At 36.4% G+C, this 576716-nt stretch overlaps 13 protein-coding genes across 27 annotated transcripts; 7 read left to right on the top strand and 6 right to left on the bottom strand.

The window, feature by feature from the left end:
* Positions 1–46772: 46772 nt before the first annotated feature.
* On the top strand, positions 46773–310218 carry LOC138322733 (carbohydrate sulfotransferase 11-like). 3 transcript variants are annotated; one of them, XM_069266806.1, is made up of 4 exons: positions 46773–47023; positions 307865–307969; positions 308434–308513; positions 309073–310218. In XM_069266806.1, the coding sequence occupies exons 2-4, from the start codon at positions 307888–307890 to the stop codon at positions 310186–310188; spliced, it is 1278 nt and encodes a 425-aa protein (XP_069122907.1). In that variant the 5' UTR covers positions 46773–47023; positions 307865–307887; the 3' UTR covers positions 310189–310218. The 3 variants fall into 3 exon arrangements, with proteins under 3 accessions (XP_069122907.1, XP_069122906.1, XP_069122905.1); XM_069266805.1 differs by lacking the exon at positions 46773–47023 and adding an exon at positions 306443–306875; XM_069266804.1 differs by lacking the exon at positions 46773–47023 and adding an exon at positions 306919–307297.
* Positions 147593–148494, bottom strand: LOC138324233 (uncharacterized). The gene is made up of 2 exons (XM_069269310.1): positions 147900–148494; positions 147593–147765 (listed from the first exon to the last, which is right to left on the bottom strand). Exons 1-2 carry the CDS (start codon positions 148492–148494, stop codon positions 147593–147595), a joined length of 768 nt encoding a protein of 255 aa, XP_069125411.1.
* On the top strand, positions 158187–160598 carry LOC138322728 (uncharacterized). The gene is made up of 4 exons (XM_069266795.1): positions 158187–158609; positions 158749–158859; positions 158991–159131; positions 159232–160598. The coding sequence occupies exons 1-4, from the start codon at positions 158565–158567 to the stop codon at positions 159391–159393; spliced, it is 459 nt and encodes a 152-aa protein (XP_069122896.1). The 5' UTR covers positions 158187–158564; the 3' UTR covers positions 159394–160598.
* LOC138322729 (serine/arginine-rich splicing factor 2-like) lies at positions 169172–171221 on the bottom strand. 3 transcript variants are annotated; one of them, XR_011208464.1, is made up of 3 exons: positions 170735–171219; positions 170012–170360; positions 169172–169670 (listed from the first exon to the last, which is right to left on the bottom strand). XR_011208464.1 is itself a non-coding variant. In XM_069266797.1 (2 exons), the coding sequence occupies exons 1-2, from the start codon at positions 171079–171081 to the stop codon at positions 170126–170128; spliced, it is 567 nt and encodes a 188-aa protein (XP_069122898.1). In that variant the 5' UTR covers positions 171082–171221; the 3' UTR covers positions 169704–170125. The 3 variants fall into 3 exon arrangements, 2 of the variants coding, with proteins under 2 accessions (XP_069122898.1, XP_069122897.1); XM_069266797.1 differs by lacking the exon at positions 169172–169670 and having other exon boundaries at positions 169704–170360; positions 170750–171221; XM_069266796.1 differs by lacking the exon at positions 169172–169670 and having other exon boundaries at positions 169704–170360.
* On the top strand, positions 171468–203617 carry LOC138324234 (UNC93-like protein MFSD11). Its single transcript, XM_069269311.1, has 10 exons — positions 171468–171581; positions 173610–173674; positions 175051–175158; positions 177346–177425; positions 178079–178175; positions 178635–178835; positions 197251–197314; positions 198412–198483; positions 198658–198828; positions 199421–203617. Exons 1-9 carry the CDS (start codon positions 171477–171479, stop codon positions 198817–198819), a joined length of 954 nt encoding a protein of 317 aa, XP_069125412.1. The 5' UTR covers positions 171468–171476; the 3' UTR covers positions 198820–198828; positions 199421–203617.
* On the bottom strand, positions 206326–240319 carry LOC138322731 (transmembrane protein 184B-like). Of its 3 annotated transcripts, none has more exons than XM_069266801.1 (8): positions 240179–240319; positions 238492–238719; positions 216188–216353; positions 215006–215096; positions 214248–214323; positions 212791–212882; positions 212125–212294; positions 206326–211583 (listed from the first exon to the last, which is right to left on the bottom strand). In XM_069266801.1, the coding sequence occupies exons 2-8, from the start codon at positions 238717–238719 to the stop codon at positions 211009–211011; spliced, it is 1398 nt and encodes a 465-aa protein (XP_069122902.1). In that variant the 5' UTR covers positions 240179–240319; the 3' UTR covers positions 206326–211008. The 3 variants fall into 3 exon arrangements, with proteins under 3 accessions (XP_069122902.1, XP_069122903.1, XP_069122901.1); XM_069266802.1 differs by lacking the exon at positions 240179–240319 and adding an exon at positions 240080–240129; XM_069266800.1 differs by lacking the exon at positions 240179–240319 and adding an exon at positions 239987–240129.
* On the top strand, positions 240344–300125 carry LOC138322730 (DNA ligase 1-like). Its single transcript, XM_069266798.1, has 24 exons — positions 240344–240483; positions 241965–242039; positions 243340–243544; positions 245758–245899; positions 247887–248191; positions 249306–249513; positions 251656–251736; positions 254416–254542; positions 279776–279880; positions 280870–280926; positions 285562–285734; positions 290987–291051; positions 291459–291560; positions 291795–291963; positions 292129–292228; positions 294573–294658; positions 295192–295307; positions 295486–295692; positions 296022–296238; positions 296658–296740; positions 297445–297597; positions 297857–298054; positions 298257–298349; positions 299600–300125. The coding sequence occupies exons 1-24, from the start codon at positions 240467–240469 to the stop codon at positions 299699–299701; spliced, it is 3186 nt and encodes a 1061-aa protein (XP_069122899.1). The 5' UTR covers positions 240344–240466; the 3' UTR covers positions 299702–300125.
* Positions 254554–275487, bottom strand: LOC138322732 (complement C1q tumor necrosis factor-related protein 7-like). The gene is made up of 4 exons (XM_069266803.1): positions 274434–275487; positions 261785–262169; positions 260892–261035; positions 254554–256299 (listed from the first exon to the last, which is right to left on the bottom strand). Exons 2-4 carry the CDS (start codon positions 262047–262049, stop codon positions 255893–255895), a joined length of 816 nt encoding a protein of 271 aa, XP_069122904.1. The 5' UTR covers positions 262050–262169; positions 274434–275487; the 3' UTR covers positions 254554–255892.
* Positions 310219–313315: 3097 nt separating the features above from the next.
* Positions 313316–329951, top strand: LOC138322734 (protein Wnt-8-like). Of its 2 annotated transcripts, none has more exons than XM_069266808.1 (6): positions 313316–313806; positions 315630–315720; positions 320795–320927; positions 323490–323615; positions 328033–328175; positions 328397–329951. In XM_069266808.1, exons 1-6 carry the CDS (start codon positions 313799–313801, stop codon positions 328892–328894), a joined length of 999 nt encoding a protein of 332 aa, XP_069122909.1. In that variant the 5' UTR covers positions 313316–313798; the 3' UTR covers positions 328895–329951. The 2 variants fall into 2 exon arrangements, with proteins under 2 accessions (XP_069122909.1, XP_069122908.1); XM_069266807.1 differs by having other exon boundaries at positions 313324–313801.
* Positions 320934–323251, bottom strand: LOC138322736 (uncharacterized). The gene is made up of 3 exons (XM_069266809.1): positions 322779–323251; positions 321824–322252; positions 320934–321541 (listed from the first exon to the last, which is right to left on the bottom strand). The coding sequence occupies exons 1-3, from the start codon at positions 322867–322869 to the stop codon at positions 321363–321365; spliced, it is 699 nt and encodes a 232-aa protein (XP_069122910.1). The 5' UTR covers positions 322870–323251; the 3' UTR covers positions 320934–321362.
* Positions 329952–336985: 7034 nt separating the features above from the next.
* On the top strand, positions 336986–355546 carry LOC138324235 (uncharacterized). Its single transcript, XM_069269312.1, has 2 exons — positions 336986–337270; positions 354680–355546. Exons 1-2 carry the CDS (start codon positions 336986–336988, stop codon positions 355544–355546), a joined length of 1152 nt encoding a protein of 383 aa, XP_069125413.1.
* Positions 355547–357251: 1705 nt separating this feature from the next.
* LOC138322737 (ras-GEF domain-containing family member 1B-like) lies at positions 357252–475514 on the top strand. Of its 8 annotated transcripts, XM_069266810.1 has the most exons (21): positions 357252–357869; positions 389769–389873; positions 394430–394464; positions 394891–394978; positions 443763–443813; positions 452895–452951; positions 460762–460860; positions 463626–463715; positions 467307–467384; positions 467604–467692; positions 468340–468481; positions 469978–470064; positions 470386–470520; positions 470748–470843; positions 471110–471212; positions 471378–471418; positions 471667–471801; positions 472004–472071; positions 472274–472425; positions 472662–472734; positions 472947–475514. In XM_069266810.1, the coding sequence occupies exons 1-21, from the start codon at positions 357777–357779 to the stop codon at positions 472963–472965; spliced, it is 1836 nt and encodes a 611-aa protein (XP_069122911.1). In that variant the 5' UTR covers positions 357252–357776; the 3' UTR covers positions 472966–475514. The 8 variants fall into 8 exon arrangements, with proteins under 8 accessions (XP_069122911.1, XP_069122912.1, XP_069122915.1 ...); XM_069266811.1 differs by lacking the exon at positions 452895–452951 and having other exon boundaries at positions 357256–357869; XM_069266814.1 differs by lacking the exons at positions 357252–357869; positions 389769–389873; positions 394430–394464; positions 394891–394978 and adding an exon at positions 416908–417003.
* Positions 475515–533316: 57802 nt separating this feature from the next.
* On the bottom strand, positions 533317–567748 carry LOC138322738 (heparan sulfate glucosamine 3-O-sulfotransferase 6-like). The gene is made up of 2 exons (XM_069266819.1): positions 566217–567748; positions 533317–534468 (listed from the first exon to the last, which is right to left on the bottom strand). Exons 1-2 carry the CDS (start codon positions 566894–566896, stop codon positions 533853–533855), a joined length of 1296 nt encoding a protein of 431 aa, XP_069122920.1. The 5' UTR covers positions 566897–567748; the 3' UTR covers positions 533317–533852.
* Positions 567749–576716: the final 8968 nt, after the last annotated feature.

Raw genomic sequence — 576716 nt, forward strand, 5'->3', positions numbered from 1 at the left:
ACCGTGTAAGGACCTGAACAGTAACATACTGATGTGGATTGTGTAGTTATATAACCGTGTAAGTACACGAACAGTAACATACAGATGTGGATTGTGTAGTTATATAACCGTGTAAGTACACGAACAGTAACATACAGATGTGGATTGTGTAATTATATAACCGTGTAAGTACACGAACAGTAACATACGGATGTGGATTGTGTAGTTATATAACCGTGTAAGAACCTGAACAGTAACATACGGATGTGGATTGTGTAGTTATATAACCGTGTAAGGACACTGAACAGTAACATACGGATGTGGATTGTGTAGTTATATAACCGTGTAAGGACCTGAACAGTAACATACGGATGTGGATTGTGTAGTTATATAACCGTGTAAGGACCTGAACAGTAACATACGGATGTGGATTGTGTAGTAGTTATATAACCGTGTAAGGACTGAACAGTAACATACGGATGTGGATTGTGTAGTTATATAAACCGTGTAAGAACCTGAACAGTAACATACAGATGTGGATGTGTAAGTTATATAACCGTGTAAAGACCTGAACAGTAACATACGGATGTGGATTGTGTAGTTATATAACCGTGTAAGTACAACGAACAGTAACATTTAGATGTGGATTGTGTAGTTATATAACCGTGTAAGGACACTGAACAGTAACATACGGATGTGTGGATTGTGTAGTTATATATAACCGTATAATATAACCGTAAGGACCTGAACAGTAACATACGGATGTGGATTGTGTAGTTATATAACCGTGTAAAGGACACGAACAGTAACATACAGATGTAGATTGTGTAGTTATATAACCGTGTAGAGGACCTGAACAGTAAGCATACAGATGTGGATTGTGTAGTTATATAACCGTGTAAGAACCTGAACAGTAACATACAGATGTGGATTTGTGTAGTTATATAACCGTGTAAGTACACGAACAGTAACATACGGAGATGTAGATTGTGTAGTTATATAACCGTGTAAGGACCTGAACAGTAACATACAGAAGTGGATTGTGTAGTTATATAACCGTGTTAAGTACACGAACAGTAACATACGGATGTGGATTGTGTAGTTATATAACCGTGTAAGAACCTGAACAGTAACATACGGATGTGGATTATGTAGTTATATAACCGTGTAAGGAACTGAACAGTAACATACGGATGTGGATTATGTAGTTATATAACCGTGTAAGGACCTGAACAGTAACATACGGATGTGGATTGTGTAGTTATATAACCGATGTAAGGACCTGAACAGTAACATACGGATGCGGATTGTGTAGTTATATAACCGTGTAAGTACACGAACAGTAACATACAGGTTGTGATTGTGTAGTTATATAACCGTATAAGGACCGAACTGTAAGGACCTGATTGGTACAGTAACATACACGACAGTAGATTGTGTATTGTTGTATATAACCGTGTAAGTACACGAACAGTAACATACAGATGTAGATTGTTTAGTTATATAACCGTGTAAGTACACGAACAGTAACATACAGATGTAGATTGTGTAGTTATATACCGTGTAAGTACAACGAACAGTAACATACAGATGTAGATTGTGTAGTTATATAACCGTGTAAGTACACGAAGAGTAACATACAGATGTAGATTGTGTAGTTAAATAACCGTGTAAGGACTGAACAGTAGCATACGGATGTGGATTGTGTAGATTATATAACCGTGTAAGACCGAACAATAACATACAGATGTGGATTGTGTAGTTATATAACCGTGGTAAGAACCTGAACAGTAACATACGGATTGTGGATTTATGTAGTTATATAACCGTGTAAGGAACCTGAACAGTAACATACGGATGTGGATTGTGTAGTTTATATAACCGTGTAAGGAACTGAACAGGAACATACGGATGTGGATTGTGTAGTTATATAACCGTGTAAGGACCTGAACAGTAACATACGGATGCCGGATTGTGTAGTTATATAACCGTTGTAAGTAACGAACAGAAAAACATACAGATGTAGATTGTGTAGTTATATAACCGTGTAAGACCTGAACAGTAACATACAGATGTAGATTGTGTAGTTATATAACCGTGTAAGTAAACGAACAGTAACATACAGATGTAGATATTGTGTAGTTAAATAACCGTGTAAGATACACCTGAACAGTAACATACGGATGTGGATTGTTTAGTTATATAACCGTGTAAATAAACGAACAGTAACATACAGATGTAGATTGTGTAGTTATATATAACCGTGTAAGTAACACGAACAGTAACATACAAAACAATGTATAACGCTACATAAACAATACATAACAATACATAACGCTACATTAATACACAAGACATACAAAACAAAGAAAAGGAAGGCTAAAACAATTCATACATGATTTGGTTTTCAGTCGAAAGTTTTGGCCGAGAAGTAACGTACATGTACGACATGTATGTTCAATAGAGATCGACGTGAATATCGGAACTGTGATAGAGGCAATGAACACAGTTAAAACCATACTGTTATCTTCCTTGATTGACAGAGCAAACTCAGACGTGGTTTTACTAACGACCCTATCCTTCATAGCCAGTCATCTCTCAACGTCCAGTCTTAATTAGAGGTTTTATTTAAATGTCTTCAGTTCAGGATGTAAACATATTTTAGTCAAAAGAAACCAAAATATGTACATTTATTTAAACATCTATCATTATTTTACATTAACACTCGATCAAGATATGATAATGGCTGAAAGAATGTTTTAATCATTCTGGTAATTGTCTGATCGTGTAATTGATGTTGTGAATGTAATCTCTTTAGACCGTTTGACGATGTGTACGATGTATACATGTCTGCGACTTTGAGACTCATTTCTATCGGAGACCACTTCTGGTTGGTATTTTGTATAGTGACTAAGTTTTTTGTACGGCAGATGGTTATAAATTGAGTGTGAAATCGTAGAAATGTAACAAAGTCTTTGCTGGTTATTTACATAAGTTAACCACGACAATACACATTCTAGTAAACTGCTCGCACGTGCCTAAGATTATATATACACGTGTTTATGTGTCTGTACTATTTGTAGCTATTTCCTTGTGAGTTTATTCCTGATAAGGATGATAATACACTGATAGGGGCCAGAGTCGTGCATCATCTCTAAAATAACTTCGGTTGGGATACCTACGTGCAACTCACGTGTAGTTTACTTATAATTAAAATATTTTGATATCTGGATGGTAACTTTGACGACTACAGAAATTACGTGAATGCAAATTTTCATAATGACATGAACACAACTACCGAATTACATGGACACTAGATTTCACCATGACGTGAACACAACTACCGAATTACGTGGAGACTAGATTTCACCGTGACGTGAAAACAACTACGAATTACATGGAGACTAGATTTCACCGTGACGTGAACACAACTACCGAATTACATGGAGACTAGATTTCACCGTGACGTGAACACAACTACCGAATTACATGGAGACTAGATTTTGACGTGAACACAACTACCGAATTACGTGGAACTAGATTTCACTGACGTGAACACAACTACCGAATTACATGGAGACTAGATTTATGACGTGAACACAACTACCGAATTACTGGAGACTAGATTTCACCATGACGTGAACACAACTACCGAATTACATGGAGACTAGATTTCACCGTGACGTGAACACAACTACCGAATTACATGGAGACTAGATTTCACCGTGACGTGAACACAACTACCGAATTACGTGGAGACTAGATTTCACCGTGACGTGAACACAACTACGAATTACTGGAGACTAGATTTCACATGACGTGAACACAACTACCGAATTACTGGACTAGATTTCACCGTGACGTGAACACAACTACCGAATTACATGGAGACTAGATTTCACCGTGACGTGAACACAACTACCGAATTACATGGAGACTAGATTTCACCGTGACGTGAACACAACTACCGAATTACATGGAGACTAGATTTCACCGTGACGTGAACACAACTACCGAATTACATGGAGACTAGATTTCACCGTGACGTGAACACAACTACCGAATTACATGGACACTAGATTTCACCGTGACGTGAACACAACTACCGAATTACATGGAGACTAGATTTCACCGTGACGTGAACACAACTACCGAATTACATGGAGACTAGATTTCACCGTGACGTGAACACAACTACCGAATTACATGGAGACTAGATTTCACCGTGACGTGAACACAACTACCGAATTACATGGAGACTAGATTTCACCGTGACGTGAACACAACTACCGAATTACATGGAGACTAGATTTCACCGTGACGTGAACACAACTACCGAATTACATGGAGACTAGATTTCACCGTGACGTGAACACAACTACCGAATTACATGGAGACTAGATTTCACCGTGACGTGAACACAACTACCGAATTACATGGAGACTAGATTTCACCGTGACGTGAACACAACTACCGAATTACATGGAGACTAGATTTCACCGTGACGTGAACACAACTACCGAATTACATGGAGACTAGATTTCACCGTGACGTGAACACAACTACCGAATTACATGGAGACTAGATTTCACCGTGACGTGAACACAACTACCGAATTACATGGAGACTAGATTTCACCGTGACGTGAACACAACTACCGATTTACATGGAGACTAGATTTCACCATGACGTGAACACAACTACCGAATTACATGGAGACTAGATTTCACCGTGACGTGAACACAACTACCGAATTACATGGAGACTAGATTTCACCGTGACGTGAACACAACTACCGAATTACATGGAGACTAGATTTCACCATGACGTGAACACAACTACCGAATTACATGGAGACTAGATTTCACCGTGACGTGAACACAACTACCGAATTACATGGAGACTAGATTTCACCGTGACGTGAACACAACTACCGAATTACATGGAGACTAGATTTCACCGTGACGTGAACACAACTACCGAATTACATGGAGACTAGATTTCACCGTGACGTGAACACAACTACCGAATTACATGGAGACTAGATTTTCACCGTGACGTGAACACAACTACCGAATTACATGGACACTAGATTTCACCGTGACGTGAACACAACTACCGAATTACATGGAGACTAGATTTCACCATGACGTGAACACAACTACCGAATTACATGGAGACTAGATTTCACCGTGACGTGAACACAACTACCGAATTACATGGAGACTAGATTTCACCGTGACGTGAACACAACTACCGAATTACGTGGAGACTAGATTTTCACCGTGACGTGAACACAACTACCGAATTACATGGAGACTAGATTTCACCGTGACGTGAACACAACTACCGAATTACGTGGAGACTAGATTTCACCGTGACGTGAACACAACTACCGAATTACATGGAGGCTAGATTTCACCGTGACGTGAACACAACTACCGAATTACATGGAGACTAGATTTCACCGTGACGTGAACACAACTACCGAATTACATGGAGACTAGATTTCACCGTGACGTGAACACAACTACCGAATTACATGGAGACTAGATTTCACCGTGACGTGAACACAACTACCGAATTACATGGAATAGATTTACGTGACGTGAACACAACTACCGAATTACATGGACTAGATTTCACCGTGACGTGAACACAACTACCGAATTACATGGAGACTAGATTTCACCGTGACGTGAACACAACTACCGAATTACATGGGAGACTAGATTTCACCGTGACGTGAACACAACTACCGAATTACATGGAGACTAGATTTCACCGTGACGTGAACACAACTACCGAATTACATGGAGACTAGATTTCACCGTGACGTGAACACAACTACCGAATTACTGGAGACTAGATTTCACCGTGACGTGAACACAACTACCGAATTACATGGAGACTAGATTTCACAATGACGTGAACACAACTACCGAATTACATGGAGACTAGATTTCACAATGACGTGAACACAACTACCGAATTACATGGAGACTAGATTTCACCGTGACGTGAACACAACTACCGAATTACATGGAGACTAGATTTCACCGTGACGTGAACACAACTACCGAATTACATGGAGACTAGATTTCACCGTGACGTGAACACAACTACCGAATTACATGGAGACTAGATTTCACCGTGACGTGAACACAACTACCGAATTACATGGAGACTAGATTTCACCGTGACGTGAACACAACTACCGAATTACATGGAGACTAGATTTCACCGTGACGTGAACACAACTACCGAATTACATGGAGACTAGATTTCACCGTGACGTGAACACAACTACCGAATTACATGGAGACTAGATTTCACCGTGACGTGAACACAACTACCGAATTACATGGAGACTAGATTTCACCGTGACGTGAACACAACTACCGAATTACGTGGAGACTAGATTTCACCGTGACGTGAACACAACTACCGAATTACATGGAGACTAGATTTCACCGTGACGTGAACACAACTACCGAATTACATGGAGACTAGATTTCACCGTGACGTGAACACAACTACCGAATTACATGGAGACTAGATTTCACCGTGACGTGAACACAACTACCGAATTACATGGAGACTAGATTTCACCGTGACGTGAACACAACTACCGAATTACTGGAGACTAGATTTCACCGTGACGTGAACACAACTACCGAATTACATGGAGACTAGATTTCACCGTGACGTGAACACAACTACCGAATTACGTGGAGACTAGATTTCACCGTGACGTGAACACAACTACCGAATTACATGGACACTAGATTTCACCGTGACGTGAACACAACTACCGAATTACATGGAGACTAGATTTCACCGTGACGTGAACACAACTACCGAATTACATGGAGACTAGATTTCACCGTGACGTGAACACAACTACCGAATTACATGGAGACTAGATTTCACCATGACGTGAACACAACTACCGAATTACATGGAGACTAGATTTCACCGTGACGTGAACACAACTACCGAATTACATGGAGACTAGATTTCACCGTGACGTGAACACAACTACCGAATTACGTGGAGACTAGATTTCACCGTGACGTGAACACAACTACCGAATTACATGGAGACTAGATTTCACCGTGACGTGAACACAACTACCGAATTACATGGAGACTAGATTTCACCGTGACGTGAACACAACTACCGAATTACATGGAGACTAGATTTCACCGTGACGTGAACACAACTACCGAATTACGTGGAGACTAGATTTCACCGTGACGTGAACACAACTACCGAATTACATGGAGACTAGATTTCACCGTGACGTGAACACAACTACCGAATTACATGGAGACTAGATTTCACCGTGACGTGAACACAACTACCGAATTACATGGAGACTAGATTTCACCGTGACGTGAACACAACTACCGAATTACATGGAGACTAGATTTCACCGTGACGTGAACACAACTACCGAATTACATGGAGACTAGATTTCACCGTGACGTGAACACAACTACCGAATTACATGGAGACTAGATTTCACCGTGACGTGAACACAACTACCGAATTACATGGAGACTAGATTTCACCGTGACGTGAACACAACTACCGAATTACATGGAGACTAGATTTCACCGTGACGTGAACACAACTACCGAATTACATGGAGACTAGATTTCACCGTGACGTGAACACAACTACCGAATTACATGGAGACTAGATTTCACGTGACGTGAACACAACTACCGAATTACATGGAGACTAGATTTCACCGTGACGTGAACACAACTACCGAATTACATGGAGACTAGATTTCACCGTGACGTGAACACAACTACCGAATTACATGGAGACTAGATTTCACCGTGACGTGAACACAACTACCGAATTACATGGAGACTAGATTTCACCGTGACGTGAACACAACTACCGAATTACATGGAGACTAGATTTACCGTGACGTGAACACAACTACCGAATTACATGGAGACTAGATTTCACCGTGACGTGAACACAACTACCGAATTACATGGAGACTAGATTTCACCGTGACGTGAACACAACTACCGAATTACATGGAGACTAGATTTCACCATGACGTGAACACAACTACCGAATTACATGGAGACTAGATTTCACCGTGACGTGAACACAACTACCGAATTACATGGAGGCTAGATTTCACCGTGACGTGAACACAACTACCGAATTACATGGAGACTAGATTTCACCGTGACGTGAACACAACTACCGAATTACATGGATACTAGATTTCACCATGACGTGAACACAACTACCGAATTACATGGAGACTAGATTTCACCGTGACGTGAACACAACTACCGAATTACGTGGAGACTAGATTTCACCGTGACGTGAACACAACTACCGAATTACATGGAGACTAGATTTCACCGTGACGTGAACACAACTACCGAATTACATGGAGACTAGATTTCACAATGACGTGAACACAACTACCGAATTACATGGAGACTAGATTTCACCGTGACGTGAACACAACTACCGAATTACATGGAGACTAGATTTCACCGTGACGTGAACACAACTACCGAATTACATGGAGACTAGATTTCACCGTGACGTGAACACAACTACCGAATTACATGGAGACTAGATTTCACCGTGACGTGAACACAACTACCGAATTACGTGGAGACTAGATTTCACCGTGACGTGAACACAACTACCGAATTACATGGAGACTAGATTTCACCGTGACGTGAACACAACTACCGAATTACGTGGAGACTAGATTTCACCATGACGTGAACACAACTACCGAATTACATGGAGGCTAGATTTCACCGTGACGTGAACACAACTACCGAATTACATGGAGACTAGATTTCACCGTGACGTGAACACAACTACCGAATTACATGGAGACTAGATTTCACCGTGACGTGAACACAACTACCGAATTACATGGAGACTAGATTTCACCGTGACGTGAACACAACTACCGAATTACATGGAGACTAGATTTCACCGTGACGTGAACACAACTACCGAATTACATGGAGACTAGATTTCACCGTGACGTGAACACAACTACCGAATTACATGGAGACTAGATTTCACCGTGACGTGAACACAACTACCGAATTACATGGAGACTAGATTTCACCGTGACGTGAACACAACTACCGAATTACATGGAGACTAGATTTCACCGTGACGTGAACACAACTACCGAATTACGTGGAGACTAGATTTCACCGTGACGTGAACACAACTACCGAATTACATGGAGACTAGATTTCACCGTGACGTGAACACAACTACCGAATTACATGGAGACTAGATTTCACAATGACGTGAACACAACTACCGAATTACATGGAGGCTAGATTTCACCGTGACGTGAACACAACTGAACACAACTACCGAATTACATGGAGACTAGATTTCACCGTGACGTGAAACACAACTACCGAATTACGATGGAGACTAGATTTCACCGTGACGTGAACACAACTACCGAATTACATGGAGACTAGATTTCACCGTGACGTGAACACAACTACCGAATTACGTGGAGACTAGATTTCACCGTGACGTGAACACAACTACCGAATTACATGGAGACTAGATTTCACCGTGACGTGAACACAACTACCGAATTACATGGAGACTAGATTTCACCGTGACGTGAACACAACTACCGAAATACATGGACACTAGATTTCACCATGACGTGAACACAACTACCGAATTACATGGAGGCTAGATTTCACCGTGACGTGAACACAACTACCGAAATACGTGAGACTAGATTTCACCGTGACGTGAACACAACTACCGAAATACGTGGAGACTAGATTTCACCGTGACGTGAACACAACTACCGAAATACATGGAGACTAGATTTCACCGTGACGTGAACACAACTACCGAATTACATGGAGACTAGATTTCACCGTGACGTGAACTTAACACAACTGCCGAATTACATGGAGGCTAGATTTCACCGTGACATGAACACAACTACCGAATTACATGGAGACTAGATTTCACCGTGACGTGAACACAACTACCGAATTACATGGAGACTAGATTTCACCGTGACGTGAACACAACTACCGAATTACGTGGAGACTAGATTTCACAATGACGTGAACACAACTACCGAATTACATGGAGACTAGATTTCACCGTGACGTGAACACAACTACCGAATTACATGGAGACTAGATTTCACAATGACGTGAACACAACTACCGAATTACGTGGAGACTAGATTTCACAATGACGTGAACACAACTACCGAATTACATGGAGACTAGATTTCACCGTGACGTGAACACAACTACCGAATTACATGGAGACTAGATTTCACCGTGACGTGAACACAACTACCGAATTACATGGAGACTAGATTTCACCGTGACGTGAACACAACTACCGAATTACATGGAGACTAGATTTCACCGTGACGTGAACACAACTACCGAATTACATGGAGACTAGATTTCACCGTGACGTGAACACAACTACCGAATTACATGGAGACTAGATTTCACCGTGACGTGAACACAACTACCGAATTACGTGGAGACTAGATTTCACCGTGACGTGAACACAACTACCGAATTACATGGAGACTAGATTTCACCGTGACGTGAACACAACTACCGAATTACATGGAGACTAGATTTCACCGTGACGTGAACACAACTACCGAATTACATGGAGACTAGATTTCACCGTGACGTGAACACAACTACCGAATTACGTGGAGACTAGATTTCACCGTGACGTGAACACAACTACCGAATTACATGGAGACTAGATTTCACCGTGACGTGAACACAACTACCGAATTACATGGAGGCTAGATTTCACCGTGACGTGAACACAACTACCGAATTACATGGAGACTAGATTTCACCGTGACGTGAACACAACTACCGAATTACATGGAGACTAGATTTCACCGTGACGTGAACACAACTACCGAATTACATGGAGACTAGATTTCACCGTGACGTGAACACAACTACCGAATTACATGGTGACTAGATTTCACAATGACGTGAACACAACTACCGAATTACATGGACACTAGATTTCACCGTGACGTGAACACAACTACCGAATTACGTGGAGGCTATATTTCACAATGACGTGAACACAACTACCGATTTACATGGAGACTAGATTTCACCGTACGTGAACACAACTACCGAATTACATGGAGACTAGATTTCACCGTGACGTGAACACAACTACCGAATTACATGGAGACTAGATTTCACAATGACGTGAACACAACTACCGAATTACATGGAGACTAGATTTCACCGTGACGTGAACACAACTACCGAATTACGTGGAGACTAGATTTCACCGTGACGTGAACACAACTACCGAATTACATGGAGACTAGATTTCACCGTGACGTGAACACAACTACCGAATTACATGGAGACTAGATTTCACAATGACGTGAACACAACTACCGAATTACATGGAGACTAGATTTCACCGTGACGTGAACACAACTACCGAATTACGTGGAGACTAGATTTCACCGTGACGTGAACACAACTACCGAATTACGTGGAGACTAGATTTCACCATGACGTGAACACAACTACCGAATTACATGGAGACTAGATTTCACCGTGACGTGAACACAACTACCGAATTACATGGTGACTAGATTTCACCGTGACGTGAACTTAACACAACTGCCGAATTACATGAAGGCTAGATTTCACCGTGACATGAACACAACTACCGAATTACATGGAGACTAGATTTCACCGTGACGTGAACACAACTACCGAATTACATGGAGACTAGATTTCACCGTGACGTGAACACAACTACCGAATTACATGGAGACTAGATTTCACCGTGACGTGAACACAACTACCGAATTACATGGAGACTAGATTTCACCGTGACGTGAACACAACTACCGAATTACATGGAGACTAGATTTCACATGACGTGAACACAACTACCGAATTACATGGAGACTAGATTTCACCGTGACGTGAACACAACTACCGAATTACATGGAGACTAGATTTCACCGTGACGTGAACACAACTACCGAATTACATGGAGACTAGATTTCACGTGACGTGAACACAACTACCGATTTCTAGATTTCACCGTGACGTGAACACAACTACCGAAATTAACGTGGAGACTAGATTTCACCGTGACGTGAACACAACTACCGAATTACATGGAGACTAGATTTCACCGTGACGTGAACACAACTACCGAAATACGTGGAGACTAGATTTCACCGTGACGTGAACACAACTACCGAATTACATGGAGACTAGATTTCACCGTGACGTGAACACAACTACCGAAATACGTGGAGACTAGATTTCACCGTGACGTGAACACAACTACCGAATTACGTGGAGACTAGATTTCACCGTGACGTGAACACAACTACCGAATTACATGGAGACTAGATTTCACCGTGACGTGAACACAACTACCGAATTACATGGAGACTAGATTTCACCGTGACGTGAACACAACTACCGAATTACATGGAGACTAGATTTCACCGTGACGTGAACACAACTACCGAATTACCTGGAGACTAGATTTCACCGTGACGTGAACACAACTACCGAATTACATGGAGACTAGATTTCACCGTGACGTGAACACAACTACCGAATTACATGGAACTAGATTTCACTGACGTGAACACAACTACCGAATTACATGGAGACTAGATTTCACAATGACGTGAACACAACTACCGAATTACATGGAGACTAGATTTCACCGTGACGTGAACACAACTACCGAATTACATGGAGACTAGATTTCACCGTGACGTGAACACAACTACCGAATTACATGGTGACTAGATTTCACCGTGACGTGAACTGAACACAACTACCGAATTACGTGGAGACTAGATTTCACATGACGTGAACACAACTACCGAATTACGTGGAGACTAGATTTCACCGTGACGTGAACACAACTACCGAATTACATGGAGACTAGATTTCACGTGACGTGAACAACACAACTACCGAATTACATGGAGACTAGATTTCACCGTGACGTGAACACAACTACCGAATTACATGGAGACTAGATTTCACCATGACGTGAACACAACTACCGAATTACGTGGAGACTAGATTTCACCGTGACGTGAACACAACTACCGAATTACATGGAGACTAGATTTCACCGTGACGTGAACTTAACACAACTGCCGAATTACATGGAGGCTAGATTTCACCGTGACATGAACACAACTACCGAATTACGTGGAGACTAGATTTCACCGTGACGTGAACACAACTACCGAATTACATGTAGACTAGATTTCACCGTGACGTGAACACAACTACCGAATTACATGGATACTAGATTTCACCGTGACGTGAACACAACTACCGAATTACATGGAGACTAGATTTCACCGTGACGTGAACACAACTACCGAATTACATGGAGACTAGATTTCACCGTGACGTGAAACACAACTACCGAATACGTGAGACTAGATTTCACCGTGACGTGAACACAACTACCGAATTACATGAGACTAGATTTCACCGTGACGTGAACACAACTACCGAATTACATGGAGACTAGATTTCACCGTGACGTGAACACAACTACCGAATTACATGGAGACTAGATTTCACCGTGACGTGAACACAACTACCGAATTACATGGAGACTAGATTTCACCGTGACGTGAACACAACTACCGAATTACATGGAGACTAGATTTCACCGTGACGTGAACACAACTACCGAATTACGTGGATACTAGATTTCACAATGACGTGAACACAACTACCGAATTACATGGAGGCTAGATTTCACCGTGACGTGAACACAACTACCGAATTACGTGGATACTAGATTTCACAATGACGTGAACACAACTACCGAATTACATGGAGACTAGATTTCACCGTGACGTGAACACAACTACCGAATTACGTGGATACTAGATTTCACAATGACGTGAACACAACTACCGAATTACATGGAGACTAGATTTCACCGTGACGTGAACACAACTACCGAATTACATGGAGACTAGATTTCACCGTGCGTGAACTTAACACAACTACCGAATTACATGGAGACTAGATTTCACCGTGACGTGAACACAACTACCGAATTACATGGAGACTAGATTTCACCGTGACGTGAACACAACTACCGAATTACGTGGAGACTAGATTTCACCGTGACGTGAACACAACTACCGAATTACATGGAGACTAAGATGATCACCGTGACGTGAACACAACTACCGAATTACATGGAGACTAGATTTCACCATGACGTGAACACAACTACCGAATTACATGGAGACTAGATTTCACCGTGACGTGAACACAACTACCGAATTACGTGGAGACTAGATTTCACCGTGACGTGAACACAACTACCGAATTACATGGAGACTAGATTTCACCGTGACGTGAACACAACTACCGAATTACGTGGAGACTAGATTTCACAATGACGTGAACACAACTACCGAATTACATGGAGACTAGATTTCACCGTGACGTGAACACAACTACCGAATTACGTGGAGACTAGATTTCACAATGACGTGAACACAACTACCGAATTACATGGAGGCTAGATTTCACCGTGACGTGAACACAACTACCGAATTACGTGGATACTAGATTTCACAATGACGTGAACACAACTACCGAATTACATGGAGACTAGATTTCACCGTGACGTGAACACAACTACCGAATTACGTGGAGACTAGATTTCACAATGACGTGAACACAACTACCGAATTACATGGAGACTAGATTTCACCGTGACGTGAACACAACTACCGAATTACATGGAGACTAGATTTCACCGTGACGTGAACACAACTACCGAATTACATGGAGACTAGATTTCACCGTGACGTGAACACAAACTACCGAATTACATGGAGACTAGATTTCACCGTGATGACGTGAACACAACTACCGAATTACATGGAGACTAGATTTCACCATGACGTGAACACAACTACCGAATTACATGGAGACTAGATTTCACCGTGACGTGAACACAACTACCGAATTACATGGAGACTAGATTTCACCGTGACGTGAACACAACTACCGAATTACATGGAGACTAGATTTCACCGTGACGTGAACACAACTACCGAATTACATGGAGACTAGATTTCACCGTGACGTGAACACAACTACCGAATTACATGGAGACTAGATTTCACCGTGACGTGAACACAACTACCGAATTACATGGAGACTAGATTTCACCGTGACGTGAACACAACTACCGAATTACATGGAGACTAGATTTCACCGTGACGTGAACACAACTACCGAATTACATGGAGACTAGATTTCACCGTGACGTGAACACAACTACCGAATTACATGGAGACTAGATTTCACCGTGACGTGAACACAACTACCGAATTACATGGAGACTAGATTTCACCGTGACGTGAACACAACTACCGAATTACATGGAGACTAGATTTCACAATGACGTGAACACAACTACCGAATTACATGGAGGCTAGATTTCACCGTGACGTGAAAACAACTACCGAATTACGTGGAGACTAGATTTCACCGTGACGTGAACACAACTACCGAATTATATGGAGGCTAGATTTCACCGTAACGTGAACACCACTACCGAAATACGTGGAGACTAGATTTCACAATGACGTGAACACAACTACCGAATTACATGGAGGCTAGATTTCACCGTGACGTGAACACAACTACCGAATTACGTGGAGACTAGATTTCACAATGACGTGAACACAACTACCGAATTACATGGAGGACTAGATTTCACCGTGACGTGACGAACACAACTACCGAATTACGTGGAGACTAGATTTCACAATGACGTGAACACAACTACCGAATTACATGGAGGCTAGATTTCACCGTGACGTGAACACAACTACCGAATTACGTGGATACTAGATTTCACAATGACGTGAACACAACTACCGAATTACATGGAGGCTAGATTTCACCGTGACGTGAACACAACTACCGAATTACGTGGATACTAGATTTCACAATGACGTGAACACAACTACCGAATTACATGGAGACTAGATTTCACCGTGACGTGAACACAACTACCGAATTACGTGGAGACTAGATTTCACAATGACGTGAACACAACTACCGAATTACGTGGAGACTAGATTTCACAATGACGTGAACACAGATTTCGAATTACATGGTGACTAGATTTCACAATGACGTGAACACAACTACCGAATTACATGGAGACTAGATTTCACCGTGACGTGAACACAACTACCGAATTACATGGTGACTAGATTTCACAATGACGTGAACACAACTACCGAATTACATGGTGACTAGATTTCACCGTGACGTGAACACAACTACCGAATTACATGGAGACTAGATTTCACCGTGACGTGAACACAACTACCGAATTACATGGAGACTAGATTTCACAATGACGTGAACACAACTACCGAATTACATGGACACTAGATTTCACCGTGACGTGAACACAACTACCGAATTACATGGAGACTAGATTTCACCGTGACGTGAACACAACTACCGAATTACATGGAGACTAGATTTCACCGTGACGTGAACACAACTACCGAATTACATGGAGACTAGATTTCACCATGACGTGAACACAACTACCGAATTACATGGTGACTAGATTTCACCGTGACGTGAACACAACTACCGAATTACATGGACACTAGATTTCACCATGACGTGAACACAACTACCGAATTACATGGAGACTAGATTTCACCGTGACGTGAACACAACTACCGAATTACATGGTGACTAGATTTCACCGTGACGTGAACACAACTACCGAATTACATGGAGACTAGATTTCACCGTGACGTGAACACAACTACCGAATTACATGGTGACTAGATTTCACAATGACGTGAACACAACTACCGAATTACATGGAGACTAGATTTCACAATGACAACTACCGAATTACATGGAGACTAGATTTCACCGTGACGTGAACACAACTACCGAATTACATGGAGACTAGATTTCACCGTGACGTGAACACAACTACCGAATTACATGGAGGCTAGATTTCACCATGACGTGAACACAACTACCGAATTACATGGAGGCTAGATTTCACCGTGACGTGAACACAACTACCGAATTACATGGAGGCTAGATTTCACCGTGACATGAACACAACTACCGAATTACATGGAGACTAGATTTCACCGTGACGTGAACACAACTACCGAATTACATGGTGACTAGATTTCACAGTGACGTAAACACAAGTACCAATTTACATGGAGACTAGATTTCACCATGACGTGAACACAACTACCGAATTACGTGGAGACTAGATTTCACCGTGACGTAAACACAACTACCGAATTACATGGTGACTAGATTTCACCGTGACGTAAACACAACTACCGAATTACATGGTGACTAGATTTCACCGTGACGTGAACACAACTACCGAATTACATGGAGACTAGATTTCACCGTGACGTGAACACAACTACCGAATTACGTGGAGACTAGATTTCACCGTGACGTGAACACAACTACCGAATTACATGGTGACTAGATTTCACAATGACGTGAACACAACTACCGAATTACATGGTGACTAGATTTCACCGTGACGTGAACACAACTACGTGAACACAACTACCGAATTACATGGTGACTAGATTTCACCGTGACGTGAACACAACTACCGAATTACATGGTGACTAGATTTCACCGTGACGTGAACACAACTACCGAATTACATGGACACTAGATTTCACCATGACGTGAACACAACTACCGAAATACATGGTGACTAGATTTCACCGTGACGTGATCACGACTACCGAATTAATGGAGACTAAAATTTTGCCATAGCCACAAATTCTTCTTTTAAATTTTATAACAATACAATTGAGGCTGAAACTTGATGAACGTTGCCTTCTAGAAAATCAATAGTCTCCATGCTACACCTGTGTGTGGGTGTTGGACACGCCTTATAGATGTTTTAAAACGTCTTGGTTGACTCTTCATCTTGAACGTGTGCTGCAGAAAAATACACATCAGGCGGAACAGAACATGATAGTATTAGGCGAGGGTTTCTATACCATACATTAAGATAAAAACATACATTATAATATGCACGGCGTATATGTATAACGAATATGTAGATGGGGAAGATATTGAATAACACTGGCGATTGTTTCATTTAATCTGAAGTTGCAAAATAAAAGAATATATACAAAATATGTAATACAGACATCTGTATTTCGCAAATTTTGTAATAAAAGCTCAACTTTTTATACAAGGAAATACATGTAACATGTATTCGCATATATCCAAATTTCGTATTGATATCGCTACTGGTTTGTAAAGAAATACGCTATGTCTGGTAACAGTTCTAAATACCGTTTCTATGTTTTGTATGTTGTTTCAAGTAGACTTCCATCATCATTTCAACTTTCAACTGGAATATATACTTAAACGCAACATTTGAGCAATCATTGTGTCTTCCTTCTATTTCTCCCCGTTAGTATCAGGAATCTTAACCGAACGATCGCGCACTCTACTCTTATTGGACATTTCACCAACTAATCGTTGCTCATGATTCTCTTTGGCAGCATATTTGCAACATTGAATCATTGTTTCATTGCCTTGTGGGCAGGGCGTAAGAATTGTACTATCTGCATCTATTGCATGATCGTAAAAGGCGACTAAATTTAGGATATTATCTTTTCTCTTCTTTTTAACCGACTTCATTCTTCCTAACGTCTCCGTTTACATTGCCTCACTTTCAATCTGTTGAGTACTTGCCCCTTTTAGGTACACTCTGGGTTCTTTCCCCTGGCTGAGACACACCAAAGTATACAAAAGTGGTATTTTCTGTTCCTGCTAAGCGCTCGATGGCCGGGTGTGATGCTTGGTGTCTTCGCAGCATGCTTCAGTGATACAGCACTTTAAAAAGGCCAACAGTTCAAACGAACACGCACCACGCACTACACACACGCTACACACATGGCCCTGGCCGTTAATAGGACGTTAATTAATCAAACAAACAACCATTGTTTGATAGTGTTTCACTATCAATAGCAGACGGCACTACCAGTAAACTTAGAGTTCGAGTGACAAGAATCCACTTGCCTTTCCGAATCTTTGGAATTTGGAATTGCATGTTCGTTACACAAAGACGCAAAAAAAAGTTAATCTGAATTGTTTATGTCACAGTCATGTAACTGCGATCCTCAAAACTTCTTCATCTGCACCAATTCCCCCGAGCCTGATTTGTTTGTGTGTTTTTTTTTTTGTTTTTTTTTATTATTAATATTTTGAACATAGTTTATTCTTATAAGCTGTCAACAATAGTGATTGGACACAAATTTTCCCAAAATCTTCCCTCCATCAATTTCAATTAATTTGTCGTAAGTATCAACCTCATTAGTAATAACAAAACATGCTACAACCATGTCAAGCCAATTTAACATCGATTGAAGGTGCATAGTCTATCTCGTATTTAATCGAATTATATAAGATATAGTGTTACATTAACGAATAACAGAAAGGAGAAACCAGCAGCTAAATTCAAAACACAATTTAATTATATATACAATATTATACAGAGATGGTTTACAATATCTAAAGTAATTGGTGGTGGTACAAGACTAGTACGATGATTTAAAGTGTTACTTATCTGTATGCGAATGTCCTGGTATAATCCTTGATCCTTCCAGGTTTCAAATTAACAATAATCACAAATCCACAAGGAAATTGAATGTCCACCGATGATTTGTAAAGTTCCAGGCAATATGAATAAATCCACACAAAGTGTTGTAATAATCCACAGATAAAGTCACAATAGCTCTCCCAATAGAATCTTATATGGCGCTGTACAATTCTTGATATGTCTTATTACAGGTCTCATTACAGTTCTGATTAGCCTTGGACAGCTGGAGTATATATAGCTAAACCGTAATTCAAGAATATTGGAGAACCTTCTACTTCTAGAAATATCTAACTAAAAACAGTAAACAAGTAAACACACATAACTTTCTGGAAATAGATCATTCTAGATCTCTACTTAATAATCAACATGTTTACAAACATATTTATTTATACGATGATGATATTCTAGAAAGTTCTATAACCTAAATTAATTATGTGAACTTTATAGGATGTATTGATAAAAAAAAACTATAGGAGTTATCTCCCTTATCTCATAACTACATGTATTTAGTGTCATACATAACACACCCCTCCTTAAAGAAAAGAAAGTTTTCTTGAAAAGGAAACTTTCTTGACATATCAAGTAATATTTAAATCCTTGATAAAGCATCAGCTAGAATATTGTCTTTCCCTTTGATATGTTTGATGTCAAGATTGTATTCTTGCAAAGTCAAACTCCACCTGAGAATTCTTTGATTTTTCTTTTTCATTTTCCCAATGAATGTCAAAGGGTTGTGGTCGGTGAAGACCAACACAGGCACAACTGTAGTGCAGAGATACACATCAAATTGGTTCAAGGCCAAAATCAACGCTAAACATTCTTTCTCAATGGTGGAATAATTTCTCTGGTGTTTGTCAAACTTTTTCGAGAAATAACAAATTGGATGGTCAATTTGTTCAGTACCTTCTTGCATCAAAACAGCACCAACACCTACATCACTGGCGTCAACAAACAGTTTAAACTGTTTATTAAAATCTGGAGCAGTCAGAACTGGTGAGTTTGATAGTATGGCTTTCAATTTCTCAAAGGCAGACTTACATTCGTCTGACCAAACAAATTTGACATTTTTCTTTAACAAAGCAGTAAGTGGAGCTGCTATAACAGAGAAATTTTGACAAAATTTTCTGTAGTATCCAGCCATACCAAGAAATCTCATCAGCTCTCTCTTGCCTCCAGGAGTTGGAAAATCTATAATTGATTCTACTTTGGCCTGAACAGGTTTAACCTGCCCCTGTCCTACAACATGGCCTAAAAATTCAACAGTTGCATGACAAAATTCACATTTCAATAAGTTTACAGTCAATTTCATGGTAGTGAGTCTCTCGAAGAATTCGCGAATCCCGCGTAGATGGTCTTCCCACGTGTCGTGGTAGTTGATGACGTCATCGATGTATCCATCACAGCCTTCCAGGTCTGATATCACGCTGTTAAGAAGACGTTGAAATGTTGCCGGGGCATTCTTCATACCAAACGGCATAACTTTGTACTGGTACAAACCTTGTGAGGTTACAAATGCCGACACTTCTTTAGCTCTTTCTGTTAATGGCACCTGCCAATATCCTTTCAACAGGTCAAACTTGCTAACATACTTGGCTTTGCCAACTTTGTCAATACACGAGTCAATCCTTGGAATTGGATAAGAGTCTGTTTTACTGACAGAGTTTACTTTTCTGAAGTCAGTACAGAACCGGTATGTCTTGTCTGGCTTTGGCACCAGAACACATGGAGGGCTCCATTCACTTTTGCTTGGTTCAATAATATCATTGTCCAACATGTATTGAATTTCTTTCTTTAAGTGTTCTTCTTTCAAAGGATTGATACGGTAAGGATGTTGCTTGACAGGTGGCGCATCGCCTACATCCACGTCATGATAGATAGCATCTGTTTTGCCTGGTGTATCCGGAAACAAATGTTTAAACTCAAGTATCAAATCTTTCAGTTCATTGCGTTCCTTTTCTGATAGATGACTCAGTTTCTTGTCCAAGTTCGCGAGCACATCTGAATTCCGTAACTTAACACCACAGTCTAAACCTACATCTTGTACACCACCATCTAAGTCTAATTTACAAATATCAGCTGTACTTTCACTTTGTGATGGTACAGAGGCCAAAGTAGCAATAGGTTGAGAGGTCTTGCTCTCTTCTCTATCTACATATTTCTTAAGCATATTAACATGACATAATTGAGTTTTCTTGCGCCTCCCTGGAGTTTGTACAATGTAGTTAACATCATCGACCTTTTTCTCAACAACATAAGGTCCAAAATATCTAGCTTGCAAAGGCTGACCCGGTATTGGTAATAGAGCCAAAACTTTGTCACCTGGATCAAAACTTCTTGCACGGGCATCTTTATCATACCATGTTTTCATTTTGGTTTGAGCAACGGCCAAATTTTCTTTTGCCAATTCACATGCCCTTGTCAACCTTTGCTTAAAGTTACACACATAATCTAAGAGATTCACTTTAGAATCTTCGTCCAAAATTTTGTCATTCAAAATTTTCAAAGGACCACGTACAGTGTGTCCAAACACAAGTTCAAAGGGACTAAAGCCAAGAGATTCTTGTACAGATTCTCTAACGCCAAACAACAACATGTGTATACCTTCGTCCCAATCTCTTTTGTTTTCAAAACAATAAGATCTCATCATATTCTTCAATGTCTGATGAAAACGTTCTAAAGCACTCTGAGACTCTGGATGATAAGCACTAGACTTATACTGCTTGATCTGGAGCTGGTACATGACTTGTTGAAAAATACCAGACATGAAATTCGAACCTTGGTCCGATTGGACAGCTTTTGGAAGACCAACCAATGTAAAGAATTTAACCAAAGCCTTGACTATGTTAGGGGCTTTAATATTCCTGAGTGGAATGGCTTCAGGAAAGCGTGTGGAAGCACACATAATAGTTAAAAGATACTCATTCCCAGACTTAGTTTTGGGTAGAGGACCTACACAGTCTATAATGACTCTACTAAATGGTTCCTCAAATGCTGGAATGGGGTGCAAAGGTGCAACAGGGATTTTCTGATTAGGTTTCCCTACCACCTGACAAGTATGACAAGACCTACAAAAATCAGCCACATCCCGTTTCAACTTGGGCCAAAAGAAGTGATCTAAGATCCTGTTATAAGTCTTGGTCACATCTAAATGCCCTGCCATAGGTACGTCATGAGACAAACTTAGAATATCTTGCCTATACCTCGGTGGGACAACTATTTGATTAACAACCTTCCAGTCTTCCTCAGGAGACACATCAGGGGGGCGCCACTTGCGCATCAACACACCTGACTGACGAAAGTAACAAACCGGGACTTTCTCAGCCTCTTCCTCACTCAAAGCCCGATTACACAATAAGGAGATTTCAGGATCTTTCTCCTGTTCTACTATAAGCTCCTCTCTAGACAAAGATGATTTACTCATCATGTCAGACAAAGAAGTACCCTTGTTAGGAACAACTCTATCACTATCAAAGTCTACAGGATTGCTCAAAAGATCACACTTGCTCCCGACATCCTCTATATCATGAGCCAAGAAAGTGTCACCTAACCCTGGACTATAATGATCCTCAACTACTGCAACATCAGAAACCTTCTTACTCATTGAACGAGTTACAGCACAAGAAGGGAAAATACCAGGAAATTCCTGTTGAATAGTCTCAGCATCATCTGTTGTATCTGGAATACTGGACACTAAGGGATCTACCCTAACTTTCTCTCCAGCCAAGTCATTGCCTAAAATGAGCGACACGCCCTCTATGGGAAGTTCCGGTCTAACACCAATGGTGACAGGCCCAGTAACCAAATCTGACTTTAAATAAACACAATGGAGAGGCACATTAACAAAACCTAACTCTACACCTTGAAGCAAAACACTACTACCAGATGAGGTCTCCTCAGACAAAGGCACTACGCCATCTAATATCAAAGAATGAGAAGCCCCAGTATCTCGCAAAATCTTCACAGGTTTCAAGTTGGTAATATCACTAGTAAGTGAAACAAAACCTTCAGAAATGAAGGGAGAGTACTTCTCCAAGACACTATCAGACTCTGAGCTCTTAATCTCAACAGACACTTTAGAATCTTCCACAATATCACTAAGTTTCTGACTAGGCTTTGACATAGCTAACACAGAAGGAACTGACTGTTTACGCCTTTGCTCCTTACGCTGGAGAGAATAACATTCAGACATAATATGTCCTACTTTCTTGCAGTAATTACAAACAGGACCAGAAGGAGACCCCACACCTACCCTATCATCTGTTTTAGAAGCAGACTTAGTTTTATCACCTAATTTAGGTTTGTCGTTGGAAGGGCCACTAAAGGTTGGGTTCCTAGGCTGACCAAATTTACTAGTACCTGTGGTACTGTTTTTGTCTTGAGAACTGTTTTTAACAAATGAGCCTTTGTGGGTGAGAGCGTAATCATCAGCCATTGTAGCTGCTTCACTAAGTGTTTCAACTTTTCTCTCATCTAAATGAGTTTTTATGTTTGTGTGGACACAACGTTTAAACTCCTCTATCAACAATAATTGCCTCAAATTTACCGAAATCCTCATCAATTTCTTTAGAATCACACCACCTATTAAATAATTGTTCCTTTTCTCTGGCAAATTCTACATGAGTTTGTTCATCTCTCTTTCTCGAGTTTCGAAATTTCTGGCGGTAAGCCTCAGGAACTAACTCATAAGCTTTCAAAATAGCTTTCTTGACTACTTGGTAATTTGAAATCTCATCTACAGATAAAGAAGAATAAATGTCTCTAGCTTTACCAATCAAGACACTCTGAAGAAGCATTGTAAGCTTATCTTCAGGCCATTTCATACTGTCAGCTATTTTCTCAAAATGCAGAAAATACTTGTCAACTTCTTTCTCTTGAAAAGGAGGAACTAACCTAATGTTTCTACTGACATCAAAACCTCTGTTTCCTTGTAAACCCCTAAAAGTTGGATTACTTGAACTGTCTTGAGAAGCTAGTTCTAATTCTTTAATTCTAAGTTCTGTTTCAGCTTGAATTTTTTGCTTCTCTAGCTCTAACATCTGATCTCTCTCTTTTTCTTTTAATTCTTTCTCAATTTCTTTTTCTCTTAACTCTCTTTCGTTGTCTATTTCTTTTTCTCTTAACTCTCTTTCTTTGTCTACTTCTTTTTCTCTTAACTCCTTTTCTATTTCTCTTTCTCTCATTTCTTTCTCTATTTGTTTCATTTTCATTTCATGTTCAAGTTCCATTTGTCTAATTTGGATTTCTGAAGTGACTGTTTCCTCTATACTATCTAATGCACTAGAGTCAAATTTGCCATTGTCAACAAAATATCTTATAATTACATTCCGAATTTCAGCTTTCCTCAAATTAGTTTTGATAGCTAGGCCTAAATGTTTACTCAATAACAATAAATCCTTCTTAGTAACTTGCAAAAGAACATCCAGGGATGGCGCTTTAACAAACTGTTCTACCTGCATAGTAGTCATGTTAATCTAGCTGTTGGTTTCAAATGTAAACTCCAAGTTTAAACACAAATTTTGACAATTTCTAAATTAATTTTTCAAAGTTAGATTTCACAAATTAAATATCGATCCCGGACACGAGCCCCCAATTCTGTTACATTAACGAATAACAGAAAGGAGAAACCAGCAGCTAAATTCAAAACACAATTTAATTATATATACAATATTATACAGAGATGGTTTACAATATCTAAAGTAATTGGTGGTGGTACAAGACTAGTACGATGATTTAAAGTGTTACTTATCTGTATGCGAATGTCCTGGTATAATCCTTGATCCTTCCAGGTTTCAAATTAACAATAATCACAAATCCACAAGGAAATTGAATGTCCACCGATGATTTGTAAAGTTCCAGGCAATATGAATAAATCCACACAAAGTGTTGTAATAATCCACAGATAAAGTCACAATAGCTCTCCCAATAGAATCTTATATGGCGCTGTACAATTCTTGATATGTCTTATTACAGGTCTCATTACAGTTCTGATTAGCCTTGGACAGCTGGAGTATATATAGCTAAACCGTAATTCAAGAATATTGGAGAACCTTCTACTTCTAGAAATATCTAACTAAAAACAGTAAACAAGTAAACACACATAACTTTCTGGAAATAGATCATTCTAGATCTCTACTTAATAATCAACATGTTTACAAACATATTTGTTTATACTATGATGATATTCTAGAAAGTTCTATAACCTAAATTAATTATGTGAACTTTATAGGATGTATTGATAAAAAAAAACTATAGGAGTTATCTCCCTTATCTCATAACTACATATATTTAGTGTCATACATAACAATAGACTCACGAAATATTTTGGGAAGGAAGACTTCATTTTTGGGGCTTTGTTGAAATCTCGTTCCTGGATAAGATATCTTATATATATATATATATATAGGATCTTACATGAGTGATCATTTCATATGAAATTTTATGAAACGAGACGAGTTTCATAAAATCTTATATGAAATGAACACAAATTCAAGATACTTTTTATCACATATCTACAAATACCTACATAAATAAGATATCGTATATAGATAAATTAAATGCGATATCAGATATACGATTTAAGATATCATATAAAGATTCATTGAAAATTTTATATAAAATATCACATATATTATATAAGATATCTTTATAGTATTTTGTTTGTTTGTTTGATTGATTAATTAACGTCCTACTAACAGCTATGCTCATGTAAGGACGGCCTCCCATGTATGCGGTGTGTTGCACAGGGACTTGTAACGTAGGTTGTGAGAAAGTCTGTTGTGTTTACATGTGTACTAGGCCTATATACTATATAAAAGGACAGGGAAACCAACGGTTCGCTTGGAAAATGTACACCTGCCTCTACAAAAGTCGCCCGTATTCCGTCAAACATGGATAAATATGTACATATATAATACCAATAAATTCTTAAATAAATTTTCGTCATGGAAAACACAACTTCAATCACGATATAATATATTAACATACCTTTATTTCATTATGAACGTGGAAAATGCCGTCAGATTTCCTCACTGTCGTTATGCCTGTCCACTGAAATCTAGGCCGTTTTCGTTTATTCGGAACAACCGGTTCGACCGTTGGTTAAAGTAATTATTTCAAGTATAAGTCCTGACGGACCTGCAGTTTTTGATACAGGCCTGTGAGGGCTTTGCCAAGGCTCGTCTGAAAACAATGTAAAATCACCAGGTCCGTCTTTAATTAATAAATGAACAACTAGGTCCAACCAGCCAAACCGTATAATCGAAAACAGCCCTAGGTTAAACGCGTTCGAGTGGATATTGTGTACCCCATACCCGGACCCGAACTGGAAACCCCATATGTGGTAACGATAAAGTAAAACATTAGAGTCTCGACTTATGTTAGATTCTTCAATTAATGATACGTGTATTTCAAATAAAGGTACTTCTAAGAACCTTAACCATGAAACTTAATTTATACAGAGTCTGGGTACAGAATTTCAGTGCAGTATCGGGTAAGGGCTAGTACACTAAAAAGGCACCCACCATCAATTACAATATGGCGGATTATACGAACAAGAGTCGAGTGCTGGATAAAAAAAAGTGTGATTCCTCGCTTAGTTGTTGGATTGGATTAATGAAAGCGTTATCGGAGATAGCCTATTTGTATTTGCAATGGGAAAATATCACCAGAAAGTGAAATGAATGCATACAAAATTTGTTACAAGGGAATATGAGTGCCTTTGACCTAGATTTCACTGGACAGGCATAACGACAGTGAGGATATCTGACTGCATTTTTCACGTTCATAATGAAATAAAGGTATGTTAATATATTATTTCGTGTCTGAAGTTGTGTTTTCCGTATCGAAAATTTATTTAAGAATATATTAGTATTAAATATATACATATTTATCCATGTTTGACGGAATACGGGCGACTTTTGTAGAGGCAGGTGTACCTCTTCCAAGCGAGCCGTTGGTTCCCTTGTCCTTTTATATAGTATATAGGCATAGTACACATGTATACACAACAGACTTTCTCACAACCTACGTTACAAGTCCCTGTGGCGTGTTGCATGTATGTTGTGCGAGGTGCATGTTTTGGGAGACTGCAGTATATTCATGGTGTGTCTTCTTGTATAGTGGAACTGTTGCCCTTTTTATAGTGCTATATCACTGAAGCATGCCGCCGAAGACACCAAGCAACACACCCCACCCGGTCACATTATACTGACAACGGGCGAACCAGTCGTCCCACTCCCTGTATGCTGAGCGCTAAGCAGGAGCAGATACTACCATTTTTATAGACTTTGGTGTGTCTCGGCCAGGGGACAGAACCCAGAGCCTTCCTCACAGGGGCGAACGCTCAACTCAATGCCAAAAGTGAGGCGGTGCCAAGGGAGGCATTAGGAAGGATAAAGTCAGTTAGGAAGAAGAGAAAAGATAAGATCCTAAATTCAGTCGCCTTTTACGATCATGCAATAGGGGCAGCAGGTACAATTCTAACGCCCAGGTATATAGTATACAAGGTATCTTATATAGTATATAAGATATATTATATATAAGATATCTTATATATTATATATCTTATATATTATATGAGATATATCATATACTATGTGAGATATCTTATATCGCAATCAAGATATCTTATATATATATGCGTGTTGAAATTAGGGATCGACATTGCTCTCTGAATAAATGTCATGTTGGCTTGCCATAAACAACATGCAAAGTTCTGTAAGCAGTATTGGTTAAAGAAACACATCGCCTTTATCTTTATTTTTGTAATACCATAGGCATTTAGGTTTTTATTTACAATACAATTTTAGTAAGGTCCAATGCATGTTCCACTTTTTACCAAAAACACCAAAAACTGAAAAGGACAACCCTAAAATATCGACAATAAGCCGCTGCTTAAACATATATGTGTGTGTATATTTGTAGGAAATTCAAGGCTTAATTCCAAACCGTCTTAATTTCTAAGTCATTTATCGTGTAAGGTATGATAAACTTACTTCCGAACATTCTTTGTTTTGAAACATGTGTCACCATGGCACCTGATTCATTATTCCTTAGGCAATAGGACCAAATGAAAACTATATTGATTGTATATTATTGGTTAAAATAAAGAATCAACACAATAGCTGATTGGTAACAAAAGAGAGTCTGTCAAAACTGATTGGTTGTAATAAGGAATTTACACAAATTCTAACTGGCTTCCAAAGGAGTCTACACAAAATCTGATTGGTTACAAAAAAAAGTACGTAAAATCTAATTAGTTATAAAAAGAGGTCTATACAGATTTTGACTGGCTACAAAAAGGCGTCTACAAACATCTGATTGGCTACAAAAAGGAGTCTACAAACATCCGATTGGCTACAAAAAGGGGTCTACACAAATTCTGACTGGCCACAAAGAGGAGTCTACACAAAATCTGATTGGATACAAAAAGATTAATCAGAAATCATCGGGGATCCTAACAATATTTTCATCCGTTAACTGGAAGCAGACACATAATGTTACGTTAATGCTTTGTTGGCCAACTGGTGCAAGCTTAGATTCTGTATACAGCTATCGGTAGAAAGGTCGAAGGTCAGAGTGTACGATGTAGTGTCTGTTGAAGTCTCCATACGCGATACAGCAAACGATTAAAGTGAGACAATATCAGATGATCTACAGCTATAGGATGATAGAAATATTTAATCAAACTATACATTGGAGGAATGAATTCCTTGGGGTATATTAAAGCATTGGAGTATCACGACAAGGCCCTCAACACAGAGTCTTCCTATTTTTTTTTCTAAATATTGATTACATTTTTTTTCGTTCCAACACAGGGATTCAATTTGATACGTGTATCGCCGGTAAATCTAAAATTGCTTTCTGCTGATGTTAGCAATTGCTGTGGAAACAATTGCCGACGTTTAAAAATATTTCCACCTTGTCCCCAGCGTAGCTCAGACCATGTTTGTTGTGAAAACGTGGTTGGATGTGACATGTGACTTTGCAGTAAACTGCATTTAGGGTAGACTTTTGGGACCTAGCAGTCCTACAAGGCTGTGATGTTTGACAAAGTAAGAGAGGACTGTGTCCCCGGGGGTAACTTCCAACACGCTATCGTATCGCGTGCCGAATGGTGACACTATCCTCGCAGTCACATATCTGCTAAAACACAATCAGTTTGAATTCTTCAAATAATACATGTTTAACATTATTTCTAGCTGTTACATGCGTACGAGAAACACAACGTGATATAACTACACGTTTACGTTAAGGGACTAAATCAATCTAGATGTAATTAATAAACTGTCGAAATACATATATCTAAGTTGTATTTAATGTGTTTACCAGAGGAAATCACGTGAGGTAAATGAGGCTGAATCCCTGTGGTTTAAAGATTCAACAAATACTGTACATATCTATCCATGACAGAGTTCTTCAAGTCAAAGGCCTCACTATCACAAAACAACTTTGAGATACAGTTTTAATTAATTAAGTAGATTATTAATTCATCAATACACAATGGGAAATTGTTTTTTGTTTCTTTATGTTTTATTGCACTGTATATCAGTTTACTTGTACTTTCTTAATATTTCGTTGAATACTGCATGATTGCAATTATTATGACTTTTTACAGCTATACCACTATCCACAATACATCTAATTGGATATACGAGTATTTATGATAGTGTATACTACCTAGAATATGATTAGACGAACCAGCCTTAATTTAATTAAAAGCTTGATGTTTTTCTATGAGTGGACGGATAAGAAATTCCATACTTTGATCGATTTGTAAATGGAAAAAGGAGCATTTTCCCAATTGTTTGCATATAACACAATTGCAAAAACATGGGACATAAACAAAATATGAGAAGACATATGTATTGCATCACGATCACATCAAAACTAAATAAATGCACACATAACATTACATGCTGAATTGGTATGAAGAGAATCGATAGTTTGATATATGTCAATAACTAGTTTTGAAAACTTTTTTTTCTTTGAAAAAGACTTCCATTTGTATGTATAATTGTGACACAAGGGATTTTTTGCGTTGTTGGCTCCTTGAGCGTGACAGTCTAAGGACGGTCTCTCGTGTATGAAATGCGATACGTGTATACAGCGCTTTGTCATACTGGAACTCTGGTCTTTTTTACTCAACCTGGACACGTGATAATGACAACGGGCAAACCAGTCGTCCCTCTCCCGTTATGATGTGCTTAGCAGGACCAGGAATTACCATTTTATAAACTATGGTACCTTTGCAAAGGGACAGAACCAAGAGTCGACCTCACAGGGGCGAGCGCTCAACAAACGGCCCATTAGACAGAATAAAGGAAGTTAAGAAGAAAAGATAATATCCTTAATTTAGTCGCCTTTTACGATCATGCCCTACCTGCAAGACCCATTTCATTTGGATGAAAGCGTTGTGTTACATGTATGATCGTATATTGGCACGTACAATGAATCGGGCTTTAAAGCTAAAATATCTAGGGAAATTGAGTGCAAGTAATTAATATTGCAGATCAAATTGTCGCATATATTTGCCACCTTATTTCATATCCTGAATGGTATCCCGACATTTCTGTTATTTACATTTCATAAATCTTTCTATTTTCATCCATTTTATTAGTTGTTGCCTGACCACCTAATTAAGTTAATCCCTCTGCCCGTGTCCTGATCGTGGCGCCGCCCTTTTAGGCTCTACAGTCCACGTCACCCGGTGTGTTTTGAGTCCCAAACCATCTAATCTAGCTAATCCTTTTGTCCTAGGCCCCCGGCCTTCAGGCACGTCCCGTTGAGATTTGTTGTAGACATATTCCGGCTGGGGACCTCATCGCAATCTTTCCCAGATTAAGTAAAAACAATAACAACCGTACCATCTTTCAAGCGTTTGTGATAATATCATTTGTGTTATCTGCTTCGTCAGTAAGTAATGAGCATCCGGATGTAATGAAGTCTCGCGGGACATTCTCGCGTCCGAGGTTTTACGAGCAGACGTGGCTCGTCTGACGTGCGCGAATCTTGATGTATGCAAACGTTTTGTAAGGAGACCTACTTGTTCAGCCGTGTCGATCGGGCATGGTTTGTCCCCTGGTCGCCCATATCTACATTATTTTAGAGAGATTTGTTATTCTGTCAGCGTGATTTCCACACGATGCTAACAGACAAGTTCGGTGTAAATGTGCATACTAAGTAGATCGCGCCAGTGAGTGACTGGACAGACAGACAGGGAAGCGTTTTACAACATTTTGTCAACAGAATATGTGGTCTACAGCTTACTTGGATCTCAACCCGGTGGTGAATCCAGCAGATAGAAGCGATGATGTCTGCTATGTAATTACGCGCTCCACACGTGCTGACAGCAGACTTTCGCTACAGGAATAAACACATGATTGTTATGCAAACAGTTGGGGAAATTGTAAGAGATATATTTGTAATTTGTTGCGGAATTTTCTCCATAAAATGTCAGATTTACGGCCAGCATGATCCCCGGCGTCGGTCATTAATCCAGCATGATCCCTGTAGAGACAGGCCCTTGTACGGCCCCAATTACTGTACGTACTGCGGCCGAGATCAATAAGGAACGTCCTGCTTCTAATTAATTACACCATCGGCTCATGCTAACATGTACTAATTCTTATTTTATAACAAAGATTTCATATCAAACGAATATTGTTATAGGTGCAATATCTACCTTAAAACCTCTTCCTGCGTTTTACTTCCTATAGTTGACACTGTACAGACATAAGACCTGCTGATAAAATAAGGCGTTTCTATAACCATGATAGTTTACCATGAATTGATAGTTTGCATGCTCTTTTACGTCATCAACATTAATTCCTTCATCTGTTTGTGTTTTCAGACCGCCTGTACGTACATGCTGTAATATTGTTACTTTACAATCAAAGAACGACAATTCTGAGTAACAGTCAGCTCCGCTGTAGCCGGTGTCAGGCCAGTGTTTAGAGAGGAGAAATGATGTTTCGACTATAGGTTGTAATCTAGTTAAATCTAATGATGTTTCGACTATAGGTTGTAATCTAGTTAAATCTAATGATGTTTAGACTATAGGTTGTAATCTAGTTAAATATTGACTACAAACACCTAAACTAACCAAGCGAGTCGATCGTGTTATGATGGAATATGTCCAAAATAGTATATTTACTTCCGTTGATTACTTTACAATCAAAGAACGACAATTCTGAGTAACAGTCAGCTCCGCTGTAGCCGGTGTCAGGCCAGTGTTTAGAGAGGAGAAATGATGTTTCGACTATAGGTTGTAATCTAGTTAAATCTAATGATGTTTCGACTATAGGTTGTAATCTAGTTAAATCTAATGATGTTTCGACTATAGGTTGTAATCTTGTTAAATCTAGTGATGTTTCGACTATAGGTTGTAATCTAGTTAAATCTAATGATGTTTCCACTATAGGTTGTAATCTAGTTAAATCTAATGATGTTTCGACTATAGGTCGTAATCTAGTTAAATCTAATGATGTTTCGACTATAGGTTGTAATCTTGTTAAATCTAGTGATGTTTCGACTATAGGTTGTAATCTAGTTAAATCTAATGATGTTTCCACTATAGGTTGTAATCTAGTTAAATCTAATGATGTTTCGACTATAGGTCGTAATCTAGTTAAATCTAATGATGTTTCGACTATAGGTTGTAATCTAGTTAAATCTAGTGATGTTTCGACTATAGGTTGTAATCTAGTTAAATCTAATGATGTTTAGACTATAGGTTGTAATCTTGTTAAATCTAATGATGTTTCGACTATAGGTTGTAATCTAGTTAAATCTAATGATGTTTCGACTATAGGTTGTAATCTTGTTAAATCTAATGATGTTTCGACTATAGGTTGTAATCTAGTTAAATCTAATGATGTTTCGACTATAGGTTGTAATCTTGTTAAATCTAATGATGTTTCCACTATAGGTTGTAATCTAGTTAAATCTAATGATGTTTCGACTATAGGTCGTAATCTAGTTAAATCTAATGATGTTTCGACTATAGGTTGTAATCTAGTTAAATCTAATGATGTTTCGACTATAGGTCGTAATCTAGTTAAATCTAATGATGTTTCGACTATAGGTTGTAATCTAGTTAAATCTAATGATGTTTCGACTATAGGTTGTAATCTAGTTAAATCTAATGGTGTTTCGACTATAGGTTGTAATCTTGTTAAATCTAATGATGTTTCCACTATAGGTTGTAATCTAGTTAAATCTAATGATGTTTCGACTATAGGTTGTAATCTAGTTAAATATTGACTATAAACACCTAAACTAACCAAGCGAGTCGATCATGTTATGTTGGAATATGTCCAAAATAGTATATTTACTTCCGTTGAGGCGATTGTTCGGGTTTGAATCCCTGAAAATAAATACGCTTTACCTGGATCCTCTTTTTAGGGCCAATAATTGTACATGCTGCCCCTATTGCATGAACTTAAGAGGCGACTAAATTATCATAACATTTTTTCTCCTCTTTCTGACGCTCTTCTTCCTAACGCCTCCCTTGACACCACCTCACTTTTGGCCTTCAATCGAGCATTCGCCCCTGTGAGGAAGGCTCTGGGTTCTGTCTCCTGGCCGAGATACACCAAAGTTTACAAGGTTGGTAGTTTCTTCTCCTGCTTAGCGCTCAGCATTAAAGGAGTGGGACGACTGGTTCGCTCGTTGTCAGTATAATGAGACCGAGTGGGGTGTGTTGCTTGGTGTCTTTGGTGTCATGCTCCAGTGATATGACAATAAAATGGGCAAGAGTTTCACTATAGAAGACAGAACACGAATATACCGTATCTCTCAATACTTTGTTTGTTTGGCTAATAAACTGCCAGAAACATGTAAGGACGGCCTCCAATGTATGCTGTGTGTTGCGTGTATGAAGTGCAGGTGTGTGCACACGACGCACTACATGCACGCTTTATACCACGTACACGGGAGAACGTCGTTACATGACCATGGCTGTTGATAGGACGTCAATTAATCAAACAAACAAACTCCTTTTAGGTCTTCGGATCCGAAAAGTCAGGATGACCTATAGTCATCATGCTTCGTCCGTCCGTAAACTTTCGCATTTTAAGTTTCTTTTCAAGTTCCAGCGGTAGGATAAGCTGAATTTTCTCAGTTTGATCAGAATTCCAAGATGACCGTCACAGCTGCCATTTTGAAAACATATCATTTTTGACTTCTTCAAATTGTATTCTATGACCTGTCCCTTTTTAAATCATAGAAAAAGCATTTAAAGCGATTTACATATTTTCTCCGCCTCTCTTATCTTTAAACTTCTCATATTTAGCGACTTTTGTATACACAAAGTTATTAAATACTTCAGTATATATATATTACTTTAATCTAATACACTAAACCAAGGCAAATGTCAGATGAATGTTAAGGCCATTGGGCCTCTTGTTATCCACACACGCTCCACACTGCATATATGGGAGGCCGTCCATACATGACCCTGACTGTTAATAGGACGTTAAAGTAATCAAACAAATAAACAAACAAAAGGATCGTCTTGGTTCCACACGAATTAGAATTAGAATGAAATTTTGCTTGGCCAATCAAAAATGACGTAAATTCTTGTAACGTCAGCTGTGATTGGCCTAATAAAAACATTTTGATTTAGACTGAAGACTTTCATGACCTTAGGGTCTGATATACAATAATAGTAACTCCCCTGAACTGTAAGATCATATACACCTATAGACCTTATAGATTATAAGGGATGACTGTAAATTAGAGACCATATACACCTATAGACCTTATAGATTTATCAGGGATGACTGTAAAATTAGAGACCATATACACCTATAGACCTTATAGATTATAAGGGATGACTGTAAATTAGAGACCATATACACCTATAGACCTTATAGATTATAAGGGATGACTGTAAATTAGAGACCATATACACCTATAGACCTTATAGATTATCAGGGATGACTGTAAATTAGAGACCATATACACCTATAGACCTTATAGATTATCAGGGATGACTGTAAATTAGAGACCATATACACCTATAGACCTTATAGATTATAGGGATGACTGTAAATTAGAGACCATATACACCTATAGACCTTATAGATTATCAGGGATGACTGTAAATTAGAGACCATATACACCTATAGACCTTATAGATTATCAGGGATGACTGTAAATTAGAGACCATATACACCTATAGACCTTATAGATTATCAGGGATGACTGTAAATTAGAGACCATATACACCTATAGACCTTATAGATTATCAGGGATGACTGTAAATTAGAGACCATATACACCTATAGACCTTATAGATTATCAGGGATGACTGTAAATTAGAGACCATATACACCTATAGACCTTATAGATTATCAGGGAGGACTGTAAATTAGTGACAATATACACCTATAGACCTTATAGATTATCAGGGAGGACTGTAAATTAGTGACAATATACACCTATAGACCTTATAGATTATCAGGGATGACTGTAAATTAGTGACAATATACACCTATAGACCTTATAGATTATCAGGGATGACTGTAAATTAGAGACCATATACACCTATAGACCTTATAGATTATCAGGGATGACTGTAAATTAGAGACCATATACACCTATAGACCTTATAGATTATCAGGGAGGACTGTAAATTAGTGACCATATACACCTATAGACCTTATAGATTATCAGGGATGACTGTAAATTAGAGACCATATACACCTATAGACCTTATAGATTATAAGGGATGACTGTAAATTAGAGACCATATACACCTATAGACCTTATAGATTATCAGGGATGACTGTAAATTAGAGACCATATACACCTATAGACCTTATAGATTATCAGGGATGACTGTAAATTAGAGACCATATACACCTATAGACCTTATAGATTATCAGGGAGACTGTAAATTAGAGACCATATACACCTATAGACCTTATAGATTATCAGGGAGGACTGTAAATTAGAGACCATATACACCTATAGACCTTATAGATTATCAGGGATGACTGTAAATTAGAGACCATATACACCTATAGACCTTATAGATTATCAGGGATGACTGTAAATTTAGACCATATACACCTATAGACCTTATAGATTATCAGGGATGACTGTAAAGGACTGTAAATTAGGAGACATAACCATATACACCTATAGACCTTATAGATTATCAGGGATGACTGTAAATTAGTGACAATATACACCTATAGACCTTATAGATTATCAGGGATGACTGTAAATTAGTGACAATATACACCTATAGACCTTATAGATTATCAGGGATGACTGTAAATTAGTGACAATATACACCTATAGACCTTATAGATTATCAGGGATGACTGTAAATTAGAGACCATATACACCTATAGACCTTATAGATTATCAGGGATGACTGTAAATTAGAGACCATATACACCTATAGACCTTATAGATTATCAGGGATGACTGTAAATTAGAGACCATATACATGTACACCTATAGACCTTATAGATTATCAGGGATGACTGTAAATTAGTGACAATATACACCTATATACCTTATAGATTATAAGGGATGACTGTAAATTAGAGACCATATACACCTATAGACCTTATAGATTATCAGGGATGACTGTAAATTAGAGACCATATACACCTATAGACCTTATAGATTATCAGGGAGGACTGTAAATTAGTGACAATATACACCTATAGACCTTATAGATTATCAGGGATGACTGTAAATTAGAGACCATATACACCTATAGACCTTATAGATTATCAGGGATGACTGTAAATTAGAGACCATATACACCTATAGACCTTATAGATTATCAGGGATGACTGTAAATTAGAGACCATATACACCTATAGACCTTATAGATTATCAGGGATGACTGTAAATTAGAGACCATATACACCTATAGACCTTATAGATTATCAGGGATGACTGTAAATTAGAGACCATATACACCTATAGACCTTATAGATTATCAGGGATGACTGTAAATTAGAGACAATATACACCTATAGACCTTATAGATTATCAGGGATGACTGTAAATTAGAGACCATATACACCTATAGACCTTATAGATTATCAGGGAGGACTGTAAATTAGAGACCATATACACCTATAGACCTTATAGATTATCAGGGATGACTGTAAATTAGAGACCATATACACCTATAGACCTTATAGATTATCAGGGATGACTGTAAATTAGAGACCATATACACCTATAGACCTTATAGATTATCAGGGATGACTGTAAATTAGAGACCATATACATGTACACCTATAGACCTTATAGATTATCAGGGATGACTGTAAATTAGAGACCATATACACCTATAGACCTTATAGATTATCAGGGATGACTGTAAATTAGAGACCATATACACCTATAGACCTTATAGATTATCAGGGATGACTGTAAATTAGAGACCATATACACCTATAGACCTTATAGATTATCAGGGATGACTGTAAATTAGTGACCATATACACCTATAGACCTTATAGATTATCAGGGATGACTGTAAATTAGAGACCATATACACACCTATAGACCTTATGGATTATCAGGGATGACTGTAAATTAGAGACCATATACATGTACACCTATAGACCTTATGGATTATCAGGGATGACTGTAAATTAGAGACCATATACATGTACACCTATAGACCTTATGGATTATCAGGGATGACTGTAAATTAGAGACCATATATGTACACCTATAGACCTTATCGATTATCAGGGATGACTGTAAATTAGAGACCATATACATGTACACCTATAGACCTTATGGATTATCAGGGATGACTGTAAATTAGAGACCATATACACACCTATAGACCTTATAGATTATCAGGGATGACTGTAAATTAGAGACCATATACACCTATAGACCTTATAGATTATCAGGGATGACTGTAAATTAGAGACCATATACACCTATAGACCTTATAGATTATCAGGGATGACTGTAAATTAGAGACCATATACACCTATAGACCTTATAGATTATCAGGGATGACTGTAAATTAGAGACCATATACACCTATAGACCTTATAGATTATCAGGGATGACTGTAAATTAGAGACCATATACACCTATAGACCTTATAGATTATCAGGGATGACTGTAAATTAATTAGAGACCATATACACCTATAGACCTTATAGATTATCAGGGATGACTGTAAATTAGAGACCATATACACCTATAGACCTTATAGATTATCAGGGATGACTGTAAATTAGAGACCATATACACCTATAGACCTTATAGATTATCAGGGATGACTGTAAATTAGAGACCATATACACCTATAGACCTTATAGATTATCAGGGATGACTGTAAATTAGAGACCATATACACCTATAGACCTTATAGATTATCAGGGATGACTGTAAATTAGAGACCATATACAATACACCTATAGTACCTATTATAGATTATCAGGGATGACTGTAAATTAGAGACATTATAGACCATATACACCTATAGACCTTATAGATTATCAGGGATGACTGTAAAATTAGAGACCATATACACCTATAGACCTTATAGATTATCAGGGATGACTGTAAATTAGAGACCATATACACCTATGACCTTATAGATTATCAGGATGACTGTAAATTAGAGACCATATACACCTATAGACCTTATAGATTATCAGGGGACTGTAAATTAGTACCAATACACCTATAGACCTTATAGATTATCAGGGAGACTGTAAATTAACCATATACACCTATAGACCTTATAGATTATCAGGGATGACTGTAAATTAGAGACCATATACACCTATAGACCTTATAGATTATCAGGGATGACTGTAAATTAGAGACCATATACACCTATAGACCTTATAGATTATCAGGGATGACTGTAAATTACAGACCATATACACCTATAGACCTTATGGATTATCAGGGATGACTGTAAATTAGAGACCATATATACACCTATAGACCTTATGGATTATCAGGGATGACTGTAAATTACAGACCATATACACCTATAGACCTTATAGATTATCAGGAATGACTGTAAATTAGAGACCATATACACCTATAGACCTTATAGATTATCAGGGATGACTGTAAATTAGAGACCATATACACCTATAGACCTTATAGATTATCAGGGAGGACTGTAAATTAGAGACCATATACACCTATAGACCTTATAGATTATCAGGGATGACTGTAAATTAGAGACCATATACACCTATAGACCTTATAGATTATCAGGGATGACTGTAAATTAGAGACCATATACACCTATAGACCTTATAGATTATCAGGGAGGACTGTAAATTACAGACCATATACACCTATAGACCTTATAGATTATCAGGAATGACTGTAAATTAGAGACCATATACACCTATAGACCTTATAGATTATCAGGAGGACTGTAAATTAGACCATATACACCTATAGACCTTATAGATTATCAGGGATGACTGTAAATTAGAGACCATATACACCTATTAGACCTTATATAGATTATCAGGGATGACTGTAAATTAGAGACCATATACACCTATAGACCTTATAGATTATCAGGGATGACTGTAAATTAGAGACCATATACACCTATAGACCTTATAGATTATCAGGGATGACTGTAAATTAGAGACCAATATACACCTATAGACCTTATAGATTATCAGGGATGACTGTAAATTAGAGACCATATACACCTATAGACCTTATAGATTATCAGGGATGACTGTAAATTAGAGACCATATACACCTATAGACCTTATAGATATATCATGGATGGTTATCGTAGTTATAGATTATATACAGATGACTGTAAATAAGAACCACAGATCGCAGCAATGATTAGTATTACAACAGGGGACTATAACATGTAAGAGACCTACAAATGTCAAAATATTAGACAACGTTTATTCCTTATTCAGGAATGACTGTAATAATCAGACGTTTTATGACTATAACGAATGACTGAGGACCAACATAATACAACTATATAGACATTTATGGTTATAACCAAACGTATATTAGGGAATGTACATGCACAATTAAGTTTCACGGGAGACTATAATTGTTACCTATTAAGTCTAGATACTTGTTATCAAATGTGAGGAGTACAAAATTTCGTAAGTTATATCACAGGACAGTCGTAATTGCAACACACCATAGTTATTATAATATCATGGGATGACTGTAAATTCACATAGGTCCTTATTTTACATGGGAGTCGTAACATATAATTACATTGAGTTCAACTATTAGTAGATTTCATGGGAAATGTCCTGTCTACTACCAAGTTACACTATACGTTACTTATAGGATGGCCGACCAGTCCATCGTAGATATTCCACATGTAAGTAGAGGATTAACGACAAAATGTCCAATAACACATAGAACCTAAGACCTTTAAGTATAAATTAGAGTTACAAAGTACGTAGATCAAAGTATGGGAAATTAGAGACCATATACAATAGTTTTGTCCTAGTGATACGGTACAGTTGTAAATTACTACAACATCGTAGTTGTTACCTAGGATTACAGGATAAAGGACTAGTTAAATAGGATGACAGTCCCATAATTATTATCTACATCCAGAGTACAACAGTCGTTGTTATTACATGGACGTTCCAAGGAATGTTACATGCACTCGTTTGTAAACATATTTTCGTCAATGGTTTTACGTTGTTACATGGAGAATCCATGTTCATTGACGTAGGTAATGTACAGGGAGTGTAATTATAGTTATTTATTAAAGGGAAACAGAGTCGCATTGTGTACCTATATCTTATAACAGAATCCACTTAGCGAACCGAGGGAGTATAAGGCAGTTCAACATATAATATCCTTATAGATTATAACAGGATACAACAGTCATATTATTACATTGACCTTAAAGGGAGTTACAACAAAATTATAGTTGTTATACTGGCGTACTGTAACATTCGAGTACAACAGAGTCGCTAGATTGTTACATGGTCTCTTTATACCACGACTGATCAACGATGTTACATGGGAGTACAACAGTCGTACTTATTACATACCTTTCATGTACCTACATGATTAGTCGTAGTTCTTACATGGGAGTATACAATCGTTAATACATGGGAGTTAAATACATGCTTTGTTTTGGGGAGTACAACAGTAAAGTTATTACAACATAGTACATGGATGACAACAAAGTATCCGTCGTAACAGTTATTACATGGTTTTGTACAATAGTGACCACTTTTACCATATAGTGTACAACAGTCGTAAGTGTTTGCAATTGGGAGTAGTTTTAATACACAGTCGTAGTTGTTACATGGGAGTACAACAGTCGTAGTTGTTACATGGGAGTACAACAGTCGTAGTTATTACATGGGAGTACGACAGTCGTCAGTTGTTACATGGATTACATGTAAGGGAGTACAACAGTCGTAGTTATTACATGGGAGTACAGTTGTTTACAGTCGTAGTTGTTACATGGGAGTACAACAGTCGTAGTTGTTACATGGGAGTACAACAGTCGTAGTTGTTACATGGGAGTACAACAGTCGTAGTTATTACATGGGGAGAAACGGCAGTCGAGTTGTACATGGAGTACAAACAGTCGTAGTTGTTACATGGAGTACAACATCGTAGTTTGTTACATGGGAGTACAACAGTCGTAGTTATTACATGGGAGTACAACATCGTACGACAGTCGTAGTTTTACATGGGAGTACAACAGTCGTAGTTGTTACATGGGAGTTGTTACATGGGAGTACAACAGTCGTAGTTATTACATGGGAGTACGACAGTCGTAGTTATTACATGGGAGTACAACAGTCGTAGTTGTTACATGGGAGTACAACAGTCGTAGTTATTACATGGGAGTACAACAGTCGTAGTTGTTACATGGGAGTACAACAGTCGTAGTTGTTACATGGGAGTACAACAGTCGTAGTTATTACATGGGAGTACGACAGTCGTAGTTGTTACATGGGAGTACAACATGTCGTAGTTGGAGTACAACAGTCGTAGTTGTTACATGGGAGTACAACAGTCGTAGTTGTTACATGGGAGTACAACAGTCGTAGTTATTACATGGGAGTACGACAGTCGTAGTTGTTACATGGGAGTACAACAGTCGTAGTTGTTACATGGGAGTACAACAGTCGTAGTTATTACATGGGAGTACAACAGTCGTAGTTATTACATGGGAGTACAACAGTCGTAGTTATTACATGGGAGTACAACAGTCGTAGTTGTTACATAGGAGTACAACAGTCGTAGTTGTTACATGGGAGTACAACAGTCGTAGTTCATTACACTGTCGTAAGGGAGTACATGGGGAGTACAATAGTCGTAGTTGTTACATGGAGTACAACAAGTCAGTCGTAGTTATTACATGGAGTACGACAGTCGTAGTTATTACATGGGAGTACAACAATCGTAGTTATTACATGGGAGTACAACAGTCGTAGTTATTACATGGGAGTACGACAGTCGTAGTTGTTACATGGGAGTACAGTCGTAGTTATTACATGGGAGTACAACAGTCGTAGTTTATTACATGGGAGTACAACAGTCGTAGTTATTACATGGGAGTACAACAGTTCGTAGTTATTACATGGGAGTACGACGTTGTTATAGTACAACTAGTCGTAGTTGTTATTACATGTTACATGGAGTACAACAGTCGTAGTTTGTTACATGGGAGTACAACAGTCGTAGTTTGTTACATGGGAGTACAACATGGAGTACAAACAGTCGAGTCGTAGTTGTTTTACATGGAGTACATGGGAGTAACAACAGTCGTAGTTATTACATGGGAGTATCAACAGTCGTAGTTGTTACATGGGAGTACAACAGTCGTAGTTATTACATGGGAGTACAACAGTCGTAGTTATTACATGGAGTAACGGTAGTACAACAGTCGTAGTTGTTACATGGGAGTACAACAGTCGTAGTTGTTACATGGGAGTACAACAGTCGTAGTTGTTACATGGGAGTACAACAGTCGTAGTTATTACATGGGAGTACAACAGTCGTAGTTGTTACATGGGAGTACAACAGTCGTAGTTATTACATGGGAGTACAACAGTCGTAGTTGTTACATGGGAGTACAACAGTCGTAGTTATTACATGGGAGTACAACAGTCGTAGTTATTACATGGGAGTACAACAGTCGTAGTTATTACATGGGAGTACAACAGTCGTAGTTGTTACATGGGAGTACAACAGTCGTAGTTATTACATGGGAGTACAACAGTCGTAGTTATTACATGGGAGTACAACAGTCGTAGTTATTACATGGGAGTACAACAGTCGTAGTTGTTACATGGGAGTACAACAGTCGTAGTTATTACATGGGAGTACAACAGTCGTAGTTATTACATGGGAGTACAACAGTCGTAGTTATTACATGGGAGTACAACAGTCGTAGTTGTTACATGGGAGTACAACAGTCGTAGTTATTACATGGGAGTACAACAGTCGTAGTTATTACATGGGAGTACGACAGTCGTAGTTGTTACATGGGAGTACAACAGTCGTAGTTGTTACATGGGAGTACAACAGTCGTAGTTATTACATGGGAGTACAATAGTCGTAATTGTTACAAAAGAGTACAACTATCGTAGTTGTTACATGGAGTACAACAGTCGTAGTTGTTACATGGGAGTACAACAGTCGTAGTTGTTACATGGGAGTACAAAGTCGTAGTTATTACATGGGAGTACAACAGTCGTTTACATGGGAGTACAACAGTCGTAGTTATTACATGGGAGTACAACAGTCGTAGTTATTACATGGGAGTACAACAGTCGTAGTTGTTACATGGGAGTACAACAGTCGTAGTTATTACATGGGAGTACGACAGTCGTAGTTGTTACATGGGAGTGTTACATGGGAGTACAACAGTCGTAGTTGTTACATGGGAGTACAACAGTCGTAGTTATTACATGGGAGTACAACAGTCGTAGTTATTACATGGGAGTACGACAGTCGTAGTTGTTACATGGGAGTACAACAATCGTAGTTGTTACATGGGAGTACAACAATCGTAGTTATTACATGGGAGTACAACAGTCGTAGTTGTTACATGGGAGTACAACAGTCGTAGTTGTTACATGGGAGTACAACAGTCGTAGTTATTACATGGGAGTACAACAGTCGTAGTTGTTACATGGGAGTACAACAGTCGTAGTTGTTACATGGGAGTACAACAGTCGTAGTTATTACATGGGAGTACAACAGTCGTAGTTATTACATGGGAGTACAACAGTCGTAGTTATTACATGGGAGTACAACAGTCGTAGTTGTTACATGGGAGTACAACAGTCGTAGTTATTACATGGGAGTACAACAGTCGTAGTTGTTACATGGAGTACAACAGTCGTAGTTGTTACATGGGAGTACAACAGTCGTAGTTGTTACATGGGAGTACAACAGTCGTAGTTGTTACATGGGAGTACAACAGTCGTAGTTATTACATGGGAGTACAACAGTCGTAGTTATTACATGGGAGTACAACAGTCGTAGTTATTACATGGGAGTACAACAGTCGTAGTTGTTACATGGGAGTACAACAGTCGTAGTTGTTACATTACAACAGTCGTAGTTATTACATGGAGTACGACAGTCGTAGTTGTTACATGGGAGTACAACAGTCGTAGTTATTACATGGGAGTACGACAGTCGTAGTTATTACATGGGAGTACAACAAGTCGTAGTTATTACTTGGGAGTACAAAATCGTAGTTATACATGGGAGTACAACAGTCGTAGTTATTACATGGGAGTACAACAGTCGTAGTTATTACTTGGGAGTACAACAATCGTAGTTGTTATATGGAGTACGACAGTCGTAGTTGTTACATGGGAGTACAACATCGTAGTTATTACTTGGGAGTACAACAGTCGTAGTTATTACATGGGAGTACAACAATCGTAGTTGTTACATGGGAGTACGACAGTCGTAATTGTTACATGGAGTACGACAGTCGTAGTTGTTACATAGGAGTACAACAGTCGTAGTTGTTACATGGGAGTACAACAGTCGTAGTTATTACATGGGAGTACAACAGTCGTAGTTATTACATGGGAGTACAACTATCGTAGTTGTTACATGGAGTGCGACAGTCGTAGTTGTTACATGGGAGTACAACAGTCGTAGTTGTTACATGGGAGTACAACAGTCGTAGTTATTACATGGGAGTACGACAGTCGTCGTATACGTCGTCGAATCGTGTTTACATGGGGTACAACATCGTAGTTATACATGGGAGAACGGCAGTCGTAGTTATTACATGGGAGTACGACAGTCGTAATTATTACATGGGAGTACAACAGTCGTAGTTGTTACATAGGAGTACAACAGTCGTAGTTATTACATGGGAGTACAATAGTCGTAATTGTTACATAAGAGTACAACTATCGTAGTTGTTACATGGAGTGCGACAGTCGTAGTTGTTACATGGGAGTACGACAGTCGTAGTTATTACATGGGAGTACAACAGTTGTAGTTGTTACATGGGAGTACAACAATCGTAGTTATTACAAGGGAGTAAGACAGTCGTAGTTATTACGTAGGAGTACGACAGTCGTAGTTGTTACATGGGAGTACAACAGTCGTAGTTGTTACATGGGAGTACAACAGTCGTAGTTATTACATGGGAGTACAACAGTCGTAGTTGTTACATGGGAGTACAACAGTCTTAGTTGTTACCACAGGTGTTCGTTTTTCATAATATAAGTATAAGTATAATACTGGGTCAAGGTCTATAACTCGGCCGGCCATATAACACTACCCAATTTCAGAAAAAGTATGATTATTAACCAATATGATACAATATATATCATGCCGTATAAATGTCACTAGGTATCCAAAAACATCGGAAAACAGCCAGATTTCAACTGGTCGGACACTGTGGTGTCCTCCGATAAACACGCCAGGGCTCTAATGGGTAGCTCAAAAACCACTGCATGTCAACACTTCAGCGTCATTAGAATGAAAGTTTGGTAGAAAACAAACTTACCGGTTAGTAAATCCCTGGATAAATACCATCGATTTGCCTAACGTAGCCCTTTGAAATTTCCGATTGAAAAAAATTATGTCTCTAGCCGCCATGTAAGTATGTGTGCAGTAGATTTGTTTTGTCGGCGTTGATTGGCTCTCGAAAATTAATTGACCAATCAACGCCGAGAAAACAAATGTACTACACACATATCAACATGACGGCTAGAGACACACATTTTTTCAATCGGAAATTTCAAAAGGCTGTATTGCGCAAATGGATGGTACATAGATAAACACTAACATACCGGTAAGTTTGTTTTTTACCAAACTTTAATTCCAATGAAGCTGAAGTGTTGACATGCAGTGGTTTTTGAACTACCCATTAGAGCCCTAGCGTGTTTATCGGAGGACACCACAGTGTCCGACCAGTTGAAATCTGGCTGTTTTCCGATGTTTCTGGATACCTAGTGACATTTATACGGCATGATATATATATTGTATCATATACCAAATTAAAGATAAATTATCTGGCTGTCGATTGAGAGTATTTCTATTATTATATCCTATACGGTTGGATAATAATCATACTTTTTCTGAAATTGGGTAGTGTTATATGGCCGGCCGAGTTATAGACCTTGACCCAGTATTATACTTATACTTATATTAGAAACGAACACCTGTGGTAACAACTAAGACTCGCGAAACAGCTGGCTCCAATTTGGCGGGAAAATGTGTCAAGTTCCGGGAGTAAATAAAATATAGTTCCACACTAACTTCAGCGTTTTTTAATCCATTTATTCCATATGTTTTCATTTTTTTTATGTTTTTAATATTAACACAATGCTTTCCATTGCATTCAAACTGATGTTGATATCGAACCTTTGTCATGGCATATATTTTGGCCTAACCGGATGCGCATTCACATAAGGGCGGAAGTCAGTGTTTCGGTTTGTGTTCTTGTGCAGCAGCCCCTCTGCGTTTACGCAAGTGTAAACGATTGCCCGGTTAGTAAGGTTATATAGGAAGGTGAAAACGGAATTGTAAATATTTTAGTGTAAGCAGCAAACGATACTTCTGACTTTTACATTGCATTCAATGTCGATAAGTATCTGTACTGCTTGTACTTAAATTTGGACCTTACCACTTAAAAACAAAATTCGGTCCAGTCCCAATGTGCAGTAATAACTAGTGTAAAAATAGCCAGTTTTTTTAAGTATTAGTCTAGTTTTATCATGTATTTCATTATCAAACCTTCGCCTGTAAGTGATTTATAAATGAATCGACGCTTGGCGCGAAAACACATTTCTCAGCAATCATTCACGGTTGCCGTCATGCAGGAATGTCGAGCGTCGTTGTTTGATTTAGGAGATCTGAGAAGGTGAGAATTGATACTGATTTACGCACCGTTAGTAATATACATATTAGAGCGGTGTCGTCGTTCAATTCATCGTTTCGTAGTAAAAACGAAGGCCATTTCCCACGCGTAGAAATACGTAACAATTACCGGAATCAACCAGTCACAATGCAGATAGGTTATAGTACTCGTGTGTAATAAATACAATTTATGAAATTACTTTATTAAATGGGAAACAACCAACCAAATATGCGCGATAAAAACGTTGTTGTTTGCTCAGAGACGCATAAGGTACGTCACATTACGGATGATTGTTTATTAACGCCGGATTACCCAGGTGATGATAAGAGTGTGTCTACTGAACGTTTGTGACGCTGATGCCTTTTTGGCTTGTGACGCTTTGTTACCACTGACTGTTCAGAGATGGCATGGTAAAGATGGTCAGTCTTTAGTCTACCGCCATGGTAAAGATGGTCAGTCTTTAGTCTACCGCCAAATAATCCTTAGTAATTTGTGACGGTAAAACGCATAATAAATACAATCGGCGTAGCGCATGACGTTTTGTAACTTTTGTGACATGCTGTTGTCTTACCGACTGTAACCAGTGACACACTGGCTGCTTAGTGACACCATCCAACACTACTAACAGTTAAGCTTTACCTGCATAGTGACGCTTTGTTGCCAGGGTAACGATAAGGCAGTTTCGATTAATTACCCCGTGACGCCTTACTGCTGTAGCGAAGGCTGGAATAGACATTGCAACCTTTCCTTGGATCATAAGTAGCATCAAGAGACTTCAACTCTATCCAGCAAGCCAGGCAAATGACGGTCATTAGTTACATGTAGCTGCTATAATTTTTTTCAGGTGTACTGCAGATAAATCTTTCACGATTTCATCGTCAAATTCAGTAGTAAATACCATAGTGGGAGGAATTAAAGTTTTTAACACATTACAAGACGTTGTATGAAATATTTTGGTTAAAAAATCCACTTTAGATAACCTGCGCTTGTTGCCACATTAAGCGTGTTAACTAAGCTGAACAATTCGAGATGTGCCTTTTTGAAAAAAGGTGGTTGATAATTTGTTGTTTGTCTGGTACGAAATGTTTTGGCGTAAGGGTGTAGATTAGGTGTTTATAGAGAGTAGGGGAGCTCTATGTAGTGTCATTGTGAAGCTGAGAAACATGAATGCTGCTTGGTGGTGTCTTGGCGAGTGGTAATGTACTTTTGAGAGTGGTGTTGAATAACCACGATTAAACGACATTGCTAGTAATCCATTTACTTTGCTCTGATAGTACACAGGTAAATAATCATTTATTATGTTTCGTATTAATTATGGAAGTCTAGAAAGCAGTTTTTCTACACAACTTGCAACTGCACAATCATTAATAGTGTAAGGAGCGTCTCCCGTTGTAAGAGTGTAGGAAAAGACAACGTTTAGTCGTGTCCATAAGTAAGTGTATTCTGGGGAAGAGTGAAATTTGGGGCCATAATTGTTTGTAGTGGATTCATGTTGATCGAGTTTTTTTTTATGTGGGACCAATACTGTTCATTAGGCTAATGAGTAAGATATTTGGGACAGCAATTACATGTAATATTTTCTACAGCAGCACTTTCTACCTAAATTGTTTGTGTGACTATTTGGGAATATGTGAGACTAAGCTTAGTTGATATTGTTTGTTTGTTTGATTATTTTAACGTCCTATTAACAGCTATGGTCATATAAGGACGGCCTCCCATGTATGCAATGTGTAGCGTGTATTCGGACACTGCGGTGTTGTGTCTTCTTGTATAGTGGAACTGTTGCCCTTTTGGAGGGCTGAAGTTGGTTGCGAGTTCCTAGTTCCTAGTTCCGTTTAATAAACGGAACTAGGAACCAGACCCGAGCTCCGTTTAACTTAAACGGAACTAGGAACCAGACCCGAGTTCCGTTTAACAAACATACTGGCCAACGAGCGGAGTTCCGTTTATTAGGATTCCTATCTCTAACTGCATGTTCAATTACCTATTATATACAGGAATCGAACTTAGAGCTTTCATGAATAATACAGCACAGAAATAATCTCCTTAGCACAAGTTTCCTTAAACGGATCTGACACCTAGACTCCAGTTCCGTTTAACTTAAACGGAACTAGGAACCAGACCCGAGTTCCGTTTAAGCTTATACGGAACTAGGAACCAGACCCGAGTTCCGTTTAACAAACATACTGGCCAACGAGTGGAGTTCCGTTTATAAGGATTTCTACATCTTATAAGAAATTAAATTACATATGTTATACAGGAATCTAGCTCTGAGCTTTCAGGAATGATACAACTTATATAATTTATCTCTATAACACAGATTTTCTAAAACGGATCTGACACCTACATCCTAGTTCCGTTTTGCTTAAACGGAACTAGGAACCAGACCCGAGTTCCGTTTAACTTAAACGGAACATGGAACCAGGCCCTAGTTCCGTTTAACTTAAACGGAACAACTTAAACGGAACTAGAAACCAGACCTGAGGTCCGTTAAACACAAATATACTGGTCAATGAGTTGAGTTCCGTTTAATAGGATTTCTGCATCGTATAAGATATTAAATTCAAATGATACAAAGGAATCTAGCTCTGAGCTTCCATGAATAATACAGCACAGAATAAATCTCCTTATCACAAGTTTCCTTAAACGGATCTGACGCCTAGACTCCAGTTCCGTTTAACTTAAACGGAACTAGGAACCAGACCCGAGTTCCGTTTAAGCTTATACGGAACTAGGAACCAGACCCGAGTTCCGTTTAACAAACATACTGGCCAACGAGCGGAGTTCCGTTTATTAGGATTCCTATCTCTAACTGCATGTTCAATTACCTATTATATACAGGAATCGAACTTAGAGCTTCCATGAATAATACAGCACAGAATTAATCTCCTTATCACAAGTTTCCTTAAACGGATCTGACACCTAGACTCCAGTTCCGTTTAACTTAAACGGAACTAGGAACCAGACCCGAGTTCCGTTTAAGCTTATACGGAACTAGGAACCAGACCTGAGTTCCGTATAACCCCACGCTTGCATAGACATTTGTAAAGCTCATCTGACCCGAAGGGCCTGATATCGAATATAATAATATATGATATCTTATATAATTCGATCAAATTCTGGATGGACCTTGCTCCTTCAATAAATTTTAAATTGGCTTGCCATAGCATTTACTCATTTTAGCTCAACTGGTCCAAAGGACCGAGTGAAGTTATGCGATAACGCGACGTGCGGCGTTTATGAATGAGACCGGAATTCTTTTGAAATTAAATGGAAATTCTTGGCAACAGATCTAGACCGTTTAAGCCCAGTACATACGATTTTTACAGATATTTTTATCTAATCCCCATGGTAAAAGGATTTTATTTTTAATTTTAAAACTAACAATGTTTCATCGAAATATTTAGATTTCCAGATTATTTTTCTCCACTTTTTTATTGTTATGTGAAGGAGTATTTCAAATTAATATTTTTCTGATATTTTAATATCTTGTTTAATTGATGTGCATTTTATCGAACTGCAAGCATAAACCAAAACTGCCTTCGAAATATACATGTATATTGTACCTATTGATCTTGGTTAAGAATATCCTTCCGTGAGTCAACAAAATAGATCACGAAGAATCACCTGTTTTATGAAGTAATTGTCACAAAAACTTTTACAATTTGAAATAGGAAACAGGCTCCACGATTTTCAATATCATATGATTATGAGTGCTAATCAATAGTGATAGAGAGTCAGTTCCAGCATTTTTACAATTTTGAATTTTTTTACAAATACAGGCCCCAGGCAGAGAATATAAAACAGGGTTGAATGAACAAAGGTAAAAACGGATATACCTCCCCGTGGAAAGAGGTGCACCATTGTGAAACCTGCTCGCATAAGGTTAAAAGACCATAAATGCATTTAATGTCTACTGAGGAGGAACAGTCACAGACAGAAAACAGTCCATCAGAGTGGAAGGACAGAGACCGGAGGTGAAAGTAGACTGACCACGCCAAACGGCAGAAGACATTGATGTCCTGGTACAAGGACCTATTGCGGAGAGCCAAAGAAGTCGCAAGGGCTCTAACCTCATGAGCCCTCATCTTGCATTCCGCATGAAATTGATCATTAGACGGCTCATAAGCAATCTTGATCACCTGACATATCAATGTGGAGATGGACTGGAAGGAGATATCCTGCTGACCCTGTTTTAAGGTCCCGACAGGAACAAAGCATCCTTTCTCCCCAGACTCAATAGGACTGACAGGAAAGGAATTCTAATGGAATGGGGCGAAAAACCTGATTCCCAATTCTTTGCCCAAATTTTAGGATCAGTGAGAAGGGTAACGGCAGAGCTAGCTCTTGCCCATGAAATACGCGAAGAGCGAAAAGACAATGCATAAATATCACTTCTCATGTGGCCTGAGGCAACAGCAAGCAGAAAGACAGTCTTAAAAGTTAAAAACTTCATGGAGTCCTATCCTAAATGCCCATTAGAAGCCGAAGCCCCCATTTATGACTCTAAAACGAGTTCTAGGTTCCACTGTGGAGCTAACTACTGTACGTTAGGCCTGTCCAGATTGAACCCCCGAATCAAGACAGACAAAGAAATGAAGATCCTACCTCTGGTCTACCACGGAAAGAAAGTACACTGGCAATAGCTGTGCGATAGCCTGCAATAGTACATGATTGTGCTCCCTAAACAAGACAGAGAAGGAAACTCGCAATCAGCTGGGCAGAGGCCATGACCGGATCAATCTTCCTGACGCCAATCAAAGAAGATCTTCCAGCGTAACTGGACGAGCCACCAGAAACGACAAGAGCTCCGAAAACCAGGGTTGACGCGGCAACAGTGGCGCTATCGGAAAGAAGGAGCAATAATGCTCCGGAAACTTCTGTAGAACCCTGCGTCCATGGCCCAAGCCATTTGGTTTGCCACGGAGAGACAAAGGTTGACAACTGATTATTGAGAAAAGAGGCAAAAAGGTCGAGGGATATAGATGCCGTTCTGTCATAACCAGCTGGCGCCGCCTGGAGATTATCCGCCAGAACATTTGCGCTTCCTGGAAGATGCTTGACTAAAATTGTTAACTGCATTTCCTTATAGATAGGAATAATACGGAAATACTGATAGCGAGGGCACAAAGGACGTGAGCTGGTGTCCCTTTCTCTCCAGATAAGCGACCACTGTAGAGTTGTCCGTAGCCATTCAAACCGCATTGGAATGCAGAATCTTCTAAAATGTCTGCAGAGAAAACAGAAGAGCCATCATCTTCTGCATGTTCCCCAGACCACTCCATCGACTGGCAATGGATGTCGAGGTAAGCCCCTAAAACTTCCATGAACGCATCCGTGAACATGTTCACGGTGGGAGCTGGCATGGACGACAACGAAACCTCCTGAAATACATTTGTAATTGCCTTTCAGAGTACACCACCGAGCAAACCCCATGAGTTGAGATAACACAGAATATGTAGAGACCAACAAGGGGCCAGCCGATGAAGGTCAGAGGAATATCTCTGGCCTTCTCGAATTTCTTCAAAGTTGGAATGACAATACCATGAACCGCGTGGAAACGGTGTCCCAAGAAGACAATGTTTTAAGAAGGGGAACCTCATACTCTTTAAGGAACTAAGCCAACTCTAAGCAAAAGTTTCATGACCAGACGGGTGTTCCGATCCAAAGATTCCCGAACTAGATGGATCATTAGAAATTCGTCGACATAGTTGTGAACATGTCTTCCCTAGAGTGCAGAAATCACACTACAACCAACAGCAGTTGATGGGACACCAAGCTCCAAACCTCTTGCGGATCAGAATTATTCTGGAATAGAAGCCGAGTGTGTAGTCCATAATAGGCACCTCCTCGACCGCGCCCTTTAAAAGCATGGTCCTTACTTCCTCCCGGATGGAAACTGCCATCTCCGGATCCCCCGAAGGAGGGAAAAAATACATACTTTGACACAAAGTGCGGATGCCGCAAGTATGGAATGCCAAACCGCTCCTTCACTACAGAAAAGGCTCAAGGGTCCTGGGTGATATCCTTCCATTGACTCTAGAAAGAAGGTGGACTGACGATCTCCTACAGGAAGATGAAAACGAGGAATATCGAGACCTACACAGATGGAGAATTGTTGCCTTACCCAAACCCTAATTTACGAGAGAAGGACTTGAATCTGAGACTGGCTGAATTCTCAAGAACAGACCTTTCGTATGGAACGATCAAGGACGGAGAGACGAATCAGGAACTTTTCGTCTTGTCCAAATGATGGTTTGTACTCTTCCTACCCTTCCCAATGTTACCATTGAAATAAGGCTTTGACTTCGGTCGCATATAACAGTGGGAGCAGAATTTCTAGCCTTCTTTTTTGGTGGTGCTGACCTCTGTGAGGTAATGGCCTTCAACGTCTGAATTCTCTTCAAAAAAGGCAGAAGGGACCACGTCTGACATTGACGAGTAATGACACCTTCAAAGAAGCCAATCCTCTCAATGTCCTGTTCAGGGCAGAAGTTTTCAAGTTTATATATGACATTCTGGATGGAGAGACGCAACAGCCTCTCCATCGTGTGGTGCTCCTTGGAGCCGAACACTACCTGGTTCATTGACCATGTTTCCAGAGTTCAACACTCAAGCTTAGCAGGCAAAGAGGACGGCAGTCTATCGTGTATTGCATAACCAGGGGCTTGAACCTTTGACCAAAACTGAGGTGCAACAGGGCTAACTTAAGCGTGCGAGATGAGGAAAAATTCTTCTTCATAACTCGAGTTAAGATATGAATGCCATTGACCACTTTTCCTTGTTAGATAAACACCCGTCATATTGTCCAATGAAAATGTCCAGTTAAACATCTTATTACACGTGGGAATCATAATAAACGAACTCATTGGTCAGTAAAAGAACGTGAACTGAATATGGAATTTGATTGCGTTGGGTTAAAAGGAACTCGGGTCTAATTCCTAGATTCGTATGATCTTAAACGGAACTCGGGCATGGTTTTTCGACTCCGTTTCTACGCTATATTGAGTTTTTCTGTGATTATATGTTCCTAAAGGTTCCGAAGACGATTACTGTAAAATACTAGAACGCTGACACGTCAAAATAGGCCCCGCTCAAGATGCTTTGCGATTAGGAAAAGTAATATCTTGACAATGAAATGTACAATTGAAGCTCTGATTTCGAAATGATTGATGACAGTATATATTACAAGATATCTTAGAGGATTCTTGGCGCGTACCAAAGAATGATGTATGTCTGACGAAAGAGGAATATTTTCTCTGCTTTTTGAACAATAAATATTAAAATCCAAGATAGCTGCCTCTTGGCCATCTTGTTGATTTTGTTTGATTGAGTTGTATGGCCCATTTGGGGCTATCTTGTTGATAGATCGGTTCAAAAATGCCTTATACGCAACTAGGAACCTAGGGGAAACCAACCTCTGAAATTTCAGACAGATCCCTTTGGTGCTTAATAGAGATAAAATATCTTCAACTACCAAAATCAAAGGTGTTTCTCTGTCGGCCATCATATTGACCGATTGGACCAAAAATGTAATATGCAGAACAAGGGTACTAAGGTAACCTACATCTGCAATATAAGACTTCTTGGTAACAAAAAAGAACTAAAAAAGGACAGGCGGACGGACGGACGGACGGAAGGACGGACGGACAGATAGACCGTCAACCTGATTACTATAAGGCACCCGTATTGCGATACGGGGCACTATTAAGCATCAGGATATTCATTAAAGTCTTTAAAGGCAATGTATAGGCCAATATCGGCTTAAACAGAACTAGGAACTGGTTCCTAGATCCGCATAATATTAAACAGAACAGAACAGGTCTCGTTGTCGACTTCGTGTAAAGAAATCTACACTGAAATGATTTTTACTTTGATTACATGGTCCTGAAATTTCAAAGACAATTCCTGTAAAAATAAATCTAAAAAAGTCACATCTATGCAAGCGTCGGCTCTAAACTGACCTCGGGTCTGGTTCCTAGTTCCGATCAAATAAACGGAACTCGAATATGGTTCCTAGTTCTGTTTGAGCTTAAACAGAACCCGGGTCTGGTTCCTAGTTCCGTTTAAGTTAAACGGAACCAGGGTCTAGGTGTCAAACCCGTTGAAGAAATTCTGTGTTGTATTATTCATGGAAGCTTTAAGTTCGATTCCTGTATTACAATGGTAATTAAACATCTTATTAGCGGTAGAAATTCTAATAAATGGAACCCGGCTGGTTGACCAGTATTTGTGTTAAACGGAACTCGGATCTGGTTCCTAGTTCCGATTTAGTTAAACGGAACTGGGGTCTAGGTGTCAAACCCGCTGAAGAAATGCTGTTATATAGATTAATTAAGTGTTGTATTATTCATGGAAGCTTTACGTTCGATTTCAGACTTATAATTGTAATTAAATATCTTATTACAGGTAGAAATTTTAATAAACGGAATCCGGCTGGTTGACCAGTATTTGTGTTAAACGGAGCTAGGGTCTGGTTCCTAGTTCGGTTTAAGCAAAACGGAACTTGGATCTAGGTGTCAGATCCGTTTAATAAAATCTATGTTATAGAGATTATTTCTCTGTTGTATCATTCCTGAAAGCTCAGAGCTAGATTCCTTTGTATCATTTGAATTTAATATCTTATACGATGCAGAAATCCTATTAAACGGAACTCGACTCATTGACCAGTATATTTGTGTTAAACGGAACTCAGGTCTGGTTTCTAGTTCCGTTTAAGTTGTTCCGTTTAAGTTAAACGGAACTAGGGCCTGGTTCCATGTTCCGTTTAAGTTAAACGGAACTCGGGTCTGGTTCCTAGTTCCGTTTAAGCAAAACGGAACTAGGATGTAGGTGTCAGATCCGTTTTAGAAAATCTGTGTTATAGAGATAAATTATATAAGTTGTATCATTCCTGAAAGCTCAGAGCTAGATTCCTGTATAACATATGTAATTTAATTTCTTATAAGATGTAGAAATCCTTATAAACGGAACTCCACTCGTTGGCCAGTATGTTTGTTAAACGGAACTCGGGTCTGGTTCCTAGTTCCGTATAAGCTTAAACGGAACTCGGGTCTGGTTCCTAGTTCCGTTTAAGTTAAACGGAACTGGAGTCTAGGTGTCAGATCCGTTTAAGGAAACTTGTGTTAAGGAGATTATTTCTGTGCTGTATTATTCATGAAAGCTCTAAGTTCGATTCCTGTATATAATAGGTAATTGAACATGCAGTTAGAGATAGGAATCCTAATAAACGGAACTCCGCTCGTTGGCTAGTATGTTTGTTAAACGGAAATCGAGTCTGGTTCCTAGTTCCTTATAAGCTTAAACGGAACTCGAGTCTGGTTCCTACTTCCGTTTATTAAACGGAACTAGGAAGTAGGAACTCGCAACCAACTTCAGCCCTCATGCCCTTTTATAGTGTTATATCACTGAAGGTTGCCGCCGAAGACACCAAGCAACACATCCCACCCGGTCACATTATACTGACAACGGCCGAACGAGTCAACCCACTCCCTGTTTGCTGAGCGCTAAGCAGGAGCAGAAACTACCACTATTATAGAGTTGGGAATGCTGGAGACTGAGTGTCAAAATGTGTATTGGAGTTTATATACATACGTTTTAGAGACTGACTGTCAAAATTTATATAGGAGTTTGTGTACAGACGTTTAGAGACTGGGTGTCAAAATTTATATAGGAGTTTGTATGCAGACGTTTAGAGACTGGGTGTCAAAATTTATAAAGGAGTTTGTGTACAGACGTTTAGAGACTGGGTGTCAAAATTTATATAGGAGTTTGTATACAGACGTTTAGAGACTGGGTGTCAAAATTTATATAGGAGTTTGTGTACAGACGTTTAGAGACTGGGTGTCAAAATTTATATAGGAGTTTGTATGCAGACGTTTAGAGTCTGACTGTCAAAATTTATATAGGAGTTTGTGTGCAGACGTTTAGAGACTGACTGTCAAAATTTATATAGGAGTTTGTGTACAGACGTTTAGAGACTGACTGTCAAAATTTATATAGGAGTTTGTGTGCAGACGTTTAGAGACTGGGTGTCAAAATTTATATAGGAGTTTGTGTGCAGACGTTTAGAGACTGGGTGTCAAAATTTATATAGGAGTTTGTGTGCAGACGTTTAGAGACTTGGTGTCAAAATTTATATAGGAGTTTGTATACAGACGTTTAGAGACTGGGTGTCAAAATTTTTAAGGAGTTTGTGTATAGACGTTTAGAGACTGGGTGTCAAATTTATATAGGAGTTTGTGTACAGACGTTGTTTAGAGACTGGGTGTCAAAATTTATATAGGAGTTTGTGTGCAGACGTTTAGAGACTGGGTGTCAAAATTTATATAGGAGTTTGTGTGCAGACGTTTAGAGACTGGGTGTCAAAATTTATATAGGAGTTTGTGTGCAGACGTTTAGAGACTGGGTGTCAAAATTTATATAGGAGTTTGTGTACAGACGTTTAGAGACTGGGTGTCAAAATTTATATAGGAGTTTGTGTACAGACGTTTAGAGACTGGGTGTCAAAATTTATATAGGAGTTTGTATGCAGACGTTTAGAGACTGGGTGTCAAAATATATTGCATGACGTTTTTAGAGACTGGGTGTCAAAATTTATATAGGAGTTTGTGTACAGACGTTTAGAGACTGGGTGTCAAAATTTATATAGGAGTTTGTGTGCAGACGTTTAGAGACTGGGTGTCAAAATTTATATAGGAGTTTGTGTGCAGACGTTTAGAGACTGGGTGTCAAAATTTATATAGGAGTTTGTGTGCAGACGTTTAGAGACTGGGTGTCAAAATTTATATAGGAGTTTGTGTACAGACGTTTAGAGACTGGGTGTCAAAATTTATATAGGAGTTTGTGTGCAGACGTTTAGAGACTGGGTGTCAAAATTTATATAGGAGTTTGTGTGCAGACGTTTAGAGACTGACTGTCAAAAATTATATAGGAGTTTGTGTGCAGACGTTTAGAGACTGGGTGTCAAAATTTATATAGGAGTTTGTGTGCAGACGTTTAGAGACTGACTGTCAAAATTTATATAGGAGTTTGTGTGCAGACGTTTAGAGACTGGGTGTCAAAATTTATATAGGAGTTTGTATGCAGACGTTTAGAGACTGGGTGTCAAAATTTATATAGGAGTTTGTGTACAGACGTTTAGAGACTGGGTGTCAAAATTTGTATAGGAGTTTGTGTGCAGACGTTTAAAGACTGGGTGTCAAAATTTATATAGGAGTTTGTGTACAGACGTTTAGAGACTGGGTGTCAAAATTTATATAGAAGTTTGTGTACAGACGTTTAGATACTTGGTGTCAAAATTTATATAGGAGTTTGTGTACAGACGTTTAGAGACTGGGTGTCAAAATTTATATAGGAGTTTGTGTACAGACGTTTAGAGACTGGGTGTCAAAATTTATATAGGAGATTGTATGCAGACGTTTAGAGACTGGGTGTCAAAATTTATATAGGAGTTTTGTGTGCAGACGTTTAGACACTGACTGTCAAAAATTATATAGGAGTTTGTGTGCAGACGTTTAGAGACTGGGTGTCAAAATTTATATAGGAGTTTGTGTACAGACGTTTAGAGACTGGGTGTCAAAATTTATATAGGAGTTTGTGTGCAGACGTTTAGAGACTGGGTGGTCAAAATTTATATAGGAGTTTGTGTACAGACGTTTAGAATTTATATAGGAGTTTGTGTGCAGACGTTTAGAGACTGACTGTCAAAAATTATATAGGAGTTTGTGTGCAGACGTTTAGAGACTGGGTGTCAAAATTTATATAGGAGTTTGTGTACAGACGTTTAGAGACTGGGTGTCAAAATTTATATAGGAGTTTGTGTGCAGACGTTTAGAGACTGGGTGTCAAAATTTATATAGGAGTTTGTGTACAGACGTTTAGAGACTGGGTGTCAAAATGTCTACAGGAGTTTGCGTGCAGACGTTTAGAGAGACTGGGTGTCAAAATTTATATAGGAGTTTGTATACAGACGTTTAGAGACTGGGTGTCAAAATTTATATAGGAGTTTGTGTGCAGACGTTTAGAGACTGGGTGTCAAAATTTATATAGGAGTTTGTATGCAGACGTTTAGAGACTGGGTGTCAAAATTTATATAGGAGTTTGTGTACAGACGTTTAGAGACTGGGTGTCAAAATTTGTATAGGAGTTTGTGTGCAGACGTTTAGAGACTGGGTGTCAAAATTTATATAGGAGTTTGTGTACAGACGTTTAGAGACTGGGTGTCAAAATTTATATAGGAGTTTGTGTACAGACGTTTAGAGACTTGGTGTCAAAATTTATATAGGAGTTTGTGTACAGACGTTTAGAGACTGGGTGTCAAAATTTATATAGGAGTTTGTGTACAGACGTTTAGAGACTGGGTGTCAAAATTTATATAGGAGTTTGTATGTACAGACGTTTAGAGACTGGGTGTCAAAATTTATATAGGAGTTTGTGTGCAGACGTTTAGAGACTGGGTGTCAAAATTTATATAGGAGTTTGTGTGCAGACGTTTTAGAGACTGGGTGTCAAAATTTTATATAGGAGTTTGTGTGCAGACGTTTAGAGACTGGGTGTCAAAATTTATATAGGAGTTTGTGTACAGACGTTTAGAGACTGGGTGTCAAAATTTATATAGGAGTTTGTGTACAGACGTTTAGAGACTGGGTGTCAAAATTTATATAGGAGTTTGTGTACAGACGTTTAGAGACTGGGTGTCAAAATTTATATAGGAGTTTGTGTACAGACGTTTAGAGACTGGGTGTCAAAATTATATAGGAGTTTGTGTACAGACGTTTAGAGACTGGGTGTCAAAATTTATATAGGAGTTTGTATACATACGTTTAGAGACTGGGTGTCAAAATTTATATAGGAGTTTGTGTGCAGACGTTTAGAGACTGGGTGTCAAAATTTATAAGGAGTTTGTGTCAGACGTTTAGAGACTGGGTGTCAAAATTTATATAGGAGTTTGTATGCAGACGTTTAGAGACTGGGTGTCAAAATTTATATAGGAGTTTGTGTGCAGACGTTTAGAGACTGGATGTCAAAATTTATATAGGAGTTTGTATACAGACGTTTAGAGACTGGGTGTCAAAATTTGTATAGGAGTTTGTATACAGACGTTTAGAGACTGGGTGTCAAAATTTATATAGGAGTTTGTGTGCAGACGTTTAGAGACTGGGTGTCAAAATTTATATAGGAGTTTGTATGCAGACCTTTAGAGACTGGGTGTCAAAATTTATATAGGAGATTGTATGCAGACGTTTAGAGACTGGGTGTCAAAATTTATATAGGAGTTTGTATGCAGACGTTTAGAGACTGGGTGTCAAAATTGATATAGGAGTTTGTATACAGACGTTTAGAGACTGGATGTCAAAATTTATATAGGAGTTTGTATGCAGACGTTTTAGAGACTGGGTGTCAAAATTTATATAGGAGATTGTATGCAGACGTTTAGAGACTGGGTGTCAAAATTTATATAGGAGTTTGTGTGCAGACGTTTAGAGACTGGGTGTCAAAATTCATATAGGAGTTTGTATACATACGTTTAGAGACCGGGTGTCAAAATTTATATAGGAGTTTGTGTGCAGACGTTTAGAGACTGGGTGTCAAAATTTGTATAGGAGTTTGTATGCAGACGTTTAGAGACTGGGTGTCAAAATTTGTATAGGAGTTTGTATGCAAACGTTTAGAGACTGGGTGTCAAAATTTATATAGGAGATTGTATGCAGACGTTTAGAGACTGGGTGTCAAAATTTATATAGGAGTTTGTGTGCAGACGTTTAGAGACTGGGTGTCAAAATTTATATAGGAGTTTGTATACAGACGTTTAGAGACTGGATGTCAAAATTTATATAGGAGTTTGTGTACAGACGTTTAGAGACTGGGTGTCAAAATTTATATAGGAGTTTGTGTGCAGACGTTTAGAACTGGATGTCAAAATTTATATAGGAGTTTGTGTACAGACGTTTAGAGACTGGGTGTCAAAATTTGTATAGGAGTTTGTGTGCAGACGTTTAGAGACTTGGTGTCAAAATTTATATAGGAGTTTGTGTACAGACGTTTAGAGACTTGGTGTCAAAATTTATATAGGAGTTTGTATACAGACGTTTAGAGACTGGGTGTCAAAATTTATAAAGGAGTTTGTGTACAGACGTTTAGAGACTGGGTGTCAAAATTTATATAGGAGTTTGTGTACAGACGTTTAGAGACTGGGTGTCAAAATTTGTATAGGAGTTTGTGTGCAGACGTTTAGAGACTTGGTGTCAAAATTTATATAGGAGTTTGTGTACAGACGTTTAGAGACTTGGTGTCAAAATTTATATAGGAGTTTGTGTACAGACGTTTAGAGACTGGGTGTCAAAATTTATATAGGAGTTTGTGTACAGACGTTTAGAGACTGGGTGTCAAAATTTATATAGGAGTTTGTGTACAGACGTTTAGAGACTGGGTGTCAAAATTTATATAGGAGTTTGTGTACAGACGTTTAGAGACTGGGTGTCAAAATTTATATAGGAGTTTGTATGCAGACGTTTAGAGACTGGGTGTCAAAATTTATATAGGAGTTTGTATGCAGACGTTTAGAGACTGGGTGTCAAAATTTATATAGGAGTTTGTGTGCAGACGTTTAGAGACTGGGTGTCAAAATTTATATAGGAGTTTGTATACAGACGTTTAGAGACTGGGTGTCAAAATTTATATAGGAGTTTGTAGACGTTAGAGACTGGGTGTCAAATTTTATAGCAGACCGGGTGTCAAAATTTATATAGGAGTTTGTGTCAGACGTTTAGAGACTGGGTGTCAAAATTTATATAGGAGTTTGTTGCAGACGTTTAGAGACTGGGTGTCAAAATTTATATAGGAGTTTGTATGCAGACGTTTAGAGACTGGGTGTCAAAATTTATATAGGAGTTTGTGACGTTTAGAGACTGGTGTCAAAATTTATATAGGAGTTGTATGCAGACGTTTAGAGACTGGGTGTCAAAATTTATATAGGAGTTTGTGTACAGACGTTTAGAGACTGGGTGTCAAAATTTATATAGGAGTTTGTATACAGACGTTTAGAGACTGGGTGTCAAAATTTATATAGGAGTTTGTATGCAGACGTTTAGAGACTGGGTGTCAAAATTTATATAGGAGATTGTATGCAGACGTTTAGAGACTGGGTGTCAAAATTTATATAGGAGTTTTGTGTGCAGACATTTAGAGACTGACTGTTTAGAGACTGGGTGTCAAAATTTATATAGGAGTTTGTGTACAGACGTTTAGAGACTGGGTGTCAAAATTTATATAGGAGTTTGTGTGCAGACGTTTAGAGACTGGGTGTCAAAATTTATAAGGAGTTTTGTACAGACGTTTAGAGACTGGGTGTCAAAATTTATATAGGAGTTTGTGTACAGACGTTTAGAGACTGGGTGTCAAAATTTATATAGGAGTTTGTGTACAGACGTTTAGAGACTGGGTGTCAAAATTTATATAGGAGTTTGTGTACAGACGTTTAGAGACTGGGTGTCAAAATTTATATAGGAGTTTGTGTGCAGACGTTTAGAGACTGGGTGTCAAAATTTATATAGGAGTTTGTGTGCAGACGTTTAGAGACTGGGTGTCGTCAAAATTTATATAGGAGTTTGTGTGCAGACGTTTAGAGACTGGGTGTCAAAATTTATATAGGAGTTTGTGTGCAGACGTTTAGAGACTGGGTGTCAAAATTTATATAGGAGTTTGTGTGCAGACGTTTAGAGACTGGGTGTCAAAATTTATATATAGGAGTTTGTGTACAGACGTTTAGAGACTGGGTGTCAAAATTTATATAGGAGTTTGTGCAGACGTTTAGAGACTGGGTGTCAAAATTTATATAGGAGTTTGTGTACAGACGTTTAGAGACTGGGTGTCAAAATTTATATAGGAGTTTGTGTACAGACGTTTAGAGACTGGGTGTCAAAATTTATATAGGAGTTTGTGTACAGACGTTTAGAGACTGGGTGTCAAAATTTATATAGGAGTTTGTGTACAGACGTTTAGAGACTGGGTGTCAAAATTTATATAGGAGTTTGTGTGCAGACGTTTAGAGACTGGGTGTCAAAATTTATATAGGAGTTTGTGTGCAGACGTTTAGACTGACTGGGTGTCAAAATTTATATAGGAGTTTGTGTGCAGACGTTTAGAGACTGGGTGTCAAAATTTATATAGGAGTTTGTGTGCAGACGTTTAGAGACTGGGTGTCAAAATTTATATAGGAGTTTGTGTACAGACGTTTAGAGACTGGGTGTCAAAATTTATATAGGAGTTTGTGTGCAGACGTTTAGAGACTGGGTGTCAAAATTTATATAGGAGTTTGTGTGCAGACGTTTAGAGACTGGGTGTCAAAATTTATATAGGAGTTTGTGTACAGACGTTTAGAGACTGGGTGTCAAAATTTATATAGGAGTTTGTGTGCAGACGTTTAGAGACTGGGTGTCAAAATTTATATAGGAGTTTGTGTGCAGACGTTTAGAGACTGGGTGTCAAAATTTATATAGGAGTTTGTGTGCAGACGTTTAGAGACTGGGTGTCAAAATTTATATAGGAGTTTGTGTGCAGACGTTTAGAGACTGGACTGTCAAAATTTATATAGGAGTTTGTGTGCAGACGTTTAGAGACTGGGTGTCAAAATTTATATAGGAGTTTGTATGCAGACGTTTAGAGACTGGGTGTCAAAATTTATATAGGAGTTTGTGTACAGACGTTTAGAGACTGGGTGTCAAAATTTATATAGGAGTTTGTGTGCAGACGTTTAGAGACTGGGTGTCAAAATTTATATAGGAGTTTGTGTACAGACGTTTAGAGACTGGGTGTCAAAATTTATATAGAGTTTGTGTACAGACGTTTAGAGACTTGGTGTCAAAATTTATATAGGAGTTTGTGTACAGACGTTTAGAGACTGGGTGTCAAAATTTATATAGGAGTTTGTGTACAGACGTTTAGAGACTGGGTGTCAAAATTTATATAGGAGTTTGTGTGCAGACGTTTAGAGACTGGGTGTCAAAATTTATATAGGAGTTTGTGTGCAGACGTTTAGAGACTGACTGTCAAAATTTATATAGGAGTTTGTGTGCAGACGTTTAGAGACTGGGTGTCAAAATTTATATAGGAGTTTGTGTGCAGACGTTTAGAGACTGGGTGTCAAAATTTATATAGGAGTTTGTGTGTACAGACGTTTAGAGACTGGGTGTCAAAATTTATATAGGAGTTTGTGTACAGACGTTTAGAGACTGGGTGTCAAAATTTATATAGGAGTTTGTGTACAGACGTTTAGAGACTGGGTGTCAAAATTTATATAGGAGTTTGTGTACAGACGTTTAGAGACTGGGTGTCAAAATTTATATAGGAGTTTGTATACAGACGTTTAGAGACTGGGTGTCAAAATTTATATAGGAGTTTGTGTACAGACGTTTAGAGACTGGGTGTCAAAATTTATATAGGAGTTTGTATACAGACGTTTAGAGACTGGGTGTCAAAATTTATATAGGAGTTTGTGTGCAGACGTTTAGAGACTGGGTGTCAAAATTTATATAGGAGTTTGTATGCAGACGTTTAGAGACTGGGTGTCAAAATTTATATAGGAGTTTGTATGCAGACGTTTAGAGACTGGGTGTCAAAATTTATATAGGAGTTTGTGTGCAGACGTTTAGAGACTGGGTGTCAAAATTTATATAGGAGTTTGTATACAGACGTTTAGAGACTGGGTGTCAAAATTTATATAGGAGTTTGTATGCAGACGTTTAGAGACTGGGTGTCAAAATTTATATAGGAGTTTGTATGCAGACGTTTAGAGACTGGGTGTCAAAATTTATATAGGAGTTTGTGTGCAGACATTTAGAGACTGACTGTTTAGAGACTGGGTGTCAAAAATTTATATAGGAGTTTGTGTACAGGACGTTTAGAGACTGGGTGTCAAAATTTATATAGGAGTTTGTGTACAGACGTTTAGAGACTGGGTGTCAAAATTTATATAGGAGTTTGTGTGCAGACGTTTAGAGACTGGGTGTCAAAATTTATATAGGAGTTTGTATGCAGACGTTTAGAGACTGGGTGTCAAAATTTATATAGGAGTTTGTGTGCAGACGTTTAGAGACTGGGTGTCAAAATTTATATAGGAGTTTGTGTGCAGACATTTAGAGACTGGGTGTCAAAATTTATATAGGAGTTTGTATGCAGACGTTTAGAGACTGGGTGTCAAAATTTATATAGGAGTTTGTATGCAGACGTTTAGAGACTGGGTGTCAAAATTTATATAGGAGTTTGTATGCAGACGTTTAGAGACTGGGTGTCAAAATTTATATAGGAGTTTGTGTGCAGACATTTAGAGACTGACTGTTTAGAGACTGGGTGTCAAAATTTATATAGGAGTTTGTGTACAGACGTTTAGAGACTGGGTGTCAAAATTTATATAGGAGTTTGTGTACAGACGTTTAGAGACTGGGTGTCAAAATTTATATAGGAGTTTGTGTACAGACGTTTAGAGACTGGGTGTCAAAATTTATATAGGAGTTTGTGTACAGACGTTTAGAGACTGGGTGTCAAAATTTATATAGGAGTTTGTGTACAGACGTTTAGAGACTGGGTGTCAAAATTTATATAGGAGTTTGTGTACAGACGTTTAGAGACTGGGTGTCAAAATTTATATAGGAGTTTGTGTACAGACGTTTAGAGACTGGGTGTCAAAATTTATATAGGAGTTTGTATACAGACGTTTAGAGACTGGGTGTCAAAATTTATATAGGAGTTTGTGTGCAGACGTTTAGAGACTGGGTGTCAAAATTTATATAGGAGTTTGTGTGCAGACGTTTAGAGACTGGGTGTCAAAATTTATATAGGAGTTTGTGTACAGACGTTTAGAGACTGGGTGTCAAAATTTATATAGGAGTTTGTATACAGACGTTTAGAGACTGGGTGTCAAAATTTATATAGGAGTTTGTGTACAGACGTTTAGAGACTGGGTGTCAAAATTTATATAGGAGTTTGTGTACAGACGTTTAGAGACTGGGTGTCAAAATTTATATAGGAGTTTGTATACAGACGTTTAGAGACTGGGTGTCAAAATTTATATAGGAGTTTGTGTGCAGACGTTTAGAGACTGGGTGTCAAAATTCATATAGGAGTTTGTATACATACGTTTAGAGACCGGGTGTCAAAATTTATATAGGAGTTTGTGTGCAGACGTTTAGAGACTGGGTGTCAAAATTTATATAGGAGATTGGTGTCAAAATTTATATAGGAGTTTGTATACAGACGTTTAGAGACTGGATGTCAAAATTTATATAGGAGTTTGTGTACAGACGTTTAGAGACTGGGTGTCAAAATTTATATAGGAGTTTGTATGCAGACGTTTAGAGACTGGGTGTCAAAATTTATATAGGAGTTTGTATGCAGACGTTTAGAGACTGGGTGTCAAAATTTATATAGGAGATTGTATGCAGACGTTTAGAGACTGGGTGTCAAAATTTATATAGGAGTTTGTGTACAGACGTTTAGAGACTGGGTGTCAAAATTTATATAGGAGTTTGTATACAGACGTTTAGAGACTGGGTGTCAAAATTTATATAGGAGTTTGTATGCAGACGTTTAGAGACTGGGTGTCAAAATTTATATAGGAGATTGTATGCAGACGTTTAGAGACTGGGTGTCAAAATTTATATAGGAGTTTGTGTGCAGACGTTTAGAGACTGGGTGTCAAAATTTATATAGGAGTTTGTATACAGACGTTTAGAGACTGGGTGTCAAAATTTATATAGGAGATTGTATGCAGACGTTTAGAGACTGGGTGTCAAAATTTATATAGGAGTTTGTGTGCAGACGTTTAGAGACTGGGTGTCAAAATTTATATAGGAGTTTGTGTACAGACGTTTAGAGACTGGGTGTCAAAATTTATATAGGAGTTTGTGTACAGACGTTTAGAGACTGGGTGTCAAAATTTATATAGGAGTTTGTGTGCAGACGTTTAGAGACTGGGTGTCAAAATTTATATAGGAGTTTGTGTGCAGACGTTTAGAGACTGGGTGTCAAAATTTATATAGGAGTTTGTGTACAGACGTTTAGAGACTGGGTGTCAAAATTTATATAGGAGTTTGTGTGCAGACGTTTAGAGACTGGGTGTCAAAATTTATATAGGAGTTTGTATACAGACGTTTAGAGACTGGGTGTCAAAATTTATATAGGAGTTTGTGTACAGACGTTTAGAAACTGGGTGTCAAAATTTATATAGGAGTTTGTGTGCAGACGTTTAGAGACTGACTGTCAAAATTTATATAGGAGTTTGTGTGCAGACATTTAGAGACTGATTGTTTAGAGACTGGGTGTCAAAATTTATATAGGAGTTTTGTACAGACGTTTAGAGACTGGGTGTCAAAATTTATATAGGAGTTTGTGTACAGACGTTTAGAGACTGGGTGTCAAAATTTATATAGGAGTTTGTGTGCAGACGTTTAGAGACTGGGTGTCAAAATTTATATAGGAGTTTGTGTGCAGACGTTTAGAGACTGGGTGTCAAAATTTATATAGGAGTTTGTGTGCAGACGTTTAGAGACTGGTTGTCAAACTGTATGTAGGGATTTGTTTGAAGTCGCTGATTGGATGAAAACTTGTTAAGTTCGAACAAAGATCAAGGAAGTTGTTTCTGTAGAATTATCTGCGCTGAAGAAGAGGAAATCGACACAGGTGCTATAACGGGATCCTCACACATTATAAGTGCCTCATTCTCCGAGACGACGATCAAAGCTTCTCTAATAGCTATATTTCTTAACACACAAATCGGCAGTTTCAAATTAAGTTGCTTTGAATTTTATTTTTAAAGCAATTTCATTTCTTATTATTAGATAAATGAACTGAGTTGATATTTCTACAAAACGATACAACCACACGCATCCTAACTCGATTGTCACTGATTGAAGAACAGAAAGTTTTGCGCTGATAATATTAAGCTGAATAATGCCATTTTAACGAGTAAAACACTCCTGTTAGTGTGAACACTCAAGTCGGTGGAGAAGGCTAGGTTTTCTTTACAACACAAACAACATGTCAGATGGGATACGGAGAATGAATATCTCCTCCACACTTAGTCTCTCCCATTGAGCAAATTACATCCCTCTTCACCTACTTGAGTTACACAACAAGTGTACTTGCTTGGATCGCTACAAACCTACACAGACCAAACTCACGGTTATCAGAAAAGCATGACGTGACACCTGTAATGTAGTAAGGATTGACAATGTTCTAGTATGGGTGCTACTGCTGTCAAAATGAGAAAAACGATCCTACCACTATAGCTGATGAGATTTATATAGAACGATAACATCCTACATCTGTATAGGTAAGACGAACCCCCGACAGGACGGTTATTGATACAGATATGACAAAGGAGTTTACATACGTAAAACTTAACTCTAATGAGGTAATTATTGATAGAGTTAAGAAAAATTCGGACGGGACAATTGCAGGTAGGGCAAACGATATCATAAACAGTGAATAAATTTAAGATCTTACCTTTACTTCCTTTCTAACTGTCTTTCTTCTTCCTAACGTCTCGATTTTGGCCTTCTGTTGAGAGTTCGCCCCTGTGAGGTAGGCTCTGGGTTCTGTCCCCTGGCCGAGACACCCCAAAGTCGATAAAACTGGTAGTTTCTGCTCCTGCTTAGCGCTCAGCATTAAGGGAATTGGACGACTGGTTCGCCCGCTGTCAGTATATTGTGACCGGGTGGGGTGTGCTGCTTGGTGTCTTCGGCGGCATACTTCAGTAATATAGCACTATGAAAAGGGCAAGAGTTACACTATACAAGAAGACACTACACGGATAAACCGCATTCTCCCAAAACACACCAGCACGTCATACACGCTGCACACCGTAGTCATGGGAGACCGCCGATACATGACCCTACCCTTGCTGTTAATAGGCCGTTAATTTAATCAAACAAACAATTGTTTAGTTGACAGTACCCTGCAGATTGGACGATAGTATTGCATGATCGTAAAAGGCGACTAAATTTATGATTTTTTCGTTTCTCCCTACCAAATTTTCCCACTTTTATGCCTCCATTGACACCGTCTCATCTTTGGCCTTCGGTTGAGCGCTCGCCGATGTGAGGTAGGCTCTGGGTTTTGTGCCAGGCCGAGACACACCAAAGTCTATAAACGTTTCTGTTCCTACTTAGCGCTCAGTATTAAAGGATTGGGACGAATGGTTCGCCCGTTATCAGCATAATGTGACCAGGTGGAGTGTGATGCTTGGTGTCTTCTACGGCATGCCTCAGTGATACTAATATAGCACTATAAAAAGGGCAGGAGTTTAACTGGGCAAGAAGACACATGACGGACATACTACTGTTACCCAAAACATACAGAAATTGACACACCGCAACACGTTGCACACATGGAAGGTCGTCCTTACTTAAGGATTAACTTGAATAGATTTTTTATGTTATCGAGATATAACACAAAAATCTGAGTGTACTCTCATCATAAACCGCTTCGCGGTTTATTTAGAGTACACTCAGATTTTTGTGTTATATCTCGATAACATAAAAAATATATTCAAATTAATCCTTATAATTCAATTTACTAAAGATAATCTCTTCAATATTCAAAATTCATTTTGGGACTCTTTTGTCTATGAAATCCTTACGCCGTCATCTCAACCAATCAGAAGCAACGTTACAAACGGCGACGCCATTTTTTCCTTTATGGGCTGATAAAATAAATTTGTAAGCCAATGAAAATGCTCATAACAAGCAAAATTTAATTATATGCCTCTGGTTGTTAAAAATTACTGAAAGGTTATTATATATATCATACTTAAAATTACGACACCCATATTTGCCCAGCAGGTAGGACGTTAGAATTGTACCTGCTGCCCCTATTGCATGATCGTAAAAGGCGACTAAATTTAGGATCTTATCTTTTCTCTTCTTCCTAACCGACTTCATGTTTCCTAATGCCTCCCTTGGCACCGTCTCACTTTTGGCCTTGAGTTGAGCGTTCGCCCCTGTGAGGAAGGCTCTGAGTTCTGCCCCCTTGCCGAGACACACCAAAGTCTATAAAAGTGGTAGTTTCTGCTCCTGCTTAGCGCTCAGCATACAGGAAGTGGGACGACTGGTTCGCCCGTTGTCAGTATAATGTGACCGGATGGGGTGTGTTGTTTGGTGTCTTCGGCGGCATGCTTCAGTGATATAGCACTATAAAAAGGGAAACAGTTCCACTATACAAGAAGTCACAACATGAATATTCCGCAGCCTCCCAAAACACGCACCTCGCACAACATACACGCAACACACCGCATACATGGGAGGCCGTCCTTACATGACCATAGCTGTTAATAGGACGTTAATTATTTAATCAAACAAACAAACAAATGACAACCATATACGACGAGAAACGAGATTAATGGAACAGCTGGATGACAAAGTCGTTCCACATCGTCTCGTTTTCAAGCTTCCGCCTTCCGGTCGACCTTTGTTTGCAAATGACAAACGATAGACAAGAAATATAGTTAAAATAAGATTTGATTGACTTATTGCAGTAAATCTTAGTTGTTTCTATATGAAGAAACAACACATAAAAGATTATACATAAAAATATTGTGGGGTACTATGAAACTGGCGTGATGTTTGAAATCAGCTGATCGATGCACGAGAATCGTTGTATTCATAGTGTTTTCATAGGCAAATGTTTGTTTTCGTCAGTTGGTTGATTCATATAGTGACGAAACACTCAGAATGTAAATGTAATACAATAAAACAAACAAACTGTTGACAAAATAAGAAGTTCAGGCGGAGCAAATGTCGATAGAGCTAAGACAAAATTTGATTGCACAATTGTTGATAGAGTTGCAATAAATTCTGACGGGACAATTGTTGATCTCTTAACTATTCATGTGCAAATCCATTGAAATTGTATTGATGCTAGCATGTCAAATGTAACCAAGTACACCCTCCTATATACCTAAACAGTAAACATATCTATGCGCTGGTACTTAATGTCCTGCGGCGAGCAAGGAAAGATTGGAATAGCATTTACAACAGACAATTTAGCCTGCTGGGGAATTTCCTTTGGCCATGAAAAACTTCCGCTAGACACCTAACAATGCTATGGTGTCTCCCACCGGGAGTGGAACTGAGGGCGTGGTATTTGTGTTTCACGCCGCGAGTGGAACTGAAGGCGTGGTATTGGTGTCTCACACCGGGAGTGGAACTGAGGGCGTGATATTGGTGTCTCACACCGGGAGTGGAACTGAGGGCGTGGTATTGGTGTCTCATACGAGGAGTGGAACTGTGGACGTGGTATTGGTGTCTCACACTGGGAGTGGAACTGAGGGCGTGGAATTGGTGTCTCACACCGGGAGTGGAACTGAAGGCGTGGTATTGGTGTCTCACACCGGGATGGAACTAAGTGCGTGGTATTGGTGTCTCACACGGGGAGTGGAACTGAGGGCGTTGTATTGGTGTCTCACACCGGGAGTGGAACTGAGGGTATTGGTGTCGCACACTGGGAGTGGAACTGAGGGCGTGGTATTGGTGTCTCGCATCGGGAGTGGAACTGAGGGCGTGGTATTGGTGTCTCACACCGGCAGTGTAACTGAGGACGTGGTATTGGTGTCTCACACCGGGAGTGGAACTGAGGGCGTGGTATTGGTGTCTCACACCGGGAGTGGAACTGAGGGCGTAATATTGGTGTCTCACACTGCGAGTGGAACTGAGGGCGTGGTATTGGTGTCTCACACCGTGAGTGGAACTGAGGGCGTGGTATTTGTGTCTTACACCGGGAGTGGAACTGAGGGCGTGGTATTGGTGTCTCACACCGGGAGTGGAACTGAGGGCGTGGTATTGGTGTTTGTGTCTCACACGAGGATTGGAACTGAAGGCGTGGTATTTATGTCTCCCATCGGGAGTGGAACTGAAGGCGTGGTGATGGTGTCTCACACGGGGATTGGAACTGAAGGCGTGGTATTGGTGTCTCGTACCGGGAGCAGAACTGAGAGCATGGTATTGATGTCTCACACCGGGAGCAGAGCTGAGGGCGTGGTATTGATGTCTCCCACCGGGAGCAGAACTGAGGGCGTAGTATGTGTCTCCCATCGAGAATGCAACTTAGAGCGTGGCATTGGTGTAATTTGATATTGATAATATTGGTGTAAACAACAAATATACATTAAGGTTTTTTTCTTAAGCAAAACATGATTTACTCGCAAGCTCACATTGTTATTATGTTATTGTAATTCTATAGAACGACAAACAAATCTACAGAACAAAACACCATACAACATGTCAAATAATATACATATTTCTCGTATTGTCATATTCTTTGGTATTAAAAAGTGACATTACAATTAATTATTATCACGGGATATGTATTTTCCTGCGTTCATTAGCACAAACAACATCTTATAATAATTACTGCCAATAGAATAATATCCACCGAGTTTACATAGTCGTAGTAATGACCGACCTATTTCAAACATTAGTTGGCCCATTTTGTCACCTTAAAAACGCACAATTACTTCGGCTAATGGTAAAATGATTTTCTAACTATATTTGTATTTTGGTAAACATTAACATTGTATTACAAATAATGACCATATTCTGTGTTATGCAGTCGCGTCTTATCAAAAACATACAGTATATCCTTAAAGGTTAAAGTACATGTTTTAAAACAGAATCATAAATATTTTCATAAACTGACGTTTGATTATAAGAGTATCAAGTTGAAAAATAATTTGTGATTTAAACAAGGAAAACTCTCCGTTCTGCTCCAACGGGTTCGTGTTCTATAAATTGTCCAAGTGCGCTTTTAGGTAAATAGGCATGTGTCTGCTATTCTGCCACATATCTTATCTCTAAATGCATATATCAAAAAGAAAATAACATTTGGCTCCGTAGTTTTCCTCTAGTGACGATGGACGCAAAATGTTAGGAAATCTTTAGAGCAATCAGTTATGAACCATAGCGAACGGAGCGGTTGTATCAATCTCGGTTTGGCCCCATTTTCACATTACTTAACTTAAGGAGACTCATTAACAAATTATTTTCATTGGAAAGCATTATCGAAGGTAAGTTTTCTACTGAGGTTTCAGTATCGTAAGTCTCTTTTGGCCCTAGATCAAATAACTTTTGATATTTACATTTAATCATTGCTAATGTTTGTAGCACATTGACATATGAAAGTTGCGTCAAACCATAGACCTCTATATTTCAAATAAATATTTTTTTCTTGTCAGTTGGGATGAAGATCAAATTTCGCCATTTTTCTTCATTATTTTACTAAGATCACAAATACATCATTTAACTGTGTCTCGTTAAATTCCTTTATGGAAGAATTCTATTTTTTGGAGTTTAGTGTTACATTGAAGTCCAATTTGAGTACTAAGTTTTAAAATTATGAAAAAAGTCAATAATTTAAATTAAAGAGTAAGCACACAGATTCGTAAGTTTGTGTCGGTTTTAGTAAGATACTGTAATAACGTTTTGAAGCGTTAACTCTTGCAAAAATTAGGGGTAGGGATTACATGTTATTCTGAAAATGGAGGGAGATAAAATGGCAAGACCATTGCCAGCAAGCAAAGGAACTTGTATACCAATGGTGGCCGATGACAACAGTCCTTCCTGTAGAATCAATTGTCAGTACTCTCCTTCGATAGCATTATGGAAATGTGAGAGCAATTGGAAGGGGTAATCAAAACTGTGCAGGACAACCACCGGTTTAGAATATAGGTTAATTTTAAATATATTTCACTACGTTCAAAAAGCAATGGCATTTGTTTGTGCAAGTCTTACAACTTCTTACATATAATATAAATGATTGGTCAAATAAATACTGTCTGCATAATGTCATCAATGAAAGAGATTCATAAATAAGTTCTTTAAATGTTCCATTCATTCATCAACTTAAAAGACATCAAGCCATATACGCAATCACCATGGTGTTGTGTCTGTATATGATTGCCAGTCATAAGTAATATCTTACACTCTCGTAGATTGCTGGCAGATTGGTTTGTTTCATCACTTCGTTAAAGATATTTCAAGTTCAAAGATAAATCAATCCCCGTTACATGTCAAACTTAACTAGATTGCAGGGAAGTATGTGAAATTATGAAGCGAACGCTTTCAGCAATTATTTCGTAATGTGTTTGGCGTTCACAAAAGATTCCTCCCGATTATAAACAATCAAATTACTAATTCACTTCCAACATAATTAATTTTATTATAATAACCGGAGTTATATTAATATCTAGTACAAATATCAAGGCAGAACTAAAAGGTGCATTAAAGTACATTGTATAATTAAAGGTATATTTCATCACAAATTAAAGTGCAAAGTAATACGAATAAGTCCATTTTATTATTATAGTAAAATAAAGCGCATTGTGTTATTGTTAAAGGCTGCTATCGGCAACCTTTTGCTGAAACAATTTTGAACTTTAATAAAAAAAAAATAGTACTGCACATGCTAACATATCTTAGAAACAGCTTCTTTTATTAGACCCCTTACTACGTCACTCTGCGTGCTACACCTTCTCCAAATCTAACCCAAGAAATGGTAACCAAAGTCCATATATCAAACATGTTTATACAACAGTCACTTAATCGAGTTTTAAGTTATCTAATGACAAAATGTATGTACCAAACACGTAAGACGAGAACTTATTGCTAAGAGTCCAATGATTATTTCGGCGTTTGATGATTTCTTAGAAACCTCTGTTAAGGTTTTTGTTTCTATACTACACATGTCAATAAAACTCATAACTGCAAAAACAGAAACCATTTCGGTAGTCATCTATAAGCAATAAAAATGCAAATATAGATAATGACATTCACTTGTATCATGTTGCAAGTTTAGAATCAAAGCATGTTTTGTTGTTGTTTGTTTATTTTTTGTTTGTGTGTGTGTGTTTTGTTTTGTTTTTATTTCATTTTTTCTTTTTCTTTTTTTTTGGGGGGGGTGTTGTGTTTGTTTTTGTTTAATTAATATGCCATTCAGTATCAGTAATAATGCTGCTAGTCAATCAATGCATGAACGTCACATTTATCATAATCACGCTACCCTGCTACTTCGTGACGTCATAACAAATAAATTGCAATGGTTTTCCTTCCAAGCTCTGCTTAATAAACATAGACATTTGGGCTTTAAAAACATGTGTTGTAATGATATTTTAAATGTTTTATTCTGTATATGAACTAGGTATTATACTCCCCGGGAGCTCATTCCTCGTCAGACTCTGTCGAATTATATCAACGAGAGGTCTATAAACAACACGCCGGTATCATCTTAGCGCTATTTTCAATTACATTTCAGTAGCGGGGTCGATGTAAAAATGTTGACCGTGTTATAGCCGTAGACTCGACAAGTGTTGTATACTTATAAACAATGTTTTGTGGCAATAAACGCTATCTGTCGGTCCTGGTTTACCTCACGGAGCTTGGCGTATCGTGATTCAACCGAACAGTAGTCCGGTATCACATGAAGCGTGGCTATCCTCCTATATCAGAGGACGAGCGTACCGAACACACTACAATGGCGCGAGATAAACTAGTACTGTGTTGTAACATCAGGGTTTTAAACGTTAGCCGTCTGTGTTATTAGTTGTCTCTAATTTCTGTCTACATTCCTTTGTTTTTCAATAAAGATGCAAATACACGACTAGCAGACATATATTAATAGCAGACCACTTATGAATTAACTTCAAATGCATCACTTCGGATATCCAGCAGGTGGTGCGATCAGTTGAAGGGAAATATTCATTTTGACGGTATCAATTATAACATTTTCTCTGTTTTTTAATGGATGCTAAAGAGATATTTGAAAACACCTCGAGAATTCAATATACTGGTAGCTTTGAAGAAACGCCATAATGACTAGATATTTGAATAGGTTGACGGGAGATCAAAGTATACCAGGTCCATGTTCTCAAGTGGCAGAAACAAGCAAGTAATTCACTCCTGAGCACGTGCGTTCTGAATCACCACGTGCACTAAACCATCAATCGGAACTCCTTGTCATTTTCTACGAAACTCGAAAGCAAAGTAGAGATGTTTCGAATGCCTAACAATCATTTAACATATAATATTGTGATTAGGGGAACATACCGCTTAATTCACCATTTAAGATTTTCATGGTAATGTTTCTCGCCTTCCTTCATCAAATGGTGACTACGATTTATAAACAACTGGGATGAGAACCAAGAATTCCTACACAGAACAAGTGACATCCGACAGAATCCTGATGGATAAGCGCCTATTACTGACTATGACACACTATGGAGTGGAGTGACGGGTACCATCCTTGTTGGATAAAAAGGGCACCAGTTCCACTACACAAGAAGACATAACACGAACATACCACAGTCTCCCAAAACACGCACCTCGCACTTCACACACGCTACACACTGCATTCATTGGAGGCCGTCCTTACATGACCATGGCTGTTAATAGGACGTTAAGATAATCAAACAAACAAACAAACAAACAAACCCTGGATGTTATGTCTTGAGTAATTCAGGGAACTGTGTAAGGACCACTCCTGTTTCTACCCTACATAGATAACCTACCACTTATATATTAGTAGACTTTGTATTGTGTTACCGTTATCCCCGTCTTGCTTTTGATGTAATTATGTACTTATAAAAGAAAAGGGTTTGTTTCACAGACTGTGAATCTTAATTTAATCTCTAACGTTATCTTTTAATGACTTTGGGTTTCTATCACAGACTGTGAATCTTATTTTGATATCTAACATTATCTTTGACTTTCTCCATCTCTCACGTGATTGTTATTTTGTTTTAACTGAAAAAAATATTTTTACGATTCACAACTTTTCAAACGTCCATGGATACATCGTTGTTTAGAACACGTTTGCCTACTGTTTATATGTCTTAGGATTTATATCAATATTGTCTTTTGATTTTGAGTTTGTCCCTCAATGACCCTAGATGTCGATGCGCCGTTAAACTTTAACAAACAAGATAAAGTCTAGCGCCAACTCCAGAATTGAGGAGAAACATTAGCCATTCCAACTAGTAATCTCTATACTGATTAACAAATCACTCGCTATCATAATAAATAATGTCGGTTAAAACATCAATTTTATCTCGCCCATAGTAACACGTAGACCTGTGTCATCAAAAAAAGCACCGAATCCTAATACACGTGGGTGATTTAGATAAGGTCTATACAAAACAACAGATTTATTATCCAAAGATGATTTCTGTTCAAGATGAGCCAACTTTTATTTTCTCTATCGTTAGTCTAGCACTATTCTATCAAGACACTACATAATAACATGAAGACGTGTTCACAATGCCGAGACAGCCTAATGGATATGGGACAAAACATCCAATGGTGGTCATTAACAAGCTGAGCAAAAAATAGAACAACAAATAATGCTCTTAGAAACGATCATCTTAGCTGAAATCGCTGAGGTCACAATATAAACCGCAATAAGAAACGGAACAGAGGTCTCTTGCCCTGCAAATAAGGCGTTAGAATTTTACCTGCTGTCCCTATTGCATGATCGTAAAAGACAACTAAATTTGGGATATTACTTGTTCTCTTCTTCCAAACTAACTGTTCTCTCCCTAACGTCTCCCTTTACACCCCTTCACTTTTGGCATTCTGTTGAGCGCTCGCCCCTATGAGGAAGGCTCTGGGTTCTGTCCCCTGGCCAAGACACACAAAAGTCTATTTATAAAAGTGGTAGTTTCTGCTACTGTTTATCGCTCAGCATACAGGGAGTAGGACGACTGGTTTGCCCGTTGTCAGTTATAATGTGACCGGGAAGACACATGGGAGGCCGTCTTTATATGACCCTGGCCTGACGTAAGTTAATCAATCAGTTTATACATCTACTTTAGATTTAATTTTGATTGCTGACTAATCAAACTAGTCAAACTAACGAAACTGCTATCATTTATTATCGGACATTAAATGGCGTGCAATGCCTCATCACTAAAATGTCAATAATAATCTATGATAAAATATGATAAAACATATATATGTATATAGTAAGTTATATAAAGATATCATTTAATGTTTAAATCGCCTCTGATGTTTACCATCATGCTTCGAGTGATATATTCACAAAACATACGTACAGTTGGGCATGAACTTAGGGAAAGATAGGGCGACGACGGTACGATTAATCTAGATCTACATTCAGAACCAGAAGCTTGCAATGTAAAAAAAAACAACTTCTACAGTAAATCTAAATCGGAATAGATACTCCTGACATCTTCGTTTACAGTTGGCAAGCTTATAGCAAGTTCATAACTTATGGAAGTTGGCTGAAAAAGCAAGAGAGAAAAGTACACGGACACCTTTACAAACTTGGAGTGGCGATAAACATGCTGATTTATAGTGACTGATCACAGTATTTACACACATCTGACATGTGTCTGGTAGATGCTGAATTTTGACTAACGTTAGATGTATATTTACCGCATTATATGAAATACCCGTGGGTACATTTCTTCATGGGTTGGAATATTCAAATTGCTTCGTGGCTAAAGTAAATATTTGTGGTTCATCTTGTTAACAATGATCCCACTACGTTTAAGATAATTTCATTGATTTTATTGTTACATAAAAACAACAAAAACAGCAAATGTTTGTATAATGGACATGTCATAGAGTACTTGAAGATTAATTTATATCATGGCGGCATGAAGGCAAATGTTTTGTTTTCGATATTTGGGATGGCACATTCCCAACCTTCAAAATGCAACAAAAGCAAGATTTTCTAAATGTCATACGCCTGATGTGTACAAATTGTATATGCAATATAGACAGTCGTCATAAGTAACTAGCCTGGAATAAGAATCAATATGACATTATTTATTGTCTGAAAGAATTGTCAAACTTATACAAAATAGTGACCTCATATCGCCACTTCGTTGACATAGCACTTTATTTCCCTTCGGTACTACTGCTCAACTTCAATTACTTCTCGGAAAGTATGGGGGACAAACAGGCCGTGTCATTTCAGCGTCATCATTCTTCTCACTTATCACGAAACCAAGCAGGGGTGTGACAATCTGTCAATGGGGTTATTGTATACGAAGACGATTTACCATCATGTCGACTTTAAACATTTTTTCTGTGTTTAGAGATTTAATAGACCATATCATCAGTTCAAGAATTATAAATAGGAACTTAAAACACAAGTGTTATAAATAATGAAATGAACTACACAAAAAACACATACAAATATTTAGGCTTTTAGAGTAATCTGTCATATAGCATACATGTACATATGCGTTTCTGGACTAAGCATAAACATATAAAAAATACTCATACCTTATCATACACCACGTCGATGTGTGGTTACGATTCGTGCGAGTAAGTGTTTTCCTGTTGGACGCGAGGGAACTCTGCTTCAGCAAATTGACTAAAAGTGGTATATAAAGAGAGTGAGGCGACTGGTTGTATTGTTCAATGCACAATGCGGTATTAGCACTAGGGTCTGTTTCATCAATATTCCCTAACTTCAGAAAACTAAGTTAACATATACACAGGAATCTATCGCTATTGTCGTGCAGTTAACCTTGACATAACAATAATCGTCACCTTGAGACATTTGTTTCTTTCATAAAATCACAGGCGTCTGCATCTGGTTTTGGAAAAATAAATTATCCTACCCCTACTATATGAACAAGGTGAGACACTCCATGAACCGGAAGTTGAGGGTACGCTCCAATTCACTTTGAAATTAGACCAAATTTGACGAAAATATTGAGTGTCCGCTCGTTTAATCAACGTACCTTAATTAAGAATCCTCTTTTTGCAATGTATGCCAGATTTTTGTCGCGAAGTTACGGTTTTTTGATATGAAACAGGACACCACCAAGCATCCAAGTAGCGGACGATGCATCAACTATGGAACGGAAGTTGATCTTTAAAGCAAGCAGTTTCGCAAGGAGCAATCTGATTGGTTAATCAAATTAATTGACCAATCAGATTACTTCTTGCAACTGCTCGCTTGAAAAGTTCCACTTACGTTCCACAGTTGAAGTATCGGAGTGTCACACCTTGTTCATATAGTAGGGGTAGATTATTATATTTTTATCAAACCAGAAGCAGTCGCCTGTGATAAAATCATCTACGTTGTACATTATATTGACCACCTTCATCTCATTGAAGTTTATGTCAAGGTGGAGTGAGTTACAAAAGGAAAATTTTAATAAGCAAAGTAGATTACTGATTTGAAGGCTGGAGTTGAGGAATTTGAAAGAATTTATAGGAAAAAAATGACTATTTACGTGCTTGTGTTCTATACTTGCATGTCTCGTCTGGCAGATTGGAGGAACAAGCAGTTTTTTTGTGTAATGTTTATTTTGTTATGTATTATTTCATGAAGCATGGTTAGTCGCATGTCTGTCCTGTGTTGTTCTAAAGAGCGCCAGTTTAAGTGTTGTATCATGTCACCAACACTGGAGGTGTTTCTGTGTTTGTTGGTGACAGATTTTGCTGCCCTTCTTTGTACCATTTCGATTTAATTTATGTCTGGCTTATTATGGGTCCCATACAGACTACAGAGCAGGCATACTACAGTGATGGTCTAACGAGGGTCTGTTCTTTAATAGAGGTAGAACCGATCTTAAGGTTTCTACGGAGAAAGCCCAGGCTGGAGTTGGCCTTTCCACACATATTGGATATATGGGATTCCCATTTCAGATTAGACTGGATTGCGATGCCCTAGGTATTTGGCTTTGTCTACATGTTGTAAATATTTTCGTGTAAGATATATTTGTGATAAATGGCATGTTCGATATTTGTTATGAATGTTACATTTGTCCGAGTTGACTGACATTTTCCATGTAATGCCTTCTCCCATTCAGCAAGCTTATTAAGATATTTTGTAGACAAATCTCGTTAGAGTATGGAATGGTGTCATGTGAAAAGACTTACAGGGGAAGTGGTACCAGTTGGGATGTCACTGATGTAAAACAGGAAGCTGAGCCTTGATCATGAAGGACTCCAGTAGCCCTTCAGGTAGGGCGTTAGAGTTGTACCTGCTGCCCCTATTGCATGATCGTAAAAGGCGACTAAATTTAGGATATTATTTTTTCTCTTCTTCCTAACTGACTTTATCTTTCCTAATGCCTCCCTTGGCACCGCCTCACTTTTGGCCCTAAGTTGAGCGTTCGCCCCTGTGAGGAAGGCTCTGGGTTCTGGCCGAGACACACCAAAGTATATAATAGTGGTAGTTTCTGCTCCTGCTTAGCGCTCAGCAAACAAGGAGTGGGGCGACTGGTTCGTCCGTTGTCAGTATAATGTGACCGGGTGGGTGTGTTGCTTGGTGTCTATATATTATACAAATATAGCATTTTGATGAGGTCGATACATGGTTATATCGACCAAAGAAAAAATATTGACCGAGGACGTAGTCCGAGGTCGATATTTTTTCTGTAGTCGATATAACCATGTATTGACCGAAATCAAAATGCTATATTTGTTTTATTATTTTTCTGGATTTTTTTACATTTTGAAATGAGTGCAAATCTAAATAAACATCGCATTGTAAATTCTGCTTTGCTATGACAGTTACAATCTTATGATTTTGTAACATGTTTAATTTAAGAACAACATACGAAAACAGTATCAATTGATGCACTTCACGCTTTTATTACATGCACCCGGTACATGCGTTCTTGTCAATTGCATACATGTACATGTACTCGATTATACCTGTAGTTCCATGTCGGACACAGTCAATTAAATGTGTAGTTTGTTCTCCGTTGAAATAATCCACTTCGACGCCAAACATATATTAAAAGATTCAGATTGACATGAACATACATTCTATTATGCTTAGTACTCCATTTCGTAAAATAAAAATCGTATACATACTGTACGATTAGCTTAATTCGGCCTAATGTTGTTACTAGTCTAGGTGGAAATTTTCAAATAAATATCAAACGTATTCACTATTCAATGGCTCCAGATGCTTAATGAATGTTACTCGATTATTTCCTACTCTCCTACCGTGTTTATGTTGAAAATTTGAAAGTTTAAACTGTAGTCATCAGCTGGAAGTCATTATCATCTTTGATAGAAACCGTAACAATCAACGTCGTCTGTCACATTTTGTGGTTACGCTTCAAACTCAGGTCATCAAAGCGTTTGTTTCAAAGCGCAAGGAACACGAAGCGTTTTGGTAACGTAGATGATAACGTTATCTAAAAATAACCGTGCAATATACTTTTTCTATAAACTACTTCCGGAAAAATCGTGCAATATAGTTTTTTATCGGTGAGCACGTGGCGTGTTTTTAACCAATGAAAAGTGACAAAAAATCCAGAAATATAATAAAGCACAATAAAAAGGGAAACAGTTCCACTATACAAGAAGATACAACACGAACATACCGCAGTCTCCCAAAACACACTCTACACACTGCATACATGGGAGACCGTCCTTACATGACCATAGCTGTTAATAGGACGTTAAAATAATCAAACAGACAAGCAAACAATGAACGACTCCAGACTTGACATCTACAGAAAATATCTTTCTACCTTCTACATTAACAGCCTGATTTCTATCACTCAGGAAGCTCTCAGTCCATGTGTTATCCTTGTCATTGATTCCATAGTACCTCAAGTTGTGACGTAGGAGAGAATGACTCACCTTGTCAAAAGTCTTTGAGAAATGCATTATCAGTACATCAGTCTGTTTGCCTTGGTTTACATGTTTAGAACCATCATCAATGCATTCATGTGAAACCCGTGCTGGAGCAGATACAGGATGTTGTGAGTATCTGTGTGGTTCACCGTGCTGGAGTAGATACAGGATGTTGTGAGTATCTGTGTGGTTCACCGTGCTGGAGTAGATACAGGATGTTGTGAGTATCTGTGTGATTCACCGTGCTGGAGTAGATACAGGATGTTGTGGGTATCTGTGTGGTTCACCGTGCTGGAGTAGATACAGGATGTTGTGAGTATCTGTGTGGTTCACCGTGCTGGAGTAGATACAGGATGTTGTGAGTATCTGTGTGGTTCACCGTGCTGGAGTAGATACAGGATGTTGTGAGTATCTGTGTGGTTCACCGTGCTGGAGTAGATACAGGATGTTGTGGGTATCTGTGTGGTTCACCGTGCTGGAGTAGATACAGGATGTTGTGGGTATCTGTGTGGTTCACCGTGCTGGAGTAGATACAGGATGTTGTGGGTATCTGTGTGGTTCACCGTGCTGGAGTAGATACAGGATGTTGTGGGTATCTGTGTGGTTCACCGTGCTGGAGTAGTAGATACAGGATGTTGTGGGTATCTGTGTGGTTCACCGTGCTGGAGTAGATACAGGATGTTGTGGGTATCTGTGTGGTTCACCGTGCTGGAGTAGATACAGGATGTTGTGGGTATCTGTGTGGTTCACCGTGCTGGAGTAGATACAGGATGTTGTGAGTATCTGTGTGGTTCACCGTGCTGGAGTAGATACAGGATTATCTGTGTGGTTCACCGTGCTGGAGTAGATACAGGATGTTGTGAGTATCTGTGTGGTTCACCGTGCTGGAGTAGATACAGGATGTTGTGAGTATCTGTGTGGTTCACCGTGCTGGAGTAGATACAGGATGTTGTGAGTATCTGTGTGGTTCACCGTGCTGGAGTAGATACAGGATGTTGTGGGTATCTGTGTGGTTCACCATGCTGGAGTAGATAAGGATGTTGTGAGTATCTGTGTGGTTCACCGTGCAGGAGTAGATACAGGATGTTGTGAGTATCTGTGTGGTTCACCGTGCTGGAGTAGATACAGGATTATCTGTGTGGTTCACCGTGCTGGAGTAGATACAGGATGTTGTGAGTATCTGTGTGGTTCACCGTGCACGAGTAGATACAGGATGTTGTGAGTATCTGTGTGGTTCACCGTGCTGGAGTAGATACAGGATGTTGTGGGTATCTGTGTGGTTCACCGTGCTGGAGTAGATACAGGATGTTGTGAGTATCTGTGTGGTTCACCGTGCTGGAGTAGATACAGGATGTTGTGGGTATCTGTGTGGTTCACCGTGCTGGAGTAGATACAGGATGTTGTGGGTATCTGTGTGGTTCACCGTGCTGGAGTAGATACAGGATGTTGTGACACCGTGCTGGAGTAGATACAGGATGTTGTGAGTATCTGTGTGGTTCACCGTGCTGGAGTAGATACAGGATGTTGTGGGTATCTGTGTGGTTCACCGTGCTGGAGTAGATACAGGATGTTGTGGGTATCTGTGTGGTTCACCGTGCTGGAGTAGATACAGGATGTTGTGGGTATCTGTGTGGTTCACCGTGCTGGAGTAGATACAGGATGTTGTGGGTATCTGTGTGGTTCACCGTGCTGGAGTAGATACAGGATGTTGTGGGTATCTGTGTGGTTCACCGTGCTGGAGTAGACACAGGATGTTGTGAGTATCTGTGTGGTTCACCGTGCAGGAGTAGATACAGGATGTTGTGAGTATCTGTGTGGTTCACCGTGCTGGAGTAGATACAGGATGTTGTGAGTATCTGTGTGGTTCATCGTGCTGAAGAAGATACAGGATGTTGTGGGTATCTGTGTGGTTCACCGTGCGTGCTGGAGTAGATACAGGATGTTGTGAGTATCTGTGTGGTTCACCGTGCGTGCTGGAGTAGATACGGGATGTTGTGAGTATCTGTGTGGTTCACCGTGCTGGAGTAGATACAGGATGTTGTGAGTATCTGTGTGGTTCACCGTGCTGGAGTAGATACAGGATGTTGTGGGTATCTGTGTGGTTCACCGTGCTGGAGTAGATACAGGATGTTGTGAGTATCTGTGTGGTTCACCGTGCTGGAGTAGATACAGGATGTTGTGGGTATCTGTGTGGTTCACCGTGCTGGAGTAGATACAGGATGTTGTGAGTATCTGTGTGGTTCACCGTGCTGGAGTAGATACAGGATGTTGGGTATCTGTGTGGTTCACCGTGCTGGAGTAGATACAGGATGTTGTGAGTATCTGTGTGGTTCACCGTGCTGGAGTAGATACAGGATGTTGTGGGTATCTGTGTGGTTCACCGTGCTGGAGTAGATACAGGATGTTGTGGGTATCTGTGTGGTTCACCGTGCTGGAGTAGATACAGGATGTTGTGGGTATCTGTGTGGTTCACCGTGCTGGAGTAGATACAGGATGTTGTGAGTATCTGTGTGGTTCACCGTGCTGGAGTAGATACAGGATGTTGTGGGTATCTGTGTGGTTCACCGTGCTGGAGTAGATACAGGATGTTGTGAGTATCTGTGTGGTTCACCGTGCTGGAGTAGATACAGGATGTTGTGAGTATGTGTGTGGTTCACCGTGCTGGAGTAGATACAGGATGTTGTGGGTATCTGTGTGGTTCACCGTGCTGGAGTAGATACAGGATGTTGTGAGTATCTGTGTGGTTCACCGTGCTGGAGTAGATACAGGATGTTGTGGGTATCTGTGTGGTTCACCGTGCTGGAGTAGATACAGGATGTTGTGGGTATCTGTGTGGAGTGGTTCACCGTGCAGGAGTAGATACAGGATGTTGTGAGTATCTGTGTGGTTCACCGTGCTGGAGTAGATACAGGATGTTGTGGGTATCTGTGTGGTTCACCGTGCTGGAGTAGATACAGGATGTTGTGTGTATCTGTGTGGTTCACCGTGCTGGAGTAGATACAGGATGTTGTGGGTATCTGTGTGGTTCACCGTGCTGGAGTAGATACAGGATGTTGTGAGTATCTGTGTGGTTCACCGTGCTGGAGTAGATACAGGATGTTGTGGGTATCTGTGTGGTTCACCGTGCTGGAGTAGATACAGGATGTTGTGAGTATCTGTGTGGTTCACCGTGCTGGAGTAGATACAGGATGTTGTGAGTATCTGTGTGGTTCACCGTGCTGGAGTAGATACGGGATGTTGTGAGTATCTGTGTGGTTCACCGTGCTGGAGTAGATACAGGATGTTGTGAGTATCTGTGTGGTTCACCGTGCTGGAGTAGATACAGGATGTTGTGGGTATCTGTGTGGTTCACCGTGCTGGAGTAGATACAGGATGTTGTGGGTATCTGTGTGGTTCACCGTGCTGGAGTAGATACAGGATGTTGTGTGTATCTGTGTGGTTCACCGTACTGGAGTAGATACAGGATGTTGTGAGTATCTGTGTGGTTCACCGTGCTGGAGTAGATACAGGATGTTGTGAGTATCTGTGTGGTTCACCGTGCTGGAGTAGATACAGAATGTTGTGAGTATCTGTGTGGTTCACCGTGCTGGAGTAGATACAGGATGTTGTGAGTATCTGTGTGGTTCACCGTGCTGGAGTAGATACAGGATGTTGTGGGTATCTGTGTGGTTCACCGTGCTGGAGTAGATACAGGATGTTGTGGGTATCTGTGTGGTTCACCGTGCTGGAGTAGATACAGGATGTTGTGAGTATCTGTGTGGTTCACCGTGCTGGAGTAGATACAGGATGTTGTGAGTATCTGTGTGGTTCACCGTGCTGGAGTAGATACAGGATGTTGTGGGTATCTGTGTGGTTCACCGTGCTGGAGTAGATACAGGATGTTGTGAGTATCTGTGTGGTTCACCGTGCTGGAGTAGATACAGGATGTTGTCTGTGGGTATCTGTGTGGTTCACCGTGCTGGAGTAGATACAGGATGTTGTGAGTATCTGTGTGGTTCACCGTGCTGGAGTAGATACAGGATGTTGTGAGTATCTGTGTGGTTCACCGTGCTGGAGTAGATACAGGATTATCTGTGTGGTTCACCGTGCTGGAGTAGATACAGGATGTTGTGAGTATCTGTGTGGTTCACCGTGCTGGAGTAGATACAGGATGTTGTTACATTAACGAATAACAGAAAGGAGAAACCAGCAGCTAAATTCAAAACACAATTTAATTATATATACAATATTATACAGAGATGGTTTACAATATCTAAAGTAATTGGTGGTGGTACAAGACTAGTACGATGATTTAAAGTGTTACTTATCTGTATGCGAATGTCCTGGTATAATCCTTGATCCTTCCAGGTTTCAAATTAACAATAATCACAAATCCACAAGGAAATTGAATGTCCACCGATGATTTGTAAAGTTCCAGGCAATATGAATAAATCCACACAAAGTGTTGTAATAATCCACAGATAAAGTCACAATAGCTCTCCCAATAGAATCTTATATGGCGCTGTACAATTCTTGATATGTCTTATTACAGGTCTCATTACAGTTCTGATTAGCCTTGGACAGCTGGAGTATATATAGCTAAACCGTAATTCAAGAATATTGGAGAACCTTCTACTTCTAGAAATATCTAACTAAAAACAGTAAACAAGTAAACACACATAACTTTCTGGAAATAGATCATTCTAGATCTCTACTTAAAATCAACATGTTTACAAACATATTTGTTTATACATGATTATATTCTAGAAAGTTCTATAACCTAAATCAATGATATGACCTTCATAGGATGTATTGATAAAAAAGCTATAGGAGTTATCTCCCTTATCTCATAACTACATGTATTTAGTGTCATACATAACACACCCCTCCTTAAAGAAAAGAAAGTTTTCTTGAAAAGGAAACTTTCTTCAAATATTAAGTCATATTTAAATCCTTGATAAAGCATCAGCCAGAATATTGTCTTTCCCTTTGATATGTTTGATGTCAAGATTGTACTCTTGCAAAGTCAAACTCCACCTGAGAATTCTTTGATTTTTGTTTTTCATTTTCCCAATGAATGTCAAAGGGTTGTGGTCGGTGAAGACCAACACAGGCACAACTGTAGTGCAGAGATACACATCAAATTGGTTCAAGGCCAAAATCAACGCTAAACATTCTTTCTCAATGGTGGAATAATTTCTCTGGTGTTTGTCAAACTTTTTCGAGAAATAACAAATTGGATGGTCAATTTGTTCAGTACCTTCTTGCATCAAAACAGCACCAACACCTACATCGCTGGCGTCAACAAACAGTTTAAACTGTTTATTAAAATCTGGAGCAGTCAGAACTGGTGAGTTTGATAGTATGGCTTTCAATTTCTCAAAGGCAGACTTACATTCGTCTGACCAGACAAATTTGACATTTTTCTTTAACAAAGCAGTAAGTGGAGCTGCTATAACAGATAAATTTTGACAAAATTTTCTGTAGTATCCAGCCATACCAAGAAACCTCATCAGCTCTCTCTTGCCTCCAGGAGCTGGAAAAATCTATAATTGATTCTACTTTGGCCTGAACAGGTTTAACCTGCCCCTGTCCTACAACATGGCCTAAAAATTCAACAGTTGCATGACAAAATTCACATTTCAATAAGTTTACAGTCAATTTCATGGTAGTGAGTCTTTCGAAGAATTCACGAATCCCGCTTAGATGGTCTTCCCACGTGTCGTGGTAGTTGATGACGTCATCAATGTATCCATCGCAGCCTTCCAGGTCTAATATCACGCTGTTAAGAAGACGTTGAAATGTTGCCGGGGCATTCTTCATACCAAATGGCATAACTTTGTACTGGTACAAACCTTGCGAGGTTACAAATGCAGACACTTCTTTGGCTCTTTCTGTTAATGGCACCTGCCAATATCCTTTCAACAGGTCAAACTTGCTTACGTACTTGGCTTTGCCAACTTTGTCAATACACGAGTCAATCCTTGGAATTGGATAAGAGTCTGTTTTAATGACAGAGTTTACTTTTCTGAAGTCAGTACAGAACCGGTATGTCTTGTCTGGCTTTGGCACCAGAACACATGGAGAGCTCCATTCACTTTTGCTTGGTTCAATAATATCATTGTCCAACATGTATTGAATTTCTTTCTTTAAATGTTCTTCTTTCAAAGGATTGACACGGTAAGGATGTTGCTTGACAGGTGGCGCATCGCCTACATCCACGTCATGATAGATAGCATTTGTTTTGCCTGGTGTATCCGGAAACAAATGTTTAAACTCAAGTATCAAATCTTTCAGTTCATTGCGTTCCTTTTCTGATAGATGACACAGTTTCTTGTCCAAGTTCGCGAGCACATCTGAATTCCGTAACTTAACACCACAGTCTAAACCTACATCTTGTACACCACCATCTAAGTCTAATTTACAAATATCAGCTGTGCTCTCACTTTGTGATGGTACAGAGGCCAAAGTAGCAATAGGTTGAGAGGTCTTGCTCTCTTCTCTATCTACATATTTATTAAGCATATTAACATGACATAATTGAGTTTTCTTGCGCCTCCCTGGAGTTTGTACAATGTAGTTAACATCATCGACCTTTTTCTCAACAACATAAGGTCCAAAATATCTAGCTTGCAAAGGCTGACCCGGTATTGGTAATAGAGCCAAAATTTTGTCACCTGGATCAAAACTTCTTGCACGGGCATCTTTATCATACCATGTTTTCATTTTGGTTTGAGTAACGGCCAAATTTTCTTTTGCCAGTTCACATGCCCTTGTCAACCTTTGCTTAAAGTTAGACACATACTCTAAGAGATTCACTTTAGAATCTTCGTCCAAAATTTTGTCTTTCAAAATTTTCAAAGGACCACGTACAGTATGTCCAAACACAAGTTCAAAGGGACTGAAGCCAAGAGATTCTTGTACAGATTCTCTAACGCAAAAACAACAATGTGTATACCTTCGTCCCAATCTCTTTTGTTTTCAAAACAATAAGATCTCATCATATTCTTCAATGTCTGATGAAAACGTTCTAAAGCACCCTGAGACTCTGGATGATAAGCACTAGACTTATACTGCTTGATCTGGAGCTGGTACATGACTTGTTGAAAAATACCAGACATGAAATTCGAACCTTGGTCCGATTGGACAGCTTTTGGAAGACCAACCAATGTAAAGAATTTAACCAAAGCCTTGACTATGTTAGGGGCTTTAATATTCCTGAGTGGAATGGCTTCAGGAAAGCGTGTGGAAGCACACATAATAGTTAAAAGATACTCATTCCCAGACTTAGTTTTGGGTAGAGGACCTACACAGTCTATAATGACTCTACTAAATGGTTCATCAAATGCTGGAATGGGGTGCAAAGGTGCAACAGGGATTTTCTGATTAGGTTTCCCTACCACCTGACAAGTATGACAAGACCTACAAAAATTAGCCACATCCCGTTTCAAGGGATTGGGCAACAAAAGAAGTGATCTAAGATCCTGTTATAAGTCTTGGTCACACCTAGATGCCCTGCCATAGGTACGTCATGAGACAAACTAGAATATCTTGCCTATACCTCGGTGGGACAACTATTTGATTGACAACCTTCCAGTCTTCCTCGGGAGACACATCAGGGGGGCGCCACTTGCGCATCAACACACCTGACTGACGGAAGTAACAAACCGGGACTTTCTCAGCCTCTTCCTCACTCAAAGCCCGATTACACAATAAGGAGATTTCAGGATTTTTCTCCTGTTCTACTATAAGCTCCTCTCTAGACAAAGACGATTTACTCATCATGTCAGACAAAGAAGTACCCTTGTTAGGAACAACTCTATCACTATCAAAGTCTACAGGATTGCTCAAAAGATCACACTTGCCCCCGACATCCTCTATATCATGAGCCAAGAAAGTGTCACCTAACCCTGGACTATAATGATCCTCAACTACTGCAACATCAGAAACCTTCTTACTCATTGAACGAGTTACAGCACAAGAAGGGAAAATACCAGGAAATTCCTGTTGAATAGTCTCAGCATCATCTGTTTTATCAGGGATACTGGACACTAAGGGATCTACCCTAACTTTCTCTCCAGCCAAGTCATTGCCTAAAATGAGCGACACGCCCTCTATGGGAAGTTCCGGTCTAACACCAATGGTGACAGGCCCAGTAACCAAGTCTGACTTTAAATAAACACAATGGAGAGGCACATTAACAAAACCTAACTCTACACCTTGAAGCAAAACACTACTTCCAGATGAGGTCTCCTCAGACAAAGACACTACGCCATCTAATATCAAAGAAATGAGAAGCCCCAGTATCTCGCAAAATCTTCACAGGTTTCAAGTTGGTAATATCACTAGTAAGTGAAACAAAACCTTCAGAAATGAAGGGAGAGTACTTCTCCAAGACACTATCAGACTCTGAGCTCTTAATCTCAACAGACACTTTAGAATCTTCCACAATATCACTAAGTTTCTGACTAGGCTTTGACATAGCTAACACAGAAGGAACTGACTGTTTACGCCTTTGCTCCTTACGCTGGAGAGAATAACATTCAGACATAACATGCCCTACTTTCTTGCAGTAATTACAAACAGGACCAGAAGGAGACCCCACACCTACCCTATCATCTGTTTTAGAAGCAGACTTAGTTTTATCACCTAATTTAGGTTTGTCGTTGGAAGGGCCACTAAAGGTTGGGTTCCTAGGCTGACCAAATTTACTAGTACCTGTGGTACTGTTTTTGTCTTGAGAACTGTTTTTAACAAATGAGCCTTTGTGGGTGAGAGCGTAATCATCAGCCATTGTAGCTGCTTCACTAAGTGTTTCAACTTTTCTCTCATCTAAATGAGTTTTTATGTTTGTGTGGACACAACGTTTAAACTCCTCTATCAACAATAATTGCCTCAATTTACCGAAATCCTCATCAATTTCTTTAGAATCACACCACCTATTAAATAATTGTTCTTTTTCTCTGGCAAATTCTACATGAGTTTGTTCATCTCTCTTTCTCGAGTTTCGAAATTTCTGGCGGTAAGCCTCAGGAACTAACTCATAAGCTTTCAAAATAGCTTTCTTGACTACTTGGTAATTTGAAATATCATCAACAGATAAAGAAGAATAAATGTCTCTAGCTTTACCAATCAGGACACTCTGAAGAAGCATTGTAAGCTTATCTTCAGGCCATTTCATACTGTCAGCTATTTTCTCAAAATGCAGAAAATACTTGTCAACTTCTTTCTCTTGAAAAGGAGGAACTAACCTAATGTTTCTACTGACATCAAAACCTCTGTTTCCTTGTAAACCCCTAAAAGTTGGATTACTTGAACTGTCTTGAGAAGCTAGTTCTAATTCTTTAATTCTAAGTTCTGTTTCAGCTTGAATTTTTTGCTTCTCTAGCTCTAACATCTGATCTCTCTCTTTTTCTTTTAATTCTTTCTCAATTTCTTTTTCTCTTAACTCTCTTTCTTTGTCTATTTCTTTTTCTCTTAACTCTCTTTCTTTGTCTATTTCTTTTTCTCTTAACTCCTTTTCTATTTCTCTTTCTCTCATTTCTTTCTCTGTTTGTTTCATTTTCATTTCATGTTCAAGTTCCATTTGTCTAATTTGGATTTCTGAAGTGACTGTTTCCACTATACTATCTAATGCACTATAGTCAAATTTGCCATTGTCAACAAAATATCTTATAATTACATTCCGAATTTCAGCTTTCCTCAAATTAGTTTTGATAGCTAGGCCTAAATGTTTACTCAATAACAATAAATCCTTCTTAGTAACTTGCAAAAGAACATCCAGGGATGGCGCTTTAACAAACTGTTCTACCTGCATAGTAGTCATGTTAATCTAGCTGTTGGTTTCAAATGTAAACTCCAAGTTTAAACACAAATTTTGACAATTTCTAAATTAATTTTTCAAAGTTAGATTTCACAAATTAAATATCGATCTCGGACACGAGCCCCCAATTCTGTTACATTAACGAATAACAGAAAGGAGAAACCAGCAGCTAAATTCAAAACACAATTTAATTATATATACAATATTATACAGAGATGGTTTACAATATCTAAAGTAATTGGTGGTGGTACAAGACTAGTACGATGATTTAAAGTGTTACTTATCTGTATGCGAATGTCCTGGTATAATCCTTGATCCTTCCAGGTTTCAAATTAACAATAATCACAAATCCACAAGGAAATTGAATGTCCACCGATGATTTGTAAAGTTCCAGGCAATATGAATAAATCCACACAAAGTGTTGTAATAATCCACAGATAAAGTCACAATAGCTCTCCCAATAGAATCTTATATGGCGCTGTACAATTCTTGATATGTCTTATTACAGGTCTCATTACAGTTCTGATTAGCCTTGGACAGCTGGAGTATATATAGCTAAACCGTAATTCAAGAATATTGGAGAACCTTCTACTTCTAGAAATATCTAACTAAAAACAGTAAACAAGTAAACACACATAACTTTCTGGAAATAGATCATTCTAGATCTCTACTTAAAATCAACATGTTTACAAACATATTTGTTTATACATGATTATATTCTAGAAAGTTCTATAACCTAAATCAATGATATGACCTTCATAGGATGTATTGATAAAAAAAGCTATAGGAGTTATCTCCCTTATCTCATAACTACATGTATTTAGTGTCATACATAACATATGTTGTGAGTATCTGTGTGGTTCACCGTGCTGGAGTAGATACAGGATGTTGTGAGTATCTGTGTGGTTCACCGTGCACGGTAGATACAGGATGTTGTGAGTATCTGTGTGGTTCACCCTGCTGGAGTAGATACAGGATGTTGTGAGTATCTGTGTGGTTCACCGTGCACGGTAGATACAGGATGTTGTGAGTATCTGTGTGGTTCACCCTGCTGGAGTAGATACAGGATGTTGTGGGTATGTGTGTGGTTCACCGTGCTGGAGTAGATACAGGATGTTGTGGGTATCTGTGTGGTTCACCGTGCTGGAGTAGATACAGGATGTTGTGAATATCTGTGTGGTTCACCGTGCTGGAGTAGATACAGGATGTTGTGAGTATCTGTGTGGTTCACCGTGCTGGAGTAGATACAGGATGTTGTGAGTATCTGTGTGGTTCACCGTGCTGGAGTAGATACAGGATGTTGTGAGTATCTGTGTGGTTCACCGTGCTGGAGTAGATACAGGATGTTGTGGGTATCTGTGTGGTTCACCGTGCTGGAGTAGATACAGGATGTTGTAGGTATCTGTGTGGTCCACCGTGCTGGAGTAGATACAGGATGTTGTGGGTATCTGTGTGGTTCACCGTGCTGGAGTAGATACAGAATGTTGTGAGTATCTGTGTGGTTCACCGTGCTGGAGTAGATACAGGATGTTGAGAGTATCTGTGTGGTTCACCGTGCTGGAGTAGATACAAGATGTTGTGAGTATCTGTGTGGTTCACCGTGCTGGAGTAGATACAGGATGTTGTGAGTATCTGTGTGGTTCACCGTGCTGGAGTAGATACAGGATGTTGTGGGTATCTGTGTGGTTCACCGTGCTGGAGTAGATACAGGATGTTGTGGGTATCTGTGTGGTTCACCGTGCTGGAGTAGATACAGGATGTTGTGTGTATCTGTGTGGTTCACCGTACTGGAGTAGATACAGGATGTTGTGAGTATCTGCGTGGTTCACCGTGCTGGAGTAGATACAGGATGTTGTGAGTATCTGCGTGGTTCACCGTGCTGGAGTAGATACAGGATGTTGTGAGTATCTGTGTGGTTCACCGTGCTGGAGTAGATACAGGATGTTGTGAGTATCTGTGTGGTTCACCGTGCTGGAGTAGATACAGGATGTTGTGAGTATCTGTGTGGTTCACCGTGCTGGAGTAGATACAGGATGTTGTGGGTATCTGTGTGGTTCACCGTGCTGGAGTAGATACAGAATGTTGTGAGTATCTGCGTGGTTCACCGTGCTGGAGTAGATACAGGATGTTGTGAGTATCTGTGTGGTTCACCGTGCTGGAGTAGATACAGGATGTTGTGAGTATCTGTGTGGTTCACCGTGCTGGAGTAGATACAGGATGTTGTGAGTATCTGTGTGGTTCACCGTGCTGGAGTAGATACAGGATGTTGTGAGTATCTGTGTGGTTCACCGTGCACGGTAGATACAGGATGTTGTGAGTATCTGTGTGGTTCACCGTGCTGGAGTAGATACAGGATGTTGTGTGTATCTGTGTGGTTCACCGTGCTGGAGTAGATACAGGATGTTGTGAGTATCTGTGTGGTTCACCGTGCTGGAGTAGATACAGGATGTTGTGGGTATCTGTGTGGTTCACCGTGCTGGAGTAGATACAGGATGTTGTGGGTATCTGTGTGGTTCACCGTGCTGGAGTAGATACAGGATGTTGTGGGTATCTGTGTGGTTCACCGTGCTGGAGTAGATACAGGATGCTGTGAGTATCTGTGGTTCACCGTGCTGGAGTAGATACAGGATGTTGTGAGTATCTGTGTGGTTCACCGTGCTGGAGTAGATACAGGATGTTGTGAGTATCTGTGTGGTTCACCGTGCTGGAGTAGATACAGGATGTTGTGAGTATCTGTGTGGTTCACCGTGCTGGAGTAGATACAGGATGTTGTGGGTATCTGTGTGGTTCACCGTGCTGGAGTAGATACAGGATGTTGTGGGTATCTGTGTGGTTCACCGTGCTGGAGTAGATACAGGATGTTGTGGGTATCTGTGTGGTTCACCGTGCTGGAGTAGATACAGGATGTTGTGAGTATCTGTGTGGTTCACCGTGCTGGAGTAGATACAGGATGTTGTGAGTATCTGTGTGGTTCACCGTGCTGGAGTAGATACAGGATGTTGTGAGTATCTGTGTGGTTCACCGTGCTGGAGTAGATACAGGATGTTGTGAGTATCTGTGTGGTTCACCGTGCTGGAGTAGATACAGATGTTTGGGTATCTGTGTGGTTCACCGTGCTGGAGTAGATACAGGATGTTGTGGGTATCTGTGTGGTTCACCGTGCTGAGTAGATACAGGATGTTGTGGTATCTGTGTGGTTCACCGTGCTGGAGTAGATACAGGATGTTGTGGTATCTGTGTGGTTCACCGTGCTGGAGTAGATACAGGATGTTGTGGTATCTGTGTGGTTCACCGGCGGAGTAGATACGGATGTTGTGGTATCTGTGTGGTTCACCGTGCTGGAGTAGATACAGGATGTTGTGAGTATCTGTGTGGTTCACCGTGCTGGAGTAGATACAGGATGTTGTGAGTATCTGTGTGGTTCACCGTGCTGGAGTAGATACAGGATGTTGTGAGTATCTGTGTGGTTCACCGTGCTGGAGTAGATACAGGATGTTGTGGGTATCTGTGTGGTTCACCGTGCTGGAGTAGATACAGGATGTTGTGAGTATCTGTGTGGTTCACCGTGCTGGAGAGTAGATACAGGATGTTGTGAGTATCTGTGTGGTTCACCGTGCTGGAGTAGATACAGGATGTTGTGAGTATCTGTGTGGTTCACCGTGCTGGAGTAGATACAGGATGTTGTGAGTATCTGTGTGGTTCACCGTGCTGGAGTAGATACAGGATGTTGTGAGTATCTGTGTGGTTCACCGTGCTGGAGTAGATACAGGATGTTGTGAGTATCTGTGTGGTTCACCGTGCTGGAGTAGATACAGGATGTTGTGAGTATCTGTGTGGTTCACCGTGCTGGAGTAGATACAGGATGTTGTGAGTATCTGTGTGGTTCACCGTGCTGGAGTAGATACAGGATGTTGTAGGTATCTGTGTGGTTCACCGTGCTGGAGTAGATACAGGATGTTGTGAGTATCTGTGTGGTTCACCGTGCTGGAGTAGATACAGGATGTTGTGAGTATCTGTGTGGTTCACCGTGCTGGAGTAGATACAGGATGTTGTGAGTATCTGCGTGGTTCATGGTGTTACTAACCATACTCCAACAGCTTGCTACATATATAGGTAAGTGATTATCTAGAAACTAAAGTTTGATGATGGAAAACTATTTCTTTTAGTAACAGTGATATGTCAGTCGATCTTCTTATCCCACATACAAATCCTAGCCTGTATCGACTGTTTTACAAGTTGTAATCTGGGACCAGTTTCCGAAACATTTCCTTTAAATTGAAACTGAAAGAACACAGAAGTCGAGGAAAAGTTATCATGTTATGGTATCTTGATTAGGCTTTCTAGTGTAATAATTGTAGCTCAAAAAACTTGTAGACCAATGGGGCCATCTTAAGAGTTACAATTGGTGCCTCTTACTGTTAGTGGAGCAAAGTAAAACAATGAAAATGGTCATTTACACCTGTGTATGCATGTTATTTAGTCAGTTTCCTATTAAAAGTTCGAAGTCAGTCAAATATTATTTGCTTTTAATGGAAATGTACAGCAATTCTACTGATTGTAAAATTGACGTCTTTTGAGAGGTAAAATAGAGTATTATCAACGATTGTTATGTTTGTTTTAGCAAAAACAATATTTACATGGATGCATCTGTAAGAATCGTTGAGAATTTTGCCAGAGTGCTCCATTACGCAATACTCCACTAGCACACATACAATACATGTAGCAACCATTTCGTACCCGGCCGGAAAGCATCGATCGGTTATCGTACACGTGTTTATTCGTTCTATAGGCTTACATTTGGATAATTCTAAGTATCCCTGCCTAAAGTCAATGAATTTTGCTCTGGTAAGACCCAAAAGTACGTTAGTTGTGTATGGGACCCCCCACACAACAAAACATATTAAAGGCCCACTACCTTTCCGAAACGGCTTTTAATTTTCAAATTGGGAATGTAAAACTAGATCGGTAATTTTGAAGAGTCGCAAAAGTTATTAACTTACTGTCAATACTACATGTATCACCACCTTCTGAACAATTTGATTAAAATAAATTTAAATGTTAATTTTCATAACGCGGGTCGTCTTATGTTTCCCGCCGTCGTCCTAAATACCGCGCGGTAGTTGAGTATCATTGCGTCAGACGGCAAAACAGCGAAATTACTCTCCACTGTTATCATATATTACGCAGGAAATCTTGCACATGTTTGGTGTTGTAACCTCATCTTAGGCCATCGGTATATATTTTCTGATGTTATTAATGTTTTTAAGAAACCTTCATATTTTGCTCTGGAAAGGTAGTGGGCCTTTAACAAACACTTGTAGAAAAAGTTCAAAGACGAGCAGCAAGTATGTCATTATCAACTATCGAAAAAACTGACAGTGTAACAGACATGATAAATACACTCAACTGGCCACTACTATCGCAAAGACGTTTAAAATCCCGCCTAGAAGTTTTCTACAAAATCATTCAGTGTCACTTAGCAGTTCCTACCGTCAACACTCTCGTCCTTCTCATCAGTAACACACGCAAAGCAAACAATCAAAATTACAGGCAAATATTTACTTCTACTCACACTTTCAGCAATGGTCTTTCTTTCCGCACACTATAACTTCTTTGCTAAGAAGGCCTGGAGATATAGAAAGAAGAATGTTTGTGAAACGGGACCCCAAATGTTCGGGATTGGGTCAATTTTAGTGACACTGACCAACGTATTTGACATCTTAATTCATAACTCATTTCTTTGCTTTGTTACTTCATACGCTATAGGATGCTGATAAGAAATAGAATTTCATCCGTTTGAATGTAATGAACTAACCTGAAATTGTTCTCTCCTATATAGCGGACAACCGCCACGTGGCATGCACTGTCGGTTACGGAAAGTAACGAGTTTTACCGAGTGGCGTGTAGGTACACCGTGACCAGTACGAGGCACGTGCTTATTTCATTCTGCGAAACCACGTGGACCGGTTCACACGTGAGTTTACAGAAATTTTTTAAAACATTTTTTTAAGTTATTCGTGTGCATTTTATGTAATAAGTAAGAAATGTTTGAAGGATGATGTGGCTTTGTGTATTGTAAAAGGCTATTGAATTTTCGGTGTGGTCGAGTCTTTGCAATTTATTTGTGAGTTGTGTTGTTACAGCCCCACTAACTTTCCGAAACGACTTTTATTTTTTGTTTAAATGGGAATGAAAAACGAGATTTCGATAATTTTGTTGTAGAGTCGCAAAAGTTGTTAGCTTACCGAATACTACCCTTATCATCACCTTCTGAACAATTTGATTAAAATAAATATTTTTTTCATTTTCATAACACTGGTCGTCTTGTTTCCCGCCGTCGTCCTAAATACCGCGCGGTAGTTGACTGTCACTGCACCAGACGGAAAAACAGAGAAATGAATCTCCACTGTTTTCATATATACACTGGAAATCTTGCACATGTTTTGTGTTGTAACCTCACCTTATGCCACCGGCATATATTTTCTGGTGTTATTAATGTTTTTAAGAAACTCCTGTTTTGCTCCGGAAAGGACGTGGGCCTTTTAATAGCGGTAAGCACAGAGTTTTTTGGAGAAAACAACGTCCGATGTTATTGGGAGTGTGGGAAGGGGAACAACTCTTACACCCTTGAAACATAACCAGATTCAGCATGTGTATGGGCAACATTTTATTAGTAATGAAGCACTTTAAACACCAACCTGTCTCAACAAACAAAATAACGACCATTTCAAAAACATGCCTTAACAGAAATCTTTTTCTATCTTTACATGTACTTGTAGAGATAAGTGTTATTTCAAAAACTATGTTTGTGTCAATTTACGAAATGTCTTGACTATCATGATACAGAAGTGCAAAGGCATTCAAATTAGGAAGGAAACAATATTTTTTTCACTTTTCAAAATATATGGTCTACTCAAAAACAAAATACTTCATGTAAGATATGTTGACAAATTACTCAGTACATGCATGTATTCAATCACAAATTGTTTTGGTAAATGTAAAAAATGCCATCATCACTATCTGTACATTCTAGCCTTGTTTATTGAAAGCTAACAACCTTAATGATCTATCTTCCACGTGAGTATTCTGTCTGTATCAGCTGCTAAGTGATTCCAATTTTGGCAAGTCATCAGTATTCAAAAGGATATTGAAAATCTTCATACATATATGTACCTAGAGTGTCTATTACAAACTAACTGATGGCTCACCCTGTTAACAGATTATGCCTTATGTTTACAGATCATATACTCTATATGAATTTACATCACATTTATTTATCTAATTATGATACCTTAGTATGTTTGTAAATAAAGTAACCCATGCCATACATCATGAAATGGATATTATGTATATAAATGTACTTATATAATCCTGAATATTTAATAATAGATAACATCAATCTATAATGATGTGAAAATGTCAATTTCTCTCATGGTTATACCAGAAACAGCACTGAAATCTGGTTTGGTTCAAGTCTGCAACATGTATATCAAGGAAGGCTCAATCTAAAATCTCAAAAACAAAAATATCTGCAGATATAATAAACATAACTTCACAATTTCTTCATTCAAATTTCTTCACATAGTATTTTGATATGAAAATTATTTTTCATTAGCTACATGATTCTTTTTTTTTCTTTTTTTTTTTTTCTTGAAAGTTAAAAAATATAACCATTAAATTTGTCAATCAAGAAAATAACCACTGCCTCATGATTTATTCCAAGAGGGTTTTTGAGCCAATGATTGGTTAAATAAAACATATACATGTACATGATACCCTGTTGATCTTGTCCTTTATGCTACAGATAACGTTAACAAAATTAATTACAAATTGGTTTGATTTCTAAAAACAATTTGATCATTACAATCAAAACATATATTAAGGGGACCCAAAAACAGACATCAAAGGAAAACTTAAACTCAACAGACATGAAATTTTGTTGCTTTGGAATAAGGTTAGCATCAACAACAAAAACTAGACATTACAAGTTTTAGAAGAGATGTAAAATTTCATCATACATGTTGGATAGCACTTGAGATATAAGTTATTAACAAACATTTGGAATATTTAACCAAACACAGATAAACCTGATCCACCAATATAAAAATCCCTAAGATTAACAAAAGACAGTTTCTGTCATATATTCAGATGTCATTCGATTCACACACATTCACACGATTGTAACTTATGTTAATGTTCATTTCGAAAGGCAACAATTCAGCAACACTTTGATATAATGATCCCATTTACGCTGCAGCTTTCCTCCGCAACACAAGGGGCCCTACATTGTCACCGGTCTCTTCGTTGTGCTTGTTGTGGCTTCCGTCACAAAGAGGGAACTAAAAGTAGACAGATATTACAGCATGGTGATATCGATATTTAGCCATATATATAACATATCGATGTCCAGTCATATATATATAACATATCGATATACAGTCATATATATAACATATCGATGTACAGCCATATATATAACATATCGATATACAGTCATATATATAACATATCGATATACAGCCATATATATAACATATCGATGTACAGCCATATATATATAACATATCGATATACAGCCATATATATAACATATCAATGTACAGCCATATATATATAACATATCTATATACAGTCATATATATAACATATCGATATACAGCCATATAACATATCAATGTACAGCCATATATATATAACATATCTATATACAGTCATATATATAACATATCGATGTACAGTCATATATATATAACATATCGATATACAGTCATATATATAACATATCGATATACAGCCATATATATAACATATCGATGTACAGCCATATATATAACATATCGATGTACAGCCATATATATAATATATCGATGTACAGCCATATACATATAACATATCGATATACAGTCATATAACATATCGATATACATACAGTCATATATAACATATCAATATACAGCCATATATATAACATATCGATATACAGCCATATAACATATCGATATATAAAGCCATATATATAACATATCGATGTACAGCCATATATATAACATATCGATGTACAGCCATATATATATATATAACATATCGATATACAGTCATATACATAACATATCGATGTACAGCCATATATATAACATATCGATGTACAGCCATATATATAACATATTGATGTACAGCCATATATATATATAACATATCGATATACAGTCATATATATAACATATCGATGTACAGCCATATATATAACATATCGATGTACAGCCATATATAACATATCGATATACAGCCATATAACATATCAATGTACAGCCATATATATATAACATATCGATATACAGTCATATAACATATCGATATACATACAGTCATATATAACATACTGTATCGATATACGGCCATATATATAACATATCGATGTACAGCCATATATATAACATATCGATATACATACAGTCATATATAACATATCGATATACAGCCATATATATAACATATCGATATACAGCCATATAACATATCGATATATAAAGCCATATATATAACATATCAATATATATAGCCATATATATAACATATCTATGGTCATAAAAAGGTAAAATTTCATAGACATTTTTTTGAAGTAAAAATTATATCCAGTATTGATATTCAATTTGGTACATTTTTTCATTGTCCTTCCAAATGTCCTTACATATCAAAGTGACGGTCAATCACAATTTCTGCTAAGGTTGTCCAGTTTAGACTATTGAAATTATGGGAAAAGCCCTGTGTAAATTAATATAAGCACAGTGCTAAAAATAAAATTTGCCTAACTCTTTGAGAGCAAGGCTGCATGGAAATGTCAACACGGACATAGCCAGCCGGGAGGAAGTTTTAGGATTCCTATAACATTGATTTATTTCTTTGTATGAAGAGAGATTTGACAGGAAATTCTATTTTTCTATTTCATAAGAAACTATACTGGCTAATCAACACCATTTTTACAGTATTTAGCCTTCCTGTGCCCGACTATTCAATTTAAGCCTGAATAATAATATGACATCTAAAGGAAATGCTATCTTAAATAATTCTTCTGTGCTGGGAAAAATACCTTCTTTGAACGCCAACATCTACAGTAGGTGACTTTGTCAGCGAGATCTTCCATGTCCACCAAATTCACCACTTTAGGTGTCTCTTTTTGAATCTTTAAGTTCACCGGATGTTTCTTTGGTGGAGGTTTGGGTTTAAATGCTTGTGTTGTCACATACACAAGCAAAGATACTGTTCCAACCACAGGTACGAGAGAAAACCATTCTACAACTAAAATAACAGAAACTTATTTGAAAAGTGATTAAAACTATAATAAGTCTTTTATTTGTAAACATACACATATTCAAATAATGTTTGATGACATTGCCATTTCCTTCTTTATCTATAGTAAAATACTGGTAAAATTGCAATATATATATGTCTTCAAGTAAGATTGATTTCTCAAAAAATATGGCACAAAAAATAAGCTAATATCTATGATGCCAAAATAATTCTTATTTAGTACATGGATATCTTGGGCTTCCGGTTGCGCGCGCATCAATGGCGGGTGGAAATGAAAATTCGAGGAAGGAACACTGTTGAAAATTGGAAATTTTTAGTGAGAAATCTTCGGAAAATAGGTTAAATAGTTAACAGAACTATCAGGCATGTCATGCTGAAGCTATTCGGTTAGCAAAATGTAACTTAACTGATACGCTTAAGCGTTAAATGTGTAAGTATGTGTTGGACGTTGGAGGTGCGATCTACTCACCGTTTTTGATATGGCGAAAAGTCAGTGAGGATACCAATACTTTGTGAGTATATGTAGCTAACTACACTGTTTATAAATGAGTGTTCAAAGACTATCCAAATATCTGGAAAGAACTGAACGAGATCTTATAGATTTGGGGAGCACATCACGTAAATTGATTATTGTATCGGACAGTAAAGGGAGACAATTACGTGAGCAGGCCTCCAGCGATGAGAGAAACTACATAGTTTGGTACATAAAACCAGGGAAAGGTTCGCGATACATCATCAATTTTGTGATTGAAAATATAGACTCCTGGATTAGAAGATATGGATCCATTTTATTGGCCATATGGACAGGGACTTGTGATTTGACAAGGAAAGTTGATCGGTTTATCGACATAAACGACAGAGTCACACCTCAATCCATCGTTGAACAATACGAAAGGTTAACACAAATCGGTCAGCGTTATGGAAACAACCTTCATATAGTGTTTCTGGAGTGCCCCTATTATTCGATCGAAATTTGGAATCGTCTGAAAGGTCACAACGCCAGCGAAGTATTCAAAAGTAATACAAAAAAACTAGAAGGGACTATTGATGAACTCAACAACATCATTCGAGACCTAAACAGGTCACTCGGAATTCATGCCCCTAAATTCCCTGAAGATATGTGTACATCTCGAAAACACAACAGGAACAATACATCTAAGAAAATCTCATACAACCTACTTAAAGATGGAGTTCACCCAGGTGATATGTTAGCTAAACATTGGCTAAGGAGGTTGATAGTAACACTGGTGAAAACTCACTGTGTATGAACGCATTAAACTGTTACGAACTAACTACTCTGATTTCATTCCCACAACACACAGTTTGTAAATACTATCAAAATGGAGTACAGTAGTGGTGAAGATGATAACCTATCTAATATCAACAAGAGAAGAAGAGATTACTCAGGATCAAAGTATTGTGGAAAGTGTGACATACAACTGAGAAATGACACAAACCATATTGAATGTGATTGTTGTGGTCTATTTTTCTGTCAAGTCTGTACTGGAATCCCTAAAGAAGTTTACACTCACCTAGCAGGTAATAAAACAGTAGGTACTTCATACCACTGTAAGTCTTGTAAAAGAATTCAACCAACATTACAAAACATTGATGACTCAATGAGGAAATTGATGATTACCAACGAAAAACGTTTAAAAGAAATAGACGTGAGAGTAAATAAACTGGAAGTAGAAACTCCGCAGCTGGTACATAACGAAATCACCAAGGCCAAGCACGACATCCAGACAACCCTAGCAACAAATGTAACTTCTTTGGTAGATGCCAGGCATAAGGAACTTGAGGACAGGAAAAACAAAAGTAATAACATCATCCTATTTAACGTTCCAGAGCAAACCAGTCAAGACCCACTGGACAACAAACGGAAAGATGAAAGAACAATACAGACTATTGCCTCATCACTAGGAACAGACGACCTCGCTATTGTTGCCCAGTTTCGGATGGGAAAAAGAAAACAGGGACAAAACAGACCACTTGTTGCTGTCCTAGAACACAAAAAACAGAGAAAATCACTGCTTGAGAAGGCACGCCAAATAAAAGACTCCGTACCAGAAAATCTAATCCGCGTAATCTTAACACGAGACCTAACACAAGAACAAAGGAGGGAAAGAAAAGATAAAAAAGCACTACAAGACCGGGGTGACCAAACTTCAGTAAAAGAAGATACAACAGAATCAGCTCTACGTAGGACGAGATGTAACCCGATGTTTGGGGAATGCTCCGACTCGGGCCATATCGTTCCTCACGTAGAAAATTTTGGCAGGACATTCAGTAGTAACCTGATGTTTGGGGAATGCTCCGACTCAAGTTCGCTGAAAATGCCTGCCAATAATCCTGGCCGAACTCCCCAAGTCTCAAACATAGATGCCCCACGGGCAAATCCACAGAGTATCACCAGTCCAAATATGGAACGGCAACAACCTAGGGTAACCCAGCAAAAAGCAAAACAACAGATGCAACTCCCATTGAGTCCAATAATAAATGAAAGTGCATCAAGCATGCAGAATAACAGTGCATACCACTACAATACCATTATGGACGACACAAACAACGAAGACTCTACCATAATCTACTCTGATTCACGTCTATCGTGTAGTCCCTCAACAGAACAACCTACATCACCTGTGGTGGATAGAACATAGGATTCAGGTTTTAACTATTTTAACGCCTTACCAAATCAAGACACTTCCATCAGAATCAACAGGCAATACATCAAAATCTTCTATTCAAATGTTGACACCTTATCATCAGACAAAAAATTGGAGCTATTAGAAATTATTGAAAATGACAAGCCAGATATCATCTGTTTAACTGAAATTTTTCCAAAACATACAAGCCTTCATCTCGACGAGGATTCCTACCATCTGAGAAACTACACAACTAATATCTCAACAGTCAGTCACAGAGGAGTAGTAATCTACACCAGAGATACACTGAATGCTGAAAAAACTGATCAGCACATACCTTTTCAAGAATATACTACAATCTCTGTAAAACTCAACGAAAAAGATGAACTTTTGATATGCTGTGTGTATAGAAGCCCAAACAGCCCAGAGGACAACAATAAACATCTGAACGAGTTGATAGACAGTCTGGGAAACACAAAATGCTATTCACACATATTGCTACTCGGTGACTTTAATTACAAGGAGATTGATTGGAAAAACCAGATATCACTGTCAGGCCTAAATAACCCAGCAACAAAATTCCTAGAAGCAACACGTGACAATTTCCTGATCCAACACGTAACTAGTCCAACACGTTACCGAGTAAATCAGACTCCATCTACTTTAGACCTCATTTTTACCAACGAAGAAGAAATGATACGAGACATATCCTATGAATCAGGACTGGGGAAAAGTGACCATCTAAGTCTTCAGTTTAGACTTTACTGTTACAAGGAAACACCTCTAGAGAACCAAACTTCAACTCATCGAAATTTCTTCAAGGGTCAGTACACAGAGATAAAAAGTAACCTAGCCAAGATAGACTGTAATCGCTTAGACTCAATCCAAGATGTTGATGTAGCTTGGAATTCCCTTACTGTTCATTTTAACTACATTATAGAGAAATTTATACCAGTGAGTAAGGGGAGAAACACCAACAAACCTCAAAACCGTGAATTGAGTCACGAGGCCAAGTCAGCCATCCGAGCTAAAAACCGTTGCTGGATTAAATACTTACATTGTAAGACAGAAGATAACTTCATACTTTACAAATCTGCCAGAAACATTGCTACAAAACAAATTCGATCCTCGAAATACAACTACGAAAAGGACCTTGCCGGGAAGATCAAAACAAACCCAAAACTATTCTGGTCTCATGTCAAATCCAAATCCAGAGTTAAATCAACCATAGGAGAAATAAAAAAACCAAATGGCGAACTATCAACCAATAACAAGGAAACAGCTGATACATTAAACAACTACTTTGCAAGTGTATTTGTCAAAGACCAAGATGCCGAATTACCTCCCTTTCCCCGAAGACATCAACAAGACGACATAGTCAACATAGACATTACAGAAGAAAAGGTACTAAAAGCCATTAAGAATATTAACCCAAACAAGTCTCCTGGCCCTGACAACATTCACCCAAAGTTTATAACCGAAGCAGCAGAAGAACTAAAAGGACCTTTGAAAATTATTTTTAAAAAGTCCCTACAAAACTGTAAATTACCATCAGCATGGAAAGAAGCCATAGTCACTCCATTATTCAAAAAGGGAGCAAAAAACGATCCTAGCAATTACAGACCAATTAGCTTAACATCAGTCCCATCAAAAATCATGCAACGGATAGTGAGGGATGAAATTGTAGCTTATATGGATATCAACAACCTATTTACTCCTCATCAACATGGCTTCAGATCTGGAAAATCGTGTGTCACTCAGTTCTAGAATCCATGGAAAACTGGACCAGAAGCATAGATTCAGGAAAAAGTGTTGATGTCATTTACCTGGACTTTAGCAAGGCTTTCGACAAAGTCTCGCACAAATTCCTCCTCCATAAATTAAAACAGTACGGAATCAACGGTAAACTGTTGGGATGGATCAAAGCCTTTCTCGACAACATGACACAACGAGTAACGGTAAATGGAGCAACATCAGAACCTCATCCAGTTACAAGTGGAGTACCGCAGGGGAGTGTACTAGGACCAATCCTCTTCTTGATCTATGTCAATGACATGCCAGACATGCTAAACTGTACAATTAAACTTTTTGCTGACGACACAAAGTTATACTCTAAAATCAACAATATGGATGATAGACAAAACCTGCAGCACAACATAGACCAAATGTGTAAATGGACACAGACCTGGCTAATGAAACTTAATACATCCAAATGTAAATACCTGGAGATAGGCAGATCTCAAGGAAACCATGTTTATACTATTAGTCAAGATGGCATCGCAACACCAGTACAAAAAGTAGAGTCGGAAAAGGACTTAGGAGTGAACATTGACCAAAACCTGCAGTTCTCAATTCATGCCAACTCGTCAAGCTCAAAGGCCAACAAAATCATCGGTCTAATGTTTAGATCATTCTCATATATGAGCCCTCAAATGTTCCTGGCACTGTATAAATCACTTATTCGTCCAATTGTGGAATACGCAACACCAGTATCCTCACCACACCTGGTCAGAGACATGACCGTCATTGAAAATGTACAAAGACGAGCAACAAAAAGGATACCGTGTTTAAAGCATCTATCCTACCAAGATCGCTTAAAGAGTCTAAGTCTACCAACACTTCAATATCGTAGAGAGCGCGCAGATATCATCCAAACCTACAAAATTCTAAATCATTTGGACATACTGAACGTTGAGTCACTATTCGATGAAATTGGACGAACTTCAACAAGGGGGCACTCCAGAAAACTATATAAAAGGCAATTCAGACTGGGAAAATCAGGCAACTTCTTCAGCAACAGAGTTATCAACATCTGGAATTCTCTACCAGAGGAAGTGGTGTGTTCACCATCTCTTAACACCTTCAAGTCAAGACTCAATAAGTACTGGAAAAACCACCCAGCAAAATTTCAACCATCTTTCTGACAAAATTGTATAAATCGGGTGAATAAATTACTCACAGGAATGGACAGCAAACCCTGTGATATTCTAAATCCATGGAAACTTTTTAATCAGTGTTTTTATCAGTGTCTGGCACTTATATATGTGTCGGTATCTCATTACTATGAGATTAAGTAACATTATGTATATATATATATATCTCCTGTTCCCCTAACAACGGAAAAGGATTTCAACATTAATGAAATGACTGTATATACATTATTTTAAGCAACCGGAAGTCCATAGTACGCGTTAGGAGTACACAATGTCATTGTTTGAAGAAACTTTAATACTCAACTTATATCAAGCCCTCTCCAACAATATTACATATATACATAATCAACATTTGAAGATGGCAGACTAAAATATTTTTCAGAAACGAAATTTCATCATACTCAAAATCAATATAAATATAGAATTAACGTAGTAGTTTTAAACATACAAAGTACATTTCCATTTTTTCATACAAACTCCATGACGGATAGAGAGAGAGAAAAAGAGAGAGAGAGAGAGAGGGGGGGGGGGGGGGGGAGAGAGAGAGAGAGAGAGAATGACGAGAGAGAGAGAGAGAGAGAGAGAGATTAAAATCTTTTTGTATCAAGAATGTATTTTTGAGTTTCATTAATAATAAATTCATTTTCGTTATATGTTAAGTTAGAATCACCGAACAACAAGGTTTGTAGGCTGAGTGGTATATAATCGTTTAAATTTCTGTAAAGCTCTATACGTTGCCGAGCATATAAGTTACAATTAAAAAAAATTAATGATATGTGTCTTCACGTTCAAATCCACATGCACAGCTTTGGTCGTCAGAAAGATTTACTTTGAACAGGTCATATTTTAGTATACTTGATTTATTTCTTAATCTGCAATGCAAGATATTAGTTTTCCGGTCACCAAGGAGAAATAGATAGGATGGACATGAATTATGTTTTTTACGGATGGTATCTCTAAAAATGCTAAATCTGTTTGTATGTCTAATATTAATATCTAAATTGTTCCAGAGCCTTATAGTTGATGGAAAGAAAGACAAATTTGTTGTTTCTAGACGGTTATTGGGTAAGGTGTAATTTTCGGAATCTCTTAGTCTGAATCTAGTGTTTTCTGAATTTAAAGGAGGGAGTAGAGTAGAAAGATAAGAGGGTGTTAGTCCATTATGTACTTTGAAAAATAAGTTAATTTTACGTCTAGATCTGCGGTCAGATAAGGTTTCCCAGCCCGTTTCGGAATAAAGAGATTGCTTACTAGTATATGAAGGTAGTCCTGTCACTATCCTGGCAGCTTCTAGTTGAATTTTCTCTAATTTGTCAGCATCAGCAACACTACACCCATCCCATAATTCACAGCAATACTCTAAAGTTGGTAGTATATATGTTCTATATATCTTGCTCAGTGTATTACGGTTTAAAATATACTTTAATTTTCTTAAGATACCAACTAGTTTTGAAGCTTGTTTAGATATATGATTTATGTGGTAGCTCCATTTACAGTTTGAATCAATAAATACACCGAGGTGTTTATGTTGGTCAACAAAGTCTACACTTACGTTATTAAAGTTGATGTCAATAACATGTTCTAATTCAACATTAGAAATCAGCAGAGCTTCTGTTTTGGATGGATTAAATTTAACTAACCATTTATTCGCCCAAGTTTGGATAGAAGAAAGATCGTTATTAATTTTATTTTCGATGACTAAAGGAGATTCATCTGAACAAAGTAGTGAAGTATCATCAGCAAATAGTTTTGAAATACAATCAAGATTATCGGTTATATCATTAATATACAATATGAATAGTAAAGGACCGAGGACTGAGCCTTGTGGCACTCCTGCATTAGTTTTCTTTACAGAAGATCTGCTGTTTCCTACGAAAACCTGTTGTCGTCTGTCAGTAATATAGTCAACTAACCAGTCTAATAACATACCAGTAATACCGTAACTCATTAGTTTCACTTCCAGCCCCTTATGCCATACTCTATCAAAGGCCTTTGATATATCACAAAAAATCAGACATGTTGGATGTTTTTTTTCTAGATTTTCACAAATATGGTTAAAAATTTCTATGAGTTGATGTACAGTGGAGTGGCCTGGCTGAAAACCTGATTGATATCTATAGATAAGAGAATTTTCAATTAAATAGTTATTCAAATATTTGGTTACTAACTTCTCAAAAACTTTACCAACTGTGCTGAGTAGAGATATAGGGCGGTAATTAGAAGGTTTAGATTTATCACCATTTTTTATAACAGGGCATTACCAGGGCATGTTTCCAAGCTCGTGGGAAAATTCCATTGTCTAACGATGACCGAAAAATGAGAGATAAAGGGATAGAGACCGACTGAGCAGTGTTTTTTAACATGTTGTTACTAATAGTATCAGGCCCTATTGCTTTATTAATATTAAGAGATTTTAAAATGTCAGTTATGTCGTCAGTTGTGAAATGAATGTCTGTTAACGAGGAGTCCGTCCTTCGGTCAGCAGTTGGTACGTCTACGTCAGTGTCGTCAATTGTTGAAATAGATACAAAATAATCGTTTAATATGTTAGATTTCCTATCGTCAGACGTTTCTGTGTCACCTGTCATAGGATTCGTAAGTGGTGGTAATGAGTTTGTCTTGTCAGATGTCTTTATAAGGTTACGAACAGTTTTCCAGAATTTTTTTGGGTTGGAGTCAGTGAAAGTGTCTAATAAACCGTTAATATTCGCATAATATAGGTCTTTAGTCCGTTTCTTTAAGTTATTTACGTGATTGCGTTGGCGTCTAAATCTATTATAATTATTGTCGGTGCGGTTAGTCTTAAATGTCTTAAGAAAGCGGTCTCTTTTCCTTATTTCACGTCGTAAGTCTGTACTAAACCATGGCTTGTCAGTCGGTCTTATAGTAATTGTTTTTGTCGGGATACATTGGTCAGCGAGTTCTAAAAAATGTTTTGTAAAATGGTCACACATGTCGTCAGGAGAGCGCGACCGTGAAAAAAAAATCTGTCCAGTCTGTAGAGTCAAGTAGGTTATTAAAAAGTTCATAATTGGCATCAGAGTAACATAATATTTTTCTTTGGTACTTTCTAACAATATCCGTCTCAATAGTCAGGTTTACTAGGGTCGCGTCATGATCCGAGATGTCACGGTCTACTTCAATCGTGTCAGCAAAAACATACGAGCACGTGTCCGAAAGGAGTATTGGGTCGAGGAGCGACGCACGTGTCCGCGAAGTCCTAGTTGGTTTGTCGATTACGTTAGTAAGATGGAATGTGTTCATTATGTCAGTAAGTTTGTGGTTATTGTCTACGGTCAAGAGGTCAACATTTATGTCACCTACAACAGTGATATATGAGGTTTCGCCTAAACGCTGTTTCTAAGGAGTGCTGCAAATGGTTCCAATAGGAGGGTATACAGTTTGGAGGTCTATACGTGGTACATAACAAAAGTTTATGGTGGGGAAGCTTAATTTCTACCCAAACTACTTCACCTACATGGAATTCAAGGTCCGGTCTACGACAGGTTGATAAGAGACTGGAAGTGTAAACATTTATCCCCCCACCCGGAGCACCACGGTCTTTACGATACAAGTCAAAGTCGTCTAGGAGAATATCGTCGTCTGCTACCGAAATGTCGAGGTGAGTCTCTGTTGTACATATGATATCATAGTCGCTGGCTAACTGTTCTAAAGAGGAAAGTTTGTTTCTTAGACTGCGAATGTTTAGATGAAATATAGAAAGGTTATCACGATCGTCAGGGCCAGGATTAGGATGGACATCATTACAGGAGAGGAGTAGTAACTGTAGGATTAGTAGGAAGTTAGTATTTTTTTTATTATACACGACAGAATAATCCATGTAATATACAGAAGTTGCGAATGTGCATACATAACACTCAGCCTACAATTATTTAAAAGATATTGAATATTGATATAGACGAAACATTTTGTAATAGTAATGCCATGTGTGCGATTGTAGAAGCAACCGACTGCCGCCCTATATGATTCTTATATCATTACCCATTATCATCAAAAACAACCAAAGCTTTCGGGTGGCAGTCGGGCTTATACACCGGGCACATGTGCACGTAAACAAATATAGAAAGGTCAGATAGTTCAAAGGTCATACAGGATAGAGGTACAGGAGGGGTGCATGTAAGAAACAATAGAAGGCGTATAAGATGTTTAGTAACAGAGATGATCAGCATGGAGAATGCTAACATGGCGTAAATCTAGGTTTCAATTCCAAGGGATGTTTTTCAAAAATTACTTAATCTAATAAGAAAAAAAAATGAATGATGATAAAGTAAATGCCCCATAATATTGTACATGTGTCCAAAATGTGTATAAGAGTAAAAATTACTAACATATTAATACACAAGTCATTCACAGAGTACTTCACCATAGGTTGAATAAGTATGTACCATGCAGTTGGCTAATCATTGAAAAAGACATAAAAGTGATGATTGTTTGTTTTATATATAATGTATAAAAAACGTCATATAGGTGTTCAATCATCTTATCATGTTGCAGTTCCACGTTATGACCACATCGTGTTAATTATCTTTACTTTTACCACATTTACTTATAGTAATTTATTGCCATATATTCTTTTTACATATATACAAATATTCTATATACACGTGCATTCCATTTACGCGTATGCAATCAATACATATACCCATATATTTCCATTTACGCATATGCAATCATTCTATATATTACTATTTAAATATATGCAATCGATGTACATGTTCATATATTTCTATTTACATGTATGCACTCATTATATATGTCCATATATTAAAATTTACACTTGTTCAATCAATATATATGCCCATATTTTTTTTATATTTGCATACATGCAATCAACATATACAGAAATAAACTGTATATGCCCATATATTCCTATCTACATATACTCCCTATTTACTTGAGTGCAATAGTTCTATTTGCCCATTACATTCTTGCCTACACTTATGTAATCAATATCTATGCCATATATTACTATTTACATATATGCAATCAATTCACATCCCCACATACTTTCTATTTGCCTACATGCTATCAGCATATATGACTATATATTCTTATTTACACACATGCAATCATACTATTACTATATGTGCAATATATTCTTGTTTTCTTATATACATTTTTTTATATGCTCTTATATTCTATTTAGACATACATTGTATACAAGATTACTAATATATTTAGCACACAAGTCATTCACAGAGTAATTCACTAAAGGTTGAATAAGTATGAACCAGTTAGCTAAACATTGAAAGGACATAAAGTGATGATTGTTAGATAGCAACAAAAAAATAAAAAAAGGTTTGTTTTATATATAATGAGTAAAAAATGTCATATAGGTGATCAATCATCTTATCATCTTGCAGTTACACGTTATGACCACACGCATGTTAATTATCTTTACTTTTACCACATTTACTTAAAATAATTTGTTGCCATATATTCTTTTTTACATATATATAATTATTCTATATACACGTGTATTTCCATTTACGCTTATGCAATCAATACATAAACCCTTATATATTTCAATTTACACATATGCAATCATTTTTATATATTACTATATATAAATAAATGCAATCGATATACATGCTCATATATTTCTATTTACATATATGCAATTATTATATATGTCTATAAATTAAAAATTTACACTTATTTAATCAATATATGCCCATATTTTTATATTTACATACATGCAATCAACATATACAGAATAAATGTATATGCCCATATATTCTATATACATATATGCAATCAATATAATTTGCCCATATACTCCTATTTACTTGAATGCAATAGTTCTATTTGCCATACATTCTTGCCTACACTTATGCAATCAATTATATAACCCATATATTACTATTTACATATATGCAATCATTCTATATGTCCATATATTCGTGTTTACACTTATTCAATCAATATATATGCCCATTTTTTATTATTTTTTTTTTTTATATTTACATATATGCAATCAACATATATGTCCATATATACCTATCTGTATGCATGCAATAATTTTTATGCCCATATATTCCTATTCAAATATATGCAATCAATACATATGCTCATATATTTCTATTTACATACATGTAATCAACAGATATGCCTATATATTCCTATCTGCATACATGCAATCATTCTATATGCCCATATATTCCTATTTACATATATGCAATCAATTCACATCCCCACATACTTCTATTTGCCTACATGCTATCAGCATATATGACTATATATTCTTATGTACACACATGAAATCATACTATTTCTATATGTGCATATATTCTTGTTTTCTTATATACATTTTTTTATATATATGCTCTTATGTTCTATTTAGACATACATTGTATACAACTATTTTATATACCAAGGCTTATTTTATTTACATAAGGCAATCGTTGTACCTGCCGATATATTATTGCTATCGCATTATTGATAACTCAGTGTACTTGATTGTATGGTATTGTCGGTTAATTTTCAATTTACATATACTATTTTACATGTTGTACAAATACATCTAATACATACTCACTGGCTGCCAATCATGAATATTATAATAATTTAGCACATACATTAGCTGTTAAATTCTGTAAACTTGTGTCAATTTTATGAGGTCAATCATAGGTAATATTGTTTTGCACAAAGCCGTAGTTTTCACTCAGACAGTGTCCACGTTTGTGATGAGGGATGGGATCTCATCCAGCATCTGCTGTCGCGATCTCAAAAAGATCTTCCTTCCTTCCTGGCTATGTTTGATAAATATGCGTCCATCATTCGACCAGAAAGAATGGATGGCACCCCTCGATTTTGACACTGCTAAGTCTTTCATGATAGCCTGTCTAACTCGGGTTAGGTCTTCAGTTAAAAACGTTTTGTGAGGGTTACCTTTAAGGTTTGTTTTTGCCATGTAGATTTTATTTTTAATTTTCCAGTTCTTAAATCGGCAGATGATTTGATATTTGTTGTCTCTTGGTTTCCCTATGATATGCGACCTGAATATGTCATCTTCTGATATTTCCACTTTCAAGACCCCTTTGCACAGTTCTACGATAGTGGGATCAGTGTTAGCGGTATTCGCCCTTTCCAGGGGAACGTTATGGAACCTTAGAGAGTTCCTTCTACCATATTGTTCGAGTTCTTCAAACTGGGTTTGTAAGTTTCCTACGGTTTCTTCTAAGAGAAAACACCTGTCTGAAAGTTCTAGATTGACTTGGGTCAACTCGTTTATTTTACTATTTTGTGTGTCTATAGTCTGGCGCAGGGGAGTTACCATTTCGTCCAAAGCTTCGCGGACTATAGTGTTGATGGATTCTTTGAGAAGAGGAGTAAGGGCATCAACCAGTGCCGGAGCTAACGCCGGGGCTACACTTTCAGCAAAATCTGGGCTTATCATGGTAGATTTGACTAAAGTGGACATGTCAATTTGCTTCCCTTTCCCGAGTTGGAGAGTGAAGTCGGACGAACCCGGGGTTGGTGTGACAGGTTTAAATGTTCGTTGTCTTGTGCTTGGTTGCTTAGAAGCCGGACTCGGCGTGTTACTATCGGGCTGGTTTCGTTTGTTAGTGGACGAAGGAGTCTTGTCAACAAAAGACGAGGCCATTTTTCTCAGAATCACTATTGTCTATTGGCCTAATAGCACGGATTATGGATTTGGGGCGAGTTCGTAAATGACACAATGGCTGAGTCAAGAGAGATCACATCACTCGCTTCGATATATAAGTGATCTATTTAGACTGCTAAGATGCATAAAATGGTAACAAAAATGCACACAATCATTGATTGTTCAGTACTCTTGGTGGGCGAGAAGTTATTTGTAGAATATCACCACTCACATAGTAATTTTGAGAACAATCCCTCAGGACCGGGAAATCACACAGCCAATCTGGTGTCCGCCATCTTGAAATTTCTTAATTAATTACCCCACCACAACTGTTTACATTTTCGTTTGCATTAAATGACTTCTTTATTGAAAGTGGCATGAGTGAAATATGCTGAATATATTTGAGCAACTTCTTGTAACGGTTGGCTCACTAGGTCCGAAGAACCAGGATGAGATTATGCGATACCGCAGCGTCCATCCCTCCTTCCGACAATTAACTTCTTCGTAACCGTAAGTCGGAATTAAACCAAATTTTACTGGTAGCATCCTTATTGGGTGGTGACTAAAATTGTACAGATGGTCTGGCTGAACCTACCGAGAGGACTGAGGTGCGGGCCCAAAGGAGTAATAATTTGACTGTTTTTATTCAATCTTATTAAAATACAGGTCCTTATTATCACTACATAATAAGGATCTGTATTTCAATCAAACTGCTGTCTCCATACACGTTTTTATATAACTTCTCTGAAAACCATGCATCAGAGAGCACTAATAATTGCTATGGTAGCATCCTAGGTGGGGATTCAAAATTTTACAAATGGTGGACTAACATCCAGGTGCCAAAAGAGGTCAATTTTGCTTTTATCATATAAACGACTTCTTCTCTACAACTAAACATTGAAAAGCTTTCATATTACATTTGTAGCATCTTTATGGGGTTGAGATTCACAGTTGTACAAATGGGCTGACTTTCAGGAGGCCTGGGGGGCGGTACCAATAGTGGTAATTTTCACTATTTTGATATATACGACTTCTTTCCTGAAATAAGCATGGGATAGCGCTCGTATAGCATAGTGTCATATGTTACATGTATTATATTTGACAATTTACAGAAATTGACCAATGCGTAAGATTTGACATTGATATTTCCGATTTCCCATACCTCATAAATTTTCACTGTGGTCACTGACTGTTGAGTCTTTTGCAAATGTAACAAGGACATAGTCATTCAGATCCCCCGCCAATGGAGATAGCAAAGCTGAAGTAGGTTTGATTGTGGAGACTTATGTGTATGAAAAAACCCAGAAAAAAGGAAATGAGCTAAAGAAAAATGGAGTATAATTCAACTAGAGCGGCAATGCAATTGTTGAATCAGGTATACAGCCTTGACATTTATATTAGACTATATACACAAAGATGGGTGGAGTTTTGCAAAGTAACATTTACCATTTACATATACTTTCAGTAATGTTTCCATGGTTACGGAAAAAGTGCAAAAATGAAAACCTAAAAATAGCAAAAGGTACTACTAGACCATAAACAGAATGTGTCTATGAAGTTTCCTGGAAATATCTCTGCTGGTTTTAGAGTTATGCTCCGGAAATGAACCTGCTACACAAATATGATATTTTCAGCAACCAAAAGGCACTACTAGACCTAGAAACGAATATACGTACCCGGCCTACTATACCTTTCGGCCGGGTACGAATTGGTCCCTATGTGCCGTAGTGGAGCACTGCCTCCGAAAATCACTCGGGCATAGTTTTCTATACTTTTTTGTAGGTTTCCAATTATTTTATGCGTATACATGCATTTACATATTATTTTTGTCCAAAACAAACATAACTACCATTCTTAATATCTACCGTACCGCTCACAAGACGCGAAATTCACAATTTGTGGACTTGCCGTATAAATTCTCTTCAGAAAGACCTTCATATGTATTATGTTAAAAAATAATGCCTCGATGAGAGTTTTGATATTTTATGTGGTTCAGTTTTATTGCTTAGTAGGTAAGCGATATCAAACAAGTACGATAAAAATGCAAACAAACGTTTTATAATGGTTTGCATAATTATTACTTTGCTCCATTAGCAGTAATAGGCACCAATTGTAGCTCTAAAGACGACATCATTTTCTGTCAAAAAGTCTTTTGAGTTACAATATTCCAGCTATACACACCATAAGAACAATGTGTCTATGAAGTTTCATGGAAATATCTCTGCTGGTTTTAGAGTTGTGCTCCAGAAACGATTCTTACACAAAAATCTGCCATTTTCAGCAATGTTTCCATGGTTACAGAAAAAAGTACAAAAAGTGAAAACCTTAAAATAGCAAAAGGCACTACTAGACCATAAGAACAATGTGTCTATGGAGTTCCGTGCATATATCTCAACCGGTTTTCCAGTTATGCTGCGGAAACGAACCTGGTACAAAAATATGATATTTTCAGCAATGTTTCCATGGTTACGGAAAAAGTGCAAAAAATAGCAAAAGGCACTACTAGACCATAAGACTAATGTGCCTATGGAGTTCCGTGCATATATCTCAACCGGTTTTCCAGTTATGCTGCGGAAACGAACCTGCTACAAAAATATGATATTTTCAGCAATGTTTCCATGGTTACGGAAAAAGTGCAAAAAATGAAAACCTAAAAATAGCAAAAGGCACTACTAGACCATAAGAACAATGTGTCTATGAAGTTTCATGGAAATATCTCTGCTGGTTTTAGAGTTGTGCTCCGGAAACGATTCTTACACAAAAATCTGCCATTTTCAGTAATGTTTCCATGGTTACAGAAAAAAAGTACAAAAAGTGAAAACCTTAAAATAGCAAAAGGCACTACTAGACCATAAGACCAATGTGTCTATGAAGTTTCGTGGAAATATCTCTTCTGGTTTTAGAGTTATGCTCCGGAAACGAACCTGGTACAAAAATATGATATTTTCAGCAATGTTTCCATGGTTACGGAAAAAGTGCAAAAAATGAAAACCTAAAAATAGCAAAAGGCACTACTAGACCATAAGACCAATGTGTGTATGAAGTTTCGTGGAAATATCTCTACTGGTTTTAGAGTTATGCTCCGGAAACCATTCGTACGGACGGACGGACGGACGGACGGAACCCATTTGTATATACCCCGCCAACTTCGTTGGGCGGGGGATAAAAATATGTAGGTGTACAGTAACCGGACGTGGGGGGAGCCATTGGAATGAGAATTGGAAAAAAAATTCAAATAATCCCCTATAAATTAATAACAATACAAATTGTTTTGAACTTTATATGAAATATCATTGATGTAGTCATTGATATGTTTTAAAAACAAAAATTCCATTCTTAATCATGCAAAACATTGTTGTTGTACAAGAACCGAAAGTAGGTTAAAATAGGTTTCCAAATTTAGTTATTTTTTTTTATTTCAAGACTCTGTCAAAATATTCCCAAGACTTTAAGCTACACATGTTATAATTTGCAGAAATGTATACGTTTGAGAATATGATATCGTTTTACGAAGTTGAACATTAATTTGATATAGGTTTACATAAAAAAGGAACCCTGGTGTACACCTCGGGATGCCATCCATTGCGCAGGCCTCCTGAGATCTTTTAAATTTTTAAAACGTTATCTTACAGATTTACTACAAAACGGCACCAGGGCTTAGTTAAATTGGTCACTGGGCAAAATCTAATGGTAGTTGGAACATGCTCCAGCTTTTGGTGAAACAGAATGGGTTTCATGGCCCTGGGCTACTGCCCTTTGCTTTACATTTCTGAGCGTAGCGCCGGCTGCCGAAGGCGCTTGAAGCGAAGGGATACCTAATTAAACGAGACTATGTCTAACCGTATTATTGAGGATGAAATTTCCAAAAAGTTTACATATAACAATTTATTATTAACATTTCATTTTTTATTTAGTTATATTGTGTCTGTATCGGCCGGACTAACGACTGAAGATGTTTGATCCTTGATTATTTAAACTGTAAATGATTTTATGAAAAACAACAATTAGAAATTGATAATGGAAAACATTATTTTTATTATATACATAAAGTATAATAAGTCAATTTGTCTATAACGACAAAACATATTTACTGATACATGCAGTTTACTATTGGCACATGGAAACATTATTTCTATTTCGCTTACTAGCTATAGTGTAAAGTACAATTTGTCTATAACGACAATACATATTTACTGACACAATTTCCAATTGGCACATGTCAATAAGTTACAAGTTCTTGAGTTCTTGAAAATAATTTAAAACGTATGCAAAAAGAACACTAAAAATGAAGGGCGACAACTCGACTGGATGTATTTTGACACTGATGATATTCCGCAAAAACGATTCATATATCCATACAACATGATATTTGTATGTAATAGAGTTTAAGTCGTTGATAAAATAAAATAAATATATACGTACAAAATGACACTATCTTTTCATGAACTTCATATATTACCATAGCCAATGAATTAATAAATAGCAATAGTAAAATATATCATTAAAACATTGTCATATCATGGCAAAGGGGGATAACTCGGTTTTTTATCCTCGACAGAAACTGATACTAGAATACAAAGAATAGATTTGTTCGAGTAGAATACATGTGTGTGTCGCTCATTCTCCAATCTGACTAAAATACGAATCCTTATTATCACTGCGTTTGGCGGAGTGATTTTATAGGGATATGTATTTTAATCAGATTGCCTCACGTTGAAAATTGAAAATAACATATGGTTTAAACTAATATTTCATAACAACCAGCAGTAATATCAATTCATCAGAAAAATATAATAAATATTTATCAATTGGTCTATATCAACTATTTACGAATATCAATGATGAAAGTTCATCAATAGCTGCGTTTGAACGAGTAGACAGAATAAAATTGTTGGTTAGCCAAATGCAGGTCCGTTTACAACAGTAGTTTCCTTCCGGGATTCCTGTACAAGCTTAGTCACTAAAACTTTAGCATCCAAGATATATCTATGGATCAATGGCAGCATATTGGTTTCTGACATTGATATGTTGACACACGTTGGTGTGATAAAGGTATGATGTGTCAATGCAGTATATAGACTCCGCAGGTTTAGTTGAAGATCCGTGATATCGAGAAATATGAAGTTGTTATCCATATCAGGTGACGTCACACAGCCAGAGGCGGCGTCATCTGCAGACATCGCTTCCTCTAGATGACGTATGTAACACCCAGCCTTTCCAACCTTGTTGATTACGTCGGGTAAGGAATCGATTATGTCTGTTGTGTTGTCAATATCCTATGATATAAAATGAAATATGTTATTCAATTAGAGAAAAATACACTCTTTGAAATACAAGCTGAATACATAGTTAGTGACATACACAAATGTATCAGCTGCGCGGATTCACACAGTTTGCAAAAAAAAAAAATTCTTTCATACCCCGATGAAAGTAAAAAAAAAAATAAATAAAAAAAAATAGGGACTTCAATGCTTAATTATCATGGTTGTACAATACTTGATTTTTTCCAATCGAAATGCTTTTTCTATATTTTACTGGATTGCAATTTTGAATTCAATGTTGATGTAAAATTAGTTTTTCAAATTAGGAATTTTATATAAAACCTAGATTAACACTCATATATACTTACATTTGGATCATTAGTTGAGATATCATGACAGTTTAAGGTTGCTTTGTATTGGAAACATTTTTCCACATTGGTGACAAAATCGCACTGAAACGGAAATTAATTTTAATAAGTTATATCAAATTAAATATAAACTATGTAGCAGATATAACCTGAAACGTAATAAGTTTATTTCTACCTTCATTGTTCGTTTGGATAATATTTATTTATTGCACTATGTGTCAATAAGCCGGTCAGATCCTTTCAAACTGATAAACCCTATCTATCAGTTTAAATCCAATCAATTTGTTTGCATATTTTAACGTCAATTTGAAAGGTAGTTTTATAGTTTGCATAGACATTTACAGAGTATAGATTTGTAAAATAAAATTCGATTTTTTATGGTCATCACTGTCATAAATGTTTTGCGATATGAATTATCATTTTTGTGAATTTAATAAATAAAGGTCTTACATGAATACAATTGTTTAACATAAATTCATTAAGAAACAACTTACGAACGAAAGTTTTAGGTTATCGAAATTGTCCACCATCCGATTCACTAGGCCTATTTCCCGTTCAGTAATTTGATGCTGTGGTTGGATGGCCCTCCCGGAGCAAGCCGTCCAGACCATGGAGAATGCGAAACCTTGAAAATTATCAATTTCAGAATTTTCAACAGAGTATAAAAACTTTCTTGTGGATGTAAGATATGGAGGGTGTTCCCTTTATGAACGTTTTCCCCATCTTATCCTATCAACTTCACATTCCATCGTTCATCAACATTTTGTATGAGTTTTCTCATGTATTTTAACCAAAATATTTTGTCCCAATCACTCTTCATATCAATCTTTTATTTGGATCTTTAAAAGTAATAGCATGACTTGTAGTTTACCCTAAATGACCTTAGTTGTCACTGGGCCGTAAAACGCAAATAAACAAATCCTTTCATAAACTTCATGGGGGTAACGCATACCATAAACAATTTTTTCAGAACTACTTCATGTCGCGTTTTCACAACCTAACTATTTTTTCACGTCATCTTAATTTGTGATTGAGACTTATTCAATTCTACTTACATGTATTTGAAACAATTTCGCGAGTTTTTGTTTTATGTAATATAAATATGAATTTTTTTAAAATTTTACATCGATTGCGAAATACGTTATACAACTTGTACAAATCGCACACAATGAACTTTTTTTTTCAGAACTACTTTTTTGTCGCGTTTTCACGCTAACGATTTTTTTCACGTCGACTTGGTTTCGCGATTAAGACTATGTGGTTTTGTTTACCTGCGTATTTGAAACAATAAACGTAAAAATCAGCTTAAAGTATATAGTTTTGGTCACAGATTTTGGTAAGTCGGTATGATTGTATAATAGCTATTTTAAAGATGCTCCACCGCTGACGAATTGTAATTTTTCTTACTAAAACCAGGAACAACGATTTGTATTTTTCATCAGTTATACACGTTACTTACTTTACACCATTTCCACATTGGAAAGTTTGATCTTTTTTTTTACTTCAAGATGAAAATGATTTAAAGAATAATTAATTGCGTCCCGAACAAAGGCCATGTCACTATCCCAATCTGTTTAAAACATATCCTTATAACCATTACGTTAAATAGTGATAATAGGGATCTGTATTTTAAAGGGACAATTCAGTTCGGCTAATTCTGTAACATAACCACGGAACAATTTATGGCATAAATGTATTATTTACATTCCTTATGAAACAGATAACCGAAAACAATGACAAATTTCACGTCATTGTTCAGTATCTGAATTGATACCGTTGAAATTCCAAATGGTATAGCAATACGATTAAGAAGGTATATACGCTGTACTAATACTCGATCCATTGTCACGTACGTTAAATAAATGAAATACATAACCACTGAGGAGTTGATAAAATGAGCTTTTAGGGTAGACAGTTTAGCTAATAAGGTAAGAACACTACTGTAACAGCGATTAGAATAGTTCTAGACAAAAGTTGCAGTACGCCACGAGCAAGGGCATACAAGACGTCCGACCACAGTATGTAATGGCGAGTTTGAACCTTTCACATATATTTCACCACTATGTTTTTTTATCTGGCATATAACAGTAAAAGCAAGTAAACTACTTCCATTAGAACATTTTTCCCGATATGTGATCAAATTTTAATGCTCTCTTAGACTGAATTGTCCCTTTAATCAGATTGGCACTTCATGTATGTCCTATATGGAATGAAGCATCCATCAAAACAACATTAGTTCTTTTTTTTTAGTTACTTACACATACATTTACATGCGTAAATTATGATTCCAATTATAATTCAAATCCTGAGTATCGTTTATGCTCTGTGGGCGATAGATATTTTTAAGAATTAAGCATATCCATGTATCTAAGCGGCGAGCCAGTAAAATAGAGCTCTTGGCGTCTGAAATCTCACCGCGAATGTTCATCAAATACAATGTATAAGAATTCGTTTCGTCGGAAATAACAATTCCGCGAATCTATCCTGATATTCGAGTGTTATATATCTGAAGGGCGACTATGTACTTAAGTGATCTTCACCAAGTGTCTGACCAGACACTTCAGTTAGGGCGAAGATAACATTGCCACAGGACAAACTTGTTTTGATAAACAAACTCTTATAAGCGGTTGTAATGGTACTCGTCGTCTTTTGAAGTTGAACTTTTTAATCAGTCGCGGGACTCGATACATGCAATATCCGTGGTTCATTATCTAAAAATGGAAGTTTTTCTTTAATGTATCATGATTTCGTAATCGTAGTATTTAAAATTTTTAGTTGTCGGAAAGTTAATTGACCCTTTATTTTTTTTTATCTACAGCATTTGTAATGTATTGTTATCCAATTCTATCCAATAATTTAAGTATAACTGTGTTCGTAAATCACATTCACAAATAATTAAAATTATGGAAAACACATACGTCGTTCAATATACCAATCTGAATGCACCAGCACTTTTTATCAACTTTTGGAATCAAAGAAAAACAGGATTACCGACCTCTGATAATGCGAGTTAAAAGAGCCTGACCCTATATCACATATACTTATAACAACTCAAATTGATTCTAGTGTAATGTATATGCTCTAAATCACAGTAAAACTAACGAATTATTTTCTTAAATGTTTCTTAAATTGATATTTGGTTCATCGATATATTTATGAGTTTGGCCGACCTTTTCTTAAAGATGCTATACTGCTGACAAAATGGTATTTTTTTTCACTTCCAAAACTAGAAGGCAGCACGAAATAAGTATATTTAATTTCGTCGATTTAAAACAAATCAGTTTACTTACTTTACAACATAACCACCACTTGAGCTTAAAAATTACATTACTTAACAGAAAGCGTCTTAATGTTAAAAAAGAGTCTAATCGAATACCTGAAAAATTCCATGGCACTATGTCTTATATGGAATGAAGTACTGATTGCGAATGTACCAAATGCAAATTAATTTATATCATATTATCTTTGTGTTAATTATACATATACACGATTAAACACCAATTATTGTTCAAATGACTTTACTGTAAAAGGTTGTTACAGGTACGTAATGCTTATTGTCTGTTTTAATCATTGGTGAGATTTTGTTAAGATATTTTCTTAAACCTAAAGAAATCAAGGCGTAAGCATAAGGAGTACATTGTCGTTAACAGTAGAATTGAATTATGACATTGCCTGTTTGCCCACTTGATGAAGTATTAATAATAAATAAGTACACAATAGCAAACAAAACAAAAATGATGAGGAATTAGTAATAAATAAATTGATAAAAAACAAACCTAAAACAAAGGTAATGTAATATATAAATAAACAACCTAAACCTAAAGCAAACGTGAGAAAAAATATATGATTTTGTAGCAGACAATATAACCTACCCCGTTTTTCGATTATGATTTTATTACATCAATTTAATGTTTAGAGTTAAAGTATTGAAAAAGTCCCTTGAATGTCTACAGGCTAATGTATATGTTAAAATTAGTAGCCGGCTCGGACGGTTTAGCGTTATTACTTACCAATTATACTTATCAGCTTCATGTCTGTTTTGATATTTGAGTGAAATATCGGCGACTTTTATAGGTTTGAAAGCAACTTTTATAGGTTTGAAAGCAACTTTCAGTTTCGTGACCAAAGTTTTTTTCGTTACAAATTTTCAATCTTTCTGCGGTTGGAATTATTTATACGTGGGGTATACCCGTTGTGGTCTAGATCGCTCTATAACCCGAACGGAAGAAGTTTCCATCTTTATCACTGAACATAGGATAATAATGATAATTTTTACCTATCATCAGAATTCCTTAACTAGGTGTGAAAAACACGTCAATCTCAAGTAGTCATATTTTCTCCGTCAAATCACGACTTCCGATAATTGATCCAACAATTCCAAGAACAGGTTGTACATATCTATCTAAAATGCGACGCTGTCCTTCTATTGAAGAATGTATATATTTTCTTAAAGCCATAGGTAAGGTCAATTACAATGTACATATCACTTTTCAGCTAGGGGGAATAAAATATTTGTACTGTAAACAAGAGGCCCATGGGCCTTAACGTTCACCTGATATTTGATACAAATTAGTTATGTAATTTACTAGCCAACTGATGACTTTTGTTCACTAAATAGGAACATACATCTAATAGGTCTACATACAAAGTTTCATTAAGCTTGGTGCATATTTACTCGCATTACCTTGTCCACATGGTTCAATAATTATTAATGCAAGGGGTAATAACTCCGTAAATAAGTTAGAGTCGATTCGAGCTTATTTTCAAACTTGTTCGAGATATTTCCAATGTTAGTCTATATACGTTTCATTATGCTTGGATCATATTTATTCAAGTTATAATGTTCACAAGATTCAATAATTATGATTGCAAAGGGCAATAATTCGTAAGTTACAATAGAATCAAGTTGATTTTTTAACTCATCCGAGATATTTCTAATGTTAGTCTACATACAAAATTTCACAAAGCTCGGTTCATATTTACTCAAGTTATCGTGTAAACAAGGTTAAGTAATTATTATTGCAACGGAAAATAACTCCGTAAGTTTCGAAATTGTCCAAGATCTATCCAATGTCAATCTACATACAAAGTTTCATTAATCTTGGTTCATAGATGTATTACCTAAAGTTATCGTGTTCACAAGGTCTAAAAGTAATTATTAGTGACAAGGACAATAACTCCGTAAATTTTCGTTGAGTCATGCTGATTTTCGAAGTCGTCCGAGATCGTTCCAATGTTAGTCTACAAACGAAGTTTCATTACGCTCGGTTCATACTTACTGAAGTTATCGCGTTCACAAAGTCCAATAGTAATTATTAGTGCAAAGGGCGATAACTCTGTAAATAACTGTCGAATAAAGCTGATTTTCGTACTCGTCCGAGATCTTTCCAAATTTTCATTAAAGATGCTCCACCGCCGACAGAGCATAAATGATATTCATCATTCGAACAATAATTTGTGTTTAATCGTGTATATATATGCCTAATTAACACAAAAAAAGATATAAAATGATTTATTTCGCCTTTGGTGCATGCGCAATCAGTACCTCATTTCATATAGAATATAGTGCCACGGAATTTTTTCGGGATGCAATTAATCATTTTCCATATTTTTAACTTGAAGTAAAATTAGATGCTCAAACTTTTCAATGGTGGTAATGGTGTCAAGTAAGTAACTTTTGTAACTGAAGAAAAATACTAAATCGTCTGCTCCTGTTTTTGATAGTGAAAAAATACCATTTGTCAGCGGTGGAGCATCTTTAAGTTAGGTTTACATTTACTTAAGTTATCGCGTTCACAAGGAAACGTTTTTTTTCCAGAAAATAAGAGATTTGAAAAATTATTAAAAAATCAGGGATATTTACTAATTGAACAGTTGGTTTGTTTTGTTTGATTTATAAACGTCCTATTAACAGCTATGGTCATGTAAGGACGGCCTCCAATGTGTGCAGTGTGGTGCGTGTATGTTGTGCGAGGAACATGTTTTGGGAGACTGCAGTATATTCATGTTGTGTCTTCTTGTATAGTGGAACTGTTGCCCTTTTTATAGAACAGAAAAAAGGACAATAGTCGTCATTATTGGAATTTCTACCCCCGCATTGAATAAAGTTATTTTTTCACAATAGTATACTTTTTTCCTCTGGTAATCCATAATGACACACATATACAAATGTACCATGCAATAACATATAAACGATGTCTACAGTAGAACGCAAAAATCCAAAATTATTGGCACTTTCTGACTAAGGACATTGAAAGCAACGCCCTAGTGGAGAGTGATTGAAGTAACGTCCCCTTATTAGAGACGTTACGAACGCGTCTATGTAATTTAATCAGTTTAGTCATAAGTATTCTGATACGTTTGTTTACGCGCAAAATTTGTTAAAGGTCACGAATGAAAGACAAAACTATAAGCGTACGATACAAAAGAAACGGACATTATCCTGTGACCTCGGGCCAAGCAGATACTGGAAAAACGTTCATTATAAGGAAAGTATACGATGAGTTGCCATCTCACAAAAAAAAACCCACAAAACATCGAAATTATTGCTTCAACAGGGATAGCTTCAATTGTGTATTCAAATGCGACAATATTATACAAATGGGCTGGTACCAGTGATCGTAGGTACGCAAAAAGTTAATTTGTTTCATCTAGTGAATAAGGATGAGCGTTTCATCAAAAGTAAGAAGTTCTTTGTTTATTTGATTAATTAACATCCTATTAACAGCCAGGGTCATGTAAGGACAGTCTCCCATGTATGCGGTGTGTAGTGTGTATGAAGTGCATGGTCGTCGTGTTTCGGGAGACTGCGGTATATTCATGTTATGTCTTATTATATAGTGGAACTGCTGCCCTTTTTATAGCATGCCGCCGAAGACACCTATCAATACATCCCACCCGGTCACATTATACTGTACGTGGCACTGAACTAATCATTATAGATGAGACCTTTATGATACGTAAACGGATCATAAGCCAAGTGGAGCTTGGGTGAAGTAAAAAAATTGGGGGAAATGGCAACCCATTTGGATCAATGGAAGTAGTGCTCAGTGGAGACTTTTTCAGCAACCAAACCAACCACCAGTAAAAGATGATCCGTACGGTAACTATGGACACTACTGTTTTGAAAGTGATTAGTTTGCAACATGTTTCCTCAATAAAGTAAACTTGACAACTGTTGACAGAGGACTTGTTTGTTTGTTTGATTCAATTAACGTTAGTCCTATTAACAACCAGGGTCATGTAAGGACGGACTCTCATGTATGCGATGTGTTGCGTGTTTTGGAAGACTACGATACTTCTTGTTTCGTGAAACCCCTGTCCTGTTATAGTGTCATATCACTACAGGGCAGACTTGTTTATCCCATAAGTTTGATTCTATATTTATACCGGATGAAAGTGTTAGTAATGCGTGATATAGTAGGTGCAAGATAAATATTTCCTGAAAACAGTCGTGTATACTTTGTAAAATGTATTATTGGAATACTTGGAGTAAATGTGTTTCAGTTTGTTTATTTGATTATTTAAACGAAGAGAGCAAAGATAAAAAATACCATCTTCACATCTTTGTTTGAAGAGCGAGGTGCGTGCTTTGGGCGAGGCGGTATGTTCGTTGTTGTGTCTTCTTGTATAGTGGAACTGTTGCCCTTTTTATAGTGCTATATCACTGAAGCATGCCGCCGAAGACACCTTTTTATGCGATTGAAGTAGGGTGGGTTTATATTTCGACGTGTCGGAGTTGCCAGCCTTGGGTATTTAGAGTTAACCAGTAGCCCTATACCGTTATACGTTTCACAGTAACTTTATATATATATATAATCTGCAAGCGAATGTGGTCGGGACACACAAGATGTTTGTTTTTTTTTGTGTGATTAATTAACGTTCTATTAACAGCTATGGTCATGTAAGGATGTTTGTTTGTTTGTTTGATGAATTAACGTCCTATTTAACAGCTATGGCCATAGGACGGCCTCCCATGTATGCGGTGTGTTGCGTGTATGTTGTGCGAGATGCGTGTTTTGGGAGACTGCGGTATATTCATGTAGTATTTTCTTGTATAGTGGAACTGTTGCCCTTTTATAGTGCTATATCACTGAAGCATGCCGCCGAAGACACCAAGCAACACACCCCCCCGGTCACATTATACTGACAACGGGCGAACCAGTCGTCCCACTCCCTGTTTGCTGAGCGCTAAGCAGGAGCAGAAACTACCACTTTTATAGACTTTGGTGTGTCTCGGCCAGGGGACAGAACCCAGAGCCTTCCTCACAGGGGCGAACGCTCAACTCATGGCCAAAAGTGAGGCGGTGCCAAGGGAGGCATTAGGAAAGATAAAGTCAGTTAGGAAGAAGAGAAAAGATAAGATCCTAAATTTAGTCGCCTTTTACGATCATGCAATAGGGGCAGCAGGTACAATTCTAACGCCATACCTGCAGGGCCGTTCCGGTTTGGAATGTGAATTTCCGGTTTGGAATGTGAATGGACGGCGATTTCGTTGATGACCAAGAACAATCGTAAGTCATCCCTTTTGTTTGGGTTTTAATCCCAAATTATTGTATTGTTAACGGATACATTTGTGCTTTGTATAAAACTGCAATTCTGTGGCATGTGCTTGAGCTTTTGGAGCCATTTTATGATGGACGCGACCGGAGGCATGTAGAATAAAAATAAAACGCTCTCATCGCAGCAAGTTTTTAATAATTGAATTTCACTATTTGTAATCAGACATTTGCTTGAAGCAGACAAACCGTTCCATTAGAAGAGAAGAGAAAACACATTAAATATATGTGTCTCATTTGCTGGATAGAATTCCCGTGTTTTGATCGCGATAAAATCTAGCTACATGTATTATTGATGATCTTTGGAAGTATATCAAATGGTAGCTCGCCATGGTAATTATATTTAAATGTAATGATCACAATGAAAAAATCCAGGTTTATTGATCTGAAGCAAAGTCATCAAATACAACAAGAGCTTAATACACACAAGCTTCTAGTTATATATAAGTAACACCAAGGCAGCACATTAATCTAATGACTAACAATCGTAAAACGGTTCTAATTTCCGTACAGGGCTTACCATCGCAGCTGCTAAGAAAGAGATAAGTGTGATAGGCGGAAGACTGCTCACATGCACTAGAAAATGACTTGACGACATCAATATGCGGTACACATAGTGGACGACGTCATTACGACGCTCCTGTAATGACGTTGCTATGAAAAAAAATCGAATATCCTGTTTTCCTCAAACTATTGATCTACAGTTGGTGTTATAGGGGTTTTACTGTATATTTAAATGTAATGATCACAACCAAGGTATATTGATCTGAAGCAAATTCATCAAATACAACAAGAGCTTAATTATTACAGGCTACTAATTATCTATTATGGCCTGGTTGAAAGGGCACTATTGTCTCATAGTATTGTTAAGGGATGGGATAGTGCCCGAGCCGAAGGCCAGGACACAACCCCATCTTGAGACAATACTATGCGGCAATAGTGCCCTCTCAACCAGGCCATAATGGGTTTAGAACATCACCCTGACATGAGACCGTTTTTCATGTCATCGTAATAGAAGCACGTCAAGCGATACCTCGCAACGCTATCTTCATTTCCACACCACGTTGTTACATTAAAAGAAGTAGATTAATATAGAACATTAGTGAACTGTCTTCTGTAGAAAAGCAACATTTGCTTCCATCCCCGCACACAATAGCCTGTACGACATCTTGACGTCTTGGTCGAAGCGCAACGTTATAATGACGTCATGTAATGGTGACGTCACAATACATTCGCGTTTAATTTCGCGCCACTTCAATAGTGCCCGCTTGCCCAGGCACTATTGCAAATATTACCCATGTGTGTAGCCAATCAGAATCCAGTATTCTGTCACGTGATGTATTAATTATATATAAGTTTACCAATGTAGCACATCAAGTTAATGACTAAAAAACGTAAAACGAATCAAATATCCCTATACATGTACAGATCGGTCCATTAAAATCATTGATTATCCTCCCATCACGGTGATCTGGCGCGACGCGTCGTCACCATCAAAGGGTTGCGATGATCCCCCGCGATGGGCCGATGCATCACCGAGGTTCCGTCACCGAGTATCCTCGTGACCATCGCGTGTTGCGATGACCTCCGCGATCCCCCGCGATCCCCCGCGATCGTAGCACGATCGGTCACCGAGTGTCAGCAGGGATCATGGCGAATGGCTAAAATTTACCTGTAAAGTTGGTTGTCGGCAGCGGTCGTATGTTCGCTGATTTGTAACTGTTTTTTGTTTGTTTTGGCAAGGTATTGATTCATTTGAGATACTGTTTGTTATAATTTCTGTCAAAAATGTTTGTTGACTGACCTAAATAAATTATTAATGTATATATATATGTGTGTGTGTATGTGTGTTATAATGGCAGAAATAAGTTTTTACTGCACGTGTCAACCTCCCTGAGCTGAATCTGTACTGACATTTTCTTACTGATCGTTCGTTTTTGTCCATTTACTAGGTAACAGATAATACAGAAATACGGTATATTGTTTTTAAATCTATTATTTGATTTTCGATTTTCAGTTAGACACTGCCGTAAATTCGGCATCCTATACAGTAGCAGCCAACAAAATGATACTTTAATTATAAGAAACTGAAAGATGAATACATTTGTAATTATTTGTGAATTTCGCTCTGGTGTACAGAGGAATTACATATTTTGTATTACCTTGATAAATACAAAGGCATTAGGCACAAGATATTACAACTTATGACGTCTTATCCAATCCTCGTAAAATATTTACAGATGATGACATAGAAACGTGCTGTGAACAAATGAATATACCGAGTTAAATCCACAAAATGTATAGTAGATTGAACAAAATATTTACCGGTATGCATGGTTCTAAATACATGTACTGAATATGCATATTATTATAACTATAAGTGAATTGTATTTCTTAATTTCAAATATTAACTGTACATTTATAAGCGATGTTGACAAAATGTGTTCCATTGTAATACAAGCACACTCGGGTCTTGTTTCTGTATTAACATGTATGTCATAAAAGTTGTGCACATTACAGAGAATTTCAAAAGATTGTAAGTTATTCATCTTGCTTAACGATTGTTTACGATCGATATGGGTTTCCCCGCTTTGTCACTGGATTGAGTGCACTAAATATTGCTATCGTAATGTCTCGGAGTAAAAGAAAATCTGAAAATATTTTGCATTGTATCTTATTTTATATTGGCGTAATGTTACCGAAAATATCGAACATCGTCCCAACGACCACTAATAAGCACTAAATTCACCCTTTTCAATTCTCCTATTTAATTCAATTTATTCCGTGGACCTTACGGTCCATAAGTGCAAATTACAACATTTCAAATACACTTTATATTACAAAAGAGATGATTTCACACCCACATTCGCCAGTGAGAAGATATTCTTTGGCTATTACAAACTCGATTGAAACACAGTATCTACTAAGTTAACACCTTCCCGTTCGCATCGGTACATTTGTACCGATATGACTTTGATAACGTCATCTACCAAGTTCGAAGGCGTCACATTAACCTTTATATTCCTCGTAGAAACGAAATATTTATATCAACGGAATCAGTGATTTCTCTATTTTATGTTCATATAAACTTCACAAGTTGGTTTGCTAGAATGAATTAGTGCGCTGTAAGTTTCCGTCAAAAAAACGTCCGTTAAAAAGTGCCGAAAATGCCGTTAAATTTGCCAGCGTTATTCGTGAAAAAACCGCTCGGAAAGTAAATATGAGATATTGCAGTGTTGAAATGACATATATCACTGAAAAGCTTAGATTGCAAGCAAGAAAAAGATGTTATTCATATGTCTTTATTTTATTATTTTAAAGAAAATTTTCTCAAATGAAAAACATATGCGATGTTTTTCGTTAAAAATTAACGTTTTTATGTATTCAGAGCTGGAATATATATATCAGTTAAGATTATAACTTCATGAAAATACAGTGTGTTAATGCCACAGACAAATTCCTTTACAAATCAGCTTTAGATTTGAAAATTGGTTTTCTTGAAACGAAATTATCGCGATTTTACTTTACCCTACTCAAACGAAAATTCGCGACGTTACTTACAAATGTGTAACATTATGACGTTACGTTTCATTTACGTTTATTGTAACGTTATGATCATGATCCTGGAGAAGAACATTGGATGATTGTTTATCTAAATCAAATAGATATACCGGTATATATATGTAATGCTGCTGAAGATTACAGGTGATATACTAATCAATGATGCATAACACTTTATGGTTCTATGCAGCCAACGTTTGGAATATAAGATATACAAAAAAGTGCTAATCTCACTTATTTAGCAGATCAAAAACACCCGAACAGGAAGGTGTTAAAGTACATGTATTTGTACTAGTGTACATAATCTAAGGGTAGAGTGCTTTACAATTCTATGTAACTATTGAAAACCTTTTAGATTAATTTTGTAAATTACGAAATAAAATAAATTATCATTTAGATTTGTGACCAATAATTACCCTCCTAAATTCTCACGAAATCAATTGACATCTAAGTGTTTATTCATAATAGCGATATAAAAGATAGCTTGACACTGGCCATTAATAAGTTTCAATTACCACAAATTCCTTTTATGTAATCGGTGCGTTAATGACGTGCCAGTGTCAGAGGTTGGGACATGTTGTTTTAGTAATTTAGGTAACTCCTTTCGCTGAATACTCTAATTATGGTGCTATATGTGAACAACAAGAACTTAATCGGTTTCTCAATACTCATTGTGTAATGAAGATGACCTTTATTTTAAGATAAATGTGTGCAACCCTCATCCGCAGACTACACTCTTCAGCCTCCCGCTGTGATAGACAGATTTACCTGTGTCCGGCCGGCTAACTGGTCATCGGAAGCAAGGACGTATGTCGCCACGTGCCGAAAAATGTCCAAATATAACCACTGCAGCTTGACACGTATGTGTTGTCATAGCGACGGCTGCCCCAGATCATAGCCACAGGCGTTTACCTGTAGACTTTTTTCAAAATGTAGCGTGTGCAGTCAGTTATGGTACATTGGTTTTCGATAGAAGATCAAACTTTAGTACGGTTATTGTACATGTGGTATTATCCAGATTATCGGAGCTCCACTGCTACATTCAACTCAGATGTACGAATGTACAGATAAACATTTATGATTTCAATTTAGATACAACATTTCGTTCACAATTAAAGATTGTGATGATGAGTTCTATGTATATACATCCTTGAAATAATTTTATTATATCGGTTAGACGATGTATTCTGGTAAGTAGTAATACACCGTACATAATAGCTAGGACATGATCATATTATAAAAAATATACATTAAATAGTAATTAAATTATTTATGTCTCAAGGATTTACAAGATGATGTCTCTGTATAGAAAAAAATTCACACTTTGATTTGCTGATGCAATTTTGTAAAAATTTTGTTTCGATTTGTAATTCTGGTGTGGACTACGGGTGAGTGATTATCTCTACTTATTTAAATGATCTAGTTTAAATTGTTAGAATAGCACATTTTGGTGTTCAACAACAATATGTATGGTAAAGGTATTTTTAATCATCCATCATGTCATGCTTAATATTCCAGGTTCAATAATTTCACTTCTTGTTACACTTACAATTGTATCCAAGTGTAAAAACTCTTGACATCTTGGATCACGGTAGGTATTTCCCTGTGCTAAGAGGTGTGACCCTTGTCTTGGTCACACGACGATCTACCAGCGAAACCATGTACTGGTATTTGACATCACAGGTAGTGCACATATAGTGCAGAATCTCTAGATATATATGAATTAAAAATTAATAAATTAATGTTATCCTTTTATTCACTAAACACGTACTATGGATCAGAAGATTTCAAATATATCGGCAGATTTAGTTAATTAACAGTCATATATCGCCAATCGCTGTCTCTCTGGTTCTCATTCGGACACTTAAATTTAGCTGAAATTAAAGCGCCATTTAAATTAATTAAGAAAAAAACCGTAAAAATCGCATGGCCTTATGCACATCTCAGGAAAAATCGTCTGGGCAAGGATTTATAAGTCTCATATACGTCATTGGTCTTGGCAACGATACCGCTGTCGAAGTACCTCGCTCATATGGCTCATGTTGACTCGCTTATGTTGTACACGGAAAGGAAAATTATATTTTGATATTTTATTCTGTTAAATTTCCTGACAATGATATCAAAACCGCATAAAAATCGGCCGCTATACCGAGATACCTCCCTCAAAATTGCTCATTTTGTACCTGTATAACGACTCATGCGACTGCTGATTTGGGGGAATAACCGAACTTGTGACGTCATTACCGGCAGTGGGCTGTTTTGTAGTGTAAAGTACAAATAATATATGTCTGATATGGGGCTATGATAATTTACAACTATATATATACACACACACAATTATACCTGATCCTCGGTATGATTAAGCTATAAGCTTCTTGACCAATTAGGATGGATGATGATATGATTATATGAATATATTACGAAGTATTGCATTTGAACTAATGCTAAAATAATAGTCTAAAGGGATCACCTTGTATACGTATTAGATGTGTGCGGCTCGTAATCCTGATATTCATTTGAATATGTTCTGTTCAATATACGTGATTTTCTTTCTTTAAAGCAAAGATTTGGATAGTATATCAAAATATTCTAAATATCTGTTTTAAGCAATCATCTACAGAGTGATGCAGTACGTTTATTGGTCATATGAATTATCATTATTATCATATGTATATCAAATAATGATCGATATTGACCAAAACTCACAAAGAATTGAATATCCGAAATCTAGCAATTATCAGAAATATCATTTCTGACATTATGCAATACTTTTGATAAGGAATTATTAGTTTTCACTTATAAATCCTTGCTTTCGAATAGTTCATTTTTCGATATGCCATTGTAAATAATATTACTGTTCCTAGTATAAATACATCAATCTGATTGAAAAATACATACACATGATACACTTGCTATATGTAATGTACAAATTGGGCCAAGACCTGTGTACAGTGTGAATTGAAATTACATGATGGTCAATTTGCTCACTCCCGTGGATAGTTTCTCTTTCTTACGTAATCTGGCCCCTCTCATGAGACCGTATTGAGACGATGTTGACCAGCGAAGTATACAGTTAGAGATCACAACACAGCGTGACATCAGCTAAGAAGTCTCTAGTCTCAGTTTTTTCTTCACATCCGTGCATGATCTGTTTTATAAATAAAGACACTAATTAATGAATGAATTTCAGCAAAATATGAACAAGTCATGTACAGTATGAAAGCTGAATGGTTTTTTTTTTGTCAGAAAAAAATGGATCGATATATATCACTCCACACTAAATGATACATATATGTATTTGTGTTATGGCGGTTCTCAAAACTTTATATGTATAATTAAAGCCGCCAATTCACGAAAATGAAATAAATCTGCTCTCAAGATATATTGTTAGCTTGAAAGTTTCCTCCGCCGTATACAAGGTTGGTTAATTTTATTATTGTAAATAATACGAAATAATACTTCACGATATATAATAATATATCAAGGACGAATACATAAATAAAACTCATCATCGAAATTTCAATGGTGCTGCTAAATGTTCACAGACATGATGTCTATCGATAATCAAAAGCCATAACTGACTGCACACCCTACATTTTGAAAAAAAGTCTACAGGTAAACGCCCGTGGCTATGATCTGGGGCAGCCGTCGCTATGACAACACATACGTGTCAAGCTGTAGTGGTTATATTTGGACATTTTTCGGCACGTGACGACATACCTACGTAAAATTCGTCCGGAATATTGCAAGAATTTTATTAATGAACAACATTACGTATAACTTAACGCCAGAAACAGATGATACTGACGGCTTCTGGATAATCTTCCGACATGGATTTATTCGTCCTTGCTTCCGATGACCAGTTAGCTGGCCGGACACAGGTAAATCTGTCTATCACAGCGGGAGGCTGAAGAGTGTAGTCTGCGGATGAGGGTTGCACACATTTATCTTAAAATAAAAGTCATCTTCATTTCACAATGTGTATGAAACTTATATTTAGAAACCGATTTTATTTTAAGTTCTTATTGTAAACATCAATCCTTGTAAACATGAATTCTTGGAAGTATATTGGTATAGCTATAAAGCGGTCGTAAGCTACATTAGAGACGATACACTATACATACACAAGACCGTTCTATTAGTTATCGACCTCAAACTATTTTCTTTAGACCTGGCTATAATTTAAGACAGGTGCACGATGAAATAGACTATACTAGCTAGTGATGGCAAGTTTAGATAAGGTCGTCGTAATTCGGCCGTCGAATAAATTTAAGACATAGATAATAAGTGATATTTTTTTTTAGAAAATGGTGTCAAAATTCAAACTAGTAGAGAAACTTTAAAACACAAAATAAGGACATGTCAGTGAACTCCTTTGAACCTTCAATATTTGACCCAAGGCCGTCTCTATGATATTTGACTGATGTCACCAACATTAGTCCCGGTCGCTGAAAATTTGGCCACCACTATAAAATTAGACTGAGGTCATCAAAATTCGACCCGGTCGTTAAAATTAGATAATTGCTGTAATATTAGACTGAGCCATCACAATTTGACCCAGTCGCTAAAAATTAGACTCGTCACTGAAACTTAGACCACCACTATAAAATTAGGCTTGGGTCATCAAAATTTGACCCGCCACTGAAAATTAGATCACCGCTGCAATATTCGACTCTGTCACCAAATTAGACACGAAGTCTTAAATAAGACGGTCTCTATATAGACTGATGTCATCAAAAAATAGGGGGTTTGGGAATTAGTACACGAACTATGGCATGTATTTCTAGACAATTTTGTTCAGAATTATTAGATCAATTTTCCATAAATATAAGACCAAATCGAAGAAAAAAAATAGTACTTTGTATTGTGTTTAAGTGTATATGCTCACACAAACACTGCGTAATTTGTGAGGTACATATATGGTATCTATACGATACGTATATGGTAAATATAGTTATGTATCAATCAAAATCAATACTATGAAATATTCCATTTCCTGTCTTCCAATTTTTGCTGACATTTCTGTATCGATAGTTATCAACTTACCTGTATTTTACTCACTATATGGCTCTACTCTCCACACATGCAACCAGCTGTGAAGTATACAGGTACATAACTCACCGCGGAAGGAGGAAGGGGTGTTAGGACACACGTGTAATTAACACATCCCATGGTGATATATGGTATCTATAATCTATACGATACGTATATGGTAAATAGAGTTATGTATCAATCAAAATCAATAGTATGAAATATTCCATTTTACACGGAATGCTTAAGCAGCGCCCATACAAAAGGACGGAAAGAATCATTTTAAAATAATAACTTATAAAATTGAGAAGCGCAATCGTAAAGTAAAAAGTTTTTAATTCACGATTTCTTCTTTATTTACCGACCGATCCTAAATGTCATACACCAAAATGGAGATTGGATTATTCCCTTTCCAATGCTGTCTTCCAAGTTTTGCTGACATTTCTGCATAGATAGTTACAGTACCTGAACCGTTTAACGTTCCCAGCCTAACGCAAACGTAACTCAAAAAATCCGTCCGTTAGCTAACGCTTACGATTGCTAACGATTAACGATCAACGATTAACCAATAACGATTTACGCAAAACGCTAAACGATCGGCAAGCATAGACCGGAAATACCATTGTTATAATCACGGAAATGGCTTGACGGTAAATAAATTACGGATCTTGACGTTCTGAAATACAAACGAAAGTATAAAAAACGGGAGTATGTTTAGGATTAAAATTTCTGTATACCATTTAAACATTTGCCTATGAAAACTATATGGACACGATGAGGTCAAAGACGACAGCACTCAATACGAAGTTTCCACTTTACAGGTACAAAATGTACGTTTACAAAATGAATTACATGTGCAACTGTATGTATTAAGAAAGAATGGTATTATTCTAAAGTGTCTCATTCACCCGATATTTTAAGAATAACAAATTATTACAACATCTCTTTACTGATAATAACACAATGAAGTAAAAAACGACTGAACTCGATATGAAGTTTCCACTTTACACGTACATGTGTACGTTTACAAATTACGTGTACAACCGTATGTATTAAGAGAGAATTGTATTATTGCAAGGGTCATATTTATCCGATATTTTAAGAAATAACAAACAAATTGTTACAACAACACTTTATTGATAATATTATCGTCACAATGTCATAATTTTAGTGAAGCGATCAGGCGTATACCGGTACTTTAAATAGTATCATGGTGTCGAAATGACGAATAACCGATTTTCACACAAACACATTTAAAATGCATTATTAGTACATCAAATTTCCATCTATATGCTTGATTTCTATTATCGATATTTCATAACTCAACAATTGTAATAAGTAACATTTTATAGTGTTTCCCGCATCAATCACAAGTTTACGTTTGTTTTATTTTTCAGATTGTCGAAAGGCTCTTCCGCTTACCATGGAAAACGTATTCTCGGAATATTTTTCATAAAGGATTATACATTGTATTACTAGGGTGTGCATTTATAATTATAGATATACAGTATATGTGTACATAAAAGTTCATTGCTTACAATTGACTAGGCATCGATTTTAGGATCGCACATGTACATTTAAAAATGTACGTACTACATGTACATACATGTACGCCACAGTACAGCTACTGTAATAAAGATTAAACATTTGAATTCGTGTTTCGCCATTTGCAGTTCTCTCATTATATAGTTCATGCATATAGTCAAGATATAAAGAATGAAAATATTCCCCTTCCAGTTATCTATATTCAAATTAAGTCAATTATGCAAAATCATTGATGACAACAACGATGAAGATAGTGATGCAGATGTACACTGAAGATTACTGTAAAATTGCATTGCGACAATTTTCTACGTATATTTGTAACCGTTGTAAGAAACAAAGTTATTTGATCACATATCACATCAAGCAACTCTGCAATTTACAGTTACAAACAAATAATTATTCATACAATGTATAAGTGTGATAAGCTAATTCATTCCAACGTAATATATAAGAAAGCATATTGTAAACATCAAAACTTTGAAATACGACGAGTCGTGAACGTGAAATGTACTGTCACATTGTACGGGGCACAGGTAAGTTGGGTATAGAGTTAATCTCCCTCCCAAGAAGGTGTTAATTACAGGTGAACTCCGCCCGTGGCCAGCGACAGAGGGTCGACACAAGGTAACACCTGTCGTGACCTTTATACCTGTACAGGTAAAATACCCGTGCGCGTCACGCAGGGAATTGAAGAGATTCAAGGTACAAATAACAACGAACACGTGTGAGAAGTTAATTGTCCAGGTTTTTTTTTATTGATATGAACAAAAACGTATATCTGTGTCTGATTTGACACGCGTACAGTACGTGTGAAGGCTTACAATATAACGTACCTGCTCAGTTCGAATTCTGAACACGTGTTCTACATGTAGATGTAGGTATACTCGTACATTACGGACATTCTTGTATCTGAAGAAATGCAAACGTTTACATCTTTTTATTCCCTTTTCCATTTTCATATAAATACAAGTACTAATATATAAATAATCGCGTTTAAAAAATATTTACATGTAGATGCCAAATCTCACCTCTTTCCGTGTTCAAACTCGTCATGTTAATGATTTTTAAACTTCACGAATTTATTTACAAATCTCCCGAGTTGCGTTCTACGTACGTTGATAATTTTCAACATAACGAGAACAATATTACCCAGCGTGTCTGTAATATCGTTTTTATATTTTTATTATCTGTTTTAGCTATTTTCGTGAGTAATCTTTCAATTGTCGTGGATTTTTTCTAAAAAATTGCTTTGGACATTAATGTTCTGTAAGACAGTTTCGTTAATATTTGAATTGCTTTCGCAGAAATAATAATAACAGAAACATATATACATATATGATATATGCTTCTGATAATAATAATAAAAAAGTGAAAATCACATTAAGTTTTGTAGTTTTGATAATTAATACATTTATTATTTCTGTCGGGAGGAGGAAGGGGTGTTAGGACGCGTGTAATTAACACATCCCATGGTGATCGATGTTGTACAGGTAAATGACGAGCTATATCCTATTTTAATAAGGACGAATAGAGAACAATAGGGGCTAATTACAGGTAAGTTATAGTCTCTTTTAGAAAACGATTTACCAGTGAAACACCTGTGTGATAAAGTCACAGCAAGAACATTAGTACTCTTCTGACTTTTTTTTATTACATTTTCTTTTCAAAATCACATTATCAACATGCATATCTATTATACCAAAAATATACGTAACTTAATTTCCCACATCTTATATCATGAAAATCTTACAATCCTGAATTATTATATATTCATTTTGCCTGAAAATATTTATAATAAATATTTAGAGATTTACGGCATATGCATCGCTAACTATATGAAGCATTAGCGGCTAAATACTACAATTTTACATCTATAACACATTTATCTGAAGCTTCATATCTCTTATCCTCGGTTTCTTATAAAATTCAAGATCATTCAGATAAGCCACATTGAAATTAAACCCATCGCTAAGTAAAAAAAACTTTAATGTAAACAATGCGGTAGTTATTTTATCAACGCTGTATTCGAATTAGGACAGCTATGCAGTACGGTAAGATACAAATGTAGAAAGTCGATTATTCACCTTAAATACTCTAAACATGTATGTATTTCATGAGACAAGCAAATACTTGTACGATTGTCTTTTTATACGTATATGAATACGTTTTTATGACTCTTGAATACATTGATTAATAAAAAAGATATTTTGAAAAAACATATATTCATGTTACAGCAACGCTTTCTATCGACAGAGGATTTGCTTTGGTCAGCCAATCATAAAAAAAAAATGTTTTCCACTGAGTGTCACCGATCAGTGTGGGACATAAAAACAGCTTTATTATTTTCTAGGGTTAGGGTTAGGATTAGGTTAACCCTTAACCATTCATACAAAAGGGCAGTGAAAAACATACAGAACACACAGTATATTTAAACAACAAGTTAAACAATTATCAAGGCCGCTTTCCTCAGAGTTTTTAATAAAGAGGCCTAAATCCTGTAGAAATTGTAGATCATTAAAAGACAAAAGTCGTTCCAAATTTTAAAAGAATTTTTCTCGCTGTAAAGTTAACGGTTCGCTTAAAATGAAGTTGGTTTCATTCTCAATGTCGTTACAAAATATGCCAGAAGACGGGGAATCTTTTTAGTGACAGAAGTTATTTACCGTTACAGGTTCTGCTAAATAAATATTGCAAGTTTTGCTGGATTAATATTCATAAAATTGCCCACCAATGAACAAGCGTGTCCAAGTTTATCGGTCACTTGTGTTAGAGAAAAACTAAAGCTTTAAAAACATCGGAAATTTCTGATTGAAAATGTATCTTACGATCACATTAAAATATGAAAAAGATTATCAATTATTTATATTTCATATCGTATTCTATAATGAACTGTTCTATATTTTCGATATGACTCAACGTTTCACCGTCTGCCGACGGAACACATATCTCAGGTAATCTTTGCCAGCGTAACACTGACACCATGACACTCAGGGACTGTGCTACCGCGATCCGCGGAGTACCGTCCGCTTTGAAGATCCGCGATGAAACGATCGCCGCGGATCATGGTGACATGGCGGATCACCGTGATCACGATGGGTCGCGGAGACGCCGCTTTGAAGATTCTCGGTGACGATTCATGGTGACATGTCACCGCGATTGTCCCCCTTGAGAGAAAAGCCGACGCGGAGACAGCGAGACATTTCGATAATTTTAATGGACCGATCTGTAGGTCTACCCACGCAGTAACTAAGACAAAGGTAACCGTCTTTTATGGTGGTAGGTGAAAGACTGCCCACGTGTGCTTGAACAAGGACGTGACCACATCAATATGCGGTACACAATGCCATTCTCGATACTTCAGGGGTTCCGATCACTTACGATGTCTACACCCCATTGTAAAACTGGAGGCAATAGAAGAGGTTATTTATTATTTTTTTCCTTTAATGTGCAGCAAACAAGAGGCACATGGGCCTTAACGTTCACCTGATATTTGATAAAATTAGTTATGTCATTTACTAGCCAAGTGATGGCTTTTGTTCATGAAATAGGAACATAGATCTAATAGGCCTACTTACAAAGTTTCATTATTGCATGCAATAATTGGATGCAATTATCTCACATTATCGTTTTCACAAGGTTCAATGATTATTATTGCAAAGGGCAATAACTCCTTAATTAAGTTAGGAGTCCAATCAAGCTGGCTTTTGAACTCATCCGAGATCTTTCTAATGTTAGTCAACATACAAAGGTTAAATTAAGCTCGGTGCTTATTTACTCAAGTTATCATATTCACAAGGTCCAATGATAATTATTAGGGTAAAGGGAACAACTCTTTAAATTACTTAATTGAACGAAGCTAATTTTTGAACTTTTCCGAGATATTTGCAATGTTAGTCTATATACAAAGTTTCAATGAGCTTGGTTCATATTTACTCAAGTTATCGCGTTCACAAGGAAATGTAAATGGATGTCGCACGACGACGGACAAAAGACTATCGCAATAGGTTACAATGACCTAAGGTCAGGTTAACTAAAAAAGCCGTATAACGAACCAATGTGGTTGACTGCGTGTGGCTTTGAAGTTTGGCGTAATTCTCTCTGTAGTCTTCAAAGGAAACAAATCCTGCAATCCTGTGATTGGTTAAGATTTTCCCACCCGAGCTGCTTTCAGTTTTACTGTGAGTCCAAGGGGTGTAGTGATCGTGAGTGATTGGAACCCCTGGAGTATCGAGGATTCACATTAACGATGATGTCACCAATTTGACGTATTACAACGCGCCTGTGATATCAGAGCTCTAACTACGTGGGAGAAAGATAATCAACCACTCGTGTTGACCAGTCAAAGTCTTTCATTCGGACTGAGCTATCCCTGTTAACTTATAATAACTGAAGCATGAACCCGAGGACACCATGAAATTCCTGAGGCTGTATGGATACTCGTATATTTGAACGTTTAACCCAACTGGTCATAGTCATATGCACCTTACCATTTTTTTATACGCCTATTAAAATGTCACATTGAATGATTAGGGCTATTAACAGTAATTTCAAAATCATATATCATCACACAATTGATAAACGTGTGTAACAGGAGAGAAGAAAATGTAGCGATCAGACCGGAATTCTAACCCGGGACCTCCGAACATTAGCCGAATAACCGGTCACTGATGATTGACCCAATCCAATTTCGAGGACATATGAGACCCTTATACAACCACCATGAGTATTTTAGTTGGGAGCTCATTTTGTAACAGGAGAAGAGAAAATGTAGCGGCCAGACCGGGTTTCGAACCCGGGACTTCCGAGCACTAGCCGAATGCTCTACCGCTAAGCTACCTGGTCACCGATAATCGTACCAGTGCATTCCCGCTAAACGTGACTAAAATGAATTAACATAACAATCTGATTAACTATGCAATGTAGATCCTAATTTGATAAAGGGGATCTGACAACATCCTATAAGTGGTCACGTTCTGGCGACCTTTAGAAATGGCTAATCAAATTTCTGCCTTCAGAATCTTGAAGGTGAAACTTAGGTTTGCAAGTGATTTAGCAAATATTGCAAGGTAAAGTGAATGTTTTTGATCTGAAGTACAGTTTGTAAAAAAAGATCCCCGGAAAATGAACCCGTATGGGATGTTGTCAGATGTTGAACGGAGTGGTTATATATAATGATCTGAGGAAGTGGTTCCCGCAGAAGCCACACGTGGTGTGGTGACTCTGAAGAGTCTGTAGGGATTCGCGATACGCATTCAGTAACATCAACTTCGAAAATATTGCCAAAGCTTCAATCGGCTACCAAAAGATTCGAACGAAGTTTTGAGATACCCCAGGCAGCATCGATCCACACAATTGTGACATTGAACATTTAAATAACAATAGAAATAAGAACTGTGTAACGATAACGTCACAATAACATTTATATTATAAAACAATGACTGTGGTTACTTTACAAGCTATTTTCAAGTCATATCTATGTGTAAAATATATATGTTCTTTTCAGAGGAAAGTATTTTCTCACATAGCTAGCCATGTAAGATAGAGTTGTCCCATGAAAGACAGCTATGTAAGATAAATCTATCATACATAGCTGTGACGTCACAATTGAAAAACAATGAGATGACGTCATATCAGCCAAAGTTGACGTCATTTTTCTTCTATTTCGACTGATTTGCCGGATTCATTTACCATTTCATTTGTTTAATTTGCATTTCAAACCGTTTTACCTAAGATGTCTTGTTTATATTTACAATATAAACCAATCTTTGATGAGCTCTTTCGAATGGTTCTTATTTTTAAAATCGATCAATTATTTAAGAAGTTAAGATTTTGTCACAAAATGGCTGCCTCACCTTTCGTGCAAGTAATTAGACAAACAATGTGAGAAAATAACTCTTTCATATGTAAATTATGTAGGAAAGAATATCCCTTGCGTACAAGTCCCTGTAAATACTCTGCTCTTGACATCCAGTCCGTTGAGATTCCTGGACACACTTGGACTCATCTCACAAACTCTCCAGACCTTTGCCACACAGGAGGCTGCCGTACTCTACTAGATCGTCTAGGAGCAGGAGTAGGAACATCAGGAGTACATGTAGGTACATGTCTTTCCTCAACATGGACAGTAGCGCCCCAGCCTCATCATCCCTAGAGACTTGGTCGTCACCGGGCGGTGCTACCTCCCCTGTCACAGACTGATCGACGATCGTCACCATCCACAGTCTGCACAGATCCTAATTCTTCAGACTCTTGAGCGTTTGTCCTGGGAGAGATTCTGTTCCCCACCCTCCTTGTGACGTGAACCTGGTGCCTCTGTATCATCAACGATGACAACTGACGAGTCATCATCCTCATCGGAGTCTTCCAAGACCTCCGAACCTCTAATATCCTCCTTTGCCTCGGGTCTGGTCTTCCCTTTGGGTGATAGGTGGTTGTCTTGTCTGTTGCTGTTGTGGTGCCCTCATGCAAAAAGTCAATTTGGCAACAGCATGTTCCGGTGTAGAGTTCTCTCCCTCTCCTTCTCCATTACATTTCCGCACAATGTATACCAGGGACATCCATGTTCGGTTGACGAACCACGACGTAATCATCATCCTCCCATTTATTTCTGCAATCTTTGTGCTTCCCCTCAAAGGCCATTATACGAACGAGAACTCTGTCACCCTCTTGCAACGTTGTCGCTCTAGCCCTCTTGTCGTAGTTCCTCTTTTGGTGCTCCGATGCCACTGAGTTGTACTGCCTGGCCAAATCGTACGACTTCTTGAGATTATCCCGAAGAGATGAAACGTATTTGGACAGCGTAGGATGTTTCCCTCCAATATCCAATCCAAATGCCAAATCTATTGGTAATCTGGGATGTCTACCAAACATCAAGTAGAATGGAGAATAGCCAGTACTATCATGCCGAATGCTGTTATAAGCATGAACAAGAGGACCGACGTGCCGTTTCCAATCTCCTTTATCCTTGGGATCAAGTGTACCCAACATTCCCAGCAATGTCCTATTAAACCTCTCACAGCTGCCATTCCCCATAGGATGGTACGGCGTTGTTCTACTCTTCTTGATGTTGGCAATGTCGCAGAGCTGGTGGATCAAGTTACCGACGAAATTGGCACCTTGGTCGGAATGTATACGTCTAGGCATCCCATAATGAACAACAAAGTTGTGGAAGAACGCTTCTGCTGTAGTCCTTGCTGTTTGGTTTTTTAGTAGGTATGGCCTGTGCGTATTTTGTAAAGTGATCCGTTACGACCAGTATATGTTTGGAAACCTCCCTTAGATGACTCCAAAGTAAGGAAATCCATGCAAACTAGCTCAAGTGGCTGAGTCGTCTCTGGATACTCTTTAATGGCGCTTTCTGTGTCACAGCCTTCCTAGAAATACATCGTCTGCATCGTTTTACCCAGTTCTGTACATCCTGACCCATTCCTGGCCAATAAAAACGTTCCTGAGCCAATGACAATGTCCTGTCACGTCCAGGATGTCCAACCGAGTTGTGAAGGCCATATAATGCCTGTTTCCGATATGCAGACGGTAACACGAGCTGTTTCCTTGTAGCACCATCTTCTGTTACATCCCGGTACAAAACACCTTTCTCAACAGTTAAACGATCGAAGGAACGCAAAAGAACTTGTTGATCAGGGCTGAGATGTCTCCTGTCGGGTTTCCGGTGATTGGTAACGCATGATATCATATATCGTAGTACAGGATCTCTGTCCTGAGCTTTTCTCCAGTCTCTGACAGACATATCTCCAATATCCTGACCAGAATCCCAAGAGTTGTCATCGAGCACTGCTGTGGACATCGACACGGTCTCAATCCAAGACACTGGTTGTTGAGCTGCACCACATATCGCCTTCACTGAGTCCAACGAGATAGCACTTCCAGATGTAGTTGGATGATCGTCTGATTCCATATTGGAAGGTAATCTAGACATGACATCTGCATCCGTGTTAGTCTTTCCTGGCTTGTAGACGATATTGAAATCGTATGCAGACAATGCAGCGAGCCAACGATGTCCAGTCGCATCCAACTTAGCAGTGGTCAAAACATAGGTCAGTGGGTTATTATCCGTCGTAACCGTAAACTTTCTTCCGTACAGGTAATCTGTAAATTTGTCCGTCACGGCCCACTTTAAAGCAAGAAATTCCAACTTATGTGCTGGATAATTTCTCTCGGATTTCGTCAATCCTCGACTGGCATAGGAGATGACACGTGGCTTACCATCCTGCTGTTGGTACAGAATCGCTCCAAGACCATGTCCGCTGGCATCTGTGTGTACCTCGAAGGGTAAATCATATAACGGGTATCCGAGAACAGGTGGTGATGACAAAATACTCTTCAGAGTCTGAAAGGCTGTTTCCTGCTCTTGACCCCATTTCCACGTTGGTAAACCAGCGTTGTCCTTCTTGGAGTGTCCTTTCTTCCTTGTAGGAGGTAACAACTCGTTAAGTGGTTTCACAATACCCGAGAATCCTTCCACAAACTTACGGTAATAACCACAGAATCCCAGAAAACTTCTGACATCATCCGGACCAGTCGGTTTGGGCCAATCCACAATCTTCTGAACTTTATCTGGGTCAGCCTCAATCCCATCCTTCGAAACCACAAATCCAAGGAACTTCACTTTCTTCTTAAAGTAGGAACACTTCTGTGGAGCCAGCTTCAGATCATGGTATCTGATCCTCTCAAAAACCTGTTGTAAGCGCTCCGTATGCTCCTCAAATGTCTTGGAGAACACAATGATGTCATCAATGTAAACAAAACATATAGTAGTGTTCAACTCTCCAAGGCACTCCTCCATCAACCTCTGGTATGTTGCCGGAGCATTAACCAATCCAAAAGGCATCCTATTAAATTCATAGAATCCTAAAGGTCCAATAGTGAAGGCAGTCCTAGCTTTATGCTCCTCCTGAAGTTCAACTTGGTGATACCCACTCTTCATATCAAGTGTAGAAAAATAGTCGCAGCCTGATAGTGAATCAAGGATCTCCTCAACTCTAGGGAGTGCATATGAGTCCTTAATAGTCCTGAGATTCAATTGACGGTAGTCAATACACATTCGTAGTCGTCCATCCTTCTTACGAACTAACACAACAGCTGAAGCCCACGGTGAATGTGACCGACGTATCACACCAATATCCAACAGTTGGTGTAGATGATCACGGACTTCGCTAAGCATGGCTGGAGGAATACGGCGATGACGCTGCTTAAATGGCACTTCATCAGTCAACTCTATACGATGATGAACAGCAGAGGAATGACCAAGGTCCATATCACCCTTGGAAAATATATCCGAGAAACTGGTGATTAACTGTTTCCCAATACTGAGCTCCTCGTCTGATAATCTGTCATCAAACTTCATCTGCTTGAACAATGCATCCATATCAGCATCCACGGAAGTTGATTTCTCTGCTGAATCCATGTCAACATCTCGCAAACATCCCTCTACTTTAACAGGCTGAATCTCACATAAAACTGCTTGTGGCTGTATAGTAACATTCCTAGCTGTGATGTTGGATATGGTTACAGGTACAACACCATTCCTCTTATAGCTGTATTGGATAAGGCTTGGTGAAATATCCAAATCATCTGCTAAAGATGATTCCTCTGACGATTTGAGGTAAGCACTGGTAGGTGTATGCTCCAACTCACGATCCACATACCCGTTGATGGTAACCTGGCTGTTAGGAGATATCTTGACAGGTGCACCTTCTGCATTCTTGACTACGCCCAGACAAAATTTCCTCCTCGTAAGATTTTGCTGACGCAACGCCATACATCTAAATGTCACATACCAAGGTGTTGAGAGTGCGGCCCCTTTCATCAGCTTATCACCATAAACTTCCTTACAAGAGTTCATAATCTCCATTAAGATGTTGGTTCCAACCAGCACTGGCACCTTGGAATTATATCTGGTATCCGGTACAACAAGTAGGAGTCCTGACGTTGAAGTAGTGTGACCCTCAATCGTAGTCTCTATATCTGCGTTTATGAAACCATCATAAGGTAATGCCTCGCCTCCTCCTGCACACTCAATGTCCAAAATGTTACCTAAAGATTGTAGTGCAGATGACTGAGATTACTGTCATAAAACTGTCGACTCACAGTACTAACAGCAGATCCTGTGTCCAACAATGCAGTAGTAACAACTCCAGAAATCTTCAGCTGTTCCTCAGTACAATCTCCAACTAATGCCGAATTAGTACAAGTATCTTCAGGTATAACAGGGCAATGTCGTCCAGTCATGCCTACTGGTGCCCAAGGCCTGTAGGCATCCGAGCGTTTAAAGACTTTCGGCTATGTTTCAAGGTTCACCTACAGTCTCGCTTCATATGTCCTGGCTGTCCACATCTCCAGCATACGGGTCCATTGACATTATCTGAGAAAGGCTTGTCCTGTCGTCCAAACTTTTGGGATGGCGAATTGAAATTCCTATAAGCAGGCTGTCGATTATAAGTCGATTCCTGTTCAGCTGTAACGCGGCTAAATCCTGTTTCAGCTTAGACATCTCAGTAGTGAGATCTTCACCAAGGTCTTCATCTCCTTCATCTCATCTCCATGAGGCATAGCATACCTTGACAGCTTTTGGCTTTTCAGGTGATGAATCCGCTTGCTCTATCTCAGGCGCACAGCAATACGCAGCTTGTCATAATCCATGATGCTGTCGAACTTATGACCTGTCACATCACGAAGATTGATTTTCTTGAGCCCTCGCCAAAATTTGGTACGCAGCATGTCAGCTATTTGTGGCTGAGTAAGAGAACATCTGGTCCTAGCCTTGTCCAAAATATCCTCAAGTCTGCTAGCCCAGGATGTCACTGTCTCTGTATCTGTCTGTTTTTGCAGAATAGAAGGTAGCTAACAAATCTTCTGAAGCTGCAATGTCTCCATTAAATTTCCCGATATCTTGTCCAGAACCTGCTGTAATGTAACTGCAGACCCAAGTCTCCTGGCTGTCTTTGCTGCCTCACCCCTCAAAGATCTTCTCACAGCCTGGAAAATGGCTTGTTCCTTGTACACAGCGTCTCGCTGTAACATCTCAACCTCATAAATCCACTGCTCGAAAGGTACTTCTCCATTGGGTTACTTGGGGGGATCCCAAGATAGAAAATATAGAGATTTTCGGTACATGGAAAGAACTGGACGTGTTTTGGAGAAACAATGTTTTCACGGTGACCGTGACCTTGATCATCTACAAGTAAAAGGGGGTACATCCACCATCTCTTGCTTCATAACCTTGGACTTGGCTCCTCCTGCTATAAGATCAGCTAACCACTTGGCTAGCAGCATCCTTGGATTCTAATTCCGGATTAAGATCCATACTCGAGATAGCATCCATTAAATATTCCATCTGCTTATCCTTTGACTGCGCCATAGTTGAGATATTACACAAAGAACACAAGCACAATAATACTAGTAATACAGTCATGAAGCTCCAATATTAAATATGTTAACTGGCACTGCTAAAAAAAAATAAAGTCCGAAATATGCTGAAAACTGGAAAAATATAGAAAAAAACAAAACCTGAAACAAATATAAACTATAAATCAAAGTACAATTCTCTGTGAAAATAATAAATTAAACCAAAATACAGGAAAAAGAAATAACACACAAAAATAAGTAAATTAGAGAATATTAAAGTCCACGTGAAACCTGAAATTCACAAAAATATTCAACAAAATACCTGAAATGTAAACATACAGTTGAAATCAAAGTAAACACCAGTCAAATCAAAACTAAATTTTAAATGTATACAAGCAAATTACAATAACATCTCACCCCAAATAAAATAATTTGAGACAAAGTCTATGGAAACTGAAAAGAAAACACCAATTCCTAAAATTCTAAATTGCAAATAGAAATAAACACAAGAATAAATCAAGTAAAGGGAGATAATCAATAATTCATGTACAAAGGGCAAGAACAACTTACCAATGTCAAAGCAATACACAATACTAGCTAATGAAATAACCTACAAATAATAAACATAAAGTACATGCGTGTATATGATAATATGGAAAATAAATACAAACAACCCAAACTCGAATAATTAGATAAGAAATAATAAATCGATTTTACGCGAAATGAAATAAACCGAAGTAGAAAATACAGCGTATCGCAGGCGCAGGAGTTAAACACAAATACTAATAACAGTTAGGTAAATAAACACATGGAAGTCTAGAACGAATAATCATACCCTGCCTCCACTCCGGTTCCCGGCAGGGTATGAATTCCACCCCGTTGCCGCTAGTGTTGCAAGCCCCGATGTGATCCACATCGGGCACTTTGAGACTGATAAAAAATATTTTTCGGGTATTATCCTTATGTAACTGTATTGTTCTGACAACTATGATCAATATTCAATTCACAAACCTTTCGATTATAATCTTTCATCAACTATTAGTGGTAAAATCCAAGGCAAACACAACACATGTATAATTCTGTTCAAATACGCCGCCATGTTTGATTTACCGGAAACCGTGACGAAATGAAACACTCAACAGGTAAAATATGTTTAAAAGTTTTAAAAAAGCCAACAAACTAAGAATAAATATGGTGAAACTGAACAAATGTAAGTATTATTAAGAATTAAGCAAAAAAGAATTTTTTAAAGTTCATGTTAAAAACTTTGTAACATTTATTTCTTTCGCAGTGAAATTTGTAGGTCATTCCATATATGGTACTAGGTGCCATATTTGGAGCGCGAGACTTTCTAACGAGAAGCATCATGGCGGCTTAGTGAGCCGTGTCGGAGATGAGAGCCATTCAAAAGTGCTTCAAAACATAATTTAGACATGGAGGTGGGTAAATAAATAATCATTTTATGTTAAAAATGTTTGATATTGTTGAATTTAATTAAAAATTACATGACACACATGAAATGCAACATTTTCACCGCTGGATGTTTTGCAACACTACGGGCAATGGGACGGAATCGTAGCTCTGACGACGACCATCTGTCAGAAATCTGCCGTCCGTCGTTCAGAGCTACGTCATCGCAGCTAATGGAAGTCATGATGTGTAATGTCAGTTATAGTGTCTTGGTCAATTCAGTAAATCAACTACCACCGGCGAAGTAAAAACAACACCCTATATATACTACCATACAAGAACCAGTGGAAAGAAAATCAACTAAACAGACAACTAGAATAGTGAAAATACTAACCTCAAAGCAGGTAACCAGCAGGGCAGGAACACGATCACTCCATTCTCACATTCAGTGTAGGTAGAATAGCACAAGAATAAACACATGACAACAGTTAATTTCCAATTGAATACACAGAATAACACAATAAATAATCCATGCACTGTATAGCAGTCACTGAACAAGTTAAATAACATCAATTCCCGTCAGTACAGGCAGGCTATCTCTCCAACATGTGAAAGTTAGTGAAGTCAACATGTGGAGATGTGTGCTTGAAAACAACATCCGGTGTGTAGGTGTCGTGTTCGTGAACGTCCCAAGATGAAAAGTTCCGGCGGAACTGCTCGATCGGTGAACTCGTCATGTCATGCGCAAGGAGGTGCGCAAACCCTCCGATCTCCGGACCCTCAGTCAGACGGAGTAGTAATCACAATACTCTTGTAGTAGTAAGTCCCTACATGGGCGCCATTTGTAGCGGGTGGAATTTGTTGAATAAATGACAAACCCGCTGGGTTCACATTCCTTTATGATGTTTTATTCCATTTTAAAAACATTCTGTAAATATAATAAAACACAATTAGAATATTCAACTCTCAAATCATATATCATTCATTCAAACACCGAATCACGCGAATAACTTGCAAAGACAAACTTTACATTTCACACAATACCGAAAAACGTATTATTGAAAAATAGATATGATATATGAAAGTAAAAACACACACTTACAACACGTATGGTGTATCAATGTAATTGATGTATACTAACTCCGTACGACCATGCAATCACAACAGATTGAACTACAATATAAAAGAACATACAATTCTTACTTCATTTCACAAATATATAACTTAGACATTTTACACACTTTACAATTACAATAATCGGATCACATGTATACAATACATGTTTATCCGTATATATTTCATATTTTAAAAATATCCAAATTATTAATACTCACATTCAAACCATTTTCATACTGGGAGAATAGAATAATGTATTAACCAAGATAAAGAACAAATAATAGAACAACCGAAAAGCAAGACTTACCCAAATTAATGAATTTCTCGACCGATCAAACCAAACGTCCAACCAAGCACAGGGACGAAATTCAAATATCCCGAAATACAAAAAGATATATATCAAATACGTTAAACTGACCACACTGACCAATCAAACAACTTCGTCAATGTCCGTAACCGTCACATGTCCTGTCCGTCATAAAAGTCCGTCAGTGAACACTACTAAGGGTACACATATATAAACGTGAATATCACGGAGAGTGTGTTGTAGGAGGGGAGTCAGGCCATATATAAACGTGAATATCACGGAGAGTGTGTTGTAGGAGGGGAGTCAGGTCATATATAAACGTGAATATCACGGAGAGTGTGTTGTAGGAGGGGAGTCAGGTCATATATAAACGTGAATATCACGGAGAGTGTGTTGTAGGAGGGGAGTCAGGTCATATATAAACGTGAATATCACGGAGAGTGTGTTGTAGGAGGGGAGTCAGGTCATATATAAACGTGAATATCACGGAGAGTGTGTTGTAGGAGGGGAGTCAGGTCATATATAAACGTGAATATCACGGAGAGTGTGTTGTGTAGGAGGGGAGTCAGGTCATATATAAACGTGAATATCACGGAGAGTGTGTTGTAGGAGGGGAGTCAGGTCATATATAAACGTGAATATCACGGAGAGTGTGTTGTAGGAGGGGAGTCAGGTCATATATAAACGTGAATATCACGGAGAGTGTGTTGTAGGAGGGGAGTCAGGTCATATATAAACGTGAATATCACGGAGAGTGTGTTGTAGGAGGGGAGTCAGGTCATATATAAACGTGAATATCATGGAGAGTGTGTTGTAGGAGGGGAGTCATATATAAACGTGAATATCACGGAGAGTGTGTTGTAGGAGGGGAGTCAGGTCATATATAAACGTGAATATCATGGAGAGTGTGTTGTAGGAGGGGAGTCAGGCCATATATAAACGTGAATATCACGGAGAGTGTGTTGTAGGAGGGGAGTCAGGTCATATATATATAAACGTGGAATATCACGGAGAGTGTGTGTTGTAGGAGGGGAGTCAGGTCATATATAAACGTGAATATCACGGAGAGTGTGTTGTAGGAGGGGAGTCAGGTCATATATAAACGTGAATATCACGGAGAGTGTGTTGTAGGAGGGGAGTCAGGTCATATATAAACGTGAATATCACGGAGAGTGTGTTGTAGGAGGGGAGTCAGGTCATATATAAACGTGAATATCACGGAGAGTGTGTTGTAGGAGGGGAGTCAGGTCATATATAAAACGTGAATATCACGGGAGTGTGTTGTAGGAGGGGAGTCAGGTCATATATAAACGTGAATATCACGGAGAGTGTGTTGTAGGAGGGGAGTCAGGTCATATATAAACGTGAATATCACGGAGAGTGTGTTGTAGGAGGGGAGTCAGGTCATATATAAACGTGAATATCACGGAGAGTGTGTTGTAGGAGGGGAGTCAGGTCATATATAAACGTGAATATCACGGAGAGTGTGTTGTAGGAGGGGAGTCAGGTCATATATAAACGTGAATATCACGGAGAGTGTGTTGTAGGAGGGGAGTCAGGTCATATATAAACGTGAATATCACGGAGAGTGTGTTGTAGGAGGGGAGTCAGGTCATATATAAACGTGAATATCACGGAGAGTGTGTTGTAGGAGGGGAGTCAGGTCATATATAAACGTGAATATCACGGAGAGTGTGTTGTAGGAGGGGAGTCAGGTCATATATAAACGTGAATATCACGGAGAGTGTTGTAGGAGGGGAGTCAGGTCATATATAAACGTGAATATCACGGAGAGTGTGTGTTGTAGGAGGGGAGTCAGGTCATATATAAACGTGAATATCACGGAGAGTGTGTTGTAGGAGGGGAGTCAGGTCATATATAAACGTGAATATCACGGAGAGTGTGTTGTAGGAGGGGAGTCAGCCATACAACCCTTCCGGAATACACATTGACTCGGATTAGACATGGGTTGGTTTGACATGTACAACTGGTATTGATAGTAACGCCGTTTGTGAGCGTAATTTAACGTTGCTTTAATGATTGCAACAATCACAAAACTTCACCCAAGGGCAGATAATTATGTGTATATATCTAAATATTCAGCTTTGCCTTCATTCAGAAATAAATAATTCTTGGTAAAAACTCACTCAGAATGACGGAAGTAGACGTGTTTACTTCCCTGAAGTAAATCTGAAGCCGAACGGAAACATGCAGTTTGTGTTCTCTCAACAGAATGGCCTGGTAATTCATAAGTACCGGGACCTGGCGATTTCCTAGTCAACACAACACAATGGCCTGGTAATTCCTAGTCAACACAACACAATGGCTTGGTAATTTTTAAGTCTACATGTACAGTAACCTGGTGGTTTCCTAGTCCACATATATATGGACCTGGTAAATTGTGGTACACGTAGAATCCACGTAAAAACCTGGTTTCTAATTTGTGGTTTTACTTCTTCGAGAAAAGACAAATATCAAAATTTGAATAAGATTCAGTAAGCATCCTTCATTTTCGTTTTGTCTAATTTACACAAAAAAATAATAATTTGAAATAATTCATTTTGCTTTCAGGGCATGCGCAATCAGTAATGCATTCCATGTAGGATATAATGCCACGGAATTTTTCCGGGATGCAATTACTTATTTTTAATATTTTTATCCTGAAGTAAAGTAAGAAGTTCAAACTTATCAATGGTGGTAATGATATAAAGTAAGCAATTTTTGTAACTGAAGAAAAATACTAAATCGTCTGCTCATTTTTTTTATAGAGAAAAAATGCCTTTTGTGAGCGGTGGAGCATCTTTAAAAGTTTAAGTTTAGCCTTTCGAGGATGAGATTGCCGACTGAAGTGCTTTAATCATTTGATAATTCATAAATGCTTTCTCCGTATACTTGTGATATGGTACGCTCCTTGAGCATGCGCAGTTTGAGTGATAAGGCAAGCGGACACCAGCAATTTGGCTTTGTAACACGTGTTTAATCACGACTGATTAGATTCAAATCCGAAACATCCCAAATGAGAATACATCATCGACGCAGGTTCATCTCTTTACATATGTTTGTGAGTTACAATATCTTATGGACACTAAATGAAAACAACCATCGGTAGCAACATTTTCTGACACACAAATCATTATTGTGACGCTGTCAAGATGACCTCACCATGTTAAACTAGTACTAAAGAAGGCCTTATATTTCAGGAGCTGTACTCGTCTGACGATATCCCAGTAGGGAATAAAACACTGTCTGAAGATGAGGAATCAGAAACGTCAAACCTTGCTGATATTGCGGACGAATTCGAGCAAGTAGATGTACGTATAAGACCTCTATTTAATATTGTGATGGTAATCTGTCTGAAACCGTGAATACTAAAAAGTAAACACCATGTATTTGAAACGTGCAGTACTAGAATATAAACTAAATGCATTAATACCGTACACAGGTATCCGAGATATATGACGACGAGGAGAACGTAAGGTTAAAGGTCACTACGTTTCAGGACAGAGTGATGGATGTAATCATCAAGGAAGCTGGCGCACGAGCAGAAAAGACAGAAGAACTGGAGTTCTTTGTCGAGAAAAATGTAAGAATATTAGAAGCACTATGTATAATGTAATTGGTTTTATTTTGTCGTTTCATATTATTTGTATCACAATAAATTCGAATCTGCTCTTATGTTGCAGTCAAAAGAAGCCAATGCATTTCGGGAGAAAGCAAGACGCGTGAATTGGCTTCTTCGTAAGCAGAACAGACGACTGAGTATCTTACTCTGTAGCACCATTCTACTCACAGTATCAGTAGTCATAGTGATGGTTATATTACTGGCACTGGGGGTACTGGGATAACATGACTGGAGTCGGGATACTGGGATAACATGACTGGAGTCGGGATAGTGGGATAACATGACTGGAGTCGGGATAGTGGGATAACATGACTGGAGTCGGGATAGTGGGATAACATGACTGGAGTCGGGATACTGGGATAGCATGACTGACAGTAGGGATACCAGGGCGCAAAGTCGGGATACCGGGATAGAAGGGCGCACAGTCGGGATACTAGAATAGCATGACTGATGGTCGGAATACTGGGATAGCAGGGTGCAAAGTCGGGATACTGGGATAGCAGGGTGCAAAGTCGGGATACTGGGATAGCAAGGCGGACAGCCGGGATACTAGGATAGCATGACTGATGGTCGGAATAATGGGATAGCAGGGCGCACAGTCGGGATACCGAGACAGCAGGACGGACAGTCGGGATACTGTCAAATCATTATTTTTCATGGGGGTTTAAATTTCGTGGATTTCGTTATTTGACCAAAATCAACGAATTTACATCCCCACGAAAATATATATACCTATACCAATGTCATGTCAGTTTATGCGTTCATACATTGTAGGATGATTATTACCTCACTACATAAGGTCTATTTCGGGGACAAGCATGACAAGTTCAAAGTTGGAAAATATTGTTCAAACAAAGATAGCTTTCAGAATTTCATAGACTTCATCTACATGTACCAACAAATAATTGATTGAGTATATCATGACTCTATCGATGTGACACGATATTTGTTTGTTGGACACATCTGTAAAAATACTGGCCGAGTACCGACTTTAGATTGTGATAGTTCCGCTTGAGAGATCAAACAATACAGATGACAGTGTGGACTGTGTATTTTAACGGTAATGTGTCTTCTCCGCGAATTTAATCGAGATTCTGGGAAAGCATGGCTGATAATCGGGATACTGGGGTAGCATGGCTGATAATAAGGATACTGGGATAGCATGGCTAATAATCGGGATATTGTGATAGCATGGCTGATAATTGGGATACTGATCTAACATCCGTCAAAAATTCATGAAACAAATGTAAAAGAATTACGGAACATTGCAAAATACCTGAAGACTGCGAACGCAAAACGATCTTTATTAATCAATTAGTTATTATCTTATGATTTTTTTGAATGGCATGTATTAATGTTTGTATGTTTATCTAACTGATGAGTTTCAGCAGACTCAAAGTAAATAAAACTTGTTAAAAAACATTTTAACTTGGCTACGGATTGTGTCCATGTTCTGGAAAGTCGTTATATGGCAACATGGTTGTATTTCACGTCGTGCGACAATCCTAAAAACACCGTACATATCAGGTTGTATTTCACGTCGTGAGACAATCCTTAACACCATACACTTCAGGTTGTATTTCACGTCGTGCGACAATCCTAAAAACACCATACATTTCAAGTTGTATTTCACGTCGTGCGACAATTTTAACAAGAGGCCAATGGCCTCGTAGCACGATGGTCCAGTTAATTAATGTTCAATGATTGGTTTTGACTTATATTCCCTATTATCACTTATATGCATTGTTTAAACTAATAATTAATTAGGAAAATTCAAATGACCACTGGTATTTGTTATCAATGTTGGTATTAAAACAATCATACAATTCTTTCAAGACATATGTCATTATTAAATGCTAATTGATATATAGATCAACAGTTTTATAAAAAAATGGATTTGTGGAGAACAGTTTTTCTGAGCAGGACTTTAGTGTGGCAGCATCTTCTTTGTGTGAATATTTTTGGGACCAATTCAAATAGCATCAACTTAACTGTAATATTAGAAAAATGCTGTTAATTCATATTTATCAGAATATTGTAATATGATAAAAATATTTGGGGAAACTTTTTCCTATATGATTGCTTATCGGTATCACACATGTACAACTACGTGTACGTATAATCAAAGTGTTAATTATAAGTTGACTAGACTTTTTAAAGATACCTGCTGGAGGAGGGCTTAATTCATTATAGGTGACAAAAAAAAATCAAAGATGTTTGGCTGTCCTGGTTATAAGAGGTAAACTGAATTAGCTTCAATACGTTGAAATTAATTACTTATCTTTTATCTCATTTTCATAAATACAATTATATAAATTTCACAATTAAAGGCCCACTACCTTTCCGGAGCAAAATTTAAAGGTTTCTTAAAAACATTAATAACAAAAGAAAATATATATAGATGGCTTAAGATGAGGTTACAACACCAAACATATGCAAGATTTCCTGTCTAATGTACGATAAAAGTTGAGATTCATTTCGCTGTTTTTGCCGTTTGGCGCAGTGATAGTCAACTACCGCGCGGCATTTAGGACGACGGCGGGAAACATAAAACGACCCGCGTTATGAAAATTAATATTTTATTTATTCTAATTAAACAGTTCTGAAGGTGATGATAAGTGTGCTAGTAAACGTATAGTTAATAACTTCTGCGACTCTACAAAATTATTGATCTCGTTTTACATATCCCAATTCTAACAAGAGATCCCAGAGGGATCTTGGCGCCCACCAAAAATTGATCTATGTCTGACAAATGAAAGAGGGATCTTTTCTCTGCTTTTCAAACTTACACTTCTTTTTTCTGCTTTTCAAACTTTAAACTATCAAAATCCAAGATGGTGGTCGCAAAATGCAATAGGCAGAACTAGGGTCCTAGAGGAACCTACATATGATATTTGAGAACAATCCCTTCAATACTTTCTGAGAAATAGCGGTAACAAACTTTAACTATCAAAATCCAAGATGGCTACCGGTCGGCCATTTTGTTGACCGATCAGTCCCAAAATGCAATATGCACAACTGGGGTCCTAGGGGAACCTACATATGAAATTTGAGAAAGATCCCTTCAGTGCTTTCTGAGAAATAGCGGTAACAAACTTTAACTATCAAAATCCAAGATGGCTACCTGGCGGCCATCTTGTTGACTGATCAGTCCCAAAATGCAATATGCACTACTAGGGTCCTAGGGGAACCTACATATGAAATTTGAGAACAATCCCTTCAATACTTTCTGAGAAATAGCCGTAACAAACTTTAACTATCAAAATCCAAGATGGCTGCTGGTCGGCCATCTTGTTGACCGATCAGTCCCAAAATGTAATATGCAGAACTAGGGTCCTAGAGGAACCTACATATGAAATTTGAGAACAATCCCTTCAATACTTTCTGAGAAATAGCGGTAACAAACTTTAACTATCAAAATCCAAGATGGCTGCCTGGCAGCCATCTTGTTGACCGATCAGTCCCAAAATACAATATGCACAACTAGGGTCCTAGGGGAACCTACATATGAAATTTGAGAAAGATCCCTTCAGTGCTTTCTGAGAAATAGCGGTAACAAACTTTAACTATCAAAATCCAAGATGGCTACCTGGCGGCCATCTTGTTGACCGATCAGTCCCAAAATGCAACATGCACTACTAGGGTCCTAGGGGAACCTACATATGAAATTTGAGAAAGATCCCTTCAGTACTTTCTGAGAATTAGCCGTAACAAACTTTAACTATCAAAATCCAAGATGGCTACCGGTCGGCCATTTTGTTGACCGATCAGTCCCAAAATGCAATATGCACAACTGGGGTCCAAGGGGAACCTACATATGAAATTTGAGAAAGATCCCTTCAGTGCTTTCTGAGAAATAGCGGTAACAAACTTTAACTATCAAAATCCAAGATGGCGGCTGGTCGGCCATCTTGTTGACCGATCAGTCCCAAAATGCAATATGCACAACTGGGGTCCTAGGGAAACCTACATATGAAATTTGAGAAAGATCCCTTCAGTGCTTTCTGAGAAATAGCGGTAACAAACTTTAACTATCAAAATCCAAGATGGCTACCTGGCGGCCATCTTGTTGACTGATCAATCCCAAAATGCAATATGCACTACTAGGGTCCTAGAGGAACCTACATATGAAATTTGAGAACAATCCCTTCAATACTTTCTGAGAAATAGCGGTAACAAACTTTAACTATCAAAATCCAAGATGGCCACCGGTCGGCCATCTTGTTGACCGATCAGTCCAAAAATGCAATATGCACAACTGGGGTCCTAGGGGAATCTACATATGAAATTTGAGAAAGATCCCTTCAGTACTTTCTGAGAATTAGCGGTAACAAACTTTAACTATCAAAATCCAAGATGGCGGCTGGTCGGCCATCTTGTTGACCGATCAGTCCCAAAATGCAATATGCACAACTAGGGTCCTACGGGAACCTACATATGAAATTTGAGAAAGATCCCTTCAATACTTTATGAGAAATAGCGGTAACAAACTTTAACTATCAAAATCCAAGATGGCCACCGGTCGGCCATCTTGTTGACCGATCAGTCCCAAAATACAATATGCACAACTGGGGTCCTAGGGGAACCTACATATGAAATTTGAGAAAGATCCCTTCAGTGCTTTCTGAGAAATAGCGGTAACAAACTTTAACTATCAAAATCCAAGATGGCTACCTGGCGGCCATCTTGTTGACCGATCAGTCCCAAAATGCAATATGCACTACTAGGGTCCTAGGGGAACCTACATATGAAATTTGAGAAAGATCCCTTCAGTGCTTTCTGAGAATTAGCCGTAACAAACTTTAACTATCAAAATCCAAGATGGCGGCTGGTCGGCCATCTTGTTGACCGATCAGTCCCAAAATGCAATATGCACAACTAGGGTCCTAGGGGAACCTACATATGAAATTTGAGAAAGATCCCTTCAGTACTTTCTGAGAAATAGCGGTAACAAACTTTAACTATCAAAATCCAAGATGGCTGCCTGGCGGCCATCTTGTTGACCGATCAGTCCCAAAATACAATATGCACAACTAGGGTCCTAGGGGAACCTACATATGAAATTTGAGAAAGATCCCTTCAGTACTTTTAGAGAAATAGCGGTAACAAGAATTGTTAACGGACGGACGGACGGACGGACGGAAGGACGGACGGACGACGGACCACGGACGAAAGGCGATTTGAATAGCCCACCATCTGATGATCTCGTTTTACATTCCTATTTTAAAAATTAAAAGCCGTTTCGGAAAGGTAGTGGCCCTTTAAGATAACAATGCACTCGTTACTTTGGCTGGGTCTCGGCACAACGGAATGTGTACTACGTGTCAACAAATTGACGTTGGCAGCTACAGTAGAGCCTTTCCCAGGGCCTTGATAACAAAATACATTAATTAACTCTCAACCATTGTTTTTCCCTTTAACAGTAAAGAGTATATGCAACACATTTACACACACATATAGCTGGCTAGATGAAACTAGGGCACCCGACTTGTAACACTGTCCAGGGAATAAAGATTATCCAACACCAGTAATTATGGTGTCATGACACTTTGAGTAACATATTTAAGAATAGAAAAATAATGAATATCTCTTAATTCCCTTGATCTTTTCTTAAATTATACTTCTTTTGTATGAAGTGGTACCGTCGGCCATATAATTTCCCATCATGCATTGTGTTTCTCGTTTAAATATTACTACAAAGAATGAATGAAATATATTTTAGTTCCTCAAAAATACAGTTTATGTCTGTTTGTCGCCAAGTTTTATCAGTTCCGTCCTTATCTATAACTACATGTCTCTGCCAATTTTCATTGCTGTTAATGATGTATAACTTGAGCGAATATCCTGTTCACAAGGTGATTTTCAAAACTAGGGGTCATGCTATAAGCTACGATTCATCGTGCTAAAAACACCATACATTTCAGGTTGTATTTCACGTCGTGTGACAATCCTAAAAACACCATACATTTCAGGTTGTATTTTACGTCGTGAGACAATCCTAAAAACACCATACATTTCAAAACAACGAAAACAATTGCTGACTGTGATGGTTTTTTTTTTACAAATATATAGTCTTTAACTTAAAATGTTAGAATTTTCCTTAAATATTGTTATCATGTGGATACATTTATTCTCAAGTTGAATATTCTGTTTTTGTGTGTTATTAAGTTAACAGGATAGTGTCATATACGACATTGATATTTCGTAGAAATTGACCAAATATACAATACATACAATTCCCTTACATTTTCTGAATGAGCACCCATACGCAGTTATTTCACCATATCTTATCATACAAATTATTTTGAACATTAGATGAACCTTCAGTTATGTAATCATGAATGTATGAAAATAAATAATTTAGTTTTCCAAATTAAAAATTCCGAGCAAAGTTGTAGTATTTGCTTGAACTTTCTAACAACATACCTTCCAACAGTTTGATCTTTATATGATAACTTTACCGGTTTCAGAGTTTTCTTAAATTATCACCATCTTTTGCTGACATTCATGATAGGCTTAATAGCGAGTGTACCACTTTTGTGCGAAATTTGATATTGCTAAAAATAGACCTCCAAATTCATGAAATTTTTCCATTTTTGTTTATGTTTCAAGCGACAAATATTCAATCAAAATTTGCAGAAATATATAACTTTGAGAAAATGATATCGTTTACGAAATTGAACATTAATTTTATATAGTTTTGTGCCAAAAAAAGGAATCCTTGCGTACACTTCGCGAGGAAAACATTACTAGTAAATCATCCCTAGCACAGACCTATATCTTCTAACAATCTTAGAGGTGACGCACGACGAGACTTTTGATCATTACGTCATGTTGGTATTGCCAATCAAAAGTTTCTCAATACCGACGTCTAACGTTACTGGATTAAGACCCCTACGCCCTTTTGATTTTTTTAAAATTATGATATCTTACAGATTCTCTGTCATAGTACTACAACATGCACCAGGGTTTTGTTACTGTATAGTAAATTGGTTCGTCGGCAAAAATACGTTGCTGTAACAGGTCCTTTAGATTACTCGAACCTGCTGAAAGAGAGCTGAACCAGGGATGCTTCACAGCTCTATATTTATAGATACCTGTACTACTGACAAGTAAACAAATCATAAGAGATCCCAGAGGGATCTTGACGCCCACCAAAGAATGGTCTATGTCTGATAAACGAAAGAGGGATCTTTTCAAACTTTTACTACATCTGGAATTTGAGAAAGATCCTTTGTGTACTTTCTGAGATATATAACAGTAACAAACTTCAATTATCAAAATCCAAGATGGCTACCTGTCGGCAATCTTTTTGACCGATCAGTCCGAAAATGCAATATGCACATCGAAGGTCCTAGGGGAACTTGCATGTAATTTTTTTGAGACAGATCACTCCAGTACTTTATGAGAAATAGTGGTAACAAGCTTCAACTATCGAAATCGAAGATGGCGGCCTGTTGGCCACCTTGTGCATCGATCGGTCCCTTAATGCAATATGCACAACTAGACCCCTAGGGGAACCTGCACATGCAATTTGAGACAGATCCCTTCAGTACTTTCGGAGAAATAGCTGTAACAAACTTCAATTGTCAGAATCCGAGATGGCGTCCTGTCGGCCATCATGTTCACCGATCGGTCCCAAAATGCAATATGCATAACCAGGGACCTAGCACATGAAATTTGAGACAGCTCCCTTCAATTATCTTCATAAAGTGTAGCGTCACGTTACACCTTAAGATTACCAAGCAAACTTCCTCCTTATCAGTGGATAGTCTATAGATTTAAAGATATATGGACAGTCCGTGTTGTCACACATAAGGTTTGTATAGACAATATTACCGAGGGAAAAGATTTATATAGACAAAATACTGTAAATGAATGGAACTTGTTTTTTAACCTATTTTTTCAACCCCTGCACAGAGGGTCAGAGCCAAAATTCATAAAAACTGTTCCCTAGCTCCAAAATTGTATCTCAAAAGAACTTATAGATAGATAACTGTTTCTCCCATACTTCGCAATATATCCCATGGATGTTAGGGGAAAAATATCTCTTATCTTACACAAGAGGAGGGTGGGTGCAAGACAGCTCACACGCGCTAGAAAATAACGTTACGTCATCAATACATGCGGCGTGCATTGTAGATGAAGTCATCAATTTAAACACATAACGACGTTCATGCGATAAAGCTGCAATGAAAAAGCTGGAAACCAAGTGGAATGTCATCATTTTTTCTACAAAGTATGGGAGAAAAAGAATCAAACACGAGTCTCTGAAGTGGACAGGGATATCTCAACCTTCGTACAAGATTTTGCCCGTCAACCCTTGGGTTGAGGGCCAAAATCTTTCACTCGGGTTGACATATCCCTGTCCACTTCACAGACCCATGTAAGATTCTATTAGTCTCCTTTGATGTCAAGATTGTTGTCTATAACTGATAATTGAGTAATGCAAATCACTACTTCAATACTTCACTTAAAAACGTCAAGTTGGTTATAATAAGTTTTAGAAAATACACTTGGAAGTGGATGCGTCGCCCTACACAGCATCACAATTTTTTATTTAGTTATTTACAGTTGAAAATATTGTTGATAATTAGGTATTAAGTAATCAAATCCCGTAACTCTTGCAATTATTGACAGATTTTGAGAAGTATCGAACCCATCCAAGATCTCATTAATATCAAGCAATATATACCAAATTTGGTAGTATCGGACAATAAATACTGAAGTTGTCAAGTGGAAGCCATGTTTCAACGAATTCAAAGTCTTGTAACTTTTTTGCAAATATAGACAGATTTTGACCAGAATCAAACCCATCTAAGATCTTATTGATATAAAGCAACACACAAAATTTGGCTGAAATCGGAAAATATATATACTAAAGTTATCGAGCGGAATCCATGGATTTATCTATTTTGGCAATTTTTCAGTCATGAAACTCTTGCAAATACTGACGGATTTTGACCATTATTGAACTCATCGGAGATCTCATTGATATAAAACAATTTGTAAAATTTGGTTGAAATTGGAAGATAAATATTTAAGTAACCGACTGGAATCCACGGATTTTTTTGTTTTGACGATTTTAAAGTCGCGTAACTCTTGTAAATATTGACGAATTTTGAAATTGACCAATTATATCTATCTACTCATCCGAGATCTCATTGATATAAAGCTATACTAAATTTGGTTGAAATGCGACAATAATTACATAATCTATCGCACAGACACAGACATAGTGATACCTAAGCGCCGCCCTTTGCGTTGCAGGCGACACAAAAACATCTAAAAATGCTCTGAATAATGGTGCCCCTTTGGCCAATTACGGTCATTTGTGAAGAGGTGCTGGTGATGGGAGCACTTTTTTTGTGTGAAATCAGAACCTACAATACAAAGAGACACACCAAAGCAAAATTATTATCTCCCCTACCCAATTCAAACGCTATATAGCAACATCAAGACTTTATCACAGATCAGCAGAACTAAATATCACCAACTTTGAGCAATTCATATGAACCAATACCAATAGTAGAGTTCTTATTGTTAATGAAACCCAGACAATAAGGTACTGATTATAGAGGTATAGCCACTATTTAACGGGGAGCTTCAGATCTCACCATTAAAGAGTTCACCATTCAATTGTCGATTTCATGAGCACTGATTCCCGTACAAGACACCTGTATTATTTCTTACTAAACAATTTTGGGGCAAAAGGTGTTAATAAATGAAACTTGTGGTCAACGTAAATAAGTGTTTACAGGCTAATTACAATTACTCACGAAACCAACATTTGTTAGAATAGCAAGTTCTGTTGCTCTCCCTTAAATACTTTAATGGAAACTTGGTTGGTGACGACAGATGCATGGTATATGGTTCAAGTAAGCAAAAGTAATTTTCATTGAACCTAGCAAACCATATCTAAAACTGGCATTGAAGTGTGCAGTTGAAATCAAACATGAAAGCAAAAGAACATTTTTTATCATTAAATGAAGTCGGGTAAACTGTTTGGATTTTGAAATAAACTTTTAATCAAGGTGCTGAAAGTATTAATCAAGTACCAGATTAATAATTTTCAAAATTTCCTAAATTCAATCATTTTCTAAGGATAGAAAATGTCCCAAATCATTTTTTAATACTGATCGTTTAATTGTGATGGTGCAGTACTCATTACTCGATTCCGACGATTTAACAAAAAAAATAAAATAAAAAATTTTGTCGTTAGATCTTTTACAATTTCCATTTGATAACGTTGTGAGAACTTAATAAAATTTGCTGTTCAAATTTTGTGTTTTAAAAAATTAAAATAATTTTGAAAATAGAATCTTGAAGAAGAAACAGCTAACAGGATCTGCAACCCGAGCATGACCAGCAACACTCCGGACTGCAGAGCAAATACAGCAACTGCTACGGCAGGATTTCTCGAACCCCTGGCAGTACACTCTGCAAGCCCCTCTTTCTCAGCTGTATTCAGCACACAGCATAACTAACACCTTACTGCTCCTACAGCACATGTGAAATAGAAGAAATCATGTGTTAATGGAAATGATTGAATGATTTATTTACAATTAAATGAGTATGAATCGTACATGAATAAAAATAAGTTTGGTTCTCATAATCATTTACATTACATGCATTATTAACTGTCATCTCATTTCTGATAACATGATAATCCAAGCACGAATCTGTAATCAGTAAATGATAACGAAACTCATCTCTCCCTACAATTTAACATCCTTTTACAAGTACGACTGACCGATTGCAATGATAATCTTGCTTTGATTAAAAATGAAGTTTTTTTACAACATGTGAGGATGAGTATCAATAAAATTGGTGATAGTAACCTTTCACTGTCACTTGATCGACTTGAATGATAGTATGTGCTCAGCCAAACATGGGACAGGATATGCTATGATGAATGTCTCATTCTTTTCCTGATGGTGATTTCAAGTTAGAGATCAATCATCATCACATTCATCATCATGATTTCTGTGACCAGGTGATCTTGAAGGAGATTTGGAGATATCCCTAGACCCACTTCTGCTGCGGCTTCCACTCTTGCTCCTGCTATGACTACGGCTGTAGCTCCTTGACCTAGAGCGGCTGCGTGATCTAGACCTACTTCGCCTTCTCCTTGATCGTGACCTTGATCGTCTTCCCCTTGACCGAGATCTGGACCGTGACCTTGATCGCCTAGAAAAAAGAAACCATACAAAATATTTCAATGCGTTTTAATTTGCAAATTAAAACGACTAATTGAAATTGAATTATTCAATTGATCTAGACCATAAATTAATTAAGAATTAAATAAAAAACAAGAGGCATTGGTTCTAATCTTTTCAGTTACATTGTGTGGGAATTAAAAATAATAAGAGTGAAGACTTAATTATTGATACAGTATCTTTTGATCGATTCGATGACCAAGAATAGAGAGATCTATGCCGAACATTCCGTATTCAAATAGGCCTATTGATTTTTGAAGGAAAGCAAACATTCTAAAAAGCTGTAGCCATGGTGAATATTTTTTTAATCAAATTTATAATGGGAAAAGGTAATGAATCTCTTACCGAGATCTTCCATACCCATAACGCCGTTGTTGCATTCGACCACTCCGGTGGGACTCGCTTGGACGACCGTATCTTGCCATTTGTACTCTCAGTTCTCTGCCATCCATAATGGCACCATCCATACTGTCCAGTGCATCCTCAGCATCGCGTTTGTCATAGTATCGCACAAAGGCAAATCCCCTACTTTCACGTGTGAATCTGTCGCGGGGAATATACACATCTCCAACGTCGCCATATTTTTCGAAGGCACGCCGCAAATCTTCCGGCGTTGTCCTGTATGTTAAATTGTCCACTTTGAGGGATGCCATCCCTTCAATGTCGGGCGGTCCACGACCATAACTGCTCATTTTGAAGTTAACTAACAAATCAAATGCGACAGTGTTTCTTAAAATCAGCTAAGTCGATAAATATTTCTGCCTTTGTCACGCAACGTGGGTGAAACGCTTCCTCTTCGCGCTCATGCGGTAATGACGTCACCGGTTCTGAAATCTTGATCGCCTGTATGTTTGTTTCAAACGTAATTTAACATTGAGCGCATTTTCTACCTTGTTGATTTTAAAGAAATTAATTTTAGTTTTGATGTTCAAAAACTTTTATTAAAAACAAATTACTATTATGATTTTAAAAGAAAATAAATCATCTACTAAATCTATTTTTTAATTGATTAATTATAAAAAGTAATCTTCGTTAGAATCCGTCAGGTCAATGGTAGAAATCATGTGACATTTGTATTTCGAACAAGATGGCGGAAGAAGGTGGATGTGACTCGCGGCTGCTTAATATAATCCTTGTAGGATTCGCCTTTATGTTTCTATTCACGGCGTTTCAAACTGCAGGGATGTCAGAGGTAAAGTTAGTATGAAATGCATACGGATAATTCGGTTATTGTTATCTTCCCAAACGAAAAAGGAAACTTCAAACACGTCCTAAATGAATTGTTTACTTACTCTGGACAACTCGCCCCATTTCCCAGCATAAGCTCTAGCACAACTGCTAAATGGACGAGATGTACGTGTCAATGCAATGCCCTTTGGCATATTTTTTATGAAATTGGTGTATCACCTCTTTGAAAGCCTAACAACTTCAACCATCTTAAAATTCATACGAAATTAGTTAGCTATAAAACTAGCAGTAAACATTCTTTCTAAAAAAATACAATAAACAGATAAAGAATTTATAGATATTGGTTTAGAATGACGGAAACGGTTTGTTTGATGTGTAGCAGGATTGGACTGTGTCGATCATCGGTGACCAGGTAGCTCAGTCGATACAGCACTCTGCTAGTGTATGGAGGTACAGAGGGGTGTAATAATACATCGGACTATCAATATATTACGATTGTATGCCTCTCAACTCGATCAATCGATGGCAATTTCAAAAAGTCACAATAGCACGCCAAACTATTGATAGTTTCCATTGTCAGATATTTTTCTGTTTGGCCGACTAAAATCGTGTACTTACAAAGGATTGATAAACAGACTCACAGTCACAATAAAATTTCACTTTTTCCATGCTATTTAATCAAAACACAAACACCGACAATGTTTTCAATCATGATCTTCATTACATTAGAGTTATTACTGATGCTAGCAGGTAAAGGGAAGTAACTCTAAACCAATACTGAATTAGATGTACTTCGTGGCGGCCAATTCATCAACTGAATTTTGATATAATTCAGAATGCAATACTATCACAATACTATTGCAATTGTAGTCGACAAAAATTTGTAAATTATCACAATAGTGTTTTCCCCGATAGCAATGGTATCGCAATAGTTAAAATTGTAGGTGATAGTCATCACTGGTCTTGGGTTCGAATCCCGATCTGGTCGCTACATTTTCTACTCTCCTGTTACAGATGTATCTGTAACTGGGCATAAGTAGTCAACCTGGTTCAACCCTTATAGCTGCTATCCCAGACTTACTGGTCTGCCATTCTATACTGACTGAGTAAAGGAAAAATCTCACTGGAAGGCAACTGTATCTGTATACTATTCAATTAAAATATGCTATATGAATGGCAAAGTTGAATAGAAATTTTTACAAATCTTATACTAATTATATAGGATACAAGATAATCATATTGAAATAAATGTAACTAAGATTTTTACGTAGATCTCTGCATTGCAGGAAAATATAAATGATTTATACTTATTGAATTCTTTAATCAAGTGATTTAATTTTCTGACCTTATATTATCAGACTTTCTACATTATCTCTCCCTAGTTTGAAACTTAAGTAAAAGAGGCATGTATAGAGACTTAATTCCCATTTAAATATACTAGAGACTAGCAATACAGCATATGCATGATGACTAGTCTAAATTAATGCTTTGTATGACCTTTTATGAGTTTTAATTAAATGACTGCAATTCTATCTAGATATGTCACACTTCAATGATTTTGTGTGGGAAAGCAGCATTTTGTTTGCAGTAGTATTCTCATATAATTGCCAATGGCTGAAGAAAAAAAAAACAGATTTAGAGTATATGTACATATGATGAAATTGGCGCTATTTCTTGATTAAATTCTTGTACACTTTAAATGAAATCATATATAAGAAAGTATCCAAGTGTTTCTATACAAATTTTGTGACTTCAACCAATCTTTATTTTAATAATTATTACATGTTCTAAAATGCTGAGTAAAAATATTATTTCAACCAATGTATTTATCTAAAGTACTGTCCATGGTACTAATTAATTAATTACTAATGACACCCACTTTATCTGTGATGGACCCGATTTATGTAACACCTAGAGAAAATTCAGTAATGAAAATTTACCTTTTCAATTTTATCTAAAAAATGAAAATTTTTAAAAATATTATATGTTGAAATTTTGTTTGTTTTATTATGATCATATTGTTAATTTTTAGACTGCTGTCTTGAAGAGTGCCAGAAAAGATTCAAATGGAACTTTCACAGGAGATGGTTCTATAAGGTTTGGATATATTGGTTAAATCATTTCCATCTACAACAATATCACCCACAAAATAATGAGAACATTTGATAGTTCATTTCATAAGTGTTTTTCTTCTTATTTATTTTATTTACACAATTGATTTGGGGGGGGGGGGGGGCAGGATCAGGAGGGGCGGGCCCAATAGAGGAAATAAAGGTAAACTCTTTAAATTGCTGTACTACTAGTCATAGAGTTCTGCATTGTTTGTAACCTTTGGCCAGAAACATCCTTAAGGGAAGAGGAACAGAGTTTGTTAAAATCGCTACTAGTCATTGTGTTCTGAATGGATTAATTGTAATCAAATTTGACCAGAAACATCGATATCCTCTAAGATCTTTGGAAGAAGAATTGAGTTTGTATAAATTTTGGCTCTGACTCTCCGGGGGCAGGAGTGGCAGGGCCAAATAGGGGAAAGGTATTGAGGTAAATTCTTTAAGTCACTATATGTATATATATATATATATATATATATATATATATATAGCTACTAGTCATAGATTTCTGCATGGATTGTAACACAATTTGGCCAGAAACATCTCTGAAAAACCAATGAACCTTTATATTCAGAACAACACTTGGCATTGATTACAAACCAGGTGAGCGATACAGGCTCTCTAGGCCTCGTGTTTTATGTGGTACATTTGTATATATGCATGTTCTTCAAATGATAAATACAGTATCACATATATATTTTAAAAGATGTCTGTTAAATATGTGTCCAAAGACAAACATAAAAGATGTCTGTTAAATATGTGTCCAAAGACAAACATAAAAGATGTCTGTTAAATATGTGTCCAAAGACAAACATAAAAGATGTCTGTTAAATATGTGTCCAAAGACAAACATAAAAGATGTCTGTTAAATATGTGTCCAAAGACAAACATAAAAGATGTCTGTTAAATATGTGTCCAAAGACAAACATAAAAGATGTCTGTTAAATATGTGTCCAAAGACAAACATAAAAGATGTCTGTTAAATATGTGTCCAAAGACAAACATAAAAGATGTCTGTTAAATATGTGTCCAAAGACAAACATAAAAGATGTCTGTTAAATATGTGTCCAAAGACAAACATAAAAGATGTCTGTTAAATGTGTCCAAACATAAAGGATTTGGCCTAATAAAAAAACTAGTTACAGGAAAGAAAAGGACCTGCACTTCTATTCTATAGAAAAGGACCTGCACTTCTATTCTATAGAAAAGGACCTGCACTTCTATTCTATAGAAAAGGACCTGCACTTCTATTCTATAGAAAAGGACCTGCACTTCTATTCTATATTGAATACTTTCCTGTAGGATGTTGTTCGTCTGTTATTTTTGCCTACCTGTCTCTCCATGTAAATCTATATATTTCAGCCTGGGAGTGATCTACGCTGTGTTCGCTGCTGCTAACTGGATAGCGCCTCCCATTGTCAGCGCTGTAGGACCAAAGTATACAATGTTTATCGGTGCCATTCTATATTTGTAAGTAACATTTATACAATACCATGCACTATGCCCAGCTGTCCAATTCATCAGTATTACTTTATTACTTATATCAAACCAGTAAGGTAAGGAGATCTAGAACTTGAAGAAAACTTGCATGTGAAGCTATATTTATATAAATTAGCTAACTAGTATATATACAATTGAAACTCGCTATCTCGTCATTCGAAATTCAACGGACCAACAAAAATAATTCGACTCATCCAGAATTCGACTTGAACATATTGACATTAGGTTTGATCAGAACATGGTTTTTAACAGTCCTTATCTTGTGACTAATACAGCCAGGTACATGCCTATTACCGTGATCAGCATATTATCGTTATTTTCCAACTTATAACGTTTGTATTACCAGGTAGATCATTTTGGTTATAGGATTTCTTATGTTTTTGGATTTTTTTAAATGCATAAAAAAACTTGAATTACAATTATATGATCATTACAATAATAGGCATGCACCCTGATTTCCTGTAGGTGTTATACTTACTTCAGATCTGTGTTTATTTTGTGACAGTCTGTTAATCCTGATTTACGATCTGTGTTTATTTTGTGACAGCCTGTTAATCCTGATTTACGATCTATGTTTATTTTGTGACAGTCTGTTAATCCTGATTTACAATCTGTATTTATTTTGTAACACAATCAGTTAATCCTGATTTACGATCTATGTTTATTTTGTGACAGTCTGTTAATCCTGATTTACGATCTATGTTTATTTTGTGACAGTCTGTTAATCCTGATTTACGATCTATGTTTATTTTGTGACAGTCTGTTAATCCTGATTTACGATCTATGTTTATTTTGTGACAGTCTGTTAATCCTGATTTACGATCTGTATTTATTTTGTGACAGTCTGTTAATCCTGATTTACGATCTGTGTTTATTTTGTGACAGTCTGTTAATCCTGATTTACGATCTGTGTTTATTTTGTGACAGTCTGTTAATCCTGATTTACGATCTATGTTTATTTTGTGACAGTCTGTTAATCCTGATTTACGATCTGTGTTTATTTTGTGACAGTCTGTTAATCCTGATTTACGATCTATGTTTATTTTGTGACAGTCTGTTAATCCTGATTTACGATCTGTATTTATTTTGTAACAGTCTGTTAATCCTGATTTACGATCTGTGTTTATTTTGTGACAGTCTGTTAATCCTGATTTACGATCTGTGTTTATTTTGTGACAGTCTGTTAATCCTGATTTACGATCTGTGTTTATTTTGTGACAGTCTGTTAATCCTGATTTACGATCTGTATTTATTTTGTGACAGTCTGTTAATCCTGATTTACGATCTATGTTTATTTTGTGACACAATCTGTTAATCCTGATTTACGATCTATGTTTATTTTGTGACACAATCTGTTAATCCTGATTTACGATCTATGTTTATTTTGTAACAGTCTGTTAATCCTGATTTACGATCTGTATTTATTTTGTGACAGTCTGTTAATCCTGATTTACGATCTGTGTATATTTTGTGACAGCCTGTTAATCCTGATTTAGGATCTGTGTTTATTTTGTGACAGCCTGTTAATCCTGATTTACGATCTGTGTATATTTTGTGACACAATTTGTTAATACTGATTTAAGTTTTCTGACACAGTCTGTTTATCCTGATTTACGATTTGTGTTTTTTTTGTGACAGTCTGTTAATCCTGATTTACGATCTGTATTTATTTTGAACAGTCTGTTAATCCTGATTTACGATCTGTGTATATTTTGTGACACAATTTGTTAATACTGATTTTTATGATCTCTGTTTATTTTGTGACTCAGCCTGTTAATCCTGATTTACGATCTGTGTTTATTTTGTGACAGCCTGTTAATCCTGATTTACGATCTGTGTATATTTTGTGACACAATTTGTTAATCCTGATTTACGACCTTTGTTTATTTTGTGACTCAGCCTGTTAATCCTGATTTACGATCTGTATTTATTTTGTAACAGTCTGTTAATCCTGATTTACGATCTGTGTATATTTTGTGACAGCCTGTTAATCCTGATTTACGATCTGTGTTTATTTTGTGACAGCCTGTTAATCCTGATTTACGATCTGTGTATATTTTGTGACACAATTTGTTAATCCTGATTTACGACCTGTGTTTATTTTGTGACTCGGCCTGTTAATCCTGATTTACGATCTGTATTTATTTTACGATACAGTCTGTTTATCCTGTCCTTCCTGAAGCCGATGACCTGGGCCTTGTATTTAGGATCAGTGTTGGTAGGAATCGGAGCAGCAAGTAAGTATTCCAGGAGACCTAGTACAACAAACATTTACACTTCATTTTGTACTGAAAAAATTAAAGGTCCCTTCCCTGAGAAAAATTTGGTCATATTCTCCCAAATTCATGCTAATTCCCAAAATAAGAAAAAAAGACTTTTAGATATACAGAAAATAATGTACATATGTAAATAGCAATAGGAAAAAAATAATCAATTTCGAAAGGGACACGCCACTGGAATTATCCAGTGTGAAATGAAAACCACTGAACACGACAATACTATGTTGATTACATGACATCATGCCAATAGCATTCCAATGCATTACATCAAAGTTGTTGTTTACCAACATAGATACATCAGAAGGTGAACAAATCATTTACCACATTAAGAGTGAGACAAACTGAATCTTTGCAAGTCTTATGTTTGACAACTTTATTTAAATCTTAGCCCTTGAGTTGAGATTTCCTTGTTGCAACCTAGAGGGGTTAAACTATTGTGTTATTCTACTGTTTCTCTTTACCCATTGAGTTGAAATTTTCTTGTCACACCCTGGAGGGGGTAAACTATTCAATTATTTTATTGTTTCTCTTTACCCATTGAGTTGAAATTTCCTTGTCAAACCCTGGAGGGGGTAAACTATTCTATTATTCTACTGTTTCTCTTATTTCAGTTTTATGGACAGCCCAGGGAAATTTTCTTACAATTAATTCTGATTCAAACACAGTTTCCAGAAATAGTGGAATTTTTTGGGCACTTCTTCAATGCAGGTAAGTTACAAAATGCTGTTGTTAACATTCATCTCTGTTAGCCAAAGGTTATGATATGCCTACTGTTCTTCAGAAGAGTAGTAAGCAGATTGTTATCTTTGCAAGTAAAGATTGTTAACACCATGCTATACTGATACTGCATGTACATCTTTCCATAATTCATTGGAAATTAAAAAGATGATCAGCCATTTTTGACCTAAGTGAACCTGTTTTTCTTCCTCTTGAGTATACTCAGCATTGCCAAGTTCCTTTGTTTTGGTGTACAGAGCTTTGGTAGCTATATATATTGCCATGGTTACATTATCACCACATATATTGGTAAATGTCAAGGCTCTAAGATACTCTATTTTTACCATTTGTATACATTTCCTCTACTTGATTTCCTTATATAGACATACAAATTATTTGCTGTTTGCTTCAATTGACAAGAATAACGTGTGATTTCTTTTTCTTTTACAGCTTGCTGATAGGAAATATTTACAGTTATTTTGTTTTGAAAGGAAGAGAAAATATTGATGACGATGAGAGATTTAAACTATTTGCTGGTCTTAGTGGGGCCGCTTTAGTTGGTGTTTTACTGTTTCTTACTTTAAGAAGCAGACGTAACACGGACTCAGAAAACCTTATTAATCTAAACTCAAGGTTTGTATTAAACATAGTGTAATTATTTATAAATAAGATTCAAACTGTGGTTCTAAAAGATGTCTGAACTAGTGTTTCCAACTTTTCTGTTCCTCTCTGTAGCCTGCAGTTACTTTGCCACATACATTAGGAAATCCTTTTGATTTTATTTTACAATATGACAAGATAAAAATAAGATTGGTTAACATCCTTTTAACAGCCAGGGTCATCATGTAGGGACATAAGTCAAGGGATTGGAGAGTACATGATAAGTCAAGGGATTGGAGAGTACATGATAAGTCAAGGGATTGGAGAGTACATGATAAGTCAAGGGATTGGAGAGAGTACATGATAAGTCAAGGGATTGGAGAGTACATGATAAGTCAAGGGATTGGAGAGTACATGATAAGTCAAGGGATTGGAGAGTACATGATAAGTCAAGGGATTGGAGAGAGTACATGATAAGTCAAGGGATTGGAGAGTACATGATAAGTCAAGGGATTGGAGAGTACATGATAAGTCAAGGGATTGGAGAGAGTACATGATAAGTCAAGGGATTGGAGAGTACATGATAAGTCAAGGGATTGGAGAGAGTACATGATAAGTCAAGGGATTGGAGAGAGTACATGATAAGTCAAGGGATTGGAGAGAGTACATGATAAGTCAAGGGATTGGAGAGAGTACATGATAAGTCAAGGGATTGAGAGAGTACATGATCAGGATTGAGAGAGTACATGATAAGTCAAGGGATTGAGAGAGTACATGATAAGTCAAGGGATTGGAGAGAGTACATGATAAGTCAAGGGATTGGAGAGAGTACATGATAAGTCAAGGGATTGGAGAGAGTACATGATAAGTCAAGGGATTGGAGAGACATGATAGTCAGAGGTACATGTAAGTCAAGGGATTGGAGAGTACATGATAAGTCAAGGGATTGGAGAGAGTACATGATAAGTCAAGGGATTGGAGAGAGTACATGATAAGTCAAGGGATTGGAGAGAGTACATGATAAGTCAAGGGATTGGAGAGAGTACATGATAAGTCAAGGGATTGGAGAGAGTACATGATAAGTCAAGGGATTGGAGAGAGTACATGATAAGTCAAGGGATTGGAGAGAGTACATGATAAGTCAAGGGATTGAGAGAGTACATGATAAGTCAAGGGATTGGAGAGAGTACATGATAAGTCAAGGGATTGGAGAGAGTACATGATAAGTCAAGGGATTGGAGAGAGTACATGATAAGTCAAGGGATTGGAGAGAGTACATGATAAGTCAAGGGATTGGAGAGAGTACATGATAAGTCAAGGGATTGGAGAGAGTACATGATAAGTCAAGGGATTGGAGAGAGTACATGATAAGTCAAGGGATTGGAGAGAGTACATGATAAGTCAAGGGATTGGAGAGAGTACATGATAAGTCAAGGGATTGGAGAGAGTACATGATAAGTCAAGGGATTGGAGAGAGTACATGATAAGTCAAGGGATTGGAGAGAGTACATGATAAGTCAAGGGATTGGAGAGAGTACATGATAAGTCAAGGGATTGGAGAGTACATGATAAGTCAAGGGATTGGAGAGTACATGATAAGTCAAGGGATTGGAGAGTACATGATAAGTCAAGGGATTGGAGAGAGTACATGATAAGTCAAGGGATTGGAGAGTACATGATAAGTCAAGGGATTGAGAGAGTACATGATAAGTCAAGGGATGGAGAGAGTACATGATAAGTCAAGGGATGGAGAGAGTACATGATAAGTCAAGGGATTGGAGAGAGTACATGATAAGTCAAGGGATTGAGAGGAGTACATGATAAGTCAAGGGATTGGAGAGTACATGATAAGTCAAGGGATTGGAGAGAGTACATGATAAGTCAAGGGATTGGAGAGAGTACATGATAAGTCAAGGGATTGGAGAGAGTACATGATAAGTCAAGGGATTGGAGAGTACATGATAAGTCAAGGGATTGGAGAGAGTACATGATAAGTCAAGGGATTGGAGAGTACATGATAAGTCAAGGGATTGGAGAGAGTACATGATAAGTCAAGGGATTGGAGAGTACATGATAAGTCAAGGGATTGGAGAGAGTACATGATAAGTCAAGGGATTGGAAGTCAAGGGATTGGAGAGTACATGATAAGTCAAGGGATTGGAGAGAGTACATGATAAGTCAAGGGATTGGAGAGAGTACATGATAAGTCAAGGGATTGGAGAGAGTACATGATAAGTCAAGGGATTGGAGAGAGTACATGATAAGTCAAGGGATTGGAGAGTACATGATAAGTCAAGGGATTGGAGAGTACATGATAAGTCAAGGGATTGGAGAGAGTACATGATAAGTCAAGGGATTGGAGAGTACATGATAAGTCAAGGGATTGGAGAGAGTACATGATAAGTCAAGGGATTGGAGAGAGTACATGATAAGTCAAGGGATTGGAGAGAGTACATGATAAGTCAAGGGATTGGAGAGTACATGATAAGTCAAGGGATTGGAGAGTACATGATAAGTCAAGGGATTGGAGAGAGTACATGATAAGTCAAGGGATTGGAGAGAGTACATGATAAGTCAAGGGATTGGAGAGAGTACATGATAAGTCAAGGGATTGGAGAGTACATGATAAGTCAAGGGATTGGAGAGAGTACATGATAAGTCAAGGGATTGGAGAGTACATGATAAGTCAAGGGATTGGAGAGTACATGATAAGTCAAGGGATTGGAGAGAGTACATATAAGCATGGGAGAGTACATGATAAGTCAAGGGATTGGAGAGAGTACATGATAAGTCAAGGGATTGGAGAGTACATATAAGTCAAGGGATTGGAGAGAGTACATGATAAGTCAAGGGATTGGAGAGTACATGATAAGTCAAGGGATTGGAGAGAGTACATGATAAGTCAAGGGATTGGAGAGAGTACATGATAAGTCAAGGGATTGGAGAGAGTACATGATAAGTCATGGGATTGGAGAGAGTACATGATAAGTCAAGGGATTGGAGAGTACATGATAAGTCAAGGGATTGGAGAGAGTACATGATAAGTCAAGGGATTGGAGAGTACATGATAAGTCAAGGGATTGGAGAGTACATGATAAGTCAAGGGATTGGAGAGTACATGATAAGTCAAGGGATTGGAGAGTACATGATAAGTCAAGGGATTGGAGAGAGTACATGATAAGTCAAGGGATTGAGAGAGTAATGATAAGTCAAGGGATTGGAGAGACATGATAGTCAAGGGATTGGAGAGAGTACATGATAAGTCAAGGGATTGGAGAGAGTACATGATAAGATAAGTCAAGGGATTGGAGAGAGTACATGATAAGTCAAGGGATTGGAGAGAGTACATGATAAGTCAAGGGATTGGAGAGAGTACATGATAAGTCAAGGGATTGGAGAGAGTACATGATAAGTCAAGGGATTGGAGAGAGTACATGATAAGTCAAGGGATTGGAGAGAGTACATGATAAGTCAAGGGATTGGAGAGAGTACATGATAAGTCAAGGGATTGGAGAGTACATGATAAGTCAAGGGATTGGAGAGAGTACATGATAAGTCAAGGGATTGGAGAGAGTACATGATAAGTCAAGGGATTGGAGAGAGTACATGATAAGTCAAGGGATTGGAGAGAGTACATGATAAGTCAAGGGATTGGAGAGTACATGATAAGTCAAGGGATTGGAGAGAGTACATGATAAGTCAAGGGATTGGAGAGAGTACATGATAAGTCAAGGGATTGGAGAGAGTACATGATAAGTCAAGGGATTGGAGAGTACATGATAAGTCAAGGGATTGGAGAGAGTACATGATAAGTCAAGGGATTGGAGAGAGTACATGATAAGTCAAGGGATTGGAGAGAGTACATGATAAGTCAAGGGATTGGAGAGAGTACATGATAAGTCAAGGGATTGGAGAGAGTACATGATAAGTCAAGGGATTGGAGAGAGTACATGATAAGTCAAGGGATTGGAGAGAGTACATGATAAGTCAAGGGATTGGAGAGAGTACATGATAAGTCAAGGGATTTGGAGAGAGTACACATGATAAGTCAAGGGATTGGAGAGAGTACATGATAAGTCAAGGGATTGGAGAGAGTACATGATAAGTCAAGGGATTGGAGAGTACATGATAAGTCAAGGGATTGGAGAGTACATGATAAGTCAAGGGATTGGAGAGAGTACATGATAAGTCAAGGGATTGGAGAGAGTACATGATAAGTCAAGGGATTGGAGAGAGTACATGATAAGTCAAGGGATTGGAGAGTACATGATAAGTCAAGGGATTGGAGAGAGTACATGATAAGTCAAGGGATTGGAGAGAGTACATGATAAGTCAAGGGATTGGAGAGAGTACATGATAAGTCAAGGGATTGGAGAGAGTACATGATAAGTCAAGGGATTGGAGAGAGTACATGATAAGTCAAGGGATTGGAGAGAGTACATGATAAGTCAAGGGATTGGAGAGTACATGATAAGTCAAGGGATTGGAGAGTACATGATAAGTCAAGGGATTGGAGAGTACATGATAAGTCAAGGGATTGGAGAGAGTACATGATAAGTCAAGGGATTGGAGAGAGTACATGATAAGTCAAGGGATTGGAGAGAGTACATGATAAGTCAAGGGATTGGAGAGAGTACATGATAAGTCAAGGGATTGGAGAGAGTACATGATAAGTCAAGGGATTGGAGAGAGTACATGATAAGTCAAGGGATTGGAGAGTACATGATAAGTCAGGGAGAGTACATGATAAGTCAAGGGATTGGGAGAGTACATGATAAGTCAAGGGATTGGGAGAGTACATGATAAGTCAAGGGATTGGAGAGAGTACATGATAAGTCAAGGGATAAGTATGATAAGTCAAGGGATTGAGAGAGTACATGATAAGTCAAGGGATTGGAGAGAGTACATGATAAGTCAAGGGATTGGAGAGAGTACATGATAAGTCAAGGGATTGGAGAGAGTACATGATAAGTCAAGGGATTGGAGAGAGTACATGATAAGTCAAGGGATTGGAGAGTACATGATAAGTCAAGGGATTGGAGAGAGTACATGATAAGTCAAGGGATTGGAGAGATAAGTACATGATAAGTCAAGGGATTGGAGAGAGTACATGATAAGTCAAGGGATTGGAGAGAGTACATGATAAGTCAAGGGATTGGAGAGTACATGATAAGTCAAGGGATTGGAGAGAGTACATGATAAGTCAAGGGATTGGAGAGAGTACATGATAAGTCAGGGATTGGAGACATGATAAGTCAAGGGATTGGAGAGAGTACATGATAAGTCAAGGGATTGGAGAGAGTACATGATAAGTCAAGGGATTGAGAGAGTACATGATAAGTCAAGGGATTGGAGAGAGTACATGATAAGTCAAGGGATTGGAGAGAGTACATGATAAGTCAAGGGATTGGAGAGAGTACATGATAAGTCAAGGGATTGGAGAGAGTACATGATAAGTCAAGGGATTGGAGAGTACATGATAAGTCAAGGGATTGGAGAGTACATGATAAGTCAAGGGATTGGAGAGAGTACATGATAAGTCAAGGGATTGGAGAGAGTACATGATAAGTCAAGGGATTGGGAGAGTACATGATAAGTCAAGGATTGGAGAGTACATGATAAGTCAAGGGATTGGAGAGAGTACATGATAAGTCAAGGGATTGGAGAGAGTACATGATAAGTCAAGGGATTGGAGAGAGTACATGATAAGTCAAGGGATTGGAGAGAGTACATGATAAGTCAAGGGATTGGAGAGAGTACATGATAAGTCAAGGGATTGGAGAGTACATGATAAGTCAAGGGATTGGAGAGTACATGATAAGTCAAGGGATTGGGAGAGTACATGATAAGTCAAGGGATTGGAGAGAGTACATGATAAGTCAAGGGATTGGAGAGTACATGATAAGTCAAGGGATTGGAGAGAGTACATGATAAGTCAAGGGATTGGAGAGAGTACATGATAAGTCAAGGGATTGGAGAGAGTACATGATAAGTCAAGGGATTGGAGAGAGTACATGATAAGTCAAGGGATTGGAGAGAGTACATGATAAGTCAAGGGATTGGAGAGTACATGATAAGTCAAGGGATTGGAGAGAGTACATGATAAGTCAAGGGATTGGAGAGTACATGATAAGTCAAGGGATTGGAGAGTACATGATAAGTCAAGGGATTGGAGAGAGTACATGATAAGTCAAGGGATTGGAGAGTACATGATAAGTCAAGGGATTGGAGAGTACATGATAAGTCAAGGGATTGAGAGAGTACATGATAAGTCAAGGGATTGGAGAGAGTACATGATAAGTCAAGGGATTGGAGAGAGTACATGATAAGTCAAGGGATTGGAGAGAGTACATGATAAGTCAAGGGATTGAGAGAGTACATGATAAGTCAAGGGATTGGAGAGTACATGATAAGTCAAGGGATTGGAGAGTACATGATAAGTCAAGGGATTGGAGAGTACATGATAAGTCAAGGGATTGGGAGAGTACATGATAAGTCAAGGGATTGGAGAGTACATGATAAGTCAAGGATTGTACATGATAAGTCAAGGGATTGGAGAGAGTACATGATAAGTCAAGGGATTGGAGAGAGTACATGATAAGTCAAGGGATTGAGAGAGTACATGATAAGTCAAGGGATTGGAGAGAGTACATGATAAGTCAAGGGATTGGAGAGAGTACATGATAAGTCAAGGGATTGGAGAGAGTACATGATAAGTCAAGGGATTGGAGAGTACATGATAAGTCAAGGGATTGGAGAGAGTACATGATAAGTCAAGGGATTGGAGAGAGTACATGATAAGTCAAGGGATTGGAGAGTACATGATAAGTCAAGGGATTGGAGAGAGTACATGATAAGTCAAGGGATTGGAGAGAGTACATGATAAGTCAAGGGATTGGAGAGAGTACATGATAAGTCAAGGGATTGGAGAGAGTACATGATAAGTCAAGGGATTGGAGAGTACATGATAAGTCAAGGGATTGAGAGAGTACATGATAAGTCAAGGGATTGGAGAGAGTACATGATAAGTCAAGGGATTGGAGAGAGTACATGATAAGTCAAGGGATTGGAGAGAGTACATGATAAGTCAAGGGATTGGAGAGTACATGATAAGTCAAGGGATTGGAGAGAGTACATGATAAGTCAAGGGATTGGAGAGAGTACATGATAAGTCAAGGGATTGGAGAGTACATGATAAGTCAAGGGATTGGAGAGTACATGATAAGTCAAGGGATTGGAGAGAGTACATGATAAGTCAAGGGATTGGAGAGAGTACATGATAAGTCAAGGGATTGGAGAGTACATGATAAGTCAAGGGATTGGAGAGAGTACATGATAAGTCAGGGATTGGAGAGAGTACATGATAAGTCAAGGGATTGGAGAGAGTACATGATAAGTCAAGGGATTGGAGAGTACATGATAAGTCAAGGGATTGGAGAGAGTACATGATAAGTCAAGGGATTGGAGAGTACATGATAAGTCAAGGGATTGGAGAGAGTACATGATAAGTCAAGGGATTGGAGAGAGTACATGATAAGTCAAGGGATTGGAGAGTACAAGAGAGTACATGATAAGTCAAGGGATTGGAGAGAGTACATGATAAGTCAAGGGATTTGGAGAGTACATGATAAGTCAAGGGATTGGAGAGTACATGATAAGTCAAGGGATTGGAGAGAGTACATGATAAGTCAAGGGATTGGAGAGTACATGATAAGTCAAGGGATTGGAGAGAGTACATGATAAGTCAAGGGATTGGAGAGAGTACATGATAAGTCAAGGGATTGGAGAGAGTACATGATAAGTCAAGGGATTGGAGAGTACATGATAAGTCAAGGGATTGGAGAGAGAGTACATGATAAGTCAAGGGATTGGAGAGAGTACATGATAAGTCAAGGGATTGGAGAGAGTACATGATAAGTCAAGGGATTGGAGAGAGTACATGATAAGTCAAGGGATTGGAGAGAGTACATGATAAGTCAAGGGATTGGAGAGAGTACATGATAAGTCAAGGGATTGGAGAGAGTACATGATAAGTCAAGGGATTGGAGAGTACATGATAAGTCAAGGGATTGGAGAGAGAACATGATAAGTCAAGGGATTGGAAGAGAGTACATGATAAGTCAAGGGATTGGAGAGAGTACATGATAAGTCAAGGGATTGGAGAGAGTACATGATAAGTCAAGGGATTGGAGAGTACATGATAAGTCAAGGGATTGGAGAGAGTACATGATAAGTCAAGGGATTGGAGAGAGTACATGATAAGTCAAGGGATTGGAGAGTACATGATAAGTCAAGGGATTGGAGAGTACATGATAAGTCAAGGGATTGGAGAGAGTACATGATAAGTCAAGGGATTGGAGAGTACATGATAAGTCAAGGGATTGGAGAGTACATGATAAGTCAAGGGATTGGAGAGTACATGATAAGTCAAGGGATTGGAGAGAGTACATGATAAGTCAAGGGATTGGAGAGTACATGATAAGTCAAGGGATTGGAGAGTACATGATAAGTCAAGGGATTGGAGAGAGAGTACATGATAAGTCAAGGGATTGGAGAGTACATGATAAGTCAAGGGATTGGAGAGAGTACATGATAAGTCAAGGGATTGAGAGAGTACATGATAAGTCAAGGGATTGGAGAGTAGATATGATAAGTCAGGGAGGGTACATATAAGTCAAGGGATTGGAGAGAGTACATGATAAGTCAAGGGATTGGAGAGAGTACATGATAAGTCAAGGGATTGGAGAGAGTACATGATAAGTCAAGGGATTGGAGAGAGTACATGATAAGTCAAGGGATTGGAGAGAGTACATGATAAGTCAAGGGATTGGAGAGTACATGATAAGTCAAGGGATTGGAGAGAGTACATGATAAGTCAAGGGATTTGAGAGAGTACATGATAAGTCAAGGCATTGGAGAGAGTACATGATAAGTCAAGGGATTGGAGAGAGTACATGATAAGTCAAGGGATTGGAGAGAGTACATGATAAGTCAAGGGATTGGAGAGAGTACATGATAAGTCAAGGGATTGGAGAGAGTACATGATAAGTCAAGGGATTGGAGAGAGTACATGATAAGTCAAGGGATTGGAGAGTACATGATAAGTCAAGGGATTGGAGAGAGTACATGATAAGTCAAGGGATTGGAGAGAGTACATGATAAGTCAAGGGATTCAAGGGATTGGAGAGTACATGATAAGTCAAGGGATTGGAGAGTACATGATAAGTCAAGGGATTGGAGAGAGTACATGATAAGTCAAGGGATTGGAGAGTACATGATAAGTCAAGGGATTGGAGAGAGTACATGATAAGTCAAGGGATTGGAGAGTACATGATAAGTCAAGGGATTGGAGAGAGTACATGATAAGTCAAGGGATTGGAGAGTACATGATAAGTCAAGGGATTGGAGAGTACATGATAAGTCAAGGGATTGGAGAGTACATGATAAGTCAAGGGATTGGAGAGAGTACATGATAAGTCAAGGGATTGGAGAGTACATGATAAGTCAAGGGATTGGAGAGTACATGATAAGTCAAGGATAAGTAAGTCAAGGGATTGGGAGAGTACATGATAAGTCAAGGGATTGAGAGAGAGTACATGATAAGTCAAGGGATTGGAGAGAGTACATGATAAGTCAAGGGATTGGAGAGTACATGATAAGTCAAGGGATTGGAGAGAGTACATGATAAGTCAAGGGATTGGAGAGTACATGATAAGTCAAGGGATTGGAGAGAGTACATGATAAGTCAAGGGATTGGAGAGTACATGATAAGTCAAGGGATTGGAGAGTACATGATAAGTCAAGGGATTGGAGAGAGTACATGATAAGTCAAGGGATTGGAGAGTACATGATAAGTCAAGGGATTGGAGAGAGTACATGATAAGTCAAGGGATTGGAGAGTACATGATAAGTCAAGGGATTGGAGAGTACATGATAAGTCAAGGGATTGGAGAGAGTACATGATAAGTCAAGGGATTGGAGAGTACATGATAAGTCAAGGGATTGGAGAGAGTACATGATAAGTCAAGGGATTGGAGAGTACATGATAAGTCAAAGGGATTGGAGAGAGTACATGATAAGTCAAGGGATTGGAGAGAGTACATGATAAGTCAAGGGATTGGAGAGAGTACATGATAAGTCAAGGGATTGGAGAGTACATGATAAGTCAAGGGATTGAGAGAGTACATGATAAGTCAAGGGATTGGAGAGAGTACATGATAAGTCAAGGGATTGGAGAGAGTACATGATAAGTCAAGGGATTGGAGAGTACATGATAAGTCAAGGGATTGGAGAGAGTACATGATAAGTCAAGGGATTGGAGAGAGTACATGATAAGTCAAGGGATTGGAGAGAGTACATGATAAGTCAAGGGATTGGAGAGTACATGATAAGTCAAGGGATTGGAGAGAGTACATGATAAGTCAAGGGATTGGAGAGAGTACATGATAAGTCAAGGGATTGGAGAGAGTACATGATAAGTCAAGGGATTGGAGAGAGAAGTCAAGGGATTGGAGAGTACATGATAAGTCAAGGGATTGGAGAGTACATGATAAGTCAAGGGATTGGAGAGAGTACATGATAAGTCAAGGGATTGGAGAGAGTACATGATAAGTCAAGGGATTGGAGAGAGTACATGATAAGTCAAGGGATTGGAGAGAGTACATGATAAGTCAAGGGATTGGAGAGAGTACATGATAAGTCAAGGGATTGGAGAGTACATGATAAGTCAAGGGATTGGAGAGAGTACATGATAAGTCAAGGGATTGGAGAGAGTACATGATAAGTCAAGGGATTGGAGAGTACATGATAAGTCAAGGGATTGGAGAGTACATGATAAGTCATTGATTGGAGAGTACATGATAAGTCAAGGGATTGGAGAGAGTACATGATAAGTCAAGGGATTGGAGAGAGTACATGATAAGTCAAGGGATTGAGAGAGTACATGATAAGTCAAGGGATTGGGAGAGTACATGATAAGTCAAGGGATTGGAGAGAGAGTACATGATAAGTCAAGGGATTGGAGAGAGTACATGATAAGTCAAGGGATTGGAGAGAGTACATGATAAGTCAAGGGATTGGAGAGAGTACATGATAAGTCAAGGGATTGGAGAGAGTACATGATAATGATAAGTCAAGGGATTGGAGAGAGTACATGATAAGTCAAGGGATTGGAGAGTACATGATAAGTCAAGGGATTGGAGAGTACATGATAAGTCAAGGGATGAGAGTACATGTAAGTCAAGGGATTGGAGAGTACATGATAAGTCAAGGGATTGGAGAGAGTACATGATAAGTCAAGGATTGGAAGACATGATATCAAGGGATTGAGAGAGTACATGATAAGTCAAGGATTGGAAGAGTACATGATAAGTCAAGGATTGGAGAGTACATGATAAGTCAAGGGATTGGAGAGTACATGATAAGTCAAGGGATTGGAGAGAGTACATGATAAGTCAAGGGATTGGAGAGTACATGATAAGTCAAGGGATTGGAGAGAGTACATGATAAGTCAAGGGATTGGAGAGTACATGATAAGTCAAGGGATTGGAGAGAGTACATGATAAGTCAAGGGATTGGAGAGAGTACATGATAAGTCAAGGGATTGGGAGATAAGTCAGGAGAGAGTACATGATAAGTCAAGGGATTGAGAGAGTACATGATAAGTCAAGGGATTGGAGAGTACATGATAAGTCAAGGGATTGGGAGAGTACATGATAAGTCAAGGGATTGGAGAGAGTACATGATAAGTCAAGGGATTGGAGAGTACATGATAAGTCAAGGGATTGGAGAGAGTACATGATAAGTCAAGGGATTGGAGAGAGTACATGATAAGTCAAGGGATTGGAGAGAGTACATGATAAGTCAAGGGATTGGAGAGTACATGATAAGTCAAGGGATTGGAGAGAGTACATGATAAGTCAAGGGATTGAGAGAGTACATGATAAGTCAAGGGATTGGAGAGAGAGTACATGAGAGTACATATAAGTCAAGGGATTGGAGAGAGTACATGATAAGTCAAGGGATTGGAGAGTACATGATAAGTCAAGGGATTGGAGAGAGTACATGATAAGTCAAGGGATTGGAGAGTACATGATAAGTCAAGGGATTGGAGAGAGTACATGATAAGTCAAGGGATTGGAGAGTACATGATAAGTCAAGGGATTGGAGAGAGTACATGATAAGTCAAGGGATTGGAGAGTACATGATAAGTCAAGGGATTGGAGAGAGTACATGATAAGTCAAGGGATTGAGAGTACAGTAAGTCATTGGAGATAAGTCAAGGGATTGGAGAGAGTACATGATAAGTCAAGGGATTGGAGAGTACATGATAAGTCAAGGGATTGGAGAGTACATGATAAGTCAAGGGATTGGAGAGTACATGATAAGTCAAGGGATTGGAGAGAGTACATGATAAGTCAAGGGATTGGAGAGAGTACATGATAAGTCAAGGGATTGGAGAGTACATGATAAGTCAAGGGATTGAGAGAGTACATGATAAGTCAAGGGATTGAGAGAGTACATGATAAGTCAAGGGATTGGAGAGTACATGATAAGTCAAGGGATTGAGAGAGTACATGATAAGTCAAGGGATTGGAGAGTACATGATAAGTCAAGGGATTGGAGAGAGTACATGATAAGTCAAGGGATTGGAGAGTACATGATAAGTCAAGGGATTGGAGAGAGTACATGATAAGTCAAGGGATTGGAGAGTACATGATAAGTCAAGGGATTGGAGAGAGTACATGATAAGTCAAGGGATTGGAGAGTACATGATAAGTCAAGGGATTGGAGAGTACATGATAAGTCAAGGGATGGGATACATGAGAGTACATGATAAGTCAAGGGATTGAGAGAGTACATGATAAGTCAAGGGATTGGAGAGAGTACATGATAAGTCAAGGGATTGGAGAGAGTACATGATAAGTCAAGGGATTGGAGAGTACATGATAAGTCAAGGATTGCGAGAGAGTACATGATAAGTCAAGGGATTGGAGAGTACATGATAAGTCAAGGGATTGGAGAGAGTACATGATAAGTCAAGGGATTGGAGAGAGTACATGATAAGTCAAGGGATTGGAGAGAGAGTACATGATAAGTCAAGGGATTGGAGAGAGTACATGATAAGTCAAGGGATTGGAGAGAGTACATGATAAGTCAAGGGATTGGAGAGAGTACATGATAAGTCAAGGGATTGGAGAGAGTACATCATTGATAAGTCAAGGGATTGGAGAGAGTACATGATAAGTCAAGGATTGGATCCTATGTTAGAGTACAAGTGATAAGTCAATGTCAGGCGACCTATCTCAATCCCATCTATGTAAGTTTTATTTGTACAATAAGTTTTTATGTGTCGTTATATTCATGCCTAAAATAGCCAAATATCTCCGAAAAATCAAGACACCTTGGGTCATATATAAAGGAAATCAATAGTTTCACCAATTTAAAAAACCACACATTTTGATTGGGTCTCATAACCACCACATCTATTCATAAGTTGATAAGTACACTCCACTATAATAGAAATCTGTCTTCTCCAAATTTTCTGCTACATATGCCGTTGTCAAGGAAACACTTTGCAGCTTATTATACTTGTTTTAGGTGACTTGTTGATGTAATTACTGGTAAGCTGTAGGTTGTTTCCAAAGTCTGAAAAGGCTATGTAGCTGAAAAATTAGATAGAGTCGTTTTATTATTAAACCCATCGTCATAATTATGTTTCTCTTTGGACAATTTATGCCAGGTTTATACATATATACGGGTATTATAGGAAGAAAATGGACCAACATTTGTACCATAGAAAAATTACATCCAGCAAAGAGGCTCCACCAGAGTGTATTTATGTAGCCATTGTATACTGGAGTTATATAATTACTGCCCTTTATAAGTTTCTGTACCTGGTATTTCATTTACTACTTCAGATTGTAGCCATTGTATACCGGAGTTACTATGTCTAGACATAGTTCTGTACCTGGAAATTCATTTACAACTTAAGATTGTTGATAATTTGAGAAATATGCATGGTACTTACATTTTTAGGTCATCGGCGTCCGACGTGCCCCGTATGTAAACTTTTCATTTAAACGACTTCTTCTCAATAACCATAAGGTCCAGAGTACTCATATTTGGCCTGTAGTATGCTGGGATGAAGGGCTACCAAAGTTGTGTGAAAATTAATGACCTTGACCTACTTTCAAGGTCACAGGGGTCAAATAGGCTGAAATCTTTCAACGACTTCTTCTCAATAACCATAAAGCCCAGAGTACTCATATTTGGCCTGTAGCATGCTGGGATAAAGAGCTACCAAAGTCGTGAAAATAAATGACCTTGACTTACTTTCAAGGTCACAGGGGTCAAATAGGCTAAAATCTTTGAATGACTTCTTCTCAATAACAATAAGGCCCAGATTACTCATATTTGGCCTGTAGTATGCTGGGATGAAGGGCTACCAAAGTTGTGAAAATTAATGACCTTGACCTACTTTCAAGGTCACAGGGGTCAAATAGGCTGAAATCTTTCAACGACTTCTTCTCAATAACCATAAAGCCCAGAGTACTCATATTTGGCCTGTAGCATGCTGGGATAAAGAGCTACCAAAGTCGTGAAAATAAATGACCTTGACTTATTTTCAAGGTCACAGGGGTCAAATAGGCTAAAATCTTTGAATGACTTCTTCTTATTAACCATAAGGCCTAGAGTACTCATATTGGGCCTGTTGCATGTGGGGATAAAGGGCTATCAAAGTTGTGAAAATAAATGACCTTGACCTACTTTCAAGGTCACAGGGGACAAATAGGCTAAAGTCTTTCAACGAATTCTTCTCAATAACCATAAGGCCCAGAGTACTCATATTTGGCCTGTAGCATGCTGGGATGAAGGGCTACCAAAGTTGTGAAAATAAATGACATTGACCTACTTTCAAGGTCACAGGGGTCAAATAGGCTAAAATCTTTGAACAACTTCTTCTCAATAACCATAAGGCCCAGAGTACTCATATTGAAGCTGTAGTATGCGGGGATGAAGGGCTACCCAAATTGTGAAAATAAATGACCTTGACAACTTTCAAGGTCACAGTGGACAAATGGGCTAAAATCTTTCAACGACTTCTTCTCAATAACCATAAGGCCTAGAGTACTCATATTTGGCCTGTAGCATGCGATGATGAAGGGCTACCAAAGTTGTGTGAAAATAAATGACCTTGACTTACTTTCAAGGTCACAGGGGTCAAATAGGCTAAAATCTTTCAACGACTTCTTCTCAATAACCATAAGGCCCAGAGTACTCATATTTGGCCTGTAGCATGCTGGGATAAAGAGCTACCAAAGTCGTGAAAATAAATGACCTTGACTTACTTTCAAGGTCACAGGGGTCAAATAGGCTAAAATCTTTGAATGACTTCTTCTCAATAACAATAAGGCCCAGAGTACTCATATTTGGCCTGTAGTATGCTGGGATGAAGGGCTACCAAAGTTGTGAAAATTAATGACCTTGACCTACTTTCAAGGTCACAGGGGTCAAATAGGCTGAAATCTTTCAACGACTTCTTCTCAATAACCATAAAGCCCAGAGTACTCATATTTGGCCTGTAGCATGCTGGGATAAAGAGCTACCAAAGTCGTGAAAATAAATGACCTTGACTTACTTTCAAGGTCACAGGGGTCAAATAGGCTAAAATCTTTGAATGACTTCTTCTTAATAACCATAAGGCCCAGAGTACTCATATTGGGCCTGTTGCATGTGGGGATAAAGGGCTATCAAAGTTGTGAAAATAAATGACCTTGACCTACTTTCAAGGTCACAGGGGACAAATAGGCTAAAGTCTTTCAACGAATTCTTCTCAATAACCATAAGGCCCAGAGTACTCATATTTGGCCTGTAGCATGCTGGGATGAAGGGCTACCAAAGTTGTGAAAATAAATGACATTGACCTACTTTCAAGGTCACAGGGGTCAAATAGGCTAAAATCTTTGAACAACTTCTTCTCAATAACCATAAGGCCCAGAGTACTCATATTGAAGCTGTAGTATGCGGGGATGAAGGGCTACCAAATTGTGAAAATAAATGACCTTGACCAACTTTCACGGTCACAGTGGACAAATAGGCTAAAATCTTTCAACGACTTCTTCTCAATAACCATAAAGCCCAGAGTACTCATACTGGGCCTGTAGTATGCGATGATGAAGGGCTACCAAAGTTGTGAAAATAAATGACCTTGACCAACTTTCAAGGTCACAGGGGACAAATAGGCTAAAATCTTTGAATGACTTCTTCTCAATAACCATAAGGCCCAGAGTACTCACATTTGGCCTGTAGCATGCGGGGATGAAGGGCTACCAAAGTTGTGAAAATAAATGACCTTGACCTACTTTCAAGGTCACAGGGGTCAAATAGGCTAAAATCTTTGAATGACTTCTTCTTAATAACCATAAGGCCTAGAGTACTCATATTGGGCCTGTTGCATGTGGGGATAAAGGGCTATCAAAGTTGTGAAAATAAATGACCTTGACCTACTTTCAAGGTCACAGGGGACAAATAGGCTAAAATCTTTGAACGACTTCTTCTCAATAACCATAAGGCCCAGAGTACTCATATTTGGCCTGTAGCATGCTGGGATAAAGGGCTACCAAAGTTGTGAAAATAAATGACCTTGACCTACTTTCAAGGTCACAGGGGTCAAATAGGCTAAAATCCTTGATCGACTTCTTCTCAATAACCATAAGGCCCAGAGTACTCATATTGGGCCTGTAGTATGCGGGGATGAAGGGCTACCAAAGTTGTGAAAATAAATGACCTTGACCTACTTTCAAGGTCACAGGGGTCAAATAGGCTAAAATCTTTGAACGACTTCTTCTCAATAACCATAAGGCCCAGAGTACTCATATTTGGCCTGTAGCATGCGGGGATGAAGGGCTACCAAAGTTGTGAAAATAAATGACCTTGACCTACTCTCAAGGTCACAGGGGTCAAATAGGCTAAAATCTTTGAACGACTTCTTCTCAATAACCATAAGGCCCAGAGTACTCATATTGGGCCTGTAGTATGCGGGGATGAAGGGCTACCAAAGTTGTGAAAATAAATGACCTTGACCTACTTTCAAGGTCACAGGGGTCAAATAGGCTAAAATCTTTGAACGACTTCTTCTCAATAACCATAAGGCCCAGAGTAGTCACATTTGGCCTGTGGCATGAGGGGATGAAGGGCTATCAAAGTTTTGAAAATAAATGACCTTGACCTACTCTCAAGGTCACAGGGGTCAAATAGGCTAAAATCCTTGAACGACTTCTTCTCAATAACCATAAGGCCCAGAGTACTCATATTGGGCCTGTAGTATGCGGGGATGAAGGGCTACCAAAGTTGTGAAAATAAATGACCTTGACCTACTTTCAAGGTCACAGGGGTCAAATAGGCTAAAATCTTTTGAACGACTTCTTCTCAATAACCATAAGGCCCAGAGTACTCATATTGGGCCTGTTGCATGTGGGGATAAAGGGCTATCAAAGTTGTGAAAATAAATGACCTTGACCTACTTTCAAGGTCACAGGGGACAAATAGGCTAAAATATTTGAACGACTTCTTCTCAATAACCATAAGGCCCAGAGTACTCATATTGGGCCTGTAGTATGCGGGGATAAAGGGCTACCAAAGTTGTGAAAAAAAATGACCTTGACCTACTTTCAAGGTTACAGGGGTCAAATAGGCTAAAATCTTTGAAAGACTTCTTCTAACTAACCAAAAGGTCCAGGGTACTCATATTTGGCCTGTGCCATGCTGGGATGAAGGGCTAACAAAATTATTGAAATGAATGACCTTGACCAACTATCAAGGTAAGGGGGTAAAATATTCTAAAATCTTGAATTTTGAACTTCTTCTCAAATTCTGCCAGTGTGATTTAGATGATACTTGCATGAAATGATCCTTGTCATGGTCGTGACCAACTGTTTTTATATCTTATGTTGATCTGAAATCCAAGATGAATACCACTCCCGCCATCTTGAAAAAATAGTTTGAACTTATTCTCAAGTTCTATCAGTGGGATTTTGCTGGAACTTGTCTGAATAATTTTAAGGATACTGACATTGTCCCAACAAAGTGTTGTTATTTGTCAGGTTGGCCTGAAAACCAAGATGACCACCAAAGCCGCCATATTGAAAACACATTTTGAACTTCTTGAAGTTCTACCCATGCAGTTTGACTGAAACTTGCATTAAATGATCCTTACATGGTCATGACCAAGTGTTTTAATTTTTTAACCATGACACCATATCTAATTAATTTCCTATACAGCTATTGCCAAGGTAGTCAGATGACCGTGAAGGCCCTTGGGCCTCTTGTATATGATAGAGTTATGGCCTTTGGTTTGAAAGTTCTAGCTACTTGCTGTTTAATACATGCAAAATTTCAAGTAAAAAGATTTTATAAACTGGTATTTTAACAAATGATGATTGTGTGGTCTTATATTTATTTTCAGCAAATACATTGCTATTCTGTGTTCATTTTTACTGGGATTTGGAGACAGCAGTTTTAACACACAGGTAAAAAGCAATGTTATGATTTAATATCTTTTTCAAATATTCCTACTTTTACATTTTAATCTTGTTATTATCTAAAACCTGTTGTTTTACCCATTTCTCTGTATTTCTGTTTTCTCTTTGCTATATAACCTTACCAACTGCAAAATCGTTGACACTCACTTAACGCAGTAGTTTCCGCGCAAGAATACACACACTGGAACACTGAATTCTGCAAGTAGTGTGAATGCGCATCCAATTAGGCCTATTGTATCTGTATGACAAATCTTCAATTTACTGCATGTATGAATGTAATGTAAATCTTTAATTATATATCACCAAATAAATGGGATGAAAAAAAATAAAGTTAATGTGGAACTATATTATGTGTACTCGCTTAATTTGACAACATTTCCAGCCAAATTGAAGCCAGTTGTTCCGGGATTCCATCAGTGGACTGGCTGTTCCAACAATTGTATAACTTTGAAAAACAGATTTTTATTTTATTTGAACACTTAATTTTTAATGAAATGGTCGGTCGAAATGTTAATATAAGGAATGGTTGTTATTGTCTACTAGTGTGTAAACTGCATTTTTTTGTACAGATTTTCAACATGACACGCTTACGCGCTATCTGTACAGAAAATGCAGTTTACACACACGTAAACAACAAACATTAAAAATCATTCCTTAAATAAATCTCATTTGTTTGACCATACATTTGTTTGGTGATTTCAGATCTGTATTATTGACAGTTGTACACATATAAAGTCCTGTTTGTTTGACCACACATTTGTTTGGTGATTTCCATTTGTTTACCACACATTTGTTTGGTGATTTCCATTTGTTTACCACACATTTGTTTGGTGATTTCCATTTGTTTACCACACATTTGTTTGGTGATTTCCATTTGTTTACAACATATTTGTTTGATGATTTCAGATCTTGTTTGTTTGACCACACATTTGTTTGGTGATTTCCATTTGTTTACCACACATTTGTTTGGTGATTTCCATTTGTTTACCACACATTTGTTTGGTGATTTCCATTTGTTTACAACATATTTGTTTGATGATTTCAGATCTTGTTTGTTTGACCACACATTTGTTTGGTGATTTCAGATCTATTCCATTCTGGGTTTCATGTTCCCTGAGGATAGTTCTCCTGCCTTCGCTCTCTTCAAATTTGTCCAGGTAGGCTGTCCCATCGTACCCATACCCCATAAATAGATAGGTAAATCAAAGAATCTTATTGAGGTTTGCTTTTCATTCATGACAGAAAAGGTAAAAAACTTGATGACGATGATGATGAAGATGATGATGTATATATCGCAGACTGTTGACGATTGAAGATGATTCTCGTTTCAGTCGGTGACAGCAGCGGTATCATTCTACTACAGTACCCATCTGTTGTTACAATGGCAGCTTCTCATCCTGGCCATCCTCGCTGTGCTGGGCACCTGGTGCTTCTGTCTTATTGAATGGAGTGCCACCAAGGCCTTCAGGGAAGGCTATCAGTCCATCGGATGACAACGACAGGTAGGTCGTTAATGCCTCATGGATAAACAGTGGCTGTAGGAGACAGTAGGGATATTGCATATTACTGTTAACATTACTTATTTTAGCAGTAGCACTAAATTAACACCTCGCTAATTATGAATCTACAGTTTTTCAATACCAGTAAATATATGCAACATTTGACAATTTAAATACTGATTTATCACTAGGTTACATTTTCTGAATCCATTTATTTTTCTTCCCTTCGTACATGAATGAAAGTGGAAGCTCCTTCACTGGACCTCAGATAACATGAATAGGCCTGTTTAATTTAGAGTATGTTGTTGGTCCTCACTAAACTATACATAGTATATTTATTGTATTTGTATATGTAAGTAAACTTTACTTAATTACTCTCTTTAAGTGTGTCTTAACATTTACTTCAGGTGTTGGTATACAACCAATGAACATTTATACATTCAGTGCTTATGTAACAATAATATCATTACATAATCCATTACCTAGGTAACAATCGACTTACCTATTAAATTTACTGCATGTAGCTAGTATTTCCAGAGAAAATATTTTGAAATACTGTGCAGTATTACAAAGATTCCCTTGTGATTTGTTTTAGAATGTCAACAGTCAGGATCCCTCCTGTGCTGCTGACGACGAAGATATTGTTACAACACATGGTCCTGAAGACAGTATGGCGAGCTAGGCATGGATAAGTGATGATACGATGTCTGTGATTCAAACTTGTGATATTTGTAATACTCTGGTATTATTGGACATTATTGGAGAATACTACTTGAAATGAATGTTGTGACAAATGATTATGTATAACTGTTAAACAATGAAGCTGAACTTTTCTGTAGTTGCTTTGTTAGATTGAAACTCTCTTTACTGTTAGGTGGTTCAGATTAGATTGAAACTCTACTGTTAGGTGGTTCAGAATGACTTATCTGGAGAGTTAAGTATTTATATTCTGTGTGATAAGTATAACAATGACTGGCAGGAGACGGCTAATTAAACAAAGTCTAAATTAACAGACAAATAGACATTCACATTGGAACATCAGAGTAGAATGTAAGATCTAGTCTACTATGGTTTAGCTATTTTTAGTAAGTGCTTGAAGTTGGTCAACATTAGACAAATTATTGAGATGTTACATGACCTGCAATTTCTGTTTTTATTCCTATCAATTAACAAAGTTTGATAGTTTAATGACCAATGTTTGGTTGTGTGAAATGTCCAGGAGTTGACTGTTCATGTGCCCCCTAGAACTCAAAAGCCTATCCCTCCACAACACCCCAAAACCTTACACTGGTGATCTCCCTTTTCAACCCTTACTGATGTTTTTATCACTCTTTAGTTTTAGAATAAAGAATGATGATGTTTGTGTTAATTAGATAATGTAGAATATCAATTTGGAGGGAAAAGAGGGCAGATTTTATAATGTTTGTATGCCATGATTACAGTATAGAATATATATTGTTTCAATGAAACCTTTTACTATGCAATAATGAAATATCTTTTGATGAATGAATATTCAATTGTTATGAATATTACTAATTATGCCGACATTCATTTTAATACCACACATATTGTATTGATTAGGAGCTATTTTAGATTTTATGAATTATGTATATTTTATCTTCACAGCATCTTATATTATAATGTATTATAGGTAAGTACAGGCAAAGTGTACCATGACTTTGTATATTGAAGATTATCAATTATGTTTGGATGTTGGAGATGGTCAGTGTTACATTGAAGCCAAATGTTTATGTATTATAAATATGGCCATACTCTCTAGACGTTGATACACATCGTAATGTGACAGATTAGTGGGGTTCTGTTGTGATAGTGGGAAAAGTTCTAGGTTTGATCATTTTTGTATGTATAAAACATTTGGTTTATACTTTCTTATTAGTCATATGTTTCTGATGACTTGGTAAAAATTACAACCAATACTGATTTTTTTCTTGCCATTGTTATATACCGGTAGCTAAGAGGGTCAAGTTGATATTCACTTTAAAGATTTGCTTTTTTATTAAGTATTTTTTAGTGCTTGGTGAAAATGAACAAATAACTGAAGTTTTATATATAATATGTGAATTGTGATATTTTGTATATAATAAATGTGTCATATTATATTTATAAATTACATGGCTGAATGATTTCCTTGGGTTCACAATCTGTTCATTTTGGGAACAGAACTATTTACATTTGTATTAGCAACTCTGTTTCCTTTTCTTGTATGAGAGATTATTTTTGTCTGCACAGAAATAGAAATTTTACTAGACCTTTCTTTTGACTAGCCGGTAAGAATTGTTTAATATTTCACTAAGAGTCATATGCCTAAAAAGCATTTTACTATTAAACCAAAAATAGTATGTATAATGTAATTAATGTGTTTCATAGTCATTACAGTCTATGTCAGACACTCTGGTTGTCCCAGATGGTAGAATTACCTAATATATGTGGTACTGTGAGAGTTACTCGGACAGGCTCTCATCATAGCTTGTCAATCATGTGTTTTCATATCAAACTTACAAATCAAATCCTCAGTACATTGTTCTACATTAAAGATTTTATTGAATAGTTTATAATCAACTTTGGATGAAACAGTAATCCTGTCATGAGAAATATGATATTGTATTCAAATCACAGCTAACTGACGACAAAAGTTTGGTGAAAACTATAAACTATAAACACCGGGAATGGCTTTAATATACTTAGAAAAATTAAAAGATTCAAACTTAAAGCATCAAACATTTGTGTCAGAGCAAAGTTAACAGATATTGCACCATTGATCATAAGCTTAACCGTCTGACTATCAACAAATGTACATATATATGATAAAGGTAAAATCATTGATACGCAATGTTACGTGTAGATGACTGTCTCCAAAACCACACACCTGTTTACACTTTTCTTTCATACCTACATGTGTAATACTGGCTGGTCCAGGGCAATACACTCATGTCGCCTGAGGCTGTATTGCATGGCTACCCATGCAATAAAACCTCGTTACGTCACAGCGTCTACAAAATCTCTATTTCTTCGGCAAAATTTTAAAATTTTTTTCACAAATATGACTGATTTTACTATAAAATATGCAAACAACGGAATTTGTGTTGAAAGTATCACGTTATTTTATTTGTATGGAAAATTGACTTCAGTCGTGGATTTCTTCGAATTTATTTCAAAATGGCGGGATATTATAGTTGTAAAATTGCAATAAAACATCGAGATATGAAAGAAAAATACTTGTTCATAAGTGGATATGAAGGATAGGGATATTCTATCCTCGGGATCACAAAATGTTGCAAAACTCTCGGCAAGCCTCGGGTTTTACTACATTTTGTGACCCTCGGGTAGAATATCCCTATCCTTCACATCCACTTATGAAAGAGTCTTATAATACCAACCCCTAACCCCAGTGATCACTTGTATACTGGTAAGGGTTTGTACCAAAGCTAACCATCTTATATTCATGTATTTGAAATTAAGTTAGATATGTTTTATTCAATGTCTTTGAATAAACAATTGTTTTTGAAATAAAAATACAAAATTTAACGAAGAAATGTGCAATCGTCACTGGCACAACAACTTTAACATAAGGTATCCATGACTGTAATTTATTTTCTCATGTTAACTTTAACTAGTTTGAATTTATTTGTGAAGATTAGAATAATTAGACAATTATTTCTTGAACAAATGATGTTTTTTTTCAATTACAGGTAGTTGATGTAATCATGTGATTTTATTGGACTAAAATCAGTTGTTTTGTTATATTATATTACTCTTTAAAAGTATTATTTGATTAAGTTAACTTTGAATGTCATGTCATGATGCAGTATAATGTAGGTGAATGTTCACAAATGATACATGCTTTATATTGTTTAGCCTACTTTGTATTGATCGTTCATTAACAAGGCTTTGTTTTCATTGTTTTATCAAAGTTCTCCACATGTAATATCATATGGAAACATGACATCATTGTAGGTTCTCAGAACCATTTCAACCTCCATTAAAGTTTCTTAAGGCAGCAACTTATACATAAAAGTATGAAAAGTATTCTGAAGTAATGACAGTATAGGTCCAGAACTTCAGAACTCAATTTGTTTGGTGTAAAATTAGACTTAAACCCCGGCAAGCTATAAATACAGTTTGTAGTGAAAAAAATCTTTTAATTTCACCCATCCACTCTGGGTGTGAATGAATTAAGATTTAAGCATACAGAGTTATTTACTCCTGTCAGCTATAACTACGAGTATTTCCTCTGACAGTGTATGAACATAATTACTTTCTTTAAAAACAAGCATAGCACTACCATATAAACATTTTATTCTGTTCCATATCTTTCCCTTTTCATAATTGCTATCTTGTCTTTGGTCATGAACTCATAACGAGTGTGTTTGATAATAACCTAGACATTGGGACCATAGGACTTATATCTGTTTCTATATCTCACGAATCACCCGATATTCACCTTTGCAATGTTTTCTGACAAATAAGATTTTATGGCTAATTTTGATTTTTCATCGTGAAAAAAAATCCCAATACAATATATCATTTCTATGTTTAATTTCCATTCATTCATTCCATTATTCAATACATTTCACTGTAGTGATAGCTCAGTACATAGTGAAAACTTGTACAGATACACTTTGTATTGGACACTAATGATTACTGGGTAAGTGAAAATAGATGATTGTATTTGTGCAATATTGTTCTAGTATACTCCATGGAATGTCAATATTTTGAGTACATTTCACGGAGATATTACTGTAAGGGTCATAATAAAACTGGTTTAACAGAAGTTATCAGCTTCTAGTTATTTGTTATAGTATTAGTTAGAATAACAGAAAATACCAGTATTGGACAATTAAATTTGGGGCGAAATTTTTAGAAAACTAATAACAGATCTCTGACAACATCCAAAAATTATTTGTCATATACACATAGTTTATATTCATACATGTCTGAGGCCCTGAGCTTAACTTGATTGATTTACTCTACTTCTAAAATATACATAACTTTCTAGTTCTGGAAGGTGTTCTATTTATGAAACACTTCTCTTCTTAGAAGTTGGGGTAATCACATTTAAAAACCATAATGAATTGGTTTCTGTTAAATCTAGATTTACCAAACTCAAGTTTTACACTATCTATGATGTATTCATTAACTTTTAAGGTGAATTCATATATGAAGTGGAACTGATTTAGCCTTATGCTCGAAAACCATTTAATGTTGAAGCAAATGTTGTGGCATATACAAGGCAAAATGCAGTTGTGTGTTGTACCTGGGTGGTTTTGTCCATCGTTGGTACAAAGTAGCGCAATCGGTAGTGCATCACACTAGTTTTTAGAGGTCCCTTGTTTACACTACAGTCAGATAACTACATTTTCTCCTCTCCTGTTACAGAATTGGCTACGTTTTCTCCTCTCCTGTTACAGAATTAGCTACATTTTCTCCTCTCCTGTTACAGAATTAGCTACATTTTCTCCTCTCCTGTTACAGAATTAGCTACATTTTCTCCTCTCCTGTTACAGAATTAGCTACATTTTCTCCTCTCCTGTTACAGAATTGGCTACGTTTTCTCCTCTCCTGTTACAGAATTAGCTACATTTTCTCCTCTCCTGTTACAGAATTAGCTACGTTTTCTCCTCTCCTGTTACAGAATTAGCTACATTTTCTCCTCTCCTGTTACATAATTAGCTACGTTTTCTTCTCTCCTGTTACAGAATTAGCTACATTTTCTCCTCTCCTGTTACAGAATTAGCTACGTTTTCTCCTCTCCTGTTACAGAATTAGCTACATTTTCTCCTCTCCTGTTACATAATTAGCTACGTTTTCTTCTCTCCTGTTACAGAATAAGCTACATTTTCTCCTCTCCTGTTACAGAATTAGCTACATTTTCTCCTCTCCTGTTACAGAATTAGCTACATTTTCTCCTCTCCTGTTACAGAATTAGCTACGTTTTCTCCTCTCCTGTTACAGAATTAGCTACATTTTCTCCTCTCCTGTTACAGAATTAGCTACGTTTTCTCCTCTCCTGTTACAGAATTAGCTACATTTTCTCCTCTCCTGTTACAGAATTAGCTACGTTTTCTCCTCTCCTGTTACAGAATTAGCTACATTTTCTCCTCTCTTGTTACAGAATTAGCTATATTTTCTCCTCTCCTGTTTCAGAATTAGCTACATTTTCTCCTCTCCTGTTACAGAATTAGCTACATTTTCTCCTCTCCTGTTACAGAATTAGTTACATTTACTCCTCTCCTGTTTCAGAATTAGCTACATTTTCTCCTCTCTCGTTACCGAATTAGCTATGTTTTCTCCTCTCCTGTTACAGAATTAGCTACATTTTCTCCTCTCCCGTTACAGAATTAGCTACATTTTCTCCTCTCTTGTTACAGAATTAGCTCATTTTCTCCTCTCCTGTTACAGAATTGGCTACGTTTTCTCCTCTCCTGTTACAGAATTAGCTACATTTTCTCCTCTCCCGTTACAGAATTAGCTACATTTTCTCCTCTCTTGTTACAGAATTAGCTCATTTTCTCCTCTCCTGTTACAGAATTGGCTACGTTTTCTCCTCTCCTGTTACAGAATTAGCTACATTTTCTCCTCTCCTGTTACAGAATTAGCTACATTTTCTCCTCTCCTGTTACAGAATTAGCTACATTTTCTCCTCTCCTGTTACAGAATTGGCTACGTTTTCTCCTCTCCTGTTACAGAATTGGCTACGTTTTCTCCTCTCCTGTTACAGAATTAGCTACATTTTCTCCTCTCCTGTTACAGAATTAGCTACATTTTCTCCTCTCCTGTTACAGAATTAGCTACATTTTCTCCTCTCCTGTTACAGATTTAGTTACATTTTCTCCTCTGGTTACAGAATTAGTTACTTTTCTCCTCTTGTTACAGAATTGGCTACTCTTTTCTCCTCTCCTGTTACAGAATTAGCTACATTTTCTCCTCTCCTGTTACAGAATTAGCTACGTTTTCTCCTCTCCTGTTACAGAATTAGCTACATTTTCTCCTCTCCTGTTACAGAATTAGCTACATTTTCTCCTCTCCTGTTACAGAATTAGCTACATTTTCTCCTCTCCTGTTACAGAATTGGCTACGTTTTCTCCTCTCCTGTTACAGAATTGGCTACGTTTTTCCTCTCCTGTTACAGAATTGGCTACGTTTTCTCCTCTCCTGTTACAGAATTGGCACCAAACTATATATCCACAGTAACATTATAGGGTCTTGTGTGTCTTGGAGAGAAAAAGACCGAGACAGAAAGTAATGTAGCAGGATCCAGACAGCTCAATAGGTATTAGGTAAACCATCTGGCATCAGGGATCCTGAGTTTGAATCTTGATCTTCAATTACAATTCCTCCTCTCCTGTTATACACGTTTCTTTGCATGATCAAGCTTCCAAGTTTTAGACTAAGTAGGCGCTGTTGATGTACAGCATAGGCTTTTGTACCTCAATACAAGTGAAATGAAATACACAAAATAAAAACAATGGACAAGTCTCCAACTGTACAATAGTCATTTTAATATTGAATGATTACATACACTAGTGCATTTCAATACAACATTGGCACAAAGATAATGACAATCACACAATAAGGTGTCTGTACATTAGAGACAATGCCATTGTTCTCACAAACATTATAACTGTGCAACAATGCTTGTATTATCATTTTGTGACCGTAAACATTGTATAAATTATGTTTTTGTTAAACCATGACTTTAATATATAACATCACTAACAGGTTTTAAAGGGAGCAGCTATAATCAACAAAATCAATGGCTTCCTACTAGACAGATACCATAGTAAATTATAACAAGGCAGAGTGGGCGATATATAATCTATATGCCAACAATTATAATCACTAAGCTGAAAAATCCCAAATCTTTGATGAATTAAAATAATAAATTACATTTATGTCATTTAAATCATTCCTAAAAAGCAGCAAAGTAATTCTGATGAACAAATCTGCTATGGAGGTGTAATATCTATACATGTAATTAAAACATATTTATAATATGAACTATAACAGATGCTGACACCAGATGACTGGGAGAAAAGTGACTAGAATTAGTAACAGCAGTGGTTAGACCCTAGATATATAACTAGTTAATTTTCATTGGTTACCGTAAATATGTTCATAAATGACAACCTAGGTAACTACAATACAGCTCTCACAATGCTGATGGGAGAAAAAGGCAGAGGTGATTTTAACCAACTGTACAAGTACATGACTATTACAACAGTTTTACACCAACATAAAACATGAAATAGTATTCCAGAGTTAATGCCCCTTATCCAGATTACACTAAATAATCATTGTGTCTAAAAATACCTGGCCTTCCTACTGGAATGTGAAATCACATATTTTCAAAACATCATTTACAATTTTTGTTTTTAATATTCAAACCTGAATTTGATTAAATGTGGCCCCAAAAATGACAATGAAATTTAGTCTATCAGAAACTAATATAACCGTATACAAACAAGTTACAAGGTGTGAATTCATAATTAAATCTGTGTATTTGTGTGAATATCTTAATAACATGAATTACCAAATTATGGATTATTTAATCTATGAGAAATTAGACTTTTATTAGTACAACAATATAAACAAAACAACTCAGCTCATTAACAGTGAATCCTACAATCACTATAGACAATATATCCATAATCTAGTATCATTACATCATCACAGATTCACAACAGACAATATAACAATATCAAAAATATTTCTATTACTACAATTAAACATTCTATTTAGCAAATCATCTTTGTAAGCCCTACATAGAACTGGCTAACATCCTAAGCTCCACCTGGCATTTCCCCACACTGATTGATACAAAAGTGACAATACTTCACTTCTTTGTTAGCTTGATAAATGATATGGGACAATTTTGTCTTATAACAAATAGTACTGGAAAATTCAGATTAACTTGATGTGATATGTGACTAAAAACAAATTAAGTAGAATATCAACATTTTTTGTTTTAATAGAAAGCTAATTTAAAAACACTTTAATATTAGAAATAGTTCTAAATACACTAATCAAGATATTTGGATCCATTTTTGTCTAAATCTCTATTTTTTGCTTTTGAGCCAAATCTTTTGATAAATATATGTGATATACCACTAATACAAAATGCTTTTCTGTTCAGTCATGATTTTGTCTTTATGTTAAACACTTTGTCCTAGTAGAGCTAGTTTAAGACAAGCCTCCTATATGTGGTTCTGTGAGGTAGCCATCAGCTACTACACTTATAACCTGACAATGACCCTACCCTGCCAACAAACAAACTCATATGTAGAGTTAGTACAAGTGAAAATATACTGTATTATCTAACTGAACTGTATGTTTTGGCATTTAGATATCATTGATTAATCCTGTAAATGAACAGAAGATAAGCAAAGCGGCAAACTGATTCAACATAACCTACAGTAGAACCTGATATAACTCATGTTTTAAATAAATGATATGTACAACAAGTGATGGTTATTTACAACATGTGATTGTACATGATGATGTGATACAAGTCCTCTATCTCATACACACACACATACGTAATACAATGTATGACCTGGCACAAAATACACCAATATGTCCATACACATACACACACACATCCCAGCCAAATCTTTATTTACTATTAAAATATGTATGATGACATTTCAATGTTATTGTTATATCATTTTTAAAATGTCAATGTCTTATTGTCTTCAAGGGAGCAATATCAAAGTTATTTCAGTAGTTACAATTACTTAATATAAAGGTATTGAATTAATTTATTTTTTAATATCATCAATCAATAATTTGAAATAATTGACCATAAATTTAGATAAGATATCTACCCGGTAACTTTAATCTCTTTTGATAAAAATGCAAGAATTACACAACAAGTCTAACTTAGTGTGCATGTTTATATGTACACAAACTGCGTAGTAAATCTTGATAAATATTTCACAATTGAATGATATCCAATAGCACATTATATAGGTATATAATCACAACACAAGTTTTAATGATGATATTACACAAGGTCTAGTAGTGTAACAAAAGGTCACATCCCTAAATCACAAAATCATCAAACTTAATTTGATGTGCAGAAGAAATCATGTAAATTTTCTGAAATAATTGGTCCTTGATTCACAAAAGCTTGTATAAAACCAAAATAAACTGTTGTAAAAAAATGATTCCTATGACAAATAACGGTGTAGTTAAAAGACTTGATACACATATAAAATAAAAGTTAGTGATCACGAGATTTGTTCGGTTTATAATGGCCCTATTACAGGCAGAACACACATCAGAACACAATTACACATATTAAAGCTAGGAGAACAACATTCTCATTAAAGCTCAAGGTATCCCTTCTCACAGACACAATCACAACCAGCATTTAAACATCTGAAACTAAGTTAAAAATATTGTTGTCAGGGAGTAGCAAACAGAATCATTGCTACAAGTTATAATTAAAACCAAGAAAATCAGGTATCACAACGCTTACAATGAAAGATACCCACAAAACTTTGTAATGGGCAATAAATTTGTTTTTGCTATACATCTTTTAAATTTTAATTAATTTTGATACCACAAATAGCAATATTAGTTATACATTTTATGATTGTATTACTGTATACATACATCATATACTTTATCTAAACAATGAATACCAGTAACATGCACTTTTAGTTCGATTTCTAGCTTTTGACTTCATATCATATGAAATCTTCAAATTTCCAAATTATATATAATGATTAATAAAATATGAAATAAATAGTTTTGCTTGGGTCAGTAGAAAGTTGGTAAATGTACAGACTGTTCTTGGGCTGATACAAGCACTTAAGATAGATGGCAGTATTCTTTCTCACCAATGTCAATATATTAAAGCTAAAAACATGTAATTGATCAAGTAAAATGAGATTCTGCAGCATATCCTAGTCATGAATTAGCACTGATTCGTTATCAGCAGCAGATATACAACAATAAAACATGTCAGTCAGAAAGGGCACTGAGATTTCAATAGCATTATATAGTAAGGTGCTTTCTCCATTTCACTGATATAGTCAAAACATTTATACATGCCTATATACCAGCAGAAATGTCACTTTTCTGCCTCTGTATGCCAAGCATCTTCCACCTATATGTACAGTACAGTTTAAGAAAAACGTTTCTAAGGATCTTGATTATGTATAACATGTTTTACCGATTCCAAAACTTTAATAAAGGTTTTGACGTACACCTCATTTTCACACCATGTCCATCACCAATTCACCACCATATCTACATGAATATTTGAACACAGAAGTAAGAAATTGTCTTGTCAACGAAAGGATCATTGAATGTGTGACACCAAATTTAAGGGTATTTAAACACCCATATGCACAAATGATACTGTCTCATTCTTCTTATTTTCTCTCATCTATTCATGTTACCAATGCCATACAAGTATATATCTTCTAGGAGTTTTTCATCAAGCTTTATAAATCCAGCAAATGAGGTCATCATTCGTGATATAGCTACACATTTATGAGCTAAAAATAAGAAGTTAAACTTATCTTTTTCACACTCAACAATCCCCCGAATTAGGTAAGAAAGGGTTGATCTCAACAGATTATTAGGTCTGATTCTCTGGAAACGTAATTCTTGGTTCCTTATTGGGGGCATAAAGGATTAGGCAAGCAAAGTATAAACACCTTGGCAAGTTTTGGGTGTAGAATTATTTGACATAAAATGAGTTTAGTACATGTCATTTTTCCAAATCATAGCATGATATTGACAAACTCATAATGTATGAAAGAAAACACCAACAGTTTAGTTCTTATATATGATTTAGAGTAAGGATATGTAATGACTGTTACATGTAGGGATATATACCTGATGAAGTACAGAATCTTTCCATGGACAAAGCATTGATATTGACCTGCTCTTTTCTCTGCCTAAATCTATTATAGCTGGAAATGGATGATCATTTCTCTTAGACCAAAAATGGAAAAGATAACCCACTATTCTATGTTATTACCCATTAAGCTATCGTACCATACCTAGTTTTATAATAACCTGTATTTAGGTGGTAGAGTGACTGAAGCCACAAGGTGTGAATTTAGACCTGACATTTTAACTGACTTCACCAGCTTTACACACAAGGTTATACCCAACAGTCATTCTCATCAACAGTCGTCCATCACCTCACTGAAATTCATCATCAGAACTTAGAAGAGTTGTCTTCTCATTGAACCTTCTGTGGGGTGTGATGGTGGAGCCATTGTTTGCTGGCTGGGTCGGTTGTCGAGGCTGGTTGCGAGCTGATGTGTTGTTACTGGTAGTGTTCAGAGTATTGGCAGCTACAGAGGAAGGGCCATTACCGTTCTGTACAGGTCGGTTCTGGTACTGGTCGTATGGCCATCCATCAGCTGCCTCCTCCTCCTGAGGAATCTTCATTCCTTGCTGAGTGTATTGCTGGTACTGGGGATGGAAGTTGTGGATGGCGTCCTGCATGATGTCACGAGGATTCATGGTTTCCTTAAGACTGCTGGAGATGCTTTGTAGCGAGACCGTGCGACCAGCTGTAGAGCTTGGCCCGGAACTGTAAATGGAGTGGGGGAATGCAAATCTTAGAGCTAAAGCAGCAAACACCATCTCGATACAGATGAAGAAGTTTTGATAGCCAGCAGATACTGTACCCATGCCTTGCCTCATTATACCATCCTCCGAGTATATGGGACTGATTGCACCGCCCTTCTCAAGAATAGCTAGCACTACCCCTGTAATCAAAACCAATGCTCATGTGAAGATTTTTACACAAAATAATGGATTCATGATCATCAAACAGTCTGAATTTTGAAAACTAATAATTATGAATTATCCTCAAATGCTGTTTTGTATTGGCTTAATCAAATGTAACAGTCTGAACTGTTTCATGACACCAGAGCTGCCGTGAACATGTATCATAGAGTAGATATCCAGGTTTTACTGTATTGTTGCTATATAAACACTTATCAACATATGTAAGGCAAGTATCCAGTAAGGTTACTTTAATGGAATTGTTCCTACTTACACTCTTATAGATATCTGATGTATGAATGAACCCAGAGACATGTACATTATGATTTTTACTTAAATATCCCATTAATCAAGAATTTACTGTTCAACCTTATTGTCCAATGGTGTAAAACCATAACTGAATATCAAAAATGTTGATATTGCTGAATATTCTTATAAAAATATTATGTAAGAGGTGCATATAACTTTGTTATGACCATTGTCTTTGTCTCATCCTTAATCAAATTTTAATTATATGCTCACCTTGCCAGAATGATAGAAAGATAACAGACTTGACGGTAAAGAATTTCCAGAGAGGGTCGTATGGACTCAGCAACTCCCTGGTGGCAAAGTAGAAGAGGAAGAGGGCGTACAGGGCCAGACTGATAGACAGGTTGTAGATTAACATGATGTACAGGTAGCCCGAGCTCGGTCTGAAAGATGCAACAGGCTATGGTCAGTTTACAATTGTACATTCAACTGATTTATATATATCACATACTCCGCCTGATATCCAGTGATTTTGCCCGTGTACTATTTTTGTATATGTCGCTGGTGTAATTATATGACCTGTGGACATTTTCATTGGTTGCTAATTGAAGTCAAGACAGAAACAATTATAAGGCAATGTCAAGAATATTGAAGTGATGTCAGGATTTCAAGGACAGCAGAACAAAATGGCAGCCTCAGCTGCATTTTTGCAATACAGTTTGATGTAGTTCTGTGATAAAAAGTATCTTAAATTTCCGTTCAATTCATGAGATTTCATGAAACTTGTCTGGAAGTTTTAATTTTTTTGCTCACCTTGGCTTCGACTTCCGACTTGTTTCATAAATCTCATATAGAATGAACATTCATTTAATATCCTGTATTTATGATATAGATTTATATAATTCTAACAATAAAAGTCTGATGAAAATATAGACTTACGAGAAGTTTCCATCTTTGTATAAGCTGAAGGCCTGTAGAACCAAAGTGATGACCGCCATGACAGGCTTCACGATACAGAACTGTAAAGTAGCCTGAAAAAACAAAATCATCCTTACAGGTTAGTTATTTACGATACAGAACTGTAAAGTAGCCTGAAACAACAAAATCATCCTTACAGGTTAGTTATTTACGATACAGAACTGTAAAGTAGCCTGAAACAACAAAATCATCCTTACAGGTTAGTTATTTAGGATGCAGAACTGTAAAGTAGCCTGAAACAACAAAATCATCCTTACAGGTTAGTTATTTAGGATGCAGAACTGTAAAGTAGCCTGAAACAACAATATCATTCTTACAGGTTAGTTATTTACGATACAGAACTGTAAAGTAGCCTGAATCAACAAAATCATCCTAACAGGTTAGTTATTTTTTTAACGATTATCCACCAATTACCGCTGTGTGAAACTTATCTTCAACTAACAATTTAAGCATTTTATACTAGAATCTCTCCAGTAGTTCTAAGTTTCTGGGGGCCACGGTGGCCGAGTGGTTAAGGTGTCCCGACATATAATCACAAGCCCTCCACCTCTGGGTCGCGAGTTTGAATCCCATGTGGGGCAGTTGCCAGGTACTGACAGCTGGTCGGTGGTTTTTCTCCAGGTACACTGGCTTTCCTCCACCATCTAACCTGGCACATCCTTAAATGACCCTGGCTGTTAATAGGACGTAAAACTAATAAAACAAAACAAATCTAAGTTTCTGCTATATTTGACAGCTGTGACCTTGAATAAAATAAAGCCACAAGCTCAATATTAGGTCTATAGGCCTCTTAGTTATTCAAAAGAAGAAGATTTTAGCATTTTGATGGTGTAACCTTGAATCAAGGTCATTCATTTGAATAAACTTGTTAGCCCTTCATCCCAGCATGCTACATGTTTAATGTGTGTACTCTGCATTTTGGTGATCGTGAAGAAGTCGTTTGAATGAAAAGATGGAGGACGGTGCACAACGGCAGACGAAGCATGATGACTATATAGGTCAATCCAGATGACCTAAATACTGGAAGGACCTGTATGGTTTATTGGTAAAACAGGAAAACATACATACATATTACATGATCCATATGATTTTATAAAAGATTAATCAACTTTAGCTATTGTCTAATTTTTTTTTAATATTCCGCAAACTTAATTAAGGTCCTGCCAGCCTTGAGTCAACCAGGTTTGACTGCATATATTGTAAATAGAACATGTGGCAGCTTCATTATTTCAATCTGATGTAAAACATTATAATAAGATGTGGCAGCTTCATTATTTCAATCTGATGTAAAACGTTATAATCAGATGTGGCAGCTTCATTATTTCAATCTAATGTAAAACGTTATAATCAGATGTGGCAGCTTCATTATTTCAATCTAATGTAAAACGTTATAATCAGATACATAAAGAATCACCAACCTGTTTACAGAACCTAAGGAAACCAATTGTATACTGCCTCCCAGAAAGGCAACAGGTACACCAAATCCAGCTGGACCTGTTGGGGTGGAAAATAGACATGTTGAGACATACATCTGATTTATAAAAAACAGAATTTGATAGAATCATTTAAAGATGATCCACCGCCGACAGAGCATAAACGATATTAATCATTTGAACAACAATTGGTGTTTAATTGGGTATATATGTGTCTAATTAACACAAAAAATAATATAAAATAATTTATTTTGCTTTTGGTGCATATTTAATCAGTACTTCATTCCATATAGGACAGAGTGCCACAAATTTTTTTCGGGATGCAAGTAGTTATTTATCGTGAAACAAAATTAGATGCTCAAACTTTTTCATGGTGGTAATGGTGTAAAGAAAGCAAAATTATTTGCAACTCCAAAAAATACTTATTTGTCTGCTCCTGTTTTCGATATATAAAAATACCATTTGTCAGCGGTGGAGCATCTCTTTAAAGTGGCATGGGGTATAAAAATGTTATCATTATTTTTTTTGTTGAAATGATGAACACATTAATTAAGAAAAGGGAAATTGTAGTATATTTACTTTATGTACTATATGTTGGTCAACTGTTTTATTAATATAAAGTAACTTTTCACTTTTTTTCCATTTTAAAACATATTATAATTTTTCAGATCCAAATATTGTGAATATTGTGCAACATGTATTGATTTTGTGCCTGTTATTCCATGTAACTGGCTCACACTTACTTGATAGGCTTTCCTCTGATTTCAGACATAATAGAGCTCTCGCCTCCAAGGTACTCATAGCACAGACTCAGGAAACTGTAGATCACAAACGCTGCAAATCACAAGAAATTGTTTATCAGCAAAATAAAACACCAATCACTTCTACTGATCCCTTACAACAGGCAACATTCTCAAAAGCCTGTCAAATTTAAATCTCACATAGAGGAAATGATTAAAAAACATTTCATTTTCCAAAGCTTTAATTTTCAATTACATTCAAATTAAAAACAAACATGAAAAGATAATGGAAAAAAATAAACAATTGATTTTTGTAGCTGTATCATCTTGCTTCCTGTACAGTACTTAATTATACTGTGTGTAAACATCAAGCTAAAGCCATGATAATTAAAATTTCAAATGTCACAAAATGCATCCATTATACCGGATAGAATCATTGTGTCAAGTCCATCAATATTTTATAATTTTTATTCTTCATCATCCAAAGTTTCTTTTGTGAAACACCTTTTTGTAGTTAGTTTTGACATGGTAACGGTAATTGAGAAATAAAGGTAATCTAAAGAAAACTTTGGGAAAATAAAAATAATGTGCTCAACTTAAATATTGGCAGTTCAATTCACCATATACCAGGTAAATAGTGAACCATGTTTCAGCTTGCTTTTATGTACATCTTTTGAACATCCATAACAAATACCATCATAAAGACGAGCCATAATAGGCCATACCCTAGCAGGCAACTACTTCACATGAGTTTGGTCTTGCACCCAGGTCCAGGGTACAGATGAGAGAGAGAGAAAGACAGAGAGCGAGAAAGGGTGGAAAAGAGAGAGAGAGAAGGGGATGGGGGACTCCCCGAGGTTAGGCTGATAATTCATGTCTACATTTAGGGTCAACATAAAGTTTCTGTTTCAAAATGTTTCTTATGTTTTCCAGGGTATAAAGGAATGGGTGTGATCATGTATACCATATATAACTATTAACCTAAGTAATTCCTTCACTTGCTTGGCTGGATATAATGAACCATTTATATGTATGAGAGACGATAGCATGTAAGTCATTGAAGAGGAGGAGAATCAAACAGGACCAAAATCAATACATATTGATTATCTAAAAACACACCGTATACTCAAGGGTGGGCTTTCAATCTCATTTGATGGTACATTACGGCTTGTTCATGCTACATACCTTCATAACAATCTCGGATGCTGTCAAAGTACACATAGTAATTGTCATTGTTGAAAAACATGAGACTGAGAAAGGAATCAAATGAGTAGATAGGGACGATGAATAAGATCCTCACAATCCATCGCTGCTCGTTAGGGCAGGTGTAGTACCGCAGGTGTAGATAGATCTGAAATATAGCAAAGTGTTTAAAATTAAGTGATATGAGATTAAAACACATTACATTCAGTGATGTCTGTCAAGAAGAAATCACAGGGCCATTGAAAATAGAACAAATTTTATTCAATTCTATTTAATTACCAGGCCTAAATAACGACAACAGGATAAGGATGATCTTCAAGTGATCAGAAAACGTCAGTAGATTGATCAAGGTTTGGATTGGAGTTTATTTTGACTTATTGTCCTATTAAGAGTATGCGTCAGTTAAAAATGTGCTAGATAAGGAGTCATGGTAAGCCTGAGTAACTAGAGAAAAAACCACCAACTAACACTCAGTACCTGATAAACTGTTCCACATATGATATCCAAATTTACAACCCAGATAATAATACATGTATTTGCAAGTAAATTTGTACATGTATACAGTCAAACCTGTCTAAGTAAATTTGTACATGTATACAGTCAGGCCTGTCTAAGTAAATTTGTACATGTATACAGTCAAACCTGTCTAAGTAAATTTGTACATGTATACAGTCAGGTCTGTCTAAGTAAATTTGTACATGTATACAGTCAGGCCTGTCTAAGTAAATTTGTACATGTATACAGTCAAACCTGTCTAAGTAAATTTGTACATGTATACAGTCAGGTCTGTCTAAGTAAATTTGTACATGTATACAGTCAGGCCTGTCTAAGTAAATTTGTACATGTATACAGTCAAACCTGTCTAAGTAAATTTGTACATGTTTACAGTCAGGCCTGTCTAAGTAAATTTGTACATGTATACAGTACCTGTCTAAGTAAATTTGTACATGTATACAGTCAAACCTGTCTAAGTAAATTTGTACATGTATACAGTCAGGCCTGTCTAAGTAAATTTGTACATGTATACAGTCAGGTCTGTCTAAGTAAATTTGTACATGTATACAGTCAGACCTGTCTAAGTAAATTTGTACATGTAAACAGTCAGGCCTGTCTAAGTAAATTTGAACATGTAAACAGTCAGGCCTGTCTAAGTAAATTTGTACATGTATGCAGTCAAACCTGTCTAAGTAAATTTGTACATGTATACAGTCAAACCTGTCTTAGTAAATTTGTACATGTATACAGTCAGATCTGTCTCAGTAAATTTGTACATGTATACAGTCAGGCCTGTCTAAGTAAATTTGTACATGTATACAGTCAAACCTGTCTACGTAAATTTGTACATGTATGCAGTCAAACCTGTCTAAGTAAATTTGTACATGTATACAGTCAGATCTGTTTAAGTAAATTTGTACATGTATACAGTCAGGCCTGTCTAAGTAAATTTGTACATGTATACAGTCAAACCTGTCTAAGTAAATTTGTACATGTATACAGTCAGGCCTGTCTAAGTAAATTTGTACATGTATGCAGTCAAACCTGTCTAAATAAATTTGTACATGTATACAGTCAGGCCTGTCTAAGTAAATTTGTACATGTATACAGTCAGGCCTGTCTAAGTAAATTTGTACATGTATACAGTCAGGCCTGTCTAAGTAAATTTGTACATGTATTCAGTCAAACCTGTCTAAGTAAATTTGTACATGTATTCAGTCAGGCCTGTCTAAGTAAATTTGTACATGTATTCAGTCAAACCTGTCTAAGTAAATTTGTACATGTATACAGTCAGACCTGTCTAAGTAAATTTGTACATGTATACAGTCAAGCCTGTCTACAAAGACCACCAAAAGGACAGAGAGAAATTGGTCTTTATAGCCAGGCAGTCTTTATACACAAGCTGAATTGTGTTGAAATTGGTCATTTCGGATCATAGAATTATGGTCATACTGTATACAGAGGTGGTCGCTAATAGAAGTTTTACTGTATGATCACTAATTCCTAATTCACATTGGGTAATCATTGGGCAAGTACAGTAGAACATGTACTACAGAACGGTATAGGAAACTATGTCCTGTTATTGGGTAAGTACGGTACTACATGTACTACAGTACTGTATAGGAAGCTATGTCCTGTTATTGGGTAAGTACGGTACTACATGTACTACAGTACTGTATAGGAAGCTATGTCCTGTTATTGGGTAAGTATGGTACTACATGTACTACAGTACTGTATAGGAAGCTATGTCCTGTTATTGGGTAAGTACAGTACTACATGTACTACAGTACTGTATAGGAAGCTATGTCCTGTTATTGGGTAAGTACGGTACTACATGTACTACAGTACTGTATAGGAAGCTATGTCCTGTTATTGGGTAAGTACAGTACTACATGTACTACAGTACTGTATAACTATGTCCTGTTATTGGGTAAGTACAGTACTACATGTACTACAGTACTGTATAGGAAGCTATGTCCTGTTATTGGGTAAGTACAGTACTACATGTACTACAGTACTGTATAGGAAGCTATGTCTGTTATTGGGTAAGTACGTACTACATGTACTACAGTACTGTATAGGAAGCTATGTTCTGTTATTGGGTAGTAGTAAAGTACTACATGTACTACAGTACTGTATAGGAAGCTATGTTCTGTTATTGGGTAAGTACGTACTACATGTACTACAGTACTGTATAGGAACTATAGGAAGTAGTTCTGTTATTGGGTAAGTACAGTACTACATGTACTACAGTACTGTATAGGAAGCTATGTTCTGTTATTGGGTAAGTACGGTACTACATGTACTACAGTACTGTATAGGAAAGCTATGTTCTGTTATTGGGTTCGTTATGTAACTACTGTTTGTAATACAGTACTACATGTACTACAGTACTGTATAGGAAGCTATGTTCTGTTATTGGGTAAGTACAGTACTACATGTACTACAGTACTGTATAGGAAGCTATGTTCTGTTATTGGGTAAGTACGGTACTACATGTACTACAGTACTGTATAGGAAGCTATGTCCTGTTATTGGGTAAGTACGGTACTACATGTACTGACTACAGTACTGTATAGGAAGCTATGTTCTGTTATTGGGTAAGTACAGTACTACATGTACTACAGTACTGTATAGGAAGCTATGTCCTGTTATTGGGTAAGTACAGTACTACATGTACTACAGTACTGTATAGGAAGCTATGTCCTGTTATTGGGTAAGTACAGTACTACATGTATACTACAGTACTGTATAGGAAGCTATGTCCTGTTATTGGGTAAGTACAGTACTACATGTACTACAGTACTGTATAGGAAGCTATGTCCTGTTATTGGGTAAGTACAGTACTACATGTACTACAGTACTGTATAGGAAGCTATGTCCTGTTATTGGGTAAGTACAGTACTACATGTACTACAGTACTGTATAGGAAGCTATGTCCTGTTATTGGGTAAGTACAGTACTACATGTACTACAGTACTGTATAGGAAGCTATGTCCTGTTATTGGGTAAGTACAGTACTACATGTACTACAGTACTGTATAGGAAGCTATGTCCTGTTATTGGGTAAGTACAGTACTACATGTACTACAGTACTGTATAGGAAGCTATGTCCTGTTATTGGGTAAGTACAGTACTACATGTACTACAGTACTGTATAGGAAGCTATGTCCTGTTATTGGGTAAGTACAGTACTACATGTACTACAGTACTGTATAGGAAGCTATGTCCTGTTATTGGGTAAGTACAGTACTACATGTACTACAGTACTGTATAGGAAGCTATGTCCTGTTATTGGGTAAGTACAGTACTACATGTACTACAGTACTGTATAGGAAGCTATGTCCTGTTATTGGGTAAGTACAGTACTACATGTACTACAGTACTGTATAGGAAGCTATGTCCTGTTATTGGGTAAGTACAGTACTACATGTACTACAGTACTGTATAGGAAGCTATGTCCTGTTATTGGGTAAGTACAGTACTACATGTACTACAGTACTGTATAGGAAGCTATGTCCTGTTATTGGGTAAGTACGTACTACAGTACTATAGAAGCTATGTCTGTTATGGTAAGTACTACTACATGTACTACAGTACTGTATAGGAAGCTATGTCCTGTTATTGGGTAAGTACAGTACTACATGTACTACAGTACTGTATAGGAAGTCCTGTTATTGGGTAAGTACAGTACTACATGTACTACAGTACTGTATAGGAAGCTATGTCCTGTTATTGGGTAAGTACAGTACTACATGTACTACAGTACTGTATAGGAAGCTATGTCCTGTTATTGGGTAAGTACAGTACTACATGTACTACAGTACTGTATAGGAAGCTATGTCCTGTTATTGGGTAAGTACAGTACTACATGTACTACAGTACTGTATAGGAAGCTATGTCCTGTTATTTAGGGGAAGTATACATGTAGACTACATGTACTACAGTACTGTATAGGAAGCTATGTCCTGTTATTGGGTAAGTACAGTACTACATGTACTACAGTACTGTATAGGAAGCTATGTCCTGTTATTGGGTAAGTACAGTACTACATGTACTACAGTACTGTATAGGAAGCTATGTCCTGTTATTGGGTAAGTACAGTACTACATGTACTACAGTACTGTATAGGAAGCTATGTCCTGTTATTGGGTAAGTACGGTACTACATGTACTACAGTACTGTATAGGAAGCTATGTCCTGTTATTGGGTAAGTACGGTACTACATGTACTACAGTACTGTATAGGAAGCTATGTCCTGTTATTGGGTAAGTACAGTACTACATGTACTACAGTACTGTATAGGAAGCTATGTCTGTTATTGGGTAAGTACGTACACATGTACTACAGTACTGTATAGGAAGCTATGTCCTGTTATTGGGTAAGTACAGTACTACATGTACTACAGTACTGTATAGGAAGCTATGTCCTGTTATTGGGTAAGTACGGTACTACATGTACTACAGTACTGTATAGGAAGCTATGTCCTGTTATTGGGTAAGTACAGTACTACATGTACTACAGTACATTGGGTAAGTACGTACTACATGTACTACAGTACTGTATAGGAAGCTATGTCCTGTTATTGGGTAAGTACAGTACTACATGTACTACAGTACTGTATAGGAAGCTATGTCCTGTTATTGGGGGTAAGTACGGTACTACATGTACTACAGTACTGTATAGGAAGCTATGTCCTGTTATTGGGTAAGTACAGTACTACATGTACTACAGTACTGTATAGGAAGCTATGTCCTGTTATTGGGTAAGTACAGTACTACATGTACTACAGTACTGTATAGGAAGCTATGTCTGTTATTGGGTAAGTACAGTACTACATGTACTACAGTACTGTATAGGAAGCTATGTCCTGTTATTGGGTAAGTACAGTACTACATGTACTACAGTACTGTATAGGAAGCTATGTCCTGTTATTGGGTAAGTACAGTACTACATGTACTACAGTACTGTATAGGAAGCTATGTCCTGTTATTGGGTAAGTACGGTACTACATGTACTACAGTACTGTATAGGAAGCTATGTCCTGTTATTGGGTAAGTACAGTACTACATGTACTACAGTACTGTATAGGAAGCTATGTCCTGTTATTGGGTAAGTACAGTACTACATGTACTACAGTACTGTATAGGAAGCTATGTCCTGTTATTGGGTAAGTACAGTACTACATGTACTACAGTACTGTATAGGAAGCTATGTCCTGTTATTGGGTAAGTACGGTACTACATGTACTACAGTACTGTATAGGAAGCTATGTCCTGTTATTGGGTAAGTACAGTACTACATGTACTACAGTACTGTATAGGAAGCTATGTCCTGTTATTGGGTAAGTACGGTACTACATGTACTACAGTACTGTATAGGAAGCTATGTCCTGTTATTGGGTAAGTACGGTACTACATGTACTACAGTACTGTATAGGAAGCTATGTCCTGTTATTGGGTAAGTACAGTACTACATGTACTACAGTACTGTATAGGAAGCTATGTCCTGTTATTGGGTAAGTACGGTACTACATGTACTACAGTACTGTATAGGAAGCTATGTCCTGTTATTGGGTAAGTACGGTACTACATGTACTACAGTACTGTATAGGAAGCTATGTCCTGTTATTGGGTAAGTACGGTACTACATGTACTACAGTACTGTATAGGAAGCTATGTCCTGTTATTGGGTAAGTACAGTACTACATGTACTACAGTACTGTATAGGAAGCTATGTCCTGTTATTGGGTAAGTACAGTACTACATGTACTACAGTACTGTATAGGAAGCTATGTCCTGTTATTGGGTAAGTACAGTACTACATGTACTACAGTACTGTATAGGAAGCTATGTCCTGTTATTGGGTAAGTACAGTACTACATGTACTACAGTACTGTATAGGAAGCTATGTCCTGTTATTGGGTAAGTACAGTACTACATGTACTACAGTACTGTATAGGAAGCTATGTCCTGTTATTGGGTAAGTACAGTACTACATGTACTACAGTACTGTATAGGAAGCTATGTCCTGTTATTGGGTAAGTACAGTACTACATGTACTACAGTACTGTATAGGAAGCTATGTCCTGTTATTGGGTAAGTACAGTACTACATGTACTACAGTACTGTATAGGAAGCTATGTCCTGTTATTGGGTAAGTACAGTACTACATGTACTACAGTACTGTATAGGAAGCTATGTCCTGTTATTGGGTAAGTACAGTACTACATGTACTACAGTACTGTATAGGAAGCTATGTCCTGTTATTGGGTAAGTACCGTACTACATGTACTACAGTACTGTATAGGAAGCTATGTCCTGTTATTGGGTAAGTACGTACTACATGTACTACAGTACTGTATAGGAAGCTATGTCTGTTATGGGTAAGTCAGTACTACTACTACGTACTGTATAGGAAGCTATGTCTGTTTGGGTAAGTACGTACTACATGTACTACAGTACTGTATAGGAAGCTATGTCTGTTATTGGGTAAGTACGTACTACATGTACTACAGTACTGTATAGGAAGCTATGTCCTGTTATTGGGTAAGTACAGTACTACATGTACTACAGTACTGTATAGGAAGCTATGTCCTGTTATTGGGTAAGTACAGTACTACATGTACTACAGTACTGTATAGGAAGCTATGTCCTGTTATTGGGTAAGTACAGTACTACATGTACTACAGTACTGTATAGGAAGCTATGTCCTGTTATTGGGTAAGTACAGTACTACATGTACTACAGTACTGTATAGGAAGCTATGTCCTGTTATTGGGTAAGTACAGTACTACATGTACTACAGTACTGTATAGGAAGCTATGTCCTGTTATTGGGTAAGTACGGTACTACATGTACTACAGTACTGTATAGGAAGCTATGTCCTGTTATTGGGTAAGTACAGTACTACATGTACTACAGTACTGTATAGGAAGCTACGTCCTGTTATTGGGTAAGTACGGTACTACATGTACTACAGTACTGTATAGAAGCTATGTCTGTTATTGGTAAGTAGTACTACATGTACTACAGTACTGTATAGGAAGCTATGTTCTGTTATTGGGTAAGTACAGTACTACACTACAGTACTGTATAGAGCTATGTCTGTTATTGGGTAAGTACAGTACTACATGTACTACAGTACTGTATAGGAAGTCCTGTTATTGGGTAAGTACAGTACTACATGTACTACAGTGTATTATCAGGTACAATACCAGACATCAGTTTACATGTCACAAATAGAAATTAATATTTATCATACTATATTTTATTATGAATAACAGCCCCTTTTATTGATAAAAGGTGTAAATAAAAGAGATCTATAAAATGTTCCCTGCTACAGTTTGCCCACAAACAACAGGTGTTACCAGTAAAGGACCACTTTATCTGAACATCAGTTTTATTCATGCCTTGGTAATATTATAACATAGCAGACCTAACACAAGTATGTGGGTAATGTAAAATGTATTCAACAATTCATAGTCTAATGTGTCACAGTCCTTTTGTATCATATAACCATAAGTTGAGATTCTTATAATTTGCAAATGTAAGATAATATCAATTTCTGCATAAAACATTAAAAAAAAAAAAAATGTTTAATATGGACATGTCACATTATCATGACACCACATATATATATATATATATATATGTATAATGTGATTGTGCCATCATGATATTAAAAATGCAGGTTATAAATTAATAAGTTTGTTAATCCAGTGAACTAAATGTTTAAATTTACCATTCAATACTGTAGATATATACCAGTAAGCATTCACTGGTTACCAACCTGCAGCAGTTACCATAGTAATGCAATAAAAGAGATATATCTATGGAGGAAAACACACACATCTGATAGTGTATCCATCCTCATTATACTATCTGGTGGAACAGTCAATATGCACACTTTCTGACATGTAGAGAGACAAAATTAACCCCATCAGCAAGACTACACTAGATGTAATAGGTGATAATGAATGTCATAATATATTGCTAATGAGACTCACAGAATTTAAAGGTATATCAATGCGGTGAATATATTGCATGTGTAATATTATAGAAAGGTAAACTTTCTAGAATCCATACAATATAATACAACTAGTCATACATTGTAATGAGATGTAATTTCAAGAGAACTTTTGTATGTGTTTTGAGTGAATTGTTTTGGTGATGATCCAGTGTATACAGCATGACCTTCACCTTGACCAAGGACAAAATGCCATTAGACTGAGGGAAGTAATGACTTTAGCAGAAACAATAAAGGTACCCATATCAGATCTTGTTACAGCTGTTATAATGGCTACTGGTAATCACACAGCTAGTTCTTTGTGGAAAACAGAAAAGGGATGGGTTCAAATGGAGAACAGAAAAGGGACGGGTTCAAACGGAGAACAGAAAAGGGACAGGTTCAAATGAAGAACAGAAAAGGGACGGGTTCAAATAGAGAACAGTAAAGGGACAGGTTCAAATGGAGAACAGAAAAGAGACGGGATCAAATGGAGAACAGAAACAAGAGGCCCATGGGCCTTAACGGTCCTCTGACTATTAGCACAACACAATGTAGTCGGTTAAAGATTTAAGCATATTTGACCTCTATGACCTTGAATGAAGATCAAGGTCATTCATTTGAACAAACTTGGTAGCCCTTCATCCCAGCATGTCTTAGGCCCAATATCAGGTCTCTTGGCCTCCTAGTTATTCTCAAGAAGTCGATTAAAGATTTTAACCTTTTTGACCTCTGTGATCTTGAAAGTAGGTCAAGGTCATTCATTTGAACAAACTTGGTGGCCCTTCATCCCAGCGTGCTGCACGCCCAATATGAGTATCCTGGGCCTTTTGGTTCTTGAGAAGAAGTAATTTAAAGATTTAAGCCAATTTGACCCCTATGACCATGAATGAAGGTCAAGGTCATTCATTTTATCAAACTTGGTAGCCCTTCATCCAAGCATGCTGCGAGCCAAATATGAGTATCCTGGGCCTTTTGGTTCTTGAAAAGAAGTTGTTTAAAGATTTCAGCCTTTTTGACCCCTGTGACCTTGAATGAAAGTCAAGGTCATTCTTTTAACAGACTTGGTAGCACTTCATCTCAGCATGCTACAGGCCCAATATCAGGTCTCTTGGCCTCCTAGTTATTCTCAAGAAGTCGATTAAAGATTTTAACCTTTTTGACCTCTGTGATCTTGAAAGTAGGTCAAGGTCATTCATTTGAACAAACTTGGTGGCCCTTCATCCCAGCGTGCTGCACGCCCAATATGAGTATCCTGGGCCTTTTGGTTCTTGAGAAGAAGTAATTTAAAGATTTAAGCCAATTTGACCCCTATGACCATGAATGAAGGTCAAGGTCATTCATTTTATCAAACTTGGTAGCCCTTCATCCAAGCATGCTGCGAGCCAAATATGAGTATCCTGGGCCTTTTGGTTCTTGAAAAGAAGTTGTTTAAAGATTTCAGCCTTTTTGACCCCTGTGACCTTGAATGAAAGTCAAGGTCATTCTTTTAACAGACTTGGTAGCACTTCATCTCAGCATGCTACAGGCCCAATATCAGGTCTCTAGGCCTCTTAGTTATTCACAAGAAGTTGTTAAAAGGATTTTTAGCCTTTTTGACCCTGTGACCTTGAATGAAGGTCAAGGTCATTTATTTTAACAAACTATGTAGCCCTTCATCCCAGCATGCTAGATGTTCAATATGAGTATCCTGGGCCTTTTGGTTCTTGAGAAGAAGTCGTTTAAAGATTTCAGCCTATTTGACCCCTGTGACCTTGAATGAAGATCAAGGTCATTCATTTGAACAAACTTGGTAGCCCTTCATCCCAGCATACTACATGCCCAATATCAGCACCCTGGGCCTACTGGTTCTTGAGAAGAAGTTGTTTAGAGATTTTAGCCTTTTTGACCCCTGTGACCTTGAATGAAGATCAAGGTCATTTATTTGAATAAACTTGATAGCCCTTCATCCCAGCATGCTATAGGCCCAATATCAGGTCTCTAGGTCTCTTAGTTATTCACAAGAAGTTGTTTGAAGGATTTTTAGTATTTTTGACCCCTGTGACCTTGAATGAAGGTCAAGGTCACTAATGTTAACAAACTTGGTAGCCCTTCATCCCAGCATGCTACAGGCCAAATATCAGTACCCTGGGCCTTTTGGTTATTGAGAAGAAGTCGTTTGAATGAAAAGTTTACGCACGGCGCACGACGACGGACGGTGCATGATGACAATAGGTCATCCTGACCCTTCGGATCGGATGACCTAAAAAGACGGGTTCAAACGGAGAACAGTAAAGGGACGGGTTCAAATGAAGAACAGCAAAGGGACGGGTTCAAACGGAGAACAGAAAAGGGACAGGTTCAAATGAAGAACAGAAAAGGGATTGGTTCAAATGGAGAACAGAAAATCTCTTAAACCCTTCAGTACTATCTGAGAAACAGCAATTACAAAGATGGCTGCCTGGAGGCCATATTGCTTTTCCGATCAGCCTCGAATCAGCATGACACTCCTAAGGCCCTATTTTTTGAGAAATAGCAGTAACAAACATCAAGTCTGCTAAAAACCATTGACCGCCATATTACAAAGATTACAAGGAGTTTCTTATCATAAGCAAATATAAAATAGAACACAATTTGATTGTAGATCATTTATAGCACAAACCTAATCTTTGGAGTAAAGAATTTGAAGGCAAATAATAACAAGCAAATTCGTGGAATTTCAATCCCCGGCTTTCAGGACATATTGCAGGTAAACATTATCGAGGTTAGGTTTAACCTTGGTTGAAACATGAAAAAATAAACTGAAGTCTTATTCGGAAGTAAAACATTTAATTTTGTTACCAAGTTTGAAGAAAATCGGTTTATATTTATTACAGTTATTGTACAGAAGTGGCAGAAACTGACTTTTTTTATTTAAGTAAAGGGCCATAACTCCGTTAAATAAGGTCCGTTGAAAGTCGCGATCGAACTGGGCTGAGCCCTTAAGGCATTTAACCTTGTCACCAAGTTTAAAGAAAATCGAATTACTTTTGTTACAGTTATTGCATGGAAACGAAGTGTTACAGACAGAGGGACAGACAAACGGACAAACCCAAATTAATATCCCCCGTTTCGGAGAAAGCGTAGGATACTTAATCTTTTAAGGTGGCTTTTGAATCTAAGCTTGTTGAATTGATAAACCTTTTCCAGTATGTACAAATTCAGTACTTTCCACTAAATGAGAAAATTTAATTATAAGCTATTCCCTTGTCCAATATCGTAACAAGTAAATTTACTTCATTAACAGGGAGATCTGTATCAAAGGCTGATCCCCACATAGATGGATGTTAGGAAGATCTGTATATTATAGATGTGGAGACTGAGCGGTGAAACACAGGCAAATCTGTCTCCCCTAGGTATAATGCATCTCATGCCTGCATAGGCTCTTCTTACAGAAAAAAAGTCACGGAAATCAATTGCTGGAACAAACAGAATTGAACAACAAAACAAAATTTTTATTGATTTTAACTCTGAAAACATGTTTCTTCAACATCTAATATTAAATCAAAGAAGTCTTTTCTATAGACTTTGAAAGATATAAATCATATAAGTTTTTTCCAGGAATGATTTTTATCAATCTTTCTATGGAACACCTGCATGTTACTTAGCGTCCATTCTCAATATGTTCCCCTCTCCATTTTGAAGGCCTATACAGTTAACTCTATATTTTACTTAACAATTAAAGGATTGTTAGAGTGCATTTATTGGAGATATAAATGGCAGATAAATAGAATAGCGCCCATTGAACATTAATTCTGGTAAAGGTCTAAATCTGTTCCCTTAAATATTTAAGAAATAGATTTTGATTTTGTTGAGGTTACGAGGGTATAAGCCGGGTTACATAAAATTTACACGGGCTCCATTATCATTATACCCTCATAACCTCAACAAAATCAAAATCCATTCCTTATATTTACATTTTTTCACACAAATTAATATTGTTTATTCTCGCGACAGTTGCACATTCTTTATTAAAATACCCATATTTTTCTCTCTCCCGTCATCGTCAACTAATTTGATTGAACATCTGATCATAGCGAATATTCCCGTAACAATAGAATCGCCGCACGTGTTGTACTATCATTATACGCTGATAATGATAATACTAGAAAGCATGTTTATTGAGTCCATATCAGTGCAAACTGTAAATATAGTACATTATCATGATTTTCACTTGTGATGAAACAGAAAAAAATAATTTCTGATTCTAGGTTTTATCAGGTAAAAAAGTAAACTTTCTCACGTTGAATGATACATGTACATCATTGTGGCCAATATTGCTGTAATATATATATATATACAGTAGGTATATTATAAATGGTAGAGCCATTTTTTAAAAAGGGTTTAGAAATTACATGATTATTGTTGAAAATTGGTGTATTAATTTTTCTTTCTTTGAATCGATAACTGTATACTTTGAATTCAGTTATGAATAAACATCAGCTTATACAATATACTACCAGAATGACAACTTATACATTTCTCATGTTTGTAAGTGCTATTATAGACAAGTCAGAAATCATAAACATATTGTATAATATGTATATGATTTCTGACTTGTCTATGATAAAGATGGAATAATAAAACCTTGAAAGATGTACAAGAAACTTTCAGCGAAAGGCCCAGCACTGAGCAGCAACACATGTTGTCAAATATACTGGTAAGCAACGTATTGTGAATGGCATATCAATTTAAACAATAACGTATAACCAATTTATGATGTACAGCAGACATGCATGCCCTACGGAGCGTGCCATGCAGGAAGTGTTTTGGTTTTTTGATAATACCAGAACCTGCACATTTCACCACAGAACACATTACATTCTATTGTTCTAAGTCATACCGGCAGCTTGTCTGTCTTACAGAAATTCAAACCTGTACTACATGTACAATAAATGAGCAGAGGCTGAGATAAGGACTGAGATGTATAGGCATTCAGGGTTGTTATGGATACATTTCTGTCAAATATAAATCTAAACCGATCAGCCATTCACAACACAGGCCCCATGTAACAGCCGACATAACAAATGATGCTATTTATTATTCTCAACACATCTATCAAGAATATCCTCATCGGTTAAAAAAAATATGTAAACAATCCATGAAATGTGTTAGCTCTCAACCACACTTTCATCCCAAATACCATATTAGTTCTATTAAATAGGGCATTTTAAATGTTTAAATAATTCTGTTTACTGAATACAATAAATCATAAAACCTTTTTTAAATTCAATCATTTAATATCCCTAATGGCACAATATTCACTACAGAAAAGATGTTTACAATTTTCAACCCAATATAATTAACACAAATTTTCCTGAGATTTCTGAGAGAACCTATCAAAGAAACAAGAAATACATGTATAGCACAATTGGCCACTCCATCCTGCTCCTTACACAAAGTGAGATGGGCAGAGCAGGACAGGGCCAATTACCAGCCAATCTGTTATACAGGCTGTGTTTAGGTTTAAGCAATTTTCTCTCACTACTCTTGGAGAATGAAACCGGCCCAATGCATGTGTTGTCCTTTGAGAATGAAACAAGTTATCACCTTGACAACCTTGATCCTGAATAACCTTGAGACTGTTCACAAGGTCATGACTAAATCACTAATATTCTCCATGTTCCTAAAATTAGAGTCACCACCGATTGTCTTTGATGGATATTCCTCATTTTGTTTTACGCGCAGACAAACTGAATGACCAGAAATGAATATTCATAAAGCAAACATCGTTTTTTAAATTTGATTTGCACATTTAGCACAGTGAGGAATATAAATTGTGTGTTAGTATATAAGAGAGTAAACAGCTGTAGTAAGCTGTGTAGGCGACTGTAACATGTGCCACCTTCTGAGGGTATGACAAATGACTTACACAATATAATGATAGGTTTTCATCTGATCATGCTGTAACTATTCATGTCTACCGTGCTTTAGTCATTAAAATATAGTCCCAGACCCTACACAGTATTGGCTGTTTTCCAATATTGTTTATGTATATTTGAACATTTATATGCACTTATATATAATTTGCTGCACTAAATTAATTTTTCTTTTCCCAATAAAGTTAATTCTTCTGCATTTTGAATTTTTTTTTTAGAAATCTTTGTTACATATCCTCAAAGTAAATCATGCAAATCTTTTAAATATTGCAGATATATTTTTGCATTTTTATGGTTATAACTTCCTGATTAATGTGGACATATGGTAAAGTAAATGCACATCAATGTGTCTTTAAGTATCAAAGAGTCATGGTGGCATAATTGTAAAGGTTTTTGTCTGATTTCCCTGTCCCCACCCTGGGCTGATGACCGGGGACAGCTGTCTATTGGTTAAAATAGATTTTTTATTTCCTATTTACAGCCAGGGTTTAAGGACATGCAGGTTAAAGAAGACAGAGCAAAATGCCCTGTGTAGGATTTGAACTTGAAACTCAAAGGTGGAGGGCATAATGGTGTAGTAGAACACCACAACAACTTGGTCACCACTGCCTTCTCTTCAATAAGGTATCTGTAAACTTTTTTCGTTGTATTTTTATTATTTTATTTTGTATTTTTATTAGTTTAATGTTCTATTAACAGCCAGGGTCATGTAAGGACATGCCAAGGTTTGATGGTGGAGGAAAACCAGAGTACCCGGAGAAAAACCACTGGCCAGCAGTCAGTACCTGGCAACTGCCCCACATGGGATTTGAACCTGGAACCCAGAGGTGGAGGGCTTGTGGTAATCTTGTGGTAATATGTTGAGACATTTTAACCACTCGGCCACCATTCTTGTTTGGTATGTACAATGACTACCATAAGACTGATGTAACTTGGCTCTTAAGTGATCTTTAGAATCATTAGAAATTACACAAAAATAATAAATTACCATTGATCCTCATATACATGTATTGATACAATGTTTAATAGGCCTCAGGTGAAGGGTCAACATGTAAGGACAAACAATACCCAGAAACTAGGAATAATATTCTGAGATATATGAAGTGTCCTTTAATGCCTGAGATATATGAAGTGTCCTTTAATGCCAAATCATACATACAATACGGTAATGTCACAGCTAAACTCAAGTGTTCGGAATGCTCTTGGTGCTACACCAAGATCTACTTTGATAAATCTGTAAGCTGGCGTTGAAGAGCGGCTGTGGTAAATCAATCTCAGGCAATCTGTAGCAGAAGTAGGACCATCTTAATTAACTCAAATCCTCCAGTCATGTACCATCCACTACAATGGATCCCTCAGGAAGGTGCTATTACTGCTGTGACAATCAGGCAATCAATGAGCTAATGTTATCATCATCATCTGAGTAGAGAAGCTGGCTTACAATGGTGGAACTGACAAGGAGCTCTTCACCGAGTAACTGATAAAAATGTAGTTACAATGGTGGAACTGACAAGGAGCTCTTCATCGAGTAACTGATAAACATGTAGTAACAATGGTGGAACTGACAAGGAGGTCTTCATCGAGTAACTGATAAACATGTAGTTACAATGGTGGAACTGACAAGGAGCTCTTCATCGAGTAACTGATAAACATGTAGTTACAATGGTGGAACTGACAAGGAGGTCTTCATCAAGTAACTGATAAACATGTAGTTACAATGGTGGAACTGACAAGGAGGTCTTCATCAAGTAACTGATAAACATGTAGTTACAATGGTGGAACTGACAAGGAGCTCTTCATCGAGTAACTGATAAACATGTAGTTACAATGGTGGAACTGACAAGGAGGTCTTCATCGAGTAACTGATAAACATGTAGTTACAATGGTGGAACTGACAAGGAGGTCTTCATCAAGTAACTGATAAACATTTAGTTACAATGGTGGAACTGACAAGGAGGTCTTCATCAAGTAACTGATAAACATGTAGTTACAATGGTGGAACTGACAAGGAGGTCTTCATCAAGTAACTGATAAACATGTAGTTACAATGGTGGAACTGACAAGGAGGTCTTCATCGAGTAACTGATAAAAATGTAGTTACAATGGTGGAACTGACAAGGAGGTCTTCATCAAGTAACTGATAAACATTTAGTTACAATGGTGGAACTGACAAGGAGGTCTTCATCAAGTAACTGATAAACATGTAGTTACAATGGTGGAACTGACAAGGAGGTCTTCATCAAGTAACTGATAAACATGTAGTTACAATGGTGGAACTGACAAGGAGCTCTTCATCAAGTAACTGATAAACATGTAGTTACAATGGTGGAACTGACAAGGAGCTCTTCATCAAGTAACTGATAAACATGTAGTTACAATGGTGGAACTGACAAGGAGGTCTTCATCAAGTAACTGATAAACATGTACTTACAATGGTGGAACTGACAAGGAGGTCTTCATCAAGTAAATGATAAACATGTAGTTACAATGGTGGAACTGACAATGGTGGAACTGACAAGGAGCTCTTCATCAAGTAACTGATAAACATGTAGTTACAATGGTGGAACTGACAAGGAGCTCTTCATCGAGTAACTGATAAACATGTAGTTACAATGGTGGAACTGACAATGGTGGAACTGACAAGGAGCTCTTCATCAAGTAACTGATAAACATGTAGTTACAATGGTGGAACTGACAAGGAGGTCTTCATCAAGTAACTGATAAACATGTAGTTACAATGGTGGAACTGACAAGGAGCTCTTCATCAAGTAACTGATAAACATGTAGTTACAATGGTGGAACTGACAAGGAGGTCTTCATCAAGTAACTGATAAACATGTAGTTACAATGGTGGAACTGACAAGGAGGTCTTCATCGAGTAACTGATAAACATGTAGTTACAATGGTGGAACTGACAAGGAGCTCTTCATCGAGTAACTGATAAACATGTAGTTACAATGGTGGAACTGACAAGGAGGTCTTCATCAAGTAACTGATAAACATGTAGTTACAATGGTGGAACTGACAAGGAGGTCTTCATCAAGTAACTGATAAACATGTAGTTACAATGGTGGAACTGACAAGGAGGTCTTCATCGAGTAACTGATAAACATGTAGTTACAATGGTGGAACTGACAAGGAGCTCTTCATCGAGTAACTGATAAACATGTAGTTACAATGGTGGAACTGACAAGGAGGTCTTCATCAAGTAACTGATAAACATGTAGTTACAATGGTGGAACTGACAAGGAGGTCTTCATCAAGTAACTGATAAACATGTAGTTACAATGGTGGAACTGACAAGGAGGTCTTCATCGAGTAACTGATAAACATGTAGTTACAATGGTGGAACTGACAAGGAGGTCTTCATCAAGTAACTGATAAAAATTTAGTTACAATGGTGGAACTGACAAGGAGGTCTTCATCAAGTAACTGATAAACATGTAGTTACAATGGTGGAACTGACAAGGAGGTCTTCATCAAGTAACTGATAAACATGTAGTTACAATGGTGGAACTGACAAGGAGCTCTTCATCAAGTAACTGATAAACATGTAGTTACAATGGTGGAACTGACAAGGAGCTCTTCATCAAGTAACTGATAAACATGTAGTTACAATGGTGGAACTGACAAGGAGCTCTTCGTCAAGTAACTGATAAAGATGTAGTTACAATGGTGGAACTGACAAGGAGGTCTTCATCAAGTAACTGATAAACATGTAGTTACAATGGTGGAACTGACAATGGTGGAACTGACAATGGTGGAACTGACAAGGAGGTCTTCATCAAGTAACTGATAAACATGTAGTTACAATGAATAGCAACTGTAAATGGGATGGAGCATCAACACCAAGGGTTCCGTGCAAAACTTTTATTTCGTTTACATGTTTCGGATGGCTAGGCCAACCGTCATCAGAAAAAGTGGGATGGAGCATCAACACCAAGGGTTCCGTGCAAAACTTTTATTTCGTTTACATGTTTCGGATGGCTAGGCCAACCGTCATCAGAACCTGGTTCTGATGACGGTTGGCCTAGCCATCCGAAACAGTAACCTGGTTCTGATGACGGTTGGCCTAGCCATCCGAAACATGTAAACGAAATAAAAGTTTTGCACGGAACCCTTGGTGTTGATGCTCCATCCCATTTACAGTTGCTATTCACTATCGTCTATGGGGCGCTGTTGAATACTTTTAGTATCCACCTCGGATTCCTCCACCGAATCTTCGCCGACCAGCACCCTCAGGACGTTGGATACCTCCGCCACCCCCTTTATTTACATGTAGTTACAATGGTGGAACTGACAAGGAGCTCTTCATCGAGTAACTGATAAACATGTAGTTACAATCTTCTTGGATCTTACGATTTCTTGAATATAAATCCATAAATTTTGCATTTTAATAAACAATTTTTTATAAGTAAGATTTTTTAAAAAAGGTCTTTCAGGATTACCAAATTCCAATGTAAATATCATAGTGTCAAAACTGTAGCGGGACTGGACTGGGTCGATCATCAGTGATCAGGTAGATCAATCGGTAGAGCATTCACGATCGGGCTAGTGTTTGGAGGTTCAAGGGTTCGAATCTCAGTATAGCCGCTACCTTTCCATCCTAGAACTAGATATAACTGCTGAATTTGGAAAGTGGGATGACATTCCAACTCATGTATAAAATGATCCCTTCTAATCAGTTTCATTGGTACTCATCAGTAATTTTAAACATATTTGATTTCAAATATCATATAGAATTCATTTTAAAGTTCATATCTATAAGAGTTTTATGTCATATTGCTTGTACAATGTCTATAAGTGTTTTATGTCTTATTGCTTGTAGAATGTCTATAAGAGTTTTAATATCATGTTGCATGTACAATCAAAATTGCCTTTTTAGCGACCGTCTTATTTCAGTGACCTTCTGTCTTAAACAACCTAAATTATTCCTCCCAATGAAAATTACTATAAATAAAAATAATCTGTCACTTACTTGACCTTGGCATTGATGTCAATCTAACAGTAACTTTATAGAAGTATACAATATACATTGGCCTAGGTGATGCAAATATACCTCAAATTATGGCAAGAGCAAGTACTGATAATCCATTAATACAAAGGGAAGACGTACCAATGCCGGTCAGCTAATGATGACATAAATGTTACATGACTACCTGAAGTATCATGAATGTATATGAGTGACAGGGAGAGTGCAATGACTGGGGTCGTCCCTGTCGGATATAAAACCTACACAATATACTACACCAGTATAATACAAGTCTGAATCCCAAGTTGTCCAGATCAATACCCAGAGTAATGCTTGCTCAAAATTAACAACACTAGAATCAATAAATATCCAGTTGACATTGCTGGGATTCCCAGTCGTCACACAGCCATGCAAACCTTTACAGGGGTCATGGCATTTCCTCACCACATCCTATTGTTTACAGTGTCATTACTCGGACCATAAAACCCAAGGGACCTAGGGACATTAACACTTTTATACGTCTAGAGATTCAAATGAAAAAAAAAGATGAAACATATATATACCCCAAGCAAAACCTAGTACTGTTAAATAAGTTTTTTTCTTTTACTTTTATGTTTAAGTTCAAATTGGTACCATATTGTTATATTATCTGAATACATTTATTAAACTAACAAGCTTGGAGTTGGTGGGATCATTAATATTGTAAATCTTCAAGTCATCTCAGTTTTTTAATTAGAGTATGAATTTTCTAAACTTCGCTATAGATAGGGTACTAAGTACTGATATGCTCTCTTTTTATAGAGGGTGATCAGTTATCAGACTGAATATTCTTGGCTGGAAAAGTTGGAGTTCTATAAAAAGTACAAATGATTTCGAATACAACAATCTTTATGATGTACAAGTTTAAAATGATATGGTTGTAGTGTATCATGTAACATACACATGTTTATAATCTATCTGATTTGTGACATTGTGTTTTTATATTGTCATTTCTATAGTATACCATGAGAATAGAGGAAAATCAATAACAATATGGGGCCAATAACATCCATACTTGGCCCTTGTTAATGACCCTAACATGGCTATAACCTCGACTTGTTAGTAAGAGTGTAAAACACAACCTTGACAACTGCCACTGGAGGTCATACTTTCACACCTGCATTGTACTTAGTTATTCTATACTCCTATACATTATCTTGGTTAACAAATTTTTAATTGAAAGGAAAAAGGCATGGAAGTCCTATCTTATTTCATAAGCATTCATGAACCTAATGTCAGTTTTTATGATAACAAGTAATCAAAATTTGACAAAAATTTATTTGGCAAACTGCAACTAGAAGTGCTTGAATATACACCCCCTCCATGTCTGCAATCAGTATTTACTATCAAGTGATTAAATGTCTTTACCGATGTTTTAGCTTCAATGAAACCATATGGTTCCTTCACATAAATTTTTGCTTAATTTGTATCAAATATTGACTTGCAACACTTGAAAACATCACACACAAAGTTTTACAGTAATAAATATGCATTAAATCCTAATGCATCTATCAAAGATTTTTATCATTTACATGTACCCCCTTCTGAACAAACGTCAAGATATAATATTGTGGGGTCCACTGACCAGTGATCAGTACCTGGCAACTGCCCTACATGGGATTCAAATTCAGGACTCAGTGATGGAGGGCACTTGGTAATTATGTCAAAATATCTTAACTACTAGGCCACCATGGTTGTCAAATTAATTTTTAAGCTTTTAAACATGGCAACTGGTTCTCGTTTTTTGTCAATGAAAAGAAAGCACAATATGTATAGCACCAAACCACCCAGATATACCAATCTTAGCTTCTGAGTATCACTGTAACAAGTTGACTAGAACCGAAATTAAAGTATTAAACGACAATACTTTGATTATAGAGTCTTGTATCATTAGCTTTAACCTTATTTGCAATTCATATCCATCAGAAAGACATTCCCAATGTAAAATGTGATAACTAATTATAAGTGCCATGGTAACCATGGCTTGGAGTAACGTGAATGTTCAGATCAATGTTCAGCAGTATATCTTGGATAATGTTTTCTGATACAAAAACTGGATGAAAACTACCAGAAATGATTTTTTCTATCTTGTTTTAATAAAATAGGTTTGAAACTAATTTTGTCAAAATTTAGTTACTGGCCTCGATTTCTTGAAACAAAATTAACTTGTTTACATTTGTTACATAATGAATAAAACACTAATGTCAGACTACAGTGTTTTTTTGTTTAGAGAAACCAGGACCAGATCTACATAATAAACTAAAACTGCAATTTTCACCTGATATGAAACCATTAATGCATAATTATTATCAACTTTTACTATGATGAAACAGTAACAGACCACATACAATTGTTTCTCATGATATTCCAGGTTTATAAACTCTGATGAAACGCCAAGTTTGAACATACAGAACACTAACTTCCTAATGGACCCCTATCAATTTTCAGACAGGTTTAAAAATTATGGTCATAATACTTGATTTAATTTAACTTTGACCAATTTAGGGAGTTGACCTAAGCGACCATCTTGGATATCTCAGAAAAAATTCCAATATCCATTGCAATTCACCATGTGCAGTTTCAAAACAGGAGGCTTTCTGGAAAACCTCAAGAAACCAATCAAATATTGTGGACGGATACACAGTGATTGATTAGAAGGATTCCTTAATTTCATTCATCTCTGATACAAGCTTGGTCCTTATTAAATATATTTTGGAAATCCCATAATACATACTGTATACATATCAGCTGGCAATATATACATATTGCAAAAGCAGCAGAACACTTTAAAAATTGTAATTACAATGAAAGACTTTTTTTTTATTCACATATAAGTAAAACTTCCTCATATTTTGGCACTGGGTGAATTGACGTACCTGGTGGACAGTAATTAGCAGGGCCAGGAAGGCACACACACCACCAATACCCTGGGCTGCCCTGGTTTGCAGGAAGATCAGGGGCTGGATGGATGTGGCATTTCCGGTTACATTCTCCACGGTAGGCAAAACTGTTGTCATGGAGCTGTAGTTACCAGGGAAACTAGTTGTAACAGGTACAGGACTACTCACATCCAAAGCAGGCACACTTGTGCCATTGGAGCTCATCTGTAAAACAAATTCAGCAATAATAGCCAAGTCCTCATAGAAATTTTGGTATATATACAGCATTTTTTTTTTGGAATAAAATAATTTCATATATACATCAAATCTTTGAACAATTTCACCAAGGCCAAATACATGACATAATTAATGTTACACTACAGGTGTATTGTCTAAGGTGATTCAGGCATTGCACAAGTTTCATCACTATATTTCAGTCAAGTCAGAATTTCTCTCCTTGTCAAGAAATAATTCCAAATCCATGCAAAACATTATTTGTTCCAGCAGCCTATCAACTCCAAAGAATTACTATCAATGCTAAGTGCTTACCAAAAAAAAGATTTGATCAGTCCATTATATGTATGAAGTACCACAACAAAAATATAATTTGCTTAATGATAATGTATTAAAACTAATGTATACAGAATGAGATCCAATCTTAAAGAATCAAGAAATGTCAAGAAAGACCCCTGTATATCAACTCTTATGTAAGGATTGTCATATTAAGATGAAGGAGGGAAGCCAGAGTAATTGGAGGAAAACCGCTAACCAGCAGTCATTGTCACCTGATTTTCTATCATTAATTGTTGGCATTTATGATAATATACTGGCTGGCCATCAGTTCTAGCCAAGTAGCAGTTCCTATTATACATGTGTATTTTTATGATCAGATGCTAGTTTTCGCACAATTACTTATGGAAATCTGCTTTTAGTATTGTCTTTTGCAAGAAGACAAGAACACATGCATAATTTGCAAGAATTGGTACTTGACAGAAACTGGTCGGCAACAACTGAGTAAAGTAAAAGTTGAAAAACACTGAAAATTTGAAGGCTTCCTTAATATTTTTACCATAGCAATTGATATGCATTATGGCCACATTGCCACAGGTTATCTTATGACTGAAAAATAGTAATTACTGAAATTAATGTGTCTATGAAACCCAAAAACAATATTACAAAAACTATTATATAGTAAAGGTGCTGAAGGCACTGAAGCAGCAAACCGATGCTACAGTGTGCAGTATACATTTATGTATATATACATATATTTAGAGTTTTCTCTTTGTAAAAATTTGAAGTGGAACAGAAACGCTTTCGATGTGTATAAAGAAGTATTATCAACACAAAAACAAAATAATGGGAAGGCATAGCAATGAAATAATGAGGACTGTTGTTAGCAATGTCACAACTGGTGGCATATTTAGTGCTGTTATCTGGTTGATTAGCACAACATCTGTTTGTGTACAATAGAACATTGTGGAGAAAAACTCACCTTGGCATGCAAATAGGAAGATGAATATTATAAATCAAGCATCATTTCACAATAATGCTTACTCACACAACATTTAAATGTATCATTATTTACATTTTTAACAAGTGTCTGTCCATTTCCTGCTAGAATCTAGGAAATGACGTTTCCGCATATGATCATGACGTCACAACTATCGATATTCGTTATACTTACTGTAAATTCGTTGATTATGACTACATCGACAGGACCAAATCGACCAAAGAATTTGACTCCTTATCTGATGAATATTCTTTCCATTCTGTTGATGTAAAAATAGCTACAAACTTAAAGAAAATGCTAAGCTTATGTGTCACGTTTGTTAGTGGAGCTCTTCATTGTTGAAAACAGTTTTGGTCAAAACCGGCCACTTCCTGTTTATTGTTACTGGCGGGAAACTGAAGTCGGTGTACAACAGTGAATGATAAACAAGACATCACTTTACTTAGGAAACACCATACAGACATGCAGCGATCGATAACGTAATGGCACATTTCAAACATTGAACAAGTTTCAATGTATTGTTTGTTATCCGAATTTTGTGAATTATATCTATAAGGTTTTACAATGTTTTATCCAACAGATTATCATAATTAAGGACTTTGAATTAAGTTACAAGATCTGGGGGAAGTGAGCTTGTATCCACTATCCAGAATATCCAGATACAAATGCATATTTATTGTTGATTATGTATCTTTAATTATGTACCTAATTATATCCCTGATACAGTGTATTTCATATTGTTATCTCAAAAACCGTTGAGTCAGATTTAATTGTTAATGCCAGCGACATGCACTCGCCAAAAAGTGAAAAGGAAAGTGTTTCTCCCGATGGACGCCATATGCATTTGTCAAAGCTATACGGGCATACGCGGTCGACCTCTCTGCACATATATTCAAAACACTGGGCTGACCATGATTTTGTATGTAACACGCTTCAATGTCAACTCGAAGTGAATTGACAAAAAACATCACACAAAAAATTAGTTTTATTTTGGTTTCATCATAAAAACTTTGAATATAAAGCTATGTATACGATCATTTGCAACACATTAACAATAACAATCTATCAGTGTTTTACAGGACTCGCCTATAGTCCAGGATTCGATGACTTTCCTGTGGGACTCACAAAATTTTTTAGAACCCTCTATATTTCTATGTATTGGGACTTATCAAAATTTAAATATTAGTGTTCTGGACTCGCATAAAAAATCCTACATAAATTACTGTCTATTTCATTGAAAACAAAATTAAATCAATTTTGTTATAGGCAAAACTCGATCATCGAATCAATTTCTAGTCAGACTCTATTTAATAGATATTTTCGGTTATCTCTTCACGTGACTTCTTGTCCATATCAAAAATTCTTAATAAATATGTAATAATTTTTTTCTGCTTATTGTTAAATTATTTAATTGGAAAGTGAATATGATTCTGATAGTGCTTAGATTTTATCATTTGTTTTTAGGTCATCTGACCCGAAGCGTCAGGATGAATTATTGTCATCATGAATCATCCGTCGTCGTACGCCATGCGTAAACTTTTGATTTAAACAACTTCTCAATAACCAAAGGGATGCTGGTGTTTAAATGAATGACTTTGACCTTCATTAAAGGTCACAGGAGTCGAACCTTTGTCATGAGCGAAGAAAAAGATGACACTTCCATGCGAGATTTCTGATATCGTAAAATTGAGGCCATCCCGGTGAATGTGACATCACATATTAGCGGGACTGAATGCATTTCATTCACCGAAAGGTTAAAGTTCAGTGTCAAGTATGAAAATGTTCCGTCAGATGTAGAACAAATTTATGTGATCGTATTGACGGTTAAAGCATTTCATATTGACAGATTAACACAAGTTTATCCGGTAGTAGTTATCCGTCAGTATGTGGGGCAATTGCAGGATAAAGCACATTCTTCAGATATTTATGACTATTTTTTTCTTGTTTTCTTATTTTACAGAGCATTTTTTGCATCACCGAAAGTGAAAACCAAGGCAGAAGAAAAGGCTGTAGAGCAGAAAAAAGAACCCAAAAAGTAATGTTGGTTCAGTAAATATTCACAGACCTTGATAGATTTGACAAATTAAATCGTTTTATTACATTTTTCGCAATGAAATATAAGGTTTTACGCTGAGCCTAAAAGCAATATACTTCACTTCAGTGAAAATATCAATTTTGATAATTTCACTCAGTTTTGACCAATCAGAAATAAGAAAGCTTTGACAGTGAAAATAACATTTTGATCATTACGTCATTATAATTAGTTTGTGCACAAAAATGACGGCATACTTTTGTGTAGAAATATGACATTAGTCTCATAAACACATGGGCAAATAGCTCTGTAAAATACAATGGCGGAATAACCTTTGGCAGAACTAGCAGTGTTGGGTCTTCTGTAAATGACAATAGAATATTCCTTGTTTTTTATGAATACCAGTAATATTTCATCTCATGAGGTGGAAACCTTGATATTTTTCGCTTGTACTTCGCACTTGTGAAAAACATCAGTTTCCACCTCACTCTATGATATATAACTCAATATATTGAATCTAAATGTTTTTCATAAAAAATCTTTTAGCCTTCAAAATTGTGATCATTGTCAAAGTGGACTACAATCCAGTCTCTCCATGTGACCATCTCTATTCAGCAACCCTTTACTCTAAGCGACCATTTTAATCCACATTTTTCCTTCCCTGTGGATGCTGAAATTTGCATTCGGTAAACAGGATATTTACAAATTGACCCCTTTCTGGTGTTTTTGCCATATACAAACATAATAATTTGAAAGGTTCGGAATGTACACATTGATCTTAAATTTGTATTATGAAATTTGATGCAGATTGTGAGTGATATAAAAAGACATATTTAAGAATATAAAAATATTGTATTTTGATTATTCTAAAAGTTAGAATACATACCCTATTTGACTGAATAAGCGTCTATGTTCCTATAAGCATCCCCCCTTTTTAGGCCTTCAATTTCAATATAAATGAAGACCAAGACTACACAAAATTGTTTGCAATAATTTTTCAATTTTTTAAACGTCCTGAAAAGTGGTACATAAGTTGTCATTGCAAATGAAGTCACTGCCTATGATAAATGATTGAAGGGTTGAATATTAATTTACATTTGTTTGAAAACTATATAATGTATTAACAAACTTTAGACCCTGCAATGTGTATCCCAAGTAATATCATATTTGTTACATTATACATTTATTGCCCCAGTGTGAAGGAGACATGAAGATTTGTTGACCTGAGATAAATTATTTCCTGAGGACGTAACTGATGTTATAATATTTGTTATATTACTTTGTGTTGTATGTCAATTTCCAGAAGTGTTCCAAAGAAGTCACCTCTCAAGCCAAAAAATTCATCTCCACCGAAAAAGGATTTGGATTCTCCTGTAAAAGCAGCTAATAAAAAGAAAAGTCGAGCTCGGATAATTGAGAGTGATGATGACGAGGAGGAGGAGGAGGAAAACACCAAGGAACCAGTTGCCATGGAAACTGAGGACACAGATGAATCAGAAGATGTGAAGGTGTCTTTTTATTTAGAGCATTATAGCTTTTTGGTCTCAGAATTGTAAATTCAGAATGTCAAGTTTCATATTCACCGGGTAGGTTTTCCAGAGGCAAGAAACATTTTGTTAAAAAGAAAAAAAGGAACATTATATTTCACAAGCACTTTTAGTTTGACAGGGAATTGCCAGGTCACCCATCCATCAGCAATTAACTAAGAGAAATAATTTAGAAGATATATTGCTATTAGTCAGCATATAGTGTTAGAATTAATTTCAATCCTGTTTGGTTTTACAACATTCAGATATTACAACATTCATTTCTTATTTTAAATATTCTCAATAGTGACTTTACCAGGTAGAGTTGACCTAACTTCATACTTTTAATATGTTCACAATTTCACCGTTTTACTAAGTCTGACAAATAACATATTTAAGTACTTTGACAACTTTCACTCTTGTGCATTTGTTGTTTTTGCTTTTAGACTGGAAAAAATGTCATTGGTGTATATATCTTTAATTTGTTTATTATTTTGTCTTTGGAAATGCTACATTTTCTAATTTTAGGTGTAGATTTCTTAGTCCATACTCAGATAGCCTATAATCTGTGGCCTGTCTGTCGTTAATTAATCATTCCATGTTTTCACTACTTCTCAGAAAGTACTGGAGAGATGTTTTTTGAAATTTTATTTGTAGGTTCCCCTTGATCCTTGATGGTGCTCTTTGCAATGTATGACTGTTGCAACTCCATTAATATTTAAAGTTTGTTCTGACTGTTTCTGAAACTAGTTGTTTGATTGAACATCTAATGTTGTCTATGATGTAATTGCTTAATCTTCAGACTTTCAATATATGTTAATTCATTCTTGTCCTACCTAAACAATTGTCAAGGGCCAAGGAAGATCAGATTAAAGTTTCTCCCACAATTCACTGATTTGTCAATGGCTGTAGCCGTGAGAAATTTGGTAAATTTTGTATGTAGACAAACATTGAAAAGGTCTCGAACAAGTTTGAAAATCAGCTTGATCTGACAATGATTTATGGAGTTATTGCCCTTTTCAAATATAATTATTGAATCTTGTGAACATGATAACTTCAGTAAATAGAATCCGAGCTTAATGAAAGTTTGCATATCGACTATATAGCTAACATTGGAAATATCTTGAACAAGTTTGAAAATAAGCTTGATTCGACTAACTGATTTACAGAGTTATTGCCATTTGCAATAATAATTTTTGAATTTTGTGAACACAGCAATGTGAGTAAATATGCATCAAGCTTAATGAAACTTTGTATGTAGACCTATATTAGATGTATGTTCCTATTTTGTGAACAAAAGACATCAATTGTCTAGTAAATTACATAACTAATTTGTGTTAAATATCAGATTATCGTTAAGGCCCATGGGCCTCTTGTATAATTGTGTATGCAAAGCAGGATTGGCTCAGATAAAAAGTTACATGTCATTCTTGTTTAATTCTGAAGTTGGAAAATTTCATGACATTTTTGTAAATTTGAAGCATATGTACCGTATTTATTCCATCTCAAATAAATGCCCCCACCTGTTTTCTTAGTTATTTTTTCCAACCTAAGGCACAAAACTTAACATCAGAATGTTTCATTTTTCACACTATAAAGGTAATTTAAAAGAGAATCAGTTTTAAAATCTTTAACAACTTATTTGTATTTAGAGATATGTGCTTACAGCCGTGATTAAAGGGCCGACTTGCAGGCCTAAGCTTAGGGGCATCATAGGGCATTGAGTGACGAAGCAATGACTTTACTGGGCCAGAATGTGCTTGAGAACTCCTCTGGTATTGTTATCAGTGTGGTGAACTATCTCGATAAAGTTTCAAATATATATGTGAATATAAACTGCATTAAAACACTGCATGAAGTATTTCTTTCTTTCTTGCCCCATTATGCACTGTGCCGATATTGAATGTAAACAATCACATCATGGCGGCTTTGTTATCTACCTGGTCTCTGACACGCTGATTACAAGGTAGTGATTGACAGGATCGAGATCAACTTTGTGTCATTTTAAAGTGAATGTATTTTCAAACTTACATCATTGTTGGTGGTATAGGTGTATTTGATACATTTTTTTCTGGCACACTTTTTAGACTGAAATTTTGTGTTCTATTAGACACCCCCTCTTTGAAAAAATTTATGCCCCAGGGGCTTCTGATGGAATAACTTCGGTAATATGTCTTTATGCTTTAACGTTTTAGAAAGAGGAAAGTAATGAGAGTGGTGAAAAGAAGACAGATGACAAAGAAGAAGACTCTGGAGGTTCGTCACAGTCCTCTTCAGAAATAACACCAGCTTCCCCAGTGCCTAAATCACCTTTTGGGATTCCTATCAGGAAAACCGGTTTGTAACCAAATTAGATTATATAAGGCTCATATACAGGGTGGATAGCTTGGTGGTTCTTGACATTTTTAGCCCACCATCATCAGATGGTGGGCTATTCAAATCGCCCTGCGTCCGTGGTCCGTGGTCCGTTGTCCGTCCGTAAACAATGCTTGTTATCACTATTTCTTAAAAATTGCTGCAGGGATTTTGTTCAAACTTCACATGGAGGGTCCCCTTGGTCCATATTTGTGCCATACAGATTTTGAGGCTGATCGGAAAAACAAGATGGCCGCCAGGCAGCCATCTTTGATTTTGGCAGTTGAAGTTTGTTATCGATATTTCTTGAGAACTACTGAAGGGATTTTGTTCAAACTTCACATGGAGGTTACCCTTGGTCCCTAGTTGTGCCATACAGATTTTGAGGCTGATCAGAAAAACAAGATGGCCGCCAGGCAGCCATCTTTGATTTTGGCAGTTGAAGTTTGTTATCGATATTTCTTGAGAACTACTGAAGGGATTTTGTTCAAACTTCACATGGAGGTTACCCTTGGTCCCTATCTGTGCCATACAGATTTTGAGTCTGATAGGAAAAACAAGATGGCCGCCAGGCGGCCATCTTGGATTTTGATAGTTAAGGTTTGATATCCCCATTTCTCAAAAAGTGCTGAAGGGATCTTTCTCAAATTTAATATGTAGGTTCCCCTAGGGCCCTTGTTGTGCATATTGCATTTTTGGACCAATCGGTGAACAAGATGGCTGCCAGGCCGCCATCTTGGATTTCGATAGTTAAAGTTTGTTATGGCTATTTCTCAGATAGTACTGAAGGGATCTGTCTCAAATTTCATATGTAGGTTCCCCTAGGGACCTAGTTGTGCATATTGCATTTTGGGACCGATCGGTGAACAAGATGGCTGCCAGGCCGCCATCTTGGATCTAGGGACCTAGTTGTGCATATTGCATTTTGGGACTGATCGGTTAACAAGATGGCCGCCAGGCAGCCATCTTGGATTTTGTTATTCAAAGTTTGTTATCGCTATTTCTCAGAAAGTACGTAAGGGATCTGTCTCAAAATTCATATGTAGGTTCCCCTAGGGCCCTAGTTGTGCATATTGTGATTTGGGACCGATTGATCAACAAGATGGCCGCCAAGGAGTCATCTTGGATTTTGATAGTTGAAGTTTGTTACCGCTATTTCTCAAAAGGTACTGAAGCGATCTGTCTCAAATTTTATATGTAGTATGTTTGAAAAAGTTTAAAGAGTAGAGAAAAGATCCATCTTTCCTTTGTCAGATATAGATCATTCTTTTGTGGCGCCAAGATCCCTCTGGGATCTCTTGTTAGGTGTACTCTTTACCAACTCTACTGACAGGTGACCAGTTCTCGCCAAGTACCAATTCTCGCCATCGCATACAGTACTTGTATGATCACAGACGAATTTTCAGACAATTTTTGTGGAAATCAGCATGGTAATGTCTACTATCTGAAAATAGCTATATTGACGTAAATTTGCATGGAAATCGTACAGATAGGATGGCGAGAACTGGTCGCCTGCCAATACCAGTTAAAGGAGGGGTGTCACTTTAGGCTGTTTTACAGCCACTCCGTGATAGGCATAATATTTTGCATGAAGATACATTAGGGTCAGCTAGGTTGCATGCTATTCAACATATCCTATTTTTTATGCGCTCATGGTAATTGCAAAGGTCAAAGGATGAAAATTCACATTTTCATTGTTTAAGTCCTAATTGATTAAATATTAGAATAGAGATAACATTTTTTGCAGATTTTGCCTGTAAATATTGGGTTTGTGAAGTTCAGTTCAGAAAACTGATGAAAAGTTCCAAAAGTAGGTCACAGTGACGTAGTTAAGCATTTATTCTATTTTAGCATTAAAGTTTAGAATATTTTTGCTGAAAACTAAGAATTAACCTGATTTAGATTAACAGTATTCCAGAGGCAAGCTTTGTTGTGTTCTCAAAGAGCTCTTTTGGTTGTTTGTTTTCAGCTCGAAAGTCAATGGGCAGCAAAAGAAAAACTCTGAACTACAGTGATGAGGAAAAAACACCTTCAAAAAAAAGTAAATCAGAAGATAAGGAAACTGATGAAGTACCCAAAACTGAAAAGGAGGAGGCAAATGTAAACGATAAATTGTCAGAAAAATCGTCTGGCCAAAAGTCATCAACTTTAACGAAAAAGAAAGAAAAGCCCAAGACAGATGATGAAGACATGGAAATGGAAGACGAGCACAAAGAAACCGAGAAGGAAGAAAAAGACACAAAAACCACTGATTCAGAAGTTATAGAGATGGAGGTAAAACAATGAGATTGTCTGCATCTGGATGATGTTTTTACTATGGTTCACAGAGTTGTCTCCCATGGTACATGATTAGGTTTCTTCTCATTTAGGTTTCAGGGTTATGAATATTTGTGATGGATGAGGGCTGGGAGGGAAAAACCATAAAAAGTGTCCATCTGTAATGTTCATAGTAGAACTGAATTGCTAGAAAAAGGTCTGTGTGGATTGCTTTCATATACAGCTAGATTTTACCTGGTTTCTATTTGGGACTGATCAGGAATAAGACTATTTATCCTTTAGGCTGCCAAGCCTGCCATAAGATTAACCAAACTAGAGTAAGTGAGACAAACAATTTATCTGAGAGAAGTTTACATTTAAGTAACAAAAAATTTATCTGAGAGAAGTTTACACTTAAGTAACAAACAATTTATCTGAGAGAAGTTTACACTTAAGTAACAAACGATTTATCTGAGAGAAGTTTACATTTAAGTAACAAACAATTTATCTGAGAGAAGTTTACATTTAAGTAACAAATGATTTATCTGAGAGAAGTTTACACTTAAGTAACAAACAATTTATCTGAGAGAAATTTACACTTAAGTAACAAATGATTTATCTGAGAGAAGTTTACACTTAAGAAACAAACAATTTATCTGAGAGAAGTTTACACTTAAGTAACAAACAATTTATCTGATAGAAGTTTACACTTAAGTAACAAATGATTTATCTGAGAGAAGTTTACACTTAAGTAACAAATGATTTATCTGAGAGAAGTTTACACTTAAGTAACAAATGATTTATCTGAGAGAAGTTTACACTTAAGTAACAAATGATTTATCTGAGAGAAGTTTACACTTAAGAAACAAACGATTTATCTGAGAGAAGTTTACACTTAAGTAACAAACAATTTATCTGAGAGAAGTTTACACTTAAGTAACAAACAATTTATCTGAGAGAAGTTTACACTTAAGTAACTCGTTGTTAAGATTGCTTTATCATATACCAAAATATTTGATGTGAAAGGACATTTTTAGATCAAAGTGTGAATACCTATTATGATACATTTGTTTTGTAATTTGACTACACAATAAGATAATGAAATATTTTGCTGATCTGGTTGTTCTTTCAGTGTGATGATGAATTAAGCAACACCAAAAAATCCACAAAAGGTAGCACAAAAACATCTCCCAAGAGCAGAAAGAATTCTAACAAAGACAAGACCCCAAAGGAGAAGAAGGAGAAAACACCTAAAGTGAAAAAGGAAAGTAAGAAAAGAAGTCCAAGATCTGCCAAAAAAGGATCAGTAGAGCAAAGTCATACAGAAAATGATAAAACAAGTAAGAATGCTGAAATTAAAACGAATATACGTACCCGGCCTACTATACCTTTGGTCGGGTACAAATTGGTCCCTATGTGTCCTAGTGGAGCAGTGCCTCCGAAAATCACTCGGGCATAATTTTCTATACCTTTTTGTAGGTTTCCAAGTATTTTGTGCGTATACAAGCATTTGTATATTACATGTTTGTACATGTTTGTAATAATATCGTGCAAAATAGTATTCATACTTGAAAAAGGCTTTTTTTTACTTTCTATGTATAAGTTTTGAGTGTCGTAGCCTTTTACCTTTTTATATGGACTGTTTTGGTGGAATATAGGGCAATGGCACTTGATGTATACATATACAAATGAAGATTGTGTGCGCATGAAATCAATTTTGTTAAGTATAATTGTATGTAATGTTTTTGGTTCATGACTCGCTCAGATATTAAATACAGTGTATTTGAAACAATGGTGAAAAAAGATAATAATAATTTAAAAAAAATGCACTATGATGACACTGAAAGAAGAATATCTTTAGCAAATATGGAAAAAGTGAGACAATGGATATTTACAACAATTAAAAAAAAATCACTCAAACGATATATAAATATTCACATTTCTTCTTTCTTTGCGTAATGTGAATCTTTGTAAGAAAGATGATGACTTCATGACTCTCACATAGCTTACTTTAGCTTTCGCACTTGCTCTAGCCTGTCTCTCATCTCTCCACTCACTCCCTTTACCGGATATTCTATTTTTCTCTAAGCTTTCTCGCTCATCTACAGTAGTCCTACTTGCCACGCGCCAACGACTGTCTCGTTTGCCTCCACATCCTCTCTTTTCTTTAACTCCCTCTTCCTGTCTTTTCCCCCTGCTTTTTTTTTTTTTTCTGTTCACTCCCACTGTCTTTTCCCTCTTACCCTCCCTCGTTCTGTTTTTTTTCTCCCCTTCCCCCTATCGCTTTATGTATTTTCTCTCTCTCACCCTCTCTCTGTATTTCTCTCTATCTTTCTGTATTATCTCTCCATCCCCTCTCTCTCTACGTTGCTCTTTACTCTCACTACCCTCCTCTCTATCTCGATTTCCCTCTTTTTCTCTCTATCTCTGTCGGAAACAATTACTGTTAGAAACAATGAGACTTGTTATTGTGAAAGATATAAAAAAGATATACATATGCTATATACCATTGTCGCATTGGGACCATATATGCATAGAGAATGACCTTAGTCCTGAGTGTTAAAAAAAAAAAAAAAGCATTTGTATATTATTTTTGTCAAAAACAAACATAACTACCATTCTTAATATCTACCGTACCGCTCACAAAACATCAAATTCATACTTATAGACTTGCTGTATAAATTCACTACGGAAAGGTCTTCATATGTGTATATGTAAAACAAAATGTCTCGCTGAGAATATATTTTATATGGTTCAGTTTTATTGCCTAGTAGGTAATTGATATAAAACAAGTACGATAAAATGCAGGCAAATGCTTAAATAATGGTTTGCATAACCATTACTTTGCTCCATTAGCAGTAATAGGCACCAATTGTAGCTCTAAAGACGACAACATTTTCTGTCTAAAAGTCTTTTGAGCTACAATATTGCAGCTATGCTGAAATCTGTCAAAATTTACTACGTAATTGTTTTGTGCATGTTTCTGATTTTGTTTCACGTTTTCACTAAATTAACTACATTTGACTTGATTTTCAATCTTTCTCAGTGTTCATAGTGTTTTCCCTTTATTAATGGCTTACGGACTGACCGTATGCTGACCTTGAGTTTATATACTATTATGTCACACACATTGTTAGTACGTTGTGACGCCATGTTGATGTATTACATCACACTATTGTTTATTAGCTGACAACACATGCTATTTATTACTTACTAGTAAATCTAGTGTATCCACAAAATAATCCATATTGTTTGTATACTAAATTATCATTACAAGCAGTCAATATATAATGTCAGTGAAAGAATCTAAACTATATGAAGGAATTTATGATGCAACAAGAATTTTGACACAATAACACAGAGATGAAAGTTAGTGTAACAAAAGACCACTCGGTGAGATTACTAGAAATGCTGATAAATGTTGGTTAAGATCCATGATGTATAGAATTATTCCCTTACATGATTTTATCATATCTTACCAGAAGAAAAAGAAGAAAAGACAGAAGAAGAGGAGAAAGTGTCTGTGAAGACAGAACCTAAAACTCCTGTCCACAGTTTCTTTGGTAAGGGTATGAAGAGTTATCTTCAATCTGTTTGAAATATAGATCCTTATAATAATCACTTCTTTAAGGGATCACATTCAAGTGATATTTATACCACCTGCACTACAGATCAAATATATTTTCTACACCAAGCTTCAGTAAATTTCTTATAATACTCAATAATATCAGGGACTTTTACCTTTTGAATTTTTTGGGGAAAACTACATTTCATCTTTCTTGAAACTTGTATCATTTTAGAGAGTTTTGTATGTTAGGGGAAAGATTTATACAAAATTGGGAAAGTACAGCAAACCCTTTATTTGTCCCAAAATGCACCTAAATTAATCGCTGCTTTATCAATTGAAAATGACTTTTTGTCCAAGAATATGTTTAGCTGTGTTGTGCTATTTAAGCGAGATGGCTACCAACATGGAAATTATTCTGACAGCTCTTTCAGACTATTTCATCCCCTGAAATTCACTCCCAAGATAATAAAAGCACCAATTTGATTTGCCACTTCATAAAGGTCACCAGAACATGACCCCTAATTGGATGGTGTCAGATCCTTTATCAAATGGAGTGATAAATATAAAGGTCTGTATTTTAATCAGATTGAGTTACCTTACTCATCACAATTTCCTCAACACAGTTGAATATTTCTGTGTAAAAAGTCTTTCATAGTCTTATCATGTCAACTGATTCGGAAGTAACTGTTGGAGAGTGTTGCAGCTCAGCTTATACAGTTGTTATCATGGGTCATTTGAAACTCGGGATAAAGTCGTTTCAGATTTATTTGTCTTTTCACAATATGCATTCTTCTTTCATATGCCAATATTAAGGTTTGACAATTGACATAAAGAGATAGTTATCTCCTTTCCACTCCAAATTCTAAAAAATATTTTGAAAGCGGGGGGAAATGGGGCGAACGAATATTTTCACAGGATTTTTTATTAGACTTTTTATGTTTATTCATGAAATAGCACTTAATAGCCGAGTTTTTATGTTAAAATATAAATTTTGCTGTTTTCTTCAGTGTTTTCAACATTCATAACTGTATCAAAGATGTAAAAAAAACAGGAAGTCTAGTATTTGTGAAGTTATTGAAAATATGCCATGATTGCACAAAATGCTTTCAATGCATGGTATTTTTTCAGTTTAATACTGAAAAGGAAATAGTCAAGAAAGCTTTACTTATTGTCAATAATTTCAATAATTAATTTGCTGTTGACAGAGCTAACAGCAAACACCAACAAACTAATAGAAACAATCAGCGATTGGCATTAATGGAAAATCTTTTAAACCAATATAACCTCATCCGACATATACATTCTTTTTTAGTTGTCACATAATATTGTATGGAACTGACTATTTTTCTTTAGCATGTTACTTATGTAGCTGCTCGTACTTAAAATGATATTTATGTTTATACATGTCACTACCAAAAATATAAACTCAGAAATTGTTCATTTTAATAACATTCCTTCATTGTCTTTAAAAAGTATGTTTGTATAGAATATATGGACAGTATCGCTCAAAAGTTTCACCACATGTATATCAGCATTCATAAAATAAATATTTAAAATTCATTTTTTATGATTTTCTCATGAAATGATTTGGGTAAATCAAACGCAAACACACATAACCAATCAACACAAAAATGAAGGCAAATGTATGTTATATTACTGTAAAAGTCAAAATGAAACATAAGTAACACTACGTTTGGATCTCAGTAAAATGTGTAATTTACTACCGATAATTGACCGAATAGCAGACGAATCGTCACCTAGCTGTTACTAAGTCGCGCAGTCAAAACATGTTGGCAAATACAAGCTATGTGGGCCATCTGTTAAAATTACACACTGACCGGGTCTTAAAATATAAGGTAACTGAGGTTTAATTAATAAGGGATTGCCATCAAGTAATTGACATGCCAGTCAAATCACCTGTTATGGTTGCCATTTTTAACGTGACATCGAATGCACAGTCTTTTAAAGAGTTGCGGACATCGCCAAAAAAGGACTGAAATCGTGACACGTCCAATTAAAAAGTATGTGTCGCTCAGTCTCTATCTTCAAGTACCACTCTGTCTGCACGAGGTAGTGGAAAGCTTGACATTTAGGTATGTTGTTGTAAAGGTTTGTAAGACACTCGCGTGTTTGAAGTGACAATGCACAAATAATTTAAACATCTTGGTGACCAGGAAACGGTGACTAGTAAAAATGAACCCTATAAAACTTTGCCCGGGTTCGTCAGATTCTGTCCTCCCTATAGATAAGGTACTACAGGATCCTGTAAGATGTGTTCACATCCGTCAATGTGATCAGGTACCAAATAGTTTTACTCGATCCATTTCATTTAGATTCTACACATTTATACACTCTCAAATTTAGAATGAAAATTACAGGTCACTTACATGAAGTAGTAGCAATAATTGTCTTTTTTTTTCAAAAGCATACAGTTATTACAGTACAAGATATATTTTCTGGTACAACATAGAATGTTTTATAAGATCTATAATAATTTTTAGCAAAAAGACTTCCAATATTTTTATAATGGACTCGCAAACTTCAATCCTAGGAGTCCCTGGGACTCCCAAAATTAAAACAGGAGGGAAATACCTGATAACCCCAACATGGTCCATTGTTAAAAGATGTTTGACTTCTTGACTTTTGGTGTTTTAATTATTTGCTTTGTTTTAAGCTCCAAAGAAAACTACACTGACAGAAGAGATCACAGAGAACACGAAGACAGATGAAAAGAAAGAAGGAAAGAAAGAAGACATAAAGGAGGAAGCAAAAGAACAAGCAGTTAAAAAAGAACAAACAACGTAAGTGTTTATGAAGTTTTATTAATGACCTACTGACACAATTACAGTTAATAAACTCAGATATAACATTGAGATGGACACTACTAGGGAATGAGATATAACTATCTGTAGTGGACACCCTACATACTGCTTAGCCAGTATTACTGTTGGTAATATTTGTGATTAATGTTTATTGATGACTCACTGCTTTCTGATACTGTACTCAATCGAAACATTTAGTACTAGTTTCTGATTTTGATCCTGATAGTAGATTCAGATCTTCTCAAAATCATTGACGTCATAAAATAAAAATTAAAAGATATTTACACATTTAGTGTTAGATGACTACTTCAAGGGTTCCTGGGTATTTTAAATGCTGAAGATCTAAATATATAATATAGCTATTCCAAGATTATGATGAAAAATGTAGCTGACACAGATGACTAGGTTTAAGTACATGTGTGAAGAAAGAAAAATTCAAGAAAAAAGACTTGGCTTCTGGAATTTCTGTCACATTATATGTATGCATACAGAATTTTCCCAACTATTATCTTTATGATGATATATTATCTTTATAAATAACTAATCCATAAGTCTTGATTCCTAGATTTCACATCTTTTATTTTCATGTTTTTTGAAATCTGAATATAACCCATCAGTAATATGAACCTGTCCACCATGATTATGATGAGTGTTGTAGAGAAAATACATCTATAATACTCAGCAAAATTGATGTTTTGTATTGAAATATGTAAACTTCATCAATCAATTTTAGAGCTGTGAATTTTCTTACTTCGATAACTGTACCATCATTTGTCAAGTAAACAAATCAATAGTTCTAATGCTGCTAGATCCGACTTCATTGCTACAATCATTTATAAAATATCAGCAGCATTACTGCTTTGTTTTTCCTTACCTAACATATGCTTTGGTTCTCTTCTCAGAAGTGATGCATATAATTGATAGAACTTTAATACACACTGTGTTTTGTTCAGTGGGAGGTAATTCAAAATGTAACAAAACAAATACATTTTATATAAACATAACTAATTAAAATTACAAAAATTAACTATCACTATTGTAACCTCACATCTCTTTAATATGTCTTTTTAGTCTTTATTAGCAAACATACATTTATCACATATAAATGTTTGTGTCATGTACACCAACTGATAGTGGGTTTCTGGTTAGAGTTACAGATATAAAAATCTTTATTCACACTACTTATATTATCTATTTACCCTTTCTTTTCGTAATTTTATTTCCTGCTTTTGTGGTTCTGAAACAATGAATAACCTAGGTTATACTGCCAGACTGCTGAGATTTCCTGTACTTTGTTGTGAACTGCTAGTAGAATGTATTAGCACTGTATCAATCCACATATAACAGAAAGCCTGAGAATGTTGAGTAGTCATTTAGGAGAGAGGAATTTTTTGACAGTTGTATCCAGACATGGTCGCCCTTGACGAGGTGTAGTATTATCGTGTTACTCCCAGTCCCGTACCCAGCTCGCTGGTCACCATGCATTGGAATCACGTAGTTACCGTTCATCATGATCCATCCGAAGGCGTCGGAATCCAGGTTACATAGAACATGAGCCGCAAACATGTATGTGCCGTTGATTTTACAAACAAATGTAGAAGTGTAAGGATCAAAACTCTCGCCTAGGTTGATAAAAATGTTATCATAGATCACAATCGTGTTCTCCAACACTGGACCGAGTCTGGAGGTCCGACTCGCGGAGAACGCTACCTGTTGACGGTTATCTCCCGATTGTCCTGTAAATAAATGTATATATAGTAAGACTATTTATCCCAAATCACATATGTCATTAGATGAGAATTGAAGCTAAAGACCTAAGACTATGTTTTTCTTAGGAAGCAATAAAGAAACCGTTGTCAATGTTAATCGTAATCATCATTATAATCGTACCTTTCTGCCCCTTTTGTCATTGTTACTAGTAATCATCATTATAATCGTACCTTTTTGCCCCTTTTGTTATTATTACTAGTAATCATCATTATAATCTTACCTTTCTGCCCCTTTTGTTATTGTTAATCGTAATCATCATTATAATCGTACCTTTCTGCCCCTTTTGTTATTGTTGATAGTAATCATCATTATAATCGTACCTTTCTGCCCCTTTTGTTATTGTTAATCGTAATCATCATTATAATCGTACCTTTCTGCCCCTTTTGTTATTGTTGATAGTAATCATCATTATAATCGTACCTTTCTGCCCCTTTTGTTATTGTTAATCGTAATCATCATTATAATCTTACCTTTCTGCCCCTTTTGTTATTGTTAATAGTAATCATCATTATAATCGTACCTTTCTGCCCCTTTTGTTATTGTTACTAGTAATCATCATTATAATCGTACCTTTCTGCCCCTTTTGTTATTGTTAATAGTAATCATCATTATAATCGTACCTTTCTGCCCCTTTTGTTATTGTTACTAGTAATCATCATTATAATCGTACCTTTCTGCCCCTTTTGTTATTGTTAATCGTAATCATCATTATAATCGTACCTTTCTGCCCCTTTTGTTATTGTTAATCGTAATCATCATTATAATCGTACCTTTCTGCCCCTTTTGTTATTGTTACTAGTAATCATCATTATAATCGTACCTTTCTGCCCCTTTTGTTATTGTTTGTAATCATCATTATAATCGTACCTTTTGCCCCTTTTGTTATTGTTGATAGTAATCATCATTATAATCGTACCTTTCTGCCCCTTTTGTTATTGTTATAGTAATCATCATTATAATCGTACCTTTTTGCCCCTTTTGTTATTGTTATAGTAATCATCATTATAATCGTACCTTTTGCCCCTTTTGTTATTGTTATAGTAATCATCATTATAATCGTACCTTTTTGCCCCCTTATATCGTACCTTTTTTTTATTGTTATAGTAATCATCATTATAATCGTCTTTCTGCCCCTTTTGTTATTGTTATAGTAATCATCATTATAATCGTACCTTTCTGCCCCTTTTGTTATTGTTGATAGTAATCATCATTATAATCGTACCTTTTTGCCCCTTTTGTTATTGTTAATAGTAATCATCATTATAATCGTACCTTTCTGCCCCTTTTGTTATTGTTGATAGTAATCATCATTATAATCGTACCTTTTGCCCCTTTTGTTATTGTTATAGTAATCATCATTATAATCGTACCTTTCTGCCCCTTTTGTTATTGTTATAGTAATCATCATTATAATCGTACCTTTTTGCCCCTTTTGTTATTGTTGATAGTAATCATCATTATAATCGTACCTTTTGCCCCTTTTTTTTGTTAGTAATCATCATTATAATCGTACTTTTGCCCCTTTTGTTATTGTTGATAGTAATCATCATTATAATCGTACCTTTCTGCCCCTTTTGTTATTGTTGATAGTAATCATCATTATAATCGTACCTTTCTGCCCCTTTTGTTATTGTTGATAGTAATCATCATTATAATCGTACCTTTCTGCCCCTTTTGTTATTGTTAATAGTAATCATCATTATAATCGTACCTTTTCTGCCCCTTTTGTTATTGTTGATAGTAATCATCATTATAATCGTACCTTTCTGCCCCTTTTGTTATTGTTATAGTAATCATCATTATAATCGTACCTTTCTGCCCCTTTTGTTATTGTTGATAGTAATCATCATTATAATCGTACCTTTCTGCCCCTTTTGTTATTGTTAATCGTAATCATCATTATAATCGTACCTTTCTGCCCCTTTTGTTATTGTTGATAGTAATCATCATTATAATCGTACCTTTCTGCCCCTTTTGTTATTGTTGATAGTAATCATCATTATAATTATACCTTTCTGCCCTTTTTGTTATTGTTACTAGTAATCATCATATAAATCGTACCTCTCTGCCCCTTTTGTTATTGTTAATCGTAATCATCATTATAATCGTACCTTTCTGCCCCTTTTGTTATTGTTAATCGTAATCATCATTATAATCGTACCTTTCTGCCCCTTTTGTTATTGTTAATAGTAATCATCATTAATAATCGTACCTTTCTGCCCCTTTTGTTATTGTTTATAGTAATCATCATTATAATCGTACCTTTCTGCCCCTTTTGTTATTGTTAATAGTAATCATCATTATAATCGTACCTTTCTGCCCCTTTTGTTATTGTTAATAGTATCATCATTATAATCGTACCTTTTTGCCCCTTTTGTTATTGTTGTATTAATCATCATTATAATCGTACCTTTTTGCCCCTTTTGTTATTGTTATAGTAATCATCATTATAATCGTACCTTTTTGCCCCTTTTGTTATTGTTACTAGTAATCATCATTATAATCGTACCTTTTGCCCCTTTTGTTATTGTTATAGTATACATATCTATTATATAATCGTACCTTTCTGCCCCTTTTGTTATTGTTAATAGTAATCATCATTATAATCGTACCTTTCTGCCCCTTTTGTTATTGTTAATAGTATAATCATCATTATAATCGTACCTTTCTGCCCCTTTTGTTATTGTTGATAGTAATCATCATTATAATCGTACCTTTCTGCCCCTTTTGTTATTGTTGATAGTAATCATCATTATAATCATACCTTTCTGCCCCTTTTGTTATTGTTAATAGTAATCATCATTATAATCGTACCTTTCTGCCCCTTTTGTTATTGTTAATAGTAATCATCATTATAATCGTACCTTTCTGCCCCTTTTGTTATTGTTAATCGTAATCATCATTATAATCGTACCTTTCTGCCCCTTTTGTTATTGTTGATAGTAATCATCATTATAATCGTACCTTTCTGCCCCTTTTGTTATTGTTACTAGTAATCATCATTATAATCGTACCTTTCTGCCCCTTTTGTTATTGTTGATAGTAATCATCATTATAATCGTACCTTTCTGCCCCTTTTGTTATTGTTATAGTAATCATCATTATAATCGTACCTTTCTGCCCCTTTTGTTATTGTTGATAGTAATCATCATTATAATCGTACCTTTCTGCCCCTTTTGTTATTGTTGATAGTAATCATCATTATAATCGTACCTTTCTGCCCCTTTTGTTATTGTTAATAGTAATCATCATTATAATCGTACCTTTCTGCCCCTTTTGTTATTGTTACTAGTAATCATCATTATAATCGTACCTTTCTGCCCCTTTTGTTATTGTTAATAGTAATCATCATAATAATCGTACCTTTCTGCCCCTTTTGTTATTGTTGATAGTAATCATCATTATAATCGTACCTTTTCTGCCCCTTTTGTTATTGTTGATAGTAATCATCATTATAATCGTACCTTTCTGCCCCTTTTGTTATTGTTGATAGTAATCATCATTATAATCTTACCTTTCTGCCCCTTTTGTTATTTTTGTAATCATCATTATAATCGTACCTTTCTGCCCCTTTTGTTATTGTATAGTAATCATCATTATAATCGTACCTTTCTGCCCCTTTTGTTATTGTTAGATATAATCATCATTATATTCGTACCTTTCTGCCCCTTTTGTTATTGTTGATAGTAATCATCATTATAATCGTACCTTTCTGCCCCTTTTGTTATTGTTACTAGTAATCATCATTATAATCGTACCTTTCTGCCCCTTTTGTTATTGTTAATAGTAATCATCATTATAATCGTACCTTTCTGCCCCTTTTGTTATTGTTACTAGTAATCATCATTATAATCGTACCTTTCTGCCCCTTTTGTTATTGTTGATAGTAATCATCATTATAATCGTACCTTTCTACCCCTTTTGTTATTGTTAATCGTAATCATCATTATAATCGTACCTTTCTGCCCCTTTTGTTATTATTACTAGTAATCATCATTATAATCGTACCTTTCTGCCCTTTTTGTTATTGTTAATAATAATCATCATTATAATCGTACCTTTCTGCCCCTTTTGTTATTGTTGATAGTAATCATCATTATAATCGTACCTTTCTGCCCCTTTTGTTATTGTTGATAGTAATCATCATTATAATTATACCTTTCTGCCCCTTTTGTTATTGTTACTAGTAATCATCACTATAATCGTACCTTTCTGCCCCTTTTGTTATTGTTACTAGTAATCATCATTATAATCGTACCTTTCTGCCCCTTTTGTTATTGTTACTAGTAATCATCATTATAATCGTACCTTTCTGCCCCTTTTGTTATTGTTACTAGTAATCATCATTATAATCGTACCTTTCTGCCCCTTTTGTTATTGTTACTAGTAATCATCATTATAATCGTACCTTTCTGCCCCTTTTGTTATTGTTAATCGTAATCATCATTATAATCGTACCTTTCTGCCCCTTTTGTTATTGTTAATAGTAATCATCATTATAATCGAACCTTTCTGCCCCTTTTGTTATTGTTGATAGTAATCATGATTATAATCGTACCTTTCTGCCCCTTTTGTCCCATCACACCATATGGCCCCACCTCTCCTCTCATTCCTTTGCTCCCTCGAATCCCACATTCTCCTTTCTGACCTTTTCTCCCCTTTCTGCCTCTGTCCCCTTTTGTACCTGTAGGTCCTTGGGGGCCTGTAAAGATGGGTACAGAAAGTATATTGTTTACACTTCGACTACTTAGTTTGTTAATATTAGTATGTGGAGAGGATGTATCATTTTGCTCGCAATTCTAACTACTTCTGCTCTCTTTTGCCATGAAATTTTCCAGAGCTTTTCTCAGAAACTGCTTGGCAAATCAACTCAGAAGCATACTCCAAAGTGTTTTTTTTTTCAAAATCAAAATATATTTGAATCTTTGGTTTTGTTAAAAATTGGTAGATATATAGAGGGTTAAATGGATGCCAAACAACATGCCAATGTTTTCAAAAAGATTGGTTGCTGTGGTAACAAAACAGAGGTTTCTGATTGGTCAAGTGTTAGATGTACATGCTGTTCAAAAAAAAAAAAAAATAAATAAGAAGAATATTGGTACATAGCTTCTATGAAGAACTCTGTACATAATTAGAACATTTTAGTTATAATTTGTTGCCATGGTATCAAAATAGAAACCTCTGTTTGTTAAAAAAATAGATTATACTGGAAAAAGAAGAAAATAAGTTCATAAGGGTATGAGGTATATCAAACACAATGCTATGACTGTTGTGTCGTTTGGAGGATATCTTTAATGGTTACCATGATAATCAGTGCTTGTTATTTCATCATTTGATAAGTCAGTTAATCATTTGGGATACAATATATAGATGATTGTATCTGTACTTCAAAAATTATTAAATGGAAATAAAACTAAAAATTTTCTACCAAAACTGTGATAATGTAACTACCTGGTATTCCAGAATTGCCAATCTCTCCCTTCTGTCCCTTAAATCCGTTCTGACCTCTGGGTCCTTGGAGTCCCTGGTTACCATGCCCCCCTGGGGCCCCGGGGGTCCCTGGGGGACCAGAACAGCACTGACAGTAGGGTGAAGATTTACTGTAGGTAAGGGTTGCTAGGGAACTCTTCACTCCCAGTAGAAATAGGTAGGACACAAGGTAGGCCTTAATGTTTATATTGGAGTTGGTTAAACGCTTGGTCATTGTCTCCATCATACCATCACCAGGAACATGGTACTCAATCAGTACACAGTACAGCAGTCTCTTGGTCTGTATAGCAGCTCACTCAGTGTTTGACATCCTGTAACCATCTGTTGTTATGTTTCTCAAGTTCTACTGAAAGTTTTTAGAAGTATAAAGTTAAGTATGGAATTGTTATCTTTTACTGGGTAAACATCTTTAAAAAATTCCAAGTGAGAACTGCTGATAGTTATGTAAGATTTACGAAATATGGTAAATGTAGGGGGAGCTATTAGATAAATTATGATACATGTTGTATCTCATTTTCCTTATAATTGGTGAGGATGGGAAGATTTAGGAGCTGATTAGTGGGTCCTTATCTATTTCTCTGCTCTAACAGGATTCAATTAGTACCTTGTTTTATTTAAAACTTCCTAGGTTCGTGGAAGATTGATATAGAACAGTACATGTATTCTCTGGTGGGTGTTTTCAAGGCCGTCTGCTAATGAGACTAAATTTGTCAATAATACTTTACATGACTGAATATACCATGTTTCTGAACTATAGCTATATAGTGTCATGATTAAATGCTTAGCAACAGATATAGAATGTCATTAAAACTGTTCTGTAAATCGACCAATCAACCAAAGCCATCCATAGGGATGGAGTCAATCAAAACAGTCCCAAACGACAAATTTACGTCCATGCTTAAGTTGTTGATTTCCGCCAGTCTATTTATCTGTTTGAATATCAAGAGATTCTAGCAATGAATTAAACTAAGAGGCTGATTAGATTATATCAGATAACAGTATTACTGGTTGTTTTCAGGGAATTAATGCTAAACGTTATGAAACATTGGTTATTAGACAAGGGAAAGATTGGTTATTGGACAAGGCACTTTTACATCAGATTTTATGGTTACCATGGTAATGAAATGATGATAAAGTAACAAGCCATCACTCCAACACTATGAGAGAAAATTATATTATAATGCTCTGTGTATAGCTTTAAAGTTCAAATTTGATTATAAGTAATATTTCCAATCAACAACTTGTAACTATGATCTAATAAGAAATGGTTGGTTTTAATAAGAATTGACGGAGAAGTTATAAGGAAGTATGTTATAGTACAGTTGTATAGAGATTACATAAGGATCTGGCTACCTAAATCAGGGCGTAAGTGTCAGCTTCATTCTCTCTGTAATTACACTGTCAATAGTTTACTACCACACAGCCACCATATTCAGATAAATCTCCATGTAATCCATTTACATAGCTCATAAAGCTTACACTACAGCAACCTAAAATCTGATATCACATTACAGGAACGTAAAAACTGAAATCTTATTACAGCAACCTAAAATCTGATATCACATTACAGGAACCTAAAATCTGATATCATATTACAGGAACATAAAATCTGATATCACATTACAGGAACCTAAAATCTGATATCATATTACAGGAACATAAAATCTGATATCACATTACAGGAACATAAAATCTGATATCACATTACAGGAACTTAAAATTTGATATCACATTACAGGAACATAAAATCTGATATCACATTACAGGAACATAAAAACTGAAATCTTATTACAGGAACCTAAAAACTGAAATCTTATTACAGGAACCTAAATTCTGATATCACATAACAGGAACCTAAAACCTTAGATCATATTACAGGAACCCAAGATCTGATATCACATTACAGGAACCTATATTCTGAGATCACATTACAGGAACCTAAAATCTGATATCACATAACAGGAACCTAAAACCTGAGATCATATTACAGGAACCTTAAATCTGATATCACATTACAGGAACCTAAAACCTGATTCCACATAACAGGAACCTTAAATCTGATATCACATTACAGGAACCTAAAAACTGATATCAATTACAGGAACATTAAATCTGATATCACATTACAGGAACATAAATCCTGAGATCATATTACAGGAACCTTAAATCTGATATCACATTACAGGAACCTGAAATCTGAGATCACATTACAGGAACCTAAAATCTGATATCATATTACAGGAACCTAAAATCTGATATCATATTACAGGAACCTAAAATCTAATATCACATTACAGGAACATAAAAACTGAAATCTTATTACAGGAACTTAAAATCTGATATCATATTACAGGAACATAAAATCTGATATCACATTACAGGAACATAAAAACTGAAATCTTATTACAGGGACCTAAAAACTGAAATCTTATTACAGGAACTTAAAATCTGATATCATATTACAGGAACATAAAATCTGAGATCACATTATAGGAACCTATATTCTGAGATCACATTACAGGAACCTAAAATCTGACATCACATTACAGGAACCTAAAACCTGAGATCATATTACAGGAACCTAAAATCTGATATCACATTACAGGAACCTGAAATCTGATATCACATTACAGGAACCTAAAATCTGATATCACATTACAGGAACCTAAAAACTGATATCAATTACAGGAACATTAAATCTGACATCACATTACAGGAACCTAAAATCTGATATCACATCACAGGAACATAAAATCTGAGATCACATTACAGGAACATAAAAACTGAAATCTTATTACAGGAACCTAAAAACTGAAATCTTATTACAGGAACCTAAATTCTGATATCACATAACAGGAACCTAAAACCTTAGATCATATTACAGGAACCCAAGATCTGATATCACATTACAGGAACCTATATTCTGAGATCACATTACAGGAACCTAAAATCTGAGATCACATTACAGGAACCTAAAACCTGAGATCATATTACAGGAACCTTAAATCTGATATCACATTACAGGAACCTAAAACCTGAATCCACATAACAGGAACCTTAAATCTGATATCACATTACAGGAACCTAAAAACTGATATCAATTACAGGAACATTAAATCTGACATCACATTACAGGAACCTAAAATCTGAGATCATATTACAGGAACCAAAAATCTGATATCACATTACAGGAACCTGAAATCTGAGATCACATTACAGGAACCTAAAATCTGATATCATATTACAGGAACCTAAAATCTGATATCATATTACAGGAACCTAAAATCTAATATCACATTACAGGAACATAAAAACTGAAATCTTATTACAGGAACCTAAAAACTGAAATCTTATTACAGGAACTTAAAATCTGATATCATATTACAGGAACCTAAAATCTGAGATCACATTACAGGAACCTATATTCTGAGATCTTATTACAGGAACCTAAAAACTGATATCATATTACAAGAACCTAAAATCTGAGATCACATTACAGGAACCTAAAATCTGAGATCACATTACAAAAACCTAAATTCTGAGATCACATTACAGGAACCTAAAATCTGACATCACATTACAGGAACCTAAAACCTGAGATCATATTACAGGAACCTAAAATCTGATATCACATTACAGGAACCTAAAACCTGATATCACATAACAGGAACCTTAAATCTGATATCACATTATAGGAACCTAAAATCTGACATCACATTACAGGAACCTAAAACCTGAGATCATATTACATGAACCTAAAATCTGATATCACATTACAGGAACCTGGAATCTGATATCACATTACAGGAAGCTAAAACCTGATATCACATAACAGGAACCTAAAATCTGATATCACATTACAGGAACCTAAAACCTGAGATCATATTACAGGAACCTAAAATCTGATATCACATTACAGGAACCTGAAATCTGATATCACATTACAGGAACCTAAAACCTGAATCCACATAACAGGAACCTTAAATCTGATATCACATTACAGGAACCTAAAAACTGATATCATATTACAGGAACCAAAAATCTGATATCACATTACAGGAACCTGAAATCTGATATCACATTACAGATACCTAAAATCTGATATCACATTACAGGAATCTAAAACCTGAGATCACATTACAGGAACCTAAAATCTGAGATCACATTTCAGGAACCTAAAATCTTATATCACACTACAGGAACTTAAAATCTGAGATCACATTTCAGGAACCTGAAATCTGATATCACATTACAGATACCTAAAATCTGAGATCACATTTCAGGAACCTGAAATCTGATATCACATTACAGATACCTAAAATCTGAGATCATATTACAGGAAGCTAAAATCTGATATCACATTACAGGAACTTAAAATCTTAGATCATTTTACATGAACCTGAATTCTGAGATCATATTACAGGAACCTAAAATCTTAGATCTTTTTACAGGAACCTAAATTCTGAGATCATATTACAGGGCTAAAACCTGAGATCACATTACAGGAACCTAAAATATGAGATCACACTACAGGAATTTTGTATCTGAGATCATATTACAGGAAGCTAAAATCTGATATCACATTACAGGAACCTAAAATCTGAGATCACATTACAGGAACCTAAAATCTGAGATCATATTACAGGAACCAAAAATCTCAGATCATATTACAGGAAGCTAAAATCCGAAATCATATGACAGGAAGCTAAAATCTGAAATCATCTGACAGAAACCTAAAATCTGAGATCATATTACAGGAAGATAAAATCTGATATCAATTACAGGAACATTAAATCTGACATCACATTACAGGAACCTAAAATCTGAGATCATATTACAGGAACCAAAAATCTCAGATCATATTACAGGAAGCTAAAATCCGAAATCATATGACAGGAAGCTAAAATCTGAAATCATCTGACAGAAACCTAAAATCTGAGATCATATTACAGGAAGATAAAATCTGAAATCATATTACAGGAATCTAAAATCTGATATCACATTACATGAACCTAATATCTGAGATCATAGTACAGGAATCTTAAAACTGAAATCATATGACAGGAAGCTAAAATCTTACATCATATTACAGGAACCTAAAATCTGACATCATATTAAAGGAACCTAAAATCTAGGGCTGCCTCGATATGGCAGAAGCGTACCACAATATATTGTGATACACAACAGCTTTATTGTGATATGTATTGCAATATTTTGACCTTAACATTTGTGGTGTTTATTTTGTATATATTACATACAGTCGAAACTCGTTATCTCGAAATTCAACGGACCAACGAAAATAGTTCGACTCATCCGGAATTCGACTCAAACGTAATGTCATTAGGTTTGGTCAGAACGTGGTTTTCAACGGTCCTTATATCTTATGACAGTCGGGTAAATGCCTATTACCGTGATCAGCAAATTATCGTGATTTTCCAACTTACACCCGGTCCACCCCAACTGCGAATGATAAATATTATGAAGTTCCTTACCGTCAATCGATTGATTTGTAACACAGCGAGAAATTCTGTACCGTGTAGCGATAAACGCTAACACTCTACCGACACAACGTGGCTATTTTTAGACTCGAGTACTGTCGCCACAGGTAAACTGGTACTGGATGCTACGCTCGGGCCTCTCATCCAGCTTAACGAAACTGAATGGCTAGTTAGCTTAACCGATCTATATATCATCAACAATGCGTCTGTATCTACTTAAAAACAAAACAAATATTCTTCAAATTGCATAAAAATTCACTTGACTAGTATTTCTTTATTTTAGATATTTTAACAAATCTTCATATTTCTAGTAAAACTGCATATGAAACTCCTTATAGATCTAGCTATGCTCATTACGTAGGGAACCGCCATAACATGTCCCGGCTGCAGGCCGTGTGCAAAAAGTCAAAACACACGTGGGATTTATAAGACGAGTCCTAAACTGTCCTATATTTAGGATTTTCAATAAGTGGTTTGTAATATTATTACAGCAAAACTGACAAGCTAGAAGGTTAGTGGCATTTTAACCGTACTGTTATATATAATTAGCCATCAGCTTGGATCTGGTGCCGTACAGATAGTGAGTTCACTCACGATGTGATTATTGCAAGCCAACGTAAATGCTATCGGAATGCTCTTTAAAGTTTGTTAATGATCTCAAACACACTTAAAACTTATTGTGGCAATATTAAAGTAACTAAAATTATAATATTTTCAAATAGTTCTGATAACTATTCATGTGTATTATCTCCAGACATTGACATGTGTACGGATCGAATACGGCGGACTGCCAATGTTTTTGACATGTTCTGCAAGATATATTTCACTGTTTCAGTTACGGTGGCCAATAAAAGAAAACAAGCACAGTGCAATTATATTATGTTATTTCTTCTAAATACAACACTTTTTGTGCAAGTTGTCAAGCATTTATTATGAATGTTTTGCAACGAAATTACCACTTTTATAACACTGAATTTGTGGTTCCCCGGACATCGTTTTCCCCAAAATTTGAATGCGCAAAATATACCGATAGTAGATTTTTTTCAGTATTTAAAGCCATAAGAAAAAATACATGTGCAAAGTACAGTGGTGTGTAAGTAACACAAGATTTTACGGTATTTGTAACATTTACGATTGTGTTTGGTATAGCTGATGTAGCCAGAGCGCCCCGCGATTTACCTGTGGATTTGGCGACAGTACTCGAGTCTAAAAATAGCCACGTTGTGTCGGTAGAGTGTTAGCGTTTATCGCTACACGGTACAGAATTTCTCGCTGTGTTACAAATCAATCGATTGACGGTAAGGAACTTCATAATATTTATCATTCGCAGTTGGGGTGGACCGGGTGTAAAAGGTTTGTATTAAATCTTTTTAGTTGTATGTTTTCGGATTTTTTGGGATTTTTTTTAAATACATTTGTAAATAAAAAAATTGAATTACGATTATAAGGCATGCACACTGATTTCCCGGTGGTTATACGTATACTGACTTCAATGGTTCATACATCAAACTTATACGGAATGTAGTACCTGAACAAATAAAAAACAAACATCTTTCTTATTTCAGATTTTAATGGTTTTTCGAAATAGTAAAATAAACAATAGTTTTCACCTACCGTGAGCAGACTACACTCTCCGTTTCTACCGGTTAATATAATTTACGGTAAATGAAACGAAAGTAGATTTCTATACCAACGAAGAAATACATTGTATGACTACTGTAGGCTAAGATACTAGTACATCTGCAACGACTAGTTAAACATTTGACATTGTGGGTTTGTTAAATTATTTTGCACTATCAACATTCCATACAAACCTTAGAAAACACTTTCGTTTCTAATGATTCGTAAACAAACACGCTTCCGGTCATGATCAGCCACGCTGATCGAGCCATGCTGAGTGCGATTGTGTAAACACACGTTGTGTTTATGTACAGGTAAGTCACAATTGCAAAGTGACACTAATTAGGAAGACTTGAATGGATTATTAAACAATTATTAATTAGCAGTCATTGTTGTAGTATGTTCCCATAGGCCTGAATCTGCAAATACCGATCGCGATATGTGCAGGTAAACCAATCACGTGTTACGACAAACCACAGGTGAATTTCAATTGTTTGTATCAATGTTATATTTTTTTTTAATTTAAAATTTTGACTAAAATTAAATTCGAGATAGCGACTATTTTTTTCGTTGAATATCCGTTCTAGGGACCAGGAATTGACTTTGACACAACCGGAGTTTCGAGTCATCGAAATTCGAGTCATCCGATCTTAAAATACATACACAAAGAAGGACAAAAAACGGGACTTCAAAATTAATTCGACTCAACCGGAATTTCGACTCAAGCGATTTTGAGATAACGAGTTTCGACTGTATTCCATGATAAAAAATACCTTTACATTATACAAACTGACAGTGCTATGAAATATAGTTTTACATTGTTTTTAATCGTGTTTTTTAGTAATAAAAATGCTCCAATGTGGGGTTCTTGTTAAGACGAAACTGTTTGAGAAAAAGCTAGGCTACAGATGATCACAACCTAATAATAACTAAACATGATTGTGTCTGCAAACATTTACACTTTTGAACCTAAATAATGAACTTATAAAAATGAACTTATGGACATTTGTCCTGGCAAAATAAGCTTACGATCATGATTAGGCCTAATTAAACTTCAGTGGTCAGATCGGTTTGCAGTGTTGTTTTGGCACGTGTAGGAATTCGAAAATGGCGGCGAGCGATGATGCCAGAAATATCTGGTAAAAACCTTGTGCAGCCATGTATTCATCGGGCCTTAAATGTGCTTAGAGAATTATTCTGGTATTGTTGATTGATTGAGCGAATCAGCTTGGTAATATTTCAGAAACTAGCCTAATTCCATATTGTTTATATTCAACGTCATGCAAATGTTTGAATCATATGATCATTATACACGTTAGTTACAAACATTTGACTGACAGTGAAATCGAATGAAAACGAAAGGGATACATTGCTTCATATTATCGGAAAGGAAAACAAATACAACTTGCTGGTTTTGTTTTAATGACAGGACATTTTAATTATATCAAATAAAGGAAATTATGATGCTAAGAAAAAATATAGAAAAAAAACGGTACAGGCAGACTGTCTCGCGGTACAATAGTTTTTGGTGGTGCATTGCAATACCTCAATATACTGGTTAACTGCGGCAGCCCTACTAAAATCTGATGTCACATTACAGGACTCAACCAGAATCTAAATACATCAATATCACTTACATACTGCATAGGGGGGGACGTATAAGCCGTTTATCGTCTTAGCCGGTTCTAGTCCATAAAATAAATTATAAAAAAAAATAGTATCTGTAGGTTTCAGAGAGATACAGTTCCTTCTGGCCTATATCAGTAAACTTTTACATAGACCTGGTATTTACCATATCATTAATATAGAAAATCTTAATACAAACCAAGAGACACATTCGCATCATTCAAATCATAGTATTGAAGACAAGTTTTGTACCGAATCACTAATATGATCTAACAAGGCGGGGTTAATACTGGGGTCTGGGTCAGACGTATCACAATACGACCTTAATGAGGCCACTAATGGAGGGGATATACAGCTCTTTATACTGATCAGGTCTGTATAGCAGTCCCTGTACGGTAAACGTCACCACATCCTCACCTGATGAACACTGGCTGATTTAAGACGATTTCCGATGTCTGGGTCATGTTACAGGATTAGGCTGTAACAGATCTGTAGTCAGACTTATCCTTCTGACAGTCAACAAAACAGATGTATATTGATGAGTCAACATAACCGATGTATATTGACACAAATTTTGCCGATGTTGATGAATATAACACTTATTCCGCCTTTGTATGTTAAAGAGTTATAGAGTTATAAACTGTGACGTCATGTGTTTGCAAGCGTAACATTATATTTTTCAGAGAAAAATGAATTTTGTTCCAAAAATAATGACGTCAGAATGTACACTTTCCTGCAAGGGAGATAAGTGTAATATACTGATTGACACAGACTGACATTCAGTGATCATAGTCATATCATAGATATTGTAGAATAACTGCTTGTAAATAAATATGGAAAATTGCTTTGAAACAAAAAGTCAACTTAGGACTGAGAGCTAGAGGAATGTCAGACACATTAACCACTCAGCCAATACAGGTTGTAGATGGAACACTAGTACTAGAATGTCAGACACATTAACCACTCAGCCAATACAGATTCTAGATAGAACACTAGAATTCTAGACACCTAAACCACTGTCTCCATGGCCCAGATGTGCTGGACATGGGATAAATTAACCACCTCACAGTACAGAGCCTGGGAAACACAGTACAGAGCCTGGGAAAGTCAGTACAGAGCCTGGGAAACACAGTACAGAGCCTGGGAAAGTCAGTACAGAGTCTGGGAAAGACAGTACAGAGCCTGGGAAACACAGTACAGTGTTTGGGAAACACAGGACATAGTCTGGGAAACACAGTACAGAGCAGGGGAAAGTCAGTACAGAGCCTGGGAAAGACAGTACAGAGCCTGGGAAACACAGTACAGAGCCTGGGAAAGTCAGTACAGAGTCTGGGAAACACAGTACAGAGTCTGGGAAACACAGTACAGAGCCTGGGAAACACAGTACAGAGCCTGGGAAAGTCAGTACAGAGTCTGGGAAACACAGTACAGAGCAGGGGAAAGTCAGTACAGAGCAGGGGAAAGTCAGTACAGAGTCTGGGAAACACAGTACAGAGTCTGGGAAACACAGTACAGAGTCTGGGAAACACAGTACAGAGTCTGGGAAACACAGTACAGAGTCTGGGAAACACAGTACAGAGTCTGGGAAACACAGTACAGAGTCTGGGAAACACAGTGCAGAGTCTGGGAAACACAGTACAGAGCCTGGGAAAGACAGTGCAGAGTCTGGGAAACACAGTACAGAGTCTTGGAAAGACAGTGCAGAGTCTGGGAAACACAGTACAGAGTCTTGGAAAGACAGTGCAGAGTCTGGGAAACACAGTACAGAGTCTGGGAAAGACAGTACAGAGCCTGGGAAAGTCAGTACAGAGTCTGGGAAACACAGTACAGAGTCTGGGAAACACTAATACAAGAACTACAATGGGCTAGTTTTACAAGATCCGACATTTCAACCACTAAGCTCAACTACTCATGGCATCAGTATTTATTGGGCTGAATATAACACTACAGATACGTCTGGTAATGATAACCTTCCATAAGACTTGATTAATGTTCTACAGCACAGTTATTGGGGAATATTCTGTAATCATGATCATTCAACTATGGAGTGTCTCCTGGCGAGTGTAAGTGTTGCCATGGTTACACAAGACCAATAAAAAATGAGAATTTTTGTTTGATTGGTGATATGATAATATAAGGATGATGTTGTTTGGTTGTGTATTAAGTTATATGTCAATCAGCTATCCAATAATCTCCTCTGTTAGTTAAACCTCACCAGATCCAGATGACTAAACAGCTCCGAGATAAAAAGGTCAAATTATCTGCTATAAAGTGAGTGTTCTCAGTGCCATGGTAACTGCTATACACAAGGCTGTCCTGATGTCACTGGTCAATACTGATTCTGTGTAGATTGCTAAAACTTGTAAAGTTAAGAAAATTTTGATAATTGAAATTACAGGTTGAAAAAAAACCTTGACATAATTGTAGAATTAATAGATTGAAAGTACAAAAAAGAACTGTAGGAATGTTATTGATATCAAGTCAAGTGCTCTTGAAACAGATTTGTAATTAGATAATTAGATATTCTTTAATCTGTTTGATTGCCAATTGAGCATATTAGTGTACAATGTACATAAACTGTTTTAGCTCGCCTCTCGACGAGAGTGGGCCTCATGGAATCATTCTGGCATTGGTGTTGAAAATCTCTAGGTTAGATTTTGGTGTAAGTGTTCAAATACATATTTATGTGTGAATAGTACGCACTCCTGTATAGTGCCCAGGTACATTTTTCAGATTCATTTTGGGGAAAAAATGTTTTGCATAGCTTCAAATGATATGTAATATTGACTTAAAATCCAAGTATTCAATTATAATCCTATCCTGTCACAGCAGCACATACAAATCAAAACATACAGTATCCGGATAAAAACATCAACCTACAGTAAGGGCCTGGCAACAGAGTGGGATTCCAGACCCATATAGTTAGTCCATCAAACTTTTTAATGCAGCCTCTTTGCTGATATTTTCCTTCTTACATATGTAGATATATAATCTTAACTGCATGTCACATAAAGCCAGATCATGTCACTAAGATAAAACTACAACATGTCACTGAGATAGAACCAGCATAGCAAGCTGAACATTATAGAAAGCTAGGAAAGAAAACCAGAAGACTTAGTGTCTATTGTTATCACTTCTTTACAACATTCTCGCATTAATTCTCCTAAAGATATTGTGTTTCTATGGCAACTGACTAGAATAAACCGTAGCATTCGTCAACAATCCTGAGTAATTTTATTAAGATTTCAATAAAAACAATGAGACAGTGTCAGCATTAAAATCATGGTGGAACAGAAATATTTGGGGTATCTATGTCTTCAGCAGATACCTGTGGAATTTCAACAATAAAAACAAAAGGAACATTTGAGTATATATAGTTGTGAAAGATGTAGAAATTGTTTTAGGAAAGATTTTATCATACTGGTGCTATTCGAGTTTGTATGCATGCACGGATGGGTTCTGATGGTACAAAAGGTTTAGCATTTCTACTACAGGATGTTTGTCATTAACAATTGTTCTTGGAGGAAATACAGGTTAAATTTGGTGAAAATATAGCTTTTATTTTGGCGAGGGAGAATCGAAAAAATGATATTTTTTGGTAATCAATAAACATATAGAATAAATTGATTTTGAAATATATTTTGTTCTATTAATTGTCCACAAAATGTGAAGGAAAATTCAAAATTATATTCGTTTTGGTGAAAAACAGGTAGAAAAAAGCATGTGAATTTACATGGTGCTACAAAAGGAAATTTGTACCTGTAGATACAGATATTATTCAGTATTATCACCTTATTTGCTATTTAATGGATAAAACACAAGCCTTGGTCTGACATACACTTATGACTTTTGAAATGAAGACTTACCTGTTCATGCAAAGATGTCCTGCCTGGATCCCACCATCCTGCAATACCTGGTTACACCTGGTCAACAGGTATCATGCCTTTATCATATATATATACCTGTACGTTTTACACCTGTAATTATTGTATGTAATGGTGCTCTTATCCTGCTCATTAATTGCTCTCCATGTATACACCTGTGTAATGAACTCTGAAGATCAAAAACAACAGACTCCGGTATCTGGTTAGTGAGTTGGTCTGCTTACAGACTCCAGTATCTGGTTAGTGAGTTGGTCTGCTTACAGACTCCAGTATCTGGTTAGTGAGTTGGTCTGCTTACAGACTCCAGTATCTGGTTAGTGAGTTGGTCTGCTTACAGACTCCGGTATCTGGTTAGTGAGTTGGTCTGCTTACAGACTCCAGTATCTGGTTAGTGAGTTGGTCTGCTTACAGACTCCAGTATCTGGTTAGTGAGTTGGTCTGCTTACAGACTCCAGTATCTGGTTAGTGAGTTGGTCTGCTTACAGACTCCGGTATCTGGTTAGTGAGTTGGTCGGCTTACAGTCTCCAGTATCTGGTTAGTGAGTTGGTCTGCTTACAGACTCCGGTATCTGGTTAGTGAGTTGGTCTGCTTACAGACTCCAGTATCTGGTTAGTGAGTTGGTCTGCTTACAGACTCCAGTATCTGGTTAGTGAGTTGGTCGGCTTGTGATGTCTACAGTTATCAGTTTTAACCACTCAGTGTATCTGACACATGTGACAAGCTCCGTGTAGGTAGTTACCACACAAAAGTTTCCAATTTGATAATTAACACAATATTCTGTACCTGTGACAAACACTGTAGTGACCAGAATTAGGTACCAATGTTGTTTTCCAGTTTTGTAATTACGACACCTTGTGTTTTCCTGATGAGGTCTAGTGAAAGCAACATCGGTACTTATGAGAGAACATTTGTACACTGTACCTATGAGAGAACACTCGTTGTACACTTTACCTATGAGAGAGCACTTGTTGTACCCTGTACCTAAGTGAAAGCACCCCTCGTAGACTGCACCTGTGTGAGAGCACCCTCGATGACAGGGCCTCTGTAGAGTAATGATTACAGCTATGGTATCACACAGCTGACAGATGCTGTTCACCAGTCTGTGTCTCCCACTACTATAAGGAAAGGCTTCAACTCAAAAACACACACTAAATCATTGCTAAAATGATAAATCTTTTGAAATGTCCTTGCTACTTTCACAAAATGAAAGAAATGAGGAATTAGAGGAATGACAAAAACATGACTGATAAGTATTCACAGAACGAGGATTTCAGACCTTCAGCATGTCCGTCAGATTTGATTGAAATTGCCTGCACATTGGTCACAGCCCATACAAATTACCCCGAGTTGATGGCATTTATAGGAAGAAAATAACACGGCCATTGACTTGTCAGTGTAACTTTTCCACACAAATTAACTGGTCTGCTACAAAGCTAAACGAATTCCATCCAAGGACGGGGCTAATACAGAGAAATTAGGCATAGAAAACAGTCAATCTTGTGTGTGTTTGTGCTGATTGTCCATCGGCTAGTCATCTCAGGTAATAGGCCTAGATAGATAGAGATTTGGACAGAGAGTTAATGGGGGACGGATAGGACGTATTCAATGTAGGTCATTGACTTCGCATTCTATCAGGAATCATAGAATTTCAATAGAACGCGGAGATGATAAACATTGATAGTCCTCGAAAAATGTTTTATTTCAGAAGGTAATGAGAACAAATTCAATGGCATAAAATGATACAACTCTGAAGTATATATGTTAGAAAGAGCTTTTTAACTTTCAAAAACATTTTGTAAATTGTACCAAGTTGACATATATTAATGAGAGGAAAATGCAAACTTGAATGCTTAGAGTCTTGTTAGAAAAAACCAAAGTTGTTATGTAACATTCATTTGATGTGTCCTTAATCAGAGACTACATCTATCGCTGTAGACTTATTATCATGATCGTAAAGTACAAAATAGGGATATTTTTATTTTGAAAGTTTTAAAATTCTGCATCACTTCCATTTGTATGTATGTACATGTATTGTTGTCTCTATCTGATGGTGTGGACGTAACATGTCTGATGCTGTCGATTGTTGATGCAGTGATTATTTACAAAAAATGAAGATGTAACTAGGTGTAAAACGCCATTGATGTTTTGATACTGAGCTAATAGAATGGTTACACCCTAGTTACAATATATTAGAATACCGTTCCAGTATCGTTCCACCATCTTATACAACATCAGACATCTAAAATGTTTCCCGGTAAGAAGTAATCATTTTGTATCCTGTTTACATTAGCTGCTGTGTCACAATCTATATGACACTACAAGTAATGACAGGATATCTCTGTTTGGTTGGTCTAGCTGTTTCAATTAAATATATTCCATTAAAAAACACTGTACGGAAAAAATACATATATACCAGTTGGAAACTAGAGTACCTTTACAAGTATACAATTTGCCTAAAAGGTATGAAAAATATGTTAACATAAAATACGCTGATGCAAACTATTAATAATAACTTGGTCAGAAGTTTCTCTCTTGGGTTATGTAATGAAGAATATGTCACAATGAAAAAATGATGAAGAGTTACCTGTAAAGAATGTGCAGAATAGGATCAAAATGTAATGTATGCAGCAGACCTTCACGCTACTTAGTGTGGACCAGTTTTAAGATTGTCATAAGCTGTTTGATTTTTTTTATTTATACCTCTGGATTTTGATTATCAGGTTCAATGGAGGGACTTGAAGGACTCTGAACAGGTGTAGAAAATAACAGCCTTTGCTCTCAGAATCAGAATGTGTTAGAAGTTCTAGAGTTCATCCAAATTCAACATTGGTGTCAACAGATCAAGGTCACTGCATGGGGTCATTATTTTCACAAACTGACCTCTCTCAAAATAGTAATGAAATGTCCAGTTTGTATGCAAACACTATATCTAGGTTAAGATGTTTAAAATAGCTAGGATGAAATTAAAAATGAAAGTGATAAGAGCATAAGAAGACTGTTGGTGCTGATATGTTGGTATTTAGCTAGAACATTGTATGGGTAAAGAGCTAGACTGGCCACCAGACCCTAAGTTGCTGACAAGACTTTCTCAGCAAAGTTCTTTACTAGATTATCTCCCCCTTGTTTAAAACTAAGAATCAGGCATGTAGTAGAGACAAAAATAATCAAGCCAAATTTTAGTGATTTGTTTAATATTCTAGAGACTGGTGGCCAGTCTAGTAAAGAGCATGTATTCATCGGTAGTAGCATGTTTGATCTTCAGAGGCTAATTAGGTCATTGGGTAGTGTCCCCTGGTGTGATTTGGGTGGTCTCTGACTATCTTCTACTTCCCTGTTACACATCAGATATAGTTTGGCTGTGTAAAATGACAGGGATGATTTGCTTACATGAATGGATAAATTCAATATCATGACCTTAAATAATAATATAAAAAAAAAGATAACCTAAGAAACTACCCACAACCAATCATGTGGTTAGCCTGGGCCCCCAGGGGCCTGAGGGGCAAGCCCAGTAGGGGAAATGTAACAAATTCTTTAAAATCCTTTGTACTTCTATAGAGATGAAAGAATTTTGTTCTAGTTTGGTCTGAAGCTTCCTTGGGTGAAGGGGAACAAATTTTGAATAAACAGTTGGTCTGGTTCCCCTGGGGCTTGAGGGTGGAGACCAAATATGGGAAAATGTAGCAAATTCTTTAATATACTTCCTTAAGAATGAATAGATTAAGATCAAATCAAAAGCCTTCAAGTTGGTAGCTTTTGTTTCAAAGCCTGGAACAGGTAAGCAACATAGGCCTAATGGGCCTATTTATTAGCATATTACAGAGTTATCTGCCCTTTGCGGGTAGGTATTGATTGTGACGTCATGTCTTTGCGAGCGTAACGTCACACTTTTTGAAGAAAACGACGTGAATTACGCTCACAAAATGACGTAGCAATCGATACCTACCCACAAGGGAGCTAACTCTTAAATATGCAAAGACGGAATTGTCCATGTCAATGGTCAGTTGTTATACGACAGCCTCCCAAAACTCATAACCATGTGGAGCTCTCCCCAATGCATTTTGTAATGCCCATAGAAATATTAAAGGAAGTCATACCAAAGTCTGAGACTGAAAACAAAACACATGAAAAAGGTGCTTTTGAAGAATAAGCACATTACATTTTAAATTAGAGGGGAATAAAGAGAGAGAGAGAAATTGCTAAACACCAGTTTTCTCTGTCATATCAGTTTTAATGAACAGGAAGCTATTTACACATTGTTTTCCTGTCTTGTGCAACATCTGGTCCTGACATTTAAAATGAAAGTGTACATATTCCATCTCAACTAGTTGTCAAACATGTACTTTAAATGTTATACAAAATCATTTTGTATAACAACAGGGAAAAACACATTAAATTTGTGATTCATTTAAATCTGTTAAAGATGTTTTTGTGTTTAAACAAATTACAAAAAAAATACTAAGTAGCAATTAATAGCAATTAAAAGTTGTTCTAATTGGATTTTCTGTTTATCCTTAAGGCTGTGTTAAGTTATCTTGATTTTTTTTCTTATCAGTACTGATAACGGTTGATTCCTTTTCTCTCTAAAATTGTAAATGTGCCTAGTCTCCCCGAGGTCCTGATACAGGAAACTAACGTCATGTAAACTGAGTCACGCTGAAATCTCTGTCAGTCGTACTCACAGAAATCATTCTGTGGCGACAATTTTAAATCAATCTGAAATTTGACATGAGTTGATCCGAGTGAATTTCAGTAACAAATCAATACTTGTAGGTTGTGTTATAAACGTTTATGAAGATTGATATGGAGAAATATGTATCTAACACTTCTGTTTTAAGATAATAAATATTCTGTTTGTCGTGTTGATCTACGTACATTGAAAACCAATTAATTTGGTTACATTGAAATACTGCTTAATTCTGAATTCTAATCGCTCCTCACCCATGCCCTTAGTCGTTCTACTTGGTTATATTGCATATGAATTGTTATAAGTTCAGATAATCGTTTTAAGTCATACCTAGCTAGGTAGCAATAATTAACGAAACTTTTTAATGTAGCTGGTGGCTATACCTTATTGGTATATATGCATTATGGGAGGTCTGTCATCATACTCTGGAATTCTGGGGGTATATTGCCTTAAGGTTCAAAAGGGCAACTAGAACAGCAGACTTTGACAGACCTTCTGGAATACCAAACATGCAATTAGGGATTTGTGTTTATCAATAAAGCCCTGAGAGAAAAACTTGAACATTAGAATTAAATACAAATTTATTTTTCATTATTTTCTCTCTTTAATGACCATGTAATATGTTTTGTGTTTCAGAAAAATAAACCCATTTTCGAGTAAGAAGGAAGACAATGCATCCTACGCCCCAAGTAAATCCCGCTACCACCCGGTTGATGATGCTTGTTGGAAACACAAAGAGAAGTATGGAATTTTATTTCAATTTTCAGTAGGATAGATAATAAAATCAAATTTCTGTAGATATACTGGTATATATCTCGAGTCATTTAAAGGTGTAGGTATACCCTGCTATGAATTGGGGAGGAGCGGATATATCGGAATCACCCTCTCTGGATGTCTATTGTCCACAAATCTTGTCCAGGCGATTCCTTTTAACCCTGCAAATTAATAAAACTTTTGATAAACTATACAGGTATGTTTGGGACTATGTGTAGATATTCAAGATTTTTTTTTTTGATTTTTTTTTTGAAAAAAAAAATGATTTCCAAAGTTTTGAAAAATGCCAATTTGAAAATGGCTTTGTAGGGATTTTGAACCATGAGTTGACAAATACAAGAGTTAATGCAACGGTTACCAAATAAAAGTTATAATAGCCATGCATACAGTCAAGCTTGAGTTTTAGCTAGCTATTGGCTTACAGCTCTAGTTTTGAAGTGGGCTGTAAATGATAACGATAGAATATAAATAGAATTCATTAAACAAAGCGTTGGTGTTAATACTGTCTACAGAAATCAGAGTACCTGGATTTAGGTAAAAAAGACAGCAGACACAGAACAGAAGAAAGTAAAAACAAGGTCTTCTCAATCTCATTAATACTACAGCTCTATTTTCATTTGTTTATTTTTGTCTACAAAATGATTTTATTGTTTCCATAAAGTACATCTGGCATTAGATGATGATAGAAATAGCAGTGACTATGTACAATTATAGACAAATGTAAAGGCAGATGTTATTTGTGAGGTTAGATCAGAAAGCTTCAGATACAGCTGGCTTTATCATGGCTCCAATCAAATGTTACAATGAAAACCTTTATATATAACCTGAATGAAGAGAGATATTTAAATGGTTTCAGGCTTTTTGATACTGGCAATTATTGTAAAGTACATGTGTAAGTTGTTTTATATATCTACTGAAGCTATGTGAATCTATAAAGAATTTATTGTTGATTTCAGGGTTCCTTATCTTGCTCTAGCTAAGACATTTGAAGCAATAGAAGAAATATCAGCAAGGTGAATATAAACATTCTACTGTCAATCACTACATTATCTCACCCTATCAACTAAGTTGTAACTGTGAACCTAACATCTTTTATCATTGTTTTTATGTTCCGAAATATATATCCATATGATTTAGATTTCCCTATTTCATTTCAAATTGCTTTATTGTTCAGAACTGAGCTACACAGGGAACAGAATAAAAACCACAGCTCCTTTATATGCTTTATATAGTCAGTTATTATAACTCCATTACATAGAGGACTGTCCATATAGTTATATAGTCAGTTATTATAACTCCATTACATAGAGGACTGTCCATATAGTTATATAGTCAGTTATTATAACTCCATTACATAGAGGACTGTCCATATAGTTATATAGTCAGTTATTATAACTCCATTATAGATAGAGGACTGTCCATATAATTATATAGTCAGTTATTATAACTCCATTACATAGAGGACTGTCCATATAGTTATATAGTCAGTTATTATAACTCCATTACATAGAGGACTGTCCATATAGTTATATAGTCAGTTATTATAACTCCATTACATAGAGGACTGTCCATATAGTTATATAGTCAGTTATTATAACTCCATTACATAGAGGACTGTCCATATAGTTATATAGTCAGTTATTATAACTCCATTACATAGAGGACTGTCCATATAGTTATATAGTCAGTTATTATAACTCCATTACATAGAGGACTGTCCATATAATTATATAGTCAGTTATTATAACTCCATTAGATAGAGGACTGTCCATATAGTTATATAGTCAGTTATTATAACTCCATTAGATAGAGGACTGTCCATATAGTTATATAGTCAGTTATTAGCTCACCTGGTCCAAAGGACCGAGGTGAGCTTATGGGATACCGCAGCGTCCGGCATCCGGCGTCGTCCGTCAACAATCGACTTCTTCTCCCTAACCGCTGGTCGGATTTCAATAAAATTTGACTGGTAGCATCCTTATGGGCTACTAACTGAAAATTGTACAAATGATGGGGCTGAGGGGCGGGGCCAAAAGGGGTCAATTTGGCTATTTCCATATAAACGACTTCTTCTCTGAAACCAAGCATGGGATAGCACCCATAATGCAATGGTAGCATCCTTATAGGGTGGGGATTCAAAATTGTACAAATGATGGGGCTGACCCCCCGGGGGCCTGAGGGGCGGGGTCAAATGGGGTCAATTTGGCTATTTCCATTTAAACGACTTCTTCTCTGAAACTAAGCATGAGATAGCACTCATAATGCAATTGTAGTATCGTTATAGGGTGGGGATTCAAAATTGTACAAATGATGGGGCTGATTCCAGGGGGGGCTGAGGGCGGGGTCAAAAGGGGTCAATTTGGCTATTTCCATATAAACAACTTCTTCTCTGAAACCAAGCATGGGATAGTACCCATAATGCAATGGTAGCATCCTTATAGGGTGGGGATTCAAAATTGTACAAATGATGGGGCTGACCCCCCGGGGACCTGAGGGGCGGGGTCAAATGGGGTCAATTTGGCTATTTCCATTTAAACGACTTCTTCTCTGCAACTAGGCATGGTATAGCACCCATAATGCAATGGTAGCATCCTTGTAGGCTGGGGATTCCAAATTGAGCAAATGATAGGGCTGACCCCCGGGGGCCTGAGGGGCGGGGTCAAAAATGGTCAATTTCCATATAAATGACTTTTTCTCTGCAACTTAACATGGGATGGCGCTCATAATGCAATGGTTACATCCTTAAAGGGTTTGGATTCAAAATTTTGCAAATGATGGGGCTGATCCCCCCAGGAGCCTGAAGGGTGGGGTCAAAAGGAGTCAATTTAGCTATTTCCATATAAACGACTTCTTCTCTGCAACTAAGAATGGAAGAGCACTTATAATGCAATGGTAGCACCCTTATAGGGTTGGTATTTGAAATTGTACAAATGATAGGGCTGACCCCCGGGGCCTTAAACGGCAATAGATGCAAGGTCAAAAAGGTCAATTAGGCTACTATTTTCATATAAATTACTTTGTCTCTGAACCTATGTATTGGATAGCATATTTGTATGGTATCAATAGCATCATTGTATGGTTGTGATTCAAAATTAAACTTTGGGAGTCAATTTTGCTTATTTTTCTAATTGTCAGATTCTTGTGATAATTACTAACAAAAAACCAGGTGAGCGATACAGGCCCTCTGGGCCTCTTGTTATAACTCCATTAGATAGAGGACTGTCTATATAATTATATAGTCAGTTATTATAACTCCATTTGATAGAGGACTGTCCATATAGTTATATAGTCAGTTATTATAACTCCATTACATAGAGGACTGTCCATATAGTTTCTGTATATATGTACATTGTATCTCATTCACATTTAATTATCCTGGCAATGATGTTCAATGTAATCTAATTAGGTCATAATGGCCTTAACTCAAAAATCAGTATTTTGTTTTCGTTAATGAATATCTATGTGATGGTCCTGTTGGTAGTCCCTCACTTGTATAAGGGGAAGTGCATTGTATTGGTTGACAAAAACAAATCTGTTGGTTTTTTTTCCACATTTACAATATGTTTCAGTAATATGTTTGTTTGAAACCCAAAATTAGCTTTGACAATGTGACTAAGTAGACATGAAATTTGAGAAATCGAAGACATTTTGTGATAAACAAGTGATTAACAGCGAGTTGTGTGAGCTGGATGTGTGGGCACGTGCTGGTGTCTGGCATTTAGGATCAGACCTTTATATATAGCTGACAAGTCTGCGACGGATTTATACCAGATAAGTCTGGCCCATCTTTTCTACACATCGGTATTCTTCAACCTTCAGGAATATTCCATACCAAATGAAAAGATAATGTTGTTTTCTGCACATAAATGTTTTGAGTGCAATGAAGTCATTACTATATTTTGCAATTCAATCAGAAAAATTCACTAAAAAAAAACCCAAACATTTAATTTAATTTACCTTTTGAAACTTAAAAATAGTAAAAAGAAATGAATGCAATACATGTATTAGAATTAATTTTGTCAAAAAAAGAAATCAAAATTTTATTAGTTAATTAGTTAAGCACATATCAGTAAAGGGTAAATCTTCCTTGGATCATCTGTAGTGTTATTTCATTATTGAATTACAGGCAGGAATTGACCTCAATCAAATGGACTTAGGCTTGCAATGTTCTTAATCATGGGGCTATGTTAGTGGTGTTAAACACTATTTGTGATGTTTTAGGGTCAGTTTATAACATTACCAGGTATGCAGTTATACTCTCAATCTGCTTACATTGATTTGATGTTCAATTCTGAAGTTCAAAGGTCAAGTTTAACATTACCACAAATGGAAGATTCACAGGTTTCCACAATCATTTGACAAAACAAGAGGACACAATGTAAAAAAGAATTTAGATTCTATCATTCTGCATTTTGTATGTAAGGTTGAAGATCATCAATATCTTGTGTAACTTTTTATGCTCTGTAATAGTGGTATCTTTTATTTTGTATTTAAAGATACTCCACCGCCGACAGGACAAAAATGATATTCATCATTTGAACAATAATTGGCGTTTAATCGTGTATGTATATGTCTAATTAACACAAAAAATAATATAAAATAATTTAGTTTGCCCTTTTGTGCGTGAGCAATCAGTACTTCATTCTATATAGGATATAGTGGCACCGAATTTTTTCGGGATGCAATTAATTATTTTTCATAGTTTTAACTTTAACTAAAATTAGAAGCTCAAACTTTTCAATGGTGGTAAAGGTGTAAAGTAAGTAACTTTTGTAACTGAAGAAAAATACTAAATGGTCTGCTGTTGTTTTTGATTGTGAAAAAATACTATTTGTCAGCGGTGGAGCATCTTTAAAGTTGAAGATCATCGATATCTTGTGTAACTTTTTATGCTCTGTGATAGCGGTATCTTTTATTTTGTATTTAAGGTTGAAGATCATCGAAATCTTGTGTAACTTTTTATGCTCTGTAATAGCAGTATCTTTTATTTTGTATTTAAGGTTGAAGATCATCGAAATCTCGTGTAACTTTTTATGCTCTGTAATAGCAGTATCTTTTATTTTGTATGTAAGGTTGAAGATCATCGATATCTTGTGTAACTTTTTATGCTCTGTAATAGTGGTATCTTTTATTTTGTATGTAAGGTTGAAGATCATCAATATCTTGTGTAACTTTTTATGCTCTGTAATAGTGGTATCTTTTATTTTGTATGTAAGGTTGAAGATCATCGAAATCTTGTGTAACTTTTTATGCTCTGTAATAGCAGTATCTTTTATTTTGTATGTAAGGTTGAAGATCATCGATATCTTGTGTAACTTTTTATGCTCTGTAATAGTGGTATCTTTTATTTTGTATGTAAGGTTGAAGATCATCGATATCTTGTGTAACTTTTTATGCTCTGTAATAGTGGTATCTTTTATTTTGTATGTAAGGTTGAAGATCATCGAAATCTTGTGTAACTTTTTATGCTCTGTAATAGCAGTATCTTTTATTTTGTATGTAAGGTTGAAGATCATCGAAATCTTGTGTAACTTTTTATGCTCTGTAATAGCAGTATCTTTTATTTTGTATGTAAGGTTGAAGATCATCGATATCTTGTGTAACTTTTTATGCTCTGTAATAGTGGTATCTTTTATTTTGTATTTAAGGTTGAAGATCATCGATATCTTGTGTAACTTTTTCCGTTCCGTAATCGCCCTCAGCCCAGATGACCTACTATTTTGTGTGTATCTCTGCCTCAATAAACTGGCCCCAGCCTACGAGGGTGTGGAGCTGGGCATTGGGGAGACTGTCCTGATGAAGGCTATTGCTCAGACCACTGGTCAGTACAACCAAGGCTTATTGTGTGATATTTTTCTTTCTTTCTTTTTTTTCTTTTATTCAATTTTTTTTAGCTCACCTGGCCCAAAGGGCCGGTGAGCTTATGTCATGGCGCAGCGTCCGGCGTCCGTCCGTCCGTCAACATTTCCTTTGAAATCGCTACTTGTCCTAGAGTTCTGCATGGATTGTAACCAAATTTGGCCACAAATATCCATGGGGAAAGGGGAACAGAACTTGTATAAATTTTGGCTCTGACCCCCCGGGGGCAGGAGGGGAGGGGCCCAATATGGGAAATAGAGGTAAATCCTACAAATCGCTACTTGTCCTAGAGTTCTGCATGGATTGTAACCAAATTTAGCCACAAACATTGTTTGGGGAAGGGGAACAGAACTTGTATAAAGTTTGGCTCTGACCCCCCTGGGGGCAGGAGGGGAGGGGCCCAATAGGGGAAATAGAGGTAAATCCTATAAATCGCTACTTGTCCTAGAGTTCTGCATGGATTGTAACCAAATTTAGCCACAAACATTGTTTGGGGAAGGGGAACAGAACTTGTATAAAGTTTGGCTCTGACCCCCCTGGGGGCAGGAGGGGAAGAGCCAAATAAGGGAAATAGAGGTAAATCCTATAAATCGCTACTTGTCCTAGAGTTCTGCATGGATTGTAACCAAATTTGGTCACAAACATCCTTGGGGGAAGGGGAACAGAACTTGTATAAAGTTTGGCTCTGACCCCCCGGGGGCAGGAGGGGGGGGGCCCAATAGGGGAAATAGAGGTAAATCCTATAAATCGCTACTTGTCCTAGAGTTCTGCATGGATTGTAACCAAATTTGGCCACAAACATCCTTGGGGGAAGGGGAACAGAACTTGTATAAAGTTTGGCTCTGACCCCCCTGGGGGCAGGAGGGGCGGGGCCCAATAGGGGAAATAGAGGTAAATCCTATAAATCGCTACTTGTCCTAGAGTTCTGCATGGATTGTAACCAAATTTGGCCACAAATACCTATGGTGGAAGGGGAACAGAACTTGTATAAATTTTGGCTCTGACCCTCTGGGGGCAGGAGGAGTAGGGCCCAATAGGGGAAATAGAGGTAAATCCTGTAAATCTCTACTTGTCCTAGAATTCTGCATGGATTGTAACCAAATTTAGCCACAAACATTGTTTGGGGAAGGGAACAGAACTTGTATAACTTTTGGCTCTGACCCCTGGGGGCAGGAGGAGAGGGGCCCAATAGGGGAAATAGAGGTAAATCCTATAAATCGCTACTTGTCCTAGAATTCTGCACGGATTGTAACCAAATTTGGCCACAAACATCCTTGGGGGAAGGGGAACAGAACATGTAAAAAGTTTGGCTCTGACCCCCCTGGGGGCAGGAGGGGAAGGGCCAAATAAGGAAAATAGAGGTAAATCCTATAAATCGCTCCTTGTCCTAGAGTTCTGCATGGATTGTAACCAAATTTGGCCACAAACATCCTTGGAGGAAGGGGAACAGAACTTGTATAAAGTTTGGCTCTGACTTCCCTAGGGGCAGGAAAGGCAGGGCCCAATAGGGGAAATAGAGGTAAATCCTATAAATCGCTACTTGTCCTAGAGTTCTGCATGGGTTGTAACCAAATTTGGCCACAAATATGGGAATGGGAACAGAACTTGTATAAATTTTGGCTCTGACCTTCAGGGACAGGAGGAGTAGGGCCAAATAAGGAAAATAGAGGTAAATCCTATAAATCGCTACTTGTCCTAGAGTTCTGCATGGATTGTAACCAAATTTGGCCACAAATATCCATGGGGAAAGGGGAACAGAACTTGTATAAATTTTGACTCTGACCCCCAGGGGCAGGAGGAGAGGGGCCTAATAGGGGAAATAGAGGTAAATCCTATAAATCGCTACTTGTCCTAGAGTTCTGCATGGATTGTAACCAAATTTGGCCTCAAATACCTATGGTGGAAGGGGAACAGAACTTATATAAATTTTGGCTCTGACCCCCCGGGGGCAGGAGGGGGGGGGCAATAGGGGAAATAGAGGTAAATCCAAAAAATCGCTACTTGTACTAGAGTTCTGCATGGATTGTAACCAAATTTGGCCACAAATACCTATGGGGGAAGGGGAACAGAAATTGTATAAATTTTGGCTCTGACCTTCAGGGGCAGGAGGAGTGGGGCCCAATAGGGGAAATAGAGATAAATCCTATAAATCGCTACTTGTACTAGAGTTCTGCATGGATGAACCAAATTTGGCCACAAATATCCATGAGGAAAGGGGAACAGAACTTGTATAAATTTTGGCTCTGACCTCCGGGGGCAGGAGGGGTGGTGCCCAATAGGAGAATTAGAGGTAAATATTCGAATTCATTCAGAAAAGAAACAATGAACCTGTATATAGAACATTACTTGGTATTACAAACCAGGTGAGCGATACAGGCCCTCTGGGCCTCTTGTTTTGTGGGTGCGAGTAAAATATTTTATATCTAACATTAAAGTATGTATGATTTAAATTATTAGAAGTTAGTGGTTACTCTGTAGACCAAAATTCTTATTCTTGCTTTTGTGGAAATATAATACTTTGTCTTCTTAAGTCTATTTTAAATGATAGATATTGGTTACAATCCTTTGGTTGCTTTATTGTATTGAAATTTATCTTCAGGTACATATACTTGTATTAATAAATTGTTCAATATTTCAAATGTCTATGTTGAGTCGGTACTGCAATCCAACAGCTGTTTTGGTCAATAATAGATTTGTTGTATAATCCCCCCCAGTATTGGTGGTAATTTGTTGGACGGTAAAAAAAAACATATTAGGACTTTTCCAGTAAAAAATCTACCTGACCCCAGGACTCCAGAATTTTTAGCCCACCATCATCAGATGGTGGGCTATTCAAATCGCCTTTCGTCCGTGGTCCGTCGTCCGTCCGTCCGTCCTTCCGTCCGTCCGTTAACAATTCTTGTTACCGCTATTTCTCAGAAAGTACTGAAGGGATCTTTCTCAAGTTTCACATGTAGGTTCCCCTAGGGCCCTAGTTGTGCATATTGCATTTTGGGACCAATCGGTCAACAAGATGGCCGACTGGCGGCCATCTTGGATTTTGATAGTTAAAGTTTGTTACCGCTATTTCTCAGAAAGTTCAAAAGGGATCTTTCTCAAATTTCACATGTAGGTTCCCCTAGGGCCCTAGTTGTGCATATTGCATTTTGGGACCAATCGGTCAACAAGATGGCCGACTGGCGGCCATCTTGGATTTTGATAGTTAAAGTTTGTTACCGCTATTTCTCAGAAAGTACTGAAGGGATCTTTCTCAAATTTCATATGTAGGTTCCCCTAGGACCCTAGTTGTGCATATTGCATTTTGGGACAGATCGGTCAACAAGATGGCCGACAGGCGGCCATCTTGGATTTTGATAGTTAAAGTTTGTTACCTCTATTTCTCAGAAAGTACTGAAGGGATCTTTCTCAAATTTCATATGTAGGTTCCCCTAGGACCCTAGTTGTGCATATTGCATTTTGGGACTGATCGGTCAACAAGATGGCCGACAGGCAGCCATCTTGGATTTTGATAGTTAAAGTTTGTTACCACTATTTCTCAGAAAGTACTGAAGGGATCTTCCTCAAATTTCATATGTAGATTCCCCTAGGACCCTAGTTGTGCATATTGCATTTTGGGACTGATCAGTCAACAAGATGGCCGACCAGCCGGCCATCTTGGATTTTGATAGTTAAAGTTTGTTACCGCTATTTCTCAGAAAGTACTGAAGGGATCTCTCTCAAATTTCATATGCATGTTCCCCTTGAACCCTAGTTGTGCATATTGCATTTTGGGAGCAATCGGTCAACAAGATAGCCGACCAGCGGCCATCTTGGATTTTGATAGTTAAAGTTTGTTACCGCTATTTCCCAGAAAGTACTGAAGGAATCTTTCTCAAATTTCATATGTAGGTTCCCCTAGGACCCTAGTTGTGCATATTGCATTTTGGGACAGATCGGTCAACAAGATGGCCGACTGGCGGCCATCTTGGATTTTGATAGTTAAAGTTTGTTACCTCTATTTCTCAGAAAGTACTGAAGGGATCTTTCTCAAATTTCATGTGCAGGTTCCTGAAGGGGTCTAGTGCACATTCGGACTTATCGGTCAGCAAGATGATCGACAGGTAGCCATCTTTGATTTTGATAATTGAAGTTTGTTACTGCTACATATCTCAGAAAGTACTGAAAGGATCTTTCTCAAGTTTCATATATAGTATGTAGTAAAAGTTTGAAAAGCAGGGAAAAGATCCCTCTTTCTGTTGTCAGACATAGATCATTCTTTGGTGGGCGCCAAGATACAGGCCCTCTGGACTCCTCTTGTTTACTTTTATCCATGGTGGCATTCTCTGAAATATCACTTCTATGCAAGGTTGATGTCAGTAAAAAAACACTTCTATCCATGATCCTATATTTCTGTTCAACTTAAATTTGCTTCTGTCCCTTTTTCAGTAAAAGGTAAATTGTCATGATCATTACGGTAACGATCCAAGGAAAATGAAACTAGTCTGTTTCCTTAGTTGATACTACCCTTCCGATCTTGTATTACATATTAAGTACAGATTGTAATTACATGATAAAATAGTGTTTGGAATGGTCAGTGTGTCAAAAGAACTAAACAATGTGATGTGTTGAATGTTGAAATGGGTTTACATGTCAATGTACAGGACATACTTTCGGTTTGAAACAAGTTAAAGGAAATCAAAATATTTTTTTTAGCACAAATGGAATTTCCAAAGTATCTGCTATTTATTTTCCGATTGTAGGTATGACACGGGTGTAAATTATTGTAGGAAAATATTGATAATGTAACTTTTTTCTGTGACAAATTCTGAATGAAGTGCATATAGATCTACATGTACTTCAGAAAACCAATGATTATTAAAAGAATCCTAAACTCTTTTATCAATGTTTATTCCAATTTCACTACAGTGTTTTCTTGTGATTTCTTTGCAAATACAAATGCTTCTACAGTTTTTAAAATTGCTTCTATGGGTTTTATAAAAAAGTGCTTCTATGGGGGTCCAAATGTTGTAAAAATGCTTCTATCCCTGGTACCATATCAAATTAAATTGCTTCTATGCATGGTCCCCCTAAAAAAAAGCTAGAGTCCTGGGGTGGGGTAGATTTTTTACTGGAAAAACCCATAGCACTTATAGTTGCATCACGTCTGTTTGTGTATGTTCATATCCGTAGGTAATTTACTGTAATTCATGGAAAAAAATAATTGTTTGAAAACAGGGAGAAGTATGGACAAGATAAAAGCTGATGCCCAGGAGAAAGGTGACCTTGGTATTGTGGCCGAGGTAGGTTGTCAGTAATATTTGTCTCATCATCCAGGACATCACTTTGTGTATAAAGGTAGACCTTCCGTGATTATACTAACATAAGCTTTGACACAAGTTCACAGAGTTCACTGAATCCGATATAATGGTTGATGTACTGGAGTATCATTTAATGTTATACATCCATGTCATGTTACTAAAATCTTTGGTATTCATTACAGTCAAACCTGTCCACAAAGACTACCTATCAGGCAAAATAATGGTCTTTGTTACCAAGTTGTCTTTATACACAATGAAATAGACATTTAGGACCCAGAGAAAGTGGTCGTACTAAGCAAGTGGTCATTATACAGAGGTAGTTGCTGTTGAAGGTTTTACTGTAGAATTTTCCTAATATCATAAACTTAAGCTTGTTGTCTGTTTTACAGTCTAGTCGGAGTACACAGAGGACCATGTTTGCTCCTCCTAAACTCACCATTCGGGCAGTGTTTAATAAACTAAAGGAGATAGCAGTCATGTCTGGAAACAACGTAAGTATATGATATAATATGAAATAGAAGATATGAAAAGAATAAAGCAAACAGGAAATGACAAAATATTTAACATCGCTCTTTGGTATTACCAGAATTTATGTCAGTGTATGTAACAAACACACCACGCAGTTTTGTTGTAAATATTAATAACACTTTAGAAATATGGCTTATATCATATTATTAAGATGATGTACGTGTCATGTTGTAAACAAAAACAAAATTTCTGTTTAGGTGATGTCCAAAAAGATTGACATCATCAAGGGGTTGTTTGTAGCGTGTCGACAGTCTGAGGCTCGTTACCTCATCCGGTCGTTAGGAGGCAAACTTAGGATTGGTCTGGCAGAACAGAGTGTCCTCACAGCTCTGGGCAATGCGGTCTTCCTCACCCCACCTGGTCAAGGTAAATGTACAGCTGGGCAAATCTGGGGGGATTGATATTTCCCATTAGAGCTTTTTTACCTATTTCAAATCCAAATTCATCAAAGTGTTGACTAAAGCTCATACAAAACTTGTTATTGACATAAACTTTATGCAATGAGTTAACAAAAAAGTTTTGAATTAACAGATTTCCCTCCAGAAGTTCTTGATGCTGGCAAAGGACTTTCATCAGAGAGTTTAAAGAAGAAAATGGAGGAATCTGCTCTAGTTATAAAATCAGTATATTGGTAAGTTGACAGTATAAAATCAGTATATTGGTAAGTTGGTAATATAAAATCAGTATATTGGTAAGTTGACAGTATAAAATCAGTATATTGGTAAGTTGGTAATATAAAATCAGTATATTGGTAAGTTGACAGTATAAAATCAGTATATTGGTAAGTTGACAGTATAAAATCAGTATATTGGTAAGTTGTCAGTAAAAAAATCAGTATATTGGTAAGTTCAGAGTTCAGTAGTTGACAGTATAAAATCAGTATATTGGTAAGTTTGCAGTTTAAAATCAGTATATTGGTAAGTTGACAGTTTAAAATCATATGTATAGTTGGTAAAGTTAACACATAAAATCAGTGTATTAGTAAGTCGTCGTGTATATGTAAAATCGATCAGTATATTGTAAGTTAATTCAGTATATTGGTAATATAAAATCAGTATATTGGTAAGTTGACAGTATAAAATCAGTATATTGGTAAGTTGGTAATATAAAATCAGTATATTGGTAAGTTGACAGTATAAAATCAGTATGTTGGTAATATAAAATCAGTATATTGGTAAGTTGAGAGTATAAAATCAGTATATTGGTAAGTTTGTAATATAAAATCAGTATATTGGTAAGTTGACAGTATAAAATCAGTATATTGGTAAGTTGAAGTATAAAATCAGTATATTGGTAAGTTGGTAATATAAAATCAGTATTAGTTGGTATAAAAGTTGGTTACAGTATATATAAATCAGTATATTGGTAAGTTAATATAAAATCAGTATATTGGTAAGTTGAATTAATAGTAATGTAGAAGTTATAAAATCTAGTATATTGGTAAGTTGACAGTATAAAATCAGTATATTGGTAAGTTGACAGTATAAAATCAGTATTGTAATGATATAAAATCAGTATATTGGTAAGTTGACAGTATAAAATCAGTATATTGGTAAGTTGTATATAAAATCAGTATATTGGTATATTGGTAAGTTGACAGTATAAAATCAGTATATTGGTAAGTTGACAGTATAAAATCAGTATATTGGTAAGTTGAGAGTATAAAATCAGTATATTGGTAAGTTTGTAATATAAAAATCAGTATATTGGTAAGTTGACAGTATAAAATCAGTATATTGGTGAGTTGGTAATATAAAATCAGTATATTGGTAAATTGACAGTATAAAATCAGTATATTGGTGAGTTGACAGTATAAAACCAGTATATTGGTGAGTTGACAGTATAAAATCAGTATATTGGTAAGTTGACAGTATAAAATCAGTATATTGGTAAGTTGGTAATATAAAATCAGTATATTGGTAAATTGACAGTATAAAATCAGTATATTGGTAAGTTGACAGTATAAAATCAGTATATTGGTAAGTTGACAGTATAAAATCAGTATATTGGTAAGTTGACAGTATAAAATCAGTATATTGGTACGTTGACAGTATAAAATCAGTATATTGGTAAGCTTGCAGTTTGAAATCAGTATATTGGTAAGTTTGCAGTTTAAAATCAGTATATTGGTAAGTTGACAGTATAAAATCAGTGTATTGGTAAGTTGTCAGTAAAAAAAATCAGTATATTGGTAAGTTGACAGTATAAAATCAGTATATTGGTAAGTTTGCAGTTTAAAATCAGTATATTGGTAAGTTGACTGTTTAAAATCAGTATATTGGTAAGTTAACAGCATAAAATCAGTGTATTGGTAAGTCGTCCGTAAAAAATCGGAATATTGGTAAGTTGGTCATTTAAAATCAGTATATTTGTAAGTTGACAGTATAAAATCAGTATATTTGTAAGTCGGTCATTTAAAATCAGTATATTGTTAAGTTGACAGTATAAAATCAGTATATTGGTAAGTTGGTCGTTTAAAATCAGTATATTGGTAAGTTGACAGTATAAAATCAGTATATTGGTAAGTTAACAGCATAAAATCAGTATATTGGTAAGTTAACAGCATAAAATCATTATATTGGTAAGTTGGCAGTATAAAACCAGTATATTGGTAAGTTTGCAGTTTAAAATTAGTATATTGGTAAGTTGACAGTATGAAATCAATATATTGGTAAGTTGGTTGTTTAAAATCGGTATATTGGTAAGTTAACAGCATAAAATCAGTATATTGGTAAGTTAACAGCATAAAATCAGTATATTGGTAAGTTGACAGTATAATATCAGTATATTGGTAAGTTAACAGCATAAAATCAGTATATTGGTAAGTTGGTAATATAAAATCAGTATATTGGAAGTTGATAGTATATTCTGTGTTTATTGATGAGAGTTAGAAAGTCATTTAAACTAAAATACACCTTCAAATATTTTTGGTTGGAGATTGTGGTAAATGTTGATGTAACCATTATTCTTTACAGTGAGTGTCCTAATTATGGGTCCATCATATCAACATTATTAAAAGAAGGAATAGAGGAACTACCTAATCACTGTAAACTCACTCCAGGTAAGTCACTCCAGACCACTATAAACTCACTCCTGGTTTGTATTAGCTTCAGCCAGGGTCATTTAAGAATAATCCAGTTTTGTTGGTGGAGGAAAGTCTGAGTACCTGGAGAAAAATCAACGACCATCGTACATGGCAACTTGCCTCACATGGGATTCAAACTCATAACCAAAAGGTGGAGGGCTTGTGTTATTATGCTGAGACATCTTAACCACTCGGTCATACATACTCGGTCGATACATTTATAGAATAGCTTTAATACCATAGAACTGTCAAATCAGCATTTTTTTGGAAAACCATACCATGTTTGTCTGAAGAATCAATCATAACCTTACACAGGGTAAAGTTCCCATGTAAACCAAATATATCAATTCATCTTTGGTGTAGGACGTCCATCTTATTCACTGTGAAGAATGGAATTTTGTGTAAAGTATATCAATGCTGTTCCTACTGAGTGGCTCTAGATAACAATATGTTGGCCTCCCTTTCAGGTGTAGTGGCTCTAGATAACAATATGTTGGCCTCCCTTTCAGGTGTTCCGTTAAAACCAATGTTGGCCCATCCTACCAAAGGGGTCAGTGAGGTGCTAAAGAGATTTGAGAATGCAGAATTCACGTGTGAATACAAATACGACGGAGAACGAGCACAGGTAAGGGAATTAACTCTATCTGATATCACTGGTTCGTCAAGTCTGCTTACAAAAATAAAGTAGGTCAATGTGACTTTCATTTTGATCCTTGATCTTTATCAAAGAGATTCATATTTGAACTTTTGTTGCACTTTACAGGTTAAAAACAGTCATGAGGAATTGTCTTGTTACATTTCAGATTCATATACTAGAGAATGGTACAGTGAATATTTACAGTAGAAACTCAGAGAACAACACAAGTAAATACCCCGACATCATTGCTAGGATACCTAATGTAATGAAGGACTCGGTCAAATCCTGTGTCATAGACTCCGAGGCTGTGGCCTGGGACGCTGAGAAGAAACAAATACAGCCCTTCCAGGTTCTTAGTCATCGGAAACGAAAGGTAATAGCTATGAGTGTTTGGGTCAAATAAACCAGTTTTGTATCATTGGTGTGGATGGCTTCCGTGTAATGGCTCTCCTATCCAGGTTAGTGACTGTCACTCTGCATTTAATGGCATTGTCAACATGAACAAATGATTGATTACTCTCCTTTCAATTCTGAAATCTGTATAATAATACAGTGTATTGAAAATGATAAAGTATCATTTAATGCAAAAGTTCTCAAATATATCTTTATAGAAAATGTAAAGTTCTATGGCCATTTGTGAAATCAGCATCCAAAGAAATTACAATAATGACATATGTCAGTTGTATTCTTCCTCCTTTCCAGGATGCAGATGCCTCAGAAATAAAGATCCAGGTTTGTGTATATGCCTTTGACCTGCTGTACCTAAACGGTGAATCGTTGGTGAAACAGCCTTTCAAGAGACGACGAGAACTGCTGCGCGAGTCATTCACTGAAGTGGAAGGGGAGTTTGTGTTTGCCAAGTCTATGATATCATCGGATACAGAAGAAATAGCTGTCTTCTTAGACGAATCAGTCAAAGGTAAAATTACTGTGTATTGGCTACTGGTATGAAGACAAAGAATCAAAGAAAAGGTTTTAACTCATTCACCATTGAAATTTCATAATTATCTTGTCAAGCCTACAGGAGTGAATGAGATAAAATTTGCATCATGTAATGGGGCCAAAAAGTCATCAAACATGTTGGTATTGATGGAATTTTGATATAACTTTCTCAGTAGTTTTACTGACAGAAATTTTGATCATTTTTAATAAATAAGGCCTTTTACAGTTGTAAATGATCTAATATGGAGACTTAGATACAAATCCAATGAGGAAATATAATATCTAGGTCAAGATAAAAAAAAAGTTTCTATACTAAAAGTGTCTTTGCCCTTGTAACAAATAGCACATTTTGTAGAAGCATTTTACTATCTTATATTTTTGAAATATTTGTTTTAGGAAATTGTGAAGGACTAATGGTGAAAACTTTAGATGTGGATGCTACATATGAAATTGCAAAGAGGTCTCACAACTGGTTGAAAGTGAGTTATGTGTTCACAAATATCCACACTTTTATAACATTTTAGGGATAAAAATAAACATCAGTTATCTTTGAGGAAAATTATATACTGATAGTTGAATAATGTGAAGGAATGTGATATTTCTGTGGTGGATATTTTTACTCCCACCATTCACTGACTTGTCACCAATTTTAGCTGTGATTTCTTTTTTTGTCAATCCCTAGAGTATGACAGATTGCATGCACTAACCTTTGAAAACTGGAAGTTCCGGTAAAACAATTATGTGACGTCATGAATTTATTAATGTGGCATAACCGTAGTGTGCATTGTCAATGATAATATTGATGTGCAGGTGACAAACCCATGTTCATGTCGCAGTGAAAATGCTTCTTTTGAGACTACTATTTCATCTTTTTTTTTCAAATGTGGGAGAAAATAATGATTGTCTAACCCTCGAAAGCTTCAGGTTAACCTCATATTAGGGTTATGATATTCTTTGTCACATTCTCATCACAGGGAAATGTTCCATTTCATATAGTTTGAATACAAATACATGCAGGTGTTGAATGGTTTTTCCTCCTTTATTCTCATCTGTATTAAAGCTGTAAGGTGAATGTAGTTACCTCCCTTATGGAATCTTCCCTTCGATATCTTGACAAAAACCTGTAAGCTATGACTTGTTACCTCCCTTGACATTTATAACCACACCTTTATATTTCCCACAGCTGAAGAAAGACTACCTGGAAGGCGTAGGAGACACTCTAGATCTAGTGGTCATCGGAGGCTACCTAGGGTCCGGTAAAAGGACGGGGAAATATGGCGGCTTTCTGTTGGCCTGTTACGAACCGGACAGTGAAGAGTTTCAGTCAATATGCAAGGTAGTATTCAGAAATTTCACTGTCATTTCCATTTATTGACTAAAAAGTTTGACAAAATGAAATTATATATGAAGACATGTTTCATGAGTAATTTTACATTTGGACATATTGTCTTTATAATGTCTGTCTGAAACCTACATTGTATCTTTAACAAGATATCTGGCATATAATTATTATAGTCCTATAAGTATATATATTCTTCCTTTGTGAAACACTGAAATTTCTGGTGGTGTTAAATTAATGTAATGATATTTTACAGATTGGTACCGGATTTAAAGACGATGATCTGGAACAGCATGCCACATTCTTTAAGGAACAAGTGATAGACAAACCCAAACAGTATTACTGCTGGGATAGCGCCCACGAGCCTGACCATTGGTTCGAGCCAGTCCAGGTGTGGGAGGTCAAATGTGCTGACCTCTCCATATCACCCACTCACAGAGCAGCATCAGGCATAGTGAGTTCAGCTTTTGTTTGACGAGGCAGCTCTAAGAGGCTGTTTGTAATTTTGATAATGATACCTTATGTCTTGTTGGATCCATTACCTGTAAAAAAATTCATATTGATATGATATTAACAACAAAAAGTTACTTTGACAAGAGAATAGTTAAATGAAATTTTTAAAAAATTCAATAAGAAAAATATTGTTGTGTTTACAGGTCGATCCTGAGAAAGGAATATCACTGCGCTTCCCACGTTTCCTGAGAATACGAGACGACAAGAAGCCAGAGGATGCTACCTCGGCCTCACAGGTGCAGTGTTGCTGAAATATACAAATTCTGTTTTTGTAGAAAGGTTATAAATATACAGAAAGGAACAGTTATCAGAATAAGTATTTCAGAAAGGAACAGTTATCAGAATAGGTATTTCAGAAGGAACAGTTATCAGAATAGGTATTTCAGAAAGGAACAGTTATCAGAATAGGTATTTCAGAAGGAACAGTTATCAGAATAGGTATTTCAGAAGGAACAGTTATCAGAATAGGTATTTCAGAAAGGAACAGTTATCAGAATAGGTATTTCAGAAAGGAACAGTTATCAGAATAGGTATTTCAGAAGGAACAGTTATCAGAATAGGTATTTCAGAAGGAACAGTTATCAGAATAGGTATTTCAGAAAGGAACAGTTATCAGAATAGGTATTTCAGAAAGGAACAGTTATCAGAATAGGTATTTCAGAAAGGAACAGTTATCAGAATAGGTATTTCAGAAGGAACAGTTATCAGAATAGGTATTTCAGAAAGGAACAGTTATCAGAATAGGTATTTCAGAAGGAACAGTTATCAGAATAAGTATTATCAGAATAGAAAGGAACAGTTATCAGAATAGGTATTTCAGAAGGAACAGTTATCAGAATAAGTATTTCAGAAAGCAGTATTCTGTAAACCAATTGTCAGTAGGATACAATTTACTTTTGCAAATTTCAAAATCAAAGTAAATTCGCAAAAAGTTCATCTCCGTGCATGGAAAGATAATTCTATAAAATATTCATTTAATGTTAATCTTTGTAACTTGTTTTGATACATAAACTTAATATGTATCAAATAAGAAAAATTATTAAATTATAATTATTATTAAAAAATGAAAAATTAGTAGCCTCAAAAGAGAGTCAGTTTATAGTATAGATGTTCATCGTGAGAGAAAGAAAAGGGGAAAAATAGAGTGAACTTAAATGGTCCTACTTAAAATGTAATAATGATAATTTTATAAAAACAGCCACATAATATTGTTCTCAATGAAAAATATCTCTTTTAATATCACTAAAGATGAATCAGTCATTTCATCAAATACTCCTTCTAACATCACACATGCTCATACTACAATAAGTATTGTTAGTACTGTAGTGTTTTCTCACAGTAACAAAGTAAAGAAATGGAGGATAGATATTATTAATACAAGTAAGGAATTGGAGGATGAATATTATTTGGTTTAAATAACTAAATAAATGTTAAAATTTTCAGGAAAACCTAGTTCTTTACCAGACCATACAATGATATATTTTAGGTGGCAGACATGTACAGAAACCAGGACCAAATTCAGAACCAGCAGATGACATCAGAAACAGGCAAACAGGGCAAGGAGGAAGACGAGGAAGAGTTCTATTGACGGGAGATAATCCTTCTGGCGTACACTCACATTGGAGACCATGAATCTTTGTTAAAGATGGTCATTTTAGTTAAAGCTATTAATTTAAACAACATACCACCATTTTGTTAAAATTTATAGGTTAGGAAAATTTATAAGGCAACAGCATATTATGTTGTGTGAATTAAAATAGCTGAATGATTCAGGTACATTCAGTGTAAATGAATTCTTTCTGAATGAAAATTATGTAAATAATGGAAATATTTTATAATAATTCCATTTACCTATTTATCTGAAAATCAGTCACTACAATTTCGATTTCTAATTTTGAAGTTAGAAATTTGTTTCCAGATAATAGGAAAATTATCTGAATTTTTAATTGTATTTGTGTAGACGTTTAGTAGCTATTACATATAAAATTCAGAATAAAAATAATTATAGACTATCTGATTTATTTGTCATTATTAATATCTGCATAACTGTCCATTTGTTGAAAGTTAAGATAATATCCCTTTTGCTACCAGGAATCTCCAACCTTAATTCATTTGAATAGTTAACAATTTTCTTTCTCTTCTAACACTCAATGAAAGGCAACTTTGAGAAGAATTCAGTTTTCCAATAAACTGTTGCTACTGAGAAACAAAAGGGGTACTGATTGGTGGATTCAGTTGTAAACCATTTTGTTGGGTTTGTTGTTCATGAGATAAGTTCAGTGTTCCAGTTAAGATGAGTACCCAGATAAAATACTAATTAAAATTAATTCTCCAGTAAAGAACAACATATTTTGCCATATAACAGTTGAATACATTTGCTAACACATTACATCCCGAAAATATCCCGCATGTGCCAATTATGTTCACTATGACGTCATCAACATGCAGTTTCCCGCCATTTTCACAAAAATCCTTGAAAAATCATACTTTTTGAGTGGTTTTCTCTAAAAATGAATGTGGCCGCTTTCGTGGAGCAGAAAGAGATTTTCACACGTTGTGTATCGTGTATTTACGCATATCCATGCAAAATATAAAGTTGCTCCAAGGTGGCGGCCAAATCCATTTCAAGCCTTTTCTAACCTAAAGATGATGAATTTCTTGCAAAATTCGGCGAGAAGAGGAAAATCATCAATTTGATGACGTCATAGGTGGAGCACATCGTGTACATAGTTATAAAAAGTTATGTTTTGATGAATAGCAAGTACGAGTGTGTTTATTGATGTGAAATTGATGTGGATCAGAGTTAATATTTTGCGACCTGAAAAATTAAGGCCAAATACTGGTCCTATCATATCTACTTCTTTTGTAAAATTAGACGAATTCCAGTCATGCTCAAGAGTCTGCATCAACTGTGCTCTTGTTTCAGATAGATTTGCACAATTGCTACTGCGTAGCTTTTCATTGATTAATTTTCTCTGTAACCATTGAACTTTTTTCCAACATATCTCAGTTATGTTTTGGCTTCACACAGAAGTCAATCTCAGTTATGTTTTGGCTTGACACAGAAGTTAGAGTTGTACCCCTCTCTTTTCAAAATTGCGAGTATAATTACCCACCCCTCCAAATATTATGTGGAACCTGGAAAAAACATCCATGGATCTGTTAAAGAGAATCAGAAAGAAGCAGCTTTAGAAACTTCCAATCGATACAGAACTTATAAACCTTCTCATCAGCCATGCTATCACTGTTATATGTGTCAGGAAACTAGCTTTTAAGTTGAGGTAACCTCACATCTATAATGATCTGGTCCAGGGTCTTCAAGCAAAATTAATTTTTTAACCCTTATATCATAAATTTTAAGAATTTTATTATTATTAGAAATGCCTAGAATAATTAAAGTCTTTATTTTCTTTTTGACTTTGCTAACAACAAACAAAGCTCAAAAACAACTGTTGAACATAACCAAATTCTACTTTTCAATTACATTACATGGGAATTAGCGTGCCCAGTCAAGGCTGTTAGTGTTATACCTATATGCTACCATCTGGGGAGTTCTAATGACGCATCAATACTCTTCAAAGGACTGTATGGTTTTGGCACTTTTTGGCTCCCAAATCAATGTAATTTTCAGACCTGTTATTTAGTTATTTTATCAAATCGTTGAATATCAAATATCGAGTACATTTTTTTATATAAAAGGTATGATAATTATGTATCATTGTTAATGTAGTTGTTATGGTAACCATTCTAATTATGCAAAAATTATCAAAATGTGGAAATTAAGTCAATTTTGGAGAGAGAAAAAATCATCTAGAAACCATAAAGCGCATCCTTGAACAATCTTTATATTTCTCCTAAAGATGTCTATGAAGTTCTTACATATTCTGAATAAATATTTAGTTTGTTCAAGATTTCTATTGTTTCTTAGACAAAAGCTATCAAAAAATAGCAAAAAACAACTAAAAAATTTTAATATTTCGGATGGTTACCATGGTAACTTAAAGCTGCCAAATTATAAACTTATTACAATTTAATCAGAGATGCACTTAACATTTAAATTGCAATTGTTTTATTTCTTAATACTTAGTTTAAAAAATCGATGGATTTACATAGTCCTTTGGTGATGGATTTACATAGTCCTTTGGTGACATAGAAGGTGGGATTTAGTACTTAACATGTATGACATTTTTGACGGATTTGCAAGCCTATGTTGGGATCATGTAACAATAATCAATAGATGTCATTGGTATCCTTTTGAAAATGTGAATGTGTTTGGCTTGCTTTGCTTTTCCTGTCTTATATTTGACTGTTAAAGTCATTCTGTCTTAGACCCCCGTCAGTGTTGGAACACCATGTAGCTATATCCTTCCATCCAGGTTTCGTCTGTTATATAAAAAAACACCATGTTTTTGCATTAAACCAATTGAAAAGAAAAGTTAATATCTATGATTAATTGAACTGCATCTCAAGATGGACCTCTATGGTATGGATGGATCAACAACTGGCTTCAAGACTACCTCACTAACAATAGTACAAGTAGGTGGCTTCAAGACTACCTTACTAACCATAGTACAAGTAGGTGGCTTCAAGACTACCTTACTAACCATAGTACAAGTAGGTGGCTTCAAGACTACCTTACTAACCATAGTACAAGTAAGTGGCTTCAAGACTACCTTACTAACCATAGTACAAGTAGGTGGCTTCAAGACTACCTCACTAACAATAGTACAAGTAGGTGGCTTCAAGACTACCTCACTAACAATAGTACCAGTAAGTGGCTTCAAGACTACCTTACTTACAATAGTACAAATAGGTGCTTCAAGACTACCTTACTAACCATAGTACCAGTTGGTGGCTTCAAGACTACCTTACTAACCATAGTACCAGTAAGTGGTTTCAAGACTACCTTACTAACCATAGTAAAAGTAAGTGGCTTCAAGACTACCTTACTAACCATAGTACAAGTAAGTGGCTTCAAGACTACCTTACTAACCATAGTACAAGTAAGTGGTTTCAAGACTACCTTACTAACCATAGTACAAATATGTGGCTTCAAGACTACCTTACTAACCATAGTACAAGTAAGTGGCTTCAAGACTACCTTACTAACCATAGTACCAGTAAGTGGTTTCAAGAATACCTTACTAACCATAGTAAAAGTAAGTGGCTTCAAGACTACCTTACTAACCATAGTACAAGTAAGTGGTTTCAAGACTACCTTACTAACCATAGTACAAATAGGTGGCTTCAAGACTACCTTACTAACCATAGTACAAGTAAGTGGCTTCAAGACTACCTTACTAACCATAGTACCAGTAGGTGGCTTCAAGACTACCTTACTAACCATAGTACAAGTAAGTGGCTTCAAGACTACCTAACTAACCATAGTACAAGTAAATGGCTTCAAGACTACCTTACTAACCATAGTACTAGTAAGTGGCTTCAAGACTACCTTACTAACCATAGTACAAGTAAGTGGCTTCAAGACTACCTTACTAACCATAGTACAAATAGGTGGCTTCAAGACTACCTTACTAACCATAGTACAAGTAAGTGGCTTCAAGACTACCTTACTAACCATAGTACAAATAGGTGGCTTCAAGACTACCTTACTAACCATAGTACAAGTAGGTGGCTTCAAGACTACCTTACTAACCATAGTACAAATAGGTGGCTTCAAGACTACCTTACTAACCATAGTACAAGTAATTGGCTTCAAGACTACCTTACTAACCATAGTACAAGTAAGTGGTTTCAAGACTACCTTACTAACCATAGTACAAGTAGGTGGCTTCAAGACTACCTTACTAACCATAGTACAAGTAAGTGGCTTCAAGACTACCTTACTAACCATAGTACAAATAGGTGGCTTCAAGACTACCTTACTAACCATAGTACAAGTAAGTGGCTTCAAGACTACCTTACTAACCATAGTACAAATAGGTGGCTTCAAGACTACCTTACTAACCATAGTACAAATAGGTGGCTTCAAGACTACCTTACTAACCATAGTACAAATAGGTGGCTTCAAGACTACCTTACTAACCATAGTACAAGTAAGTGGCTTCAAGACTACCTTACTAACCATAGTACAAGTAAGTGGCTTCAAGACTACCTTACTAACCATAGTACAAGTAGGTGGCTTCAAGACTACCTTACTAACCATAGTACAAATAGGTGGCTTCAAGACTACCTTACTAACCATAGTACAAGTAAGTGGCTTCAAGACTACCTTACTAACCATAGTACCAGTAGGTGGCTTCAAGACTACCTTACTAACCATAGTACAAGTAGGTGGCTTCAAGACTACCTCGCTTACAATAGTACAAGTAAGTGGCTTCAAGACTACCTTACTAACCATAGTACAAGTAAGTGGCTTCAAGACTACCTTACTAACCATAGTACCAATAGGTGGCTTCAAGACTACCTTACTAACCATAGTACAAATAGGTGGCTTCAAGACTACCTTACTAACCATAGTACAAGTAAGTGGCTTCAAGACTACCTTACTAACAATAGTACCAGTAAGTGGCTTCAAGACTACCTTACTAACCATAGTACAAGTAGGTGGCTTCAAGACTACCTCGCTTACAATAGTACAAGTAGGTGGCTTCAAGGCTACCCTACTAACCATAGTACAAGTAGGTGGCTTCAAGACTACCTCACTAACAATAGTACAAGTAGGGGGCTTCAAGACTACCTTACTACCATGGTACAAGTAGGTGGCTTTAAGACTACCTTACTAACCATAGTACAAATAGATGGCCTTTGAGGGCGAGGAATCTGCTTTTATCCACTCTGCGGTTTGGCTATTCACAGAAACCGTACTGGGGCCGAGGTTGTTCCTCCGTCATATTACTAGTAAAGACCTCCTTGTTCACCAACGACTGCCTGCCTAACAGAAATATTCAACCCATCGACGAACTTACATACACATACTACATCCCTGTGTCTAGGGGTAACTTGTCGAATATTCTCAAGTTTGAATCACAAAGATCACTATGAAGGCGAGCGCTACTCAAGGGTTTTTAGAACGAATCTAAAGCATTGCCAAGTATACACAGCGTCAAAAATTAAGCACCACCCTATTTTTAAGATGGAGACAAACTTCAAAGTTACGAATGTATTCATTATCTGTTGATTTTTAAAATAGACTTGTAAGTAACCTTTCTCAATCCATTGGTTGAAGCCCAGATATTGTTAAAGTAAGAATATCTAGCAATGCAGGAAATAAGATGGCTTAACAAGTATGGTCATTACAAAATTATTTGTATTTATAAAGTGTTTTTTGTCAACATCTATTGTATCCTCCGTTAACAGTAAGTGTTTCTGTAACATGTCTTCGCATGCTTCATATCAGACGATATATCCGAATCATCGAAATTCTTCCCCATTCCTCGTGTAGTGCCGCCGTCAACTCTACAAGATTTTAAACCGGAGTACCTCTATCTCTGATTTGGCGTCCTAAATAACCCCACAAATTCTCTATGGGTTGAGATCGGGACTGTTCGCAGCAGAAGAAAACATATCAATGTCATTGTTTTGAGGGAACTTGACCACAGCACGTGATCGATGGGGCCCAGCATTGTCGTCCATGAATATGGGACGGGATGTTAGTGGATGGTTGTCGAAATTGGAATCTACTACTCTTTTCAAGATGGTACTCTGCTATTGTAGACCATTTTATGTCCTTTGGATCGTAAGGAGATTCAACTTGCAGTCAAAGGAAAAACAACCAAGACCATTACGGAGCCATAACCGACTGTAACTGTTGGTAGGATAGTTCTTTGGTGATATACAGTTCTTCGTTCCATCCATACACTCGTGCGACCATCGGTAACATGGAGGAAAAACCGACTTTCATCCGACCATGACGAGATCAACGGAATGATCCATGACAGCTTTAATAGCTTACGAAAACGTTGCTGCCGTATTTATTTCGATACTTTGCCGTCTGAACATTGCCTTTTGATAACATCTGTCTTACCATGTTGACCAATACAGTATGAAATGCGACTCTATTGTCATAAAAAATTTCAGAACATGGACACAACACACAACCAAACACGAGTTTGGTGCAGGTGACTATATTGTGCTGAACGCACGTGCACAGCGTCACTCCGGTGTAGACGGGTACAATAGTGATTTCGGTACACACACACATAATATGCCTCACAGATCTAGATAAACTGTCATACGACAGCCTTTGAAAGTCATTTGTTAAATTATTATTGATACAATTTACTGGTGGTTAACTTTTGACGCGGTGTATATGTGTCCTAGGCTTGTTTATAACGGTAATAAGGACGTTAAGACCCATCATTTAAGCAGTCAATTGTCCGGTATCTTACTGAAAAGTAACATTTCTATCATGTATGTACACACCAGTAGTACACAGCGTGGTAGTCTAGGATCCTTATCTCAAAGAGACGTCAGCACACTAAAGCGAGTCCAACGACAAGATTCAACTTATAGAGAGCAATTATGTATAACTGCATCGCTTGAGCAGCTGAATCCTGCAGAACGACAGATGTAACCTCATTAGATTAAATAGATGAGTCTGTAGCTTGAGTGAGGAAAACAGGAAACAGACTGATTTTTATCTATAAGGTGAACTGAACGTGGGGTTTGTGCTAATCATGCCTTGCCAGCATTACCTGATTCCTGTTTGGGAATGACTATGACAAAAGTTCCATTTGCTAAATGTGTAACGACTAACACCATTGCCAAACTGGAAATTACCAACTCGAAAGGTTTCAAAGGTAAGGTCTGTTAAAAAAAACCGAATTTCGATTTTTTCCCAAAAATATTTGAGGATACTGCATGGGCTGGAACAATACTGGGCTACAGGACAGCCGTTTCATCCTTATTTAAGTATACAAAATTAGAATCACAAATCTTTTTCGAACAACAAGACTTCATCAGGTTCAAAACTTTACCTTTACCGCCAATGTTTTTATTTGATATCAATTCTGTACTTGACTAAAGGCATAGATTGAACATGTCTCTCGTCTACAAGAAATCACTAATAGTATGAAGGCTGTGAAGACATAGTGAACATTGATCATTGAGACTTTAAACATTAGACAATACATTCAGCCACGTGAAACAATACACAAACTACAATACACTACAAACCTGTAAAATGGCTGCACTACAAGTCCCACAACTGGGATCATTAGAGGTAAGGTTTACTTATACAGTCTGTTGTTAACCTTCCAAATCACATTTTATAGGGACGCTGCTTAGGATACGGGAATTATAATTTTGTGGAGATTCTGTTTACATCCTGTTTTAAAATTTCTATATCTATATATAAACTCTCGTCTTATATAGCAATCCAATACTTATGTCATACAGATTTATTTGAGTCCATGATTCTTAAAAAATACACTACTGCATTAACTAGTGTATAGACATTGGGATTTATCGGTGAAGGTCATTTAGTCAGGTGATGATTATCTTACAGGACAATAAAGACATAATTAAACTAGAGTTAAAGGGGTACCAAGACTGCTCATTGACTATTTTCAAAAATTGATTCATTCATATAATCACATAGACGAACCACAATGATTTCTTAAATCAATGAGATAACGTGGTTCACAATAAAGCGAGAATCTGTACCAATACCTACTGACCATGATCCAACACTAGGTGAGATGTTACTTAAATAAATTATTTGAAAGTTCAACTACTTCAATTTAAAATCGTCTGATCTCACTTTAACATTTCATGGTTTTATTTTCAGAGTGATACCGGTTGACTGACGACATGTTTGGTTTCTTCAGTCGTCGTCGGCGACGTCAGAGAATAATTGGTGTTATTGTTATCATCATGTTCATCGTACTATTCGGTGGGTTCGAGTTCCATAAGATAATGCCTGGTTCTCAGTAGTATTAGTTCTAGTCTCCATATATAGTAAAGTCAGCATTACACATATGGCGATTATCTTATCACGATGTCTGTAACAACTCTCACTCGCAATGTCCAAACTTAAGTCCGATTAAAAACAAGAAAGCAAACCTGTGAATATACATTGAGCATTTCTTGAATAAAAATCAGCTAAATCACTTGTGCTTCCTATCGAAAAAGAAGCCTGTTTCTTTGCTCATTTTGATATCTGCACGCTGTTGATTAAGAATACGTTGATTTAAATAATAATCATTTACATCGGTGAGAAATAATTACCAAACGACACCAATACTCTGGAAGACTATTCACCTTTGTTGACATGTCTTTGTATGATGTGTAACTGCATACTGTTAAACCTCATCACGCATTGCTTTTCATTGAAGAATATATTTATATTGAATACAGAGGTATCCATTGAAAACACAGACGGTCACTTGGGAGTACACGTCCACTTCCGTTTTGGCGAACGTGTTGAAGTCCAACCGGTAAGTACTTGTCACTTTGAGTTATCACTAATCGTTTTAGGTAGCAACAGTCCCAGGGTAAAAATCTTGTTCAAAAACTTTGAATTTAGTTTGTTTCGTCTGTCAATAAATGACAATAACAGTTTTAATTACACCTTCACAAATTAAAAAAAAAAGAAAATACATAAAATATAAAATTATATCAATAACATAAGTGGTTTCTCGTTCTTGCTCACATAATAAATTGGGGTCTTTGTTTTCCCAGAGGGAATGTCAGTGTCATGTTAGATTTAAGAAAACAATAGTATTTATTTTTTTATTTGCTATTATTCAAGTCGTGATTTAGATACAGATTCTAATATGAAATGTGCTAACTATTCCAAAGAAAGATAGAAATGCACATATATAATTGGTTCTATATACCATAGACCAAATGAGATAAACGCAACCTTTTAAAATGGCACCGCAATAGGAATGATGATTTACATGATGCTTGTCCTCTTTTGTCAAGTATATGCTAGATTTCAGGAAATTTCAGACCTTTGTTGAATACCAATAGCCTGCTTTGTAACTGTTACAGATTGATACACCTGCTAGGATAAAAGTTGGCAAGAGCCGGTCTCGATGGCGTAAGCAGATTGATGACCGATACCGCCGGCTGTGGCGTACATGTACGTCTAAGTCAGCAGACGACAAGTCCTTCACTCCACTAAACCTACGTCACTTCCAGTATAACAACAAACACCGGATGTTCTATTGTGGTATCGAGAAAAGTGGCTCCACATTTTGGCGTCGACTTCTTCAACAGATAGAAAAGGGAGTTATCATAAGTCCATACAACATTAGACCCGAAAATGCCCTGCTTAATTATCGAAACCTTGCCAGTGAAACATTTGACGAAATTGATGATATTTTGAAGTTTTCAGTCAAATTTATGGTAGTCAGGGACCCCTACACTAGATTACTATCTGGTTACATAGACAAGCTGTACTCACCAAACGTTTATTTCTGGGACACAATAGGAGAACACATTGTAAGGACGGTCAGACCTAATGCTACCATGATGAGTAAAACGTGCGGACATGACGTGACGTTTTTAGAATTTTTGAAATACGTCATCAAATCGCAGACGACGGGCGACAAAAAAGACAGCCATTTTATGCCGGCTGCAGAGATCTGCAATCCTTGTAAGGTAAAATTCGATATCATTAGTCACATGGAGACATTTAATTATGACATCAGGTACATTCTAGAAACGTTTAATCTTCGGTCATATTTAAGTGTCATTGACGGTCCGTCTTATAACATGGTAAATGATACCATCTATGACGTGGCGCAGGTTTTTTTGTCGATGAGAACGGACATAAGAAGATGCATGGATGTACATAATGCTCTTCTGAGAGTTTGGGAGAAATTGCAGATCAAAGGAATTGTTACTATGGATACACCCTGTCCTTTCAGAAAATCGGACGTGTTTGACTTAACCATAGACTCAATGACTAGTGTTATCAGGAAAGCTTTCGATTCGGCATCATTAAGTGTGCTAGAGTCGCAAAGAAAGTCCTTGTTTCTGGAGTATTACAGACAGATACCAATAGAAACACTACGTAAGCTTGCCTATGTATTCAGACAGGATTTTGACTACTTCGGGTATGACCAATACCCCAAACTCCTGTTTAAGCGATCTGGAACATAGACAAATTAAAATATAGACGTGTGTTTATAACTTGTTTGTTTGTTTGATTCATTAACGTCCAACTTACAGCTAGACTCATGCAAGAACGACAACCCAAGTATACGGTGTGTAGCTTTATTTGTTTGATTAATTAACGTCCTATCAACAGCCATTTTCATGTAAGGACGGCCTCCCATGTATGCGGTGTGTTGCGTGTATGTGTGCAAGTTGCGTGTTTTGGAAGAATGTGGTATATTCGTGTTGTGTCTTCTTGTATAGTGGAACTGTTGCCCTTTTTATGGTGCTATATCACTGAAGCATGCCGCCGAAGACACCAAGCGACACACCCCAACCGGTCACATTATACTGACAACGGGCGAACCAGTCGTTCCACTCCCGTTAGGCTGAGCGCTAAGCAGGAGTAGATACTACCACTTTTATATACTTAGGTGTGTCTCCGCCAGGGGACAGAACCCAGAGCCTTCCTCACAGGGGCGAACGCTCAACTCCAGGCCAAAAGTGAGGCGTTGCCAAGGGAGGCACTAGGAAAGATAAAGTCAGGAAGAAGAGAAAAGATATTATCCTAAATTTAGTCGCCTTATACGATCATGCAATGGGTGCAGCAGGTACAATTCTAACGCCCTACCTGCAGGGCCACGGTGTGTAGCGTGTCCGCAATCTCCCAAACACACACATCGCATTATTATACACGCGGTGTGTAGCGTGTATAATAATGCGATGTGTGTGTTTGGGAGATTGCGGTATGTTCGTGTTGTGTCCTCTTGTAGAGTGAAACTCTTACCCTTGCTATAGTGCTATATCACTGAAGCATGTCGTCGAATACACCAAACAACACACCCACCCGGTCACATTATACTGACAATGGGCGAACCAGACGTCCCACTCCCATAGTACTGGGCGCTAAGCAGCAGCAGAAACAACCACTTTTATAGACTATAGTGTGTCTCGGCCAAGGGACAGAACCCAGAGTCTACTTCACAAGGGCGAACGCTCAACCGAAGGCCAACAGTAAGGTGGTGTCAAGGGAGACGTGAGGAAAAACAAAGTTAGTAAGGAAGAAGAGAAAACATTAGATCCTAAATTTAGTCGCCTTTTACAACCATGCAATAGGGATAGCAGATACAATTCAATTTTTTATTGTGGCAAAAATAATTATTTGTACGATGGAATTTCATCAGAGGTGAATATTTAGCAGTTGAATGTGCCTGAATACAACACAGATACAAAAAAATGTTGTGTTTTACATTATTTTTTTGCATCTTTTGCAATATTAAGTACTCGCAGAATAAATGCGACATTCAGACAAAGTATTAACCAGTGTCTAGATGACGTTATTCAGTCAAATGACATCGTTTCAGAAAAATTGAAATAACAAGTTTGTATTATGTGTTTTATTAACGATATGTCTGTCGCCTTTTACGATCATTCAATGCTGCCCCTATTGTATAATCGTAAAAGGCGACTAAATTTAGGATCTTATCTTTTCTCTTCTTCCTAACTGACTTTATCTTTCCTAAGGCCTCCCTTGGCACCGCCTCACTTTTATTTGTCCTCTAGTTGAGCGTTCGTCCGTGTGAGGAAGACTCTGGGTTCTGTCACCTGGCCGAGACACACCAAAGCCTATAAAAGTGTTAGTTTCTGCTTCTGCTTAGCGCTCAGCATATCGGGAGTGGGACGACTATTTCGCCCGTTGTCAGTATAATGTGACCTGGTGGGGTGTGTAGCTTGGTGTCTCCGGCGACATGCTTCAGTGATATAGCACTATAAAAAGGGGCAACAGTTCCACTATACAAGAAGGTACAACACGAAAATACCACTGTTTCCCAAAACACGCACCTTCCACTTCACACGCTACACACTGCATACATGGGAGGCCGTCCTTACATGACCCTGGCTGTTGATAGGACGTTAAAATAATCAAACAAACAAACAAAAGTACATCTATTATATACATACCAATCAAATTGTATGGATATCCATGTCTGAATGGTCTAAAATTGATATCTGGATCTTTCTGGGTTTAGATTTTATTAAACATTAAATTCGGGACATGTTTTTGAAACACTCTGTGTATCCAATCTAATTGCACTTTCGTATTTACAAAAACATGTTTTGCTTGAAAACCTGAGTCGGTGTATCCAAAAACGTTTTAGCGAAACCCAAATTTAGCAGAATACAAGATTGCTACTGTCATAGTGAATCTTTTAAAAAAATGATTAATTGAACTAAAACGTTTTCATTTGTATCAGTCAGTGCACATGGAAAAAGATTTTAAAATAGTCTGTAGGATCGATCGTTGGGAGAACATATCTGTTTTACAAAACTGTATAAAAGAGACAAATATTTACGCATGGTTTTGGTACGTAAAATAAATATCTAATCTATGTTGCATAAACGTTTGCACTTCATCAATGACTAACATTTATAGACACAAACAAAGATATTTGCATAAAAATATCACACAATATTTTATGTACTGAAAAATATCTTTTCTTCATTCTGTTTTTACGAGATAAAATTATTGTAATAAAAATTTTGAGGGATATAAGAGAAAAATACCAGGCCGTCGTACGAATCAAAATTCTACACAAAGTATTTTGCCGAGTCCTTATGACATCCTTACAAAAAACTGTGATCATTATCAAATTAAGTGTTGACTGACTCGTATAAGAGAATCACTATTTAAAATCCACTGCATGACGTTGCCATGATGGTTTGGTAGTGACGGGGCTATTTTGCTAAATGACGTCGTCAAATAGTTATTCTTATTTATTGAGAAGAAGAATAGTTTTTGTATTGTTGCTTAATTAAAAACATCAAGGTAAATATAGTTGATAATTCTAAGACTCCACTTCTAAATATATGCACCAATATTATTGGATTTACATTGGCCCCTCTTCATTTCATTTCCATTTATATTAATGTACACCTTGGATGGAATAAGAATTGTTTTCTTTGTGTAAACGATGTTTCCTCTATAACAATGACTACGGGTATGGTTCATTGGTCTAGTTTCACTGACCGCTGTAGAAGACATTGCCTGGTCACACCTCCAGCTAATTATACGTGGCTGATGAGCTGGTAAACGGTCGTGCTGTCACCTGCTACTTTCAGCATATCTAGGCCTGCTGCTTCTTTATTGGACGGACCGATTCTCCACAGAGAGTGGGCCACGCCAGCCAGACATGCCCTAACATTCAAACTGCTAGTTTACTTTGTCTAGGTGAGCTGATTCTCTGGGGATTAAATACATAGTCTTTATCCCACGTGGCAGTATGTATTTCAGTGGCATTTTTTGAGTGCATTGAGTCGGTAAATCAGTGTGAACGATAGCTTGTAAAGATTATGAGGCACAGTGGACAGAGCCGACAATGTGATTGGCGGTCCTCTTGTCAATGTAATAAATTAACCTCGAATCTCCTCGAGGCTCCTCCATCGTGTTGAAATAGGGCTAGTTATAGCGGACTAATTATTATGGGATTATCCAGCGAGCACTCATCCCTAGGTCTCTACTGCAGTACCAACAGGTCGTGACTATGAGGCCACCGGACCTCTCCTGGGTCCCTCTCTTCTTCATCTCCAGCCTCTGTCTCCTCCCGCACGTGACGTCATGGTAACGTACATATCGCAAGATGTCCATGTATTGTTAGATCTAACGTGACTTCCTTTTAACATGGTTTATCTTCTGAATTAAGTCAGTTTTAATTCCAGTTAATTTTTGTTGTTGTAAGGCATGTTGAAACATTTTTTTTTGCTCTTATGTCAGTGACACAGTATAAGGGGACAATTTTCATTATAGTTACGTGAAAAAATGAAAACAAATGTAAAAAATAGAGGAAATCTGTGTAATAATCAACTATTGTTTTTGAGACAATGAATTCATGTTTAAATCGCTATTTTTAAATGTAACAATTTATTAGTGACTTTTATCTCCACTTTAAACTGATTTAAAAAAGATGGCTGTGATCATCTGTATTGTTTCACACCATAATTTGATTTAACATGTTCTAATTTAGAAATCCACATTTATTGTCTGTTACAAACTGCCATTTATTGATGGTTTATTTGTTTTAGAAATGTCTGAGTTTTAAAAAAATCCTAAAATGTTATTTTTAAGTTGTCTGCAAAAAAATCGCAATTTATAGTCATTACTTTAATGTTTCATGAAAAATAGAACATAATATTGATACCCTTTGCAAACCAAAGATTCAAATTACATTATGAGATGTATAACCGTGAATAGAGATAAATGTATAACACCATTTTATAGAATGTCCTTTTATTCATGAAAATAATAATTTTCATTGTGTTCCGATTGGTACTTTACTGATACTGATTTTCTACAAAAATGAAGAACAACATGTTTAGTTTTATCCCTTATTACTCATTACCTTTTATGTTATATGTAAAGAAAATCCATGTAATTTCAATTCCTATCTACAAGTAATTGATATTTATTTTATATTTTACCCCTGTTGTCAAACATCCGATGTATTTCAGAACCATCTAGGTAATCCATTTCGGGAAGGATTGATATCGAATTAGTTTATTAAATAATTTTGTCCTTTATTTTTATAATAATACAATTATCATAATTTATAGTCACTCACTATAATTACAGATCATAAAATATTATGTTACGATATTTGTTATATTATCCAACCTAAAATAAAACATAACTCATGTCACAGAAACTCATTAGGATAGTTTTGATATTATTCGGAATGGAGTACCACTTTGGTCATTAACTGTTCTGTTGCCTTTTGGGAATGATTTTCCTTAATTTCAGTATGAAAAATTACATATAGATGGAAGTTTATGTTGGTTTTTTTCGTTTGCAGCCTTAAACGTTTAGAAATCCAATGTGGGTACCAATCTAACACTTTGGCTTATTCCATGAAGTAGGAATCCCATTGATCGTTAGTTATTTTCTTATTTTGTGTTGGATCTGTACTAACTGCCGACGCATTACTAGGTTTTGTGGGTTTTTTTCTGTATCTGATTTTAGTAATTTGAGGTTTGTCAATGTAAAACAAATGGTTTTTTTCTATATCTTGTACTGATATATGTGTACTTCCATACGTTGTTTTACATAACTATTTTAAAGTCAGACACCTTTGACTACGTGATGTCTGCCATGTGTTTTTAAACTGTCAATCAACATTAAAAACAATAAGACATAGACACACGTGATTTCTAAATATAGCCACCCACAATTGATGTGTCTATTCTTCTATGTTCGTGTGACGAACTCTTTACCGTAACGATACGATCCGATGACAGGTTACCCAGGTCTGTACCTATGCACCCGATCGACCCTCCGTAACCCTCCTTATAAATCCTCTACAGATGACACCGATCATGTCCGCACTATCAGTTTTATATCTTATACACGGATTATATTAAACGTATGACCATCATAGCTTGATTTTGTTTTTCAGGTCACTGAACAAAATTCTTATGACGGGCCCAAAGGCAACTGATTTGGTGGATAACTTCACGAGAAACAATAATCTATGGACTAAATACCAGGTAGGCCGAGTTCTATGGCCCCTTGGCCCGAGTAGGTGGCGGAAATACCACCCGTGTGTAGCACAAAGAGTACATACTCATAAATCTGACAACCCTGTATCTCCTTATCTTGTCATACCTATGTTTAACAGACATATGTAAATTATGTCATCAACTTCTGTGTATTTATATTTACATTGTCTCCAACCTTGTCGTCGCACACGGTACACCCAAAGACATGTAAAATTGTACAAAAATATTATATGAGTGAATTGGGATATCAATATCGCTATATTTTAGGAGTAGTTAATCAATGTATGACACAACTGCTTAAAGCTTGTTTTGTCATAGACAATGGTAGCCAGAAGTAAAAAAGAGGTGGGCATTAGCCATAGAAAGTTATTTTCCCCATTTTTATTAGAAATTCAATAATAATCAGGATAATTAATAAAACAGTTGGAAAGGTTCATGGCAATCGATAAAATAGCTATAAGTTGAGTATTTTTGTTCATGAAAACTTATGGGAAAACATGAAAATTAATTATTAAACCCAACTGAATAAAGAATAAATCTTTTGCCATTTCATTCAATACAAAAATATTTCCCATTCATCCGTAATCAGTTTCCTGCTTCTGCATAGCAATTTGTAGGCGGAAGATGCTCAACAACATCAGTTTACATTATTTGAATAGAAAATGAATAGTGGCGTCTAAGTGCAGTAAAATTGCAGACTGATTTGTGTGTATCAAAGTCTTTTATTTAAGAAAGTTGTGGATCCCATTAATATTTCGGACATAATTATGATAATAGTTGTGATAGCCTAATATTCAGATCATATCACCATCAATCGGTCTAATTGATATTCTCCAGTAAGCTAACTATCACCTTCACAAACTTCAAGCTTTAAGCTCTTAGCAATCATTCATACATATTAAAGGAAAAAAAATATAATCTTCATTACATGAAGAAAAATTTCAGACAATTTCAATAAATTGATATAAAGACATTTCAACTTATTCGTAATAAATATGTTTAGCCGATTAAAATCACGGAACATGTCTTACAGTCAACTATTTTATTGCAGGTCTCCTGGGTGTAGAAAAAACAATACATATCAAGGTTTTTTTTCGAACCGGTCTATGTTTTCGATTATCACATTATCATGAACATATCTAATTATTCTATCGATTATCATGAACATATCTTATCATTCTAACGATTATTCATGAACATATCTAATATTCTATCGATTATCATGAACATATCTAATTATTCTATCGATTATTCATGAACACATATCTAATTATTTCTATCGATTATCATGAACATATCTAATATTTAATTATCATATATCTAAAACATTTCTATCGATTTCCATGAACATATCTAATGAACAATCTATTATTCTATCGATTATCATGAAATATCTATTATTCTATCATTATCATGAACATATCTATTATTCTATCGATTATCATGAACATATCTAAACATTCTATCGATTATCATGAACATATCTAATTATTCTATCGATTATCATGAACATATCTAATTATTCTATCGATTATCATGAACATATGTTATCATTCTATCGATTATCATGAACATATATAATCATTCTATCGATTATCATGAACATATATAATCATTCTATCGATTATCATGAACATATCTAATTATTCTATCGATTATCATGAACACGTATAATTATTCTATCGATTATCATGAACATATCTAAACATTCTATCGATTATCATAAACATATCTTATTATTCTATCGATTAACATGAACATATCTTATCATTCTATCGATTATCATGAACATATCTAATTATTCTATCGATTATCATGAACATATCTAAACATTCTATCGATTATCATGAATATATCTAATTATTCTATCGATTATCATGAACATAACTTATTATTCTATCGATTATCCGGTTAACCTGTGTTGATTATATTGGTCATTTCGTTTTGATTTAATTCTAATTTATATTTTTACTTTATCTTATTCTTCTTACATGACTGTTTTATTTACATCATACATTTCTGTTCTGGTTTTGATAAAAGCAAGTATTTTCTGCGACATGTTTGGAATACCCCTGTTATGAATCAGAAAGAATATCAGATACAAATATTATTTTTTATTTGTTATAATATGTCTAAAAAAGATAAGAGTACACAAATGTGGTTTAATAAAACAAACACGATTAGGATACATTCAATAACATTTTGTTTGTGTTTGGAAATTATTTTTCTGACATATGCAAATCATTTAAAACCGCGGATTGTTTTGATTTTTTTTAAAGAACTGAATGATCTTTATGGATTTAGTAGTTTTAATTAGCTACATTCTGGTAAACGCCATACATCGGATAACTATTTTTAATGATATCAGAATTGTATACATCAAATGACAAATACTCGTTTATACGTAATTTGATATTGATAAAAACATGAAAATGTTATAATATAGCTAGTATGACGCATCGCATTTATGAAAGGCGTTGATGTTGAAATAGAGCGATTGTTGCTACCAACCAGACATATTTGACATAGTTACTTCCCACCCCTAACTGTACCGTAAAGTTGTTTTCACATTACAGTTTGTGTATCAAGATTAGGATCACTATCATTTATATAATCTCTGTGTAATCTATATCGTTACTTAATCATATAGAACATTTACATTTTTATATGAATTTTCCAAAGAGGTAGATACGATTGTTCATTGTTGATGATCGTGTAATCGAACTGGGATATTTTTTCTGCCGTTACGACATCGAGGTGCAGAACTAAGTTGACAAAATACATTTATCACGAAAGAAGATATACACATACGTAGTAAAGCAACATCAAGTCTGATTAATTGGAATACGACTACGAGGGTTAGATATGTTAATATATTTTAACACAGAATTAGCCATATATGGTAAGAAGTGTAATTGACTCAAATGCACGCGCGTTTAATGGGTGATGACCCACTCTTGAGAATGACTCGTTATCTAAACCCCGTAACTACTCGTACAATTGTCCTTTTATGGCAAAATGATGAATGAAAATATGATCCCCCTCTGAGCCATTCATGGCCCAGACAATCGCAATACGATATCAACTAAGTATATGTGTTGAATACAGCTTGCGCGTGCAGTCACTCATTAGCTTATAATTAGATTATAAATCCACACGCTAAACTAGAAGTCATTAGCCAATGTTTTCAGTGTATTAACTGACCAGATTTGATCGGGAAGTTTAATGTGTTTCGTGACAGTTTTTCTAAAATCGACCTAAAGAGCGTGTTAACACTGCAGTGTTATCTGTCTGAAAATTGATTCACGAAGTACAGGGGGGATTCACATTCCACATATCTTAATGTCAAGAACAAAACACCACATTTGTAGGAAATTATTTTGTATCTATCTGTATAACCTCTGTCAATTGTGGACAAAACAACCCCATTTAAAACGATATCATTACAATTAAGTTATGTAAACTTTGACCTACCCGGTAGATTTAAATCTCGTTATTTTACACTCAATCCGTCACATAAGTCAATTAATGACATGACCAACGCCATTACGAGACAGGCGAGTGCCCGGTAGGTTGGGCTTAGTTATAGACAATGACTTGTCATACTTATGTAATCATTTATCTATGTCCAAGACAAGTCGTCTACTCACAGGAATTTCAAGCATTGTAATACATTGTTTAAGTTGTATTTTTTATTCAAATATGTCAGTTAATTGTCGAGGTGTGGCTTTTATCATTAAATGAATCTAATCTTTTGTTGAAACAGACCACAAAACTTTATCAGTACAATGAAATTCACACTCCTGTTAATTGATAAACGATTCCTAGTCGTACTTCTATGTCCCATTGAAGTAAGTTACGAGTCATCTTTCAACCATTTAAACCAGCGCAATAAAATACGTTTCAGAAAAGGTTTATACGTATTTGTGGTAGAATTTCCACAGATATAACAGCAATACTTGTTCAAAATATACCATCAGGAAGAAATATAACAATGTATTTACTTTCGACTGACTGACCATTTCATTTTTGCATTGTCATAAACATAAAGCGTCATTTTAGTACACTACATTGATACAGTGCATACATGGACAAAAGTCAGTGTTAGGTGATAGTTCGTGATGACATTAGAGATAATACTATCATATTTTGTTACCTAGACTCTATAAATCTCAATACTGCACCTAGATTTCACTTCAACAAAGTATATTAGTATAAGCTGGTTATAAAAATCAAAAGGATCGAATAACGGACTATACCGATCTATCCTTAATGTACCTGGCTGTTTTTGTGTCAATCAAATTGCAGTCGGTGTTGTGGAGTCCTCATATTCATTTGTTATCATGGTATTCCATCAACAGCACTGATGATGTATCTGATGACATCAAGATAATTTTGTTTACATGTCAACGGAGGACACCTTACATCATGTCAAACAAGGTTCATAAATAACCTAGAGAATAAGTCAGGTGGACTTCCGTAAACTTAACCTCATTTTATAGAAATACTCATTTTGTTTACCAACTAACGTTTGTACACCTAGCCCTATCACTAAAGGTTTTTATTGTTTAATTTTGTACTTTTATGGTGCATACATTATAAGGTTTATTAACAAAATGTAAAACTGAAATGGTATAGGTATAACAAGAAATTTCGTTCAATATAAAATTCATTAGTTTTGTTGAGTTTTTATGATGGTCCGCAAAAACGAAAATACTAAGTATTATTTGAAGCTTCATTGGTGATGTTAAACATTAAAACGTCAAAAGTCAATATGATATCACAAAAGCTTAATACACAACACCAAACTATCTTTCCGCAATCGTGTTCTTGTGGGTGCTTTATTTTTATGTGTTCTTCTAAATATTAAATTACCTTAATGAATTTAAATGAAATTGATTTTCTTTTCCACATAGAGCAAAAAATCGATACATAATAACACTCGAGACTTGAATCATTTCAACCGCACACAAAGCTATTAAAACAAAATAGTTTAATATTATGAATTTAATAAAATGTTATCTATTCATGTGTTATATGTAAATATTCTTTTTATTTATAGATTCACACAATGTTTATGAAAAGTATGGAGCGTGGATCTCTGAGAGCAGCTAAAGAATGTCGTCATCAGTTTAGATGGGAGAGATGGAACTGTCCAATCGTCGATATGGACAGACAGATACATAATATTAGAGGTAAGAGTATGAACTAGTGCATTTTATTACAGAAACATTATTCGACTGGCAAAGCAGACAGAAAACTTATATACATAACAGAATGTTTGTATTCACTAAGGTTCATTTGATATATTGTATTTATTTATTCTTGAAAACACAATCTTTTTCATCGTGTTATAGTAGAGAAAATATCTCAATTCACCAACCTAGGTCACCAAGGTCATAACGCATGCCAAGATCACAGCGATTGAGGTTTTTTCTTTATTATTATTGTGTATTATTTTGAGAAAAATTTATTAGGTTGTAATTTTGCGTCGAGATTGATGAAATGTGGAACTCATTATATTTATTAATTGGTTAACCCGATGGCAGTATCAGTATTTTTATTTGACATATGTAATCTGAAACGCTCCCCTAGGAAAATATAACGATACACGTGAAAAAAAACTAAAGTCAAGTTTTAAGATGTTCGCTTATTTTGATTCGATATACTCCCTCTGGATGAACACAAAAATGCCAGACACAGCGCTTATTTTTCAGGTACTGGCAAAGCATACACAAAATATCCGCCATTCCTGAAGTTGCTGTGATTGCGAATTCAGACTGTGGCTTTCCTGTACACGGGTCAGAGGCTGAAAAATATAGGATTATCAATTATACTTCAGATGGAAATTAGATCATTGATGAGATAAATTATATTATCATTGGACTTATTGTGAAATATAATGCATAAAATATTGTTTTATAATCATAGGATGGTTGGATTTTAGATAATATCTATAAATTCTGGGAGTATTTGAGATATACCGGTTATTTAATAAAATAATATAGTTAGAGAACATCTGTTACGAAACAATGTTCAAATGGACCACTTTGTGTAGTGCCACTTTAGATTATTGATGCTAACGACTTACAAGGTTCATAGAATGACATCATAGGCTTGTTTTGTTCGTGTAATGAAGCTCTGCTCCCCAATGGGTCACAAGAGTCCGGGGTAGGGGTAGGGTTGACTAGAAACACCGGTTCTATGGCCGGATAGGTAGGCTCGATCCCCACAGGAATAGCAATGGGACCGTCCGGCCCATCTACCCACATAACGGGGTAGTCCCATGGTAAGGGGTGGACAGGCATATAGCCAAAGTGGTGGTCCCAGATGTAATGTCGACCATATTCGTCCACCACCACCCTCTGTGACCGGACGTAGGGCGGTGGATGCCGTCTCCGGGGCTGGATGTGTTGGCGGTTCCTTCTCCGTTGTTCCTGTTCCATCAGAGCGTCTAGTACTGTGTCAGGGTTCTGTTCGAAGGCCATGATAAAGTGTTTTCTGTATACCTCAACATCATCTATAATTATACACAAAAATATCGAATGCATCATACATCTTATCATTACACTAAAACAGGGTGTTTAATAAGTGTCGCTTTATTAGTAGAAACCTAAAAACTGTATAATAGTAATATCAGTGTGTAATCACTTCATTCATTACTACTGTATAAGAAGACAAACTTTGTTTACAATTTAACAATTCATATAGGCATCAAATCGAACTTGCTTATTTCTTGTTAGTGGTGTAGGAACATGAATAATGGTTGTGGTTCCTCTGACAGGTAAACACGTGACTTTCAGTCATGTAATTAACGACAGGAGATTATGCTGACGTGTAAATGGATATGTTGTGTGTGTGTGTGTGTAAAAACATGTCAGTATCAAATAGTAAGATGGTCAAAATTTTAATGTGATACAATACTTCCATATATACGTTATGGCATCTCAGAAATGAAATGATGAAATCTATTTGCCGTCATGGAGGTGTATCAACTTCCGGTGTGAACCACAGCATAAACATTCACTACAAGACAAACAACTTACGTCTAACGGCGTTAGGCTGGTCCCCATCCTTAATGGACGACGTAAGCGTCACCATCACCAAGCACAGTGCCAACACTTTGAAAACATCCATGGTTCTTAGATATTAATAGTTACCAGTGTAAATATTCCTTCATCATTTTCCCGTCATAACACATACGTGATAAAAGCCGGGTAGTTGACGTATCTGTCACCGTATGACGTAGTCTACCCTTTCATGATTTCATAGCTTCCAGGCATGAAGTCACTGACTGCCAAACATGATCGATCACACTCTCCATACATCTCGGAGTTAAAGCCTATACCCTGCTCGACTGTCACACGTTTAACATAGTAGGTCCTAGATTGTTTGTGTATTTCGTCTTGAACAACTCAACATCTGTGATAACGAGGTCCATCGAAATGAGGATATTACATTGATGTTATTACTGAAGCCTCTGTATAAATACATAACATAATTGTTATGGATCATTCATAAAGACCTCCTTTCTATTACATGTATCTACTTCTTTCTTTTGTCGTAAAGACTTTATCTTTTTTATATTTATTTTTTCTATTTTCACACTTTAAAGATAATTTATAGCTTGATGTAAACAAAAGGGTTTTTTTCTTTACTTTTATTTGGCTCAAAACATTCTGTTTCATAGCCTTATGCAAATATTAAGCAATCGTTGGTGTGTATGAATAATTAAAATGAATCAATTTTTATTTCAGCCAATCGAGAGACAGCATTTGTGCATGCAATATATTCTGCTAGCATCATGTTTGATCTGACGTCACAATGTAACCTTGGCGGGAATCCCGTGTGTGCGTGCGATGACTCGCGAAATGGCGTCAAAGGTAAATATAAATTCGTTGAAATATTCATCGATCAAAAATTTAACAAATTCCAACATAACCCAAACTATATATGCCATTAGAAGCATTGTAAATGCAATGCAGTGTGTACATGAACTCCAACAAAAAAAGAGTAACCGTTCGCCACTCTGCCCTCAAAAGTAGGACAAATAGGTCAAGTCATACCACTTTATATAAAAAATATAAATCTAGTGGCGAACCACACGGTTTATCTTATGAAAAACATAACAATTATAATTTCATGTTTTATGAAGATAAAAAGTACTTTCTACTGAGATCATAAAACGTTCGCTGAAGCTTCATAAATGTTTTGTTAACATTTTCAAATCTTAAAACCTGATACACGTTTTTGTATGTGCATCCAACGAGAAAATTAAACATAAAGTTTTACTATGCTTGTATTACACCATCAGAAAGAATGTAGAATTAGATCTATACTGAAAATAACGGGTACAGTGTGTACTTAATTCTGGTCAGTAAGATAGTTGTTAAAGGAAAGGTCAGCTTAAACTTGTGAAGAATGTAAATTTATCGGTACGGTCAACGAAAAAAACATGTGAAGACACGGGAAATTTCATATTAAATTCCGGAAACTTCAAGCTGTTGATCCTATCATTATAGTATTAAGGAAAGCGCGATTTCAGCGTTATAATCCCCACTTAAGGATGGTACAGCCAATTTACTGGAATCTTAACGCCCTCCGCCCGGAGAGAGTCTGGGGACTCCTTAAAATGGTCACTTTATCGTGTTAGTTACACTCCAATACCTTGACCAACGGTCAGATTCGGGATACTTTAATGAATAAGCTTATTTTGTCGGCTCGCTTCGTAATGTCAAGATGTACTGTATGTACGTATGATCTGTATAAGTGTGAACAGATTATTGATTAGTCAAGTAGATTTTTATAATTATCCGGCACACTTATTCATAAATACCTTTAAATATAGCAAGGATTTAATTTCATGGTCATTCAAGAATTTGTGGTGTAGGCGTTTTTTTTCTATAAATAACTCTATTTGAACGTATGATTAAGCAGTTTTTGTCCCCGGCCTGGAATATCGGCGCAGTGTATAAGGTTGTAGCATCCGTGTTCCTGGCTATCTCATTAGTGTCCACTATCATCTATCATATATAGCGTTAACAGAATAAACAGTATTCCTCAATTTCTTTTTAAAAATATCAATTCAAAACATTTTCTCTTAATTCTAATTCAAAGAACTTTGTATAGACCCGTTTCCCAATTCTGTCTGTTTAAGCCTGTTATTTAGTGACATTAATTTGTTCAATTTCGAATATTGAATATGATTGTATGTGAAGTGGCTATGATAACCATTCTATTTTGAATTTCTACCATTGAATTCATATAGGCTTTGCCTGTTATTCGATCCTTTTGACGACAACATCATGTTGATGAAATTTGTTGAAATGAAAATAACCATTCAAAACATGCATACATTTTGAAAATGTGGAAATTTTGTTAATGTGTGCTAAAGTTGTCATCTAGAAACTATAGACGGCACCCTTGTACAAACTTAGTATTTCTCCTGAAGATGTGTCTAGGGTGCCTACATATTTTCAGCAAATATTCAGTTTGTTAAAGATTGCACTCTACTGTTTCGTATCAGTAGGCAAGCATGACAAAACAGTTATATTCTATTAATGTATGCATATATCGGATGGTAACCATGAAAACTCAGTCAAAAAAAAATTGGAAGAAAATTTGAATTAAGAATATACTTACAATTTTGATGTCTACATCCAAACAATTATTTTTTTTTTAATTAAGAAAACAATTTTAACACTTTGACTACAGTGAACTGCGTTCAAGCGTCCGGATTAGACTCCTCCCTCAAATGTTGTAACATTCTGTTACGACAGCCAATGAAATCTCTGGGAAGTTACCTCGATTGGTTAGACTCCATGTAGTGTAGCGCAAACAATGTTGACTTCAAAGAAATCTACTGATTTGACTTGGTCACACCTTTGTACCAAAGATTTGTTAGCATACACTTGGAGATAAAAGGTTTCAAACATGTTTTTTAATTCAATAGTACCATATAACCATCGAAAGACAACAACACTATATCTTGATAGCTTCGTAAAACGTTCCCTGGAACATACACGGTTGTAGCTGTATATATAAGCTCAAAAAATATATTTGTTTAGGGTTACATTGGCAAAAAAAATAGGGTCGGTAGGTAGCGATTTTTTTTTTTTTTTATATATATTTATATTTTTTTTGTCAAGTTCAGATGCAATAGCGAGCTGTTTACTAAACAGATATATGGCTCCTATTTATCAATAAAATGATTAAACATTAGTGTCTTTTACTCTTCACTCTTTATTTAACAATGAATAATTGGAGATTTGACTAATGAAGAAGGTATTAACAGATTAGATTGGCCTAGAGTAAAACTATTAATTGGAGTATCCCTTTAGGTACAGGGTCGGGGGTAAAAAATTAGGGTCGGTTGGGTAACCCTAAACAGACATTGTTTGGCCTAATGTAGATGTTTCATGCGGAAGCAGACATCCCACGTCTAATTGTTAGTTGTTTGAATCGTAATGTTTAAAAGTATGCTTATAAATATGTAGATTTCTATTCAAACCTATGATAAGTTGTGTCTAAAAACCCTCTATTGTAGTTCAAGAAAGCATAATTTGACGTTTGGAATATACATGTACACGTATAAAGTAACGACTCTCTAGCTCATGTGATTTCAAATAAAATAGTATTATTAATTTAAGATACCAAATACCAAATTTCCACTCACTATAACCTGTGACTATGGCTATGTACCTGTAGGTCATGACTATATACATACACGTAATGCTGTTTTTAATTGTTGCGGTATTAATGATTGAAATAACGAAAGTTTTTGAATGTGCAACAGCTATAACAGGTAAACTCCGCCCTCAGCTAGGTTACAGTGAACTGCGTTCAAGCGTCCGGATTAGACTTCTCCCTCAAATGTTGTAACATTCTGTTACGACAGCCAATGAAATCTCTGGGAAGTTACCTCGATTGGTTAGACTCCATGTAGTGTAGCTCAAACAATGTTGACTTCAAAGAAATCTACTGATTTGACTTGGTCACACCTTTGTACCAAAGATTTGTTAGCATACACTTGGAGATAAAAGGTTTCAAACATGTTTTTTTAATTCAATAGTACCATATAACCATCGAAAGACAACAACACTATATCTTGATAGCTTCATAAAACGTTCCCTGGAACATACACGGTTGTAGCTGTATATATAAGCTCAAAAATATATTTGTTTAGGGTTACATTGGCAAAAAAATAGGGTCGGTAGGTAGCGATTCTTTTTTAATTTTTATATATATATATATTTTTTTTGTCAAGTTCAGATGCAATAGCGAGCTGTTTACTAAACAGATATATGGCTCCTATTTATCAATAAAATGATTAAACATTAGTGTCTTTTACTCTTCACTCTTTATTTAACAATGAATAATTGGAGATTTGACTAATGAAGAAGGTATTAACAGATTAGATTGGCCTAGAGTAAAACTATTAATTGGAGTATCCCTTTAGGTACAGAAAAAAAAAATCAGGGTCGGGGGTAAAAAATTAGGGTCGGTTGGGTAACACTAAACAGACATTGTTTGGCCTAATGTAGATGTTTCATCCGGAAGCAGACATCCCACGTCTAATTGTTAGTTGTTTGAATCGTAATGTTTAAAAGTATGCTTAATAAATATGTAGATTTCTATTCAAACCTATGATAAGTTGTGTCTAAAAACCCTCTATTGTAGTTCAAGAAAGCATAATTTGACGTTTGGAATATACATGTACATGTATAAAGTAACGACTCTCTAGCTCATGTGATTTCAAATAAAATAGTATTATTAAGTTAAGATACCAAATACCAAATTTCCACTCACTTTAACCTGTGACTATGGCTATGTACCTGTAGGTCATGACTATATACATACACGTAATGCTGTTTTTATTTTACGATTTTGTATGCCAAATTGTTGCGGTAATAATGATTGAAATTACGAAAGTTTTTGAATGTGTAACAGCTATAACAGGTAAACTCCGCCCTCAGTTAGATTATCGCTGTTACTAAACTCCGCCCACAGTTTGACTGACGCTATTCTCGAGCCGATAAACGCGCGTACGACTGGTTGAAACTATTCACGTGATTTGTGGTTTGAACGATCCGAAAGGCAATTCCGGACGCTTGAACGCATTTCACTGTAAAATCTATGTGTATTTTTGCGTCATGTTAGATTGTCTCCGTACTACTACATGTTTATGTACATTGCTTTTTTGAGGTAGAATGTTAAACAATCGTCTTAGCTTTATTAAAAATAATATAGGTTTTTTTTCTTGTTTTACAATGTCATAACCTCCTTATCTTGTCTCCACAGGAGGGTATAACTGGAGCTGGGGTGGCTGTAGTGACAATATCAAATTCGGAGATTCCGTCTCCAAGCACTACCTCATCTCCATGCAGAAGGGCAAGGATTCGTACGCCGCCACTGTTATACAGAACAACGGCGCTGGACGAATGGTGGGTAAAACGAAATCGATGATTTAACACAAAATGCTGAATATGTTACTTATTAATTTAGTATGAACAAATATATGCTCTCTTAGAAAACAATTGTGTCCTAACAGTTTGATTTGTTGGATATCCCTACCGTTTATTTTAAACTGTTTATTTCTATGTCTACAACGGTTTATGTCCTTCACGTGTAGAATATTCCTATAATTATTGTTTTTCCTTTTCAGAGTGTACGAAAAACAACGCATTTGATATGTAAATGTCATGGTGTTTCCGGAAGTTGTTCAGTGCGAACCTGCTGGAGACAACTCGGAAGCTTCCGATCTATCGGACAATATTTAAAACGAAAGTACAAAAAAGCAGTTCACGTTAATTTCTTTGACGGAAAACTACGACAGGGCAATGATGTGAATGGTGTTAAATTAAATATGATTTCTAGCAAACAACTTGTGTTTTTGGAAAAATCACCAAATTACTGTAAAGCAAATTATAGTCTCTCCCTGAACGGAACTCTGGGAAGGCCGTGCTCTAGGAACAAGGTGGGAGTTAAACAAAGTGCAGCTGAAAGACGGAGTTGTCGGACTTTGTGTAAGGCTTGTGGGTTACGGGTGCGACGTGAGGTGGTCACTATTAAAACAACATGTAACTGTCGCTTCCACTGGTGCTGTCACGTTGCCTGCTTCGACTGTGAACAAAAACAAGAGGTTTACTCATGCACCAGATAATTTGTAGGAAATAAAACAAAGAAAATCATGACTTAACAGAATGGTCTGCCGTAATCCCTTGGGTACTTCTCGTTATATATACAGTATGTGTACTATAATGTTTGTTTCCAATTTCCAGTGAATATTAGTCGATACGTGGAATGCTACCGACATATTGTATTTATGATGAAAATGGAGATGTTTACGTAAATGTCTATGTACGAATAAGTCGTTTGGCGTGCCATTGTATTTGTTTATATATGCAATAAGATTTGTACATACTAGTTGACTGTATAATCCCCTCGTCCTAACATTGTGCTCATTGCTTTTTAATCTATGTTTTATACCTTCTATTATTATGTTAATGTATTGATCGAAATAATGATGTTTTATCTTTTTCATTTTGGTTCTTAAAAAATAATAATCGGTATACATTTTACACATCTAGAATTATGCAATATTTCAATATTTCTGTTTTCTGTAATTTGTTCCGTGCAAGTGCTTTAATTCTTCATATTTATTACAATGACAAAAAAAGGTAACAAAATGCAGGAATGAATACAATTAAACATAAATTGAAGTAGTTATTTTCCTTGTTGTATTGACGAAATCAGTCAGTATATTTTTACTTTATATATGATAACCTATGTATTAATTCTCTAACATATTTCGTAAACAATTTATTATCGTATGTATCTCTAGCTGATACCATGTGACTTTATGAATTTCAAAATTGTTTTTAAAATCAATATTTCCATTCTTTCATCCGGAACTTTTGCTGGCTACATACCATACCTTACGAAAGTATGAAATGTGAATAATTTAATCGTCTCTCCCAACTTAAAGATTTCGGTAAATAATCTACGAACATTCCTTTGCTTTTTACTATATCAATGTATCACTTTGTTAACATTTTACTTACGTTGATATAACCTCAATAAAATGCATCATTCTTACATGATTTTAATGAGGACTACTGATCATGCTTCATTCCGCATTTTTTGAAAAGGATAAGAAAATTTAATTACTGTGAATATCTGTGATAATTGTTGATAAATAAAGTACATAAGCTAATATATCTACCTGTCTATGTTGTACCTGTATTGTCTATCTGTGTGGAATGTGTCTGTACAGGTGGTCAATCCTAGATTAGCCATTATCTATATAAGGTGGTATACACCCCTTAGCTGTCACTCTACCTCACTTCAGCTACACTTCAGGCGACAGCTCACTTTAACAACAATTGTCTTACATAGTCTCCCAGAGAGTACGAAGGCCGATTCCACCTAGATACACAACATCTAGTTGATCTACATCGACATTGGGCTTCAGCTTGTATCATATGAAATACTTGTCGTTACAATACTTTGATGTCAATCATTATGACCGGCAATATGGTTACTCTAAAATAATCTTAAATCAACATGTGGAGAAATATTCCATATTTTATAATACAATTTAATTCGATAACCATTGCTCGTCTATTTAAGGTTCTCGCAACACGAATAGAATATTATGTTATTGTATTGGGGTATGAAGTACAATTGGGTCTGTGATGTTACAAAAGAGAAATATTTTATTTGTGTGTTATGATAATACGATATGACATAGCAGAAGAAAACTAAAACGGTTACAATACTATTATGTTGGTCAGTAAATTAGAAATAATATATCAAATGTTAACGATAATTCGTCTCCTAATTACAGGAAATGAAACATGAAAAATATCCCAATAAATATCTACTACCTGATGACGTTGTCGTAGCATCTTCCTTCAAAAAGGCATTATAATAAAGTACCTTTTCACATTTTGACATATCCTATTAATTATTATGTCAAAGCGTTATAATGACCATCACAGCTTTGGATAGCCGATCATCCACGGAGAGTTTTCCTTTCAATCTAAGTGAATTGTGAACCAATACTTTTTACTTCACACATGTTAAGAGCATATCACCATTGCCTTTGATAACACAGAAATCCAACAGAATTAGCCCACGATTCAATCCTATGGTCCATCGGTTTATAACTCCAACGACGGGTTAATACATCCATTTAACGTCTTGTTACCGTCGGTATCACTCTCCATGTTATGGATAGTATCATTCACTTTATCCGAAGTGTCAGATTCTTGAAATCCGGCGTTAGAAAACGCCTGTATGGAATCTCTGTGCATATTTCCATTATACTTACTGATCACAGATTGTTTTGTCTCCGATATGTTAAGACTCCTGGCAGAATCACTCCTTCTGTCCTTATGTTTGGTAAATATTCCGTTGATGAGGTCTTTCAGACCCTTTCGGAAGTTTTCGTTCATCCCTCCGTACATCATCGGGTTTATAGCACTGTTACCATACAGCAGCGATACTGCCGCAAAATTCAACGGCTCAAACCAATCTGGTAACTGTAACAAAAAAGCCATGTCGTAACTATAACAAACCAAGGCATAGTTATTATCTTATTTGATGAACGATATCTGGATATATATCAGTGTAGAACATAATATATTGATAAATGTGTACTAGATGATCAGCTCTTCTTAGTTTTTTATTCAGAATCAGATTCATTCTTCCTTTAATTTCTCATCCTATTTTGATAATGTTGTTAATTTTATCATCGTTTTATTACGTCATCATATCTTGACATTTCAGTGGATTTACACATATTTGGCATAGTTGGGAAATTACTATTTCTTTGCTCAAGTAAACAAGTAAAACACATGATGATCAGATCTGATATTCCTCTTTTCTCACTGGTCAAAAATTCGATTATCAATTTTAAACGACCAATTGTCAAAGACGTAAAAATTAAGTCATCTGTTTCAAGAATACATACACCAATGTGTCCAGACAATTTATTGATACATTGTGAAAATGGAAAAAAATAAACCGGTATTGAAGTAATATTTAAACAATAACATATTTGACCTTGCAGGAGAGTTAATATTTAAACAATAACATATTTGACCTTGCTGGACAATTAATATTTACACAATAACATATCTGACCTTGCTGTTGAGTTACCATTTGAACTTACTGTTGAGTAACCATTGAAACAATAACATATTTGACCTTACTGTTGAGAAACCATTGAAACAATAACAATATTTGGCCTTGCTGTTGAGTTACCATTGAAACAATAACATATTTGACCTATTGAGTTACCATTTAAACAACAACATATTTGACCTTACTGTTGACTTACCATTTAAACAACAACATATTTGACCTTACTGTGGAGTTACCATTTAAACAATAACATATTTGACCTTACTGTGGAGTTACCATTTAAACAATAACATATTTGACCTTACCGTTGAGTTACCATTTAAACAATAACATATATTTACCTTACTGTTGAGTTACCATTTAAACAATAACATATTTGACCTTACTGTTGAGTTACCATTTAAACAATAACATATTTGACCTTACTGTTGAGTTACCATTTAAACAATAACATATTCACCTTACTGTTGAGTTACCATTTAAACAATAACATATTTGACCTTACTGTTGAGTTACCATTTAAACAACAACATATTTGACCTTACTGTTGACTTACCATTTAAACAACAACATATTTGACCTTACTGTGGAGTTACCATTTAAACAATAACATATTTGACCTTGCTGTTGAGTTACCATTTAAACAATAACATATTTACCTTACTGTTGAGTTACCATTTAAACAATAACATATTTGACCTTACTGTTGATTTTTGTTTTTTTTGCTGTTTTTTTTTCACTCAGAGCAGCAGAGAATCAATTAACCACCAGCTAACAGCAAATTTTTTTTTTTAAACTGAATTTTATCTATTCTACTTCAACACATACACCTACACAATATACAATATACAACATATTTTTAACTAATGCATACAGTACACACTATATACTGTATATACATACATACATACATACATACATACATACATACATACATACATACATACATACATACATACATACATACATACATACATACATACATACATACATACATACATACATACAAACACAGCTAAATAAGACGTTTCTAATTGGTATTTGGCAACTAAATTTACAAGCTCCACAATCTTGTTGATTTGAAGATTTAGAATTGGAAGTAAGAGGCATAGGCTACTGGAATAATAAAAACTTGATATACACGAAATTTATTCACTGCATCCATTAATGGTATAGGTATAACAATTACAATTTGTTCCGAGTCTATTAATGTAGAACAAGTTAAATATTGATAGTATTCCCAGATATTAGATTGTGGATTGGATGGGAGCTCTAATGTGCGTGGTAGTCTGTTTTGAATATCTAAGAGTGTTTGTCGAAGTTGAGATGGTGTGATAGTGCTTGGTGAAAGGTGATTTAATGAGAGCATGTTGAGTTGAAGTTTTAGGTTTTGAATGTGAATTATTGCATTTTCAAGAATAAGCCTAACATGTGAAATAAAGGTAGATACATGAGCAAATGTCATGGTGAAATAATAATTATTTGATACGGCTCTGTGTAAGTAATTCGTACCGGTAAGAACAGTTTCTTTAAATTTACGAAAAGAATCTACAAGTGAATTTATTTTCTGGCGATTAGCCTCAACATCAAATCGTGTGGCGTTTAAAATAGATAAGTTTGCTTCCAAAACATGTTTAATTTTTTGTTGATTTCTCGAAATGGTATTGATATGTGTCTTTATAGATGAAAGATCACTTTCGGATGTGGTGCCAAAAAGAAAACTAAGTGCACTACCTACAAAGGGAGAGAATAGATCGCTTTGTGATATGGTAAAGATTTAAAATCAGCAAGGGTTGATAGCAAGTTGTCGTGTTCTGTGGTAAAGAGATCTAACTGTTTTTGTAATTGTGAAAATATAATGGGTACTTCAGGTCGTTATTTTTTGGTGTGGTGTGGTTGACAGAATTTTGTATTAAGGTAGATGCTGTGTTGATATCATCAAAGATAACATTGATGAACCTGTGGTAGTCATTGAAATTTATGGCATATGATATCAACCATTTGGATTTTGTAGAAGTTATGGTATCAGTTTCTTTGAATACAACATTTTCATTAATTTTAATTGCTATTACTATGGTAAGTTAAGCAAGAAAGAAGATAAACAGTTCTCATTGCGAATTTATCTATTTTACTGTAAAAAAAACAAAAGTAAACTTAGTTAAAAACATATTATATCAATAACAATGAGAATAAGGGGCCAAAAACTGTGTATAATAGTATAATTTGAAAGACATGTTCAATTTGTAATATAATTTGAGCAATTGCATATCTATGAGATTTTTAAACATAAAGTTTGCCTCGTCCGTCAATGTATGTTTGTGTATTTTCGCTATCTTTGTACAGCCTGGGGATGTAATTTTGTATCTGACTGGTGTGGAGGTGTGAACATACCTTTTTTTCCATGCAGAAGTCAATGGAAGTAATGTTTGTGCTGTTCTAGGTTTGCCTTTTTAATATATATGTTTCTGTGACTATCTGAAGTTTCAATAGTGGGGAACAGGTTTCATCAACTGATGAATTGTCACGTTGATGATTGGTGAGCGGGGAGTTTACAGCAATTTGTGGGTTGTTTATTTTCGAACTTGTGTTATTTGTGCGGGAGGGACGTGGATATGGTGTGTGGATGAGGAATGTCCATTTGTCTGTGTCCACTTGTCCCGCTTCCCTCGAAATCAACGCTGGTAGGGCGGAACAAGCATAATGTTGCTTTGCGAGAGTAGGACAGAACTGTCTACTTATTGGTTTGTGGGATAAACCCATTCAAGTATTGCTGCATGTTAAATGTTTCTGCGTGTGATTATGAAGTATGGTGGAAGCCTCCTAGCTGGATTTTAATTGATAAATGTGGGAGGGAGATTGTTTGTTCTATGATGGCGATAAGTGTGGTGTGTCCATTTATTAGGTTCAAGTTTGGTGATGCGTTGGTGATTTTCGCAAGTAGACTGCGTCATTTACCTTAAATGATGTTTCTTGTAAAGTGTTGTTTAGCTTGTTCTGTGCGTTTTAGTTTTTGCTGCTTTGAGATTTTTTAAAAAACAACTCCTTGTTATTTGTGACGTGTTGATCATTGAATAAGTGTTTGTGAAAATCTTCACCTAGGTATTTCCTACGTGGTATTCAAAAGTGTGTCAAGAGAAGGCAATACTGGGTCTCTGTGATATAAAAGATAGAAAGGACTGAATTTTGAGGTTTCATTGACATGAAATACTCATGCTAGCTAATGCATGAGGTATGTTTTCATCCCAGGTCATTTGAAGTTTCGAAGTAGAAGTTTTGATAAAATTCCATTTAGAGTTCTGTGGCTTCTTTCCACCATGGAATTACCTGTGGGGTTGTAAAAACTAGTAGTTTGTGATGTGATTGATGTTTAGATAAGTCAAGACAGACATCCTTTACAATTTTGTTTACAAATTCCTTTCCATTGTCAGAGACAATATGTAGAGGGCACCCAAAACGTGGGAAAAATTTCACACAATTGTGTGATGTGGCCCTGAGATATCCATTCTGCACTTTTGCAAAGGGAAATGCTGGTGTATCTGTTTCTTGTTGGGAACTTGTGGTGTAAAATGTGGCTGATCTGTCGACATGGGAGACAAGCTTATGATGTATTTGTTCTAGGTGTTTGAAAATGTTTGGGCCAATAGTATTTTCTTTTGATTGCCTGATAAGTCCTATCTATACCTTGATGACCTGTACGATCATGATATTGTGTAATGACAGCTTTTGTCAAATGTTCTGGTATGTAAAGTCTGAGTTCTGCTTCTGAGTCTGGTTTTGTTATGTAATATACTATGTCAATCACATAATATGAATTGACGTGTTTGTTTGTCTTCTCCTTCCTTCTTGTATTTTTGTTTTGATATGGAGAATGTATTAAAGTCTTTAGATTGTTCATGGGCCATGTTATAGTTTTTAAAATGTATGACTGTCAATGTCTGGAATATCCTCAGTGGGCATTCTGAAATCTGAAAACTGTTTAGTGTTTTGAAAGTATTGGTAAATTCAGAGCATTGACCTGAAATGTGTTGTCAGAGATATCAACAACGTGTTCGTCATTTTCATCATTGCTATCACTAATAGTATCTGTGTCAGGAAGTCTAGATAGCAATGTCAGCATAATAAATATTCTTACCGCCTTTGATGTATTCAATGTTTGCATTGTACGACACATGAACGACAGGGGCCCAATAATAGAACTTTAACGATTCTTGACAAAACGTAGTTTAAGCAAAGCCTATATGAGGGTTTGTTATCAATTTTGATATAGAATAAAATGTAGCACCGCAACCATTGCAGAAGTTAATGAATGAAAAGTGTTGTTAAGGAGTGGCATAGATGAATAAGCATAGCCTCCCTTTTTTTTACACCTGTAGGACCACGGGCTCTATGTATATTTGGTTTAAGTTTGTGGTATAAAAAAGTAGATATGTATTTTCTCGATTTGTTTATCTCGCAGGGGATTTATATCTGATTTCATCTCCAGTATCACGAAGTTTGTGAAAGGACAAGCACCGTATACATGTGATCAGGAATCATCTCTGTGGTATAAAGGTATAGTGTTTATGTGGATATACATCATTTACAACGTGAGTAGAGAAGGAACAACTAGACAAACTCTCTTTTTAAAAAGTTAAATGCTTGTTTGGGCATTCTGATGTCCAAAGAAAAACTTTGCATACTTTTTAGTAAGATTGATCAAAGGAGAGCCGCAATAGCTGTGAAAAATTGGGAATAAAAAACCTTCGATAGTAACTACAAAGCTGAGATATGAATGACCGACCACTGTTTCACACTGTTGGATGTTTCATCGATTTTATTGCTTCAACCTTAATTGTTAACTGTTATTTAAACCTACAAACTCCTTGTCGATTTGATATTGAAATCCCAAATAATTGGTTTCATGTTTAAAGACGGGAACATTATTTTCAACTTGAAGCGGGAAAGGAGTGTTTATGCTTCCGAAGCCTTGAAAAAATTTCAATTCATGAATAGGGAACAACTGTGGTCCCTTGGGGGGGTCTTCTATGACTTAAGAGGACAATTAATAGATGTCATCAAGTAATAAGCTAACAACGGGGCGAATTGGCCTGTCGCAGCAAAACACATGCAAAAAAACCGTATAACAGTTATTCGAAAGAGGGAGAGCGCTGTCTGTGATGAACGAGGCGCCAACCTGGGGACACCTGCGGCGTGGGTGGGGGGCCTTTGTCAATCAGAGTCCGAGACGCCGGCACGCAGCAAGCCGCTCCACCCCACCGGGCTGCCGTCAACAAGACGTTCACCCACTCTTTTACCCACTCATCAACGCACCCCCGAACAGCCCGGATGCCCGGCGAGCCCGCAGATCCTATCCTCTCGTATCTTCTGGCTATTAAGGGAGTACATGCCAGTAACCCGCTTATAAGATCAATGGAAGTGAACATACATACTCTTTTCCTAGTCTTTTAGCCAAAATCGCATCCAATGAACAGGAAGTGGTAAAGAATTTTGTTTTGTGATCAGGCGTTTCAGCTTCCTGTAGATCTATACAAACTCTAAAGACTCACTAACCTAATTCATTCCTTTTTGGACCTAACAACACAATGGAAAACTTTCCAAGGAGAACTAGAAGGTGGATATAATAACCTATTGCTGTCTAAAACATGGTCGTCCAATAGCGTTTTCTGATAATTTTTCTCTTGTTGGTTGTAGCATTAGGAGTACGATAAGGACGATAGATTTATCATGGGTGAACTTGTTACCTGTGTCCGATAGTCCCAAGTTTGAACAAAGTCCGTGCGAGTGAGATCTGTGTCTTTTATCAGCAAAAAATAACTATGTTCTGTCCTTCCAAATTAGTTTGTGTCATCAAATTCTTATGAGTGCTTGGTGTGTCAAGATGTTCAAGTGAAATTTGTGATTGTTCTTGTTTGGATTCTTTTGAACTATTGTCTGATATGACAGATGATATCTCATTATCATGTGTTTCTGTAATCTTAGCGATTGCACAACCCCTGTGTAATATGATTGTTCTTTGTGAAGAATTGACAATCGTGAGAGGAAGTTTTGCTTTGTAATCAGAAATGGTACAAACTGATTCAAGTACTTGTATGTCTGGTTCATATGGTGCTGATGTAGAATGATTGTGTTCTATGTGAAATAGTTTAGATCCATGCAGTTGTCTGTAATGGGGAAGTTTACCTGTACACACTGTGCTAGATTGAGGTGGTAAAACAACTTTTTGTGGTAGACGGACAATAGACGATACAAAATAATCATCGATGATCGGTACTAGGATGTTCCTAACTTTTAAAGCATGTTTATCAAAATGAAGACTAACTCCTTCTTTAACAAACCAATCTCTGCCTAAAATGAAGTTTCTAGACATGTCCTTTGATACGCAAAAAGTGTGTGAAAATTTAACTCCACGAATTGTGAAATTTAAGGATATTTTCCCCGAGACATCAAGCTTGTTACCATTTACAGATTTCAAGTAAACAGAACTTCTTTGAATAGAATGTGTAAGATGTAATTGTTCAATAACTCTGTAATGAACGAGGCTCAAATCAGCACCGCTATCTAAAAGACTCCGATATTTTTGTTTACTGATTTTAATCTGACATGAATTAGGAGTACTGCCTACAGTATTAATTGTATAAGACAACCGATTTGATTGTGACCCGATATCTGCCTCACGAAACCGAGCCTTAATTAGTTTCCCTGGGGGTAGGATTTGTTGAACTGGCGTGACCTACCATGCTGTGAGTGATAGCTTTGACCAGGTGAATATGTGTAATTTTGGACGTGACCCCTAGGGCGATGGTATTGAGATATGTTTTGACTGGAATTGTATACATGTTGTCGACCTGGGTTAGATAATAAATGGTCGACCCGGAGGGTGGTGTGTATTGCTATGTCGATATGGGTTTTGGTGTGGACTGTGTTCATAAGGTTGTGGATTAGAATTTGTGTATTCCCTTGGATAATGACGTGTATGGTGATATCCGTCGTTGTATTGGGATGTATGGTAGTGGTTGTTAGGATATTGGTGTGGTCGACTCTTTGTAGTGTTTGAATGTGTTTTATTGTGATCATAGGTAAATGCATTAATTGATTTTAATCGTGCGGCGTCAATTTCCATTGGTTCTTCTTCTCTAATTGGCTGATTATGTGTAAATGGTGTGGTTTGTGTAAAGTTTGTTGATGGTGTTTGTGGTGTGATGGACGGTCTTGACAACGAATGTCAAATTGATGACGAATGTTCATTTCGCGCATTGCACAATTTACTGCCCTATCAAAACTAGTAAATTCCCCCCGCATCACTTTCAATCGAATATCTGGGAGTTCTAAACCATCCTCAAAAAATCTTACTAACTGTTGTTCAACAATAGGAGAATCTAGGTTATGCCCCTCATATACTTTCTCAGCTAAGGAAAGGATACGTTGTGCAAATAATTGCACTGGTTCGTTAGGCCTTTGTGTGATTTGTTTTAATAGCGCAAAAGCATGGGACGCACCCTGAATGTCGCCAAAACAACGAGTAAGTTGGTTTTTTAATTCTGTCCAATTTGGAGTTTCGAGACCTTTTATGTAACGTTGGATGAATTCACAAACGGGACCTGTGGAGGATTGTAGCGCTAGTAAATGTTTTTTTGTTGTGGTTGCCAGTTATATGTGCCTGTTTATCAATGTCCCGCATCCATTGTTCAAATTGGGAGCGGTCCCCACTAAAACGTTTTCCTGCACACCAAGAATTGTCTGCAAGGATTAATTTATTAGTTGTGTTTTCTAACAATTTAAGTCTCTGAGACTGATTATGAATTAAATTTGTGACACTTGTGGCGTTGGCCGTTAATAGCTCAATAGCGTAGGTTGTGGGTGTGTGTTGTGGTTCTTCAGACTGTTCAGTTGACATTGTTAATGTGTGTTGTGTGATGTATAAAATTGATACGTAAATGCGAAATTAACGAAAAAAAAAATTCTAGGTGGACAAACTAACAGCAAATGTTCACAAAAAATGGATCAAGAATGCAAAATCCACATACCTGTAAACCGGTGATCAGCAATTAGCGGTAGTACTTTCGATGTGGCCAAGGCAACCCAGATCCTAAATCCTGGTCACAGCACCAATGAAATGTAGAAGTTCTGTAGTTTGTTGTATTTTCTGTAGTGGTGTGTATATGTAGGACTCAAACACGTGTTGGTAGCTTCTGGTGTTTATTCGTGGAGTCCTTAAGAGCGACTCCGTTACCTTGTGAAATCTTAGTTTATATAGAGATACATGGACATTCAACATCAATCAGTTTTATAATAAATGTCAGAGTACATATCCTTCTTAAGTAATCTGACAACTTCTTGTCACGAATACGCACTTAAGTAATAGTGTATCGAAATCTGTTGACTTGGTCATGATAGCTACAAGGCATATACATATAACCGTCTATAACCGTCTGGTTACTGCGACCTGATGCCTAAGGCTATATGTGTACCTATAGTAGCCTAAGTGTGTTCATTGAATTATACATAAAGTTAATTTTCTAAATATTTAACATTTCCATATAATGGCACATTACAACGTTGTACTGACTGGTTCACTAACAATAACAACGTTGTACTGACTGGTTCACTAACAATTACAATGTTGTACTGACTGGTTCACTAACAATTACAATGTTGTATTGACTGATTCACTAACAATTACAACGTTGTACTGACTGGTTCACTAACAATTACAATGTTTGTACTGACTGGTTCACTAACAATTACAATGTTGTACTGACTGGTTCACTAACAATTACAACGTTGTACTGACTGGTTCACTAACAATTACAATGTTGTATTGACTGATTCACTAACAATTAAAACGTTGTACTGACTGGTTCACTAACAATTACAACGTTGTACTGACTGGTTCACTAACAATTACAACGTTGTACTGACTGGTTCACTAACAATTACAACGTTGTACTGACTGGTTCACTAACAATAACAACGTTGTACTGACTGGTTCACTAACAATTACAATGTTGTACTGACTGGTTCACTAACAATTACAACGTTGTATCGACTGATTCACTAACAATTACAACGTTGTACTGACTGGTTCACTAACAATTACAATGTTGTACTGACTGGTTCACTTACAATTACAATGTTGTACTGACTGGTTCACTAACAATTACAACGTTGTACTGACTGGTTCACTAACAATTACAATGTTGTATTGACTGATTCACTAACAATTAAAACGTTGTACTGACTGGTTCACTAACAATTACAACGTTGTACTGACTGGTTCACTAACAATTACAACGTTGTACTGACTGGTTCACTAACAATAACAACGTTGTACTGACTGGTTCACTAACAATTACAATGTTGTACTGACTGGTTCACTAACAATTACAACGTTGTATTGACTGATTCACTAACAATTACAACGTTGTACTGACTGGTTCACTAACAATTACAACGTTGTACTGACTGGTTCACTAACAATTACAATGTTGTACTGACTGGTTCACTAACAATTACAACGTTATACTGACTGGTTCACTAACAATTACAATGTTGTATTGACTGATTCACTAACAATTAAAACGTTGTACTGACTGGTTCACTAACAATTACAACGTTGTATTGACTGGTTCACTAACAATTACAACGTTGTACTGACTGGTTCACTAACAATTACAATGTTGTATTGACTGGTTCACTAACAATTACAATGTTGTACTGACTGGTTCACTAACAATTACAACGTTGTACTGACTGGTTCACTAACAATTACAACGTTGTACTGACTGGTTCACTAACAATTACAACGTTGTACTGACTGGTTCACTAACAATTACAATGTTGTACTGACTGGTTCACTAACAATTACAACGTTGTACTGACTGGTTCACTAACAATTACAACGTTACCACAAGTAGCTCCTCTATCAAGTATTTCAGTTGTTACAAGCAAGAATAACAGAAATGAGAAACCAGCAGCTAAATTCAAAACACAATTTAATTATATATACAATATTATACAGAGATGGTTTACAATGTCTAAAGTAATTGGTGGTGGTACAAGAGTAGTACGATGATTTATAGTGTTACTTATCTGTATGCGAATGTCCTGGTATAATCCTTGATCCTTCCAGGTTTCAAATTAACAATAATCACAAATCCACGAGGAAAATGAATGTCCACAGATGATTTGTAAAGTTCCAGGCAATATGAATAAATCCACACAAAGTGTTGTAATAATCCACAGATAAAGTCACAATAGCTCTCCCAATAGAATCTAATATGGCACTGTACAAATCTTGATATGTCTCATTACAGTTCTCATTACAGTTCTCATTACAGTTCTGATTAGCCTTGGACAGTTGGAGTATATATAGCTAAACCCTAATTCAAGAATATTGGAGAACCTTCTACTTCTAGAAATATCTAACTAAAAACAGTAAACAAATAAACACACAGAACTTTCTGGAAATAGATCATTCTAGATCTCTACTTATAATCAACGTGTTTACAAACATATTTGTTTATACATGATAATATTCTAGAAAGTTCTATAACCTAGATTAATGATATGACCTTTATAGGATGTATTGATAATAAAGCTATAGGAGTTATCTCCCTTATCTCATAACTACATGTATTTAGTGTCATACATAACACAGTGTTTTCTGTTAGTTGAAACAGTTATTTCATTGGTACATTCACCTTCAAACAACTGGTCTCATCTCATGGGAGGAATCTTATTCCTAATATTGAAACATTCACTGAAATTAAACTGTTGACCTTCCAGCTTAAAGAAAATCTATCAGCGATATTTTACTGATATGTACACATGCAATATTTCCTAACCTGAGTTTTAGACCTTCGAGATTCACTTAACATTTACCAGAAATTCTAGTCAAATTCACGTCAAAATTTCTTAATTTTCAAATCTTCAGAATAGCAACTTTGTCTCTTAAATTTTCCCTGTAATAGGGAAAGATAATGGTGAAATAATTCGAAATCACAAAGATATACTTGAAGAAATAAGTCGTTACTGAAACAAGATATTACCAAGATAATGTATCAGTGTGTGCCTTAACTAAACTTATAACGGAGGCATACTTCACAGAAAAAATCTACTAGTCAGCAAAGGTAACTTTTAAATTTATAAATTAGACAATGATTGGAATAAATGGAATAGCTTAATCAATTTGTAACCCTGGTTCAATAATTTTAAAAAGGAATATTATCAACCAGTTAACTATTATCAAAAATTACATACGCATGTTATATTAGTTGCATTTTCTGAGATCATTCTTACCATCTCTCTCTCTCTCTTTTTTTTTTCTTTTTTTGTCTACCTTCTTTATCTATCCATTAAACAACCGCTTTCCCTCTTCTTTAAAAAAAAACCATCACAGTATTTTCTTTTAAAAAATAGCTGAATGATATCTTATCACTTAACCTCAACATAACATATATATAATGTATGTCACGTTTATATCGTATATTAGACTGACTATGAAAGAATATAAAAGTATGTATGAGTCAAGATTATGAATATGTGGATGAAAGAGATTAATTATGATGACAAATTAAAAAATATACAAATCTGCTGTCTACAAATAGTAATGTTTGTGCCAGTAAGGCGACACTGAAATTGAAGGTGAATGGGTGATATGTATGACAATTAGAAGCACAAACCAGGGAGATTGAAAATAGGTGATGAAAGAATGAGATGAATGATGTATAATATTTACTTCATAATGATTAAGATACAACGCGTTGTTTTTAAAAATAAAAAGATAAAAAAATGAAATAAAAATTCAGGTCAAAATCTTTAATGTGAAATTCTAGTTAATTTTAAGTCATTTTCATGTCAAGAAATATTGACCTGAATTTCGGGTCAGCAATTCTTGACCTGCATTTCTGTTCAATTTGTAATACGTAATGAAGCAATAATAAAAAGAACGCCCCTATTAATATGTGTTATATGCACTTATATAAATCAAATGAAATATGTACATTAGCTGAACCAACACCAACCACTAAAAACAAAAAAATACCGTTCCGGTGAGAAGCAAGGCTAAAATGACTTTTCTGTCCACGTGACTGCCAATCATAACATTACCTCCACGAATATCTCGTGCGACTGCCAAAACCCTGCATGTGGTGTGTTGCGTTTATGAAGTGCAATATGCGTGTTCTGGGATTCTGTAGTATATTTATGTTGTTTCTTCTTTTAGAACGAAAGTCTTGGCCTTTATATAGTACTGCCGAATACGTTATACTGACAACGGGCGAACCAGTCGTCCCACGAGCGAAACTATCATTATCTTCGTGAACAGATCATATTCTGCTCTTAGAAATGAGTTTTCACTACTCAGTTTTTGATATGTTCAGGTGCAAAACAAACAAAAATATCAGCATTGATTGCTCTGAACACATGGTTCTCAAGTGAGTGTGTAAAGAATCAGGCAATGTTGTAGTCACAGTATTGTTATATGGTGATCATTAACACATTAAGATGATTGGTGTCTGGTGACGTAATGTGTCAGCATGTGTACACTACAATTCCTGTTGGACAGATGGCATCCACGCTTAAACATAAAAATGAAAGTTTTACTGTTATATCGTCCACAGGCTATGTCCTCTTTTTTATTAGCTTGCCTATTCGAAGAATAGGGGGAGCTAATGTTGTCACCCCGGCGTCGGCGTCGGCGTCAGCGTTGGCGTCCCATTTCACGTTAAAGTTTTTGAGCAAATTTCTGTTTCGTCAATTGTTAAAGCTTAAGTCATCATAAATGTTTATGATTTTATTTTCCTAATGTGTATGGATGTTGAACGTGATAATACAACCAATTTGGGGCCTTTAGGGGTGTTTTGAGTCTGTTAAAGGGCCACTACCTTTCCGAAACGGCTTTTAATTTTTAAAATAGGAATGTGAAACGAGATCAATAATTTTGTAGAGTCGCAGAAGTTATTAACTATACTGTTTAATTAGAATAAATAAAATGTTAATTTTCATAACGCGGGTCGTTTTATGTTTCCCGCCGTCGTCCTAAATGCCGCGCGGTAGTTGACTATCACTGCGCCAGACGGCAAAACAGCGAAATGAATTTCCACTGTTATCGTACATTAGACATATATCTTGCATATGTTGGTGTTGTAACCTCATCTTAAGCCATTTGTTATAATTTCTTTTGTTATTAATGTTTTTAAAACCTATAAATTTTGCTCCGGAAAGGTAGTGGCCCTTTAATTTGTCATATTTCCATGTTAAAGTTTTTGAGCAAGTTTCTATTTTGTCAATTGTTTAAGCTTAAGTCATCATAAATGTTTATGATTTTATTTTCCTAGTGTATATGGATGCTGAATGTGATAATACAACCAATTTGGGGCCCTTTAGGGGGGTTTGAGTCTGTTACTTTGTCATATTTCCACGTCAAAATGATATAGACTGAGGGCACTGCTTGATATTTTTAAATAGTAAATACTTGAACATCAACTTCTTCTGAATAGGCGAGCTTTGCTGTTCTCCAACAGCTCTTGTTTTTATTAACAAGACTTATTTAAACAAAAACAAACGCACAAACAAACTATTGACGCTACAGATCCACCCTTTATCTACAATGACAAGTTTACTACTCATCATCCGCCGGTAATTAATACATTTTTTTTAATTTTTAATAACATTAATTAATACTGATAATGCAATAACAAATCAAAACCAAACATATTGATAAGAAGTTGTTATGAATGCAATCAATGACTCAATCATTGTATCATACAACACAAACAAATACAAAGTAATTTTGTCTACCTTCACGTAATGTGTCTAGTTAGGGTAGGGGTGAACATCAAAGTTTGTTTAGTTACATTTACGTCCTAGTAACAGCTAGGGCTGTGTATACGATGTGTTGTCTTTTTGTATAGTGGAACTATTGCCTTTTTTATAGTGCTATATCACTGAAGCATACCACCAAAGATACCAAGCGACATATCCCATCCTGTATGAACGTCCATGTGCGTAAAAATGGTCGCCGCCTGTATTGATGACGTCACTGTCTAGTGCGTGTGAGCTGTCTTTTTCCTACCCCGGTAAAATAAAGTAACCATGTCAAATATAGGAAGATATACTGACATCGGGCAAACCAGTCGTCCTACTCCCTGTATGCTGTTCGCTAAGCTGGAGCAGAAACTACCACTTTTATAGACTTTGGTGTCAATGGAAACGTTCAGAAGAACGCAGTTAGGAAGAACAGAAAAGATAAGATCCTAAATTTAGTCGGCTTTTTCGATGTGATAGGGGCAGTAGGTAAAATTCTAACGCCCTACCAGGGCCAGGGTGCACGTCAAATAGCAGAAGTACAGTATTATATCGTACTGTATTATATCTATAAAACATCTCTTTTTAAAAACTGTAAATAATCGATGATCATGACCAGAAGGCTAACTAGTATGAAAACAGAAGAGCAAGATACACAGTTGCACACCAGTTCCAACAGAAATGTTGGTTGGCTAATTTGTTGGTGTCCTAGTTTGTTTGATTAATCAGCGTCCTAACAGCTATGGTCATGTAAAGACGGCCTTCCATGTATGCGGTGTGTTGCGTGTATGTTGTGCGAGGTTACGTGTGAATGTCTGTATATTATGGGAAGCTGCGGTATGTTCGTGTTGCGTTTTTTTGCAATAATGGAAACTCATGCCTTTTTTATAGTGCTATATCACTGAAACATACCGCAAGAGACACCGGATTACACACCCGACCCGATCACATTATACTGACATCGGGCGAACTAGTCGTCCCACTCCTTTTATGCTGAATGCTAAGAAGGAGCAGAAAATAAAACTTTAATAAACTATGGTGTTTCTCAATCAGGAGACAGAACTCATATCCTCCTCACAGGGGCGATCAGCCATCTTGGATTTTGATAGGTTAAGGTTGTTACCGCTATTTCTCAGAAAGCACCGAATGGATCTTTCTCAAATTTTATATGTAGGCTTCTAGAGAACCTGAGTTATGCATATTGCATTTTTGAATCGATCCGTCAACAAGATGTCGGTCCAGCAGCCATCTGGTATTTCGATACTTGAAGATTGTTCCAGTTTTTTTCTCAGAAAGTACTGAAGGAATATGACTCAACTTTCATTTGTAGGTTTCCCTAGGACCCTATTATTGAATATTGCATTTTGGGACCGAGCTGTTGACAAGATAGCCGACAGGCATATATTTTGTACTTCGATAGTTTATCAATCTCATTATCATATATTTTTGTTTTTGGTTTTTACACTACGCTGAAAACTCGACTTTTTTGCAAACCATTTCAACAGTTTCTATTGTAACATTGTGACCCACACCTCGCTAGATTCCGCCTTCGGCCTCTCCTCGTGGAAGGTTTTATCCTTATACATGTTATATTTTCTATAGTGTTAATTCTACATCATGTGACACGATGTTTTTCCCATATCTTATTAAAGAGAGACAACTCTTTCATTTCCCAACATTGTCTAAAACTTCCGACACCTGTAGGGTCAGGTATCGGTGTTACCATCGAATACTTTACTAAAACATGCATGGGAACTGTCAACAATACATATGTACATAAAACGAAAAAAATCGAATTTGGCTGATATATTTTGTTGTATAAGAGAATTATATTATCTAACATTCAAGTATGTCATTATCAAGAAACATAACAACATTGTGCCAAACATAAAACAAAGTTAATGTGTTTTATTAAACAGACACTAATGGGTTATATATGGGCAAAATGATTGAAAAATTAGAACAATCGGTCAAATAAAGATATATACGAATTGACCACCTGGAAAAAGTTAGAATTCCAGAACAATTAAATTTGAATGTCCTACAATTTAGATGATATGGAAGACAAATTTCCTGTTTTTATTCTAAAACGCCAATGCTGCTCTGATATTAGATATACACGTTTAAAACAACTTGTGGTTTAAATAATTACAGCTATCTGAAGTTCAGAATAACAAAAATACACTTCGAAAGAAATAACTTAAACAATACCTAACGGGGGACAACTCGAACATATTTAAGACTAGTCCGCTAAACCTGCCTATATCATTAGGCTTTTTTAATTTTTTTTTGCCTAATATATACTAGGCAAAAAAAAAATTAAAAAAGCCTAATAATATAGGCAGGTTTAGCAGACTAATTTTTGACATTTGTGAAAAGAGCTCCCGAAACTATAACATTTAGGAATAATATACTGTAAAAATACCTTGATGTTATTTGGTTGTAGTTTTTAACTTAAAGTATTTCTTATTGTTATATTTTATTTACTATTATGTTTACTTGTGACCCTGTAATACCTGGCGTTATATGAAGCCTGGCTAAAAAAATATTCATTGCACTCACACGGATTTAATTTATACAGTTGTAGTTGACACCACATGAACCAACTATGATGTATACTTGACAGTGCATAATTGCATATTGTATATGATAAAAGCATTGGAACAAGTGTGTATATTATGCATAACTAGGATAATTGATGTACATCTCTAGCGAAACAAGACGATAGATATACAAAAGCATGTTATCGTTCCTTTGAAGTTCATACAGTACACAAGAACCAGACATAATACAATGTATGTTAGGCACAAAGACAAGACATTCCTACCAAGGTACCAACAGGTACAGTTCGGCCCTAAAGTGTTAATGCATGGTAATATTCGTGTGAAACAGAGATGTATAGAATCTAGGACAGACCAGTTGACCTTTAGATAAGATAACATTGACTGGGTACAGCGTGGTACTCAGGTGATAATTACACAGGTGATGAGAATTAGGTACATACAGGTACATTGTTAACTAACATGTACAGTATGGACGATTGGTGTTATAGATATTTGTACGTTTGTCCCGAATACTTCAAAACTATTTCGTAACTAGGATACTAGGGTGATAATGTATTTTATTAATCAATGTTGGTGTCTTTTGAAATAAAAAGAAAAAAAATAAACTGTATCTAAAAAAGACGATAATTTCAACCTTTTAATAAAACTGTTTTCAATGGCTTGTGATGTGCATTCGAAGATATTATACACGTGGTCTTTCCATGAACACTGAGCTTACCTTCGACCAAAATAAACAATGATCTTCAGAAAAATCTCTGAAATCGTTTTGGAAAATTGATCCATAAGCAATTTAGAATGCTTCAGCTTAAGTGATCAAAGGGGCATAATTAGCAAGGACAGGAAAACCAGAAAACTGGACTGTCACGTAATAATATACATCAGTAGTGTTAAGATTGTTAAATATAAGTAACTATTACACTTCACGTAATATCAAATGTCAATTTTCATTGATCTGGAAAAGAAATATATGAAAATTGCTGTTCGATTGTTTGTGACGTTAGGCGACTAAAATTATGAAAACATCAGCAATTTACTACTGAATAATTAGTAAAAAATAAAATAAATAAATAAAAACAAGGTTGATGTATCTGCCAAAATGGAGTAGCTGCTATGGGCCTAGCTATATGATCAAGATTTGGTTTATATATGAAATGATGCACATACGAAGATTTTACTTCGGTTATAGTTGTCTAACAAGATCCAATATCAGCTATCTTTTAACAACCGGAAAAACAGAAAACGAAAATTGAGAACGAAAAACCAATCAAACTGAGTGTCATCGGCGAACGTGATGTAATCGGTGATGATCTAGACCATGACAGATAGTGACAGAGGTGTAACTAATGGTTAACAGTGGTAGAAATCAATATCAAATCAACATTACCACCTCACCTCACCTCACCCTAGCAACATTACCACCTCACCTCACCTCACCCTAGCAACATTACCCCTCCCCGTATCTCCCCCCCCCAAACATTACCACCTCCCCTCATCTCCTCAAACAACATAACCCCCTCCCCTCATCTCCTCAAACAACATAACCCCCTCCCCTCATCTCCCCCAAAACATTGCCACCTCCCCTCATCTCCTCAAACAACATAACCCCCTCCCCTCATCTCCTCAAACAACATAACCCCCTCCCCTCATCTCCCCCAAAACATTGCCACCTCCCCTCATCTCCTCCCACAACATTGCCACCTCCCCTCATCTCCTCAAACAACATTACCCCTCCCCGTATCTCCCCAAAAACATTGCCACCTCTCCTCATCTCCTCCAACAACATTAACCCCTCCCCTCATCTCCTCCAACAACATTACATTACCCCCTCCTCTCACCTCTATCCAATAACATTACCCCCCTATCAGCCCCCCTCCCCCCAACAACAGTACCTCTTCCTCTCAACTACCCCCAACAATATTGCCCCCTCCTCTCACCTCTCTCCAACAACATTTCCCCCTCCCCTCACCCCCACACCCCCTTACAACAAAATTACTCCTCCCTTCACATCCCGCAAGGTCGCTTCATTCCGATGTTATATTTTAGAACAAATGAATTGACACCGTTGGGAATAATACATACATATTCACAACATTTTAGTGCGGTAACGATCCATGACATATGTTTCAACAGCACCAAAGTTAACCAATGTGAAAAGGAGAAAGGCATCGCTTGCTTTACACATATAGTATTGGCAGTCGTTTAAAAGAGAAATCAATTTAAAGGTTGTGTTTATGTATTATGAACAAATAGCTCTGTAAAGGCAAGGGTGGAAACTTTGTTATTTACTAATATCAAATGATGTATCCGGATTATTAAAGATATTTTGATTTGGAGGCAAGTATTGTTTGCTGTCAGCAAAAGCACATTATTTTCCTACCTATGTCGCATGCATCTTGGCTAGTTGTCTCTAGTCCATGGTTTGTCAGTAATTAATGTCTGGAATGAAGATTGAAAGTCGTAATAGAGTCCATTTGAATCCTCTGCCGAGGAACTAATGGAATTCAATCAAACAGGAGATGCAAAAAGCAGTTTTGGGGCATTTGGTGTGTAAAGTATTGTTGATGGACGGCGAATCCATCTTCAGAGTATTGACAGGATTTAATTGTTTAATTGCATGTCCTATTAAATACACTGACAATGGTAATTACCTGTTCGAGGCATGACTGGAAAATTGGGTAAGACTGTGATGAGATGGTAATTTGATTAAACGCTGAAGTCGGAAACTAAAACTGAAGCATCAATCTTTTTGACATGAGTTGCACGACATGAGAAATGGGTGGCGTTTTTATTCTGGGATTTGATACATGTATGTAAATTGTAATCGTTGTCAATCATCGACCGTTACAGGAGGCTTAAAGTTCTTGGAGAAAAAGGACTCATAATTATTGATATAGATTGTTTGAATGATATTTTTGGAATAGAGGAATCGTCATTCTTTGAACAGAGTATCCGTTGTTGTTTAATGTTGGGCTCACATATCTTTAAACAGAGGATTCACCTTTCTTGGAAAAATGTCCGTCGGTGCTCGCCATTCCTTGAGCAGAAGGCCCGTCGTTCCTGAAATAGATGGGTTGTAATGTTTAAATAGAAGAAATGTCATTTGTTGAGTAGAAAGGTGATAAAATGTTCATTGAATAGGTGAATCCCCATTCCTTCATGAAAACGAAGGCTTGACATTATCGGAAAAAAGAGTAATCATTATACCTGGAAATAAAGGTTTTGCAACAATTGGAATAGTGGGATTCCTTCTCAAGACGACTTATTTTGGAAGGAGGCTGGTCGTTGTGGGAATAGAGAGTGGCTAGATTTCCATGGAATAATGGACCAATCATTCTTGAAAGAGGAGGGTTCGCATTTCTTGAACAAAAAAAAAAAAAAAAAAAACGTTTAAAAAAGGCTTCGTCATCCCTGGAAGACCACCTGTTTTGAATGAAATTGTTCGCCATAAGTGGAATATACGAATCTCTTTTCTTAGAATAGATTCTATAGAGAGTTGGCATATCTTGAAAAAGAAGGTTCGACTTTCTTACAATATATGACTTGCCATTTTTGGACTGCGTGACTTACCCCTTTTTAATTAGAGGGTTTGTGTTTTTCTAAGATTACATGAATCTTTTATCTTGGAAAAGAAAATCCTTCTTTCTTGTAATGGAAAGCTCGATTTAAAAAAAAATGGAAACATGTTAAATTTTCTCACCATACGTATAGCTTCAGTTCACGGATAGAAATACTCATAACTTGATAGGAAAGTGTTCGAAAAAAGGTTCTTGCTTTTCATTTAATAAATTAAAAGATTGACCCGGCGTGCAAAGTGCAAAAATAAAGTCAAACGTATGCTGAGTATAGATCTCCAGAACTATATACCGACTTGTCCACGTTTATATCTGTGTTCTCTGTATGACCGCCAGGTGTTGTTGTGCTTTTGTGTGTTCCATATTAGATAAAATTGCACTTAGACACAATATAATATATAGTTAGGTACATGTAGTTGTGCTTTTGTGTGTTCCATATTAGATAAAATTGCACTTAGACACATTAATATATTGTTAGGTACAGTAGTGTGCTTTTTTGTTCCTTTAGATAAAATGCACTTAGACATATATATGTTAGGTACACGTAGTTGTGCTTTTGTGTGTTCCATTTAGATAAAATTGCACTTAGACACAATATAATATATGTTAGGTACAGTAGTTGTGCTTTTGTGTGTTCCATGTTAGATAAAATTGCACTTAGACACAATATAATATATGTTAGGTACAGTAGTTGTGCTTTTGTGTGTTCCATGTTAGATAAAATTGCACTTAGACACAATATAATATTGTTAGGTACACGTAGTTGTGCTTTTGTGTGTTCCATGTTAGATAAAATTGCACTTAGACACAATATAATAAGTTAGGTACACGTAGTTGTGCTTTTGTGTGTTCCATGTTAGATAAAATTGCACTTAGACACAATATAATATATTGTTAGGTACACGTAGTTACAAGCGCATCATTAGACCGTTTTGGTGTTTTATGGTTGATTAAAACATACATGAGTCTAGTGTAACAAAGATATTACAGATTCCATCTAAATGCCAACGGTTTTTGATACTGAAAAATGTGCAAACGGGATCAGAAATAAAATGCTTTTTATGGTTTTACCGTACAATAAGACTATTACTGGAGAGCAATCCACGGCACTTCTGATGTTTCTCATGAGTAAGTGTACATACGTTGTAATGCAAATTGTTTCTTTAGATATTTTACTTCCAGCAGAGTGATAAACCCTGTAAGAATGTCGGCTATTTGTGTTAAAATCTGGTAGTAAAGTTAGTTAATCATCTTGTCAGATTAATGGTAATCACATGGAATGGATTCCCAATACACAATTATAACGATCTATAAATACATATAGAATATAGAGGGGTTGATCAGACCACTACAATAAGTATGCTAACCATACATACTGTTTGATAGCGTGCTGTTAATTTAGGAAATATTTCTCTAACCTAATTATCTGATCGTGTATTTTTAGGTATTTCTGTTTGTACGGGACAATGTATCGGACATGTATTCGGTGATTCTGATATTCAGTTCGTTCCAAACATAAATGTGCGATAGTATAACAGGATATCTGAGTGTAAGGAAATGGCTCTATTCCAACTATCAATGTGATATTTTAACCTTTAAACTAAGACTTCGTATGCACGTAAGTGTAATTTGCTGGTTCGGTGTGCAAGCAACATTCATAACATGTTACTTCTCATTGGATTGCTCTGGCCACCAGACGATGGTATTCTGCAGCTGTGACGGCCCACCTGACCGGGAATGAGATTTATGAAAATAATAAAAAGGACAAAAACTCCTTGAGCGTCGGTCTATTGTACTTACCACACAGATTGGAAACTCTGTATTGCAGCTGCAGATGTGGTCAACAGGAATAATAACAATGTCTACTTTATTGATATTTATAATCTTTCATTATGTCCGCACCAAGCTGTCGTTATTAAAGAAAGCGTCATAATAAAACCCAATTCTGTATTAAAACACCAGAAGTGTTATCCATTCGAGTAGACTCAAGAATAAAAACAGGTGGTCTTATAAAAAGCGGAATAAAAGCTTGGCGGACTGTTGACCACGGGAAAGCTCGAGCAGGCGGACTGTTGACCACGGGATGGCTAAAGCAACTTTGATAAATCCTATGCTATAAAATTGGAAGATACAATATGTCGTCGGACGTCAGTTGTAGGGTATTGTATACAAAAAGACAGTCAGAGTAGACTTCATTAAATCAATTCATTTGTAGAAAAAAAGAGATGCCACAGAACCTATACCTGTGTAGTTCCCGGCCGTGCCATCATCATTTCATGTTTACCTCCTGGTCTAGTTCCCGTACACAGTCTCCGATTTCTCTCGGGGATTAAAGGTTGTCCAGACCAATGCCAAATATAATTGGAAATAGATTGGGCATTTACATTATTATAGACCCTGTTTACAAACCCACAAATCACTCTCCTTCACGGCAATAACATTTCTTTTATTTAATTGTCCCAGTGTCATTAGAAGTAAATGGTATCAACTAGTGGTCGCAGAGCAGCTAGCAACCACTAACTGTGTGACAAAATGTAAAAATATCAGAGATAATAAGCACTTTGGAATTTTTTGCTTTACTTGAAATACATTTTTATTAGCTTTTTTTCACAGTATGAAAAGATAACTACAAAAGAAACATCTCTTTCACTCTCATTTTCTCACTTATAATATTTAGTATATTTTGAATGACTTGATTTCAGTCACCAGTAGACATTTAAAAAAAGGTTTTGGTTTTATTTAGAATATTACATTTTTTTATCGAAAATACTGAATTGCATTTGACAAATTGTAGCGTATCTACAAAAGCATACCATAGAATTATCTATGTCATATTTTTGCTAACGGTGCAATTAGACATCGGCAACCATCACAATTCAGACATCGGCAACCATCACAACTCAGACATCAGCAAACACCACAATTCAGACATCAACAACCATCAAAATTCAGACATCAACAACCATCAAAATTCAGACATCAACAACCATCACAATTCAGACATCAACAACCATCACAATTCAGACATCAACAACCATCACAATTCAGACATCAACAACCATTAAAATTCAGACATCGGCAACCATCAAAATTCAGACATCAACAACCATCAAAATTCAGACATCAACAGCCATCAAAATTCAGACATCAACAACCATCACAATTCAGACATCATCAACCATTACATTTCAGACATCAGCAAACACCACAATTCAGACATCAACAACCATCACAATTCAGACATCAACAACCATCACAATTCAGACATCAACAACCATCACAATTCAGACATCAACAACCATCAAAATTCAGACATCAACAACCACCACAGTTCAGAAATCAGAAACCACCACAATTCAGACAACAACAACCATCACAATTCAGACAACAACAACCATCATAATTCAGACATCAGCAACCATCACAATTCAGACATCAACAACCACCACAATTCAGACATCAACAACCATCAAAATTCAGACATCAACAACCACCACAGTTCAGAAATCAGAAACCACCACAATTCAGACAACAACAACCATCATAATTCAGACATCAGCAACCATCACAATTCAGACACCAACAACCACCACAATTCAGACATCAACAACCACCACAATTCAGACATCGGCAACCATCACAACGTGTTACAGGTCCAATTTCAGGACCCTATGCCTTCCATCTGAAAATTTAAGGATTTTTGGCCCATATGACCTTGAATGAAGGTCAAGGTCAAGCATATTATTAACTTGGTAGGCATTTATATCAGCATGCTACATACCTAATATTAGGTCTCTCGGTCTTCTAGAACTTGAGCAGAAGATTTTTTAATGATTTTTTTTATCTCGAAAAATTGCTCTTTTAAACTTTGACCCTTATTCCAATCATAAGTTGACTTTTTACAGAAAAGTGTTACATTAGTTATTTGCTCCATTTTTTTATTTTAATAACATATCCAAAACAGAAAGAAATGCGTCAAGCCGTCAACGAGATATTGACATAAGTTTAAAACCGGAAGTGAGGTCATATCGGCCATATTGAATGTCCGACCAACATAAAAATCCTGCTGTCTCACCATCAACTCATGCCCTACAATATGGTGACATGAACATTGATATATATCTTGCCATTTCGGAGATCCTTTGTATACAAGTTTCTTTGCAGAATAATAATAAAAAAAAACATAACAAAAAAACCCAGGTCTTTTCACCCATATGTGAAAAGCCGTAAGTATGCATGAATAATGAAAAATAGATAAATATAATAGGTTCGTTGATCCAAGCCTAATTCGTCAGTTACGCTCCATGTTCGTCATTTATCCACCTTTCAGTTACCCACTAAATGTCAATTTTGTGGTGGCTTGTTTTGCTTATTCATAGTCATTTACGTATGCGTTACGCTTCACATTTTATTTTAATACAAAAATGATTCGTGAGACACGAATAAAAACCTTTAAAACATCACAAATTACGTAAACTGGGGCATGCGAAATCTGACCTCCAATCTCACCGTCACCATTTTTGTAGAGCGTAACTACAGTTACCCACATCCGGTTGGGTACAGTGCAGTACGAAAGCCAACTGGACAGAGGCAAATTGCAGGAAGAGCGCTAGCGCTTCATGTTGGATTTGCCCCTGTCCAGTTGGCATTCGTACTGACTATGAATGCCAACTGAAAGACGTTCAATGCTTGTTTACATCTGGTTAAAATTTTATGTTGACATACCAAGGAATTTTGCATCTATAATGAATAAATCATTCGTTATCGTCAAGGATGGAACAGCCATTTGAACATCCGTTTTCCTTGATCGCTAGCATGACAATTGTGACGTCACAATGACAATGACGTCATAATAAGCGATTGAAATTCATAAAATTATTTATTTGAAATACAGTAAACCATCTGTCGCAAGCCATGTGATGTATGTGGTGTATGGTGGAGAAATAATGACAGTTCTTCATGCAAATAGACGAACGGGGTCTATTATTATTGATTCTAATTATTCTTTTCTTCTCTGAACTTTCATGACTGATAAAAAAGATAACATGAGCGTCTAGCACAAAAAGATCTAACGGCTCGCGTGTATGTTAGCGCACCTTGCGTGTTACATGTATTGATTGGATTGTCTAGAGCCTGTGTATGGCCCGATAATGCATTCCATTAATAATTTATAGATATATGCATTATTGATATCTACATAAGTGTATATCATAAACAACACATTCTATTTAACATGTTACTGCTCTTTTGACAACATAGGTAAGCTTTAGGCAGACGGTATATTGTACTTCCCGCTATATAAGTACACGTAAGGTTATAAAAAGGCTGTGAAGTATCGGCGGTACATGGCCTAAGAATGGCTGCACGCTTTTCCTCTGAATAGTCAAACAAGCCTGACTGTAAACAAAAGGTGACAGGTTTGAGTAGTGAGGGACAAACAAAAGTGTCGTGGTCTGTTTAGATTGTGTATAGGTATCGAGTACAGACGAAACTCGCTGTCAGGCGAGATATACACGGACAAGATCATTTGTTTTATCTCTAGCGACCTAATCGGCTGTCAGTTCATTGTAACGTGCATCATCCTTCAGCGAACTTAGACCAGTCGACAGCTGCCGTCGCTCTAGCTCAAGCAGACGAGACAGGCAGCGGAACCGTTCGGGATATAGTTATTATACCAAACGGAATGCCTCTATCCTCAACATAGATGTACATTAGTGTGTGTATCCTTTACGATGCTGTGCGCTAAAACGTCAGAATGTTTTCATTGCTGTGTATATTGGAATGTAACATTGTTGTGTGTTTTATCGATTCAAAAAGAGCCGCTTCTGACGTAACTTAATAGGTTGTGTATTGCTTGTTTAGTATACTCACCTGGATTTAAACAGATCTTTGAAGTACATCATCTATCGGAGATGACACATTACAATGGCAGTTTAAAATGAAATGAGAAGAAATGGAAGAGAAGGAAATAATATGTGATGCGAGTGAATCTGATCGTGCCACCAAATATGAATCTAATGCGGACCTATTTGGAGTTCAACTTGAGGTATGTACTTCTACCTATAATTAAATTTTATCGTCGAGTTTATTTAAATAAAGTCTTTAGAGTGATATTCTATATACATAGAACAAATATAAACTGATTTGTGTTGATATACACCTGTAATGAAGTACCTGGGATCGTCTGTAGGTTATCGCTGTGCTAATTTGACGACGTTAACCCCAGGTAAGAAACCGACGGTATCGTACATAGATACTCAATGATACGATCAATAGCTGATAACTTTGTATATTTATATACATCGTTTATAGCTCTGTAATCATGAATGACTAGATAAAACCTGGGGGCCGTAACTGTTTGTAAGATCGCTGTATAACTATAAAGAACCAGTATAGAACTAAATGTATCCTTCAGTGTCATTTCATTGTTTTCTTAACATAAAGCTATAAGGGCCATGATATAGACAAAGAAAGGTATGCAATCTATAGGACAAAACAAAAGAGTTAGTCGACACTCGATCTCAACTACCAGTCAATTGTATAGGTTGGAAGTCGGTCTCCAGTGCCCTTGTAATAAGTAGATGTATAATCGTTATGACAAGATACATGTCTGACCACAGCGATGACAGGTAGGCACTGCCCAGCTCAACTATTAACTGGCTAATAATGATTTATGGCTACAAAACTACCATCTGGTAAAACCGCCACCTGGTTAAAGTCTCATGGTTTTGTCCTTTACAATGCCTCAAATGCCTCGCATTAATTTGGAAATGTCACGGCCTCGTCTTGTAAATAACATTTCAATATACAGACATACAATGTTATCAAAGGACCTAGTGAGGCACACGTAAAGCAGTTGTGGTTGATGTACAGATAACATGGTGATATGTTCCTATATAAGTACACTGTTACATGTTAGGTTACGGAAGGACAATCTAACTTAACAGAATGTTCGGGTCCCTGACAGGGAACAAGTTACCATGGAACAAGTTAACATGAAGTATTTAGCTTAGGGTGGAATCAGGCATTGGAACAGGTGCTTGTACATCGTCACAGGGAAGTTCAGTAATAAAACACATAAGTTATGAAATACATTTTGAATTTATTGAAACCCCTTTTGATAGCTGACAAAATCATGTAACTTGTGGTCAAACATGACAGATAGTGCTAGAATCAATAATTAAATCAGTAAATCACAACATTAAAATACATATTCTCAAACTTTCTAGATAGACAAAACTTTGTATAGTTTAACTGCTTAGTGTTTTAAGTAAATGATTTCTCACTTTGGGATTATCTTGTATAACTAAACACTACAAAACCGAGTCCGTGTGTCAAGGGCTGGACAGAATACTTTCACTAAGATAAAAATCTCCATCGCCGATCTCTGACACCTGTAGATAAAACCGCCTGTACACATTGTATTGATGAGTAAATGGGTCTGTATATTATGAGGATATGGCGACACAAAATTTCATCATTATAAAAAACAATTTAATTATACACATGTCCAATGTGTCCAGGGTTAAGATGACACACAGTATTGTGATTCTGAAGTGCAGAGTCACAGCCACATGCCAGAGATGGCCTGTCCCGTGTAATGTGTACTATGACGACACTAAATTTTTATATTCTAAAATGTGGTTTAACGAAACACATGTCCAATGTCTGAGGATAGGTGTGCATTACGTCAGGTAAAGTTAATTAGATTTGTGGTATTGACTAATGTAGTCAGTGGTTGTAGATATGTAGTGTCTGTACACGCTCTATGTGGAGATATGCATAGCCATTTTAAGGGTCTATAACTTGGTGAAATAAACCCTTGTGTTGTGTGTGGTGAGATTTTGACTGGTATAAAACTGGACCTTGTCCCATATTTACTGTGTGGTTGTCAAGCTAAAACAATGGTCAGTGAAGAGGAAACTGGACATACACCTAAACAATGGTCAGTGAAGAGGAAACTGGACATACACCTAAACAATGGTCAGTGAAGAGGAAACTGGACATACACCTAGCTAAACAATGGTCAGTGAAGAGGAAACTGGACATACACCTAGCTAAACAATGGTCAGTGAAGAGGAAACTGGACATACACCTAGCTAAACAATGGTCAGTGAAGAGGAAACTGGACATACACCTAGCTAAACAATGGTCAGTGAAGAGGAAACTGGACATACACCTAGCTAAACAATGGTCAGTGAAGAGGAAACTGGACATACACCTAGCTAAACAATGGTCAGTGAAGAGGAAACTGGACATACACCTAACAATGGTCAGTGAAGAGGAAACTGGACATACACCTAACAATGGTCAGTGAAGAGGAAACTGGACATACACCTAACAATGGTCAGTGAAGAGGAAACTGGACATACACCTAACAATGGTCAGTGAAGAGGAAACTGGACATACACCTAAACAATGGTCAGTGAAGAGGAAACTGGACATACACCTAACAATGGTCAGTGAAGAGGAAACTGGACATACACCTAACAATGGTCAGTGAAGAGGAAACTGGACATACACCTAACAATGGTCAGTGAAGAGGAAACTGGACATACACCTAACAATGGTCAGTGAAGAGGAAACTGGACATACACCTAGCTAAACAATGGTCAGTGAAGAGGAAACTGGACATACACCTAAACAATGGTCAGTGAAGAGGAAACTGGACATACACCTAAACAATGGTCAGTGAAGAGGAAACTGGACATACACCTAACAATGGTCAGTGAAGAGGAAACTGGACATACACCTAACAATGGTCAGTGAAGAGGAAACTGGACATACACCTAAACAATGGTCAGTGAAGAGGAAACTGGACATACACCTAAACAATGGTCAGTGAAGAGGAAACTGGACATACACCTAAACAATGGTCAGTGAAGAGGAAACTGGACATACACCTAAACAATGGTCAGTGAAGAGGAAACTGGACATACACCTAGCTAAACAATGGTCAGTGAAGAGGAAACTGGACATACACCTAGCTAAACAATGGTCAGTGAAGAGGAAACTGGACATACACCTAGCTAAACAATGGTCAGTGAAGAGGAAACTGGACATACACCTAGCTAAACAATGGTCAGTGAAGAGGAAACTGGACATACACCTAAACAATGGTCAGTGAAGAGGAAACTGGACATACACCTAAACAATGGTCAGTGAAGAGGAAACTGGACATACACCCTAAACAATGGTCAGTGAAGAGGAAACTGGAAATGCTGAACTGGACATACACCTAAACAATGGTCAGTGAAGAGGAAACTGGACATACACCTAACAATGGTCAGTGAAGAGGAAACTGGACATACACCTAAACAATGGTCAGTGAAGAGGAAACTGGACATACACCTAACAATGGTCAGTGAAGAGGAAACTGGACATACACCTAAACAATGGTCAGTGAAGAGGAAACTGGACATACACCTAGCTAAACAATGGTCAGTGAAGAGGAAACTGGACATACACCTAGCTAAACAATGGTCAGTGAAGAGGAAACTGGACATACACCTAGCTAAACAATGGTCAGTGAAGAGGAAACTGGACATACACCTAAACAATGGTCAGTGAAGAGGAAACTGGACATACACCTAAACAATGGTCAGTGAAGAGGAAACTGGACATACACCTAACAATGGTCAGTGAAGAGGAAACTGGACATACACCTAACAATGGTCAGTGAAGAGGAAACTGGACATACACCTAACAATGGTCAGTGAAGAGGAAACTGGACATACACCTAACAATGGTCAGTGAAGAGGAAACTGGACATACACCTAGCTAAACAATGGTCAGTGAAGAGGAAACTGGACATACGTAATATACTACATACAGCCATTGGTTAATTTAAGATTGTGATCGACGCCACTTACGACTGGGAAACGATACTAATTTTATTTGTTTTTTATGTACTTCCGGATTCAGTATTTAGATATTGTTCTATCTCTAATAAAATAGACCTCTTTGGTCCTTTTTCCCTTTTTTTATTTTTACGTCCTATTAACAGTCAGGGTCATATAAGGACGTGCCAGGTTTGTTGGTGGAGGAAAGCCGGAGTACCCGGAGAAAAACCACCGAGCAGCGGTCAGTACCTGGCAACTGCCCCACATGGGATTCGAACCCGCATCCCAGAGGTGGAGGGCTTGTGGTAATATGTCGGAATATTTGACATCATTAGGCCTTTTGGTCTATATCTCATATTATAGTAGAGAAAACGCACATCCATACCGGGATTCGATCCCGGGACCTTCCGACCACAAGACAGATACTTTCTATTTGAACTACCTGGTCGCATGTGATCAAACCCGATCAAAAACCGTTACTTTATTTAATTCCCTCCCATTTCAAGTTTTCACCCGGAAGACTGAACACATAACCCAGGTTCAGGTATCCCCACCAGTGCTTGGAACAGAGTTTGTTCACGGCACCAGATATAGGAGTGGGTAAATACATGGCCAGACCAGGATTCGAACCCGGGCTCTGAATGAATAATTATGTTAAAATAGAAGTCTAGTATTAGCCCAAAGTGACCTAAGCAGATCAGACATTACATTCCAAAGGCCATCAATGCATGCACTTTGTGATCATAAACAGGCAATGATATTGTATTCATCAGATTAAAATGTATGACTTTCGATTAACCAGAGACCGTTATACACAGCAACTGTGCTATAATCTACATCGATATTTACCCGATACCATATCAAATCTTATCCAATAATAAGTTCTACTGTAGTTTTTTTTGTATTTGTTTTGAAATTGGCGTACGATAAACACCCACTAAAATTGGCCGTTATATGCACATGTCGATAACCAAGAGTAACCATTCATCTGTAAATATAAAAAGCCACGTAGACCTTTATACAGGCTTGATAATCTCGACTTGAAGAGCGCAGTGACTTTGCTTTAAATGCCATTGAATGTTGACATTTTACCGGCGTCAGATCGCGCCTAGTTACACCTAGGTATACAGTTATTAGCCGCACGTAATCGAGATGCTCTGGTTTCATTACTTTATATTTTGAAAAAGGAATTGTAGCCTTAGTATTGTCTGTCATTTTGGCAATACGCCGCATTTTTGGAATATTGCCGGCGATGCTCACGGATAATAATTACTATTTCGAAGTTTGTCGTCAGAAAATGCGAATGACAATTTGCTACATTAGATAAAACATTTTAACCAAACTCCGACCTGATTTAACTTTATCCAGTTTAATTAACCTCAAAAAGAGTTTATTTTGTATTCCCATGTATCTCGTGTGTTAGACGGTTCTCTCGTAGTCTCACTACATTTTGTTTGTCCTCATTGTGGGTTGTCTTCGGAATTAGTCTCACTACATTTTGTTTGTCCTCATTGTGGGTTTCATGTCTTCGGAATTAGTCTCACTACATTTTGTTTGTCCTCATTGTGGGTTGTCTTCGGAATTAGTCTCACTACATTTTGTTTGTCCTCATTGTGGGTTGTCTTCGGAATTAGTCTCACTACATTTTGTTTGTCCTCATTGTGGGTTTCATGTATTCGGAATTAGTCTCACTACATTTTGTTTGTCCTCATTGTGGGTTTCATGTATTCGGAATTAGTCTCACTACATTTTGTTTGTCCTCATTGTGGGTTGTCTTCGGAATTAGTCTCACTACATTTTGTTTGTCCTCATTGTGGGTTTCATGTCTTCGGAATTAGTCTCACTACATTTTGTTTGTCCTCATTGTGGGTTGTCTTCGGAATTAGTCTCACTACATTTTGTTTGTCCTCATTGTGGGTTCCATGTCTTCGGAATTAGTCTCACTACATTTTGTTTGTCCTCATTGTGGGTTGTCTTCGGAATAAGTCTCACTACATTTTGTTTGTCCTCATTGTGGGTTTCATGTCTTCGGAATTAGTCTCACTACATTTTGTTTGTCCCCATTATGGGTTCCATGTCTTCGGAATAAGTCTCACTACATTTTGTTTGTCCTCATTGTGGGTTGTCTTCGGAATTAGTCTCACTACATTTTGTTTGTCCCCATTGTGGGTTCCATGTCTTCGGAATAAGTCTCACTACATTTTGTTTGTCCTCATTGTGGGTTCCATGTCTTCGGAATTAGTCTCACTACATTTTGTTTGTCCTCATTGGTGGTTTCATGTCTTCGGAATTAGTCTCACTACATTTTGTTTGTCCACATTGTGGGTTGTCTTCGGAATTAGTCTCACTACATTTTGTTTGTCCTCATTGTGGGTTTCATGTCTTCGGAATTAGTCTCACTACATTTTGTTTGTCCTCATTGTGGGTTTCATGTTTTCGGAATTAGTCTCACTACATTTTGTTTGTCCTTATTGTGGGTTTCATGTATTCGGAATTTGTCTCACTACATTTTGTTTGTCCTTATTGTGGGTTTCATGTCTTCGGAATTAGTCTCACTACATTTTGTTTTTCCTTATTGTGGGTTTCATGTTTTCGGAATTAGTCTCACTACATTTTGTTTGTCCACATTGTGGGTTGTCTTCGGAATTAGTCTCACTACATTTTGTTTGTCCTCATTGTGGGTTTCATGTCTTCGGAATTAGTCTCACTACATTTTGTTTGTCCTCATTGTGGGTTTCATGTCTTCGGAATTAGTCTCACTACATTTTGTTTGTCCTCATTGTGGGTTTCATGTCTTCGGAATTAGTCTCACTACATTTTGTTTGTCCTCATTGTGGGTTTCATGTTTTCGGAATTAGTCTCACTACATTTTGTTTGTCCTTATTGTGGGTTTCGTGTTTTCGGAATTAGTCTCACTACATTTTGTTTGTCCTCATTGTGGGTTGTCTTCGGAATTAGTCTCACTACATTTTGTTTGTCCTCATTGTGGGTTTCATGTCTTCGGAATTAGTCTCACTACATTTTGTTTGTCCTCATTGTGGGTTGTCTTCGGAATTAGTCTCACTACATTTTGTTTGTCCTCATTGTGGGTTTCATGTCTTCGGAATTAGTCTCACTACATTTTGTTTGTCCTCATTGTGGGTTTCATGTCTTCGGAATTAGTCTCACTACATTTTGTTTGTCCTCATTGTGGGTTCCATGTCTTCGGAATTAGTCTCACTACATTTTGTTTGTCCTCATTGTGGGTTTCATGTCTTCGGAATTAGTCTCACTACATTTTGTTTGTCCTCATTGTGGGTTCCATGTCTTCGGAATTAGTCTCACTACATTTTGTTTGTCCTCATTGTGGGTTCCATGTCTTCGGAATTAGTCTCACTACATTTTGTTTGTCCTCATTGTGGGTTTCATGTCTTCGGAATTAGTCTCACTACATTTTGTTTGTCCTCATTGTGGGTTGTCTTCGGAATTAGTCTCACTACATTTTGTTTGTCCTCATTGTGGGTTGTCTTCGGAATTAGTCTCACTACATTTTGTTTGTCCTCATTGTGGGTTGTCTTCGGAATTAGTCTCACTACATTTTGTTTGTCCTCATTGTGGGTTGTCTTCGGAATTAGTCTCACTACATTTTGTTTGTCCTCATTGTGGGTTGTCTTCGGAATTAGTCTCACTACATTGTGGGTTCCATGTCTTCGGAATTAGTCTCACTACATTTTGTTTGTCCTCATTGTGGGTTGTCTTCGGAATTAGTCTCACTACATTTTGTTTGTCCTCATTGTGGGTTTCATGTCTTCGGAATTAGTCTCACTACATTTTGTTTGTCCTCATTGTGGGTTCCATGTCTTCGGAATTAGTCTCACTACATTTTGTTTGTCCTCATTGTGGGTTCCATGTCTTCGGAATTAGTCTCACTACATTTTGTTTGTCCTCATTGTGGGTTTCATGTCTTCGGAATTAGTCTCACTACATTTTGTTTGTCCTCATTGTGGGTTTCATGTCTTCGGAATTAGTCTCACTACATTTTGTTTGTCCTCATTGTGGGTTCCATGTCTTCGGAATTAGTCTCACTACATTTTGTTTGTCCTCATTGTGGGTTTCATGTCTTCGGAATTAGTCTCACTACATTTTGTTTGTCCTCATTGTGGGTTCCATGTTTTCGGAATTAGTCTCACTACATTTTGTTTGTCCTCATTGTGGGTTCCATGTCTTCGGAATTAGTCTCACTACATATTGTTTGTCCTCATTGTGGGTTCCATGTCTTCGGAATTAGTCTCACTACATTTTGTTTGTCCTCATTGTGGGTTCCATGTTTTCGGAATTAGTCTCACTACATTTTGTTTGTCCTCATTGTGGGTTCCATGTCTTCGGAATTAGTCTCACTACATTTTGTTTGTCCTCATTGTGGGTTCCATGTCTTCGGAATTAGTCTCGCTACATTTTGTTTGTCCTCATTGTGGGTTGTCTTCGGAATTAGTCTACAAACATCACACATACCTGCATTGAAAAATCGTTTGAATACATCATATAATAACCTTTTTTGGACGCTTCTAGGGCGATATTATTTAGACGTTTGATGTTCCTACAAATCTAGACCTTTAAACTCTGAACCGACATTCTCAGCACTCGGTAAGCCTCGTGATGACCAGCCAAAATGTCCTATTTCTGTAAATACAATCACAAAACTTGCACATGATTTCCAAAATACACTTAAGGTTTTAATTTTTCTTAATTTTGAATAGGTTTTGATGATATCAAGGAAAATAAATTCTGTTAAATACCTCATTAAAATTCTGTTTAAATACCCAATGCATGTAACTCTCAATGAAAATGAATGTAAAACGATTTTTAAAGATGATTTCTTACACCAAGCCAACAGTCTCGCCACATCGATTCGTTTGATATAAAGATATAAAATGTGACGATGGTAATCACATTTGAGAATATCCAACTGATATTCAAATGATATTTGACTTGATAAAAAGAATCTGTCTTTTTGGAACTATTTTTAGAGCTTAATTTCAGTACTGCTGTGGGACTAAATTCTGTAATTACGTCATTATTACACGCATGCGCATTAACATGCGAAACGGAAAGAAGAGCTTATTACATGCCGCTACGTTTTGAAGTCTGCATCCTTGTCGATAAATTAGGTTTATTTGTGATTTGGGTTTTGTAATTATCCTACTAAACGTCGTAACAAGGTTTCTCCTCTATTTCCGGCGGTATTGGACGGCTTCCCAATAAGCACCATTGATGCCAATAGATGGTCGGGTTAGCTTATCTAAATAAACATTTAGCTTTAATAACACTTACCTAATTCCTAAAAGGTTTTGTGGTTAGTTTCCAAAGAGCATGCCCGTGGTATATTATGTCCATGTTGTCGAATTTAATTAGTATAAGTTTCAGTTTAATGTGCATGTGAAACCACGTTTTATAATTAGAACGTGGCCGTATCGCACATGATAATCTTGCGTTCCATTATTTTTTTCTGATTTGAAAATTACACAAAATTTTACAGCCTACTTAGCTGTCTGATTGAAATCTAACACCAGATACGGCCGTGATGTTCTAACATCGGTACGGAATCCGGATACGGACAAATGCTTATTTCAGGATGTAGTTTTCTTTACGCCTGACGTGTAAACCCGACACCCCCGGGAGTGGTGCACGTGAACACAACATTATATTCAATCATATCATAGATGTCTAGAGTTCTTATATGTAAGGAATGGAATGGTTGATAACTTGATTTATCATGGTGAAATGTTTTATTGTTCACGATTGTGAGACGGGTAGGATATTTTCTCATACATTCAATAAAAAAGATATGTAATAATCTTATATGTGCTTGCTTCATCATGTAAGACCCGAAGTATAGTTATTTTCATTGTTTTGTAAGCTGACCTATCTTGGTTTATCACATAAGGAAATTCCCGTAACTGTTCCCTCATTCCGTACGATGGTTTTATACTGACTTTAAAACATTCAATTAATGAGTAAGATCATGTTATGTACGGTCAATGCGTATGCTAGTACACCTGTACTTTTGGGAGACTGTAGTATGTTTTATAAGACTACACTCACTAAGGCATATTGTAAAATAGTATGAACACCCCAAACAATCATACTGACGACGGACAAATAAGTCTTCCCGCTGTTTTATTCTGAGCGGTAAACAGGAGCCCACTGTTTTATACTGAGCGGTAAACAGGAGCTGATACTATCTTTTGCTGTCGACAGATCCGGGATCCATTTCTCAAAATGGACGAACTCAAAAGAGCAAACCGAGGGTGTCAAGAATACAAGTTACAATATTACTAATAGTCGCCTCCTGTGCAATTCTATCACGATTTCCAACACTTGGAAGAGCATCGTGAAACAATGTGTATTTTTCTGTTTTCATTTATAAACCTGAATAATATCAAGCATGTTTGGTAAATGTCAGCGTATTACATTAATCAGTATACACTTACACCATTAGTAGTGGTTCTATTCTCTGGTCTACCAACAATACAAGCCAGAAAGTGACGACAGCATTCCATGTGTTGGTCAGTCAACCAGAAACCCAACCTTGTGATTGTATTACCGTCATTCTGAATAATTTGAATATCGTAACGAGATTCCCTGTTTGACTAACTTCTTCACAAACAAAATCCGGATCGATGAACCAAGAGAGTGTTTAATTGTTATCTTAAAATTCCAAAGTCACGTCAGTCGTAGATTATACAATTATTTTAGACATTCTTTGAGTATGTTTGTACAGGTTTATAATGAGAACTTTTTGACCGAATTTCTTATCAGTTCTGGAAACAGGTCATCCAGCATGGATGTTTGCATCAGCAGGTACTATTGCCTTTTTGCGATCAAGGCTACTTACCACAAGTCTTTGTTGACAACGATCAACGAACACTAAAACGAAACTACATGGCCCACTTATAACCTGACAAGAAAAAGTGCTAGAACTATTAATGTGTTTCGCTTTTAACAATTTTAGCTTTTTTTTAAATGAGCATGACTCATTGCACCGAACTTGCGAGACTTTGGACCATTGCGCCGAGCTTGCGAGACTTTGGCCCATTGCGCCGAGTTTGCAAGACTTTGGCTCATTGTACCGAGTTTGCGATGCTTTGGCCCATTGTACCGAGTTTACGTGACTTTGGCCAATTGAACTGGGTTTGTGATGCTTTGGTCCATTGCACCGAGCTTGCGAGACTTTGGCTCATTGAATCGAGTTTGCGATGCTTTGGCCAATAGCACCGAGTTTACGTGACTTTGGCCCATTGAACTGGGTTTGTGATGCTTTGGTCCATTGCACCGAGCTAGCGAGACTTTGGCTCATTGAAACGAGTTTGCGATGCTCTGGCACCTTGTACCGAATTTGCGAGACTTTGGCCCATTGAACTGGGTTTGTGATGCTTTGGTTCATTGCACCGAGATTGCAAGACTTTGGCCATTAAATTGAGCTTGCGAGACTTTGGTCGTTAAATCGAGCTTGCGAGACTTTTGCCCATCGAACTGAGCTAACGAGACTTAAGCTCATTGAACCGAGTTTGAGATGCTTTGGTCCATTGAACCGAGCTTGCGCGATTGGCCATTGAATCGAGCTTGCGAGACTTTGAGCAAACTTTGGCTCATCGAACTGAGCTTGCGAGACTTTGGCACATCGAACTGAGCTTGCGAGACTTTGGCCCATTTAACCGAGCTTGCATGCGAACTAAAATACGATGGTGATTATGATGAGGATGATGATGATGGTGGTGGTGGTGGTGAAGATGATGAAGATGATGATAAAAATGATGGTGGTGGTGATGATGTTGATGATGATGACGATGATAATAAAGATGATATGAGTAAGATGTTTTGAGAATGAGTGTGATAGTGATATTGATTGTGAATAAGAATGAAAGTATTTAGGTACTTATAGTTTTATTGTTTATTGCACATGAAAAAGAAATAAAACATAAATTAAAAAAATAACTAAATTGGTGTTGCATGTAGGAAGGCGTGATTCCATCTCGGGAACCGTGTTGTGTATAACCCCTTCAATAACAGTCAGAACTAGTATCTATGGTCTATCTGATTAAATATAAAACAATGATATCCTGTTCGACAGATTAGAGCTCTTGTGAACAACTGTACTTTGGTTTGCTGTTGGTTTTTTATCTGGCAATTTTGATTACTTTACTTTCAAGTATAGACGTAATTTCCCTGTTTTTCTATAGAACATGGAGTCCCTTGTACAAACAGACTACCAAAACTATAGATCGTCTTGTATTAACCGGATTATAGAGTAAACATAGAGTTGAAGACTTCGTTGGCGGTTACGTGTTCTTGCATGTCACTTTCTCAGAGCCCTAATTACAAGAACCTTTTACACCGATATTCTCTGAAGTAAAGACATCAAAGGAGGTTGTTCTACAGAAATAAAAATAACTACATTCCAATATCTACATGTGCTCTAATGTATGGCCAGGTACATCCAAACCATTTCATTGTTTAGAACTTTGTCAATCTGTCCGACCAATCCAAAGAGTTAACAACGTGCTGATTCTTACTGAAATCTAGATTTACACCTGTACTAAGATGAAGCAAGCTGTGTGTTTACTCCATGGAAATGACGCTAACATCATCTATTCACAATTATTGGCTTCAAGTGTTATTGGTATATTATACAATTGCATATTATATGTATTGACAGTTACTGCGAGCACCTTGCGTCAATTTGGGGTCTAGGATACATGAATAAACAAAACAGTTGGTCCGTATACTGTACCATAGACTTAATATATAAAAGGTATCAGAAGGTATCGTGGCGCCACTCTTTTCTGTGCTCCGACAGGTCCATAAGGTCTACCCATTATACTTTCAAAATAGTGAACCTCAAAATAGCTAGCCGTCTGACCTATTGTAATGTCGATATTTCAGTCTGTATTTATGACCTTCTGTATTAATGACCTTTGTCCGGAGTACACACGCATATATCTTATTTTTCACATGAATGCTGAGACGGATGACCGGCGAACCAAATTTGATTATATTTTATTATCTCCTTTTCTGACGAGACTGTTCCACTATAAGAGACCTCCATCTGCCGTATACATCACCACAAAGTTATCAGTATTCAACCCGCATGGCCAAATTCGACAAGTATTGCTTTCTGTCTGACCATCGTGAGTGCTGGTTGGAATATAGCTATTTCCATCGGGAAGCACTCGAAGAGCGCGCCTTAAACTTAACACTGTGAGTTATGGCATTGCTGTGATGACCGAGAATTCGGGCAACAACCATAACAGGACAAGTCGACTGTAACAGGTCGCACAAGGTCAACGTTGGATGTGTCTGGGAAACAGTTTCATTGCAAGAATGCACATTGGATTGGAATGGATCACGATGTTAACCGTAAATTGATTTTAAAACTATCCGTTATATCTGCGATTATACAACAGATGACGTTACAGCAGCTCCGTAACTCACTCTTACAGCGGAAGTGACATCGCTGGTATGTCTCTGGAGTCCATTCTTCAATGGCGTTAAGCGATTTTTACTGTCGTCTGCTCAGGCACGTCCCATGTCTGTGGAACTTCCTGTTACATCCGCCACAGGACTTCTGGTTACATCCGGCATCAAATACAAACAGCTTCCTCGGTTTCAAATCCGAAATTCCAGGATTTGTTTACGGCATGGCGACTATTATTGTTAGCAGTGTTTGAATAGATGGCTTGAAATGTCCTTTGTTTGAATAAGTTTTTCTGAGTGTTCCAAATCTGTGACGATTGCTTTGTATTAGAACCGTCATGATGCTGCTTGTGATTATAATGGTTATCCCATCGCAATGGACTTAGTAACTTGTCCTGTCTAAAAACTACCCAGTCCTGTACTACCCAGTCCTGTACTACCCAGTCCTCTGTACCTTCCAACACATGTGTATAAGGTGACCCAGCCACGTGTAGGCAACGAAACTAAGCTAATGTCACATGCATGGGAAAAGGAAAATACCAATAGATCTAGTTGCAACAGAAATATAATCATTCAAAAACAATTACAGCCAATGTTTAATTTCAAATGCGTCTATGGTTGATTGCCATGTACAGATACATATGTAGGTTGTACTCCGCCTGACCCTTAGAAGTGAGTTCGTAATGGCTTCTGACAAACCTCGCAATAAATACAGCCTGTTTGCATGTCAACGTCTGTTATGTAAACGTAAAATACACACATGATGCATGATGCATTTTCAACTAATACCGCAATCACAATCAATTATCACTGTTCTGTGAACTCGCAGACGCAACATGTAGAAGCCGATAAATAAGGTATTACTTTTAGTCCGATTGGACATTTCAGCTATTTTGATACAGATAATGATTTCTCCATAATGCCGAAGCGTTCATTTATCTTTGACTCTCTGGTGATTATATTTAAACTTTATTTGGTATTTAACATTGAAGCTGTTGATGTTAAATGAAACTGTTTGTCTAAATATTAATCACGCGACCGATGATCGATAAGACTTGGGAACAAGGAAACTGATTTAAGCCCTGTCTTTGTACGACCGTAGTACGATAGGTCTAGGTGACCTCTGTGATAGATAGGGTGGCAAAGACAGTTTGTTACGTGACAATGAATATTTATTGTCTTCGCAAAGTGAGAGTTCTGGAAAACCTAAAACAATGTGGGTTCCAGTTTGTGCCCGTATGTCGTATATATATGGATTGATGGGTGTTGTCACGGGGCTGTTAGTTGGAAACAATACGTAAATCAAAATGCGCATTTTGAAGTGTAAACAAAAGGACAAGGTCAGTCACGAGCACATTGTCACCACAGTATCAGCTGATTTTTATAATTACCTTTGAATAGTAACAATCGCACCTAAAGGTATTTCACAAGTAAAATACAAGTATAAATCTAATGGATACGTTACAAGTAGCGTTACTTGTCATTGGTTCAACACTCCAATGCAGTAGCATTGAATGTTTCACGGAGAAACGTATTTGTCTGTTCTTTGCTATGCTGGTGTATGTCTCACCGTTGTTTTTTTCTCTCGCTGACGTGTGACTGACCGCCATCTGTTGTCAAGCGAGGAAGCCATCAGCTACTATTGTATTTCATTTGATTTGAATCGTTTATCGTCCCATTAAAGTTGTATGGTCTGTGATTTGCCGTTATTTTTGGCATAGAAAAACACATTTAAATTGTTCTACATATTTTTCTCCGCCTCTCCAGTCTTAAACATTCCATATTTACCGACTTTTGTAAAGTTCCTATTCGCAAAGTTATTATTTTAACGTGTACCCGTCTAAACAGCTGGGAAGTCTCGAACTGTTCTGATCTGCACGGGTATTACCGATGTCAGTCACGTGAGACGTCTCGGGAGGTTCAGATATCATTATATATTGGTGCTTTTATGGATCTGAACCATCATATATAAGTATCCATTTTCACACGTTGTATGTTTTATCACATTTTGTGATAGTGAACATTAACAGATTGGGTCATTGTTGACGACTAAGATGGCGATTGTACAGTTTTGTACAAAGCCAGATTGTCATAATCAGCAGGTCTATCGAAAGGTCTCGTTTGCTACTAAGCGTTTAAGTAAATTTCTTAATATGGATTTCTGTCAAATCAGTTTTACGTAAAACAATGTTATCAATAGATGATAATTGTCGTTAAAATGATATTAGCCTAAATCAACCCGGGCTTAGACATCACACGGTGATTGGGGACCCTACAAACAACCAATAACGAATAGAAACTTTGCCCCGTGTAAACTATCTGTAAACACATCAAACGCGAGTCCTTCCTTGTGTTAGGTTGTTATATGTAAAAAATAACACATCAAACTCTTCCTGATGTCGGTTCAATGTCTTAATCGTAAACATTTCCAATTCATATGAAACGAACAACAACCAAAAAAACCCGGCGGAGATAAGAGGTTTGCGAAGATAACATGATGGCTTTCCTTCTTTAATAGATATGTACATATATTCATTAAAAAGTCAACACTATCCCCAGGCAGTTGATGGCAAAGAAATATCGATATAGTAATGTCGGTCATAGTTGATGGAACACGGCAATGGTTTGCAGATGCTACAAGATATTGACTTGGGCAGACCTACACACTCACGGTATTGTTCTAGAACAAGTTAAACATTGATACGAGAAGGCGATATCTTATATATCAAAGTTGTATCCAATAATGATAGATTCTCGTTAGGACGATTGGATTTGGAGAGACGTGACTGATCGGATTTCTGTAGGGATTGGAACAATTTATCCATGTTTACACGCAGAACCCATTGATATCAAAACAATAGGCTGACCTTGGGGTCTTTGATACGATCTGTCCACACACAGAACTAAAAGTAATGAATAGCGGGAGGACCCCCATCACCTCCTATACTCATGTCCAAGTTAAAGTAACACTTAATTTCTCACACATTTAAATTCGAACCGGTAATGATGAGGTGTTTGTAACGAGATACTAAATGGCAGCTCCGGTTCTTCCTCTGTCGCCTCCTATTACGCGCGAATGTTGATCCTTGTTTCTGGTTAAAATGTACAGTCGGGCAAGGATGGCTAAAGTCGGTAAAAATGGTGTGAATGTATCCAGTATAATTTCTTATGAAATGGAAAAATAAAATTTCTCGTCAAAATCTGTCTGCGTACGAAGAAATTAATTTAAAGTATGGAAATTCTAAAACGTCCTCCCGGCTCACTATGTCCGTGGTTACATTTCCACGCAGCCTCGCTTTCAATGCTTTCAACTTTTCTTTACTTTAATGGTCAGAACTGTGAAACTAAGCAGAACTTGACCGTCGTATTAATATGTGAGAACTTTTGGAAGGCCGATGAACGCATTTAGACTGGTTTTCTTTGCCCGACTATTCACTTTAATTTTTCTCCATTTAAGTAATGGTTAATCAATCACTGATCCATTACCAGTTATTCACCACGTGTGACTATTTATATTAAGAAAGAACAGCAACTGTTGTATTAAGTTGAAATGAATTGTCATCAATGTATGATATTGACGACGAGAATAATATAAAACTATAAAAATGTAAAGTTGTTATGAAAAACCTGTGGGTATAAACTTATTGTATAAGCTTATCTGCATAATGCTACTTCATATTCAAACGTTTGTATGTGTGGATATAAAATAATGGCGTTTCTTTGACACTTCGAGTTGCCCTGCAGGTTAAAAAGGCGACTATTTGTTTTCTTTTCTCCTCTTATTAACTCGTTTTCGTTTTCGGTGTCTTCGATGGCATGCTTTAGTGAGATATCACTATAAAAAGGACAAGAGTGTCACTATCACAAGGAGCCACAACACGTGTATTCCTCAGCCTCCCAAAATATACAGACATCCACAGACACTTTGCATACATTGGAAGCCGTCCTTCAATATATAATACTAATAATACATCCATTTATTATCTTGATTGTTCTCTGATTAGAAGGGTTTAAAATTAGACTATATACCCTAAATAAATTTCAAAAAGTCAATAAAATCGCTGGAAAAACTCGCGTTTTAGCAAAAATGCCATCTCCGAACTGTTGTGCCTATCATTACTGCTGTCAGTAATTGGCTTTCGATTCTTTTCAAGTAACCACAAAGAATCGACATGGATTTACACCTGGTTTGGCCTGATTAGCCTTGTCCCGTGTACCAGGTGCTAATGCAGGAAATTAATAACGAAAATTAACAGTGATGAGGGATACCATTCACTGATTTCATTACCTTTGCAGTTTACTTATAATTGGTTTGATAAATGAACAGTTCATATTAGAAATGGACTTTAGATTATTTAAGTGTCACTAACATGTATACCATATGAGAATGCTCACAGCAAGACTCATGGAAAACATATTCTTCCAACGAATTATCGTTTACAAAAGTAATTGAGATCGTTTGAAGATTCTAGGCTCTTAGTCAAATATGACATTGTGATGTTAATTTTTTTTTCTCCAAGGATGATTTTATCATAGGAATGTTGATTTATTGATTAAATAAGTAGGATATATATAATTTTGCGAATTTTTCTTTCAAAACATACATGTCGACGGTCTGTTATTATTGTTTGCCCTGCAGATAGTGCATTGGAATTGTATCTTCTGTCCCATTATATGAAAGGCGACTAAAATTGGGATAATATGTTTTCTCTGTCTCTCTTGACAACGCCTTGACCTTGTGGGAGGACTAGTGTAGCAGTTATCAATGTAATGTGACAGGGTATAGCTTGTTGTTTGGTGTCTTTGGTGGCAGGCTTCAGTGGTATAGTAATATAAAAGGCAATTAGTTCAAATATTACAAGGAGACACTTGGCTGTTTGTTATCATATAAAACCAGTGTCATTTATACCTCAGTCTCCCAAAACACACACCGACACTTCACACACGCCAGACAGCACATACACGGGAGGCCGTCCTTACATGACTGCTCATAGGACGTAATAGGACGTTACACACACAAAATACCACATACAAGGGAGGCCGTCCTTACATGACTGCACACAGGACGTAATAGGACGTTACACACACAACACACCACATACAAGGGAGGCCGTCCTAACATGACTGCTCATAGGACGTAATAGGACGTTACACATACAACACACCACATACACGGGAGGCCGACCTAACATGACTGCTCATAGGACGTAATAGGACGTTACACACACAACACACCACATACACGGGAGGCCGTCCTAACATGACTGCACACAGGACGTAATAGGACGTTACACACACAAAATACCACATACAAGGGATGCCGTCCTAACATGACTGCTCATAGGACGTAATAGGACGTTACACATACAACACACCACATACACGGGAGGCCGACCTAACATGACTGCTCATAGGACGTAATAGGACGTTACACACACAACACACCACATACACGGGAGGCCGTCCTTACATGACTGCACACAGGACGTAATAGGACGTTACACACACAACACAACACATACACGGGAGGCCGTCCTAACATGACTGCACACAGGACGTAATAGGACGTTACACACACAAAATACCACATACAAGGGAGGCCGTCCTAACATGACTGCTCATAGGACGTAATAGGACGTTACACACACAACACACCACATACAAGGGAGGCCGTCCTTACATGACTGCACACAGGACGTAATAGGACATTACACACACAAAATACCACATACAAGGGAGGCCGTCCTAACATGACTGCACACAGGACGTAATAGGACGTTACACACACAACACACCACATAAAAGAGAGGCCGTCCTAATATGACTGCTCATAGGACGTAATAGGACGTTACACACACAACACACAAGGGAGGCCGTCCCAACATGACTACTCATAGGCCGTAATAGGACGTTACACACACAACACACCACATACAAGGGAGACCGTCCTAACATGACTGCTCATAGGACGTAATAGGACGTTACACACACAACACACCACATACACGGGAGGCCGTCCTAACATGACTGCTCATAGGACGTAATAGGACGTTACACACACAAAATACCACATACAAGGGAGGCCGTCCTAACATGACTGCTCATAGGACGTAATAGGACGTTACACACACAACACACCACATACAAAGGAGGCCGTCCTAACATGACTGCTCATAGGACGTAATATGACGTTACACACACAAAATACCACATACAAGGGAGGCCGTCCTAACATGACTGCTCATAGGACGTAATAGGACGTTACACACACAACACACCACATACAAGGGAGGCCGTCCCAATATGACTATTCATAGGACGTAATAGGACGTTACACACACAACACACCACATACACGGGAGGCCGTCCTAACATGACTGCACACAGGACGTAATAGGACGTTACACACACAACACACCACATACAAGGGAGGCCGTCCCAACATGACTACTCATAGGACGTAATAGGACGTTACACACACAACACACCACATACAAGGGAGGCCGTCCTAACATGACTGCTCATAGGACGTAATAGGACGTTACACACACAACACACCACATACAAGGGAGGCCGTCCCAACATTACTACTCATAGGACGTAATAGGACGTTACACACACAACACACCACATACAAGGGAGGCCGTCCTAACATGACTGCTCATAGGACGTAATAGGACGTTACACACACAAAATACCACATACAAGGGAGGCCGTCCTAACATGACTGCTCATAGGACGTTACACACACAACACACCACATACACGGGAGGCCGTCCTAACATGACTGCTCATAGGACGTAATAGGACGTTACACACACAAAATACCACATACAAGGGAGGCCGTCCTAACATGACTGCTCATAGGACGTAATAGGACGTTACACACACAACACACCACATACAAAGGAGGCCGTCCTAACATGACTGCTCATAGGACGTAATATGACGTTACACACACAAAATACCACATACAAGGGAGGCCGTCCTAACATGACTGCTCATAGGACGTAATAGGACGTTACACACACAACACACCACATACAAGGGAGGCCGTCCCAATATGACTATTCATAGGACGTAATAGGACGTTACACACACACAACACACCACATACACGGGAGGCCGTCCTAACATGACTGCACACAGGACGTAATAGGACGTTACACACACAACACACCACATACAAGGGAGGCCGTCCCAACATGACTACTCATAGGACGTAATAGGACGTTACACACACAAAATACCACATACAAGGGAGGCCGTCCTAACATGACTGCTCATAGGACGTAATAGGACGTTACACACACAACACACCACATACAAGGGAGGCCGTCCCAACATGACTACTCATAGGACGTAATAGGACGTTACACACACAACACACCACATACAAGGGAGGCCGTCCTAACATGACTGCTCATAGGACGTAATAGGACGTTACACACACAAAATACCACATACAAGGGAGGCCGTCCTAACATGACTGCTCATAGGACGTAATAGGACGTTACACACACAACACACCACATACACGGGAGGCCGTCCTAACATGACTGCTCATAGGACGTAATAGGACGTTACACACACAAAATACCACATACAAGGGAGGCCGTCCTAACATGACTGCTCATAGGACGTAATAGGACGTTACACACACAACACACCACATACAAGGGAGGCCGTCATAACATGACTGCTCATAGGACGTAATAGGACGTTACACACACAAAATACCACATACAAGGGAGGTCGTCCTAACATGACTGCTCATAGGACGTAATAGGACGTTACATACACAACACACCACATACAAGGGAGGCCGTCCCAACATGACTGCTCATAGGACGTAATAGGACGTTACACACACAACACACCACATACACGGGAGGCCGTCCTAACATGACTGCACACAGGACGTAATAGGACGTTACACACACAACACACCACATACAAGGGAGGCCGTCCTAACATGACTGCTCATAGGACGTAATAGGACGTTACACACACAACACACCACATACAAGGGAGGCCGTCCCAACATGACTACTCATAGGACGTAATAGGACGTTACACACACAACACACCACATACACGGGAGGCCGTCCTAACATGACTGCTCATAGGACGTAATAGGACGTTGCACACACAACACACCACATACAAGGGAGGCCGTCCCAACATGACTACTCATAGGACGTAATAGGACGTTACACACGCAACACGCCACATACAAGGGAGGCCGTCCTAACATGACTGCTCATAGGACGTAATAGGACGTTACACACACAACACACCACATACAAGGGATGCCGTCCTTACATGACTGCTCATAGGACGTTGCACACACAACACACCACATACAAGGGAGGCCGTCCCAACATGACTACTCATTGGACGTAATAGGACGTTACACACACAACACACCACATACAAGGGAGGCCGTCCTAACATGACTACTCATAGGACGTAATAGGACGTTACACACGCAACACGCCACATACAAGGGAGGCCGTCCTAACATGACTGCTCATAGGACGTAATAGGACGTTACACACACAACACACCACATACAAGGGAGGCCGTCCCAACATGACTACTCATAGGACGTAATAGGACGTTACACACGCAACACGCCACATACAAGGGAGGCCGTCCTAACATGACTGCTCATAGGACGTAATAGGACGTTACACACACAACACACCACATACAAGGGAGGCCGTCCTTACATGACTGCTCACAGGACGTAAGTATAATAATCCAAACAGCTAAGGACGTCCTCTCATTAATGCGGTATACTGTGTGTGTGACGTGCGAGCCTACAGTATGGTAGGGTTGTGTCCTTTTGTAATAGATAGTGGAACTCTTGTCCTTTTTTATAGTGATATCCCACTAAATCATACCAGAGACACACAACGAAGCAAACTCCATCCGGTCACATTATACTGACAACGGGCAAAGCAGTCGCCTTACTCCTTGATCACTAAGCAGACGCAGAAAAGTGTGGTGGTGAGGGGACAAAACCTGAAGTGAGGTGGTGTCAAGGGAGACGTAAGGAAGAAGGAAGACGAAAAATTGTCCTTAATTAACTCACCTTTCACGATATGTCATAGGGGTAGCAGGTACAATTCTAACGCACTACTCGCAGGACCAACAAAGAGACACGATACCAATAAACGACAGCATCCCTACAAAACTTCACACACGCACTATAATTGGATATTTCTCGCCAAAGAAAATCTATTTGGATAGCGCTTGTCAATGAAGGACTCTTTGAATTTCGCTCTTCAGCAAAGGAATCTAAATTCCAATCGTCAACGAAGAATCCTTAGGACATTCCTTGCCGACTCCTTGAATTACAATCACCAAACAAGGAACTCTCCATGCTTGCTTTCAGCAAAGAACGATTTGGATATCCCTCGATTGCGTTGAACTCTTTAAAATTCACTCGCCAACGACTGTGTTTTGATGTAACCTGTAAACGAAGAATACTTTAGATATCGCTCACGATCGTAGCACTCATCATCGAGATCAACACGCCACTGTATCATTACGAGAATATTGTATGTTCCTGTTGCTTTCTTGTACATTTGAATTTCATCTTCTAACAGACATACGCTGCGAAGCTTTCCCTGTCTGTATTTTCCCACTATACTTAACATATCTTCGCTGTTTGATCCTGAATACCCGATCTCATATGGCTGTGGTTGGTACGAAGACATTAATTTATGATTATGTTGAAGTTACATAGATAATGGGTGTTATGTTTTAATTTGTTCAAACGAAGTTTTAACGAATGTCATTTTAATTTAGAAAAATGATAACGAGAGTGATACGACACACTTTACAATAGAACCATGAGTTTGTTTGAACTATCTCAACTGCAATAAAACACTTCTAGCAGCTCGAAGATTGTTAACGGATTTATTTGGGTTGCCTGCAATGAATGTCTCCGATCAAATTAAGGAAATGCTACGTTTTTATAAATAATACAAGAAAAAAAATTGTATTGTGTATAACGAGAGCAAAGTAGAAAGATTCTCATACGACGGACGACGTCACACTCACAACCTGGTTTTCTGCTTTTGCATGACGTTTGAAACGAACCTTTAAAACATCAATCCCGGGGAATACCTGTTGAAACTAATTAGTGTTTATGACATTGATGTCCGGGTCTTCTGACGTGTGTTCGTGTTTCACTCTCTGTCGGATGATCAAAGAGACTCCCACAAGCTCTGCAGGCTGTCACCATCTCCGTCAACATGGGAAACATCGACTGACGAACACTACAACATCTGGCCAGGACGTGTAAACATTGTACAATGTAAAAGAGACAAATATATTTTTCTAAATTGATCCCTAGGGATTATCTATACAGCGTGTTTGAATTACCAATGTGACCGACACAGGGAATTGTCACGCCTTATCAACATATTTAATTTAGTTGTAAACAAAACCCATGTATTGATACATAATTCGCTACTGACCCCTAGCATTGAAAGGGGCAGCAAAGACAATGCTTATTTATCCTGTCCCGGTACGTTTCAGTAAGACAGCACTATACTATCTGCTGCTTTATTGTCATGTCTTTTTTATCTAACGACAAAATATTTCAGAAAATGTCTAACTGTTTTGCACTACATTCCTTAACTTTCTACACCGATATAGTATTTCACTTGTATGAAATCTTTTTGATGATTTGATAAATCTTGACAATGTTGATACTTCCATTTGTGCATTATATTGTACGCCTTATCGATGTCAGCATTAAAGTCGTTCCTCATGCACATCAGTTCTACTGTCCTTGTATTGCGGGGAAGTTGATACAGGCCACTGTGATAATGTACTTATTTCTTTTATGAAGTACTGATATCATTGTTTATATTCTTAGAGATGTATCTGGCACGCGACACTTCAGATTAAGATTGTCATCCCCAATTTAAGGAAGGACATCGAAACCGAGCAATAAATCTCCAGAAAGTAATTCGTAATTACGAGAAACAACCAAGTATTGATGGAATATTAGGATCGAAAGCGAATTAATTTGGTCCCGACATCGGTGTATTGGTCGATGATTTGTGGTTGTACGTGTCTGAGAACTGATGGTATAACGGTGTTTATACACGGATACCGCTGTGTATTCTAAGTCCGGTCATAGACAGCGGCCATCTCCCATGACGGATTAAATCTTTGGGGTTCTGTATGTCGAAAATATCCTTGTCGGGGAAAAAATAAGCTTCGACGTAGAAAAAACCCACCACCAACTGATTATTTGCATTACAACTTGGTATGACGAAAAGACTTCAATGTCGGATTAAAGAATTACGTGTAGTTACGTGGGATGAAACTCTCAAATGTCTTTTACAAATATTATGATTTGGTATTCTCGTTAGTAGGTATTTCGATTCAGTGTGGTGTAAATCTGTGTATTACATTAAAGTTTTGGTAGATGGACCATAGTTATGATGTAATAAATTACATATATCTTCTGTACTTGCCTTTATAGTCGACGAACTCGGTCCCAACGACAGTAGGTTAACGACCCACCATCAACGTGTAATAAATAGCGACAATGGTTACGGTCTTGCATAAAATTATGATTAAATATGAAATATAAGGGCGCCATTTTACCTTCTAGACAATCACTTTGCCATTTCGATTCTAGTGTATATGTCGCCTACAGAACCGGATGGACAGGGTTTTGTGTGGCTAATAACCTCTAGAATAATATAGGACGTATTTTATAGCTGACCTTGGCCTCTCCACACAATAAACCGTAATACATAGACAGGCCTGGTCATTTCTCCAATAATTCTGGTATTGTGATAATCAGTGAGAATCGTCCCTGCATGGTATTGTCATACTTTATACGTGATATTTGCTTTCATTATAGAATTAACTTCTTTTTCCATACTGTTCAATCCATTTGGAATCGCCCTAGAATCGTATAATCACAAATTGCGTTCATAGTAAAATGCATGGACTTTTATCCTGTTAAAGCTCTTATTATCGAAGTGTCTCTAATTGTCTTATAGTGAGACAACACTGCCTTTGGTTTCACACTACGATACAAAGACAAACACAGAACAGTCTGCTAACGACACTCTCTGTAAAACAGTCGGAGACGTTGGATACCACGTGTAATAGTTCTTGTAGCAAGACTGGCTATGTTTCCAACTATGACAAAACACATACATATTGTTATAGTGTTGCTGTGTGGTCTCAACCTCGATAGATTTGTTTGTTATTGGTACTGATTCCATGTTGTATTTGATGTTTTCTCCTACAAAAGTACAAGCTACACATTGTAAACAAATTTATTGTTATTCTTAAAATACTGTTCAAAGTCGACGTAAATTAACAATAATATTGAAACAGAGGCTACTATTCCGGTATCGTGCTAAACGCCTACATGTTATGGGTAGTTATGTCGGAATTGTATATCAGGTAGCTATGTTCCTAATTGAATGGTTTCTTACATAATTGTATTCTTTGTATTCTATGAAGTGTTTCGTGATCATGGTAAGAATGTTCTTATTATGCACTGCACATCAGATGCATCACCTTCTCACTACAAACATAGACTGCGTTCTTGCTGCTTCGTTCTGCTTGTCCGAGTGTTCACGTATATAAACAGGTACATGTGTAATTATTAATACTCTTCTGTATATTGATTGTTAAAATGTTCAGTCGGTAGATATGATAATTGGTCTACAAGAACTGATACACACATCTCTAGTGACCATCAATGTAGCGTTGGTAATAATGACAACTACAGTTCTAAAGCCTTGTGATGACTAATGAAAGGAAATGGAAGTAAGATGTCAAAACCTAGACAGGAATGTGTTTTCATCAAATCAATTCAATTGAATTTTAATAGATAAATGTTGAGTAACAAAATACTGTGTGTGCGATGGAACAAAAGTTTTCGTGTATGAAATGGTAGCCTTGATAAGCATATAAATTGAAGGTGCTGGTTTTCAAAGACTCGTTGCGTTTTTATCAAATGCCATTGACATCAGCAAACCAGAATTTAGATTTGATTGTCACTAACAGCAGATGAAGATGATTCCTTTAGATGTCTGTTCTAATTCAGTTAATGTCACTGGAGCAGCTACCTGTACTAAATATGAGATATCAAACTTACACAATATGACGACCAATTCACAAATCGGGTAATCTCCATGTGTGTAGGATACAATAATGATACAGAGAGATATAAAATGATAACCTATGTGATAAATTGATAACCTAATTAATGATGTTATATTTGTAGGCATTTACTCATTGTCATTTCACTGATTCACGGACGCTCTCTGGTGCTACTGATAGTTGACAATTGTAGTCCGGACCTTTGGCCTACAGCCGTTTGTCGTATCCACTAATGTGATGATGGTGTTGGGGTTTGATTGATGTTGTCAATTTATATCGTATTATAACCAATTTGCTGCTGGCTGGTGACTAAGTGTGTAAACAACTGGTGTCTTCTTTCCCCCGAGATAAATAATTAGACGTTTCACCTGTGTTTGTTGTCTAATATTATGTTATATAGATCTACCAATCAGAGAGGGTGGTAGAGTATTTTAACGTTTTCTAACAAGAGTGCCTATTGGTCAGTCCCGATAGCTGGTTCTCATCACCAAAGGACATGTCACTGCGCGCTTGTGATAAATCGTCTGTCTTTGTGGTCAATGGAGCGTGCTACCTAAACCATTATCAATGATGATGTTAATGAAGCGTGTCAGAACACATCAACAAATGTCTATCCTTAATACCGTAGAGCCCAATGATAACAACACAGAAATGTTTAACTACGCAGTTCATACTCGAAAATACACAAACTAAAAGAATTAAATGCGCGGCAACAATCCTCGCCAGCACCCAGCCATGTCTTAGTTTAGAAGTTCTTGTTTACAATGAAGACTACTCTTTGAATACGTCAGGTTATGAGCAAATCTACTAGTCTGGTGTAGTTTAAAAAAATGAAAATTTATCGATTGTTACATTATGCTTAACTATTTATCTGAATGTCTTGTAATACTTGATAGAGTTGGATTGTACCACGACAGTGATTTATAGTCTCGTAAAAAATCACACAGGTATCTGTAGGCCCCACATTGTTTGATGAGCGTCTACAGTGAACCTTCTATAAGTGAACTCTTTCATAGTAGATTACGTAAACTATAGTGAGCTGACAATATCATATATAGATTTAGAACTACACTTTCCCGCTGGGAATCGAGTTCGTTTGAACTTGAGGGGTAGATGTCGTCATTAGACGTTTTATATAACAGACTTTCTTTACAGAGCGACGTATCTACATACACGTGCCAAACCTTGACAACCAGGGCTAGGTGTTGTTGGCATGCGTTACCATGGTAACCATGCACGTTATAAAGATGACAGATCGATCTATATGTCGTGTTGAAAACTTTGTAAAAGCACATTTCGATTGTCGTTAACGTGGCAGTAATAAGGTGAGGTGGTGATCTTTACTACTGAAAACTGATTTAAAGATGCTCCACCGCCGACAGACCATGAACGATACTCATCATTTGAACAACAATTGGTGTTTAATTGTGTATATATATGTCTAATTATCACACACACACACACACACACACACACACACACACACACACACACACACACACACACACACACACAAATAATGTAACATAATTTATTTTGCTTTTGGTGCATGCGCAGTCAGAACTTCATTCTATATAGAACATAGTGTCACGGAATTTTTTCGGGATGCAATTAATTATTTCTAATATCTTTATCTTGAAGTAGAATTAGAAGCTCAAACTTTCCAATGGTGGTAATGGTGTAAAGTAAGTAACTTTTGTAACTGAAGAAAAATACTAAATCGTCTGATCCTGTTTTTGATAGTGAAAAAATACCATTTGTCAGCGGTGGAGCATCTTTAATTGTGGATGGGGAAGCTTTGAGGAAAACAGCCGGATAGTATCATTTAGTTGTTGTGTGCGATCTTCATAATCTCCTCCATAATATGAACCATACATGGATTGTAACCAGTTTCCCATATAAAACACATTACTCCAGGATTAGTATCGTCATCGTTTCGCATAGTGAAATCTTTCCTTATTAAAAAACCCCAACAACTTTAGCTTAAAATTCTCCATAACAAAGCATTACAAAAGGTAAGGAAAGCTGCCTGACCTAAGATTTCCCCTTAACTTCTGTAATGCTTTTCTATGGAGAATTTTACTCAATGAATTCCTTATTTAAGATAAGAAATGACAATGAAACTGCATGTACCCAGGAATAGAGTATTAGCAGAATCTACAACTAACAGCCATTGAAGAGCAACGCCCTCATAATGCTTTGCCAATAATGGTTACGATGTGTGCAATTTAAGTCAAGCATTATATCATTTTCTACAGTGAAGTCATTATGGTGGCTGATAATGCACATGTACATGATTCCGACATTTTACGTGTTGAATCCGCACCCATGTATAAAATGTGTTTTCTAATGTGTTCTATGAGGTTTGTAATCGATACCTATACATATCGATCTTATAAATAAGAACATGATCTAATCTGATCGACACTTGTATCGTTCATTATTGATTGTAATGTGTCCATATAGAACCGGATAGCTCCATTATTCCGAGCTGTGTGGGAACTGTTTCACCCCTACAGTGACACGAAATCCCTCCAAGCTGAAGATCTTCTCGCCTGGAATTGCGCAATCTATTAGCCATTTTGCTACGTTGGCCACCGTGCCTGCGCGGGATTCCTGATATGTATTGACGTATAGACTTTCAGACAATCGGTCTTCTGTAGATTAACGCGCTTATGTGTTCACAATCACCACTAGAACACCAGGTCGAGTATATTTTCTAACATTATCCAACAGTTTTGTTTAATCACACGTAATAAAAGCCTGGTTCGCTCTCTGCTTGTCACTTACTTGCGGGTTATTTCTCGATCGTTCTATCATTTTATGCTTTATTTCAGCGTGAGGACGTTTTAAATTTCCATTCCGCGTGGTAACTTTGTCAGTCCCATTCGGGGAAGGAAAAATATTGATCCAACAACTGAAGAAAACGAAAATCAACTTTGACTCTAATTTATATAAAAATATATGGAGCGCAGACTCGAATCATAGGAATCATTTCAAATGTCACAAGATATGGATATTTGACGTATTAAATCTATAAACTACATTTCCTTTACTAGGCTCTTTTGATAAAATGTTATAACTAAAACACCTACGGGAGATCATATTTGCATGGGCCCGCCACCAAACTTTATCGAATAAGTCTGTAGGAACCAAACTGCTTTCCCGATGGAAATCAAGGCATCTGCAAATAAAACTACTTTCTTCGTCAGGGAAATTAGATAAAACATAGCCTTAATTAGATTGCACAAGTTTAGTTGACGTGACTATATGTAAAAAAAATATCAAAAGTTTCACCTTTGCCGGTATTAGCTCCCCTGATTTTGAACACGACAAAAGTCTGTGAAGGTGTCGGATCGCTAAGTGATTTCCTCTGTAAGGACATGTGCCGCCCTCTGTCGTCAGTGAAGATAACATACATCTGAGGATAACGCGGAGACAGTCTGACGTCACTGTAGGAGTGGCGTTACAAGTCTGTTTTCTTTACCTTGACCACATAAGCATGGCCATGAAAATTACCAATTTTACCTGATTTTTCGAAAATCAGACATTCAAAACCGGAAGTGCTTTTTGTTTTATTGGTATATTAATATATAAGTTATTTAAAATATTTTTTTTGTCTTTCCAAAATCGTACTCGAACTACCGGGTATCTGAAAATTACTGAACTTTTGTAAAACATCAAAGTTATTCTCCTGTATTTAAATATTTAAGAGTATATCTAAAAAAAAAAAAAAAAAACTCCGCACAAACAGAGGTACATCTACCGACTGTAAAAATGGCGGAGTTGCCAATCTCTCTAATATACAGTATGTTTCTGGTTAAAGGCACAGAGGATTTGTCTTCACTACTTTTAGTTATCTTCAGAACAAAAGAAAAAAAAGCCTTTAGATTGGTGACTTCATAAAAACATTAAGTATGGAAATGAAAGTACAATGTACATATAGTGCTGTAAATGTCGAATCGTTCATACATTCATACTAAGTCTGCAAATAATTTTCTCCCGGGACCTATTTGGTAACATGCATTTTCGCGGGAATAGATTTGTAAACATTCTTGAGGTAGATTGTATTGCTTTGATTTGTACTTTATAAAAGTTACACACAGACGAACATTAAGGCGGTGGTATTAAATTGTATCTGTCCGTACACAGCCCGGTAAATCCTCGAACTGTCCCTGTCGATGATGACGGACGTAATCGCTGTTTATGGTATTTGTCTGGTCAGACGTCGTTTAGTTCGGGGTGTCTCTAATTAAAAACAAATTCATTGTGCTATGAACTACATCTTCTCATCGTCTCGTCTGTGCTACTTTCGGAACTCCTTCATGGTCGAATCCGGGTCCAGTTGTTCAATAAAAGTACGGTATCATTTTTTCAACCCCCAAATAAATCAAATTATGATTAAAAACGACATTTTTTTTTCTCGGGGAGTTAACAACAGGGCTCCCAAATCACGGCAACTTCTATCAACGTACAACTTTAACAAGCTGGGAAATAAAATACGCATGGAAAAAATAAAACAAACCCCCGTAACTTGGAAACGTTTTAAAATTTGATAATACACTGTACATCATGACAATTTAAGTCTCAATATTTTGTATCAGATTGATTTTACGATCTTTTTGTGACTAAAGAGGTAGAAATATTTGTTGATTGGTGTTACAAAGCCATAGATATAGATCTAAAACCACACATAATATAGTAGGTACAGTATACGTTTTTATTCTGAACATTAGTAAGTCAGATTTTTCATTGTTAATATTGAAATGAGCTATGAAAAGCAAGATTTAAAAAATTCTACACCGCAGACAGAGCATAAACGATACCCATCATTTTAACAATAAGAAAAAAATATGGTTAATCTTATATTGATGTCTAATAAACACAAAAAATAATATAAAATAATTAACTTTACTTTTGGTGCATCATTCGTACTTCATACAATTTAGGATATTGTACCATGGATTTTTTCGGGATGCAATTCATTATTTTTCATATTTTCATCTTCAAGTAAAAGTTAGAAGCTCAAACTTTTCAAAGGTGGTAATGATGTAAAGTAAGTAACTTTTCTAACTGAAGAAAAATACTAATTCGACTGCTCCTGTTTTTAAAAGAAAATCTTCACACACAGCTAAAATCTAATGTAAGGCTGCTAGAGTTACTCCCCTTTATATGTTGGGCGCGCGAAAAGTAATGGTTAAAACGGACATTGAGCAGACATCACCAGCATTCTGAGGCAATCTAGCTTAATGTCACTGTTAACTATTTTATTATCATTTGCAGCATATTGATATTAAGTCGTTTTTATATATAGGTGTTAGGCATAGGCAATGGGAGACTGCACCGCAGGGAGCTATGAAAGACACGTGAAGTATGCAATACTTTACTATCCCACTAGGCCTAGTCATTAAAATAAAGAGTGTTATATTAGATTATACCAAAACTAACGGCCATTATTTTACATTTAATTCGTTTTGGTTTCACTGTTACAGGTTACCCTGAAGTTGTTGGAAGCTGAAAAACGGAAACTTGAAGTCTGGCAGAGAGAACTGAGCAGTACCCTAAGTCACGATAACTCCAACATGGGCATACGGAGGGTAGGTTTAGCTAACCCCTTACCAACTCCACACTTATAGAGTATACATAGGGTTACTAAGGTTTATATACCCCCTCACCCCAAACCTCTCCCACCCTACACTTATAGGGTATACGGAGGGTAGGTTTAGCTAACCCCTCACCCACCAATCTCTTCCACCCCACACTGATAGGGTATACGGAGGGTTACTAAGGTATATTTCCATTCTACTTTCAGTTTCCCGTTTGATCTATGTTAAACCAGATGGGCAATATCACGCTATGAACTCCAATCTGGTCAAGCGTATGAATATTTAACGTTTCCGCCGCGTCACGGACAGTGTATACAATATATACTTACGCCTATACATAACGGTCAAATAATTTAAAAAGTAGTTTTATAGTTGTGTGGTCTATGAAATCTAATAGCATTATCATGTTTACAAAATAGCATTTATTAAAAAATATCATTGCATAATTTTCAGTTGTTCGCTTGTTTCAAACCGTTTTGTGTTGAACTATATTCAGAAGCTGATGATATGGCTGTTCCGTTTATTAAACCTGGTGACGTCAACACTAGCGCAAGCGGGAAAATTCAAAGGATATACGTGTATAGTGTTGAATTTTAATAATCGTAATGGAAATATAAGTAATAAACTGTTACCAGATTGGACATACAGTTGATATGAAGCCCATCCGTCCGAAAGATAAATATTCATGGCGCCCTAACGGGCGCCACTCTATTTATCTTCCTTCCGGATGGGCTTCATATCAACTGTATGTCCAATCTGGTAACAGTTTATTGCTTAAATATTTACATATGCCCCTGTATAGTCAACGGGAGGGGAGTTGCGTTCAAATTAGCGTAATCGTATGAATACAAACGCAGTGCAGGTTCGGACTACTTCTAGTTCACGCTTCGATAAGATTTTGCGTCAAAAGTCGACGGATTTCAAAATAACAATAAAGAGTTTTTATTATATCCAATTAAATATGTATTTTACATCAAAACAAAAGATATGATCAAGCATTGTATCGGTAATAAACTACAAATGTGAAATGAATCGCTCGTTGGGTCTACAACCGGGGGGCTTTCCTCAGGAATGTTCGGGGAATCCCATAGTTACGTCAGATGTAGGCCTACATGTATGTGTGTACGGTCACTCATCTCACCGAAATATACAGAACATCTGATATTGTCGGTGAACAATTCCGGGAGCGTCTAAGCGAACAATAGGTTAACAGATCATATACAGTGAATATGTTTCAAGAAAAAAACAAAAACAAAAAAACCAACATTACAGGTAACCTATCCGAAACAGTATCATCAGTTTTAAATAGCCCCGTCTTTGCAAATAGGCATACACACAGGCAAACACTTGTCTATCCTCCGTACAATAAAATAAAAGTCATGACAATGAAGAATTTAGTCTAAATCACATTCTTAGACCGATACATACATGACAAACCACAGGTTTACGACGCGCAACAAAAAAATAAAAAAGATAATTAAAAATACAGTATTTTTATTTTTAGTTTTTTTTGTTTTTTTTTTTGCGCGCGCGTCGTAAACCTGTGTACAAACATTCAGCAGCTCAACGGTCATACCATCAATAGTCTATATCACAGTAACTTTCCTCGGTTGAAAATCAAATAGGCGGCTCGCTCCACTCCGGACCGCCTCACTACCCTGACAACGATGCATACCGGTAGTCGTTTCGCATTGGTTATCTCAATTTTTATTCGAATTGGACATTATTGATATATTATCAAATTGGAAAAAAAGATATATTGTGAAAATAATTGAAAAGTGTCATTGTTGTATTTCAAACCAAACTGCAGCTATAACATTCAACAATCGGAACTATATCTTCGGTCATCCTGACTACCATAGTTACCCAACTTAGCAACCATCACCGTTTTAAATTTGACGTAAAAGTGGATTTATTTATGTAAATATATAGATTGAACAATGTTTTGATTGCATTAAAGGTGGTATGAACGCAAAGGGATACAGACATATTCTACATGTAGCGCTACATTGAATATGTCTGTATCCCATTGCGTTCATACCACCTTTAACGCAATCAAAACACTGTTTAATCTCTATTTATATACCCCCTCACCCACTAACCTCTCCCACCCCACACTTATAAGGTATACAGAGGGTTACTAAGGTTTATCTACCCCCTCACCCTCACCCACCAACCTCTCCAACCCCACACTTATAGGGTATACGGAGGGTTACTAAGGTTTTTCTACCCCCTCACCCACCAACCTCTCCCACCCCACACTTATAGGGTATACGGAGGGTTACTAAGGTTTATCTACCCCCTCACCCACCAACCTCTCCCACCCCACACTTATAGGGTATACGGAGGGTTACTAAGGTTTATCTACCCCCTCACCCACCAACCTCTCCCACCCCACACTTATAGGGTATACGGAGGGTTACTAAGGTTTATATACCCCCTCACCCATCAACCTATCCCACCCTACACTTATAGGGTATACAGAGGGTTACTAAGGTTTATATATACCCTCACCCATCAACCTATCCCACCCTACACTTATAGGGTATACAGAGGGTTACTAAGGTATATATTCCCCCTCACCCACCAACCTCTCCCACCCTACACTTAAAGGGTATACAGAGGGTTACTAAGGTATATATTCCCCCTCACCCACCAACCTCTCCCACCCTACACTTAAAGGGTATACAGAGGGTTACTAAGGTATATATTCCCCCTCACCCACCAACCTCTCCCACCCTACACTTAAAGGGTATACAGAGGGTTACTAAGGTATATATTCCCCCTCACCCACCAACCTCTCCCACCCTACACTTAAAGGGTATACAGAGGGTTACTAAGGTATATATTCCCCCTCACCCACCAACCTCTCCCACCCCACACTTAAAGGGTATACAGAGGGTTACTAAGGTATATATTCCCCCTCACCCACCAACCTCTCCCACCCTACACTTAAAGGGTATACAGAGGGTTACTAAGGTATATATTCCCCCTCACCCACCAACCTCTCCCACCCCACACTTATAGGGTATATGGAGGGTTACTAAGGTTTATATACCCCCTCACCCACCAACCTTTCCCACCCCACACTTATAGGGTATACATAGGGTTACTAAGGTTTATATACCCCCTCACCCACCAACCTCTCCCACCCCACACTTATAGGGTATATGGAGGGTTAGTAAGGTTTATATACCCCCTCACGCCCAACCTCTCCCACCCCACACTTATAGGGTATACAGAGGGTTACTAAGGTTTATATTCCCCCTCACCCACCAACCTCTCCCACCCCACACTAATAGGGTATACAGAGGGTTACTAAGGTTTATATTCCCCCTCACCCACCAACCTCTCCCACCCTACACTTATAGGGTATACAGAGGGTTACTAAGGTTTATATACCCCCTCACCCACCAACCTCTCCCACCCTACACTTATAGGGTATACAGAGGGTTACTAAGGTTTATATACCCCCTCACCCACCAACCTCTCCCACCCCACACTAATAGGGTATACAGAGGGTTACTAAGGTTTATATACCCCCTCACCCACTCCACACTTATAGGGTATACGGAGGGTAGGTTTAGCTAACCCCTCACCCACCAACCTCTTCCACCCCACACTTATAGGGTATACGGAAGGTAGGTTTAGCTAACCCCTCACCCACTCAACACTTATAGGGTATACGGAGGGTTACTAAGGTTTATATACCCCCTTACCCACCAAACTCTCCCACCCCACACTTATAGGGTATACGGAAGGTTTAATTACCCCTTCCATCCAACCTCCTCCACCCTAAACTTTATAGGGTTATACAAAGGGTAAGTTTAGCTAACCCTCTCTCCATCCACCAATCCAGTACCCTATACCCCTGTCAAATTTTATGAACTCAAATATACTTGATGCAGAGAACCTTCCATTGATAAAAGAGTGTACATGTTCATTAATTTCAACATGAAAGATCAATTTATGATTACGAAGCCTGCTTTAGGCAATTAATCTTGAGATTAATGTTGAATAAAAAGATGGAGCAGAAAAGATAGCTCTAGTTTCATTTATATCACCTTTCATTTTCAATTTCAACAAATTTTATTGTAAATTAGATGCAAAAGAATTTGACATCAGGCAAAGCCTATATATTAGCCATCTCCAAACAAATCCAAAATGGTACAATTATCAACAAAATATTTTAACATTTAATATTACATCTTGAAAGAATATTATTATTATTAGTGTATCTCCCCAACCTATCACTGCAGAAAAAAATCTAAAAAAATGTTTTAGTTTGTGAGTCATGAAATACATTGTAATAAATATGTATTCTTTTCTTCATCACATTGGTCACAGCCATGTAATAAAGTTTTTATGTTAAAATGGGAGTGGGGATTAATAATAGGGTTGTGTAATTAATTTCTGATTGTTGATCTTTAATGGACATATACATAAAGATTATCTTTGATATTTGATTTTATATCCATCTAATTTGACATGACATAGGCAGTATTTTCTTTTTTATGTGTGTATCAATATCCAATATTGTATTGTAGAAGAAAGCAGTGCAGCAACTGGAAATGAATGTCAGGTAAGTGTTTATGGTATTGTTCTAATTACTGTAGCTAATTATTGTAAAATAACTTTCGTTTGTCTGCATTTATATGAAGAATTAAAAAAAAAAAATACGTATTGACATCTCATTGGAATATACCTGTACTAATCATATATCGTGTACCTCATATAAAGATCACCATTGTCTGCTGATGAGATCATAGGCAACTCGACTTGTATAGTACCCAAGTGGTTTCTTCAGGTCTAAAATGGTAAATGCATATATTCTTCTACTTTAATCAGTACTTTGAATTGCAACCACTCAACGTTGAATAAAAATACAATATTGTGTATTCAGATAATTTATCATAAGACATACACTTTGATTCAATTATTCAGTATATGTGTAGTACAGGTTAAAATCCTGTAAAGTGACTTGTCAATTTTATCCTATTAATTTCAGTCGGATCCAGCAACAGTATATCCAGTTAGAACAAGAATACAAAACAGCAGCCATGGGGGCCATCAAACGTAAATCTAACAAGAAACGGGTGAGTACACACAAACTTTGGAGTATCTGAGAATAATTCAATTTTGCTTGTTACGAGCATTTTCATTGGCTTGAAAATTTACTTTATCAGCCCATAAAAAAAAAAATGGCGTCGCCATTTGTAAAGTTGCTTCTGATTGACTGAAATGACGGCGTAATGATTTCATAGACAAAAGGGTACCAAAATGAATTTTGAATATTGAAGAGATTATCTTTAGTAAATTGAATTATAAGGATTAATTTGAATAGATTTTTTATGTTATGGAGATATAACACAAAAAACCGAGTGTACTCTCATCATAAACCACTTCACGGTTTATTTAGAGTACACTCAGATTTTTGTGTTATATCTCCATAACATAAAAAATCTGTTCAAGTTAATCCTTAATTAAGCAGAACATGTGGGTTTTATATAGGTTAGAGTTACTTCCCTTGAAACATAAGATTGTCAATGCTGTCAGTGATTCCTGATGACTCTTACTGTTTACATATTAGATTATGTAGAATATCTTTCTAGTTATAAATTGATAATATACATAAAAATGATAGAAATCTTTTCAGGATCAAATGTTAATATTGAAAATCCTCTAAATTTCCATATGGTACCGGAGAGCAGAATGAAAGTTTGTATGTTATCTTTCTAAATCTTCTGCGAGCTCCATACATCATGTTGGGATCACTAAGAGATAATATGTCATATACCAATAAACATCACCGTGACTTTCATATAAGTATTTGATATTTGACTTCTTTACAAAATTATTCAATCATGATGATCAAACAAATCTAGTGTTGTTTTATGTTGCTAAACATGTTTTTTTTTTATTGAATAAAAAAACAACCCCAAACTGACACCACAAATCAGTATTTAAAGCCATTTATGACTTATACCTGTTACAATAAGTACATTATATATATAGATCCCTGATGTTTTTATTACCTCAAATGGCCGGTGTTGTCCTGTTGAGTCCACCTTTAACTATAAAGCTGTCCTTATACTGAGAAGATGATACCATTGTTTATCATATCAAGGCTTCAGAGATTAAGTATTAGATGATAAATGGTTTTGAGGCGGTTTATCTGGATAGTTACTTTCTCTTAATAAAAAAACTCCACAACAATGTCAAATTGATTTGTGGGAAGGAATCAGAGTTCGGCTGTCAGAGAATATAGCTTTTGTGCCTTGAATAGTTACTAGTTACATTTGGGAAAAGGAAGTGCCAGACAGAAGAAAGATAAATATATGTATGGTCCATAGGGAGAGATAGATTTTTAGAAAGCGTAGTAGCCAAATCTGAACCAATCTGGTGCAGTGTTGTTCCATTTTGTATGACAAAGCTGTATGGAGGTGTCTGGGTCACTGTGTGTCTGGGGTTGTGATTATTTAACTCTGTAGGACTCAGTGTGGTACTGGCAGGTAGTTTTAGGAAGAATGATGCTGTAATGATCACTGACCAAATTCACTGTAGCTACAATACAGCTCTGGGTGTCTGATGATATTGTCTGGTCAGACACTAGGCCACTCTCTGGTTACAGACAGGGTTTCTTAAAGAAATCTTGTCGTATGCGATGAATTTGTCTTTCTACCCTTCTTTTACCTATGTAACTTGAATTGCAATTCACTATTCTTACATCCATTCCTGTTTCCAATTGAATTAATTTGTGATCATTTTCAGTATTGCTTAACTATTTTTAATGAAAGTCCTTACAGTAGGTAACAGAATGTAGATTTGAATTGGTCCTACATTGTGCCTATTTGTATCATGGGACTGATTGGAAATAGTATATAGTTATCTCTTGTAGTTGTCTTTTATGTTCATGATTGAAATTTGTTATTACTATATATCTATATTTCATTGTTCAAATATTATATATTGTATTCAATGTCTAGTATGTGCATCCCTCTCCTTTTCTGCTTTTCAATTTTGATTTAAATCAAAATAATCATGTGGCCACAGGGGTACATTTTGTAGGGTTTATTGTATGTTTTTAATAGTGCCAAATGACAACAAAGGGGATTGGGAACAGAGAAGATTTAATGAAGGGGACAAGATCAATTTTCTATTTCTATTTCCCATGTAATCATTATGATATTCTGATGGTGTATACAGCATATTGTCACTGGAAATTTGATAAAAAAACATATTCTCGATGGAACAATGTTATTTCATCAGTTGACATTTCACTTTTTAGTTGACATGTTAGGCGTGATCTTACCATTAATGTTTTTTATTATTATTATTAACATCAATTTAAATCAATCTCCATTTATCTGACTATAATGTAGACAGGTTTGATAGTCCTGGGTTACCATCAACTCTCTCAAGTGTGGTACAGGATAGTCACCATCCATCTTTATATTGTTGTTTAATCGCTATGGTTGAGTAAGCAAAAGTTATCCTGGAATTTACTTCCTCTTCCCTTTAAAAATGTACTGAGACTCGGGGAAATTTTATGGGTCATACCTATAATGAATCACTTAAAGGTTCTATGTCTTGTTTTGATCTATTAGGAAAATATAAACATCATAAAGAGCATTTTATACAAATGTTGCCATTATTTTGTTAGTACTTACGAGAAAGGTGTGGTACTGGAGAAGATATCTGTAATGTTTTCTAGGATATTTCTTTTGCCAGACTTTTATACAATCTTTCCTGTTAACCCAGTACATAGGTTTATATACCCCCTCACCCACCAGTTTTGGAACCCCATTAATTTAGGGTATACAGAGGGTTACAAAGGTTTATATAAATCCCTGGTTTAACTATTCCTGGCACAAGGCTGAAATTCTTTATACAGATTTTACTGGTTTTATAACCCACCTCACCAAAATAAATCTCCCACCCCAACTTATAGGGTATTTATAGGGGTACTAGGAATTTATAAAATCATTATACATTGTCAATCTACCCAAGTGAGATATACTCAGGGTTTTAGCCATTTATATCAATAAGGGTTATACATATTATATAAGTTTTTGGCATTAAAAAAATAAGTCTTCAACTCATACTTAAATGTTTTTGGCACATTATAAGTTACTTACTTTCCGTTTAAGGTTTAATTAATACCCCAGAACCTCTTACATTGCATAATCCTTTTGATGCCAAATGGAGATAAGTCTTAAACAGGATGATCTTTTTTGGCATCAAAGGGAAATAAGTCTTAATCATGCTTCTTCCTATTGGCATCAAAGGGAGATAAGTCTTAAACAGGATGATCCTTTTTAGCATCAAAGGGAGATAAGATAACTCGGATGTTTCCTCCATTCGGCAAACCTCGGTCGATTCCAGTACCCTACATCTAACGTTATCTTTAGATGTAGGGTACCGGAATCGGCCGAGGTTTATCGAATGATGTTTCCTCCTTTTTGGCACCGAAAGGAGATTAGTCTTAAACATGCTTATCATTTTTGGCATTCAAGAGAGATAAGTCTTAACATGCTTATACTTTTGGCAGATTTAAATTAAAAAGAAAAACATTAACCCAAAATAGGTATTCCATTGGAGATATAGAAAATTAATACGAAAATACAAAGCAAAGCAAGGATAAAAAATAAAAATAAATACCAGATTTTGTAGTGTTCAAATATATTTACTTTTTCTAAAGTTATAGATTAAACCTGTCAATGCTGGAGAAAAATTTTAAATATCTTTTTGGGTTGAATCACTTTAGGTGTTATTTTTAGTGATATTGTGTTAAGGGATCAAAAGGGTCTTGGTCTATGCATGATATCAGATTTTTCAACTGGAATAATTCAGGAACTAAAGAATTATCTTATGTTTGGTGTATTTCTTAATTTATTATGGTTAACATTAATTTAAATGCTTTAATTCTTTTTTGCATTATATAATTTTCAAAGGCTGAATGAGATATTAAAGTACATTATGAATCAGGGGTGTATAATGTAGTGTAATGTTTCATATATTGTTCATAAACTGAAAAATCATTAGCATTAACCCTTTGATTGGGAATAATTAATATTTCAGTGTTTTCAATTAATTTTACCCAAATGGTAATGATATTAAAAATGGTAAAAAATATTTTAACTTGTTCTTACTCATTTTTGAATTTTGGTAATCACATATTTCAATTTGAATAAAGTTTTATTTTTAAATTTTGTTCAATATATATTTATGCTGATAAGATTTTGCATAGGCAAATACTTGACATCAATGTATTTCCAGATTTTTTTCAGTGTAAAAGTGTTATTATTTTACTCAAATGTTAAAACATGATGACATTTCAACAGTTTGAAAAAAAATAAATATAGCATTGTAGAATCCAAAATTCAAATTTAACATAAACAGTTGAGTATTTATTATTTTATCTGAAAAGAATTTGTATTTTACTTTTACGAGCATGTTTCAAAGTCTTGTAAAATTTATACTTTATTCAATCGGAAAAAAAAATGATTAGTCCAGAACTTTTGGTAAATTGCATTTCTGATTTTACTGAAATGACGGCAGTAATGATTTCATAGAAAAAGAGGGTGAAAAATTTTGAGTCATTTTGTCCTATTGTTTATTTTCTTTTAGTAAAGATTTTATAAAATGTAATAAATTCACTTTTTTATTTATAAGATTGTCAATGCTGTCAGTGATTCCTGATGACTCTTTACTGTTTACATATTAGATTATGTAGAATATCTTTCTAGTTATAAATTGATAATATACATAAAAATGATAGAAATCTTTTCAGGATCAAATGTTAATATTGAAAATCCTCTAAATTTCCATATGGTACCGGAGAGCAGAATGAAAGTTTGTATGTTATCTTTCTAAATCTTCTGCGAGCTCCATACATCATGTTTGGATCACTAAGAGATAATATGTCATATACCAATAAACATCACCGTGACTTTCATATAAGTATTTGATATTTGACTTCTTTACAAAATTATTCAATCATGATGATCAAACAAATCTAGTGTTGTTTTATGTTGCTAAACATGTTTTTTTTTTTATTGAATAAAAAAACAACCCCAAACTGACACCACAAATCAGTATTTAAAGCCATTTATGACTTATACCTGTTACAATAAGTACATTATATATATAGATCCCTGATGTTTTTATTACCTCAAATGGCCGGTGTTGTCCTGTTGAGTCCACCTTTAACTATAAAGCTGTCCTTATACTGAGAAGATGATACCATTGTTTATCATATCAAGGCTTCAGAGATTAAGTATTAGATGATAAATGGTTTTGAGGCGGTTTATCTGGATAGTTACTTTCTCTTAATAAAAAAAACTCCACAACAATGTCAAATTGATTTGTGGGAAGGAATCAGAGTTCGGCTGTCAGAGAATATAGCTTTTGTGCCTTGAATAGTTACTAGTTACATTTGGGAAAAGGAAGTGCCAGACAGAAGAAAGATAAATATATGTATGGTCCATAGGGAGAGATAGATTTTTAGAAAGCGTAGTAGCCAAATCTGAACCAATCTGGTGCAGTGTTGTTCCATTTTGTATGACAAAGCTGTATGGAGGTGTCTGGGTCACTGTGTGTCTGGGGTTGTGATTATTTAACTCTGTAGGACTCAGTGTGGTACTGGCAGGTAGTTTTAGGAAGAATGATGCTGTAATGATCACTGACCAAATTACACTGTAGCTACAATACAGCTCTGGGTGTCTGATGATATTGTCTGGTCAGACACTAGGCCACTCTCTGGTTACAGACAGGGTTTCTTAAAGAAATCTTGTCGTATGCGATGAATTTGTCTTTCTACCCTTCTTTTACCTATGTAACTTGAATTGCAATTCACTATTCTTACATCCATTCCTGTTTCCAATTGAATTAATTTGTGATCATTTTCAGTATTGCTTAACTATTTTTAATGAAAGTCCTTACAGTAGGTAACAGAATGTAGATTTGAATTGGTCCTACATTGTGCCTATTTGTATCATGGGACTGATTGGAAATAGTATATAGTTATCTCTTGTAGTTATCTTTTATGTTCATGATTGAAATTTGTTATTACTATATCTATATTTCATTGTTCAAATATTATATATTGTATTCAATGTCTAGTATGTGCATCCCTCTCCTTTTCTGCTTTTCAATTTTGATTTAAATCAAAATAATCATGTGGCCACAGGGGTACATTTTGTAGGGTTTATTGTATGTTTTTAATAGTGCCAAATGACAACAAAGGGGATTGGGAACAGAGAAGATTTAATGAAGGGGACAAGATCAATTTTCTATTTCTATTTCCCATGTAATCATTATGATATTCTGATGGTGTATACAGCATATTGTCACTGGAAATTTGATAAAAAACATATTCTCGATGGAACAATGTTATTTCATCAGTTGACATTTCACTTTTTAGTTGACATGTTAGGCGTGATCTTACCATTAATGTTTTTTATTATTATTATTAACATCAATTTAAATCAATCTCCATTTATCTGACTATAATGTAGACAGGTTTGATAGTCCTGGGTTACCATCAACTCTCTCAAGTGTGGTACAGGATAGTCACCATCCATCTTTATATTGTTGTTTAATCGCTATGGTTGAGTAAGCAAAAGTTATCCTGGAATTTACTTCCTCTTCCCTTTAAAAATGTACTGAGACTCGGGGAAATTTTATGGGTCATACCTATAATGAATCACTTAAAGGTTCTATGTCTTGTTTTGATCTATTAGGAAAATATAAACATCATAAAGAGCATTTTATACAAATGTTGCCACTATTTTGTTAGTACTTACGAGAAAGGTGTGGTACTGGAGAAGATATCTGTAATGTTTTCTAGGATATTTCTTTTGCCAGACTTTTATACAATCTTTCCTGTTAACCCAGTACATTGTTTATACTAAATAAGGTGAAGTTTTGGAATTTTACAAATGTGGCGTCATATTTATTTGTCAAAAATTTGGCACCAAGGGAGATAAATCTTGCACTGGTTTAACTATTTGGCACTAAAGGCTGAAATGAGTCTTTTACAGATTTATCCTTATGGCACCGACCAGAAATAAATCTTTTGTAAGTTTATTGTTATACACTCAAGGAATAAGAAATCTTATACATGTCAATACCCAAGTGAGATATACTCAGGTTTTAGCCATTGCTTCCAAAGGGAAACAAGTCTTACATATATCTATCCGTTTTTGGCATTAAAGGGAAATAAGTCTTCATCATGCTTATCCTTTTTGGCATCATAGGGAGATAAGTCTTACACATGCTTATCCGTTTTGGCATCAAAGGGAGATAAGTCTTACACTTGCATAATCCTTTTGATGCCAAATGGAGATAAGTCTTAAACAGGATGATCTTTTTTGGCATCAAAGGGAAATAAGTCTTAATCATGCTTCTTCCTATTGGCATCAAAGGGAGATAAGTCTTAAACAGGATGATCCTTTTTAGCATCAAAGGGAGATAAGATAACTCGGATGTTTCCTCCATTCGGCAAACCTCGGTCGATTCCAGTACCCTACATCTAACGTTATCTTTAGATGTAGGGTACCGGAATTGGCCGAGGTTTATCGAATGATGTTTCCTCCTTTTTGGCACCAAAAGGAGATTAGTCTTAAACATGCTTATCATTTTTGGCATTCAAGAGAGATAAGTCTTAACATGCTTATACTTTTGGCAGATTTAAATTAAAAAGAAAAACATTAACCCAAAATAGGTATTCCATTGGAGATATAGAAAATTAATACGAAAATACAAAGCAAAGCAAGGATAAAAAATAAATAGTGTTCAAATATATTTATTTTTCTAAAGTTATAGAAGTATACCAGATTTTGTAGTGATGTTGTTGAACCTAGAGCCAACTAACTCAGATGTTATCTCAAACTCTCAAACTAATTAAATAGAAAGACATTTTCATACCAGTCCTAAATTAAACCTGTCAATGCTGGAGAAAAGCTATTACGAGCCAGTCAGCTGGTAATAGAGGATTAAATATAGACTAGGATAAGTAGAGATGTAAGGCTCATCACTGTGAAACTGATATTGGTTTTTATTAGGATATGATCCGGGAGCTAAAGTACACTTGAGCTTTACAAACTAGCTGTATTGATCCTGGGGGAGTCACTTTCCTCCTTACTGTTGACACACAAATGGAGAGAATGTTACAAATGCCTACACTTTTTTTCGCAAAACAAGGTAATTACATTGGAAATTATATTTTACTGTCTTCGCTTTGGAAATTTAAAAACAGTTGTGGGTTGAAAGTTTAGTAAAGTGTTGCTTGTGTTAGATTTGATTAAATCTAAAAGGAGACTTGGCAATGCGGCTCTAATATCATATTTTTCCTCTGCATGCCCAAATACACTTCTGTGGAACTATTGAATTCTTCCTGTTGGTGGCAACTATTTCTACAATTATTCTGCTGCGATGCTACATTAATTTCATGCTTTGTTTATAAATTCTTTCACCCCAAAAGACGCTATTGAACTCCCCTGATTCAAAGGCTGGAAGGATTCATTATGAATTTTCAGGGGTGTATGAGTGAAGTGTGATGAACAAATAGAAATGTTCCACTGAAAACTCATTGAGACTAACCAGCTAACCAGTCAAATGATGGGTTTTGGGAATAATATATATTTCAGTGTTTTCTTTTTTTTACCAATGTGGTAACTGATATTAAAATCTTGCATTTCGAAGATTTTCAACTTGTTCTGAATACTCATTGTTTGAATACTAGGGTAATCAAATGTTTCAGACATGTTGAATTTTTTATTTTTTTTTATTTTTGTACCTGATATATACTTTATCTTCTTGCCTTTTATATAAGATCGGTATTTGCTGTATTAGTGTTTTGCCAAGGTAAACTTTTTACTTGTATTCTATCACTTTGTCAATATTACAGTGACCTTAATATTTTGTTATGGAAAGATAGATGCATTTATTGACCTACATGTCAAAGATATTGTCGACTTTGTAAGTTATTTATGTCAACAAGGACACCAGAAAGATGACCTGATTAGTTGTCAGAATTCTAAGGTACATTTCCTTGGCCTTTTTAGTGACCGTAGGTGTCAGTGTGGACACCACAAAAATGGGAGTTAGATTTATAGAGCCAATATATATGTCCTGTGGTCAATAAATGTGTCATGTTTATGTTGAAAATGTTGTGATAAAGATTCACGCATCATTAACGCAGAAATAAAATGATTTTCCGGGCCAGCGACTTTTGCTTAGTATTCTGGACATCTGTCGTTTATTTAATTTTCTAGGAGTTTCTACAGTTATTTTCGTTACAGGACCTTTTTCATTTTCACTTGCTTACAAAAATTTGGTTAATTAAGACTATGAAACACGTCGTAAAATGATTTTCACATGATTGGGTATCATAATCAATCTGTTCACTTGGAGAAGTGTGTAATTTTCTGGTTCCTATAGCCAGAGTTTCCTCCTTCCCGTGTGTGTTAGACATTTTGATGGACAGATGTCTCTCTCACTTTATAGAGATTGGCTAATATGGGTCCCCTGTCCTAAGTTTATCAAAATTAGCTCTAAAATGAAGATATTTTGATGGAATATTATCGATTTGAAAGTTTTTTAACAAGGGGAGATAATCAAGTTTTAAAATCAAATTTATTCCTGAGCTGCATAACCATTGGAAGGAAGCCATATCAACAAGAGTTGTTTACTATTTTGCCAAAAATGTAAATAACAAAAGAATTTGTAGTTGACCTCGTTTCACCAGGCCACTTCTACAACAACCGTGTTAGATGAGTTGTGAGAATGCCTATGGGAATGTTTATGTATTAAAACTGTCATAGAAACCCTTCACTGGCAGGTCACTATCCAGACTCTACATCTTTACACACAGGGACTTGTTACCCTTATACAGTTTATTCACCCTTGATTTGGACATAAATAATCTTAGTGGACAGTGAAATGGGCTTGCTCAGACATCTTACATGTCTCTCAAAGGTTTTATCAACAGATATCTTTCATGTCTATCAAAAAAATATATTTAACAATATATACTGGATTTTTACAGACCTTTCTATAAGAATACGTACCAAGTCCCTATGATCTATTACAATGACTTGCTCTTCTTTCTTTTTAATGTAGAAATAATGTCCATGTTTACTAGTCTGACCCTCCCCTCCACCCCTACTTCACCCTCAGTGGTATGAAGCTGGAAATATAAAACCTACTGGAGCATGTACATGTAAACAGCAGGCATCTGGTGTTGTTTGTTTATTGTAAAAGATTTGTTTACGTATACAAACCTTGAAATCCTGATCGTTTTCCCATTTGTCTTCCATGCTCCAAGTAATCTTTTTACACTGCACTTCTGATATGACCATTGATTGCTTTTTTATCGCTATAGATATCAATATCAATATTTTGAGAATCAGATTATCTTTCTATGATGTAGCTTTTTAAAGGGACATTAATCTAAGGATGCATTGAAGTTTAGATTTATATTAGAATCTTACATGGGTCTGTCAAGTGCACAGGGATTTTTTCCCATACTTGACAGGGTGATCCCGGGGTTGCTAGGGAAAAGATAACTCTGTATTTTACCAGGGTAGGGAAAAGACAGCTCACACGCTCTAGGCAATGACGCGACATCATCAGTACATGCGGTGCCTATTGTTGGCGAAGTCATTAATTTTGACATAATGCGACGTTTCTATGATGGTGGCACTTTGGAAACGTTTATAAAAACTGCTTTTTCATAATGTTTCGTGAAAGTATGGAAGAAAAAGAATCACACATTGGTCTATCAAGTGGACAGGGATATCACAACCCTTGTGAAAGATTTTGGCTGTCAACCCTTGGCAAGCCTTTGGTTGACCAGCCAAAATGTTTCACTCAGGTTGAGATATCCCTGTCCACTTGACACACCCATGTAACATTCTATTAATCTCAACCCAAGGGTTTGGTTATCTACCGAGGCTTTCATAGGCTTCCTAAGTAGGTAGTATTGCTGTCATCCACGTACAGATGTCCACTGTGGACACATTGATGGAAGCTACTCAGCTACTCACATTGATTGTAGCTACTCACATTGATGGAAGATACTCACATTGATGGTAGCTACTCACATTGATGGTAGCTACTCAGCTACTCACATTGATGGAAGATACTGACATTGATGGAAGCTACTCACATTGATGGAAGATACTCACATTGATAGTAGCTACTCTCATTGATGGAAGATACTCACATTAATGGTATCTACACACATTGATGGTAGCTACTCACATTGATGGAAGATACTCACATTGATGGAAGCTACTCACATTGATGGTAGCTACTCACATGATTGATGGTAGCTACTCACATTGATGGTAGCTACTCACATTGATGGAAGCTACTCAGCTACTCACATTGATGGTAGCTACTCAGCTACTCATATTGATGGAAGATACTCACATTGATGGTAGCTACTCAGCTACTCACATCGATGAAAGATACTCACATTGATGGTAGCTACTCAGCTACTCACATTGATGGAAGCTACTGACATTGATGGAAGCTACTCACATTGATGGAAGATACTCACATTGATAGTAGCTACTCTCATTGATGGAAGATACTCACATTGATGGTTTCTACTCACATTGATGGTAGCTACTCACATTGATGGAAGATACTCACATTGATGGAAGCTAGTAAGCTACTCACATTGATGGAAGCTACTCACATTGATGGAAGATACTCACCTTGATAATAGCTACTCACATTGATGGAAGCTACTCAGCTACTCACATTGATTGTAGCTACTCACATTGATGGTAGCTACTCACATTGATGGTAGCTACTCACATTGATGGTATCTACCCACATTGATGGAAGCTACTCACATTGATGGGAAGACACTCACATTGATGGTAGCTACTCACATTGATGGTAGCTACTCACATTGATGGTAGCTACTCACATTGATTGTAGCTACTCACATTGATGGTAGCTCTCACATTGATGGTATCTACTCACATTGATGGTAGCTACTCACATTGATGGAAGCTACTCACATTGATGGAAGATACCCACATTGATGGTAGCTACTCACATTGATGGAAGATACTCACATTGATGGAAGCTTCTCTCATTGATGGAAGCTACTCACATTGACGGAAGATACTCACATTGATGGTAGCTACTCTACTCACATTGATGGTAGCTACTCACATTGATGGTAGCTACTCACATTGATGGAAGCTACTCAGCTACTCACATTGATGGTAGCTACTCAGCTACTCATATTGATGGAAGATACTCACATTGATGGTAGCTACTCAGCTACTCACATCGATGAAAGATACTCACATTGATGGTAGCTACTCAGCTACTCACATTGATGGAAGCTACTGACATTGATGGAAGCTACTCACATTGATGGAAGATACTCACATTGATAGTAGCTACTCTCATTGATGGAAGATACTCACATTGATGGTTTCTACTCACATTGATGGTAGCTACTCACATTGATGGAAGATACTCACATTGATGGAAGCTAGTAAGCTACTCACATTGATGGAAGCTACTCACATCGATGGAAGATACTCACCTTGATAATAGCTACTCACATTGATGGAAGCTACTCAGCTACTCACATTGATTGTAGCTACTCACATTGATGGTAGCTACTCACATTGATGGTAGCTACTCACATTGATGGTATCTACTCACATTGATGTAGCTACTCACATTGATGGTAGCTACTCACATTGATGGTAGCTACTCACATTGATGGTAGCTACTCACATTGATGGAAGCTACTCACATTGATGGTAGCTACTCACATTGATGGTAGCTACTCACATTGATGGTAGCTACTCACATTGATGGTAGCTACTCACATTGATGGAAGCTACTCACATTGATGGAAGATACTCACATTGATGGTAGCTACTCACATTGATGGTAGCTTCTCACATTGATGGTATCTACTCACATTGATGGTAGCTACTCACATTGATGGAAGCTACTCACATTGATGGAAGCTACTCACATTGATGGAAGCTACTCACATTGATGGTAGCTACTCACATTGATGGTAGCTACTCACATTGATGGTAGCTACTCACATTGATGGAAGCTACTCACATTGATGGTAGCTACTCACATTGATGGAAGCTACTCACATTGATGGAATCTACTCACATTGATGGTAGCTACTCACATTGATGGAAGATACTCACATTGATGGAAGCTACTCACATTGATGGAAGCTACTCACATTGATGGAAGATACTCACCTTGATAATAGCTACTCACATTGATGGAAGCTACTCAGATACTCACATTGATGGAAGCTGTAAGCTACTCACACATTGATAATAGCTACTCACATTGATGGAAGTAGCTACTCACATTGATGGTAGCTACTCACATTGATGGAAGCTACTCACATTGATGGAATCTTACTACTCACATTGATGGTAGCTACTCACATTGATGGTATCTACTCACATTGATGGTAGCTACTCACATTGATGGTAGTACTACTCACATTGATGGTAGCTACTCACATTGATGGTAGCTACTCACATTGATGGTAGCTACTCACATTGTAGCTACTCACATTGATGGTAGTTCTACATGTGATCTACTCACATTGATGGTAGCTACTCACATTGATGGAAGCTACTCAGCTACTCACATCGATGAAAGATACTCACATTGATGGTAGCTACTCAGCTACTCACATTGATGGAAGCTACTGACATTGATGGAAGCTACTCACATTGATGGAAGATACTCACATTGATAGTAGCTACTCTCATTGATGGAAGATACTCACATTGATGGTTTCTACTCACATTGATGGTAGCTACTCACATTGATGGAAGATACTCACATTGATGGAAGCTAGTAAGCTACTCACATTGATGGAAGCTACTCACATTGATGGAAGATACTCACCTTGATAATAGCTACTCACATTGATGGAAGCTACTCAGCTACTCACATTGATTGTAGCTACTCACATTGATGGTAGCTACTCACATTGATGGTAGCTACTCACATTGATGGTATCTACCCACATTGATGGAAGCTACTCACATTGATGGAAGACACTCACATTGATGGTAGCTACTCACATTGATGGTAGCTACTCACATTGATGGTAGCTACTACTCACATTGATGGTAGCTACTCACATTGATGGTAGCTACTCACATTGATGGTAGCTACTCACATTGATGGTATCTACTCACATTGATGGTAGCTACTCACATTGATGGAAGCTACTCACATTGATGGAAGATACCCACATTGATGGTAGCTACTCACATTGATGGAAGATACTCACATTGATGGAAGCTTCTCTCATTGATGGAAGCTACTCACATTGACGGAAGATACTCACATTGATGGTAGCTACTCACATTGATGGAAGCTACTCAGCTACTCACATTGATGGTAGCTACTCAGCTACTCACATCGATGAAAGATACTCACATTGATGGTAGCTACTCAGCTACTCACATTGATGGAAGCTACTCACATTGATGGAAGCTACTCACATTGATGGAAGCTACTCACATTGATGGAAGCTACTCACATTGATGGAAGCTACTCACATTGATGGAAGATACTCACATTGATAGTAGCTACTCTCATTGATGGAAGATACTCACATTGATGGTATCTACTCACATTGATGGTAGCTACTCACATTGATGGAAGATACTCACATTGATGGAAGCTAGTAAGCTACTCACATTGATGGAATCTACTCACATTGATGGAAGATACTCACCTTGATAATAGCTACTCACATTGATGGAAGCTACTCAGCTACTCACATTGATTGTAGCTACTCACATTGATGGTAGCTACTCACATTGATGGTATCTACCCACATTGATGGAAGCTACTCACATTGATGGAAGACACTCACATTGATGGTAGCTACTCACATTGATGGTAGCTACTCACATTGATGGTAGCTACTCACATTGATTGTAGCTACTCACATTGATGGTAGCTTCTCACATTGATGGTATCTACTCACATTGATGGTAGCTACTCACATTGATGGAAGCTACTCACATTGATGGAAGATACCCACATTGATGGTAGCTACTCACATTGATGGAAGATACTCACATTGATGGAAGCTACTCTCATTGATGGAAGCTACTCACATTGACGGAAGATACTCACATTGATGGTAGCTACTCACATTGATGGAAGCTACTCAGCTACTCACATTGATGGTAGCTACTCAGCTACTCATATTGATGGAAGATACTCACATTGATTGTAGCTACTCACATTGATGGAAGCTACTCACATTGATGGAAGTTACTCACATTGATGGAAGCTACTCACATCGATGGAAGATACTCACATTGATGGTAGCTACTCACATTGATGGAAGCTACTCACATTGATGGAAGCTACTCACATTGATGGAAGATACTCACATTGATGGAAGTTACTCACATTGATGGTAGCTACTCACATTGATGGAAGCTACTCAGCTACTCACATTGATGGATGCTACTAACATTGATGGTAGCTACTCACATTTTGTCTTTGTAGCTACTATTACCAGTACTCAAATCTGTCTTTTTTTGTGTCGCCTGCTACGCAAGGGCCACAATTAGGTATAACTATGTCGGTGGCGTTAGGGGCCTCAGTCGTTGTCGGCGTCAGCATCCGTTAAAAGGTTTCCGTGCAATAACTTTAGTATTTATTGTCCAATTTCAACTAAATTTGGTACATTGCTTTATATCAATGTGATCTCGCATGAGTTCAATAATGGTCAAAATCTGTCAATATTTATAAGAGTTGCGGGACTTTAAAATCGTCAAAACAGATAAATTCATGGTTTCCGCTCGATAACTTTAGTATTTATTGTCCTTTTTCAACCAAATTTGGTGTATTGCTTTATATTTATGAGATCTCGGAGTGAGTGGTTTGATACTGGTCAAATTCCGTCAATATTTGCAAGAGTTACGGGACTTGACTACTTCACCTTATTCTTAACAATATTTTCCAATGGAATTCTTTTTTAGATGCTTGATCTTGTTTAAAAACACTTTCCTCTTCTTAAAGTCATGAAATTTATCATTCAAATATGTGTACCTGTTTAAAACGAAAGTCAGCATCTTTGATCTGGTATAGTTGGAATGAGATTTTAATATTACCATTTTATAAAGACCAATAATGGAAACAAGTTGTTTATATTTCAGTCGTCTTTATACAGAGGTCACATAACATGTTGGACATCAGGGACACAAAATAGTGGCTTTTTCAAGTAGGTGGTCATTTTACAGAGGTGGTCGCTAAAAGCAGGTCTTACTGTATACCTCGTTTGGAACACATCAGCAACCAAGTTCAAATATAGAAAATCTCTCTAATATATCATGGTAGGACAGAGATTCCACCGGTGTAAAAACTTGATATAATTATATCTTGTAAGCACTCACAAATCAAAATATATTATTATTTAATTTCCACCTGCTTACCTATAGGTTATCAGACTACAGAGAGTGCTAGATTCCATCGGTCTTGTTTACTGAGTAAATATGATATTCAAAAGATTCTGTTTACATGGCTTCACTCAAGTTTTACATTATACATTTCCTAGGACATTGCTGATGCCATTGTATATATATGTGTTAGAGTAAATACATTGAACTTATTCAGGTAATGTGGTCATCATTGTTTGGAGCCTACTTACATTTACCTCTTCTGATCAGACTATAATTTCTGTTCAAGAATTCTTTTGTGAGAATGATATATACCAGCAAGGAGTACAGATAGTTGCATCTCGAGATCTCAAGGTTTGTATAGGAATAAGAGAACATCAATGTTTAGATTGAAAAATATAGAATATGTTCGATTCTATTTGTTTAAAATGGATTACACAAAAACAACAGAATTTCCACAGTATTGCTGACATCTTTTCATATCCTCTGGCTGTGGGACATGATGCTTGACTTGGAGTAAAATTAGGAGAAATAAAGACATTGAGTGATTTTGGTTTATTAGTTTAATGTCCTATTAACAGCCAGGGTCATTAAAGGAAATGACAGGAGCAAAACTGGAGTACCCAGAGAAAAACCAGCGGTTAGTACTTTGCAACTCCCCTGTATGGGATTCGAACTCACAAGAAAGAGGTGGAGGGCTTGTGGTAATATGTGGTTACATTTTAACCACTCTGCCACCATGCCCCCCCCCCCCCAAAAAAAAGAAGACATTGATGTTTTACTGTTATCAAATGAGAGATGCTGACACCCCTTTAAGTAAAATTTGCCTCCTCAGTTTTGTGTGGCAATAATGTACCAACTCAATGTAAAATTGATAACCGGTTTGTGAGAGTTCTATTTTTCCAAATTTCAACCTGTCTTGATAAATTGAATTTTTGTGTGACAAAATTGCAGAAACTGTGTGTTATTTGTAAATTGAATCGCCAGAGATCCTCTTTCTCCGATGTAAAAACATTGTGGTGTGTTGTTACTGGTACTAGGTTTATATGTCATTGTCTATATAAGGTTAAGTGATCACCTATTGCTGACTCGGCGTCCATTACACCTCCATCAGGTTATGTCAAGACTATAGGACTGATTGAGGAAGGAAAATGGTTTCTCAGAGTCCCACTTCACCTTTAATAAAACAATAGTATTGATTTTACAAGTTTTCAATGCCAAGCCTGGCTTAGACGACCTGACATAGACTTACAAGTGAAGATGAAGTGTCACTAGGGAAACCAAACTGTTCACCAACGAAGGACTTTGTAAAGCTTTGTAGAACATGAAAATGTCGGAAATCATACAAAGGCAAATGAATAAGGAGGATCTTATAGATTTAGTGTTTTATATCTTTACTAGATGTAAAAATGTGGGTAGATTTGTATCCTGGAAGTTCTCCTGGGGTTCCCTTAGGGAACTTTAAGTAGTGTTTTATAGTTTAGTTTAAATCATGGAAATTACTTTGAACTTTTGTATGCCCTCGCCATTAAATGTGGTGGGATGATGTTACCCATGTCTGTTGTGTCATCACTTTTTACATCATGCTCTGACACTATTTTCATCCTCTTTGGTAAAAGGGGCCAAGGTCTTTATCATCTTTAGTAAAAGGGAGAAAGGTCTTTATCCTCTGTGGTAAAAGGGGCCAAGGTCTTTATCATCTTTTGTAAAAAGGGAGAAAGGTCTTTATGGACCAAGGTCTTTATCCTCTGTTGCCCCTTTTACCAGTGGATAAAGACCTTGGCCCCTTTTACCACAGAGGATACAGACCTTGGCCCATTTTTCTAAAGAGGATAACGACCTTGGCCCCTTTAACCAAAGAGAATAAAGACCTTGGCCCCTTTTATTTTTAAACAAATCTTGAAAATTTCATACATCATTTACTCTAAAGACCTAGCCCCCTTTTACCAAAAAGGATAAAGACCTTGGCCCCTCTTACTAAAGAGGATAAAGACCTTTCCCCCTTTTACCAAAGAGAATAAAGACCTTGCCCCCTTTTACCAAAGAGGATAAAGACCTTGTCCCCTTTTACCACAGAGGATGAAGACCTTGGCCCCTTTAACCACAGAGGATAAAGACCTTGGCCCATTTTACCAAAAGGATACAGACCTTGGCCCATTTTACTAAAGAGGATAAAGACCTTGGCCCCTTTTACCACAGATGATAAAGGCCTAAGCCCTTTTTACCACAGAGGATATAGACCTTGGCCCCTTTAGCCAAAGAGAATAAAGACTTTGGCCCCTTTTACCAAAGAGGATAAAGACCTTGCCCCATTTTACCAAAAAGGATAAAGACCTTGGCCCCTTTTATCAAAGAGGATAAAGACCTTGGCCCCTTTTACCAAAAAGGATAAAGACCTTGACCCCCTTTACCAAAGAGGATGAAGACCTTGGCCCCTTTTTTGAAGAGGATAAAGACCTTGGCCCCTTTTACCAAAGAGGATAAAGACCTTGGCCCCTTTTACTACAGAGGATATAGACCTTGGCCCCTTTTTTGAAGAGGATAAAGACCTTGGCCCCTTTTACCAAAGAGGATAAAGACCTTGGCCCCTTTTACTACAGAGGATGAAGACCTTGGCCCCTTTTTTGAAGAGGATAAAGACCTTGGCCCCTTTTACCAAAGAGAATAAAGACTTTGGCCCCTTTTACCAAAGAGGATAAAGACCTTGCCCCATTTAACCAAAAAGGATAAAGACCTTGGCCCCTTTTATCAAAGAGGATAAAGACCTTGGCCCCTTTTACCAAAAAACGATAAAGGCCTTGACCCCCTTTACCAAAGAGAATGAAGACCTTGGCCCCTTTTACTGAAGAGGATAAAGACCTTTCCACCCTTTTACCACAATGGATAAAGGGAGAAAGGTCTTTATGGACCAAGGTCTTTATCCTCTGTTGCCCCTTTTACCAGTGGATAAAGACCTTGGCCCCTTTTACCACAGAGGATACAGATCTTGGCCCATTTTACTAAAGAGGATAACGACCTTGGCCCCTTTAACCAAAGAGAATAAAGACCTTGGCCCCTTTTATTTTTAAACAAATCTTGAAAATTTCATACATCATTTACTCTAAAGACCTAGCCCCCTTTTACCAAAAAGGATAAAGACCTTGGCCCCTCTTACTAAAGAGGATAAAGACCTTTCCCCCTTTTACCAAAGAGAATAAAGACCTTGCCCCCTTTTACCAAAGAGGATAAAGACCTTGTCCCCTTTTACCACAGAGGATGAAGACTTTGGCCCCTTTAACCACAGAGGATACAGACCTTGGCCCATTTTACCAAAAGGATACAGACCTTGGCCCATTTTACTAAAGAGGATAAAGACCTTGGCCCCTTTTACCACAGATGATAAAGACCTAAGCCCTTTTTACCACAGAGGATATAGACCTTGGCCCCTTTAGCCAAAGAGAATAAAGACTTTGGCCCCTTTTACCAAAGAGGATAAAGACCTTGCCCCATTTTACCAAAAAGGATAAAGACCTTGGCCCCTTTTATCAAAGAGGATAAAGACCTTGGCCCCTTTTACCAAAAAGGATAAAGACCTTGACCCCCTTTACCAAAGAGGATGAAGACCTTGGCCCCTTTATTGAAGAGGATAAAGACCTTGGCCCCTTTTACCAAAGAGGATAAAGACCTTGGCCCCTTTTACCACAGAGGATATAGACCTTGGCCCCTTTAGCCAAAGAGAATAAAGACTTTGGCCAAGGGGCCAAGGTCTTCATCCTCTTTGGTAAAAGGGGCCAAGGTATTTATTCTCTTTGATAAAAGGGGCCAAGGTCTTTATCCTCTTTGGTAAAAGGGGCCAAGGCCTTTATCCTCTGTGGTAAAAAGGGCCAAGGTCTTTATCCACTGTGGTAAAAGGGGGAAAAGGTCTTTATCCTCTTCAGTAAAAGGGGCCAAAGTCTTTATTCTCTTTGGCTAAAGGGGCCAAGGTCTATATCCTCTGTGGTAAAAGGGGCCAAGGTCTTTATCCTCTTTGGTAAAAGGGCCAAGGTCTTTATCCTCTTTAGTAAAATGGGCCAAGGTCTGTATCCTCTGTGGTTAAAGGGGCCAATGTCTTTATCCTCTGTGGTAAAATGGGCCAAGGTCTTTATCATCTGTGGTAAAAGGGGCCAAGGTCTTTATCCTCTTTGGTAAAAGGGGCCAAGGGCTTTATCCTCTTTGGTAAAATGGGCCAAGGTCTGTATCCTCTGTGATAAAAGGGGCCAAGGGTTTATCCTCTTTGGTAAAAGGGGCCAATGTCTTTATTCTCTTTGGTAAAATGGGCCAAGGTCTTTATCATCTGTGGTAAAAGGGGCCAAGGTCTTTATCCTCTTTGGCAAAAGCGGCCAAGGGCTTTATCCTCTTTGGTAAAATGGGCCAAGGTCTGTATCATCTGTGGTAAAAGGGGCCAAGGTCTTTATCCTCTTTGGTAAAAGGGGGCAAGGTCTTTATTCTCTTTGCCAAAAGGGGGAAAGGTCTTTATCCTCTTTAGTAAGAGGGGCCAAGGTCTTTATCCTCTTTGGTAAAAGGAGGCAAGGTCTTTATCCTTTTTGGTAAAAGGGGGCTAGGTCTTTAGAGTAAATGATGTATGAAATTTTCAAGATTTGTTTAAAAATAAAAACTCTTCTTAATGTAAAAGGCATCTTAAAAAGAGGTTGTATTAGGTCTTTACCCCAAGTTAAGGGTTCTGGTTGGTGAGGATTAGTAATGCTGGTAAATCAGGCTTATTGTGTTAATAATTTTGATTAATTACTTCTTTTACGGATGGTTAATATAATTGCAGAACCTGTTTTATTTTTTAAATTGCAGGTGCACTTGTGTTGTACAAAGGCAGGTATCGTGTGTATGGTCTGACATTTGTAATGGATGTATCATTTTACCTGTGATAGAGGTATTGCCTTACAGCCCGTTGCCAAGGTAACCAACGTAAGGCAGCAGGTGTTCTCAGGGTATAGTAATATCCAATACCAACATTTGATATTTCTAGGAAATGAAATGCATTGTCTGTTGGGTTTATGTATTCTGGTGTCGCAGCCAGCATTGTGTCGACTGGTCTGCATGATTTATTGTCTTTTGTTATCAAGAAATGGAGTTAGGACGGAATTTATGCATTTCATTTGATGTTAGTGTGTTTTTTTCTGGGTGATATCATCAGGGCTGTGGGAGTTGTTCTGAGGGGACTCTATGACTGGCTTTGTTTGGTCGGTGGAAGGGAGGGGGACTTAGACTGTTATCATTGGTTGTGGTGTCACCAATGGGTTGTGTGTCATGTGCTAGCCTGCTAAAGCGATCTGATTTGGTATGCAGTTGCAGTCTGTATTGAAAACACTTCCCAACAGTTGCTGCATGTATCTCCAGCCTTCTGCTGTAAAAACATGCGAATCGATGATCATGTTAAATCATCTGTAGTCTGTCAGACAATGTTGGCATGACTTGGCAGTTTCCTAGTAAAACAGAAGGCTATGGGATGGAGCTGGGAAGTACTGATCCAGGCATTTATAGGAGATGGTGTCCAGCTATGTGTCCAGTACACTCTATAAAGGTTTTCTCTTAGCACAACATAAGTTATGAGCTTAGTAGATTGTTTTAGACATTTTAGACAAGCTCCAAAGACTAAGCCATGTACCAACCACGCCAAAGTACATCAGGTGAACACATTACTATATTTACTCTTTTACACTCTGTTGCTTTCTTATTTGAAATTTGCTTATTGGAATGAAAGCTTGTTCTGTTTGACATCCAATTAACAGTCAAGGTCATTTAAGGATGTGCCAGGTTTGTTGGTGGTCGAAAGCCGGACGGAGGAAAACCATTGACCAGCAGTCAGTACCTGGCAACTGCCCCTCTTAGGATTCGAACTCCCGATCCAGAGGTGGAAGTTTTGTGGTAATATGCCGAGACATCTTCACCACTCGACCACCACGGCACCTTCGGAAAGACCTGAAAAAAAACCGCCATCCTAATAACTCAGAACCTGGTGGGATTTCAACTCGAAACCCAGATTTGGAAGACTAGAAGAAATACGTCAGAACACTTTACTTCTTGCCCACTGTCTGACATAATATGGCAGTCTACAATGACTGGAATATAAATGCCTGAATTGATCTGATATTGATGTATTTGATGAATTTTGTCAGTAAATGTTGAAGTGATTTATGCTGTTTCCAATGAATTAGTATTGATTTTGTAATTTTGAAAATAAATAAATGTAAAAATGAATAAATGAATAAATAAATATTTTTTATAATTTGATTCAAACCGTCCTTCTAATATAAAAAGAAAATTTGAGAGGCTTAATGGTTAAATTGTCCTTTTTTAGTTGTGATACATAGAACTTATGTAGTTGACTGGTGTTAGAAAATGTCATGAAGTTTGCGATGATTCAGATATAGTCAGCAGGTGTTATATCATTTACCTGGTAACAGTTTAAGGGTGTATGCTGCCTTCATTGGTGATACATTTCTTGTATGTAACATAAACACTGGAAATGTTTCAGATATTTTTAAAATAAATTTGTCAAGGGAAATAACCCTCATACAATTTCATATGCAATATTCATCTATTATCAATTTATCACCCTTTATAAAATAGTATGAAATGAATTTTCTTCATAGAATTTAATGAAATTTGATCCAGTTTAACCTTTGAATTTTGATTGATTCAAAATGAATTAAACAAGATTTAATTAATAGTAAACAAGTATATGATTATTCTGCAGTTGTATACACGTAGTCAGCATTTGAGATATTGCATTCATAAAGTTCATTGATTACATTAAAATAATGATTTGACTTTAATGAGGTTAGAGTCTGTAATTCATTTAATATTGAATTTATCTAACTTAAACCTGCTAAATTGCATGTGCATGCTCCTATAACCTTTAAATAGTATATGATATGGTACCCTGTTATATTTTCAGTTCCTGTTCATTTTAAACAAGCAATTTATGATATTTGAAAATTTAATGATATCTGAAGTGAGTTTTAGATCTGTACAGTTGACATTCAGAAAGATAAAACCAGTGTGTTTGTTTTCTATTATGATAACTATTGTGTCACTATGAGGATGTGGTGTTGGAGTGTGGGTGTTGGGCGGAGCAGGAAGTCAGATTTAATGATACTTATATCAAGGCTATATAATGTCCTAATGGTGCTGATAATTAATAGGCTATCCTACACACAGGCATCAACATTTAGATAAACATCACAAACAAATGGGATTTTGTGTAAATGTATTGAATGGTTATAGGATTTGATAGTGTTTAATGGTGTATCCCAAGGGGCTGTTTCCACTCTGTATGGAAAATCCTGGTGTGGGGGAGGGGACACAACTTTTACCACAAACACATTTCAAATGTCCCAATCTTGATATAATTTTTCAGTACATATTAGCTGCAGTGTTTCCCAGAAATTGTTGTAATGGAAATAACACATTTAAAAAAAACAGCTTTTAAAGTTTCACATACATATGACCAAATTAAGGGTAAAATATGTTAGAAGTATTTTGTGATAATAGCCTAATAGTAACACTACTAAATCGTACTTATGGTAAATAATCGAGTTATTGTTCAAAGGTCAAAGGTTAATTGAGGGATGCATGGCTCTATTAGGTAACCTGTAAAAATCTCATGTTGCAATGGTCGATTGGGAATTAATCTCAAAGTTGACCGTTACTTACCTATTATCAGTTTTTAACTGATATGAGATTATTATTTCCAACATGTTTTTTCAAACAGTTCAGCAATGGAAACTCTATGAGACATTTGTGTTGAAGGTCAAAAGTCTGTGTCACGATACTCAATTGAGTATGAGTCAAAATCAATGAAATATTGAATGCAGAACTTAAGTTATTAGATAAAGTAATAAGTATTTAGTAAAATCTGGTTTTATAAAGGAAATAATCCTCCAATGGATTAATATCTGAATGTTACATCTGATGTCAAAATAACTTGTCTTTCTGTAAATAACCTCCAGTATATAGTTTCTGTTGCATGTCACTATACTTTTAATATTGTAACTGAAAAATTCTATATAAGGAGACTTCCTAATGATAAACTGATACACATGTTCAGATCATCATATTTGGTGTGTATATAAGACTTGTTACGTGATTTCTATTTCAGTAATTTCGGTTTTAAGTGTCTATTTCACATGAGGTTGAGTCATGGCTTAAACTCAATATCTGGGACAAATTCAATTGAGGCTTCAATTAATGCAATTCAGATGCACTTGAAATGATCTTAAAATGAAGAAGAGGATTTATCCTGAGTTAAGAGGATAATTTTTGACTAACTCATAAAAAATATATGTTTGGCCTGCCACTGTATGTATCACACTCCACATGAGGATACTGGGCGGATGGATTGATGTCTAATCTCATAATATAAAACTGTATATAATCATACAATATAGAACTGTATATAATCATACAATATAAAACTGTATAATCATACAATATAAAACTGTATAATCATACAATGTAAAACTATAATCATACAATACAAAACTGTATAATCATACAATGTAAAACTGAGTAATCATACAATATAAAACTGTATAATCATACAATATAGAACTGTATATAATCATACAATATAAAACTGTGTAATCATCCAATGTAAAACTATAATCATACAATATAGAACTGTATATAATCATACAATATAAAACTGTATAATCATACAATGTAAAACTGTGTAATCATACAATGTAAAACTATAATCATACAATATAAAACTGTATAATCATACAATATAGAACTGTATGTAATCATACAATGTAAAACTGTGTAATCATACAATGTAAAACTGTATAATCATACAATATAAAACTGTATAATCATACAATATAAAACTGTATATATGATCATACAATATAAAACTGAGTAATCATACAATGTAAAACTGTATATATAATTATACAATGTAAAACTGTATAATCATATAATGCAAAACTGTATAATCATACAATGTAAAACTATAATCATACAATACAAAACTGTATAATCATACAATGTAAAACTGAGTAATCATACAATGTAAAACTGTATAATCATACAATGTAAAACTGTGTAATCATACAATGTAAAACTGTATAATCATACAATATAAAACTGTATAATCATACAATATAGAACTGTATATAATCATACAATATAAAACTGTGTAGTCATCCAATGTAAAACTATAATCATACAATATAGAACTGTATATAATCATACAATATAAAACTGTATAATCATACAATGTAAAACTGTGTAATCATACAATGTAAAACTATAATCATACAATATAAAACTGTATAATCATACAATATAGAACTGTATGTAATCATACAATGTAAAACTGTGTAATCATACAATGTAAAACTGTATAATCATACAATATAAAACTGTATAATCATACAATATAAAACTGTATATATGATCATACAATATAAAACTGAGTAATCATACAATGTAAAACTGTATATATAATTATACAATGTAAAACTGTATAATCATATAATGCAAAACTGTATAATCATACAATGTAAAACTATATATGATCATACAATGTAAAACTGTATAATCATACAATGTAAAACTATATATGATCATACAATGGAAAACTGTATAATCATAAAATGGAAAACTGTATAATCATACAATGTAAAACTGTGTAATCATACAATGTAAAACTGTATAATCATACAATGTAAAACTGAGTAATCATACAATTTAAAACTGTATAATCATACAATGTAAAACTGTATAATCATGCAATGTAAAACTGTATAATCATACAATGTAAAACTGTATTATCATACAATGTAAAACTGTATAATCATACAATGTAAAACTGTATAATCATACAATGTAAAACTGTATTATCATACAATGTTGTCTTGTGATTTGATGTAAAGTTGTCTAGTCAGTTGATGTAAAGTTGTTTAATCAATTGATGTAAAGTTGTCTGATTAGATGATGTAGTAAAGTTGTCTGATCAGTTGATGTAAAGTTGTCTAATTTTCCTCTTATATTTTGTCTTCAAATTTAGATGACAGAAACTAAGGTAACTTTTTATTGGGAGATCGTTCCTGTGTGCAACTGTATGACTATGAATGGGTAAATCTAATGGTGAATGTGTCTGTAAATATCTAGGAAATGCTGAAGGAGATGAACACAATTCTTGACTTTTCTGTGTCTTAATGTATTATTTATCAAGTGGTTGCAACATGTTTCAGTTATGCTGGAACCATACTGTGACATGCAGTGCTGTAGGACAGAATGATTGAAGTTTGAAGAGCAGCATGGATGAAGCATGCACATTATAGTAAGGTACCATGCTGGCATCATGCGCCTAAGCTTCTGTACATCATGGTTTGCAGCATAATCCAAACCTGCCAGCATAGTCTACAACATTATGCGTGCATAACTGTAGCATGATCCCAGCATATCTTAAGATAATGTTAAACCATTTGATGTGAAGTTGTTATCTGGTGTAGCTTGGTGGTACTTAGGTGTTACTTAGATACTTTTGGAAAGGAAAGTGTTAGAAAAACTCTAGTTCTGAATCTTATTCCAAATTATATAAATGTAAATTTCTGTATTTAGGTCAGGATGTACCGTATACTGGGTATTGTGTCTCAGATCACATACCTGTAATTATTTAGGTCACATTGATTGTAATATGAATATAGACTGGGTATTGTGTCTCAGATCACGTACCTGTAATTATTTAGGTCACATTGATAGTAATATGAATATAGACTGGGTATTGTGTCTCAGATCACGTATCTGTAATTATTTAGGTCACATTGATTGTAATATGAATATAGACTGGGTATTGTGTCTCAGATCACGTACCTGTAATTATTTAGGTCACATTGATAGTAATATGAATAAAGACTGGGTATTGTGTCTCAGATCACGTACCTATAATTATTTAGGTCACATTGATTGTAATATGAATATAGACTGGGTATTGTGTCTCAGATCATGTATCTGTAATTATTTAGGTCACATTGATTGTAATATGGATATAGACTGGGTATTGTGTCTCAGATCACGTACCTGTAATTATTTAGGTCACATTGATTGTAATATGAATATAGACTGGGTATTGTGTCTCAGATCACATACCTATAATTATTTAGGTCACATTGATTGTAATATGAATATAGACTGGGTATTGTGTCTCAGATCATGTATCTGTAATTATTTAGGTCACATTGATTGTAATATGGATATAGACTGGGTATTGTGTCTCAGATCACGTACCTGTAATTATTTAGGTCACATTGATTGTAATATGAATATAGACTGGGTATTGTGTCTCAGATCACATACCTATAATTATTTAGGTCACATTGATTGTAATATGAATATAGACTGGGTATTGTGTCTCAGATCACGTACCTGTAATTATTTAGGTCACATTGATTGTAATATGAATATAGACTGGGTATTGTGTCTCAGATCACGTACCTGTAATTATTTAGGTCACATTGATAGTAATATAAATATAGACTGGGTATTGTGTCTCAGATCTCGTAGATCACATACCTGTAATTATTTAGGTCACATTGATAGTAATATGAATAAAGACTGGGTATTGTGTCTCAGATCACGTACCTGTAATTATTTAGGTCACATTGATAGTAATATGAATAAAGACTGGGTATTGTGTCTCAGATCACGTACCTGTAATTATTTAGGTCACATTGATAGTAATATGAATATAGACTGGGTATTGTGTCTCAGATCACGTACCTGTAATTATTTAAGTCACATTGATAGTAATATGAATATAGACTGGGTATTGTGTCTCAGATCACGTACCTGTAATTATTTAGGTCACATTGATAGTAATATGAATAAAGACTGGGTATTGTGTCTCAGATCTCGTACCTGTAATTATTTAGGTCACATTGATAGTAATATGAATAAAGACTGGGTATTGTGTCTCAGATCTCGTACCTGTAATTATTTAGGTCACATTGATTGTAATATGAATAAAGACTGGGTATTGTGTCTCAGATCTCGTACCTGTAATTATTTAGGTCACATTGATAGTAATATGAATATAGACTGGGTATTGTGTCTCAGATCACGTACCTGTAATTATTTAGGTCATATTGATAGTAATATGAATAAAGACTGGGTATTGTGTCTCAGATCTCGTACCTATAATTATTTAGGTCACATTGGTTGTAATATGAATATAGACTGGGTATTGTGTCTCAGATCACGTACCTGTAATTATTTAGGTCACATTCAATTCAATTTCTTTATTAGTTTAAGCTTTACAACTTATTACTGGTATAAAAAACACAATTCAGTTATCATATTGATAGTAATATGAATATAGACTGGGTATTGTGTCTCAGATCACGTACCTGTAATTATTTAGGTCACATTGATAGTAATATGAATATAGACTGGGTATTGTGTCTCAGATCACGTACCTGTAATTATTTAGGTCACATTGATAGTAATATGAATATAGACTGGGTATTGTGTCTCAGATCTCGTAGATCACGTACCTGTAATTATTTAGGTCACATTGATAGTAATATGAATATAGACTGGGTATTGTGTCTCAGATCACGTATCTGTAATTATTTAGGTCACATTGATAGTAATATGAATATAGACTGGGTATTGTGTCTCAGATCACGTACCTGTAATTATTTAGGTCACATTGATAGTAATATGAATATAGACTGGGTATTGTGTCTCAGATCTTGTACCTGTAATTATTTAGGTCACATTGATTGTAATATGAATATAGACTGGGTATTGTGTCTCAGATCATGTATCTGTAATTATTTAGGTCACATTGATTGTAATATGGATATAGACTGGGTATTGTGTCTCAGATCACGTACCTGTAATTATTTAGGTCACATTGATTGTAATATGAATATAGACTGGGTATTGTGTCTCAGATCACATACCTATAATTATTTAGGTCACATTGATTGTAATATGAATATAGACTGGGTATTGTGTCTCAGATCACGTACCTGTAATTATTTAGGTCACATTGATTGTAATATGAATATAGACTGGGTATTGTGTCTCAGATCACGTACCTGTAATTATTTAGGTCACATTGATAGTAATATAAATATAGACTGGGTATTGTGTCTCAGATCTCGTAGATCACATACCTGTAATTATTTAGGTCACATTGATAGTAATATGAATAAAGACTGGGTATTGTGTCTCAGATCACGTACCTGTAATTATTTAGGTCACATTGATAGTAATATGAATAAAGACTGGGTATTGTGTCTCAGATCACGTACCTGTAATTATTTAGGTCACATTGATAGTAATATGAATATAGACTGGGTATTGTGTCTCAGATCACGTACCTGTAATTATTTAAGTCACATTGATAGTAATATGAATATAGACTGGGTATTGTGTCTCAGATCACGTACCTGTAATTATTTAGGTCACATTGATAGTAATATGAATAAAGACTGGGTATTGTGTCTCAGATCTCGTACCTGTAATTATTTAGGTCACATTGATAGTAATATGAATAAAGACTGGGTATTGTGTCTCAGATCTCGTACCTGTAATTATTTAGGTCACATTGATTGTAATATGAATAAAGACTGGGTATTGTGTCTCAGATCTCGTACCTGTAATTATTTAGGTCACATTGATAGTAATATGAATATAGACTGGGTATTGTGTCTCAGATCACGTACCTGTAATTATTTAGGTCATATTGATAGTAATATGAATAAAGACTGGGTATTGTGTCTCAGATCTCGTACCTATAATTATTTAGGTCACATTGGTTGTAATATGAATATAGACTGGGTATTGTGTCTCAGATCACGTACCTGTAATTATTTAGGTCACATTCAATTCAATTTCTTTATTAGTTTAAGCTTTACAACTTATTACTGGTATAAAAAACACAATTCAGTTATCATATTGATAGTAATATGAATATAGACTGGGTATTGTGTCTCAGATCACGTACCTGTAATTATTTAGGTCACATTGATAGTAATATGAATATAGACTGGGTATTGTGTCTCGATCACGTACCTGTAATTATTTAGGTCACATTGATAGTAATATGAATATAGACTGGGTATTGTGTCTCAGATCTCGTAGATCACGTACCTGTAATTATTTAGGTCACATTGATAGTAATATGAATATAGACTGGGTATTGTGTCTCAGATCACGTATCTGTAATTATTTAGGTCACATTGATAGTAATATGAATATGGACTGGGTATTGTGTCTCAGATCACTTACCTGTAATTATTTAGGTCACATTGATAGTAATATGAATATAGACTGGGTATTGTGTCTCAGATCTTGTACCTGTAATTATTTAGGTCACATTGATAGTAATATGAATAAAGACTGGGTATTGTGTCTCAGATCTGGTACCTGTAATTATTTAGGTCACATGGATAGTAACATGAATATAGACTGGGTATTGTGTCTCAGATCACGTACCTATAATTATTTAGGTCACATTGATTGTAATATGAATATAGACTGGGTATTGTGTCTCAGATGACGTACCTGTAATTATTTAGGTCACATTGATAGTAATATGAATATAGACTGGGTATTGTGTCTCAGATCTCGTAGATCACGTACCTGTAATTATTTAGGTCACATTGATAGTAATATGAATATAGACTGGGTATTGTGTCTCAGATCACGTACCTGTAATTATTTAGGTCACATTGATAGTAATATGAATATAGACTGGGTATTGTGTCTCAGATCTTGTACCTGTAATTATTTAGGTCACATTGATAGTAATATGAATATAGACTGGGTATTGTGTCTCAGATCTTGTACCTGTAATTATTTAGGTCACATTGATAGTAATATGAATATAGACTGGGTATTGTGTCTCAGATCACCAACCTGTAATTATTTAGGTCACATTGATAGTAATATGAATAAAGACTGGGTATTGTGTCTCAGATCACGTACCTGTAATTATTTAGGTCACATTGATTGTAATATGAATATAGACTGGGTATTGTGTCTCAGATCACGTACCTGTAATTATTTAGGTCACATTGATAGTAATATGAATAAAGACTGGGTATTGTGTCTCAGATCACGTATCTGTAATTATTTAGGTCACATTGATTGTAATATGAATATAGACTGGGAATTGTGTCTCAGATCACGCATCTGTAATTATTTAGGTCACATTGATTGTAATATGAATATAGACTGGGTATTGTGTCTCAGATCACGTACCTGGAATTATTTAGGTCACATTGATTGTAATATGAATATAGACTGGGTATTGTGTCTCAGATCACGTACCTGTAATTATTTAGGTCACATTGATAGTAATATGAATATAGACTGGGTATTGTGTCTCAGATCTCGTACCTGTAATTATTTAGGTCACATTGATTGTAATATGAATATAGACTGGGTATTGTGTCTCAGATCACGTACCTGTAATTATTTAGGTCACATTGATAGTAATATGAATATAGACGGGGTATTGTGTCTCAGATCGCGTACCTGTAATTATTTAGGTCACATTGATTGTAATATGAATATAGACTGGGTATTGTGTCTCAGATCACGTACCTGTAATTATTTAGGTCACATTGATTGTAATATGAATATAGACTGGGTATTGTGTCTCAGATCACGTACCTGTGATTATTTAGGTCACATTGATAGTAATATGAATATAGACTGGGTATTGTGTCTCAGATCACGTATCTGTAATTATTTAGGTCACATTGATAGTAATATAAATATAGACTGGGTATTGTGTCTCAGATCACGTACCTGTAATTATTTAGGTCACATTGATTGTAATATGAATATAGACTGGGTATTGTGTCTCAGATCACGTACCTGTAATTATTTAGGTGAATATAGACTGGGTATTGTGTCTCAGATCACGTACCTGTAATTATTTAGGTCACATTGATTGTAATATGAATATAGACTGGGTATTGTGTCTCAGATCATGTACCTATAATTATTTAGGTCACATTGATTGTAATATGAATATAGACTGGGTATTGTGTCTCAGATCACGTACCTGTAATTATTTAGGTCACATTGATTGTAATATGAATATAGACTGGGTATTGTGTCTCAGATCACGTACCTGTAATTATTTAGGTCACATTGATTGTAATATGAATATAGTCTGGGTATTGTGTCTCAGATCACGTACCTGTAATTATTTAGGTCGCATTAATAGTATCATTTTAACCCAGATCAATTAAATCTGTTATATTAATGAATGAGGCTATCTTTATAATAAAAAAACCCCAACATTTTGTAGGTTAATCAAGATTTGTTTCAGAGATTCCTGTGAAGATAAAAACAATAAAATCTGCCATATAGTCATTATTAAGATGTTTAATTTGCCTGTCTCAGTCACTTTTCTGTATCAGGTTCAGTCAAGCTTTATAATGATGTCCGGGAGAAAAGAAAGGCATGATATATTTGTCATGAAATGTACGGATGATTAAACACAATTCATTCTTGGCCTGTGGTCCAAATTGGTATTGCAGAATGGCCAACGGCTGTGATTTTGTATTAGTTTTGCCTTTGGGTATCTGAGATTACTGTGATCCATTGGTTTGATTAGAGAAGGCGGAGTAGCCCTGGGGTAGGTACATACGTACACCATGCATCTGTCAATCATTACCAAACAAAGAAACCTCGAAAATTCACAAAAGTTTCAAATGCATGTTTGAAATCTGGACAGTGCACATGTGTTGTAGTTACACAACATATGTTATTGCTGTAGCTGATTGATATCAACATGAAAGTACGGAACAGGACAGGCACATATTCCGTACGGAATCGGAAATTATCGTCAGAAAACTGTTCCTGGAAAAAATTAAATCAAGTAAGTTGATAGCATTGCAGCAGATTTATAGATATTATTCAATAAACCAGTGGAGACCTTGGAGATGGGAAAAACAATTAGTAACTATTTATCTCTGTGGTTATTTCATGTGTGAAATTACACAAGTCTGCGTAGTTGTTACTGTGGTGTATATGAATTATAAATGATCTATCTTTATTACATTACCCTTACTTCACCCCTAGTTCAAAAAGAAAACTATGTAGACAGGGACAGCTACACATACAAATCAACTTCTCTTACAGCTCAAATTATTTTACTCAAAATTGAAAACTGTGTTTTTTTGTAAAAACTGTTCTCTCAGTAGTTACAACTTCACTGCTGATGAATAATAAATAAGAGGAGTTAATTATTCTCCCGTTGGGCGCCCCGATCGTCGGCGGTGATCAGGGATCAATACAAGCATTCTCTGGCCCGGCAGGCGGACTTTTCAAATTTTGGTAGTCTATTGATCAAGACATGACGTTAGGTATGAGCCGCTTGAAGATCCACGTTTGTTTTGAATGGAAGGTTTCTTTTATCCTGCTCATCTATGTATGACATGATGAACAATAGAGCTATGACACTACACTTTATACAGATTACTATTTAACAACACAGCAATGATTTCTGGGGAAGGTGGAGGTGTTATTTAATGCCATGTGAACTGACACTTGTTCCTACCAATTTTGACAATGTTTTGCGAGTGGAGGGATTTTAAGTGTGCATGTTTGCCGAGACTTTTTCAACCAAAAAATCTCAAGTACTTTACACAGGTAAGTTTGAATGTAATCACTGTCACTGCCGTAAACGGTGTTTTTATCGTGAGGTATATCTATTCTATGTAATAGTGTCGGTAAGATAGATCTAGCTTTATGATAATGTCACCAGCTCAAATATAATGGACAAATAGACATTTGTATGTATATAATTTTGCGGTAAATGTTCTATAAATTTTATTCATCTTATAAGACTTACATAATGTTCTAATATATGTAGTATCTGAAAACCCATGGATTCAAATTTGAGATGTGAAGTATACATTATACGTACTGCAGCTGTTGTCAGTCTTGTGATGGCCCGAGACACCTACGCTGTGTCTCGTGCAGCGTGTGTCGTGTGTCAGCGGATAATTTTTGGTATTTTTTTTTTTATGTCTACCACTTTGATATGCACTGAGGTGGTCCATGGTATAACTATTGGACATGCATAACCATGAAGTCACATAGATAAAAGATACTGGTAGTTTTACACCAAAAGGCAGTTATGTAATGTTGGGGATGCTGATGTTGACCTGTAAGTAATGTCAGACTACAGCTGTCAAATGTAAATGTTAAAAATGTCAGTAGATATGATGTAGGCATTAAAATATCTGTTTTGTTTTAAAATGTGTAATAATTAGATCTAGCATCCTACACACAGAAAGTCATAAGTCAAGGTCATTTCTCACCTGTTGTACAGAACAGGTATAAATAAAGTAGTAACTAATTAGGTACTGTTAAACAGTGTATGAATTGTTTGAAGTAGAAAAGGGTTGACCGGTAATCATTTTAAATGATGTCCTCCTATACATTACATGGGGATTATGTACGAGTGTTTACTATTTGACTCATATGTTCAGAGAAGTTAGGTTTTTCCTAAATTGCAGATATGTTTATTCAGTATAATATAAAGTGCACATGTGATATTGACATTACATTTTTTTGTACTAGTACTCTAAAAAAATATATCTATAGCTAATATTTGTAATGAGAACTAAATATTGGTATTGGCAGTGAAGTCAAGAATGGATTTCTGGGAACCTATATTATCCACAAACAGAAATTAAAAAGAATCAATGAAAACAAACAAACATTATGTGTTTAGTATAAAAGTATAATTAATAGAACAAAAAATTATGATGGTAAACACATATAAAATAGCCAATCATTGTTAACACAGAAGTGACAATTCCCTCTTTAAATTGTAATCTGCCATTTTGAGTGATGAGTAAAACAATTTGAAACTATTTGTACAAATGGGTTCAACAGATGAACAAACACAGATACTGGGCTGTGAAGACTTCAACTGGAGTGCTTAGATGACTAACAGATTTTGGTATCGATCTGATCGTTATTTGACCACAACGTTATAGTGGCGGGAAGAATAACAAGGTTTTGTTTTTACGATCCTGATAAAACGTCAGTGCTACCAGACAAGGTGGAAATTGACTCACCGATGTAACAAAAGACGTTAGGATCAGACAATAAAATAAAAATAAAATGTCTGATATTCTACTTCATCGATTGATCCGCCAATTCTATTGGCCCACGACTGTTGCAATATTTACTAACATTTATGTTATCAACTCTAAAATATTTTGATCATCTTGATGTGAAGGACAGAAAATGGTTTTTTGGCTTATCATGAGCGTGGGCGGTATTATATATTAATGTTTGTGACATCTGGGAGAGTAAACAACAACATATAATATAGGTTATGTAGGTGGTTCATCTGTTGATTTATCAAAATACATCAAGTATGTATGTGATATAATAAATACTATTTACAAAGTACGTACATACAAATACAATATATGGGACCCTGTACCCAAAACAGGCATCAATATTAGTGCATTGATGATCGTTTGTCTGGGGTCAGGATTTCCTTGTAGTAGCTGCTGGCTAGTTCACCAAACAAAATGTGGGAGGCCCATCCTCATCATCCAGACTTAATTACTACTAAAACAGCACAGTCTTGTCCATTTCTCAGCTACCCTAAAACTTAAACCACTAATGTATGGAATTGATGTTATGAAAGTATAGAGTATAGAATGTTGTACACTATTAAATATATATATAGGTGCTATATACGTTCAGATATAATGACTATAAATGTTGCCTACCAATGTGTTTTGCTTGTCAAAACTACATGCATTATGTATAATAGAAACCATTGAAATGTGTGACTATGTCTTAATTTGATGTATATCTAATATTGTATACAATTTGTGGACATGTTTATGTATCTCATCAGAGAAAAGAAGACCTTTAGAAAAATGGAAAGATGAAGAAAAGGGACTGAGCTTAAAATCAATATGATATGCACATTTGACTCCCCTGACACAAATAAAAGACCGCCATGGGAAGTTCAGCATCATCCAGCATCAATGTTTAATCCAAATCTTCATCACAGTATGAATTACATGCCTTTCAGCTTCCTTGTTTGCTGGGTAATAGGAAACCAAAGTGAAAGGTGGTGATTTCCATGTTTATCAAGAGACAGCACGCTAACGATGACTCATGTTATGTTAGTCATTCGCAGTACCCTCGTTGGCTAATTGGATTAACTCCCTTGTTCTTCAATAAAATGGCCATAGGAAACATGGGCTCTGTAGGAAACGTGCCAAATTCATGTGTAGGAAATCTTTGATTAATCTTCTTTAATTATTTGATTTGATCAAAGATAATTATGGCATACACCATTGTGTTGTACCAATTTAGTAAAACATTGACCTACGTATAAACTATACAATGTTGTAGTGGGTCCTTTACTTGTCAGCTCACTCAGTGGATACATCATACAAAGGGTTAGGTCAATCTCATCAGCCGTTATTATCCATCTGTAAAAATTGTCAAGTTTGGCTATTTGTCAAAACTTAAAAAAATTGCATGAAGATCTATTATTTGATATCTTTTACCTGATAAATGATTTTTTAATTGTTAATTAACATCTTCAAGAAATGAACACATTGAAGAGGTTTTGTATATCGGCTTTTTGATTCAGAATTAAAAGGATCCTAAATTCTCATATTTGTATCTGTATTTCTGGGATGTGCAAGCTGACAGTAATGAAGAAGAATAGATATGAAAGCGTCTTTAGCGTTATTGGTATGGTCCTTATTGGTTTGTATAGCTTTCTATATTTGGAAGCTGGAAATTGAAAGGCGTCGCAGACAATTACTCCAGGGTAGCCAGTGAATGTTGATATCATGGCTACCAGTGTGTTTGTGTTTAGCTATGAAGTCAGGTCCCGTGGTGGTGGGGAAATTTATAAATTGTCGCGGGTTGCTTCAGAGTGTGATAGATTGAAGGAAAAGACGCGATGACTCACGCACACTGTCTTTGATCAGCTCGATTGGAATTCTGCAGAAAAGATCGTTTTTTTACCCTGCAGCTTCCCCATGTTCAAATAAATTGCACTGAAATGAAATGTAATAAAGGTGTGAACGAATGTTCTCATGACAAATTAAAATGGGATTTTCCAGACTTAAAGGTGTTTAGAAATGCGTCCTTGGATTTCAGCTGAGTTCTTAGTTTATGATAGAACTGTTTAGTACATGTTAGCACTAATACTCACATGTAATAAGTATCGTATCTGGCAGACTTATGAAAGGTAATTGTGTCATTTGTAAATATCACATCATTTACCTTGTACTTTTTAAGCCTGAAGCAATTTACTAGCTCTTTATCAATTGAAAAAATTCTTTAGTTACATTATATCAAATTTAACCTTTTTCTCAATTTTAAAACACCTGTTCAAGGAAACAATTTCAGCTGTGCTATTTACATCGTTCAGTGAACAGGTATGTTATTTTTTATCAAATCTGAAATATACTTTATTATTAAGATTGTCCTTATGTACATATATGTATTTGAACGGCCAGGTGGGCTATCAGCTCCAGTTTTATAGTTTCACTGGGGCTGTGTTAGGTAATAGCATTCAGTTCTGTGTATTGTAAACAAAAAAGGTGTAGTTATCAGATAATAAAAAAGTAATATATTTATATTTGAAGGGTTTCAATAACAGTAACAGTTTACTATGTACTACTGTATACATAAAAGCTTTTCTAAAGCAGGATATTACTCCATGTTGTTAAAAGCAAAGAAAAAATTTTTATCCATAGTGATTCATGGAAAAGTAAAATAATTTGTACATTTATAAAGAGTTTTAATACTAGCATTGATGTACTATCTGTACTCTTACATACAAACTTGTGTTTATCCATTGTGAGGTGTACCGTAGCGGTGGTGACTGCTCCCTTATAACTGAGAATGATTAAAAATGGTATTATCTCCTACTTTTTAATCGTTCATTAAGTGATAATGAGAGTGTATCATCTGTACGTTATCATGAGATAAGGAGCTTTAGTGGACACTTGAGATCGGACATCTTAGTGTAGGCCGTGGCTACTTACTGTCACATTCCGTGGATACTGACATACATATTGTCTGCCATGATGGATTAACACCCAGTCCTTCAACTCCCTTTTTGTTCTGACCTCCTGACCTCATTCTCAGGTCAGTCTCTGTAATACATTTCCTAACTCTCACTTGGTCTGTTAGAGACACAAAAACAGTATTTTCCCTTTATTACATTACATTACATCCTTGATGTGAAAGTGTCATACTTAATGTTTTGTTAAATGTAACAGAATTTTTAAATAGATGGAGCTGACAAAAATATTAGTAGATGCATACAAAACATCATATTTAGGAAGATTATCTGCAAATAAGACACCCACCATCTTTGACCTTTGTTTCTTCTCAGGGTGGGAGACTTATTGGTCAAATATGATAGTAGACTTCATTAAGATTGAGTTGAGACGTTTATTGCATTGTTTCAAAATAAATGATTCTTTGAAAATAATATAATCGTAAGTAGCTTTTCACCAGGTAGATATCCCCATGGCATCTGGCCTGATCAAAGGATGGGGCCATAAGCTCTTGGACTATTTTTTCTTAAATACTCCAGTCCTAAAAGAATTTGATGGTGATAAATATCTTAGTTATTTCCAAGAAAGAAATTAATTTCATGACCCAGGGGTCATTTTTTCCAAATGTTTGGATTGACTGTGTCAGAAGGGTAAAAAAAGAATCAATTTGACTAAAATTTCTAGATCTTTTCAACTATAAGATATATGGTACCAATAAAAGCTGACAGGTAGGATATTAAAATCTTTTATCCTAATTTTTGAATTTCGTTACCCTATTGTTCATTCTGTGATGTGGCAGATTGATATTTTGTACACATTGGTCCTGAAAGGTATTTATGGGACAATAAAGGGTCAGTATATCTTTATTCCTGATGACACTTCAGGCCCCTTAGGCCTCTTGTTCTCTAGACTGAATTAGATCACTGTCCTATATATCCTGTTTGTATGGTATTATAATAAAGGCTACATAGCTGTTGTCACTAGGAAAAATGATATATGACCAATTTAAAAAAGAAAAAACGCTGTTTAAAATGTGTTACCTCTTGGTGTTTATCTCAAATAGCCATCATTTTAAAATTGTAGAAATGTGATAGGCTTTCAATGAACAAAGGCCATAGTGTCATCTTCAAATAACTATCTTTTTCACCATGTTGGCCATTTAAATCATTGACATTCTCGCTTTCACTCACATTTATTGGTTGAATGTGTTTTTATTGGCCTCAAAAATAACTATTAGTAGATACCTGTGGCTACAATGTCATCTGAATCAGGAAAGTTTTTAAAGGAAAGTTGGTTTGTGACAAAATGTGACAAGCTAGGTTTATTGATACCTGATGTGTACCTCATGGAGTAGGAGGGGGTCTTTGTCTGGTGGGCGGTACCGACATCAAAACCTTGGACATTGAACAGGTACTGGAGAATACCTGGGGTTGGTGCCCATAGGCTGTTGTGTGGGCTTTATCTGCTTTAGATTTTGACTTTTGTGAAAATTTCACAGATGAATCCCCAGGGGGTTAAAGTTCATTGAAAGAAGAGTTCACGACTCTTTGTTAGCAATATTGGAGATGTCCCTAGCTTGACCAGAGATGCGTTATAAAGATTGGTTGTACGAATAAAGACCTCAATTATTATCAATGATCAGAGAGTTCATGTACTGACATAAATGCTGTCAATCCTCTTAGATATTAGAAATTGTGCTAAGATAAGTAACATTGAAGAAATACAGGTCTTTACTGATTGCTTGAGATAAGGATCTCTATATGTTTAATTGTCAGACAGAGAAAACAGAACAGCACTATAGGCCAGGCCCACTGTCAAAGAAGTGATCGTTAGCAATTTTGCGGCTGAAGGATTAAACGTTTTATCAATAACAATTATATAGGGTAAGGCCAGTGGATCACTGATCACATACAACATTGATGGACCTGAAAAATTCTACTTTAACCGCAGATCTATTGTTACAGAAGGGTGAAGGGGAGGACATTGAGCTGTAGTGTAGTCAGTCCAGGGTGTTTGATAATGAGGGAGTGAGAGGAAGCTGGATCTTCCTGGGGTACTAAACCTGTTATATAAAACAATATTTCTAACCACCCTCAAACTGTTTGCCTTCTGATAAAATTAATAAAAAAAATGTTCGTTAACCATCAGGTGCCATCTCAACACCCGTCCCAGTGCCAGGGGTAAATAATAAGACATTTGCTTCCTCTACTACACCTCAGTCACCTCACCCTCATCCTTTGGCTACAAAAAAAACTGTGCTAATTTTTCATATAAATTAGTGCTTCATTTGAAAGGTGTTTTCTTTCTTGAAACGCTTGTTGCTATGTAAAAGGTTTATTTATTTCATATGTTTACATAGTTGATATAAATCTGAATAAAGGTAAATATTCTGGATCCGTGTCCGGGTGGAAACTGTCTAGTTTTTCTCAATTAGTTAATTTATATCTTACGATAAGAAAATCCTGAATAAAAATACTATTTAAAGCAACATAGCATCTTTTTGATTAAAGTTAGAAATATTAAACTTAAAGACATTTTTTAATCTATGTAAGTGGTTAATGTTTTCCCTTGTATAGTTGTTTTAATGAAATTTAAGTTGAGGTCAAGTGCTTAAATCCTAGGAAATTTTATATTGCAATGTTAATATCAGAAAAAATGTTTTAACTGTAGAGTATTTAATGACATATTTCTAATTTTGAATCTATTCTTAACTAACCTTCATTGTGAAGTTCAGAAGGCTTATGTAGTTTGACGTATTGATGTATATATGTGGAAAAGACTTGATAAAAAAATTGCTCACCAGTTCTGTGTGGAATCGCCCATTAACTTGTAACTGACACGAACAGGTATCTCCAGAGATTGAAAATATAGATAAATATGTACTTTATAAAAGTATGGTAAAGACTTTGTCCTATTTTCTAAGTCTAGAAGTAGAATATTTTCAATATATTTGTAGAATATCTTATTTTGACATGTCTATTTTAAAACCTTTATTATACCTGGTATGTACTGTGATTAAAGAACTCTTCAGCAGAACAGCACAAATGGTAATAAACTTGGCATTTACACGTGAAAGTCTTTCAATCTCATTTGTTCCATTGTTGTTCATGCCATGATTCAATCTGTAATAGATATCTAAATGTTGATTTACAAATGCTTGATACATATAATATACCGATGTTCATCTATATGAAATATATGTATATAAGGTTCCCAGTCATTGATCATGAACTTGTTTGAGAGACGGTTCCAATTAAAATGCAAAATTTGTGTGAATACTCAGCACAAATAGGCTATACTTTCAAAATAGATTATGGCAGCAAGATGAATTAAGAATGCATGGTCTTGTGTGCTGCATTTGACATGCGTTTCCGCCCAAGAAGTAATGTATATTCTATACATAAAACATTCCTTGTAGGAATATCAGTTTCCTAATATTCTTACAGTGTGTTTCTGTTTCTCTCTATCACTGTCTATAAACGATACAGTCTTGCATTAATTACATTATCATTTGACAACATTCAGTAAGACTATTTCTCCATATTGCAGGCTACATAACAAGAGCATGTGCAGAAGTCATTAGGGACGGGTGGAGTCTGTGTTCTATTTAGATCAGTATGAGGACAGGAAAAATAACTGTAGCTCGAGTCTGCATGGTTATGTGTCGAAGCCAGAAAAAATGTCTAGGGGTAATTGTCCCAAGGATTGTGTGTCGGTTGTGCTTACAGAATGCATTGCTGGCAGGGACAAACAGAAAAAAGTGCACCAGGTTGTACTCCATAGTATTAATCGATTGGCCGTATCAGGTATCATGTGTTTTGACAATTTTACTGCAAATCTACAAAAAACACATGATTCAACAATTTCATTGCATTCTTTAAAAGGTTAGTCAGGGCAACATTGTCAACATTGCCTCAAGTGACTTGTCAGTAGGTCTGTATTCAGGTGTTCATTTTATGTTATCAACATTGTAATCTATCTGATATGGTACCCCCATAATGTCCCCCCCCCTTATACTGTATGTATCCAATACTATCTATAGTTCCCTCCAATGACCCCCTCCTACAACCCCACCCCCTCCCACGACCCCCTCCCACGACCCCTCCGATGACCCCCTCCTACAACCCCACCCCCTCCCACGGCCCTCCCACGACCCCCTCCCATGACCCCCTCATAACCCCCTCCCACGATCCAACAAACTGTACATTTATACACCCAAACATGGGGGATTTTACTGTGCTCACCTGTGGTTGCCCATTCCTCACAATGGTATTATATATGGTTGATTGGCCCCAAACCCTGATTAGTTGCTTACAGAATTACCTCCCCTTTTAGTCACGGCATTAATTACATTGCGTCACCATATTCTAACTCCCACGACTTGATGATGTCAATGATTTCTATCTTGTTTACTATAATTTTACATAAAAAGTTGTGTGGTAGCTGTGTGAAATGCTTAGTAAAGTATAACGTATTTTTCCAAGGATTTCAAAACCTACCACTGTTGTCAAATTTGAACCTGTGGTTGATTTAAATCTTGTTTATCAAAATGTCAAACATTATAAAGCAGACCTTGTTTTGTACATTTTATCCAAATGGTGCATGTCTTAGGAAGGTAGTACTTCTCTCTTTACATGCGTGTCAGAAACAAGAAAAAGTGTTACGTGTTGGCTAGTATCAATGTCATAAGAACAAAGCTTCACTGTGGTGGGTCCAAGGAATTCCAAGGTCATTGCATTTGTAAGATTTTTTATCGTTTTCTTCAATGAATGAATATTTTGTCCTTGATTGAAGCCTAGAAGATTTCACCTGTTCTAAAAGTACTTAATAACTGAGTCATGTCAGTTAACGCAAGTAAACAATGACAAATTAAATTGTATGAACCTGTCAATGTACTTTATAAAAGTAGAAATTGCTTGAATGGTCAACCAAAAAATCACCCATGACACTTTCAATGTATCTAGCATTTCATTTTAACATTTTAAACAATCTCCATTTCAATTCAAGCGTTTTGTGATATTTGATATTTCTGACAGTTGGAATTCATATATTGTATCTTGTGTTGGAATTGATATGATTTTCATTGAACTGATATCAAATATTTGCAGTTTTATCTCCTTGGTATAGAGTTGCTTGCTTCATCTCAGTGATTTAATATCTATTTCCTTATGTACAGCTATATCTTCTAATATCTAATAAACTTCACGGCACATAAATACTAAGAAGTCCTGTGGTGTGTGTATGTGACAAAATTTTATTTCCATGGGGACACATTCTTTGGTTGTTGTATTGGTTGACTTATCAGCGCTGGTCTTTTTCATGAATGAGATAATGATCGTTTGAGGAATCCTGTATTCTCCGTATTCTCCATAGCCGCGCAGAGTTGTAATGAGGTGGCTATTGTCAGACAGATATTTAGGGTAGGAGGGACGTTCTCACAGTACCCCACTTAAATGTCTAACCGCATACCACGGAATTTCAAACACGAGTTGGACTACACAGGGAGAACAACTTTAATCAAGTGTTGTGCAGGTTAAGTTTTTTATTTTATAAAAAGCAAAAACGTGTTAGGGAATCAAATTGTATAAATGTAGTGTGCATAACTTAATTTCTTCAATTTCATCAAAAGCAAACTTCTTGGAAGTATTATGTCTCTGTGAAGGTATGTATTGCTATGATAAATTCTGAAAGTTAAAAATGTTTAAATGTTAGTGGTATATACATTTTCTTCAAAGTTAAAAGTTTGTAATGAGTTTTTTAAAATTGATATGTATTTTTGCATTTTAAAATGCTTTTAAAAGGGATTTCTATCTTTGATGCTACTAATAGGTTGCATTTCAATGTTACCAGTGCAAATCCTATGCAAAATTATGTGCTATTAATGTGTTCTAGATAAAGTTAGGGATACAGCAGTGTAATTATCAAGTTTTCGTTGTCATTCAGTCAAAGAGTGTCGCTCGCTAATCTCTGATTTTCTGCAGCGACCATGGTACATGTCCTTGGTACAAACTTTACAGGTGTAAAGTAAATATCTCCATAAAAATAGCATTATTCTGTGGTTGAAAAGTTCAGACTTTTGGACTGATTAATGATCCTTGTTACCTTAAGAGTTCCACATCATAAACTCTCTTTCATCTGCCGTTTTTTACAGAAAACATTTTAAATTGCTGGCAATTATTTGTTAATCCATTTTTTATTGGTGAATTGTATGTGTTGTGTTTGTAATGCTATTCAGCCCCTGTGAGTATAGAAAGTTGAGGTACAATATTGAAATGGGCTATACTCGATCATGATGGATGTTTTCATGAATAAATTTTGGATGATACACAGGTAGTGGCTTGTTACAAGAGAGTGACTACCTGGAATGTCGCCATGGGGACGATGTATCTAAGTGGGCATGTCTTCTCTAGTCCAACACAGTTCCCACACGAAATATTTACACACGATTTCATAGCTTTGATAGTTTTTTTTTCAATCGGTATATTGATGTCGGAGGAAGATCTACGGAAATGATAATTCATTTTATTGATGTTAAAATCCTTTGAGGAAAAAGTGTGATTCGTACATTACTATTGATTTTGGGGCTGTCTATCAGTGCAGTTCCCTTGGGACCTCAGACACGTGTAAAACTGGAGTGTGCACATGGAATATTTGATAATCGTCTGCAGGAACCGATGTGTTGTTGTCGTCTGAAAGGATATTATCGTCAAGTACTGTTTGCAGGTGTGTTTACAAAGAATTGATTGAAAAGTTGCGTCATGTTGCTGGGTAGTTACCTCATACATCACGACAGTAACATTGATTTTATACCATATGTCACACGAACCATGGTCAGATAGTCATCATTTTGTGGAGTAGTACACGGGTAAAAGTTGTTCTGCAGGTAAAAATCGTTAACAGTGCTGGTGTGTTTACATCCGATTGAAATTTCACCTGGATCAGGGTAAATTATATGTTTCCTGATAAATATCTAACAAGGTATATTGTTAATTGGTCAAATTAATTTGTTTTGCATCAGCGAATTTAGTCAAGAAAAGCAGCAACCGTTTAAAGTACAGCAAAAAGTTTATTTATAGACCACTTTTTATAGTTGTACAAAAAGTTTAAATTAATTATTTTACAATCAAAGTTGGCATTGTTGAAAGTTAATTATATAAGCACAACACTTTTCAAATGAACATTTACTTATTTACGTGTTTGTTGTAGAAATTCTGATATCTCTCAGTGAGAAATGTATCAGGCAGAAGTGCATATGAATTATTGATGATGTTACTAAATAGATATAGGTACTATTTCTGGATAATGTCTGTCTGATGCTTCAGTAAGTGCAAGTTATCTACATGGGCATATACGGAGAGATTCATCTAGAATAACATGTTTAATCCTAAATGACCCGACTGTCTTATGTTAAACAGAAACAAACGTTACTGTTAAAATTTTGATCTGTTCAGCTAAGTGTACATTTTTTGGATATGCATATTCAAAATTCCCTGTTCCTAGTGAAATATTTCAGAATTTAAAAATTTTATAGAAATCGTCTAAATATTTTAATTTCCTTTAGCTGTTTTCTTATTAATTGGTTTTACTTGAAGAAAGAGACTTTAGATATAGAATACATGTATATAAATCTTGAAATAGCATTGTACCCCGGCCATAGTGTGTATGAAATTGTATGAAAATCGATCATGTTTTAAAGTATGTGAAAAATGTATAGGTGCATGGCCTTGAGGCACTTTAATTATGTAAAAACATGTAAATTTATTTTATCTATTGTATCGTTAATGGCGTCTTACTCTCTTATCAATCCTACAGCTACGAGAACTTTGCATTTTAAAATGCCAGAATGTAATTGTATTTTTCTGCGAATACCCTGCTAGCAGTGAGACTTTAACTTAAATGAGAACTTCATGGTATATCGTCCATAGGAATGGTTTGCACATTTAACACTACTAGTACTATACTAGAAAGAAGAAAGGATATGTTTTTTTTATGGTGTTAACTTCTAAAAATGTTAGAAAAGATCAGAGAATTTTTAATGTAAGTTTGCTTGACTTTTAGTTCAGAGGTCATGAAATGATCTCAATATTTGATTTCTTTCACATCTTCTTTAAAAAATGTTTTCATGAAACAGAATATCCTTAAAACAAGTTTTAATGTCTTATATACTGATAAATAATTGTATACAATCATTATGAATACTTTCTTATCTCCAGTAAAATCTAAGATTGATAAGTTTCTAATAAATATGTATGATTCGGAGTAAATTGTCTTAAAACCTATACAGTATAATACCTACATAAAAAGAGGTCTGGTTTTCGGAGAAACAATCTTTTTAACCTCCTCGATTGTTATAAACAGGGGCCACAAAACTCTTGATATGAATAGGTAGCTCAGAAATGGAATTTTTCCCATGGAATCTCCATCATCGGCCTGAAATGATTGTTGACTCAGTCAGTGAGAATTTGTTTACCTACAATGCTACTCGGCATGCCGGTGACCTTATTCACCTGTGAGACTGACCTTCAGGTACGAGGGTATTGTGAATCAATGACCGGTAATTGTCACATAAACACGATATTATTGAGAAGTAGGCTACTCAATACAATCATTGGTCAGCTCTGATTAGTACCTAAAGCTATCTTTGATCTTTGTCCGATTAAATTTGTTTTATGAGGATTTATTTGGTTTGCCATGTTGTAGCTATGTTTACTTTTCCTTACGATATCAATAGCTGAAATGTTTGACCTGATAACCTGCTTGGCAGACCTTTAGAAATACTGGACACTCAACTTATTGACATTTAAATTCAAACGGTATCAAAATGGAGAAAAATTGGATGGAAAAGATTTAATTTTGATGCTGAAAAGAACCCCAATTTATTAGGTAGCGAAAGCATGAGTGGATTTTTATCATAAGATTAGAATCTTGTGAAAGTGAAACCCCTAGTAGTCACAGCGTCCTAATGTTATCTCATCATTTAAAGACTGTTGGTAATGATATACTAAAGCAGTGAATAACATTGAAGCTTATACGTTACATTTGTGGTTGGTTTTTTTATAAAGAAACCTATTAATCTGGAAGATTTTCCATTAAAGTTAGTTACGTTATAGCTGGGAGCTGTAACCCAGGTGTTCAGTGTACATTTCAATGATACGACTTAGATATAGAGAGGCTGGATTTACATCTGGGGTTACATGTTTACAAGGCTGTCTTTGGACAGACTTAATTAGGGAGCTGACAAAGTTTACCCATAATCTTCAGTTACACAAGTATTAGCTTAGATGCATGTACAAATGATAACTGTTTCTATAGCATTCCTCAGGGTCCAATAAGTAAAGGAGCTTAACTATAGAAGTACATTGTAAATGGCCATGCAGGTGGCCAGCTTTCTTAGCAATCATTGTTTTTAAAGTCGATTCTGTAAAAAGTTTCAGGATGCTTTTAAAGTATGGGCATCTTTCCTTTAGGATCATGAATTGAACATTTCCTACAGGGGTCAGTAAACCTTTAAACCTATAGGTCTATTTGTGACCTTTAATGAAGGTGATGTGTTTCCTTAATGGAGACATAATGTAAGCTAACACAACACTAATACTAAATACACTGTTGTAAGAACATAATGTAAGCTAACACAACACTAATACTAATACTAAATACACTGTTAAGTAAGAACAAATAACTAACAACATAATACTGTGAAGAAATAATTAACTGGTGGTAAGTAAGCTAACACAACACACAATACTAAATACACTGTTGTAAGAACATAGTAAGCAACACACACTAAACTAAATACACTGTTGTAAGAACATAATGTAAGCTAACACAACACTAATACTAAATACACTGTTGTAAGAACATAATGTAAGCTAACACAACACTAATACTAAATACACTGTTGTAAGAACATAATGTAAGCTAACACAACACTAATACTAAATGATGTGTTTCCTTAATGGAACATAATGTAAGCTAACACAACACTAATACTAAATACACTGTTGTAAGAACATAATGTAAGCTAACACAACACTAATACTAAATACACTGTTGTAAGAACATAATGTAAGCTAACACAACACTAATACTAAATACACTGTTGTAAGAACATAATGTAAGCTAACACAACACTAATACTAAATACACTGTTGTAAGAACATAATGTAAGCTAACACAACACTAATACTAAAATACACTAATACTAAATACACTGTTGTAAGAACATAATGTAAGCTAACACAACACTAATACTAAATACACTGTTGTAGATAACTACATGTATACTACCTCTTTATTTACTGTTGAGAAGAAATTTAATTGTTTTATTTCCTTTGCAGTCCTCTAGAAGCCAGCCTGCCATAGGCCTGAAGCAGACCCCTAAGTCGCGGGTAAGTTACACAATGACATCAGGTACTGTTGTCTTATTTTGTTGAGTAAACTGTAAATAATGGATAGTATATTGATCTGCCGTGAAAAGAACTTGTAGATTCCATGTCTTTGGACTTAATTATGATAGATATAGTGATGACCCTTTGTAGTATACCAGAATCACACATACATGTACTGTATGTGCCGTGCTGTACCTTGGCCATCTTTATATTAGCCTCAAGTCAAATAAGATCAACAATGGCTTTATCAGATACCCAGTATGTAAAATACAGCCTAATCCTGGATTCCACATATAATCTAGTTGTCATTGGTGACCTTATGATGGATTGTTACTAATGGACAGTCTTCTCCTCCTGGGACACCTGGATCTCACCATATACTTGTACTTCTTTCTTGAGAAGTCTTAAAGGTATATTAGGCCTTGTGGAGAAAAAGGGAAAGGGGTATCGTATAGTCCCAAACCCATCCTGTTGCGTTGAGTATTTTATTTTATATTATTGAGTTTTACATTATACACGTACTTGTTCAACAAAAAATTTTGTTGTTCTTGGTTAAGTGTTTATAGATTGTGATTTGAAGTATATGGGGTACATATGTATCCGTTGTTTTTAATGATTTGAAGTTCAAGCATTACCTCCTATTCTTTTGTCCGATTTTGTGATATTTTGGTATCAAATCTTCATTGGAAAGAAGATTGGAATCAGCAATGTTTTGAAAGTACATATGTACTGCGAAAAGATATATTTCAGAGTTGTTATAGGTAGCCTCTTTCTATGTTTTAAAACTAGAGTATCTAAACAATTGTTACTTTATTTGAAATAGAATACAATGGTTTATTCTAGTTTGTGTTTTTAGAGATGTGATCTTTTGTTGAGATAATATATATACGACATGCCATATGTTTGCCGTTGGAGGTTCCTAATCAGTGTCATCTGAGCGTTTGTTATTGATGGTATGCACAATGCACTTAACAGTCGTTTTCCAGGCAGATTGACAGATTATGCTGTATAAATAAAATAGATGCCTTTCTACTGAATTAACAGTCTCTGCATGTAGGAAAGATTGGATTTAGGCTGAATGATATATTCAGAATTTTATTTAGGTAGATTTTTTTTGGTTCAGTGAATATCAGCAGTCATTCTTTTGAAAATATGTATTTTAATCAGTACAGTGTAATTCACATCAAAACTTCCCCTTTTACACAAAATTAACTAGATTTTTCAGCAGAATACAATTTTCATCATCTACCATGTACATTCTGTGGCAGTGTATATGATTCAATTAACATAAAAATATATAACTATTTTTATTTGACAGTTACTTTACAAGGAAGACAAATGTTTATAGGGACATTAGATAAATTTCTGTTACATATGAGACAATACTGCTACGTACAAAAGTAACATCCCTAGTTAGAGTAAGGTACATTAATGTGTCTCTCAAAGTCTGGATGACAGAGTTTTATAGTGTATTGCTTTGATGGTTGGGTTATGAAAATTATTTTTAATTAAATTTTGAGTTATGCTGAATATGCCAAGAATGGTAATTATATAAACATTTTAACTGTTGAACTGATTGACAGGCAATGTTTGTATTTGGAAGCTTTAACAGGTCTTTAAATAGGATATATTGCTTACAGAATGAGTTGGAATTACATTATATATATAATTCTCTAGCAATTTGAAACATGTACATCAGTAATAGATAATGAACATTTCACACATACTACAATTCAATTATGTAAATAAATAATCTACAAAATATCCAATAAGTTGAAATAATTATAAAAAACAACAGAAACAATCCTGTGATTTCATAATATAAATTGAAATTCAATATATGAATACTGTGAATAAGGCTTTATCAGGAACATAAGTAAAAAACAATGATACGACATACATCTGCAAGTATATGTTAATTAAGTAAGTGTTTGTTCTGCTAATTAACAGCCTAATTAATGATATCCTACTTACAGCTCATTAGCTTCATTTAAACACTTCTCACCTAGATTTGTTTGTTTAGTGATTGTCGACTTTTTGATACCAGTGTTTACCTGTTCTCACCTGTCTTGATAGCCTGACACAACACACTAATGATGAGGTTTGTAATGGTCAGGGCCCCCTACCTAATAAGCCTATACTATCTGGTGTATATGTGAGGTTTCAATGGGGCCACATGCTGTTAGGATTTACAGGTGAAAATTCCACAGGTAAACTTTAACAAACTATAGTGACATTAGCCTATCTATGTATCTGGTAGATACATGTGTAGCAGATGAAGGGTGTTTTGATGGCCCAAGACTTAAGATAAAACTCTGCGACATACACATAGATTATCCTGATGAGTTTAGGATTTTCTCATTTATTCAGGTAAGAAAAAACTTATAGTGAGGTAAATCTGTCAGTCTATGTGTGTCTGTGGTGTGGTAGTTTGATGTACTAGGATATGTTCTGTCACATGTATACCTGTACATCTTCAGACATGTTCTGTGCTGAGGGGCAGATCTTCCCCCCCAACATACACAACAAGTGTCCTTTTGCCAAATAACAAGGATATCATGCACACACCACTGTAGGTATATCTTTTTTTTGCTTAATTCATAGAACTGTGAGACTTGTGTGCAGCATATCGCCATTGTAAGCTAGGAGCAAGCAGTGATTAATTATCATACTGTATACACAGGTCTAGTTAGGATTATGTGATTCAGCCAGGATTATAGCATAGACAATATGATGCTGCATCCACACTTCAAAATTAAACCATGGGTATGTAATATATATTATATATCCTAATTATTGTTTGATTCTATCTAATTGTTACGGAATATTTCTCTTCTGCATATAGGGACTTGATTGTTAATCTGTATTTCTGGATTCTATGTATAATTCTAATAATGATATGTGCTAATTAGATTTATGAAACCGAATATATATATATAACTTTAATTCATTATTGCATATAATTGTATATAAAATGGTTTGGATTTAGCTGATTTCTCTACCCTATAGATATCGAATGATAAAACTTGTATGTAAAATGGTTCGGATATTAAGCTGTTTTGTCTTCGATGCTGTGCAGTCTTATCTATACCTGATTTCTGTTTGTATATAAACCTGTCAGTATGTGTATCAGGGCTCAACAGGTGGCTATGTTCTGGTTCTAATAAAGCCATGAAGAAGATGTTCAGTGGCATATACCATTTCCTGTAAATGTGGTTTTATTCATAAAATAAATCCCTGTGAGATTGTAGGAATGAAGGATTCCTCAGGATCAGCTGATAAGGAAATATAGAAATATATCTTTTTTACCTTGTGTACTGTTGTTGTGCCATCTTACATCCTAGCTGTTTATAAATTTGACACCATTATTTTTGCCCCTTTGAGAGAAATTAATCTTTTGCTCCTTAGCGACCTACGAGACTCGTAGATACTATCTTTAGGTTATTTCTATAGTTAAATTTGGCAGTCAAATGGAATCTGAGATATATTCCACTTTTTATTCAGTGTTCAGACAATTAAAAGAAGTATGTCGATTCCACTGTACTCCTAAACACCTGATAAACACAGTTTGGTGGTGTACTATTTAAAGACTGGATATTTAATGTTGAGGAAGCTTGGCACCACCTCCAGTAGAGATTGGTAGGCCAACTGTTGCTTCCTGTATGTATTCTGACTGCTCTTCCCAACACTCTGATTATCTGATAACTTCGCTCTAATACAGAATTAAACAAGAACATTTTGTGCAAATTGAATTGCATACCAAAATTCCTGGGGGATGCTTCGACTGTATCTATTTTCAATTTTATCCTAAATAAGTTGAATTGCATTTGATCAATTGAATTACATAGTTCCCAGGGAGAGTTGCATGACTGAGTTAATTTTAGAACTATTCTCTTGAGAGTTGACTTGTCAGGACCGATTATTACCATATGTAGAATATTCACACTCTTAGAATAAACAAAAGTGCATATATGGAAACCAAATGTCAAGGACATTGCTAATTATTGAGCACCAGATTTTATCTTTAATACGGATGGTTGGGGATAATAAGGATGGTTATTTATAGAATAAATAAAGATGGTTATAATGGGATAATAAGGATAAATAAGGATGGTTATAAGGGGATAATAAGGATGGTTATAAGGGGAAAATAAGGATGGTTATAAGGGGATAATAAGGATGGTTATAAGGGGATATAAAGGATGGTTATAAGGGGATATTAAAGATGGTTATGAGGGGATAATAAGGATGGTTATAAGGGGATAATAAGGATGGTTATAAGGGGATAATAAGGATGGTTATAAGGGGAAAATAAGGATGGTTATAAGGGGATAATAAGGATGGTTATAAGGGGATAATAAGGATGGTTATAAGGGGGTAATAAGGATGGTTATAAGGGGATAATAAGGATGGTTATAAGGATAAATAAGGATGGTTATAAGGATAAATAAGGATGGTTATAAGGGGATAATAAGGATGGTTATAAGGATAAATAAGGATGGTTATAAGGATAAATAAGGATGGTTATAAGGATAAATAAGGATGGTTATAAGGATAAATAAGGATGGTTATAAGGGGTAATAAGGATGTTTATAAGGGGATAATAATGATGGTTATAAGGGGATAATAAGGATGGTTAAAAGGGGGTAATAAGGATGGTTATAAGGGGATAATAAGGATGGTTATAAGGGGATAATAAGGATGGTTATAAGGGGATAATAAGGATGGTTATAAGGGGATAATAAGGATAGTTATAAGGGGATATTAAGGATGGTTATAAGGGGATAATAAGGATGATTATAAGGGGATATTAAGGATGGTTATAAGGGGATAATAAGGATGGTTATAAGGGGATAATAAGGATGGTTATAAGGGGATAATAAGGATGGTTATAAGGAGTAATAAGGATGGTTTATAAGGGGATAATAAGGATGGTTATAAGGGGAAAATAAGGATGGTTATAAGGGGATAATAAGGATGGTTATAAGGGGATAATAAGGATGGTTATAAGGGGATAATAAGGATGGTTATAAGGGGATAATAAGGACGGTTATAAGGAGTAATAAGGACGGTTATAAGGGGATAATAAGGATGGTTATAAGGGGAAAATAAGGATGGTTATAAGGGGATAATAAGGATGGTTATAAGGGGATAATAAGGACGGTTATAAGGGGATAATAAGGACGGTTATAAGGGTATAATAAGGATGATTATAAAGGATTAATAAGTATGGATTTAAGGGGATAATAAGAACGGTTATAAGGAGATGATAAGGATGGTTTATAAGGGGATAATAAGGATGGTTATAAGGGGAAAATAAGGATGGTTATAAGGGGATAATAAGGATGATTATAAAGGATTAATAAGTATGGATTTAAGGGGATAATAAGGATGGTTATAAGGAGTAATAAGGATGGTTTATAAGGGGATAATAAGGATGGTTATAAGGGGAAAATAAGGATGGTTATAAGGGGATAATAAGGATGGTTATAAGGGGATAATAAGGATGGTTATAAGGGGATAATAAGGATGGTTATAAGGGGATAATAAGGATGGTTATAAGGGGATAATAAGGACGGTTATAAGGAGTAATAAGGACGGTTATAAGGGGATAATAAGGATGGTTATAAGGGGAAAATAAGGATGGTTATAAGGGGATAATAAGGACGGTTATAAGGAGTAATAAGGACGGTTATAAGGGGATAATAAGGATGGTTATAAGGAGATGATAAGGATGGTTATAAGGGGTAATAAGGATGTTTATAAGGGGTAATAAGGATGGTTTTAAGGGGATAATAAGGACGGTTATAAGGGATAATAAGGATGGTTATAAGGGGTAATAAGGATGTTTATAATGGGTAATAAGGATTGTTATAATGGGACAATAAGAATGGTTTTAAGGGGATAATAAGTATGGTTATAAGGATGTAATAAGGTTGGTTATATATAGGGATAATAAGGGGGTAATAAGGATGGTTTTAAGGGGATAATAAGGATGGTTTTAATGGTAATAAGGATGGTTTTAAGGGGTAATAAGGACAGTTTTAAGGGGATAATCAGAACAGTTATAAGGGGATAATAAGGACGGTTTAAAAGGGGATAATAAGGATGGTTATAAGGTGTCAATAAGGATGATTTTAATTATCTTTATTTTACCTTCTATGTTTATTCATTATTTGTTTTTTTAAATAGAATGGATCTTGCTAACAAAAATGAGATAACATTTTTCTGTTGCACTCCAAAAAGGTTGTCTGATTTAAAGAACATGTGAGGCAGTTATATCGCTGATCAATATTTCCTTGAACGTTACTTCAAACTTAATGCTGCTGGTTTTAAAGAAACAAAACGATTCATCTGTGTATCAGCTACATTAGAACTGGGCTAATTTCATCTCCAGTTTACTGCCATCATTAAATACCCACTCCCCTCCCTTTTCCTCGTTTTTCCAACCTCCCTATTGCCTTAATAATCAGAATAACCACTTGCCTTCTATCTCTGGTACCAGATAATGAAATCCAAGACTGAAAAATTGATTTTTTTTCTCCTCTCTTTTGACACATGGGTATTCTCCAGGTTATGGCTCCAAGTGTCACTATTGGACTAATGTGTGTGTGACCGTTTATGTAAGGCCAAGTGCAGATAATTTCAGTTTATAGGGATATAAACTTTCTTTTATTAAATAGTAATTGTGTTAAATAATTTTGACATTTTATTCATTGAAAAACTTTGTTTATTAATTCCTTTGAAGCATAATTAATAAGATTAGAGATAAATAATTCAAGAAATTAAAGATGATGAAAAAAAAATCTTTCAAACTTATGCAAATTGTGTATAATTTTATTGCTCCATGATTATGTGTTAAGTGCATTGTAAACTGTGTTGTATGTAGTGTAGACGTTGGAGGGTAGGGCTGAGATATTCAGGGTATAGTGTGACAAGGGATTCAAATTTGGTGATTCATTTTGGTATGATTCATGTCAAGCTGATAAAAATGGGCTGTGGTGAATGGTACCTGAAACATTATATAAGACTAGAGATAATCTGGTTATCTATACCCTCACCTATAAATATAGTGCTGTGTCCATTCTGTGTTTATAACAAGTAAAGTAACTGTCCAGGTAACTACAATGTAGACATCCCCCACCTGTGTTCATCCCTGTCACATGTGACATGTTTATTACACAATCGTACAGTCACTGACCATAGACCATGTATTTCCTGGTTTCTTGTACATATTTCCAATTCTAATGATGTATCAAGAAATTTAAGTACAGAATCAGTTTTTTAACTATCTATCTGGTTCATTAGATGGTTTCAAAGGATAATAATTAGATTGTTTCTGTATAAGATTAAGCACAGGTAAATTTTACCTGTATGTTGACCTAGTATGTCCTAACTACCATTGACCTGGTATATTGACCCCTGATCCCTAACTTTGAGCTCCCTCAGGCTCTCTCCCAGCTCCCTGTAGTTTCCATTGGTCCACACACAGCACCAGTCTCCTGCCACTACTACCAACACTACCCTCCCCCTCCCACAGCTGATGGACTAGCCCTGTGTAAATACATCAGAATGGTTATGAGCTTGGGAAATCTCCCCCATAATCTGCTGCCAAATGGAACTTTCCAGCAGCAGTGAGCATTTGAACTTGTAACTCCAACAGAAACCCTTCCTGTACAACCTTCCATGTAGAGTTATAAAATCCAGGAACATGTTTGGAAATGGTAGTTGTGTGATGGATTATCACTGAGGAGATTTAATGGGAAGAGACTTTTTAGTGTCTATATTGTGTGTGATGGATGTTGTGTAGTTGTCAAGTAGTGGTTCTATTGATCTAAACATTACAAATGATAACTCAAGTCCTATCAGTGTTTAAGGTAAGTAAACAACCATCAGTTATTTCCACCTGGATTAATGACTGATTAATTAGCCATTAACAGGTGTATGGACACTGTAGATGTATACTGTACAGTGTTGTATATAGATGTATACTGTACACTTAGGAACAACACAAGGCATGGTATTCACTAAATAATACACTAAAAATAACACTTGATATCATGCTCTTTGATTAATTATCAGGGCAGGTAATTAAAACTAATTGTAATTGTGTAATACTTAATTGATATCATGCACAGTTTGATTAATTACCAGGGCAAAAATTGATTGTAATTGTGATATAATATTATCTAAAAATAGGCTATATATGTTATAATAAATGAATGTTTTTCATAAATTGAAGTGGAGAAAAACCTGTATAAACTTGTACATGCTTAAAAATAAAAATATTTGTGAGTTTAAAAAAACAGTTATTTTACCTTGATAGGGTTTGTTTGAACACATATGTCAATATTTTGACAGGAGTTGAATTCAAGTTGTGTGCTCTGACACTGAACCTGTTTGTTAATATAATTCTGTCACCAACTCCAGTCAACTCTAAACTCACTGTAGATACAGATCTACTGTACATATCCTCTGGTCAGTTACACAAATCTTAATCTCAAGTGTTGTTGTTGACATTATAAAGATTGCAGGTCACCTTCTGTACACACATCAGATAGGATCACGTTTACCCTGCAGATATTAATTTTATTTCCAACATTTTAAAAGGGTGTTGACATTATAAAAAAAGATTTCATTCTAATCACCAAAGATATCTGATGGTTATAATTGTATAGATTGATAGCCAGTGGTCAGTTCAATGTGTGCTGTCCATTGGTGTGTACAAAGGGTCATAAACTGACCCGTGTGTCCAGGCGCTGTGATTGACAAGCAGACACTTAAGGTGTGTAGGCCAATATACACTGGTCCATATCTAGTATTATTGGCTGTTAATTGCAGAACAAAGATAAAGTGTGTCAATATGAATTGTACCTTGACAGTGGGACTGTAGAGGTTTATTATAGGTTTAGTATTGTGGTTTCCTATCATTGTGTATGTGGACAATGACTGACTTCACAACTGTCATCCAAATTAGTCAACATTCTTATGTGTGTTCCTCTGGTTCCCTGGATTTACGTGACTCCACACCATTATGTTAGAGATTCCTGGTTGTAATTTATCATTCGTTTGATTTTCCAGCCAACAATATTTGGAACCATTGCAAAAGAGAAAACGACCCCGGAGGATTCCAGGGTGGTAAGTATTACAATTGATTTTCTTTATAACAGACTTTAGTTATACATCATGTAGGGATATATTGACTCTATTCTCAATGGTATTGAGTCGCTGAGTAGGTTACAAACAGCTGCTGCACTGGTATATTTGTTGTCATTATTAGTATTTGTGCATACGTTTGTCTACATGCTGCTAATTGCATGTCATTTCATTAAACGTATGGATGTGTTCAATATCTTAAGTGTCTGCAGAAGAAGTTCAAAGACTGTTTTTTGGACTACTTTGTTCGTAGGAGAACAGCACACTTGAATATCCTCTTGGAGTTTTATCAAGAAGTGTTCTAAGAAGTATGAAATAATCATCTCCAGTTCATGGAGGTACAGTAATTGATGTGGAGTCCTGAATCGTGTTTGGATGTTTAGATGTTTGCCAGTATTTCTTGTGACTTGTACTGTATGCCCCACACAAAATTCACTTGGCTTCCCTCAATTTACGTTCAGCAAAACAGTTAATTTGCCCTATACCTTGGAGGCTGCAGACTAGCTGCTAGACAATTTTTTGATTTATCATCTCCAGAATTCAAGGATTCAAAGTAGCGAAGAAAAAAAGAACAACAATTTTGCTTGGAGTTGTGCAGAATGTCTTGGAAGAAAAATAAACTACTCATTTAGGCACTTGCTGCTTGGGCGATGTAAAACACATGAGATATCTGGCAACCAATAATTCAGATTTTAAATACTAGTGTTGTTGTTAGGATTAAGATGGAGTATGTAGCTGAAGATTTAAACTAATTTGAATATCTTAAAAGATCACCCTATCAAGAAATGTAATGCGATAAACAATGGTCTTATTGGTATTGCTGCAATCAAATCATCATTTGGCTGGTAAATGTGCAGCGTACCAACATGTTACCATGGTGATTAGATGTCATTAGTAGGGTTAGGATTCATTTAACAATGAATAATTGATTAATCTTCTCATGAAATCTCTTGTTTTCTGTGGCAAAGTTTAACGGTGCACTGGAGGGCAATCAAGGGGAGATAATTTGATATTATGAGCTGAAGGGTAAAGTAATAAGCAGATGGACAGATAATCATTAGAGATTAATTAATACATTAGGAGATGTACATTGTAAATGTTTGAAGGTTATGATCTAAACATGTTTTATAATTTTAAAACTGTAATATGTATGTAGACAGAGTTATTTCAGAGGTTGTTTACATCAAATCTGTCTTTGATAGGATCAAGTGTTATATCATTGTTATGTAGATGAAATTTATGGACTCTCATATTTAACATTTTATTGAATATTATCTAATATGGCTATATTACTAGTATCCCCACTCATTCTGTATATTGGGTTTTGATGAGGTTGTATATATGTACCAATATTTTATAAAGTATCACATCATAATCATATGCTAATGTGTGGTCACATATGGTGTTCTATTTTTATACTTCCATAAGTAGGGTAGGTGATATCCAGTGTTAAAATGCAGAATTTTACCACAACGTTGCATTCCACGTTTCTTAACCATAATTTATGTAGCATTCCACTTTAAACTCTAGAAGATATATATCTTCACATTCTGAGATTTTTGTTAAAGCTCCAAATTAAATCTGTATGCAGTAAAACTAAGGTTGCTGTCGACAGTGATGTGGCCTAAATTGTCTAATTACTGGATCATTAGATAGACCAGTGGGAAGTGTGCGGCCCTTTAATAGGTACCAGGTGTCCTTGTTTAGGTCTTGTGTGCCAACTCCTCTACCATTGACACACAGCTCAGATCAAATTAAGTGTCTGCTATAATAAATATCAGCACTCGAGTAATTTGGTTACCTCCCTTGCTTGATATACACCTCTGTATAATTCAATTTTGGGAGTGTGGGAGCTAGCTCTGTTTTTTTGTGATCTATATGTTCTAGGAAAACACTAATTACTTCATTACTGAGTTTAGTGTAATTGTGTTACAGTCATTAACGATCTACCAGAGAACCAATGTGTTTGGTTTCTCTTCGATAATGTGTGGAGTATTAATGTTAGCTCAGTTTCTGCCTGCTCACATAGTTCAAGTATGTAGCATTAAAAAAAAATAATTAAAAAAACAAAATGATGTCCGTGCTGCTGTTAGTGATAAAGTTACAATACATAAACATGCTGTGGTCATTAATATCGTTACCATTTTTTTTTTATTTAACTCACCAGTATTTAAAACCTTTTTTCTTTTAACTTGAATTGGAGTCAGTCAGTACAGTCAAAATTTGTGAAGATCTTGATGTTTTTTTGGTAAACTTGATGTGTTCTTGTAACACTCAGCTTTCTCGTATTTATATGATTTATTGAGCATTTTGAGGCAATTTTAACACATGAGGTTTCTGTAGTGAGTTTTATGTAATGACTAGAGATTTAACATAAAATGTTCTCAACAAGATAGGGCCATTATCGTTTTGTGACTTCCATGTATGTGTAATGATTAAAAACTTTCAAGATTTGTTTTAAACTCTTGACCATGTTGTATAATGTTGTAAAACATCTTCATGAAATAGGCGAGCTAATATTGTTTCAAAGCGTGAACATTCTCAAAACATAAAGCAACAACCTTTCTTTGGCATGGGGAATACATGGGTATAAATTGAAACAAGCCTGATTCCTCCAGAATCATTACTGATCTAAAACATGGGAGTGATTACCTGCTACCTTTAAAAACAAGGAAATAAAATAATCTGAATCTAATCTGAATCTACCTTGCTGGCCGAGAACATCAAACATGATAACCACTGGATCTATTAGACTACCAGCAACTGGTGGGCCCACTGCTGATTAGTGGCAAAAGGCAGGCATTGTGCATATGATGTTATAGAAATTTTACTCCGATTGTAAACTCAGAAATCAATATGTATTATTTCATGTTTCAGTTTCATTAAAGATGCTCCACCGCCGACAGGACATAAATGATATTCATCATTCGAACAATAGTTGACGTTTAATCGTGTATGTATATGTCTAATTAACACAAAAAAATAATATAAAATAATTTATTTTGCCTTTTGTGCGTGAGCAATCAGTACTTCATTCTATATAGGATATAGTGGCACCGATTTTTTTCGGGATGCAATTAATTATTTTTTATAGTTTTAACTTCAAGTAAAATTAGAAGCTCAAACTTTTCAACGGTGGTAATGGTGTAAAGTAAGTAACTTTTGTAACTGAAGAAAAATACTAAATCGTCTGTTGTTGTTCTTGATAGTGAAAAAATACTATTTGTCAGCGGTGGAGCATCTTTAATAATAATTCGTTGATATCTAAAGTTTTGAACCAGGCAATACTGTATACTCTTCTTATTGTGTATTGATTTTAAGCATCAAGGACAAAAATGAAGGTATAAAAATGATAAGAAATATCTATTTCTTAAATTTTCCTGATAACACATTTCAAGTTGTCAAAATAAAAGTTTTAAACATATGTAAACTAGCTGCGTACGTGCAAACACACATGCAAGATTCTGCTTCTATCTTCAGTTTTTGAAATTTTATTTTTTGGAAATAATGAGATTTCCTAAAATATGATTCAGCTTTTCTTTTTTAAGCTGTGAATGTTTTCCCAGTACATTATGAGCACACAGCCTATAGGTAATACAGCGTTGAATAGCCTTACTTGGACAAAGTTTGTTTCCGCTCCATATATGTATACCGTTACATTTCACTGTTTATTCAGACCTAGATAGGAAATAACCTCTTGTTTCAAAACCGGAAATTCACACTCCATGTTAAATTGTCTTCTGCTGTGCATGCACTTGAATTAAAAATGCCCCCACCCATGTTCATGAAACGAATGGATTTGTTTTTGAAAGAAAAGTATTTTGACAAACATCATAATTATGACTGGACATACAGTACAGCACGCACCAATATAATTTTTTTTCCCCAAATCTGTTAATATTAATCTGATTTACTTAAATTTTTTATCTGTTTTAAGCTGAAGTTACTTCAGTGGAAATATCTATTCAAAAAGAAATTTTGTCAGAAAAAATTGTATTTGGATCCAGCTGTACCTATTTCTTTAGAAAGCTTTTAGAGATTTTTCGCTGGCTGACAAAGTGATGTAAGTAACCTGCGTCATCAGTCCATTATAACAGGTAGCAGTTGTAGATGGTGTGTACCTGTTATATATATAAGATGAGTATCAGACAGATCTGTCTGGTGCCATCTCAAGGGGAGGGGGGGTCCTATCTCTGTACATCTCCAGATACTGTATATCCCCCTCCCTCTGTCTATAGTGGTTTATACTGTACCTCATTGCATCTGAACCTAAAACTTTGATGTTTTCTACTGCAGCTGGTTTCTTTATTGCTACGCCTCTTTTGTAGTTATTTGATTGAGGTGTCCACTCTGACCTAGCTCTCACATAACATCAACAACAGCATTGGCATATATAGTACCCTTGTAGATCCCATGTCCCCTCCATTGTACAATACCAGTGTTTCCCCTTTTACCCCTCATGTTGTACATGTACCTCTAATCTTCTATTGTCATCAAAGTTTTGGCCAGTCCTTGAGTTCTCTACCTATATATCTATACCCTTTATATATAGCTACTTTTTCTATCTGCTTTGCCTATACTGCCCCCTTTCCACCTATTGCCCTTCCCCCTCTGCCTATTATAACTATAGGTCTACCATCTCTTAGGCCTACCCCTTCCCTTCCACAGACCATAGAATTACTCTCTCCTTTTCCACCTATAACCCTCCCCCCCTGCCAATCCCCCCACCCCACCCACCCCCACCTGCCAATTTATTACCCCTCTCCCCATCTTTGGTGCCTTTATCTCTCTCTTACCATTTAACATTCTATATGAAGTTCAAAAACTTCACCCACCTGTTGAGTGGATGGCGGGAAGCTGTTATGATATATCAAAGTACATTTATCTGTATGTCTAAATATATCTTTGGCCTAAATAGTTGTAGGAAAACATATCCTCCAATAATACCTAGCTACTACATTTCCATTCATCAATCCCTCTGATTCCTGTGGTAGGATAGGCCCAGGCTTCTACTCCAAGAATGTTCCTATCTTGGAATGCCAGGATGTGGGAGAGGTCCAAGCCCTGGAATCTGTATATTTTGTCAATAAGGCTCTGAGTATTTATATATTTCATTATAATAATTAGAGTAAACAATGGCTCTCTCTGCGGGAGTTAATTATTAGATGATTATTATGTGGGTTTCCCCTAATTACTGATTACTTCAGGTCTCTCCCTATTGCATACATCCCTCTAATTGACCAGTGGCTGACCATACTGTGGGGGTGAAATGGTCTAGTACACTTTTACTCCTGTATGAAATATGATGATGGTCAAGTTATGGAAAACTCCAAGCCCATCCTTTCTTTCTACATGCCCCCTCCATTCCTCAGACAATAATTTGTAGGTGTAGTATTTTACCAGAATGGCTATTCTGATATTGTCTCTGGTTGTAATGATCATGGAGGCTTCTGTAGGACCTACAATGGTGAGTTAGCCACTCATTCTCCTCACACCCTCCCTAACATTAAACCTTAGAACATTGGTTAAATCATCTAAATTCTAAGCATGTTTTTGCCAATTCTAATGTAATTTTACTTTTTCTCTTCATATGTTCTTAGATTCTTCTATTTAATATAACCAAGGCTGAGGTCCTTTCCTTTGATTTTCAGAGCTTTGAGTTCCTTCCTGCAAAAATATTCACTGATCATTCTCTCTTTCTTACCCTTCAACTTGTTGGATATAATAAAGTTCCTTAAACCTCAATTGATTACTATGACTTGCCCCAGTTGCTTGTTGGTCCTTGGCCCACTCTAGACTTGGGGTCTCCACATGGCCCAAATAAACATATGGCCATACACTAATAGATAATCGTGATCTACAGTAAACATGGCTTCCGCTGCTGCAGGTGAATGCTTTCTATGTTTATGTTTGAGTGGACATGATTTTGGTCCCGGAAACACGATTCCTGCCAGTGTATATCAAAGTTAGGATTTCAAAAATGACAGCTTGGCTGAAAATCTGGCACAGAAAGATGTTTCAAAAATTGAAATTTGAATTATGCAGTATGATTTCTTTGTCACATATTTAGATTTGGATGTTGGTTTCAATGTCGATTATGCTGTCATGTTTCAGTGACACTGGAGAGTTCATTAAGAAGTTTTAAAGTGGGAATGCATATGGTGTACAATATCAAAATGGTTTGTTCTTTTGCGTTGCATCTTAAGCTTGCCCCGTCCTAAATTCAGATTGACAGCTGCTTGAACTGTTTCCATACAAACATATCTAGTTTTGTTATGGTAGTGGATTCAGTAAGTAGTTCACATCAATACTGTGTGACTACTTGTTATGGTAAGAATCAATGGTAGAGAGGTACCAGGTTACATCCTGTCCTGTGGCGGTATGTAAGTATTTCATAACCTTGTATAGATGGTAAACAATAGAGGCTGATTTGGATGACCTTTGACCCTCCTTACAAACTCCTTATATACAGGATCAGTTTGCTATTGAAGTGATCTGGTCTGGTGCCGAACCCAATTCTACATCAAGTACCGTGTAATGTTTTCTGTAAATTAATTAAAAACTATTCCCCTGTTTATTTCCTATTTTTGTTTTTGTGCAAAGTTGCTTACATGGAAGATGTGTTGGTATAGAATAGGAAGTCATCTTCAGGGAGTTATTTACAAAGTATAAAGAAATGGAATTACTTGTACCTATGTACGTTTATAAAGAAACATGTAATGATAGTGTTATTAGAACAAAGTTCATTATTATAAAAAATTACCCACTACAAAAGCTTAGCTGTGGTCAGGACACCATTAGTTATATATTATAACATGGCAAAACTTGAGTATAAGCTGTGATAGACAGGTGCTGTATCAAAAATCTCTTTGTTTTCTTTTCGAAGTGGAGCAGTTTCAGTTTTACAAACAGAAATCCCTGTAACAAGTATATCTGTAGTGGGTTTACCAGGAGGATGAACACTTTCAAAAAGTACTTTATTTGTAATAGGTTGTATTGTGTTCAGTTCAAAGTCAAGGATAAATTATGATCACATGCTATATATATGGCGATCAGGGGTTTCCACGGAAATGACAAATATCATTGAGGGCCATGTGTATACATATATAAATAGTTACAGTATAGTCTTATCTCTTCCTGTTACGTCATAATTATAGGGAAATATGGTATTTTTCCACGTAAAAACCTTACTTAGGTATTTAATTTTAAAAACTTATTTATTTCCATAATGATGCATTAATCCAATTTAATAGGATTCAAATTCTTTATATAAATAGTGTGGACATTGATTTGAAGTAAAAGTAGCATTTAATGTTGTCATAGTTACTGGTGATATTTGTTATAGGGTACGTTTATAGTATTGTAATCTGTTGTATCACCACTTATGTACAGTATATAATATATATATGTAGTCATGCTGACAATTAGAAATTAAGTGTCTTATAATCATGAGCAATTAAAATGACTTTTAAGGACTTTTTTGGTTTTCACACACGACTATTGTTTTCACAGATTTAATATGAAGATGTCTTTTTACTTACAAACCAATGAAAGCATGACCGAGTGATAGTCCAGTCAATATGTAATCGCTTTTAATATAGTAATTGATTTTTTGTGTTTATCTGTTCTAAACAGATGTTATTATAATAAATAGGATCAATGTCTTTTTAAGTTTTCTTCTATTACATCATCATGATAGAACATTGTAGGAAGCAAACATTTAGATAGCCTTATTAGACTCTAGCACTTTTAAAGACATGTCATTTATAACATGTTAAATTTGTTTTTGTAGAAAAGTGTTGGGCCACAGATGCTGAGCCTGTCCCAGATGTTTGACCATCGAGTGGCTGGCTACAGTACTAAAGTAGATGGTCATTTCTCAGAGAATGAGGTAAGTGAAATACCTTAATTCTTATTAAAAAAAGAAAACCCAAGAAAGGGTGGGGGGAGATAAAACTTCTGTCAGTGATGCTAAAGATGTTAACAATACCTATTCATCATAATGCTCAGAACAGCTAGCTGTTCCTTTAAAAATATGCAAACCTTGCAAACTTTCTATCTATCAATGCAGGAGAGTACTCCATTGTTAAAAAAGTCTAAAAATTGCAAGCTACAGCTAAAAGTTAATAGATTAATTGTTAATTTGATGGAAAGAGTGAATGAAATTAGAATTTGTTTACATTGACTATGATACAGATGGAAATCATGAATGGTGTCTGTCTATTCGTGAAGTGGTTTACTTGGTCAGAGAATCTCTGTGATATACACAAGGCCTTATTGTGGCAGGTTTACAGTGTTAACCACACACGCCAGTCTGATACGTCACACTCAGTGATAATATGGAATGAGAGGCAGATAACCTATCATGTGTGATAAAAAATAAAATGCCTTCATTGTTCCAATCTCAAGGTGTTCATTCACATTTCCCTGGTCTTGTGTTGGCCAGACCTCAGTTATTCTGGTAACGGAATATTTGTCATTTTCTGCTTTGGAAAAGTTTTGTTTGTGGTAAGTACTTGTGTATAGATTGTTCGTGGTTATGATATATATACTTATATATACAAATGTTTGTCTGTATCCCAAGGAGATTTGGCATGGTGTCAAGGTCATTGTTGAGAAACTTCGCTGTAGCTGTTACTCTAATTAGGACTACGTAGTTGATGGTACTAAGAAAGCGAAAAAAATTAATTTATATAATCCTTCTTCTGTCGGCGTATCACATGGCGCGAGTCTACTTACGTCACTGAGAGAATAGTAGCGATAAGGCTGGAAATGTTTTTGAGATAACGTAAAGTGGTTGGGGTTTTCTCCATCACACAATGGTTCATTGACTCAGGCACAACATTTTCCAAAATACCAATCAGCATTCTCAGAAATCCCTCATGGGCCTGATGGAATTCAAAATGAGGTAGAAAGCAGATTTATTTTCCTTAGTAAGGTTCCTGGGTCATTTACTTGTTCACCTTACAAAAGGTCATTGGTTTAGATAAGTTCCAGAATGATAGTAAGTATTTTACTGATATTAGGTAAAATATAGATGTAGTGTGAGATGATAAACCTTACTGGCCTTAGAGGGAAATGCCATGATTAATTGTCAGAATTTAAAGGACGTAAGTATTCAAATTTTCATCCTATATAGGATACACTATTAAAAAAGGAGTACAAATGTGTTATGATAAGGTCATATTCAAAAATAAGTAATTTTCCTGCCACTGATTTAAAATATACCAATATGTCTTTTTATGGTGATGGGAACTCATTATAGATAAAACAGTAAATATTTGTGTATATCTGTTTTGAAGAATATTTTAATGATTTAAGAGTGCATGATTTAAATATAGATATATATTTTATAACAAGGTCCCTATGTGTATAGAAGTCCCTCATAATGATGATAAAGAAAGAAATTGTTGAATTTAATAATGGAAAACTAAAGTGAACCATTAAAACTTTATTTTACATTGATAACAGTTATCTCATTGTAATTGATATTAATACAATTTGAATAGACAGATAGTTGCTAAAAAAAGGTAAAAAAACCAAAAAGATTCCACTGAAAAAAGACATAAAATAGAGAGAATCCATGGACAGATACAGCCAACAATTTGTTTGTCATACCCATGCCAGATGAGATCATTTTAGATAATTGGAACAATGCGATATTAAAATCAGCTGGTGTAAGATCACAATCATGTATGAGGTCATACAATAAGGTTCAATATTGATTATTGCTAATTACTACTACGCCTGGTCCTAGCCTTGATAGTGTAAACTCTGTGTTGCTGGCGTAATGACTCATGGCCATTGCTGTTGAGTAAGTGCGCAGCCTGCTGTGGGAGCTTGCAGCGCGTGATTCAACTCTCAACCAGTGTTCTAACTCTTCGCGTTAATTCTATTCTGAAAGTGGAAACGATTGGAAGGTTTTACTTCTTCACGGACAAATTTAATGTGTTTTTGTGGGATTTAGGAAGGATTATACATGTATCAAGAATATCCATTTAGGTATGTTGACCGGTGTACGATATTGGTGTTTGATATCTCATTTACTGTACATTTCATTGTTTTGGTTTGTTTACATCAATGGCTGATCTTTACCTGACTATAACTTGTGTTTTTGTTAATGGTTTATTGTCGTGAATTGACACGTTTGTGAAGTTTTTCGATCAAACTTTAAAACGTTGATTGTGTTTTTGCCTGATTAAAGTCTATAGAAATATCAACTGTTGTTTTTGACATGTGTCAGAATTTGTTTTTATAGCATTGAAATTTATACAAAGTCGATTCATTAAATTGTTTTCGTTATTTCTTCAATGAGTTTAGGAGGGAACGGGATACCATCACTAGATGTGTATTACCCAATTTAATGTTTCCTGTCGCTAATTAGATGTGTATATATATAAACGAGGACACAGACTCTATATTTGTAATTTGGTACTTCCGTGAGTAACAAAATACACTTGGCCAATGAAAACAAGGCGCTTTTTAAATTTAGTCAGTGTTTAACCGCTGTGATCTACCATTATCTGATTGTGTGGTGACGACTGTGGTCGTGTTTACCCAGGTAACACCAATACCCGGTATGGATATATAGCCCTAGCAGTGTGGGGACGTTTTAAGGATTTTTGTGACTGAATACGTGTTTCATTTCCATCCTAGGCGTTGATTTTCCAAGACGGTAACCTAATGGCAGGGTCCATAGAAGCTCTGATTCAACACCTGGTACCAACGACCAGTTATCACCCTGATGTAAGTAGCACCTTAACAATTGCAAAAAGCAGATATCAGAATTTGTCATCTTCTTCTAAAATATTTTATCCATTTCTAAATTACTTCAATAGAGGATGCCAAGATCTTATTCTGATATGAATTCAATTCATACAATATGAATCAAAGTTGAATGAATTGGAATTTGTTGAAAAGATAGTTATTAATTTCCATACCATGTATGGAATGATTTGAATATTCAAATGAAATGAAGTACCTGGAAAATGAATCATGGTGATATAATTAATGAGAGATGAAGCTGATGAACAATGCTAAAATAAAAATGTCAAAGTTAAAGGCTATCAAAATTGGTTGAGTTGATATTTTACTTAGTATAAAAAAAAAGTTAAGGAAAATATGCAAAGGAGTCAGAGCTAATATTGTATAAGCTAAAGAAAATGAATATAAACATTAGGAATTTAATTATCTATGAGAGTTCTGGAGCCATAAAATTCCTTCCTCTCCACAGCCATCTGTTATTTTTCATTACCATGACTAAATCATTAGGCTCTTGTGTTGATTTCTGATTAGCCATTAAGAAGCATGATGATAATGTTAGGCCAAACTAATGTAAGAATTTGTTGATTTAAAATCTCCCTGCCAACTGCCAGTGTGTATGGCTCTGTATGACATCATTTAAAGAGAAACTGACATTCATTGCATCTACTTTATAATTTGATAAGCCAAGCAAATTCATTTAGATGACAGTATAGATTGGTAGCACATGATCTCAGTTAAGATGTATGTTCTATCCAAACATGTCAAGTTTTTATAGACAGGAACCAGAGAGCCAGGCTCAATAGGTTTGGTATCTAAATGTCTGCTATCTAAAGTATCAAGTCTCCAAAATTAATTATATAGAGCAGATCTACAGATCAGAGTGGGCCTAGTTAATTATACCCCTCATTTAAACCAATTACTTTGCCTTGTGTAAACATACCCACATCCAGTTTGTCTCTCCATCTTAATTTAAAATAACTCAGATCTTAAAAGATTCCTTGTCCCTCCATCTTAATTTGAAAATCACTCATATTCTTATTTTTTTTAATTTTAGCAGCAAATTCTTTCTGACATGGTTTATCTTATTAGAGTTTCATCTTAAAGGATTTTTGTATCATTTCTTTTGTAACAACGTTTTAGTGTTACTCAACAATACTGATCTGATATCTTGCTATATACCTTTCATCTTGGAAATGATATGCTTCTGACCCTAAGTACATGTTAATATCTAGACCACATCAAGGTTTAGCTGACAGATTTTGGTGGTTGGAGGGGGATGGGAGCATTGTTAGTAGAATACAGACCTATAGATTAGATATAACTGTATACAGATGTGTGTTTTACATGATCAAAGTTCAATGTCGAGCTGCGCCCACGCACAAATTCAGTAATGATTTCCTGTTATGTGGTTGATTATTGTCTGTAAAAAATACCAACAATAGATCTGTAAATTTTAATGTCGGAAGATATCATTGAATATTTCTTTAAATAAATGTTTTAGTTTCATTTTGATTGTGTTATTTTTTGTAGGTCAGAATTTACAAATAATTTCACAATTTTATACCAAAATTGATTTAAATAAGAGTAAATGCCTTTGTGAAAGAAATTACATTTTAAGATTTATGTTACAAGAATAAATTGGACTTTAATACACGTATAGAGTTTTCAATAATAAATAAACATAGACAAATGTCATTTATCATGTTGCTGAAGTTATTATCATAAAATAATTGATTTGCAGTGTTGACCCATTGCCTTTTATTGCGAAATCCCCTGTACAGTCACACATTGAACCCAGTCCAAGTTTCTCCCCTGTGGTGGTGTTACAGAAATCCCCCTCCCGGTGCCAGTCCCCACCCCCACAGTCCATTACTGACCGATTCCCCAGACCAACACTATAAACAGAGCCAGAATCTGGATCAGAGAATGTTTAGATGTTTTGTAAACAAGCACAATATGTCAGAGCTATTCTGGACCCATATCAAAAGACCTCCATGTTTATGAAGCATGACAAGCTTAACGAAGCATTTAGAGACTGATTCAGAGTTTAGTCTTGGCGTTAAAGATACACAGAAGGTATGATTTCTACACATCATAGTGACCATTTTATGTCCAAAAGCTCATGTGGCTTTTGAAGTTCAATTATAAAACTTCAAGAAACATATCTGATAATAATTTATGAAGCATTTCGTAAAGTTGGTCAGGCTTAAAGTGTATCTGCCTTCAGCAGCTGAATATTAAAAACAGGAAACTGATAGCTTCGAACTGGCAAAATGTCAGAAATCTTTTTTAGTTTGGGTTGTTTTTCTGATTTTCAAGTCAGGCTTTTATTTCTTCCAATAAACTAGACAAACATCAAGGTCATTATCTGGCACAATAACTACAGAGAGTGTTTACACTAAAACAAGTGCAACAGCTAGATCAGGGAAATTCTCTAAAAATAGGAGATAATTGATTTAGTTATACCCAATTACCTGACACGTAGAATTTCTCTATTTTTGTTTCCTTTAAGACAATTCACAAAAAACATATAAATATGTTTAAGTTAAGATTTAGATTGGCATTTGTCCAAGTTAGATGGCAATAAATTCACAATAGATGTGGTATAGTCACTGTTTCCATGGATACTAGACTGTGTTACCATAGATTAGAATCTCTATACTTATCACAAACAATGAACTCCGCCTTTGATGTTTTTATTGTTTTACGATTCTGTTTACTGATAGTCGACTATCCCAGGCCTTTTCAATTACTCTCAAGTTAAAAGACAATTTAAAAATTGATTTTTCAATTACCAGATCAATCCGATGGTTAAGTATGTAGGGCATCTGACTACAATGTAAGCTAGCTTACAGTATCAATGGGTCCCAGAGAAATAAACACTAACTTGTATATAGGTGCTACCTAGCAACTGTCCCATTTGGGTTTCAAACTCACAACCGATAGATGAAGGCCGATAGATGAAGGCCGAGGGCTAGTGGCACGGCAATAGGTTGGGGCATCTTATCCACTCGGCCACTGTGACCCAAAGGATAAAGACATGTCATGGTCAAAATAGCCAGTAAAAGGTTTGAGATCTGAACTCTTGGTGTTAGAGTACTTATAAAGCTGGAGAACAGTTTGGTGCCAAGAAGGCCATAATGGTCTGGCAGATAAAGTGTTTTTATTTAAAGGTTGGCACATGAGTTTGTGAACATGATTTAAGAGTGCACCAGTTAGGTCCTGATAGGGGTTCTGAGGGTGCCTTGGGAATGATATATGTGTTCTGCTGGGAAGTCATTTGTCATTTTCTCTGGATTAGAACCAGATTGAACTTGCCAAACGTTCTGACATCTCCCTTGGAGAAGGAGTTTGCCTCGGAAACATCATGAAAGTTAATCATCACTAAACACAGAACTTCTGTTTTTCTGCTAATTTGTCATGATTTAGGAAAAAAAGAAATTCTGTCAGAAGTGTGTTGACGAGGGTGGAGACTGAAGTGTGCATGAGGTTTCAGTAGATTGCCATCTTATAATGACTGAACATCCTGATATCCCACTGTTCACTATAAGATCTGTTTTGTTTCTTTTTCAGAGAACCTATGTTTTTGCATTCCTGCTAAGTTCCAGACTGTATATACGTCCACATAGCCTGCTTGGCGAAGTCTGTCAGGTAAAGAGCTCCTTTATTTCATCTCTAGACAGCAAGTCATCGTCCTAATAGCTAAAACATTTTTATTGGAATTTCAGCAGTTTACCATAATTAAAATCAGGAAAAACATGGGGTTAGAATTCTTTAAATGTGATTTCCAGAAGTTGACATGAAAGCACACACATTTATTATTGTTAGCTGACGTTACATGTTTTAACAAGTATTTTTCTTATCATACAGGTATGCAGTCTTCAACAGAACCTCTCAGAGGCAAACGCAAACAGAGAGCATTTAGGGAAGTTTGGTCCCAATATCGTCCAGTTATTGAGGTAATTACCACGAGGCGACTAAGGATAGGGACATAATTAGCTCCCTGCTCAGGTCACATGTAGGGAAAATGTCAAAGATTAACATTTCAGGACATTAGTGATGTTTACATACTAGATATTTAGTGTTGAGGACGGGTTAAGGGGAAATATTTTGGCACTAAGATTGGCGGTAAAGAAAGTGTTGTAATTCCTATCTATACAGTGAGAAAATACCAAATTGATGGCACATACACGTGAGCATTTTGTTTTTGTGGTTGGAAAAAAATACTGAAATGTCAGTTGTTTGATTGGCAAAAAACAGGTACGCTGTGTATTCCCGAGGAACGCTCGTTAGTGAAGGAGAATAACAGGCTAAGTAAACAAAAGTTATTTCCATCAAAGGTACTTGACTATATAATGTGGAATTCACCTGTTGATTAGGTTACAGTTGGCAGGTAAAGCTAACATTTAATGATCTTCACCGTTTGTTCACTGTAAAGCAATCGGTTTGCCGATAGATGTAAGAGAGTACTGAACTCCAGCCAAACTCCACTGAAGTGAGCACTGCTATTTCTCTTTGCATATTTAACCATTCCCATTGTACATAAAGATACAAGCGCAATGCAATTGGCATACATTGTTTACATTCTTTTCATTTCTTTGAACAGTGAGTGGGCTGAAATGTTTCCTTACGATTTCCGAGATGATCGGATGATGAACCAGCTGAAGGAAATCACACAACGAATTGTATCTATTTATCCCGAATTACGTACAGATGTGACGAACATCAAACATAATCTTATGAACAGGGTAGGTATACATTCACCTTCAAAAAGTTTGGATTTTAGAACTGTCCTTTGTCACATCATTCATCTTTCATATTGACTTTAGGATTTCACTTTGACCTTAGTGATTGAAAATGACCTTGTGACATTTAACCTTGACCTTGGTAATTGAGATGGTCACCACCCATGCTTATAACACTATGTAATGCTTATCTGAGATAATAGGGACCAAGTGACCTGATAAGGTTATTCTGTATGGACCTCACACAGGCTGTATGGTGTTAGGGACCAAGTGACCTGATAAGGCTATTCTGTATGGACCTCACACAGGCTGTATGGTGTTAGGGACCAAGTGATCTGATAAGGCTATTCTGTATGGAACTCACACAGGCTGTATGGAACTCACACAGGCTGTATGGTGTTAGGGACCAAGTAATCTGATAAGGCTATTCTGTATGGAACTCACACAGGCTGTATGGTGTTAGGGACCAAGTGATCTGATAAGGCTATTCTGTGTGGAACTCACACAGGCTGTATGGTGTTAGGGACCAAGTTATAAGGCTATTCTGTATGGAACTCACACAGGCTGTATGGTGTTAGGGACCAAGTGACCTGATAAGGCTATTCTGTATGGAACTCACACAGTCTGTATGGCGTTCATGGCCTGATAATGTCATTATGGTAGATAATGTAACAAGTGAGAAAATTGGTGAAATCCTCACTTTTTGAAAATGAGGATGGGACAGCATAAGCTCTTGAAAATAAACATACTATTTGGAGGCACATGGGAAGAATGTTAGTGAATGGGAGTGGTCCAACTGGAGGTCAGAAAGGTCACGGAAGTCAGGGAATTGTGGGGGAGGGCAGTGTCAGATGAACGAGATTATCAGGGTATGGACAGTATTAGGTGACAAAACCGTCACAGTTGATCACGAAAAGTTTAGTGATGAGTCTGAAAGAGGGAGGATTCAGACACATTAATCTTTGGGGGAAATATCTTGGCCATACATTGGGGAATTTAGATTGAGATAAAAATGAGAGTTTGTGGGAAGAGAAACACTCCAGATAGCTACAAGAGGGGTAATCTGAGACATTAACATAAGTGTAATCAAAAGAAACTTAATGAACTTGAAAAAATTCGTGATACTGCAAGCTATTTTTAGAATTCATATTTTTTTTATGAATATGACACTATCAGCTGGTCAAAAGATTTCGAAACCTGCCTGATCTGTACTCCCTAAACCCTGGCTGTAAATGCACTACTGTTAGGCGAATGAGTGCTCTGAAATATCGTTTTCGTAATTAAAATGCCAATTATCAAATGGATCCTGTTTACGATTACATATCTCTGTGGAAGCCCATGTGTTAGTGGTGTTACATGTATCCACGACTGCCTTCGACTGCCTTCTCCGCCAGATGTATCCCTATAGAATACTGGCAGTTAAACTAAACAATTCTCCATTAGCAGTTTTAACAGCAGATGTATTCAGTCGACAATAAATCTGCCTTCTCTCTTTACAGTTGGCAGGCTTACAGAAGTATGAGGAAGAATTGACCAAGTGGGGGGATCAGGCACTAGAGAAATCCAAATCACAAGAGGTGCCAACGGTAATTAAAACTTATCAAATATGTCTGTTTAGTACTGTATAGCGTGGGCAGTGCTAAGACATGAAATTCCTAATTGCTTTTTAGAATGTGAAATCATCATACTGAATTTCAAGATATGTATATTTGGGAAATTCTTGCTACAAGATATCTGATAGGGATTAAATCCTTTCTGTTATGTTGTATGTAAAATTTTGGAGTTAATACTTATGATGATAAACTTCAGAAATTTTACAATGTAACTATGAATATAAATTAATTCTCCTACATATTCTTACAGAAAGATAAAACAGACAGTACAGGTATTTGTTTCCTATTTTACAGACGGACATCACAGAGGTTTGCGGTAATCCTTTAGAATTTGCTCAACAACTTACACACATAGAATTGGAGAGATTACGGTTCATTGGACCAGAAGAATTTGTTCAGGCATTTTCCAAAGAATCTCATAGTGCTGAGGTAACTCATATTTCTGGTGTTGACATGTTATAAGATGACAATATGATTTCTATCCTATCTCTCGGAATATTTTACCTGAAAATAAAAACTTTTACTTTCAAATTGCGTAAAATGGTTAGTATTGTTTTCATTGGGGAAGTATTTAAACCAAGATTTGAGATATTAGTTTTGTTCATTAGTCATTAAGTCATGAGCAGATATTTAAAGTTGTGCTTTCTTTTACACAGACGACTTACCGAGATGTAAAGAGAACGTCAAACCTAGAGGCCTACGTCCAGTGGTTCAACAGACTCAGTTACTTTGTAGCTACAGAAATTTGCTCAGTAAGTACAATAATGTATATTGACCATTGATTAGGACACTTTGATGATATGATGACTACAGCTAGTGTCAAGAAAACATCTCATATATATCATATGATAAGGAAATCAATATGGATGTCAAAAGTCTTTTTCTATACTCTTGTTCTAATGGATAAAGGGAGATAATCCACTAATTTCTTCAAATAATGATGCTGTATTATAAGAAATTGCTGTAAAGAGTAAATTTTCAATGGCTGATATTTAAATGAAACTCTTTCTTTTTTCAGCATTTAAAGAAGAAGAATCGAGTGAAAATGATAGAATACTTCACAGACGTTGCTAAAGAGTGCATCAACATTGGCAACTTCAACTCATTAATGGCCATTATAGGTACGTATCAATCCTCTTAACCACAAAGATAAGATATACAAAAGTGAGTGATGGTTATTATAATGTAAGATTGAAAATTTGGTAAATTTCAGAGGAAAAGAAAGAAAATAATTTTGTAGATGCTTTTGTGACACTTTTAACAGTTTATTATTTGTATCTTTACAGCGGGTATGAACATGAGTCCAGTAGCTCGACTCAAGAAAACGGTAAGTCATCGTTATCAAAAACTAACTGCTCTTCTCAATTAAATTGTAATCATTTAAATTATAATGTAATTATCATATAACAATAATTGAAACAAAAATCATATTTTATCATATTTTATGCATTAAATCTGGAATTTCATCATGCAGGCACTTTAACAGTATACATACTTCTAGATCAAATGAAACTTCATTATTTCTGCTAATTTCATTGTTATTTGAGTTAATTATTATTATTTTTATTCCGACAGTGGGCTAAAGTGAACACGTCAAAATTTGAGATCCTCGAGCATCAGATGGACCCTTCTAATAACTTTGGTAGTTACCGGTCGTGTCTGAAGGCGGCCATGTGGCGGTCAGATAGTGCTGCATCAGACAGAGAAAAGGTACCCTATCTTACTCTTAATTTCATATTAAATAAAGATCAGAAATTTAAAAAATAATATTAATTTACTTGTATTCATGAATAATAGCATAACATTTTGCACAGTATTTTTTTTTTTTACTTAGTGAATTGAGATTCAGTAACTTGTTATGAAAATGATAGAAGTACAATTTCTTTATAGAGAGTTTTTATCTCTTTTCCAGATTGTCATTCCTTTCTTCAGTCTGTTTGTCAAAGACATTTATTTCCTCAACGAGGGCTGCAATAGCAAGTAAGTATATTGTGAGAAATGATCCAGGGGAAGTCACTCTTGCTTAGAATAAAAATGTTTGTACCATTTCCATATTTCTATGAAACAATAACCTATTAAGTGTGTACTATTTTAAACATTTTTTTATTGATATTTTCTTCAAATTCCATGAATTTGTGTGTCTGATTATGAATTTTTATTTTCATCTTATTTTGTTTTAAAGGTTAGCGAATGGGAACATTAACTTTGAGAAGTTTTGGCAGCTGGCGAAGCACATCTCTGACTTTATCAGCTGGCAGCAAGTAGAATGTCCTTTCCAGAGATCGGGCGACGTTCTCAGCTACATTCTTACCACAACAGTCTTCTCTGAATCCAGTAAGTTACTGACCATTATAGAAAATTAATAGTGTTGTAAGTCTGCCCTATTTATATACAATTCTTTTTGAGGGATTTATGATATGTAGAAACTTCAATTGCTCTATATCTGTCAAAGGTCTTTCATGGCTCTATAGATTTTTTCTTTATTTCATTATGGATTAAGATTGAATTTGTTCTGATTTAGTATGACTATTTTTGTGTTTCTGATTTTAATCATATCGGTTTTCTTACAGCTCTCTCCTTGGCATCTTATGAATGTGAAGCACCGGAAACAAGCTTTGACAAAGAGCGCCACAAAAAACTCAAGTAAGTATACAACATGACAACCACTACTGTAACTGTCCTTTTCCTGTTATAGCTGGAGTTAGATAACAAAACTGGAATACCTTCCTTACATGCCTTTTGAAATATAATAATTTCACAAGTAGGATAAATGCAATAGGATTTATAATTTGTTCTTTCACTATAACCTGATTAAGCTGACAAAATAAATCTAACCATGTATATGTTTATTACAGAGCCCAGGTGGGATTATGACTAGTCCAGGATCCTGTTCTCCACAGAAAATCCAAGCGCAGGAAAGAAACAAAGTTGTGAACATGTGAAAGGACACAAAACACATTTTAATGTTTCGACTTTCGGAGGAGAGGGTACAAACTGCAATCCAAGAGTTGTGTTCAGAGAAAAAAACCTTGTTGTTAAATACTGTTGTTAATTACACAAATGAGTTGTCTCGGAGAGGCGACTTATCTTGCTGGTCAAGATATGAATGGACATTCCAGAATGTGGTATCAATTATGTTGTGTGACATGAACAATCAGACTTTCATCCTGTGTCTCGGATTCGTTCCACAGAAACCAAAAGTGCTACTTATCATTATTTATATTGCGGAACAGACTGGTTTTCTGGGTCACGGATCGGCCAGTGTCTGGAGTGTGAGTGAGAGAGTTGTTATATTTATATTGTGGAACAAACTGGTGTACAAGGTCACAGATTGGAATGATAGCATTTTGAACAATATGGATTAAGTGTGTGCAACAGTGAATTGTTATGTTTGTATGAATGTGGGGTAACAGAGATTGACAAATATGCATTCAAATTATATATTGATAATATCAGAGATAAGAAAACAGAACACTGATGCCTGAGGTTAACTTTTTCCATCCAGAAGAACATTTTAGGTTGAAGATCCTATAATTTGTTGCACATGAAGGAAATTGTTAAAGTCTGGTATCAGTAAAGAAAGGTCAAGTACTTAATATTTATTTAGAAGTAGAATTCAATATTTATCAAAACATCATATTATAAAGTTATTTTCAATATTTGACAGAGGTAAATTTTTGAGGTACCGTTATATAATTCTTTCTTGAATTCAGATGAAGTTATAAACATTATAATGAAATCCTTTTGACAAAAACATATTAAAACCAAGTTTATTAGATGAAATGTCTTATATTAAAAAAATGTATGAAAATATTAAAAGTAGATTATTTAACACGTTATAGAATACTCAATGTGATGGTGTGAGGAGGGTGATACTGGTGCTGAAATGATTATCATATCCCATACATTAATCATCTTCTTATTTCTTTACTTACATATTGTCAGCTGTTGTCCATGTGTTTGTTACCCTTCTTGTCCTGTGTAGTTGTCTCCTCTTAGTCTAGCTCTCTAATATTGGAACCTGAAGTTCTTTGGATATACACAAGAATACTTGTGCTCTTTGTTTATTATGAAACTTTCGATTTCCTGCATAATAAAGAAGGATTAGTACAAATTGATAGAGAGGATTTTTTAATATCTATAATAGAAGCATAATCTTATTCATCGAAGATTTTTTGGACGAACTAATCTGCACTCTGTCAGACCTACAAACAATAATGCTTGCTATGTGGTTATTGTTTGTGATTATATGTTATTTCATGACGATGAAAGGGCTTATTTTCCTTACTGACATTGTAGCTATGTTTGGCCTTAATAGATTTTATTCTATCTTCCTCAAATACTTGTGTTGGAATGACTCATAATGAGGACTAGTTCAAATTGTGTATATTTTAGGGAAGATAGGATGAAAGATAATATGTACTAGATTTCTATGTTGTATTCCGACCAGTGACTTCTTGTCTCTGTATGAAAAAACCTCCATACTTTTCTCTTTTGGATGCTGTTATCATATGTTACCAAGAAAACATTTATATAAATTATGTGTTTGATAAGGGTACAGACTTCAATCCATCCGCGGATAATGACATGCTACAATGTAGTCAATTAATAGAGAAAAAATGTATTTTACAAAATATCACTTTATCACTTAAACTGTTATTGAGTTATATATCAGTTTGTTTTACAAATTGTTTTAAAAATGGCAAACCACAGAATAATCCTTCCGTATGGATGTGATGTCGGGTTATATTTGTTTTTATTGTGATTTATTTATGTTACGATGCATTTTACCACATACTCTGTACAAAGTTACTTATGTGTGCTTTAACCAAGTGGAAACAATAGCAGATAATGGGATGTGTTAATTCAAAATGGGAAAATGAAAGGATGTTATATTATAAATATATGGAAAATGAAAGTAAAAAGCATCAATGTATGATGGTAATAACTATCTGTATGTAAATTTTATAGTAGTTTGTTCACTAAATATTTATAAGTCATCCCAAATGGTTCAGTAAATTTCTATGATCAAACAGTTGGTATTTTGCACATTTTTGTAATTTTGTACAGTGTGATGATATTTATGGCATTAAATCATTATTTCATTTCCGTTTAAATTCATTTTGTGTTTGTTACACATTTATGACGTCACTGTTAATTCTTCATTTTTCATCTTCATTTAAAATCATCTTATTGAAAGGCCATGCTTATTGTTAAAGATCAGCTAACTTAATATTAAATATATTTAATGTTATAAATATATTTAATGTTATAAGATTAACATTAAATTTCATGTCAATTTCTTGTTACCCTTTGTTAAAACAACAATGTAAAACTATGAATTTATTGATGTGTAGATATCAACGTATTCATAATTTTAGACATGTTGAATCTCTCAATGAATAAAAACATGAAAACAACGATTTAATTTCTGTTTTCTATTTACTCACTAATTAAACATTCTGGCTAGTTAATGAAAAAAAAAACTTATATGGGACGCACCTGCAGCTATGGTCAGCATCAGAGATAAGTTTCTGATCATAGCACAGCTATGAACCAGGGACTGACAATTTTTGAACATGCGGAATATAAGCCGCAGAGACCTATTTTACGACCCTTTGAGTATTCGTGGAGGCCAGTACTGACCATAATCTGTCCGTAACATGATGATGTGTAAGTCCCCGACCCACTACATAATTTAATGCATATACGCAGATATTGAACTTCTAGACCTACAATTAAAGTTCGTGAACCAACCAAATCTGATAAGTAATTGATTTATTACTTTAAATCATTGAATGTCGGTCGATGTAAGAACAACAAAATCTACCTGGGAATATCACCGAAGGATAAAGATATGAATCCATGTGTCAATAACTGCGTTGCTAAATATTGGTGAAACCCCGTAACTGCAGTTATGTAGTTCAGACTAAATGTAATCGTCATTAGGAAAGTCCTAGTTTCCTGTAAAATATTATACACAATATGCTAGTATTGGTGTCGTCTTCAAAAGACTTCTAGACAGATAATGGTGGCATAGTGGCCTGGGCTGGGTACGTACATTTGTTCTATGGTACGATACATTGACCAGAGTTACTTTATAATAATAAGTTTATGAACTAAAACAAGGATTTCGTGAATCATCGAACTTAACAATGTAATCGAAAAAAATATATTTAAAACATTAAAGTAACACTGATTTAATAGGTATACACTATAACACATTATAAACAAAGTTCATGAACTAATTTGAAAAAATGCAAATTTATGCGTTTAGGAAATACACCTGCACGAAAGTTTAAATCATATCAAAATTGAACATACGCAGATCTACCTCAAGTTTACAAATGTTCTTATTTTCGTTTGGAAATTAAATTACCGCAATGTCTTCTGCGTTGATTAGATACAGTAGAAAAACCCGAAAGAGTTTTTGCATACCTACTTTTCTTAATTTCACATTAACTTTCAAATACATCAATTACTCGTATAAATTGTACATGTATACCAACACTTGGGACAGCATATGAGCGTGCACTTACTCAAGTATTTAGAAAAATCTCGTGAACGAACTTCATTCTGTTTGCTACTTATTGTTCTTCAAAGAGAAACTCTATATTGAGAGATTACATTTTTATTCATAAATACTTAATTCAATCGAAAAACCACCATAAGGTCACTTATATATTTTCCAACAAAAATAGTTATTATATACAAATTATGTCATAAGCTACAAATAATATCGTTAATGTCAACTGGCCGGTTCATTCAAATGGAAGGGAGACAAATCTGCCAACTTTAATCTTGACTACAACAATTCAGAGTTGTCTTTCTTGGCTTGCATCTTTTAGATGACTAACCGTCAAAACGAAAATTCTCTATAGGTAATGCATTACAAAACGTTTTATTTCAATAAAGTTCTCTTAAAATCCATGATGCTTTCCAAAGAGGAATTTTAGGTTAAAAAGTTGATATTTTTAACCGTTTTGATTAAGCAATGATGGTACGCGGATTCACACAGTTTGCAAACAAAATTTCTTTCATACAATAGTGACATTAATATTTATATTTTTTTCACACTTCTTGATAAAACAAAATACCTTTAACCGTACGATTCCGTTGATTTTCCGAAGGAAGTTCCCAAATCAATGCGCAAAGTCGATGCCAGTCGGGTTTAATGCCATTATCGGTGGTGTTTTTTTTTTTGTTTTTTTTTTTTCATTTTAAGCATTGATTTACGCGGATTAACACAGTTTGCAAAAACGATTTCTGTCATACTCCGATGAAGTTAACCATGTTGATAATTATTTTTTAGACTACTTGATAGCATAAAATACGTTTAAAAGTACGATTCCATTGATTTTCCAATGGATTATTTTTTCTAAATCAATACGCAAAGTAGACGTCTCTTATGTAACGTCTTGATAACGTCGAGTTTTCGCGCCATTCTCGGATTTTTCTTCCTAGAGATATAATTATTTTTTATTTGTTTCAAATCTAAATCCAACATTATGATTGGCAGATTCTTTTTCTTCGTACTACTATGAAGAAAAGATCCAAGAATGGCGCGATAACCCGACGTTATCATAACATCACAATAGAGATGTCGGCGTTGCGTATTGATTTGGAAAAAAATAATCCATTGGAAAATCAATGGAATCGTACGTTTAAACGTATTTTATTTTATCAGGTAGTCTGAAACATTATTCATAAAAATTGATGTAACTATTTGTTAACTTCATCGGGCCATGAAATAAATTTTGTTAGCAAACTTTTGTGAGAATCCGCTGCGATGATCAAATCCATATTTTTTGTTGACAAAATTTATTTCATAACCCCATGAAATTAAAAAATAGGGACATCAATGCTAATAATTAATTTTCAGAATCCTTGATAATACAAAATACGTTTAAACGTACCGTAAGATTCCATTGATTTTCCAAAGGATTATTTTTTCTAAATCAATACGCAACGTCGACGTCATGATAACGTCGTTTTTTTCCCGCACCATTTTCGGATTTTCTCATAGTATATAAAGAAAAAGAATCTGCCAATCAGGAGGTCGGATTTAGCAAGAAAACAAAGAAAAAAATTTATTGTGACAGGAAAAAAAGAATAGGCCTATCAGAAAGTCATATTTGGAATGAAAATAAAGAAAAAATAATTATTTAAAAATGTAGAAGTTTGTAAGTACAATCAATAAAGCCTAGGACTGTAGAAAATAACATAAGTATCAAATGAAATTCAAACCTTTTAGTTTGTTCACATTTGGGTGTACAAACAAGGATAAATCACAGGACAGGTGATAAATGATTCATAAAACAAAATAGAGTAGTAACTGTCAAAAATCACAACAACTCAATGACGTAACGATGACAGTAAAACAGAAGTTGTAGAACAGATCGGACCACTTCATAATAATGCTTATAGAATTTTCACACGAAAACTTGGCGGCTTTAAATTTATTGAGAATTAGTAACTGTAGGAAACTTAATTTAATTAAACTCGTTCGATATGTTTGTTAGCTCGTCGTAAAACTCCGAATACATATATCATACAAAGCTGCTAACTTAATTACCAATTGTAATGCATAATGTGATTATCCGTTCCGGAACACCTTCCTGTCATACGCCCGTGTTTTGGTTCCAATTTTAGATTATGTAGGTACCGTTAACTTGGTAACATGACAAGTGTAAAATGTAACTTAATAACGACCGCCACATTTTACACGTTTTCTAAACATAACTTATCGTACCACCAGCGCATCTAAAATTACCTGTCGTTTTAACACTGTTCATATGTTGTGGTATTTAGGCAGTTTTTCACCCACACGGTATATTGTCGAATGCGGGTCCAATTTCGGTGACGTTCAGAGAATTGCGCAGGAACCCTTTTACCCAGTGTCGTTGGTTTTCTGATACTTACATGTGTTCGTTAAAATAAAATAACAGAAAGTGCGTCTATATTATGATTGAAATTCATTAAAAAATAACGATGATAATCTGAAAATAAATCAAAAGTGATGAATTTATCATTTCAGGAAATGTATATATATAGTAAATATATAAAACAATCTTAAGATTTACGAAAAACAAAAAGAAAATTAAAGAAAAAAAGGTCGTAGTAACGTTAATTTTGAATCTGTAGTTATGCAATTAAATTTCTTGACATCCAGTGTTGAATTATATATATCTGTCATCCAGTAACGACTTTTTTATATAACGATTCTGTAGACACCCAGCACCTGATACCGAGTTGTTGATTATGGCTGTCTTCTCTTTACCCGTCACACGATTTATTTATTGTGGCTCTGAGGTCCAATCATACAATCGATTACAAAGGAACAAACTAACCAAACATAAACATATTGAAGAAGCATAATTATATAAACGGACAGATAAAGTATGTACAAACACATATCAAATTGTGAGAGTAACGCAATACGTTAATATTCAACAATATATCACATGCTTAGAATCACCTGTTAATGACCGGTTTGTTACCTCCATTTCCCGAAGTAGGCTTTGTTTGTTTGTTTCAGTTTTACGGCCCATTGACAACTAAGGTGATTTAGGGCCAAACTATAAGTCATGCATTTGTTTTAAAGACACATAATGAGTTCATCTAAAAGAACAGGTTATGACATCGGTAATTAAGAACTAAATCACAGATTGTATTTTTTAATTTTATGTTTGGGGTAAAATAGTTTTGGCAAACACAAATGAGAAAACTCAATGCACAATGCTGATGAAACGATAAAATGTTAATACATGTTGGATAATAAGATGAGAAAACGTTAATATTTTGTTAAAATGCCGATTTCTTTGAGAGGGCATAGTACTTTGTAAACGAAGCCTGGACAGGTGACATTAATCAGACTGAACACTCTACCTGTACACGGAACAGATAAGGGGCCCTTTAGTCCATGGATGTCTTATGATACCCTCATCCCACAGTTCGGAATCTTGTCTCAATACTCTCCAGTTTATAGCGACGCCTATCCTTCTTTGGGTGTCTTTTCGATGTAAACAAACCTAAGAATCAACTTGCTTCAGAAAATAAACAAAATAAGTAAAGATTTAAAACACACAACTTACCAAATGCAATGGTAAGATATTGTTAAGAGAAGGCATTTCTAACCAACTATTGGGCAAAAAAGTTAAGAAAATATTATGTCTTGCTTTGTTTAAGAGGTTTAAAAGAGTTTGTCTTGATTTTGTGAATTGATAACACAGAATTCCGAATCGGCTTGACAAATAATTACAGCCGTCGTGAAGAGCAGATGCTGGAGATTTGGCGGATGGTAATCAGGTGTTTAAACATGGCGGCATAAAGACCGTCAAACAGTAATTGTTATCCTAACTCAAATATTGTTTTGTTTAATAACATCTCAACACGCAATCATTTCAAGGGTTAAGTCGATATTTAATTATTTTGTTTGATGTGTTTTTTATAACAATACACTAAAATTCGGTTCGAGGAGCTATTCACATTGAAGAGTGGTTTATTAGTAATAGGAATAATATTTTGTGCTGAAACACATTTATCTTGTCACAATGTTTAACACGGTATAAAGGATGCCAGTCCAAACCCTTTGTTAATCTTACTATATACAGCTTCTTACTTAGAATTAATTCGAAAACAGTTATTTCTCTTCAGATTATAGTTGGTAACTACCTTACGAACATGTTTTAGGCCAGTCTATATTTTGAACAATTAAGGCAATTAATTTTAAGGACGTTCTCTCCCGAACTAATTTACAGAATACGGACAAAACTTTTCTCGTCTTTTGGTATAATTCCTTTATAGAAAATTTTTAATTTGAATTCATAGATCGGTCGTAATTGGTCAATTCTTTCTGTAGATTCATCTTCATGCTTGCAAATTGCATTTTACCGAAGTACAGCTTTATTTCTATCTTAGTAAGTGCCACTTTCTAATTGAATTTATACATCTTAGTCAACGAAGTGTTAATCACTAATTATATGAAAGGTTAGCATGAAGCTGAACATGCCTAAATATGTTTTAGGTGATGGCTCAACACATTGATTCCGAAATATTAATAATTGACATCGTTGCCATGTCAATGGTTTCGAATTCGTTTATTTGTGTATTTTTTGTTCGTATACACGATAACTTTAAGTGTGCTTGCATTTGAATTTTAATCATGTTCCAATATTTTTTTATACATATAGACCTAGCCTTTTATGTTACTGCAAGAATTGGAAGTTTGAGCAATTTATTTGCCGTATTCAATTTCATTCATTATTGAACAAAAATAAAACAAAAACCGAAACACTGACAATGGTTTGTCGAAACTAGGTCAACGAAGCTCTTGATGACTTTGTGTTGATTCTCCTGTTTCACCCACTGTCATTACTCACCTATTATTTTCCAATCAAAGAGACGCTTGTTGTCATCAGATCAAAGATGGCCGCCACGTGACGAGATGCAGCTTCAATTATAGCATGTCATCGAGGTTTCACAAATCGCTCTATAGCACTTTTTAAACAGGCCAAAATGAAATTGATTAAAGGGTTTTCAATAAAGCACTCGGGTTTTTTCTCCCAATACGACTATGCAGTATTTTCAAATAGAAACTCTCTTGACACAAACTAATAGGCTTGATCCTAAAAGAAAACAAAAATTCGCCGTATTGTAATTCACGTCTGTTACACAAACATGTCTGCTATCTCATTACACAAGGCATGGCTCACCAACAACAAAGTCGTGTTGATGTTTCAATTTTCTACGATTTCTTAATATGATTTGCAGTTGATTAAAACGAGAAACGATTTCGTTTAGTTCTTCAGTAACCAGAAGCTTTTATTATCAAATGATTTCACTGCTGTAATTGATGAGCAACTGAGACTATAACTCTTCAAGGTCCAGCGCTCTATTACATGAACGGTTGGTGGTACAAGATCTCCTAAAGACACTGTGTCCACTCTCTAGTATCTTCGTACATGGACTACAAAGGGCAGCCTGACTCCATTTTCAGCGGTTTGTCCTGGATGTTGTGTCTTTGAGAGCTTGAGACCCAACATCACATGAGTGGTCAAATGTAACGTTACCCAAATTGGAACACATTTGAAGCTAAATGTAAGGTTTGAGTAGCCAAAAGGGAACACCTCTTAATAAATTTGTTTGCATAAATGTCTAGACATAATAAAAATGTTTGAATTCATTTGAGGAAAGTTCAAACGTTTTTTTTATTATTTATTTTAGTCACATATCTGTGAAAGATATTCCATTCAGCAATTGGTTTTATTGTTTTAAAACAAATGGCTTTTTAAGGTTGTTTCAAGACGGTGTTTCATGGATTCTTTTCTAAACTCATTGTTTTAATATTTTTGATAACTACAAGAATTAAATTCAATATAAAATTGTCATTGTTACTATTCAGCACCTTCAATTTGTTCAGAACAGTTATTTTTCATCTGTATTGTAAACTAAAAATTCTGGAAGTGTTCCATTTTTGATAGGGTCAATAAGGTTTAGATGAACGAAGCGATATACATATAATGCTAACACATGTTATCCCTGTCCATTCTTCTATATCATTGATGACAGAGCGCAACAATTTTCTATTTTTTTTGTATTTGTTTATGCAACCACGAAAATAACCCCATTTCTCGTTTACGCAAAGTGCCACCGTTCCTCCATACTCGTTCGAAACTGTCAAATGTTCCCGATTGTATTTCCAGATAAGTATCTTATGGACACAGGTAACAGAAACCTTTTTATTCCTTTATACACAGACAAGATTTCCTAACTTGAAGTTCAGATCAAGCATTATTCCACAAATTCTGGCCAAACTCAAGCCAATTTAGATCAAAATTTATTACTGTCAAGTTCTGGTCAATTTCAGATTTTGCCTGTGTATAGGACAGTTTAATTTTATTTTGTTGTCATTATATAGACTTTCACATAATCTACTTTTATTTTGTTGTCATTATATAGACTTTCACATCATCTACTTTTATTTTGTTGTCATTATATAGACATTCACATAATCTACTTTTATTTTGTTGTCATTATATAGACTTTCACATCATCTACTTTTATTTTGTTGTCATTATATAGACATTCACATAATCTACTTTTATTTTGTTGTCATTATATAGACTTTCACATCATTTACTTTTATTTTGTTGTCATTATATAGACATTCACATCATTTACTTTTATTTTGTTGTCATTATATAGACTTTCACATCATTTACTTTTATTTTGTTGTCATTATATAGACATTCACATAATCTACTTTTATTTTGTTGTCATTATATAGACTTTCACAAAATCTACTTTTATTTTGTTGTCATTATATAGACTTTCACATAATCTACTTTTATTTTGTTGTCATTATATACGCTTTCACATAGTTTACATTTATTTTGTTATTATTATATAGACTTTCACATAATCTACTTTTATTTTGTTGTCATTATATAGACTTTCACATAATCTACTTTTATTTTGTTGTCATTATATAGACTTTCACATCATCTACTTTTATTTTGTTGCCATTATATAGACATTCACATAATCTACTTTTATTTTGTTGTCATTATATAGACTTTCACATCATTTACTTTTATTTTGTTGTCATTATATAGACATTCACATCATTTACTTTTATTTTGTTGTCATTATATAGACTTTCACATCATTTACTTTTATTTTGTTGTCATTATATAGACATTCACATAATCTACTTTTATTTTGTTGTCATTATATAGACTTTCACATAATCTACTTTTATTTTGTTGTCATTATATAGACATTCACATCATTTACTTTTATTTTGTTGTCATTATATAGACTTTCACATCATTTACTTTTATTTTGTTGTCATTATATAGACATTCACATCATTTACTTTTATTTTGTTGTCATTATATAGACTTTCACATCATTTACTTTTATTTTGTTGTCATTATATAGACATTCACATAATCTACTTTTATTTTGTTGTCATTATATAGACTTTCACATAATCTACTTTTATTTTGTTGTCATTATATAGACTTTCACATAATCTACTTTTATTTTGTTGTCATTATATACGCTTTCACATAGTTTACATTTATTTTGTTATTATTATATAGACTTTCACATAATCTACTTTTATTTTGTTGTCATTATATAGACTTTCACATCATTTACTTTTATTTTGTTGTCATTATATACGCTTTCACATAGTTTACATTTATTTTGTTATTATTATATAGACTTTCACATAATCTACTTTTATTTTGTTGTCATTATATAGACTTTCACATCATTTACTTTTATTTTGTTGTCATTATATAGACTTTCACATAATCTACTTTTATTTTGTTGTCATTATATACGCTTTCACATAGTTTACATTTATTTTGTTATTATTTTATAGACTTTCACATAATCTACTTTTATTTTGTTGTCATTATATAGACTTTCACATAATCTACTTTTATTTTGTTGTCATTATATAGACTTTCACATCATTTACTTTTATTTTGTTGTCATTATATAGACTTTCACATAATCTACTTTTATTTTGTTGTCATTATATAGACTTTCGCATAATTTACTTTTTTTTTTGCCAGACGCCAGGCGACCTTAGCTTAAATTGCTAACAAAACTCAAAATGTCGTTTAAACGTTGAATTGTCAGTCGAATCAAGATGTCGATAAAAAAAAAAACGATTCCAAAGAAAATATCTGACACAAGTAGTACGAGAATGTGTCGATAAAGAGTGAATCGATGAGGGTATTTCACGAGCCATACCTACAAGCAGCAGGAATAGATAAGGAAATATCTGTCTACTTGACGAAATTAAACAAAATGTGTGGGAGCGCGCTGACATTATCACCAATATTACAACAAATGGCGACTTTGTATATTTGTATATTTTAATATTATTCTCATCTCCTACTGCTCGGTTCTATCATCATTTAAAAAGATGACGTGTGACTGAAAATGACATTGTGATCATACCTTCCTAATTTCGCGATGATTGACGGACACATACGGACCAACACCGGGGAGAGACGACCACAGGATTTTCTGATTAGCTTGTAGGATTTAAACGGCGTTGGTCCGTCCCTTAAAGTTGTATGGTCTATCACTTTCGCTGTTATTGTCATAGTAAAAACTGTATCGGTGCTATACACATTTTTCTCCGCCTGTCCGAGGTTTAAACTTTCTAATTTTACCACTTTTTATAGTTGCAGCACTGGAATTATTTTAATTATAAAAGTGAAAAAAATCTTTTTAACGTGTACACGTAAAAATTAGACTCGAAAGATGCCGAGTCATTCCGAACATCGTCACGACAATCTCGAAGCAACACGAGAATTGTGAAACCAAGAGAAATGTCAATTTTTCGTAAATAAAACACGTGGTCGACCTCAGCAGACTTGATCTACAAAGAAATTAATGCTCGCACATTACAATTTTTGATACACACAATATTGAATTACGGCAATGTGTGAATTAGATGTTTCAAATACACGCTCTGTGGACATAAACCAGCACGATTTGCTCATATTAGCCAAAAGGACTACGTAAACAAACACATGTGCGCTTACGCTAGTTACCTGGATCACCACGTGCAGGACGTGTGGACGTCAGTCACGTGATACGATTCGGAATTCCGACAAAACCCGAAGGCGTTTTATTCAAAACCAGGAATATATGATCCCTAGATTTCGGCTCATTTATAGACCGACATATGGTTTTGGGGAGCTAAATCATCAAGTTACATGTCCATATTCAAATATCAAATGTTAAAACGACATACCGTTACAGTGAAAATTACAAGAAATACAACTTTAATAGACTGCGATTCATTTCCCAGACGAAGGCTACGTAGCCGAACATTTGGAACAGAGACTGTTTATATTATACATATTGTAAATTATGTTCCTTTTGGAACACTATGAGAAGTTATATATCCGTTAATATTTTTTTTCTGAGAACTTATAATTGAAAGTTTCTCTAAATTGTTTATTAAATGGATGCAACAGCAGTTTTGGACGTCAAGCAGCGATCACAACATATAATGACGTCATTTGATTATTGATGACGTTGACACGTGACACTGAGAAATAAGTAGTTCTGTCAAAGTTCACCGTGTCAGCCTATCAGAATGCGTTCACAGTTTATACCACGTGTGGTATAAACAAATTGTTAATCAATAGCTGCAGTGTTTATTCTATGTCCTGAGAGTTGAATACCACTGCCTATTGTGGTAGAAATATGCATAATCCATGCATGTTTATAACATTTCCATAGTAACTAGAGCAGCCATCATTCACAACTATCATCTCAATTGTATATGGGAGATACTAGATATTTGAAATTCAACTATTTGATAACTAAATAACAGGTTTGAAAATTAAGCGGATTCAAGGAACAAAACGGTACTTACTGTATAATGTATAGTGCTTTCAATTGAAATAGGTATTTGTTTTGTTTGAATAACCATGCTGATATACCATGCTGGCTGCTTCACTACTACATTGATTTGATGGTTTAATTTCTCACAATGAACCTAAGTATCGATATACTGACTGCCCAACCTACACTGCCTCTAATTGGTAGTATTCTCTCTGTCATACCTTCCCAACGTGTGACGATTTCAGAAATGAGTTGGATGGGATAACTACAATCAATGTGAGCTTTGACTGCAAAGAATATCACTAATTAATTCAAGGTCACACAAACACTGATACTGGATTTCAATGAAAACTTCATTATACAGTTCCAATTTGTTTTATTTCTGACAGACTGTGTCCATTACACATAGGAAAGTAAAGTCAAGATGTAATTCTCAATAACGATTTCCACTGTAATATACAATTCCACATCCACAACACTTCTACATTTAGTGGCGAATTGATTAAACATACCAGTTTCCGTTACTCATTCTCATTTGAATCCCCGAACAATATATCTAAATATCGATTTTTATTTATTTTGTTTCTCGAGTTTGTGGCTCTTGACCGTCTTTGCAACATCAACTTTCAACAACAGACGCGCGATATATTGCCAATATATGGAACACTCTTCAGAAATATTGTTATGCAAAATGTCTCGGATTGGGAAACTCTCTCACTACCAAGGCCCGGGTCTAAGCGTTCCTTCACGTAAGAAAATTCCTGAACATACCATTGGAAATCATTACAGAAGAAATACTTTGTTTTTGTCATTAAGTCATACTGGGTTAACTTCTTGTGTTTCCATGTTTAAAGCATGGTTTTAAGATATTTAAGTTTGCTTTATGAAATAATCTCAAACAACACCTACACTGCAAGTAGAAGGATGTTAGGATGGCGTCTGCTGCCCCACTTTGGGATATCATATTGCTGATTCATCCATTTGCTAGCTTGAAATCCATTTTTGTAGATCTTGACATGATATGTTTAGTATATAGAATTAAACATTAATCCCAAGCTACTAGTATGTAATCGTTGTAAAATGAATGATTCCAGCAAAATCATTTCAATGCTGAAATAGAACAAAATGGTAATTAGGTCACTGTGACTTACTTCTTCAATTGCCATCTATTTTCCGAGCTAAATTTACAATTCATGATTTGCAGGCAAAAACTGTCCTTTCTACTCTAATTAATTAGAACTTAAACAATGAAAAAATCATTTTCACCTTTTAATCTTTGACCTCTGAAATAACAATGAGTCCAGAAAAAATAGGATGTTCTGTATAACATACAACGTACAGCTGATCCTAAGGTAACTCAACACGCAAAATAATGTGCTTATTAACAAACGTCCAAAGTGGTACCCCTCCTTTTTCAAACTACATTGTATAAAGCTATTGTTTTTGATTGAATTTATTACAACCACCATAGCTATGGTCATTGTGGTCAGATTAAGACTACAATAAGTAAGACTCGTTTGGTATTGATTTCATTCTCCATTACCATATTTGGTGTCGGTATCCCCATATCACGACCTGATTATGTAATGGCGCCGGGTGATATCCTCTAACAGTTACCATTGACGGATATAAAGTTAATTGACCGTGTATCATTAATATCTGACTTACTCCAACTGATGTCATAAAAAGTCAATGTTTTCAGGCTGAAAATAATTTTGATATTATGATCCATCATCATACAGTGATATATCAATGGTGAAGTCATTGTAGCGTGACATCTGGTTACAGAGAACGGATGGATCTGTGGTATTCTAGTGGCAGGATTTATAACTTTACCATTGATATTGAACTATCATTTAATACCATTAATAGTTATTTTCACGAATGTACTCTGTAACCATGGTAACCGTAACAGCTAATGTTGCCTACAATTCCGGCTGATCTCTCGTATTTTACGTCAGATGGATCTGTCTCCGTTTATATTCAAATACAAATTGAGCCGGCTCAATGTTCTAAGGTTTATCCCCTAGGATTTCACGGAAACTTCTGGAGCTTCCACTGGGCTGCTGGAAATACGAACGAGACACTAACATCTTATCGTTAGGGATTTGCTTCATGTGCGTCTGATGACTCAAGAGCAAATTTTGAAAATGGATATTTTCTTAATTTGTCAAAATAATAAATAAAACCCTAATTTAGTTTGTTGTTTAGATATTTCTCATTTATCTGTATTTATCTATAATGATTGTTTAACGCCCACAGTTTGTTTAAACTAGCAGACAGGCAACGCTGTACCAAACGCCAACTGTTAAACAATTTAGTCGCCTTTCTGGTCATGAGTTGAAAGTAGCAAACTATATCCACAGGAGTACTGTTGGTGATTGATAAATCCTGTTAAGGATATCCGGTTTTTTAATCATTAAGACATATATTCCTGTGAAGTAATCATATTTATTTTATACTTTTATTTGTGTATCGTGAAAGATCTTTTGACAGTGTATATATCTGGACGAGTGTTAAAACCAGTAAGCAATAGCATTGCCCTTGGCCATTTTTTTCTTTCGTTTAAGTCAGAAACGGAGAAATACAATATAACATTGATTTTTAGAGGTGCATATGATTTGAAGACTCCGAATGTTTTTTTCAGTGTAAAACACTATCATTTTGTTAGATAATGCAAATTTGTTCACAGATTATTCATTAATTCAACCTTCATTCCACCTTTGCTGTCATTTTCTTCTTGTTTAAAGCACGTGAATCATTCGCGGTTTTCTTTGTAAATTAGGCGCAGTCGGAAGTTGAAGTTGTGCACAGCTGGGTAAGGAAATGAAATTGACATGTTCAAAAGGGTCGTGTGCAAATGTACCATTTTTATGGCACGTAGTGTAGGAAAATGAATGCTGTTGCTAGGCACGCATGCGTTATTTGCACATATCTGTGATCTGTCTGAAACTCTATATCGCAAATGAAACGTTAATACCAAAGTATTTTCAGGACTAGGACCCTGTAGGGCACCAATGAAAAATGGTTCATGTCCGGGGAGAAACTCGTGTGAGATTTTCACATGTTTAATTGGCATCACATGTCTCATTGATCATATTCTAACGAGAGGTGGGTGTGAGAACGCCACCTGGTGACGGGATTATACGTCTTTGCTTACAGGATGTAGATAGACTTATCTTCGGTTTGACGCCCTAACACCTATATAAGCGTGCTCCTAAGACTTGTGTAATTTTGGGAATATTCTCTGCACAAGGAGACAGATACAATATTTGACTTGGACCTGAATATTTATAATTTTATTTTATAATTTGGATGTAATACTCCAATTCAGAATTTGACACGTCTCAACCCTTTTCGAAAAGTTTTGGTTCGCACTAATGACACAAAATTCAAAAGCATTTATTTATCGGTGAATCAAATAAAAGTAAATATAGGTATCATGAATGTAATATGTCTAACGTATCACGTAAACGGATCACTCAGTATCGAACAGTGACCTTTGTTTGTTTGTTTGATTTATTAACGTCCTATTTACAGCCAGGGCAATGTAAGGACGGCCTCCCATGTATGCGGTGTGTAGCGTGTGTGAAATGTGAGGTTGGTGTTTTCGGAGATTGCGGTATGTTCGTGTTGTGTCTTCTTCTAAAGTGGAACTGTTGCCTTTTTATAGTGCTATATCACTGAAGCATGTTGCCGAAGACACCAAGAAACACTACCCACCCTGTAACATTATATTGACAACGGGCGAACCAGTCGTCCTAATCCCTGTATGCTGAGCGCTAAGCAGAAGCAGAAACTACCACTTTTATAGACTTTGGTGTGTCTTGGCCACGGGACAGAACCCAGAGCCTACCTCATAGGGACGAACGCTCAACAGAAGGCCAATAGTGGGCGGTGTCAAGGGAGTCGTTAGGAAGAAAAAAGTTAGGAAGAAGAGAAAAGATATTATCCTAAATTTAGTCGCCTTTTACGATAATGCAATAGGGGCAGCAGGTACAATTCTAACGCCCTAGTGACCCTAATGATTAAGTGTTTAACACACAATGTAATTATTTATCTCTATGGTCACATGTGGATACGAAAAGTGACCATAAAGATAGATAATAACATTGTATGTTAAACACCTAATGATTATGCTCCACCTATATAGCTGTTAATCGTCGTTTGTACGTTAATCTGCTGAAATATACAAATGATGAGAATGGTATCCACATGTTTGTCGGTCGTTATGGTCTTTGTATCACTACGGAATTCCACACATACCACAAAGCTGCAATCTTTCGGGTTGATTTGGTGGCCGAGGCATTGATGGTAGGTATTACCCCAAGGTGGTACTGGAGCCCACACGGTCGTGTAGAATAGGAGGAAGAATATATGGCGAGGTAAGCTTATAATAACACGGCAGTACACAATCCTGTCGCATTATGTTATCTTCAACTTCAGAAACAGAATAAATAAATGTCACCATGATAGTTTATCAACATTCTTCTTCTTTATTTTTAGTTATTATCTCTGACGTTAAAGACAGACCTAAGAAATGGCTTCTGTTTTCTCTGGCAATCACTTCAAATGTTTCGTGGAAAGAATCGTCTAGTTTGCACCCATAGAACGCAGATCTGCATAATAGATAACATTGTATGATCGCTTATGTAACGTGACGCTACCCAATTTGGAACGCTACCCAAAATGAAACACTTAAAATATGTGATACAGAATTTTCAGTTTACAATCTAAACTAACGATAAATGTCCTGAACAAAAATTAAGTTGCTGACTAATAACTGTGACAATTTTCATATTTCATTTTCTTTCCAGTTGCTTATTATCTGTATAAAAAAATAAAAAAATAATGAAATTTTGAAAAACTGCGGGAAACGACGTCGTGCGACAACCCTAAAATCACCATATATTTTAAAATAAGAAAATCGATTGCTGAATGAAATATTTTTGAAAGACATGTGACTTGAATTAACTAAAAATGTTTGAACTTTCTTTAAATGAATTCAAACATTTTTATCATATCTGGGCACTTATTTATCAAACGATATTTAGAAGGTGTTCCATTTTGGGTACTCAAACCTACTAATACATAGGGCTGGACCGGGCATGCTATTTGTGGAATATCAAGAAAAAATTCCGAATTCAATCACAAGTAAGAATTTTATTACAATTATCTTCAAAAAGTGTTCCAATTTGGGTAGCGTCACATTATGTTCTATAAAAGTAAAACACATTTTACCACCCATGTACATACACCTATCTTTTTATTTCATGTTATTTTGGAAATTAAGGTGTTATCAAGAACATTCAAAATAATCATGCGAATAATTACAAACCTAAATTACTGCTGTCAATACTAATTTCCCTGTATATTAAATCTGAACTGCACTAGATTATTGCGTCATACGACCAATACTTTGGAAATGAGTCTTGAAACCGAAGTATTAAGAGTTGTTTGATTACGTCGCTGAAACCTAATACAGAACAATAGGCCTTTGTCATGTCATTCGTTGTCAGAAAATAAAATGTAATCTGGAAAAATCCCGATAATGTTGTCACAGTTGAATAGCAAACCTGATGACGGCGATTCAACAACATCAGTCACATTGGCGTTATTTCCTGATATTGCGTTCCAGTCTTTGCTTGTTTTAACCCTAACCACTGTCCGATGGTTAAGGGTGTCTGATATGTATTTCTACCGATAGTGATTACAGAAGGACTGTAAGGTGATGTCTCCCATTAGTAACGCACGTCCCCTGCTGTCAATTACATTTTCTAATCTATGACAAATTGTCATTGCTTAGTTATGCTACCATTGTATGAAGTTTGAACAATGTATGAAGTTTGAACAAAATTCTGTTGACGTGTTCTCAAGTTATCGTCCGGAAACGTAAATTTGTGAAACAAACTGTTTTTTTATAGTAATATTGACCTTTAAATTTGACCTTTTTGATCCCAAGTTCAATCCCAAGCTGTATTTTCTCATATGCTACGATTGTGTGAAATTTGATCAAAATCCGTTGATTTATTCTTAAGTTATCGGCTGGAAACGATTTGCTTAAAATAATATATTTTTAGTAACAGTGACCTTTGTAGTTGTCAAAATCCATCCATTAGTTCTCAAATTATCATCTTGAAACCAAGTCCGGACAGACAGACAGACATACAAACAGGGACAAACACTATATTCCCCTCCGGTTTCACCAACAGGGGGCTAATAACCCTACATGATACCAATACCAATATACGCTTTTCATTATCCAGGGGACTAATAACCCTACATGATACCAATACCAATGTACGCTTTCTATTATCCAGGGGACTAATAACCCTACATGATACCAATGTACGCTTTTCATTATCCAAGGGACTAATGCCCTACATGATACCAATACCATTGTACGCTTTTCATTATCTAGGGGACTAATAACCCTACATGATACCAATACCAATATACGCTTTTCATTATCCAGGGGACTATTAACCCTACATGATACCAATACCAATATGCGCTTTTCATTATCTAGGGGACTAATAACCCTACATGATACCAATACCATTGTACGCTTTTCATTATCTAGGGGACTAATAACCCTTCATGATACCAATACCAATGTACGCTTTTTATTATCCAGGGGACTAATAACCCTACATGATACCAATACCATTGTACGCTTTTCATTATCCAGGGGACTATTAACCCTACATGATACCAATACCAATATACGCTTTTCATTATCCAGGGGACTATTAACCCTACACGATACCAATACCATTGTACGCTTTTCACTATCTAAAAGGACTAATAACCCCACATGATACCAATACCAATATGCGCTCTTCATTATCTAGGGGACTAATAACCCTACATGATACCAATACCAATGTACGCTTTTCATTATCCAAAAGGACTAATAACCCTACATGATACCAATACCATTGTACGCTTTTCATTATCTAGGGGACTAATAACCCTACATGATACCAATACCATTGTACGCTTTTCATTATCCAGGGGACTAATATCCCTACATGATACCAATACCATTGTACGCTTTTCATTATCCAAAAGGACTAATAACCCTACATGATACCAATACCATTGTACGCTTTTCATTATCCAGGGGACTAATAACCCTACATGATACCAATACCACTGTGCGCTTTTCATTATCCAGGGGACTAATAACCCTATATGATACCAATACCAATGTACGTTTTTCATTATCCAGGGGACTAATAACCCTACATGATACCAATACCACTGTGCGCTTTTCATTATCCAGGGGACTAATAACCCTACATGATACCAATACCAATGTACGCTTTTCATTATCCAGGGGACTAATAACCCTACATGATACCAATACCAATATACGCTTTTCATTATCGAGGGGACTAATAACCCTACATGATACCAATACCAATGTACGTTTTTCATTATCCAGGGGATAATAACCCTACATGATACCAATACCAATGAACGCTTTTCATTATCCAGGGGACTAATAATCTTACATGATACCAATACCAATATACGCTTTTCATTATCCAGGGGACTAATAACCCTACATGATACCAATATCATTGTACGCTTTTCATTATCCAGGGGACTAATAACCCTACATGATACCAATACCAATATACGTTTTTCATTATCCAGGGGACTAATAACCCTACATGATACCAATACCAATGTACGTTTTTCATTATCCAGGGGACTAATAACCCTACATGATACCAATACCATTGTACGCTTTTCATTATCCAGGGGACTAATAATCTTACATGATACCAATACCAATATACGCTTTTCATTATCGAGGGGACTAATAACCCTACATGATACCAATACCATTGTATGCTTTTCATTATCCAGGGGACTAATAACCCTACATGATACCAATACCAATATACGCTTTTCATTATCTAGGTGACTAATAACCCTACGTGATACCAATACCAATGTACGTTTTTCATTATCCAGGGGACTAATAACCCTACATGATACCAATACCATTGTACGCTTTTCATTATCCAGGGGACTAATAACCCTACATGATACCAATACCACTGTGCGCTTTTCATTATCTAGGTGACTAATAACCCTACGTGATACCAATACCAATATACTTTTTTCATTATCCAGGGGACTAATAACCCTACATGATACCAATACCAATATACGCTTTTCATTATCCAGGGGACTAATAATCCTACATGATACCAATACCATTGTACGCTTTTCATTATCTAGGGGACTTATAACCCTACATGATACCAATACCACTGTGCGTTTTATATTATCTAGGTGACTAATAACCCTACATGATACCAATACCACTGTGCGCTTTTCATTATCCAGGGGACTAATAACCCTACATGATACCAATACCAATGTACGTTTTTCATTATCCAGGGGACTAATAACCCTACATGATACCAATACCACTGTGGGTTTTTCATTATCTAGGGGACTAATAACCCTATATGATACCAATACCAATATACGCTTTTCATTATCTAGGTGACTAATAACCCTACGTGATACCAATACCAATGTACGTTTTTCATTATCCAGGGGACTAATAACCCTACATGATACCAATACCATTGTACGCTTTTCATTATCCAGGGGACTAATAACCCTACATGATACCAATACCACTGTGCGCTTTTCATTATCTAGGTGACTAATAACCCTACGTGATACCAATACCAATATAATTTTTTCATTATCCAGGGGACTAATAACCCTACATGATACCAATACCAATATACGCTTTTCATTATCCAGGGGACTAATAACCCTACATGATACCAATACCATTGTACGCTTTTCATTATCTAGGGGACTTATAACCCTACATGATACCAATACCACTGTGCGTTTTATATTATCTAGGTGACTAATAACCCTACATGATACCAATACCACTGTGCGCTTTTCATTATCCAGGGGACTAATAACCCTACATGATACCAATACCAATGTACGTTTTTCATTATCCAGGGGACTAATAACCCTACATGATACCAATACCACTGTGGGTTTTTCATTATCTAGGGGACTAATAACCCTATATGATACCAATACCATTGTACGTTTTTCATTATTCAGGGGACTAATAACCCTACATGATACCAATACCACTGTGCGCTTTTCATTATCCAGGGGACTAATAACCCTACATGATACCAATGCCAATGTACGTTTTTCATTATCTAGGGGACTAATAACCCTACATGATACCAATACCACTGTACGTTTTTCATTATCCATCAGGTTACAAGTACATGTTTGAAGTTGAAGATAAAAATTCACATGTAATAAGCTTCTCTCATTACGCTTTAATTAGGCATGATAACAATGATAATTATAAAAATAATTAAATACAAAATAAATCATTAGTCGACTATCTAGTTAAAAATTCATCCTTTGCCATTTCGTTATAGTTTCTAACATTTCATAATTTGTTCGAGAACAGTCTGTTAAAGTTTTAAAAAGTAATTGATCTTAAATTGAGACGTTTTGGTTTTGTTATGAAGGGCAGCCATTTTGATTACATGGTAATTCAAAATTTAATTTAGTAGATGCTTGCTGTGACAACAATACAATTACGAATATTGACAATGGAAATGTCAAATAGACATCCCGAAACCTTTTAAAACACGCGGCTGCCTTTCTCCAAATGACACAAATATTATATTACGGTACTATTGTAAAACACGTTAATGTGTTGTTGTTACGGATATAATCATTTGCAATATTAGTCTCAAAGTGCATGTATGCTGAGTAGTGTAGCATGTGTTACCAGAATATAATGTACAGCGCTTCAATGGGAAGGTTTTATTTCGTATCTAAAATCATTTAAATTATAAAATATGAAATAAGCTACCTGAGACTTTTTCTGCAATTGCTTTCATCAAAAATTAATTATATGACTAGTTCAATGATGCTGACACAATGGGTGTCCAGTAACGGCAATATGTTTCCATTGGAACTTTAACATGCGTTGCAGTACAGATGCACCTGAAAGAAAAGTTGATAGCTGTATTAATATTTTATTAAATCCATTCGGACGGGAACGTTTAGGGGTCTCCTTACAGACACAGAATGAGGATGTGTGGGACATCATGGTCAAATTGTACAGAATTAGTCAGTGGTGGGCGGATACATGATAGACCTTCAATGAGGCGCGTGGAAGTCACAGTCAACTGTGTCAGTGGAAAAGGCTATGAACGCATAAATATATGCATTATTCAGAAAGCATGCAAACGAATTCATCAGTCTCCAAATAGATCACAGCGGGAAGCCTTTGTGCTCAAACACAAGGAAAACATGTAAAAACAGTAAGGTTTCCATTCAGAGTTCTTTGTAAGGCCGCAATAGCGAATACATCAAAGTCAATATTAAATGATGGAAACATGGACGTCATTCTGGTGAAATGCACAACCCTGTTGAGTTGCAAGGGCCTTGGTCAAAGGCTTCGACACAGTGCGGATGGTAAGGCAACACCAAAGTGTCCGGCGCCGGGGTAGTCTTTATGTGCAATTGAAAGCGTCATCCAGAGATTGATGTGGTCACGTGTTTTATCAAACAGAAGGAAAGTTCGACTGACTTCCGGGATATAACGGTCATGTGCGAAAGATCAAGACATACATACTCATTGTTTTTGCAATATAGTGTGGCATGTTTTTTTACGGTGATTTGTTTCGTAATTGTAATAATTGTAAATTGAAGCAAATCATTATCATAATTGAAAACAGTAGCTGCTGTTTTGTTTCTTTCTGTAACTATTCATAAGAAGTTTGATAATTGACCAAGAACGCAAAAATGACAACAGGTCCAGCAATAATGACAACAGTTCCAAGATTGAAAATACGTAATTAGAATATATGATAATAATGAGTTGACATGAAGTGTCCACATCTCTATAGTATTCTTATTGTTGTAAAACTGATATTTCCTATTTGGAGTTTGGAAACAGAAAATCAGTAAAGCATTCTTAATTCTTCTTATGTCAAAAAGCGTATACAGAAATCATGAAGCGATATGATATCACCCTTGGCTACCTATTCCCAATGTTTTAATGTTAATTGTTTCTTATTTAATTGATATATATATCCTTGTACCAATAGTTTATAGTTGTTAGAATAGTCTATAGATCCAGTTTTACATGCGGAGGTTCAGAATAATAATATTAATGTATTATGTAATATCATTTCTGATATAATTGCGGTAATAATTCCATAACATTAATAAACTCGATCTACTATCCTTTATATTTCTTCTTTCCCCAATGAGATGTGAATCTACCCGTTTAGTTGGAGATGTCTGGGTCACCACTGATGTAATACTGATAGCGCCATGATATATATTGGACCAAAAACAAAGGAAATGCAGCAATATAATCAGATTCTTTATGAAATATGATGTGGAGAATGATATCTGATGTCATATACTTGATACACAGACCATGTCGATGTCTGCCCACCTGGGTCCAGTCTGGTGTACTCTTTCTCTGTCGACACATCAATCACTTCCCTTGTCCTCGAGTTCATCCATCCATCTCTCCATAGACATATACAGTCATTGAATTTGTCATCAACTCCATCTACCCTGTGTTGGTCGCTGATGATTGGCGACTTTGAGCACCAGACTGTGAGGATTGGCAGCAGCTCCTCTGTTGATACCAGCATTCCCTATCTATCTGCTTCACTCCCAGCGGTGTCTCGGAGCGCCGTCAAGTCGCAAACCAACAAACCATTCTCAAACCCGACTTGGCATTTTAGAAAATTGTTCGACGACTTTAAATCACCACTCAAACATATGTAGTGTATTGATTTTATTTTCACACATGATATAATGTATTATCTATATAGGATGGAACCAGACAAGGAAGAAGTATTAATATTTTCTTTATTATTTGTATTCTTATTACCAAGGTGAATTGATATTTTATGCTAGTATTGTTATGGAATCATATATCTACTTCTATCAATATTTGTTAACTCGAAATTGCTCGTAGAAAAGCTTTCAACTTGTCGAGGAATGCCTCTTAGTTCAAACGTGTTCCTTAAATTCTGAGATCATTTCTGATGAAATATTATATCTAGGACATCTACAGTATAGTAATGTGAAGGCTATAAGATTGTGACTGATTTGCGAAAAGATGACTGCTAAATATCATATGCAAGAACATAGTAGATAGTAGAGTTTTGAATGACTAGTGATTTTGGTGGACAAACTATAGGGCTGGTGTAGATTACTGAATGATTCAGATCACACACAAAATTCGATCTTTTAAAGTACTATCTAAACGACTGAAGTAAACCTCCAGTGGTATTTACTTAGCACCTGAAATTATTAAACTAGTCCATACTTAACTTGTTTCTCCTGTTGCTTGTCCCTTATGTAAGGAATATTGTCTAGTCTTATGGACGGACGTTATGGACGGACGTTGTCTTTATATCTAATCTTCTATTTTGAGTTGAGGCTATACAGTTTCGTAAACTTCACTCAATTGAGGCCTATATGAAAGAGGTGAAACCATATATCATATCGTGCTGTTATTTATCAACGTTTTCTCTTCCAACAACACGGACTCTTGAATATGAAATAACATTAGAAAAAAAAATTGCGTCTTAAGTTCACATTTCAGTTTGGATTTCTGTATAACCGTAATGGTTAGTGCGGTATGGTCACAATAGTTGTGATTTTCTGTTTATTTATTTTACAACCAACTTTAAACAAAACATTTTTTTCAACAGAGCATGACGATAAGAACAATTTAGCCAATTTTCTATTTTTTGAAGACGAAAATGACAAAGCGTGCCGAAAATGTGCACGGATAGGTTAAAAAAAAAGATGTTGATAGAGCAATGACTAACATTAATTACAGCTGGTTTGATTTCCATGTGATAGCCGTGACAGGTATGATTTCTATGTGATAGCCGTGACAGGTATGATTTCCATGTGATAGCCGTGACAGGTATGATTTCCATGTGATAGCCGTGACAGGTATGATTTCTATGTGATAGCAGTGACAGGTATGATATCCATGTGATAGCCGTGGCAGGTATGATTTCCATGTGATAGCCGTGACAGGTATGATTTCTATGTGATAGCTGTGACAGGTATGATTTCCATGTGATAGCCGTGACAGGTATGATTTCCAAGTGATAGCTGTGACAGGTATGAATTCTATGTGATAGCCGTGACAGGTATGATTTCCATGTGATAGCCGTGACAGGTATGATTTCTATGTGATAGCTGTGACAGGTATGATTTCCATGTAATAGCCATGACAGGTATGATTTCCATGTGATAGCTGTGACAGGTATGATTTCTATGTGATAGCAGTGACAGGTATGATTTCTATGTGATAGCTGTGACAGGTATGATTTCTATGTGATAGTCGTGACAGGTATGATTTCTATGTGATAGCCGTGACAGGTATGATTTCCATGTGATAGCCGTGGCAGGTATGATTTCCATGTGATAGCCGTGGCAGGTATTATATCCATGTGATAGCCGTGGCAGGTATGATTTCCATGTGATAGCCGTGACAGGTATGATTTCTATGTGATAGCCGTGACAGGTATGATTTCCATGTGATAGCCGTGACATGTATGATTTCTATGTGATAGCCGTGACAGGTATGATTTCTATGTGATAGCCGTGACAGGTATTATATCCATGTGATAGCCGTGACAGGTATGATTTCTATGTGATAGCCGTGACAGGTATTATATCCATGTGATAGCCGTGACAGGTATGATTTCTATGTGATAGCCGTGACAGGTATGATTTCTATGTGATAGCCGTGACAGGTATGATTTCTATGTGATAGCCGTGACAGGTATGATTTCTATGTGATAGCCGTGACAGGTATGATTTCTATGTGATAGCCGTGAAAGATATGCTTTCTATGTGATAGCCGTGACAGGTATTATATCCATGTGATAGCCGTGACAGGGATGATTTCTATGTGATTGCCGTGACAGGTATGATTTCTATGTGATAGCCGTGACAGGTATGATTTCTATGTGATAGCCGTGACAGGTATGATTTCTATGTGATAGCCGTGACAGGTATGATTTCCATGTGATAGCCGTGACAGGTATGATTTCCATGTGATAGCCGTGACAGGTATGATTTCTATGTGATAGCCGTGACAGGTATGATATCCATGTGATAGCCGTGGCAGGTATGATTTCCATGTGATATGTGATAGCCGTGACAGGTATGATTTCTATGTGATAGCTGTGACAGGTATGATTTCCATGTGATAGCCGTGACAGGTATGATTTCCAAGTGATAGCTGTGACAGGTATGAATTCTATGTGATAGCCGTGACAGGTATGATTTCCATGTGATAGCCGTGACAGGTATGATTTCTATGTGATAGCTGTGACAGGTATGATTTCCATGTAATAGCCATGACAGGTATGATTTCCATGTGATAGCTGTGACAGGTATGATTTCTATGTGATAGCAGTGACAGGTATGATTTCTATGTGATAGCTGTGACAGGTATGATTTCTATGTGATAGTCGTGACAGGTATGATTTCTATGTGATAGCCGTGACAGGTATGATTTCCATGTGATAGCCGTGGCAGGTATGATTTCCATGTGATAGCCGTGGCAGGTATTATATCCATGTGATAGCCGTGGCAGGTATGATTTCCATGTGATAGCCGTGACAGGTATGATTTCTATGTGATAGCCGTGACAGGTATGATTTCCATGTGATAGCCGTGACATGTATGATTTCTATGTGATAGCCGTGACAGGTATGATTTCTATGTGATAGCCGTGACAGGTATTATATCCATGTGATAGCCGTGACATGTATGATTTCTATGTGATAGCCGTGACAGGTATGATTTCTATGTGATAGCCGTGACAGGTATGATTTCTATGTGATAGCCGTGACAGGTATGATTTCTATGTGATAGCCGTGACAGGTATGATTTCTATGTGATAGCCGTGAAAGATATGCTTTCTATGTGATAGCCATGACAGGTATTATATCCATGTGATAGCCGTGACAGGGATGATTTCTATGTGATTGCCGTGACAGGTATGATTTCTATGTGATAGCCGTGACAGGTATGATTTCTATGTGATAGCCGTGACAGGTATGATTTCTATGTGATAGCCGTGACAGGTATGATTTCTATGAGATAGCTGTGACCGGTATGATTTCTATGTTATAGCCGTGACAGGTATGATTTCCATGTAATAGCCGTGACAGGTATGATTTTTATGTGATAGCCGTGACAGGTATGATTTCTATGTGATAGCCGTGACAGGTGTGATTTCCATGTGATAGCCGTGACAGGTATTATATCCATGTGATGCCGTAACAGGTATGATTTCTATGTGATAACCGTGACATGTATGATTTCTATGTGATAGCCGTGACAGGTATGATTTCTATGCGATATCCGTGACATGTATGATTTCTATGTGATATCCGTGACAGGTGTGAATTCTATGTGATAGCCGTGACAGGTATGATTTCTATGTGATAGCCGTGACAGGTATGATTTCCATGTGATAGCCGTGACAGGTATGATTTCTATGAGATAGCTGTGACCGGTATGATTTCTATGTTATATGATTTCTATGTTATAGCCGTGACAGGTATGATTTCCATGTAATAGCCGTGACAGGTATGATTTTTATGTGATAGCCGTGACAGGTATGATTTCTATGTAATAGCCGTGACAGGTGTGATTTCCATATGATAGCCGTGACAGGTATTATATCCATGTGATGCCGTGACAGGTATGATTTCTATGTGATAACCGTGACAGGTATGATTTCTATGTGATGCCGCGATAGGTATGATTTCTATGTGATAGCCGTGACAGGTATGATTTCCATGTAATAGCCGTGACAGGTATGATTTCCATGTGATAGCCGTGACAGGTATGATTTCTATGTAATAGTCGTGACGGGTATGATTTCTATGTGATAGCCGTGACAGGTTTGATATCCATGAGATAGCCGTGACAGGTATGATTTCTATGTGATAGCCGTTACAGGTATTATATCAATGTGATAGCCGTGACAGGTATGATTTCTATGTGATAGCCGTGACAGGTATGATTTCTATGTGATAACCGTGACAGGTGTGACAGGTATGATTTCTATGTGATAGCCGTGACAGGTATGATTTCTATGTGATAGCCGTGACAGGTATGATTTCTATGTGATAGCCGTGACAGGTATGATTTCTATGTGATAGCCGTGACATGTATGATTTCTATGTGATAGCCGTGACAGGTATGATTTCTATGTGATAGCCGTGACAGGTATGATTTCTATGTGATAGCCGTGACAGGTATGATTTCTATGTGATAGCCGTGACAGGTATGATTTCTATGTGATAGCCGTGACAGGTATGATTTCTATGTGATAGCCGTGACATGTATGATTTCTATGTGATAGCCGTGACAGGTATGATTTCTATGTGATAGCCGTGACAGGTATGATTTCTATGTGATATCCGTGACAGGTATGATTTCTATGTGATAGCCGTGACAGGTATGATTTCTATTTGATAGCCGTGACAGGTATTATATCCATGTGATAGCCGTGACAGGTATGATTTCGATGTGATAGCCGTGACAGGTATTATATCCATGTGATAGCCGTGATAGGTATGATATCCATGTGATAGCCGTGACAGGTATTATATCCATGTGAAAGCCGTGACAGATATGATTTCCATGTGATAGCCGTGACAGGTATGATTTCTATGTGATAGCCGTGACAGGTATGATTTCTATGTGATAGCCGTGACAGGTATGATTTCTTTGTGATAGCCGTGACAGTTATAATTTCCATGTGATAGCCGTGACAGGTATGATTTCTATGTGATAGCCGTGACAGGTGTGATATCCATGTGATAGCCTTGACAGGTGTGATATCCATGTGATAGCCGTGACAGGTATGATTTCGATGTGATAGCCGTGACAGGTATGATATCCATGTGATAGCCGTGACAGGTATGATTTCTATGTGATAGCCGTGACAGGTATGATTTCTATGTGATAGCCCTGACAGGTATGATTTCTATGTGATAGCCGTGATAGGTATGATTTCTATGTGATAGCCGTGACAGGTATGATTTCCATGTAATAGCCATGACAGGTATGCTTTCCATGTGATAGCCGTGACAGGTATGATTTCCATGTAATAGCCGTGACAGGTATGATTTCTATGTGATAGCCGTGACAGGTGTGATATCCATGTAATAGCCGTGACAGGTATGATTTCTATGTGATAGCCGTTACAGGTATGATATCCATGTGATAGCCGTGACAGGTATGATTTCTATGCGATAGCTGTGACAGGTATGATTTCTATGTGATAACCGTGACAGGTATGATTTCTATGTGATATCCGTTACAGGTGTGATTTCTATGTGATAGCCGTGACAGGTATGATTTCTATGTGATAGCCGTGACAGGTATGATTTCTATGTGATAGCCGTGACAGGTATGATTTCTATGTGATAGCCTTGGCAGGTATTATATCCATGTGATAGCCGTGACAGGTATGATTTCTATGTGATAGCCGTGACAGGTATGATTTCTATGTGATAGCCGTGACAGGTATGATTTCTATGTGATAGCCGTGACAGGTATGATTTCTATGTGATAGCCGTGACAGGTATTATATCCATGTGATAGCCGTGACAGGTATGATTTCTATGTGATAGCCGTGACAGGTATGATTTCTATGTGATAGCCGTGACAGGTATGATTTCTATGTGATAGCCGTGACAGGTATGATTTCTATGTGATAGCCGTGACAGGTATGATTTCTATGTGATAGCCGTGACAGGTATTATATCCATGTGATAGCCGTGACAGGTATGATTTCTATGTGATAGCCGTGACAGGTATGATTTCTATGTGATAGCCGTGACAGGTATGATTTCTATGTGATAGCCGTGACGGGGTATAATTTCTATGTGATAGCCGTGACAGGTATGATTTCTATGTGATAGCCGTAACAGGTATCATTTCTATGTGATAGCCGTGACAGGTATGATTTCTATGTGATAGCCGTGACAGGTATGATTTCCATGTGATAGCCATGACAGGTATGATTTCCATGTGATAGCCGTGACAGGTATAATATCCATGTGATAGCCGTGACAGGTATAATATCCATGTGATAGCCGTGACAGGTATGATTTCTATGTGATAGCCGTGACAGGTATTATATCCATGTGATAGCCGTGACAGGTATGATATCCATGTGATAGCCGTGACAGGTATGATTTTCATGATATAGTCGTGACAGGTATTATATCCATGTGATGGCCTTGACAGGTATTATATCCATGTAATAGCCGTGACAGGTATGATTTCTCTGTGATAGCCGTGATAGGTATGATTTCTATGTGATAGCCGTGACAGGTATTATATCCATGTGATGGCCATGACAGGTATTATAGTCATGTGATAGCCGTGACAGGTATGATTTCCAGGTGATAGCCGTGACAGGTATTATAGTCATGTGATAGCCGTGACAGGTATTATAGTCATGTAATAGCCGTGACAGGTATGATTTCCAGGTGATAGCCGTGACAGGTATGATATCCATGTGATAGCCATGACAGGTATTATAGTCATGTAATAGCCGTGACAGGTATTATATCCATGTGATAGCCGTGACAGGTATTATATCCATGTAATAGCCGTGACAGGTATGATTTCTATGTGATAGCCGTGATAGGTATGATTTCTATGTGATAGCCGTGACAGGTATTATATCCATGTGATGGCCGTGACAGGTATTATATCCATGTAATAGCCGTGACAGGTATGATTTCTATGTGATAGCCGTGATAGGTATGATTTCTATGTGATAGCCGTGACAGGTATTATATCCATGTGATGGCCATGACAGGTATTATAGTCATGTAATAGCCGTGACAGGTATTATATCCATGTAATAGCCGTGACAGGTATTATATCCATGTAATAGCCGTGACAGGTATTATATCTATGTAATAGCCGTGACAGGTATTATAGTCATGTAATAGCCGTGACAGGTATGATTTCCTTTTAAAACACGTACTTTCATTGGTGCTTTCCTTGTTTACACATTCCCTTATAAACTGTTGCGCTGTACCAATTTGCCCCTGAAATCATTTCATCAACAAAGTCCAATTCATTGTCGGTCCCGCATGTAACATCCCTCGAGAGTGTTACGTCGCCAAATTAGGGCTTCTTCATTATCGCCGAGTGTTTAGCCCTGTGTTTCTCGGCCTGTTTTTGTACATTGGGAGTGTTGGTAGGGATGATAGGGTGTCGCCACATCACTTTCTACGCGTAAGAAAATCGAAGCCTCTATCTTATTTCTCCAAATTAAATGTTAGGCTGGCCTAATTTACCAAGTGTGTTCTTTTAAACGGTTTTTGATGACAGCAAAAATAACTTGGTAAGACATACGAAGAATATGTATATATATGAATATTTATTAGAATATGGTCTTTGATCGGAGTACACCAATACCTATTGTTTCCTTGATTAAAGCGTTAATTTCAAACACAGTAACAGATTTCTAAATATAGAATTTTGTAATGAAAATAAATTACGGATTGACAATTATTTCACGTTTTTCAGTAAAATGACCATGCAATTGGATTTCTGAACTTAAATTCGCTGACTTAATCAATAAAGACAAAAAACTCTGAAAATGACGAACAGAAGGCGATAAAGATAAAGTATGAAGACTTCTTTAAATTGGAGACAATGTTAAAATCAAATGTGAAATGCTTAACTGGTGTATTTTTCAAAAACCTCCAAAATTTCGGCGTACCTAGTTTGAACTACCCGGAGAACTATAAGACGTCTACAACTCTCGGCGAATATAATATGACGTTTTTTTCGTATTTTGTTAGCATTCACAAATGATGATAAATGCGTCTGGATTATTAAGGATAAAGCCACATTATCGGACACGCAGCTAGTTAGCGGAGGTGACAAACTATCTGTTTATGATGACTTAAGTTCTGCCTGCTTCTGGTAAAGGTATTCATCTTGGTTTGCATCCACACAACAGTCCCTGAATGACAAGATGCATAATATTTTTATTGATTAGCAAGGGCTTCTCCAAATGATGGGCGACATCCCTGGCAGATCATTACTGCTATGATGAATGGTATCACCCTTTTATAATCATACAATTGACATTCATCTCGTGACACGAGCTGGGGTGTAAGGAGTTTTAAGATAGGGTTTCTCAAGGACACAAAAAGGTCATAAAAAAATCTTCCGTTTTTCAATACTAAAAACCTAAACGGTTTCACTTGAACATGATACCCTTCACGTAGACTTAAGTAGGATAACGAGATGTGACGAGTACTAAAGACAACTATATTGCGCTTACGTAAGAGCCATGCTTGATATAATTAACTTCTTTGTTTAATTATTGTATTTATAGCTTGAAGAACGACCAAGGTCATTTGTATTTGAATACTCATTGTTGATGGAGATGTATTCTTCACTAAACATCCTACCTAGCTAACGCGAATGGTACCCAGATGTTAGATAACCAAGGTTAATAGCGCTATCCAGCAGTACTAATAATCATTTCAATTTACAAGAGTTAATGGAAACACTACTCTTTATCGAAACCATTCGTTAATGTTTGAGGTTGGCGTTAATTAAACTTTCATTATGAAGAATGACCCTGTTTTGAAATAGTTTTGTTATTGCGTTAATGGATGCAATTTTAAACTCCATAATTAAGCTTACGCATGTCTTGTGGTATAGACCGGAGTGAAGATCAATTTAGGTCCACGTAAACTATATCATTGATTATAACAAAAGCATTGTCCAATTTGTGTTAGACGTCTCCAGATTCCATTCTTTAAAATATCGTCCGGTTAAATATAATGGTGGCCACTCTTGTGTCATGTGAAATTGTATGTTGTGTGTGTATACTGACGAGCCATACCGCTTAAAGAAATAAAGAATTGAATTGCTAAGGTAATTACTTCTGTAAGCTGATGAATGACGGTCGACACCGACATTATTAAGTAAAGTCACACTTTGAGATAATTGGAAATTAATGCATGGTTTCTCAAACACAACTACAAAATAAATGACCGGCTTTAACCCGTTCCATCATCTTAATCTTGAAGCAAGCTAAGTCGTCCACGCGACCGTAATGTAAACACGCTCAGATCACGAATTCTTCCACAATAACTCAATTTGGAGTATTGCTACTTCAGAACGTCATATGAATATCCTCCGTTCTTATGTAGAAACTACCTGGCAATGAAGTTAAATGACTACGAGTGCCTTAATAATAGACGTTTATGCTTCGTAGCAAAATCTCAATCTTGACAAAGAAATACAACTGTTGTAACTGTAAAAGATCGTCCTTCTAAGACAAAACGTTTTAGGACATAAACAGTTAATGGTATAAACATTTTCTATACTTTTTATCGATTTATTTCAGCACAGTTTTATTCTCGAAAGAGACATGTTATACACCATGGCATTTCTTTGCAATGTTCAATCAAAAGCAAATAATCGAAGGCTCTTGTTTGTTTGTTTGTTTGATTATATTAATGTACTATTAACAGCCAAAGTCATGTAAGAACGGCCTCCCATGTATGCAGTGTGTGTGAAGTGCGAGATGCGAGATTTTGGAGACTGCGGTATGTTCGTGTTGTGTCTTCTTGTATTATGGAACTGTTTTCCTTTTTATAGTGCTTAATCACTGAAGCATGCCACCGAAGACACCAAGCAACACATCCCACCCGGTCACATTATTATGACAACGGGCGAACCAGTCGTCCCACTCCCTGTTTGCTGAGCACTAAGCAGGAGCAGAAACGTCCACCATTATAGACTTTGGTATGTCTCGGCAGTGGTAGACAGGAGCATCACGTATAGAAGGCAGTGGTAGACAGGAGCATCAAGTATAGAAGGCAGTGGTAGACCGGAGCATCAAGTATAGAAGGCAGTGGTAGACCGGAGCGACAAGTATAGAAGGCAGTGGTAGACCGGTGCATCACGTATAGAAGGCAGTGGTAGACAGGAGCATCAAGTATAGAAGGCAGTGGTAGACAGGATCATCAAGTATAGAAGGCAGTGGTAGACCGGAGCATCAAGTATAGAAGGCAGTGGTAGACCGGTGCATCACGTATAGAAGGCAGTGGTAGACAGGAGCATCAAGTATAGAAGGCAGTGGTAGACAGGATCATCAAGTGTAGAAGGCAGTGGTAGACAGGAGTATCAATTATAGAAGGCAGTGGTAGACAGGAGCATCAAGTATAGAAGGCAGTGGTAGACCGGAGCATCAAGTATAGAAGGCAGTGGTAGACAGGTGCATCAAGTATAGAAGGCAGTGGTAGATAGGAGCATCAAGTATAGAAGGCAGTGGTAGACAGGATCATCAAGTATAGAAGGCAGTGGTAGACAGGTGCATCAAGTATAGAAGGCAGTGGTAGACAGGAGCATCCAGTATAGAAGGCAGTGGTAGACCGGAGCATCAAGTATAGAAGGCAGTGGTAGACAGGAGCATCAAGTACAGAAGGCAGTGGTAGACAGGAACATCAAGTATAGAAGGCCATGGTAGACAGGAGCATCAAGTATAGAAGGCAGTGGTAGACAGGAACATCAAGTATAGAAGGCAGTGGTAGACCGGAGCATCAAGTATAGAAGGCCGTGGTAGACAGGAGCATCAAGTATAGAAGGCAGTGGTAGACAGGAACATCAAGTATAGAAGGCAGTGGTAGACAGGAGCATCAAGTATAGAAGGCCATGGTAGACAGGAGCATCAAGAATAGAAGGCAGTGGTAGACAGGTGCATCACGTATAGAAGGCAGTGGTAGACAGGAGCATCAAGTATAGAAGGCAGTGGTAGACCGGAGCATCAAGTATAGAAGGCAGTGGTAGACCGGAGCATCAAGTATAGAAGGCAGTGGTAGACCGGTGCATCACGTATAGAAGGCAGTGGTAGACCGGAGCATCAAGTATAGAAGGCCGTGGTAGACCGGAGCATCAAGTATAGAAGGCAGTGGTAGACCGGTGCATCACGTATAGAAGGCAGTGGTAGACCGGAGCATCAAGTATAGAAGGCCGTGGTAGACCGGAGCATCAAGTATAGAAGGCAGTGGTAGACCGGAGCATCAAGTATAGAAGGCAGTGGTAGACCGGAGCATCAAGTATAGAAGGCAGTGGTAGACAGGAGCATCAAGTATAGAAGGCCATGGTAGACAGGAGCATCACGTACAGGAGGCAGTTGTAGACAGGAGCATCAAGTATAGAAGGCAGTGGTAGACAGGAGCATCAAGTATAGAAGGCAGTGGTAGACAGGAACATCAATTATAGAAGGCAGTGGTAGACAGGAGCATCAAGTATAGAAGGCAGTGGTAGACAGGATCATCAAGTACAGGAGGCAGTTGTAGACAGGAGCATCAAGTATAGAAGGCAGTGGTAGACAGGAGCATCAAGTACAGGAGGCAGTTGTAGACAGGAGCATCAAGTATAGAAGGCAGTGGTAGACAGGAGCATCAAGTATAGAAGGCCATGGTAGACAGGAGCATCCAGTATAGAAGGCAGTGGAAGACAGGAGCATCAAGTATAGAAGGCAGTGGTAGACAGGAGCATCAAGTATAGAAGGCAGTGGTAGACAGGAGCATCAAGTATAGAAGGCAGTGGAAGACAGGAGCATCAAGTATAGGAGGCAGTTGTAGACAGGAGCATCAAGTATAGAAAGGTGTAAATTACTTTGTAACATTATAAACTCATTTTGCAGTATTATTTTATTTCGTTGTGGAAGTTCTGTTTTAATAATAATAACATTTTCATACTTAATTATGCATATTAGAATCTAACTGTCGCTATGACCAAATATAGCTATGGTACATATCCATATGTCTGTCACCCATGGCGCATTTTAACTATGTGTCTCTGTCCAAATTGGAATAAGTGTTATTTGTTATGGTAATAATAACGTCAGACTTTTGAATAATGATAATTCGTTTTAAATTGTCATAATTATATCTGTAAAATGATTTAACAGTATTCATGTATATGGCTGCCTTGTCTTATCCATCAAAGCAGTGTGTGAATATATAGTAACACATTCGTCATAGGGGGTGATCTAAACAATGTTGGACAAGATGGCTGGCTGATCGGGGGACATCTGGTCAGGGCACACGTCAAAATAGGGGACGTTGATTACACTTATTTTAGGTTCCGACATTGTAACGAACATCGTAAATTGACATTCTAACATGATTCATAAACCTTTCCTTTTGTGGATTGGGTGACAAAGCAAATCATTACAATGTCGGGTATATTTCAGTTACGGACAACGCGATGCCTAGCTCTAGTGAAGCAGAAGAGCCTGTGATTTTCTATACAGTCATAACAATACGACTACACAACAATTAGATTCAGTTTGTTTTCGAATGTATCATTGTTAGGAGTTTTACGACACGACACTAGATCGTATTTTGGCATAATTATGGGGAACGCGGTCGAAATGATGGTTTCATATTAGGCCTTGTAACTACATTAGCTATTCACTAAACTTTCTTTGGATATTATTTCGGCAATTTGTACGTAGAGAGAGTATTGCTAAAAATGACAAAACAAACAATAACAATAGAGAAGAAAACAAATTTAACATTAAAATTAAAATAACACAACAGTAGACAGACAAACAATACATTGTTGAACGAACAGTGATGGAATATACCAATTGCATTAAAACTATCACAATACTTACAATGTAGTCATGTTGACAGAGATTTTTATTCATTCTGCGATAAAATCACCAAAAACAAATTGTCTAAATGTTAAATTTAATTGATGGATGTGTTTTTATTTATCCCCATCTTACCTTGATTTTGTGTTTATATTAACATACCTATTACATTCTATTCAGTTTGGACGACGAGGTGAGTTAACAGCTCTTACCACGTTTCCCAGACACATCAATCTTTCTGTCAGGTTGTCTTGTAAACTCGGAAGTCACCCAAATTCCATTTCTATCGCCGTGATGTACGAATGTACTTCTAGACACAGCAAGTACACTTCAATTTCACATAAGACCAAATTTCGCTTTCAATATAATTTCTAAACAATTTGATACCGTTGACAGTCTTGACCCACGGCTTTTATACTTAAGCTTTCGAAGAGAGAGAAAGGAGGATATGTAATCAGCATGTAGTGTTTTGTCAAGCATTAAATTTAGTATAAAATGTAATATAGATATCGGTAAAGAATACCATGTGTTGACTTAATTATCGTTATCGATAGTTTTAGTGAATCCGATATTTGTTTCTGTTGGTGAATTTCTGTTATCTATATGCAGCTAATTCGATCTATGATGATAGATCTACTGTAAGCAAGACTTTTCCCTCGGGTTTTATTTTCGAGAGTTCAATCGATGAACAGATCTATTTCATAAATAATCAAATTTTGACCTGGTTTTAAATTTACAAATTTTACTTAACTATTGGTTGAATGAACACATATGCTGCTAATTTTTCCTCGAAAAAACAAGTTTGTTTCCGTATATAAACCTATCGATATTAAGACCCCCTAACTAAAATAACCCATTATGTTTAACTGTCAATCTATAACCATAAGGTAGTAAATTGTTGAAAGTTCAATTTTGGAAATTCCCCTCCAACGCGAGTTTTCCACCTTGTGAAAAATATCCCATTCGTGAACATTTCCAGTATAAGCTAACGAGTCTACGGTCTAATGCACAATTAGGAGAAGTGATAATGAAATGATAATAATTATATCAAAGAGTCATCTAATTACCGGAGATTTTACGGTCTCCGTGATCAGTCACCTGTCGTCTGCCAGTTCTAATATTATTTACGACACACATGGGGAATCGCACAATGGAACTTTCGCGCGGAAAGTATCATTTTTGAAAATGAGAGCTGATGAGGTTATGGTATGGTGACTGTAGTCGAACCTTTGGTGCCAATGGTGAATTAGTTGTTGTAAATAATGGATGATCACTTCTCTGTAGTTAATGCTCTTCGACAATGTTTTTCGCAGCACATCCTAATCAAAAAGGTTTACATGCCACGGGGCGACGAGCAGACGACAATAGTATCAAACATTAATTATATTACAAGTATGCACTTTAAGTGTGTTACTTCGAACTGTGTATTTTAATTAAAATATTGCTTATTCTAATAATAGGAATTGCAATAAGTTTCTTTTAGTTCAGAACTCTTAGGGCATTTTGACTTTCTTGATACCCTTTTAAAACCATATTGAACAGAAAGTAACTTCATTTTCAATAAAGTTTTAGTGTGTTTGGTTATGTATGTTTGTATCTAACAGATGGACCGGCAGGTGTTTGGGTCAGGCCTTCTCTAATTATCAATCGTCTGGTTTATTTTGTCGCCAGAGCTTCTACAAAATCAGAGGTATAATGGGACATCTTATCCGTGACTTGACATGTACTTTCCAGGAATAACACTCCATTGATATCCATGTTTATCTTACAACCCTCCTGGTATCCAGTGACTTCACCCCATTTTACAGTTTGTCATCAGTGTCATATAAATTGGAACTAATTGGTTGGAGAGTCACTGTGACGTCATGACCTGGTGTCAGGATTAGTAAGACTAAGAGGACGTCGTGACGAACTGGCGGCTCCGTTGAACTTTTGTAAAACATTTTCACGTCGAGATTCTTCGAAATTTAGGTTTCTGTAGTTTTGTGATAAAAAGTATTTTTAATTTGTTCTCAAGGCTCGCAAAAAAATCATTAAATCTCATTTAATGAACATTCATGTAATATCCTATAAATCGCTTTTGTAAAATTTTAGGTAAGTGACATTAATATTGATAAATCACTTTTGAAATATTTTTGATATATGATATTGATTATGTTGTGAAAACAGTTAACGAAGTAAGTGAATGCGCGATTGTTTTGACCTAAGGTACCATTAAATGGAAAATCCGTGATAGTTCCAGGCATTCATATACTAGTAGAGGTATTGTGATGGGATAATGTTGTACCTGTCCTTTAGCCAACATATCCTAAGTAGTCGATGGTTTTAATTTCTTTTGTAATTCAATTTATAAATAAAACTCAATAATAGCATCCATATCGGCCGTAAAGATAGTTCTTAGTCTAATTAAGGTGTACACGATCTACTAATTCTCACAACTTGCCAAACGTTTTAATTGACTTGACATTTAATTGGTAATAGTATCAAAAACAAGTGTTTTTAACATCAAACCAGTTTTACCTACACGTACCGTGATAACGGTACCGTAATGACATACATCAGACAAAAGGCCTACGGCGACAGGTTAGTACAATGATGTCAACTGAGTGCAGATCCCCGATTTTCTCAGATGCAGCTGAACTATGCAATGACTTAACGCTATTGGTATTCCCATGGTGAATAAACATTGATTGAATATAGAAAGGAGCAAATATCACGACACCTCACAGAGAAGATGTCACTACACAGAGTAATGGTTTGAAATGAAGCCGATGAGAAATCCTTTAAAATTCCATATAATGTTTATTTTACACACAGAGATAAGTAAAATTGATGTGTTCCTGTACAAATATAAATACAGAAAACGTACAAAACTGATAACCAAAATACAATAAGAAGTTCTCTGTTACATTTTCCCTTTTCATCAGATATGTATCAGTCACGTGATATCTGAAAATGATCGTCAATAATAAACGCTGTAAGCTACTGTTAAATTGTGAGAGGCTAGATTTTAATACTACAAATATGACAATTGTTTTAAGGAGGAGGAGGGAGGAGACGAAGAAGAAAAAGGAGAAGGATGTTTTCATTGGACAATCTCTTTATAATTATATTGATAGCTTATTATCTTCTTTTCAAATTGTCGATTTTTACCTAAAAGATGCTCAACCGCTGACAAAAGGCAATTTTTCTCTATCAAAAACAAGAACAGACGATTTAGTATTTTTCTTCAGTTACAAAAGTTACTTACTTTACACCATTTACCACCATTGAAAAGTTTGACCTTCTAATTTTACTGTCCTGTATGGAATGCAGTTCTGATTGCGCATGTACCGAAAGCGAAATAAATTATTTTGAATTACTTTTTGTGTTAATTAGACATATGTATACACGTTTAAACACCATTTATGCTCTGTCGGCGGTGGAGTATCTATGTTATTGTTCCGTTAGTGTTGTATTTCTTTGTTTTATTGTTATAAATAATCATATTAGCCAATTTTGTCTGAAATACAAATTATACTTTTCTGACTGGTCAATGATCAGCATATACATCTTGATATAAGAGTAAAACATTAAAATCGTGAGGATCTGTTGTTGGGAGTAGCTGTTTTGCGTATCATAAAACATAAAACGACGTATGAAGATTTTTTTATTCACAAGCGAACTGCTGTGAATGCGATTAATTATTTTGTAACGAAAGCATGGTCCAGCAAGTTTATAGAACGAAGATGAAATGAATACACTTGAAGCCACAGCAAAACTATTTACACTACAATTTCTACATTATTTCCTATTTATAATTCAGTAAGGAAACACCCTAAGCCCGCGGGAATGATGTCACAAAAGATTTCGGTGGAGAATCCGGGATCACTTTTACCCTGTTCAAAGCAGGGCGGCGTCAGCGTCCCGTCTCATTTACGTCATTCTAAAATATTCCGTTTCTCTTCATCCAAGTCTTGTTAGCTTTAATACAAAAATAAATGAAAAAAGGTAAATTATAATTCTGGATTTAATGAAATAATGACTTTCAATTTAATATGAAATCATATCAAATTTTCAAATTTTTAAAAGGTTAATGCATTTTTGATAGTAACGAATTTTTGTTTGGCGAGATAGTGAAACAAGGTAAGGGATGAAGCTGAGGAAGCAGTCGTCACTGTTGATCGACAAGAGCTGATGATGGGGTAAGGATGAACACTAATCAATCAGTTAATTATACCCGTTAACGATACTCTAGACCGATAGAAAACGATACATAGCTGTTCCAATGTAATTTTCTGTTTTGTTACATCCCAAAGAAAGTTTTTTTCATGTCCCTGATTAGAGTGTAGCATTGTCGCCCCCAGGGGCTGGTCCTAACAACATAATCCCATGAATAACAACCACACATACTTCTATAATCATTGTCTCTACAGCCTCGGGATGTATTGTAGCTGTACAAGTCAATCGGCTTTATATTATAGGGGTGACCTTTCCAAAACAACATTTCTTATCCAATCGTTTTCTCAATTTGTTTGAAAGGGATGTAGAGTCTACTGCTAACTGTTTCGATTTTTATAGTGCTGTGTTATGTACAGCAAAGATAAATTCTTAACAAATGATCAGAAGCTATTGCATACATACCGGTAAAGGAAAGGATAGTCCTACATTAAGGCCATATCTTCATCCAGGACATTCAAGAATTGAAAGAAATGGTACCGATGTAACATACACGTATTCTTTGCAGGCTTGTTTAAACAACAAAGTCTAAATTCAACATGATTGTGACTAAGATTTTATTTATTTTTGTACATAGGTCACTCTAATAACTAACGTAAATATAGAAACTGTGGGAAATCTTTTGATTTCAGAAGAAAGATGTCGCTATCGATGTCTTACAAAATCCAAGATCCAATATGTATTCTATCATGTCGTATGTCGAGCCAACTTTACACAACCTTTTACCATAGAGCAATTCCTCTGTTGGTGTATTTGGAGCCAGGTGTATGGAGAAATAAAAGATTAACATAAAATGGTTCAGCAGCAATCAGTAAGATCAGAAAGATAGAAATGTCAACCAGAATGTAAGTAAAACTCTAAAGATTATAGCATGATACAGTCAATTACATAATAAATATTTAATCATCGCCTTCAATTGATTCGGTTTCGTACAACTTAAACCCATAGTAACAAATATTTCCATAAAAAAATTCAATCCTTTTAAGTTGTCGACATACATGTAAATAACAAAGTTACAATGGTGTAATGCCCAGGCGGTATTTTGTTTGTATGTTTGTTTGTTTGGTTTGATTAATTAACTTCCTATGAACAGCTATGGTCATGTAAGGACGGCCTCCCATGTATGCGGTGTGTTGCGTGTATGTTGTGCGAGGTGCGTGTTTTGGGAGACTGCGGTATATTCATGTTCTGTCTTCATGTATAGTGGAACTGTTGCCCTTTTTATAGTCTATATCACTGAAGCATGCCGCCGAAGACACCAAGCAACACACCCCACCCGGTCACATTATACTGACAACGGGCAAACCAGTCGTCCTGCTCCCTGTATGCTGAGCGCTAAGCAGGAGCAGAAACTACCACTTTTATAGAATTTGGGGTGTCTCGGCCAGGGGACATAACCCAGTGCCTTCCTCACAACTTAACGCTTAACTCAAGGCCAAAAGTGAGGCGGTGCCAAGGGAGGCATTAGAAAGATAAAGTCGGTTAGGAAAAAGAGAAAAAGATAAGATCCTGTTTAGTCGCCTTTAACGATCATGAAATAGGGACAGCAGGTACAATTCTAACGCCCTATACCTGCAGGTAAATAGAGAAGCATCACATCCAACACTTAAAGTTTTATTTCATATAAATTTCACACTGTTATAAAACATCCAATGTGTGAATGTGGATGCATATATATGATACTTCAGATCCATAAAGCACCATCAATTTTGCATTTTAAAGTCTCACTATACGTAACAACCAGCAAAAAGTCAAGTTACATTCGACCCCGATATTGTTAGGATTTGTAGACTAGATGTAGTTAAAGGCCCAATATCTTTCTTATTTTTTTCATGATTTAGAAGAAAGTTGAAAAAATCCTGTTGTAAATCATGCAGAGACAGGACTAAATCGAAGTCAAGATGAGCGATTATGATTCGGAATATTTTGATAAAAATCAAATAAATATTAAACATCGCTAGGTGGGTCCCACATAGTCAAACAAGCCTAAGTTAGCCGACATTGTAACGTCGTTGAAGAGAACGTCATGTGACTACGTAACTACGCAACGTCTGTCCGAACTCTTCCAAAAACGGGTCATGAACTTTCCGACTTCCGTTCGGCAATAATCGTAACTTCTATGGAGACCAGTTTAAAATGAATGCATGTTTACATGCATCGACTTTCAACAACTGCTGTACCAAAGTTATTAAAACAATTATAAATATTCTTTAATATTTCTTAATTTAAACTACATCTACAAATACTAACAATATCGGAGTCGAATTTAAGTTGAATTTTTGTTGATAGTTACGGTTAGGGTGACTTTAAATTAAGATATATCAAGGAATATTGATAATGATTTCTCAATAACTTTAGTACAGCAGTTTTTGAAAGTCAATGCTTGTAAAAATGATATCATTTTAAACTGGTCGCCATAGAATTTACAATCGCTGCCGAACGGAAGTTGCAAAGTTCATGACCCGCTCTCGCAAGATCTCGGAAAGACGGTAGTCACATGGTGTTCTTGGTAACGACGTTAAAATGTCGGTTAACATTGGTTTGTTTGAAAAGAGGGACTCGCTTAGCCATGTTCAATATTTATTTTAATTTTATTCAAACTTTACAGGGACGGAGAAAAATATGTAAAACACTTTAATTGCCTTTTCTTTGACAAATAGAGAGAAAGTCATAGACCATACAACTTTAATACTGATCGACATACTATTTTATCGATCTGTTGTTTTTCTATATCAGTAAGTACCTTGGACCCTTAAAATGAAATATTTGTGTGTACATTCTTGCACGAATGTGGGTGTGTGTAAGGGTGAGTGTGTGGGTGGGAGTGTGTGGGTGTGAGAATGTGTGGGTGTGTGTATGTGTGTTTTTATGTGTGCTCGCGAGTGATATGTGATTGTGAATACATATATATGTGTACCTATATATTGTTTTATGTGACTGTGTACATTGTGTTGTAATGTAATTATGCAAAAAGAAAAAAAAAAAGAAAAAAATTTAAAAAAAAAAAAAGAAAAAAAAGTACCTTGGACCAGGAAGCCATGCTTTCCTTTGCACTATCTCTATAATGCAACATAGGCTACGCACTAATCTTTTATCTACACCACAATAACCAATGTCTTATACTTCAGTTCGCGGAGACAACATTTCATGAATAAGATTAGAAAACCACAATATTGTAGAGATCTTACGATTGTTTTTACATCAGGGAAACCAAGTCGATTCCAGATGGCTGCTTTCTGACATATAGGTTCTAGCGATGGGATGCATATACTCGATAGGTAGTTCTAGTTTCTTTCTCATATGTTATTCACATGTATACAGTAATAGATGATTTTCTACCGCGGTAGCCAGTCCAATAATATAGAGAAACCGAAGACTATGTAGTTTGTATTTTGAAAATAATAAAACAACAACAAAAAACTGGACTGTCTTTATATTCAAGATAATCTATTGAGGAAATGTATGACATCGCTAAAATTTGTACACGAATATACCATTCTGTGTTATGTGGTAAACCCTTCGGCAATATCTAACCACTGCTCAGTCTTGTGTCCAGCTTTAAAACAGATTTTATTAAATTCAAAGAAGACGATATTGCCAAATGCACAAATGAAGGTTTTATCTATCTCATTGGAAATCAGAGATTGCCAGTTTGCTTCTATAAAATGCTGGTTAGTCCCTCAGCATGATCAGATCAATACTTTAATGTGCATGTCACGGAAAAAATGTGTTATTCTAAGTGCAATCCATTGGAGAATAGTCTTTTGGAACCCTCACCACTTAGTCAGGTAATTTACGTATTTGAGACATAGTATTGAGGCCCTTAAATCAATAATTAAGAGCTAAGGTCTGTGATCAATGTCCGTTTTTAATCAGCGGTGTAATATTTATAGACTCCCTCCCGACAGACCAGATCGGGGGATGATATGGAGCTTCATCAGTTAAGGTGCACTATTATCAAAAGGTCAATGAGAACAGTAATACTTGTACATATAAAGTTTGGTATCTAGGTAAAGATTTTGATAAGAAATCTGGATGTTCCCAAAAGTAACAAATACAGCAGTACTGGGTAGACCTATCGATGGTTTTATCTTGGTTTAGCGGATTTCACGTCGGACAGTGTGCGCGTCAATAGAATTGTGCCTCAGGGCCTTCTATAGTGAGGTTTCAGTTGTGTTACATATTCTTTGATAGATCACATTGGTATTTTTTATTTTCAAGAATCGTCTCTTTTTGAAGTACATTGTAGACATATAAAATGTCACAATTTAGATATCTATTGCTTCTAGAATATTTTTATGCAATGATGTTATGAAATTATCCACTTAACGGCCATTTTGAAAATTGTTTCACTATCACAATCGCCAGTGCGACAACATTTTACCCCAATTATACCCCGTGTATTAAATGAATTTTCGCTGTTACTCTGTTGAGAAAATAACCTTTTGGACCTTTTTTACAAGGCATTTTAGTAACTTTTTTACCGAACACTATTGTACTATTTACTATTGTAATAGGACAAAACAGAACTATACTGGCCATAATTTGTAAAAGGTTACTTAGTAGTCACCAGAACTGTTTGTGTGAAGTGTTAAATCTGTCAAACATTGTCCAGAACGGAGTATTTTTATCTTCAAAGTTAGGGGTAGGGGTGACATACGCTATTAATCTAAGCATTTATACTCGACTGATTCTGTATCCATCTATGTCGTTTGCAAACTAAAAATAGTATTTTGAAGTACACATATTCTGCTGCTTCCTGTCGGCCAAGGGAATGCAGTCAATAAAGCAATACATCATTGTTATGTAAAAGTCGTTTCTACCTTCCTCCTTTTTATTTGGACAAAAAGTAAATAAAGAATAAAGCATCAACTTGCTCTAAAATTCACAAAACAGACACTTGGATATATAATGTTACCATTATACATATGTATACAATTTTATTCTCCATGAGTTTTCATGCGTTGAAGATATCTTAAGGTCTAGTATTTCGGCACCCTATCTTTTCTATGTTTTCATTGTATAACGAGACACTCGGTATACTCCGATATTAGCACATTCACTGGTAAGTTTCCCTTTTCCTTTTTATTCACATTTTGTTTAAATTTCTTTTTAACGACGCGTTCCAGGCATGCGCTACCTATAGGTGATATCAGGAAGTAATAATTCATCAGCTAGTTATAGCTTCACAAAAGGACAAAACTGTGGTTTGTGTGATAAAGATGAAATTTAACAAGTCTTCTAAACAGCCAACGGATCTTATTGAGAAGGCGTTTTGTCGCCATCATAGAGTCTATGAACACATCAATCCTCTGCCTGAAGCAGATCTCACGTTCGTTAGAGAAACAACTTCCGTTAGCCTGTTTGCTTGGCTTTATCAATTAAACGGCCTTGGATGCTATTTTAGCTTGCCATCATCCAAATCGAATTCTATGAAAAAAAGTAATCTGCAACACGTTTAAATCCTGCAGTAAACAGAATTTTATTTGAAATGTCATGTTTAATGATTAAAGACATTTATTTTAATTTAGCTCATAATAATGGTGCCAACACATCGCGGGCCTGGATCTGAACTCACAATCCGTTAACGGGTCTCAGTCGTCAACACACGCACGCTAGTTATAACAAAGACTGGGGATTGTAATTACAAGATCATAAGACTGTTGCACATTTTCTATCTGTGTTAGTTGCATAATAAGTTTGGTTAAAAATTGCAACATTTATTTGAAAGATTTATATATTTGTTTATGTTTCACTATTTTAATCTGTAAACAAAGACTATTTTACATAAATGGAAAAGTAATAGCAGTTCATTTTTTCATTCATAAAAATGCCCTTTTTCGGAAAGGATAATTTGTTTCTGAAATCAAATGGTTGTTGGTGCTGTTACCACCCTTGTTTAAATCCCTCTCCGACCAATTGTTCCGCCCTACAACAGAACCGACCTGCAGTGACATGAAGCTGCCTGATGTTTGTTTCACTAAGTTTATATATCCTGATGCGAGAAGCTGCCCGACCCTGTTAGGCCTTGGCACAACCTCCGACAGTTTATGTGATATTGCAACCGTACATTACAACTATCTCTTACACATATCATTGTATACAGCTCGGGAATTAGCACTCTAAAAAGCAGGCCTCAATTTATTATTAACAATGTGTGGTTTTATGTAATACACAAAATTACCCTACACTAGGAAATGGATGGACACGTGATCTCATAAACTTGTGTCCTGTACTTGATGAATGTAGAAGGATTTACGTCATTTTAGATTCAAACGGAAACGGGTCTCCCGATGGTGCTTAGTGATTGATAATGTAACCTGGGGGAATCATTGACTTAAACAATATATACCGATAGAATCCGAACATCACCATTACACGTGATTTACACGTCACCGATAACCATCGTGTCTTCCGAATAACCGAGGCTTCCACTACGACTGTGTAGGGGCCATTGATTATAAATAAGTAATCCACAGCAAACATGCAGATAATCGTCATAATCGAAAGTTAGCTTGTGTAATATAAAAGCATGCGATATATATCAACATTTTAACTGCATTAGGTATGTCTCCCAAAATAACGATTGGCCATGGCAAGTTTTAGACATTCTTGATAATTTAATAAGGGATTTTACGGATAGAAACTTAAAAAGTTAAAATGACTTAAGCCTGTATCCGTAATTTTATCTGGAAATAAAGATCCTTTTTATTATTGATGTTTTCAGACGAGCTTTGCTAGAAAAGTCCCTAAACATGTATATGCGAAATGGTTGATACCCCCACAATGAAGGCGTCATTTTTGAAATAGAAAATATCAATTCTTTTGAAGAATGTTAGCAAAGGGGAAATTATTGTATCCGAATATTCATGGATGGTTTCTTTAGTACACTCAAGTAAGGCAATAGATCTAGATGAATGACATGATGATTTGGGAGATATACTCGACAACCTCTAAGGCAACTAGATAATCACATACGCACACTCTTCCGGACCACCTTGTTCCGTTTCCATTGAATGACTTCGAAATCTTCTGTAACAGCTAACATGTCGCTATTAGTATGTATTGATTGAACTAAGGGGTCACGCTTTGTGGTAATTGGTTGTTGTTGGAGTTACTTTTCTTTACTGTTTAATATTGTATGGCTGGTCATCTTCGGGTAGTTGACAAATTCCCTGTTTGATACCGTTTGTGCTGGCATATGACTGTCTAACTTTACCTTGCTGAATTTCCGTGGAAATGAAGTTCTGGCTATTTTGAACTGGTCCTAAAATGTGATATATGAAAGATTAAGACAAATCTCAAAGACGTATCACTATATACCCAGAGAGCAGCGTTTAAATAAGACTTTTTTGAAAGCAGCGAAACCGGCTCACCATCTAGAAATCATTCTCATTAACATTTGTCGCGATGTTTAAATTTCCAATTCCACTAATATATGACGTCCTATTACCACGATGAGGAGAAGGGGTCAACACGAAGGTCTAATCTCTATAGCACCCGTTAACGTCCCACTAAACATCACCGATCACATTCATCACACAGCTGATGAATGTTCCTTATCTACTCCCATAATTCCTGGTGCCAGACATCTCTACGATCAGATGATCATTTAGACATTTATCTATATATGGCGATATACGATCAATTCATGTAGAATAGCAAGGCATCGGTTGGCAGGCTTACTTCACCTTTGCCTTCTCCACACTTTGTCACTTAACGAATGCTTTTTTTACTTTTATTATCGAGATTTACTTTAGATTCCATGGATTGTTAACTGCTTCCCCTAGGTAAGATGCTGTACCTTTCTGTATACCCTAGAATCTGTAAATCGCCTCCTTAAGTAGTATTTTTCTTTCAAACCTGCATATTATATAAGCTATTTAGTAAGATGTCCTACTGATTCTTGACAATATCGGATCAGCGACACTCTGAATTCAAGTGAATTCGTTTCGATAGTTATTTTTACGACACTTTTAGACTCTTGTATCTTGGGCTTTGAGTCCTTGAGTGTGGTCAGGTTACACTGTTTTTGTTCTGGTATTGCGTTTTGAAGCAAAGTACAACATGTATAAAGTTAATATCAACGCCGACCTCAAACATTAATCAATGTTAACACCGCTACAGGCCAACATTTAATGAATTCTGAAAAAAGCCGAACGCCTCAAAATTTCTTTCCAACACAAGCAAATCTTCTGAATTGATATAAATGGCCATGGTTTAATAGAATGAAAGCCGTGTTCGCGTCTTAATGTATTTCTGGGTTCATTTGCCAAACAGGTTGAAGGAATTTTATTTTGTATTGGCTCAAACTTCTGTTATATTGGTTTCCAAAGATGGTTTTCTGTCAACACATTAAAACCAGAAACTCAATATTGTCTCCTGATGTCAAATAGAGACAAGTGTTTCAGACCGCGGGTTAGTGTTAGGCACATTATGTTGTAAGTGTTACAATATCGTATTTCTGTATAAGACAATTGGACGAGGGACTTCTGTACAACAAAAGTAGTACATCAAAAACCAATTTATAAATGGTACGTTAGGATTTTTTGTCCAGTTACACTATTTTAAATGTTTACGATATGCAGTCAAAATGAACTTTATAAAAGCTAAACGCAGAAGCTCATAACAAATTATGATACTCTGTCGGTAAGAAAATGAACTTAAAGTAAAATAGTTTTGGTACAATGATAGTTCAGTGAATGTGGTATTTTTTGCAGTTGATAAATGAAAAGGATTATCTATATGACGTTATAACATGCTACCCGATTTTCTGTGGTCTTTGTTTATTTGAAGAATTAACTCCTTTTAACAGCCAGGGTTATGTAAGGACGGCCTCCCATGTATGCGATGTTTTACTTGTATGAAGTGCGTAGTGCGTGTTTTGGGAGACTGTGGTATATTCGTGTTGTTTTGTTTTGTATAATTGAACTTTTACCATTTTTTACAGTGCTATATCACTGAAGACACCAAGCAACACACACATCCAGTCACATTATACTGACAACGGGGGAAACTAGTCCCACTCTGTTAATGCTGAACGTTAAGCGGGTATGGTGTGTCTTGCCAGGAGACAGAACCCAGAGCCTACCTCACAGGGGCGAGCACTCATCCGAAGGCCATAGAGGCGGTCTCTTGTTTCTCCTCTTACACTTATATTTTGATTACATGTGTCCGTTACCTCAATTGATGTTGTGGGCCTTTAATTTATCGATACGCCGTTCAGGTCTATTAGCGCCCTGTACAGAAACTCGACCGACCAATAATTAGATAATCAGGTACCCCTATGAAGTAACCGAATCGTCTTTACGTCTCCAATATCTTAATCGAATGCACTATAACGGAAGACTCGAACGAGAGAAGATGTACAACAAACAAGTTGTTATATCGTATATTAGATTATCGTTATATAATTTAACCTTGCTTGGAACAAACATTTCCATTGACTTAAAATTTATATTATTATCTCATAACGAAACAAATGACGTTTATAAGACCGTCTTTGATTAGTTGAAGAAACAACGGCGCAAGGATTTCATAAAGGAAAACAAATGATTCCGTGGGTTGAGCTTAAATTATAAGGATTTAAATGAATATTTATGCTTTGGTGCTAACAAACATTTAACAAAATACAGAATGATTTAGAACACACTCTGTTGTTGGATATTTTCATAACAAAGAAATATATTCAATTTAGTACTGAACTCTTTTTAAAGTTATGAAAAGTTAAGAATATGGCGGAATGTGTTTTCTATGAAGTCAGAACTTCTTTTGGAAACACAACTATTGTAACTCGTGGAGAATGCATATTCATGTTATTAAATGATATAAAAATGCAATAAAAAATCCTGGTTTACAGAGTAATTCCTTGAAATGATAATAAATAATATAACTATATCATGAATTAGTCGAGTTGATGCCATTACCACTTCTAACACGCACCAGCGGTATACTTGAGAGTGCCCTAATTCAGTCAGATAGGCTGATCAAAAGGTAAATGTTATTGTCGGAAGTAAGAGAGTAATGTAATCAGATCTGCCTGCCGAAAAGATTCAATAAGCAGCCATTGTCCTGACATGATGGATACCTAGCGGTGTTCTCATGAGATAATGTTTGCTGATGGACCGACAACACCAACAAATCAGACAGTCTTCACAGAAACTCATAGACTGCTAGTCTCATGATACACACCAAGTGCGAACGTCACACATTTACGTGGTACCCACAAAGTGTGAACGTCACAAGCAAGGAATGCAAAAGGTGTGAAACTTCTATGAAGTGTCCAGCTTCAACGTCGCCAGCAGAATTCGATAATGCCGTAATCTAATAAATTTCATTTAATGAAATAACTGTTGTGTCGTTTTCCTGAGATGCAAATGTACTTTTTAGATTTTCAACTAAAATGCATTCTTAATCCATCCACAATAATAAGGTGTTCTTTAAACCAAGTGTCGGAAAATGAAAGCAGGCTCGAACACTCCACGAATATTGATTATGTTAGTCACGTTTACTAGTCTTCTCATAAAGTGCATTTAAGTTTAAGGTTGAAATTGTCAAGGGCTTTTGCAAGATATTGCTTTCAAATTTTATTAAATTACAATCTGGTTATCCCGAAGGATAATGTGAAATATTTTTGAAATATGTTTGTGCGGATGATATGAAATTTATTTCTGAAACAAAGGTTTTATTAGTTATGAAACGTAGACTCACTTCTGATGTATATTCCCTGGAAACTTTATGGTTTAAAATCACCTTGAAGCTATCGTAGTTCGTGATTCCTGCAAATCCAACTACAATGTGATATGGTGGCCTGTGATATGACTGACTACATTTTAGGGAGAATGACATATATCTAGACGGGATTTATAAATAAATTAGATTTGTTTGCATCAGTTTTCAAGACAACTATATGAGATATTGACGATGTTTAATGTATCTGATGAGCAACGTGATCAAATTTAAACATAAACTGCTAAATATATAATTAAATATATAAAATTGCCTACCAGCACCAAATTAGTGTTTCGTGTCTTTATTTCTTCACTTTACTACCAGATTAAAAAGTGATGTCTCCTTCAACATGGCCGCCGCTTTTTCCAGATCGATCGACGTGTATTGATCTGGGGACGAATTGAATTGAAGTGAGTGCAATACACGGCAGAATGATTACATGGCATCCAATCAACGGGACCAACACAACCGACGAGTTGGCAGGCAAGAAATGTCAACCAGTGCATTTAAATTCGGCTCATTTGTTTTTTAAGGGAAAAAAGAGCCGAGAATGTGGGAAGCCCTTACAAGCCATGGAACGATATCGGGACAGTAAGCCATGGTACGATATCGGGACAGTAAGGTGAAACGTTATATGTTGTACAGCGGGATGAGATTTCACTCGAGAACATCTTGGTCTAGTCAATGGTTCCCTTTGCCTCTGCATCTAACGACAAGAGATTAACAAGTGATTCACATGACACAAGCGAAACGAATACAGAAACATAACCAAGTCTTGAATTTAAGGATCCACCTATCTGGGGTTTTAGTCTCGTTGAAGTCATGTTTCGAAATACACGTAGATCAAAGATTTTATGAGAATTTAGAATAATTTATCAATATCTGTAGAGTTGTCAGTTGCAAATTTTGTCACAAAATTACATTTTTATTATAAGCAGATTTTTTTATACAAGGATTTTAAAAGATAACCCATTTCGCGGCCATTTTAAAAATCTTTTTTTTTTCGCTTTGAGCAGAGCCAAAGTTTTACTATTTTTACTTCAATTGATTTTACTTAAATCATAAATGCGCCAGCATTTTAGCTATTTCGAGCAAATTTTTCCTGTAGATCTGTACTAAGTTCCTGGTAATTAAAATATTATCATTTATTGGGAAAATGATTCACTTATATCACTTTATTTTTACATGTTAGGTTAATTTTAACACTTTTACTTTTTACTCTAAATTATTGAAAAATTACAAATATCTAAAAGGGGTAAAAAATAAGTACATGGACCACCCTCTCCATTTTTCTGCCTTTCTTCTTCTCTTCTTTTTACTATTGATATCAATATGAAAAATTTTCCAAAGGTTTAAAGCAAAACTGTTTTTCTATAATATGTTAAATCTGGTAAAAATGTCTGAAAATGGTGTATTTTGTAGCTCAAAATTAAGGGGTTAGGATAGCATATGTAATTCTTCTGAGAAGATATAGGAGTCTTATTAATCATAACTGATAATTTTGTAAAGAGGACCACTGGAAAATAAATTCCGCAAACATCAATGCATATCAAACACCTCATCAATCAATCATGTACATGGTCAAAACGCCAATTTGGTATATTTTGTTCTATCCCCTGCGAGATGTTATTAATATTTATGAATTATAAAGAATATTCACGAAATTGCATTCGCAGGGGATGGTATGAATTCCTATTTCCAAAAATCTTTCTGAGAATAAAGTTAATACAATCAAATGTAGACTTATTAGAGGTGTACATCTTTCATGTCGGATAAACAAAAGTAACATATGGACAAATCACGAGAAAATTAGATCATTATTGTGGATAAAATCTTCAAAGCTACACGTGGTATGAAATAACTCATTTACAAATATACTCTCAACTACAATACTCAAATATATATCTAGATCGGAATAACTGCTAGACTACACATATCAATTAAATTTCCCAAGTAACGTTTGAAGTAAAACGTAAAACTCTGGCAATCTGAACTTTAATGTGATTCACGATTTCTCACAAAGTTAATTGAAAACATACTTGCTTTCAAATCATTAGGTGTAAAAAGTAAGATGATAAGCTTCATAAAAACTAAAATAAAGCGAACGTGATCCGGGACACGAGTCAGCTGATGTACTGGTTGTGCGGATGTATTTGGGATTCTGCGGTACAGACCGGAGGCTTGATTGATAAACTCTAAAATAACTCTAGAACTCTTACATATAACTCACATCCTGTACAATGATCTACAGGTGGCGTGGAATTTCGGGTGTAGTTATGATCAAATTACGTATGTTTTTTTTATAAATACTAGTTTCAAAATTGGTAAGTTACATGAAGAAGATATTCTTTGTAGAGTGCACCGTGTCGCTTTTAGATCTGTTCACTTACTCAGTTGATGAACGGTTTAGTAGTGTCCATTTCTCATATTTGATCCTCATCATCCACACTGACGGGTCCAAGAAAAATGAAAGTACAGCATAATAAACGAGGGTGTTTCTTATTCGGGGGAGTTATTTTTCTATTTTGGATAGTATCATTCTTGCATCGTCCCCAATACATCAATTGATTGGATAGTCTAAGACGCAGATATTAATGACATGATTTCTGATTCAGCAGTTGTTGAGTTTCATCGTTGCAATGTGAAGTACTGTGAAACACCTATTTACACAGTCCGGTGTTCAGTCATTATCACCAGATTCTTGGATTGTACTTTTCGAGCTTACTTCATATTATGTTCGTCAGTAGTGTATCGATCTATGGAAATTTATCTAGTTTATACAATTTATGTTACTGTTTTGAAGCAGAAAGATAGAAAGCTAGGAAACAGTATCAAAAGGGCAACAAAACGACTTTATATTAGGCAGCCAATTAATAGAAATTAATCGTAAACATTATCAAAGATTATCCCTAATTTATTGTAAAGTTATCATAGCCAACCAAGACGGCAATATCAATATGATATATTTTATTTTCTCAGTGTTTGGCTCTATCCATGTTTTATTTTTGCTGGGATGACACTCGGGGACCAAATTTAGACTTGTATCTTCCGAGCAATGTGTATATATATATATAGTCTCTACATTACAAACCAATTTAAGAGTAAAGTTTGACGATATATATAATCTTGTTTCTACCACAATAGGCGCTGTTATTCAACTCTTAGGGCATTAAATAAACACTGCAGCTGTTGATTAACAATTTGTTTATACCACACGTGGTATAAACTCTGTACGCATTCTGATTGGCTGACACGCTACTTATTTTTCAGTGTCACGTCATCATTGAATGAAACGAACTTGATCTTGATGGTAATGGCTTGATGATTATCTAGCGGGAAATGGACCATGCCGTGTCGTGCGAATGCTTTTACATGTATACATGTAGTCCGACATTGAGTTTTATTTTCTGGAAGCAACTGTGAAGATTTGAACTCAATTAGACGTTAAATGAGTATTATCTAACCCTTAAAATGTTCCCAATTAGTAGAATTTGATATCGATGGACTCTTATCAAACGATGACTTTTGAATACTAATTAGTGTCTTTTTGCTGATGAAAATATTACTACAACTTATTTGCATATTTCGATAAATACACATTACCTTATCCCCGCCGTATTTCTATCGGCTTAAAACGAATATGATTGTGGTAGAAACAGGTCACACTACTCGTGGTTGTTGAATATTGAATATATTCCACACTCGTAAGTTATTTTTTATAAGTTACAAAGACACTCGCTAAAGCTCGTGTCTTTTGTAACTTTTAAAAAATAACTCACTCGTGTGGAATAAATTCAATATTCAACAACCACTCATTGTGTAACCTCTATATAATCCCTTTCTGCCTGTTTCGTCTGTCCTTCAAACATCTACTTAGCGGATGAATCCGTATTATGACATTTGTTACTATCGATTTTAGTATTTTCACTTTCTTATAAGATCAGTTTCCTTGTATTATATTGAAATCTTGACTATATTTGTTCTCTTTCCATCATTAATACCATTCTCATGGATTCGTCGTGTCTTTTTTAATTCACTAAACTTACAACTGGGGCGATTCGACCTTTTATTGCTTCGCGCGCGGACAAACTTTTAAACAATTTGGTCAATTCAATGGTCACAACGTTGAATATCATGGCTAAAGCCCGCTAAATTCCGCATTCGGCCTCCGCTTACCAAAGTATTTGTTCATCTTAAATACAAAATCTTTTTATTTTCTGGTGTCATATCATTTGACTATGTTTGTGTCAATGTGTCTGATAACGGGACTGACTTCTTAATGATATATTTCTTACTCTGGGTTATACAGATGGACATGATAAAATAATGCCAGATACCGAGTATATGTTTACTGATTGTATGATTATCAGCGAATTGAAATCAAATAATTCCTGTTTTTTTTCTGATGACGCCATAGATCGCTGGCTAAAGGTTGTGTTTAGCTTATTTCAGGCTTTAAATAGCAATTACATTTTCATATAAAACATTGGACCGCAGATTCTTTATTTCTTTTTCACAAACTTTCTGATGATACTTTTATAAAATCAAAGATTTGCAAGGTTTCTATAATTCCAAATTCCTACTCAAAAACTCATCTTATTATATTTAGATTTGTAGTCTGACATGTGTGTGAAGCTTATTCGTAATTGTAATGTGAAAACTTCTAGACAAAGACCAAACAGTGATATAATTTCTAGGCTGAATATGATGTCTCTGGCACAAACATTAAACGTTTTACTGTTCTTCCAGAAGCTCTGAGAGAAACGCTCAATTCATCTGCTAGGCGGGCTAATTATCGAAGTAATTAAATCCAAAATGGTTTAGGCCTACTGTTATCGTGTAAATGTACATTTAACATTCCTTATATAACCACTGACTTCCAATTAATCAATTTATCCGACATAGGAACGATTTAACCGCCGCGTCAATGATATGAATCTCACTGGTATTTATCTTCATCTGTAATAGATACCGTCTACAGATATACGATCGCAAAGCATTGCATAACGAGAAAAAATCCACAAAAATTTCCAAAAGACGTCTGTTTCCGGATTTTTGCATGACGAAGTTCAATTTTATTCTCACCCAGAGTAGGTAAACGGAAGCAGACAGGAGAGTGACAGACTAATTGCTTGTCAGATACCGGCTGAGGAGTTCCGGACAATTACTTGAGATATAATTCATGTGTATGGCGTTTATCAAATCAACAGCTATGGAGCACATGTTTCTTAAAGGAAAAATCAATTTTATCGCTTCATTTTATATACATTCAAGAGCGAACTCGGTACACATCACTGACATTAAGTACTGACTCAATACAGATCGTGTCCAAAGTGAGGCTAAATGTTTTAACTGTCTGAAGTCTGACGGCAGTGATATCAATTTCTTTCAAAAGTATCTAAATCAAAATACCAAGTAGGTAAAACAATTGATGCGGTTATCATAAATGTTTACATGAAACACGAGTAGTTTATCTAGTGAGTTTTATATGAAATCCCGAAGGAAAAATGTACCATCCATTTGGCGTACTTTGACATCAACTTTCTTTTGTCTATGATGGAATTGCGATTTCGAATACACCGATGTCAAGTTGTGGCATGATGATTGCCAGGGAAGTCTTAGTGTTCCGCTGAAAACAATAACATAATGATTGCCAGAGAACACAGTGTTCCACTGCAAACAATAGCATTATGATTGCCAGAGAAGTGTCAATGTTCCACTGAAAACAATAGCATAATGATTGCCAGAGAAGTGTCAATGTTCCACTGAAAACAATAGCATAATGATTTCCAGAGAAGTGTTAGTGTTCCACTGAAAACAATAGCATAATGATTTCCAGAGAAGTGTTAGTGTTCCACTGAAAACAATAGCATAATGATTTCCAGAGAAGTGTTAGTGTTCCACTGAAAACGATAGCATAATGATCGCCAGAGAAGTCTCACTGTTTCGCTGAAAACAATCGCAAAATGATTACAAGAGAAGTTTCAGTGTTCCACTGAAAACAATAGCAAAACATTACTAATGCCAGTAGACATTTACTACACAGCTGTATTCATTGTTTTGTAGCATCCCATGGAGTACCAGAACTATTACATAACGACTTTTGACATAATTACGAAACAATGGGATACATGTAAAACAATTCAACCAATGAAAAAAATTCACAACGATGTTTATGTTGGTTAGGAGGACACCGAGAGAATGTGGGAGTTAAGGAGTCTTCACTAGGTTTGAATACATTACTTGGCATATCTTCAAGTATGGAAAGGTCATGCCGTGGTTGGATATTCACTTACGAATCATTTGTACAGCTCCTTTGATAAACTTAACACAGTTTTATCTTATTTATTATTTAATATGTTTGGCAACGTAGACTTTGCAACATTCTCCACCGATAGAAAAAAAATCTTTGAAAATTTTATCTATGCAAGAAAATATCGAACAAAGCAGCGTTTACACTTATTAACTATGTATGCAAGGGTGCTCTTGTTACTTACAAAGCCAGTCTATCGCGAGAAGTACTACCGCTTTACCACAGAGAATAAAGCGAGTTTGGCTCAACCTTGAAAGTGACGTGAACATTTAAACAAACAATAATGGAATTATAAAGCGAAAGCATAATCCAATTAAAAGATAAAAAGACCACGAATGACCTATTTAATAACTTCATGAAGCTCAGTATTAATGGGAGTAAGCAAAGTAAATGCTGTTTATTGTAATTAAGGTTTTATCCAAGGTTAAATACACTGTATAAGTGATAAATGACACTCGAACAGCCTTAACGAATCCAGTACAATAAGGGGAGTAATATCAGCTGTATGGATACCATACTATCTCCAATGACTGAATAGTTGAGTTGTTCATAAATCAGGTCATTAGTTTTGAACTTGTTGACAAGCATATACTGGCAAAAGGCAGTAGGGTCCTGTCGACACGAACGCTCCTGCATGTATCTTATGTCAATTGTCAACGAGTTAAGTCTCTCAACAACATTTAATGAAAGATGAACGTTTGCAGTATGAATGATCGTTTTCCTATTAACAAGATAATACATTTGTTATCAGCAGACATCTTAACAAACGAATAGCAATTTTTTAGATACACAATGCTTTTATCAGGTACATAAAAAGAAGTTCAAATCTTTAATTTCTCATTAAAATATTTTACTTCAACAAAAAGTGAGTTTAACATGAGGACATGATTAACGTATAGAAACATGAAATTAATTTTCTTAAATATAATTATGATTTGATGAAATATGAAACCACATTAACACCTCAGCTATATAGCATAATAGCGTGCACGCATCTCACAACATTTGAAAACTCTAGATCATGTAGCTTTAAATTAGAAATAAAAATCTTTAATATTCAACCGTCAAACTTGACACTTGATAAGTGTATTATACTATGAAAGAACGGACCAGTGTAAGTTCCTTTTCCACACACCATAGAAAATACTGTTAGAATCTTGGCACATTTCGTACTCGACCTTTACCTGTGCCAAAGCTAATTATCTGCCTTTAGGGAAATCCGGCTTGGTTTCGGCATGATCGATAGACAAGGACAAAGCATGCACCATATTTCATACACAATTACCAAATTTACCCAAACGTTTCTGAATATTTTATGAAAGCAATTATATTGCTAATTACCACTCATGGCCAACCAAAGTCTATGTTGGTCATTTGATAAAATTTCTTGTTAAACGGTCTGTAGAAGTCTTGCAGTCTCTTGATCACATTCGGATCGACATGCGGATGCTTTCGGCCTTTCGTCCCAACTAAACAGTGAGGGTATTTACTTCCGGTTTTTTGTATACACGGAAATCCTCGGGTGTCATTCATATAGAAATGGCTATCATTTATATATCTTCTCAATCCTAGGAAATCCTGGAGTTTAAACATTTCTTCGCTTGGATTTTTCACCATGTTTTCTCCGTTTACAAAATGAAACTGTTCAAGTGGGAAATAACGAAGCCATTCCTCTAAATGTTTTGCATAGATCCCAATTTTGATGACTGGCCATGACGTATCCACGAGACCCGTATGATTATCCGACAGCGCCATATGTTCGAATGGCTTCATGGAAGCACGTTTACTAGCAACCTGTGTGTAGTCTGAAATGGCTCGGGTCACGGGGTCACGCACGATCAGAACAAGTTTCACGTCACGTGACATATTGAATACTCTTCCCGGCACTTCCTTCGTTACAAAGTATTTAGGTGTCTTTTCAATGGTCATTTGGTCGGCGTTTGTCTCCGGCATTAGGTCTCTGAAAAGTACAAAAACAGAAAAGATTAGACATATTTTTCAGGAAAAAGAAAGATGAAGTTTGAGTTTTGATGTACTCTCGTTGTAACTTTTTTAGATGTTGTAAGTCCACCAAGTTTCTGACTTCGGAATCATGAAAACACTTTAGTTTAAAACTGATCGTGGGACCCACGTTACAACCACGATAACGTTTCTATTACTATTATTTTTCATAACATACCAAAAGGAATAAAGAGAGATGGCTTGCTATTTTGCTTTATTTATTTGTTTTGTATATCAGTTATTATTAATTTGCTATATTTTCAAGAATGATATTGACTAGCTTGATACAAAATATCGTGATCGATGCATTGGCCTTTGAATTTTGATATCTGGCCGAGTGAATTGGCACGGGAGAGTATCATGGTGTCTCGTTTAACAGATAGCATGTTTCAAGTTCAACTCTGTGTTAAAACACATCTGAATGCAGGGACACGATACCAGCTTTAAAAAAGAGAAAATTTAGTGAGGCGAACACTCGGGAATGATGAATTGTGACAGGGGGCAGTAAAATGAAAACAATTTGCTAGGAAACAAAATGAAATATTTCTCAAACCAATTGTTGAAACACCAATAAAGTCCTTATCTAAATCAGCGAAATCAAACTAGACGATGTATCAGAAATGGTAAAAGCAAGGATGTCTCCTTGGACTGAACATATAGAGAACCTGGATATTAACTGACGATAAAACCTTGCTACTGTAACACTGCTGGCTTGATTGTCAGGTGTTTGATTCAAGGCAAAATGTAATTGGAGGTTGTGAGACCTCGCTGATATCAGCCGACGTCCAGGGATGGCTCTGATAAACCCAATACTTCCACATGGAGTAGAAAACATGCTACCGATATTATGTTGCTGTGAAAACGGAAGGAAGATGTCACTTTAATGAGATAATAAACAGTTATTGGAATGTCGTAAAGTATTTGTTTGTCAATTAACATGTATCATTCCTCATATGTAGTTACTAAGACACGAGATAATCTTCGAAAGAAATCATTGATGTTTGACCATACCAGTCGGACTACAAACAGATGTATCGCTGACAAGATATATTTATTCCGCTTTATTATAAATTATCAACTATCATTATTCAAAAGTGGAATATGTGTATTGTATGACATTATTCTAAAGCGTGCACTTAGTGAATGCGCACATGCTCTAAACTGGGAATATGGCATGAATTGTAAAAGAAACACTATATCAAGTAAGTAACTCTATGATAAAACAATGAAAAGATAATTATTATTATCATGACAAACTAGTTACAGTGTAAACGGTAGAACATTGGAATTTAAAGATCCAAGCTGATCGGGGTGTAAACAAATGTTACTAACAATAATAAAATAATCTAAAATGTGTCAAAAATATTGTACCTGCACCACAATAACATATGTGATGATTATCGTCCACTGAGCTTTGTTACACGATGTCTTCAGCGACACTAACAACATGTTGTCCTCTCATTTGTACTGTAATTTGAGGACTGACTATAAAAACACAGTAAAATTAAAAAACAACCTGATGTCACGATAGCATGTGTTATTCTATCTGGGTTAAAACGAGTGATTGACGCGCGAGAAATATCATCTGATTTTGTAACATTGATCACAGTGAATCTCCTTTTAGAACCGTTAATACCGGGAATAAAGTTTCAACATTACACTCTATATTAAATCTACACTTCCATTAAATAACAGGAATTGAGGAATTATCACAACGAGGGACTCTCTTTTATAGCCGTAATTTTGAAAAGTAAATCAACATAACCGTTCTAACAGCTTTAACGTTTTATGCGATTTTAGCATGAGTAATACATATTTGTTAAACTGTCTAGTTTGGTAGCGGTGGTGTGGTTAAGTGCTAATCGCCATACAGACGTGGTGGTGTAGTTGTTTACGGTATCACAGACATATATAAGAGAAAGTACCTCATGGGATTTATCTGATCTCATGATAATATCATTAGTAGTGTATGAATTTTCTCCTAGTTATAACATCCTATTTCTCATTCACTCTGATATATACAAACGATTTATAATATTTCCTCAGGGAGTATTTCTGTGTCCAAATGTTAAATGTCAGAAAGCTGTAACGATGATATATAATATTGCTATTGAGATCAAATTATTTGCTAACAGGATTGATAATAACAATGTCGCCCTCCGTATCAGTACAACAAGTGGAGAAATAAATAATATTGTATACACAAGACCTAGAATGCATTGCTAAACACTCCAAATTAAGAGATATGATTAATCAGATTATATCACCAAGCTAGTTCATCCTTTATTCTCTCGTAGCTCGTACTCGGGACAACTATGTTGTGTAGTTACTAATACATCTAAACAAAACCCCTTGGCAGCCATGAACTGTAAACATGCGATTTACCACTTAAGTCGTTTTCATTATTAGATACATCAGTGTCCAATGTTCGATAATTGTTACTGCGGTTTAGGGGCTTGGACAAGTCTATGTCCGATAATCACAGCGGGTCGATGTGACATTTACCATCTAACACCAGTCTACCAGGAAACAATTCAATTTTTTGCTCAGTGGTAGAGATTTAAATCATGTCAGTTAGAATTTGATTTATCATCGATTCAGAGACATGAACATTTATTCCAAATCAAATTAGGACTTTATTCTGGTGTAGATTTGTCTTAATCCGCTGACAGGTTGAGTGATTAGGTCGGTGTAGTAATCGCTGACATCGATCGTTCACTTATTCTCCACAGTTTGTACATTAACCATCGATTTTTTTCTTAATTCTTCTTCACAGTGAAGCATTCATTCATAAAAAATGAAACACGCGAGGACAAAGAAACGTGGCATTTAGTACGCTCCATCGGCAAATAATCTGCAAATACCTTTCTGTGGAACAGACGCCTCTTTATAAAAGGAACAAAAATCAAAACGTTGTACTCAACTGTATTCCGAACATGAATTGGTAAAATACATAACTACTTCATAGGTGGCTGTCCATGATTGTCGGGTGACCAGCAATAATCAAGGGTATTAGTGACCATTCAGGTGTCAGCACTAACACTAACAGAAAAAGTGCGATAGGACGTCATGTGATGGATCACGTGATTAATGGTAATAGGTCACAGCCATCACCCACCGGTACATGGTACTTGTTTTATCAATATTCGTTATGTCATAAGACAATCGTTATGTCATAAGACAAACTCTAACTGGTATTCCGTCAATTAATGTATTGAAGAGAAGCGTTGTATATAATGTAGTTTAAGACAGATCCAATGTCAAACTGAAGTGAGACAAGACTCATTGTTAAAGAGACAATTCACGTTTTAGTACTCCGTCAAAGTAATTGCAGGAGTGAATTGGTGTTCAGATTGGCAACACAAAATATTTTGATCTACCTTCAATATACAAACTGAGATGCAATTAATAGTAACCTTTATACTTTGGTCAGTAAAGGTATGTAAACGATGCATGGTCACCATGTCGCGTGGATTCAGTCTGTACGTAGTCTTACGAACTAGCAAATGTTTATTATAATAACGTCTAAATAGAGAAATGATTCAACAGTGCTGCGTGAAGAAATGTACTCGATATGTCAGTATAAATACTCAATACTGCCTAAAGTTGCTCTTGGCTCATTTATCTAATAGTAACCGTTCAAAAGAACAAAACGTCGGCCGTTTTTCCTAGACATAATGTGTTGCTTCCACAGCCGATGACCTTTTAACGGAACGCACTTGATTAGAAGAGCATGTCCACGGACAAGCCAGGGCTACTTTCGGCCTGTCGTTCCTGCCGTGTGAAAACCCTCACTGGTTAATAAGATAATGCTACATGCACTAGAATGTTGTGATCTCTAGTATTACAGCCTCAAAAGTGCTTAATTAACGAGGACATAAAAGGGCGAGGGTCTTCTCTGAAGGGATGAGTCTACATCCGCGGGTAATTATGGACCTGGTTTGGTCACGACAATACACTCACTACTCAACTGTGTCGGATGATCGAACTGCCAGGTGCGTGATCAAATCGTTCAATGATTGGTACATCATCTTGTTTGAAATCGCTTTCATCGATATGTACATCGTCTAGAACATTATCATTGTCTTTAAGTTCAAATTCCTTAAATGTTTTATCCACTCATCTACAGGTTGTGTACAGATCTGCCATCTTCTTTTCTAATTACCAGGCAACCTGCTGGTGTACAGGGTCTAAGCTTCGTTAGTTAGCAGGGAAACTCATAGGAGACGAGGAATTATCTATATTGACGAATCTTAACTCTGTTTAATGAGGTTAGGTAAGGCTTTGTAACTAGAAAGATCCGTGATATTGTGAAACAACAGTTTACTTACTGACCGATCAATGCTTAACGTCAACAACAAGCAAATGACTTTCTATAATTACGAGACATTTCATTTTCAACAAGAATATTAAAACATTGATCTTAAATGAACTCACTTCAAGCAATAATATACCACCGCAACATTTAGAGAAAAATAAGATTACTAACATCAAATGCTACACTAGAATATGAGCAAACTATTGAAACGTGCTTCCATTTGTAGTGTCAATACAGTCTAACTAACATCAGCTCTGTTTTTTACACAAAAACTTCATTAAAGACGATGGGTCGGTATCAAATCCAGAAAATACTTGCAACGTCAATACAATTAAGGTAACTGCGTACTCAGATTTTATTAGATATCTGGAATCACTGGTGTAATTATGAACAAGAATATTTCCAGATCAGGGTTTTATGTATTACAATCCCTTAAGAGAGAATAATAGTGACGGATTAAGTCGATATAAATTTCCTCATCAAAGAGCTCACTTAAAAGATGCCTAGTCTCCAATCACAGTCATTACCGTAAGTTACATAACCCAGTTTCACGTATAACGTGTGTGATCGTCATAAACAAGATACCGTGATTGGAACAAGACGTTCAGTGCACTTTAGGTGGGATTACAACCGCAATATCAAAACGACGAGGTTGTTTAGGGTAATAACTCAGTTTATGGACTTTACTGTTCATTCCCTCCAATACAAATAAAGAAATGAATTTTTAATCAGATGAATAGTAAAACACGATCATACTTTACAATGCAACAAAAGAGGAAATTTTCAACCTTTTTATGTAGAATCATTTTTTCTAACTTCAAAACGCTCTTGGTATTACTTAACGTAACCATGTTTGATTTAGAGTTTTCTTATATATTTCCTAATATAACCTGTAGTGTTTGTGATTGGATCAAAATTTAGACGTAAAAAAGTTCACATTCCACGCCTCCTGACTAACTCCCCACTCACTTTCAAACTAAAAACCTTGTTCCCATTAATATGATAAGACAACTGTGACGAGTGAACATTTCAATTGTTTCGTAGGGGACCCATTTTTTTTTTTATTATTGTCATATTTTAATGTCAAGATGTTATTCTGATGGGTCAAGGGACGCAACTCATCTGGACCGGGTAAGTGAAGCTGAGGCCCGAAGTGCCCGGATGTTCTGCCGTCCATGAAATAAATGTTCAGACACTGAATTTCTGCCTCCGTGTTTCAGGTAAGATTTGACTGGTTTAAATGGTTTGTTCACATAGACACCATGGTATTTTGGTGCGTAAGTAATCGTAGAACAGAAACAAAGTAAGTTTTAGAAGATCTGTTGTGGTTTGTCAAATTTGGCCCTTTTCAGTATATCGCGAGTCGAGGCGGCCTCGACCACGTGGTGAAGATTTGGTAAGGAATGGGTATTTGATAATAGTACGATTAGTTGTAATAAAATAACCTATTGGGTAATTGTTCGATAACAGTCATGTAGATATTTATCTGTTTTACAATATTTTTTCCCCATTTGAGCTAATTCATTCTACAACTTAGAAAAGGTAAAGTAGAGTTATTTCCCCTTCCCTCAGAACGTTCGAGTAACGTTGGAAATATGGCTAGAGTTATTGCCCTTGGCTAGTTCCGAGAAATTTAGTTGGTTGCTTGTAGCTATTTGATGATTGGATTTTAGATGTTATCTTGTAAATATTTTAAACAATTATTGTTGTTAACATGTATACATGAGAAGAATAACGTATGAATTTATTATTGAAGTTATTATTGAAAACATTAGGAACATTTGTACTTACTAAATTCACAACATTATTGGAGGTAATAATAAAAGAATATAGAACATATGTAACAATTAATTATCAAGATGACAATGTTACCTCCATCTTATGTTACCTCCATCCTATGTTACCCCTGTCCTATGTTACCCTGTCCTATGTCACCCCTGTCCTATTTTACCCTGTCTTATGTCACCCCTGTCCTATGTTACCCTGTCCTATGTCACCCCTGTCCTATGTTACCCCTGTCCTATGTCACCCCTGTCCTATGTCACCCCTGTCCTATGTTACCCTGTCCTATGTTACCCCTGTCCTATGTTACCCTGTCCTATGTTACCCTTGTCCTATGTTACCCCTGTCCTATGTCACCCCTGTCCTATGTTACCCCTGTCCTATGTCACCCCTGTCCTATGTTACCCCTGTCCTATGTCACCCCTGTCCTATGTCACCCCTGTCCTATGTTACCCCTGTCCTATGTCACCCCTGTCCTATGTTACCCCTGTCCTATGTCACCCCTGTCCTATGTTACCCCTGTCCTATGTTACCCCTGTCCTATGTCACCCCTGTCCTATGTTACCCCTGTCCTATGTTACCCCTGTCCTATGTTACCCTGTCCTATGTACCCCTGTCCTATGTTACCCCTGTCCTATGTACCCCTGTCCTATGTTACCCCTGTCCTATGTTACCCTGTCCTATGTTACCCCTGTCCTATGTTACCCCTGTCCTATGTTACCCCCATCCTATGTTACCCCTGTCCTATGTTACCCCTGTCCTATGTTACCCCTGTCCTATGTCACCCCTGTCCTATGTTACCCCTGTCCTATGTTACCCCTGTCCTATGTCACCCCTGTCCTATGTCACCCCTGTCCTATGTTACCCCTGTCCTATGTCACCCCTGTCCTATGTCACCCCTGTCCTATGTCACCCCTGTCCTATGTCACCCCTGTCCTATGTCACCCCTGTCCTATGTCACCCCTGTCCTATGTCACCCCTGTCCTATGTCACCCCTGTCCTATGTCACCCCTGTCCTATGTCACCCCTGTCCTATGTCACCCCTGTCCTATGTCACCCCTGTCCTATGTTACCCCTGTCCTATGTCACCCCTGTCCTATGTCACCCCTGTCCTATGTTACCCCTGTCCTATGTCACCCTGTCCTATGTTACCCTGTCCTATGTACCCCTGTCCTATGTTACCCTGTCCTATGTACCCCTGTCCTATGTTACCCCTGTCCTATGTTACCCCTGTCCTATGTCACCCCTGTCCTATGTTACCCCTGTCCTATGTTACCCCTGTCCTATGTCACCCCTGTCCTATGTTACCCTTGTCCTGTCATCCCTGTCCTATGTCACCCCTGTCCTATGTTACCCCTGTCCTATGTTACCCCTGTCCTATGTTACCCCTGTCCTATGTCACCCCTGTCCTATGTCACCCCTGTCCTATGTCACCCCTGTCCTATGTCACCCCTGTCCTATGTACCCCTGTCCTAGTTACCCCTGTCCTATGTCCCCCTGTCCTATGTACCCTATGTACCCCTGTCCTATGTACACCCTGTCCTATGTCTATGTACCCCTGTCCTATGTCACCCCTGTCCTATGTACCCTGTCCTATGTACCCTGTCCTATGTTACCCTGTCCTATGTCACCCCTGTCCTATGTTACCCTTTCTGTACCCTGTCCTATTACCCTGTCCTATGTTACCCTGTCCTGTTACCCTGTCCTATGTCTTTACCCCTGTCCTATGTTACCCTGTCCTATGTACTCCCCTGTCCTATGTTACCCTTTCCTGTCCTGTTACCCTTGTCCTATGTTACCCTTGTCCTGTTACCCCTGTCCTATGTTACCCCTGTCCTATGTTACCCCTGTCCTATGTTACCCCTGTCCTATGTTACCCTGTCCTATGTTACCCTGTCCTATGTTACCCTGTCCTATGTTACCCTGTCATGTTTATGTTACCCTGTCCTATGTTACCCTGTCCTATGTTACCCCTGTCCTATGTTACCCCTGTCCTATGTTACCCCTGTTCCTGTACCCTGTCCTATGTTACCCCTGTCCTATGTTACCCTTGTCCTATGTTACCCCTGTCCTATGTTACCCTGTCCTATGTTACCCCTGTCCTATGTTACCCTGTCCTATGTTACCCTTGTCCTGTTACCCTTGTCCTGTTACCCCTGTCCTATGTTACCCCTGTCCTATGTTACCCTGTCCTATGTTACCCTTGTCCTATGTTACCCTTGTCCTATGTTACCCTTGTCCTACCTGTGTTACCCCTGTCCTATGTTACCCCTGTCCTATGTTACCCTGTCCTATGTTACCCTTGTCCAAAGTTACCCTTGTCCTGTTACCCCCATCTTATGTTACCCCTGTCCTATGTTACCCCTATCCTATGTTACCCCTGTCCTATGTCACCCCTGTCCTATGTCACCCCTGTCCTATGTCACCCCTGTCCTATGTCACCCCTGTCCTATGTTACCCTTGTCCTATGTTACCCTTGTCCTGTTACCCCTGTCCTATGTTACCCATGACCTATTGTTACCCCTGTCCTATGTCACCCCTGTCCTATGTTACCCATGACCTATTGTTACCCTTGTCCTATGTTACCCTTGTCCTATGTTACCCTTGTCCTGTTACCCTTGTCCTATGTTACCCATGACCTATTGTTACCCTGTTTTGCTGCTAATAGCCTGTGAACCTGCTTCAGACAGATCTTCATTGTCTTGTAAGGATAATGTTTGTTATATTAGCTATAATATTTGATAGTATGATAGATTTGTGTCCTTAAATGATGAATTCTGTAGTTATCCAATTATTTTTCATTGGGAATCGGATATTACAGTATGGATAGATGGATGCTTTTGGGATGTTACTCGATATGTAACATTTGTAATGTAGAATTAGTATTATGGCACAGTTTGTCCTTGTGTAAAGGAATAGCGATACTTTTGGATGAAGTACAGATTACGCTGTAATGAGATAACTTGTAGTGTTGTATTTTGAAGTTACTTTATTAACGAGTTATGGTTAAAGTTCAATTTTAGTTTATTAATGAGTAAAAGTGAATGTTGTACATGTATAGATATAACCCTAGACATGATAAGCCAGTGATATGTTAACCGAGACATAATAAGCCAGTTATAATTAATGTATGATATTGTTTATTATGATGTTCTGCCGTCCATGAAATAAATGTTCAGACACTGAATTTCTGCCTCCGTGTTTCAGTTCCCCAATATCCTGACCCTGATTTCCCTGAGGAATTGAAATCCCGTCGGCTACACAAAATTGCCCATTTATATTAATTGGACTCAAAATACATTCAGTACTGTTGTACTTGATTGACAAAAATGCACCACTTCTTCTATAACATGTCATACTTATCAGGTCGTCCCACTAACTCTTTCTCTGTACTAAAGCTCTACTTACTCAATGAACTTAACATCCCACTCAATCGGTCTATGAACTATCGCCCCACTCACTCTATGAATTGTCGCCCATTTCACTCATTCTATGGACTATCGCCCCACTCACTCGTTCTATAAATTGTCGCCCATTACACTCGTTCTATGGACTATCGCCCCACTCACTTGTTCTATGCATTGTCGCCCATTTCAATCATTCTATGGACTATCGCCCCACTCACTCGTTCTATGCATTGTCGCCCATTTCAATCATTCTATGGACTATCGTCCCACTCAATCGTTCTATGGAGTATCGCCCACTCACTCGTTCTATGGACTATCGTCCCACTCACTCGTTCTATGGACTATCGCCCCACTCACTCGTTCTATGGACTATCGCCCTACTCGCTCGTTCTATGGATTATCGCCCTCTCACTCGTTTTATGGACTATCGCCCTACTCACTCGTTCTATGGATTATCGCCCCACTCACTCGTTCTATGAATTGTTGCCCATTTCACTCGTTCTATGGACTATCGCCCCACTCAATCGTTCTATGAATTGTCGCCCATTTCACTCGTTCTATGAATTGTTGCCCATTTCACTCGTTCTATGGACTATCGCCCCACTCACTCGTTCTATGCATTGTCGCCCATTTCAATCATTCCATGGACTATCGTCCCACTCAATCGTTCTATGGATTATCGCCCACTCACTCGTTCTATGGACTATCGTCCCACTCACTCGTTCTATGGACTATCGCCCAACTCACTCGTTCTATGGACTATCGCCCTACTCACTCGTTCTATGGATTATCGCCCTACTCACTCGTTCTATGGACTATCGTCCCACTCACTCGTTCTATGGACTATCGCCCCACTCACTCGTTCTATGGACTATCGCCCTACTCAATCGTTCTATGGATTATCGCCCACTCACTCGTTCTATGGACTATCGTCCCACTCACTCGTTCTATGAACTATCGCCCAACTCACTCGTTCTATGGACTATCGCCCTACTCACTCGTTCTATGGATTATCGCCCTACTCACTCGTTCTATGGACTATCGTCCCACTCACTCGTTCTATGGACTATCGCCCCACTCACTCGTTCTATGGACTATCGCCCCACTCACTCGTTCTCTGAATTGTCGGACATTTCACACTCATTCTACGGACTATCGTCCCACTCAATCGTTCTATGGACCATCGCCCTACTCACTCGTTCTATGGACTATCGCCCCACTCACTCGTTCTATGGAGTATCGCCCACTCACTCGTTCTATGGACTATCGCCCTCTCACTCGTTCTATGGACTATCGCCCCACTCACTCGTTCTATGGACTATCGCCCCTCTCAATCGTTCTATGAATTGTCGCCCATTTCACTCATTCTATGGACTATCGTCCCATTCACACGTTCTATGAATTGTCGCCCTTTTCACTCGTTCTATGGAGTATCGCCCCACTCATTCGTTCTATGAATTGTCGCCCATTTCACACTCATTCTATGGACTATCGTCCCATTCAATCGTTCTATGGACCATCGCCCTACTCACTCGTTCTATGGAGTATCGCCCCACTCACTCGTTCTATGGAGTATCGCCCACTCACTCGTTCTATGGAGTATCGCCCTCTCACTCGTTCTATGGACTATCGCCCCACTCACTCGTTCTATGGACTATCGCCCCACTCAATCGTTCTATGGACTATCGCCCCACTCACTCGTTCTATGGAGTATCGCCCCACTCATTCGTTCTATGAATTGTCGCCCATTTCACACTCATTCTATGGACTATCGTCCCACTCAATCGTTCTATGGACCATCGCCCTACTCACTCGTTCTATGGACTATCGCCCCACTCACTCGTTCTATGGAGTATCGCCCACTCACTCGTTCTATGGACTATCGCCCTCTCACTCGTTCTATGGACTATCGCCCCACTCACTCGTTCTATGAACTTTCGCCCCACTCACTCGTTCTATGGACTATCGCCCTACTCACTCGTTCTATGGAGTATCGCCCCACTCACTCGTTCTATGGAGTATCGCCACTCACTCGTTCTATGGACTATCGCCCCACTCACTCGTTCTATGGACTATCGCCCCACTCAATCGTTCTATGGACTATCGCCCCACTCACTCGTTCTATGGAGTATCGCCCCACTCATTCGTTCTATGAATTGTCGCCCATTTCACACTCATTCTATGGACTATCGTCCCACTCAATCGTTCTATGGACCATCGCCCTACTCACTCGTTCTATGGACTATCGCCCCACTCACTCGTTCTATGGAGTATCGCCCACTCACTCGTTCTATGGACTATCGCCCTCTCACTCGTTCTATGGACTATCGCCCCACTCACTCGTTCTATGAACTTTCGCCCCACTCACTCGTTCTATGGACTATCGCCCCACTCACTCGTTCTATGGACTATCGCCCCACTCCCTCGTTCTATGAACTGCCGCCCTACTCATTCGTTCTTTGGGCTTTACAAAAAGACAGAATATCCTGCTGAACATAACACAGGTTACAGTACTTTGTCTATGTGTTGCATCACCAATTGATTTTGTCTTTTGTCACAGAACACTGTGTACTAAATTAATTAACAAAATCTCAAATGAATAAGAAAGTACAACCGAAATAGCTTTTTCTATACCATATCACTTTAATGAACCACCCCATTTCGATCTCAATTATACGACTGATGCCTTACGAAACTACATATCATTTGATGATAAAATGATGAAAGATAGATATATCATCAAATATATTAGAGAACGCGCAGATGCTTAGAAATACATTTTAATTACCCCAAACTGCCATTTGTCGATTTTATCATATCGTACACGTCAGGTACTTCCCTCTAAGCAAGGATATAAAGAGTTTTTCATTGATATATTTTATATGCACGTGTTACATGCCGATGGTATCAACATACCACACCTGCCGCTTCAGGTAGATATTGAACTAGTGCACACCTTTGATAGAATGTCGTCACGCCAGCTTGTGGAATACGGCACCAATACTTGTCCCATAAAATACAACTTTTAAAACAACTCGATGTAGCATCTGGGTCAGTCATATTATCAAAGCCACAACAATTGACAATAACATTTGTTGAAAACAATCATTTAAAAGATAGATAAATTTGAAAATCATGAGAGTAATTTTATATATAGGTATATACACATATTTCATTTTTCTAAGTTATGTATGTTCAGACGCATGGTTTGATGGTTGACTATGCTGTCAATTGATGGTGAGAGTACCACTCTACACCCCACACCCAAGTTTATTAAAATCATTACGCATTAGATACAGATTATTACAGAATATTACTTGATGTGAGGTTAATTTAACCTCATTTACGTATGTACAGAGCTCTAAGTCGCAGCGGGTGGAACGTTTATTGGATCAGCGATGGAGACTACGGTAAAAAATAGCGATAATGGGGGAATGGATCCGTGTGTCAGGAATGGGATATAAAAATGATTTATTTATATAGATCAATAGCAAATCAATAAAACAAGCATATTGTATTACATTTAAAAGGCATTGGGTTGACTTGCTTGTGGAAATAACTAATGTTCTTACAATATCTTATCCAATACACCCGTTTCCTTTTGGATGAAGGTGGCTGTGATAAGCAAACATAATTACGTATATGACAACAAAGAACACGAGTAGGAACACCAGTACAATTAAAACGATTTCCCAAACAATAAAAGCAGTTGTTGAAAACGATTTGGTAGCAATAACTAGATCGACACCAAGAAACAAATGTCCAAACTAAGATTCTTTTGACAGAACCAGGGAATTTATAGATTTGAAGAAAGACATCATTACAAGTTTGATACCGCAATACATCATCTTTGTTACAAAAACGCTTTTCTTTCACAAAACCGAAATGATAACAACGCGCGAATGCACGTACAAGGTCACAGATACAGGATTTCTGACACTACCAAATATGGCTTGGGCGTGTGTTCCCTGGGGCATCTGGTACATAGCAGACGTAGAAGGCTTTGCTTCATTTCACTCCAGATATGAGTGTTACAACTAAAAACATATGTCAGAAGGAAATTCAATTAACTCCTCGTTCATATGTCTGCAATGGCGCCTACAAATATTTGCTACCTTTCACCGAAAGCGGAAAGGAAGCAAAATAATTGAATTTTTCCATCATGTTCGATATTCCGCTGTCTTGAGTAAGGAAACTCTATATTTTTATCCCGAACATGTGACAAGTTCTTTTTGTCTTTTAAATAACCACTATAATAGCATAATTCGATTTCTTGAAAATGGACCAGCGAAAAAGTCCCTTAGACATTTATGCAAATAGCGTCCATGAGGCATGTTGTCGCGGCCAGAGAACCTTTGAGAAATACAAAATGATTGAAGATGCTATGCCTATCACGTTTGTTTGAAAACTTCTAGAACAATTCAGAAGATGATTTGCATACGTCAATATTGGTAGTACTGTTTTGTGAAGCGTTAAGATATTTCAGCTACACTGTCTTCCACGTGTCACCCAGCAAGCCAGACATGACAAAAACGATAGCTCTGGTATTGAATTGAAATATTTGCTGTTAAATAAAACCAGCAAGAACTTCTATACAAATGTTAGAACTGGATGGTTGTGTGAATGGTGTACTGCACGTAGTTGTCGGGCTGTCTAAAATGTGTTTAATATCGAAACAAAGATATTTTCTAAAAGTGACAGATTACATACGAAGCCATTAATGTGTGTGGTGGCACCAGTAGACAAATAACATTATACATCTCAATAACAGCAACCCTTCGCGTTTAATTTGTAATGAGCAAAATGACAACAAATGTGTTATGACACTTCAATACCGACGTGGCACTCGTATGTTAACTTTACCTGTACTGACAATGCCAAACAAGACAAAAAGTGCAGAAGACGCAACACAACAGAATCTTTTTTAAAGAAAATATCTGGATCAGACTGATGTTCGACAATTACTGTACATATTTTGAGGAGACGTATTAGGACAATGCATGCTAACCACTCAGACACCAAATAAGTTAGAAATAGCGCTTCTGAGACTGAACACGTTCTTGTGATAGATTGAGAAGTGACAGAATTTGTTCGGAAGGCTAAAACGCCATACCAACCAACAAAAAAGATGAAACGCCTGTTGCAAGATAACAAATGCACCAAAACAACTAAACAAGAATAGTGGCAAGGGTCTGCAAACCTGGATAAGGAATGATGTTCCTCGCCCAGAAATTTTATGAGGCAAAGGTTTGCCGACTACATGGATAAAAGATGATACTCCTCGCCCAGGACTAATGAGCTTTTACTAGGCACGGGATCGCTATAATGACCGTTGATGAGATTTACAACATTAAGATCGAAAATCAATCAAGTACAGCTTACATGATGACGTATTAGTGACCTATCGATTGTTATATAAAACATAGAGACTGGGTCAATCCTGCTGTGCCCCAAGTAATCCTTTCCCTACTTTAATTAGTTCCCTAACCGTTATCTAGGCTAGCTTGAGATGAGGAAGCTGATTATACCTGTTGTAGTGTATACACATATCAACAAGGAATCTCAAGGATTTAAAGCAACATTGACGGTATCTATGACGTCTTATTCTATTATGACATACGTAATCAATACATGCGACAAATTCTTTTATTTATTCATAAAAATGCTAAACAGTAAGAAGACTATGAGACATGGTTGTTTGAAGATCCTTCTTTTAATGAAAGATATAAAGAAGGCCAGATATGTCATGAATATAATACTGGATCTGCGAATCCCGTGATGTCAAAACCAACTCACTAAATAACGTAAATTATCATCAAATGAAGCTGAGGAGATAAAATCTAAATGGTTTAATAAGTGCTACATTTTTTTGTATATCTGGACAACCGAATGCCATTAGTTATGATATATTCTGCCATAGGTCCAGAAAAAATCGTGTCAAACAACACAATTTCAAATTTTGTCCACTTTTGTTTCAAAAAGAATCATCGATCTTGTTACCTATTTTTTTCAAAAGGAAGTCAAGAACGTCGCCAACCAGAATCCCCTCCACTATTGAATAAACAATTTGGAAACAGCAAATGAGACCTGTCCCCTATTGCTTCACCAAGAACTCTGAGATAGGCGTACTTTAGTGAACGCCACAGTAGCGATATGTGTATTGTTACGATCGTTTGCGGCACTTTGAAGTGTTTGTTGGGATTGATGTTTAAACAGACAATGGCTGGTATTATTGCATCAGAATGAAATAATGTATCCCATCGGGCCATTCACAAAGACAGTACGATTGTACTTTCTAGCGCAACTGATATCAATAAACTCAAATCCAATAATACAGTTACACGTGATAGCATTAATTTCAATATTACATTACTCGGATGGTATACATTCTTTGAACTAAAAGTACAATAATAATTGCAATCCGTTTATTTCTTTGATCTGATTTCAAATTAAAGCCATTATGTATAGGTCGTAAATTCAAATTTGTGAAGTTTTTTGGGTGCTTATTTGGATTAAAATGGATCTCAAACAAACGACAGTCATTGACAACTACAAATCAGTTTTATGCTAACGCTTACAACATCTAGTTAGTTTTGGTGTCATCTCACGATGTTGGGTCATGTATTAGTATCAAATTAAAGGAATGAGGGATAAAATCATTGTTCAATAATTGTGGCATCATGTCAAGTCTTGTCCCCCTTCCATATGTTCGATAGTATATCATTTAAATGTGTTGTAAGATCCCCCACTGATATCACCACGATTTGATATCACCACGATTTGATATCACCACGATTTATCAACCAGATGTAGGCTATCTTACAAAATCTTCTGACCTTCAAAAGCCTTCGAATGTGTAAACCGGAATCGTCTATCACATTCCAACATCGGTGATGAATTCTGATCTTACGTCAAGTGAGTTGGTTATTCTGTATTTGCATAATACAGAGTTATCTGCCCTTGCGGGTAGGTATTGATTGTGACGTCAGGTGTTTGCGAGCGTAACGTCATACATTTCGGAGAAAACGACGTGAATACCTATCTGCAAGGGAGCTAACTCAAAAAAATTTTCGCCGTTTCTAATATGTGTGTGACTTTCTATTTCCTAACAGATGTTTCACCAATAATTAGCACATGATTGTCGTCAAACTTGGGTTAAGAGCCTGAAGCTATAGAATTCCATCTGATTCTAATGTCTTATGGGATAGGCTTGTCGAGCTATGGTAGCAAAGTTTCCTTCTTGTTTTCATGTCACATGAACGAACTGACCTTCGGCGTATGTAAAACATGTGTATGTCTAATTATAAACATTCTCACAAGACAATGAGCAATGGGTATTTGATTAAAGATGGGCTGGTCAGCAAGTGCGAGTTATTTCAATAATGCTAATTGAGACCTTGAGGTGTTCTGTGTGTTTATCACGAGTTTAATTGTGTGTACGTCCGCTAACGGCGCAGTTGTCGCTGCCATTAACATGCACGAGAATTGCACATGTTATTGTTCTAAAGCTTGGTTAGTTTTCAATTAATTCCTTTCAAGAATAACAAAAAATATTTATGCCTCACTGCACTCTATTAACCTGACTTATAATAATATAACTTGTAAATATTAATCTGATTTATAATATTATAACTTGTAAATATTAACCTGATTTATAATAATATAACTTGTAAATATTAACCTGATTTATAATAAAATAACTGGTGAATATTAACCTGACTTATAATAATATAACTTGTAAATATTTACCTGATTTATAATAATATAACTTGTGAATATTAACCTGATTTATAATATAATAACTTGTAAATATTAACCTGATTTATAATAATATAACTTGTAAATATTAACCTGATTTATAATAATATAACTTGAAAATATTAACCTGATTTATAATAATATAACTTGTAAATATTAACCTGATTTATAATAATATAACTTGTAAATATTAACCTGATTTATAATAATATAACTTGTAAATATTAACCTGATTTATAATAATATAACTTGTAAATATTAACCTGATTTATAATATCATAACTTGTGAATATTGACCTGATTTATAACATTATAACTGGCGAATATTAACCTGATTTATAATAATATAACTTGTGAATATTTACCTGATTTATAATATTATAACTGGCGAATATTAACCTCACATATAATAATATAAATTGTAAATATTAACCTGATTTATAATATCATAACTTGTAAATATTAACCTGATTTATAATAAAATAACTTGTGAATATTAACCTGATTTATAATATTATAACTTGTAAATATTAACCTGATTTATAATTATATAACTGGTGAATATTAACCTGATTTATAATAAAATAACTGGTGAATATTAACCTGATTTATAATATTATAACTGGTGAATATTAACCGATTATTGTTTGAAAATATGCTTTGTCGACTGTAGAATAAATTACTATAGCCATGCCCATGATTTGTTTAAGTCGCTGAACCTATGCGGTATTTATTCCTGGTACGACGTGTAACTGACAATGCTTTCTCATACATCCAGCCGTATTGCCAAATCACCCAGTACCTGGAAACAAAGCCAGTGCGAACAGCTGAGGGCTATGGAATCAATTTCTCGCATGATTTCATGTAAACATGTTCAATTTCCCATCAGTGTATTCTAATGCCAAGTTGAAAACGTTTAACGCCAAAATGTCTTTTTTATAAGGAAACAACCGGTTTTAATTAGCCGCATTTGAACTTAATTTAAAAGTTAATATTCCGAATCGTGCTCCCCATCTCCTTTGTTGAGATGTATTTGTGTGTAAAGACGCTGAGGGGTTTTTAAGTGGTGTGGACCAGGTAATCTGTTCTACACCGAAGCTAATTTGTACTGATTGTCCGAAAATGTACGTGCGTCGTCTAAAAGCGGATGTACCACCTGTCTAAAACGACTCTGTGTGTGCCGTGTATTACTATGAAGACTAATAGATGTCCGAATGTGTTCAAAGATGTTGGGAGTGTATTTACTAAAGTTCGTTATTCCATTCAGGAAACATACGATTGTCTCTATTATTTTCAATTAAATGCTGATAAGGACTACTTACTTCTTACTTGTTAAACAATTGCTACCTTTATGAAAATGACCAGACAAACATTAGTGTGCATCATAAAACTGAGCTAGCACAAATTACAACTTTATAGAAGAAAGTTAGGTTTAATTCTTATCATATAATAGGGCATCATACACATTTATACAAACAAATAAAAGCAATAACCACAAAAGTAATAAAAAAAAATAGATTTGGTTGATAATGATATTTTAGTATACAGATCTGTAAGGCACGGCATCGTAATGCAAATTGCTTACTTAGTACAAAGTTCGCCAGTTCCTCGATGACTTACAGAGTCGGTTGACATCCGAGCAATGCTTTATATTCTTAGGTGTAATTATCTTTCAGACGCTTATTCGATCATAACCTAGTACGTTACCAACAATAACCTCACAAACGTTTTGTAGAATCGATCATAGAATCGTGGGAGACAAAAGAAATATTGGGGATTTTGATGAGTCTGCTATACGACTTTTACAGGCCGTATCCTGGAACTACATGACAAGCAAGTACGATGTACGACGTCCCTTACGCATGTTTCCACAAGACAAAAACTCGTACATTGGCATTTGCAAAGAATTACTCGACAAAGTGTCGCTGTAAATTAGCTATATACTATTAAGCTCCCGTGATAAAACTTATCGTATACAATTAGTACGTGAGAAAATTGATATACAGTACCGCTGGTAAAAATTGTTCCGACAGCGGAACACTTAGTTTCTTCTTATGTTCTTGAAAACATGTATTGCTTCCAATTATGGTTAGTTTTTGTTGACTGGGCCATTTTTATGAGATAAATACGTTATTGTTATCTATAAATATCTAGTCATGTCCTATAACATCAGTTAAACATTGAGGCGGGATACGTGTTTGTTACAGGTCATACCAACTGGTCAAGCATTATTATAATGATGATTTAATTACTTTCTGTGCGTTGATTTCTGGATATTATCATATATTATGATAGAAGCTCGACATAACGTAGTGTTGGTCTTCATTATCCAACGTAAATTCATCTCTATCGACCTGTATCTAAATACAAACTAAAGTGATGAATGATGTTCTATGTATTAGGTTACCCAGATAAACAATACTTATAGAGCTTTGATGACTGTGGATTTCCTACCTGATTTTCCCCGTGAATGATTCGTATCGCTGAAGTGTGAACGTGTGCTCCTGGTCTAGGCTCGTCTCGTGAATTGGTAACACCTAAGAGGGGACGGGTTGGATGAAGGAATATGACCTTTATAATGATCTTTGAAGAGTAAATTATCGCTTTGCAGCAGTAACCCAATCATGATATAATTCCACAATATTATCGTATAAGTTAGGTTTGAGTGATTATTTACATTGTTATAATTTATGGTTTAATCAGGAATGTACTCCTATAGCTACTGTCGGTATCGTTGGTGAAAAAGAAGACGCTCTACTTCAGAAACACGTGGTTTAATTTCTAGTTGAGTTATTTTGATGTATAGTTTAAAAAACTTTTAATGTAAAAACGTTTACATTAGTGTACTGTCTATACGTAATGTCGGTATTCTGTTTTGAATTGAATTAAATTTTACTTATTATTGGGTAGAAAGAACACAAAACAAAACAAAAAACGTCAAATATTGATTTGGCTTTGCTAACCATTGATCTTATAATTGTTTGAAGATGAAACATGCTATTGTGTTAGTTGTTACACTGGTTATAGGTGCATATCGCCTTAGAGATTTGAGATGCTGAGTTCTTTATAAATTAGATATCCGAAAAATGATTTATTTTACAGAGTGTACTGAATGTTCGTAAATCTCATATAAGGTGACCTACACTGTAGGGAACGTCGTGATATTATTTGATACACTGATCATCAACATGTAGGATGAGTACGAGGCTGAACGTGTGCTGACTTCTAATACATTTACTGTGCCACTCAGCAGGATACACCAGTGATTGACAAACCCTTGTCTAATTACATTACGTCATATGTGACCATCGCGTTACATTGAGGATGGGACTATAAGACAAAGTCGATATCATGAGCATCATTACATTTATCATAAGATACAACGTCGATTGGAAGTCAATTTACCCCGGTAGACAGTCGATTGGAAGTCGATTTACCCCGGTAGACAGTCGATTGGAAGTCGATTTACCCCGGTAGACAGTCGATTGGAAGTCGATTTACCCCGGTAGGCAGTCGATTGGAAGTCAATTGTGCTCGGCCAGCAGCTTTGTGATGCAATCAACGATGGAGAGCTACGCACCTTGGTTATGCAATAAAATCATAATGATTGTCCTGATATTGACGTAGCTCTGGTTATGGGCAAGTTTATGAAGTCAACGCATGCGCGTCTGTTTGAAATGAACATAAAGAGAATTAATAGTTCTAAATCAGTGAAAATTGTTATTGTGACATTCCTAGAAATCAGACAGTTCTATTTTCAACAGTAGAAATCCTATTTATGTTCGGTTTGTTATATCCTATAAACTTATGTTATACCTAAACGAGAGAATGAGTAAATATCCATGTCAAACTTTATTCACACCTAAATAAAGGTATGGATAGGTTAACATATGGTAATATATATGTATATATAATAAATGCCACACAAATCGTAAGTATCATTTGGTGTCGATATAAACTTTTTAACAATTTGATTGAATTGATCTACTGTTAAACTAAAGCATTTTCTGTATTTATACTTACAAAAATAGTTTTAAGTTTTCGAATTCAGTAACAGACAAACGGGACCTGTATAATGGGGAGGAAAGTGTGAGAAAAAAAACGATAAAAGAGAACGAGAATTTGTTACAGTTCGCCTTTTTAGCCCACCATCATCAGATGGTGGGCTATTCAAATCGCATTTTGTCCGTGGTCCGTCCTTCCGTCCGTCCCGTCCGTCCGTTAACAATTCTTGTTATCGCTATTTCTCATAAAGTACTGAAGGGATCTTTCTCAAATTTCATATGTAGATTACCCTAGAACTTTAGTTGTGCATATTGCATTTTGGGACCGATTGGTCAACAAGATGGCCGCAAGGCAGCCATCTTGGATTTTGATAGTCAAAGTTTGTTATCGCTGTTTCTCAGAAAGTACTGAAGGGATCATTCTCAAATTTCATCTGTAGGCAACCCTAGGACTCTAGATGTGCGTATTGCATTTTGGGACCGATCGGTTAACAAGATGGCCGCCAGGCAGCCATCTTGGATTTTGATAGTTAAAGTTTGTCATCGCTATTTCTCAGAAAGTACTGAAGGGATTGTTCTCAAATTTCTTATGTAGGTTTCCCTTGGGCCCTAGTTGTGCGTATTGCATTTTGGGACCGATCGGTAAACAAGATGGCCGCTAGGCAGCCATCTTGGATTTTGATAGTTAAAGTTTGTTATCACTATTTCTCAGAAAGTACTGAAGGAATTGTTCTCAAATTTTATATGTAGGTTCCCCTTGGGCCCTAGTTGTGCGTATTGCATTTTGGGACCGATCGGTCAACAATATGGCCGCCAGGCAGCCATCTTGGATTTTGATAGTTAAAGTTTGCTATCGCTATTTCTCAGAAAGTACTGAAGGAATTGTTCTCAAATTTCTTATGTAGGTTCCCCTAGTGCCCTAGTTGCGCGTATTGCATTTTGGTGACCTTGTTTAAAGATGGCCGCCAGACCGCCATCTTGAATTTTAGTAGTTGAAGTTTGTTACAGCTATTTATAAGAAAGTACTGCAGTGATCTGTTTCAAAAGTTTGAAAAGTAGAGAAAAGTAGAGAAAAGATCCATCTGTCAATTGTCAGACATAGATCAATCTTAGGTGGGCGCCAAGATCTCTCTGGGACCTTTGTTATATCAAGGTCTTATATGGGATCTTGACGCTCTGATAAGAAGATAGGAAGTTTTTGAATCGCTGTAATTTGAGAAGAATATTTGTTATGAGCATACTTTCATCTCCGCCAGCAATAAGTGATACTGTGAAGAATTCGTTTTATCTGGTCTCGGCGCATCAATAGAGCCCTTGATAGCATAAATAGATCTAATTATACTGTTGACTTTGGCTTCTTTAAATAATAATACTGTTTGTTGACAGCGCTTCTCTCTAAACTATCCACAAATACCAGTTAAAGGGGATCTGTAAATTATATGTTGACATAAGGTACTAAGTTATTTTAAACCTTGGGAAAACTCAACAAGTAAGTGATGTTTATGTAGGTATACGTTTCCGTTATGCCTCTTATACGCTCAAGCTTGTCTACCATTCCGACTTGTTCCTGTTTATCGTGTTTCTCATTCCGATATCAGATAATTCCAAATGACATTTTTAAAGCATTATTGTTCTACTATTGCATGAGGATCAAAGCCAACAATGCTATATGAAAGTATGTGTATAACGGAAATATCAGAAAACAGATTTAGATATTAATTAGTATGCGTTCCTAAAGCTTGTCCCTTTGTTAATTCTACCGAAAACACCGATGGAACAGGAATCGGATATAGATGTGGTTGTTGCACGTGAAGTAGCTTTAATGTAATTGACAGTATATTACTAGTAGAGATCAGAGATAGGAAAAAAGGTTTAAGTTTTTAATCGTATGACATTGTAGGATATTCTACCAGGTTTGACCCGATGCCACATCATATCGTGAGATAATTTTGTTATAATTTATAACATGCAAAACACAAATGTTGTATTAGTATTGTATTTATTATATGATATACACTATAAAATAGTGTAAAATGCTAAATGTAGAATTATAAAACTCGTCCACGTAACATTACTTGTCTAGCTTTAAGAGCTTTCGATGACTACTGTACATCATGATCACTCTGAATAGTGACGCTAGGTAGCATGGCTTTAATTTATAAATACTGTTCTGTACATTGGTGTTGCTATTCCTGGTATAACTTGTACAATTTTCATATACATGTAGAATATGTCATTAATGGATGACTTTTTCTGTTATTTACGGTACAACATATTTCAACGTTTTTATATTGTTTATGATACAAAAGACTGTGTTTATGTTTAATAATGGTATATTTTTTAATATTCCCAACTTCAAGCATCAAAGATTGTTTTTATTGTATTATTCTGAATTGCATAATTTTTGATGAATATGAGATCAATGTGTGAGTTTGTGTTGTTATTTACGGTATTACAGCGTGAGAATGTTAAAATGATAACATACAAAGATTACGATCAATGACGTCACTTATCATTTAAAATCAAGTTTCTCCTGTAAACTGTCACTATCTCCTTACTATCACACCTGTGTCCATATCTCTAAATATAAAGGCATTAAATGGAGAGATGGCAGTGTGAACTAGGATCATTATCCAGATTTTGAACTTTGTACAATATACATTTACATGTCACCCTTTCATGTCTATTTCGTGGATCTGATCATTTCTAAAAATCTGTGAAATTTATAATTTTGTTTGATGCTGATCGTGTAGAGTTAACTGTTATAATACAAATTGAAAACAATATAAGAAAAAAAGTGCTAATTTGTACAGAATCAGTATATAGTAAGCCTAATTAGATCCCACTATCTATATATATCAGGATACCAACGGATAGATAATACCCTTCTATAACACTCTATGTTTTACAGTGTGTTCACCGTGGTATTACAACATCACTAACGTCAAATTAAGTAGCTTCTATCCCAACATAAAGGATAAACTAAGCACTGACTTTTATAACTTACATGACTGCAGCTAACGATTCCAATTATTTCTTTAAAGTGACAATTACATCATAAAAAATCTAAATACGATTCCGCGATTAACGGAATGTAGGTTAGTATGACGCTGAAGTTACCATTAATTTAACGTGCATCCTATATTCTTATGTTCATCAAATTGCGGATTAATTCACGTTATACAAAAGAAGAACTTGCATGACAAGTGCATATGAGGTATTAATGTTCTTTATTGGAAAAAGTGTGTGAAATATTAAACCTAATCAAAGAATGAACGCTGCTTGGGTAATCTAATGCATGCAGTGTAAACAAGTATTCATTACGCTCCTCATGAAAAGAATAAAATAGCTAAATATGATTTCAAATGGAAATGACATTGCAAATAATAATAAATGAGTTGGCGTAATTCGTTTTTAAATGTGCATGTCACGGTATCCATTTCCATTGAAGCATGATTATCTGTCTTAATTAAAGTATATAGAAGCAGTGTAGCTTATAACTATCTTTAATTAGGCCATCTATAAAAAAAATGTATAACAAATATTTTTCGCAGTAGATTCCAACTGTTGACTTCACAGAGTTTGTGGTATGATACCAAGTATTTCCTGTTTTCGTTTTTAAATTCTAGTAAAAGTGTGTATGTGTTGGGGCCGGTGGGTGAAGGTCAGTTAGGGGTAGCAAATGAATTAGAAGGACTAATTGATTGTGGGAAATAGGGTCCACAAATATGATCCACGGGTATGGTTCACAGATACGGTCCACATGTATGGTCCACAGATATGGTTCACATATAGGGTCCACAGATATGGTCCACATGTATGGTCCACAGATATGATCCACATATATGGTCCACAGGTATGGTCCACAGATATGATCCACATATATGGTCCACAGGTATTGGTCATAGATATGGTCCACAGATATGATCCACATACATGGTCCACATATATGGTCCACATGTATGGTCCACAGGTATGGTCCACAGATATGATCCACATATATGGTCCACAGATATGGTCCACAGGTATACCTTTTGGGACCTCACGGACTTTGGGAACATTATTGTAATAGGTAAACACATGGTATAATTGTTTATAAAGTTATTTATTAAACTACCCAGTGTTAATGTGACTCATAAGCTGCACACAGCTGGTGTTAACATTTGTAAACAACTGTTTACGATCTATCATCATGTGTATGTAAGGTTGATTTCTTCTCAGGAGTTAATATAGCTTATACATACACATCACAGACATACCTATTCGCGTCGATCCGACATTCTTCTACAACAATAGGATAATAACTATCTCCCTAAGAGAACACTTCATCTATGTTGTTGGACATTCGATTATGGTCTCACCTGGGCTGAATTAACTAATTTGTACATGATGCTTCTGTCATATATTGCGTGTATACGATGATAACCCTATTGTTAGGACACACCACAGGATAATTGTGAATATTACGGCAATTGACTCCATATAAACCTAGTAACAACTTCAAGGGTATATCTATTGTAGAAACATAGTAAGTATTGGTTACAATATAGACGATTATATTAATTACTTTAAAAGAAACGTTATGCTTAATGACTAAATGAAGAACCGAAGTGTCAAATTTTGTCTTCAGAGAAACTGCGTTCCTGTCTATCGTATATGTTTGATTGATATGTGATACACACACCATACTTAGTGCACACAGAATGTACAAACGCTTAACTTTGAATACAATAACGAACGTGTCATGTCGACAAATTTAAATGTTTTCAAACATCTCTTTTCCTTGGGAAGTATAACTGAATATCATAACTCACTTGAAAATATATTTAAATCCGATTTTCTGTTGTATATTAAGTAACTAAATGTGTGATTTGATTCACAAATTTTCAAACCTGAGACTGAAATTACATACTGTCGTAAACATGGCTATAGTTAAACTATCAAACACTATTAAGTATTCGGAGAATACCAATTTGGTTTACAATCCTTCGGTTTGATTTTGACGAGAACACGGTATAATGTTGAACAAACATGTGATTGTTTTTATTGATTTGAAATATCACATATTTTAGCTATTTTATAGTTATGAATCATGTGAATAAAATGTTAATATCACACAAATGTACAGTGTAAATGTGTGTGCTAATCAATACAGAGTATATGTACAGAATAGGGTTTGTTGTAGCTTTCTCTCGATAGGTCACACAATATCCTTAACTACATAGAGGTGTCAGTTGGTTGAATAGACTTGAATCATGCCATCAAAGACACACTAACAACAAATACCACCCGGTCACTTTATACTGATAAAGGGCAAACCAGTCGTCCCATCAGCAACAGAAACTATCACATTGATTGACTATGGTATGTCTGGGAGGTGATATACACTAGAGCGTGCCTCACAGGGCGAGCCCTCACATACAGTTAACATTTATGAATATAGATAATATTACACTATAACAGTAATCCACCACAAGTGTTATGTTGAATCTTTAATGCACCAATAACGCTCTATTTTCTTATCTGATGCATTTCGAGACGTAAAAACATTAACATGTTCTTTTTCCAAAATTTTCAAAATTTCCATAAGGAATAGTGTTTTATTGAAATAGATAATGGACATATTCACACTAACGAAAAACAAAATATTTGTGGTCCATGCCTTTGTTTTCTATAGTTTTACAACTATAAATCGTTAATCACAGTTAATATAACGTTTTGTTCTTTTCACACACGATATTCCAGTTTCCATCATTCGTAAATAGAAACTATATATTGAAATAATTTTACTCGGCTACGTTGCATCCCCAGTCACCAGTATTATTGTTATATATAACTCCAGGCTGGATTTAACAACAAGGAAGCATTTAGTCCAATAATCATTACACATAAAGTCTGAACGCTGCAGTACAGGCCTGGTACGTAACACGCAACGGCTAACATAACTGTGCGTATATCATATTGCGTTAAGATACACGTGCGAGAACATCGCGTGCAGCTAACATTTATATAAAGCTGGTGCAACTGTAGACTGTATGATGGTCGTATATCAGGCGTCTTAATGTGTCGGGCAATCACAGCTTTGATGGTTTATACGAGACTATGTAGGTGCGAAAACTCTCCTCTGGCAGAAATTGACATGGATGTACGATTATCAAATACCTCGAACACAAAAATGTAACGGAGAAGAAAACTAAGAAGCTCTGTAGATATGCCCCAACCATGCCCCGAGGAGAGAGATATACTAACTATGTCATTGGTGAACGACTGTATTAATACTAGTAGGCAGAACAAGGTGACAGAATAGAAAGAATCTATTGTTTTTATGGAACTATGGAGCATATGTTAGACTTACCAGGAAACGTTAAATATGGACACTTAAATAATAGTAATAATTTGATATTATAACAGACGTAAGTCAAGCCCAGAACAAATCCTTTATCAGCATTGTAAATGTCTCCATTAAAACATAATATGAAAGCCAATGTTGCTTAACAAACATCAAGAATAATACCAACGTCACACAACTTCCTTAAAGGAAATAGCAACTTCATAAAAAATATAAAAAATTGACAAAGTGAAGCTGGGATTCTGCAAAACTAAAAGGACGTAATTTTGAAATGATATCGTCCTCTGGTTACATTATTCTTGATATGTAAAAGTTATACAGTAAATAGTATTGTAGATAGATGACTACTTATGTAAACCCCATTATCGACTACAGCACGACACGTTAGTCCGGTTATCATGCTACTTAGTGATGGGATTGGCCGTGATCCGATATGGTATATAGATATTAATATACCTATGTCACTGTGTACTACAACGTTAATAGTAAGGCCATACCTACGATTACAGGGGACAACCAGTCGTATGATTTCTTCCATGAACATAGTTTAAAGATGCAGTAAACTGTAACACGTATTATGTAGACTCAGATAGCAATTTCGTCCATGTAGGAGCCTTCAGTGATGAGTTAGAACATATGGAGGGATAATATGTATTGTTTAACACTGTCTTGGCTGCAGGCGGATTATTGTCTGGGATATGTAATAAACTATATTCGTCAGAGGAACAACTGTTTTACATTAGTTAACTGCACAATGTGTGGAGTAAGTTGTTTTTATCTGAGATTCTGTTAAAGAACCCCTTCACTGTACTGTCTGGATAACCATCTCTACCTGTATACTACTTCAGACTATTATAGGTCTAGTACACACTGTACTGTCTGGATAACCATCTCTACCAGTATACTACTTCATACTATTATAGGTCTAGTACACACTGTACTGTCTGGATAACCATCTCTACCAGTATACTACTTCATACTATTATAGGTCTAGTACACACTGTACTGTCTGGATAACCATCTCTACCAGTATACTACTTCATACTATTATAGGTCTAGTACACACTGTACTGTCTGGATAACCATCTCTACCAGTATACTACTTCATACTATTATAGGTCTAGTACACACTGTACTGTCTGGATAACCATCTCTACCAGTATACTACTTCATACTATTATAGGTCTAGTACACACTGTACTGTCTGGATAACCATCTCTACCAGTATACTACTTCATACTATTATAGGTCTAGTAACACACTGTACTGTCTGGATAACCATCTCTACCAGTATACTACTTCATACTATTATAGGTCTAGTACACACTGTACTGTCTGGATAACCATCTCTACCAGTATACTACTTCATACTATTATAGGTCTAGTACACACTGTACTGTCTGGATAACCATCTCTACCAGTATACTACTTCATACTATTATAGGTCTAGTACACACTGTACTGTCTGGATAACCATCTCTACCAGTATACTACTTCATACTATTATAGGTCTAGTACACACTGTATTGTCTGGATAACCATCTCTACCAGTATACTACTTCATACTATTATAGGTCTAGTACACACTGTACTGTCTGGATAACCATCTCTACCAGTATACTACTTCATGCTATAAATATAGGTCTAGTACACACTTTACTGTCTGGATAACCATCTCTACCAGTATACTACTTCATACTATTATAGGTCTAGTACACACTGTACTGTCTGGATAACCATCTCTACCAGTATACTACTTCATGCTATTATAGGTCTAGTACACACTGTACTGTCTGGATAACCATCTCTACCAGTATACTACTTCATACTATTATAGGTCTAGTACACACTGTACTGTCTGGATAACCATCTCTACCAGTATACTACTTCATACTATTATAGGTCTAGTACACACTGTACTGTCTGGATAACCATCTCTACCAGTATACTACTTCATACTATTATAGGTCTAGTACACACTGTACTGTCTGGATAACCATCTCTACCAGTATACTACTTCAGACTATTATAGGTCTAGTACACACTGTATTGTCTGGATAACCATCTCTACCAGTATACTACTTCAGACTATTATAGGTCTAGTACACACTGTACTGTCTGGATAACCATCTCTACCAGTATACTACTTCATGCTATATATAGGTCTAGTACACACTTTACTGTCTGGATAACCATCTCTACCAGTATACTCTTTATAGGTCTAGTAACATACTGTCTGGATAACCATCTCTACCAGTATACTACTTCATACTATATAGGTCTAGTACACACTGTACTGTCTGGATAACCATCTCTACCAGTATACTACTTCATACTATTATAGGTCTAGTACACACTGTACTGTCTGGATAACCATCTCTACCAGTATACTACTTCATACTATTATAGGTCTAGTACACACTGTACTGTCTGGATAACCATCTCTACCAGTATACTACTTCAGACTATTATAGGTCTAGTACACACTGTACTGTCTGGATAACCATCTCTACCAGTATACTACTTCATACTATTATAGGTCTAGTACACACTGTACTGTCTGGATAACCATCTCTACCAGTATACTACTTCATACTATTATAGGTCTAGTACACACTGTACTGTCTGGATAACCATCTCTACCAGTATACTGTATCAGTCTGGATAACCATCTCTACCAGTATACTACTTCATACTATTATAGGTCTAGTACACACTGTACTGTCTGGATAACCATCTCTACCAGTATACTACTTCATGCTATAAATATAGGTCTAGTACACACTGTACGGTTTAGTAAATTCAGTAGAAATAATTGACAAGGATGTAAACACCTTCCTGATTATTTTAAGTAGCCCTTTTTAGGTAGTTGGACATTACTGTCAGTGTTTATAAGGATTGGTCTTTGCCTAGACGAAGTGATACTTTATCACATTAGTTAAAGCATGCCAATACCTACCACGTTTACGCGGTATTTTCTGATGGCTTCATAACAGAGATTTGTGTCTTGGAAACTTTACAAAATGTGGATATTAATGTTAAATATCAGAATGAGAGCATTATAGACTTATAGATTATAGACTAGAGGCTATAACAGATCAATTGAACCAGGTGTTTCGGAGGATTGACCTCACTGACGACACCCGTCTTACAAATGTAGGGAAAAGTCGGGCAAGAAACAGGTGTGATGTGTTGTTTCATATTTTCTGAATTATGATTTACCTGGTCATAATTATAATAAAATATTGAATAACCACACTTAACAGTTGCAATGGATATTGTCTAAATAAGGAAGTGGGATGTATAAGAGCGTCATAATTTATGTTAAATTCAAATAGAAGATTGTTCAGAACACACTAAGTTAATGTAAATAAAGTCATGGTATCTAATTACATTTTAAGGTACGTATGCATATCAATATTTTGATTTTGAAGTGAGCAAATTGTGTTCACTCGTTAGGATTTAATTGTAGAAAAGCTAATGTGATATTGTGACAGTCGACTCTGGAGTGTGACACTTTAATACACTGTTTGGTTTGATCGTGATATACCGCCATATGTCACCGATCTAAACATTATCAGATAATCACACTAGGTGACATGCTATCGCACCGACACAGAGAAACGCTTTAGTGGATTCTCATCCTTTTGATACAGGCCTAAATGAGAACATTTAACTCTAAATTCATTACTGCAATCTAAAATCAAAGTGTGCTGTATTCATTTGGCCAGTCTCTATCACTGTTATTGACTGCAACAATCCACATTATACAAGGAAGTAAGAAACCAATTGTAGGATCGATATCGTAGAAGGTAGATTATACATAAAAGGTAGGTAAAGGATTTCAAAATATACCGAGGAAAGACCAAAATAAAGTACTAGAGGCTAGAACGTTTTTAATATTGAATTATCCTAAACCAAAGAAAAGAAAGTAACGCGTTTGGGATAAAAAATAAAAAATTTGAAAATCAATTTGCTAAAGGAAGAGAATAAACCATGAAAGAGCGGGAAATTTTGTGATATTTGGTGTCCGTATGCGTCTGTGTAAATGTTTAATCATGTAGTGCTAGTGTATAATTAGATTTTTACCTGTACCAATCCAGCCCGTAGTCGTAGTAACGGTCAAAGAAATGGGGCTCTGGACCAGTAGCCTTGACCTCCGGGTGTATCCTTAAGAATTCTAGTAAGGCTCTTGTGCCGCATTTCTTCACACCTATGATAATTACTTTGGGTAATTTCTTACTCGGTCCTTCGAGTGTCTCTGTACTTTCGTCACTAATGGTAGGTCTATAGCCCTCGAAGTTATAATAGTCCGTCACCTCCTGACTAGAGGGGCTGTCTCCAACATTCTCAATCATTGTCTTTTTTGGCACATTAAAAAACCCACGCTGTCGCGATTTGGAGACGAGTTTCCTTTCGCTTTTCATCTTGTTCCTCCCCCTTATATTAATCACAGTATTTAAGTCCTTATTTCGCTTCTCATCAAATAAATCCTTAGAATATAAATGTTGTAAATTTCTGTTATGTCGACGGGAACCGAATAAATCCAGGGCATTTATCTCTGGTGGTAATTTTCTATAATTTAGATCCTGTTCGTTATATTTCTCTTGGTTTTCTGGACTATCGTAGGGTGACACATCCACACCACTTCCATTCTGGTATAGAACAAACACAAAACAAAACAATATGAAACTCAGTGAGAGGAGAATGGAGCAAAGTTTACTTCGTCTGAAATAACTCAGTGGTCCTCTCGGATATACCTTCCTCATGTCATGGCCACAACTGTATATCCTCTTTTGTAGATGAACATGCACACTGCTACCACTAATAAATAAATATATCCATGGACATATACACACACATCATAGTGTACGTAACTTCTATATCTCATCCATCTGACATCATCAGTGCTCTCCTAGCTACTATATTGTGCTGAAGTTTACATTTTAAGATTTTTTATGATTCGCAGCATAAGTTCTAATGGTAATAAATAAAACCCCGTACAACAATAGTAAATTTCTTGTAGATCCGAGTGGGTTGAAATTGTAATAAGAAAACATGCGATGGATAATAACAAGAATATTGTCTAAGTACTTCACTACGAAATTGAATTTAGTGAGTGATGATAGTCTTGGATTCCTTATATGGCTTCATTTTCCCAAGACCATCCTTGGAGACAAGAAATCCTTTTCCAATAATCTTGACTTTATTAGATATCTGGTGATGAACTTTATCTATAAACTTTCAAACAATTAAACACATTGAATCTAAAGTCCATCCTGGAAAAACATCTTTCAGCAAATAAAATGTAATCTGCAAACGAGTATGAACAATACGAGTCCAAGTTTCACACCTCCATGATTGAGTTGAGAACTTGTATCCTCTTAAGTTATTACTTCTCCGTTCGACGGTCGTCAGACCCTTGGCAGCATTAAATTGTGTGCAGTAGAACTTAACAGCATCTCACACTGTCTCCCTTGTGTATCTCTGGATCGTCCAGAATAGCTGAGAACACCTCTCAGTGACTTTGTGTATACCTAGTTGGACCGACGTGTACCGCCGGTTACTTGTCACACAATGAGAGAAACACAACAAGCTACGGGCCTTAATGTACACACACTAAGGTAGAGTGGGAACCCCGCTATATTGATCCAGCGTTACAACCGACCCGGGATGTATCGAGATACCTGATTGGATAAAACTGATTGATAGGTAGTGTCCAAGCTCATCAATGAAAACTAAGCAACTTTAACAGTGGCAGTATATCAATGGTATAAAAAAACATCTATTTTAATTTACGTGTGATGCGCAGATCTGGTATATAAGATAATATGTAAGATGTTATATGTATGTAATGTGTTTGGATTCAAAATGAAAGTGTTGGATAGTGTTGGCAGAATAAATGTAGCTTTGTAGATATTATGATCCTGAAGTACATTTCGACCCTATAGACGAGTTGGCGAACCTAGCCATGCGAGCATATGGCGTTTATAGCAGCCGACTAGAGAAGGTCTGAGTAATATCTGAAGAGAATATCCGCTCAACTGGAAATTATACTGCCATTAAACTGAGCTCGATTGTTTTCTGTAATGGTCCGACAGACATTCAACCTCTGGCAAGTGTGAAATGTCACACGTCAAAAATTATCGTGAAAATATAGACTGGTAAGGGAATCGAAATAAAACCTCAGTATCGACCAATATAACGCCGGGGAGAGTATCAATGTATGATAGGGTCTCTGTTTGAACTATTAGTAATAGGACCATATACTCTATTTTTATTGTGATTATTTTTCTATTGTTTTACAGCCGGTGTCTATAATTAGTAAGAGAACCAGATGCATACCTATGTCTCGGGTGCAAGGTCTGTGTCAGAAATATCAAAGGTAGGGACAAATAATATGTCAATTATTCCAGGCGATCTGACCCTTTATCAAAACACACAAAAAATCCTTTGTTAGAAAAAAACTAAATGACCACAAAAACACATCTAGAAGATACATAAACTATAGACAATATCGTTTCGTATTATATGAGTATTATATGTCAGTCGCTATTAAATGCTATCACTGAAGGTTATGTAGTTCAGTTACTAAAACCTGCGCAATATAGATAAGTATTTTTTTCATTTTTTTCTTCCTCTTTTTTACCATAAATGTACAAAATGTTTTACTTATTCATTATCATCTCACTCATTTAGACAGTTCGATGTCATTGCTATGTTAGCTATATTTGTTTTATCCTAGTCACCTTTTGTATAAAAGACGTCTTGTGAGTAGGATATAAACATGCTACAAACTCGTCTATACTGTTTTGATTGGAATCGTGTAAGTAACAACTACGATAAGTGGAAAGTTTCAAATAAAAACTTAATTTGTATACCAGCTTTATCCATGTTTTAATCATGACATGTCTAGAAATAAATCGATGTATTTTTCTTCTCTTAATCGTTACGAACGCGCTATGAACTTTGTTTTGATATCGTAAGAGATGTAGGGCCATCATCGAAGTATCGGGGATATGCGAAATGGATATTCAGGGGACCCATCATCACTTCACTACACTAATGCTAGTACGAGTAACATGATACAATGGACAACAACAACGTCTCGGAACACAATGCTCTGTCTTCTTGCTAGACATAACGATGTGTGTTCTTACAAACTTCATGTACAAGACAACAGTTAAAGTATTTATGATCCGGCGAGAATTCACAAAGTATAAGACCGCATGTACTGATACTGGCTGTCTATAACTAGATGGTAGTATTTCATCGTGTCATTATACTGTATACCGTCTTCTATTTCACTTACGTGTTAGACAAAACACCGTGTTTGTTCTGTAGTCATGTCAATAATAACCAATGGCTGTTTGGTATGATATCGGATGGTGTGATGGTAAAACATTAAAACATAAAAGCGAAATGACATTAAAATAGTAAGTTATTTAAGGTTAGGTCCCACCTTACCACCCATGTTTATGTGGTGACAATGATTTGTCAAGTACAATCCAATGTGACAGTCATACAAAGGTGTAACGATTGGAGACATATCAATTATTTCTGTTCTGGTCTGTTGAAATCAAATAAATAGGATTCTGACCCACAGTAAACAGATACCCTTTCACCCTACTCTACCTGCTCATACAGGTGTGTATTACCGATAATACTCTTTAATGGTAAAGAATTATAACACCTATACGATGACGACAATTATCGTGGCTTGTATTAAACATGTCGCCCTCATTAAAACATGTCATTCTTAGATAATATGATAAATAATATCGCTTGACCGTTCGCATATTGCATCAGAGCACCGGATTCTACAACACACTATTGTAATTCCATCTTTTGGAAATCTTTCGGCAAATAATTATAATATTAACCGTACTGTCTAGTATTTGCTCGTCGAATTATTATCCTTCGATTAATTTTAAAAGTCGGGAAGACAGAAGTTTATTTTAAACATTTATTAAATTAAAGTGATTGTAAAGGAGGCATATGGAGCAGACGACTTTAGATAAATCTGTTTGATATGCACACTGATATCAACTTTCACGAAAGTTCTAAACAGAGGACGTGGGCTGTGAGTCGGTCGTGTAATATGTATACTTTTGATAAAACTTTTGATAAAAGTATACTAATAAATGTCACTAAACAGCATGCTATACATGTTCCTCTGTAATCAGCACCGCGCCCACATCCATTTCAAAATGTGAATTACCTCTTTGTGTTGTAATGTGGGAATCTCGATTAAGCTCATATACATAAGGTGCATCAAACAAAATAACGCTGCTTTGGTAAAATTATATCTTACTGTTAACTGTTGTGTCCGTTCATTCACACTTACATGATGAAAACTATATGATATCTAACCTTATAAAAGATGCAATGGCCTTTAAATATAATTAATGAAATCCACTGGCTATTTTCAATCCATTCACTTACCTAATTTAATCATATGTCCATCCCCGTTACAGGTGTATCATAGTGACCACTTTATTTGTGATAATCTAACAGCTGTTGAATATCCGAAGGCCGCAGACAGTGGTTATGTATTGGTAAGGTTTTATTAAAGTTTAATTCACCCAATACACTGGTAAATTGATATCACTTAAACATGGTATTTTATAATTCGTACAACGTATTCGTTTCTGTCGATGATATAGAAGAAAATGTTTTTGGTTAGAAAAAAAATTGCTTTTCCGGTAAGTAAAAAATCAATTATTTCCTTTTTTACCATTGAAAACGAAATGTCAGACTTAAGGTATAAAATGGAATAACATCAAACAAGAATATCCCAGTTATTGCTAAAGATAAAAGCCGTAATCGATTGCCCACGTGCTACTAAATATAGATATATGGACGGCTAGACGGGGTACCTTGACACCAATTTATTTCGCCGTAATCTGTATTACTAATCAGATAAGCGATTGGGCCATCGCCTGAAATACTGCATTATGTATTGCATGTTACGTTCAAATCAAAACGGGATGAATTGTGTGATAATGGTGTGTTGACGCAGATGAATTAATGTAGTGTTGATATAAACACGCAGACAATAACTACTGAATACATTGGGTATAGCTGACATGTATTTGGAATATTAATGATCCTACAATCGATGGCGTATGACCAATGATTTAAACGATCAGTTTAACTGTGTGTGTTAATTGATTTGGTAGATTTAGATGTGGGTTGTCACTCATGAGAGATAATTTGATTTATTTCAATTTCCATAATAAAAAACCCAGTTAAGTGAGCTTACCTGTTAATTATGTAAATCATGCAGGTTCTGAATGTCATCTTTAATAATTCATTGTTGTTTAGTTTAGGATAAATAAAACATATTTTAATGGGAAGAAACCAGATGCCCAAAGAAAGCGTAGAACCAGGTACAGGTTAATTCACACCTGTCAATGCCAGGTAAACAAATACAGAATATAACTGTCATCAATTTTGATCATATTTTGCGAAGTTTTTCATCTAGAAACTATAGAGCGCATCCTTTAATAATTTTCATATTTATACATAAGATGTGTCTAAAGTACCTCCACATTATGAATAAATGTTAAGTTTGTTCAAGATTGCGTTCTATCGTTTTTAGACAAAACTATTAAAAAGATAGACAAACAATGAAAAATTACAAGATTTTCATATTCCGTTAATTTAAGTATATTTCGCAGAGTCATCATGGCAAACTAAAGCTGCAAAATTAGTAAACCTTTATTACAATTAAATCAGATATGTACTATTTATCCTGCAAATGTCGCATATACTGACGGATAAACTTGTGCTTTATCCGTCAATACAAAATGCTTTGTTCGTCAATACGATCACGTGAATATGGTTCCACATCTGATGGAACTTTTTCTAACTTGACCCCGAACTTTGACCTTTTGGTGAATTAAACGTCTTTCAGTCCCGCAAAAAAGAGACGTCACATTTACCGGAGTTACGTCTTTTTTACGATATCGAAAACCTCGTATGGCTCAAGGCAAAGGTACGTATTGTAAAGTATCTCTGTGATGGATAATTATGTTTTTTTAATATTTCCATATTGTTTCTGCGATATTACACATTGAGCAGAATTACTGGTTCTGTTTGCAAAGGCGTTAATGGTAAACGGAGTGCGCCCTATTCGGTTCAGTGAATGCATCTGTTTCTGCGCATCCTGTATCATCTCAGCTTTCCTAAGTCTCGCGCCAAAATAAATATTGTGTTCTAAGATACTTATCATGTATTCTCTATATATTGCAAACGCAATAATTTTAATTTTTAATACTCAAATTAAAAAATTAATGGATTAGGGGTAAAAAGGCCTAACCATAAATAGTCCTTTCCTTTTGGAGGTTTGATATTTAGGAAACATCAAGGTGTAGCTGATTGTTCCGGAAGTTGGTTTAGTAGTTGGATGGATGTGTGAGAGCTGAAGACGGCTTAATGGGTCAATATTACTAATATTTACATATCACAAACTTTTATTGAATTATGTAAGGTTTATACACCACACATTGGGCGTAATTGTAGAAAAATCTATTATTACTGTGTTAGCCATTAACCTGTAATGTAATGATATTGACATTTCTGACAACATTTAATACTAATGCAATTAAAATATGCGGTTATAACAGCTAATTACTAGTGTCGGTGTAAAACATATCAATGCTAATGCCTTTTACAGTCTTGATATTGCGTTCAACGATAATTGCAAAAAAAAATCGTTTAAAGTATGGTTTTATGTTTTATTTTCATAAAGTGATAGTGAGTTTTAAATCGGAATAAGGAACCCTAAAAGCAAGTTTATTAAATATCATTCATTGTGTGAACATGAAATGCTTGAAGTTATATGGCTTTTCATTAGTATACCGCCATAATAATTACATTAAACATTATCTGTAAGTACACAAATCTGTGATTCAATACTGATAATTTGCCTCATAGGAGCATGTTTTGTTTCAGTTTTAATAAAAATCATCATACAAATGTAATATCTACTGTATGCGTCAACAGATGCAATCAACACCATCATAAAGCCGTTATAATAACATACATTCGCCATCGTTATCGTACCTAATTGAACCTATTCTTTTGAGATCCAGTGGATTATTATTTGTGGTTCACTTTAGTTTCAGCATTGATTACAAACCTACACTGAATAACCACACCACAAGCTATGTGTCAACACGTCTTTGAATCCTCGGTCCATGCAGGAGGTCAATGCTGTTAGCTTAGTGGACCTTTTATAACTTACAATTATAAACTATTGTTTTATCGATAGATCTCAACTTTCAATCACCCCGAGAAATAATTGGTACGAGTCGAGCTCGCGCTGACGGTCGGTATCTGCAAGTGCTAACAATCAATCATTTCACTGATTAAATCTGAACAATAAGTTCATGTATAATTAAAGTTTTTGTCATATGTTTTAATCTGAGTACTTATTCTGAGTCACTACCATAGAGAGTATAATTAATATTAATGTCTATACGTGAAGTGCTGATCACTTCATACGATCATAACACGTGCTATCTCAAACACCAATCTTAACACCAATTAGAAGGTGTTTAAATTCCATCAGTTTATAACCAATCATAATTTGTTTTCCGATTTTATTCGAAATTACTCATGTGGCAGTTTTTCTTCCGGTTGTGCTTGTATGATGTAGCCTTTTCCGATCAATTGTTCCATTGATATAAGAAGGTTACCGCTGATTGTGTGTAACCAATTACAACATATATCATATTCCCCGGAGAAAAATTATATTAAATACAGCTTAACAAAAGAATCTTGTTAAATAAAGTTAAATTGGTCATAATATTTGTGAAAACGATTTTAGTAAGAAATTAAAGAATACAGGATCTTTATAGCAAAATAAATACACCTCTTAGGAAATATCGGTATAAGGAAAGATATTTATTAAAACAGTAGACACTAGAACTAAACATGATAGCGAAACTATTCATGACATCTAAACATTCTATTTTAACAATATTTTGAAATAATGAACTAGAATAGCGCTCCTTAGATTTTGGTTCAGTTCACACAGCGACAGGGAGCCAAATGTATATTACAAACTCCTACTTACACAGGGAGCATAGTTTTAAAAGCCCTGGGACGAACTCTATCTTATGTACCTATTGTAATTGGACATACAATTGTTCAAGCTTCTATAGATCATATAATTCAAGTTAATTTGCCATCACATCGGCAAAGTATTACAGGGATCACAATTTCCTCTTCTTTTGCAAGATCATCTATAGAACTTAGAAAGCAAAATACACGTAATATGTTATAATATACACCAAACGTAATCAATTAGAATAGCTGGGACTAATTGTAGGAATGAAATATATAAATCTTACAAGGAAAAATAAAAACAAGTGTCTTAGACACTTAGATAAATCAATTATCTCATCATGAATTAGCCAATAAATTATCGGTGAACAGCATATAGAAAGTTCACTTTTGTAATGATTGAAATTGTAAAAGGTGAAAACGAGAGTTCTGAATAAGAGAGGAGGTGAAGGAAACGTAAAGGTGTGGGTTAAATTCATTCAGCAAAATTTGAATCAATTAATGGTTGAAAATAGACCGCTGAGAAGAGTTTTGCTCTATACAACTTGGTGTAAATAGTTCTTAGATCCTGACTGTTTGATGTTGTATCTTACTCCATAGGCATTGAATCTCAATCTGCCTCATATCAAACAACAGACACTGAATCACATCAACTACATGAAAACGGAACAGAATGTTTTCAGTAATCGACACTTATCAAATACATTTTAATAAAAAAATATATAACTATTAAACTTTATAGATATTTATCAAATCATTAAATTATTTTCTCCTCATTATATGGTAATTCAGAAACAATTTATGATTTTGAAAGCAAATAGTACTCTTCGTATGCGTATTAGTTTTTTTTATGAAATTTTCCAATATTGCACCCAATATACAACTAGTCCTTAGAAATTGGTATATTTATTAACTAAACGCAAATAATTGGAGAGTAAAAGGTCAAAGCACATTCTTTTGGAACAATGACTACATAACTCTAAACCTATTTATAGCCATGACTTGGCATATTGCATGACTTACGATGTAAAATCAGCGTAATTATTTTTACCGCTTTCCGATTTATTTAGCGGTTTCATTGAACTATATAAAACCAGACGACATGACCTTCTATAGCAGGACGTTAACAGAAGGTAAATCCACTTTATTGCATTGACATATGTAAGAGGCCCAGAAGATCTAGATGTATATTAAGCTTCTGTGTAAGACATTAGCTTTCCTTTTACTTTCTACATCATCATCATGTCCACAGAGGACTTTAAAGCTGCGCAAAGTCAATAAATCATTTCAAACAATTGTAAGATATATTTCCCAAAGAAATGTAACGTTGATAAATGTCACAAGAATACTGCCAATCTTGTGACAAGACAGCTCCACTCTTTATAAATGTCTACATTTCATCCAATGAAGTAAGATAAGATAATATACCAAATCAGATGTTGTTAAGATAAATTGTGGCGTCGAAGCGTAATTTAGAATCTTGTGTATTATTAGGTAAATTGATCGGGATTTGTGTTCGCTGATAGCCAGCAGGTATTGAGAACATATTCTGTCTGTTTCGCCAGATTTATATTTTATTCGTTTCATTTCTTTAAACAAACTTTTAAGAAATCATTTACACCACTATACCATAAAGATAATCACTGCTCGTACTAATTGGCTTAATTCAAATACGTCACAATTCCATTATGACATTAATGTTTACAAACCACTTGTATTGTTTTACTATGTGGGTTTCATGAAATTATTTGCCATAGAAAATGTTTACATGGAACTACCGTATACAACAACACTGAGGATAAATCTCACGGGAGTCATGATCTCGTGACAAGGTTATTAGGGGATGAGCAAACGTTAGTGATGTACCCTTGATGAGCTGATAGATAAAAAGGTTCTATAATTATATTAATTACCTGCACAAAGAGCACACGACTCGCGAGGTTTACATAACATGCGTACATTGATGATTACAATTCTTTTGAAATAGATTATTGGTGAACATTTAAGTTACAGGTTCATTATGCGACACGTGTTTACAGATCCATGTTTATTTAAATTGTGGAGGGTAGGTATACAGCTTAAATTTCGAGCAATGAACAATCATTGATTTGTTACGACAGAGCGATATACAATTGAGCCAATTGGTTGGTTTTATATCGATGTTTTTTGCGCAACACAAATAAGCCGACAACAAACATATATAAATGTCACGATATACGAAGGCATTACGTCTATGTAAACACTCGGAAAAATAAACATACAAAATCAAATTAGGTTTATTCGGGTGTGAAACTAGAACATGTATTTCATCGTTCTGTAAAAATTGATGCTTTTGAAATTGAAATAAAAACGACAATGAAAAGCAAATACGCAAAATATCGCTTTTTTTGCAATGGCTATTACAAGATACAAAGGTAGACTTGAGCTTCGTAGTTTGCAAGAGTTTCCAAATTTGTCGCTTACATCAACCACAAATTTAATATCAAGGCTATATTGGGGTAAATTTATAATCTC

This window comes from Argopecten irradians, chromosome 5 (genome assembly GCF_041381155.1).
Source record: "Argopecten irradians isolate NY chromosome 5, Ai_NY, whole genome shotgun sequence".
Lineage (NCBI taxonomy): Eukaryota > Metazoa > Mollusca > Bivalvia > Pectinida > Pectinidae > Argopecten > Argopecten irradians.

Coding starts and splice junctions, on each gene's coding strand:
- LOC138322728 (XM_069266795.1), top strand. CDS start 158,565: ATGAGAATACATCATCGACGCAGGTTCATCTCTTTACATATGTTT. Junction 158,610..158,748: donor TCATCTCTTTACATATGTTT/GTGAGTTACAAT, acceptor CTTATATTTCAG/GAGCTGTACTCGTCTGACGA. Junction 159,132..159,231: donor AGTTCTTTGTCGAGAAAAAT/GTAAGAATATTA, acceptor CTTATGTTGCAG/TCAAAAGAAGCCAATGCATT.
- LOC138322730 (XM_069266798.1), top strand. Junction 291,052..291,458: donor ACCTTGGTATTGTGGCCGAG/GTAGGTTGTCAG, acceptor TCTGTTTTACAG/TCTAGTCGGAGTACACAGAG. Junction 291,561..291,794: donor CAGTCATGTCTGGAAACAAC/GTAAGTATATGA, acceptor ATTTCTGTTTAG/GTGATGTCCAAAAAGATTGA.
- LOC138324233 (XM_069269310.1), bottom strand. CDS start 148,494: ATGCCTAGACGTATACATTCCGACCAAGGTGCCAATTTCGTCGGTAAC. Junction 147,766..147,899: donor ACCGAACATGGATGTCCCTG/GTATACATTGTG, acceptor TATCACCCAAAG/GGAAGACCAGACCCGAGGCA.
- LOC138322731 (XM_069266801.1), bottom strand. CDS start 238,719: ATGAGCTCCAATGGCACAAGTGTGCCTGCTTTGGATGTGAGTAGTCCT. Junction 212,295..212,790: donor TACAAAGATGGAAACTTCTC/GTAAGTCTATAT, acceptor TGCATCTTTCAG/ACCGAGCTCGGGCTACCTGT. Junction 211,584..212,124: donor CTTTCTATCATTCTGGCAAG/GTGAGCATATAA, acceptor TTTTGATTACAG/GGGTAGTGCTAGCTATTCTT.
- LOC138322734 (XM_069266807.1), top strand. CDS start 313,725: ATGAGGCCACCGGACCTCTCCTGGGTCCCTCTCTTCTTCATCTCCAGC. Junction 313,802..315,629: donor CTCCCGCACGTGACGTCATG/GTAACGTACATA, acceptor TTTGTTTTTCAG/GTCACTGAACAAAATTCTTA. Junction 323,616..328,032: donor CTCGCGAAATGGCGTCAAAG/GTAAATATAAAT, acceptor TTGTCTCCACAG/GAGGGTATAACTGGAGCTGG.
- LOC138322729 (XM_069266796.1), bottom strand. CDS start 171,081: ATGAGCAGTTATGGTCGTGGACCGCCCGACATTGAAGGGATGGCATCC. Junction 170,361..170,734: donor TATGGGTATGGAAGATCTCG/GTAAGAGATTCA, acceptor TCTTTTTTCTAG/GCGATCAAGGTCACGGTCCA.
- LOC138322738 (XM_069266819.1), bottom strand. CDS start 566,896: ATGAGGAAGGTATATCCGAGAGGACCACTGAGTTATTTCAGACGAAGT. Junction 534,469..566,216: donor TACGGGCTGGATTGGTACAG/GTAAAAATCTAA, acceptor TGTACTTTTCAG/AGACCTAATGCCGGAGACAA.
- LOC138324235 (XM_069269312.1), top strand. CDS start 336,986: ATGCAAAAAAACCGTATAACAGTTATTCGAAAGAGGGAGAGCGCTGTC. Junction 337,271..354,679: donor TATTAAGGGAGTACATGCCA/GTAACCCGCTTA, acceptor CGGTGCAATTAG/ACATCGGCAACCATCACAAT.
- LOC138322736 (XM_069266809.1), bottom strand. CDS start 322,869: ATGGATGTTTTCAAAGTGTTGGCACTGTGCTTGGTGATGGTGACGCTT. Junction 322,253..322,778: donor CCAGCCTAACGCCGTTAGAC/GTAAGTTGTTTG, acceptor GTATAATTATAG/ATGATGTTGAGGTATACAGA. Junction 321,542..321,823: donor GATGTCATTCTATGAACCTT/GTAAGTCGTTAG, acceptor TATATTTTTCAG/CCTCTGACCCGTGTACAGGA.
- LOC138322737 (XM_069266810.1), top strand. CDS start 357,777: ATGGAAGAGAAGGAAATAATATGTGATGCGAGTGAATCTGATCGTGCC. Junction 470,844..471,109: donor TAGCTACAGAAATTTGCTCA/GTAAGTACAATA, acceptor TTCTTTTTTCAG/CATTTAAAGAAGAAGAATCG. Junction 471,419..471,666: donor TAGCTCGACTCAAGAAAACG/GTAAGTCATCGT, acceptor TTATTCCGACAG/TGGGCTAAAGTGAACACGTC.
- LOC138322733 (XM_069266806.1), top strand. CDS start 307,888: ATGTTTGGTTTCTTCAGTCGTCGTCGGCGACGTCAGAGAATAATTGGT. Junction 307,970..308,433: donor CATGTTCATCGTACTATTCG/GTGGGTTCGAGT, acceptor TATTGAATACAG/AGGTATCCATTGAAAACACA. Junction 308,514..309,072: donor AACGTGTTGAAGTCCAACCG/GTAAGTACTTGT, acceptor TAACTGTTACAG/ATTGATACACCTGCTAGGAT.
- LOC138322732 (XM_069266803.1), bottom strand. CDS start 262,049: ATGATGGAGACAATGACCAAGCGTTTAACCAACTCCAATATAAACATT. Junction 261,036..261,784: donor TGGCAATTCTGGAATACCAG/GTAGTTACATTA, acceptor CCATCTTTACAG/GCCCCCAAGGACCTACAGGT. Junction 256,300..260,891: donor GGGACAAAAGGGGCAGAAAG/GTACGATTATAA, acceptor ATTTATTTACAG/GACAATCGGGAGATAACCGT.
- LOC138324234 (XM_069269311.1), top strand. CDS start 171,477: ATGGCGGAAGAAGGTGGATGTGACTCGCGGCTGCTTAATATAATCCTT. Junction 177,426..178,078: donor GGTAGGAATCGGAGCAGCAA/GTAAGTATTCCA, acceptor CTCTTATTTCAG/TTTTATGGACAGCCCAGGGA. Junction 178,176..178,634: donor TGGGCACTTCTTCAATGCAG/GTAAGTTACAAA, acceptor TTTCTTTTACAG/CTTGCTGATAGGAAATATTT.